The sequence below is a fragment of the Ursus arctos genome, unplaced genomic scaffold (assembly GCF_023065955.2).
Source record: "Ursus arctos isolate Adak ecotype North America unplaced genomic scaffold, UrsArc2.0 scaffold_2, whole genome shotgun sequence".
Taxonomy (NCBI): Eukaryota; Metazoa; Chordata; class Mammalia; order Carnivora; family Ursidae; genus Ursus; species Ursus arctos.
The window spans coordinates 82596313-83051031 of NW_026622874.1; the positions used below are offsets into that span (position 1 = coordinate 82596313).

At 44.9% G+C, this 454719-nt stretch overlaps 2 protein-coding genes and 2 long non-coding RNA genes across 13 annotated transcripts; 2 read left to right on the plus strand and 2 right to left on the minus strand.

Annotated features, from left to right (window-relative positions):
* Positions 1-27040: 27040 nt before the first annotated feature.
* On the plus strand, positions 27041-131542 carry LOC130544361 (uncharacterized). Its single transcript, XR_008960587.1, has 3 exons — positions 27041-27266; positions 48239-48423; positions 127722-131542. It is a non-coding gene; the product is annotated as an uncharacterized LOC130544361 (long non-coding RNA).
* Positions 131543-171034: 39492 nt separating this feature from the next.
* On the minus strand, positions 171035-182271 carry LOC123001962 (uncharacterized). 2 transcript variants are annotated; one of them, XR_006411361.2, is made up of 4 exons: positions 182151-182271; positions 173597-173737; positions 172775-172996; positions 171035-172254 (listed from the first exon to the last, which is right to left on the minus strand). It is a non-coding gene; the product is annotated as an uncharacterized LOC123001962 (long non-coding RNA). The 2 variants fall into 2 exon arrangements; XR_006411363.3 differs by having other exon boundaries at positions 172779-172996; positions 182151-182270.
* Positions 181642-267041, plus strand: HS3ST2 (heparan sulfate-glucosamine 3-sulfotransferase 2). Its single transcript, XM_026515599.4, has 2 exons — positions 181642-182539; positions 265653-267041. The coding sequence occupies exons 1-2, from the start codon at positions 182055-182057 to the stop codon at positions 266269-266271; spliced, it is 1104 nt and encodes a 367-aa protein (XP_026371384.2). The 5' UTR covers positions 181642-182054; the 3' UTR covers positions 266272-267041.
* On the minus strand, positions 255916-454499 carry USP31 (ubiquitin specific peptidase 31). Of its 9 annotated transcripts, XM_057315734.1 has the most exons (25): positions 453731-454497; positions 426943-427080; positions 425562-425650; positions 425378-425470; positions 424626-424761; positions 421998-422142; positions 415156-415333; positions 412622-412733; positions 411915-412009; positions 410823-410900; positions 409964-410093; positions 405572-405691; positions 403032-403257; positions 400467-400625; positions 398600-398752; positions 395780-396454; positions 356118-356204; positions 268188-268261; positions 265848-267098; positions 264854-264994; positions 264160-264281; positions 263764-263914; positions 263357-263647; positions 261443-261514; positions 255916-257364 (listed from the first exon to the last, which is right to left on the minus strand). In XM_057315734.1, exons 1-18 carry the CDS (start codon positions 454364-454366, stop codon positions 268242-268244), a joined length of 3270 nt encoding a protein of 1089 aa, XP_057171717.1. In that variant the 5' UTR covers positions 454367-454497; the 3' UTR covers positions 255916-257364; positions 261443-261514; positions 263357-263647; positions 263764-263914; positions 264160-264281; positions 264854-264994; positions 265848-267098; positions 268188-268241. The 9 variants fall into 9 exon arrangements, with proteins under 9 accessions (XP_057171717.1, XP_057171715.1, XP_057171719.1 ...); XM_057315732.1 differs by lacking the exons at positions 255916-257364; positions 261443-261514; positions 263357-263647; ... (2 more) ...; positions 264854-264994; positions 265848-267098 and adding an exon at positions 296318-296400 and having other exon boundaries at positions 268182-268261; XM_057315733.1 differs by lacking the exons at positions 255916-257364; positions 261443-261514; positions 263357-263647; ... (3 more) ...; positions 265848-267098; positions 268188-268261 and adding exons at positions 268459-274206; positions 296318-296400.
* Positions 454500-454719: the final 220 nt, after the last annotated feature.

Here is a 454719-nt window from a genome sequence, read left to right on the forward strand (position 1 = left end):
CCACCCATGCAGGGATGGTCACTGACTCCCCTGCAGTTTACAGGGTACTGGCCATGGCCCCGATTGGTCAGGACCTGCCCCATCGTGGGTATCAAATATTTGAATATCACGCAAGTGAGATCCTTTCATGGAACTCCCACCTTCAGGCCCACTCCAGATGCTGAACCTGGCTTGATGGGGGCTGGAAGTGTTCCTGAAATTTCAGTATGCCATCCAGCCAGTGGGAACTAGAATTACATTATTCTTTCTAGTCCTGGTGCCCAGGGAGTCACCACAGCTACTGGGGATGGGCTGCGTGGCCAAGGAGAGGTAGCTGTGTCTTTGGGGGGGGTGTGTGTGTACCTGGCTTTACTAAAGAAATGCTGTCATGATGGAGAGTGACAACACAGAAAGGACTTAATATTAAGTATTTGATATTTCTTTGTCCTTAAACGTTTGCTGCCCATTCTTACCTTTAAAAACATCTTTATTGCTTCCCTGGAAAACATATGTATAAAATTTTTTTTTAATTTTAAAAATTAAATTAATTAAAAAAATAAAATTCAACGCTGCAGAATTTCCAGGCCACAGAGTGATGAGGTGGGACCTCTCCAAAGTGTGTGTTGGAGTGAGTACCAGCTCTATAAATCCATCCCAGGCGTCCAGTGACTCCTTGGATTTTCAGTCACTTTAGGGGATTCATTTAATACTTCTCTGCTTTTATGCCTCAGTTACTGATTGTTTCTGAAAGGGATATGGGCTTGTCTGACCTTTGGACAGATATCTGCAACTTGCCTGCCTTCCTGGTCTTCCCCTCCATCCTGGCCTTTGATAAGTTAGACTAGGCATATGCTGATGGGACCTGGAGGGAGAGGCTGTCCTTAGGAGAAGACTAAGGAATTGGCTTCAGTCTCTGAAATGCTCTGGAACATTCCTATGTGTGGTGGCCTAAATGACCCCAGTTCCTTTGATTCCTCCCTTGATTAGGCTTATACATCCAAGCCTTTGCCATGTAACTTTGTCACGCATCTCAACACTGCTTGCTTTGGGCTTTGGTTATTGGAACGTGAGCAGAAGTGGTAGATTCCACCAACAGCCACCTTAAATGGGCTCACATGATTTAGCCATGATTTAGTAGTTGCTTCTCCATGTGAGGCAACATGTAGATGAGGAGACATATGGAACAGACGTGAACCCAACCTTGTGTGCAGGGAAGCAGCGGGTCACACTGGCAAGTGCCACTCTAGTTCATCTTTCAATGTCAACCCTGCCGTTGGATTCCAATACCCAGCAGAGCCAGAACCAGCCTGAATACTCAGGAGCAAGAAGTAAATACTAGTTATGGGAAGCCGTCGAGACTTCAGGGTTATTTGTTACTGTAGCCAAAGCTGACTTACACACCATGTCTTCAACATGCCCTCCTCACACAGCGCTGGTTCCATACTGTGAATCTGAAGATGATACACTTTACCCCAGATCACACTGACCGAACAGGAAAGGGCTGATTCCAGAAGAGTTCAGTTACCAAACTACGTTGCACAGAATTCTAAGATGGCCCCAAGCTCCTTGGTGTGCATACCCTGTGTAATCTCTTCCCCTTGAATACAGGCAGAACCTGTGGGTGTGATGCAGTGTCACTCCTATGACTAATTTTTATTAATCTGTTGGCTTAATCAAGAGGGAGATCATCTGGGTGAGCCCGACTTAACCAGGTGCACCATTTAAAGGAACTAGGTCCTTCCTGGAGTCAGAGGTATTCAGTGTGAGAGCACCTATGGAGGGGACCACATGGCAAAGACCTAGTGTGGACCTTTGGAGCTTAGAGGTCCCTGACTGATTGCCAGCAAGAGAATGGAGACCTCAGTCATACAATCATAAGGAGCTCAAGTTTGAAATAGCCAGCAGTCTTAGAAGAGGACCCAAGCCCCAGATGGGACCTCAGCCCCAGCATGCTTTCAGCCCAGTGAGACCCTGAGCAGAGAATCCAACTGAGCCACACTCAGACTTCCGACCTCCTGGCCTCCAGAACTATGAATACAGAGAGTAAGGGGAAATGAGTGCTGGGTAGGCACGCGTGAGATGTGTACAAGGAGCTGAGGAGCAGGCGGCCATCTTTGACCAAGACAGTCTAGGTCTGGAATGAAAGCTTAACCAGGAAACCTGTCCATGTGCACAAACCCCAGCTGGGAAGAAGTTTCTCTGGGTGGGCATCCTACTCCTTTGCAGTTTCTTCCTCAGGGATCTTTAACTTCTTGTGAAGAGGGAGGCATGGTATGTTTTTTTAATCTTTAGCACTTGTCACTTTATAATGACTCAGCATCAATTCTTCCTTCTCCACAAGACTGAATTTCCTTTGGGGAAACTTCCCTCTGGGGCCATCACTCATGTGGATTAGGTCAGATTAACCCCACCTTCAGCTCTAGGGCTGGGCTCTGATTCTCTTAAACCAATCAGCATATCCCATTCCTCAGGCCACAGGCATTGATTCATGGATGGGCCAGTGAGAGCCAGGCCATGGATTTTTATTTAACTCTTGGAGAGGAAAGAAAGCCAGCCAGACAGAGGGAGATTGGGGGTGGGGCAGGAAGGGAGGGAGAAAGAACAGAGAGAGAGAGAGACTCTCTTTCCTTCTGGACATGGACTGGCCAGCCATCTTGAAATCCTGAGAAGAGAAGCCATGAAGGAATGGAATTAAGAAATGGTGTGAGCAAACCCAGGTTCTGGTAAAAGCTTTTAGAGCCTGGATCAAACCGTATCTGCAGATCTGTCCCTGGTCCATTCAGTTATATGAACAAATTTCGTTTGGATTTTCTGATACCTCCAGCTGGTTGGAGTGGCTTCTCTTGCTCTTCTTAATTTTGGATGTCTGAAAGCTTTTTATTATAGGTACAGCTGATCACAAAATGCTGTTTTCTCTGTAACAAGTAGAGTATGGACATCCTAGCTTCACAGGGCCCCAGACAGCACCAGGCTTTACCCTGAATTCAGCTCAGATGGACCTTAGGGTCTGATGGGTTACAGGGACCCTGTTTTTGGAAACTGTCTTTATACAGGTGATAAAAATAGCAAAATAGTATTTAAGGTTTTTTGCCTTGAGCCCTAGGCTTGTTCTAGAGATGACTCTCATTGGGGGTGAGAGACTTGCTCCTCTGGCGCTCCAGAGACCTTCCTTGTTGGGAATTTGGCCTCAGGGGGACTGAGTCACAACAATGGACTCCAGGTACCCAAGTCTGGATGCGGATCTGCTTGTCCAGCTGGGCCTATGCCTGCTGTTCACCAAGGACAGCTAGTATTAGTTTCTGCTTTTCTTCCTCCTGATTTAACATTGTACGGGGCAAGAATTCTGGAGCACAGGGGAGGGGCCTTTGGCCCTCTTGTATAGTCTGGGTTTGCTCACATAGCAACTTGCTCTTCCCGAGTCTCATTTTTTAAAAAAGATTTTATTTGAGAGAGAGAGAGAGAGAGAGCGAGCATAGGAAGGAGGAGAGCCAGAGGGAGAGGGAGAAGCAGGTTCCCACTGAGCAAGGAGCCTGATGTGGGACTTGATCTGAGGACCCCAGGATCATGACGTGAGCTGAAGGCAGACGCTCAACCGACTGAGCCACCCAGGCGCCCCCCAAGTCTCATTTTCTGAGTGGCACCCCATGGCACCTTGTCTTATGACTTCTTGGGAAGGCCTCTCTGATCTTTGCACAGATGCAGAGGCCTTTTCTCTTTGTTGGCGTATAGTCCATGACCGTTCCCATAATCAAGACCCACACTGGTCTTGTCAATTACTTAGCTATCGAAATGAAAGAACAGAAGCTCGGAGATGATATGCAATGATGCTGAACCCCAATACTGCTCCCTATAAACATGCTCTTGAGATTCTGGCTCCCCACTTCTCCCCAGGGCCCGACATTCTTGCAGCATCCTTGTGGTGTGCTCACAAATCCTCCCTCTAGTGCCACTGTACTTTCCAGTAAGACCTTTGGGCAGTCATGGCTTCTTCCAGTGACTCCAGTGTGTGCCTCAGTCCAGGTTCTGGGAAATCCTCTCTGGGTAGATGCGGTAAGCATACTGCCAGGCATATCTACCTTTTCTCTTCCAAAGAAGACCTATATTTTAAAAGCTGTTTTGATTCTCCATGCTGCTTGGAATACCAGCTTCCGAGAGCCTACAATTTCTGCTCATTCCCAGGAGATTTTTTATGACTTCCGTACTTTTTAAAAGCTCAGATCAAGCTGCCTGGCTCTTTTGTTGATGTGTTGGATACCTTCTACTTATACGTCCAGATCCACTCTCCATTCTTCTCAATTCCATCTGCCCCGGGGCCTTGATTACTGGCCCTTGGAGGGTCCCAGCTCCCTCCCCACCACCCTGAGGATTAGCAATGGCTGTGCTCCTTCTTGAAGGAAACAACTCTTTCTTATAGCTACCGCTCCCTGGGGTCCAGAAACCTCTCTCTGTCCTTTTAGACATGGGTGGTAGGGGCTTACTTACACTGTTGACAATTCCAAGGGACTTCACATCTCTTGTTTTCTTTTAACCCTACCCATACCTCTGTAATAATTTCTTCATTGAACTCTCCATAATAACCCCATTTGAGTGTGCCATCTGTTTCCTGTTGGGACCTGACTGGTCCATTTACAACATCCAGTATCAGAGAATGCACCCTCCAAAGACTGCAAGGGGAATCCTCAAGAAGATTCTCCAGCATCCCTTTGATTTGTGATGGCTGTCTACTTCTTGCATGGCCTGAGTCAGGTCAGTTAGTGCTGCATTATTTTATCTGATCAAGTTTGTTATTGATGCCATGAACATGCATACCTCTTACTTGGTTGACACCTTAAATGCAGAGAATTCTCGCTCTTTTCTGACTTCTACTCCCAAACTTGTTGACAAACTCCTCCAGGTGCCCCACAGAATAGAGCCCTCTCTTTTGTCACAGACCAGCATTCTCAGGGAATTGTGCTGCTTTTAGAGCTACAAAATATCTATTACATAAGACTTCCAGCTTCTTCTTACATATATTGCTGTTCCACAGCTGAAAGCCATCGACAAATGCGTGCAAACAAAATTTTAATCTACCCAAGAAAATGCCCCTATGACATTGCTCGAATCAAGTTACCATGTCATGTGTGAAGGAGTATATTCCACTGGAGAAAAGCTTTTCAAACCCTGTGATTTTTGACATTTCAACTAGTATGTTAGACAAGAAGTCTGCTACAGAAATATCGTTAGCAACACTGTCAGGGAAAAAAATGGGCTAGCAAAGAATTAACATATCCATTGAACTTGATGAAATAATCTTAGAGGCTAAGGCCGTGAAATCTTTACAGTGAAACTGTAGAGGCACTGGAGAGTTCTCCTGTTGCAGATTTTGATTCGGTTGGTTTATGCAGGCAAACCCTGGGGGAGCCAAGACTTTGTTAAATGCCTAACACATACCCAGCAAGAAAGATAAATGTAGGTGTTTACATCAAGGTGTTAGACATGTGATCCAGTAAGTCGGGAAAAATGCAGCGACGTAATCGTAGTGATGGTTTAAAAGCAGAAGAAGCAGAGAAAGCTTCAGAAGCAGGTTAGGTGAAAAAAACCCATCAGAACGTGGCCATTTGTGACTTGTCTACCCAAGCATGAACCACCAGCCACTGTCACCCGGATCCCTGCAAGAATGTCTTCGCTGTCCTCCCTGTCTCCGATGTGCCCTTTCATCCTATTGTCAACACAACAACCAGAACCAGACTTTCAAAAGGTAAGTCAGAGCAGGTGGAAACAACCCAAATGTCCATCAACTGAAGAATGGACAAACAAAATGGGGGTCTATGTATGTGATGGAATGAAGTACGGACACCTGCTACGACACGGATGAACCTCGAAAACACGGCGTGATGTGAAAGAAACCGGTCACAAGGGACCACCTATTGTATGCATCCATTTATAAGACATGTCTAGAATCTGCAGGGACAGAAAGTAAATTAGTGATGGCCAGTATTTGGGGGGAGGGCGGAATGGGGAGTGACTACTACTAATGGGTGCAGAGTTTCTTTTTGAGGGGATGGAATTGTGCTACACTTGATTGTGGTGATGGTTGCACAACTCTGAATATACTAGAGAAATTGACTTGTATACTTTACATGGGTAAATTCTATGGTGTGCAGATTGTCTCTCAATGACAGGTATTAAGAAAGAAGGCATGTATGAAAAAACGTAAATTTTGTAGAGTTGCTGGATTAGCCAGGCCCTATCCAGTTTTGAGTAAGCATACATTCAGTTTACTGATACCGAGTTCTTTGGTGTTCGTCTGGGCACCAGACCATTCTGTGTGTTCATCTGTAATGCAACATTTTCTTTATCCCTGAAATTGTATTATGCACTTTACCAAACAGTCTATACATGTTGAGGGTTGAGTATTCCAGGAAACATCTGTACTTGAATTTCTAGGTAAAATAAGAATCAGAAAGAATGGGTCTTATACTTGCAATTTATGGAACTAGAAGTCTAAAGTATAAAATAAGGATGAAGCCTGAGAGGTAAGAGTAGGGAAGGGCTTGGAGCTGAGGAAGTCTGTGGACAAAAGCCCAGGTCTACCTACAAATAGAATGTAGATCATCTTAAGGGGGTGGCCTACAGGTGGGTGATGTCTAGGGCCACAACTGGCACCTGTGGTTCTTTTAGGTGGATTACAAGGAAGTGCCACTTATTTACAGGTGAATTTTAAACAGTGCTTTCTCTGGGGGAGGGGGGGAGATGAATTACCAAAAGGCATCCCTCCTTTTGTCTAAAGCCCTTTGGACCAGGCCATACAGCTTAACAAGTGATCAGAGGGAGAACTGGATTTCAGTCCCCACTCATCACCTTGGCCAAGAGCTTTTGTACAGTGCACACACAGCCCAACTGTGCTTGGAGGCCCTGAGGGTACCTGTGATTCCTCCTCACTACAAAACTCAGCAACTGAGACAGCTGAGAGAAGCATTTTAAAATTTAAATGAAGTCAAGGTACATTTGTCTATGAATCATAAGGAATGCCATCCAGGTGAGAGAGGTTATATATGACTGGTAATGTCTATTTGAATCAAGGTCTGGAAGCTTTACCTGAGGTTTGCCTATCTGACAACCTGGTTCCTTCCTTAGACAAAGAATTAAATTGTTTAACTGATTGAATGGGGGCTTGTACAACATTTCAGCAGAATGTGAATGTCTATGTGGATAGTCTAGGCTGATTCGGAAATTAACATTTGAATATATGGAAGAGGGGCCTACTTGGTCTGAAATGGTCTTTTTTTTTTCTTTTTGGTTTATTGGTAACTATGAGTTGATTTATCCCTCAATAGTTCAAAGACTTTTCTGTTTTAGCTCTCAGAATAATGTTTTTTTTTCCTTTCTTTTCAAAGATGTAATATTTCTGCTAACAGAACAGAAAGATAACAAAGATGAGAACCTTCAGGGCTCTTTGAAGACAAAATGGTATTCTGAATTGGACATTCATTAGAGCAAGGGGATACATCTCTAATTCTGGGTTTCATGATTTTAGGTTTGTTTAATGGATTTCTTTGCTTAAACTCCAGGTGCATGCATGATAATTTTGAAAAGCAGAGAGATGGACAAATGCAATTTGATTTATACATCTTTTCAAAGGCATTATGAAATGTATCTCAGGTTTGGTTAAGCTTATTTTTCACACTCTTGGTTGAAGGCGGCTGTGATTGTTCCCCCTCCCTCCACCCTTGAGAAAAATGGGGTGATTTTTCACTTATAAAATCTTCAACCTCAGAAGAGGAGGGGCAGAGTTTTCTAGAAGGGTTAGAAATGAAGGTGGAGGCAGGAGACAGGCCCTAATCACCACGTGGAAGAGTCACTGGTTTAGAATTGCTATCTTAACGGTGGATTATTTTATCAAACTCCTGGTTGTGTTACAAAAATTTAGGTAACAGATGCAAAGGGCTTGGAAGTATCCAGTCAAGGTTAGCTACTATTGCTCTTCTCAGTACGGCATACGAGCTTATTGGGCATATTTGAGGACACTGGTGCCAAGGCTTATGGGAGAGTATATGTGTGGTTGACCTTTTGGCCCAGTGAACTTTTCAGGACTAAGGCTTAGGAAAGTGGGGAGGGCCTGAGGGCTGGCTGGCTTGGTGGAAGTTCTTTGTACTGGGGTCCTGAGAGACCCCCCCCCCAGGGTAGGGGATCACCTTGTCACAAGTTGCTGGGGAGCACCACTATCACTCAAGCTTCTGGGATAACTGGCTGGAAACTCAGACCCTGTCAATGGAGATATATATATTTTTAAAAGATTTCATTCATTTATTTGACAGAGAGAAAGAGAGCACAAGCAGGGGGAATGGCAAGCAGAGGGAGAGGGAGAAGCAGGCTCCCCACTGAGCAGGGAGCCCCATGTGGGGCTCGATCCCAAGACCCTGGGATCATGACCTGAGCCAAAGGCAGATGCTTAACCAACTGAGCCACCCAGTGCCCCTCAATGGGGGTATTTTTATAGTGTTGTGTCTACCTGGCTTTTCACATGACTTATATTCTGTTTTTGCAGCTTTGATGACTCATGAAGCATTTTGTTCTTCCTTAAAGCATGTGGAAGTACAATCATAGAGCGTTTCAAATCTGATTGCCATAATTAACTTTTTGAGTTGCATTTGATTTTAAAAATTATAACCTCTTAGTTTGAAATAGTGTAAGATGCACAAGACTTACCGATTTTCTATATACCCATCACCCATCTTCCCCCAGCGATATTTACATAACCCTATTACATTGTTAAAACCAGGAGATTGACTTTGGCATGATACTCTTCCAGTTGATTTTTAAGCTTCATTTACTTATTAAATCCTGAATTGATATATTTGGGGCATTATCCAGGAAGCAGCTCCAACAAAGTTTGGAATTCCTGGCCCAAGAAGTTGTAATTAGTTTCTATGAGAACAACCAGCCACTTATACTTCAGAAATTTCCATGATGACCTCATCTTGTTGTGAGGGCACCAACGTGAGTTTCCTCATCATGGCTATGCTTCCTTGGAAACCATCTGTACGGGCAATAAGCACATTCACAACACTTTGTTGGAGGGCATTTTATTCTTCATCTGTTGGAGCGAAGGGACTAGCACCATGGGTTGGAGCCCAGGAAAACGATGTCTAGCTGATTCTGTTGCCATGCAAAATAATAAAAGCTCAGGGGCTGTTCAATGAACCCTCATACCTAAAGGACCCGTGGATAGCGGAAGAGACCCCAAATCCTTGCTCAGCATCGCAGAAGAAATTGCTGTGGATGTGAATGTTGATGTCAAGGAACTTAGAGACTGAGAAGGGGTGACCTCAAGGTTGCACAAAAGGAAGAGAAAGGAACTTTAGATGGAGGTGAGTGGATGGGTAAAGAGAGGACAAAATCTGGTCCACTCGAAGAATGGCAATATCGCCAAGGGCAAAGATGAAGATAGGGGGCACAAAGGGGATAATCAGAGCCATTTTGAGATTGCCCATTGATGCTTTCCATATGTTGACCCCTTCAATTGGCACAACAACCTGAAAAGGTAACGTAGCAGTGTTCCTGTTCCATAGAAGAGGACATTGAGACCTGGATATGACATTGGAGATGGTCAGAGAAGACTGGGTTTTGAACAGGGGGTGTTGTTGACTGTTCTACTGGCATTTTGGACACTCTCCCTCTCTCCCTTTGCTCTGAACAGTCACTCTCTTCCCAAGTGTTGTCTGTTCTACCTTCAAAACAGGCCTCTCATTCATCCACCTCCATCCATCCCCTTGTCATCTCTCCAGGCTACCATCGTGTCTCAACTGTGCCCCCTCACTTCCTCTTTGCCTCCCGCCTTGTCTGTTCTTTCTACAAAAGCCAGGAGAAACCTCAAACAAACGCATGTCCACTAAAGCAAGTCCCTTCATTACAACCTTCAAAGGCTTCCTTCAAGTTACCGTTGTGGCCCACATCTGCAGCACTGTCTGGGCCCCACCATCCTCTCCAGGAGCATCTTCTTCACCCTCCTTAGTCATGGTGCCCCCGCCATGTTGACCTTCCTTCATTTCCTTGACTACATCTTTTCTTTCCTTCCCAGGGTCTTCACTTGTGTTGTTTCCTCTGCTTAAAACACTTTTCCTTCCACTTCACACCTGTGAAATTACTTCTCTGTTATGGACTGAATGTATCCCCGTCCCCAAATCCATATGTTAAAACCCTACCCTCCAGTGTGATGGTATTCAGAGGTGGGGCCTTTGGGAGGTGGTGAGAATTTGATGAGGTCATGGGGAGAGAGTTCTTCCTCTCCTGCTCTTTGCCGTGCGTTGACGCAACCGGAAGTCAGCAGTCTCTAACCCAGAAGAAGATCCTCACCGGAACATGACCATGCTGGCACCCTGATCTTGGACTTCCAGCACCCAGAACTGTGAGAAGTAAAATTCTGTTGATTATAAGCCACCCAGTGTGTGGTATTCTGTTATAGTAGCTCAAACAGACCAAGACAAGGTCTTGCCTTATTAAATGTCCCTTCTTTACCTCTCCAAATTAAAGTGGGTCTCCTATATTCATTTAGAGTAGTCTATTTTTCTTCTACTTTTCACAATATATAATTATATGTTCGTTTGATGATTTATCTCACATCTCTGTCTTCTATTAGATCATAAGCTGCACGTTGTCAGGGACTTGTTCTTATGGCTCACTCCTGTATTTCCAGGGCCCCACACAATGCCTAGTATGTAATTAGGCACTCGATAAATACTTGCTGAATGAATAAATGAGTAGATGAACGAGTGAATGAATAAACTAGTACATATAAGATTGCTGACAATTCTGACTTTGGGGATTTTCATATCATCATTTACTTTCTTAAAGGGTGGTAAGTTTAAAGTTATACTTCCAGTTAGAAGGTTTAAGAATTCAAGCAAAAGCTTGAAATCTCTGACATATGCCACATAGTGAATGGATCCCATACAACCCAAAGTCCCTGAGCTCTGATACAGCATTGCTTCTGAGTTTGCCACAGTGAACTTGACCACAAAGACACTGTATGCACTGCCAGCCACAACTAGCAATTGAGTAGCGAGCCGTGGTGTCAATCTTCAAAGCATAGGATATTCTTAGATGCTTATTTTTGTAATTGGTTTTATTATGGAGCTGCTAAAATGGGCCCAGCCATATGTCTCTCCATCGAGAAAAATCTGAGCACTGATTGCATGAAGCAAAACCCTTGCAGAGGCATTGGAAAACCACTTGTGTGACTTCAGAGGCAAAGCACTAGTGTGTTTTGCAACTCAAAAGTCTTGGCTTGGAGCAATACATGAGAAGTACAATCAAGCAAACAGATAAAAAATTGTTTGTCTCTTCATTCAAGGTCAGCTAAGAATCACCGTGAAAGGTACAGGTAATAATAGAAAACCTGGTGGAGCCTGGAGCTGTAGAAATGGCTGAAATTATTTTGGGTCAAGAAAAGGCAGCCAAGTTGAAAAAGGTGCCCTTACTGAGTGACACCATCAAATGGGTTCAAACGATGTGCTGGAGCAATTGGTGGAGAGACCCGGAGGCAGCCAGTCCTTTACATTTTGATGAAAGGGGAAACGTCAGTGACTTGGCCATTTTACCATCTTTAAAATAATGAAGTCTACGAAGCCAGGCTAATTTGCTCAATGTTGCATGGTAGAGCAGCCGGGGAAGGAATTTTCAGTAAGATATAATTGTTCTCCTTTTCCAGCAAGATTCGATATTCAGCATGTAGTTCCAGAAATTTACTGTGTCTACGTTACTGAAGTACTCTGGCCCTGAGAGAGGACAGAACCGAACCTGATAATGTGATGTCCATGCACCTTGATCGAGGCTGAATTTTCTGAAATGGAAAGATCAGTATCACAATGTCTTGTTAATAGTAATCTGGCAGGGGATTTTTCATTTGTTTTTTCTGATGGCAAGTAATTCATTCATCATAACAATTTTTTTTGAAGATTTTATTTAATTATTTGAGAGAGAGAGAGAGACAGCACGAGTGTGGGGGGTGGGGAGAGAGAGACTCTCAAGCAGATTTCATGCTGAGCATGGAGCCTAACGCAGGGCTTGATCCCAGGGCTCTGGGATCATGACCTGAGCTGAAACCAAGAGTCAGATGCTTAACCGACTGTGCCACCCAGGTGCCCCTCATCAGAACAATTAAATAACATCGTCGATGATGTTCATTTTAGAGGGGGTGTAATCACATGCATGTGGTAAAAATTTCAGCAGTACCAAGAGTGTTTGGTGAAAATAAAGTCTCTGTCCTCAGCGTCAGCCACAGCACCAGTGTTTTGTGGCTCCTTCCAGCAATTTTCCACGCCTTTCTGTGCTTGCGTGCATGCATGCACATAAACGCATTTCCTTGTTTATTAACACAATGGTAGCATGTTGTGTTCTTTCTTTAAAAAGCTGAGGTGAAATGCACATAACAAAACTAACCATTTGAAAATGGACAATTCAGGGGCGCCTGGGTGGCTCAGTCAGTTAAGCGTCTGACTCTTGGTTTCGGCTCAAGTCATGACCTATCTCAGGGTCATAGAATCGAGCCCCACATTGGCTCCGTGTTCAGTGCAGAGTCTATTTAGGATTCTCTCCCTTGCCCTTGCCATCTGCCCCTCCCCCTGCTCTCACTCTAGCGCACTTTCTCTAAAATAAATAAAATCTTAAAAAAAATTTTTTTAATGTACAATTCAGTGGCATTTAGTACATTCACAGTGTTGTGCAACCACTACCTCTATCTAGTACCAAAACATTGTGCTCTTTTTTGCACTTTATTTTTTCATTTAATGTATATCCTGGAGACTGTTCCATGCTAAGAAATATAACCTTATTTCTTTCATCTTTATTGTATGGGTGACTCTTATATCACACCAAGGAATGAGTTGCTTAGATGCTCCTTTAAAAAGGGGCTCATGGGGCACCTGGCTGGCTTCGTCAACAAAGTGTGCAACTCTTAATCTCGGGGTTGTGAATTCAAGCCCCGTGTTGGGTGAAGAGTTTACTTAAAAAAAAAATCTTTAAAAAATACAAAAGGGCTCGCTGCCTAGCCAAGGAGTGGGAAGCGAGCAGCTTTTTCAGGGTCCCCTCTCACCTATTGAGTTGGGGTCATGTTCTTCTCAAGGCAGCCCTCAGCCCACGGCTGGGCAAAAGATGGTGGTACTGGTGATACCAAGGTGGGTCTGGCTATTTCCCTAACAGGTGTTCTTTGCTTCACTCTGGGCCAGTGGAGACTTCATTAGCCCTAAATTGTGCTCTTGTGGTACCCCCTGCACCCAGTTTTATTTCCTCTCCTTTTTCTTCACAGCTGTTATATATATTTTGCACTCTGTCTCGACAACTGTTTCTCAGAGGATCTACCCCGCATGTACCCACATAGTGCATCTCATGGGGCCAGTCTTCTATTGATTGACACTCAGGTTGCTTCCAGTCTTGCTGTTGCTGGATGCACATCTTGGCACATGCGTCTTTCCCTGCAGGTGCAAGAGTATCTGGAGAGGAAATTCCCAGAGGTTGAATGGTGGATCGATTTAAATTTTGCATTTAAATTTTATTTGCTTATTTTGTAGGTTTTTTTAAAAAAGATTTTATTTATTTATTTGAGAGAGAGAGTGAGTGAGAGAGAGAAGGAGCAGGGGAAGTGGCAGAGGGAGGGGGAGAAGCAGACTCCCTGCTGAGCAGTGAGTACAGATCCGGGGCTGGATCCTGGGACTTTGGAATCACTACCCAAGCACTAGGCAGACGCTTAACTGACTGAGTCACCCAGGTGCTCCTCTTATTTTTTTAGTTTTAATTTGCTTTTCTTTTTATTATGAGTGAGGTTGAACATATCTTACACTGCTTAATAAATGATGGCAAGCAAATGAAAACATTGTTTCCTATTAAAATAAGTGGAGCGTTGGGGCCCCTGGCAGGCTCAGTCGGCAGAGCATGTGACTCTTGATCTCTGGGTTGTGAGTTTGAGTCCCATGTTGGATGTAGAGATTACTAAATAAATAAATAAATAAATAAAATAAGTAGAACGTAAACAATTTGCATTGGAATTTAAAGATAAAATGTAATACTTTCAGGAAAATCCTCTGCTTGTGGGAGGGCTACTTTATGCTAAATCCAGACGTCTTTGGGTACAAATTCTCTTTACTGTGTAGTTAAGGAAACTCTGATAGGAGTGCAAAGTTCTGCATGTTGGTGTAAGGGAGATTTTATTAAAGTTCAGGAGAGCAAGTGTCCATCTGTATATGGAATTTCCAGAATACTGAATCTGTTTAGGTTAAGACATTCAGTATGTTTAAATTTAAAATGTATACTGTGTTCAATAATTTTGTTGTGTGAGTTGTCCTGAGTTGCTTAGAATATTTAGTTCCCACCATTAGTTAAAGTGTCAGCCTCAGCAATATAAAGTGTCATGCTAGCGATGACTATGTGTCCTGCTTTCCTGAATGAGTCTTGGGAGGACTCAGCAGTGAAAGCTAAGTTCTCATTTCTAATGTGAAAGCTATGAGGGATAAGGACCAATGGGAAATTGCTCTGATGACAGGAGCTAGGTGGGGGAATATGAAGGAACGCTGTAGGATTCTGAACCCTGCTCATAGACCAAGGCTGGTGGAGCTGATGTTCCACATTCATTTTCCTGTCCCCAAGAACAGGAGACTTGGTGAGGTGTATTGGTCAGACTTCAGACTGACTGCTATAACAAAGAAGTCCTAAAATACAGTGCCTAGGAAACATGGTAAAAGCGTCGTTCTTTCCCGGGTTCCAGTCCACGTTGGTCCAAGGTTGGGTAGGCAGCTTGGTTCCATGAGCTCATCCAGAGTCTTGGGCTCCTTCTGTCTTATTGCTTGGCTATCCGCTGCAGTTTTGCCTTTAAAATTCATGTGGTTGCAGCTTACTTACCAGCTTGGTCCAGCTTGTAGGGAAGCTGAAAGAGTTGACCAGCAATTTCCTTTTTTTTTTTTTTTAAGATTTATTTGAGAGAGAAAGCACACACAAGGAAGGGGAGGGGCAGAGGGAGAGAGAGAAGCAGACTCCCCACTGAGCAGAGACCCCCCCCCCCCCAACACAAGGCTGGATCCTGGCATAGTGACCTGAGCCGAAGGCAGATGCTTAACCAGCTGAGCCACCCAGGCGCCCCAGACCAGGGATTTCCTTATAAGGAAAGTGGTGGACATGCAGGTGCACTCACATTTCCTTGGTGAGAATTTAGTCACATAGCCATTATCTAGTTGCTGAGAAGTGAGATTCCAGTAGGACAGCCATGTGCCCTGTGAAAACCACATGGAAGAGTATAAAAGGAAGAAGGTTTTGATTTTGAAGGATAGATTTTGAAGGATAAATAGCTATCACTTCTACATGGATTCAGAGCCTAGAAGAATCATGGTCCAGGAAAGGCAATACTCCTGCATTGGAGTCAGTCACATCCGTTCCCAGCATTCTGAACTGGTGTCGGGAATAGGCAAAAATAGTGAAGAAAAGGAAGTGGCATCGCTTTCTTCTTTCATCCTTCAAATAGGCTTCTTTCTTTTAAGAATCTGGTATCCAGGGGCGCCTGAGTGGCTTGGTTGGTTGAGCACCGGACTCTTGTGGAGTCTGCTTCTCTCTCTCTCTCTGCTCCTCTCCCTGCTCACACTCTTGCTCTCAAATAAATAAATACAGTCTTAAAAAAAATAATCTGGTATCCAGAACGCTCAGTTATTTAACCCGGAAGCCACTCAGTCATTTAACACATAATTAATGGGGCACCTACTATGTGCCAAGCACTGCCTAGGTGCTGGGTATGGAGAGGTCCTCATAGAGCTTCCAGGAGACTGGAGGAAGTAGACATTTAACAAAGACCTTACAGTTAGATAATTACAAGTTCTGCTACATTCCTTGAAGGAAAAGCTATTCTATGGGAAAGTATGAGATAGGCATCTAATTTATTTTAGAGATTGAGGGAGGTCTTGGATGAGGTCTTATTTAAACTGAGACTAAAAAATACATGTGTTGGAGTTGGCCGGCAGGTGAGGGAGGGGAAAGAGCGGTCTAGGTAGAAGGATTAGAACAGTGAACAAGGGGCAGAGAAATGAAATATGTGGCTGGAGAGAGAGGCAGGAAAGTTCTCTTACAGCCTCATTGGCCATGTGTACCAGTTCGCTCTTGCTGCATATCAAATGACTCCAAAATGTAGTGGCTTAAAATGACAGTAATTTATTGGTGCATGATTCAGCAGGTTGTGGCAACCAAGGCTGGACTCAGCTGGGTGGTTTTGTGATCTAGGCTGAGCTCTCTTTTGCTTCCGTAGTCAGCTATGGATCAGCAGGTGCCTCTGCTTCTGGGGGCAGGTGGGCTGCCGGCTGGGGAACCTTGGCTCTCCTCCATGTGGTCCCTCACCCTCCGTCAGGCTAGCTTGGGCGGACTTGGTCACGTGACGACAAGGTTCTAGGAGAAAGTGGAAGCCTGCAAGACTTCTTGGCTTATTCAGAACTGGCACTCCATCATTTCTGCCATGTCCCGTTGGCCAAAGAAAGTTATCACAGCAAGCCCATGTGGTGAGGAAGTAGACACCAACTCACAATAAGAGGAACTATGAAGTCACATTGTAAAGAGCAGAGGGAAAAGGAGGGGTGAATAATGGAGGGCATTTTTGCAACCAAGTAAGGAATTTGTGTGATTGGAAGGCACAGGACATTTTTGAAGCAGCAACCAGCAACACTAGGGCACATGACCAGGGTGATCCGTATGGCACTGTGCTGGAAACTTTCGAGGGTGTCTGCCTTACCATCTTGGTAGTGATCTCTTTGGATGCAAGGTCTATGGTATCCTTTCCTGGGGCTGTATAGAGCCCATCTGCCAGCTCAACTCCCATGGCTGGAAAGAAGAATTGAAAGCTTTATGTTTTCAGCACCTCCAGGCTTCCCAGCGAGGTGCTGTGGAGGGTGTTCGTACAGACGGCTTAGCTTGTTTGGAGTTGTGAAGCTAATACCCTCACCACAAGCTGAGCTGCGAAGAATTCCAGACTTGTCTAAATTATAATTTGTTTGTTGGGCCTTGAGGGGTTCTGGAAAGCCTGTTCCAACTTCTCTCTCTTACAACACACAAGCATATTTGCCCAAACAGGCATTTCTCTTCTAAGCATCTTTTATGGAAGTACAGTAGCCCCCCTTATGTGCGGGGTACATGTTCTAAGACCCCCAGTGGATGCCTGAACCCACAGATAGTACCAAACACCATATATACTACATTTCTTCCTATCATGACATACCAATGATAAAGTTTAATTTATGAATCAGGCACAGTAAGAGATTAGCAATAATATATAATAATAAAATAGAATAATTATAACAATATACTATAATAAAAGTTATGTGAATGTGGTCTCTCTCTTAAAATATCTTACCATACTGTACTCACCCTTCTTCTTGTGGTAATGCAAGATGACAAAATGCCTATGTGATGAGATGAAGTGAGGTGAATGAAATAGGCATTGTGACATAGTGTTAGGCTGTAGTCACCTGATGATTCATCAGGAGGAAGATCATCTGCTTTTGGACTATGGGTAATGGAAACCACAGATAAGGGGGGACCACTGCATTCTGCCAAGTGAGGTGTGCTGGTTGTCAGGATATCGTCTCTTAACTAACCCATCCTTCTAGACTCTGTGAGGCTGGGGCTGAAGATCTGTGAACCACATTTCTCCTTTGCCAACTGGATGCTCCATGAATAGGGAGGCTAGAAGGAAGAAGGGATGCCTTCCTCTTATTTGCTTACTCTTCTGGGTACTATCACTCCAGTAATACCTTGGGAGGGGCAGGTGGTTACACCAGCAGTGTTCTTCTAGGTTCTAATAACCCTGTACTCTTCCCTCTGTTCCTTCAGTAACTGCTTCATACAGTTACTATTTCTGTGTTAACTTAAGTGTTCCCTTCTTGCATTTTTAGTTCTCCCATACTGTCTAAAAAATCCTAAGATAAACTTGTGCAGTTTCTGTTGTCCTGCCTGAATCTTGACTGTTACATATGGTGTATAAGATTATTTTAAATGATACCAAGTCGAACATTTGAAAAATACTTGAATGCGTATTTAGCATAATGTATATTATGAAAAGAGATATATAACTAACACACCAAACTCACTAGTTCTTAGATATTATCGGTGAAGATTAAAAAAATAAATTAAGAATGAACTGACTTAAAGAACAATGTTAAGCAAATCATAGAACAAATGACACATAGCCAAAATAGTGAAGGTGGTCATGAAAGTTTGAAAGTAAGGCATGTCCATCTTGCCCATTACTCTAACAAAATAGCTCTTTAAGCAGAAAAATTACCTTGATTCCAGAGAAGGATCAAGAATCAAAGCCATGAAGTCAGATTTCCTGCATTTCCTTGCATTCCTAAGTCTAAGTTTGATGTTACCAGGATTGAGGGTTTCAAAGGCAGCGGCCAAACCTGACCTTTCCATGGCACCAGAAGTCCAGCCAATAGCTGACTTTTTGTTGGATTTGGAGGATGAGGTTTACATACTCAGATCAACCAACAACTAAGAAGATTGACCGCCATTTTGAAAGGCCTTCCCTTAGTTACACAGCAGCAGAGCTGCACAAAAGAAACCAGTGGAGTTGCTAAACTTTGGGACTCTGATCCCTGTGTTCTATAATCATTAAGTTGCTGGACTCTGAGTCCCTTTTCTGGCTGCACTCTGAAGGTCAAATGCCAGACATGGGAAGGCTGTGTAGCAAGGTCAGCAGAGGGAGGACCACTCAAATGTCTTACCTGTAGCTAACAAGGAAAACCTGTAATGATATCCTGTCCTGAGAAATCTAATGCCACCTCCTCTTGCTTTAGTGACAAGGATTTGAGGTAGTTATTTTTGTTCCAAGCAACCCCCGATGGGGAGAAAGTCAACCCACACAGTCGGGAAAGGGGGACTAATCATTCAAGGAAGAGACTTCTCCAACAGTTACAGAGGTGGCCTGGCCTAATGAGGTTAGCCCAGTGGGAACTGTGCATTTGAAATATGACTTTTGGATTATGTGAAAATGAGTAGAGAAGAAGTACAGTGGAGACTTGGTGTGAGACAGGTGTCTATGGGAACACTTTAGCAGAAGAAAACTTGGGGACATGTCCCTCCATGACTGACACTCAGTGTCATGGGCTTTAATTTTATTTCACTTCTGAGAGAAATGTTGACATAGGTGAACTACAGACAGAAAGGAAGGGGATATGAAGAACTATTTCATTTATACTGAATGTGACAGCAAAAACTTTTCAATTTAGACATTCAGTCCTACACAGACTTCTTAATCTTCAGAGAGATTCTGATGTGCTAAAATTTTCTGGTTGAATGTTTTCCTTTAGGAAACAATCCTTTAGGAACAGAGGTCCAGAGTTAGAGGCAAAAGCAATTCAGAACCACAATTTTTCTGAGATAGCTAACAGTTCCACTTGGAATGATCAATATGATATAAAAAAATGGTTCTTTGGTTTCTGTACTGATTTTAATCTTTTTGGAATTATTTCTACACAGTGTCTTAAAAAGAACCAGGCTTGCTATTTATTGGTAGGTTTTCCTGAGTGTCTCACTGCCAAAACTTTTTCTAAAATCATTATTTTCTTAATCATTAAAGTTTGCCAAGTGCCCCTGGATGAAGTGCATCAGGGCAACTTTCTTGTTCTGAATTATTTTTGAATTGTTCCTTTTCTCTTCCTTATATCTAATTAGCTCTCAAATCCCACATACTAGGTCCATCCACTCAAAAAATGTTTCATTCACTCAAAAACTGCTTATTGAATGCCCAGTATGTGCCACTTTCTTATCAGGAAATATTCATCCTCTAAGTTTCCATTCAGTGTTCTTTATTGGGAGTTCTTAGCATCCTGTGACATAAGGGATCTGCCATTGGCACAAAAGGTTTCTGACATCTTTGGCATCAAGGATATCACTTAGATTAATACATTGATTCTCTTGTATCCAAGCATAAATATGATAACTGTCAGGTTTACATATATCCATCAACTTAAATAGGGAAGTAAAAACAACACCAATTTCCGTCTATTAAACATACAATATGCCAGGTACTATTGTGGTCACCTAGCAAAGATGACATGAACACCCGCCCCCCAATTTAGTCCAGATACCAAGACTGATGATGCCACACATGTACAAAGAGGGTAGGAAAGGTTTTCATTCTTACATGATGAGGCTTTCTAGGGAGAGCAGGACAGACTCTCAAGCAGGCCTAAAAATGGCTTGACAGAGCAGGGAGAGGAGACTGGTTTAGCATTTATGGTAGTTAGGGGTAGGGTTGGGACAAGAGGTCTTATATGAGGGCTAGGCTTAAAACTTCCAGCTGGCTCCAAAAGAGAGAGCATCTAGGCTTCCTTATCAGTTTGCTTAGATTTGGGGCAGAAGGGGAAGTGGTTAGGGGTAGGTCTGGAAGATGTCAGCAGTCAAACATCAGAAATGAAGGCAGACTATTATAATTCACCCTTGATGTTTGACTAATGACTGAAATGTGCTATGTTTCATTTAATTGAGTTTGAGCTTGTTTAATTAAGCACTAATAGTTCTCTATAAGCCTGTATCTTGAGATCAGTAGGGGAGATGAAAGTTTCATTGAATGAGTCATTAAAGAGCTCAGCATTGTGTATTTTGAGAATTGAAATGAGTGCTTTGGTCAAAACTTCAAAGGAGATTAAAAAAACATCCTGGTGAGGCCTCGTACTGTAGCTTTAGTATGTACAGAGACATGTGTGATCATGATTTATATTTTGGGGATCTGTGAGGCAAGAGATTCATAGAGTTCTTTACCCCAAAGGGGGCAACCTTGGATAAGGAATTGTTTCTGCCATTGGCAAGACCAATGGCCAGACCATTGGCAATGGTCCACAGGCCTATAAAAGTGTGCAGATGGGGCTGATTGTTAGCCAGGGCATTCAGCACTAAGATAACTTTCTTAAGTTCAGTGAATTGTGCTGACCCTTTGGTCCTATCCTTTTTTAGGGATGTCCTTATTAGGGATGGAAAGCAATAGCTTCCTACTATGTTCCATCACATTACATTAGTTGTGGTTATGATCTTGCTTGCCAAGATTATGTGCAATGGCAGGGCTGTTGAGGTATTCCATGGGTAGCCAGGTAAAGCTGTATTGTGTCCCTTTGATGGTGAAGACAAATTGTGAATGAGAGGCTGTTAAAATAAGCACTGAATAGAAGAGATTTAGCCAAATCTATGACTGCAGAGTATTTACCAGTTGCTGATTAGATGAAGTCAGTAATTTCCATAATACTGGATATGGGGGCCTCAGTGGGTGGGACCATGACATTAAGATTACAGTATCCATGGTGAGGTACCATTTATTCCTTCCAAGGTTTAGAAACAGGCCAACTTGGGCTATTAAGTGGAGCAGTAATGGGGATAATCATTCCCTTCTTTAAATAGGTCTTGGATAACATGTTTCAAATCTAAAATGCCCTGTTTTGATATATATTGGGTCATTAAATATTTTAACCAGGGGCAAGGAGGTCTATGGGGCTCCATTTTTGTTAAGTTGATTGTAAGTGGTGAAGATTTAATTGAATTTTAATTTATCATACTTTGAATCAGAGTGTCCATCCCCACTCTGGGATATTTTTAGGGCAATAGGCACTTTGTGGGAAATTTAGGCAAGGCAATATTTCTGACAGTGAAGGGGAGGCATACCTTTTTGCTCTTGTGTTTTATGTTCATTAGACTTCCATACGATTATAGGGAGGACCACGTTTAAATTTAGTGGGATCCTCAGGTAGAAGTATAATTTGAGTCTCGGTATTGACTAAGGCCTCCAATTGGTGTATCTCAGTAGATATTAAAGTTAATTCAGAGCCTATGCTCTAAGGTTGTAAAAGCCAATCTACTCCCTTTTACCTTTTTATTCTATAAATTCTTTTAGTAAATTTTGGATTTCTACTTGGGCCAAATCTCTGTTTCAGTTGTTTTGTTTCCTTCTCTGTCCAGGTGGTATCATCATCATCATCATCATCATCATCATCATCATCATCACCATCATCATCATCACCTGGTGGTGGTTACTATACTTTGGGGAGTGGGTCATCTCTACCCTGCTCATATTTAGAAATTTCTTCTTCCAGAGACCCTCAAATTAGTATTGTCAGGATTAGGGGCCTCTCCCCTATGGAGATGATTGCTTTATGGCGTTTTAGGACCCATAGCTTAAGTAGTATTTATGTTAACACTTTGTGCCATGGAGGTGCCATGAGTGTTTTTTCCTATAACCATGAGGACAAAACTTGTTATGACAGAGGCGTATGCAGCCTCAAAAGTATTTTGAGGGTCCAAACATTTTTAGGGGCATCACCTCAGGCTATTCTTCCACATGAGTGACCACCCAAAGGGCATGCATAGAGTGTAGGGCATCAATTTTTCCCCTGAGCCCTCCAGGGGGCTAAAGCCTGGCTTTAGACACACACAATGGTCACAGGGTAAGAGTCATTCCCCTAAACCTAGCAACAGTAATGGTTTATGCTGGAAGGGAGACACAGTTCAGTCAGAAAGATCCACATATAGGTCCAGGCCAGGACACATGACCCAGGGCTACTTTAAGGAGGGCCCAAATCCCATACTCCTGTTCCTAAATGCCAATTATTATTGACTTAGGTTGGTTAAGTATAACAGAGCCTTGAAGAACTCAGCAAATGTGACACCCACAGTTCAGCTCAAAGTACAAGCTAGCCAGCAGTCAGCAGCACAACTCAAAGAAGATACTGGCCAGCAGCAGCTTGTGATGTGTGTTTTCAGCAGAGCCAGTTTGCAAGCCAAAGCAAGAGAAGAAAGACCCTCACTGGTGGTGGGCATTGCCTCGACATCCTGCTAACAGTGCCACTTGTTGTGGTCACCTTGAAGCAGTGGGATGGACTCCATCAGTCAAAATTTGGTTCCTATGCACACACAAGAGGGTATGACAAGGTTTATTCCTCAAATAACAAGGCTTTCTGGGGAAAGTAGGGCAAGCTTCCCAAGCAGGTACAAAATGTCTTGAGAGAGCAAAGAATGGAGATTGTCTAGACCGTCTTGACGTTTGTGGTGGTTAGGGGGTAAGGGCTGGGGTGAGGGCTCCCGCCCACCAGCCAGGGCTTCTGCAGTGTGAACGTCTCACTGTCACCGAAGGAAGGAACATCCAGGCTTGCTGATCAGCTTGCTGAGATATGAGTCCAAAGCAGAAGGGGAAAGTGTGAAGCTTGAAGGATGTCAAGGTCAAAATGAAAAATGGAGTCAGACTCTTTAGTGGAGATATGTTATCTCCTTTAATTTCCATTTTACAGATGAGATAACAACTTTACAAAGTTAAATAGGCCACATAGCTATTAAAGAAATAAAATAAATGGTGGATCTGGAAGTCAAACCCAGGCCCATCTGACTTCCAAAACTGTTCACTTGACCACTGTGCTACATTGCCTCCCTGGAGGAAAATGAAGAGTCCTACCACTCACAATCTGAGCGTCTCAAATGTCACAAGGGAGTTTCAGTCATCACTGGAGGGCCCTATCCACAAATAAGGAGTTGGACCATGTTAGAGTATAAAAGGGTGGGAAATATGGACCACTTTGGGCTTGAAATATATGCTGACTGTCTCTGTCTGTCCTTTGGTCTGGTTGCTCACAACAGCTCACAACAGGGGTGCCTTGGTGGCTCAGTTGGTTAAGCATCTGCCTTCGGCTCAGGTCCTGATACCAGGGTCCTGGGATCGAGCCCTGCATTGGCTGGGCTCCCTGCTCAGCATGGAGGCTGCTTCTCCATCTGCCCCTCCCTCCGCTTGTGTTCTGTCTCAAATAAATAAATAAAATCTTAAAAAAAAATGAAAAAAGAACAGCTCATAGCAATTCCATTCAATTATCTGTACAAGAAGCAATAGGCCAGTCAATGCTGACTGCAGAGTTTCTTAATCTCAGACAGGGGAGAGGGGAGGGCCAGATATAAGGCCTGTGGGTGAGCGGCAAATATTCTGTGAATCAGACACACACATATACATGCACACATATACACACACACATGCGATTCTTTTCCATTTTTCTTTCTGTTATTTGGAATAGAAGTCATCTTTGAAAAAAAAAGAGTTGTGGTCAAATTATATAATGAAAGTGTTGTTTCATTCCAAACAATTGTGCTGTGGAATGGGATTGTTGCTCAGTAAGGTAATGCACTAAGTTTATGGTTGTCACCTGTCGATACCTAGATTAATTTCTCTGATAGAAATGAAAGAAGGTTTACGTTGCCATAATGCTTAAGGAAATCATAAGCTTAGCCCATTTGGGAAGTATCATGAAATAAAAGCATGAAGTGACTTCTGTATCCCTTGATTTTCGTTTCATTACTGAACATAATGGGTCACTAAAGCCATAATGGTTCTTGGAATGAGAATTACTTGTCGGTGGGTGCATGGAACAAAGCTGAAGGAGCACCCTCCTTTTCAGCATCCTTATATAGTATCTTGCAGCGTAAGTATGTTTCCTGAGAAGAAGGTTCGATTTGAAAAGAAGAAACTTCCCCTGGACTTGCCTTTGCCCCACCCCAAAGCCATATGTGGAACCATTCTAAAACTCTGCCTCTCACATTGCCAAACAGCAGCATATCTGTGCAATAGGGGGTGTCTTGGGAAAGACCTGTGCCCTTGCAGTGATCAAGCTGGTTTATGACTTGCAACAGAGACACCAATAAAACAGTATCTCTATCAAAGAACCTCACCTGATCTAAGAGCCAAACATTTCTTCCTGATATTCGAAAGCAGGAATTGCAGCTACTCCTTTCCCTCAGCCTGTAATTGCACGAACATGCTTACACTTTTCAATGTGGAGCTATTACTCTTCATCTGTTATGTGCCCTACAGTGTCATCAGAAGAAATGTTTTCTTTCAGTGGGTCCCTTTGGAGACATTAATGGCTGAAAAGTTTTTTTGTTTTTTTTTCTCAGGCATAACTTTAACTGGAAAAAAGTCTGGGTGTGGAAGGGAGCACCTGTCATGCTTGACAACACATGGTTTCCTTCCTTTGGTGGAGACGTTGCATGCTTCATTACTGTCTACATTGGCATCAAAGACTCAGCCAAAATCTTGAAAGGAGTCTTGTCTAGTGTCGTAACAGCTGGTCTTTTCAGGAGTTTTTGTCACAAAATGCATGCATAATATTATGTTCATCTTGTTTAAACACAAGTGGGTTGCCTCTCCAGAAAACAAATCACCAACCTCTTGCTTGAATATTGAACAGAATTTTCACCTTTCTGAGGGAATGAAAAGCCGCCTTGCAGAACAATGGGGCAGCAAATTCTTTCACCACTGGACTTACCTGGAGGGCCTTCCTGGCCAACTGAATGAAGCAGATATTTCCACTCAAGGTCCTTCAGTTACCATTATGGATGTTGCACAAAAACTGTGAGCTCTTTCAGCCTCTCCAAATTGTACAAGACTGAAAGAAAGTGCTTCTGCAGACTGGAGTTGAGAATGATAAGCATTATTCATTTCTGGGTGTATTAAAATCTGAACACACTTAGGAATGCTGAGGAACGAAATATGTTCTGGTACCAATTCCAATGTGAGGGTTATTCCCGTACCAGCAAGCAATTCTCCGACACAGCTGGGTGTCTTATAATTCAACTGAATTCATACATGAGGTACCTGGGGATAGCATCAGATCCCACAGGTTAAGGCTCAGTCCTACAAGACTGCCTCCCCACCACTTTGGATGCTGGTCACAAGCCCAGTTGTTACCTGTACTTTTGACCAAATGGCTAAAAATCAGAGATTCCCAAGAGCCCCTCCTCAACTTCGACTGATTTGCTAAAGTGGCTCACAGAACTCAGAAAAACATTTTAGTTACTAGATCACTGCTTTATTATAAAAGGATGTAACTCAGGAACAGCCAGATGGAAGGGTTGTGTAGGGCAAAGTATGAGGAAAGGGGCGTGGAGTTTCCATAGCCTTTCTGAGCTTGGCAACTCCACATGTTCACTAACCCAGAAGCTCTCTGAACCTAGTCCTTCTGGGTTTTTCTGGAGGCTTCATTACATAACCACGATTGATTAAATCATTGGCTATAGGTAACTGATTCAACCTCCAGCCCTCTCTCCTTCCTGGAGCTGGAGGTTGGGGTTGGAACTTTCCCAACCCTCTTTTTTTTAAATAAAAAAAAATTTTTTTAATTTAGGAAAGGGAGAGAAGGGGGGCAGAGGGAGAGGGAGATAGAGAATCTTCCCCCCCTCCAAAAGATTTTTATTTATTCATTTGAGAGAGACACAGAGAAAGCAGAAGCAGGGGGAGAGGCAGAGGCAGAGGAGGAGCAGGGAACCTGACATGGGGCTCGATCCCAGGACCCTGAGATCATGACCTGAGCCAAAGGCAGGCGCCCAACCATCTGAGCCACCCAGGCGTCCTGGAGATAGAGAATCTTAAGCAGGCTTGATGCCCAACACATAGCCTACCCCAGCTGCCATGTGCTGCTGGGGGCTGCTGGGGGCTGCTGGGGCCTGATCTCATGAGATCATGACCTGAGCCCTAATCAAGAGTCAGATATTTAACCACTGAGGCACCCAAGGTGTCCCTGAAAGTCCCAACCCTCTAATCACAAGGCTGGTTCTCCTGGCAACCAGCCCCCATCCTTCTGTGTGGGTCCCAAAGGCACCTCGTTAACATAACAAAAGACACCTCGATTGTTCTCATCACTTAGGAAATTCCAAGGGTTTTAGGAGCTCTGTGCCAGGAATGGGACAAGACCAAATATATATTTCTTATTATAAATCATAATATCACAGGAATTCATTTGAGGGTGTGAAAATTACTAAAAGGAAACCTTATTTAGAATGGAGTGGGGTGGCAGGGGGAGTTCTCACACTTTACCACTCCCTGCCAACTGCAGACCCAAAAGGAAGAGATGCACCTTGCACATGGGAGGGAGGAAAGGCTTGCCTCCTCCCCTGGCAACAGCTCAGCCAATGAGAGACTATCACAACTCAGCCAATGAGAAGTCACTATACTTAGAACTCCCAGTTTACTCCAATGGACTCTTTGTTTATAAGAGTCCCACTAACTCCTCCCCTTTCCTCTATAAAAAAAAGCTCCTCGGGTTTGCTCTGAGGACTTGTAGTTTTCTTGTTTAGAGTAACCTCGTTTTTGCTGGTGAAACTCCTGGCAGCTTTATTTTTAAGGTTAATGTTACTTGGTGATCAGAAGTGGGATCCAGAGAAGACCCCCAACGACTCTGAGGCTGGTGAGCAAGCTAGTGCCGGCGCCCACAGAGCCAGCTGAGCTCACTGCTTTCTCACTGCTTTTACCCTGGAGTCCGACGGTAAGTTTTCTCCTGGCTATCCAGCTCTGCTGTCTTTGGTGTCTGACCTCTGCAGGCTTTTTTTTTTTTTTTTTTTTTTGAGGGAGAGGGGAGGGGGAGGGGCAGCGGGAGAGGGACAAGAGGGAAGCCCAAGCAGGCTCCGTGCCCAGCGTGAGCCCAGCCTGAGCCCAACTCTGGGCTTGATCTCAGGACTCTGAGATCATGACCTTAGCCGAAATCAAGAGTTGGCGCTTATGGGACGCCTGGGTGGCCCAGTTGGTTAAGCATCTGCCTTCAGCTCAGGTTAGAATCCCAGGGTCCCGGGATCCAGTTCCATATCGGGCTCCCTGCTGAGCGGGGTGCCTGCTTCTCCCTCTGCCTGCCGCTCTCCTTGATTGTGTGTGCGCGCGCCATTCCTCTCTCACAAATAAATAAAATCTTAAAAAAAAAAAAAAAGAGTCTGCATTTAACCCACCGAGCCACCCAGGTGCCCCTCTACAGGCTTTATTTAAGGCTTTGTCCTTCCTCAGCGTATTTGTTTGGCTTTTGGTCCCACTCCTTTTTGGGGGCTGATTGTGCCCTTTGGAATTGTTGCGGGCCTTTGGTCTGGAATCATACTGTTCCTGTTGAAACTGTGCTGTTTAGGAATTTTTCCTCTTTGCTCTAGAGAAAAACCTCTAAGAAATGGGATCCTAGTCATCAGAATGCTTGAAGATAACCTCCTACCTGGAGGGCGCTGATGTTCTGTTTAAAAACGATGGTCCCCCTCCTCATGCACATTTCTAAGGAAAGGGACCAACTTAACTGAAAGTAATTTAGACCATCAGTGGCCATTATGGGGACCTTCCAAGCTCACCAAACTTACTTTACTCAAAATTAAATTAGAAAGCTGCGGCTCCTAAAACAACAAACAAACTGAATGGGATACCTATTATAAATGGTACCTTGAGGCTACCTCATGTTTTGGGGATTCTAAATTTGCCTCTTTGCAAAATAGTATTTCTAAATTAACTGAGGCAAACAAATAATTGAAAGAAGTAAAAATGTCTCTGAGGCCTCTTTTCCCCCTCCCCCTCCTCCCGGGTTTCCTAACACTTGGCAGCCACCTGTGCTCAGGACTTGCCTCCTGTGCCATTTCCCTCTATTCTCTGCCGAACTTCCCTTTTCCTCCAAACCTACCCCTGCTCCCTCCTCTCCTGAACCTGTTAAAACCCCTTTAAAGTTAAATCTTCTGAGAATCCAGATAACCCCCAGGTCTTTATGTTCCCTGGACTAAGGCAGAATTGCAGCCTTGTTTCTGTTTTTTTTTTTTTTTTTAATAAAGATTCTGTTTATTTGTCAGAAAGAGATTGAGACAGGGAGGGAAAGAGCACTAGCAGGGAGAGCAGCAGGCAGCGGGAGAAGCAGACTTCTCGCTGAGCAAGGAGCCCGATGCGGGACTCGATCCTAGGACCCTGGGATTATGACCTGAGCGGAAGGCAGATGCTTAATCGATTGAGCCACTCAGGTGTCCTAATGTGGCTGAGGACTCTCATAGGTTTGCCCAAGAATGTAGCGTAGTTATCCAAACTTACCAACCTGCCTTCTCAGATTTATATCAATGAGTCTACATGCTTGTTGGGGAAGGTCAGGCCAACATTGGATAGAGCTAGCCCAACGGGAACATCCCGAAGGGGATTTAAAGAAACAAACTCCTGACTTTTGGCAAGAGGCTAGAACCCTCACTGGAAATCACCACTGAGCAGTTACAATAGCTTCTGATAAGCCTGTGGATTGGAACAGCATTCAGGCTTTCACACAAAAGCCTCGTGAACCTGTTCATGACTGTTACAACCAACTCCAGAATGCCTTGAAAGAAAATTCTGGTCTTCCTTTAGATGTTGAATCCATCGGGGTAGCATTTAATTCTATGTTTATTAATGGACTGAGTTGGTTTCTTCTTTCCTCTGTTTGGAGCAGCCTCCTTCCAGAAGGGAATCAGACCAAAAGACCAGGATGGAATGGGAAATTTGTTCACTTCAGATTTAGTTAATTTGGCAAACCTGCTTGCTCATATTCTAGATGAGTCAACTAAAAGACTGCTAAAATTTTCAATTTTTCAACTCCAGCAGGTGAAGGCCCCTAAACAAAAACAAAACCCTTCTGGTTTCTTCCATTATTGCAAAGAGCCAGGGCATTGGTTTAAGGTGTTACAAACGTAAGCATTCCAGGCACCTTCCACCCTCTGCTCAGTCTTTCCAGTGTCCTCCTGATTCCCAGGGATGGGCTCCAAGGAACTTCCCAATCCTCACTACCACTTGGCTTGGAAAAACCATTCTCCAGGTTAAGAATGGATCTGTCTCTGTCCCTGGTTATACTGGAGCTACACTCAGTGCCCAGCCCCACTGCCATAAAGCAGCCCCTGCCTCAGGATACTAAGATAGTCCAAATACTGGGGGTCTCTAATAAACCTCAGCAGGTTCCTGTCTCTGAACCTATTCCCTTTTGTCTAGGGCCTTTGAGAGATATGCACCCTTTTCTCCTTAGTTCCTCAGGCCCCATTCATTTATTAGGCCAAGACTTCTTAGCAGAGTATCTTGCCAGAATTTCTTTCTGCCAAAAGAGGAAAATAATTCTAGAATTTGACAGTAGTAACCAAAGTAGCCAACCAGGAGAATTAAATGACCCTTTGACATCTTTTATTGGTTCCATCTCTGATGTTGCACCGTAGCTGAGTCTAGGGACCCTGATCACTGATTCCTGTTAGATCAGCTACCATCTTCTTTATGGGCAGAATCCTCAGCTGTTATAGGCAGAGTCCACTGTGCACCTCCCATCAAGATTCAGATAGATCCCTCAAAATCTCTTCCCAGAATTAATTAATAGCCTATAAAGAAGTCCTTCAAGACAGTGAGCTAATATAGATTATAAAGCTCAAGGTCTCATTATCCCCTGCACTAGTCCCTGTAAACACCGCCATTTTACCAGGTTTATCCTGGACCTACTAGCAGTAAATGACATTGTTATCCCTCGACACCCTGTTTTCCTAACCCGCATGTGCTCCTGACATCCACTCCCACCAAAAGCAAATTTTTCATTGCAAATGATATGCACAGTACATTTTTAGTACTCCTGTTGATAAGGAAAGCCAGTATCTTTTTGCTTTCACTTAGTAAGAACAGAAATGCACCTGGACAGTAATGCCCCAGGGTTTCACAGAGTCTTTACTTTTCACAAACCTTAAAAGCTGATTTTGGTTGATAGAAAGTTTTCTGCAGGCTCTACTTTGTTAAAATATGCAGATGATTTGTTTCTCTGTTCCCCGCCTGAAACCTCTTGCCAGGAAACAGAATTCACCTGCTACAACTTTTGGCCTTAAAGGGACACAAAGTTTCCAAAGAAAAATTGCAGTTTGCTCATCTCACATTCCATCCTTAGGGCATTTGATCTTGAAACAAGGACTACATTTCCACCCAGATGAAACCCTTCATGACTACTTAACTCTGACAGATTACCTTTTGACTCCCTCTGGAAATTTACAGGAAACGCCTCTAACCAATGCAGATTTTTTTTTCACGGTATACTGGTGGTTCTTATTTAAAGGGTGAAAATGGTAAATATGCTGAGTACGTTACTACATTCTGAAATCATTGAGACGACAACTTCATCTTTGAATACTTCAGCCCTACGGGCTGAATTAGATGCCCTTACTCAGGCTTGTACTTTAGCCAAGAAAACCCTAAGCATTTATACCGATAGTTGGTATGCCTTTTGGCTAGTTCATACTTGGAAATATAATGGAAACAACAAGGTTTTCTTACCTCCAGTGGGAATAAAATTTAAAATGGCTCCTATGGGGGCACCTGGGTGGCTCAGTTGGTTAAGTGTCCAACTCTTGATTTTGGTTCAGGTCATAATCTCAGGGTCGTGAGATCACACTCTGCATCGGGCTCTGTGCTCAGCGTGGAGCCTGCTTGAGATTCTCTCTCTCTACCTCTGCCCCTCCACTCCTGCTCACGTTCTCGCTCACTCTCTCTCTCTCTCTCTCTCTCAAAAAAAAAAAAAAAAAAAAAGGCTCCTACATCCAAAATTTATTAGATGCCATACTTTCATAGGTTCCTGAACATTCCAGACTCCAGTCCCTGGAGGCCAAAGTAAACCACCTCCCTGATATTTATGCCAAAAACACTGCTCCCAAGGAAACCCATAGCCAAACCTCTGTCATATTCCAAAGGGATGTTCTCCCAAATTATTATTTGGAAAAATTGATTAGAGATACCCAACTATTGGCCCTAGAGAGGGGAAAACAGTATTGGAAATCTAATAATTGTTGGCTCAATAAAAAGCGAGAACTCTGGTTTGGAGTAAGTAACCATACATTCCTGCAAGAAATTCTAGAATTCCCATTATTCACATCTCTGTACGCATTAAACCATTGGTCTGCTGACAGAATGCTGGCATTTAGAAACCAGTATTGGTGGGGAAATATTAATAAGGCTGCAAAAATGCCTGCCTTAATTGCCCCATCTGTCCCAAGTATAATCCAGGGAAGCCTGTTTGTATAGATTTCATATAGCTTCTCTGTCTCATGGATATAAATATGTTTTAGTCATAGGTTTCATGTTTTCTTACTGGACCAAAGCTTTCTCTGACCAAAATTCTGTTAGAAAAGATTGTCCCTACCCGAGGAACTTCTCTTGAACTTCACAGTGACTGGGGAACCCATTTTATTGGTCAGGTGCTTCAACAAGTCTGTGCTGCTGGGCTGGTTTTACAATACTTCCATTGTGCACACCATCCTCCATCCTTAGGATTACTCAAACACACTAACGGCACTATTGAGACTCAACTGGCAAAATTTGTAGAGACCCTCCAGGTATTTTGGGTGAAAGCACTATGATTGGTCCTTCTAAATCTCAGATCCACTGCCTTTGGAACTCCCAGACTCTCACCCTTTGAGATAGTCACAGGGTGACCAATGCACTTGGCCCCAGTCTCCTTTGACACATAGCTGATAAAAGATATATTTCATTATTGTAAAGGCCTGATTGCTTCTATTAAATTAACCATGCTTTGGTGGAGCAATTTTTTCACTGTGTGCTTCTGGGAGGCAATGACCTTAGGCATTCCACCTTGCTTCCTGGAGATTTCACCCATTAGAAAAGACACCTCCCAAGAGATTTCAGCCTCGATGAAAAGCCGGTACCAGGTAGTGCTTTGTGCCACCAGACTCCAGGGAACAGACTCTTGGAGTCACATGAAACATCTAAAGAAAGTACCCACCCCTGACTGGATCAGCACACCATCTGGTGACCTGAAAGTTAAGATTTCCCAGAATTGAAACAGGCGACATCCGACTAGACAGCTTTCCCAAGATGTCCGGACGAGGCCTGTATGCCTTCTCTCACTGCTGTCTCCTTTCTCTCTTTTGGAAAGATAATGTCCTTGTCTGCATTTCCCAAGCCCTGGTGAAAGGGAGAAACCTCCTTTTTGATATCGGTCTTTCGGAACTAGCCTCATCTTGATCCCAGGGCAGATTCAGCTTTCACTTGCTTTTCCTGAAGGGTTAGGTTCAGAATCCACAAAGGTCATCTGAACTAGTCACCTACTTGGAATTCTTATCCATAGTCATGATTTTTGAATTTACAACTTTACAGACTGCATTATTGATAATACTTGGGTGTAAATAGTTCTTTTGTGATAACAGCACTGTTTAAAAATATCTTTGAAGTTCTAGTGTTTTGCAAAAAGTTCTTCAGCGATTGCTTCCTGTTTATTCTTGCACTGCATCTTCCCAAACGCACTTGGTCGATTCTCTCCGTGTGCTCCTGGAGTGGCCACTATTATCCTTCCATGGCTGCTCTAAGCGGAGACCTCTAGGAGGCGTACACGAGTCCAGATTTGCCTCCATCGGGAGAACCTTTCTTCTTGAGGTTGAAATAAGTGCCAATAAGTATTTCGGTTGCCTACTTTCAGGCCTAGAGTCCTGATTTAGAACCATCCTACAATTTGGAGTGGTCATGTCACTTTTTCTGTTGTACAAATTATTTGAAGTTTTGTATGTACCTTTCAAACTTTTAAAAAAGCGGTGTACCCAGTAAGGTGATGCTGGCCCGACACCTCAAGATGATCTCCAAGGCTTAACCATTTTGGATTACTGATGGGAAGGGCCTGAGAGTTTCTCCCTCCTAAGCTTCCTTGTTACTCAAACGTGGCCTTATGTAGTTTCCAACTGCTGTGCACACTTCCTCCAACATAGGACATAGCAACCAGGAAAGGTCCTCCTTAATACTGAGGGACAAAACCACTAAATGGGGAAAACCTGACTCTTGATCAGCAATGCTTTTCAAAGAAAGATCTCCATTAAAGGTGGGGGGTGTGTGAAAATTAATAAAAGGAAGCTGTGTTTAGGATGGAGGTGGGAGACGGGCTGGGGGAACTCTCATGCCCAGCACTGGTCAGCTGCAGAGCCAACAGGAAGAGTCAGCAGCTTTCAGGGGCTACTACCTTAGCTGCTACTTGACTACTCCAGCAGGAGGAAGAAAGGCTTTCCTCCTACCCTGGCAACAGCCCAGACAATGAGAAGCCACTCCACTTAGAACTCCTGGTTTACTCCAGTAGACTTTTAGTTCGAACAGCCTCCCCTACATCCATCCCCCTTTCCCCTTTAGAACACTTCTCTTCTTTGTTCTCCAGACTTGCCTGCAGTTTTGCAGAAGCACTTGTCCTAGATTGCAATTCTCTGCTATTCCCAGATAAACCCACTTTTGCTGGTAAAATAACTGGTAGTTTTATTTTTAAGGTTAACAGGAGTTACTCAGACCATCTTCAAAAAATTTTAAGATTTTATTTATTTATTTGAGAGAGAGAGAGAGAGAGAGCACAGCATGAAAGAGAGAATGAGCAGGGGGAGGGGCAGAGGGAGAGGGAGAAGCAGACGCCCCGCTGAGCAGGGAGTTGATCCCAGGACCTCCCAGCACCCAGGGATCATAACCTGAGCCAAAGGCAGATGCTTAACCTGCTGAGCCACCCAGGCGCCCCAGACCATCTTCAAATTTAAACATGATGCATAAGGACTTCTCTCATCCATCTAGCCTCATTAGCCTAAGGACGAGGGAAAAAAATTGACGTAAATTCAATGTTCAAAATATTTTGGAGGATTTGGTGTTTACTGACACAACCCCACACTAAGTTGGCCAAGTCAATAATAGGAATAATACTTTTTTCTTTTCCTCTGCATTTCTGGGGTTCAGGGTTTTTGTCCATGCAGGTACCATTTAAATGAAAATTTGAAAATGATTTGGTTTTGATGCCAGAGACCACTCCACAATTCCAACTTTCTATTCAGGCCAAAAAATCACAGACATCTCATTAAAATGAGATTTTGAGAAGAATTGAAAATTTTTTTTTTGTTTTATTTTAGATCTATTCCCTCTACCACTCAAATAGACCTTGAATCTTAACGTGTTATAAAAAATGAGGCCAAGACTTTTTTTTTTTAAAGATTGCTTTTAATTTTTCTTCATGTGTAGGAAATACATTTCCAACGTAGAAAAAAAATTTAAATGCACAAGTTTTGGTGTATGTATTTCTGTGCAGTTTTCTGGGAAGGAGGGGCATAGCTCTCTTCAGCATTTTCAAGGAGTCTGTGGTGCTCATAAAGGAAAGACCTGGAGCATATGGCCAGGTTGGGCGCTGCGACCTCTTTTCCACCTGGTTCTAATTACTCCCAATCACTAGTTAGTTAGGCTGCTAGCTTCTCAGTCTGCCTCTGCACCTCAGTCAGCTACCCTTTAAATCCAGAAAACTCAGGAAGGTTAATCAGTCCAGTCCCTGGTCCTTAAATCCATCAGTACAGCAGTGAAGTTCTGCATGAATCTCCCAAAGGTAAACAGATTTCTATTTAAATGTTATTGCTCTCATTAGCATCAGCTGTTTTCATTATAAATATGCTGAGATGTTCTTTTCTAATCCAGTTTATAAATTATGCTTATTACTTTGAAATGTTGAAAAAAAATTCTTTTCCCCCCTCTGGATCGTCTGTGAGGAGCCTTCACTACCTTTCTCAGTGGTCCCTTTGCCTGGGTGTCCTCTGAGCTCCTGCTCTTAAAATTCTGGGTCATCTTCTGCCTGGAGGGTTTCTTCTTTGCCTCCTTTGCTGGTATAGTCTTCCTCCTTCCACACTATTGCATGGCTGTTTCAAGATCCAGTACTCACACTTTCCTTTTTTTCTTTCTACATTTTTGCCTGTAGAGTAGCCTGGGCGCCCCCCCCCCCCCCCCCCCCCCCAGTTTCCACTGTTCGTCCTGGCACCTCCTCCCAAGCCTTCTGTTTTGTGCACTACAGCCTGGCTTCCTGAGGCATGATAAGTACTTTTAGCTGGTATGTGGTTTATTTCATAGTTCCATAGTGATTTGATTGCTGCCTTCCATGGCAAGAAATACTGGTTTCCATTTACATTAGATATAGGAAGTTTCCTATTTAAAAATACACTTAAAAACAACAAATTGATTGAAAGCAGCGGTTGACAGACTTTTTCTGTAAAGGGCCAAATAGTAAATATCATCAGTCTTGTGGGTCATATGGTCTCCACTGCAAACTGCTCGATCCTGCTGTTGTAGCTTGAAAGCAGCCATGATGATAGTACTCGAGTAGTTGTGGTCGGATTAGGCCTGCAGTTAGCTGACCCTTGATTGAAAGGAACTTAACTATTAGAATAAGAATTCATGGAGTAAGTAGATACAGTAGAAATCATAAAGCTGGAATGTAAATGCCTTAGGATTGAGACACTTTGTTCAGTATGTGTTCTTGGTCACAAGGACTCTGTATATTCAGGATGCTCAGGACACACGCATTCTCTTTCTTGAAGGAGCTTAGTCTACACAGAGACAGGCAAAAGAACAGATAACTCTGCTAGGCTTTAGGAATGATCTAAGAAGTGCCACCAGATGGGTGTGTGTGTGTGTGTGTGTGTGTAGGTAGGAGAAAGAGAGGCTGTGTTGGTTCTGAACAAACTGCCCCTTTTCCCACCTTCTCTAGATTATTCACCTGTATGTTCTTATACACCTTACGCTAGCTTTTGCCCATTTTACAGATAAAGAAACTGAGGTTCAGAGGGGTTAACGAATCGCTGAAGGTCACAGAGCTGGTAAGGGGAGAGGGTGGGATTTGAACTACATAGTCTGACTCCAAGATCGATGTGCTTAACCACAGTGCTCCCATGCCTCAGTAACCTTGACTAAGGAACTGGTTCTCCCCACCAGGATGATTCAGTTTAGCAGAAACCAGCCTAGACTTCGACAAGGTGTCAGCTTATGCAAATGCCCTGGACATCCTCCCTGTCACAGTACCCCTGCAAAGGTGACTCAAGCGGTGTAGATGGGAGAAGCTGGGCTTTTCACCTGCTCCAGAGGTAGAGTGAGGACTCGCTTACCAACTGGAAGCTCTAGGTTTCTGTGAAGGTGGGAGGCACCTAACCTATCTGTCTGTCAGCTGTTATTTGACGTGATGAGGGAAACTTGGCCTGCTTAATGGGACAAGGCTACCACAGTAATAATAATTAGTAATAACGATAATGCTGCACTTTTGTATGACTCACTAGGTGTTAGACGCTCTCCTAAGCACTTTGCATGGATTGCATGTATAATTAATTAATCCTCATACCAAGCCTTTGAGGGGGTGTATTAGTTCCCTGTGGCTGCTGTAACAAGTTGCCACAGGCTGGGAGGCTTAAAATAACAGAAGTTTATTCTCTCTTAGCTCTGGAGGCTAGAAATCTGAAATCAAGTAGTCGGCTAGGCCATGCTCCCTCTGAAGCCTCTCAGGGAGAATCCTTCCCCCTTCCCTGCCTCTTCCAGCGTCTGGTGGCCACCCTTGCTCCCCGCCTTGGAGCTGCATCACTCCCGTTTCTGCTCCTTCCATCACGTGGCATTTTCCCATGTGTGCCTGGGTCTGTGGCTCCAAATCTCTCTCCTCACAATGACACTGGTCACTCCACTGAGATGCTACTTTAATCTAGGAGGCTTAATTTGATTATATCTGCCAAGATCCTTTTTCCAAATAAAGTCACATTCACAGATATTGGGGGTCAGGACTCTCAACTTTTGGGGGGGCACAATTTGACCCATAATAGGTAGGTACTATTATTTTTTTCTAAAGATTTTATTTATTTGAGAGAGAGAATGTGAGAGAGCATGAGGGGGAGGAGGGTCAGCGGGAGAGCAGACTCCCCACTGAGTGGGGAGCCTGACGTGGGGCTTGATCCCAGGACCCCGAGATCATGACCTGAGCCAAAGGCAGATGCTTAACTGACTGAGCCACCCAGGCACCCAGGTAGGTACTATCATCATTTACATTTCACAAATGAGGATCCAAGGCACTGTGAAATGAAGAATCCTCCCAAAGTCAGACAGCTTTGTTAACAGAGCCTGGATTGGAACTCAGGTATTCTGAGAGTCTCTGCTCTTCACTGTGTTGACAACGGCTTGGCCTGCAGAGCTGCCTGGCCCCCGAACTTAGACACGCCACGCCCTCCCGTAGCATCTGGTGACAACAAACATGCACTGAATTAGCCGAACAGGAATGTCTAAAGCCCTGTGGCTGTGTTGGGGTGGCTCCCAGGAGCCCAAGGACAGGTGAGGAGCTTGGCTGTGTATGGGGGTTCTTGTTTATCTCAACAAGGAATCAGGCTCCCAGTGCGGCTGGGTGGGCACATGACCAACTCCTGCTGCCACCCGGGTAATTGGTTTTCTGTGTTCATTTCAATAATGAACGATATTAAAGGAGGCTGGAGATGCAAGGGAGATACAAGCATTGTGGAAGGAACAAAGAGATTTTAATGTGTTGAGTCGGGTTCTGGGGGAAGATGAGGGACATGATAATCGAGTATTAAAACAGAAGAGATTATGCAGTGGCCCTCACACCATCCATCACCGCCCTCGTCCTGGGCGGGCGGCAGAACGGAGTCTGCCGAGATCCCGGCATTATCTCCGCAGTTTATTTACATCTCAAATCAGGTTGCACTGACAGCAGCTAAAGAAATTCCAGGGAAGAGATGTAACTACATGATCTATTTCCTACAGAAAGTGCAAACACAATACAGACTATCTGGTTAAATATATCATCCCAGAAATGATCCAACTGCCGAATGCTTAAGTCTGTACTTTACATTTCTCATCGTCATGAGACCATTGCATACCCTCCGAGACCACCTGACTCTCCGGTTCTCTACCTTCCTACCTTCTCTACCTTCCTGACTCCTGCACAGTCTCTTCGTCTCCCCCTCCCTGAAATGTTGGTGTTCCCCAGGGTCTGAGTTCCACATTATTTCCTTCTCTCCATATTTGCCTGGACAACCTCATTTTCTTCATGGCTTTCGCTACTGGCTGGATGTGTACTTATGACTTCCACATTGGACCTTCGGAAGTGCCCAACACTTGTTTTTCTCTTCTCAGTTATTTAAAATGTTTTTTGGATAGGTACTGCATTTTCATAGTTAAAATCCAGACAATATGAAGAGTCTGCAAAAATCCTCCCTCCCTTCTTTGTCTTGTATGTGCCTAGTTCCTATCTTCATAGGAAAGTTGTGTGGTTTCTTAGGACTCCTTCCAGAGGTTCTTTACATATATATAAGAAAATACAAATATAAATGCTAATTTTTCCTCATTTTCTCAAATCTATCCTATTATGCACATATTCTACACTTTGCTTTTTCCACTTTTGTTCTTTCCATGAGAGTATTTAGAGAAGTTCATTCTTTTTTCTTCTCTTTAAATTTATAATTGTACAGTGTCCCCTTGTCTGGCTGTCCCATAATTTATTTAACCAGTCTTCTACTGGTGGACACTTGAGTTTTTTCTAGTCCCTTGCTGTGATGGTTGATTTTATGTGTCAGTTTGTCTAGGCTACAAGGTGCCAAACATTTGGTTAAACATTTCTGGGTGTGTCTTTGAGGGAGTTTCTGGGTGAGATTAATATTTGATTCAGTAGACTGAGTAAGCACATTGCCCTCCTCAATGTGGGTGGGCCTCATCCAATCAGTTGAAGGCCTGAAAATAAAAGGCTGCATAAGAAAGAATTCTCTCTCTGCCTGTCTTTGAGATGAGACATTGGTCTTCTATTGCATTTGAACTCAGATTCAGACTATACCATTGGCTCTCCTGGGTCTGGACTTCTCAGACTTTATAATTGCATAAGCCAGTTCCTTATAATTTCTCTCGAAAGATTTAGATAGATAAATATCAGAAGATAGAGACAAATATAGACATAAGTCCCAAAGGGGATCTGGAGCTATTGCCATGGTTTTCTCAGCACATGCCTTTCTAGCACCTCTGACAGGTGAGGAGGAATCGAGAGAGAGAGAGACAGAGAGAGAGAGAGTGTCAGTTGGTGGGGGGGAGGTGTGGTAGTAAAGACTTCCTACCCAGGCAGGACACCAGCACTGCCTCGGGGAGAGGAACATTCCTGCCAGGGAAAAGAAGGAGAGAATGTTCAGGAAGGAAGGTATAATTCCTGGCTGGGCCTTCTGATGTCAAGAACCATCATGATTTTGACTCATTTCTTTTAGAATCTGGGAGGAGGAGCCTGTGTATTCGTATTGTTATTATAGGGCACAAGTCTTGACCCACTGTTACAGACTGAATTGTGTCTCCTTAAGATTCACATGTTGAAGGCCTGACCCCCAAAGTGACTATGTGGAAATAGGGCCTTTAGGGAGGTAGTTAGGGTTACATGACATCATAAGGATGGATCCCTGATCTGATAGGACTGATGTCGTTGTAAGAAGAGGAAGAGACACCAGAGTGTTCTCTCTCTCTTCCTCCATGCACAAAGAGGAAAAACATGTGAAGACACAGCAAGAGGGCATCAGTCTACAAGCCGGAAAGAGAGTCCTCACCAAAAACCACCCCTGGCACCTTGATCTTGGACTTCTTTTTTTTTTTTTTTCAAGATTTTATTTATTTATTTGACAGAGAGAGCCAGCCAGTAAGAGTGGGAACACAAGCAGGGGGAGTGGGAGAGGAAGAAGCAGGCTCCCAGCGGAGCAGGGCACCTGATGCAGGGCTCGATCCCAGGACCTGGGCCGAAGGCAGACGCTTAACGACTGAGCCACCCAGGCGCCCCTGATCTTGGACTTCTAGCCTCCAGAACCGTTAGAAAATAAGTGTGTGTTATTCAAGCCACCCAGTATATGATATTATGGAGCCCAAGCAGACTAACGTATTTATGTTGTTTTTAATGAACTTTAGTTAGATAAGTAAGAGATACTTTCATTCTCCTTGTAAAAAAAAAAAAAATCAACATCTCCTGTCTTGGTTCTTTTGACCAGGTGTTGGCAAACTACGCCTGCAGTCTCAATCTGGCTCCCTGTCTGTTTTTGAAATAAAGTTTTATTGGAACACAGCTTATTTATATATTGTCTGTGGCTGTGTTTGCCATATGTGATTAGGCACAACAGAGACCGTAAGGCCTGAAAAACCTAAAACATTGACTGTCTGGCTCTTTATAGAAGACAAGCACTGACTACTGCTCTAGACCATGTCCAGAAGTAAGCACTGGTAACAGATTTGTGTGAATTACTGCAGCTTAGATAGCACAGTGTTACTTGGGGGGGGGTGTATTATAGTAATAGTATCCTATCCTTCTGGGAGTCTTGGATTTGTCCATGTGAATAGAAGATCTACCTCATAGTTTTAACTGCTGCATGATAGTCCAAAGTATGAACATACTTTTTTTATTCTATGATTTTATTAATGGACATTTTTGTTGATCCAGTTTCTTCTTCTTTCTTCTTTCTTCTTTCTTCTTCCTTCTTCCTTCTCCTTCTCCTTCTTCTTCTTCCTCCTTCTCCTAATATCCTTATGCAAGCGTGTGAGTGATTGTGATTGATACCAAGACTGGAATTGGTGGGCCATGAGGCAGATACATTTTAAAATTTGGTCCTACTTTTTTTTTTTTTTTTAAGATTTACTTATTTATTTGAGAGGAGTTGGTGGAGGGGCAGAGGGAGAGAATCTCTCAAACTAACTTCCCACTGAGCACAGACTGCAATGCACGGCTTGATCCCAAGACCCTGAGATCATGACTGGAGCTGAAATCACGAGTTGGATGCTTAACCCACTGAGCCACCCAGGTGCCCCACCCCTGGTCCTACTTTTTCAGAGATTATGCATTTATGTGATTTGAAAATTTAAAAAAACAATCTACATGGTCTGCATTGCAGTCTCACCCCCAGCTCTTCGCTAATCTATTCCCCCCACCCTTACAGGTTATTAGTTTCTTGTATATCCTTCCAGGGTTTCTTTATGAATAAAGCAAAGAAGAATAGGTATTGCTATTTTGTCTCCTCTCTTACACAAAAGGTAGCATCCTGTCTTTATTATCTCATGATTTTTTCACTTGACCGTATCTTCTGGAGATCTACCCATAACTGTAAATCTTGTAAGTTTATGGGACATATACTTATGCCTTTTGACAGAGTATTTAGTTTGCGTAGTATTTCTCTATGTGGATGTACCATATTTAACTAGTTCCTTATAGAGGATCACTTTCTCTGCCATATCTTTTGCTGCTATGCAAACAAGATAACGCACATTTTAAATTTCAATAGATAACAGCCATGTTACCCTTCAAAGGGGCTGTATAGTTTGCACGCATTTTTAAGGAGCTAAAACAGCAGACAGTTGCTTGCACCGTATGCTCCAGCAAGTTCAAACTGTTGTCGGCTCCCAAACCCCGGCATGTTTTGTCATGTGTCCTTGCTATTCTCTTTACTGCGACCTCCGTTTCTACACTTTGTCTAGCTGACTCTTAAGATCTTCCTCTGAGTTTTGCTTTGAAAATCTGGGCAGCTATCCCCAACCCCTATAGGCAGAGTTGATTTATTCCCTCTCTGACCACAGATGCTTGCCCACATTCTATTTTTGCGCCTCTCACATTGTTAACTTTCTTTACCAGTCGTGTCTCTGTTCTTTCACTGTGGACTACCTGAAGTGAGAGACCATATTTTTAGTCATCTTTGTATTCCCAAAGCCCAAGACAGAGCCTGTTGTGGAATGGCTGCTCAGGGAATGTTGGCTGGATGAATAACTTAACAAATGATCACTAAAAACAGAGATGAACCCACCAAATTGAATTTGGACAATGACTCCATGGGTGTGTTTATCCACCAGTCTGCCAGTCATGCAGATCAGCTTATCTGCATGTACTGATGGAATTTCCATGCAATTTGCATGCTGGAGGGGGAGGCTGCCAATCCACAGAGGATTCTTCTAGGCATTTGTCATTCATTAGAGAACATAAGCTTGCATGGGTGTTTATGCAGCACAATGTCAGCCAATTAGAGGAGATTGTAGCTTTGGAAACAAACATCTGCTTGATGCTGGGTAAATAATATTTAGAGTCTGTTGTTTTATGACTGTCTATATGATTAATTTGAATCCCATATAATTTAGCATTTGACCATGTGGGACTCACAGAGATCATGCCCATAACCCAAGTTATGGCTGCAAAAGCCATACCTGGCATTTCCTACCATGGCCTCAGGTACAAAGAGATGCTTTCTGGTTGAGGTGACAGCAGGAATTAGAAGTAAGAGCCTATTCGGTGGTAGCTCCCTTACATAAGAATAGAGATCGACACCTGTCTCCAGATTCTGTCGTGGATAACCCTTCTGTAGACAACTCCTGGAGTGCTGGGAAAACATGAATGTCTTCTGTCAGCCTTTGACAATTGGTTCTCTTTTTTTCCAGGGAGAAGGAGGTTTAAAGAAATGTGGTAAGGAAGTACCATTGATCAAGTTCCTTTTCTGTGGCAGGTGCTTTTCCAGGTGCTTTTCTCACCTTTTTCCCCTTTGCAGCTCACAGCACTCTGGGGTCAGAATTTTCAGTTACTATTTTATAAATAAGCAGACTGGGTTGGGTAGGGACTTATCCTGGCCTTTCAGCCAGGAGGCAGCTGTGTTGGGAGCTAAAGCTGATCCGCCAAGCCTCCCAGGATACCCCCCGCCCCACCTTCTGAGAGGATGTGGCCAATGGTATTTGGCAGAGCCATTGGCTGTGACACACCTCTGATTCTCTGCACATAGTGCTGGGTGGATTGGCTGTGAAGTCTGTCTCCCTTGCTTCCAAATAAAATAATTAACTGCTTTGGTATCTTTGTCGATGGGGTTCTTAAGAACATCACCCAAGTGCTTTGTGTGGTAACATGAGGGACCTGCTGGAGAGCCTGCTGCTGGGGGACGTGCTCATGTAGCAAATGACAGCCAAGTGGCCAAAAGGGCAGGATCTTTGCTAAGCTAAAAATACTGCCTACTGGTTTGCATAACCACCATCAGAGTTTAAAAAAAAAAAAAAAAGACTGGGCCACCGGGTTTCAACAGAATCATCTATGGAACTTTAAAAAAAAAATATGCATGTCTGGTCACCACCCACAGATATTCCGATTCCATGGTTATTTTAAACAAGCTTTCCATGCTATTCTGATGCACAGCCAGATTTTGGAATCTACAACCTAGTCTATGGATCATTTGAGTCATCAGAACTTGAATAAGGATTGCTTTCTTTGGGTACATCTTTTCTTGATCATATCAAATCAATCTTTCTCGCTCTCTGGTTTCCCTCTCCCTCCTCCCTCCTTCCCTCCCTCCCTTCCCCTCTCTCTCTCCCTTTCTCTCTCTCATATATTTTTTGCTAGCAGTTAGAAATTCTTAAAAGCTTTTTGCCACAAAACCATCTGCTGGAGAAATCTCCCACTAGGTTTCAAATGCCAAACTGTTCTCAGTAGCAATTTTCTTTATTATTTTGGGGAAAAGAATGAATTACATTTCTTCTCTGTGAAAGAAAATACTTTAAAAATAAAAATGTTCATTATAGACCAGTAGCAGTTGCTTATATTTTTGAAAGAAATAGCTTTATTAGACACGTGTTCTGTGAGTTTACTTCAGTTTTCCTTCCTGGGCTTGATTTTTGCCTCAAGGTTTGGCTGTATGGATGATGACAGTGTGGGGATGCACTGTCAGGCAGTGGTAACTCCAGAGGGAGACCAGTTTGGTTCAAAGAATTGCAGAATGTTTTTTGACTTCCTGATGCCCACACGCTTTATGGATGCAGGTCCTACAATGCTACAAGCCTAGCTTGAAGGTTTATATAGGTTGTCACATTGTACAGTCCCCCCCCCCCCCCCAGTTCAAAACCTTCCCCCATTTCCATGAAAACTCGCATCTTGTGGCAAGTAGCGGGAGTGTTCTTAAGGGACTTGGAGAGAAGAAGCCCGAAAATGCTTCCTTTGCCTTCATTTGGAGATGGTTTTCCTTAAGAGTCTCACTGGACGATCTTCTAAGCCTTTGAAAATTCATTTGCTGTAGCAGATGGCTAGCTATCCACCAAGAGCCCATGATCCCCTTGTGACAGCACAGAGTTGCTCCTGGGACCAGGAACCACAGGACCCAGCTTCCCTTGCATCAACAGGTGGTCATCAGTTAGCCTTTACTAAGGGAACATGAGCAGAAGTGACATGTGTCACTTCTGGGTCAAGGTCTTTGAAGAAGTGGGTGCCTGAGTGCAGGTAATCCAAAGCCCTGGGGGAAAGCAGAATTATAAGACGAAAAGAGCCTGGGTCCCTGGGTCACTGCATGGACGAAACTTGCCTGCTGACCAGAAACACTCACTGGACTTCGATGTGAGTGAGAAATAAGGGTGCATTATGCTAAACCACTGGAATTTGGAGATTTTCTTATTACACCTGCTTGGATTACCTTTATTAACCATACACTGGCTGACGAGCCAGGCACTGAAAAATCTTCATCTGGTTTAAGGCACTTTGATCTCTGGACACAGGGACGCTGATAAAAGCAATGAGTCCTAATGTCCAGCATGGAACATACTGGGTAGGTAAGGAACTTTTGTCCTATAACAACTATTCTGAAAGAAAAGAGAGTGATATTTGTTACCAGATAATGGGATGAGTAGAAAAGGATATTAAAGATAAGAGAGGATTGTAAAAGCAATACCTGTTGGGACAGGCAGGCAGAAAATGATTTCTGCTCCTTCAGAAGGGGGAATATTTCCAACCCCAGTTGTGTTTAAGCCTCTGATGACAGGCTTTGTATCCTCCACCGCACTAACCCTGCAGGGACAGTTCGGGCAGTAACCAGGGAAGAGGATCACTTTGCAAATAACACGTTTCAGTATCAATAACAATAAATACCCTTGAAAGTCTCCACAAACCAGGCAGTAGGCTAGGTAGAGTGAGGACAAAAAAACCTGCCAAATTATATGTCTTCAGAGTGCTTACGAAGCAGTCAGGGTGACAGAACATAATAATAAGAAATATTAAGGAACAGAGGCCAAGTATAAAGTGAATGGGGAAAAGGGAGCTGACACAAGTCTTCAGGAAAGAGCAGCCCCACTTGGGCTGTGACATAGCATCAGGCAGAGTCCTTGCTGGGACTCTTATTTTGGCAGCTATATCTGGGTGAAGTGCAAATAAGAGGAGGCAAAGTCTCTGCAGGACATTTGGTTTTAAAAAATTTTAAATAATTTTTAGAATTTGGGGAAACATACTATAAAAGTGAGTCCTTTAGGTAGGGGTCATTTGGCATGTGAATAGTGACCACAATAAAAATTGCAAACCAGTGTTCTGAAATCCTTCCAGCATCATAGTCCTGCAATTCTGATTGGAGTCAATACCATGCTTAAAAAAAAAAAAAGAATATATATATTTTTGCAAACAATAAATATTTTAAAAATTAACCATCAGAATGGACACTGGCCTTGGAAGGGACCTGGCAGCTCCCAGCTGTACTCAGTGTTAACCCTTCACCTGCTGAATCATGGATAGGTTGGGGAAGGTTCTTTGAGCGCAGGGTGTTGGGAGAGTGGCTTTTCCCAACCAATCAGAAGTATTTTAGCAACCCACACTGCTGCACTTGTGCATACTGGCCAAACAGTGACTTAGTATAGAATCATAAAAGCAAAGACATTACAGAGAAAATGGAATCTTATTATGATCCCACCTTTCAGAGAGGACTTTTGCTAACAGTTTAGAGTATATCCTGCCAGACTTTAAATTTTCTGTGCAAACATAAACAAGACTATGCATTCTGTACCACAAATTTGCCATTTCTCCCCTCTCAAAGCAGAGTGCATTGTGAACATTATGTGATGTGGGCACACAGAATTACCTTATGTTCTTTTCCTTTTATCTCCTAATTAGAAGTTGTGGACCTAAATCAATACCATTACTGGAGTGTCTTTATGCACTACCAAGCTGCATCCTTCCACTCACACAGCATTTTAAGCACACATTGTTCTTTGGTGTTGCTGTAAGCTCTATCAAGGGTCTTCTCCTGCAGCTACTCTTACCCCCCATGATCTTCCTGGTTGTTCCTTTTCATTCTCTCCCTCTCCCTCCATGTCCTGCAGGGCTCACCCTGATCTTGATCTCCTAAGCAGACTTTAGCTTTTGGAAGGATCTATTGTGCGTCATTAATTTCTCGGTCTTGTATCTCTCTCTCTCGCTTCATGCTTTCCCTGGTTTAATGTTCTGTCCTCCACCCCCTGTCAGATGCTAGGAAGATCCTCACTGGTCTTCAGACCCTACTTTTCCTTAGGCTTGTCTCATGGCATTCACATCAGGAATCAGATGGTGGAAGACTTTAAATTCAAGGTTATGTCTTTTGGGGTTCTAAGCCATAAATAAGGGGAACAGATGAACTGACACACAGAAAGTAGTGTTTGAGGTCAGTGGGGTAGGAAGGGGCAGGATAGAAGACAAGATGCATAGAATGACAAGCCTAAGTTTGTGGCAAGGGCGGTCAGGGATCTGTCCAAGGTGCTGCATGATGCGTGCTTCTGAAACATCATTGGCTCTTCAGGGTATCCATTTGCACATTTTTATTTGCAACAGCAGCAACATGAGCCAGGCGGGACTCATAGGATGAAAGTTTTTCTTTGCTGGCCGGGCCAGGAGGATAGTCACAAGGTGGAAGTTTGTCTTTCCTGGCTATGCTATCTTTACATAAGAAGAGTCAGAACAAATAACCAACCACTATAGGAGGCTGGCTAGGTTTTGTTTCTGGATGTATATGTTCTCTTGAATGTCTTGCAGTCCTCTCTGATTCAGAATGTCTGGAAATGAATTCATCACCTTAGTCACTAAACTTACCCTTTTCCGCCTTTCCCCATCCGACAGAGGGCACCATCATTCCTAAAAGATAGAATCAGCCTCAATTCTGCCTTTTCTCTCACCCACCTCATACAGTCTCACCATGTTTTGTTGCATCTTCCAAAAACAGACCTAGATCTCATCCTTTTCATTTCCACTGCCACCCTTATGGCCTCTGGCACCATCCTCTCTCACCTATACCACTGCAATGGCCTAGACTCCTCCTCCTCCTCTTTCCCTCCATCAATCTCCTCACAGCCATCAGAAAGATTTTTTTACAATATAAATCTAATCAAGCCATTCATTTGCCTAAACCCTTTAATGGCTTCCCACTGCCTTTGGGAGATAAAAAGGACTCCTTACGGTGATCAGGCCTTACATGATCTGGCGTCTTTGCTTTATTTTATGTCATGCTCCCCCACTGTTCTACAGTTCATTCTTTTCTTCAGAACTGACATGCTCTGTCCAGACTTAGGACCTTTCCTCACACTGTTCTCTCTGCCCGAATGATTCACCAGTCTCTGCCCTCATCAAGCTAATGCGTGTTTCATTTCTTAGCTCAAAGATCACTCATCCAGAATACCCCACGTTGGTTTAGATCTACCAATTACATGTTCCTGAAATACTCTGTACATCTTCCCAATGTCCAGTGAACGTAATCAAAGTTTATTTCCCTTCTAGATTTTTTTTTTCCATCAGGGAACAGCCTGCATCTCTCTTGTTTACCATGGTATCATCTATAACCACACCTGACACTTAGCAGGTGCTTAGTAAACATTTGTTGAATAAATAACACACTGGATGAGAACTGAGATAAGTGCCCTCAGATCTGGGTTCCTTACTGTCCACAGGCTGAAGTGACCTGAGAGGCAAGGGTTACGAGTCTCCAGCAGCTGCATATTGCAGAGAAAAGGCCAGCAGATGTTCTGACTGCTTCTAGATGTTGCTGGTGGGCTGTGTCAGATGGGGCTGCCAACCAGGCCTTGCCATGTCAGGAGACCTTGGGGAAGGAGCAGATCTCAAGCTACAGCAGATGGTAAGTGCTGTCTTTAGTCTTTAACATTTAAGGGAAAGAACTGGGAATAGACACTCAGCTCAGTGGCAGTTATGATGCCTTTAAATAAGCTTTGCACATCATTTACAGAAATGCGTATGCCTCCAAAATTCCTAATTGCCCTTAGATTGTGTAGGAACTTCCTCCTGTCCATTGTTCTGTTCTCAAAGCCTAGTACAGAGCAAGCCCTCCCCGCGCTGGGCAGGCTACCTGCTGAAGGCAGGCACATACTGAGACCTAGTGGCATTTGACTGGCCTTGGGTAACAGATCATCTTCTCCAGGAGAGTCACACTCCCTGACAGAGGAGACTGTGTCTTTTGCCTCTTTATATCTCCCCCAGTTTACTCAGTTGTTCTACCCAAGCCAGTATTGGCCCAGGTGGGAAGATGCCATGTGCCTTATCATATTTTCTTGGAGAACAAAGATTTCTGAATAAGGGAAGTAGGGCTTGGGTAGGTATTTCAGTTGGCTTCCACTTGAAAATGGAAACGTGAGTACCTACTTCATAAGATTGTTGGAGAGATTAAGTAAAATCATATGATGTGAAAGGACCCAGCCCGTACCTGACATATAAAAAGGTAGATTTGAAGATAGCATGGTGGTTTTGGTCATGGGCCTTGCAGTCATAGGGTCCTGGGTTTAAACCCTGGCTCTGTCACTTAGTAGTTTTGCAAACCTGGCAACTTGTTTAACTTCTCTGAACCTCACTGTCCTCATGGAGAAAATGGCACTAAATAACAGGATCTAACTCACAGACTGGTTGGAGGATTAAATGCAATATTGCATAGAAAATGCCTGGCTGTAGAGTAAGTGCTCAATAAAAAGATAATACTCTTTAACATCATCATTATTATTGGACAGAGCATGATAAATAGGGCGTCCTGGCCGTTTGAAATCATCTGGGAGAATTTGAGATTGGGGGGTATATATTGATACCTGTCATCCTTCCAGTGATTCAAGCTAAAAGCTTGGAATTGTCCTTTAATCCTCTGTTTTTCTCACTCCCCACAACCAGTGTTACAGGTATTCCTGTTGGCTTTACCTTTAAGATAGAAGCTGGCTATGTCCTTACCCTCCCCATTGCTACGACTCTTGTCTGAGCCACAGTCCCCTCACTGCTGGATACTGCTACAGCATCCTCGCTAGTCCCCCGGCTTCTCTGTTTCCAACAGTCTTCTCAGCACAGCAACCAGAAGGATCCTTTACCAAACACAAGTCTGCCCGTGTCTCTTTGCTCAAAACCTTCCAGTGGCTCCCCAACTCCCGTAGACTAAAAACCAAAGTCGTTCCAGTGATGAAGAGGCCTGGTAGCTTTCTCCCTATGTGATCTACTTCCTCCTCTGTTCCTCTCTCTCCTCACTTCCTACTCTCTCCTTCACTCATTCTGTTCCAGCCACACTAGTTTATTTGCTATTTCTTTTTTAAAATTTTATACTTTAATTTTTAGTTTTCTAATTTAATACTTTTAATTTTTAAATTTTACACTGTAATTTTTTATTGTAAGTGAACTCTATGCCCATGATAGGGCTTGAACTCATGACCCTGAGAACTACCTACTGAGCCAGCCAGGCACCCCTATTTGCTGTTTCTTGAACACACCAGGCATACTCCTGTTGTGGGCACTTTGCATGGGCTGTTCCTTCTTCCTAGAATGCTCAAAAAAACATTAAATGTTCACTAAAGAATGAACCAAAAGGAGGCGCCTGGGTGGCTCAGTTAAGTGTCCAACTCTTGGTTTTGGCTCAGGTCATGATCTCAGGGTTTTGAAATCGAGCCCTGTGTTGGGCTCTGTGCTGAGCATGGAGCCTGCCTGAGATTCTCTCTCTTCCTATCCTGCCCCCCTCACTACCCCCGCTCTCTCTCTTAAAAAAAAAAAAAAAAAAAAGGATGAACCGAAGGGAAGAAACTTTATAGATCGAGAGTCAACTTATACATGAGAAATCACAAGGCCTGCAGAGTATTTAAACATTTAAAAAGATTTGCTACCAACTCAAAAATAAGGTTTTATTTTTCAGATTACAATCCAAATTTAAAAATTCTAATTAAGACTAAAATGATCTGGTAACATTGGATCCGCAGTCCCTAATGGAAAGTGTGGGTAGAATGGGGAAATGGTTGCCCCCTTTGGACTAGGAAGACCCTTTCCAGTTTCCTGTGATCCCAGCCCAATCCCACTGTCTTCACTTGGGTTACCTTCTGACCCCTGGAGGCATCTGGGTTTGCTTCTTTTATTTAGCTTTGCCAGCAGCTCGAGTGTATGCTCCCATCTCTAAGGCGTCCCGTTCCTGTGGGCCTGGTCTCCCACCTGCCTGGGCTCTCTATTCATGTTTTAAGTAATTAGATAGCGGGGTGATTGACCATGGAAGATCAGTCCTCAGTCACTCCCGAACACATAAAAATATTCATGAATACATGAAATGAAAATGTAGCTCTTCTAGGAACATCCAACAGAGGGGTGATGTTTATGTAACATTGTTAATTGGATTTCTACAATGAGATATTCAGTTGTTTAGGGTTTGTCTGATGCGTCGTGGGCTGGGATGGCAGCTCCTGGCAATGATTCAGGGTGGCTCCGTGTGCAGGGAGCTGAGCCGCCATCTGACCAACAGGCTGGAGAGAGGAAGGCGGGTTGAGGAGGTCACTGGGAGCTCTTAGGGTCCAAACTTCTTATCGGTGAGCTGCACAAAGAACACCCTCTCTCAGATTTATCCACAATTTTAATGAGTGTCCTCTTTGAGATAATGACCCATATCTGGACTTGCACAAAGCCCTGAAAATACTCCTACGAATTGTGTTTTATCTCAAGTATTGCAGTGTGCAGCATCCAACATTACCATTGATATTATCTTTTGAGAACTCTTTCCCAGGTTCTTTATTAAGGTTTAATTAAATTTTATGTGTTATCAATTAGGATTAATCTACATTTAGTCTGAATTAGAAGGAGCCAATTATAAATAACACCACTTCTCATTTATTCCTGAATGCAAAATGAAGGTTTTTAAACTTCTCTTGGAAAAAAAAAAAATCCACAACCCCTCCGAACCAAATGTGCACTTTAAAGAGTTTTATGCCCAGGAGGCGGAAAGTTCTATTAAAATAAAGTAAAAAGATGAGAATTCTTGTAGAAAGGTGTTACAGACAGAAAATGGGGGGTAGTGAGGGAAGCCCAAATTGTGAATAAACCAGACATCTAGGAGGAGTTTTAAAAACTTGCATTTTCTATTTTTACCCATTTAGAAAGTATAGATCTTCCTTGACTTAAGATGGGGTTGTATCCCTATAAACCTGTTGTAAGTTGAAAATATCGTAATTCAAAAGTGCATTTAATACACCTTACCTACTGGACACTGTAGCTTAACCTAGCTTGCCTAAAAATGTGCTCAGAACACTTACATTAGCTGACATTTGGGCAAAATCATCAAGATATAAAGCTTCTGCACAGTGAAGGAAACAATCAACAAAACTAAAAGGCAATCTTCGGAATGGGAGAAGATATTTCCAAATGACATATCTGATAAAGGGTTAGTATCCAAAATCTATAAAGAATTTATCAAACTCAGCACCCAAAAAATAAATAATCCAGTTAAGAAATGGGCAGAAGACATGAATAGATATTTTTCCAAAGACGACATCCAGATGGCTAACAGACACATGAAAAGATGCTAATCATCACTCGGCATCAGGGAAATACAAATCAAACCCACAATGAGATGCCACCTCACACCAGTCAGAATGGCTAAAATTAACAACACAGGAAACAACAGGTATTGGTGAGGATGCGGAGAAAGGGGAACCCTCGTGCACTATTGGTGGGAAGGCAAACTGGTGCAGCCCATTCTGGAAAACAATATGTTGGTTCCTCAAAACGTTCAAAACAGAATTACCTTACGACTCAGCAACTGCACTGCAAGGTATTTATCCAAAGGCTACAAACTTACTGAGTTGAAGGGGCACCTGCATCCCAATGTTTATTAACATCATTATCAACAATAGCCAATTATGGAAAGAGCCGAGATGTCCTTCGACTGGTGAATGCATAAAGAAGATATATATATATATATATATATACATATACATACATACACACACACACACACACACACACACACACACACACACACACACACACTGGAATATTACTGAGCCATAAAAGGAACGAAATCTTGCCATTTGCAACAATGTAGGTGGAGCTAGAGTGTATTATGCTAAGTGAAATAAGTCAGTTAAAGACAAATACCATATGATTTCACTCATGTGGAATTTAAGAAACAGATGAACATAGGGGAAAGAGAAAAGAGAGGAAGGCAAACCATATTAATGACAGAGAACAAACTGGGGGTTGCTGGAGGAAGTTGGGCAGGGGATGGGCTAGATGGGTGATGGGGATTAAGGAAGGCACTTGTGATGAGCACTGAGTATTATATTTAAGTGATGAATCACTAAATGCTACTCCTGAAATATAGCATAATATTATGCTATATGTTAACTAACTAGAATTTAAATAAAAACTTGAAATCTTAAAAAAAATCATCCGACACAAAGCCTATTTTACAGTAAAGTGTTGCATATCTCATGTGTTAATTGAACACTGTATTGAGCATGAAAAACAGAATGGTTGTACAAGTGCAGAGTGGTCGTTGACCCTCGTGATCTGGTGGTTGAATGCGAGCTGTGGCTGCTGCTGCCCAGCATGATGAGAAAGGATCCTATTGCGTGTTGCTAGCTTGGGAAAAGATCCAGATTCAAAATTCCAAGAAAGGTATTGCTTTTGCACCATTGTAAAGTCGAAAAACTGTAAGTTGAACCATTTATAATTCAGGAACTGTCTGTATATGGATGCTTAGCTACAGGTATCGCAGCATTTTGTTACAAATAATTTTGCTGTAGCTCCAGGAGTTTTCCAGGTGGCGTGTGATCTAAAAGAGAAATCCCTTTTCCCACCTCTAGCCACAGAGCTCTACAAAAACCCATCTCCGTGGAGGGGAAGAAGGACCTGCACAGGCAGAATGATTGTACTTGGTAGGAACGCATCAAAAGTTTTCCTTCTGCAATGCTGGGTGGATGTAGGTCATCTAAGTGGCATTAGTTGTGAGAGCAGCAATAACATTAGGGATGTGGTCATCCATGGGTATTTGAGGCAGAGAGACTTTCCAGTTTGAAGTGTTAACCTGGAGCAGTGGCAGAGAGAGAAACAGAGAGTGCGCCGCAGTTTCTGACACATCTCTATTTCTAGAAGAGGCCACATTGTTTGATGCTCTGTTGTGTTCAGTGAGACCAGTTCTGACCAGTTCAAACATCTCCAGTTCTTTTCCTTCTGGGCACAAGTAGGCTTGCACTCTTCTCCTTCTCCAACCCTGAATTTGGATAGGGGCATGAGGTTTTTTTGGTCAGTGACATGCAGGAAGTGAGGGGTGTCAGTTGCTTGTGGAAACTTTAAGATGTTTTCCCTATTGCAGCAATTCCTTCTTGCAGTGGAGACACAGATCAGATAGAGTGCCCACTGGTCCTGCATGGGCTGGACCCTCCCTCCCAATCTGCACTGGTCATGTAGCATGAGCAAAAAGTAAACTTGTGTTGTGTTAGGCCATTGAGATGTTGAGGGTTTTATTATTTCAGCATAATGCAGCTTATTCCACCTCTAGAACTTCTCTAAGACTTTTTTTCTTTTTTTAGAGAGAGAGAGAGAGCATGTGTGCAAGCAGGGGGAGGGACAGAGGGAGAGGGAGAGAGAGAATCTCAAGCAGGGTCCACACACAGCACAGAGCCTGATGCAGGACTCCATCCCACAACCCCGAGATCATGACCTGAGCCAAAATCAAGAGGTGGAAACTTAACTAAGCCACTCAGGTGCCCCCTTCTCTAAGTTTTGATTACTTTAAGTTTTGGTACCTACCTTATTGAGTTACATCAGGAAAAAAATGAGGTAATTCACAAAAATTGCTTCACTTATTATCTGGCACACAGTGGGTACTTAATAAATGAGCGCACTTGCTGGTATTGTTGCTGTAGTTGGGGATGCCTGTGTGTTGTGTCTAAATGACCCTATCTGTGACACTGGGATGGTATGTTCAGTGTCTATGGGAACTGTTAGTACTTCAATATCTGGCCCTCCATCCTAATCAAGAGTACCACAGCAGGCTCCCTTGATTCCTCTCTGTTAAAGAGTTTCCAGAATAGACAAAGCCTTCTAACACATAGTTCTAATTACTTTCTCCTTTTCCTTACAACACTATCTAATAATCTCATATAGTTGAAGGAAGTACAGCCTAATGTAACAGTCCATTTGGGGAGCCACTGTGTTTTCAATGAGCAGTAGGAGACTTAGCTTGCATAGGCCTTCTGACTCATCTGTGGACTCAAGCACTCCTTTCACACAAATATCCAGCCGTTCCAAGAGCAACTTGTGACTTGTCTAACTTGGGTCTCTGCACAATTGCTGGCTTGGGTCTCATTTGAGCATGTCTCACCTATGCACAGGTGTAAACCAAGTGACTCGTAGAGACTTGAATGCTCTTGGTGACCAACAAAGGTCTACACTGTGAACTCTTCCCATGGGCTTGGTTTGCTGTTGTGCCACAAATCCTCTGGAGGTTGTCACATAAGAGGAAACTTCAGGGACATTCAGGAACAGTGATGAGGCCAGTTCAGATATTACCCGGACCCAGAATTTAGAACGTCCAGTTCTCTTGGATGGTAGGGTCTTGTTCCAGAATCAGGGTGTGATCCCACTGTGTGCAAACTCACTACAGCCAGGAATGTTTTGGTTGCAAATGACGGAAACCCAGTACAAACCCAAAAGAAAATGTGTAGGCTATCTTAATTGGGAACTGCAGTGGCTAAACCTTTCCAGCTTCAAGTCTGGCTATATCTGGGCATTCAGATGATGTAATTAGCTCTTCTCTCTCCCCACTCTGATTTATTTTTTCTCTATATGGATTTTCCTTTTCTTCACTCTTTCACATGGTGGCACTGACAGCACGAGCACCTCTGGCCTTCCATTGCTCTTGTACCAGTGATTTCAACAAAAAAGACTAGACTGTGCTGCTGTTTTGATAGTTCCAGCAAAAGTACTGGGGAGAGCCCTGGAGTTAAGTTTTCTACTCTGCTGCAAACTGAAAAGATTTTAAAAATCCAATAAAGAAATAGGCAAAAGATAGGAGTAGGCAATTTTCAGAAGAGGAAATGCAAATGGCCAATAAGTGAATTAAATTATGCTCATTCGTATGGGGGAAGGGAAAATGTAAATAAAAAGACAGTAAGATCATGTTAGAAATTCATTAATTTGGCCAAAATGGAAATGATTCATAATCCATGGCTTCTGACTATGTGGGGGAAATAAGGACTCTCTTATACTTTGCTGGTATGAGTAAGAATTGTTTTAACCATTCAAAGTAATTTGTGATTTGTTTAACTTAGGGTATTGGTTAAACGAAAATCTGGAAGTAGCTACTGAAATTTAAAATATACATACTCTTTGGGTAGACAGAAATACCAGATCAATAGAAAAATGTTTATTTATTACAATATTGGATACTTGCAAAAATTTGGAAACAGTCCAAATGTACCAAAATAGGAAATTATTGAGTAAATTATATTATTTCATACTCTGGAGTTTTATGCAGCTATGGGGGAAAAAAAAACCATGGAGATATATCTATAATATCTTGGTTTTTTTTTTTTTTAAAGATTTTATTTGTTTATTTGAGAGAGCCAGCGAGTGTGTGCACAAGCAGGGGGAACGGGAGAGGGAGAAGCAGGCTCCCCACTGAGCAAGGAACCTGATGCAGGGCTCGATGGATCATGACCTGAGCCAAAGGCAGCCGCTTAACTGACTGAGCCACTCAGGCGCCCCCCTATAATATCTTGTTAAATAAAGAAAGCAAACTTGTATGGGATGATCTCATTTTTGACAAGAAAGAAAATCTATTCATGTGACTTTTTATGGATGCCTGTTTGCATTAGCGCAGCAAAAACATGGAAAGATACATACCAAGTGGTTGACATTAGTTAGCTACTTTGAAGGGAAGGGTTCTTGTGAGTATGTGTTGTTATTATCGTTTGAGAGGAAAATTCAGCAAAGTATATTTTAAAAAGGACAAGGTGTTATCTGTGTCCCTGAAACAAATGATAACAACACATAGACTTTGCACTTGGACTTGCAACAGAGCATCTGAAATCCTCAGGTAGGTGTGACGGAGGTGGGGTTGGGAATCTGCAGGTCTTGTCAAGAAGGGTCTGTTTCATATGTAGCTGGTAAAAGCTCCTCTGGGTCAGTCTTGGTTGTGCTGCCACGCTCTGCCGCAAGGGGGTGGTATCCTCCATTGACCCTGGTTATGATGGGCCTTCCATCTGAAGAATGGACACATGAGGTGCATGTGGGGGCGTGCGTGTTACGTTTCAGCAAATACGCTGTCTTGCAGGTGGAGAGGCGATGAGGTCCTGGGCGCCAAAAGGTCTTTGCCGTTCATTAGGTTTGAGTGGCCTCATTTGGTTGTGTGAGGCTCCTGTTGTGGGTTAAGGTTATTTGTGGACCGTCTTTGGAACCTAACATTCACAAACTGTGCTGGGCTAAAGGGCAGAGGATTTCGACTCTGCTTATTTTTCTTTTCATTTTGTTGTTGTTATTTCGACTTCTGGGACATAACTAAGGAGTTGATGTTATTTTTCAGGATTACCAGACTTTATGTTTGTGTCATGATCAGTTGGCACATCTGTGGAGCAAAGGTTTATGGAATGTTGGACACTGTGGTAGGCACATCAGTGGCCTTGCTCTTGTACTTTGTGTTTTTCACATTTGTACTGAAACAGCTGTTGCTGTATGGAAATAAAGAAAAAAGAACAATCTCCCAAGTAATTATTGAGTCAAAGGAAAAATAAAATATATAATCAAAGACCACTTAGAGAATAATGGGAATGTGACTCATACATATGAAAACTTACAGGATATAGCCAGAGCCCTTAAATTGCTTTTTATTGTTGAAAATAAAAATAAATGAAGTTAGCTTTAAAATCAAGAACTATGAAAATTAGAAAAAAATTTTTCAGGAAGTAAAAAAAAGAATAAATCTTTTCAAGAACAAAGGAGAAATCCATGGATTCAAAAACAGAAAAGCTCAAGATATAATAAATGCATCCGAGAAGTGGTTCTTGGAAGAAAACCAATAATACAGATAAACCTCTGACATATTGACTGAAGGGAGGAAGAACAAAACAAATAAAATTATAAATGAGGAACTCAGAAAGGCACGTGGGAGATTAGAACCCAAGATATTACTATGCACAAATCTTTGTAAAGAAATGAAAAAAATCCAACGGTGCAGATTTTTTGTGCCATCTCAACGACAGAAATTGACTCATGAAAAAGTAATGTGTGAAGAGAAAAATAATCATATAAAAATTAAAAAGTTAAAGTGTTACTAAACGGTAGCTCTAAAATAGCCTTCTTGAACAGAGATTTTTCTAATGTGTTTTTTTCCCCCAAATTTTCCAGTAGCGGATTTTTCCTGTACTTGACTAATGGTTCCAGATTATAGAAAAGCATGGAAAACTCTTTAATTCATTTTATGAGGATGGACCAACCCTGAAATCCAATCTTGAAGAATATAATCGGGGGGTAGGAGAGAACAGAAGACCAAGGCACTAGATGAAAAACTATAAATAAAATAATAGCAAACAGAATTCAATAATACATTAATAGAATCATTCACCATGACCAAGTAGGATTTAGCCCCAGAATGCAAAGACTTTTGTTTTTCAGATCAATTTTATTAAAAAAGAAATAAAAGAAAATCTCATAGATTAGTTGAGGCACCTTTTTTGCACCCTTCCTGTATTTCATTCTTTCCCCTCCTTCCTTCCGTCCCCCACCCCTTGCAAAAACAACTATTTTCAAGTTGGTATTTAGCCTTCTAATCTGCGTTTTGTATCCCTACAGTTTTTATGCGCCCATAAATATTCAGCTACATCTTATTTTGTATGTTCTTAAAATTTCATAACTGGCTTTATTCTAAACGTGGCCCTCTCGAATTTGCTTTTTTTTTTTTTTCCTATTGGCATTATGTTCTCAAGATTTATCCATGTTGACGCAAGTAGATCTAGCTCATTCATTATACAAATGCACTATATTTTATTTATTCTTTATTTTCTACACGTGGACATTTAAGTTGTTTCCCTTCTTTTTGTGGCTATTACAAACAATGCTACCACAGCATTGCATACTTTTCCCCACATACGTGTGTGAATGAGGTTATAGTTTACTCTCTTATCTGCCGGGTATGAGAGTTCCGTCTCCCACAGCCTTGCTAATTCTTGTGTGGGATGGGTTTATTTCTGTTTTAATATTTGTCTCCCTGATTTCTCCAGTGTTCAGTGATCAAGAGTGTTTCCTTTTCTCTGAATTCTCTTTATATCTATTGTCTAATTTATAGTAGATTAAAAAATCCTTTTCCTATTGATTTGTAGGATTTCTTTTTATATTCTGTTGATCCAGGACTATTTAATAACAAGGAATGTATTAATATATTACACCAGAGAAATAGATTAAAAAAATACCCCATATGATATGTCAATAGATAACGAAAAAGCATTCAGGAGAACCTGAGATTAATTTTTTATAAAAAGCTCCTTGAAACTTGAGGAATAGAAGCATGATAAAATTATCTTTTTTGAACAAGTTACCCATCAGACTTGCTGAGGAAACATGAGATGCGTTCTCATTAGAGATAATGATGCTTACTGTTAGGGGCTGAATTGTGCTCCCCCCAATCCATATGGTGAGATCCTGATCCCTAGAACCTCAGAATGGGACTATATTTGGAGAGATAGTCTTTAGAGAGGTAATTAAGTGAACATACGGTCACTAGGATGGGCCCTCATCCAATGTGACTGATGTCCTTGTGAGAAGAGGAAATGAGGACATAGATGGGCACAGAGGAATGCCCCTGTGAAGACACAGGGGGAAGGCAGCCATCTATAAGCCAAGGAAAAAGGCCTGGAACAGATCCTTCTTTAATGGCCCTAGGAAGAAACCAACCCTACTGCCACCTTGATCTTGGACTTCTAGCTTCCAGAATTATGAGAAAATAAATTTCTGTTGTTTGACCCACCCAGTCTGTGGTACTTTGTTATGGCAGCCCAAGCAGACTAATACACTGACCTTCACTTTGTGAAATTTTTGATCGTTGACCATATGGCATTACAGAGATAAGAGGTACAACTATGAGAAAGAGACCAATGTATCATTCCTAAGTGATGTATCATGGAAACTAGAATGTTGTCAATGGGATGGTTCAGGAACATGGTTGGATCTCAGATAGACGTTTAAAAATCAATAACCAGTAAGAAAGCTATCATTAAATGTCTTACTTGCAATATCAACAAAAAATAACCAGACCGTAAGAGGAGAAGTGCATGAAGAAAACGAAAAATTCACTGAGGGGTGCCTGGGTGGCTCAGTCAGTTAAGCAGCTCACTCTTGATTAGGCCCAGATCATGATCTCAGGGTCCTAAGATCTATCCTTTTGTTGATTGTCTCTCTCCCTCTCCCTGTGTTCCTCCCCCACTCATGCGGGCATGTGTGTGTGTGCTCTTTCTCTTAAAAAATAAAATAAATAAAATAAAAATTTACTGAGCAATGCAGATGGTTTAGATAAATAGATGTATCAGTTGCCTGAATAGGAGCCTAAAGAGTTTAGAGATTTAAATTCTTCCAAAATTAGCTTACAGATTAACACATGGAATTTACACTGTTTGCTACCTTAATAAAGTAATTCTGTGGTCCGGTGAGGACAACATGGGAAAGGATTCCTAACAAGGGACTTGAAACACCAGATACGATAACGTATTACAAAGCTCTAACAATTCAAAAAGGGTGACATGGTGCAAGAATTCAGAACCAGGGAGGTGGCACAGATTCTTAACCATATGTCCCTTTAACAGTCAGCAAAGATGGTAAGTGGAAAACAAATGATGCAAAGATAATCTTTTAAAAATCAAAGAGGTATGGAAGCTGGAATAAAGGAACCAGGACAGGCAAGTAAGGTTAGGAAGGGTTGTGGGTATAGTTGTCAGCCAGTGAGAGGAAAGACCGTGCCTGACTCTGACCGCCATTTCCCTTTGCATCTCTTCCTGCTGGCTTTGGAGAAGGGCTACAAGATGGTCAGAAGCACCCTTGCCCTTCCATCCTCATTCCCCCTCCCTCCGACTGAGTAGACTTTCTAGGAGGGACCCCCGAACCCCCAGCGGAAAAGCCTCATGTACTAGAAATCATGCTTGGGGTGTTTCATAGAACTCATACAGGTCAGGACTTTATGGTTGGCTAGAAAAGTAAGCGGTCTCATAGATAACATTCATGCTTCTCAAAAAACCATGCCTGGAGTGGGTGGTCCCCCAGTGAGTACTCCGGCTCATTCTCTCATGTGTGGAACTGGTCTTGGAGGCACAAGGCACCAGGGATCCTGATTGCAGTAATGCAGCCCTCACCCCCCCCCACACACAGAGCAGGCCAAAGAGGAAGGTTGCCAGGGGTCTTGCCAGGCTAACTATGGGAGTGGGAAGCATCCGGGAAGTGGAAGCATCCTGGGCCTCTTATTCAGTGCTCTGCAGTAGGCTTTAACTTGTGCAAATGTCATGAAGGAGTAGGAGAATGCATTATGAGGTAATGTTCCAGTGTCATGTATGGTCTAGAACAGGAATTGGCAAACTTTTTCTGTAAAGGGCCACGTGACTATTTTAGGCTCTGTGCGCCATATGGTCTCTGTTGCAACTACCCAGCTCTGTCCTTGAGTGTGAAAGCAGCCATATGCAGTAGGTAAATAAATGGGTGTATGTTCCAATAAAACTTTATTTACAAAAACAAGTGGCAGATGGGATTTTGCCCTCAGGCCAGAGTTTGCAGCTCTGTGGTTTAGAACTTGATTTTGTAGTTAGACCCATCTCCACTGCTTCCTTGTATGACGTTGGTAAATTATTTTACTTCTTGAGATTCAGTTTCCTCCAATCTAAGATGGGGATAATGATAGGTCTATAGGATTGTTGTATATAGTAAGTGTTCAAGAAATGTGAACTTAATTGTTGGTTTGTTGTTCACATCATTATGACTATTGTTTCTTGTGAGGAACAGAAGAGACTCAGGAAGGTCACCCCAGGACAAGCACCATGCCCTCATCCTGGCTTAAAAAAAAAAAAAAATCGGCGCCTGGATGGCTCAGTTAGTTAAGCATCTGACTCTTGGTTTCGGCTCAGGTCATGATCTTGAGGTCGTGGGATCGAGCCCTGTACTGGCTCCTCGGTCAGCATGAAGTCTGGTTGAGGTTCTCTCTCTCCTTCTGCTCCTCCCCCACCTCATGTGCTCTCTCTCTCTCTCTCTCTCTCTCAAATAAATAAAATCTTTAAAACAAAATCAGAACACTGATTCTACTTAACACTTCTGTCAGCAGGCACGAGTCTTTAACATTTCCAAGATGCTGTAACATCTGTTGGCAGGTCTTTGGATATACTTTACATCAAATCTGAATTCCTGAAGGATCTGTGCTTATTTTTGTAACTTCCAGTTGGAAGTTGAACTGGAGGTTTTCATGGAAGTCAGAGAGGTCATCACTTTACAGTTGTTTAGGAGACTAAGTCACTGTCCCCATGAGTCACGTCTGACTTCTCAAGGGTCCATGACACAGCCAGACCATCCTTCTGCGCTGTGGCTGAAATTCTTTCTCACTAGGCAGTCATTTGTTGCTGGACATTTAGGAAGGAACACACATTTTCCTTCTACTCCTCTCTTCTCTACTGGAACATCCCCAAGTCCCTGCTCTGGGACTTCTGTGGCGATGCCATTTTGTCACTGTCAGGAGCCAACATGTGGTCTCTGAAAAGCTGGCTCTTACTTGATGGAAGAGCCTCTGGCATTAAGAATTCCAAATTATTTTATTTGATTTTTTTCAGAGCCAATAAATCAGTGTCTGAAATCTATCTTGCAGCCTTCTCCTCTTCGCATCCCCACTGTCCTGATGCGGACCATCACTGTCTCACTCTGTGGTGACTGGACTGGCGTTCTGGTCTTCGTCTTCTCTTACTGGTCCTCATGCAGCCCCCCACCTGGTTCTCCGTGCAGCAGCCACAGTGATTTTAGAAAAATGCTGTTTAGATTGTATCAAAAATTTTAATGGCTTCCCGCCAATCTTAGAATAAAATCCAAACTTCTTACAGTGGTCTGTTAACGCCCTGCATGACCTGGCCCCTGTTTACATCTCACCTTGTTATAGGGGCTGGTACACTAAGTACCAGCCACACTGGTCACCCTCATATTTCTTAACACTGAAAGGCCCCCTGCCTCTGAACTTTGTACACAACCATTCCATGTGTGATCATGCTCATATTAGTTTCCTCTGGCTGCTGTAACAAATGACCACAAACTTTGTGGCCCAAAAATGACACACATTTCAGGATGCCTGGGTGGCTCAGTCAGTTGAACATCTGCCTTCGGCTTGGGTTGTGATCCCAGGGTCCTGGGATCGAGTCCTGCTTTGGGCTCCTTGCTCAATGGGGAGTCTGCTTCTCCCTCTGCCCCTTCCCCTGCTTGTGCTCTCTCTCTTCATGACAAAAAACAAAACAAAAACTAAAATCTTCCCTAAAAAACAACAACCCCCCCATGTTTCTTATCTAATAGTTCTGGAGGTCACAAGTCCCAGGTGGGTCTCAGTGGCTTGAAATCAAGATGTATTCCTTCTGGAGGCTCTAGAGAGAGAATCCATTTCTCTGCCTTTTGTAGAAGTAGAGGCTTATTGGATACCTTGGATCCTGGCCACATCACTCTGACCTCTGCTTCGCTTGTCACAGTTTTGTTTCTCTGACCTCCCTTTTTCCCCATGAGGACCCTTGAGATGAGAGTGGGACCCATGGACTAATCCAGGATAATCTCCCCACTTAACAATTCTATACTCGGTCACATCTGCAAAGTGCCTTCTGCCATGGAAGTCACAGATTCATAGGCTCCGGGGATCAGGACATGGACATCTTTGGTGGGGGCCAGTATACTTCCCAACATAGCCAACTCTCTAGTGCTGAATTTAATGGGCCTCCTCAGAGAGGCCTTTCAGCCAATCCCATCTATGTAGGATTTCCCCGATCTTTCGTCTCATAACACTGTGTGACTTTGCCTTATTGCAAATTCCTCAATAAATATGCCCCATTATTAAACCTCTTTTGATTGTGTATGCACAGACCTTAACAGCCTGCATTGCCTCCTCCTAAGATCCTCTAGCTAGACAGGCTCCCTTCTCCCCACGCACAGGCTTGGTCCTTCCCTGGCCTGGCCTGAGCTGAAATCCTGGAGAAGGAGCAGATAGAGATGATCTTGGCTCACCCTCAAGACAGTCTGAGTAGCAGGCTTCCATATCCAGTTTGATTGGAAGGCCAGGGGCACAGCCTCCTGACTCCTTTTTAGTGGGGCACTGGGTCATGTCTGTGAAAATTGAAAAGTGGAGGGTTTTAGTGCTCTTTATAGACATGACTCTTGCCAGTTAGAGAGTTACTGGCAGGACCTATCCTTGACTGAACCAGCAAATGGTCTGGCTGGAGTGCTTTCTTACACTAAAATTTATGAGTTAATCACAGCTCAGCGAGAAACTTTTCCAGCAGCAGGCTTTCAGTTTTAGGTTGGGCTCCCCAGAAGCAGCCCTGCGATGAGGATTTGTGTAAAGTGATTTATTAGGAGTTCTCAGGGAATACTGGTAGAGAAGTGTAGAAGTGGGTTGGGGACTGGAAGAGGCAAGAAGAGTGTAGTGTCATGAAGCAAGGTCCCTTGGAGGGTCATCGTGGCTCAGTCCCACAGGGGAGCTGCAGAGGCAGTACAGGTCACGCCTGACAGTTGTCCCACAAGGTTATACACCTGTACCAGTCACTAACTGGTTAAGGGCTAAAGGGAATTCCCTAAAGGGATTGGAAATTCCTAGCCACTTTGGGCTCTTGGCATACCCAGGCAAAGAGAGAGCAGTTCTCTGACAAGGAGATACAGGTGTTGGCTGAGTGAAGGCACATCTGGAGCTGCACACCTCTGCTTTTGTGCAGACAGTGATGAAGGGATCTGAGTGTGTGTGGGCAGACCCCAGAAGCCCAGCTAAGTTCTTCTACTCTTAAGTGGACCCGTCAATTCATTCAGCACACACTCTGTGCCAGGCTCTGGGGATGCAGGTGACAAAGGACATGGGCCCAGCCCTCATGAAGTTTGAAGTTGAGTAGGGGAGACAGACATTAAGTTTTAAAAAGGGAAATTACAATTGTGTGTAGTGCTGTGGATGAGAAGGCATGCTACCATCGGAGTAGACCTGGTGTGGTGGATGGGTGGGCATGGAAGTCTTCTCGTGATGCTGAGCCAAGAGCTGAAGGGTGAGTACAGTTGAACCAAGCAAAAGGAAGAAAGAACATTATAAACCAGGGGAGCATGTGCAAGGGTCCTGAGGCAGGAATCAGCAGGAGGAAGTAAAGGAAAGCCCATGTAGCTGGAGTTCCAAGAGCAGGGGCAGTGGTAAGAGACCGCCTATGGCTTGCTGAGGGATGATTTTTTTCCCTGCTTGCCACCTAATCTCTTTCTGATGCTGTCCAGTGTCTTTCAGACCCAGATCTGTAGGGCCATTCTACAGTACGTTCCTTGGAAGCCAAGGGGAAATGGGGACATAGAGAGGATGTTAGGTGGGCGAGTCTATTTTCAGCTGTTCATCTTTTCCCCACTGTAGCTTATAGCTGAAATTAATACATAAATTTACAGCCGCAAGTCAGTTGTGATAAATAATCCCAGAAGTGTTCCGATTATTTACATTTTTATGGAATCTTGCCTGAGCAAACCCAGAGAGCTCACTAGGCACTTGAAGAATTATGTCTTGTTCAAAACCAATTTAATAGCAATGGAAAATAAAGCCATCTGTGGGAACTTGTAGAGTAGAGTAGTAATTCTCTGCCAGATGAGCAATATACAAAAAGCACCAAATGAACCCGAGCACACATGCTCAAAGAAGAGTAACAACTGCAACTTAAATGAACCGTCCGAGGACATCAGCCCTCCGAGTGTCTCTTGCTTACATGTCATTCAGCTGAGCATTCTGGTCACGTTGTGATGTGAGCAGAGTCCTCATGATGGCTCTGTACGCAGCAGTGCTGACTGGAGGCAGGTCGCACAACAGGGAAGAAAGTTTGCTTAGTGTGGGGGGGTCAGCAGCATGGGCTTGGGGCCAAAGAGTTGAGGTTCACATCTGGGTTGTCACTAGCTGTGTGACATTGGGCACATCACTGTTTGTCACTGTCCTAGTGCATAAAATGGGATAATACGAGTTTGTGTTCTTCTCTCCAAACCCAGCTAACAGCATTGGTTTCCTGTTCTTTCTTCCTTCCTTCCTTCCTTCCTTCCTTCCTTCCTTCCTTCCTTCCTTTCTTTCTTTCTTTCTTTCTTTCTTTCTTTCTTTCTTTCTTTCTTTCTTTCTTTCTCTTTTCATAGTTTATCACTTATTTTCAAAAGCTTTATTGAGGCATAATTTACATGCATTAAAATTCACCCATTTTAAATGTACAGTTCGATGAGTTTTTAGCAAATTTATATAATTGCGCAATTACCTCCACAATCCAGTTTTAGAATACTTCCATCACTCCCCAGGGTCTCCTCATTTCCATTTATGGTTGATGCCTGCTCCCACCGCCAGCTCTAGGCGACCACCAATGTGTTTCTATCTCTACAGTTTGTCTTTTCTAGACGTCTCCTGTAAGTTGAATCATATAACAGGTAGTCTTCAGTGGCTGGCTTGTTTCACTTAGCGCAGTGTTTTTGAGATCTAGGTTTTGGCATGTATCCATAGTTCCCTTTTATTGCTGGCATGTATATACACCCCATTTACCCACTCACCAACTGATGGATACTCGGATTGTCCAGATTTTGTCTGTTATGAATTGCTATACACAATTGCATACATGTCTTCGTGTGGACATATATTTTCACTTCTCTTGAGTAGGTATTTAAGAGAGAAATTGCTGGGTTGTACACTAAGTAATTTTTAAAGAAACCACCAGATCATTTCCAAAGTGGTTGTACCATTTTACACTCCCATGAGGATTGTAGCTACTCTCTGTCCTAACCTTTGATTTATCCATCTTTTTTATTTAGCCCCTCTAAATATGTTGTGCCATCTCGTTGTGCTTTCAGTTTGCATTTCTGTGATGGTAATGGTGTGCGCACCTTGTCACACACTTATTACCCATTGGTGTATCTTCTTTGGGGACAAAATATCTTCAGATATTTCGCCCATTAAAAAATTGGGTGGTCTCTCTCCTTATTATGGAATTGTAACCATTCATTAGTTTGGATACAAGTCCTTTGTCAGATACGTGTTTGACAAATGTTTTCTTCCAGTCTGTGGCTTGTCTTTCCATTTTACTTACCACTGTCTTTTATTTATTTATTTATTTATTTATTTATTTATTTATTTATTTTATTATTTTTTTATAATGATTTTTTATTATATTATGTTAGTCACCATACAGTACATCCCCGGTTTTCGATGTAAGGCTCGATGATTCATTAGTTGTACCACTGTCTTTTAAAGAGCAAAAGTTTGAAATTTAGATGAAGTACAGTTTGCCAACTTTTTCTTTTATGGATTGTACTTTTAATGTCAATACTAAGAAATGTTTGCCGAGACCAATGTCACAAAAATTTCCTGTTATGTTTTCTTCTAGAAGTTTTAGCTCTTATGTTTGGATTATGACCCATTTCCAGTTAATTTTTTGCACGTGTTGTGATTTAACGGTCTAAGTTCATTTTTTAACATAAAGAGATCCAATTGTGTTTGTACCATTTGTTGGAAGATTACCCTTTCCTCATTGAATTACCTTGGCCCCTTGTTGAAAATTATTTATATGTGGGTTAAATTCTAGACTCCTTACTTTTGTTTTGAGGAATAACCTTCCTCCCACTTGCTGCAGGTTCATGGGACAGTAACTGGAGACCCCATCCTCTCCTAGACGTGGAATGGGTGCAGGAAACAAGCTGGGATACCCTGATGCTTTCTACCTAGGATTTGAATCCTGAGCAGTGAGACAAGGTGACAGATAATGGAAGAAGTTTGATTTAATTACAAAGGTGGTCTCCTAACCAAACTCATTCTATGACTTTCAATTATAACAGCTAACACCCATAGACCCATTGGTAGTCTATGCTCAGCACTGTAGTAAACACATACACTTATTTAATACTTACAATAAAGTCATCAGACATGTACTATTATTATCCCCATTTCATAGATGGGAAAACCAAAGCCTGCACAGCCCAGGTAGTTTGTGCAACCTCAAAGCTAGTGAGTAGCATGAACAGGATTTAAACCCAGGGAGTCTGGTTCTAGAACCCTAGCTTTTAAACATCAGGCTATTCTATTTCTTCTTTTTTTTAATTAATTTTTTTTTTTTTAGTAATCTCTACATCCACTGTAGGGCTTGAACTCACCACCCCCAGAACAAGAGCCACACACTCCTCTGACTGAACCAGCCAGGCGCCCCGTGCTTCTTTTTTTCTAGCTTCTAGAGGTGCCTTGGTCCTTGTCTGCTCCCAGGCTTGGCTATAGTCTAGAAGCTACTTTAGAAGGTCTGGTCCCCATTTCCTTACAGGAATTTCCCTGTGGCTTAAATTACCTACAGTCAGTTTCTGTTCCTTGCAATGAAAGTATGCTGACAAGCCCAATTGACAGTCATCATGAGGATTTAAGGAAGATTGTGCATTAAGCTAAGCACAGTACCTCGAAAAGAGCACATCAGTAGATGTTAGAGATGGTGACAGTGATGGTGGTGGTGGTGGAGAGACATTAGGTCAGGTAACAGCAGTGTAACACAACAGAACCATGTGCAAGGTATGGCAGTGGCACAGAAAAGGAGGTATCCAACTCCGCCCAGAAGTTCCTTGAAAGCCTCAGAAGAAATACTGAGGCTGGGTCTTGCAGGATGCATAGGAACTCACCAGGAAAGTGGGATGGGTGAAGGCACAAGAGGAGGAGGACATGAGAAGTAGAAATGGTACGTGCAAAGCCCTAGCATGTTTAGGTGAGTGTGAAATTCGTTATGGTTGAACTGAAGGTGGGACTGGATGGATGATAGAAGATGAGCTTGGAGAGGTATTTTGGAGGGCCCTATAGATCTTTCCAAGGATGCCTGAGTTTATCCTGAACGGGGTAGGGCATCCCTGAAGGAGATTATGTCCTGGTGGAAGGTTGTCACACGAGCATTTGAAAAACAGCTGGAATTTCCACCACAAGGTGGGGTCTTCTTCAATAGTGTATTAGTGCGCCAGGCTGCCATAACAAAGTCCCACACACTGGGTGGCTAAACCACAGAAATGTACCTCTCACAGTTCTGGAGGCTGGAAGCCCAAGATCAGGGTGCTGGCAGGCTTGGTTTCTCCAGAGCTCTCTCTCCTTGGGTTGCAGATGGTTGTCTTCTTGCTGTGTCCTCACATGGCCTTTTCTCTCTGTGTGCACATTCCATGTGTCTCCTTCCTACTAATGGGACACCAGTCATATTGGATTAGGGCCCCACCCTTATGACTGCATTTAATCTTAGTTACTCCTTTAAAGGCCCTGTCTCCAAATACAGTCACATTGAGGGTGAAGGCTTCAACATAAGAATTTTGGGGGCACACAATTCAGTCCATATAACTAGCATTTTGTGAAACATGTATTATCTCCTGGACCCTGTGCTAAGTAGTTTCCATGCAATCTTTCATTTCATCCCCATACTAGCTCTGTAACCTTGAACAACTAAGTTAACCTCTCTGTGCCTCGGTTTCCTCATCTACAAAATGGGGACAATAATAGTATCTGCCTTATGGTGTTGTTATGACTATTACGTGAATCAGTATATGTAAAGCATTTAGAGCAATGTCTGGTACGGGGTGTTTGTTAAATATATAAATAAGCCCTTCCTAGGATGAAGGCTGAATTCATATCCTTATTTTACATATGAGAAAACTGAGACCTAGAAGGAGGAAGCACCTTGCCCAAGGCCAACTGGCAGAAATACTTGAATTCAGTGCTGTCATAACCACAGCACTATCATCTCAGATCTCTGAATGGGGCTCTGGGGGTCCTAGACTTGTGGTAGATTCTGCCGTGTTTCCTAAGGGAAAAGAGCCTGATCAGTCTCCTATTTGGAGTGCAGGGCTTTTCAGAAAGCAACCACTGGCTGCTAGACTGGCACCAGGACTGACAGTCTGATCTGCCCCAATCTGCTGCCTCAAATGATAAGTAGGAATTTTTTTTAGGTGCCAAAGCGGGAATGGAGCACAGAGGAATACATAATTCGTGCATTTTGGAGAAAGGGCAGAAATTTTAGTGGGCTGAAGCAGAGAGTGTCTGTTGAGGAAGGGGGGGGTGTCCTGAGCCAGGGTTTGTTCAGATTTGTACATCCTGTCTGTCCTTTCAGTGTAAGCCTCAGAGACACATTGGAAATAGTTAAGCAGGATCACTGTATCAGTATCAATTCACAAACATGGATACTGGCCAATTTAGTCAAATAAAACAAAACAATTAAAATGGAAACAAAGGTCAAATAACCAGACCTTTAGAAAGAGTTGCTCCAAAGATCTAAGCAACAGGAACTAACAGAAAACTCTCCAAGCCACTTTTACAATTTTTCCTTCTTTGCGGGATCCCCTCCAGACTCGGCTGGGGAGAGGGAATCTGATTGGCCTAGCCTGGTCACATGACCAGCATTTAGGCGGGCAGAGCCTTTTGATTGACACTCCTACCAGAGGGGAGGTTCCCCCAGTAAAAGTGGGGCTGTTACCTGGAGATGGGGAATTGTTAAAAACATAGGAGGAGAAGCTGGAAGTAGACTTCTACTGAGAGAGCAGACCTGAGAATCAAACCAGAAAAGGGTGCTTTTGTTAACTTTTCACAACCAACTTCGCAGTTCCAAGTGCAGTGTAACTGGTAAAAACCTGCCACATGCCTAATTTTAGCTTGTGACTTTAGGGATAAATATGGGTCTTTTTCATAGTTAAAATCTAATGGTAGGCAACTAGATACATTTTTGTCCGTATAGAAACAGAGTGTGCTTTATGAAGAAATTTATTTACTAATTTTTTTGAGTACATAATACTTAAGTAGTATATTGCTATGGTTCAAAAATCAAAATGATATAAAAGGTATACATGTAAAAGTCTCATTCCTACTCCCAGGCCTACAGATGAGCACTTATTAGTTTCTTGGGTGTCCTTCTGGTGTTTCTCTAACATTCTGTTACCAGTACAGATGAAAATGTATAGGAAGGACTTGTCCTGCGTTTCCTTTCTGGAAGGTGTTGGGGTCTCCAAGGAGGCCTGGGGAAGCTAGACATCTATGTTATCAGCCCAGCTCCAGAAGTTTCCCAGTGACCCTTTTTGCAGGTCTTTTGTGGGGCTCTGGGCTCCCCAGAGTCCTCAGTGCTCTACTTCATTTCCCTGGAAAGGTCCAAGGCTTCCAGGCCTGGGAATGAACACCCCAATTCAATGGAATACTCCAGCTCTTTGGGACTGGGGAATCCAGGAGTTCCGGCTAGTTTTCACATTCCTCCAGGTTCTGTAGGGTAGGGGTCTGGAAACTACAGCCAGATGGGTTGGCCACTTGTTTTGTAAATAAAGTTTTATTGGAACACAGCCACACCCATTTGTTTACCTAGTCTGTGGCTGCTTTTCCTTTACATCAGCAGAGCGAGGTAACAGAGACTTTCAAAGCCTGACATGTTTTCTATCTGTCCCTTCACAGAAGAACTTTTCCAGCCCTCCTCTAGGGACTCCTCAGGGTTAGAGAACCCTTGATGTTCCAAACTGAGGAGGTCATCAACTCAGAAAAGGAGCGGCTCAGATAAGAGGTCGAGAGTCCTCCTTCCCCTCCTTTGCCTCAGCCTACCCCTCCCCTCAACATTCAATTTAGCACCAGTGCTTGTTGATTTTTCCTCCAAAATATTCCTGGATTCTGTCCATGTCTGTCCCTCTCTGGCAGCATCATGGCTTCATCTTCCACCCGGACCACCACTGTCTCCCCAAGCCTACCTTCTGCTTCCATCCATTCTTCACAGAGGAGCCACAGAGGTTTTTGCAAAGTGTGGATCTGATCAGGTCACCCTCCTGCTTAAGATCCTTTGGTGGCTTCCTATTGTTCTTAGCATAGGGGCTCAACTCCACAGTCTGGCCTCTGCCTACTGTCCAGAGCCCTCTCAGGCCATGCTCCCCACTTCTCTGCATTCCGGCCACACAGCTGGTGCTGGGTTCCCACCAAATCAGGGCTTTTGCACATACTCCCTTCTGTGCCTGGATGTCCCCCACCCTCCCTACTTTTCCAGGGAACTCCTTCTCATCCTCAGATGTTACCTTGACCATCACTTCCTCAGAGAAATCTCTCTCGACCTCTCTCACCAGGTAAATCCTCTTCTTACAGGCTTCTGTCCCCACCCCCAGCATCTGGTCACAGCTGCAATTCTGCATTGATCTGTGATAGTTTTCTTTTTTGTCTGCCTTTTCCATGAGCGTGGGAACCCATATCTGATTTTGCTGACTGTGGTGTCCTCAATGCCTAGCTCTGTACCTAGCCTATAGTAGACTGTCAATAGAGATTTATTTACCAAATAACAAATGAATCGTATTCCATTCCAGCCACCTCTGGGTGATGGGAGAGATTCTACTGTGCCGCTTGTTGAGGTTTTAGGTGCCAGAATCTCAACTTTATCCCCCGAGAACCACATTTAACAGAGTGAGTTGGCAGAGCCAACCTTAGGCTGGTGTTGATTGAATGCCACTTTGAGACAGCAGCTGCTGAATTCCTTCCAGTTGGTGTCTTCAGCCCCAGACAGAGTGTACGCAGCATGCTTTTCTCCAGACTGTGTCCCTGGGATCAGTCCTACCAGGAGGACTGCTTGTCACATTTGCTTCCAGCTTCTCAGTGCCTGGTTCCCCAAGAGCCCAACCAGTGAAGATGCTAAATGAGGGAAGACAGACAGGTGTCTTGGCGCCCCACCCCCATCTGTTAAGTATTCCATGGGATCCAGACACAGAGTTTTATTTGTTTTTCTGGACCTAAGCTGCCCCTTGACATAGCCAGTGATTGCTTTTTTAAAACCATGAAGGGGAACTAGGTCCTTTCATCTACTGATAAGGTGCTAGGTGACAGAGAGATCAGCATCCCAACACATAAATCTGCAACTAATCCTTGGGAATCAATATTTTTCATTAAGAACCTGTGAGAGTTGGGCCATTATGGGGAAAATCTGTTTAGGTTGACACCTTGATGAAGTTATTCAGTTCAGGGGCTTAAGTCATTGAAAGGTAATAAAGAGCACAGAGCAATCTTGGGGCTGGTTAGGGGAGAAAACGATGGGAGTATTGAGTTTCAGTTCAGTGAAAAATGACCTCCTGATTTATTGGGGAATGATGGGGTGCTGGCCTCTTGGGCAGGCCGGGCCAGACACAATCAACATGGCAGCATCTCACTCACCGCCTTGCACCCACATGCAGTACTAGCTGCTCTTTATAAGCTGTCTGCCCGTAAGAGGTGGGGAAGTGGGTTAGGGGTCTTGGGATATTTTCCACATTCTCTTAAGTCCCGACCCTCATAATGCTCTTTCACATTTTGGACTTTTTCCTGTAAGTCATATGAGATAGGGCTTCAAAGTGCTCTAACAATGAGATGGAATTTACGTTTGTAAAACTGCCTTTATGACCCGCTGTGTCTGAAAGGACCCAACCCATCTCCAGAAAGAACCAGGCTTTCTTGGAGCCAGTCATGGGTATAGTCAGAATCCAGAGGAGGGCATCACAATTGTGAGTTCCATTTGTCCACAGAGAATTACCTTAGATGGGCTCTTGGAAGTACATTTTTTGGTCTCTTGCCCTCTTTCTTTCCTCCTTTTTTTCTTTCTTTCTTTTCTTCTTCCTCCTCCCTCTCCTTCCCCTGCTCTGTGCATTTACAAGTGATGTTAACCACGTTGTATGAAAACTTTCCTTTGACATTTTCTTGTAAACTCAAAAAAAAAAAAATTGCCAGCATCAGAGTGTTTTAGGTAAGATGAAAATATGATATTTTAATTTAATGCAGCTGAAAGATGTCCTCTTTGGGGGTGAGGATGAGGAGGTATTAAAGAGATGAAGGATACAGAGAACCTCATTCTACTGAAAAGTCACACTGGCAGCCAGATGGGATATGTATGGAGAAAGTAAAATAGAGGCAAGGAGTCCAGGTGAGGGTTTGAACTAAGGTAGTCACAGTAGGGATAGTAAGAAGGTAGATTCAGGAAGTAGTTAAGAAGTCAGAAGGTAGATTCAGGAAGTAGTTAAGAAGTCAGAACATAGGAGTTGCTGACAGTTTGAATTTGGGAGAGGAGGAAGAGAGCTGGCTGATGAAGCACGTGGGCTGGAGCTCAGCAGAGAATGCAGGGCTGAGTTCTTGGTGATGAAGAGGTAGCGGAAGTACAGGATTTGGACAGGATCATCTAGAAAGGAGGGAAGGAAGGAGAAGATAAAAGAGCCAAGAACTAAGGGACAGATAGAGGGGACTGAGGAGCAGTCTGAGAGGGAGAAGGAAACCCGAGGAAGTGGACCCATGGAAGCCAAGTTTGGAGAAGGAGGGCAGGGACAACTGTGCCACCCCTCTGCAGAGAAGCCAAGACCACAACTCAGAACGCCCCTTTGGCTTGGCAGTACAGTGTCCTCTCTGACCACACTCCGAACAGTCTCCGTGCCACACCGGGAGCTAGAGAGCAGTGGATTGAGGAGTGAGCTGACTGTTCTGTTGAGCTGTGCTCCCAGACATGGGGTCCTCGTCTAGCACAGTGTGAATGGCGCCCCCTCCAGGCCTGCATGGAAACAAAGCTTCTTAGTGTAGACCAGATGCTTGGCTCTGGGAGGAGGGAAGGCGTGGTTGCTACAGAGGAGTATTACTTTCATTATTTTAACTTGGAGGAGATTGGAGCTATTGTTTTGGCACTTAGGAGGAAAACTTGAAGAAAAGTCTCCCATTAAAGGTAGAGAAATCAGAGGGCAGAAAATAAATGAAGTGGTGGGATCCAGAAAGAGATGTGGAAACCAGCCTTGTGCAGGAGTCGGGGGAAAGGAGGTAAGTGCCCCGCCCAGGCCTAGCTCTTTAATGGAGCCAGTTCCTCGATGCAGCATGCCACTTAGATTTTGTGAGAGCCAGGCTGGGGCAGCAGTCCTGCGCTCAGTGTTTTTCTAGACTGCAATCGGGCTTGCCTCCGTGAGCTGTCAGTCTGCTCTCATTCCTTGTTCTTACATTCTAACGCTTCATTCATCCGTTTATTGATGGATCCATTCAGCAAACATTCATCGAGCACCTGCTGTGTTCAGACACTGTACTAAGCACCGATGGGTTCAAAATGGAACACAACCCAATTCCTGCCCCCATAGAACGTAGAGTCCTGTGGCAGAAGCAGACTAGTAAGCAAAGTGCCTTGTGATTGAGACTTTCATCTTGATTAAGTGCTGTGCCGGCTTCCCCTGCGGTAGGAAAGAAAGGGCGTGGTTGTGGGGAGGCTTGTTTCTCTCCAGTGCAGTGTTTTTCTGCCACATGTTGGACTTAGTTATTTGTCTTTCCACCTGAGTAGTCTGTTGGGGACATCAGAATCTATGCCTTATTGGTTTTTGTATCCCCTGTGCCAGGCACAGAGCCTGGTACTGGAAAATGTTTAACAGACTAAGTGCTTGATGAATGAATGCTTCCCTTGGGCTCTAAACCTTAGTGGTTATGTCTTTGCCTGGTGTATCTCACCCTTTTAAATTCTGGGTACCCCTTTCATGATTTGTCCTCCATCCCCCCAAATCCTCATTTAAAAAGATTTAGTCTTGGGTGCCTGGGTGACACAGTGGGTTGGGTGTCCAACTCTTGGTTTCGGCTCGGTTGTGATCTCAGCATCATGGGGTGGAGCCCCATGTTGGGATCCATGCTGAGCTGGGAGTTTGCTGGAGTTTCTCTTCCTCTCCCTCTACCCCTCCCTGCCACATGCACGTGCGCTCTCTCTCTCTCAAAAAAAAAAAAAAAAAAAGATCTTAAAAAAAAATAAAAAGATTTAGTCTTTTAAAACCATTTGTATTTATTAATAGCCATGAATTCATTTAGTCATTTAAAAATTAGGCATTCCGTAAAATAATAAATCACAACATGAAATAGCAATAACATTAAAAAAAAAAACAACACCTCGGCATTTACTTAACCTGTCAGTTGGGGTTTTTGTCAGCCTGTCCGGTTATTGTAGCTAAATGTCCACATTCCATTAGGGATTTGTTGTGGGTTCCCTTTCCTCCCCCTCCAGGTGGCAGCATGGAGTAGTGGTTAAGCCCTTGCATTTTGGAATCCGATTTTCTGGGCTCACATCTTGGTACCGCCACTTACGAAGCGTGTGACCTTGGGTGAGTTCTTTAGCCTCAGTTTCCCCATGCATAAAAAAGGGGACTATAATAAATACCCATCTCACATGGTTTGTCTGAGGACTTTCACAAAGCGCCTAGGAAAGAACTGGCCCCTCCTAAGTGTTCTCCGTCAGGTGGTGTCTGCACTGGGACAATCCCGTGACTTGTCCACAGACCGCGAGAAGCCCCTGGCCGTCCCGGGCCCTCTGCAGGGAGGGAGGAACTGCAGCTTTTCCGTTCTGCTCCCCGTGATTTCCAAAGGCAGCCGCGCTTCTGAGCGAACAGGGATGCCTGAGCGAACAGGGATGCTCGCCTGCTGCTCGCTGCTGCTCGCTGCTTCTGTATGTATTGATTAGCATCACAGGGGTGGGAATGGGGTACTGTTCTAGAAACACTCACTTTGATTCCTCAAATAAATCCCCCCCGGGTCCTGCTAGGAAACTAATTGGGAGTTGATTCTGATGAATAAATGCGCCGCGGCCGCCTGAGGAATTGACCACGCTGGCAGATGGCTGCAGCACGAGAAACTCTGTCGTGGCCTTCTAAGGGGCCCATCAATAATAGATCGGCTCCAGCCCTCAGAGGGAGGCATTTCTGCTGCAGGTATGAATTATGGATGCCGTTTAGGGTAATGCAGATCTATCTCAAAGGTTCCGCTCAGTTTATGTGCTAGTAAAAGCCGGCAATTTGCTTGTGTTCCAGCTATAATTTGCGCTACATTAAGGGACCCTCCTTTCCATAATGGATGTGCGGTTGGAACGCAGGCGCAGTCGGGCCTCGAGGGCAAGGCCCAGCCCGCCAGACGTGGAGCGCAGCCAGGTGAGGCGTGTGGCCCAGCCAATCGCAGGGCCCGGGAGCCTGAGAGCCGAGCTGTGGAGGCAGGCGGAGGCCTCAGCTCCTGTCCAAGGTCCTGGAAAGAAGCTGCGCTAAAAGCCAGAGCCCTTCTGTGAGTCTCCCGTCAGATGCACTGGCTGTATTTCCTGAGAGAAGCACAAAGGAAAACCTGTGGGCTGACATGCTAGCCAGAAAGACACAGCACTTTTGCAAGAGAAGCCGTAGGCGAGATGGTTAGGAGTTTTTCTTGCAAACGTACTTTTGGTGGCATCGATATGTTGGTGTGCCCCTGCACACCTATTCCCAACTCTGAGGCCCATGACCTCACATTTGTATCCTGAAATTGGCCTTGGTGGGAGTATTTACACCAGGGACCTGGGCAGACGTTCCCCCGAGCTGTTTCTTAAACTTTTAAGAGCGCACTACTGTTACCTAATAAAGTTGTTCGGAGGATTAAATAGTGAATATGTTTATGAATTGCTTAGAACGGGACCTGACACACAGTAAGCACCATATAAAAATTTGCTATTATTTTCTCATAGATTTTTGCACATTTTTCTAGCATAGATCAGATGGTCACCATAATGGAGCAGAGCCCTCTGAGGAACCATGAGCCTTTCTTTATTCCCAGATCCCCATGATCCAACAGCCTAAGGAAAAACCTACTGATTTTACCCTAGGGGTGGGGACAAATTCAGGATTTTTTTTTTTTTAAGATTTATTTATTTATTTCGGGGGCAGGGGGGAGAGGGGCAGAGAGAGAATCTCAAGCATCCTCCCTGCTGAGTGCAGAGCCAGATGTGGGGCTCGATCCCACGACCCTGAGATCACAACCCAAGCAGAAACCCAGAGTCCAAAGCTTAACCAACTGTGCAATCCAGGCACCTCCAAACTCAGGTTTTTGAGCAAAATTAGGTTTAGGTGTTCATATTCTCTTTGGCTTTTCAAAGCAATTTCCTTCAGCGTGGGCAAAGATTCTAGTAGGGTGCCTTTGTTTTGGTGAGAGGTGAAATTGTGGTTCTGTCCCTGTTCACTCGAGTGAGTTACTTCACCTCTTCAACTCTACTTAGCTATAAAAAGAGAGTAATTGCTGCCTCATGGGTTTGGTTGTAAAGGCGCTATGAGAGCCAGTGGAGTCTCTGTTATCTGATTGTCTGGGTTCAGATTGTACCTCTAGCACTTGCTGGCCCTGAGACCTTGGCAAAACCCCTCTATTTCTACAAGTTTTAGTTTTCTTATCTGCAAAACTGGGCCAGTAACACTTCTTAGTTGTTGTGGGATTAAATGGAATAATGGACTTAAGAAGTTTAACATACTACCTGGATGTAAGGTGCATACTAAATATTAATGGTGACCATAGCTACTACCTGGTCTTTAGAGATCTTTAGCCACAAACAGTGCCGGGAGGTTGTGTCTGAAGAACAGGCACTATGGGTAGGAGTCTAGGAAGCCATGCAGAGGATACCCTGAGGCCCGGCTGGGGGCAGGGGGTAGGGTTCGAGGTTCCCTGGTACCCCCTTCACCCCTACCATGAAGCAGAGAGGATGGAACCACTGGACGCTCAGTGGGAAGCCAACCACTGATACGACTTGGGGCTCTTCAGGACCCCAGAAAGAAGGGGGACCTGGAAAGTGATGGAGTGAAGGGCTTAATCAGGGACTGTTAACTTCTCAATAACCCTGTTTTCTTGGGGTGGGGTGGGTTTCAGCTGGATTATATTTGATTTCGATAAATAAACAATATTATTGTCACCTTTCTATTTGAGAGCAGTTTGTAGTTGTGACTGGTGTAAGGGGCTTGGCTCATAAAAGGGGCTCAGCAAACAGTTGTTCCCTCTGTTTTTCTGTTTGTATTTTGTCACATTTAGTCTCAGCCCCACAGCAGTTTAGAGGTTGAGACCTGGCTCTAGAGCCAGGTAGACCCAGTCTCAAATCCTCGATCCACCACTTACTTGGCAGTGTGAACCTTGAGTAAATTACTTCCCATGCACCTCAGTTATACCATCTCTACAAGGGGCATTAAAAATAGTAGTGTTTGTGAAAATGCAATGACCCTTAGCCCAGTGCCTCAAACATGGTAAGTACTAACTATGTAAGTGGTGGTGGTTATTGACTGTATGCTTGTCATAAAGCATAGGACGGGAAACAAAATCCCATTAAACCAACGAAGACCTGGAGGTGCAGAGAAGCTAAAAGTCCCCTCTGAGATCATGAAGGACTCAGAAACCCAACCCTTGGCTCTCTTGCCATCTAAGCTAGGAGGGAACACTTTGTTCCCAGTACCTCTCAGAGCCAGGATTCCACCAGCCTGAGTGTCCCGTGTTTCCCAAAGCTTTCCAAAGCTATAAATATAGATGGAACTTTCTGAGAAATTTGCTGGATCAGAGCTTTTGTCTAAGCAGACAACTTTGGTTGGCCTTGGCTCCCTTTCCTGATTGTCTTGTTCCATGAATCCATTGTTTCAGTTCACTCTGTGGTTTCTACTGGAATCTTCCAGAACTACTTTAAGCTTAGAGAGGAGAGGAGGGTAGGACGCCAACCTCTGGCATAACACAAACAGTGAAAAGACTCAGTCTGATTTAGTAAAGTTGCCAATGAACCTGATGAGGCTGTTGTTTTTAAAATTTGAGTGGTATGTGTACTTATTTAGTTATTTTTAGAGCCTGTTTCTGATTTTAAAAGCATTATGGGGCAGTTATGGAAAAATTTGGAAGTCGAAGATCCAATCCTTTTTTTTTTTCCTAAGGTAAGCCATTTAATAAAAACTCAATTCCCTAAATCTCATTGGATTTTGAAAAGAATTAACATCTTATAGAATTTATAGTTTTTTCAATTAATTAATCAGTAAATCAATTAACCAGAAGAATCTTTATTGAATGCCTTTTTTGTGTGTATGCTAAGGTTGGTGCTGGGAATGTAATGCGGTAAGAAAATGAAAAGCTCTGAACTAATAAAGGTCGTACAGTCCCGGAGGGAATCCAGTCTAATGACAGTGTAATTAGTGATCAAGGATTTGGTCCTTAGGGTGGCAGGAGTTGGGACAGACAATAAATGCAGTATGAACAGAGAGACAAATGAGCCCCAAGGTGATAGGAAAGCTTGTCTAAAAATCCAGTGGGGAAATGTCCTGTTTCTTAGGCCATGAGTGAAGGAAAGATGGCTCTTTCTCTCCTTCCACCCATTACCATCCATCCATCCAGCCAGCCAGCCACCCACTCATCTATCCATCCATTTATCCATCCATCCATCCATCCACCTGTCCATCCAATTAAAAATTTTTATTATACTTAGGGACGCCTCGGTGGGTCAGTCAGTTAACCATCTGTCTTTAGCTCAGATCATGATTCCAGGGCCCTGGGATTGGAGCCCTCCACTGGGCTCCATTCTCAGCGGGAAGCCTGCTTCTCCCTCTGCCCCTGCCTTTGCTTGTGCTCTCTCTCTCACTCACTTTCTCTTTCTCAAAGAAATAAATAAAATCTTAAAAAAATTATAATTTTTTTAAATTATACTTAAATAACCTTTCAGAGGAGTAATCGATATACAGTAAATTGCACTTATTTAATGTGTGAGATTTGATAGGTTTTGTCCTATGGATACTCCAGTGAAACCATCACCACGATCAAAATAATGAACATGTCCCTCGCTCTCAAAAGTTTCCTGTGCCCCTCTGTAGGCCTTCCCACCCACCTTCCCAGACAGCTATTGATCTGCCTTCTGTCAGTTTTGCAATGCATTTCCTGTGATTTTATCAAAATGAAAGTGCTCTGTACTTTTTTTTTCGTCTGGTTTCTTTCACTTAGCATGATTATTTTGAGATTTTTCCATGTCATAGCGTGTATCAATACTACATTCCTTCTAATTGCTGAGTAGTATTCCATTTTATGGACACAGAAGTACACACTGTTTGTAATTCACCCATTGATGGATATTGGTTTTTTGTTTTTTTTTTTAATTTTGGGCTACTAAAAAATGGATCTGCTATGAATATATGTACATATTTTTTATGGACATATCTTTTTATTTGTTCTTGGGTAAATGCCTAAGAGGAGAATGGCTGGTTCATATGGTAGGTTACATTTTTACCTAAAAAGGTAAGAAATTGACAAACTGTTTTCCAAAGTACAGCACTATTTTACATTCCTACCAGTAGTCTATGAGGCTTCTATTTTGTCTACATCTTTACCAGCATTTGGTATGGTCAGTCTTTTAAGTTTTAACCGTTCTAGTAGGAATATTAGTGGTATGTAACTTTACATTTCTCTTAGAGACTAAAGATTGAGTCTTTTTCCATGTGCTTATTTACCATCGATATGTCTTCTTTGGTGATGTGTCCAAATATTTTGACTATTTTTTATTGGTTTGTTGACTAATGAGTTTTCAGAGTTCTTAATATATTCAGGATATAAGTGTTTTATCAGCTGTATGATTTATCAGATATATGATCCTCTCAGCCTGCAGCTTGTTTTTCATTCTTTTACCAGTGTCTTTTGAAGGGCAGAAGTTTTAAAATTTGATCAAGTCCACCTTACCAGTTTGTCCTTTTATGGATCTTGCTTTTGATGATGAATCTGAAAAATCTTGCCCAGATCAGGGTTACAAAGGTATTCTCCTATGTTCGAGATGTTTTAAAGTTTTAAGTTTTATATTTAGAGTTGTGATACATTTTGAGTTAATATATGATCTGAGGTATGGATAGAGGTTCATTTTCCTTTTTGCATATGAGCATCTAATTGTTCCAGTACCATGTGTTCAAGGCACTATCCTTTCTCCACTGAACTGTCCCTGTGCCTTTGTTACAAATCAGTTGCCCATATACATGTGGGTCTGTCTGTGGACTTTTACTGTTTCATTGATCTACTGATTTATCCTTCTATCTTTATGCCATTGCCACACTGTCTTGATTACTAAAGCTTTATAATAAATCTTGAAATCAGATAATGTTAGTACTCTATTTCATTTTCCCCCCCCAAGGTAATTTGGCTCTTTTAGGTCCTTTGCATTTCCATATACATTTTATTTATTTTTTAAAGATTTATTTATTTTAGAGAGAGAGAGCACACGTGGGAGGGGCAGAGGGAGAGGAAGAGAGAAATCTGAAGCAGACTCCTTGGAGGGCTTGACATGGGGCTGGACCTCACAACCCTGAGATCACGACCTAAGCTGAAACCACGAGTTGGACACCTAACTGACTGCACCACCCAGGTGCTCCCCCCACATACATTTTAGAGCCAGTTTGTCAGTTTCTACCAAAAAAATAAAAAATGCCTGTTGGGGATTTCCATTCGGATTGCATGGGTTCTATAGATCAAGTTGGGAGAATTTACATCATCTTAACAAAATTGAATCTTTATGAACATAGCATATCTCTCTATTTCTTTAGGCTTTTCTGAAACTTCTCTTAGCAGTGTTTTATAATTTTCAGTGTATGAGTATTTCACATCTTTTGTCAGATTTATCTCTAAGTATTTCATATTTTTGATGTTATTGTGAACGTATCATTTTACTAATTTCAATTTATGGCTATCTATTGCTGTTATATAGACATCTAACTTATTTTTGTATATTGACATTATATCCTGCAACCGTGCTAAACTCACTCACTGGTTCTAGCAGCTTTCTTGTTGATTCCAGCAGATTTTCTGCTTGGCGATCATGCCATCTACAGATGAAGACAGTTCTACTCCTACCTTTTCTATCTGGGTGCCTTTATTTTATTTACTCTTTTTGCCTTACTGCACTGCTTCGAAACTTTAGTACACGTTGACTAAAAGTGGCAAGAGAAGACATGGGTGTATTCTTCCTTATCCCAGGGGAGAAGCTTTCATTCTTTCATTGTGATGTTCACTATAGGTTATTTGGGTGCTCTTTGTCATGCTGAAGAAGCTCCCTTCTAGTCCTGCATTGCAGAGAGTTTTTGTTACGAATGAGTAAAAAAATTCCAACATTTGTATTGGAATTTCACGAATGAGATCTTTTTTGCATCTAGTGAGATGACTTGTTTCTTTTTTTTAGTTTGCTGCTATGGTGAATTATTTGACTTAGTTTTGAATGTAAACCAAACCTTAGGCTCCTGGGACAAGACTTACTGGTCAAAATTATTATCCTTTTTATGTACTGTTAGATTCAACATGCCAATATTTTGTTTAGCAATTTTGCATGTATACTCAGGGATATTGGTGTGCAATTTTTTTGTAGTATCTTTGTCTGTTTTGGTAGTGGGGTAATGTTGATCTTATAGAATCAGATGGGAAGTATTTCTCCTTTTCCTGTTTTCTAGAAGGGTTTATATAGAATTGGTATTATGTCTTCCTTAGGCGATTGATAGAATTCATCAGCAAAGCCATCTATATATCCGGATTTTATCCAGGTAGTATAGCTCCCTGGGTTCCAGGATCAGACTGCCTTGGTTTGGGTCCTAATTCTAAAATTTAGTAGTAGGTGAACTTGGGAAAGTCTCCAGACATCCACCTGCAAAGTGGAGGAATAAAAATGCAGTGGTACTTACATCATAAGATTGTTGTGAGGAGGGGCTCCTAGATGACTTAGTCGGTTAAGCGACCGACTCTTGATTTCGGCTCAGGTCATGATCTCAGGGTTGTGAGATTGAGTCCTGTGTTGGGCTTCCTGCTCAGTGGGGTGTCTGCTGGGGATTTTCTCCTTCTACCCCTCCCCCTGCTCTCTCTCTCTTTCTTTCTCTAAAATAAATAAGTCTTAAAAAAAAGATTGTTGTGAGGATTCAATAAGATGATATACATATTCAATACATTTTATTTATTATTATTATTATTATTATTATTATTATTATTGCCATGTACCAAAGTCTCCTGGGCAAGAGTGAGCTGCATGGTAGGATAGAAAAGGACCTAGAAGGAGGGTGTGCGCTGTTTTTTTTTTTCTAGATACAGCCTTACTCATACAGGCCTTTCTGTCCTTACTCCCTAAGGTCATTGAAAAGAAAACTGGGCGGGGCGCCTGGGTGGCACAGCGGTTAAGCGTCTACCTTTGGCTCATGGCGTGATCCCGGCGTTATGGGATCGAGCCCCACATCAGGCTCCTCCGCTATGAGCCTGCTTCTTCCTCTCCCACTCCCCCTGCTTGTGTTCCCTCTCTCGCTGGCTGTCTCTGTCTCTGTCAAATAAATAAATAAAATCTTAAAAAAAAAAAAAAAGGAAAGAAAACTGGGCCCACCATTTAATGTGTGACCAAAGTAACTTCTCCTAGGCTGGTTTTTCTGCATTTGTGAAAAAGGGGTATTAATAATATCACGTCTTTGTTGGCCACTTACCATATGCCAGGCGCTGTCCTGGGCACAGTCTGTGTTTTTACCCTGTTAAATCTCAGGGGGTGGGTACTATTGCCACCCTCAGTTTTCCTGATGGGAAACAGAATGAAGCAGAGAGGTTGTAACTTGCCCAAAGCTGCATATCTATCAAGTGGCAGACTGGGTTATGAACCTAAGTGGTCTGGCTCCACAGCTCACTTTCTTGCCCCCTACACTTATACCTTATAATTTGTTGTTGTGGGGATTTTGAGGGGAGGTGGTGTGGGGTGGGGGTTGACGATTAGCTGAGATAACCCAGGGCACATGAAAGATGTCAGTATTGCTACTTTACTTTCCACAAGTTCTACAAAACTCTGGAAAGAATCTTTTTTCAATACACCTGTTACTTTATTTTCGCTCAGCTGCTGTGCCCAGCTGAGCCCAAATCCAGGGCTGACTCTGATTACAAGAGGCTCTGTTTCAGCAGAGAGGACATGCTCCAATCCCAGAAGAGGTCTGACTCTGGAGGCTAGAGGGCAAGGCCAAGGCCCCCTGGCCCCTGGCTACTCAAAGTATGGTCCTTGGACCAACAGCATCCATATCACCTGGGAGCTTGTTAGACGTGCACAATCTCAGGCTCTTCAACAGATCTACTGAGTTAGAATTTGTATTTTAACAAGACCCCAGGTGATTCACACGTACATTAAAGGGTACGAATCACTGCTTTAAATCAATACTTTTTTCTGCTTGATCCTTTCAAGTGGTCACTCAGTTGATGAGGTGATGGGGGTTCACCAACACATCCTCCTGACAGCTGTGATGTTTATATGGAGTATACATGTATCTTCCCAGAGAAAGGGTTGCAAAGTCGAATGTCTTCAGCGGGCCAGGTGGGAACTGTGGCAAGCTGGAGCGCATGCACTCTATTTAAAGGGGACAGCTGCTACCTCACTCCTGATAAGTGTTAAATGGGAATGCAAGCTCAGTTTGCAGATCTTCTGCTATTTTATTTTATTTTATTAAGATTTATTTATTTATTAGAGAGAGAGCATGAGCGGGTGGAGGGGAAGAGGGAGAGGGAGAGAGAATCCCAAGTAGACTCCGTGTAGAACACAGAGCCAATGCAGGGCTCGATCTCAGGACCCTGAGATCATAACCTGAGCCAAAACCAAGTCAACACTTAACTGTGCCACCCAGGCGCCCCAGGTCTTTTGCTATTTTAATCAAAGTGGGACATCTGGATATTTTTCTGAAACCCCTTACCTGTTGAACGTTAACAACTAATTGGAAATAATAACATAACCTTGTGGGTCAAACAGGCGTGTGCGCAGGCCATATTCCTCAAGGGATGTCAGTTTGTGACCTCTGACCTAAAAATGACTTCCGAGTAGCCCGAGTTCTTGAATAAATCAAGTATGTATTGTGCATGACCCTCTTTGGGATGTTTGGGAGTTTTTGCATGCAAGACATTCATTATTTAGTGGTTTCTTTCTTTTCTTTGTTAAGATTTTATTTATGAGAGAGAGTACCAGCGGGGGGGGGGTGGGCAGAGGGAGAAGTAAGCTCCCACTGAGCAGGGAGCCCGACATGGGACTCGATCCCAGGACCTCGGGATCATGACCTGAGCCTAAGGCAGACACTTAACCGACTGAGCCCCCCAGGCGCTCCTGTTTGGTTGTTTCTGACACCAGCCACACTCAACCACAATTCAGTTGCTGTTCGTCTTCTGTATCTTCTGTACTTTGGCACGTATCTGTTCCCTCTGCATTAAACTGTCCATTCCCCACCTTGCCCATTCGGTTAGCTTCAATTCATCCTTGAAGACCCAAATCAAGCTTCACCTCCTCTGTGAACATTTTCTGGTTTCCCCCATTAGAATTGACCACTAGTCCCTCCACCCCCATGCCTGGGTCCTGTTCTCCTGGAATCACTTGTTCATATCGTTTTTTCCCCTCTTCGTTCTCAGATGCCAGAGACTGAGTCTTACACAGTTCTGTATTCCCAGCATTCAGGAAGTATCAGGCGTGGAGTAGATGCTTGTGCTAGTTATCTGTTAGAGCACAATAAATTATCACCCTAGAACGTAGCAGCTTAAAACCAGGATTATCTGCATTCATGACCTCCATTTTCAGTGGGTCGGGAATCTGGGCATGGCTGAGCTGTGTGCCTCTGGCTCCAGGCCTCTCACGGGGTTGCAGTCAAGTAGGCTGGGGCTATGGTCCTGTGTGTGTGAAAGCCCAGCTGGGAAGTGTCTGCCTCTGAGCTCACTCATAGGGTTATTGGCAGGATTCTGTTATCTGGGGACTGTTGGAACTGAGGGTCTCTGTTTCCTGCTGACTGTTGGCCAGAGAACTTCCTCAGTTCTTTGCCACAGGGGCCTCTCATTGAATGGCTCACAACATGGCAGCTGGCTTCCCTCAGAGTGTGAGTGAGAGAGCACCCCAGATGGAAGGCGCTGCCTCTTTGTAACCTAATCCCAGAAGCGACCTCTCCTCACCTCTGCAGCTAGAAGCCAGCCACAGAATACAGCCCACTGTCAAGCAGAGGGACTTGCACACGGGTAGGACCAGGAGGAAGGGACTCCCGGAGGCCTCTTAGAGGTCACCTACCCTAGTGCTCAAATTGCTATACGTGCCATGGTTACTAGCCCAGCCTTGGGATTTGGATCACCTAGGTTCAAATCCCAGTCCCACTACTTACCCTGAGCAAGCTTAGTAATAGGAATGGGCATCAAAGGCTTTCTGATCCATGGGATTATTGGCAACTATGCTTGACACAGTGCCTGCCTAGCTCTGAATAGGTTCGCCGTAATTAGTGTTGTTACTTAGAAATGATTATTGAGGAGCATCTGGGTGGCTCAGTCGGTTAAATGTCTGCCTTTGGCTCAGGTCATGATCCTAGAGTCCTGGGATCGAGCCCTGGGTCAGGCTCCTTGCTCAATGGGGAGTCTGCTTCTCCCTCTCCCCCACCTGCCTTTTCATGTTCTCTCTCTCTCTCTCAAATGAATAAAAATCTTAGAAAAAAAGAAATGATTATCGAATGTACCAGAGGTACATAGGTTAGAGATTGAACATAGGAGAAAAAGAAAAAACAACAGAAACGAAGGAAAACGGGGGCGCCTGGCTGGCTTAGTTGTTAGAACAGACAACTCTTGATCTCAGGGTCGTGAGTTCAAGCCCCATGTTGGGCCTGGAGCCTACTTAAAAGAAAGAAAGAAAGAGAGAGAGAGAAGGAAAATGGCTGGTGAGATGCCCGGGTCTCTGAATCTCTCCCTCTCTCTCAAGGTACTCATTTTTACACCCTTTTCTCTTCCTCGTGATCCATTACCTTGATCTTTGCCCTCATCTGACCCCCACTCCCACAACCTTGCCCTCTCCTCCAAGTCTAGTAGGATCTTCCTTCTTTGCTCAGATCTTGTCCCTTTCCCACACCAGATTGTTTTAGCTCTCACCATCCCCAGGCCAGAATGCTCCCAACCACCCATCTGTTCCTCTCCCACCCCGTTGTTCAGTGGTTGAGTGCTGCAGGGAAGACTGGCCTCACAGTGTCGGTTGTTTGGGCCCATTACAAGTTCAACTGCGCTGGCTTCAACTGATCCCTTGCTGCCTCCTGGTCATCTTGTTGTTGTTTGTTTGTGAAGCTATGAGAAGTAGTCTACTTAAATACGCATGACACCTTTTTCTGCCTTTTCCTCCTGCTTCCTGCCCTTTCTCAGCTGATGGTCTTGTCATGTATTTTACTGAAGTAGTAATGATACTCAACACTTACTGACCATTTACCCTGGGTTGGTTGCCATGGAAGCCCCTGAAATGAATGATCTCATTTATCACAACTCCTACAAAGTTGGCACTGGTGTCACCCCTATTTTACAAATAAGGAAAATTGAGCTCAGAGAGGTGGGATTTGAATCCATGTTAGTCTGAGCCCCCAGCTTAAGCTCTTGCTCACTTTGATGGAAAAAGTAGCTTAGATTCTTCGGTCTGCCTACTCCCTGTCTCTGCTTAGCCAGCAGACTACACGAAACTTCCACTCAACCCTAGCACTTCTCCCAACTTGTTTTCCCCAGAGATCTGGGGGCCACATTGCCGAATGCTTTTCCTACTTGACCCTTCTCCAGCATTCCAGACTGCAGGCTGCCGCAGTCCCTTTGGGAGCTCATCCCTGGCTTACGTGGCTCTGTACACACCTGGCTCTCTCACACCTGCTCAAGCTTCATACTGACTCTGTGTCCTTATCCCATCCCCTAAATGTCAGCACTTTCGGAAGCTCTGTCCTGGCCCTTCTTGTAGGCTCCACAGTCTCCCTTGCTGACTGCCTTTCCTCTCATGGCTCCAACTATCAGCTCTCCATGAGTGATTTCTCTATTCATGTTTTAGTCCTGATTTTTTTTATTTTTATTTATTTTTATTTTTTTATTTTTTTTTTAAGATTTTATTTATTTATTTGACAGAGAGAGACAGCCAGCGAGAGACGGAACACAAGCAGAGGGAGTGGGAGAGGAAGAAGCAGGCTCTTAGTGGAGGAGCCTGATGTGGGGCTCGAACCCAGAACGCTGGGATCACACCCTGAGCTGAAGGCAGATGCTTAACCACAGCGCTACCCAGGCGCCCCTAGTCCTGATTTTTTTTTAAAGGTTTTTAGTTATTTACTTATTTTGGAGAGAAAGAGAGGGAGCAGGGGGAGGGGCAGAGGGAGAGGGAGAGAGAGAATCGTAAGCAGGCTCCACACTCAGCTTGGAGCTCAACTCAGGGCTCAGTCTCACCACCCTGAGGTCATGACCTGAGCCGAAACCAAGAGTCGGATGCTTAACTGACTGAGCCACCCAGGCATCCCCTAGTCCTTACTTTTCATTTGAAGCTTCTGATCTGCATTTCTTGCCACTTGGATGTTCTGGAGGTGTTTCAAAATCAGCTTGACTAAACTCAATGTCCGGCTTCCTGAACTACCTCTTCTGCCCTTCATTACATAGCCTAGCAGTATAACCTTCCCCCAGTCTGGTCCTTGGTTACCAAATTCTATTGACTTATCCCAAATATTATTATTAATAATTCCTCTAGAAAGATCCCTGTCCCAGCTCAGTTCCTCATTACCTGTTGACTGGACTAATTCAGTAATTTCCTGAAAGTCTCTCTGCCTTCGGTACCTCCACTGTTACCCATATCCACAAAAATAGACCTAATTATGCTATTTTCCAGTTTAATATTTTTCCACTGTGTACTTAATAAATACCAGATTTATCAGACTAGCATCCTGGGACCTTCTTATATTGCCCAAACCCTTTTTCCTTTTTAAAAATTATTTATTTAAATTCAGTGTAGTTAACATATACATATACTGTGTTATTAGTTTCAGGGGTAGAATTTAGTGATTCATATAACCGAATGCATATAATACCCAGGGCTCTTTACATCAAGTGCCCTCCTTAATGCCCATGACCCAATTATCCCTCTCCCCATTCCCCTCCCCTCCAACAACCCTCAGTTTGTTCCCTAGAGTTCAGTGTCTCTTATAGTTTGCCTCCCCCTCTATTTTCATCTTATTTTATTTTTCCTTCCCTTCTCCTATGTCCCTGTTTTCTTTCTTAAATTCCACATATGAGTGAAATCATATGGTATTTGTCCTTCTCTGACTGGCTTATTTCGCTTAGCATACAACCTTCTGTTCCATCCATGTTGCAAAAGGCAAGATTTCTTTTTTTTTTTTTTTTTTTGATGGCTGAGTGTACACATACCCCACATCTTCTTTATCCATTTATCTGTTGATAGACGTCTGGGTTCTTTCCATATTTTGGGTATTGTGGACATTGCTGCTATAAGCATTGGGGGTGCATGTGCCCCTTTGAATCACTGTGTTTGTATCCTTTGGATAAATACTTAGTAGTACAGTTGCTGGGTCATAAGGTAGTTCTATTTTTAACTTTTTGAGGAACCTCCATACTGTTTTCCAGAGTAGCTACGCCAGTTTGCCTTCCCACCAACAGTGTAAGAGGGTTCCCCTTTCTCTGCATCCTCACCAACATTTGTTGTTTCCTAACTTGTTAATTTTAGCCATTCTGACTGGTGTGAGGTGGTATCTCATTGTGGTTTTGATTTGTATTTCCCTGATGCCAGGAGATGTGGAGCATTTTTTTCATGTGTCTGTTGGCCATTTGGATGTCTTCCTTGGAGAAATGTCTGTTCACGTCTTCTGCCCATTTCTTGACTGGATTATTTGCTTTTTAGGTGTTAGGTTTGATTAGTTCTTTATAGATTTTGGATACTAGCCCTTTATCTGATAAGACATTTGCGAATATCTTCTTCCATTCCATAGGCTGCCTTTTAGTTTTGTTGACCTTTTCCTTTGCTGTGCAAAAGCATTTTATCTTGATGAAGTCGCAGTAGTTCATTTTTGCCTTTATTTCCCTTGCCTTTGGAGACGTGTCTTGGAAGAAATTGCTGTGGCCGGCGTAGAAGAGGTTGCTGCCTGTGTTCTCCTCAAGGATTTTGATGGATTCCTGTCTCACATTTAGGTCTTTCATCCATTTTGAGTTTATTTTTGTGTATGGTGTAAGAAAGTGGTCCAGTTTCATTCTTATGCATGTAGCTGTCCAATTTTCCAACACCATTTGTTGAAGAGATTGGTTTTTTTTTTTTCTGTTGGATATTCTTTTCTGCTTTGTCGAAGATAAGTTGACCATAGAGTTGAGGGTCCATTTCTGGGTTCTCTGTTCTGTTCCATTGATCTGTATGTCTGTTTTTGTGCCAGTACCATACTGTCTTGATGACTGCAGGTTTGTAATACAGCTTGAAGTCCGGATTGTGATTCCTCCAGTTTTGATTTTCTTTTTCAACATTCCTTTGGCTATTTGGGGTCTTTTTGCTTGTTCCAGCTCTGTGAAAAATGCTAGTGGTATTTTGATAGGGATTGCATTGAATGTGTAGATTGCTTTGGGTAGCATAGAGAGAGATTTTATTAGTATTTGTTCTTTCAATCAATGAGCATGGAATGTTTTTCCATTTCTTCGTGTCTTACTCAATTTCTTTCATAAGTATTCTATAGTTTTCAGGGTACAGATCCCAGTACCTCTTTGGTTAGGTTTATTCCTAGGTATCTTATGGTTTTTGGTGCAATTGTAAATGGATCAATTCCTTGATTTCTCTTTCTTCTGCCTCATTGTTAGCATATAGAAATGCAACAGACTTCTGTGCATTGATTGTGGAATTCCTGTATCAGTTTTTAGCAATTTTTTGGTGGAGTCTTTTGAGTTTTCTACGTGGAGAATCATGTCTGTGAAGAGAGAAAGTTTGACTTCTTCTTTGCCGATTTGGATGCCTTTTATTTCTTTCTGTTGTCTGATTGCTGAGGCTAGGAATTCTAGTACAATGTTGAACAATTTGGTAATTATTGGTTTAGTAAAATCTCTTGATTTTTGTTGAGTTATAACCATTCAGCATATGAAATTTCCCCTTTAACTGGCTGATATAGTGGATTACAGTGAAGATACTGTGATCTTAAGCCATTCTTGTGTTCCTAACGTAGGTTGTGCTACTTTTTTGATGAACTGAGGGATTTAATTTTCTAATAATTTATGTATAATTGTGTATCTGTATTTATAAATGAATTTGTGCATTGCTTTCATCTTTTAATGTTTTCTTAACAGACTTAAATAAGGTGATTATGATTCATCAAAGTAATAATATCGAACATGTATACATGTGGGCCTGTTAGGCTTTTTATTTCTTTCTTATTTTTTAATCTTAAAAATTTTTATTATTTATTTATCTGAGAGAGAGAGAGAGAGAGAGAGAGAGAGAAAGAATCTTAAGCAGGCTTCTTGCCCAGTGGCGAGCCCACGTGGGGCTTGATCTTATGACCCTGAGATCATGACCTGAGCTGAAATCAAGAGTCGTACACTAAACAGACTGAGCCCCCCAGGTGCCCCTCTAGGCTTCTCATATGTATACATTCATTTAATCTTCATAACATTTTCTGAAAATACACTTTTATAGTTTGTGCTGCTTATGGTTCAGTGGGCCCTTTTATGCTGAAAACACAGGTCTGAATTCAGGCTTGGGAAATTTTCTTCTGCGAGTGTTTGATTATTGCTTCCATTCATTTCTCTCTTCTCTCTGCTCTGAAACTAGATGGATTCCAGAATCCCAGATCCTCCACTTACCAAATGTGTGTATCAGTTAACCTCATGGTACCTCAGTTTGCTCTCATGCACACAAAGCAGGGGTAATAATGAGCATTTGCCTGTGGGGTGGTTGTGAAGATTGTAACACTTGGTCTGGTTTAGCTCCTTGGAAAATAGTCACTAAACATCAGCTATTATTATTATTATTATTATTATTATTATTGTTGTTATTTGTATTAGCATTATATTTGTATTTATGATCCTTCTATTCTCCTCCATGAATGGAGTACAGGTGACAGTAGCTTAACCCTGAAGATGGTAGGGATGGTGGCCAAGAGGACTTGGCTGGTAGCTGATGTGGAGGTTCTATGTTCCTCCTGGTAGAGGAGTTTACTGGCTACTTGGACTTCTTCCTGCAACTCCAGCCCAGAGATACACAGTATATTCACATACAGGGAGTCGTGCTGTCCCATTTAATCCCCACCAGTTTCTGGGGCCCCAAATTATACAAACAAATCTGTTCTCCAAGGCCCATGCAGTTATTTCCTTAAATGACTATCCCGTAAATCACATAACCTATTTCAAATACCAGATAACTATAAATAAAAGATTCCCTCAATCTCTAGAGCTCAGGTTCAGTAAAAAGTAAAATAAAAAAAAATCCATAGTTATAGATTCATGTTAGCCTTTCCTATGGTTTTAATAACAATTGTCCAAACACCAATAAATGAAAGTATACACCCTTCCCAGTGCGAAGAGACCAGTCTCTTTTGTTTCAAAATCTAATTTTCTCCCTGGTGGGATTTTTCTGCACCAAGTCTAAAGATAGCTGCCTTTCTCTCTTTTAAATATTCCTGACTTAGAAAGCTAGTACGTAGTGCAGCTGCTGGCCGCTAGAACACACAGAACCATTTCTTCATTCTGTCCATCATTCATTCATTTACTTAGAACAGTGACAATAGCACAAACTGTGGAGTGCCCACTGTGTCCAGCCTGGGGCGGGGTGGGGGTGGGGGTAGAAAGATGACTGAGCCCAGAGCTCTTGGCTCACCTGTAATTAGGGATGACTTTCCCTCCAACCTTCTAGCTCCGCCCTATGCTCTCTGGGGCTACATTCACCTCCTTTGAGTTCCTCCAAGCACCTAGTTCCTTTCTCCCAAGACCTTGGCATGAGCATTTCTCTTTGCTGGGGAACCTCTTTCCTTTCTCCTGCCCCTCCGGGCCTCTTCCTCAGGAAAGCATTCCCGAGATTCCAGGACCTTGTACTTCCCTTCCTTGGCACCCTGTAGTTCTCCTTCCCAGCACTAGCTCAAGTGGAATTTAAGAAATGTAAATAACTATGGTTTACTATCTCTTCCCTTCCTAGAACTGAAGTTCCATGTGAACACAGGCCATTCTGGCTTTTTCGCCACTGTATGCCGCCCCCCCGCCCCCGGACTTAGCACAGAGCACACTATTGGTGCTCAATAAATATTTGGCAAGGAAGGAACAAAGTCATGTTCTCTACCTTGTGGAGTTTACAATCCTGGGGGTGTGGTAGTCACCAGCTGAGTGGCCGTGGATATTTCACATGCCTCCCTGTGCCTCAGTTTCCCCTTCTGTGAAAGGGAGGAAACAGTAGTACTGGTGAGAGGGTTGTGAGAATTTAATGAAATAATACATGTAAAGCTCTTAGAAAGTGTCTCATGCATAGTAAGTGCAGTGCCTAATAAGTCAGCGGTGATGATAACAGTGATGACAGATGCATAATGTTCTGTGGCAGCTCTGAGTTGATGTTGAACTAGGCCCGGAAGGATTCACTAATGAATAAGTGATGCTGGAGGGACAACACTAGGCTGGGTGATCAGGGGAAGGCCACTCTGAGGAGGGGACGCTTGGGCTGAGATCGCAGTGGCAAGAAGGAAGGTGCCAGGGACAGATCTCCTAAGCAGAGAGAGCAAAAGGTGCGGTGGCCGTAGGAGGAATCCGGCTTGGTTTGCTCACGGACCAGCTAGGAGGCCCTTGTGGCTGGAGCAGAGCAGGCCAGTGGGCAGGACGGTGGTAGGAGAGGAGGTCAGATCATGCAGAGCCCTTTAAATCTTGGTGAGGAGTTTGGATCTTATTTGGAGGTGGCGGAGAGTTTTAAGAAGGGGCATGATGTGATTTGAGTTTAAAAGTGTCACTCTATGGAAAACAGTATGGAGGGTCCTCAAAAAGCTGAAAATAGAATTGTCATATGATTCAGCATATGGTATGGGTATTTCTTTATCTGAAGAAAATAAAACCATTGTCTTGAAAAGATATCTGCACCCCCATGTTCATTGCAGCATTATTTATAATAGCCAAGGCATGGCAACAACCTAAGAGTCCAATAGCAGTTGAATGGATGACATGATGTGTGTGTGTGTGTATTTGTGTGTGTGTGCGTGAGACACACACACACACACACACACACACACACACAAAGGAATATTATTTGGCTATAAAAAAGAAGGAAATCCTGCCATTTGTGACAACGTGGATAGACCTCGAAGGCATTATGCTAAGTGAAACAAGTCAGACAGAGAAAGACAGATACCGTATAACCTCATTTACATGTGGAATCTAAAAAACCAAAGCAAAAGAGAAAACAGAAAGACTCGTAGATACAGAGGCAGGAGGCAGGAGTGGGTAAGATGGGGGGAGGTGGTCAAAAGGTACAAACTTCCAGTTATAAGATGAATAAGTCCTGGGGATGTAACATACAGCATGGTGACTATAGTTAACAATACTGTATTGTTTATTTGAAAGCTGCTAAGAGAGCAGATTGTAAAAGTTCTCATCACAAGACAAAGAATTATAACTATGTGTGGTGATAGATATTAACTAAACTTATTGTGGTGATCTTTTGCGATATATACATACATCAGATCATTATGTTGTATACCTAAAAGGAATACAGTGTTATGTGTGAATTATATTTCAGTTGAATGAACGAGTCACTGACCCCTGGTTGGAGAATGAGCTGTAGGGATAAGATTGGAAATGTGAACAGAATGTGCCAGGCAGAGAAGGGCATTTCAGAGGGAGGAAAGGCCGCAGCCAAAGGATCTGAGTCAGGAATGTGTGTTGTCTAGGGGAACAGAGCAATTTCAGGGTGTCAGGAACCTAGTGTGCTTGGAGGAAGATGCGTTTGCTAATGTGACTTGCTTCCAGACTTTCAAGTCCTGAAAGACATTCCAAAGTTGTTGGACTTAATCGTAGAGAAAAGACTCTAGAAGGTTATTTAAGAAGGGGATTGATAGAAAGTATCATTTGGTTGAGGTGCAAGCAAGGCAACATAAACTTTTCTGGATATTTCAAACAATAGTCATTTAATACAGGGAAGAGCTGAGGAGCCACCCAAGGGATGGGATAGCAGCTCGCAGTTTACCAGGTGCAGGAAGCCAGCGCCTCTCTTCGGGCTGGGAGTACAGGGGGAGGAGGTGGTGGTACCCGAATCCAGAAGCTGGGGCTGTGCAATAGGACGGAGCTGCACAAGGGGGCTGTCCAGCCAAGCTCAGGCCATGGGAGAGATGCAGAAGCGGCCGTCACTGCCTGGCGCGGACTTCTCTCTTTCACACCCCAGATATCCCACCAGTGACCCCTACTGGCCAGACCTGACCAGCAGTCAGCTGGCAAGGAAGCCTGAGAGGCACAGCGGGGAGAAGGGCAAGAACAGATCTTGGGCCAACAGGACATGGCTGCCCACGGGACCAGCGCTGTTTTCTAGGGAGATTACGGTTGCAGCTGTGTCGAGGAAGGGCTGGAGTGCGGGAGGCCAAGTAGGAAATGACTGCAAGACTCTAAGGGATCTGAGATGAGAATCTGAACTGGACAGAGGCAGTGGAACTGGGGACAGGGGGTTCAAAGGACATGACCACTTGGAATATAGGGGCTGGGAGGGAGCAGGACGGGGGCGATGTTTGAGGTTTCTCTTTGAGCAGCTGTGCAGAATCCAGGCTTGGAGGAGGAGGAGTGACCGTGAGGAACTCCACTGCAACGTCTTGAATTTGAGGTTCCTGCAAGTCACCTGCAGACCTTGTATTCCCACCTCGGAGCCTTGATTTCATTCTGTTTGACAATCATGAGTAATAATAGATAGCGTTTTTTGGTGCTTCCTATGTGCCAAGCGTGGCTCTAAGCATTTCATGTGTAATAACTAATTTAATTCTTACAGTGCCCTTAGGAGGTCGACGTTGCTACCCTCATTTTACTGAGGAGGAAACTGAGGCACAGAAAGATAATGCCCAACGAAGCTTATCTAGCTTGTAGGGGCTGTAATGTAAATCCAGGTGGCCTTGTTCCAGCCCACCTCAACCTCCCAGTACCACTCCGAGGATTGAGGTAATACAGCCCGGGGTCTGACATAAAGCAATCACGTTCTAGTTTAATATTGTTGGAGATACGGTAGCTTTTGTGAGAAACTTCGGCCCACACTACCTTTAGAAGAATGAGAGATATAGGGGCTTCTGGGTGGCTCGGTCCATTAAGCGTCCGATTCTTGATCTCAGCTCAGGTCTTGATCTCAGGATCGTGAGTTCAAGCCCCGTGTTGGGCTCTGCACTCGGGTGTGGAGTCTGCTTGAAGAAAAGAAGAAGAAGAATGAGAGATATCAATGAAATCACAGAGAGGGAGGAGGAGGTGTGGGGTTGAAATACCAAAATTTGAGGTTTGATAGACTTGAATTCAAATCCAGTCTCTTAACCTTGACATCTTGGTGGCCTGGAACAAAGGAACTTAAATTCTATGAGTGTGGGCTTACTTGTTTGTAAAACAGGCACAATAATGCCTCCCCTGGGTGTCGGGAGGACGCAGCGAGGCCAAGGATGTGCAGTGCCTAGCTCGGTGCCCTGCACCTAGGTGCCCAGTAGCTGTTAGGTCTCCTTTCCTGGGGACTCTCTTGGTCCAACCCCTCAAATCCTTGGTCCTTGGCTCTAATCTGGTTCACTAGGGATTTGCCTTTTTATGAGCACCTTCTCCTCTCGTGCTTGGTTCCTCCTCATCAAAGGTGTTGGAACAGACCTCCCAAGGCCCCAGCTCTGAAAGCCAGATAGCCCATGATCTCAGGGCCCCGAGCTCTCCACATTGTCAAATGAGGCCATAACCGCAGCCTCCAAAGCAGGCTGAGTCCTGGGGGCCACATTGAGAACATGTCGTCTTTGGGCTCAGCAGTTTGTCCGCAGAGGGCGTGGGTTTGACATCATGAGCACATTCTGAGTTTACTCAAGGCAAAGGAAGACGACTTGGGGATAGGATCAACACCGGCATGAGGTCTCTAAGAGTTGTAAGCATCTTAGAGATGGACATTCTGTTCATAAAATGTCATATTATTACTTTAAATTTGGTCATGGGTAGGGGCGCCTGGGTGGCTCGGTCAGTTAAGCATCTGCCTTCGGCTCAAGTCATGATCCAGGGTCCTGGGATCGAGTCCCGTGTTGGGCTCCCTGCTCTACGAGGAGTCTGCCCCTCCCCGCCTGCTCCTGCCCTCTCTCAAATAAATAAATAAAGTCTTTTAAAAAAATTAAAAAAAATAAATTTGGGCATCAGTAAATGAATCAAATTGCTCTTGCCTTCATCTGTTTGTTCACCAAGAAATTACTGAGTACCACTATGTGCTGTACATGGTAAAAAGTGCTGGAAATACAGCACTGAACAGAAATCCTCTTGGAGCTCATCTTCTAGCTGGGAAACATGAACAAGTCAACCAGTAAACAAGTACATAAGGCACCTTAACTTGATGATAAATGTTAGGTGGAAAATAAGAGACAGAGAGGCCAGAGGGCTGGAGAGAGAGCTCGGGGAGCCCTCTCTGGGAATCTAGCATCTGAGGTGAGACCCGCAGGTAGATCTCGCCTTTTTTCCGGGTACACGGATAGCTATTGGAATTCTTCAAGCAGGGAAGGGACAGTCTGGGTTGAGACTTCATTTACATTTCAAGAGTGCTCAGAAACCTTTGGAAGCAATTTTCTCTGCCGACTTTGGAGAATTAATTAGTTAATACCTGTGTGACACTCCAAAATCTTGGAGGAACGGAAACATATGATTATTATTTCCCCATTGAGGCTTTCTAAATGGAGGTCTGAGTACCTGGGATTCTTGCCCAAAGGAGGCTGAAAGAGAAATGCCCCGCAGTCCCCTGCTAAAGGAACATTTCTTTCTCCTGCCCTGCTGGGAAATCTGACTTCCATTTTTATAAGACCAAAGAGGGACTTGGAAACAGGGCCAGTTCTGACTCTGTAATTAATTTCAAAGAAAGTCTTTTACCTTCACCGCCTGTAGAAAGATTAAAAAATAACTTTTGTTTAGGTAATACCTTCCTCTGGAGAGCTCACTCCCCTCAGCAGCAAGGAGTTTGATCATGTTGCCTTGCTGTGAAGTAGGCAGCCAATCGACTACGTTTTTGGTTTTGTTTTTTAAACATGCAAGAAATTACACCAGAGTTTCCCCAGCAACTCTGGGGAATCCAGCTGTCAGAAACCGTACCTTTCACTCTATCCCAGAACCTTATCCTTGACTCTGTTTGCTTCCTTTGGAGAATTTGGATTTTTGCTGTTAATTTTCATCCAGTTAATCTCTCCCTCTGCTTTATCCTAAGAATGGCTAATGCCGATTGTGCCCTTGCCCCAAGGCAGGCACTTGGCATGCATCATCTCATTTAATCGAAAATTTATGAAGGTAGGTACTGTTGCTACAACAAAGGTCACAGATGAGGATACTGAGGCTCCTAGGAGCCGCGTAACTTCCCGAGATCCCAGTGTGTGTAAGCAGTTTGACACCATAATGCTCACACCGAAAAAGTACCGTCTACTGCTTGCCTTTGAGGTAAAGTCAGAATAACTTGGATGTCTTTGAGATTCTTTGTGCAGTACCACATTCAGGGCACCGAAGGCATACCCTATATTTATTTATTTATTGGGTGACAGTACCGTTTTCTTTTTCTTTTTTCTTTTTTTTTTTTTGTATGTGAAGCAGTGTGGGTGGGAGGTGGGTGGGTGCAGAGTGGAGAGGAATGCCTTTTATGGATTGTCTGCTAAACCTTGTGAAGCCGTAGCCCGTGTCTCGGTGCCAGACAAATGCGCCTGCTGACTTAATGACTCTGAAGGATGACAAGGCTTAAAAAATCTACTGTCACTGCAGAGCTTGGAACAGATTGAAATAGAGCGCTTGAGTCATCTGTTAAAGATGCCACTCTGGGCCCGTGTCATGCAATGCCCAGTTAGCGCTAGGAAGGAGCACATTAAATCCAAACCCAACTCTGCTTCAGTTCTGGTGCCTAAGAGCCCCTATCCTGTGTGAGGAGACTGCGGGATGGACACTGCTGCTTGGCAGACATCCCATTTCTGGTGGCCACTGGTCATGGGAGGGTACAGCCTAGGTACGGGAAAGGCCTCTGGTTCAGCGATTAGTACACAGTGAGGTTCTCAACAGAGCTCCCGGCAAGAGTGTCAAGATAGGTCCTGTATTGCCTGCAATGTCCCTGTCCCTGTCCCTAAGCTTCAGTGACCCTATATGCCTTGGCATGCCCCGCAGCCAGGTGCCCCCAGGTGTGTTCCCAGGGTACACCTGCACCTCCAGCCCCTCCCATCCTGTCTCCAGCCGAAACTTCACACCACACCTTGTCTGGAACTCCTCCTCACCTCCACTGTTGTGGAAATTATTCAGAGCATGGGGTTGAGAATCAGAGGAACCGTAAGTGGAAGGTCCCCACCGTTTCAAACATGCATATGACAAACCCACGTAAACTGAGGGATGCCTGCCTGCAACCAATCAGGATGTCAGTGGCAGCCAGCATAACTCAGAAAGTACTTCAAGCATTATTGTGTATGGGGTGCAATGGGCATCTTGCTTAGCATGGTGGACAAGGGCCTTTGGAAAGGTAGAGATGGGTGTACAGATATGATGGCAGGGAAGGCCGGAGGTTAGAGACACTGATATTGATGATGGAGCAGACCAACTGGCTTAGAAGCCTGGTTCCACTACCAGCTGTGTGACCTTGGACAAGTTACTTAACCCCTCTGTGCTTGAGTTTTGCCAGCTTGAAAATGAAGATTCACAGGAGCATGTAACTATTGGGCTGTCACAGAGATTAGATCATCAGGAGCACAAGTGTCTGGCACTGTGTTATTGCTCAATGAATTTTAGCTGAAAAACAAAGCCAATAAAAAAAGGGATCCAGGATCTAATTTTCAACTCGAGAAGATGGAGAGAATTGGAACGAGCAGAGGATCATCATCCGGTAGGATGATAATTAAGTAGAAAATCCTGTGAGGACCTGTGGCCTGGGGGAATGGTAACTACATCTTACTTAGAAGTATCATGACTGCTCCAGTGAGTGGGATTGATAAGAAGGAAAACCTATGATCCTGGAAGAGGGAAATGTATTAGTGTAGATGATATGTATGTAAACAGTATTTAGTTTATACACATGTGGTATAACTATACTTGGTCTTTGTCCCTGGTTCCTGGCACAGAGTTCCTGAAACCCTTGGAATTCTCTGAGAAAAAAAAAATTCTTTTTCTTACTCAAAAATGAGCCCTTGGGGCACCTGGGTGGCTCAGTCGGTTAAGCCTCTGACTTATTTTGGCTCAGGTCATGATCTCAGGGTGGTGAGATCGAGCCCTGCTTTGGGCTCCGTGCTCAGTGGGGAGTCTGCTTGGGGTTCTCTGTCTCCCTTTCCCCCTCACTCCTGCTCATGTACTCTCTCTCTCTCTCAAAAAAAAAAAAGGGCCCTTTTAACAACCTGAGTTAATGGTAATGAGGTCACTAGGGTGGAACCCCTAGATAACCTCAGGATGGGGCCGTTCAGCAAAAAGACCAAGTGATGAACAGGTTTGGAACTTTCAGCCCCACCCGGTGGCCTTCCAGGAGTGTGTGTGTGTGTGTGTGTGTGTGTGTGTGTGTGTGGTGGAGGGGTGGTTCTGGAGATTAAGCTCTATAAGACTCTTGAAGAACAAGATTTGAAGAGATTTGGGGGAGGTGAGCCCTAAACCTCTTGCGGACAGAAACTCCTGTGCTTGGGACCTTTCTGGACTTCGTCTTATGTGCCTCCATCTAGCTGTTCATTTGCATCCTGTATAATATCCTTTACAATAAATGGGTAAGAGTAAGTAAAGTGTTTCCCTGGGTTCTGTGAGCCATTATGGCAAATTATCGAATCTGAAGAAGGGGTTGTGGGAGCCCCTGATTTGTGGCCAACGTGGACGGAAGTGATTGGCACGTGCCGGGGCAGTCTTGTGGGACTAAGCCCTTCACCTGTGGGGTCTGCGCTCACTCTGGGAAGTTAGTATCAGAGTTGATTTAAATTGTAGGACACCCCATTGGTGTCCACAGAGAACTGGAAAATTGGGTGGAGCGGACCCCCCTCCCCCCATTTTGTGTCAGAAGTATTGTTGGGTGGGGAAATCCTTTTTCTTTTGACAGGTTTTGTAAAGGTCTGATGACTTGGTTATGTCAGTTGAGGAATGTTCTCTTATATGGGTAGAAATGGGATGTATACTAAGTCATGGGTTTGAGAGAACAAATCTTGATTGGAAAGATAGTTGAGGAATCACATGAGATAAAAAGAAGGCATTCTGGAGTGTTTCTGTGATATAAAATGGGGTGAACCAAGAACACAGCTGGGGTTCAACACGTGGAGCAGAGGCCCAGGTCGTGTCCATTGTGGACATTGCTCCCAGTGGCCTGGACCACACGGCAACAAGCAGGGAAGAAAGGGTTAACTATGGGCAGGACAGAGTGTGGACCTGCCTGCCTCACCTGGAGCGAGGTTAGAGAGAGGCTTGGGTAGAGAACAAAGAGTGGGATCGCACTCCAAAGAGCCAGTGCCGTGAATCCCAGGGATATTCTGAGTTTGTGTTTGGGAGGACGGCTGGGGCTGGGGCGTTGCACCAGACAGACCACCCTTTCTCTTGCGGGTGTGATTGCAACTGGCCTGTGGACACCGAGGCCCTACCTCTGTCCTGCTGGTTGTCATTATTGTAAGGTTGGAAAATACTGAAGGAAGGCCAGAGGTGTCAGCAGTCACACCAGGTGGGGGAAGTTCACTGTCAGCCCAGATCGCCTTGAGAAGTATCTCATCCAACCCGAATCTGTGAAAACTGCTTCTGTGTGGCAGGAGCTGACCAGAACACTTAACCTACAGACTAGGCAGTGATGTCTGGAAGCCAAAACCTGGTGGAGTCATTTGCAGATGGGAGGATAAAGCGGCAATCGCCTTCTCTAGAGCATCTTGGAGGGGGGCTTTCTTGGGGTCAGGTGTGGAACCCAACAGTCCAGTAAATACATACACACACACACACACACACACACACACACAAATATGCAGTTAGATGTTTCGATCAATATATTTTTTAATCAAGTATGTTTAGTGTTTCATTGAAACTTTCTGGGATCCTTCTGGAGGGAGGCAACGCCTCCTTACGATACCATTCCTAATCTTGGTACTGCCTCAGACGTGTAAGCAAGTGCTGGGGCAAGAAGCAAGAATCGTTGCAGATAATAGTAGAGCCTGGATTAAAAGCAGAAGTGGAAGCCATCTTAAACAGCCAAGTTGGGGATGAAGAAACCACGGAGGAGAATCTAGGTTGGATCTTGACAGTAACTGTGGTGATCAGGTCATATTGAGTGTCCAAGGCTTTAATATGTGTTAGTCCTCATAACAACCCAGTGACGTGGGTATAATGTCCTCCTCGTTGTATCAGTGACTAAACTGAGGTGCAAAAGCCGATAAGTGATGGAGTCAGAATTGCAAATAAACCTGGGCATGGAACATGATGTCGTGGTCCTCATGGTTTTACTTCCCGGAGACTGAAATCAGAACAGCAGGTGTAAATCATTTGTACTTACTTGTTTCTAGTTATTCCTCCATTCAAAGTGAAATGTATTTGGTTTCCATTCCTTGGTGGGGGCTGTATAATTCTAAATCGGTCTTTTTGTGGTCTTCATAAAGTCCTGACCCGAGAACTCCCTCTGGGTATTGTAAATGTGAACATGTTGGCAGGGTGGACCCTCTCCTCCTATTGCAGTGGGAACTCTGTTGCCCAGGCCATCCATCTAAACAGCCTACAGGTCCGCTGAGACGTGCCAGGCACAGCAGATTAATGTGTCCGAAGCTGGGATGACACTCTGAGTCTTTCTTTCATCCTTCTGGTCACCCAGGCTGTGAACCTGGGACCCTTGATTTCTTCCCTCTCTTTCGATCCCCAACCTCATGTCCAGTCCACCATCAGGTTATCAGGTGCAATTTCTTAAATGATCCCCAAACATGGCCCTGACTCCATCCCTACTGCCACCTCCCCAGTATGGGCCCTCATGGGTTGTTTTGTGATGATTCCAACAGCCACTTTCCAACTGGTGACCCTGCTTGAGGTTCATCATCTTGTGTTTAATGTCTTCTTTATTATTATTATTATTTTAATAATAATTTATTATGTTAGTCACCATACAGTACATCCTTGGTTTATTATTATTTTTTAAGGATTTATTTATTTTAGAGAGAAAGAGAGGGGGTGCTCAAGTGGGGGGAGGGACAGAGGGAGAGGGAGAATCCAAGCAGACTCCCCACAGAGCATGGAGCCCGAGGCAGGGCTTGAACCCAGGGCTTGAACCCAGGACCCTGAGATCATGGTGCCGAGGCTCCAGAAACTGAGCCGAAACTGAGAGCTGGACACTTAACCAACTGAGCCACCCAGGCGCCCCTGTTACTTTTTTACTTTTCTTTTTCCCTCTGTAAATTGTTTTGATTTCTCTTATGTTTTGTGAAGACTTGGAAGGCATACACCTTGGTTTTAAATTTCTTAGTAGCTACCTTCAAGATTTGAAAAGAGGGACGCCTGGGTGGCTCAGTCGTTAAGCGTCTGCCTTCGGCTCAGGGCGTGATCCCGGCGTTATGGGATCAAGCCCCACATCAGGCTCCTCTGCTGGGAGCCTGCTTCTTCCTCTCCCACTCCCCCTGCTTGTGTTCCCTCTCTCGCTGGCTGTCTCTCTCTCTGGCAAATGAATAAATAAAATCTTAAAAAAAAAAAAAGATTTGTAAAGATGTCCTTGAATTAAACCATCACAGTCAATTCCAGAACTGCAGTCTTAGAAGGAATGCTCCTTTTTTATGGAGGATGAGAAATTTCATTTTTGATCTTTTTCCTGCCCCAGACTTTGTGAATTTAACCCCATCACTTTTTTAATTATAAAAAGAAAACTTTAGCAGGGCGGGGGAGGGGCAACCATCAATGTTGCATCCATACCAAGACCGCAGTTCAGAGCACCGTCTTTATACCACTGGCTGCCATGGACACTGCACGTCTTAGCTGGCCACTGCTCCCCCATTCTTGAGTATTTACCTCTGACTGCTATTGCATTTTTTTCCGGCATAGGTCTTCAAGTATTTTATTCAGGATGAGTCTCTGCATGTTTGAGAAAATCTTGGGGCGCCTGGGTGGCTCAGTTGGTTAAGTTCAGTGGGGAGTCTGCCTCTCCGTCTGCCCCTCTCCCCAGCTCCTCTCTTTCTCTCTCTCTCTCTCAGATAAATAAGTAAAATCTTAAAAAAAAAAAAAAAGAGAGAGAGAAAATCTTTCTGATGACTTCTTCTCAGATTGCCTCTTGGCTGGATATAGGAGCCTTTGGTCACGACCTTCGTGCTTTGTAACTGATGCTCCAGTGTTCTCTGCCATTTAGTTCTCTAGAGTGCGTGTCGGACGCCAACACGATGCTTCCCCTAGATACTTACAGGAATTTAAAAAATTTGCCCCGATATTTCTCTGTGTGGATCATATTTATGTAAAGTCCGGTCTCCTCTTTTAAACTCTTACCTTTATTTAGATTCCCAATTTTTCTTCCATTATTCTATAGTATGGCCGCTTCTGCTTTGTTTGCTTGCTTGCTTGCTTTCTCTCATGGTTTTTGTCACGTTCCCATTTCCGCTGAGTTTAGTGGGAGAGGGAGTTCATTTTCTCAAGTTTTTCTTCCGCTCTGCTGACTCTGCCCTCCATGTGGCCTTGTCTTCTTATGAGCTGCCTCTTAAGTGGCCCAACTTGATTATTTTGATTGTTTTTTCATCTTTAGATAAAACTTCCTAACCCAAAATTAATTTCTTGTGGCGACCACTTGTCCCCCTTTCATAGATCAGAAAGACTTCTCGGATCTTGTGGAAATCACAGATCAGCTATTTTAACAATGTTCCCCCCTTCCTTTCCTCCTAATTTCTGCCATTCCTTCTTCCTCCTCTTCTTTTATTTGGCAGGAAGTTAATTTCCCCTGACTCTACAGAGAGGTTCCCGTCCTTTAACTGCACACTATTTTTGTCTGCCTCATGCTGTTTATCATATTTGCCCAGATTTTTATAAGAGGGACCTCCGGGTCCACATTGAAAGAGAGAAGAGAAGGAAATCCCGAAGACTACTAGTCAGTGATCAATTTTAGGGACCCAGAAGCTCTTGGGGGGTGTGGGTGCAGGGGTAGGTCAGGGGTCAAGGAAGGAACTGAGTCTCTGAGCGCCCCAGCATGGGCCTTTGTCACAGGCACCAGAAGCAAACCCCAAATCTCTCTCTGGCACATTTAGGGTCCAGGCGTACAATGTGTACAGCACAGTCATTAAGGGAAGACAGAGGCTTTCCCACGAATATAAAAAGATCTCACTAAACGTGCATCTGTAAGTGGAAGGCTTTACTCTGTCAATCACTAGTTGAGAGTTGGCTTGGCTAAGGAGTTCTGAATTTGGTTTTTTTTTTTTTTTAATGTTTTTTTTTTTTTTTTAAGATTTATTTATTTATTTGACAGAGATAGAGACAGCCAGCGAGAGAGGGAACACAAGCAGGGGGAGTGGGAGAGGAAGAAGCAGGCTCCCAGAGGAGGAGCCTGATGTGGGGCTCGATCCCAGAACGCCGGGATCACGCCCTGAGCCGAAGGCAGACGCTTAACGACTGAGCCACCCAGGCGCCCCCTGAGTTTGGTTTTTTAATCTAGTCTCCCATCCCTGCCTCACCTAGGGAGGCTGGGTTCTAAGCTCAATCTTCACTTAAATTATACTTTGGAAATAGGTTCAGTTACACTGTTCTAGGTGCTGGCGCTACAGACATCGTCTTTGCTCTCATGGGATCTATAATCGATTGGGTAGTCATCAGGTATTAACCTAATGATCATGTTAATAAACATAAGCAAAGGCTCATTACAAACTCAGTGTGTAATGGAGTGGGGAGAGAGGTCAGGGTATGCTTCCTGGAGGAGGTGGCATTTGAGCTGTGATCTGAAGGATGAATAGGCACCAAGCAAGTCAAAGTAGGTGGTGGAAGGGCTTGCCAGGCAGAGGGAGTGCAAAGGCTTTGGGTGGGAGGAAGCCTGAGCTGCTTGAGGAATCTGAATAAAGATAAAAATGTGGGGCTGGGGGGTGGGGAGGGCAGAGCAGGTGAAGGGTGGGGATGTCGAGCGGTACCAGATGAGGTCAGAAGGATTGCCTGAGTCACAGTTATGGGCCCAGGCTTCATTTTTACAGCAAGGGGAGCCCCGGAGGGATTTATCGGAAGGGTGGTAACTCTGGAAGCAGAGCCTCTCCAGGCTGCAGGAAGGGGTGGTGGGCAAGGTGGGAGGAGGAGTAGATTAAAGAACATCCACCGGGACCTGAGAGGTGGTCAGTCCCACCTAATGTGAGCACCTGTGGCTGCGCTTGCTCTTGAAGGGAGAGGAGTGTTTTGTTTCTGTTGCTGTTTTCCTTGTGTGAAGACCAGCTTCTTATGTCAGGTGGTTTGTCCAAGTGTGTCTGGGGACTGATAGAGGAACTCAGTTACTTATTTGGGTTTGTTGATCTGCCCCTTCGTAGGGTGTGAGAGGATGACTTCCCCTGGCAACTCCACGGGGTGGAGTCCTCCAGCCTGTCCCACAGGCTGTTCAGGGCGGACGTGTCTGGGAAGGGGTCAGGAGCCGGGTTTCAACCTGCTGCTGCCTGGAGCCCACACCCTCTGACTTAGGGACAGAGGGTGGGTGTGGGGTTCCTACGGGCTTCTCCCCATGATTTCCCCAACACACCGTCTTTCCAAGAAGGTATCAGACCTCAAAGAACTCCTTTCACCTGGTCCTGTCTGCTGCACTGGGCAGAAACTTCTAGAAGCTCCTGGCATGACAACTGCTCCCCATCTGTATCCTCTCTAAGCCACTCGTGAGTGGAGGCGGTAGAAAGCCATGATCACAACATCGAGAATTATGAACATAAAAATATTTCTCTTGAATCCTACCTCTAAATAGCCTCTACTAAAAGGTAAACCAGCTTACCCTGCTCAAAACAAGAAACAAGAATGCCTGCTCTTTTCCTTTACTGGGTATTTTTTTTTTTAATGTCTGTTACTTTTTTGGGAGGAAAATGCCGTACCTTGTGGATTCACAGTTCTTTTGTGAGCTTGCTCGTTATGAATCAGATTTCTTCTTTCATCAGTGTGTGCTCAGGTCACAAAGGGTTAATGGAAAATGGCCTTATCCCCCTGCAGGGGAGCCCTGCCTTAGAGATAGACTAATTGTACCAGCTCTGGGAGATCTCTGAGCTCATTTTGAGGTAGATCAGAGATGATTTTTGAAAATGTACTCGTTGCTGGGTGGCTTTTGCAGGAGAAGCAAGGGGAGGGGAACGGTGCTCCCTCAGGACTAATTGGTTGCTTGTGTGCAATGAGAAAAATGGCTCTTGGAATCTGTTCTGTTGTAAGGTTTTTATTTTTTATTCTGTAGCCAAGACTTGTTATAGAAAATTCAATAAATTAATGGACTCTGCAAATCAATAAAATAATTAGTAGGTCATTTCTGGGTGAAAAGAATTTTTTAAATTGAAGTTAATATGACTGACTACAGGGGTCAGGAAGGTGACAGAGGGAGGCTAGCCAGGTCGGGGAGGTGATAGGTAGAGGTGGGGCTGAGAAGAATTGGAAGGCAAGCCCTCCCTCCCCCCAGCCAAGGGGATGCTGCCACTCACCTCAGCTGAGGGCTGACGGTTGCCATGTGGGCATGTGGGCTCAGTGTTGCCTCATCTTCTGGTTTTTTCAAAAGCAGCTGAACATCTGGATTTTTACATGGAATTACTTGGCAGCTAAATTCAAAATACCTCTGCAAGGTTATGCGTGACATAAATGGTATAACCCACCTGTTTGCAACCTTGGGTCTAAATTGTGAAGAAATTCGTTTATTTCAGTGATTTACATTTACTTGGGGCCCTCACGAAAAGAGTAAGATTAAATGTTGGGTCCCACAGCCTTGGAGCTTTGCTTCTCTTTTCTTATTGGGAGGAGGAGGCTGGTATTTTCAGAACTCTGCTCATAAAGGACTCTATTTTCAAAGTGGAGAATCATAGTCCATATCCAACCCATTGACCTGGCAGAGAACGATCACCAGGGAAACTACCAAGAGGGCCAGCAGTTCCAGCCTATTACTTTCTCAGCCCCACATGGAGTCCAGTGGAATTGGCCATGTAAGGTTGTGTAGGTTGTGTACTGTTCAACTGTAGAGGGTCTTACAGTGAAGACAACCCCTGGGGTTCTGCGATGTTATCACATGAGCCCTGTCAGAGACCAGGTATCATATTCCAGAGTGGACAGTGCTATACATGTTGGACGTGTGCTTAGTGTACTTGAGTTATGCAGACTTAACTTTCCACTTGACTGTGAGCTTCTGAGAGGAAGGAATTTGCCTTCTAGTTCCAGTAATTGGCACAGTGCTTGGCACAGAGTAGACAAAACTCCCCCGCCCCCAGCCCCATGTCAAATATCCAGGAAGCCACTGGAAGTATACTATGGAGACTGGGAGAAAAGTTGCATTTAGAGATAGAGATTTGTGGGTCATCAGTGACTTCTCAAAGTCACTGGAGTAACTAAAGTTGCTGGGGGACCATGGGGGGCAGGGGCCTGGGCTGACAGAGGAAAGGAAAATGAATTCATGAAGAAGATTGAGGAGGAATGGTCAAAGGTGTGGAATCAAGAGAGATGTCATCACAAAAAGCAAGGACCCACCATTGTGTCCCCATCATTCATCAGCACATAATGAATATTCTCAATAAATATTTGGTAAATAACTGAATGAATGGAGTAGCAAGCAAGGGGCACTGTCAAGTCCTGCAGAGAAATCACACAGAGTGAAGACTGAAGAGAGGCCTTTGGGTTGAAAAGAGGCAATTAGACAGTTGTTAATGACTTTGGGAAGAGCAGTGGCAGTCTCAGTGGAGCTGTCCCTTCTTCCAGGAAGCTTTCCATGACTAGCCCATAACCATCCCTTCCTGATGCTCCTCTTATTTCCTGCCATAATACCTCACACTCCATCTTCTCCCCTGAGCATGTGCTTGTTGCCCAGCATTACATTTGTCTGCTCTTCCCTGTATCCTCCATGAGCCGCCTGCCAGCCGTGTGTGCGCCGAGACCCTAACTGGATTCCTTTGACACCAAGCTGGTGTATGGTAGGGTGTTAAGAAAATTTTTTCTGTAAATAGTGGTAACTAAGGAAATAGAGAAAACTAACTTCTGTACAAAATAATAATTAGTGCAGGATTGAGAATTGCCGGATGTAAATGGACACCTAGTGGAGGGAGAAGCACCTTATTCCCGGGAGGGGCATCACTCCGGTTTCATCAAGAGATTCGTGGAGAGATCAACAGCATTTGGCAGGGCTGAGGGAACCAGGAATCCACGGTGGAGTTCTTGAGATGCCACTTAAAACAAAGGGGCATTTTTTTCCTACCCATTTCAGCCCTAAGAACTAGCTCTCGAGGCAAGAGTGCCACGAGAGGTTCGGTAAGGCTGACTCTAGATGGCGGGTAGGTGTCCAGCATCTTCCAGCTCTGCATAGAAATATTCAGCAAACATGGAAACACGTGCATGACATATTGCTAAAGGAAAAGCAGCTACCAAATGACAAGTACAGTGTTTCTTTCTAAGACAAATGTGTTTTTCTTTCCCATTCTAATAAAAAAAAAAAAAACCAAACCTGAGTTTTTCTTAGAAATTAACAGATACATAGGAAATAAGAGATGGCAAGGACATTTACTTAAACCGTTTACCTGGTTACAGTTGGCTTTTATGTTTGAGACTTTTCGTTTTTTTCTGGGGTTTCTGAATTGAGAATTACTACGTGAGGAATAGAAAACACACAATAAATAGAATTCCACATGAACATTCCCCACACAAAGTTTTTGAATAACATGCTTAATGACAAAATGATGATGAGGATATCTGTTAAGTGACAAAAGTAGATTGCAAAATGAGTTACATGTGGAGTGTTGAGCGATGCCGTGTTGATAGTGTGGGTTTTCATGGGTCTGTGCATCTGTGCCCAGGAAAACATAGTGGTTATCTCCCGTCTCCTGGCGAGCCTTGGGGTGACTTTTATATTCTTCTTTGCTCTATTTTCTGTTATAATACCTATAATTAATGTCACAATACAATTTTAAAAATTTATAAAAATTCCCATTACAATATCTACATATTACCTTGTAATTAAAGTTATTAATAAACATAAATATGGGGTCTGGGTGGCTCAGTCAGTTAAGTGTCAGACTCTTAGTTTCGGCTCAGGTTGTGATCTCAGGTTGTGGGATTGAGCCCTGTGTTGGGCTCCATGCTCATCATTGGGGAGTCTGTTTGGGATTCTCTCTCTCCTTCTGTCCCTACCCCAGCTTGCATGTGCACTGTCTCTCTCCCTTTCTCTTTAAAATAAATGAATAAAATAAAAATCTTTAAAAAAATCGGGGTGCCAGGGTGGCACAGTCATTTGAGTGCCTGACTCTTGGTTTCGGCGTAGGTCAAAGTCATGAGATCGAACCCTGCATTGGGCTCTGCACTCAGTGGGCAGTCTGTTTGGGTTTCTCTCCCTCCCTCTGCCCTTCTCCCTTGTTCTTTCTCTCTGTGTCTCTCTCAAATAAATAAATCTTAAAAAAATTAAATAAACACAAATACCCATAGGGATGTCAGAAAAAGCATACAGGTCAGGAGACATGTCTGTAAACATTCTGTAAGATTTTACACCTTGGAAATCTTCGTATTTATTTTTTTGTGTCCTATTTTTATGTGGTAATTATAGTAAAAACACTTTTTTAAAGATTTTATTTTATAGAGAGCGCAAATGAAGGGAGGGGCAGAGTGGGGAGGGAGAGGGAGAGAATCTCAGGCTGACTTTGCGCTGAACAGAGCCTGACTGGGGCTCGATCTTGGTACCCTGAGATCATGACCTGAGCTGAAACCAAGAGTTAGATGCTTAACCAACTGAGCCACCCAGGTGCCCCTACTGTATAACCCTTGAAAGAAAAAAAAGGAGTGAGAAACCATTGCTTTGGTCATGTTTGGCCCCTTCCCAGCTGCTTAAAGCCTTTCCACAGCCCCCTGTTGACATGGGGCTTGAGGTGGGCCTTGATCCCAGGACCCTCTGATTGTGACCCGAGCGAAAGTCTGCCTGGAAGTGTGCTGCTTAACCGACTGAGCCACGCAGGCGCCCCTCCCTGTTGCTTTAGAGCAAAGTCCAAACCCCCTTGCAAGGGAGCTGACTCGCGAGGCCTTTGATGAGCTGGCTCTGTGTACCTCTCTGTCTTCTGCTGTCCCCTGCCCCCTCATGCCTGTGCCACTGCAGTCCACTGACTCCATCCCCAGCCCTCCCGGACTCCTGCACATGCCGTCATGTCCTCTGGGACACACTCCTTCCTCCATCACTCCCTCTTTGCCTATCAGACTGCTACCCAGAGTTGAGGTACCAGCTCAGACATCACTTCCTTTCAACTCTCTCTGCTCCCCCATTCAGTCAGCCTTATTTATATATATTCTCCCAGCACATTTTACATCTTCTTTTCAAGTACCCATGACCTGTGGTCATTTCTTCTTTTACTGACCACATTTCCCATTAGATTGTGTCTCTGGCACAGCGCCCATTAGGGCGTTCGTAACGGAAGCAGAGGTGTCCCATGAAAATGTGTAGAATGTGTGAGAGAGTGAGCACTGAGCTCCCAAGGCAGCGCAGAGAGGGGAGCTTGGAGCTTCTCACTCATCAGGCAGCCTTCAGAGTGGATAGGTCACAGTCACCAAGATTTCCAAGGGTCTAAAGCCTGATAGAAGAAAAGCTTAGGGGGGCGCCTGGGTGGCACAGCGGTTAAGCGTCTGCCTTCGGCTCAGGGCGTGATCCCGGCGTTATGGGATCGAGCCCCACATCAGGCTTTTCCTCTATGAGCCTGCTTCTTCCTCTCCCACTCCCCCTGCTTGTGTTCCCTCTCTCGCTGGCTGTCTCTATCTCTGTCGAATAAATAAATAAAATCTTAAAAAAAAAAGAAGAAGAAGAAAAGCTTAGGGAACCAGCCAGCACTGGGGGCAGTGGCAATAGGCCTAGCAGTGGAAAGACATGTCAAAGCTTAGGGAGCCAGCCAGCACTGGGGGCAGTGGCAATCGGCCTAGCAGTGGAAAGACATGTCCCTGACCAGGTCATGTTCATGTTAGTCCTTGAAAGGTGAGATCACCTGGAGGAGGAACCCACTCAGACAGAGACACAGAGGCTGGCAGGTGCCGTCCCGAGTGGTGAATACCCAGAGTGAGAAGGTGGGCAGGAGGAGGGTGCCAAGAGGGGACAGGGGTTGTAGGAAGTGACGTAGGAAAGAGAGGGTTTAGGTCCAGATTGCAAAAGCCACTTATTCCACGCCTTGGACTTTGGGCAACATGGAGCCAGCCAAGATTGATTTTGTTTTGCGTGGATATTTCATAAGCAGTGTAGTAATTGGAAACCACGCCAATTAGCTCTCTGTGATGGCCTCCACGTTACAGCTGTCAAACACACGTGCCATGATCTATGTCAAGGAAAACCCCAAACATGCAAACAGCTCATTTGATATGAAATACTAAGCTCTTTCATTCAAAATGTTGTGGGAAACAAGCTTATAAACGGTGTTTACAGGCAATGTCATTGGGGAGCTAAAGCATTTCTGTTTTGCTGAAGCTCTTTAAAAAATTTATAGCCAGATCAACATTATAATACCAATACAGGGAATTTTTTAAACCCAAACAAATAAAGAAATGTAACCACTGGTTGAACACAAGAGGATACAATAAGTCTTGTGCTAAAGAATACTAGCATGTAAGACTACATGGTCATTGCTTTAAAAAAAAAAAAAAGAGCAAGAGACAAACAGCACAAAATAGCTTCTAATGGAAAACAATATTCTTGCCCTACTGTTCCCGCTCGAAATCCTGTTTCTCAAAAGCAACCAGTCTTAACCCTTTTAACTGTTTGTCCTGACGGTCACCTCCATATCTCTACACAAACATACAAAAACAGCTGTTTCTGTTTATAGCATATACACTCTCTGTTGACTGCCAGCTACGATGGATGGGAATTCTTCACGACATCTCTCTGCCATCTTCCTGCTATTATTATTCGATGTACTTACCTTTGCAATTTGGGGAACAAGTTTAGGCCAACATTCTAAATGTGAGGCTCATGACAGCTTTGGCATGGAGGGCAAGTGGCCGGGAAGGAGTACGTGGCAGGTGAGAAAGGACAAAGCGTGGGGGGCACCCTTCATGCCTCCTTCTCTGTCTCCTGTGATGCACACCCAAAGTGCCGGCACATTTTCGTGGCTCTGCCTTCAAAACAGCCAGAGAGGGACAGTGTCTCCCACTCTTCTGACACTTCCTTTCTGGTTGAGCCGCATCTTATCTGGCTTGGATTATTGTACTTGCCTTCTGATGGGTCTCCTGTCTCAGCTCTCGCTTCTCTGCAAAAGGAGCCTTTTCATATGTAGGTGGGAGTATGTGACTTTGCTCAACAGCCTGCAACAGCTCCCCACTTCACTCAGAGCCATTTCAGCCCCCGATCACTTGCCCTCGTGCTCACTCTCCACATGGGCCTTGATGTTCCTCAGCCAACCCCAACCACACTCCCACCCTGAAGCCTGTGTACGTTGATCTTCTGTCTGGAACCTTCTTCCCCAGCAATCTGCCTGGCTCGTTCCCTTTCCTTAGCTCCTCTGGAGGGAGTGCTAGTCAGTACGTGGAATGGTAGGGGCAGACGCCATTTTTGTGAGGAAGTCCGGAGGGAGGACAAGGGGGTGCTAGGAAGAGGCTGGACAGAGGGAAGCTTTTAACACTAAGATGACCCCAGGCCTGAGTTCTGAGGCTAGGAGTCCATGAAAGAGAGAAGAGTTAATGTGGAGTGAATGTCCCTGAGGAGGGAGAGAGCACAAGATCAAAAGCGTGAACAGATGAAACAAAATTAATTAACAAGTTCATGCCTGGAAGCCATCCTTTCTCTCTGAAATGGAGGGCAGGGTGGAATCCAAGAGGCCCCGGCTAACTTAAGGGCCAAGAGGAGGTGGTAATGTGGGTCTGAAGCTGCTGAGGGGAGCAGGAGAGGGAGGTATAAAACCCTTTTCCTGTGCACTGAGGGCCAAACATAGCTGGAGGCCTTATATGTGAAATGCCCCCCATACATGCTTACATGGCGGTGTCCCTGCCCCCCAGCAATGCTCCGCAGTCCTTGTGTCTTGATAATAAAATAGCAAGAATAATTGACAGTTAGTAGAAGATGATCATTTCTCCCATTTTCCAGATGAGGAAACTGAGGCAGAGAGATGAAACAGCCAGTTAGTGGTTGCATTGGTCAGGGTTTTCCTGAGAAACAGAACCAGTAAGATCTCTCTTTCTCTCTCCCTCCCTCTCTCTCCCTCTCTCTCCCTCCCTCTTTCTCCCTCCGTCTTTCTCCCTCCGTCTTTCTCCCTCTTCCTCCCTCTTCCTCCCTCTTTCTCCCTCTTTCTCCTCCTTCCCTCTCCCAAAGGGAAAAGGTCAAAGAAGAAGTAGAGATAAAACATACAGTGAAGAGACGTGTCTTCCAGATGAAGCAGGAGGGAATGGAACCCTCTCTCAGAGAGACAGAGAGATTGATTTATTATAACGAATAACTGACTCACATGATTACAGAGGCTGATAAGTCCCTATAATCAGTCAGTAAGGTGGAGATCCAGTGAAACTGATGCTGCTGTGAGGCTTGAGACCCAGAAAGAGCCAATGTTTCAGAGTCTGAAGACAGGAAAGAACCAGTGTCCCAGCTCCTGGTTAGGCAGGAGGAGTTCCCGCTTTTCTGGTCAGCCCTTTTGTTCTATCCAGCCCTTCAACTGATTGGATGAGGCCCACCAACATTAGAGAGGACAGTCTATTTTTCTCAGTCTACTGATTCAAATGTTAACCTCATCCAGGGGTGCCTGGGTGGTGCAGTCGTTAAGCATCTGCCTTCGGCTCAGGGCGTGATCCCGGCGTTCCGGGATCAAGTCCCACATCGGGCTCCTCGGCTGGGGGCCTGCTTCTTCCTCTCCCTTTCCCCTGCTGTGTTCCCTCTCTCGCTGGCTGTCTCTCTGTCACATAAATAAATAAAATCTTTAAAAAAAAATGTTAACCTCATCCAGAAACACCCTTGCCTAATATCGCACTCAGAGTAATGCTTGACCAAATGTCTGGGTATCTTGAGGCCCAGTCAAGTCGATGCATACACTTAACCCTCAGAGTGGTGGAGCCTGAGCCAGGCAATCTTTGCCCACCCTGAGCTCCCACTGGAGTCCAAAGTAAAAAATTTGCTGATATAACAGGCTGAGATATTGAGGAGTGCTTGATGTAATGTCCCAAGAAAAATATAAGCTGAGACATACTAGTACTGATGGTATTATTAATAATAATAAATGTTTTTAGAAGTGAAGCTAGGCCCAGGAGATACTGGAAATTCTCCCATGGATGTATTAGTTAGGGTAGAGGCTCGGCTGTCACAGCAAAAGGGACCTAAAGATACAGAGGCTTCAATAGGTTGGAAGTTTCTTTTTTTCTTACCTAACCGTCTATAGGTGGGGAGGGTGGTTTTGCCAACACCAGCACACGGCTTCCGTCTCTGGTCCAAGTTGGACTTCTGGTTATTAACCACCTCCCAGTCAGCGGGAAGAGGGAAAGCGTAGGGCAGTGCGTGCCTGTCCTTTATAGGGTCGATCATGGTAGCTGCTAGCCCTTTGTGGCTATCGAGCACATGAAATGTGACCACTGAAACTGAGGAAGTGAGTTTTTAAATTTAATTTTAATTAGTTTAAACGTAAATTAAAAACCGCTACTCTGTTTTGTTACTGGAAAGCTTTTAAGTATGTTCGAAACAACTGGGGTATATGAATCTACTTTTTTATCTGTGAATTTATGAAATGTAAATACTGATCAACTATTTCTGATGAAAATATAGTGTCTTTACTGAGATGTGCTGTAGGTGCAAAAGAGCCATTTGATTTTGAAGACTGAGTATGGAAGAAAGAATCTAAAATATCTTGTTAAAATTTTAAAATATTGATCACATGTTGACCTGATAACATTTTAGATATGCTAGATTAAATAAAATATAGTATTAAAGTAAATATAACCACTTTCTTATTACTTTTAAAAATATGCCTACTAGCAGCACCTGGGTGGCTCAGTCAGTTAAGCGTCTGCCTTCAGCTCAGGTCATGATCCCATGGTCCTGGGATTGAGCCCCGAGTCAGGCTCCCTGCTCAGCAGAAAGCCTGCTTCTCCCTCTCCCTCTGCCTCTCCCCCTCTCCCCGCACTCATGCTCTCTCTCTGTCTTTCAAATAAATAAATAAAATATGTGAAAAAAATATGCCTACTAGGGGTGCCTGGGTGGCACAGTTGGTTAAGCCTCCAACTCTTGGATTCAGCTCAGGTCATGATCTCGGGGTCCCAAGATCAAGCCCCACATTCGGCTCCATGCTCAGCAAGGGGTCTGCTTGAGATTTTCTCTCCCTCTCCTTGTGCCCCGCCCACTCATATTCTCTCTCTCTCTCTCAAATAAATAAATAAATTGTAAAAAATACGCCTTCTAGAAAATTCGAAATTATGTATGTGACTCACATTTTAGTTCTACTGGACAGCACTGGTCTAGACTCTTGGAAAATGTACACATCATTTAAGTACACTTCCCATTGGCCAGAAATGGGTCACAAAATAATAATCTACCAGTTTACTGTAGAAGAGAAACACACACATAACTCTTTCCAATAACTGTATGGACACTGTTGCTAAGTGGCACCTTAAATTTTGATAGTGGATTAGAATTTCATACATTTCATATGATCCATGTAAGAACCAGCACTCAGCACAATGCCTGGCTTATTGTAGGTCCTCAACAAACATTTGTTAAATAAATGAATAGATAATATGACATCAGTTCACAGTAAATAGCATGAATTGCAACACTAGCTAATGGAGAAAATGAGAGTGATGGAGTGGGGTGTCCACCCTGTGAGCTCGCACTGGAGTCCAAAGTTGAACTTTGGACTGAGTGACGAGGGAAGCATCTGCGAGGAGGTGACATCTGTCCGGAGACCTGAGTCAAGTGGACAAGCTGGACTCAGAGGTGTTTGACGTAAGAGCATGACAGGCAGAAGGAACAGCAAGTGCAAAGGCCCTGAGGGCAGGAACTGTTAGTGTTGCTGGAATGAGAGCAAGAAGGCAGCGGGGCTGGAGAACACTGATGAAGGTTAGAGTCAGAGCAGTAGGCAGAGGCCAGACAGTTTAGATTTCATCCTCTGTGGGATGAAGTCCACCAGAACCATGTTCTTAGAAGCCGTTTAAGATCATCACTGCACCTTTTGTAAGCTCTGCCTGCTACAAGAGTCAGGCACGTGTGCACAACATCATAAATATGGGCCCCGGTGAGGCCAGTGCCAAGCTTTCTTTGACTTTTGCTAAAGGGCTTTCAGAAATTGGTTTACTTAGCTGTGTTTAGCAGCCCCACACTTTTCTCTTTGGCTCAGCGAAGAGGGAGCAAAACGCTGTTTTGGGCTTCCTTCCAGACTTGGAATTAGTTTGTTTTCTATCTTTTATCACAAACATCCTGCTGCCCTTTGCCAGTATTCCTGGTAATAGAACCTTTTTGTTTTGTTATATTTTAATCTGCTTAGTGCATGTGGCTTGTCTATCTGGCCCCACAAATCACCAGTTATCATCACAGTCAATGGTCTGTGTCCAGCCAATTTCACAGACAAACACCTCTCTCCTGGTCACAGTCCCTGACGTGGGGAAGTCTGATTTACAAAGTCAATAAAAATGCATTCAGGGAATTACTGGGCCTGCTGGCTTAATAGATGAGATTAAAATCTCCAAGTTTAGGACAATAAGAAGTCATTTAACACACGTAAGGTGGCAAGTGGGTTATGGAAATGTCAGCTGGCCAGGGTCAGGCACCACTGGGAGGGGATTTATTGGAAGACAAAAAAACTAATTGATTAATTGCCTTCAGTGCCTTTCCCCGGCATGACCCAGGGGAGCAGATATCATAGTGCATTTCGTTGGTCACTTTGGAGAGCGGACAACTTTTCCTAGTGGGAAATCATCTAGCGCAAAAAAAGTAGGACATTTCCTAAGGTTTTTTTTTTTTTTTTTTCAGTGTGGTAAGTTTTCCTCATTAGCGAGTAAGTGTTCATTTTAGATGTTGTGGGTCAGCTTACCTGGAAAGCAGGACCTGCCAGAGGGAGAGACATTGGGCTGTGATACAGTTAAAACAAAGGCCCCAGCTGATCCCATGGGGGCTGAGAGCTGGGATTAAGAGACTAGGCCTTTGCATGCCAGCACGGACCAGTCATTGGATGCAGATGTCCACGTGGTGTTCAGGTGTGACCCTGGGTGAGGCCACTCCTTTAGCGGAGGATAAGTCCTGGAAAGTGTCTAGAAGCTTGGGCCCGGAGTGTCTCGGTGCCAGAGCAGGGATTTTGGGGGTGGGGGTGCACTGCAGTACACATTTTAGAAGGAACAGGAATAAGAAAGTAAAGATCGCCCCAGATCCTGCCACCCCGAGCAAAGGATTAGCTTTTTGGTATGTATCTTCTCAATCTTTTAAATCCTACTGATAAATGTATGTATATGAAATGTGTATTGTGTGTGTGTGTATACACACATACACCCACAGACACACCCACATATGGCTGTGCAAAATGAGTCATACTATTTTATGTCTTGCCTTTCTCTGAATATAGCATAAACATTTTTCTCTGTGTTTATATAGATTAAAATAGACACGTCTAGCCTTTCAGCAATTTCATATCAGAGAATTTTCATTAAGGGAGCAATCTGAGGTATGTCTACAAGATGTTTATTATGGCATTATTTATAATGATTAAAAAACCCAGAATAGCCTAATGTCCAAAAACGGGTCTGATTAAATACGGTAAGGGATAGATCTACCATGGCCGTTGTCATCAGAAGTCTATTTTAATGATGTGAGAAACTGCGCCCAACATATGGTTAAATATTGAGAAAAAAAAAAAAAGAACTCCACGATAAAAAACACTAGTATCCGGTGGTGGTGGGGGAAAGGTTATGTACATTGGAAATAATAGAATATCCACTAAAATGTTAACAGTGGTTATATCTGAATGATGGACTCACAAGTGCTTTTTGTTGTTAACTGGTTTTCCATTCTTTTTTTTCCCCAGACCGTATTATTATATAATTAGGAAAGAATGTAAAAATATTTTTAGTTGGTCCCCAAATATTTTTAATACTACTTTAAACATGAAAACATAATTAGTGTATATGGCCAAATAGCCGATAAAACAAAATGCTATACAGTGCAAAGTTAGCTCTGTTCCATTCCAGAAACCCCCCTCTTCCCCACTTCTCTTCCCGAGGAAAAACTGCTATGAGCAGTTTCTTTTACATCCTCGTTGGAACGTTCTATGTGATACAAACACACACATACACAACATGTGCGTGTGCGTAGTTGAGAATATACTATCCTCTCCACATCCTCCCAACTTAAGGTATGTTGGAGGACTTTCTAAATCACAGCATAGAGGTCAGCTTCATTCTCTTGTGGCTGAGTGGTGTTTTCCACCCCTCCCTGAAGAGGGAGGTAGGTGACAGTGGGCGGTAAGCCCTCACATGCCAGTAGGTGTAGGAGAGGGATTTGTTGGGTGAACGAGCTTACCAAGGAGGTGAGAGAGGGCTCTGTTCTTTCCTCTGCAGGGTGTGCCTCTTCATTATTTTCTGTCTCTCTTCCTTCCTCAGCCCTTTCCCTCCGTCCTCCAACATGTGAGCATCTCACACTGGATGGGAGGAAAGATGGAAGGGAGGGAGGGACAGGGGCCGGGAGAAGGGAAGAAAGGAAGGAAAATGACAAAATACAAAATCTCTCTCAACTTCCCTTCTTCGTTGCCCGTCCTGGACAACTGACTGGTACACCCACTCTGTGCCAGGTGTTCCTCTAGGATATTCTAGTAAACAAAAATTCAAGCGTTTCTGCCCTCACCAAGTCACATTCTGGTAGGAGGAGGTAGACACTCAACAAATATGCAAGATGTTGGGAAGTGTCATGGGCCCACCTCTCTGCAGACTGTATTCCTTCTCCAGGTGTCCTGGAGGCAGTCTGTTTTCCTTGGAGGGCACAGGTGGCCATCCCTGCTCTGGCCTGCAGGCTGTGGGCAAGAAGCCACTGTGTCTTCCCCATCTTCACTGCACCCGTCCTGTCCATTTTCATGGGGCTAGGGCTGGCTTAAATCATAGCTACTCTTAATTACACACCAAGTTCCACGTGCCTGGTACTATAATAAGTATTTTACACATATGAACATTCCCAAGCCTTTTGAGGTAGGTACTGTTATTACCTCCATTTTACAAAGGAGCAAACGGAGAACCACAGAGAAGAGGACAAGTCAGAATTTGAACCACGTGAGTTGTCTCAGGTGTTCTTATCTTAACTGGGACACTGTCAGTACGTGTCCCCAGGCAATCTTGCTCTTTCTTTTTGAAAGTTGGGAATCTTGGCGTGCCCCTGTGGCTCAGTCGCTTAAGCAGCTGACTCTTGATTTTGGCTCAGGTCATGACCTTAGGGTTGTGGGGTTGAGCCCCTCATCGGGCTCCGAACTCGGCTCAGTCTGCTTGTCCCTCTTCCTCTGTTCCTCTCCCTCCCACCTGCTCTCTGTCTCTCTCTCTCTCTCAAATACATACATACATACATACATCCCTCTTCCTCTGTTCCTCTCCCTCCCACCTACTCTCTCTCTCTGTCTCAAATGCATACATCCATAAATAAATAAATAAACAAACAAATAAATAAAATCTTTTTTAAAAAGTTGGGACTCTTGGGGCACTGGTTGGCTCAACTGGTGGAATGTCCAGCTTTTGATCTCAGGGTTGTGAGTTCTAGCCCCGCATTGGGTGTGTAATTAACTTAAAAAAAAGAAGTTGGGAATCTTGCTTTTTGAATAAATATTCCCAGGATTGTTGATTTTTCACTCACTGGCTCATTTTTTTTTTTTTTTTTGCAACTGTTAAATTGATTATCAGTTAAGTTAATTAGCATCCATTCCTAGCACCTACTCTTTCCAGGAGCTTTCTAGGCATTAGGGGCCCAAGGATTAGGATGGACCAGTCCTCTAGTGAATCCTGAGGTGATGATGTGCACAAATGACCACAACAGGCTACAGATTGGGTTATTATACAACATGCAGGTAGCAGATAGCATTTATTGAGCAGTAACAGTGCGTTAGCCATCGTGTTGAACACTTTACAGGCATTGCTTTGCACGAGTCTCAGAAGAATCGCGAGATTTTATAGACGAAGAAACTAAGGCTTAGTGAGGGAAGGTCAGTCCTCTGCCCAGGAGAGTGTTGCTAGAATGTAGGACGCCCAGTTAAATATAAATTTCAGACAAGCATGCCCCATACTTATTCCAAAACAATTATTCATTGTTTATCTGAAAGTCAAATTTAGCTGTGTGTTCTGTATTTTTATTTGGTAAATCTGACATCCCAAGCTCAAGGTTATCCAAGTGGCATTTGGACCCAAATCTGTCTGACTTTAGAGATGGATGAGGTATTGTAACTGAACACAAGGTCAGCAGGCAGCATGCTCGCAAATGCCCCTCTAAGTCAGATTTTCTTCAGACCCTACTGGCCTTTTAGGGCCTTTTAGGGCCAGTGTACGAGAACGTCACAGGCTCTCAGAGAAGTTAGTGGTGTGTGCGTGCATATGCATGTGGCCGCGTGTGCTTGTGCTTACAGAGATGGAGGGAAGAGGGAATCTTGCCACCTTTGCCCTCCAGGTGCAAGAAGACAGCAGCTAAGCAGCGAAATGAGTGGCTCATATCTGGGCTGCTCCTTCCAGAGGGAAATCAATGATTTAGTTAAAGCCTCACATGCCCTGTGCTGCGGATTGGGGCCATCCCAGTGGAGCTGCTCTGCAGAGCCTTTTTATAAACCAGCAACAATTTACACTCCAAATGAAGTCCTAATAAACTGCTTCTGCAGCTCTGCCAGGAGTAGGCCGGGTAAACACTTCTTTTAATAAAACACATGCACTCTGGTCTCAGCAGGGCTGAAACGGTTGTGCGGGGAGCACCCTGGCTTTGCAGCCTGGGCCCAGGGGGGTGGGGGACGGCCTGCACAGCCCATTTGTGTGGGGATCGATCTGCTCTTGTTCACCCTGGTCTGTGCTCCTGGTCTCTAGGTTCCCAGGGTGGGAGGAGCTTCAGATTTCAGCCAGACAATTGCACATTGGGTGATGGACTTCTGGTGTTTCCCGGAGAGGAGCCCGTGACTCCTCACTGCTGTTCCAGCAGGACCGGGCCTTGTGATCATTAGGAACTCTGGCCTGGAGAGGGGTGGGTGGATTCATGTACCTCCTCCTGGCTGTGTGACCTTGGATACATTTAGTTAACCTCTCTGTGACTCACTTTATCATTTATAAAATGGGAATAATAGTGCCTACCATTCAAAGCTGTGGCACAGAGCCTGGCATAGAGTTAAGTGCTCACTAACAACTGTTGCTACGATTTTGTTATTCAAATGACATTCTATATAATGACAGTGCAGTTCTCAGCACATAATAGATGCTTAGTAAATGGCATAGTATTTATGCTATTATACTTAGGATGGTTATAAGTATTAATAAGCTATTTCAGAAAGACCTTTATAACTTTGAGACAAAATGATATTGCTGTAAACTCTACCTGTTTCCCTAACTCCTTCCTCTTGAAGCGAAACGGACTAAATTGAATCCTGACAACCCTCAAGTATTTTCCCCGCTCCTAAATGTACGCTGAACTATGTTTCTTTCCGGTGGGAGAGCACCAAGTCCTTCAGCTACTCATCCAGGCAGCCTGCTTCTTTTCCTATCAAGGCTCATGTTTAAAACGGGGACTGTAATGCTTAGCTTCCAGAAGGGAATAAGTTAGTGTGCCTTAAAGCTCCTAGCATGTCTGTAGCACACAGTAGGTGCTGTTCCTTCCTGTCCCCCACCTGAGAGCCGAGTGTCTGTGTCCCACTTCCCAGGAGCCAGCCTTGCCAGCAGCTCTGAGCACAGGCTGTGGGGTCAGAGTGCTTGGGTTGAAACTAGGCTCCATCAAAGCCATGTGACCTTGGACCAGTTACTTAATCTCTCCCTGCCTCGCTCACCTCATCTGTAAAATGGGAATAACAGCACTGTGTGCTTGTGTTGATTAACTGAGATGATCCGGGTAAAGCACCTGCAACAGTGCCTGGTGTGTAGGAGGCATTCAGTCAGTCGTTTTAGGCTGTTCTTCCAAGCGAGCCGCACAGAACCACAGACAGCTATCAGGGACAGGCACTGTTCCTTCGCTCTTTGAGCCTTGAGCCAGCCCTCCATCCCTGGCCAAACCCTCCCATTACTGGCTTTTCCCAAGCCTGTGGTGTTCTCCACACAAGCTACCACTAAGCATCGACACTCTTATCTTGTCCTCCACCAGCTGTTACTTCCCTGGGACTCATGTACAGGCCTTCACATTAATCCCTATTCAGTTCCAGCCTGCCAACTTTGTGCTGTGATTCCGATTGTCCAGGGAGCTTTTGGGGGCTCAGTCTGTCATCCAGCATGGGCCAGTGCTCCTCGTGTGCTGGCTCATGGACAAAGTGGCTGTTACAAAACCAGGAAGAAGAGCCAGAGCTTGTAGCGGACTCATGTTGCTCCCGCCTGCCCAGAGGTCATGCCCCATTTTTTGGCAGCTGTGCTTTAGGTGTCCCCTTAGGGAACTACCCCTCCGCCACTGAGCATAGTTTTGGTGGGGTTGTCAATCAGGGTGCTGGAGGAGGGTATAGGTCTCAAGCAGAGCCCATCAGATTCTGTCTCTGGAACCTAACTGTTGAGAACGACACAGGGGAATCTTCCCACCCAAGAAGAAGAAAAAGAAAGAAAAAAGAAAAAAAGAGCTGGTTCACTCTGAGAGCAGCTGCTTGAAGAGACTGTCCACTAGATCCCATTCTCTGGATCCTTAGTGCTGCCTTTTCCTGTCCTCTTGGGAGTTCTTCGGCTTTGCTTTTGGTCGTACATATCAAATGTTTATTGCCATAAGAATGCTGTGTGACAAACTGTGACAGATCATGTCTTCCCCAGATTCACAGGTTCAAGTCCTAAGCCCCAGGACCTCAGAATGTGATCGTATTAGGAGACAGGGCCTTTCAGGAGGAGATTTAAGTTAAAATGAGGTCATTAGAGTGGGCCCTCCTCCAGCCTGCATGGTGTCCTCATAAGAAGAGGAAATTTGGGTTTCCCAGAGGAAAGACCATGTGGGGCACAGCCATCCATGGCCACCTACAGGCCAAGGAGAGGCCTCAGAAGAAGCCATACTGGCCAACACGTTGATCTTGGACTTCTGTTCTCCAGAATTGCGAGAATATACATTTCTGTTGTATAAGCCACCCGGTCTCTGGTATTTTGTTACTACAGCCCTACCAAGCTAATTGACAAACTATCCCCAAATTCAGCGACTTAAAAACACCAAGCATTTCTTCAGCTCATAAATCTGTGGATCACGTAGATGGTCTTCTGGTCTCTGTTAGGTTCACTCCTGAATCTGTGGCTATCTGAAGGTCAAGAAAACAATGGCCGGTCCTGGCTGGACACTCATATGTCTCGGGGTTCAGCTGGGAACTGAGTGAGTTCCAGGGTGACCTCAGTGAGACAAATGGGGTGACTCAACTGTATCTGACATGTCTCATCCTTCCTCAAGTTAGCAGGGCATGTTCTTAAGATAAAGGCAGAGGAGCAAGGGAGAGTTTGGGAAGTGGCAGTGCTTTTTCAAGCCTCTCCTGGTGTCACAGCTGCTGACGTCCAGTTGGTCATAGCAAGTGACAGGGGTGGGAGGAGGTACAAAGTCACATTACAAAGAGTATGGACACAGGGAACAGTGAAGAATCCGAGCTATTATGAATCAAAAGCATGACATGAACTAGTTCAGAGCCTTCTGATAAGTTTGTATTACCCCTCAGAGTTGGTTTTTGTTGCTTGGGATCAAAGAACTCTCACTGAGGCCGAGCTGGAAGGTAGAATGGACTTGTATTTACATTTGAGTCTTGGAAGCCAATGGAAGAGAATAGTTCAAAATGGAAGCCATGGTCATTAGTGCCAAATGTTGGCTGGAAGTCAAGTGATAGAAAGACTAAGAAAGGCCCATTGCATTTATGAGCCAGTAGGTTATCTGTCACCTTAGTAAGAACTTTGTTTCTGTGGAGATGTGGGAACGGAAGCCAGATCAGAGTGGGTAAAAAGTGAAGAAGGGGATACTGTGAGTATAGACAACTTTTCGAAGGACCTTGTGGGATAGAAAGCGTGGAGGAGGATGTGGGGTTAGGGAAGGTTTTTAAATTTGTTTTTACAGAGGAGGAGAAACATGAGAAAGGAGCCAATAGGCTCCAGAGTAGAATTCTAAGCAATTGAACGAAGGGTGAATTAGCCCAGCCTCCACTGGAGCAGGTCCCTTCCTTTTGCTGGGTCCAGGGATTCTTGTCACCTCTGTTGGCATTGACCTCTTTGTGTCAGCGTCTAGCTGCTTGTCTGATGTCCCAACAGGGACAGCCTGTCCTTACCACAGATTTCCTGTCTCTGTCACACTGCACCATGTGAACATTGCCCCACCTGCCCCTCCACAGAACCCCAGGAGAAGGCGTTGGGGATGGGATCCGGGGTACTGTTGAAGTGGTGGTGAAAAGCCTCCTCACTGATGCCCTGGAGCAGGTTATGCGACGTTCAGCTTGAGACTGCCCCACCATCCGTCTAGCTGGGACAGTCGTTGGTGACACCCCAGTTCCATGGAAATGCTTAGTAAAGATCAGAAAAAGAAAACTTACTCTCACATAACTAAATTATATCTGGGGCACACACAGCCCATCTGGAAGGTGAAGTGGAATGATAGCCACTTCCGGGGAAAAGAACTGCAGAAGGAAGAACAACACCCTAATTTGAGTCCTTTACAAGGCCTGGAGCCAACTCATGGAATTAATAGGCTCTTATCCAACTCCACCTACTTACTTGCTATGTGACCTTTCACGGGTGAATTAACCTCTCTGGGCTTCATCCTCAAGGGACTGTGAGGATTAAATACAATTCCATTTGTAAAGTAGCATGATTCTTACCGAGTAAATTCCTCTCTCTTCTTTCATCCACTGTGCAGTTGTTAAATCATCAGCTCTCACATCCAAACCCAAACCTCTCTACTGAGCTTTGTGGTGCTGGGACCAAGACTTGGCTACTGCATTTTTATGGTGTCAGCTGCTCCAAGTTAGGCTCTGTCCATAGAGGGCGCTAGAGGGAGACAGAGGCTGGGAGAGGAAGGTCAGACTTGCTTCTTCCAGCTCCCTTGCTCGTTTCCTTAATAACACTTCTTTGCCCCGGAGCCAGTCTGTAGCTATTTCACAGAACCAGTCCGATGGGAGCATCCATCACCAGCTGGCCAGCATCCCCCTCACAGAGGATTGGGTTCCAGAACCACGGGGCCGTCCTCTGGGTTGCTGAGCTTTAATCATTCCAACCTCTTCTCTTGTTGCCCCAGCTGGTGTGGTGGTAGCTGCTTCCGGTAGGCGCTGTCTCTATAATACCTTGGAGTTCTCTTTTCCTAGTTTCCCACTTTATACCTCCTTAACATTCCTTATCCGAAATCCTTTCCCCACTCCAGTCACTGGTATGGCTTCTGTGTTCTGACTGGACCCTGACTGATAAACCCACTCGCCCAGACCCTCATCCAAAGTGCTACCACGGGATCCATGCCATTGTCCCTAGTTGTTTCTTTCCTGACACCCCCGTCAATAGGAGTTCTCCCATTGTATAGATGGCTAACCCTGGCTGTGGCTGATGCACTAGGACCTTTGTTAAAACATCTCTTGGGGGACCCTACCTCTAGAAAATCTGACTCAGGAAGCCTGAGGTGAGAATCTGGAATCCGTATTTTTTTAAAGGTTTTATTTATTTCTCTGAGAGAGCAGAACAAGAGAGAGAGCACGCGAGTGGTGGGGGGCAGAGGGAGAGGGAGAAGCAGACTCCTCGCTGAGCAGGGAGCCTGATGTGGGGCTCTGTCCTAAGACCCTGAGATCATGACCTGAGCAGAAGGCAGATGCTTAAACGACTGAGCCACTCAGGTACCCCTGGAATCTGTATTTTTAGTTAAGATTTTATTTACTTATTTGAGAGAGAGAGAGACTACAAGCAGGGGAAGGGGCAGAGGGACAAGTAGACTCTCTGCTGAACAAGGAGCCTGATTCAGGGCTCAATTCCAAGACCCTGAGATCATGACCTGAGCCAAAGGCAGCCCCTTAACCGAATGAGCCACCCAGGCACCCTGGAATCTGTATTTTTAATAATTGCTCCTGGTTTGGGAAATTACTTTTCTGCTGTCAGGGACCAGTTTTTTCCATCTTTGTTCCCAGGACCTGGACCCTTTGCAGGCCTCCACACGAGCTTGTTGAATGAGTGGATAGATGTGTTTGCACTATTTTGCAGCCACCTCCTCTCCACGGGATCAAGGACCAAGGTGAGTTGCAAATGATTTTGTTTTTCCATTAGGTGGAAGAATGTGTAATGATGATCGGTAGAAGAGAAAGTACACTCTGTCCGGGTTGCTTCTCAGGTAGGATCACGGACAGAAGATCCAAGCCTACAATGTATTAAAAATAGAGTTAGCAAATATTTTGAGAAAGTATCCTATAAAATAATGAATCATTGTTTTCAGCAAGTACTAAGGTCATCTCTTTAGATGGTAGGCTAAGTTGAACTTCTGCTTAGTTAGCTGATGTGAATAATTTGTGAAGTTTTAAATAATTCTGGTGCAAAAGGTCTTTTCTTTCTTTTCTTTTTTCCCCCAGAGTTTTATTTAACCTGAGGTAGTGGATCAAATGAAAGTAGATTACTAGTCCCTTCCTCAGTAAAAACTGGTTTGGAGACAGCTGTTGGAAAGCTCATTATGGGATGGGGCTGGGAAGAGACGGATGGATTTTTACTGGTTTACTTCTCATAGAAGGGAGAAAAGCCATGAGGGGCTAAGCATTAACCAATATATAATACTTATCCCCAAGTTAAATAGATAGCGCTTATCCATGATTTGTTCTAACTATATTAAACTATGTCCATAGGAAAAATGTCTATTAGTTGATGGATCAGTGTTACCATCCTCTAGAGGAGTGGTTCTTGAAGATATAACCCCCCACCTTCAGGCTGGTCTGAAGCTTGGTCAGTCCTGGAATGCAGAGACCCAGGAATATTTATGCTAATTATAGATACCTAGATAGTGTAAAGGCAGAAATTCTCAGTTGACATTAGCTAGAAACTCTATTTAGCAGCCTTGGTGAGAGGAGAGACACATGTTAAAGCATATTCATTGACCCATCTGTTGGGCCATTGACGCAACTGGGAAGAATCAGTTTCCCACTATAGTGCGTACGTCTAGGAGTTCCGAGGTGAACGCTCTACATTAACTGTGATTCCTTTGGTTGGCCCATTTCTCAGATACTTTTTTCTCTGCTGTTAAAGAAGAACCTTGACAGGGAACTCAATTTCTAAAATATAGTCCTTTGCAGATAAACTTGGCTCATCGAAGTCTGCTTGTAAAACCTTGTCCACCTTCTACACTAGGAGGGAGTCCTCTTGGCCATCGGGAGGTAACAGCTGGAAAGCTCCAATAGGTGGGAGGAGGTTTAGGACTATGGGAGTGGGCTCGCTGCCTGAGGGACACCACAGGGGTTGGGAAGGCACGTTCTTCCGAGTGGAGCTAATTCCACAGGGCCAGCCAGGTCCGTGTGTGGGAGGGACTGTAAGGCTTTTCTGACCTGGCTACCTGCATGAAGAGAAAGAAAGCTCAAGGCAAAGCCAAGGAAAAGGAACGGGTAGTATGCTTGAAGCAGAAGAGAGAAATGGTAAGAAATAGCCCCAGGGTCCAAGCCTTTGGTGGAGGGGAAATCTGAAAGGCATCGTTACCCTGAAACAAAAGAAGCGGGGAATGCGATCAATTAGGGGGAAGATAGTTGGGTAGACTCCACAGGTGGATGAAGGATAGCACATCATTAAGCTGTGGAACTGGCACAAAGGCCTAAGTCCTCCTAGATGGTAGTTAGACTATAACATAAGGACTCATGTTTGCCTCAGATCATAGTCCCTATCCAAGGAAAGGAGTGTGGGCGCAGCCAACTCTTGCCCAAGGCAAATGCAAGGGCCTGCTACCCTGCTACCCTCTTCTGGGGAAGAGGAGGCTGTGGCTCTAGACTGGTCTCAGCGTGCAGATTGCCTATGCTTGATAAAATGAATGTGCCCATATGTCCATCTTTCTGAGAGATGCATGTTGGGGGGCAGTGGAAAACAGTTCAGTCGCAGAAGCTGGTGAGCTGGGCATCACTGAGTATTTACTTAGGACAAATAAAGCAATTATGTACGATGCAAATGAAACCAAACCAGAGACGTGAGCAGTGTGACAATATGGCAGCAGTGGTTCCCAGATCATGCCTGTGTGAGGTGGCCTCCCTGCCTGGCTTGGGAGTGACAGCCCACGGATCCCTCCCACTGGACCTCAGCAACGTCCTGGTTCTGCCCTGGCTGCCCCTACATGCTCTGTTCACTTCCACCAGCTCACAGAATCAAGGGACCAAACTGCAGGAGTAGTTGCCATGGTACTTGAGAAGGAACACAGATCAATTTAAGAAAAGCAAATTACCTGGGGGTAGTGAGTGATAAGAAAATAATAAGGTTATACATGTAATTGGGCATCTCTAGCTGATGCTGGTGAAGAAAACACTCAGCTTCTTTTTAACCACACCGTCCCTCTGCCATGCTGCCATCTATGTCTATTCACACCCACACAAGCTTGTTCTTACACGGGAGGAGGAGATAGGAGTTTGGTGGGTATAGAGGCCAGAGAAAGGAAGAGGATGGGGGGAAAAGAAATCTCCCATTCCAAAGTTAGGGGTTGCATTGAGGAGTGATAGAGCTGTGGAAATGGCATTTTAAGAAACTCTAGACTGAAGCTTATCTTCTCCGAGTCCTTGGATGACAGGGTGTTGCCCAGAATTGGGAAGAAAACCTTCCTCCTGATTCTTGCAGAGAACCCAGCATCACCTGGAACCCTGAGTTTTGGAGGTGTTAGACACATCCAAGGGCAGCATGCTGGGCGTGGAATTTTCGGCTGGGTTGGGGTGGGGAAACCCCTTCAAGCATCTCTGTAGATGCCAGATGTGGACATGTGGGAGCCATACGGGGAGATCCGCAAGGTGGCTGCCACTGGTGGTCTGGTGCTCAAGGGCATGGCAGGGTGGGGGCATCCCACTGGGGACACCCCCAGAGAAAGGACAGGGGAATGAAGTCCTGCTGTCACAAGCATGGTGCTCTTGAGCCAACGGACACTCATGCTTTATACTCATTGCCTAAACTTCTATGAACCGAAGAGACCAGGGCAGAGCATATTACTTAGATTATACACAGGACACAATGGGTGACTTGTGACCCCCAAATCCTAGCCAGGCCTCAGCTGGTTCAGTTGTCTCTGTAAAAGAAAACTGAGCCCCACGATCAAATAACAGGGTCAGAGCTTATTCCCATGAGGCCAGGTTGAGTTGCTTAATAGGAGTTTGGGGTTTGGTTTGTGTAAGGGTCCAGTCACCTGAATCCTGCTTATAGGATCTGGCTATACCCAGACATAGGCCAGATATTTACCAAACTTCTGTGCTGTGGCTGCCTTTTTTCTGGACTTCCCTAGATCTTGTTCTGTCCACAGAAGTGGCTCTCTGCAACCATGTTCCTGCCCAGTGATCCTGGTCCTCTGCCAGTGATTGCTGGTAGGTCCGGGAGTGGACCCTTGACCCAAGCTAGACCAATCAGCTTCTTCTTCTGGGAGTTTGGCATTTTCTAGGGGCAGAGGTCAAAGGTCACAGTGGATTCAGGGTCATGCTCTAAAGCAGCACTTCTCACACTTGCACATAAGACAACCAGGGTCTTATTCAGGTGCAGATTTTGTCCAGGTAGGTCTGGGGCGGGGCCTGAGCATCTACACTTCTAGCAAGTGCCAGGTGATGCCTATGTTGCTGGTTCTTAGACCACATTTTGAGAAGCAAGGGCCTATAGAGCATACGCTTTTTTTCTAACAGAAGTCTTTTGATCAGGTACCCCAGTGGGTGTGCATTTATTTATTTATAAATTGTACAGATATCATACTGTTATGTAAATTATAAAGCAGACAAAAATAGGAAAAAGTTAAAATGAGATAAAACTAAATAGGAATAGGAATTTGGGTATTTTCTTCCTGTATCTCGGGATGGCCTTGTCACGGCCAAGGGTGTGCATATATCACCACTCTGGGGATCACTGCTCCAAAGAGAAGGTATGCACACCCACTGCTAGGAGCCCCCAAATTATCCTGGTTCCTGTCCTTGCCGAGGACTGGATACCCAAAACCTCTGTCAAGTCCCTGATATCCCAGCAGCTTTCTAGTGACTTCTCTCATGTGTTTGTTACTTGCAGCCAAAGGAGCTGCAGTGGACTGAATATTTGTGTGCCCCCTCTGAAATTCATATGATGAGACTCTAATCCCAATGGTATTGGGAGGTCAAGGTCAGGTCTAAGAGGAGCTGTGAGACACTTGAGAAATGGAATCAGGCTATGGAACATGACATTGGTCAAGGCCAGTGGTTTAGGGTTGGAGCCGTGGACAATGTGGGATGTCCGAGGCCTCTTTGCATGCCTTGTGCTATTCATGGGAAGAAGCCGCAGTGGCAGCCAGCAAGGAAATCTGCCTCTGTTCTACAGGATGCCCATTAGTGATGACCCCAGTGCCAGCCCACCTCTTTTTACCCCTCGTAGTCAGGGAGGAGATATGGTAAGACCCACACGCTAATGGAATCTTCTGGAAGGATGCCTGGTAGGAAGGTACATCAATTTGGCACTGATTCCACAGGAAGCCCCCACACACTGTTTCTGGAAAGCTACCGCTTCCTAGCATCCCATCTTTGTCTTAACACATGATGTGGACTTGTCTTCCTGGGAGAGGATCTTAACCTGCAGGTCAAGTAAATCAGTGGTCCCACTGGTTATTGTAACTATGTCTGTTCCCAGGGCCCATGCCAAACCTGTCTTACCCTCATCTTTCAGAGTTGAGGACTGTGAGTCTGCATCTTGATCGGTCTAGACGGTAAAATTGGTATTCTAGCATCCCAGGTGATTCTGGAAACTGAGGAACTAACCAGGGATTCTCAGCCTGGGCTGCCCAGTGGGATTACCAGGAGTGCTAAAAACACACACACAGAACACCGCCACCAATAAAAACTGGTGCTTCGCCCTCATACCAGACCAATAAATGGGAATCTTTCTGCATGGGGCTCCGGCTTTTGTTTTGAACCTTCGTAGGGGATTCTGTGCAGCCTGTGTTGAGAAGCACTGTTCTCTGGCAGTATTTCCCTAGCTTCCCTGCTGGTGTGAATCGCCTGGGTCGCTTGTCAAGCATACAGCTTCCCGGGCCCCTCCCCTAGAGGCTCTGATACCTGTGCATCAGGTTGCAGCCCAGGAACTTGTCTTTCTAACAAGTAAATGGCTTGCCCTTACCTACCAGAGTGGGATACATAGAATCCTTTCTGTTCTTTGCTTGGAAGGGCGTTCCCTTCATTTTATCCTTCCCTTTTTCCCTATTTTCAACTCTGGACAACAACCCTCACTTGGAAGAAGCAGGCACAGTTTTGGACACATGTTTTATAGTCTGTTTACCAGATTGCTCACTGAGTTCCGAGTACCTAGTTTTCTGAAAGGTGTTTCTTCCCGGAGCTTTATCTCTGGCCGTTGTCTGTAGTGGCCCTCTTCTGCATTTGTCTCCCACACCAGGGCTGCATTCCCTGGAGCTGTGGGGGCAGGTGCCCCTGACCTGTAGACCTCCCGGGTGTGGAGCTTCCGGAGGCAAGGTGACATGCAGGAACTACTGCCTCGTACTGAGGGACCCCCTCCCCGAGATGCTCTTTGTCTAGCCCTCCTGGTTTGTGTGCTGTTGTCAGTTCTTCCTTGAGGCCATCAGGTGAAGGCTCTGGATTGAACACATTCTCAGCAGCGAAAGCATCTGAGAGATCGCTGTTGTTTCTCTGGACCAGAGACCCTATTTGAGGTTCCTTTTGCCATCATGTGCATTATTTCTTGACTTACCTCAATTGAGATTTTCAGTATATGGGATACATCAAGGTCTGTTCCCCTGCCCCAAATAGGCAAAAGACACGAACAGTCAAATTATACAAGACAAAGTAGCCAATAAACAACCAATAATAATAATAATAATAATAATAATGAATGCAAATAAAATTGACATAAAATGTCAAGTTTTTACTTGGTCTGGCAAAGATCGAAGAGTAATGACAGTACATGTTATTGGCGAGGTTGTTGTGAAACAGGCATTCACATTAGTGGGGACTGTGAGTCGGTCCAACAATTTTAGAAGACAATCTGGCAGTAACTTTCCGAATTCAAAATAGACCTGTCATTGAGAAAAGGATTCCAGTTCTAGTAACTTACTTTATAGAGCTATTCACAGAAGTGTAAGGTATCTTTATATGTATCCTTATTCAATATCTGTATGTACCTGTATCTGTCTGGATGTAGATACAATACGGATATTTACTGCAGCACTTTTCAGTAGTGAAACAGTGGGAAGCAACCTACGTGTCCAGCAAGAGGGAAGCAGTTAAATCCTCTGTGGTTCATCCAGATACTCAGCAGCTGTTAATGGGGAGGAGGTGGGATCTGTATGCACTGCTGTGGAAAGGTCACTGTATCATTCACTAAAGAAAGCAAGGCTTGTATTAATTACATCATGAGGAATACCCAATCTGCTTCTAACTTGCCCTCTGTTCTGAGGTTATGAGAAATAAAGAGGGAAAAAGTGAAGGCTCGACACTCATTCCCATCACTTGGGATCTATATAATTTTGGCCAAGTTACATAACTTCTTTGAACCTCAATTTCTTTATATTTAAAATGGAAGTCACAAGAGCCACTTCATAGAATTCTTGTGCCGTTTAAAAGATCTGGTATGTTAGGGGCACCGGGGTGGCTAGTCAGTTAAGTGTTTGACTCCTGATCTCAGCTCAGGTCTTGATCTCAGTGTTGCGAGTTCAAGCCCCGCATTGGGCTCTATGCTGGGTGTGGCACCTATGTAAAAAAAGAAAAAAAGAGCTAGTGTGTTAAAACCCAGTATGTGTTATTTCCCATTTCCCAAAAGGTAAAAATTAAGGTGACACAAATGAAGGTCTGTATATAAAGTGGGACTAGATCAGTTTTTTTTTTTTTATCAATTATCATTTTCTCCTCTAACTCTAACTTTTCTAGAATTGGCCTTTTTTCTTGGAGTCCGGGTTTCAGGGAGGCTACAGCTCATAGGAGGGGGGAATGAGAAGATAGGGAGTATTACATGCAGTTGTTCTAAAATCCACCTATCCCGGGGCGCCTGGGTGGCTCAGTCGTTAAGCGTCTGTCTTTGGCTCAGGGCGTGATCCCAGGGTCCTGGGATCGAGCCCCACATCAGGCTCCTCTGCTGGGAGCCTGCTTCTTCCTCTCCCACTCCCCCTGCCTGTGTTCCCTCTCTCGCTGGCTGTCTCTCTCTCTGTCAAATAAATAAATAAAATCTTAAAAAAAAAATCCACCTATCCCACCTTAGCCTAATTCAGTCCTAATTCATTTCTCTTCTCTCTCATTCCGAGTTCTCTCTTGATGCCCTTAAGACCGAGATTTAGCTGAAGCTGTATTCCAAAGCCAACAAATGCTTGCTCGAGTTTGGAAGGTAACACAAATGGGTGAAGTAGGCAGGGGGTTCAATATTAAAAAGTAGGAACGGTCTTGATTTCTACAAAGAGATCTGCTCGTGCCCTGCATCCCAACTACCAAGTAGGCACATCTGTGAGCCCGATATGGCCTGAGACACCGAGTTTGCAGCCTTGAGTTAGCTTCTTCGCAGGGAGCCACTGAGAAAAATGTGAGGAGAGGGGGCGTATCTGTCAGGTTCCATATTCAGAAAAGAGATGGCACATTCAGATGCATACAATTTGGGGGCACCTGGGTGGCTCAGTTGGTTAAGCGTCTGCCTTCGGCTCAGGTCATGATCCCAGGATCAAGTTCCACATCGGGCTCCCTGCTCAGCAAGGAGTCTGCTTCTCCTCCCGCTTGTGCTCTCTCTCTCTCTCAAAATTTTTAAAATTAATTAATTAATTAAATAAATCAAATGGGTACAATTTGAGGAGACTTTTAAAAGAAAGAAACGGATTGCAAAAGTATGGGTAGGTTGTGGAGCCTTAACAAGAGTGCAGATTGGGGGCTGGCAGGGGTGGGGGTGTCACCATCCACACCCTGCAGGGTCGAGAGGCAGTAGAGCTGCACAGGGCAAGGCTCTTCGAGAGGTATCTTCTGTTGCTGGAAAGAGCAGCCCGAGCTTCCCTCTCAGAGAGGGAGCCAGAGGCATAAATGTCCTACCCTCCTGCCTTCCTGCTCCTGCTGCAGCCCCCTGACCAAACCTATCTTGGAGCTGGAGGATACGATGCCTGCAGCTCGTCCTCTGGGAGCAGGGTGGAGGGGAGTGGAGAGGGGTGATCTGGAGGGACAAACGGGGACATCTGGCATAGGGAATGGAAGCAACAGATGCTTGAGGATTTCTAAGGCTTCTCTGGGTCAGGCTTCTGTTGGGTGCAGTCCAAGCTCACAGAGTTGCCTTCTACCCAGTCAAGTCACTAGCCCTACCCACATTTTAACTACAGAGGAAGAGAGCCAAGAGAGCCCGGGAGGAACGCATGGCGGGGGTTAGTACAGAGCACTGCTGCAGGGAGACTTGGCTGGGGTGGGCAGCTCAGGCTCCGAGAGAGAGAATCCACCCTCTGCCTAAGAGACAGAGAATCGGGAGTGCGGGAGGCTTGCTGGCAGCTCCACAGAGACAGGGATCTGACTCTGCTTTGTTTCTTGGTGTGTCCCGAGCACCTCCAGCAGCGCCTGGCACACACAGGCTCCGTAAATACCTGCGGCATGAATGAGCTGTGTGGGCAAAGTGTGGCCGTCTGCTTACGTTCTCAGGGTGGAAGTATCCGGCTGTGCTTCTTGGCACTCAGGCCCCCCAGGACTGTTGAGGCATCCTGCTCTTTTTAGGAACGGCTCTTAGAGGAACCCCCACATCAGAAGGGTCTGAGTGGGGGAACGACATCCCAGTATTATTCTGGCTCAGAGAACTCAACCGTAAGCCTCTTCCCCAGCTGCCTCCTTCCCACCAGCTGGAAATAACTCTGGGAACAAGTGGCTTGTGTTTCTGCATATTTCTCACTTGGCAAATCAACAAGCGGTTGGATTAGAGGATTAGGTACTAATGAATGGCTAATGGCTTCCGTGAGGACAGGATGCAGGTGGCAGGGAACATGCAGGACTGAAGGCTTTCCTGAGGCAGGTCTCCGGCCTTGGTCCTGGAGCAGACCCGCGAAGGGGGAAGAGGGCGATCTCTTCTTCCTCTTCCGTAAGGCCCAACTTGGCTGATACCTTAACTCCTGTCCTGTGGATTGCTAAATCAACACAAAGGGCCAGAGGCTTGCCCTCATTGAGGCAGCTAATACCTGTTGAACATGTGCTGGGCACCGAAGACCAGGCGCTGAATGACACTGGCACTTTTTCTACCCCCGCCGAACTTGCAGCTGGGAGTCTGTATCTGAAGCACGTGGACTTTGTTATAGTGCAGACTCCAGGGCCACATGCCTAGGTATTCTGACAGAGTAGGTCTGGAGTGGGGACCAGGAATCTGCATTTTTAAAAACAAGCATCCGGGGGTGCCTGGGTGGCTCAGTCGGTTAAACATCTGCCTTCGGCTCAGGTCATGATCCACGGTCCATGTTGGGCTCCCTGCTCAGCAGGGAGTCTGCTTCTCCCTCTCCCTCTTCCCCTCCCCCCACTTGTGATTTCTCTCTCTCATTGTGAAATAAATGAAATCTTAAAAAAAAAAAATAAAAACAAGCATCCAAAGCAATTCTCATGCAGTTGGTCCCAGCCATATCTTGAGAACCAACTGGTCTACCAAGAATCTTACGCAATGAGAAGAGAGTTCCCCCATCAGATAATCAGCACCCCACTTTCCCAGACCAGAATGCTGCCTCACCTTAAGGACATTAGGTTTTCAAGTAGGCAGAAAAGGAGGAAAATCTCACATTGTCAAAATTATTCTTGAAGTCACTTAGGAAGGTGCCGTGTTGGAGGTTGTTATACCATCTTTTTAAAAAATCAGCCCAGATAGTTTTCCTCCACTCTGGGGAGACGTCTCTGTTTCTTCAGTGGGCATCAGTGAATGGTTGGCTTGAGGATTCTACTGTTTAAAACGTACAAATCTTTAAATACTCCACACAGTGAGATGTTCTGTTTATCAGAAGCGCGCAAGGAATAGCAGATTCAAGGCCCCATTTCAGTCTTGCTCTGGGGTGTGCACTTCCTGAATGAGGTGGCAGGATGGATTGCGTGTACTAGTTCAGGTTACTAATTCTTCCTCTTAATTTTTTTTTTTTTTTAGTCCAAGGAGTTAGATTTGCAGAGATTAAACATGTGTGTGATACCACTCAACTGCACTAGCGAGACCGTGACAGGTGCCTGCCACTTGCATTTTCCCACATCGAGACAGCTCAGAGCACTTCCAAGCCCATCACTACCTTTGGAGGAATTCTTCATGATTAGGCCCCTATGCTCTGTGCCATCTGACCCCCAGGTTATTGTACCCAGGTCATACATGCCCTGCACAACCTTTAGGGGTGCTATTCACACAGACCACAATGTGAATGACACCCTGGAGTTGTGCAGTACACAACCTGCACAACCTGATGAGATGGCCCTAGTTGTACCCAAAGGCAGTCAGGCAACTCTGAGAATCTGCTCCAGGCCTTTGATTGGGTGGGTGGGTGGGTGGGGAGTACACTTATTTTATTGTTTTCAAGTAATACAGCAGTGAAAACCCAGACAAATGAAACACCCAAGAGAATATGAGTATCCGTATTTCCAATTACACTGAACATGCATTCTTCACCCACATGAGTGCCAATTTGTATTATTCTGAGTTCCACTGAAATTGGCCCAAGCCCCTGGGGTGCTTCTTGCCTAGTTTCACTTGTTACCCTGGGATAATTGGTTTAAAACTGATTACTGGGTCACTAATTATGGGGCCTATTGACAGTGTATTTCAGCTTAGGGAAGCAATTAAAAAGTTCACCCTAATTAATCAGGGGTAATTAACAGGTCTTAAATTTTGTCAAGAGATTAATTATCAAGAAATCCAGAACAAATCAATGCGCATTCCAGTAGGGTGAGGGAGGACTCAGTCATGGGAGCTGGAGGTTACTTGGGCCATTTATTCCATCATTTTTTTGTTCAAACACAGATGTTTACTGAGCACCTACGTGGGGCCGAGCATGGAGCCCGGGGACTCCAGCGGCTTTGCCGAGGTAGCTTCCCGTTGGACAGAGTGGTCAGGCATGCGACCAGGCACTTATCCGGATGGTTGCAGACAGCCTCTCGGAAGGCATCATACTAGTCATATTCCTAGCTGGTTGTGCTGAGCACTCATTATATGCGACATGCAGTACTCAGTGCTTACATGTTTTGTTTCAGTGTTTATAGTGACCCTATGAAGTAAATACTACTGGTTATTTGACAGTAAGGGAAACTGAGGCCCAGGTAGGTGAGGAGACTTGCCCAACAACAGCCAGGACAGTGCTTTGGTGCACCTCTCCCTGTGTCAGTGTTCTGGGAAAGGAGCGGGTGAATGAAGTCTGCCTTCCAAGGGTAGCTGCTAGGAAGGCAGCATAGGGTGGTGAAGTGGTTCTGGCCCTGCAGCCAGATTGCCCGGGTCAGATCATGTTGCCCCTGACTAGCCGTAGGAGCATGGGTGAGTTCCACTCCGCCTCTCTGTGACTCCATTCTCCTCTTCTGTAAAATGGGAGTGTAACGGTACCTACCTCACTGGACTATTTTAAGATGATTTGTGCAAAATGTTTTAAGTATTTCCTGACACTGGGTAAGTGCTCAGTGATTAGCTGTTAATATTATTACTACCTCTAGGGGGCGCGTGGGTAGCTCAGTTGATTAAATGCTGGACTCTTCGCAGCTCAGGCCTTGATCTCAGGGCCATGAGTTCAAGCCCCGTGTAAAAAAAAGTACATCATTATTACTACCTTCTTACAGAACTAGGAGTTTATTGCCTTCGCTCTTATTCTACCAGCTTATATTTATTCCACCATGAGGTTTTAGGAATGAATTTCTATTTTGTTTTGGAGCGTGCTATGGATTGAACTGTGTCCATCTTCTCAAGTTTATATGTTGAAACCCTACCTCTCAATGTGATGGTATTTGGAGGTGGGGCCTTTGAGAGGTGATTAGGTTTAGATGACGTCATGAGGATGGGGGTCTCATGATAGGATTAGGGCCCTTACAAAAAGAGAAGAAAAGAGAGCTTGCATTCTCCCCTATGCCCTCTTTGCCCCTGTCCCCCTTGTAAGGACACAGTGAGACAGTGACTGTCTGTGAGCCAGGAAGGGAGCTCCCAACAGAACCCGACCACGCTGGCATCCTGATCTCAGACTGTGAGAAAGTTCTTGCTCTTTAAAGCCACCCAGTCTGTGGTATTTTGTTATGGTAGCCCAAGCTGACTAATACAGCGTTTACTGATTTTCTAGAGTTGATTGGTTGGGGCCTCTTGGGGTGGGGCTTAAATGCTGTGTAGTGAGTGTTAGTCCTGTCTCCCATACAAAAATGCTATAAGTCAACATTGTCTATAAGTCAACATTGATAGCAAGGGGGATGGCAGCTCAGGTGAGGGGGCGGGGTCCCCTGATAAATTCTACAGTTGCATCTTTTCTGGGATCTACATCTGATCTTTTCATAGATAAAGTGAGCGATGGAGGCATCAGGCTATACCCCATGCAATGGTGATGTCCAGGGACCTAAAGGGGGTGACAAAATTGATGCTGCCGTGGCTGTGGTGAGGAAGTATGGGCTGCAAACAGAGCCCAGCTGTCACCCTGCACTCACCTCAGTCACTAGCCTGAGACTACAGAAATAAGAATGCATTACCTTTCACGTGTAACTGATAGCCACAGGAAGCTGCGTTAGGTGTGGTGGTCAGGAGTGTGGGAGCTGGAGTCAGAGGGCCTGGGTTCAAATCCTGTCCCTGGCACTAACTAGCCAGTTGACTTTGGGCAGATCATGTAACCTCCCTGATGTGGCTCTTAGATGGGGATCCCAATCTGTTGTCATGAGGATTCAGTGACTTCGAGTATGTGAAGTGATTAACTCAGTGCCTGCACACAGTGAGCACCCCCAAACAGTCTAGCAGAACAACTCTGCACACCACTTGCTGAGATAAGGAGAACATTCCATTTGTTCCTGGAGTTGCTTTCCCAGCACATTCCCAAGGGCCCTCAGGATCCTCTTCCTGCTGTTCCCTGCCTTATGCATCAGGGAACAGAAAAAATGCTTATGAACAGAGAGGGTCAATAAACGTGGATCGACCTTATGTTCTGTAGTCTCTGAACCTTTGATGCTATAAGGGAACAATTCCCCAGCTTCTCCTTCCTCTCTGTATAGGTGTTTTATGTGAATATGGTTATTATATTGAATTAAGGCATTGTTATAGTGTTGAGGTTTGGTGGGAGACAAAAATCCCTTTCTGTAAGAGCAGCGGGTCTAGTTATTAGGCTTTTCTGGTTCTGCTTGCTCAGGAAGGTGTGTCTTGTCGATCAGAACAAGGAACTAAGAAAGACCTGGGAGGGTAACTGAGGGTTGGGCTCAGGCCCTGTTGTTATGCACAATGAGAATGTCTAGCAGGAAGCTCCTTGGTGTGTGTGGGGGGGGCACGGGACCTACCAAAAGGAGAGTCCAAGTTGCACCAGCCTTTGGGGTCTGGAGCATTGCATCAAGACAGCATGTGAAGTGGGACATGGCTTTAGAGTTCTGGAAGCAAGGTCAGTGTGGCAGGATGATAAAATTTGCTTGGTTGGCTGTGGTGTTTTTCTTTTCTTTTTCCCCTCTGTGTTTGCTTCTCTTTTGTTCTCTCTTAGCATTTAACTATTTGAATATCCCAGCTGGTTTAACTCTGCTACAGGATAGGGTAGAAATATTTAGGTTGGAGCAGAGCTTTAAAGGGAAGCATGTTTCTTTTGATCAGAGCTGAAATTCATTAATTCGTGCTTCCTTCCATCCATCCATCCATCCATCCATCCATCCATCCATCCATCCGTTTATTAACCTATTCATCCTCACATTCTTCCATCCATTTATCCATCCTTTTATATATCCATCCATCCAACAAATATTTATTTAGCACCTGCTGTGTGCCAGGCACAGTTCTAGGCATTGGAGATACAGTAATGAATGAGACAGAGAATTGCACTCAAGAAGCTTACCTCCTAGTGACAAAAGGTAAGTACCAAACAAGGTAAAATATAGAGTGTATCAGTTGCTGATAAGTGCTTTGGATACCATAAATCAGGGGAGGAGAAAAGGGAGTGCTGGAAGGTGAGCAATTTGAAAGGGAATCTGGGAAGATAAAACCAGCCACCCTTCCTTACGAAGAGACTTTTAAGAAACTGTGAGAGTGCCTCAGACCCTCCCAAGGCATATGGCATTGTAGCAAATGAGGCAACTCGATGGCAGGCAACTGCCCACTCATGGAGTCATTTAGACTGTGCACATACCCTTGAAGAGGGAAACTGTGCTTTTTGCCTGAGTTGCATCAGCTCTCCTTATTCCTAACTGCATCCCCAGTTTTCCCTTGGGGAGCCACCCTTCCCCCTTTCTCAAGTTTCTTGATTTAGGAGCTGATCTCCCTCAAACTGCATAGGGAACATGTGAGCCAGGTCTGGCCATTCAGTTTGCCTTTCCTGATTACCTTGATTGGTTCAGACATAAATGCCTGAATATGTGCATCTAATGAGAGCCATGCCTGGGACTTTGCCTGGTGTCACTCGGGCAGAGGTACCCTCTTTTTTGATGGCCATAAGGATACAATGTAATGAGATAGAATGTAATTTAAAAGTCTACCACTGGGGCACCTGGGTGGCTCAGTGGGTTAAGCATCTGCCTTCTGCTCAGGTTGTGATCCCAGGGTCATGGGATCGAGTACCACGTCGGGCTCCCTGCTCAGTGGGGAGTCTGTCTCTCCCTCTAACCCTCCCCTACCTGTGCGTGCACTCTCTCTCTCTCAAATAAATAGAATCTTAAAATAAAAAAATAACTATAACCACCAGTGGCCGCCTTTGCCTTCTGGGGAAGAGTCTGCCTGAGTATGAATTCAACACAAAGGAGACTTGAGAAACAGAGAGAGAGTAGGTCACTGGGTCTCTGGACCCAGCAGAGCCTGATCCACCAACCACTAGATTACCAGCTTTTTGAGGAAAGCATTTCTTAAAAAAAAACTGTAGTCATTTTGATTTGGGACTCTGTCACATGTAACCCAAGAATCCTGATGAACATGGTGCTCAGTGACTGTTTATTGAATGGATAAAAATGTCAGAACTTTCTGGAAGGAAATTTAAGAAATCTGAATCTACCTTTTTACATCAAGAAGTTCAGTGTGACAGCTAATGTGACATGTACGGGCTCTTTTTTTAATGATATTTATCTATTTGAGACAGAGATGGAGAGCACACAAGCAGGGGGTGGAGGGGCAGAGGGAGAGAGAAACAGACTCCCTGATGAGCAGAGAGCCCGCCGTGGGGCTTGATCCCAGGACCCTGGGATCATGACCTGAGCCAAAGGCAGTGATTTAACCGACTGAGCCTCCAGGTGCCCCTGTACTGGCTCTTTTTACCTTTACAGCTTTAAAAAGGAATTTAATGTATGTGCAGAGTCATAAAGCATGGCAAGTAAGACATGCCTTCTAAGTATGTTTAGATATTGATTTTAGCATGTTTCAAAAGAAATACATGTTCACTCTAGAGAATACAGAAAAGCACAAAGAAGAAAATAAAAATTATGTAACTATTCATACGTAAATAACTTGGCATACTAGTTGTTTTCCTCTGCATCCCTGCTTTTGCAATAAGATACTCTTGTAATCCGTGTTTATTTTCATTAAAAATATATTTTGACTATTTCCCCATGCCAACAATTATTCTCCAATAACAACATATTTGACCACAATCTGGAAAGAATTGAGAGTTACAGAAAAAACACAAACAACAACATAATAGACACCTACACTCCCACCATGTACAATTAACAACTGTTAATATTTTGTTATATTTGCTCTCACTCATTTTTTTTAAAGAAAAAACATTATGTAGCCAACTTCTCCCAACAGTGAACCCTTATTTATTTTTCACCATGGTGAAAAGCACTATGAAGAATATCATTATTGAACTATAACTTTGTATACATCCATCATCCTCCCAGGGTAAAGTCTTAGAAATAGTGGAACTGCAGGATCAATGAGTCTTTTTATATTTCTGCCTGCCGTAAATGATAATGCCCCGTCCCTGTGTCCCAGCCGGCACATAATGCCCATTATTTTTAACAATTACATTGGAGAAAGGTGACATTTGGTTATTGTCTTAATTTGTATTTCTTTGATTCCTACTGATGTGAAATGGGCTTTTGATGTTTATCGGTCAGTTTGCAGTTTTTCTATTGTGAGTGGCATTTTCAGGCCCTATGTCCTTTACTCTGTTGGGGTATTCATCTTTTCTTTTGGAGTTGAAGGACCTGTTTCAATATTAAGGATATTTTCATATTTAGTGGATGTATTTGACTGTGTACCATCTGCCCTTCAGTTTTATTTATCATGGTTTTTGCCATAGGTAAGTTTTTACTTTTTCTTTCTGTAATAAAATTCGTCAGCCTTTTCCTTTACGTTTTCTGCCTTTATGTCATGCTTAGTAAGCCTTTCCCTGCCACAAATTCTAAAACTATTCATATAAAATGTTTTCAAGTGGCTTTATGGTTTCTCTTTTATATAAAACTTCAAAAACCACCTAGAATTAATTTTGGTGTATGATGTGAGGTAGGGATATTATGTATTTTTCTGAATGGTTATCAAATATCTTAACGTCATTTATTGAATAAGCCCTCTGAGGAAAAATGCCCGTTTTACCACACGCTACATTGGCTTTTATATATCGATTTCTGAAAATTTTATTCAATTCCATTCATTTCTGTGTCTTAGCTGCATTACAGCTCTGTTAGTATTTTAATTACTGATTCTTTATAATACAGTTTCCTATATATTCTAACAAGTGTCCCTTCTTCCTCACTGCACATGGCCACAACATTCTTTGCAATTGGGCTATCGTCTACCTCTCTAGTCTTGTTCTTTGTTATTTTCTCCCTTGTTTGCTTTTCAGGCACATTGATTTTTCTTTCGGCCCTCTCAAATTCACCACATGCCTTTCTGTGTCAGGACCTTTGCATATGCTGTCTCCTTTGCCTGGGATGTTCTCTGCGTTCCTGACCTCTCCTCTCACCCCTTATCTACGCACTCCAGCTCATTCTTCAGGTCTCTACCCAAGTGTTGCTTTCTCTGGGGAGCTTTCCTGAACTAACTTAGGATGCCTAGTATATACCTTCAAAACTTTGGTACCCACCAGGTGCAGAGCCAGGAAGGGAGGGACTCACTTCTGCCTCTTTCCTTGGCATTCTGTTGGAAAGAGATTGGCCCGAAAGCCTTGGTGCTGACTAGACAGGGTAAAGTCAGATTCTGTGTATGTGGTGTGCTGATTTCCCTTAAAATATTGCCCAGACTTTTTGAAAATTCTGCTCTATTTCCCTGAGGCCATGCTGGGGCTGGCATTTGAAAGGAAAAGCAGCGAGAGCCAGAATCAGAGGGGCTCCAATGGAAAGGGAAATCTAGGAGGATACCTCCAAGGGCTCTTAATCAGACATCCCTCTTAATCAGGGATCCTCCTTCTCATATTAAATCACAGAGATTCGATGTTCCTCACTACTGAATAACAACAATATAATAACGGCAGTAACTCCAACCTTTACTGAGCATTTACTTTGTAACACGGTGCCTTATCTCACTAATCCCTGTATAGGCTGGAGGAGGAGGAATCACTATTTCTCTCTCTTAAAGAGACTGAGGCGCACAGAGGTTAACTAATTTGCCCAGGATCACACTTGTAATTAGTGACAGAGCTGGGCTTTGAAGCAGGGCTGTCTGATGACAGAACTATAGGCCAAAGCAGCCAGCACCCTGCCTTTCTGATGTTGGCACCTCCCTGCACCTCTCTGAGGGGCGGGAGCCTCCAGCCCGAGCCCCCAGTGGCCATCAGCAGCTCTCTGAGACCCAGCCTCTGCTGCTGTTCCATTTCCCCATCCCCCATGATGTCTTCCTCTCCCGCCAGCCCCCACTGCTCACGTTCCAGCATGCCTCAGGCTGTGGCCGGCCTGAGTTATGACATAACTCTGCCTGAAATTCCCCTGTAAAGGGAAAGGGGCCAATCAAATGTGAGTTATTCTTATTGTAAGCTCCCCAAAGCCAGGGACCTTGTATGATTTATCTTGGTATAACCCACAGCACTGGGAACAGGGCCTGGCACATAGCACACAATAAATGTTTATGGAATTGACTGGAGTTTGCAGAGAGATAGGGGACCAAGCGCACACACACATTGTCTGCACACAAGTACACAGACATTATACCTACACACACCCATACCCACTCTCTCTACCCACACAGACACGCTTTCACACATACACACAGATTTTTTTCCCGTGGGTGTGAGTTTGTGTCTGTGATTTTTGTTTCCCCACAACATGTTACGGGTATAACCCCATCGCTCATTTTAATTACATTACTGCGGGCTCTATTTGGCCTTAGGCTGTTATTGAGACCAAATTAGAAAATTTAAGAACTGCCATCTTTCTTCACTGAGAAACTTACATCAGCGATTGCCGTGGGGTGGGGAATGGGGACACGGGTGGAGGTGGGGGACTGACTTTTTATGGGAGTCCCTTTTGTTCAGTTTGCATTTTTTTAACCCCGTGTGTGCATTATGTTTTCAAAGCATCAAAATGGAGACATTTAGAAAAGAAAATAACCACCTTGCTTAAAAACAAGCATTGACTTACATAAAGGCTTCTATAACTGGGTTAGTTAGGGATTACAGTGGAGGCCCGTTCTGGACAGGTTCACAGGCCCCCAGGGATGCGCTGCCGCCACCCCAAGGGGAAGGCAGCCAGCAAGCCGATGACCGCCCTCTGGGGCCTGGGCGCAGGCCGTCCTCCGGGGTGAGCCCAGAGGGATGCTTCCTCTGAAACATTGCCCTCCCAGGAGCCCCTCTGGGCAGACCCTGCACGTTCGTTTAGTTACTGTCTTTGCTGGGTCAGTGACAGATCTGCAAGGATTAGGTGCGGTAAGCTCTGAAATCTACTCAGTAAGATGAAAATCTGTCCCTTCATTCTCAGGCTCAAGTGGAAATGATTAAATCTGAGGAGTCAGGCTCAGGGGGCAGGGGGCTGACTGTAGTTCCAAGTTCTGCTGCATCTTTTCCCATGACTTTAGATCACTGGCCTCTGATCCCCCGACTCTCAGGCAGCTGTTCAGAGCCTCGGAGTCAAACCCAGGGAGGACTGGGGCCTCCAAGGTGGACTGAGTAGTTAAAACCAGCTAATGAGAGAGCTGGGACTTTCTTCTGAGTCCAAGATATTCCTGGAGGGATTAATTTTTATCAAATGACTTCTTAATGAGAGTCCGCTTACCTCCAAATTTGGAGACTTTAAAGCTTCTGAAATTTAAAACTAATCAGAGCTGGACTGCTTTGAATATGAGGAGTTCACACAGTCAGAAGCTCAAATGAGAGGAGCACAAGTTAGTAACAGCCAGGAGCTGGCAAAGTGGAAAATGTCAGCTTGTAGTTTGGCAAATGGCCTTGCTCTGTGTCCCTGCAAGAGGCACAGAGGTGCCAGGTCAGGGGCTGAAACTGGGGTCTTGGGGCTGGCCCTGACTTGCAGGTGTGTTTTGTTTAATCCACAAATAATTTTAAATTTGGGGAAATTTCATGTACAGATGTGGTTTGGGGGCTTCTTTGTAAAATAACAAACTCTGGCAGGAGCAGGCCTACATTCCTACACAGGTGAGGATCCCCTTGAGCTGCACGGCTCCTGCCCCTTTGCAAAGGGCTGTGAGGGCTTGTTTGCCACAGTCCCCACCTTTCCCTATTACCCTTTGAGTTGTATATATAATGTTATCTGCCTGGCTTTTGTGGGTATTTGAGTTTGAGTTTTCTGCCCCAGGTAGACCACACTCATGCTTAGAAAAACCCATGGAATGGACTATTTTACAAATTTGGGGATCACTGGGTAGTCAGGTGAGGCCAAGACCATTCCACTGGGCTCATTTGGGGGAATTCCTTCATTGTAACCCACACTACTGTGCTGATTTAGCTGCCCCTGTGGCTCAACTTCAGTGACCTAATGTTTCTTTCTTGTACCCAGTGGTGGACAGATGCTAAGATGGTCCCAAATTATCCTTGCCCACTGGTACTTGTGTCATTGTGCAATCTCCCCTTGAGTGTGGGCAGAACCTGTGACTTCTTCCCAACAGAATAGAGCAAAGGTGACAGGATGTCACTCCCATGATCACAGTACATAAGACCATAGTGTCTGTCTTGATAACAGACTGTCTTCCCTTGCTGGCTCTGATGAAGACAATGGCCATGCTGGGTGGGGGAGTGGAGGGGTGGGAGGTCCCAAGCCCAAGTGCAAGGATCTGAGAGCAGCTGTTGGCCAACAGCCAGTAAGAACCTGAGGCCCTCAGTCTGACAGCCCATCAGCCCATAAGGACTTGAATCCTCCCAACAGCCACACGAGCTTAGGAGCTGGCTCTGCCCCGGTTGAGCCTTCACATAAGATCTCAGACCCAGCAACAAGGCTGATTGCAGCCCTATGGGAGCCTGAAGCAGAAGATCCAGCTAAGCCATGTCCCAACCCCTAAGCCACAGAAACCATGAGGTAACAAATGTGAGTTGTTAAAACAGCTGCTAAGTTTGTGGTAGTATTGTTTGTTACATAGCGATAGAGAACTAATACATGCTCCCTTTGGGTTTGGAGTTTCAACAACTAAATTCCTTCTCAGTTTGATCCCACCTCTGCCTCTTGTCATCTTACTTATGGTGCAGAACTGCTAAGTGCTGCTATTGATTCTCCCAAATCTGGACCACTTGCCAGAACAGATGTTTTTGAGGGGGAAGGAGGAGAGTAGAGCCACACTCAGTTCACAGCTCTTTTGTGTCATTCACTAAATGTATCCCATAATAAAATGTGTGTCCGTTGATGGTCGGAACTGTTTTATTCATCTTGACATCAGTGGTGCTAAATATAAGGCGTATGTGGTCGGTGCATGGTTGTTTGATGAATGGACATAGCTGGATGGCTGGATGATCCATTGCAGGTCCTTTTTCCCTCCCATTTCAATTTTTTTAAAGATTTTATTTATTTATTTATTTATTTATTTATTTGAGAGGGAGCACAAGCGGGAGGAGGAGCAGAGGGAGACGGACAAGCAGACTCCATGCTGAGCATGGAGCCTGACATGGGGCTCTATCCCATGACCCCAAGATCATGACCTAAGCCAAAATCAAGAGTCAGATGCTTAACTGATTGAGCCACCCAGGTGCCGCCCATTTTAATTTTTAATGAATTGATCATCATCTGTTGTTTGAAGGTATTATAGCTTAGAGAATAAACTTCCTTTTGGCATTATCTTGTTTCTGGATTTTCTGCTAATGTAATCAATGCTTTGATTAACCATTCTAATAGCCAAATATTTGTGCCCGTTTATGATTACTGATGGGTCAAAGCATATGCACAATATTGTAGTTTTTAATACTTACTGGAAAAGTATTTACACTCCTAAAAATGTAGTATACGGGAATGTTAACTTTCCTGCATATTTGCCGATACTACATAGTATTTTTCTGGTTAATCTTTGTAAATTTAATAGCTGGGAATTTTAGCTTATTGTTTTTATTTGCATCTACTTGCTTTTGAATGGTGTAGAGTTTTTTAAATTAGCTATTTCTGTGTCTCTTATAAATTTATATTTCATGTACATTAACCATTTTTCTAATGGAACAGTTGATTTTTATCTTATTCATTTGTCAGAGCTCTTTATGTGTTACATGTAAATGACTCACACCAGTTTTGAAAATTTTGTCTTTTTAGAAATAGGTTTTGGAACACTTTAAGAAGTTTTTGTTTGGTGAAATGTACCCAGTCCTTTAATTTATAGTTTCTGTCTTTGTTATCACACTTAGAAAATCCTTTTCTACCTTCAACATTATATATTCATTCTCCAATCTCTTCCCTAGGGAAGTAGTTGATCTTCAGAGGACTTTTTATTAAGTTTGGCGGCTTAATATTTAATTAAGTTTGGCAGCTTAAAACATTTGTCATGTTTTGGTCAAGCATAATTGAACTCTAGCCATGTAGAATCAGATTTGGTCCTCCAGGAGATTCACACTAACAGATTTTTGTTAAAACCAATTTCTCCACCCAAGACTCCAGAGACATCCTTTCTTTTCCAGTTGTGGAAGCCACTTCATATCTTGAGCTATCTGGGAGTAGATGGATTCCTTGGTAGACAGACTCAGCCATGGGTACTGGGGGGCAGATCAGGGTCAGTGGCATCATTAGACAACAGGTGATCGCCTGGACGAGTAATCAGTGTTGAGGGGCCTGTAGGAAATTGGAGTGTCCTTACCGATCGGAACATAAAATAGGATCAGGCACTGGTTGAGTACTGACTCCGTGCCAGGTACTGTGCAGAATCTTACCATGCACTATGTCTTTCAGTCCTCTTAATAACTCCACTGTAGCTGTGCAGATATTATTACCCACATTTTGAAGATGTAGGAATGGAGCACTCAGGATCTCGATTCAGATTTGTCTGACTTTGAAGCTCTTTCCACCATGGCAGTCTGCCACGTTGTGTTTCTCCACATGAATATAGTCCTAGTCAAGGATGCAGGCTGGCGGCAGCATCCGGAGCATAATGGCCAAGCTGTAGGGCTAGGTTTCCAGTGAGATGCCATGTGAGCACTGACTGGCCATCACGGTGGACATTTAAAAAGGAGGAACTCAGCCCATTGCAGAGGGGCTGCTCTGGCTCCCTGAGGTTCTTGCTAGAACTTTCTAACACTTTGCATTTTCTTATCTGGGTATAGGATTAGCCTGTGTTGATCTGCATTCTTTGTAGCAAGTTTGCTTTCACCTTCCCCCTCTTGTGTCTGTAGGATTTATGTAATTTGTCTCGTCCCTTGGGGATGACCTAGTGTTGAGTGTTAGAAGAGCTCTGGCATCTCTGCCTCTTTCTGGTGCTTGTGAGTAGGTATTTCACATCCCAAGATTGTAGAGGGATAAGAAGAGTTCACCATATGGATGGGACACCTGGGTGGCTCAGTCAGTGAAGCGTCCACCTTTGGCTCCAGTCATGATCCCAGGGTGCTGGGATTAAGTCCCACATCGGACTCCCTCCTCAGCGGGGAGTCTGCTTCTCCTTCTCCCTCTGCTGCTGCTCTCTCTCTGTCAAATAAATAAATAAAATCTTTTCTTTTTAAAGCAAAGTTCACCATATGGAATCACTGAGAGCAAATGTCTCTGAAACCAGATTTCATTCATTTATTCCACAAATACTTAGTGAGCACTTACCATGTGCCAAGAAAAGCATCAAGTGAATAGATGGTTGGAATATACCAAATGAATCGAAGTGAGAAAGAACCTGCCCTCTGGGAGCTTCCATTCTAGCAGAACAGAGGGAAAACAATACAGAGGAGATGGGGTGGGAAGAGCAGGCGAGACCCTACAGGCCACTCTAGGTAACTTGGCTGTTCCTCTGAATGACACGGAAACTCATGACATGACCCGACATATCTTTTAGTAGGTTCTGATGTGTGGAGAACAGACTGTAGTTGAGAACAGAGGCAGGGAGGTCAGTAAGGAATCTAATGGAAATACCTGAGATGACAGTGGCTTTGTTTGACCAGGGTGTTTGGAATAAACATGGTAGGTTTGGGGTATAAACTGAAGGTTGTGCCAGGGTGGGGGGGGGGGGTTGTGACATATTGGCTGTGAGATGGAGAAGGAGGAGAACAGTCGAGGTTGCTGTCAACAAGTCAAAGGATGGAGTTGCCTTTAACACAGGGGAGAAAGGCTGTGGGGCAGGTTTTGAGGGGGAAGAGAAGAGACTCAGTTCTGGACATTTGGAGGCTCGTTTCTTCTGCTTCTCATAACATCCTTGGATTCATCATGCAATGTGGCTTGCGGAGATGGGAGCTGAGAGGACCCAAGAGGGAACTGAGGAAGTGCGCAAAGAAGAGATGGGGTTTGCCCATCGAATCCTTCTCTGAAAGGACTTCACAACTAAGTTGTGGGGAAGCCCTCTGCACCACTTAATGCTGATGGCTTTCCTAAAGTCCACAAGGATTCCTGAGAGTCTTAAAGCCACACTGCCCTCTGTCCTTGCTACTTAGAAGCAAGAAATCCCAACGAATTCTATGACATGGCAAGGGTGTCACTGATGGAGCAAGAGAGGACTGAGTGGGATTTGGGACAAATGAACAAGGTGGAGTCTCAGGCATAGGGACCAAGACTCAGATCCAGGTAGAAGAATGATGATGGTCTCCTGCTGTGGGGGAGACTTCTACTGCTGACTGTCTTCTCTAGGGCACAGTGGAGGATGACACAGGCCAACCCTATGACATTGGGCTGGAGCGAGAGTGGTCTCTGTCACTCCTGGGCCAAACCATCTGCCACTGATGACTCTGTTATGATGACCGAAGAAGCTTCATGTTCCAGATGGTGCAGCAAGAAGATGTCAGAGCCTCCATCATCCCGAGACGCTAACAGACTCTGTGGAACACAGCTCCCAGTGGCTGGGCTTGCACATGCACCCTGAGAAGGAACCAGAACTCGTTGCATTAAAGCCACTGAGACTCCAGAGTTAATGTTATCCCCACAAAACCTAGACTATCTCGGCTAAAACACCTCTTAAAGACAGAAGCAAATTACCCCTTTCTCTATTTCCTCTTTCATCTCTTATCCTTTTAAGAAATATAAAAGCTGTTAACACTCTTCTGATGCTCCTGAAAATATATCAGTATATCAGAACTCCCACTCATCCTTAGAGACTCAGCTCTGCATGAAGCCTTCCCACCCCCAGCCCCAAGCAGAGTTAGACGGTTCCTCCTTTCTGCTCCCACGACACTCTTATCATACCTATTAGAGCACTTACCACATCGTGTTGAAACGATTTGTGTACGTCTGCCTCTCCCTCTAGACTGCCTCTCAAGAATCAGGGGGAAAATACACCAAAGAAAGGATAAATACAGATAAAAGGCAGCAATGCGAAGTCTCTCCTCCACCTTTATCTGGCAGTGTTTTAGTTAAGTCTCTTTTCATTGCAGGTAACAGAAACCTAATCTTGCTAGTTTAAGTTGAAAAAAGAAATGTGTTGGAAGGATAGGAAAGGATATAGTAGTTCTCAGAATCCAGTGAGATCATCAAGCAACTCAAGAAGGTGCGGGGACCAGGACGGCCCTGGGGATGCCAGTGACAGGACTCTGTCAGCTGTACCTCTACACGTCTGCTGTGGCCCGACACAACTTCCAGCTCCTGGACTCTGGGTCCATCAGTTAAATTTTTCAGGAGACAGAAAATGATTGGCCCAGCTTAGGTGAAATGTCTGCCCCCGACCCAATCATCGATGGCCAGGAGAAGTGTTGTGCAGGAGAAACACAGAGCTGTGGCTTTGAGCAATCAATATGGGTGGTTCTCAGTGATAACGGGCTGGCAAATCATCTAACAGAAGCTTGTGTTAGCTGCTGTCTTGTCTGACCTTTGGAAGAGCCATCTGCTTGCCTTACAGACCCTTTCTCGACTTGACATTTCTTGATAAATTGAGATAGCTGGGCACACAATCTCTTTCTAGATACCAGGGTATGCCCGGAAGATTGAGTGATCTTATTTGCCTTTAGCTGGCTACTCTGTTGCCCCCAGTTGCTTTTGTCCTTAATAGTTCTCAGTGTCCAGGGCCCTGGGCTCCACTCATGTACTGTATCAGCCTCAGCCAAGCTTGGCTGTTAGCTGGGAATGGACAACGGGCCCCAGAAATAGGCCCATAGCAAGTGCTGAATAAAACTAAAATGGATTGCTAAAAGCTAGATCGTGTCTCCTCTTCCTGGAAGTGGATGGGAGTCCCGCAGGAAAGAGGGGGTGTGGCATCAATTCTGGAAACAGATTACCCCCAAGTCCTGTCCATCCATTCCCATTTATTGATTCCACAAGCACTTCTGGGTTCCTATGATGTCAAGCATTTTCCTAGGTCTGGGATATTAAAATGGAAAATCTTGTCTTGCCATTAACTCAAGTCTAGTGTGCAGTGGGTGGAGGGAATGCAGACATTCAAATAGACAACTGAAATTTTGGGCAGTAAAACAGGCAGTGAAGAGTGTATGTTGTGGAGAGACCTCTGTATAAATCCTGTCCCCACCACTTCCTAGATGCATGACCGTGGACAAGTCACTTGACCTTTCTGGATCTTCATTGCCTTATGACAAAAGTTGGCAAAAATAATGTCAGCTTTGCAGTGCTGTTCTGGGTATTAAATATAATATATAAAGTATCTTAGCATATAATAGATTGCCAATAAGCAGTAACTATTAATGTCATTATAAAATCCAGGTTTTTTAAAACATATTTATGCTTTTTGCATAATTTCCAGGGTCTATAACATTGTTCAATGTGTAGTAAATCCTCAGTAAATATTTTTTGAAAAAATGAATAAATAAGCCATCCCTTCATCATATTAGGCATTCGTACATATATGTGTAAGATAATTTTTAATTCAGAGAAAGACAGTACAATGGAGAAGTTAAGACTTTCATCCTTAGTGTCAAAATATTTGTGTTCTCAGCCTTACTATGAATTTGGGCTCTGTCTTAGGTGGGGTTCCTAGAGGCAGGACCTGAGAAGGACCTTCTTTTGCAAATGATGAGACTGCTCTCAGAAAAAAAGTATAAAAAAGCAAGAGGCAGGATGAAGCAGGATGAAGCAGGATAAGAAGCTAGACAAAGATGTGGTAGACTTTGGTGCCCCAGTTCAGGCCTGGAAAGAGCTCTGGAGAATGAATTCTCCACAGAGTCAGTACTGTCTTGTAGCAAGGGGGCCGACTTTTATACCCCCCACATCAGTCAGCCCCTGGCTTCAGGTGGTCCTGGAGAGGAGCATTGTAATCTTGAAAGCATCTCTAGGCAGGGGCTCCAGCTGACTTCAGAAACCTGCAAGTATGAGGCCCTAGCAGTCACCACCAGGAGCCGGGTGCCTAGAGGGGCCTGATGGCTGTAGGCTTGTAGCTTCTCTCATTCAAAATGGCGCCCCTTGATACTCACAACACACGAGGGAACTGAGCTTAAATAACTCAACCCAGATGATCTAGCTCTAAGTAGAAAGTGAATCCTAATGATGACTATGTGTTCATAAGAATAGCTACTAGTTATTAATTAAATTGCCATGTGCTAGGTAGTGAAATAAATCCTTTACATCCACTATCTCATTTATTGCTCACAACAAACCTACAGGGTGAGTAATCTTATTATGAGATTGAGGAATGCACATGTCAGGAGGTGTTATGAAACTAGCCCCAAATCACATTACTAGCAGTGGTGTGACCGGGATTTGAAATCAAGTATGTCAAACTCCAAAACCAAAAACATCTTAACTATCACTCTAGGAAAATATTATGAAGTATTAATTTTTTTTCTCTTCCCACACATTTCCCTTCTTCTCTATATTCCTGTTTCCTTCCCTATATTCAAGTAGGGAGCAGTCTCTGAGACCCCTTTCTCATGAGGCATTTGTAGTGGAGTGGAAATCAGAAAAGAGGGTTTCCTTTTGACCTTTTCCTCCCAAAGCTTAAGTCTTTAGGGAAGAGGGATCCAAGAACACAGAGTGTGTTGGCTTGAAAAAAATGGCAAGATTTATTCCACTAGAATTAGGATCTGCTAGACTGGAGGAGGAGAGAAAGAATGAGCATTGTGGGGTGGGGGCAGAGAAAGGGAGAGAGATGGAGAGGAGAGGGAAGGAGACAGGGAACAAGACAGCACCCTGTGAGTCCTTGGGCAGCGGAGATGAGCCTCACCCCCTGGCAGCACTGCTGGGACAGATCCCAAACCTTGGAGATGGAAAGCTTTGTGGTGCTTCCAGATAGCTGGGACCGCAGGAAGCCTCCCAAAAGATTCTTTGCGAGGATTACGAAGACACATAAAGAGAGTGGATGAAAAGAAGCCATGTAGACGGGCACAATGGATGCACCAGTGGCAACCTGTGTAGATAGATAACTGACAACCAAACATAGCCAGTCTTTGGATGCAAAAACACATGGATGTGACCAGCCCTAAGAAGGACCAAAGTCAACTTTCTCCACAAATCAGAGGGATAGAGAGCATGTAGTTGGATAATCAAATTAAGCTGGGAAAAAAGGCATATTTATTGGATATCTGAGTTTGAAGTTTGAAATGGAGATCTACAACCAACCGAGAAAGACCTGGCCTTGGGGAATGTGGGGACAGTGGCCTGTGTTGTGGTGAGTCAGCATCGCTGGGCACTGAAAGCTCAACCCTTACCTGTCCGTTTGCGTTGCTCTACCTACTGTCCCTACCAGGATGGTGGGAGGTACTGAGAATTTATGTCCAAGTAAACCAAAGCTAGAATGCTGGTAGGGTTATAGTCTCAGTGAAAGGGATTTAGAAAAACTGTGTGCATCAGCCCAGGGAAGCAAAGCAGGGAATTTGTCACTAACCAGGGCTCTGGGCGGGAAAATGAACAAAACCAACTCACGAGAAACTGAGAGGCCAAGTCTGCACTTCATGGTGATGCTGAAAATCAAATTTATGCTACTGGTAAGTGCTGGATTTCTAAAGTGATGAGTTCACATTAAAAATGTGTTCTAGACTAGTGAAACCTCCAGGGTTTCCTGCAGACACAAAAGCAAAAGTACTCTATGATACTATTACCATAACCGTAGGTTCCATGGGACTCCCATGGTATAACTAGTCCCCATTAGAATTTAGGTATCATTAAGATAGTACAAAGCATAGGAAGAAATGGTCAGCCATGAGGAAGAGTCAGTAGATACCATAAGCAGTAAAATTAGCCACCTCAGGAACTTTAGGCAACAGGACAGCAATATGAAAAAGTCTGTGTAAGATTTTTAAAGAGATAAAAGAAAAAATAGAAATCATCCTGAAAGAACAAGATAATGTGAAAAAGAAAAACCAGCAGGTCTGAAAGAGAAGCAAATTGGATGTCTGCCTATTAAAAAAAACCAAACATGGGTGCAGAAAATAAAACCTCAATAAATGTGTTAGCAGATTAAACACCACTGGAAAGAGAATTACTAAAGTAAAAGATAAAACTGAGAACATCACCCAGAATAAGGGTCACAGAAGACCAGATGGACAAGAAGGATAAAAGAACAGATGTGAGGAGCATTCTAGTGGGAAAGAATATAGAGAATGGGAAATAGGCAATATTCAGTGAGCATTTTCAGAATGCAGGAAGCACACTGAGTTCTGAACAGGGTATGGATACATATGGACCCATCAACTTGAAACTGAAAGGTAACAAAGACAAAGAAAATATTAAAGACAGTGAAATTATCTGCAAAGGAAACACAGATTGATAGCCAAAAGAGAAGCCCAGAACAATGGAAGATTCCCTTCAAACTCCTGCAGAAGAAAACTGTCAATACTCAGTTTAACATCAACAATGAAGATCGTTTAAAAAAAAACCAACATCTCTAGGTTAATGCTCCAGGGATGCGTTCGAAAAAGGATACTGACCACAGAAAGAAGGGGTACGGTGCCAGAAGCATTATTTAGCAAACACACTGCTGCATCTGTCACTAACTACACAAGCATTTCTCTTAAAAAATAGTAACGAATATTGGGGGAGATGGAAACAAAATAACCAGTTAACGCAAATGAACGTAATCATCAATGATGAATGTACATCAGTGTACGGAAATCTCTTTATAGATTTGGATTACAAATTCTGGAAGCTTTATATGTTTAATGATTTTTTTAATACGTTTAATGAATGTAATGAAAGGAAAGCAGTGAGAGCTAATCCTCCTAGGGGCTGCTTAGTGTTTCGGAGCAGAGCAGAAATAGCAACTGCTAGAATGCGCAACTTCCAGAACAGTAAAGAGGAAAGAGTACCCAATTCATTCAATACAAAAATAGATAATATAAACGGTATAAAATATATCAAATAAATTCACAACATAAAATGGTCAAAATAAATCCAGATGTGCAATCACAATAGAAGTCGATGGATTGTTGTTGTCAATTAACACACAGAGATTTTTGGATTGGATAAAGAGGGTATCTCTATGCTATTTATTAGAGGTACACCTAAAAAGTAACTTTGTAGGTAATGGGATTGAAGAAGATATCCCAGGTGAATGGCTAACCAAAAGAAGGCTGGTGTATCAAAGAGTAGCAGCAGATAAAACATGATTTAAGATGACAAAGCATAATTAGGGATAAAAGTGACCATGATGTAATTATTAACGGGAAAAATTCACCAGTAAAATACAAATATTGAAAGTTATGTTCAGCTAACAAAACAGCATCAGATAAAGCAAATACAACAAAATGACAAGAAGAATTTGATAAATCTACAATCATGGAGGGGGATTTTAATCGACATTTTGTAGAAACTGATGCACAAAGGAAATGAAAAATAAGTAAGGATATTGAAGTTTTGAACATCACAGTTCATAAACTTGGTCTAATGAACATGTTTAGGATACAGAACCTAAAAATTAGAATATAAAAAGAGGTTTCCAGGTCTACAAAGCAAGTCTCAAAAATGCTAAAGAGTCCATTCCTGTAGACTACTTCCTGGCTGATGCAAGAAAATTGAAACAGAAGGGCAGAAAAGCAGTCAGACCCTCTCCTCACTCCTTTGGAAAATGATTACACATTTATTTTTTTTTTATTTTTTAAAGATTTTATTTTTAAGTACTCTACACTTGGGTCTCGAACTCACAACCTGGAGATCAAGAGTTGCTCACTCCACTGACTGAGGCAGCCAGGCGCCCCTCCTTTGGGAAATGATTACAATTTTATTTTTTTAATTTAAAAAGATTTTTGTATTATATACAGAGAGAGAGTGAGCGAGCATGCAGGGGAAGAGGCAGAGGGAGAGAGAGAATCCCAAGCAGACTCTGTGCTGAGCACAGAGCCTGACGCAGGGCTCAATCCCACCACCCTGAGTTCATGACCTTAGCCAAAATCAAGAGTTGGCTGCGTACCGGACTGCCACCCAGGTGCTCCTGGGAAATGATTGTACTTCTAAACAATTCACATGCCAAAGAAGAAATCTGATGGAAATTAGAACATATTTAGACATAAGCAATAATAAAAACACATCCCATTAAAACATGCAGGTGCTGATTCTAAAAATTCACACGGAAGAGTACAGTGGCCAGTTCACTAGAAGTGGGGGAAATGCACGTTGAAGTAACAAGGGGATTCTGGTACGCCTATCAGTATGGAAAAAATGTTGGGACGAGTCTGGCAAGGACAAGCATCGACACAGATACGAGATGGTGGGAACCTCCAGCATACTGCTGGTTGCAGTGTCAAGGCTGCCTCTGGTCTGGGAGGCTTGTCAGCAGCTAGACAAACTGGCAAGCACACCCTCCAAGTCCGCCGTCTCTGAACACACACCATGCCACTTCCCATTAGGGGGTCATGGCGTCAGAAAGATCCTAATCAGCCTTCAGAGCAAACAAAGAGGGAACAGAATATCAAAGTGCGTTACCCGTAGTAAGATTAGGTGTCGGTTTTGTAAAAATTGTGTGTGTGTTGGTGGCAGTGTGAATGTATGCTTTCTGGGGGTCATGGTAAAGAAAAGAATCAAACAGACTCTACCATAAAGAAACCCTCACGTTTGTCCACGGGGGGGTCAAGATGAGTATTCGTAGTAGGGTTGTTAGCAATAGTGAAAATTGAAAATAACTTAAAGTGTAGTTTAAAAAAAAGTTCTATTTATCTACTTATCAGAATATGATTCTGCAGGTAAAATAACCTAGATCTCCGTTTTTCAATGTTGAAAAATCTCAAAACCCTAATGTTGAAGAGAAGGAGAGCATGGTGTTAATTTCTCTGGTATCAGTTTTAAAGCTATGTCCATACGCAGTAGAAATACTGAAACATTCACGGAAAGGATACACAGCCACTTTGGGACGTGTCTCCACCTGAGGAGAGAGGTCCAGAGAGTGGGTGGAGTGGCGTGCATGCTGGGGAAGGAGTAAGTCTTTTGTTTTATCCGTGACATTCTCTGTGCAAACAAATGACAAATACCTATTTGGGGACAAATCTGGGGAAAATGTGAACCAACTGTACAATTTGGGTTCTAGGTACGTAGCTGTTATTTACTCTATGTTTCAAACAGTTCACAGATAAAAATCTAAAAATTAAAATGACCACAATGAACGTACCTTCCGAGCGTGGCTTTCCCCGCACAGTCTCTCAAACCACAGGGCCAGCTGAATGGCCCGTGTACTTGGCTGTTTGGAAGGGGACTCTTGCTGGCATTTAGCTTGGGGGCAGGGAGACAGAATGTAAATTTATATCACACACTCCAGCAAAATCAATAGAGGTAATTTCCTGATTCAAACCCATAGATGTGCACAAAACCACCCAGATCTACGGAGGACGATACACACAGAGAGGGAGCCGGCCGGGGTCGGGGGGGGGGGGAGCAGTGGTGCTGACTGGGGGCCTGAATTATTCAGTGTCTGTCTCACGTCCCCAGCAGTTTGGGCTTCAGTTGGGGTATGGCGGCCGAAGCATGAGTTCAGGCTGCTGGACTGGCCTCGGCTCAGAGGCTCTGACAATAACAGACCCATGATGAATGATAATTGTGTTTTCTCTACATCAGTGTTTGGAAATCTGTTTATAGATTTGGATTACAAATTCTGGAAGCCTTATATGTTTAATGATTTTTTTTTTCCATTGACCTTAAAAGGCTCTGTACTATTTCAACCATGTCTCTGCCTGAATTTTGGGCATTGGGGAATGAACCCTGGTTCTGCCCTGTGGAATTAACTTTTGCAATGGAAAAAACACCCACCTGAAATATCACTTCTCCCAGCCCAAAGTCCTTGTTTTGTTCAAGGGAAAAAAAAAAAAAAGCAGGGAAGAGAAAAAGGTATTTGGGAAAAGACTTTAGTGAACGGCTGTTTTTCTCTGTTAGGCTTTATAGGACACCCATAATCCCAAACTTCATAACTGAAGTCCCTGCTGGGCGGAGAGACAATCCATAGGGTCTCATGTGTGCCTCTAGGAGACCAAAGCAACAGGCCATGAAGTTCAGTTCTAACGGATTAGAAAATATGGCGGCCGGCGGATGGCCACAAAATCAAAAGGTACAGAGTGACATACACATTAGAAGAAGAAAATTGAATTAGCAGTGACATTTTTTGGCCTGAGGCCTTATTTTTTTTTTTGGGCTGTGGAAATAAAGACAAACTTTGATCTGTTCTACTCAGAACCTGACAAAGACATCAAGGCCAGAATATTGCCTCTAATCTTATTTGCTGTTTCCACACTACATTTCCTTGGCTCCTCTGCTCCTTGAGGATGGGGCGATATCTCTGAATGGACATTTTTTAAAAAGTTTATTTATTTTTAGTAATCTCTACACCCAACGTGGGGCTTGAGCTCACGACCCCGAGATCAAGAGTTGCATGCTCTTTCCACTGAGCCAGCCAGGCGCCCTGTGAATGGACATTTTTGTGCTCCTGTTACAACAAACCCATAAAGGAAGTCAAACCAGACACTCAAAAGGCATCCCAGGATTGTTGTGGGAGGCCACCAGTGGTCTGGCCAAGGGTTTTGGTTCATGGGATTTACGTGTTCTTCCTCAGTGTTGGAAAAACCATAGCTAGCAGAAGTAAAATGTAAAAGCGGGCAAGGAGATAGCAGTGTGGCAACTATAGAATTATGAAAGACATAATAAGCAAAATTTCCTGTTCTTAAATGAAAAACGTCATTACTTTTTCAGGGAAAAACATCCATGGAAGGAGACCTGCCACTAGACACAATCTAAAAATGTCTCTTACGCCCTCACTCACACTCTCTACCTCTCTCTAAAATAAATAAATAAATCTTAAAGAAAGCCAAACACAAAAGAAAAACAAAATTGTGTATATAAAAGGGGTGGCTTGGACCTTTCCACTGCAGCAGTAAATGCCATGATAGACCCAACAGTGCCTGTATGACTTGGAGAAACGAAGGCTCTAACTACACATCCACGTTGGTATTCAGGTGTGAAGACAACACAAAAGCATGTCAGATCCTGGCAGAGGGAACGGTATTGCAAAGATCTCCAAGTAAAAAGATGGCAGCACTTTGAAACTTGCAGTTAAGAGCTGGACTTTTTTTCCCCCCCCTAAGAGTTCTAAGCAAAGGAGCAAAGTGATTCGATGGATGTTTTTTTTTTTGAAAAGATGAATCTCTAGCTTGCTGTGTGAAGAACAGACTAGCAGGCCCAAGGGTGGGGTGGGCACAGGAATGAGCAGGGTTTTGCCTGTACTGGGCAAGAAGTGATGTGGCCTGCTCTGGCACATGACCGTGGGGAAGAGAAGTAGCTGGATTTAGGATCTCTCTTATAGAAGGATGACATAAGAGGGCTTGCCGATAAGATTGCATTGTGGGTGGGGTGGAGAAGGGGAGGACAGAAGAAGAGAAGGTTTCAGGTGTGTGCATTGGGAAGATGGTTGCCATTAGCTGAAGTGAGAAACATGGGTGGAGGCACACATTTGAGGCTGAAGATCAGTGGACTGGCTTTGAACCTGTTCAAAGAGATTAAGACCTCCAAATGCTGTGGCCAGGGAAGCAAGTGGATCTGTGAGTCGGGAATCCTGTTCTCAGCCCCACACTTCTCTGCATCTCCTACAGCATTCTCTCAAACCTTTCCATGGACCCTCTAGAGCTCCTATCCTGTGATCATTAAATGCCTGTATATCCTCAGCCCCCTCTGCCCCACCCCTACTTCCTCTTCCTTTGATCTTCCTTATTCCATACATGGCACATCCACACTGAACTCTCGATCTTCACTTCTCCCCACCCCCACTTGCTTCCTCCACAGTCCTTTCCTTTCCAATTAATGGCACCTCAAAACTTCCAATTGTTGAATTCCAAAACCTTGAATTGTCAGTGACTCCTCTTTCTAACACCCCACGAAATCCAGTGGCTTTCCATATGCCTCAGAGTAAAAACCAAAGATCTTAAAATAACCCATAAAATCCTGCATGATTTGGACCCTCTGATGTGATCTCTTGCTACTCTCTCTCATTTACGTTGTTCCAACCACAGTAGCTTCCTTACTGTTGCTCAAGACTCCAAACACTTTCCAACCTTAGGGCCTTTGCACTGGCACCTCCGACTGTCTGAAATACTCTTTCTCTCTTTCCCCACTTATCCACATGACACATCCTCATTTCCTTCATGTCCTTCAAATATATCCTCTGATCTAATATAAAGCAGCATCCTTTCCCTTCTTATCACCACCTGGCATACTCCCTATCTTTGTTTACTTGTTTACAGTTTGTCCTTCTCCACCAGAATGCAAGTCCCATGAGACCCTTGTTTTGTTCTGTTTGCCTTTGTATCCCCACAGTCTAGAACAGTGCCCAGCCCATGGTAGGTGCCCTGTCAAGACTGTAGCTGTGTGTTGTTGCTGATGACTAGGAGTCAACTAATCTGGAACTTCGTCTCAATTACAACCTCATGTGACCTCCCTGAGATTCATCTGTCTTAGCTGGGAGGGGGTGATATTAATATCTGCCCTGCCTAGCTCGCTGGGCAGCTGTGAAGCTCAAATGAGTTACTCTGCCCCATAGCTTCCCTTTTGGACTTAGACATTTTCATAGGCCAGAGTTCCATGGCCAAAAAAAGCAAAGCAGGATCTGTGGAACTCATATAAAAGGATGTTTGATAACTTTCTATATAATACCCATGGTGGGGCTGGGGTGGGGGGCAGAGAGGAAGAGTAAAGCCCTAAAGAAACTAATGTGTTCTCACAGGGAATTCTCTGGCAAGTCCTGATCTTAAAATGATCAGTCCATAAAAACCGAGAGACAGGCACAAAACCAAAGATGAATACAAAAGTTGTTGAGTGTGGACAAGAATGGTTTCAGGGAGGCTGTGGGGGGAAGAAAGAGCTAAGGTTTGCAAAAATGTTAAGGATGAGAAAAATTGATTTGGGGGCACATTTGAAGCAAACAGATAAATGACAGGATGGTGCCAACAGATGACAGATTAAAAGTAGAACTCGGGTCTTACTTTGCTTCCAACAAAGAAAATGGTCTTCAGGTTTGAAATAAATCATTAAAAATGAAATTTAAAGAACAACAGAGAAAGGTAAAGAGAATCTCGTTTTATTAAATGAGGTTGAGTCCCCAGACCCCAGGTAATTGTCCACCCAACCCCCTGCTTCATTTCATGGGTCTTTTTCTACCTCCCCCCTCCCCCCACCAAGCTTGGCAACCAGGGTTCCCATCCAAGTTCTGGGCATATTCCCCCCAGTTCACCGTGCAGTCTGATGGAAGGTGGGTAGAGGAGTCTCTCCTCATCTGTGACCTGACTGGAAGGGCCATGGGCAGGTGAACACCCATGTGCTTGGGTGTGTGTGTGTGTGTGTGTGTGTGTGCACGTGCACAAGTGAGTTCCCTTAACAGGGAGGTCAGGCAGGTGTCTTCTAATGACGCTGAACTAATGGTTTATTGCCTCCAAGCATCTCCTTTACCAGAGGTAGAAGAGTTGGGGGAACATGAGGGCCATTGCTCCCCTGCTGCTAACAGGTCCAACACAGCCATACGTTTGGATTTTCATGCTTCCTGTTGAATTCTCCAAACAGCTTACAAGACCTTACCTTCTCTTCTGGAAGCCCCACAAAATATTCCTCAGGTGTAGGAAACTTTGGGCAGGTTGTATCTCTCTCTCTCTCTCTCTCTCTCTTTTTTACTATATAATGTATCTTTTTAATATTTTTGTATTGTAGTAAAATATATAGAACATAAAATTTACAGTTTTAACCAGCTCAGTGTACATGTCAATGGCATTAAGCACATTCGCCCTGCTGTGTACCTGTCACCACCATCCACCTCCAGAACTTTGTTATCTTCCCAGATTGAAATGGTACCCTTGAAACAGTCCCTCGAGGGCCCCCGCTTGTCCCAGCCCCTGGCAGTCAGCATTCCACGTTCTGTCTCTGTGAATTTGGCTGCTCTCTGATTCTATGAGGAATCACATAGTATTTGTGTTTCTGTGACTGGCTTCTTTCACTTAGCGTAACATCCTCAAAGTTCATCCGCGTGGCCGTGTGTCAGAATCTCCTTTCTTTTAAAGGCTGAATAATATTGTATCCCAATTTTAACAGGATAGATTTTCTCCCGATATCCTGTGGCTAAATGGCAGGAATGCAGACTGAGGGGTGGGATACGGAAATTGTACTGAGTCCGCGTCATGGGGGAGGAAAGCTGTCTCAGGAATCTCCACAAGACTCCTGTCCAGACTGCCCTGGACGACCTTTCTAACAATGACTTAAATGAGGACCCAGGAGGGCTGCCAAGCTAATAACTTGTGAATGACAGAAAATTGGGCCTAACAGCTCTTCTGCGGAATGATGAATATGGATTCAAAATATTTAGTATACTAGAATGATATACCGAGACCAAGGAGGTGAAATTCAGCAACAGTAAGTGCAGTATGCTAAAATTAGGTGAAAGTGCATATTGTGGGCGTACGTGCACGCACGTGCACACCCCCACACACACACACACACAAATGCAGCAGTACAGGATGGAGTAAAACCGGCCTTAGAGCAGCATGAGCAAGAGTTGTGGGTTTTAATTGACCACAAGCTCAGTCTGAGTCAACAGTGGGATGTGGTTGCCAGAAAAACAGCTAATGCGATCCAAAGGTGCATTAATAGAAACACAATGTTCGGAGCAAGGCAGGAAATAGCCCCTGTGCTGGTCTTGCTGGTCAGGCCGCCCCTGGAATGTTGTGTTCAAGTCGGCACCGTACTTTATGAGGGATATCAAAAGCCTGGAGGGCATTTGGCAGAGGGCAAACAGTCTGCAGAAGGTGCCTCATGAGGAGCAGGAAACAAATCTGGGAACTTAGCAGGTAGGACAGAAGACCTGGCAGGAGGGACACAGGAGGCAATTTAAAATTTTGTGTGGCATTGGAAAATGGAACTGTAACTCAGGGATGCAAGTTATGGCAAGGGTAAATTCTACTGAGAAGAAGAAACGCCTTATCTTAGACCTGTCAAACAATAGAATGGGTGCCTTCCGGAGTGAGTTGCTCATCATTGGAGGCAATCAACCAGCATTGTTTCAGGAAAGTGGTTCTTGGGCATTCCTGCCCCTCAGGAGAGGGAGATGTTGATTGTCAGCAGTGGGAGGAGGTGGGATTGCTCCTGGGATCTGGTAAGTACAGGCCAGGGATGCTTTTAAACATCCTATGGTGTACAGGCCAGCCCTCGGAACAAAGAATTATCCAGCCCCAACTGTTGATTGTGCCGAGCTTGAGAAACCTCAGAAGGAATTCTGTGCTGCAGCGTTGTAGAGCAGAGCCCAAGCCCCCTGGCTGGATTGGGCCTACAGGTATTTTTCTCTTTATGTCAGTGGCTAATGTTTAAAATCCTGGGATTTTACAGAAAGACTGGAATTCCAGCCCTTTCTTTAAAAAAAAAAAATCCCTACGTTTGACAATATTGGGCTCACCTTCCTACACAGCAACAGTTGCCTGGAGCTGAATAGCTGAGGTCCCTTCTGGAAGAATCTGGAGCTCTCTAGCTCACCACAGTCCTCACTTCATTGCCTGTCTGGCCACGGTAGGTGTTTGCATTTGTGATTAAGGGCAGGAACTACAGCTTTATCATGAAACGATAATCTGTGGGTAGAAGTTCTAAGACAAATACACTCATACCCGGTAGAGAAAACTTTCTATAGTCCCAAGAATTTGAACCCCTGAATGGGCTGCTTCAGGAGCGAACTCCACATTTCCGGTGGTAGTTAATGAAGAGAACTTTTAAGAAGAAATCCCTACTTTGGAATACTGGAAAGGGAGTGAGACTGAACCACAGCAGGTGTTCTTCACTCTGAGTGTTGGAAGAGAATCACATGATGGGTTTCCCCTAAGCACACAGGCCCAAGTCCCATCCCAGAAGAGTATAATCTAGAAAGGTCAGGTAAGGGCTGAGCAGGTACAAAATTGAAAAATCTTACCAGACAATGCTGGTAAGCACTCCCAGGGAAGAACCACTGAGCGAGATGGATGACCTCTAAAGCTCCAACCTCAACCTTGGCAGTGACTCAGGTCCTTAAAAAAAAAATCTACATCAACTTTCGAATACACACTGGAAACATAAAGGACCTGATCACCATGGGTCGGCGAAGGTGAGGGTAAGCTTGAAGCGGCAAGATTGTCAGATTCAGTCCTAACACTGAGGCCTGAAGGGATTCAAGGAAAGAACGGTTTTCAAGGTTCTAGCACATTTCCTGACACATCTGACACGTGATGTTTGCTTAAATAACGTCTCAGAAAGCCGTTTATATGCTTGCATGAGTTTTTAGCTTCAAGCAACAGATACTGACACTGCCTGCTTTAAGCTAGAAAGAATTCCATTAAATGGGTATTAGAACAGTGGAAGAAGGCTTTAAAATATGCCTGCCTTAATAAAGCATGATACATGAGTGCAATGACTTATTATACGGCCATTAGAAACTATCATACAGATTAAAATGAATACATTTAGTGGGTGTGTGAGGATGTCCACAATACAGGGCTCTGTGAGAAAATGGTTATAGAACAGGATGTAAGATATGATACAACTCATTTTCATAACAACATATATTTATATTAGTACTTAGATACCAGATCTGGGGAAAAATCTGAACCTTGACCTAAACCTCATATTTTATACAAAAATTAACTGAAAACAGATCATCAACATAAAAATGTAAACCTATAAAAACTTTTAGGAAAAAAAAAAAAGACATGAGAGAAAACCTTCCGGATCTAGAGCCAAAGAGCTCTGAGACCGGACGCCAAAAGCCCAGTCATAAAAGGAAAGATGATAAATTTGACCTCATCGAATTACAAACTTCTGTTTTGCAAAGGAACTGTGAAAAGGATGAAAATACAAGCTGCAGATTGGGGACAGTGGTTGGGAGTTGGACTCAGGCAGCAAGATGTACAAACCATGCATCCAACAAAAGACTAGTATTTAGAATATATAAGGAACTCTCAAGACCCAGCAGTCAACAAACAAAAAATGAGAGAATGGGCCAGACATGAAAAGACTTTTCCCCCAGTAGGATATGCAGATGAAAAATAAGCCCACGAAAAGATGTTCAATGTGATTAGCGATCAGGGGGATGTAAGTAAAAACCACAATAAGGTACCACTAGTTACCTAGCAGAATGGCTAAAATAAAAAAATCGTGACAACAGCCAATGCTGGTAAGGATGCAGAGAAACTGGATCGCTCACATAGCAGAAGAGAGGACGGCTAGTCTGGAAAACAGTTTGGCAGTTTCTTAGAAAGTCAAGACGCAACAACCATAGGATCCAGCAATTCAGCTCTTGGGCATTTATCCCAGAGAAGTGAAAATGTATGTCCGCATAAAAATCCGTACGGAGAATGTTCACAGCAGCTCTCCTTGAAATTGGCAAAATTGGAAAACCCAAATGTCCTTCATTGGGTGAATGATTAGAGAAATGGTTACATCCACACTAGGAAATACTACTCAGGCTCACTTTAAAAATACCTAAGTATAAAAGGAGGGGATGATCTAAAGAAATGTTACAGAAGTAATCCTATTGTTGGTACACAGGTAGGGCAGAAATTACGGAGGTGCCGGGTAAGTGACTGAAATTCAAGGCACACTACCCTGGCATCTGCCCAATTCCCTGCTGTCTCTCTCTAAGGAGTTGGAACACGGTGCACAGGGCACAGAAAATTAAAGAACCCCAGTAAATACGGTCCACATCTTTCCTCCCCTTTTATTCACTCATACTTAGAAGGAGGGGGGATTCTAGACATTAATACATCACTGCCTCTGTATATTAATAAATGATCTGAAATGAGCAATGGTCCTTGGAGCTCCCAATATCATTAGACGGGGGTTGGGGTGGGTCTGGAGGCAGAGATAGGGCTGGGGGAGGGATTAGGGAAGAAGCAGTCGCCGATGAAAATAAAGAAGCATTTTCAAGGTCTGCAGCTAAACCTCAAGCCATCACCGGATAAGCAAGGAAGTGCTCGAAAGTTGTTTGTGTGAAATGGAGTGTAAACTGCAAACATGTTATAGAGGTGGAGGGGAAGGGACAGAAGGAGGGACCCACAGAGGAAGCATTAGCCTCCACCCTACGTGGGAGACTGTAGGAGTTTGGCGGCCCTTATTTATACGATACCAGATAACACTGCAGCTCACACTCCGTGTGTTTGCCGCCACGTCTCCAACAACAGATGGAGGTAATAAAGAGGCTAAAAATGGAAACACGAACTGGTGTGTAGCTTTGTTATGGCAGTTTGTCACAGAACAGTCAAGAATCCCTTGCCAGTAAGTGTGCTTGTCAAGGTCGCCCGTGACCTCTTTGGTATTAAATCTAACAGACATTGGCTGGCCGGGCCGTAGCCAGGCCGGGGAGGCCAGTCTCTTGGGGCATGAGGTTGGCCGCTGCCCACTTGCGATCAACCGGGCTCAAGCAATGGTTTGGCTTCCCTGGGGCTTCCGGAGGCCGTTAGTTCCAGCTTTGGTCAATAGCCTATGTAATTAATCAACTTAAAGGGAGTGCTGGTTAGCAATGGTTCTTGACCCTGGCTGAACACTAGAATCACCTAGGGAGCTTTAAAAATAATACCAGGCCTAGACCTCACCCAGGACCAGTCAGTGGGGCTGAATATAAGCCATTTTTTAAAAACACCCCAGGTGATTCTTTTGTGCAGCCCAGCTGAGAGCCAACAGGCTAGATCATTAAGGGGCCAAGTTCAGACACACATGAGGGATGCCAATCTTGTTCCTGCTCTAATCTGTGACCTCCTACCTCTTCCTAGTACACTCTGAATTGGGGTGGAGACAGGATTGGCACTGAGAGAGCAGGAGACCAAAATTTATTGAAGCAAAAACCAACGGATGCAGTTTTAAGATTGCTTCTAATTTTATATTAATTTTGCTCTAATGAACCAATCAACTTATGTGCAAACCTCCGTATGGATCCATAATCTGTTTTCTTGGGATAAACTCCTACTCTGATTAAAAAGGTATGGATATCTAAAGTTCAATAATTCAAAAATTATTGGCCAACTTGGTAATAAATTCTATTTAATATTATTTTACTTTGCACTTTAATGTTCATTCCATTTATATATTATTATTTGTATTTCTTTTTTGAAGTGGCTTTTCATGGGCTTTGACCCGTTTTTCCATTGTGGTGTTCATTTTTTACTGATTTTTAAATACTCTTTATATATGACAGTATTGGTAATATATGGTATATTAATATATATTACGGTATGACTTGCATGTCATGCACATCGCCAATATTTTTCTTGGTGCATTTAATTTTGAGACTTTTAGGTATAGAAGTGTAAATTGTGTATGGAGCCAAATTTCCCAGTCTCATCCTCCTTAGTATCCTTTCACTATTTTTAGGTTTATCAAGTTCCTTTTAATTTAAATTGTTCTTGTAATTATTTTATGGCCTAATTTCCAACATTAAATACTTTGATTCATCTGGAATTTCTTTTGGCAAAGAAACTGCCTTAATTTCAACACCCAAATGGCATCTCCATCATATACTGGACATAAGGGCCCAGTTGTGATCTTTCTCTTTTGCCCTGCTGATCATTTTGTCTGTTCTAAGATCATACTGTTTTAATACTGTCACTTTATCATTTAAGATCTTGTAAAAAGTACAGTTGACCCTAGAATAACATGGGTTTGAACTATGCAGGTCCACTTAAAGGTGGATTTTTTTTTTTTATGAATAAAGTCTAGTACTGTGAATGTATTTTCTTTTCCTTAGGACTTTCTTTCTTTTTTTTTTTTTTTTTAAGATTTTATTTATTTATGCGACAGAGAGACAGCCAGCGAGAGAGGGAACACAGCAGGGGGAGTGGGAGAGGAAGAAGCAGGCTCCCAGCAGAGGAGCCCGATGTGGGACTTGATCCGGGAACGCCGGGATCACGCCCTGAGCCGAAGGCAGCCGCTTAACGACTGCGCTACCTAGGCGCCCCTCCTTAGGGCTTTCTTAATAGCATTTTCTTTTCCCTAGTTTACTTTATTGTAAGAATACAGTATAGAATACATGTAATTTACAAAATATGTGTCACTATATTATAGGTAAGGCTTCTGGTCAACAGTAGGCTATTAGTTGTTAAGTTGGGGGGAGTCAAGGGTTATACATGAATTTTTGACTGTGGGGGGGACTGGTACCCCAACCCCTGTATTGTTCAAGGGTCAACTTTGTATCATTCTTATTTTTATTTTCAAAAGCATTCTATTCTTTGATTCTTGCTCGAATAAGTATTTTAGAAACTCTTATAAAATTATTACAAAATTAATGAATATTAAGACAATATTGTTTGCAAATATTGAGAAATAGATCTATGGAACCAAAAGAGAGTCCACACATGGGAAACATAGTATGTTTTTAAAAAGATTTTATTTAGAGAGAGAGAGTACGTGTGTTTGAGCAGGGGTAGGAGCAGAGGGAGAGGGAGATAATCTCTAGCAGAATCCTGGCTGAGTGCAGAGTCCGATGGGGGAGTTTGATATCATGACCCTGAGTGGAAATCAAGAGTCCCACACTCAACCATTTGAGCCACCCAGGCGCCCCAGGAAACTTAGTATTTTATATCTGCAAGAGAAGAGAGGACTATTGAGTCACTGATTTCAGACATGTGCTTATCTAACTGGAAAACATTAGAGCGCTACCTCAGATTATATACAAAAATGAATTCCGGGAAAACTGGCAAACTCCGTGAACAGTCAATTTATAGACAAGGAATCCTAAATGGCCAAGGAACATATGAAAAGAATCTTACCCACAGTGATAATCAGGGAAATGTATATAAAAACAATTAGATATCATTTTTCTTCTGTATGATTGGCAAAATTACTTTTAAAATATAATCTCTTAATACGTAGAGTTGATGAGGCTGAGGGGGAATTGCTGGGAGGGTACGGATCAGTGAAGTCAATTTGGGAGGATCTATCAAAATTTAAAACACCCTATGACCTAGTGGACATACTCACAGAAGCAGCAGCACGTGCACACAGTAAGGGCAGGGAGAGGCAGGGCTCTAGCAGTTGCTAAGATACTGAACTACTTCCCTTTCAGTTGGTAGACAGTCCCCACCTCACGTCCTGCAACGGCCCTTGACTCTCACTGCCCAGGCCACTTTAACCTTCTCCTCCCCCCCCCACCCCCAATACTCTCCCGTGATCAACAACTGAAGAGCTGGCGTCAAAGCCAGAGATTAGCTCCTAGATCCCCTTCCAGCTCCGGGCCCAGGGTCTATTCAAACCAACAGAACCTAGTCACATTCCCACCCATCCAGAACTAGAGTGCCTGTCCCAGCTTTCCTCGCAGCCAGGGGTAGTCACGTGGTTGAATTCCAGCCAATGAGAGGTGAGCAGACGTTATCGTGGGACTTCCGGGAAATCTCGGCAGGGAGGGTGAACACCCTCTTCTCCTTCCTCCGTGCAGTCACCAAGATGGAGGAGGTGCTTATGGAGACCACAGCACCCAACTTCAACCACAAGCAGGGGGGACACATCCAGGGTTACCAAGACCTAGAAGCTCAGGCGCCTGGTGACTTCACGGTGCCTCCATGCTGACTCAGACCACTTCCTTCTGGACTTCCTTTAAATTAGACAAATGAGTATCCTATTCAAATTGCCGCTACTTTGGGTTTCTCGGTTATAGGCAGCCACATCTAGTCACAATGGGTACAAAGCTAAATGCCTATTAACAGGGAAATGGCTAAATCAACCACGATATCTAAACAATATAAATTGTAAACAACCGGAGGCATCATGTAGTTGATGAAATACTTTGCAGAGGTCGAGATAAATTTACAGACATTACCATGTCTAGTGAAAAAAGCAAGGGGCAGAATAATCCTCATCCATGTACTCTCGGCTCCAAACCCCTAATACACTCGGCCGGGTTTTCCTAGTTTTCTAGACCGGAAAGCACAGAAGAAAGACGAAAGGTATACTACGTAAGCTGTGCCAATGTTAGGAACTGTTGGAGAGAGGAGAAAAATTGCTGGGGGATGGTCAAAGGGCCCCTTACCTTTGGCTCCGCCATTCTACCTTCATGCAAAACAATGATTCATGTACTACCCGTATGGTACAAATTAATTAGGTTTCCCACCTACCCACCAGCTGATCTTCTTTGTTTACTGGCCTGCTGCTTGCTGCCTGCAGGGTCCACATGTGAGAGCTGTCAGAGCTGAAGACTCAGACTTGGAGGGGCAGCCTCTTCGGCACACAGAGATTAGCTCGAGAGCCACCACCTAAGTGCTTTGTGTTGGAGAAGTTCAGGGTTCTTTTAGAACTCCTCTGTCACACAGATCGTACTGCTTACAATAGCACTGCGTCTAAAAGAATGAAATAAAGGTATTAATCTACAAGGACAAAGAAAGTGAGAGGACACAAGAGCTAATGAGAAATTACAATAAAACACTGGAAGCACTGCTTGGCACGGCAGAGCCCAGAAAGTTGAACTGAACACTGAAAACAGGAACGACTGCCTGAGAGGATTGTCAAAAGCTAGGTATTCGGAGGCATCGGGTGCTGCGGGAAGCAGGGGAGAGGTACCGGGCTGAGCAGCCGGCCCCCTAGGTATCACCTGCCATGCACGTGACTGGGAACACGTGCTGCCCACTCTGCAGTCACTTGTTCTACAGAAAACTTGACTCAGCTGAGCTCCAGGCACGGAGATCTCACACACAGTGCAGAAAAAGGAGAGGTGTGCTGGTATGAGCCAAGGGGAGAGGTTCAAGTCAGCCTCTTATGGGGTATTTATTCCTGGGTCCCCTGCCAGAGTCTTCTGATTATTTCTCATTCTGGAATGAGGCCAATTCTGAGACTCCTCATTGTTTGAGAATAGTAGGGAGGCCGGGGGGATGGGGTGGAGGGGAATGATCTGGGCAGCTGGCGGTTTTATTTTGGGTTTACTATCTCCCAACAATTCTTACCAGGTTGGCAATTCTTTAGCCCCTGGGGCAGATCCTCCCTCTGGATGAGCTGAGAAGCCACAGAGGGCTTTCAACAGAAGGCTCCCTCACATTGTTGAGAAGATGTTAGGAAGACCGGGTGGGGGCTAGATGGATCCGTTTCTGGTCAGGAAAAGAGAAACACTCTAGGTATTTCAAACAGAAATGATTTAATATAGGAGATTGGCTCTAAAAGTACTGGAAGGGCAGATGGGCCAAAAGGGAAGGATGGAAGTTACTGCAAAATGAGTAAGTGCAGGAGCCGCCCCCACCCAGGCTGGGGAAGCAAAAGGGAAAATGTTAGCAGAGCCCACGACTGCTACATTGCTGTGCTTTCTGGAGCACTGGCAACTGTCTGCAGCCACAGGGACCACAGCTGCACCCGCCCAGCAGCAAGCCAGGCCGTCACACTCCTACCGCTATTGCAGGATCCTCTAGGCCCCCAAAGTGTCTAAGAGGTGGAGGGTCTGCTATACCTGTGAGTTCTGTGCTACCGAGGCCACAGGGATGCCCACTCAGCCTCCAAGCTCCTCGGACAAATTCGAAGCCTACCAGGATATTAGCAGTGGACGTGGTGAGAGGCAGTCAGATTCAATATATATTTTGAGGGGGGAAACAACAGGATGTGCTCACCAGTCAGATGTGGGGTATAACAGAGAAGTCAAGGCTAACTCTAGATTTTTTAAAAAAGATTTTTATTTATTTATTTAGATTTTGTTTATTTGACAGAGAGTGTGTGGGCACGCACACACACGAGCAGGGGGAGCGGCAGGCAGAGAGAGGGAGAAGCAGGCTCCCCGCTGAAGAGGGAGCCCAATCTGGAGCTCAATCCCAGGACCCTGGGATTATGACTTGAGCCAAAGGCAGATGCTTAACTGACTGAGCCACCCAGGTGCCCTTAAAGATTTTTATTTATATATTTGAGAGAGAGTGTGTGAGGTAGCACAGTGATGGGAAGGGGAGAGGGAGAAGCAGACTCCATGCTGAGCAAGGAGCCCGACATGGGGCTCGATTCTAGGACCCTCAGCCGAAGGCAGATGCTTTAATTGACTGAGCCACCCAGGCACCCCTAACTCTAGATTATTCTTGGCTTGAGCAAATGGAAGATGAGAATTGCCATTTACATCGATGACCAAAATTACAGTGACAGCAGGTTTTAGGGAACTAGTAAGAGTTTGGTTTGTGACATGTTTAGGGGGAGATGCCTGTTAGCCATCCAGGCAGACGTGTCTCAGTAGACATTCCAGGGAAAGGAGCTACGAATCTGAGATGCAGTAGTATACAAAGGGATACACACACCAGGAAACCTCCGGTGTCACTAAGGGAGGGAGTGTTGATAGGAAAGAGATAATGTTCAAGGACCAATCCTTGGGGTACTCCCAAGTGAGAGGTCAGGGAGGTAAAAAGAAGCCATCAAAGGAAACTTAGGAAAAGCAGAAAAGTGAGAAAAACACCAGAAGGATGTGGCATCTTCCAATCCTGGTGAACAGAGTTTTGGGAAGAAAAGTGGGTTGGCAGTGCCATGTGCTGTGTGTAGGTCAAGTCCCAGTAAGATGAAGAATTGGCTTGGGTTTTGCACAATGGATGTCAGTGGTGACTTCCAGAAGAACTGCTTCAGAGGGGAGGTGGAAACATAAGCTTGACTGGGATGGGATCAGGGTGAGGAGATGGAGAGAGATGGGGAGGAGTGAGGAGAGTTCACTCTTGAGGAGCTGAGCTATAACAAGGAATGAAAATGGTGCTCCAGTTGGAGAGAAAGGGTGAGGTCAAGACAGGGTTGCTTTCCTCTTTTCTTTTGAAGATGGAAGAGATACCAATTTATTGATACACTGAAGGGAAGGACCCAGTGGAGAGGGGACACTGATAACGAGGGAGAAAAAGGTAAGGCTTGCTGGAGTCACATCCTTGAGTAGACTGGAGCAGACTGGAGAGAATACACAAACAGAGGGTCTGGCCTGATCAAGGAACATAGACCATGAACTCCTATTCACCAGAGAGAAAATAAAGTATATGAACATAACTACAGGCGGGTGGGTAGAGGTGGCAGTAAGAGTTCTCTTCCAGTTGCTTCTATTAGCCAGTGAAATATGGAGGAAGCAAGGCCATCAGATGATTAGGATGGGGCGGAGCTGTTTCAGGATTGAGAAGAGTAGAGAATGAACCAAATAGTTATATGAGAACCAAGAATGAATGGACGAGGGAAATGTAACATGATTGCCAGGAAATGTGAAGGGTCCACTTGAGGTTAGAAATGATGAATTTTAAGTGGGACTAGTCATCACGCTTGTGCATTTGCTGTGTTCAGCTGTGTGGGTGCAGGCATGGGCAGAAAGTTGATTTTAACCAGAAAATATAGCACAGTGAGAGAGGGTCAAGGGAGTAGATGGTATACGCAAAAAGTGACTATATATCATGTTTATCTGTGCAGAGGGGGCATAGGGGGGTGTTCAATGAATAGAAAATTCAGTCCTTTAAGATAAGTTATTCCATGTCCTCATGCTAAAATTATTGTCCTCCAGGTAGAGGGGTCTTTGGGGGTATTACCTATTTCTCTAACAAGCATTTACTAAACACTTGTCATGAACTAGGTCCAGAATGGATATGTGGTTACTTCCCTAGAAGCATTTAAAGTATCAGGAAGATAAGCTGGATCCAAAGTAGGAGGGATCTTAGGTGATTACTGAGAACACAGGGTGACTTTATTTTATTGTCGATAAAATTTTTAAGTAGGTTGAAAGATGCAGATCTAGTTGAAAAGTACATATCTCTATCAATCAAAATAAGCAAAATCCATCCATGGATGGATGTAATTGAAAAGTTTGCAATATAGTAATGGTTAATATTTATTGTGGGCTTACTGTTAGCCAGGCTCTGTTCTAAGTGCATTACATTTATAATCTTGTTTAATCTCCCTAGCAGAGCCAGGATTTGAACTCAGGCAGCCTGTTTGCAGATACTGCACTCCTAACCACTATGCTTTACTGTCTTTGAAGAGACAGCTTCAGGCACAGCTGGATCCAGGATCCACACTATTACTGGGACTCAGCCTTTCCCTTTCACTCTGCTTACTTACATGTTGAATTATTTCACAAGCGTGTTAGGTTCTCTCCATTCATGGTAGCTGCAAGCTTACCCCATCCTTAGAAAGTAAGCAGCTATTTCCTCTTTCTGAAAGTACTAGACCTACATAGGTCTGTATTTAATGATATAAAATAGATTCACAATATTGTCAAGTAAAAAAGCATTTTACAAAACAGTAGATATGGGCTGACCCATAAACTAACAAACACGTGTGTGGAAGGATGTAAAAAACATTAGTGATAGTTATTTCTGAGTATTGTTATTTGGGGGACTTATTTCTTTTTGCTTCTCAGGATTTTCATTTGTTCTACATTCAGGATAATATAATCTATAATAATAATGTTGAAGAAAACAGAAAACTCAATACAAGCAAACAAATATATCTGCTTAAGTTGTTCTCTGTAGCCAGGTACTGTTATATATACCACTAAGATCTGCATTTCAGAAATGGATAAATTGGGGGGTCATCAATGGCGACATTCCCATCTGCTTCCATTTGGTTAAAGACAAGGAGACGAGAGGGAGTAAGTATCTCCAGGTACTCTGGGTCAGCTCTACCACATTATAGGACAAGGTTAGTATCTTCCCCGACATTACAAATAATCCACTTTGGATAAATTTTGAAATGAAATATTCTTTCTTGGAAGCCCTAACAGGGTAATAGTGGTCTGTGGTCCATCAAGGAGGAGAAAGGAGATCAGGAATCCAAGGGAGTCCCAACATGAATACGCAGCCCAGATTCTAAGTACCAGGCTGATCTGGAACTAGCTGTTTAGTCCCTGGCCCCCAAGGGGTTTATAGTTACATTAAGAAGGCAAGATGGTAAGATAAGGTGAGCAGAAGATTGTGTGGGTTACATGACACAGGATGGGGGGTGGGGCACGAAACAGTGCTGACCCAAGGGAAGGCTATGTGGTGAAGCTGATCAGCCTCCCCATTTGGGCTTTTATTTTTTTTTTAAGTTTGTTTGATTGATTTTAGGGGGGAACGGGGGGAAGAGCGTGCGTGCAGGGGCGGGGGTGGAGGAAGAGGGAGAGAAGGATCTCAAGCAGACTCCTCACTGAGCGAGGAGCCCTACTCAGGGCTGGGTCTTATGACCCTGAGATCATGACTTGAGCCAAACTCAGGAGTCAGACGTTTACTGACTGAGCCACCCAGGCTGCCCATTCATACATTTTATTTTATTTTATTTTGCACTCGTTTCCCCCTTCTCCAGCCTGCAGCAATTGGAGAACATGGAAAAATCAACCTCCTTGAGATGGTTTCCATATTTATAAGACAGGGATACTAATAAGCCTGATCTTACTGGTTTATTATGAGGATTAAATCAAGTACTGCATCTAATGCTTAACCCAGTGCCTGGTGCTGACTAAATGCTCAGTACATCGTGCCTATTATGATGATGATACTGCCAACAGCACAAGTATACCAACGTGGAGACGACAGAGGTTGGGAATCTTACAAAGTACTAAAAATCAACTATGGTTCCTGGCCTTCCTGATTCGGTTCCCTTCTACAGGCAGCATCTGGTCCCTTGAACTTTCGCCCTCTGACTTTAGCCAGAGAAGGGAGCACGTGGAAAACCTTCTCTCATCCTCACTCCTAAAGGTAGAATATTCACGCACACCCTCCGGCTCAGATGTGAACTCTGCACCTCACACAACCCACAAGACCGTGTGAGTCCATTTCACAGTCCTTCACCTCTTAGGAACCACCCTCTTTGGAACATTTTCTCACATTTTACAAAACTTGGCTCTAGGCGGAACAGAATGGAAACTTATGCGGAAATACAACTGAATAATAAGGCTTGATTGGGTCCAAAGACTTACGGGAAAGAAAATTTCCTTGTTTAGTAATTTCAAATTCAAGGTCTTAAATGCAGGGTGTAAGCGTGGAAGGGAAGATTCAAGAGAATGCTGATGCGAAAAAGCAAACGAAGACTCAGGAAGGAAGGCAAGAGAAGGATCTGGGTCCTGTGGTTGCTATTCTGTTTATGCGTCCTGTTCCCCCGCCGCCTTCATTCTGTGAGTGACTGCTAAGTTCTTTCTGGTGAGCTATTCCAAATCTCTCTTTTTGCTTCTGTTAGCCAAAGTCAGCCTCTGTTGCTTGCAACTCAGTAGCCCTTCCTGGTTTATAAATAAAGGGGGTAAAAAGGCAAGAAAACAAGGTCCAAAGAAGAAGAGAGAAGATGGAGAAAAGTAGCTGAATCTGAGGACTGTGTCTGATTTTTGACACAGTCTGGGCATAATCCTCCCCAATGCTCTCAAAGAAGAATCATGGTACTTCTGGAAAAAAGAGAGGGGTGGGGGATGATGAGCAGGCCATGTCCACTGTCTCACTCCTGAAAAACTCTACCCAAATCATGGTCACTAGTCTGGGTGGAAAATTGAAGAGGCAAATCTGCCTGGCTCTGATGGGCTGGAATACCCAGGCATTTCACAGCTTATGAATTCAAAGATAAAAATAATTTTTAAATTGAGCCAAGTGGAGAACGATGAGAAATAACTACACTCATTTTTTTTTTTTTGCAAGAAAAAAGTTCTTGTCGGAGTGGATTAATCCACATTTAACCTTGTAATTCTAACAATGAAGTGCAGAAATAACAGGTTCACAATGCGAAAAACTGTCGAAGGTCTATCTTAGAGCTCCTTCCAGCATATTTGTTTTGACATTATTATTAAAAACGTGAGTGAAAAATTAATTAAACTGTAATCAAACACACGGAGATGACATAATGCCAACAGAGTGGTTCATGCCTTGAATAATGGAACCCCGGGAGGTTTTCCTAGTTAATCCCAACTCCCCAGTTTACAGCTGAGAAAACCGAGGCTCAGAAAGGTCAACCCACTTGCCCAAGGTACACCCGGAATCAATTCAACCTTTCTACTACGTTTTCTTTTTGAATAAATGAAAGCTGCGTTGTGATTCAAGAGTCAAGTAGACATTTGTTAAAAACTGGATCAGTGAGCTGATGAGACAAGATAAATTTTAATCAGGTCAGATGTGTAAGGACCTACATGTTGGGTCCAAAAAAGCCCACTGTAGAAGCACAGTATGGGGTAGATATGCCTTAATCAGTAGCACTTGTAAGAGACACTTAGAGATGGAACTTGGCTGTGAGCTTGAGATGTCAGCAGTGTGATGTAGCTACAGGAAAAAGATAATGGAGTCGGAGGTGGCATTACTAGAGGCAGAGTTTACAGAAGGGAGGTGAGCATCCCAGTGAACTTTTCAACCTACACCTGGAAGTCCTCATTGGGTCCCAGGTATCAGGTTTTAGAAGTAATATAAATGTGTTAGTTCACACGTGGGAGAGGAGCCTAGGATGGAATGCTGTTAGGAATGATCAAAGAAGAGAGGGATTTGTAAAGCACTGTCATCAGAGCTTGAATCCTGGAGTCAGGTTAACCCCAGCCCTGCTGACTACTGATTATGTGTTCATTAAGCCTTAATCTCACTGTCTGTAAATTAGGAATTATAAATGAATACCTATCTCCAAAGTATAAGGAGGTAGTGCATGTCAAGTGATACGCACATTCTGGCACCAAACAAGCACTCAATAAATGTTAGCTACTATGCGAATTAAGGAAGGGAGGTGATGTGGGGATAACGGTAACAAACTCATAGGCTGTGGTTGATATTAAGTGAGTTAAAGTGGGGAGGGCTTGGAACAAAGTTGGTAGTTATGATCTGTAGTAGAAGGATTGGCCTAAGGTTTCTAGGATGGGCCGGGTTTAGGGACAAAATATTCCCTGGTTTGGGCTAAGGTCCACAGAGCCTGATCAGGTTATTCCCTGAAGAAGGATGTTTAGTTTGTGGGGGAGACAGTAGAGGGGATGGTGGGCATTCAGACATTCTGTGGGGGTATCACTTGGTGAACACCTGGGCACGGGGATTTGGCATTGCTGTGGGGTGACAGCTTAGTTCTTGGGCACTGTCATTTAGGTTTGCTCTGATCCACTAGTGTGGTCACTCGGGGCAACACTGGGGTTGGTCACACATGCCTGTTCTGGACATGGTCACTGTGGGCCACTACTTGGGAATCATTCGAAGTGGAACTGCTCCTGGATCAGTCCTCCCCTCTGTCTCCTCCTCCTCGTGCCCCTGGGTGAAGTCTGCATCATCCTGGACCTTAGGGACGCTGTGGGACCCCAGAACAGCTCCCCAGGGAGTAGTCCGCCGCTAGGGGGCGGCCGCTAAGAGAAGAACCGGCCCCGCGCGGAGTCCGCTCCTTTGGGGCTCACTCTGCCGCCACGTCCCGGGAACAGTGGGGTGGGGGCGCATGCTTCAGGGGTGTGAGACAGAGCGAGCCGCCTGGGTATGAGTCAGCGCGCGGGGGGCTAGGGAGCTCCGTGAATAGTCACGGAATCTCACTCACGCTCGGCTCCTCCACCCATCCGCGTCTAGAGCGTGTGTCCCAGTCCCGCGCGTGTGTGCGCACAAGGCACGATGTCCGATTCCAGGCTGTGTGTCTGGTGAGATGGGGATGAGGGGGACAGGGTAGGGTCCCTGTCGGTGTTTCCACGCCCATGTGGGGTGAGGGGGTGTGTCCTGGTCAGGGTACGTGTGTACCTGTGTGTGTGCGTGCGTGTGTGTCAGTGTGGCGGGACCGTGTATCAGTGTAGAGTGCTTGCATCTGCGCCCGGGTGTGGATGTTGGCGCAACCTGGACCGGGGTTCCCAGCCCTGGGGGTGGTGGGGGCGTCTAGCTTCCTGGAGGAGTAAATGCCTCGCCAGACCAAGCCGGCCAGGGCTCCTCAGGGAGGGGCCTGCGCTGGGAGGGCCAGAGATAGTGCGTCCCTGGGAGGGGCAGGAGAGTGGGGGCGTAGGGGGCGGGCCAGGTCCCAGGGCGGGGCGCGGGCTCGGGGGACCCGCGCGGCTGACGTCAGGCGACTCCTTAAATAGAGCCGGCAGCGCGCGCGGCTCGGCATTTCTCGAGGAGCCCGAGCAGGGCCCGCGCCAGCGCCACCGTCCGTTCCACCCGCCAGCCCGCGCGGCCGCGCCGCTGCCGAGCGTTCGGGGCGCCGCGCTCCAGGGACCAGTAATGGAGCTTCGGGCGCTGGGCGCGCTCCGAAGCCGGCGCACGTGAGACCCGAGGAGCGCCGCCCAGAGCCCCGTGGCCCCGGACGGGGAGATGTGGGACGCGCAGCCGCCTGTGCCCCGAGGAGCCGCCGCCCCCGGGATCCCCGGGCATGGTGCGCGCCCCGGCCGGCAGCGCCCGGAGAAGACGGCGCCCCCCACGCCCGACCCGCGGGGCCGGGGCAGCGCCGCGCCAGCCCTCTAGGCGGCCGTAGGGCCACAGCAGCTCCGCCGCCGGCGCCCCCCGGAAACCATGACCCCCGGCGCGGGCCCATGGAGCCATGGCCTATAGGGTCCTGGGCCGCGCGGGGCCAGCTCAGCCGCGGAGGGCGCGCAGGCTGCTCTTCGCCTTCACGCTCTCGCTCTCCTGCACTTACCTGTGCTACAGCCTCCTGTGCTGCTGCGACGACCTGGGCCAGAGCCGCCTCCTCGGCGCGCCTCGCTGCCTGCGCGGCCCCGGCGCGGGCGGCCAGAAACTTCTCCCGAAGTCCCGCCCCTGCGATCCCCCGGGGCCCACGCCCAGCGCGCCCGGCGCTCCCAGCGCGCCCGTCGCTGCCGCGCCAGCCGCTCGCCTCCCAGCTGTCAACCACTCGGGCTCGCCCAGGATGGGCACCAAACGGCTGCCCCAAGCCCTCATCGTGGGCGTGAAGAAGGGGGGCACGCGGGCCGTGCTGGAGTTCATCCGCGTGCACCCGGACGTGCGGGCCTTGGGCACCGAGCCCCACTTCTTCGACAGGAACTACGGCCGCGGACTGGACTGGTACAGGTAAGGAGGGGGCGCCCCACTCCGCGCGCCAGGTCCCCAGTCGGGTCCATCCTTAGGGCCTCCTCTTGCGTCTTCTCTCCCCCTTAATCCGGCTCGTTGTGTGGGTTTAGGCTGACACGTGGGGGGACTCCGGCAGGATTTACTTAGAACTTCCCAGGTTTGGTGTAGACCATGCACTTTCTCGAACGGCTAAGGGCAGTTGTTTCTGGAGGCGCCGGATGTGAAGGGGGATCTCTAGCCAAACCTCAGGGTGAGCTGGTGGGCCTCCTCCTTGTCCAGCCTCTGGGGTGGAGCGGGGGGCCCGGGGAAGGGGGCCGTCTCCTGACCTTCACTGATCTTTCCAGGCATCTGAAGGACCCTGAGCAGGGAAGGTCAGAATAGGGCCCCCTTGCGGCAGGGCTCCGCGCTTGGTGAGGTTCCCTGGCCCAAAGAGAGGTGTGGGGATGAGGAAGGTCCCTTCTGGAGGGTCATTCCCAGCTCCAGATATTTGTTGCTGTGCCTTGGCTGAGAGCCCCCAGTCGCTCTGACCCTGGGTTAGTGGTCTTGGGTAGTGGAAAGGAACCCTGGATTGGAGTCATGTTCTGTCACTTAGCTTGAACAAATACCTGAAACTCTTCGAGCCGTTATTTTTCTCATCTTTCACAATGGGCAGGAAAACCGTCTCTTCCCTTATCTGCTTTCCGAGGTCTTTCTAAAGTGCCTTCAAAGTGTAAAAAAAGACACCTGCCCTGGGTGGTGCTTCCAAACCGGCAGCGGGGATGTGGAATTTGGGATACTGGTGGGCACCTCAGATAAGGGTTGGCTGGATCCTAGGGACAGCCAGAGACTGTCCACTCCTCTGTTGCACTGCTAGGGATGACCGTCACCCAGGCTGGTGGTGTCTGGGGATAGCCTGAAGCTTCTGGAAGGTGACTGCCTCTCCTGTTCCATGCCCATCTGCCTCCCAATCCCTGTATGGTGCTGAGGTGTAGGACAGGCCCGAATGTGGGCTGAGTCAGTGCATCTCCTAGGGTGGTGTAATGTATGTGCTCCCCATAACACATGGGTCACAGAATTCCCATCATTTACCTGACCCCTTGAAGACCTTCTAGAAATGTCTGCATCGTCATAGAGCTGGGGAGGAGTAATGTGGTAGCTGACACAGTGACTAGAGCTAATTTTTAAAAATTCATAAAAATAAACCCTTTAGGAAGAAGTCTTAGCATATTGGACAGATGAAAAGTTCATTATAAAGGGGACCCCACTGGGCTCATAATAAGGGGCCCTGGATTTGCAGTGGGGCAACAGGGCTGGTAGGCCTGACCTGTTGTGGTTGTGGGGCCAAGGGATGGGACATGCACTGTCCTTAGGAGGTGGACACACACTCTGTTTCCAATGGAGCCCAGCAGGGATACCCAGCCTGTTGGTGGCCCCGGCCCCATTATGTTGGCTTAATGGAATAGAGTGACACAGAATGGTAGGTCTGGTGCTTCCCACGCTGTGACCCACAGGCATCCCATCTGGGTGTACAAGGTGTGTGAGGACGGCGTCAGAGCCAGACCCCAGGGCGAGGGAGGCAAATGCGTGGAACAGCAGAACCCTGTGTGGGTCAGCCGTGGTCACACTCCAATGCACAGCAGGTTTTCCTCGATGGAAAAATATGAAGATTATTATGAAACCCTTTGCCAGTACCAAGTGCCTTTTAAGTGCAAAATAACAAAATTCGGAGCATCTGGCTCTTAGATATTGTGTCCTCCAATAAACACCCATACCCCACACCCAGCATCTGCACTCCCCTCTCCTGGGTTCACCAGCAAGCAGCTTACCCCAGGCTTCCTTCCCAGAGCCCGTGTCATTCAGGGATGGCTGCTTTTTATTTTTAACCTTGGCATGTGTGATTCTAAGCCAGCTTAACTGTGAACCTTAGAGATGGGAGCTGTGCCTTTTTTTTTTTTTTTAATAGCACATTTGGATTCTGCTAAAATTCTCAGCTGAGTCTTGGTAGGTTTTATTTAACGTAAAGCGCACTGACAGCTCCACTTCTCTCTTCCACCCCACTTCTCAGGGTCTGAGTTACGTTCCCTTTCACCCTTTGTAGTTCCAGAACGATGAGCCCAGAGTCTGGCACAGACTGCCCCATCCTACCGCTTCCCCAGGAGGGCCAGGAGCGTACAGCTCAGGGAGGAGCTGTGTGGTTTGCGCTTCTCTCTGTTGCAGACCCACACCCTCAGAGTCCAGGGGTTTGGTTGTGGTTTGCCATTTCTGGGTGAGGCAGTACCGCCCCATTTGGATGCTGTTTCCAGACTTTCCAGAACATTTCTCTACAAGTGCTTTATCCTCAAGAAATATGCATTAATTGCAGAAATGACAGGGATTCCTGGGATCCTTTAAAAGCCATGTTCTCACTTTGTTCCCAAATTCTGTGAGTTCAGACAGCAGGTGATAGGATGCTCCTCTTTCTGCCCACGGCCTGTGTCATTTCACAGATGTGAAAACTAAAGCCCCCAAAACGGAGAGCATCTGAAATGGGGTCACAAAGCAAGTTGATGAGCCAGAAGTCACTGGCACGCAGTATCCCACAGAGATCCACATGCTCGTGTGTGTGTGTGCACGCACGCGCGGGTGCATGCGTGCGTTTCCAGCCAAGTGCTCCGACCCCTGCTCTGCATAGCTTGCCACCATAGGGCCAGTGTCCACCGAGTAGACGTGGCCAAAGAGCCCTCGCACCCGTGGTAGCAGACTGTGTTTTCCAGAGGTGGGGTTCAGCATGGCAGAGTAGTGTGCCATAAATCACATTATAATCTGCCCACGGCCAAGCCCCTGGGGACCACTTCCTGGGTCCTGAGGCCCCAATACAGAGAGACAGTGGAAAAATCTAACTTCACTCCCAACCCAGAAGGAGAGCCTGCTTTCCGTGGAGATAAACCAAGAGGTGATACATGGTGCCTGAAGGCAGAGTGACACAGCCAGAGAGACCAGGAGGCAGAGTCTGTGCCCTCCTTGTGTTGACCCCGAGCCCCTTTTGGGAACCAGCCCCATTCGGGCCACCCTTGGAGAGCCCAGCCCCCTGCTTTGGGATCCCTGCCCTTAGAGGTTTCTCTGAGTTCCATCCTCCATGTGTCTGGCCTGGTTCCCCTCTCCCAATTTCCTCCCCAAGTCCTGCAGGGTGGGATCGGCTAGATGCTTGGACAGGTAGGCAAAGCGGCAGCAGGCTGACGAAGGAACCAGGGACGGCCTCCAGATGCTGTGGGATTGGCAGAGCGGGGTCCTCCTGCGTCTCCGCTTCCTCCTAGAATGGGGCCTGGAGCAACCGTCGCAGAAGGTTGTGTTGCGGAATGAATGAAGCCTGGTGTGGGAAGGTGCCCTGGAAAAGTCTGTGGTATTTAAAGATCAGGTGGCCACGTTACTCCTGTTGCCACTGTGGCTACTGCTGCTTCCCTACTGACGCTTCTGGATCGCCGTCAGTACTGTTAGTGGTAAGGCTGTTGGTCTCTGCCCCTGCTGCTGTTACCAGACGGGGCTGAGGAATGAATTAATTGCTAGAAAAGTAGTTCTGTGATAGACGAGGTAGGGTGCCGGTCTTAACTTTCAACTCTGCTTTACTTTGCTTTTTTTATTTTTCTGTCTTTCTCTCCCTCCCTCCCTCCGTTCCTCACCCCCTCCCTCGCTTCCTTCCTTCCTTTGGCGTCGATGAACAGTCGCTTCACATTTCTGGGTGTCTGTTTGCTCACCTTTAAAAACGGAGCTGATGTCTGACCTGCTTTACAACCTCGTGAAACCCGAGTAAGACAGAACATGCGAAGAGGCTGCACGCAATCTAGGGTCATACGTGGGATGCTGTCATGGAGCAAGGGGTGGGGGCGAGGCAGAATCATTCGGGGTCTTATCTGTCATCAAGAGATACACGCGGTGCTTTGTCTAGTAGTTTTTTGAGTCTCAGGGGGAGCTGAGTTTCGTGAAGTGTTCTCAGTTTTGCTAGTTTTCAAGGATGGCCAGGGTGTGAGGAGAAAGCGAACCTTCTCCAAATGCATTGAATTGGCACCATGAGCCAGTTAAAACACGATCATTGACTCTCTGTTCTGGCGACGATGTTTTAATAGATAAGCCTGTTCTGGAAACTTTAGATGTCACATCTCAGGTTGTTTGTTCAGTGTGGATGGTGGTGTTGGGGAGGGTGTAAGGCAGAGAGGACACAGCATGTGCCCTGGATGCAGCCGTCTAAGACGGAGAATCAAAAGCCGAGGATACGGTCTGTCCCTGGTTCCAGCCCCTCTCAATCAAGAAGTGAGATTCTAATAGCAAAGCCGAACTTTAGAAAGAACTAAGACCAGAGGCAGAAGGGTCTACCCTCTTTAACCAATGAGGAACACCTGACATCGGCAGCGCGGCACCCACCCCGCACGTGTGCCCTTGCACGCATGATTACAATGTCTGTGCAGACACAGGTCTTCGCAGTTTTCCTACCTCGGTCCAGGAGGATGTCATCCATGCTGATTAAAGGAAATCAGTGAGTCCATAAATCCCCTGTCCTTCGTGTGCTCGCTGTCAGCCTGGCAGCGCGCTGGAGACGTAATAGTTAGCTCTAGCACGCGTCCAGTTGTCAGGCACCGAGGAACATTCAGGATGGGCAAGCAGGACTGTCATGGCTCAGAGACGTGTTTTGAAGAGCTGGCTTCGCTGTCGCCTGGAGCTTCCAGGGACCGTAGGAGAGCTCACCATAGGACGGGTTGTCCCCACAGCCTCTGGTGTGTGGCTGTTTAGTGGGGGAAGACCCCGACAACCCTGGTGCTTTTCAGCTGCCACACATTGTTAAGGCTGTTTTGGATGTGAAAATACCATTTATCAAAGATTCTAAGCACATTTTCCCCCACATTTTAACATCTGTGAAAAGAAGGTAACTGACAGTTGATGGGGTCTTAGACGCAGTGAGGTAATGTTTCCATGTTGGGTGGAAACTCTCTTCCCCAGAGGGGCCTTCTGCCGTGGGGACCCACTGGATCCCCCCACCAAGAGCCCAATGCTAGGTGGCAAATGCCCACCCAGGAGGGAGCCCCCAGGTTGCTGTCTCGGCGGCCAGCAGGGGCCTCTTCTGATGGGTCAAGGAGCTGTGCCCATTTTAGATCTGAGTCACCCATGCCATCTCCCCGAAAACGTCCTTCCTGATATGAGAGAAAGTGTGGGAATAGGGTCACAAGGAGATAACAAGAGGCCGTGGCGGTCACGTTCTTCGTGGGCTGCTGGACCGCCCAGGTATGTGGAGGCACATCGCGAGAGTCCCTGACGAGCTCAGGGCAGAGTCGGTGCCCAACAGGTGCTTGCTAACGAGCCCGTGCATCTGCCGCGTGGGACTAGAGAGCGACTTTCTTCCCTTCGGTTAGACCTCCGTGAGTCAGCCCTGAATGCCTGAGTGACGGAGTGGGTGGGGAGGGGGTGGAAGCGCACAGCGCTCTATTGATCAGGGTCCCCCGGAGGACTGGGAGGGGAGGCTGTCTGCTCACGGAGGGCCTGGCACCGGGGGGGGGGGGGGGTGCTGGGTAGACGGGCATGCGGCCGGTGAGTCAGGCTGGAGGGGTCAGAGAGGTCGCAGCTGATCTGAACCCGCGGGACTCCCTCTCTCCTCCAGAGCTGACCGGGGGCGGGTTCATCCATGTATTTGTCAAACGCCTACTGTGTGCCAGGCTCCGTGCCAGGCTGCTGTAGGCCAGCCCTTGCTGCCACTTTGTTCTCCTCATGGGCTGCGGGGCTTTGTAGCGCATGGGCAGCCTGACGAGCTGGGTAAAAGCCACCAGTGAGTGGAAATAACTTAGCATTTCAGAGGTAATTGCTGTGTGTCAGGCCACACAGCCGGGCTCTTGGCCCAGTGCTGCACTCGCCCGGGGCTTTCTCAGCGAGATAATGGCAGAGGAGGGGGCGGGGGGGGGGGGGTATTACTGAGCACGTGCTTCCAAGGCACGCGGGCCAGGGGTGCTGACTGGGTTATCTGGGGCTGGGCAACGTGTGGTTTCCTGGGGGCAAGTCCAGTAGGGGTGCCTTATCCAAGCTTTGGAATCAGAGGCTCCGTGCCGTGGCCACCAGGAAGAAACCCAGAGTGTCTGCTTGGGGTGGAGGCCGGGGACCGCTCCCTGCCGTCCGAGGGGCAGCGTTCTCCCCGCCCAGTCTCTGAGGGGCGCGTTTTCCAAGCTTCAGACATCCTTGTGCCACCATCTTCACAAGAGCGGCCAAACTCTGGCATGGCCGCTACTATTTATGTTCTTAATATTTTTAAGTTAGCGCGTTTACAGATTGTAATTTTTTTCTTAAAGAATTGGGCTTATTTTTTTTTTCCTTCTGTGCGAATATTTTGGAAACATAATGCAAAAGAACGTTCCCTTGAAAATTATTCCCCTCCTTCCCACCCCCGTTTCTCTGCTGTGTGGTTCCTCTTCCCAGAGCCATCCCAGGTACCCCTGCTTTTGTGTGTCCTTCTAGAGACGTGCTGTGCGTTTGTCAACCCAACACCAGATAGGCAGAGTGAAAACACGTTTTTTAAAAAAAAAAAACTTGATTTCAAAACCACCCTACGTGGAAAACGAGCCTCAGGTGTCATCATTAGAAGGGAATTGTAAGAATAAATAGTTTGGAGACAAAACAGTGTGATTGAAGTTTGCTTCCTCAGGTGGCTAGAATGTTCCAAGCCTGTGCCCTGCCCTGTCTTTGTCTAAAAGAGGATACTAGGGGATACTAGGAAGAGCTAGTTAAAGAAATCTTAATTTCAGCATGAGCCTTTCCTTTCTCCTTGATGTGGGGGAATGGAAGGAGTGGAAACAAAATGTAAAAAACAAATTTTCTCACTGTGAGAAGTAGTGATACTTCATAAATAATTCATAACTACCCGGTGATATTTAGTAGGTCTGTGGAGTACTCCAGATTACCGAGATGGGCCATCCAGCTGACATCCCATCCAGGGAAGTGGTGCTAGAATTTGCAGGAAATCCACCCTAAGTAAATCCTGCGAGGTTTCTAGCTTTCAGATTCCTTTGATGTGTTAATGATTGGAAGAGACAAGCCAAAGGAAAAATCAGAACAAATAAGAGCGTTCTTAGAAGTATTTTGACTTGCGGTATTTAACAAGGGCCTTCAGAAGAACAGGGTTCCCAGAATAAAGGATATAGCAGGTATTTAAAGGCGGGGGGGGGGGGGGGGGACAACCCAGACTCTCTCAAAGTTGCCATTGGTTTCTTCACTGTTCCCAAGGGTGGAAAAACCTCATTCTTCCCCACGATGACCAGATGCACCCGGGTCATTACGTACATACCTACAGGCGTCAGTGTTGCAAAAAGCAGACATGAAGTTGTTTCCACTAGGGACTCGGCAACTTATGGCAACTTATGGCAATGGGGCTTAAGCCTTTTTTTTTTTCCTTCATTTTGAGCTCATGCAAGACAGGGTGTCTTTTTAAATTTTTAGGATGCAAAGTCCCTTTTCTTCCACTTTGTGATGCATGACGTGAGACTTCAACCTAGTGGCGGGGCAAGGTGACACTTTCGCCTTCTCAGCTTCATGGAGGGAGCTCCACGGGGGAAAATTGTCCCTGGGACTTATTGTCCCTGAATAGAACCGTATCCAGCAGCAGCAAATTAGAGGCTATCTGTGACAGCGGGGCTCCCCAAGCTGGCCCTTAGTTGGGCAGATAGCCATCAAAGCTGATGAAGAGGTGGCTTCCTGCAACCTCCCCCTCCCCGCATCCAGCGCTCACAGCTGGGTGAAGGAGTCCCGCATCTTCCCTGAGGCTGGTGGAAAGATGCGCCAGGCATTGCATCCATGGCTCTTGGGGCAGCAGAGCTCCTTTGGGGGAATGAGAAGCATCATCTCATTGGAAGGAGGGAGAACAGCCCGGATTCAAAGAGCGTGGGCGAGATGACCTCAAAATGGGGGTAAAGAGGCAGAGAGCCCCAGGGCAGGCAGTTTCGGCACAGTGATTAAAAACTTGGCTCTGGAACCAGAATGAACGGGTTGGGCTCTCACTGCTACCACCTGCCAGGTGTGCGCCCACCAGCCAGTGGCTTCTCTGTGTCTCAGCTCCATCTGCACACCGGGACGAGTCACGTTGCCTTGCCCCGTAAGCTTGCTGTGAGGATCAGATGAGTGATCACATGCGCAAGTGCTCAGATTTCTGGCAGGTGGAAGGTGGCCAACAAGGTTTACCTGTCATTATTAGTCATTGATTTTTTTTTTCATCCAATCTGTATTGAGCTACGTTCTGAGGGCCTAGAGATAAATAGGACATGGGTCCTGCCACTGGGCTCTTCACGATTTGATGTGGTTACGAGATGTTCATGGAAAATCAGATGGTAAGAGGTACCATGTAGAGATCCATGCAGAGCTATAGCAGTACAGAAAGGAAATGAAATCCGACTGGGAGAATTTTGGAGGGCTTCCTGGAGGAGGCAGTATATTATTTGGGTCTCAGGGCAGATAGGATTTTCAAAGGGAGTGATTGAAGTTGGGGGTAGGAGGGGTCTAGGGATGCTGTTTCTAAATATGTTCATGCCACGATTTCACTTCTGATTTCAGTCCTGCACACATTTATTGACCACTGACTGTGTACCAGGCACTGTGCCAAGCCCTGGAAAAGTGAAGATGGGAAATAGGTGCGCTCCTTTAAAGAGCTGAAGAGCACACAAGTCCAGTAGTGAGATTAGCAGAGGGACTATGAGATCACTGTGGGATCTCACGGGAGGGGTCCCCACCCAGCGTGGGTTAGAGAGGCATTAGGGGGAGCCGGTGCCTCAGCTGTATCCTAGATCTGGCTGCTTCTCATGGTTCCAGCTCAGATGTCACCTACTCAAATACCTCTGTGTTGGACGCTGGGTACAGTGTGAAGTTACGTACACAGGATGTGCTGAGGGATTTCGCCGTGGCAAGGCATGAGGGCGGGGCGTCAAGGAAGCCCACAGTGGGCTGAGGACGGTGGTGGTGCTGCTTGCTGCTGATGACCTCCATTAAGGGCTTGCTGTCTTGTGACAAGTGACGGACTGGATTTTGACCCTCACACGCTTTCTACGACAGCTCCTGGCTTAACCGGCCAAGGGTCTATCCGTAGGCGTCCTCGAACTAAACAAAGACAGGAAAGTCATGTTTGACTGCAGCTTGAAGGCTGCAGGGTCACCCCCAAATAGGTGGGAGATGGCATGGTCCCCCTTTCTAGGGGTCCTTGAGGCCCTTTTTTGCAAATGCAGCGTGCTTAAGTAACCTCTTGAGATCCTTTGAAGGTTGAATTAGCTTTGCTCCAACCAGACGAGGTACATGCCACTTGGTGTGCGTGTGTGTGTGTGTCCCAGCTTCTCATTCCAGCCTCATCAACATGCATGGCAACGCAGCGGCCTTGCTGGCATTGCTAGATTTAGGGGGCTTGCGTGTGTGGGTCCCTTCAAACAGAACTGAACACCGTTGTGCCTTCCTGCACAGTGGGATCTGAATCTCCCCGACTTCCCCAAAGCTGCCGGAGCATGGGGAAATGTTCTCTGCTTTGGCGCCTCTTTGCAGTGTTTCTGCTTTGATGGTTTTAATGAAGATATGAAATCACCTAACAGCTTTCACTTTGCTCAAGCGAGATGGCTGAAAGTGGAGGTAGCATTTCCCAGGATCAATCCCCATTTTCAGAAGTGGTTGGTTAAACTCTCTGCAGTTTATGGCCACTTCTGGCTGAAACCATGGGGGATCTGAATTATTAATTCTGTGAAAAACGAGTTAAGTCATTGCAGAGCTCTGTGGTGGCAAAGTCCCTACTACTGGAGGTCCCCCATCTGGTAGTTTCTCTAGCACAGACCTATCCCTTAACCACAAACCCTGGAGCACCTTGGCTGGATTACTGTGTGTCCGTCATTTCTCCAGGAGAGAAAGAACTTGACTTAATTCAGTTATTCTTTTCTGCGGAGGATAAAGAGGGGGAAATAGGCATAAATGACCCTCGGAGGTGTTTATGTCACAGCCATTTTGATAGACACTCAAATTTGGACATCATTCAAATGACAAGTGTGCCAGCAAGGTCCTCTCTCAAACATGAACCCCTAGCACCTCTGTCCTATCTGGGTGGCTGATGCCCAGGGAAGTGTGTGAAAGCATGGAGAGCTTCGAGCAGTGAGCAGGGGCAGTGACCGAGCTGCCCAGACCTTGCCTCTCGCGGAGGAGCAGTTTGGAACAATGGTGACGTCACAAATTCAGCATCCTTCAGGGACTCCCTAGACACATGTGTGAATGAATGAAGTTGGCTGTGGGGCAGTGAAGAGAGGGGACAAAAAGGACAAGTCCCAGTTAGAGCGGGTGCTTGTCCCATTTAGAGGGGACAACCACTAGTTAATCTCAACAGATTTATTGCCAGATTTTCTAGGGTTTTCCTTTTTTAGAACAAAGCTTGAAATATGGCATCTTTAAAAAAAAAAAAAAGCAAATCTCAATTTATAATTGTGTGTTACTGATTCACAATTTCTGCAGAACATGTTTGGGGGCTGGATGTTACCTGTAACTGTCCTTTCATGACTTTGATGGGCCAGGTCGTCGAAACAGGCACTGCTGTTTGCCAGTCCTGCCTGCCTTTCGTGTGTATTCACTATGGGGTAAGTCGCCACCGTCCTAAGCTTTGATTTGTCCTGTGCGAGATGGGGATGGCATGTGCTCCTACTTCCCAGGTTGTGGTAATAACTCAGTGTCATAAGTACGCATTAGATTTTATTCCTGATGTGATTCCGCCTTCCTGGATTATGCTTGGAGAAGGTATGACCAACACTAAGCTGATGGGCATGCCTGGAAGACAAGAGGCATGACGTGGACCTTTGTCAGGGTGAGGAAAGCTTCTCATTTGAATCAATAGGGAGGAGAAGAGTCTAGAGCCGGGATGACCTGTGGTTGGAGAAACCCATGTGGTTCTAGAGCTGGCCCCCAGGGAGGGAGCCTGCAGTCCCCAGAGCTCCTTGTTGTCATTCCCATGTGTGCCCTTGGAGTCCCTGGAGGATATTGAGTTGGTGACGCCATCCCTGCCCCCAAACTGCTGCATGCAGCTCAGTCACTGCCCCCAGCGTGCCGTGCCATTCAGAACAGCGCAGGGCTCTCCGTCCTTCTGCATCCTTTTTTTGGCCTTCGTAACTGGATAGGGCAGAGCTGTTCCACGCTCCGTGCTTTAGAGATGACCTTGCTTGCACAGAAGGTGACTGCCTCTCTGACTCGGTGGTTTGATGTAGACAGAAGTCCAGCCTGGAGAACGGATCTTGCTAACAAGGAGAGGCTGAGGGATGGGCAAGGGCCAGACATAAAGATCAGCCTGGAAGAATTTTTGTTCAGCCTCGATCAGGAGTTGGCACCTTCAAAGGGATGAGGGCTGCGGGGGGGGAGGGGGAGGAAGTGTTGGGAAGATCGTGAGAAGGCAGCTGCCCTTGAGGAGGACCAGTTGTGTCAAAGATGACACAGTTCCCTTTCAGACCAAGCAAAGCTTTGACGGGAAGGGAGGTCCGTTGGGATCAGTTGCATGGTCAGTACCGAGAACCCGGATGCTTGAACCGTAGATGGAAGAGCTGGCTTTGTGATGCCTGGGGGCAGTCTTGTCTGCAAGCCTCCTCAGACATTGGGTCTTCACGGTTCTGTCTGATCTGACGGCACATCTTGACCTTCAGTGACTCGGGGACCATCTTCACGGTTTACCTTTGAATGTGTCTACAGATGTTTCATTGACTTCACGTGACCTTAAAGTCCACTCATAACTTTTTCTTTAACACGTTTACTTAAACATGAAACTTCACATCACCATCGTACATGAGAATCCCCACTAGCCCAGAGTAGAAAATTGTCATAAACACAGAGTCCGTAGAAACCAAACAGCATACTTCAGTTCCAGCCCATACCCAACCAGAGGCAGTCTCGTTCTTTCTGATGAGGAGAGAGAGGGAAAGAAACCCATTAGAGAGGCGTTAACAACATTTTAGCACCTAAGACTCTCTCCATCGTGTAATCGGAAGATTTGAACAGAAAGAAAAGGAAAGGTCATTATTTTCTAGGGAAGTGATTAGGTGGCATTTCAAGTCATGTCCATGGGCCACCTACATTTTTCTTTTTAACTGGTGGTACACATCACCAAAGTGTATGTGTACTTGGGGACATGCCGGCCGACCCACTGAGATCCCTCTTGCTTTGATGTCGCTATATTATTTTATCATGCTTGCTTGTCATGGTCCATCAACAGCTTGGGAGGGACTGGCTGACATTACAAAGTCTGGGTGGTTTCAAAAGCTGTGATTCCAATTTTAATTGCAAATTGATGGGGCATCATGGGAAAAGCGAATGGAGACGTGAAGAACTGGAGGAAAAGATCCAACTCTGCTGTATTTTTAGATTTTTCTTCCCCCCCCCCCCCCCCCCCACTGATCGGTTTTGTATAATTTTATCTGGACTCTGGGTTTGGTAAGTTCGATACCTTCTCTCTACTGTATTACCTGAGGGCTAACCCAAAGTTGCTTTACAATTCCAGTTTAAACGACCTACGTAAAACCTTTATCTGTTGCTCCTTAAAAAAACTGTGACTTGGATGAATGTCAGTGGCATTATGCCGAGTGAAAGAAAGGTTATGTACTGTATGATTCCATTTATATGACACTCTCATACAGACAAAACTACAGTGATGGAGAACAAATCAGTGGTTGCTAGGGTTTAGGGCAGGGGGAGGGGATGATTATAAAGAAGCAGATAAGGGGATTTTTTTGGGTGATGGGGCCATTCTGTATCCTGATTGTGGTGACGGTCACATGAATCTATACTTGTGTTAAAATTCATAGAGCTGAACACCAGTCAAAAGTCTGTTTCACTGTGTAATACATCTAAAGATTAAAAAAAAAAAAAAGCCCCAAAACTTGATTTAAAAAAAACATGCAGGATTGTAGGACTCTGCCGCTGATGGGCATCCTATGCCCCAAATCCTAACTACCAAAAAGTGACGCAGTTCCCGCATGTTTGGAGTTCACCAGCCTCCCTCACTTCCATCCTGATCACAAATTAGAATCAGCGCCCCCCCCCCCCCCATCCCAGTCCCCAGTCCTGAACGATGCTAGGATCTGAAGCAAAGTTTGGGAAGTTTCCATTGAGGTCTGGGGCCACCGTGGCCAACAGACATCCAGCCAGGCCTCCCCCTGAGGGGCTGAGGTCAGGACTGTGGGAAGCAGCAGTGGGAAATGCATCTCGTAATCGGAGTGCCTGCAGGTGGGTAGCATATCTGCCTGGGGTCCCGGGGATAGTTGGAGGAGATGTGCAGCATGGGGGAAAATGGGTCACAAACCACAGTTGGAAGAAGAATCCACTGACAACGTGTCTGACCTCCTGACCACCAGACAGCCTAAGGACTAAGCTAGAGGTATCCCCTTGCTCCTCTCACCCTCCACCCCCAGCCAACCCCGCAGGGACAGATAGCTCTCAAATGCACCTCTCCAGCCGGAGCACCCCCAGAGCTGGGGAAGAGCACTGTGGACTGGAGGTGCCCACGTTTCCCTCTTCCCAGTACTTGGTAAAGAACCATGATGCTTCCCAGAGCCTTACAGGCCACAAAACTTCACTTTCCAGCCATGGCTAAAGATGGACACCCGGTCATGGTCTCTCTTCCCGTGTCTGAAGTTGGACAGGGAAAACATGCATGCAACAGAGAGCAGCCACGAAAGCCACCAGGCTCTCCTGCATCCTTCCCCAAACCCCACTTTCTACTGGGCTTGGTTTGAATGCGTTTCTTAGGTGGCTAAGACACTACTTGGGTGGTTGTACCAAAACCGCTGGAGCTGGAGGCAGAAGTGTGTGCATTGCAGCCTGCAGGTGGTGATTGGATTCACGGAAGTGGCTGCAAGAACTCTGGAGCCTGAATAGCTGGAGGAGGGCACCAGGGGGGCGGGGGGAGCATGCCCAGGGAGTAAATGAACACAGTGACAGGGAGGAGGTGAAGGGTGGTCTGCGCATTAACCACAGTGGAGCAGAGGGCATACGCATGGGCGCGTTCGAGGTACCGACCCGCCCAGCCTCCCTTCCTCCATGCCAGCCCCCGAGGGAAGGACCGCTCTATAGTTCTCGAAGTTACCATTTTCCCATGGTTGCTGGTCTCTTTGGGCTCTTGTGCAGTCTGCTTTGTTAAAAGATAGTAGCCACATGGTGGAATTCAGCATAGCGGGTAAAGAAAAACAGACGCTGACATGGGACGTTCTCAGGATCTGTTGTTCGGGTGAGAAAAGAGCGAGGTGAAAAACTCACACTTTGGGTGACATGGAGGGGGGATAATATATATCTGAGCTTTCTTCCTTATGCGTACATAAATTCTGAAAGGATACACACAAGAAACTGTGGATGGGGGTGGGGTAGGAGGGAGATTGTCACTACACACCTTTTATGTTTTTTTGAGCTATGTGAGTATATTCTTTGAAAAATTAAAATAGAAACTGCACATTGTGGCAAAATAAGGAAACTGACAAAAGGGTTAAAAAAGTCCCCCCAAAATGGTACTTCTGGTTGGAACCACTGTTAGCATTCTGCTTTTTACCCCTCCAGACACATTTATACCATTCTCTGCATACATATATATTCGTTTTATAACTTGCAATTCCGTTTGACGATGCGACGTGGCTATCCTTCCCTCTCAATACGCGTGGATCTACAGAATCATTTTAAATGCCTTTAGTTAGGCCATCACCTGTTCCGTCACATCTCTTTGAGAAACACTTAGATTGTCCCCACGTTGTATTATTTAAAAATAAAAATGTCAGCAGGAAGCATCTTGTCCATTTTCTTTTCCCTGAGGATCAGTCTCTTACAGAAGACGTTCTGGGTTCGAGAATAAGCATACTTAAAAAAGAAAGAAAAGTTTTTGATAGAAATTGGCAGCCCTCCCCTACCCCTATGACGATGTGGCGGAGGCATTTCTACACCACGGGCAGAGCCGAAAAGGGCTCCCCCTGCCCGTAACCTTGTCAGCACAAGGTTATCAACCTTATCAACAACCAATTTGATCTTTGCCGACGTAACACATGGAAATAATCTCCCTTTAATTTGAAAAAATTTTGATAGCCATTTCAACATGTCTACTGCCCATTTGTGTTTATTTTCTGAAAATCTTGGCTAATTGTTTTTACCTCCGGAGATTTTTCTTTCTCTTTTTGAAAGCGATGGTGAGGGACTCAGGATGCTCCTTCCGGCTTCACTTCATACTTTTAGCGTCCTCTTATTTCAGATGTGTTTCTGGGTGGATAGAATTCGCTGGCCTTTATATTTTTCTGCAGTCCGATAGCCGTCTTTCAATAAGAGAGTTTGCATGTTTATGGGCGTTCTGATGATCAACCGATTTGGGCTTTTTTTCTGTCATCTATTTTGTTCATCTTCCTTCTTTTTCCCCCCCTCTCCTGACCCTTCTATTAGATCAGGGGAGCTTTCGTTTTCTTCCCTCTACTGGAGTGCAAGTTATGCAGGCTTTTTCTGTGCTTGTCATGGTTGCCTTTACATTTGACCACACGAAGCCTTAGCAAAAAGTAATTGAGAATCATGACTCCCAGCCTTCCCCACCCCAACATTGACCATGTTACGGTTGCCCAGCATTTTATTCCACTTTTGTGACTTTAGCGTTTATCAAAATAACACGTACGTCGTCTACACAGGTAAATAACATCTTAAGGCTTATTTCCAAAACTGCAGCCCACCGCCTCACTCCCTACACTCTGCTTCCCATGCAGTGGAGCAACCAATTTTGATTCTTTGGGCTGTCTCAGACTTCCGCGTCCTTCCATATTACCAAATAACATGTTTATGCTGCCACGTTTTATAAATCACGGAAAGGCTAACCTTGGGAGTTAAAATTGCACCTCTCAATTGCTCAGGTAAATGAAGAATTTCAAAGCTGCAGGTGGGCGATATGTAGAAAGTAATGATAATGTGGATAATAATATTTGTTGAAATCAGTCGGCTGTAGCCAAAGCTGGATGCTACAGCAGCTTGGCTTCTTTATGACATGAAAAAGATGACTTGACTAAGGATTCCGCCCCAGAAGTTAGCCGAATGACGCAACAAACATCAGGAAGGAGTCCTTTGGAAAGATAAAAACGGAAGATGAATCTAGGAAAGCAGTAACACTGATTTTAAAAAATAATAATAATAAACCCACCCAAGAACTGGTTCTTTGAAAGATCAATAAAATCATCAAACAACAGTGGTATCTAATCAAGAAAAAAAAAAAGAAAGCTAACACAAATACGCAAAATTAGGAAGGAGAGCATGTAACCACAAATTTTTAAAAATCCCCAAAGGGCTTAAGCATCTTTATGATGCTGCAAGAGAAGTAGATAAAATCTAATATTTAGTCCTCATAAAGCACTCAGGATATCTTAAAGATATTTTCTTTTTTGAAATTTTTATTATGTTAGTCACCATTAAAGATATTTTCTTAACATGATCTTGAAGGCCATTTTCAAGCTAATTTTCAGCATTGTGGCCTGGGTGGAGAGGGGGGAGCATTTTCCCCAGACCCTGTCTGCTGGTAAATCGTGGACATGCTCAAGAAAGGGTAGGTACGGGAAGAACTAGAACTACAGCTAAAAACCACAGTCTTAGCCAGGAACTGGGGAAAGTTCATCCCCGGGAGCCACAGAGAACGGGCGGCCGCAGCCACTGTTGCCCAGGACTTTGCTGCTAAGTAATCGTTACTACATCGTCTTCTGTTTCAAATGATACATTTGATGTTGTATTTCAGCTCAAACTGTAGTAACAGCAGAAGTCTGTGTTTGTGGGTACCGAGCCTGACCTTCCTTTCTCCATAATTAATACCTTTCTTTAGTTCACTTTTATTTATCTGTCAACCATTTGACAGACTCTTAGGAAGAAAAAGGAAAAAAATTTTTTTTTCAGTTAGTGTTTTAATTTGAGCCCTTTGCGGATTCAGAGACTCTCTGCTTTTCTCACGTGTGAGCGACCATCTGGCTGAATTAAAAATCTTAGGACAACATCTTTTCAAAAACACCTGTGGAGACGTGGTGCTACTATCGTGGGGCGTGTGTGTCTGTGTGTTGTGTATATGGCAGAGGGGAAGTTTGATGTCAGTTGGATTCATTTTTTTCCCCTCTGCAGACAAACGGTATCATTTTTCCCCCGCCTGGATGCTTATATAATTTTTCTCTATTGTTTCAATTAAAACATTTCATCAGGGTTTGTTCAGGTGTGGTTCCTGACTTTACCTCACCACTTACTACACTTCTGATCAGTAGCACCCACCTTATCTATTCATCCGGAGTCCCCATTAAATTCTTATTCAGGGGCTTCTGGGGGGCTTAGTCGGTTAAGCGTCTGCCTTCGGCTCTGGTCATGATCTCAGGGTCCTGGGATCGAGTCCCGCATCAGGCTCCCTGCTCAGTTGGGGAGCCTGCTTCTCCCTCTGCCTGCCACTCCCCCTGCTTGTGCTCTCTCTCTCTGTCAAATAAGTAAAACCTTTGTAAAAAATTTTTTAAAAAATCTTAGTTTTGCAGATTCGTCCTCTTTGGTTCTCACATCTTCCAGGACTTTCTTCCTTTGCCTCTGATCACTGTTTCTCTTGACTTGTTCTATTCCCTGACCCATAGTTTGACACGTGGCACTTGGGCTTCCAGCCTCGGTCTTGGCTTTTCCTTTTCCCATCATTAATGGTTATTCTTCTGCAGCCGTTATTGCCCCTAGATTATTCCTCTCCGTGGATGCATGGATGTAATGTTTTTTGAGTCCGTTGAAAACGCAGCTGGCGGTTTTCTGACTTGTGTTTCTTGCCGTAACTCGGCTGCTCTGATAACATGTGCTCTCACTCCTCGTACAGAGTGTTTGAACTGCCTGTCCTTCCGTGTGCCTGGTGATCTTTCTCTCCTCTCTGTGGCAGTAGACAGGTGACCCATTTCCCTCTTTCCTGTGGCCAGATCCTATTCCGTCGTGTATACATACAACATCTTCCTTATCCACTCACCTGTCAGTGGACACTTGGGTTGTTTCCATGTCTTGGCTATTGTGGTCTCATCTTAATTACATCTTGTTAAAAAAAAAAAAAAATCCTCGGAACTCCTGGCATGTGAGTTAAGTGCATCCCCAGATGTCAGTACAAACACAGACATCTCCTATTTCTGTCATTAGTGAAAGGGACAGGAAGGTGGGGTGGGGGACGTTGAAGGTGCAAGGAGGCCTTTTTTACCTGAAACCAGCATTGTAACCATCTTTTGTCACCTGGAACTACTGGATTTCTTTACGCTGTTTCCCACTGGAGTGCAGATTTTCAGTCTAACTCTTGCTGATGGATGGCCTCCTTCTCTTTCCTTCTTTTGCATCCCTGGGCTCTCTACAGGCTCTCTATCTCCAGGAAAGCATGCCCTCACCAAGTGGGATAGGAGTTGCCCTCTTCTATCCAGAGTTTCAATCCAGCGTGATTCACACGGGCACCTTATCTGGAGTACATGAGATTGGCGCTCTTTACCTTACCGTATGTCTGAGTTTGGACAAGAACGTGAGTTCAGAGGGTTTATTTAGGTGGTGATTCCCGAAAGCAGGACCGATGGAGAGAAGTGGGTGCAGGGAAGAGGAAGGGCTGGTTACGGATAGCTGGTCCACAGTACGGTGACAAGAGCTCAGCCTTGCTGGGAAATCTGAGGACTTCTAAGGAATCATCTTAAGTGGTGTTCAGGGTCCTGCACAATGAGGGAAGGAAATCTCAGTCTAATAGTGGTGTTCAAAGAACAAGAAACCCACGTTCTAGGTTCAGTAAGTTCATTGACTTGCCTTTTTGTCTTTGGGTGAATGACTTGAGTGTTCTTAGTGTCTTTGTTTTCTCTTAGAGAATTACAGAGTTAGATTGGACTTGGGTGTCCTGAGAGGTGAACATGTCATGAACCGGGTGGTCTGGGGCGACCCTCGAGGTGATTTGGGATGACACATGCTTACATTACATACATCAAAACACATCGTGAGCACGTGACTTTGTGAGTTTTCATTGCCTCCTTCTGATGATATCAAAGAGAAGGTCTCAGCTTGGGGTTCACGGGCCTGTAACACGTCTCCAACACCATGACATCACCTGGGTAGAACTAAATCTTTTCCTCCTCTGTATTTGTTTTTACAATTGCCTCCTGTTTGTGGTAAGAGATACTGGCTTTTTGTTTGTGGTTCTAACAACATTTTAGGAAAAAAAAAAAAAACCCTAAAGACAGAGACTTATGTAAGCAAAAAAAAAAAAAAAAAAGTGAGTGGATTTTAAAGAGAAACATGAAGTAAACACAAGTGCAAGAATACGGCCAGAATTGTGGAGGGTGTATATGATTGACTAAATTTGGAGAAAATCAACTTAAGGATCCTTCCAGCTCGACTATCTCACTGAGCAAAAATTTATCATGCAGTCGGGACTCCGAATACAACGTTCCACAGCCCAGGATTTTGAACGATCCATTTTGGATTCCTCTGGAATGCGTTCCCAGCAAACCACCCCTCAGATGCAGTATCGGCAACGTGGGATCCAAGAGGCATTTTTGACAGTTGGCGGACGCTTCTCTCTCCTACAGCAGCCACAGAACGAGCCCTTAAAAATCATAACCGGTAAATTGCCTCTTTGGCTGCTTTGACATCCTTGTGTAGTTCAGTCCAGGTGTGCTTGTAGCTGAAGAGTTTGGGCCGGAGTCCTCGCTGGGGAGAAAATCATTATGAAAAGCTATCGATTAGGTGTCCACGGCCGCTGAAACCCAGCAGCGGAAGCTCCTAGAGCTGCATTTATGAAAGGCCAGGGGTCGTAAAGAAGGGCAAGACTGTGATTGAGAGAGGGGGAGGCGATTTGTTCAAAGGACGACGGCGTGTGGAGACAGGCAGCCCCTGAAACGTCCGTTCTTCCTTACTGCAGGTGGTAGTGTGGGCGGTTCAGGGGGCGACTGGCGTGGCCCTGTTGCCGTTGGCAGGGGAAGAGCGGTCCCGGGGTGCTCTTTCTTCCTGGGCAGTCCTGCCACGGAGTCGTTACCGTAGGACTCAGGGGTGTGACGATGCTGACCTTCTGGTTTCACCGCACAAACCCAGGACTGCCCAGCCCAGCGCTGCTCTTCCCTGCCCAGCCACGAGGCCCCAGCCCCCATCTCACTGCCCCTACACCAGCCGACACTGTCGCCCCATGTGTGCGCTGAGCTGTGATGGTCCCGGTGCCCCTTGCGCGGCCCTTGGCAACCTGGTAGAACGCCCTCCCTCACTGCACGAGATGTCCGTAAGCACTTTTCACTGCTGTGCAACGAGGCAACGCCCTGTCGCTCGCTGGCTCTCTCCTCTGTGCCTAACGAAGCGCCTGGCACCTAGTAACGTTGGCAACTGTCAAAATAACGAGTGTGTGTTCGTGCCCCCCATCCCCCTCCCCCGGGCAGGGCAGGACTGAGCGAAGCTCCCAGGCGCCCACCGAGAGCACACGCGCCCCTGCGGCTCACAGCTGCAAAGGCATGAAAGAGTGAAAAGCTTCTCGGGGAACTCTGGAAGGAGCTCTTGAAAAGAACAAAAGTGTTCGTAGTGAAGGAGGAGCACAACAATGTTCCTTTCTGCCTATAGCTTCAGAATAGTTGTAATTTTGAATGGTCCGTCAATCACATTTGATACACGAAATCATACCTTAGAGCAGCATATCTCACGTTGCTTTCTTTTTGGCACAAAAGCAGCTGCATAGGTAACTCCTGTGAGTTAGGCGGAATTTCCTTTCCAGGGTGGCCGTGACTTCACTCTTTTTCTTCAACTCAAGGCAGCATATTAAATGCTGGTTTTTTCTTTTTTCTTTTCTTTTTTTTTTTTAAGATGATATACAGTTTTTCCCCCTTTCACCCAAAGATCAGCTATGCCCCCCACCTGCCACTCCTGCTAGTTAGAATTAATGCCTCAGATGCTTCTAGCTCCATTTTGCTCATAAATTTCTCTGACAACATGCTGAAAGCTATATTCCCATCCCCCTCAAATTTATAAATATGTACCCGCAACATTCTGCAGAGGATTCATCTTATTGCAATGGAAATTGATTGCCTTCAAATGCGGGCGACAGGAGTGTGGGATCTTTGCAAAGAGCTCTGTTTTTTTCTACCTCAGCTTTTTCATGTAAATGGTCATTTGGGAGGGGGCGCAGAACACCCCAAATTGTGCAAAATAAGACAAAGAGTGGCCTTCAAGTTTGCTTAAAAGGCAGCTTTGGTGCCAGTGCTGCCAACATTCGCTTGCACAGGAGCTGAATTGCGGTGTAGCGCACATGTCATCTCGGACATCAAATCGATTCTGACTTCTGGTTTTGATGGCGATGGGCACCTGACTTAGAAAGGCAAGTAGAAGCAGATGCAATCAGAGATTCCACGGGCAGCTTCGCCCAAGGAGAGTGGCCTTGTGTCAAAGAGCACAAGATTTCCCCCAGACTCCCTAAGTGGAATTCATGCCACATCATTTCCGTTGCACGTGTGTCAGGGAGGTCACCTCCAGCCCGGTCTGCATATTCTTTGCTTGGCAAAGAAACGTCATTATTTTAGAGCTGCCTCCTTTAACTAACTTTTGCAATTACCCAAAGGAGCTCGCAAGATAGGAATTCCTTGATGGTGTCAGGGTGCATTTGAGAGGTGAAGGCGAGCAGCACAGGGAGGCAGTGAGACTGACATCCAATCACGTGCTAGGGACAGTGGGCATAGTTCGAGTTCCCTCCGTGACCTGACTCACGCTGTCAGGAGAAACGTCAGTGGTTCTGGAGCAGATGACGGAACTCTCCAGAGTTGCCGCTCCCCTCTCCTCTGCTGCTCCAAGCCACGAGGTGGCTCGAAAGCCTCACTGCCGCCTCTCCTTCGACAACTCTGGAAGTTCTCTCTTCTGCTTGTGTTCTTTGAGGGGTCATCCTTATGGTTTTACCATAATCCTCTTGGAATGTATCAGGATTGTACCTTCTTCCCAAATAATACAGGAACCTCACTTAACTAACTTCTGTCACCACCCCACGTCCATGACCACGTACCATGTAGGATTTCAGTTACAGCCCAGATCCTGTGATTTTTATTCCTGCCTTTCTGAAAGAGAGTAAATAGCGGTGTAGGTTTATCCAGAGCTTTCCTAATTCCTTGGCTCACATCGCGTCTTTCTCCACCTCCTCCTTCTGAGTTGAATTGCTTTCTACCAACCTATGCCCTGTAGTTGTCTTGTCACCGGTAAATATTCTGCCAATATCTTTTTTCCCCCCTGAAAATGTCTTTATGTTGCCTTCATCTTTGATTAATAGCAGAATTCTAGGTCAGTGGTTATTCTCCTGCAGATCCTGGGAGGCATAATTCTAGCGTCTTCTGAAATTCCTTACTGTCGTTTAGAAATCTGCTCTGAGTTTAGTCGTCATTCGTCTAGAGGCAACGTGTCCGGTATCTCTGGTTGTTTTTTGCTATTTCTTTGGTGCTCTGTAATTTCTTTACAACGTATCTTAGTATGGGCTAGGTTTTATTTTCTTTTGATCAGGACACATTTTGCTTCCTAAATCTGAGGGTTTAATGCCTTTTTATCAGTTCTGGAAAATTCTCAGCCATCATCTCTCTTGAGTGTTTTCACTTCCAGGTTCTCTCTTCCTCCTTTGAGGACCTCTTGTTAGACACGTGTTGCACCGGCTAATGAATGTTCCCTAGTGCTTCACATCATCCCATTTTCCTTCCTTTGGGCTCTCTGTGTTGAACTACAGAAAATTTCCTTTGTTTCATTTGTTTGAGAGTGTCTGTTTTTAACAAGAAAGAGACTGAATTTGGAAAGGCTAGAACTTTGGCTGAAACTTGGATTTGCCTGGGTTTTTCCCCCCTATAATGTGCTCTTTTTTCATTTGTGTTCTCTTTTTTTTCCTTTTAATCTCTTCAGTTATATTAAAGACTTGTTTATTTTTTGTCTTATTTTGCACCTTTCAAAAGCTGTTTATTTTTAATTGAGATATCACCTCAAATTAAGAAAATATTAATTTTATAGTTCCTTTTAAATTGCTTTATTATCAGGGCACCTGGGTGGCTCAGTCAGTTAGGCGTTTGCCTTTGGCTCAGGTCATGATCTCAGTGTCCTGAGATCAAGTCCCGCATTGGGCTTCCGCTCAGTGGAGAGTCTGCTTCGCCCTCTCCCTCTGCCCCTCCCCCCTTCTCATGCACTCGTGTGTTCTCTCTCTCTCAAATGAATAAATAAAAAAATCTTTAAAAAGTAAATTGCTGGGGCACCTGGGTGGCTGGGTTGGGTATCTGCCTTCAGCTCAGGGTGTCTACCTTCAACTTTGGGATCGAGCCCCACATCAGGCTCCCTGCTCAGTGGGGAGTCTGCTTCTCCTTCCACCCCCCACCCTGCTCCTGCTCTCACGCTCTCTCAAATAAATTAAATCTTTAAAAAAAATAATAAATTGCCTTATTATCTTTAGTTCTTTGGAAAATCCATTCCCTTTTTGTCCTGTTTCTTACTCTCTATTATGATGGATTATTTCCTGGTGTGTTTTATAATTTTTCAATTGCAAGCTCATCTCAGCCGGGGTGGTTTTTGCCCTGTGAGCTCCTTGTGTCCTGGCTGTGAAGTGTCTCGTCTGAGCGGCTTTGCATTTGCTTCTATCGCACTGGCACCAACTCTTGTGTTATTTTCTTGCTTTGCAATTCTTGTGTCCTAAACACAAGTTCAGGGTTTCATTTTCTTGAGACTTGGGTTTTCCTCCCAGAGCCCTGAGTAAAGACAACGTTGCAGGCAGTTCTCCTGGGCCAGTGGGAAGGCTTCCACCCCAACAATGGCAACCCCTTGAAGATTCCCGGCTCTACGCAGGGGTCTTGGTTCCAGGTAATCTCACGTGAGTTTAGGGTCCTTCTCTGGACATAACAACTCCTCAGCTAAAGCCTGTTTGTGGTCTCTGGGGACCACTGTGGCACACTCTGACCATCCGTGTTCTCTTCATTTCTGGCATTCAGGGTTCCCCCTTCTGTGAGCTCATCTCTGCGTTTGTTATTGTAATGTTTTATCTAGCATTTCTGTTGACAGGGAAGTTCACGTTGGCTCAGACTACTTTGCTTTGGGGCCTCACGGTGTCTCTTTAAGTGTGGTTACATTTGCTTTCAGTAAGAAACGTAGCAGAACGGTGAAGAGAAGGCCTTTGTGTTAAAGCAAATTCAGCTTTTGGTAAAGTCTCAGCCTTTTAAAATTGAGTTTTCTTCTCATTAACAAAAGACCTCTCTGGCGTGATGCCACTCGAGGGTGGACAGACATGAGTGGGCCCTTAAGATTGGTTACCACATTGGGGCAAAGGGACCAGTCAGCTCCTGCTAGTATATTATTTTTGGCTTTAGACGGTGGTGTCCCCAGCAGATCTCACTGCAAGCCCTTTCTGTCTTCCCACCTTTAACACCTCCCTCGTTATATGCTTGACCTTACCCGGTACCCTCGTGTAAGCTTAGTGAGATCCAGGACATGTCACGTACTTGTGTCCTACCCCCCCATCATGCCAAGCACATAGTAAGCAGTTTTAAAAAATCTGTACGTGTCCTATGAACTCATTTGTCGTTGGAGATACCAAAATTAAAACAACTTGAGATGTCATTTCACACCTATTAGACCAGCAAAACTTAGAATACTGCTACATGTTGGCGCAGACACGGGGATATGAGGACTCTAGGGACCACTGACGGGAAGGCAGATGGGTGTGACTTTGAACAGCGGTCTGACGTTACTGCCGAATAAAACCTGTCCAGCTCCAGAGTTCCACTCCTGGGCAGATAGCCTAAAGACACTGTCACAGCGCTCCATCAAAGACACAGCCAGTCACAGCCATGTGCGGGTGGTGGTGGGGAGGCGGCCACCATCGCGGTGTCTGGCCTGGGAAAGTGCGGGGGTGCAGAGGTGGGGGTCCACCACGCAGAGTCCCCGCGGTGCTTCGACTCAGCAGAATAGATGAACACAGAGCAACACGGATGGACCTTAAACGTACAGCACCAAGTGACAAATGCTGAAAAGGGAATGGGATTTTCAGCACAATACCATTTATGTGAATTTTTAAAAACCCACATGCAAAACAATATACATTTTGCAAGAACACACTCAAGCAAAAAGATACACATTAAATATATGAGAATGGATTGCCTGTGGCAGAGGAGAATGAGAACGGAGGTGAATACATTATTAATATATAGGTAAGAAAGGGGCCGTGCACAGACCAACAGTGATGATAAGCCATAGAGCAAAGAGTATGATTAACTCCAACACACAATGTTAAAAAAAAAAAAGAAAAGAAGAAGAAGGAAATGAACATTTGTTCAGTTGGGAGTCTCCTTTTCTCCTTGAATTCTTGCCTGATCAGGCCAGCCTCGTGTGTTTTCTGGAATCCTGTAATTCTTAGTTTATGCATCTCCCCCCCCCCCCCCCCGCCCTTGATAAGCTCTTTAAATGCAGCATTTGTGTCTTATTCTTTGTTACACGGTTGCAGCAAGATGTGGCTGGGGGTCAGGTGGGCCTCCTTTACGGACCGTCTGACCTTGGGCAAGGTCACATCCTCCTTCTGAGCCTCAGTTTCTCATTCAGAGAACAAGGACCTCTGGGTGTTGTTACCAGGGCTCGGTGAGGAAGTGTGAACTGTTTTTCCCAGTACAGAGCCTATGGCAGAGACTCAGTCAATCAGTAAAGCATCCTGTCCTTGATTATGTTTCCCGGGGCCTCCACACATGATGGGGGGTCCTATCAAGAATTTGTGGACAGAAAGGAACTGTGATATTCACGGTAGAGTGGAGCAAAAGATGGTGTTTTCAGGTCCAGCTAAAACAGAACTTCTGTACCGCGTTTTTGGTTTTTTTGTTTTTGTTTTTAAAGCATCAGGCTTGCTTCTGAGTGTGGTCGTGGAATACACACACCTCCACCACATCCCTCCCCAGCTCTGTGTCTCTGCATTCAGTCCTGGGGACTCTGTGACTCCTCACTCACCTTCCTCCCTGCTGGTCTGGGAGAGAAGGACTCTGTGTATTCAGGTTGACTTCCCCCTCCCTTTTGTTCTCTGCTGTCTGTTAGAGAGACCGGAACTTGACGCGGGGCTGGGTGATTACCCCCACGCCTGCCGCAGAGTGTAGAAATCCTGACACTCCCGTGGACGGTGGTGATTTTCTGAGGCCTTTAGATTGATTGCATTCATCCTAGCAGCAGGTTATACTCGTTATAAAATTATCCAGCTGCTTTCTAAAATCTTGCATTCAACCTGAGATTCTGTAAAAGCTTTCACACGTTGAATGTTTTAAACCCGGCCGATTTTGGACCATGAAACTGTGCGATTGGGGCGGGCGTTGCTGCCTCTCTCCCTTGTTTTTCTCATCTAAGAAACGGGCCTCAACTTCAGTGCAGTGTGTTGAAACGCCCCGAGGGCCTGCGAAGCATCCCGGGTGCCTGAAATAGCAGGTGTAGCCGAGATTTTCACTCCCCGCCCGGTTCTCACTGGTCCACCCGCGCTCCCTGGCTGCTGCCAGCAGGAGCGCGCAGACACACACACTTACCTCTTTAAAATAGTTTAGTCCTCCATCTCTTTAAGATCAGCCAGCCCACCCAGAGACTCACTGCGTAAATGAAGGAGGAAAAAACCTTTTACTAAAATGTCGCCACACGGAAGTACTACGGCTTATCTTCTGTCTGTGGGAAAGCACCCGTCGTGTCTAGTTCTCGGGCTCCGTCCATGTAGACAGCCTGAGTAGGCTCAGCTGTGCTGTAGTTAACACACAGCCCCAGTGTGTCCGTGGCTGAGCACAGCAGAGACTTGTTTCTTGCTGGTGCTAGTGACCTTCAAGATCCGCAGGGGACCTCTACTCATCATGGTCACGCAGGGACCCAGCTCATGGAGGCTTCTGGATACGTGCTCCCAGGGGCACCACAGAAGTGGAAGGGAACGTGCTCCACAGTGTGCACTGGCTCTTCATGTGTCCGCGTGGGAGCAGCTTCAGGAAAGGCTTGATCCAGGGCATACGATGCTCCCTCATTCAGATCTGCTCCCTCTGGGTTATCTCTGTCCTCAGGTTCTGGCAGTTCTAATCTTCACATCATCACAACGCCCAATTCAGCAGGAGAGACAGATCATTCCCACACAAATCCTGAGAGTCCCTCTCTCATTGCTCCGGATTAAGTGATCTAGCCTTACCGACGTGATGACCATGGCTAGGGCAGTGCAGTGCCCTCTCAGCTTAGTGTAGGTCATCTCTGCTTCAGGGGCTGGGTGTAGGAGTACGGTTGCTTCTGTAAAATAAACTACAGGCTCCCCAGTTGAATCTGAATTTCAGATAAACAATGAAAAATATCTTTGGTAAATAAGGAAGTCCCAAATATCACAGGGGATATACTTCCACTAAAAAATTATTTATTGTTTACCTGAAGTTTAGATTTGACTGGATATGCTGTATGTTTATTTGCTAAAGCTACCAATGCCACATGGGAATCCCTTCCCAGACCACATGGAGGGACATGGTGGTTCCTTAAAGCAAAATCGGAATGTTGTATTATCAGAACAAGAGACCGTGTCTGCTGAGTGGCACAAAGCACAGTTGTTCAGTGTAATAACAATGGTAGTGCCGAATGCATGCGACGCTCCCCCTGGGTGTATATGGTGATAGAGCCATAAAATAATACCTTATTACGGCATGACACTGTTCCGGTTACCATTGCTATGTAACAAACAGCCTCTCATAGGCACTTACACCGGTTTATTATTACCTCTCCTGGTTCCGTGGGGGCAAGCGGGGCTGAGCCAGGAGTTCTTGTATAGTATCTTGCATACAGTGGCGGTAAATGTCAGTTGGTGCCGTGATCATCTGAAGGTTCTGTGGGGATGAGTGTCCAAGATGGCGCTGTCACACGGCTGGCGGGTGGGGCTGGCAGTTGGCTGGGAGTTCAGCTGGGTGGGGCTGCCAACTGAGTGCCCCCACACGGCCTCTCCACGCGGCTTGGGCTTCTGGCAGCAGGGCAGCTGGGATCCGAGAAGAAGCTTCTCGAGGGCAAGCATTGTAAGAGGTCCGTGCGGAAGCTGCAGGACTTCTTATGACTTCAGTTTCCGAAGTCCCAGAACCTCCCTTGTGCTGTGTTCTCTTAGGCAAGCCAGTCACTGAGGCGAGTCTAGATTCAAGAGCAGGGGAATTAGAGCCCGTGTCTTACGGGAGGAGCAGTGTGTGAACAGGGAGGGAAAGGATGATGGAGTCATCCTGCAGTCCGTCAGCTGTGTGCATTTTACGTGCGTTTTACATGCGTTATGTCATTGAGCCTCCCCCCCAGTCAGCTTTATCGGGTAGAAACGAATGTTGCCCCGTTATATAGATGAGGAACCCAAAGTTGTCGTGGAGTCCAGAGACAGGCCTGAGATCAAACACAGGTAGGAAATGGCAAAACAGGGACTAGAAGTCAGGTCTTCTGGCTCCAGATCAATTATTTTGTTCTCTGTGGCAGCCTGGCTATCTCCTCTTTGCACTGGTCCAGCCATTGTACGTGGATGTACGTGGATAAGAATACGGATGAAAATTCATCCTCCTGAAGGAGGAGGCTCTCAGATACAATCCGGGTTCTCCTGACTCATGGGGGTTTCCCCCTTCTCTGCTGGTTGTATCACACTCTGTGTCTTCTAGGATAATTTGAGATAAAAGATAAAGAACTTCCTAGACTAATACCATTTTAAGCCAGTGATGGTGTTGATGGTGGGGGTAGTTTGGATTATTATTCCATAAATATTCACATGCCTCACCCCTTCATTATGGCGTAGTGTGCTCCCTTACTCCATTAGTGTTAGCCTTGGTCATGGGACACGCTCGGCTCCGAGGGCTGTTTGCGCCGATGTCATGTGACCAAAGATTGGAAATGTGCTTGGGTCCTTGGGCTTGCTCCCTTGTGCTTCTGCAATTGTTACAAGAACCAGCTAGTTAGCTGGTCCTAGAAGGATGGGAGAGGTGTGGTGCTCGCCTGGACCCGGCCCGAAGCTCCGCCCCAAGCCCCGGTGAGCCCAGCCCCAGTTCAGCCTGGAGCAGTGGTTCTCAGCTGAAAGTGAGTTAGCCCACCAGGGGATATTTGACAATGTCTGGCTACATTTTTGATTGTCACAACTAGGAGGAGGGTGCCCTGGCATCTAGAGGGCCTCTGCGGTCAGGAATGCTGCTAAGCATCCTTCCAGGCACAGGACAGCCCCCCATGACAGAGAATTGTCTGGCCCAAACCGTTAGCAGTGCTGAGGTTGAGAAAACCAGGGCTTAGATGAGCAAACTTCCAGCCTATCTGTAGACACGTGGGCAAAACTAATTGACTGTTATTTGAAACCTGAGTTTGGGGGGGAGGTTTTTAATGCAGCATTATTGGGTAATAAGTGGTGGATACAATGGCAGATGAGGGAACCATGTTTTATGACCCAAGTTCATATATGGTTCCTTCCCCACTAAACTTCATAATTTCACTGGCGCTGGTCCCTGGTCATTTCCTCCAGTCAAGGGCGGCCGAGCTCACCAGCTTGCATTCTTACTAGTTCCCAGACACCCCCTAGGGAAGGAAGGCCACCACCCCAGGCTCTGAAGAAGAACCTCCCTCAAGCCTCCGGTCACCCTCTTCCTTGCCTCCTGAAGCCCTTAATGACTCTGCCTCACCAGGCCTGGCCCTTCCCCTCTCTGTCACATTCAATTTGTCTGAAGAATTTTCTCCAGCTGGTTATTACTGCTTGTTTTCTCCTGCAGGAAAGCTCAGCCTTTTCTCTCATCATTTCAGGCTGGCCCCTCCAGCCCTGACGACTTGGCATGTTCGGTGGTGACTCGTGTCTCTGAGGAGCCTAATTCATTCTGTACTTTCTCAGAAAAGATGAAAATCGTTCCTTTTGGTCCTTTATAAAATCCTCACATCCCCTAGGATCTTTTTATGTAGTTTGGTTCTCAAACTGAGAAAAGGATCAGGTTCTGACTAATCTGCCCAAAAGAAATTATAGAAGCTTTTTTTTTAACCTACCGAACAAGCAATTCCGTTTTCTATCAGCTTACCTTTCCACCCACTTTGAAGGATGTTTTTTAAATTGAGGTATAATTTGCATACAGTAAAATGCACCAAACCCGAGGGTAAGGCTTGATCAGTTTTTATGTCTGTATGCGTGACTCAGATCAAGATCTAGAACATTCCATCACCCGAGAAATCCCTTTGTGCCCCTTTCCAGGCAGTCACCAGAGGTGATCACTATTCTGTCTTTGTCACCCAAGATTAATTTCGTCTGTTCTCAAGACTTCACATAGTCCAAATCATACAGCGTGCCATATAGTATTTACTCGTTTGTGCCTGGCTTCTCTCTGTCCATGTGTTTGAAGGACTCTCAATAGCGTCTTCCACAGGGAAGAGAAAGGATTTGGTAGAATTACTGCTGCTGTGATTTCAGGAGGCCGTGAATGGGTAAAAGAGAGAATTCAGGACTTCTGGAGAAGACAGGCACCAAACCCCACCCCTCCTTCCCGTGTACGCCCATGAGAACAGTCAACAAAGCAGGAGGAAATTCTGCACTGGTTTTGGATGCTTTTCTAGGAATAGCTTTACGTGTTTGGTAGAAACGTGAAGTTATTCCTGCTACACTGGTAGCAGTGAGGTTGGTCTGGAGGTACCAGGGAGGGCAGCCTCGCTTTCCCCATCCTGAAAGGAGGGGAGAGGGCCATGGGTAGGCAGGGATCCCTAAAGCAGAAGCCAGCATGGTGCTTGGGCTTTCTCCCAGACTGGAAGGCTGCCATGTGCAGAAAAGTTCCGTGGAAGACATCTCCCAGCGCTGGCAGCCAAAGCAAATAAAAATCCATGGAGACTGGGCACCCTCTGAAGCTGGCTGTCTGCTGGAGCAAGATGCCTGGCGTGCTTACTGGTCTAAGCAGGTTGACTCTTCTTGAGTCAATTTTGGTGATTTATCCTTTCCTAGAAAAACATCCATTTCATCCAACTTTTCATTTATACGCACAGACACACGTGCTGTCAGAATTGTGTTTTGAATCAGCTGATGACTGGCTGGAGTATGAGTTCAGGAGCATAGAATGGGAGTATTGAACATTCTGGGCCTTCCGTAGCTGAGAGTCGTGTTGCTGCACACGGGTACGGCAGCCGGGCTGGTGTGTTGAGCCCCGGGGTCACAGGCTTCCAGAACCCTCAAAACTAGACGTTGCCTTCTGCCCGATGCCACAGAGGTGAACTCTGAGGCCAGGCTGACTCTTTCCCTTTGTCGGTAAGCTCTTCCCCTGAGCTTTGTCTGAGAATTTGTCCGATTCTTTTCTTTGAAGTTAGAACTTTACCAGGATATGCATCTAGGCTTTGGTGTCTATGAATTTTCTTTTCTCCCCCAATACGATTTGCACTCTTTGAAGCACAGCTTTGACTTTTTTCTTTAATTCAGGAAACTTTGTTTCTTGTGTCAAATACTGCTCCTGCTACATGTGTTTAGTGTCTTGTTCATAGACACACGTTTTCTGTGTGGGACGCCACACCGCCTGTCTACAAGCCCCTCCCACCCCTCACCGTGGTCGCCTCTGAGTCCTGGTGATCTTGCTCAAGCTTGGCCTTTTCGCCAGGGGATTGCTTTTCTGCATTGCTAATTTAGCTGTTACTGGACTAAATGCATTTTGAAATAGCTTAATTCCTTTCTGCCTCGAAACCATAATCATTTTCATCTCTTTTTTTAAAATCTCATCTATGTTTTTGATGCATGATGTCTGCATTTTCTTCAGTTTTATTGACAGTACAGAGTTAATGCTGTTGGAATTTATTTCTATTTTCCTGCAGAAAATCATTTTCAAAAGCATGTTTTTTCTGCCCATTTCATGACATAGACAGTTCTCATAGGCTTCAGAAGTTTTTTTCCTTTTTATTTTCTTAAATTAAAAAAAATTTTTTTTAGCAAGCTCTGTGCCCACTGTGGGGCTCGAACTCCACTCACCAAGGTCAGGAGTCCCATGCTGCGCTAACTGAGCCAGCCAGGCACCTTCTTTTCATTATTTTTAGTTGACAAGAGTTCTATCCAGGTCTGCCATTTCCTCCTACGTGGAGGTGAGTGAGTTCTTATAGTAATCCCCTCCCTGCCCCCCCCCCCCCCCCCACCGTGGATCCTGAGCTGGGAGTTTTTGCCAGACCCAGGATTGAACGTCATTGGGGAAAGAGAGGGAAGATGAGGCCGCAGACCGTGCCGGCATAGAACTGTGACTTCTCCGCATTTGACAAGGGTACCACGGCATGTTTCAAACACCCCAGGTGCCCAGCGCCTTCATAGTGAGGGTTTTTGTGACGTTCAGGACTCTTTTGTGGATGAATGACATAAAAACAAACCCAGGCTAGCTTAAACAAAAGAGAATTTACTGTCTCACGTGACCAAAGTGTTCAGGAGTCGTTGTGGCTTCAGGTACGGCTGGGTTCAGGGGTATCCGAAACAGTGCATCAGGTGTCTGTCTGTCTCCCTCCCCTTCATTCTCAGGTTCCTTATGATGGCGTGATGCCCATTATAGCTTCAGCCCTTATATCCTCACAATTCCAAATACAGAAAGAATAGTTTTTGTTCTCCCAGCACTTTCAGGAAAAGTCTCCTTGTCGACTCATTGGCTCTGATTGGGTCACATGCTTGTCTTTGGACTACTCGTCACATTTAGGGGGTGGGATATTCTGCCTGGTTTAGGCACGGGTTATATGTCCACTTCTCAAGCAGGGATTGGAATCTGCCACATCCAAATCCTAAAAAGAAATGTCGAGGTACCATTATTATAAGAAGAATGAGTGGATGGTAGTGACACAAGCAGTAGATGTCCATTATAGAAGATCTCTCCACTTAATTCTGTAAAACTGCTCTGTTTCCACAGAGTAGCAAGTGGCGAATGGACCCAGCAGGGCTGCTCTGTATAGTTGGGCAGGTTGTGCACTATACAACCATGCCACAGCTTGAGGAGAGCCCAAGTCACATCATAGACATTCTAGATTTGTATCACTTTTAGTTTTCTTACAGATGGAAGTATCAGATGGGGCGTCTTTTGCTAACTACATAAAGGTGCCTTAGAGGCTGGTATCAAAGAGCAGGCCTCTTAAGGTGCTGTTACTCAGTGGTTCTTTTTGCAGGCTGCACTTCCTTTTCCTGACGCAGTTTCTTTAGCTTGCTTTTGCATGTTTGAGTACGTAAGTCCTCACTCTTGTGTCATTTCTCAGAAATAGAAATCTTATTGCTAATATAGGATGATTTTTCTCCCATGCCCACATGCTCAGCTCCAAAACATATACCTTCACTGAGAAAGCATGCTTCCCCCATCCCTTACCTCTTAGCATTTCTGGTGGTAGAGAGTGGTGGGAAGTCCATTCTGGGGCCGGTAGATCAGGTGCTGGGAGAGCAGGAGAGACCCTTGTTTGCTTCTACGTGGTAGCTGATACACCATCGAGTTGTGAGTGACTTCAGAGCGCCCAGGAGGCAGCAGTCTTGATTTTTCTGTGCCTTGGGCATGTTGCGTCCCTCCGCTGGGCTTTAGAGGAGGGAGCAGGGCTGAGTAATTTCTGAAGGCTTTCCCACCTTGCACATCTAATGCCTGGGGGATCATTCGATTGTAAGAATAACAACATTTCAACAAATGCTACATAATTTCAGTAACCCTTTCTTCAGTGCTCATATGGAACATCATGTATGATGGCACTTCCCTGGCTGTTTTAGAGACACTGTGTCATGTAATCCTTACAACAAACCCCAGATATATATTACTGTCACCCCCATTTTATTAGTAAGGAAGGTGAGGTTCAGAGAGGCTAAATAACACCCGGGTGCTTATTAATTTTTTGAAAAGATTTTATTTATTGGAGAGAGAGCAAGTGAGAAAGAGTGAGCGAGCACGAGCAGAGTGGAAGAGGGACTGAGGGAGAAGCAGACTCCCTGCTGAGCAGGGAGCCCAGGACCCCAAGATCGTGACCTGAGCTGAAGTCAGATGCTTAACTGACTGAGCCACCCAGGCACCCCTAAAGCCTGGATGTTTAAAAATAAAGATTCGGTTTGGTCTTACACCCATGACTTTATGTGATATTTCCTAATGCTCAGTCTAGTGAAAAATAATATTAATTGTAATGACTCCCATTTGTTCAACAAACGTGGATGACGGTGTGCTGTGATTGGGACAGGACAGGGTTCAGATTTTGTCTTTTTCACTTGACCATGAACCTTTATTTTCTCTTCTGTAAAGTGAACATGATAATACATGCTTCCTAAGATGGTATAAGCACTCGGGGCGCCTGGGTGGCTCAGTCAGTAGAGCGTCTGACTGTTGATCTCAGCTCAGGTCTTGCTCTCGCGGTTGTGGGTTCAAGCCTCAAGTTGGGCTCCACTCCCAAGATGGTATAAGCACTCACTAATAAATGGTCTTCCTTGATTATATACATGTATTTACTTGTTAACCATGGGTTTTCACAGTCCTAATTTTTCCATGAGAAAATATGAACTCTGATGGCATCACAAGACACTTCCTGCATCTTTCTACACGTTCGTTACGCCGGATGATTTCCCTTTAAGAAAGCTCCCCCTTATTATTCCCACCAAAGCCTCTTGATGAGTATTCGAGATGATTTTAAAGCATAAACAGTTGAAAACGCGTTAATATCATTTCCTTTCCAGGCCCATTTCAAAATGAAAGGGAAATGTGTTTGGGGAAAAATTCACTTACAACTTTGGCCAAATGCCCGAACTCTCAGAAGAGCCTGACAAACAGAACAAAGTTTAAGTCTCTCTAAATAAAATCCCCATGTCTCTGATTCTGTGCTGGGGAAGGATCTCGCAGTGACCCATTTGCTAATGATAGCCTGCACATCAATAATGGAACGTGAAAGACAATCTTCCAATCAATTTTTTTTCCTGCTGGTTTAGATTAAAGCACAGAAAATGCCCAAATGCTCCATCTGCTTCCTCTAAGATTTCTGGTAGGCTGGAGCCCAATTATGGCTGCCTTATCCATTTTTAATAATCTACTTATGATCATGCAAACACAGGGTGTGATTATACCCACATCGGCTTCTGTTTCAGAGCCTCCATTCCCATCCATAATTAATAAGCCACTGGGTGCATCGGAGGGGAGCTGAAGGAGAGATGGAAGGGACCTTCAAGTAGGATGGCTTTTCTGTTGCTGCTCATTCATTCATTTTACAGACCTTCCCCAATGTCTGCAACGTGCAGGGCGCAGTGCTAGACCCCAAAAGCAAAAGGATCACACATACCTTGGGCCTCTTGAGCAGCTCACGACTGTGGAGGCGGACGCATAAACACACGCTTGTGGTGTGGATGGCACTGGTCTTCAAACCAGAAAATTCAGCTGCTGAGACAACCGAGATGTTTTATATTCTCAAATCATGAAGTATGGGATAATTAGATGACTGTATTATTACGGATATAATTCTGGGAAGACCTGTTTTGGAACCAGTTTCTTCTATTTGAGGAGTGAGCTATTCTGGGGAGGCAGTCAATTTAGCAAGGAAACCCGATCAGCAAGAGCATGAAATGTACAGTCAGCCCGGGTTTAAGTCACTGCTTTGTACTGTGTGACCTTAGACAGTCCCTTTACCTCTCTGAGCCTGTCTCTGCATTGTACAAGGAGGGAAACGCCTCCCTCACTGGCCTTCTCTGGGATAATAATGTTCATGAATTTGTCATATAGATTGCAAAGTGCAACATCAGTATAAAAAAGAAAACTCAGTCTTGCTGATCAGAAATACGATAAAACCACAAAGTTCTTGTTTTCCGACCCTGTCTCCCCTCCCAAGTTTCCCGGGCAAGTGTTAGCCATACCATGCTTTGGAAAGAGCTGATCCTTCCCGTTAGAGACAGGTGTGAAGTATTTTGCAATTGTTCATGTTTGCAAACAATGCAAACTGCCTCTAATAATTTAGGAAGAGATATTGGGGACTCACAAATTTGCAGAAGGCCAGAAAACTGAATTTAGTACATGCTCTGTTATTATTTGCTGAAAATGTAATTGAATTAAAACTTTACTGCTCCTTCTCACCTTCAGTGTAGCAGGTGCCGGACTTGCTTATCTCCTTTCGGGGCTTGTGTCAAGGACCCCGCGTGCTCTCCTTCCCGTCTTAGTTTGGAGCCAGAGCGGGCCAGGGCGGTCTTCTCCTGCCAGTGTTGGCCTCTCTGGGGAGGTGTCCACCTCTGCCTTCAAATCCCCACTGTCCGTCTTGATGGAAAATTCCAGCAATCTATAGCTGAAGTCAACCTAAACTCTTAATCTCCAGCAGTAAGTGGGACCTGACAGAGAGGTAGCTTTGGGGCAGGCGGTGAGTGGGATGAGAGGGCTGCGGAACTGGAGTTCCGATGATGTGCTCCCCAGCTCCGCCTGACCCCCTCCCACCCTGACATCCGGCACATCGCTCTTCCCCAAGCATGCCAGGTGTACCTAGCCTCAAAACCGCAGCCCTTGCATTTGGCTGGACTCCTCTCCCCCAGAACAGCCCCAGGTCCTGCCTCCCTAGAATGCTCGAATCTCTGCTTTGGCAGGAGTGAGATTCTCCCTGACGGCTCTATTGAAAATTGCAACCCCCCTCCCGTACATGCCAGAATTCCCCATCCCGTTTCTGGGCTTTATTTTCCTTCCTAGCACTGATCCTTTATGCTGTCAGATTTGCTTTGGGGGAGGGACGTTCTCTCCCCCTCTTGGCAGGAATTGGCTTTTGTGTTCACTGCTGTAATCCCTACCTCATAGAACCATTTCTGGCACATGATAGGTTCCCGGTAATTTGCAGAGGGAACAGACGAAGCAGCTGATCTCATCACAGGGTTTGGACATGTCAGCTCCTTGTTTGGCCTCTGCGGGCACCGGCCTCCGCTGTGTTTCTGCCTGTGGTCTGCAGCGGCTGTGCAGAGCCGAACCCGGTGGGCTGCTGGTGCAAACAGTGTGCACCGTGTACCTGCTGGGCAGCTGGTTCTTGTTTCAGAGACCCCCGGAGGCCGTGCCGTGCCCCGGCTGCCTGTGGGGGACGAGGTGACGGGGTGGCCAGAGCTGCAGTTCCAGGACTGGCCTTAGTCGGCTCTTGTGGGTGGGCACCTGCGCCGTCTTCTGACTGCTAATTACATTCTAGTCCAGAGCTGGGGTCACGGGGAGCCTCCTCCCAGGAGTCAGTGGAACTTAAAATAATGAAATACAAACCTCTTGCCTCGGCCTCTCAGATCTTGGCCACTGCCAGCCTCCACAGCCTCACCTCCCGCGCTCCAGCCGCCCAGCCCTCTGTGTTTCTTGAACCCACCGACTGAACTGCTTTCCTGCCGTGGGGCCTTCACCCTTGTTTCCCCGAGTGCCTGTGCCCCGGTCGTCTTCAAAGCTGAGCCCAGCGTATCCTTTCCTGTCCAGAGTAGCCTCCCCCATCCCGTTGATTTTCTTCCTGACACAGTTTCTCCGACTTGTTTGGTTTTCACGGCTTCTCCACCCCCCCTTCAGAACGGGAGCTTTGTGACAGTGGGGCGTCCTTCGCCACCGTAGCCTTCCCGCCTGCACGGCAGCCTGCGCTCCATGGGGGCTCAGTGAGCATTTGTAGAAGGAAGGCATGAATGAATGGACCCACAGGCCAATTAGGCATTCTTGTTTTGGGATCCAAGGGCAACTGGCGGGGTTGTCTCATTCACGAGGCAGGCTTCGCCTCCATTCCTTTGAAGAGAATCAACAGCGGAGGTTGCAAGCTGGCGGATCATGGAGCTGTACGGAGCCTGTGGATTTGTTGAAGTGGTTTGATTGGCCCCCCGTAGGGTTTTAAAGGCACACTAGCCAGGTACCTGGTATTCTTGCAATCGCAGCATTTGGCGTCCATTGTCTCTAACTTTTCCCGTCTCCTGCGTTCCCGTTACGTGCCTGCTCGTGTAGCATGTGAGCTTACTGACCCCGGGCTACTGGATCATTTAGACTTGGAACACTCAGACACCTTCTGGGGCCTCTGCTGCTCTCCTCATGGATCAGAGTCCGTTCTCGCAAGGCTGGCTGGAGAACCAGGCGTAGGGGGTAGTGAGATATGGCTGATGGTTCTTGTTTTTCCAGAAAAGTTGAGCAGGGTTGACGGCTGAGCGGAAAGGATGGTGGGCTGGAGAGCGGAGCTTTGGAACATCTCCCATGGGAAGGCGGAAGGCGGAAGGCAGCCTGGGAGAGCGGGAGCCGGGCCTGCTCTGTTCACTGCAAGCGTCCTTAGCACATAGCACGGCTTGGAAACTACTAGATGCCAAGGAAAACTTGAGTGAAATTTTAAAAATAGCTGTGGCTAAAATGACAGTGTTTGCTTTTGAACTCACAGTATCCCTAATTAGTTGGATTTTATGACTTTCCCCATCAACCTGGTGAAAGCAGGGAATGCAGACAGTGGTGACCTTACTGCCCCATGGTGCCTTTAAGACGCAGCAGGGGCACAGTGGCAGTGCTTGTGGGAGGACCAGTACAAAGTGCACACCTGCCGGTGCCCATGTATCTGAAGAATTCCCTGGCACAAGCTTGCTGCTCCCATGAACTTGAAGTTGGTAGGAAACAGCTCCACTTGGGGTAAAGACACACACACACACACACACACACACACACACACACGAAACCTTTTGAGCCTCAAGATGACAGATGTGGCTGAGCCTTCTATAACTTATCACCCACCCATCCCTCCGACCGAAATCCCAAGACCTCTGCACCACCGTCCGGCTTTCTGTCAGGCCCGGGCGTGCTTTCTGCCCCTCTGCCACCCTCTCCGCTTCCAGATCTCATGCATCCCAGAATGTCCATCCCCCGGGCTGTGGCAGTTGGTTCTTGGTACAAGCCAAACAGTAGTGTCTGCTGCAGGGTTTTTCCCACCAGAGTCATGAGGATGACCGAATTCTACCACTGGGGCTGTTGAGCCCATCGGAGGCCTCGTTCTGCCACGTGGACAAAGCAGTGAGGGAGTCAGACTGAGAGGAGCTGAGAGAGCCTGAGCTCTGAGGACATCATCAGGGCCCCCAGCGTCCAGCAGGGTCTGCATTTTCCCATTTGGTGGCAGAAATTCTCTCCCCACTTAAGCCCTTTCCGTTTTAGTTTGTGTTTCGTTTTTAGCATGATGCATAGTTTTCCAGGCCCTGCAAGAAACTTAGTGGCAAATACCCACCACCCTCTTCTCTCACCCTCCGTAACTCCCAGCACCCGTGACCAGGCTCTACTGTTCCTTCCCTAGTTGAGCTTGGCCGGAAGCCCCTAATCATGGAGCGCATGTGACCACGTGTTAAGACTTTGCTAAATTAACATTTGTTAAGTGGAGCACAGGGTGCCAGATGGTGAGGAGGTTCAACAAAAGACCACAAGAGAAATTGGAATAGAGAAGTCAGTGACTCACGGGTCCTAGAGGGAGTCCATGGCACATCTTGAGGGGCCACAGCGAGAGACAGAACCTGGGGTACATGCCATTATTGGGGTCTGTGTGTGGAGGAATTTGGGCTTCAGGGCTAAGGCCAGATTGGTCCATTCAAACCAAAAAGAGCAGGGTTTTGCCAAGCCCTCTGAGGATTTGATCTAAGGGGAGTACAAGGGGGAAGGCCCTTATTCAAACCAGGTAAAGCAGAAAAGGGGATTTATTATAAAATGACAGGGATATTTCGTGGAACTAAGTATAGGAAAGATGGCAGGACCTCATGAAGAACCGTAGCCAGGAACCAAAGCAACAGTTACCTGTTTGAGCAAATGGCAAATATGAACCAGCTTCTCTGATTCTCTGTTCCAAGTTCCTCAGAGAGATGGCTTGTTCCCCTGCCTTAGCCCGAACCAAGTGTCTGCAGCTGGTCCAGTCCAGATCAGGGTGGGCAGGCTGTTTAGTCCAAATATGGCCACGGGGGCCCGTCCTAGGGGTGAGGAGGCTGCTCGAAGAAAGGGAGATAACAGCCCAGAATGTATCTATTGTGGTGACTGAGTACATATAAATGACACATGTACTACTTTTTCCAGGAGCATGGTCCTCAAGACACTATAGTTAATAAATAACCCTAAGCTGCTTTTTAAAAAGATTTATTTATTAGAGCGAGAGCGAGCATGCACAAGAGGGAGGGGCAGAGGGAGAGAGAAACTCAGACTCCACGCTGAGTGCAGAGCCCGACGTGGGCTTGATCTCATGACCCTAAGACCACAACCTGAGCCAAAACCGAGAGTTGGACGCCCAACCAACTGCCACCTGGGCGCTCTTCAAGTGCTACCTTTTTTAAAAGGCAGAATAGATCTCTGGATAGGTAAATCAAGGGAGAAAAATAAAAGAAACCTCAAATGCACAATGTTAGAAAGACAGAACAGATTTTAAAAATATATATTGCATTTATTAGGTAAGACGTCATTTAAGCAGAAGGACTTCTAGGGGAAAAATTGACTCAAGAAGATATAAAAAAAATTGAAGATATACTGATAACCATGGATATATTTGAAAATAATGTCCCCAAAAAGCTGCTAGACCAAAAATATCCGATGTATGAATTCAATCAGATCTTCAGGGAACCAAATTATTTATGCCCGTCCTAGACAAGTGTATGAAAAACATACTTCCCTGTTTATTTTACTAGCAACTAACTGGATTGTCCTGATACCAGACTCTGAATACAGACATAAAACCCAAATGATACCGGAGCAAACACTATTTGGCTAAGTTAGCAAAAAAGAAATACATATCTAGAGAATTTAGGCGGACTGTGTTGTAGCCAAGCAGTATTTCTTCCAAGAATGCTAATGGCTTGTCATCACGATGCCTGCTAACAGCACCAAAGCACTACGGCAGGGCAAAAGAAGGAAAAATGCGAAATTGGATGGCTTTTAAGTTAGGCATTGCTGGAAGTCAGTGGTCATGTCTGAAAACAAAACACTAAATTAGGACTGGAGGATACTCTTTTTTTATTTATCTGACTGGCTCCCTACGTGATGTTTAAAGCCCAGAACACCACTAGGGTGATTGCAGTAATGTTGTTCTGGACGATATTGCCAATGCAATAAGAAAAGAAAAAAAGAGAAAATGGACACAAATCCTGAAAAGAATTCACATTTTTTCCCCCAAGAATTAGAGGATGAGGGTATTGCATGCCCACAAAACCAGACTAGCAGTCTGTTAGAAAAGAAAGCTGAGCAAAGTTTGGCAAAGGGGACACATTTACGTGCACGTACACACACACACACACACACACACACACACACACACACACACACAGTAACCATTTCAGTAATACTGTGTGTGTTATGGGGGGAGGGTTGTTTACAACAGAAACAAAAATGTTAAATACTTAAATATGCAGGAAGAATCTGTATGAAGAAAACTGTAGAACTTTACTGGATGATGTAAACAGAAGCCCTGAGTAAGTGGACGTCATGACATGTACCTGGATGTCAATTCTCCTTAATCTACTCCTTTTATTCAACTAAATGGAAATGCCGCTGAAAAGAAAAATCTTGACTCTAAAAAACAAAAAAAAAAACCCTTGACTTTTAAGGCTCATCTGGAGATCAGTGAGAACACCGGAGAAAATTGTTAACATGGGGAATGAGATTACTATATTAAAATATGAGTTTGTTGGAGCGCCTGGCTGGCTCATCAGGAGAGCATGCAATTCTTGACCTCAGGGTCGTGAGTTCAAGCCCCACACTGGGTGTGGAGCCTACTCAAAAAAAATAACAATAAAAAAACACAAGTTTGTAATAATTAAAAGAATAGTACTGGTATAAAAATCAGTGGAATAGAAGGGAAAATCCATTAAAAACTTTGAATTTAACATATGATAAGGTGGCATTTGAATTTGTGGGGAAGATTTATTCAACAAACGGTGCTGGGACAACTGGCTAGCCATTTGGAAAATAAATCTTCCTTCACGAGTATCAAAATGTCTCAACGTGGTTACAGATTTCAATTTAAAAATAAAACCACTTTACAGTTATGGAATGGTGGAAATTTTCAAAGCTTGACACCCAAGACAGAAAATATAAAGGAAAAGGCTAAGAAATTGGACTGCATAAAAACATAAGGACATTTTTATGCTAAAAAAGAAATCATCAAGGTAAAGCAGAAGGTAACATGGGTAATAGTGTCCATAACGCATAATGTGAAAAAGAGAAATTCGAATGGACAGTTTACAAATGAAAGGCAAACGCTCCACTCCGTAGTCATGAGAAAAATGAGGTAAACTAACGATAGCATTTTTTCCACCAGTGAAGTTGGGAAATGTGAGAACTGTCCTCTTGCAGTGCTATTTTGAATATCAATTGGTGTAACTGCTCCAGAAGGAAACTTGGCCAGGTGTTGAAAAACCTTAGACTCAGTCACACCCAGAAATTCTGCTTTTAGGGGACAGTGTCAAGGAAAGAAAGAGTAGATGCATATTTCACCTCAAGGATGTTTTGTAAGCTTTGTTTGAATATAAATATCCGGCCTAGGAGAATACTACGCAACTGTTTAGGGAGCCGAGGTCCATGAATGCAAACTTCAATAAGGAATATTATCCAGTGTGTGTTAACAAGTTTTAAGAAGTTGTGGAGCACCACACTCATTTAGTGCGATTCTGTTCGCTTTTGGAAAGTACTCTGCATGCACAAAATCACCCAAAGAGAAACATAAAAAGTCTGGAGGAATACACACCACACTGTTAATAGTGTTTATCTCTGCTTGGTGGGATTACACAGGCTCTTCATCCCCCCCCCCCCCCCCCCCCGCTTTCTGCTTATCCGATGTGTTATTTCCATGTAAATCAGCCAGAGAATGCCAAGTCAGGAAATATTTTACAGTCCGTAGCAGTTAAGTTTCAGATCCATTTCTGAGCCTGGGCCCTACCCAGGACTGCTGTTAATCTACAGATGAATTCATCCACAGCCGGGCTCCAGCTTACAAGTCCCGGCATTGATTTGTTTCTTTTTGGAGTGAATTTTGCTGCCACAGCATCCCGAGGTCTCCTGAGCTGGGCGTGCCTGTTTAACTACCAGTCCTTTGTGTCCCTGGCCAGATTTATTCAGCAATTCCTAATTGAATAAAACCCATAATTTCATTTTTAAAATACACGGGCCCATTAGTGTCAGTAATTAGACATTAACAAGTATGAAGATGGCCCATTAATGAAGCAGCAGTTTTAAGAGGCTCTACCGGTAGAGTCTACAGGGGAGTCTCTTCTAAGTGCCGTCCCTTGAGGATTTTTGATGGACCAGTTTGTGATCATCTGAACAGCAGTGGGACCCGCAATGAAATTAGCATTTTCCTGACAGGTGTTCAACAGGGAGACCGGCCGCTAGGATTTATGTGGTTCAGAGAACAGAAGGAAGCCCCGTGAAGCCAGAGAAGGGGGTCTCTGCAAAATGAGCCCCGAAGGCAGGGAGGGTTCGGACCCTGCCTTCTGGGAGGGGCCTCCTTACCAGCCCTGCTGGATGAATCTTGGAGCGGAAGCCTTCTGTCACACGCAGGAGGCAACACGGTATTGTAAAGATGTGGCTTTAGCACCATACAGCTGTGGGTTCAAGCCCAGCTCGGCCACTTTCTCGCTGTGTCATCTTGGGTAGTTTATTGCGGACTCCTCAGCCCACCCGAGACTTGCTCTCCTGATGTAAGATTATAGAGTAGGACTGGACTACACCCCCCAAATCTTTAACCTGCTTTTATTTATTTTTATGATTTTTTAAAAAGATTTCTTTATTTTAGAGCACGAGCTGGGGGAGTGTCAGAGGGGGAGGGAAAGGGAAAGAATCTTGAGCCGACTCCACGCTCAGATCATGACCTAAGCTGAAACCGAGAGTCGGACGCTCAGCTGACTGAGCCACCCAGGCGCCCCCAACCTGCCTTTAATTTGGGCGGGAGGAGCAGAAGGAACCCCTTTTCATCACCCTGTGGTGCAGCTTGGGTTGAAGGCAAAAGTCTTGGAGTCTCTACCTTATCTGGGTCACTCGTGCCTTCGGAAAATTGGATAAAAAAATAGCTAACGTATAGCGAGGACTTACTATGAAGTGTTTTACAAACATGGTCTTAAATTCTCACGTTAAAGGAGGGTGCGGCTCTTAATATCCCTGTGTTTACAGGTGGGGGGACTCAGGCTCAGGGAGAGGTTTGAAAGCTTGCCGAGGGTTCTGCGGTTCCAGAGGGTAAGTGGCTCCTGTGGAATTTGAACTGTGGCCGTCTCACTGCCGAGCACTGGGCTGGACCTGCCTACGCTGACAGGTACATACCAGCCACAAAAGAGCATTTCAGGGACTCCATCCCCCATCCCCCAAATCCGACCAGCAATGCTCAGTAAGCTGTGGTGGGAACACTAACCGAGGCTTTGGGGATATGGACGTCCCCACAATCTGATTGCTCCTCGCCTGCTCTCAGACACGCCACCAACCTCTCTTTCACGAGTGACTGTCAGCAGCCTCCTGATTCTTGCTTCTGCCCCTTTCTCCCGTCTGTCCCCGGCACTGCAGCTTTGGGAGATCTGCTAAAACAGGAGTCAGATCAGGTCACTCCTCTGCTTCGTGTTTCCTTCAGAGTAAACATCCAAGTCCTTCAATGACCTCCGAGGTCCTACACCCCTGTCTCTTCCACTCTGTCTCTCTGAGCTCTCCTTGCCCATCCTGTTCCGGGAACACGGGTTTCCTCATGGTGCCTGGTGCATGTGATGTTGGGGACCGTGCACCTGTGTCTGCACTGCCGGGAACGCTCGCTCCTCTGAGACCCTCCTGCCCCCCTCCCTCCCTCCCTTCCTTCCTTCAAGTCTGCTCAGACACCCCTTCTGAGCACAGCCTTCCGTGAATGCCCTTTGTAACTTTTAACCTCCCTGACCCTTCATCATCCCTGTTCCTGCTTTATTTTCTCTCCTTGGCACTTGGAGTCCCCTCACGTGCTGCATACTTTGTTCATTCGCCTTGTTTATTGCCCATCTCCCCACCGCACAAGCCTCATGAAGGCAAGGATTTTTGTCTCTCTTGTTCCGTCTCCTTCTGGACTCTGGAACGGTGCCTTGCATATTTGACGAATAGAGGAACCTGGTCCAACATATCCTCCTTGCAGGGGCCTGGAATTTGGAGGCAAAGTCCCAGGAAAGGTAGCCAGGCTCCTACACTGAGAGCAGCCACTGCTGGTGACACCTCGTGGGCTAGAGACCCGGGGCTGGGACTCCAGTGTTGGCAAGGGAGCAGGACTCTTTTCCCGGGCTGGGGAGGCTCCCCTGGGAGGTGCATGCACGCCTTGCTTTGGGTGCCGGTGGAATGATTACAGACGGGGCCTCGTGCTCCTGCAGACGGTCTGCTTATTGTTGATGGCAACGAGATCTGTATACCGGAGATACCCAGAGAACCAGCAGCACGGCAGACACTCCGAGATGAAAATTTCAGAACTTGGCTTGTAAATCTGCTCTCTACACAGAAGTGGGACAGCCGTGTGATTTGTCAACTGAGTATTAGGATGTCAAGTGGCAGGCCCTGGAGATAAACCCGAGTGAAAGACTATTTAATAATCCACCCTTCACTTCTCATATCGACCCTAAAGATGATTCTTCCAGACTTATTTTCCAAGAGATAAGTTCCCCCTTAAACTCATTCTGATTTTTATTGTCATTTACCCTGAGTTTTATCGTCTGTACCAAACGTAGCAAATGCTGTTCTTGGGCAATATTTGGCCCCAAGAAGTTTTGTTTGGCTCACATGATATTTTGAGGGGAAAAAAAAATTCCCCCCCCCCACTGGGTGCCAACTTACAAATAGCACACAGAAATATGAAATTTCTAGCTTGTCTTGAAAAATGGGAAAATAGGGCAATGGTGGACCCGTATTTTCGCTTTCTGACAAGCAGGTAGTGAGGAGGGATTTCCTCTTTAAGTGAAGCGTGCCGCTGCCACCCCACTCAGCCCCTCCCACTCACCTGTTACCTGCTCGACCCCAGTGGGCGTCTGGACTGGTTACTCCGGCGCCCACCCCTGGGTGTTGGGCTGCTCCACTGATGATGGAGGAGGGGGCAGTTCTGGACCCCAGAGCTCAAGATTCTCCCAAACTTCAACTCAGAGACTCCAAAACACAGACTTTTCAGGCTGTCTACTTCCCTGCCCGGGGCCCTGCCTTGGCTTCCAAGAGGCAGATGAAAAGGAGCTATTTCTATAATAACTTCTAGACTTCCAGTCCATAATATTGGACAATCTGGTGAAAATGGGCTCTTGAGGCAGAAGGCCCCGTGGCGTCATGTCCTGGCTCGAGCCCTCCTCATCATGTGTGACCCCATCCAGATTTCCTCCCCTTTCTGTGTCTCCGTTCCCTCATCTGTAAGGTGAGGACCACAGTAGTTCCCATGCCAGAGGGCTAGGGTTACGGGTTATTTTACTCACGTAAAGCGTTCCGAGAAGGACCTGCCATGTGAGTGGTGGTGGATAAGAATTCACCAGAACGGAAATCCAGTGCCGTCGTGAAAATGCTGAGCTGCGAGTCGGCAGCGTGGATTTCGGAGCCTGGCTCCTCCACCCCACGGGGACCTGTGGAAGCAGGCTCCATGCCGTGGGTTACTACCTAGGGCGGCGGAGGTGAATGAAACTGAGAACGGGATGTTTACAACAGCAGGTTCAGGGGTGCCCTTCTTCGGCTCAGGTCATGATCTCAGGGTCCTGGAATCGAGTTCTGTGTCAGGCTCCCTGCTCAGTGGGGAGCCTGCTTCTCCCTCTCCCTCTGCTGTTCCCCCTGCTTGTGCTCTCTCTCAGATGAATAAATAAAATCTTAAAAAGAAAAAAAAAAACACCACCACCAGGTTCAGTGCCTGGCACGTAGCAGACACTCAAATGTTTGTTAAGTCTTATTTCATTTAAATGTCAAGCTTCTGGGACCATTTTCCTTGGACCTCTATTTAAAGCCAACTAAAACTTTTGAGTGCCCGGGGAAGAAAGGGAGCAGTGGGACATGGCTTTTCGTTCCTGGTGCAGTTAGTTTTGAATGCCTAATCACTCCCTTTGTTGGTTAGATTTTATAAGTGACCATTCTGGCTTGTTCTGAACAGTTATGCATCTGCGTCTGGCTCTCCTCTGGCGATCTCTGACAGCATAAAATGCTTTTGTGGGGCAGCACCAGAACTCGGGGCCTTAAAGCAACAGCCCACGATGTTCAGCAGCTCTAAAGTTTAGCAGGTTGGCCTGAGCTCCCCTGGGCGGTTCTGGGCTGGGCCAGGCTCACCTGCACTTGGCTGGGCCCACACGTGCATCCGTGGCCAACCCAGAGGTTGACCAGGACTGGCTGGTGTGTGGGGCTTGGCCCAGGACACCTGAGACGAGGGGGGCCCATCTGCCAGTGGTCTCCCACCCTTCAGCTGGTTAGCCCGGGCGTGCTCCGTGGTGGCCGTGGGGCTCCAGGAGCAGCAAGGGGGCAAGCCCCGGTGCACGAGAGCTTTTAAAGGGTCTGCATGTGTCGCATTTGCTGCTGTCCTCTGGCGGCAGGAAGTCACGTGGCCACGTTTGGAGGCACCATGGGAGGGTTCTCCCAAAGGACGTTATTAGTACAGGAAGAGGAGTTACTGTAGCCAGTTCTGCAAACAGTTGACCCCACCTTGACCCTAAGCCAAGCTGGAAAATGACCCCTTCAACTTGTATTAAGTAGAAAACCCAGAAGGCGAGCGTTCTTCCCCAGGGTCCCACCTCCGGGTTCTTGGGCTTGCCTGGACTCTTGGCCTTGGCGGCTGTCCTGACCAGCCTTCCAGCAGGGCCGGTGCTCCTCTCGAGCTTGGTCCCCAGAGAGACTGAGTTAAGTCCCCCAACCCCTGCGGCCCGGTGTGGCCTGACTTAGAAGAGCTCCGGCAGCGAGCCCATGTGGCTGGGAGTCTGGGCCTCTCGCATGCCAAACTCTGCCAAGGCCATATGCTGTCTGGGAAAAGGCATGATTTACTGCGAACGTCCTTGCCGAGAACAGGCAGAGGCAGCTGCTGGGGCCAGAACCTGGGACAATCAGACGAGTACTGGGACCTGTTCTCCCTGTAGGCCCAAGAGGCCGGACCAGTGACAGATCTGCTGGTTCTCCTCGGATCCTTGTGCTCCACACCCCTAAGCCAGGCCCTCAAGGGGGCTGTGTTCTGAGTCCCTGAAATCCTCAGAAGAGGCTGCCCGGGGGTTTCCACGCCAAGACCTTTGCCAGTATCTGGACAGCCTGGGACCTGCCTATCCTTCTGCCCCATGGGAGGCCTCATGGCCTGTGTCAGCCCTGTGTGAGGCCCCAGGGCTGGGCGATGCGGTGCAGGATGCTTGGCTGCAGCTGGAGTACGAGCGTCGATGCCATATCACAAGACACACAGGGCACCGGAGGCCAGGGCTGCAGAAACGTGCCCTGATGGGCCAGTCACAGCAGCAGCCAACACTGACGCCATTTGCTGTGTGCCGGGCACCTTGCTGAGCCCATACCCTGTGGGGTTGGTATTATTGGTGGTGCTGTTTTAAAGAAAGAGGAGCTGAGACAGCAGGAGAGGAAGTCACTTGTGGCTCAGCCAGCAGGAAGGGGAGGGGGTGATGGTCAACCCCTAGCCTGTCTGTCTGACTCGGGCACCCTTAAGCCCTATAGCAGGATGCCAGGGAGGGCGACTGAGGTTTCCATAAGAGATTGTCAGGGCAGCTGGGAAAGACAAAAGCAGGAAGGGGGAATGAGTGGACCTAGAAAGGGTGAACTCTTGCCGTGGTGTGGTTCTCACCAACCCACATCTCTTTGAAGGGGCCAGGACCCTGGAGCTTTGGCGTGGGGCACTTAGTCTTCCGACAGCACCCGCAATTGGGTGCAGACTACCAGTTCCCCTGGGGGGCAGCTCAGACCCAGGTCCTCTGACTACACCTGTGACCTCTGGCCTCCGTAGACCTGCAAGATTTGACACGTGTTAAAGATTGGGGGGGAGGGTAGTACATAAGCTGCGTTCCTCTCTTCCCTGCCCAAGTTCAGAACCAGTGGAGTCGAGAGTCAGACAACAGGTGATCGAAATGTCAGCCCTGTCACTGATGAAGGTGGCTGGAGAACGTGGTCAGGAGAGCGTGCTAGTTGTCCTGCTGAGTTAGACTTACCCGCCTGGTCACCAGCATAGCTGAGTGACTGCAGGTGTCCCCCACCGGCCGCCCCTCAGCACTAATGGCCCAAAGGAGTGGGCAGTGCCCTACGTGTGGGGGGTAGCTGGTTCTAGCAGGCTGGGGAAGGGTTGCTGACCACCCGTCCTTGGCTCGTCTTTCTCCCAAACTTGCCAGCGAGTTAAGTCAGTGTGAGAAGTGATATGAGGATGAGAGGGGGAGGCCAGGAGTTAGTCAAGCTGAGGCCTTTCCATGCGGCTGTCATGGCAGGGAAATGGAAGTCCCTTCTAACACTCGTGGTTGGCCAGGTGACAGCATACAGAGGAGAATGCTTGTCCCTTTGTGACAGCCCAAGAGAGTGTCACTTGCAGGGGGAGGGGATCTGAAACTCCGAGGTGTGTCCTATAGCCCAACTTACCCTGAGGATGGTGCGGGTCGATATCAGCTTGGATCGCGTCCCAGATCTATCCTGACCCGAAGCACCAGGCAGTTAGCTTGTCCTGCAGAGCATCCGTGAGATGCTGTCTCTCTTCCTCCGCATCTGTTTAGCGTCTGGTACGTGCCAGGCACTGTGCTGGGCGTGGTAGGCAGGAGAGGAAGAGGACGCCTCTGCCCTCGAGGAACTGCTGTCTACACACGAGACAGCACTGTGTAATTGATGCAGCAGTGCAGGGGTGAGGAAGGTGCACAGCAGAGAGGGGGGAAGGACAGCCTCTGTCGTGCACAGAGGGATAGCCAGGGGCTTCTCAGAGGAGGTGAGGCTGATGCCGAGCTCTGAAGCAGGAGCAGGCGTTCACTCGGAGAACGATGCCAGGACGCCCCTGCTGGGCAGGGGTGTAGGAAACTGCACAGAGTCTGGGGGAACCTTAAATCCTCCCGCATTTCCGGAGTTGAGGGTTCGTGAAAGAGGGTACCTGCAGGATTGAAGCAAGTGCCAGATCTCGAAGGGCCAAGGGCGCTGCGTGAGGATGTTTAGAATTGGTTGTGTGCGTGACAATTTCTCAACCTTCTGTCATCCGTGGAGCCCCTTGTTGATTTTTCTTTGTGTCAGGCATTTGGGTTTTCTGCTTAAGTTACTTAGCGAGTAAACTCTTTCTTGCTGTGGTGAAGGGAAAGCTGGTATCTTTTGTTGAAGAAATAGGTACAACAGAAACAAAATGATGTTATTCACATCTGATTAGACAGTGCTGCCTGCTGCAGGCTGGGAGCCTGAGATGTGCTCTCTCTTTGTTAAAAATGCAGAGTAACAGGTGTTAGAGAGACGTTGATGCCAAACGGTGACTTTGTCCTTGGCTAAAGCAGGAGAGGTTGGGAAGGGAATAGCCGTTTGGTCTGTGACGTGGTGTTAATTGATGCCGAGCCCCAGGACCCCCAAACTACCCCACCCAGTGGAAGACCCATAAGCCATGGGGAGTGGATGAAGGGTATTAAGCAGCAGTGCAATGTGACTTAGACAACAGAAACAAGTAAATTGTGGAGTAATCAGAAGGTGGCAAGTGATGCAGAGAAGAGTAAAACAAATGAGGATAAGAAGCACAGGGGGAGGAGTGTTACACTTCTAGATAAGGTGGTCAGGGTGCCTTTCCGAGAAGGTGGGTTTGAGTACAGACTTGAAGAAGGGGAGGGAGGCTTGGAGATCTGAGGGAAGAGCTTTCCATGCACAGAGAACGTCATGTGCAAAGGCCCTGGGGTAGGAGTGTGCCTTGCGTGTTCACCAGCAAAATAGCCTATGAGGCTAGAATGGAGGGAGAGAGGGAGAGGGCAAATTGTTGAAGATGAATTCACCAAAGTAAGGGGGAGAGTGCAGACGATCTCCTGGCATTTGCCCAAAGCCCCATCTGTATATCCCTACAACTGCCTTCAGTGTGGTGGGGAGTGAAAAATTCCATCAGCCATTTTGTACCCTGCCTTCACAAACTGACCACCTGCCTTCACCAGCCAGTGTCAAGACAATCTAAACAGATTGTCTGGGCCCTGGCTATAGACGCCACGTTAGTACTATGTCATTACCAACCCAGTGTCTGTGTCTAGACAGCCCCAAACCCAGTCTCCGATTTCTGAGCAAAACCCAGCTTGATGATCTCTTGGGATTCCAGCAGAATCTACCAAGTTTCAGCGTCTTGTAGACCACCTCCGGAGCCTTTGAGGCCCAGCGCCCTACAGGCCTGGACTGTGGTGTCAGGAGTTGTCCTTCTCCTGTCCTTTCAGCTGTTCCTGAGCTTCCAGGGCAGAAGGTAATCGAGCTGTCTTGTGGAATATCTACTTGCCAGGCATCCTGCGTGTCTGTGCCTCGCCCTCGGGGGGGGGAGGGGAGGAATGAGGGCAGGTGTGGATGGAGGCGGGGGCCGAGCACCCTCTGCCGTGTTGGTAGGCCAGTGGGATGCCCACCCCAGGGGTCTGCCATGGAGCGCACGTGGCCCTAGCAAGCCGGTCCCATCTCACAGGAGATTAACTGTGTCCGAGGTGTGGGGGCGGGGAGAGGGACCCGGAGCAAAGAGCTGAGTTTGTGGCGACATCCATGCGGCTGCACACCCAGCAGACACGGCCATCCGTCAGTCTGTCAGCATCTCTGGGGGCACCAGAGTGTATATTAATCCAGAGGTGGCAGCTCCGCTGCCGCATTCTTCCCCCACATGTGTGTGAGTCTGAGATCTTCCCTGGGCTCTCGTCTTTGGCCACCGAAGTGTGAGGATTTTCCGTGGCCAGGCCCCACCGACAGAGCTCGGGGCCACGGGCCTGGGAGCAAACCCATGACTGGCAGCCGTGGACTGGGTGAGCCGGGTCGAGAGAGGAGAACGGGGACCCTCCGCAGCCCCGCAGAACTTCAGACAGCGCAGGGCCCAGCTCTGGGACGATTTAAGGCCGTTCTGCCAACCTCCATGCCAGAGAGCAAGCAGATGAGTGAGGGAAGGCCCAGCTTCACAAAGTCACTTCTCTTGATTTGTCTTCTTTCTGTGAAAGGTGTGGGGAAGGCTTTGATACCGGAAGTCCAGACAACATTCATGCGTTTTGCCTGCTCAGCGTCTCCTTCTCTGGCCGGTGCCAGGCGTGGGTTTTCCTGTGGAGAACTTGCTCTGTGCCAGGTGGTCCTGGCTGGTGAGTGTAGACCGCACCCCATGTACCGAGGTGGGCACATGACCCAGGCTGGCCAGTCAGGGACCTTTATTCCGTGCCACTGCGATTTGTAGGGGTGGCATGTGACTCCAACCGGGCCATTCAGAACCTCCCTACGAGACGATATGTGGGCTCCGATGGAAATAATTCCCTTTTCCTCTGGGATCTCCAGCTGTTCCAAGGCACATCTCTGCCTTGGGGACTGGTTTGCAAAGCGAAGCCACTATACCAAGGACAGCAGAGCCAAGTGATGGGGACAGACCCGCATAGAGGGATGACCTATTTGGGCCCCTGGATCCAGATGGGTCTGAGACCAGATAAATCTCTGGCCATCAGAGAACGTGTGGCAATAAGTCCCCTTGTTGTTTGTGCTAGTTTGAGTGGAGTTTCCATCACTTGCAACTGAAGGCTAGACCACAGTTCAAATCCCAGCTCTGCCATCTGCGGAGTCCGTGATCTTGGGAACGCACTCAGCTCCCTTTGCTCATGTGCAGGACAAGAATAATGATGGCCTCGTCCCCTAGGGCTGTTGGAAGGGCTGGGTGTGCACGCCCTGGCTGTTCTGTGGCATTGCCAGGTGCTCGGAGCGGCACTGGTCCCCTTCCTTCCCTGCTGCACAGGGAGGCCTGGGACGCCACTCTAGCTCATGGTGGGAAGTGTAGACATTGTGCTGTCAGGAAGAGGAGTGGTGGAACCCTCATGAACACTGCGAGCTGTGAGGGCGGCTCTCAGGCCCTGCCTCTTGCACTATCTCTCCCTGCTTCCTCTGTGTCCCCATCTCCCCTTGGTCACCAGCCCTCCCTCCATGCTCTAAAGAACATACCAGAATGCATGTCCAGCCCTGTGAGAGGGGTGAGAAGCAAAGGAAACAAGTTGAGAGAAAGTAGGGCTTTTTTGACTGGAAGAGGAAAAAAGGTTTCTGTAGGGTTAGGTGACTTCTATGGCTCAATCCTAACTTCTCACCAAAAATGAGGACAGACAGGTTTCCCGTGACCTTGGGAAGCTGGAGAAGACACTTGGTAGCATCTCAGAGACTTATGCCCTAGGTTCTTAGTTTAAGCTAGTTCTTTGCAAGATCACAGCAGCAAGAACTGTGGGTCCTTGGCTTGCTTCTCTGCTCCCAGCATTTTCTCAAGTTATTGGCATTTCATGGGTCCTTAACAGACATCTGGTAAAAGAAAGGAAGAAAATGTTGGGGTGCCTGGGTGGCTCAGTCGCTTGAACATTTGAGTCTTCGTTTCATCTCAGGTCATGATCTCAGGGTCATGAGATCAAGCCCCGTGTCATGCTCTGCGCTCAGCATGGAGTCTGCTTGAGATTCTCCCCCTCTCTCTCTCCCTCTGCTCCTCCCCCCTGCTCGGGAGCTTGCTGTCTCTCAAAAAAAAAAAAAAAAAAAAGAGAGAAAGGAAGAAAATGCGGGGGCCCAGGTTGCAAAGTGGCAGCCAGGAGGCTGCAGCTCCAGGGGACACATCTGAGTTGGTCCTTATCGTGTTTTTCCATGACTGTTGATGTTGTTTAAGAACACTTGCCAAAATTTTTTTAATTGAGAAATTCCACATGAACATCTTTATTTCTGACTTTGCTTTAAAAAAAACCAGCATATGTGGGATTTCCAAAGAGAGTCTTGGGGATCAGCGAGGCAGGTGAACTTAGCTGTGCTCGGATTCCCAGACCATAGCAACATCCCTGCTAACCATATGCTCCATTTGGGGTGAATGTGGATGGCTGTGTGGTGCTTGCAGAATATTATAAACTGCAAACAGATGCCAGCTCCCGGCCACATTGACCATTTGTGCTTCCTTCTCTGAGAGTCACGGAGTGAAAGGAAATGATAGTAAAGAAGCTCAGAGGGGCTCCTGGCTGTCTCAGTCGGTTAAGCCTCTGACTCTTGGTTTTAGCTCAGGTCGTGATCTCGGGGTCGTGGGATCGAGCCCCGTGTCAGGCTCTTCACGTCAGCGTGGAGTTTGCTTGTCCCTCTCCCTCTGCTCCTCTCCCTGCTCTCTTTCTCTCTCCCTCTCTCTCTAAAATAAATAAAATCTTAAAAAAAAAGCCGGAGAACATTTCTTAGCCTTACTGCATCAGGAGACTGCTGCCCCGAACATTAGCCTAGCATCTCACAAGATTTCACACCGTTAAGGGTGAGCCAGATAAATTGGAGAGGCCAGAGGACACACACACACACACACACACACACACACACACACCCCAAAACAACTGGTCCAATGGGCAAGAGTTGAAGGAATAAGAGCAATTTTGCTTGAACAAGAGTTCTGTGATAGAAGAATGTTATGTGGAAGGCCCATCGTGCTGTGCGAGATGGATGTGAAGTTCAAGGAGTCACAAGTGCCATTATCAGAGAAAAAAAAAAAAGGAAGTGAGCTGTTTTAGAAAGTCACTGGAGTGGCTGGAATAACCACTTAACCGGATTTTTGTTGTTTTTGGTTTGAGGATAAAATAGTAGATGCTAGTTGAACTTCCCTTCTGTTGAGATTTGCGGTTAGCCGGTAATCACGCCCCCGCCACTTCCTGGTTCTCAACTTAATAGTGGAAATGAAAATGTAAGTTCTACTTGTGTTCTGCTCAGGCTAGATTGCAGAGTGCAGCTTGAACCCAAGATCAAAATAGGCATTCTACAGCTACCCATCACTCCGTAACCCTGACTTTGGGGCCAGCCTGTAGGAGAAACTGGGGCACCCACCCTGCCGGCCACAGAGGGAACATATACCTGCCTCACTCTCTTCTGGGTCTGCTAGAGAAAAGCCAGAGGGTTCCAGACTGGCCTCTAAACACCAGAACAGGTGGGTCCGACCCCAGGTGAGACAAGGGCTCAAATTCGAGGCAAGTCACAGAGACAGAGAAAGGAGGAGAAACAAGGTCAAGAAAGAAGCTGAGCCATACTTGACCCAAATGTCACCATATAACTATTTCGGACATCTGACGCTTACAGTGCTGCTTGTGTGTCAGGGACCCTTCTAGGGACTTCACATGATCTGATTTATCTCACTGTATTATCTCATTTAATCCTTACAACAACCCTATGGAGTGTTACTGTTACCATCTCTGTTTTATGTGTAAGAAACCCAAGGAACAGAGAAGTTGAGTAATGTGCCTCAGACCCAACTAGTAAGTGGTTGAGCTGAGCTTCAAACGCAGGCCCGTCTGACTCTGCATTGGAGCTCCTGCCAAGACAGAAGGAAAAGCGGAAGCTTCATTCACTGTGCTTTTCCAAGAGGAGGCAGGTTTTGGCAGGAGTCCGAGGCCCTGGGCACAGGACTCCGTAACAGAAGGAGATTCACAGCCAGATCTTCTCCCCGGACCCTAAGGACAGGTCCCGCAGTATCACCCTCCAGGGCAGGGTCTGTGTCGGACGGGGAGGGGTCAGACGTCTGCCGCCTCGGGTAACTCCTCCAGCCTTAGTTCCTCCATCTGTAAGGCGGAGGGAAAAACATCTGCAGTCCGTTTTATCCCCGGTCAAAAGTTAGGCAGTGTCCGATCCCACCTAGACATCGACCTTGACCATCATTCCCTCTTACCGGAGACATCTTCAGCTGCAACCCTTGTGCTTCTCTCACTCTTAATGGTGCACTGTCACCACCCGACCCCCCATTTCTGCCCCTGCCACTGAAGGTTTTGTGAGTGGTGGCTTGGAAGAGGAAAGTCTTCTCACCTTGTTCCCTGAAGTTTCCAATGCAGGAGAATCCCCCAAAGGGTCTGGAGGGGGAGTTGACAGAAGCGAAGAACACCCCAGGAAGAGCAGAGTGTTTGAACTTGGGGCTCTCGCCCGCACATCTCACTTCCTACTAGAGTGGCTTCACTGTGTGTCCCTGTGTATTCCCTTTGGTCCTGGATTTTTACCAGAGAGGTTCCTCTACTGGGGAGAATGTGGGGGCTTTCCCTGGAGGAGCAGCACCTACCTCGTTGTGGTGGGTCAGGAACACATGAGGTCTTGGGAGCAGAAGGTCTGGTGCACAGTCTCTGGTCATCGGACGCCTAAAGGCTGGGAGTCAGATTTCACAGACGCTCCCTGACCCAGCCGAGCTCTCTGCGAGCATCAGGTCATGAGAGATCAGCCGCCTTCTCGTGGCTCGGGTGGGGGCCCAGGCTCCCTTGCACCCCAAGACTGAGAGCTGACTGTGCATCCTTCTCAGGGGTGCAGGTAGCACGTAGATAATCTTCTGAGCAGAGGAGCCCTCGAGGCTCATTTGCTTCTCCCTCAAAAACCTTCCTAGGCTACCACAGATCCCATTTGATAGCTCAAGTTAGCTGCACAGTTAAACCCAAAGCAGCCTGTTTATGAATATGAGATGCCAAGTTTCCCTGCAAAACATAGCAAAGTAACAGATGCTTTAGAGCAATAAACAAACTGAAATATAGCTTTTCTTTGCTCTCTCCAATACTAATAGGCAGAAAACCTTTCTTGGCAAGTATAACTTGGGGAGGGGTGCTGTAAGGTACGGGGGTGCTCACATCACTCCGTTAGACAGGGGGCCTGGATGACCCACCTTTGGAGATCCACGTTTGGCCCTGACCTTGGTGGCTGGGGGTCCCTTGTATGTAGCCCAGGGCCGGTGCCAGCCTGCTGCAGAAGAGACAGAGGCACCCACTCCTGGTGAGCCCGGCTGCATGTGGTGAATCACAGCGTGGTGAACCAGATGGAGACTGGATTTCCCACTGCTCCCCCCCCGCCCCCCCGCCGGCTGGGCACCGTTGGGCAAGAAGGCTCTCGCACAGCGTAAAGTAGTGGGCCTGGTGCAGGTACGTTCACACCGTCCAGAAAGTGTCTTCTGTTTTCGTGGATTTAAAACAAACAGGCTCAAGACCCCAAGGAGACACTTCTCTGTCTTCTGTGCTGGTTCATAACCTCACATTGTAAAGCTGTTAGTGTGATCACTGAATCCACTTTGGAATTCTGAGTCGCAGACTTCATCAGAGTCCCCAGCGTTTCTGAGCATTTGTTTTTGTGTGTCTTGTAGCCTCCCACACCCATTCGCCAGGGGTCATTTCAGAACTTTCTAGTTGCTTGAAGTCTTCTGCCGCACCTTTACCATTTACCAGACCTTCAGCAGATGACCTTGCTCCCTTGCAGCCTTCCACCTCCCGCCCACCTGTTTCCACGCACGTGCGCCCAGAGCAGGTCCCGTCTGCTCACCACCCGCACGTACTGCAGGCGTGGCCTCGGAAGGGCAAAGTGCTGGCGAGTTCTCAGCCCCGGAGACCACATCCATCAATAACAGACGGAGGCTCGGTGGATAGATACTCCAGCGTTCTTGTTCTTCCGTTGGGATGACTCTGTGGTGTGTTCCGTACAGTCTCCCAGAGCTCCCAGCAGGATCGCATGGCCGTTGCCCACAGTGTTACTGGCTCGATAACACTTCTGTTGCTGGTCTTTCTGTCCTCACCTCCTTTTCCTGTTCTCTGGTGTCGCCTAATATCACATTCCAGTAAGTTGATACCTTATTGCAGTGTCACCTTTCTTGCGCTCAGATCCTTGTCTCCGTGACGCTTTCTGGGGGGGGAAATCAAACCTAGACACTCCGTAACGCCATCGCTGGTCTTCTTTCTCATTCAGAGCTGACCAGCTGACCCCTGCTCTTACACTCCTTTCCTTCTGAGACCGCCCATGATCTCATAAACACCAGGGCTACTTTGTCAAGAACTTCTTTGGCTTGGTTACAGCATTAGACACTGCGGACCATCTTGGTCCTTCTGGAAACTATATTATGCCTTGACTTCCACTTGACCAGGGAGTTAGTTAAATTACAGACATACCCAAATAAATACTGGCTAGACCAAGATAGAAATTGATACATCTCTTACTGACCAGTGTGGGGAGATATTCCAGGGCCAGCACAATGAGGATCTAGTCCACACCATCATCCAGGGACCCACACCCCTTCTGCCTTGTTGCTCCTCTATCCCTGGAGTGTTGTTCTTACCCCGTAGTCCAGGGTGGCTCAGCAGGAAGCAAGGTGCAGGTATGGGTGTAGGGGTGCAGTATGGGCACACATCTGCTCACATCTGGTTGGCTTAGACACAGTGGCCACACTGAGCTGCAAAGGAAGCTGTGAAGTGTAGTCTTTCCCTTGGCAGGTCCATGTGCAGCTGAAACGAGAGGCTCGAGTACTGTGGGGACAGGGGTAATAGGCTTTAGGGGGCAACCAGCAGTCACATGTTTCTGGTTCTGCTCTTCTCTCATCCTGTTCTTCAAAGTCCTCTGCCTGGATCTCCTTCCTGTGCCAGCCCACCAAGCTCTTGTGCTTATCGTGGTTCTCTCATCGCTCATAGTCTGTTTCTGGAGGAGCACCTCCAGGCTGTACCCCCCAGATCCAACCTTCCAGATCCCACCTTCCAGATCCCTTCTCTCTTGGCCTCAGTTTCCCAGTGCCTGTAATGATCTGTAATCACTGTAATCCCAGTGCCTGTAATCACTGTAAATGATCTCGTCCGTATCCCAACCTCAGTCATCCAAAACCTGAGCTGATGAGTGCCTTCTCCTGCCCCTTACCCTATTGAGCCTCTCGTATCCCCTGACTTGGCGAGTGTCAGTTTTCCTCCCTTTGCCCTTTGAGTCAGAAGCCAGAGAGTCACTGTAGACTAGACTTTCCACACACTCATCTCATGCTCCCTCTCCGATCACATGGTGACTTCAAGCCTTCCTCATTCCTACTGTATCAAGTTTGCACACGTCTCCTTCCCTCCAAGGTCTGCCCCTTCCACACTGTCATCAGGGGGTGCATTTTGGATGTCTTGAGCCATCATCACACTCTACATATGATTTTTTTTTGGTCTACATGGTGGTTTTCTAAAAGTCATTAGATGTCAGCATCTAAATACTGAGCTAGTCACATGAAACTCACATTTCCATACTCAAGCCTGCACAGCAGCAATTCCTACAGCTGAGGAGTAGCTGCCTTATTAAGGTGGGACATAGGCTCTCCAGTTCCCCGAGAATCAACTCAATGGGCTTCTTATATATGTCATCTGTCTGGCCCCTGTAGGCATTTTTCGGCCCCATTCTGAATTATGAATCTGATTGTGGTACAGTCATGCTATCACTCCTACAGTGGCTACCCGTCACCTACCACATGAAGGTCAGACTCCAAAGGATGCCATGAAGGGCACCCCTGTGTTTGACCCCTACCTGAATTTTCCACCCACTGCATCATACTCACCTTTCATTCCTGCCATCCTGAGCCCTCTCGCCCTAGAATGCCGCATGCTCGCTCACACACACTGCTTGCATTTGATGCTTTCCCTTCCCTTGCCCATTGGGCACATTCTTATTTTTCAAGTTAGCCATCTTCTGTATGAGAAGCCTTCTCACTCTTTCACCCTCTGGAATAGAGTTACATGTCACCTCCTCACTTGCCTTCATTGCACATTCAGTGTGTGTTAACCTTCAGCATTTCTTCTTTTTCTGTAGCTGTTTGTCTCCTTAGCTAGATTATGAGCCCTTCATTCAGGCCAAATATTTGCTCTCAGCACCAAGGACAGCACCAGACACCAGGAAGTGAGCTTCTCAGTGTCTGTTGAAGGAAGGAGTTGAAACTGTAATAACCATTGCATCATGAAAATTGAGATCAACCTATCTTCCTTTACACTCTAGACACACATAGATGTGTCTACCTGAAATACAATACAAAGACAATATACAAATATGAAACAGTCACGAAATACAAATAACAACACGAATCGAAAAACCTGGAGACAGACTCACACACACGCATTTCTGAAAATAGACAAAGGAGGAAGCGCAGAGAACAATGAAAGCTTCTGCCTTAAAAATTTGGGTGATAAATTTACAACCCAAATCAAACATAGTGTCAATGATAACAAGTAGAAAGGGAGGCTGAGCAGAACATTATTACATTGTTTGCATGCAGGGCACTGCACTAACATTTTATATACATTTTATTTAATCCTCACAGAAGCCCTGGAAGAAATTGTATTTGTCAGGGTTCTCCAGAGAAACAGAACCAATAGGATATATATAGATTATATATAAGAGGAGATTTATTATAGGAATTGGCTCACGCGGTTATGGAGGCTGAGAAGTTCCACAATCTGCTGTCTGCAAAATGGAGAACCAGGGAAGCTGGTGATAAATTCCGTCCGAGTCTGAAGGCCTGAGAACCAGGAGCCCCAAGGTCAGAAGGCAGGAAAAGCTGGACTCTCCCAGTTCAAGAACAGAAAGCGAATTGACCCTTCCTTTACCTTTTTATTCCAGATCAGAGGATGCAGATCTCTTTACTCAGGATTTACTCTGTATTCAAACGCTAATCTCCTCCAGAAGCACCCTCACGGACACCCCCAGAAATACTGTCTAACCAGCTAGTTGGGCCTCCTGCACCCCAGGCAAACTGACACATAACACTGTGCATCTCAGAAATACACTACTTTCTCCATTTCCTGTGTGTGGAGACTGAGTCTGAGAGCTGTTGTGACTTGCTCCTTGTGCCTCGACCTTGAAGTGGGAGACACTGGACCGTCCAGGCCCGAATGTTTACTACACTGAAACATTCTCCTTGGGGTCATGCTTTACACATTCAACAGGTTTTTTGGTTTTTGTTTTGTTTTTTGGTTTTTGTTTTTACCACCACAACTAAGGAGGTGAGGTTAAGACCTGGGATTTGGGAATTGCCTACAACCTTTTCCTGGGAAATAATGGACTTTTTAAAAATTAAGTTTTTATTTTTAATTCCAGTGTAGTTCACATACCGTGTTATGTTAAGTTTCCGGAGTACAGTATAGTGATTCAGCACTTGCGTACATCATCCAGTGCTCATCTCAGCAAGACCTCTCCTTAATCCCCCTCATCTGTTTCACCCATCTCCCCCCGCCCCCCACCGCCCCTCTGGCCACCATCAGTTTGTTCTCTGTGGTTAAGAGTCTGCTTCTTGGGGGTGTGGGGGGAAGTCTGTTTCTTGGTTTGTCTCTCTTTTTCCTTTGCTCATTTGTTTAATTAAATTCCATGTGTGAGTGAAATCATGATATTTGTCTTTCTCTGACTGATTTCACTTAGCATTATACTCTAGCTCCATCCATGCGTTAGGTCCTGCAAATGGCAATATTTTCTTCTTTATGGCAGACTGATATTCTGTTGTATATCTGTAGTGCATCTTCTTTATCCACTCGTCTGCTGATTGACACTTGGGCTGGTTCCATAATACGGCTATTGGAAATAATGCTGCTATAAACATAGGGGTGCATGTGTCCCTTCGAGTTGTGTTTTTGTATTTGGGGGGGGGGAGGTACCCAGGAGTGCAAATGCTAGATAGGATGGTAGTTCCATTTTTAACTTTTTGAGGCACCTCCACACTGTCTTCCCTAGTGGCTACACCAGTTTGCATTCCCACCAATAGTGCAGGAGAGTTATTTTTTCTCCACATCCTCACCAACACTTCCTGTTTCTTGAATTTTTGATTCTAGTCACTCTGACAGGTATGAGGTGATATCTCATTGTGGTTTTGATTTGCATTTCCGTGATGATAAGGGATGACGAGCATCTTTTCATGTGTCTGTTGGCCATCTATATGTCTTCTTTGAAGAAATGTTCATGTCTTTTGCCCATTTTTATTTAATTTTTTTTAAGATTTTTTAAATTTATTTGACAGAGCCAGAGAGCACAAGTAGGAGGAATGGCAGAGGGAGAAGGAGAAGCAGGCTCCCCATTGAGCAGGGAGCCCAATGCAGGGCTGTATCCCAGGACCTTGGGATCATGATCTGAGCCAAAGGTAGCCGCTTTAACCAACTGAACTACCCAAGTGCCCCATCTTCTGCCCATTTTTAATTGGATTGTTTTTGGGTGTTGAATTGTGTCATTTTCTTTTTCTTTTTTAATATGGGGGGGCGGGGCAGAGGGAGAGGGAGAGAGAGAATCTTAAGCAGACTCCATGCCCAGTGTGGAGCCCGACATGGGGCTCCATCTCACAACCCTGAGATCAAGATCTGAGCTGAAATCGAGAGCCACCCAGATGCCCCTGTATCATTTCTTTATATATTTTGGATACTAACTCTTTATTGGTTATGTCATTTGCAAATATCTTCTCCCATTCAGTAGGTTGCTTTTTAGTTTTGTCGACTGTTACCTTTGCTGTACAGACGCTTTTTATTTTGATATAATCCCAACAGTTTATTTTTGCTTTTATTTCCCTTTGCCTCAGGAGACATACCTAGAAAAATGTTGCTGCAGCCAATGTCAGAGAAACTACTGCCTTTGCTCTCTTCTAGGATTTTTATGGTTTCATGTCTCACATTTAGGTCTTTAATCTGTTTTCAGTTTATTTTTGTGTATGGTGTAAAAAAGTGGTCAGTAAGAAAGTTTCATTCTTCTACATGTAGCTGTCCAGTTTTCCCAACAGCATTTGTTGAAGAGATTGTCTTTTTCCATTGCATATTCTTTCCTGCTTTGTTGAAGATTAATTGCCCATATAATTGTGGATTTATCTGTGGGTTTTCTGTTCTATTGATCTTCGTGTCTTTTTTTGTGCCAGTACCATACTGTTTTGATTACTGTGGATTTGTAATATAACTTGAAGTCCAGAATTGTGATGTCTCCAGCTTTGCTTTGCTTTTTCAAGATGACTTTAGCTATTTGGGGTCTTTTCTGGTTCCATACAAATTTTAGGATTGTTCTAGTTCTATGAAAAGTGCTGTTGGTATATTGATAGGGATTGCATTTACTGTGTAGATTGCTTTGGGTAGTATAGACATTTTAACAATACTTGTTCTTCCTATCCATGAGCGTGGAATGTCTTTTAATTTCTTTTGTGTCCTCTTTAATTTCTTTCATCGGTGTTTTATAGTTTTCAGAATACAGGTCTTTCACCTCTTTGGGTAGGTTTATTCATAGGTATATTATTATTTTTAGTGCAATTGCAAATGGGATTAATTTCCCTTTCTCCTGCTTCAGTATTGGTGTACAGTGCAACAGATCTCTGTAGATTGATTTTGTATTCTGTGACTTTACTGAATTCGTTTATCAGCTCTAGCAGTTTTTTGGTGGAGTCTTCTGGGTTTTCTATGTAGAGTATCATGTCATCTGCAAATAGAAGTTTTACTTCTGCCTTACCAATTTGGATACCTTTTATTTCTTTTTGTTGTCTGATTGCTGTGGCTAGGACTTCCAGTACTAGGCTGAGTAGAACTAGTGAGAGTGGACATTCTTGTCTTGTTCCTAACCTTAGGGGAAAGGCTCTCGGTTAGAAAATAATGGACTTTTGACAAAAATAGTTCTTTAAAAATAAAATAGACCAAAGAACTGCCTTTGGAGCAATGACTATTTTTAGGTTTGATTTGAAGGTGTAGCAGTTAAATGGTGGCTACCTTCTTCCATTTCAAGAATCTTGGTATTATAAGGAAAAACCCATGTCTCCCTCAAGACAATCTTGTACAATCAGAAAGGGAAAAGAAAAGCTTCTGACATCTTTCCTTTGACCTCCTTACTAATCAGAAAATTACTTTTCTAATAAGTGTGTAGAGTTAAATAATAATCACACTTATATGACAACCCATCCCTTGAATAATGTTGATATATGAGCCATCCCATTAGATAATCACAATAATAACCAGACTTTGGGGGTTTTCTAAAGGGATTTTCTTCTTAAAGGAGCTTTGCCATATTTTTTTTAATCCCTTGAAACCACTGAAATGTTTGTTTTTGTTTTTTGTTGTAGTGGACACAAAATGTTACATTAATTTCAGGAAGTGGCTTTGATTATAATGGAATCATACCTTTAAACAGTTTTCCTCATTTTTTTGTCTTGGAGATACTGAATAAGCAAATCATTTATAAGCTTAGCACAGAGGACAACGTGGTTGTTCTTTGCAACTGTTTTTTCTGGTCGTTTACAGGGTTCCTTAAAGAGAGTGCAGCTACATATATCCTACATCCTTCTCTCCATTGCACTCATGGGGACATTATCCTCCCTTCGGATCTTCTTATGCAAAAGCACATATGTCTGTCTGTTTTGTTAACTTTTTTTTTGAGGCCTTGCCGAGTACCACTGATGTAATGGTATACATTTAATTCTTAGCTATCTTTACCCCTAACTTTTAGAGTAATCCTATGAGGTAAGCACCATAATTGGCCCCATTTCACAGATGAGAAGAATGAGGCTTACAGAGGCTTACCAGTGACTTCTTGGTTAAGGAGTGATCAATTAGAAGTCATGTCAGACTCCAGAGCCTGTGGGGTTTAACCGCTAACTTAGTGTGCCTTCCTAATTTTCAAAAGCTATCACACTGACCTGTGGCATGAGAAATTCCTTCCAGTAGGTTAAGTAAAAGTTGGATTTTGTTTTCTGTTCAACTCCCCAGGCATTCAGCATCTTGCTGGAGGCGCTAGTGGGTAGAAGAAATCGCTGGTGTTTAACAGAAAAGGGCCAGGGTTTGCTGACATGTTTAGTTAATCCACAAGGAGATTGCTGATGAGGATTCTGGTTAATTAGTTGTGGAATTTTAAAAAACGAGCAGATGTGCCATGGTAAGATGCATTTTACTTCCCGAGCCCTGGGGGAAAGAACTGGGCATGTTCTGCGGCTGTGTGTACTTACATATCTTGATTGAACATTCAGCAGCATGTTTTGCAAGACTCAGGTATCCTGGCTTTGTTCCAACATGGATAATTAGATTCTGCTCTGGCTCTCCCTACAGTCTCAGGCAGCTACAAGATTAATCATAGTAACCACAGCTAACAAGCTCCTACTATGCACCAGCCAACACACTAGGAAATTTCCACACATCATCAGTCCTTCCCACAATCCTGCAGACTAACTTCTATTTTCTCCTCCGTTTAATGGGGAAATTGAGGCTCAGAGAGAGGTTAGTGACTTGCCCGAGGCTGCACATGAGTGAGTGGCAAAACGGATTCAAACTTAGACATGCCTGGCTACAAAGCCTGTATTTTTCCTCTTCTGTACTCTTCATTTGGGAAAGAAAAAAAAAAAAAAAACATTCAGGGGGTGCCTGGGTGGCTCAGTCGATTAAGCGTCAGACTCTTGATTTCCCCTCAGATCTTGATTTCAGGGTCGTGGGATCGAGCCCCTCATTGGGCTCAAACTGGGCACGGAGCCTACTGAGGATGCTCTCTCTATCCCTTTCCCCCTCCTGCTCACACCTGCTCCTCTGAAAAAAGGGGAGGGGGGATGCATTTGACCAAAAAAAAAAAAGAAAAAAAAGTCAAAGGATACAAAAAGGATATATCATGGAAAATGAGTTTCCTCCCAGCTCTTAGCCCTCCAATTTTCCTTCCTGGAGGCCCACCCTGATAGTCCTCTGTATCATCCAGTATATTCTATGCATCTACACCTTATTTTCTTTTTGAGGTTGCTGTTACAAGTTATTTGGCTAAAATGGACTATTTCTCTATACTGGATTTTCCTATTTAAAAGTAGGGAAGGGTTTCGTATGAATATCAAGCAAAGATCAGGCTGTTCTACACAGCTTTCAGGAAAAGTCACCACGAACAGCAGCAGGTCATCTATTTTTACATACAGTTAGGAGACAGAGGATACCAGAATATCATGGGGTAGCTCTGACCTTCCTTTTGACATCCAAGTACACACACTTGCACACACAGAGACCAGCAGTCATGTGTATGTAGTGCTTTCTGACTTTTTTTTATCTACCAGTTTAAAACCTGTGTGTTCTCCATGTCTTACTTTCTGAAACATTATTTATAATCACAGCATTGCATTTCATTAAATGCATATACATTTAGGTTGTTTCTAGTATTAATTTTTACCACTTTAAATGAATGTTGTGCATCCTTAAAATACATATCTGCCTGCAAATATCTTCACATTTCAACATGATAAATTCTAAAGAGTGCTTTCCATAAAATGTAAGCTTATTTTCAAAACCTAGCAGGTTTCTGTGCACCATGGGTAACACTAAATAATTCTCAATTTTGTGATAGGTCAAAATGCTGTCTTCTTTGGATTTAATTTGTGTTTCTTTGATACTTGATGAATTTTAATGTTTTTCCCATTGTATATCTTCTTTTAGGAATTGTGTTTTTTCCTCAGTTTTCTGGTGGGGTATTTTCCTTACTGATTTGTAAAACTATTTATTACAGATATTAAATATTTATCTCTTATATACAGAGCACAGTTTTTCCTTTGCATTTTATTTCCCCTTATGGTGATTTTTTTTTTTTTTTGGTCTCCCAAAACTTTGAAATTTTTATGTGGTTATATTAAAGTCTTTTTCTTTGCTTTCTTCCTTTGGTATTATGAGTATAAAACCTTCCCAGTTCTCAAGAATATATACGTATTTACTGATATTTTAATCCCTTACTCCACTGTTTTCTTTTTCACTTTGAATTACTTCATTTTGAATTCACATTGGTGTAGGTGTGAATGAGGAAACTTGATTCTATTTTTTTTCTCAATTTGCTAATTGCCCCCAACAAAGTCCCAATGCGCCATAATTTCCCAGCTGACTTAAATTAATGCCACCTTTACCATGTGCCTTTTATGTAGTTGTGCTTATTTCTGACTTCGGATTCTGCTCCTCCATTTGCCTATTCCCAAGCCAGAACCACACTGTTTTAATTACTACAGCTTTATAATATATATTGTGTGACACTGTAGTTCCCCGCCCATGATTCTTCCTTCCAGCACGATCCATTAGCTCTTATCTTTAATTTATTCATCCAAAAGAAACTTTGTAATTGTAATGTCAAATTCAATTTTTTAAGTCCTCTTGGGATTTAGATTGCTATTACATTTGATTTATAGATTAATTTGAGAAGAATGGATGTCTTTCTAATGTTATGACTTCCCATCTCTCCATTTATTAAAGTTTTAATTGAACTGTCTGTAAATTATAGAACAGTATTAAATATTAATTGTGTTAGCAGGCATCTTTGTCTTGCCTAACTTTAATGAGACTCGGAGCCTGTGGGTTACCAGCAAATAGTCACTAGAGTCAAAAGGCTTGGGTTTATAGCCAGGCTTCACCAATCAGTACCTTGGGTCTTTGGGCAGGTTACTTCTCTGTGACAAGTTTCTTTACGTGAATAATCAGGCTAATACAAATACCTACCTGGTGATACTGAGATGAGGTTTAAATGAGATAATACATGTGAAAGTACTTCGAGCCTTATCCGTCCCCGTGGCTCTCAACACATGGTAGCTGTTGGTATTATTTCATCCTTCAGTATGCCGGTGCCTGTGGGTTTGAGACCGATGTTCTTTTTTTCATGTTAAAGAGGCAGCCTTCCTGGTTTCTTAAGATTATTTTTTTCTTGATTAGTAATGGATGTTGAATTTACTAAGTGCCTTTCCGGAATCTGTTGAGATGATCATTTTTTTCCTTCTGACCTATTTCTGAGCTGAATTATGATTTCATATTAGATGTAATGATAATGGATCTCAATGGGACGTGACAGCTTTTCTTTTAATAAATTATGCTTTGGTAGGTAACTACTTGAAATCTTGACTGGTCAGGGAGCTTCTGCTTGTCAGCCTGGGGTAGGTGGGCCTGCCTGCCGGCATTCTGGCAGGTGTCTCGGCCCACTCCACCATGTGGGTGTCTGGGGGCTGCCTGGCTCAGCAGCTCCAAAAGCATAATCTCCCCTCCTCTGCCCTAACAGGAGCAGGGCAGGGGTCTGGGTTGGGCTGTAGGGTTGGGGGCAACCTCTGCAATGTAGCTGCTGCTTCTAGAGATCTCAGACACTGACTGTATGTTCTCCTGTGCCTCTCACCCCACCGGGCTCCCTGGTGCCTCCAATTCCAGAAAATTCTGTAGCAAGAATCCACTTTCTTCTCATTAGTAGCCGCCACCCCCACCCACAGCCACTTGTTCTGGCTCTCTCTTCCAATACCCCTCACACATCAGCCTCCCTTCTTCCAAAAATATGTCTCTCTTCATTGTCTGCAACCAGCTCCTCACCCTTTCTCTTAATATGTTGACTTTATATTTTTTGTTCATTCATTATCAATGTAGTGGTTACCCGAGAGGGAGTGGGGATAAGTACTGTGTTTGATCCACCATGTTAGATGGAAATTCTGTGACTTGGGCCCTTTATTGATATTAAATGACCCACTTTGTTTCATTTAATGCCTTTGCCTTGGATTCTACTTTTTCTGGTATTAATATCATGATTCCAGCTCTCTTTAGACTGGCATTTTCCTGATGTATCTGAACCTCTCCATTTTCATATAAAATGTTTCTGTCCTTGTGTCCTGGGGTGGTCTTGTAAACATAAAAATGACTAGGTTTTATTTTAGAATGAGAAATCTTTATTGTCATTTTAAAAAATTAGGGTGTTTAGCTTATTTTCAGTAATTTTTAATATTACCACAGTCATTCCTACTCGTACCCTTCTGTCATCTTGCTCTACAATTTTGGTTATTTTTCCCCTGGCTTTCCTTTCCCATCTCCTTTGTTATATGAGCTGCATTTTCTTTGCTGCTTTATTTTCCAGTGTTTTGGAAGATACATGTCCTGTTTTTAATTGTTCGTTACACTCTGCTCCAATAGAGCAAATGAGTAGGCAGTGCCCTTTGGGAAAGTGCCTCATATACTTTCACACTCTGCCACCCTCCCCTTCTTCCTCTGTCACCAACTTCTTTGATAATTTAATCTGGGATGTTGGGTTTGATTTATCAAATTAACTAATTTTTAACTTTATTGATTAATTTCTTAAAGGAAAATCATGATATTAGAAGCAGAATTTGTTAGCTATCTGGACTTCCCGCTTGTTTGATCCCAATCCTTGCCCTTTTATGCACAACTTCCCCGTTCTTGAATTCTTTCTCACCATCACGGAGGTCATTGCTTTCATTTTCAAGGAACTTTTTGGGGAGAGAGGTGGAATGCTTTTAAAGCTGTTGCACTTCTTGTAATGCTTTTTTTTTTTTTTTTTTTTTTTTTTGCCTTCACAAGCAAATTGGCTAAGTACTGAAAGTCACAAGGTTTTTTTCTGCAAAACTCTATAGATAATAATCTGTGTTTTTCTAGCATTAGATGCTGCTGCAAAGTCCTTGTCTGGCTTGAATTTGTAGAAAACCCATTTTGTTTGCTTTATCCCTTTTGGGTACCTATAATACTTTAAAAAAAACTTTTGCACTCTTTGTATAATTGCTTGTCCTGATGTGGGCCTGTATAGATAGATGATGGCGCATGGATGGGCGGGTGGGTGGGTGGGATGGATGGATGGATAGATACGTTTCTGGATGTGGGTTTTATTTCGTTAAGACTAAGCTGGCCTTTGATCTGCCCACACAGCCATCTTTTATCTTCATAAATATCTCTTTAATGAAATCTTGGCCTATCACCCTGTCCAGTTTGTTTCAGATTTCCTCTTCAATAACATTGCAGACCGTGCATTGCCTGTGACAATTCTGTCTTCCATGTTGCCTCCTCCCTCATCAGTTCAATCTTGTGGACCGTTCCTTGAGAAGCCCAAGATCAGACTCAAGTGTGTTCTGATTTTAATTTTCTGTCATTAGTTCTGTTCTTTCCTGCTACCAGTGTCATTTGTGGATACATTTTTAGCTTCTCTGCAGTACCATCTTACCTCATCCATGCCTAGTTTTTTCTTATCCTGTTGTCTTCTGTCTTCCTTGGTCTTCTCACCCAAGCCTATGCTCACCTCTTGTCCTTCTGCTCAAATGTCCCCTCCAGGGTTTCTCTGGCCACTCAGTTCCCTTGTTCTGCTTGCTCTCCTTTTCTCCTTCACCCCACATTGTAATTCTACATTTATTTGTCATCTCTTCCACCAGACCAGAGGCTTCACGCTACCTCTGTTTTATTTAGAGCCATGCCTCAGCACCTGGCACAATGGCTAGCAAACAGTAGGCACTTAATCATTGTTTGTTGAATGAGTGTAGGTCCACATCACTTCAGGCCTGCCAGCATTGCTTTAGCAGAGCCAGAGGTCCCAGGCTTCAGTCATCAAAGGATCTCCTTTCTGCCAGATTCATGTGCCATGTTTACTATTACTTAATGTCCGTCTTTAGATCAGTTCACATTTTCTGCGTTCACCGTGTAGTTAAACCCAACCCTCAGCAGTGAAATCTGTGAAATGAAGGTGATGTCCTAGTTCCAGTTTTCTAAAGTACATTAAAGTAAACACATGACTAGCTGATGTAAGCTCCGTCCACGAATCGCTCGCACGCGGTGGATGAGCACTGACTGCACTTGGGGAAGCCCTTTCTATAGACAAGCTTGGCCTTCTGGGTTTCCTCAGGGAGCGCGGTCTTCTCAGTCTGGGCGCTGATTCCTTCCCATGTCCTCCATTCAAGCCAGCTTGAGTCATTGGTTTTTGGCTGCCTGTAACAGGATGGCACAGGGACAAGGACCAAAGATACCACAGTCAGCAGGGACGACACCATCCTTTCCTGATGGGGTTTGCAGACTGGGGAGAAAGGCATTAGATACACAACCAGATAAGCAAGATGACGACAGATCCTGCTTAGAGCTTTGCAGGAAATAAACCATGGGGTGTAGAGAGTGATATCCAAGAGTGGTGACAGGTAAACAGAGACCAGAAGAGAAAAGGACTGAGCCATGGGAGGACCAGGAAAAGTGTCCCAGGTAGGAAGAAGAGCAAAGGCCTGGAGACAGGAAAAGGTAGGACTGGGGATTCAAGAGCATCTGCTAGCTCATCATGCAGGGGCATCCTGAACACTTTCCTGATCTGAAATGCAGAGCTGGACTGTCTACACCATAGCCTGGACAAGAATCCAGGTTTGTACAGTTTGGGCAGGCCTTGGACCCTGCAGAAGTATTATTGACTCAATAATCATACATGTGGCGTTGGGCACAGCAGAGGCCTGGATGATGTGTGTGTGAGCAGCGGTCTTCCCAGCAGCCCTGTCCATGGCTTTCCTTGCTCCCTGATCAGAAAGCCAGCCTCTGCTAACCCTTTGCAACCATGGAGCTCACTGTGTTCTGGAACACTTGCATGTGCAGAAGACAAGATGGAAAGGACTCCCTGTCCTGGGCTAATTCCTCCCTGCATGGGAGGGGAGAAGGGTGGTGGGGTTGGGGGTGGGGGGTGACTTCAACAGCTGCAGTTGAGTCACCTCCCACTAGGGGGCACTGTGATGCTGCAGGAAATGGGGCAGCCTTGCAGCTCCTCCCTGCAAAACTTAGTAGCCCCAGGGACTCCAGAGAGTGAGATTGTAAAGCTTGGTGTTTAAAAAATAACATAAACTCACTGACTCACCCGATCATGGGCTGGGGAGTTTGCAGATGCCTGGGGAGCATTTGGAACTCCTTCAGGAGGGCCTGACAGGTCCTTAGAATGGATCTGGGCACAGGTGGAGGGTACAGCTTCTATGGACACTGCAGGCGGGGAACACTGGGAGATGGAGATGGGGACACTGACTTCAGAAGGCCACTGGGCTGACACCTCCAGCCTCAGCCTGGGGTTGGTCATTGTGGAAAACCTTACGTGTTTGGCAGCAGGACAGTGAGGACATTGTATCCGAATGGCTTCTTTAGTTCTCTCTGGAGTATGATGTGAGCTCAGCAGCCGAAAGGGGCAGGAAAGAGCAGGCTTTGATCATTGGCAGTTGGTGGAAAAGGTCTGAACTAGTCGTCGTGCAGAGTGGGAGAGTGGCTTGGTCAGAGGAATGGAATTGCCCCCTTTGCCGAGGCCCCCTTGTGTTGGCAGTCGGGCATTTGTAGAGGAGCCCGTCTGCCGGCTTCACTTGCCCTTCAGGGGTGCTCTGGCCTCCCCCTACCTGCCCTTCCTCTATCTCCTTTCACAGAGATTGTCTTTGGGAGACTCTGAGGGGGTGAAGATCTAAGCTGCCACTTGGTATCATCACTGGTAGCCGTGGTCCCACTTGGTGGCCCCCAGGTGCTGTCTGGCTTCCTGGATGCTGGTGTCCCTGGGGAGGGTCACACGAGAGCAAGCTGGCTCGGAACGGATACTAGAAGCCGGTGCCTCCCTCGAGAAAGGTGCAGAGCTGCTCCCTGCAGCTCTGACCATGGATGAGGAAGCCGTGCCCGCCGTCAGAAGAGACAGTGTGGGAGGTTACCAGTTGGATTGCTTATGGATTAGGTGTGGGAGCTGCTGGGGCAACTGGGGGATAGTGGGGGTCATTGAATGAGACATGAGGAGGGAAACGGTAAGTGGAGGGAAAATCACTTAAATATGTATGGAGAAGACGACCAAAAGATGTTCCCAAAGCCAAGAAAAAACACATTTCTCACGAAGTAGGGAGTGGGCGCGTCTGATGCCATGGGGAAGTGTGACAAGACCAGGACAGAACTGGGATTGCTGTTTGGGGGTGTCCTCAGCAAGCGCTGCTTCACAGGGTGACGGGGTGGGTGGCAGATGGGACAAGTTGGGGATGCATGTGAGGAGAGCAAGTGGAGCCACCGAGCTTTATTTCAAGAACTTGGGGGAGGTATATAGGACTGTGGCAGGAGAGGGTGAAGGGACGGACAGTTAGCTTTTTAAAAAATCAAAGACTTGAACTCTACAGCATGGTGACTACAGTTAATCATATGGTATATTTGAAAGTTGCTAAGAGACTAGATCTTAGAAGTTCTCATCAGGAGAAAAAAAATGTCACTGTGTAGTGATGGATGTTAACTAGACTTCTTGTGATCATTTTGCGATATGTACACATAGCGAATCACGTTGCACACTTGAAACAAATGTTATATGTTCATTACATCTTGATAAAAACTAAATAAATACAAAGAAGAAGAAATAGCTAATTCCACTAAATGCAGTGAACGTTCGCTGAGTATGCTGCTTGTGCGAGTATCACCAGGACTCCTGTAAGACCTTGCTACTCAAACGGTGGTCCGTGCACCAGCAGGTCAGCCTTGCTGCAGAGCTGGTCAGAAACGCAGAGTCTCAGGCCCCCTCCCTAGACTTACCAGTCAGAATCCGCATTCCAGCAAGACCACCTCCCCCAGGAGGTTCAGATGCACATTAAAGTGTGAAAAGCACTGATTTAGGGGGCTACTCCCAGGGAAAAGGGAGGGTAGGCTTCAGTGTGGGGAAGGAGCTAAGCCCAGACTGAGAAAGAAGGAATCCGGAGTTACTCCCAGAAAGCGCCCTGATAGTGTCCCCACGCTCAGGCCACACTAGCCACAGATGGTGCCTGAGAGATTGAGGTCCAGTTGCCTGGAAACTTACCGAGCTGTACATGTAGCAGCAAAACCCATTCATCCAACACCCACAGTCACCCTCCCTCCTTTCTGAGCCAAGCTGCTTGAGAGGGGAGCTGAACATTCTGGGCCTCCCAGTGCCTTGCTTCCCACCCACACCTCGGCTCCTCCAAACACGCTTCCTCCCCCTCACTCCACGAAACTGCTTCCAGACAGGCCATCTTCTTCTGAAACAGTTCTCAATGGAGACTTTTTAACATCACTTTTTTTATTAGCTAGTTTTTTTAAACTACAAAGAATACATAGTTATGGCAAAGAAAAATCCACTGAGTGCAGGAAGGGAAAGGTAGAAATCAAGTCTCATTCTACCCTTCTGGGCCCTCCAGAGTTCCCTGCATTCAGCCAGTGGACAGAAGTGACCGTGAGGAGGACACCCCTATTATGTGAGCACCTTGGCTGAGGTTAACACCAAGCTTCTACTCCCGGTCCAGTCCGTGGCAAGCACCAGGCACCGCGCCTCACGCGGACTGGGTGCTGGGAAGTGTAGCTGTTGGCTGGACACCTTCCCTCTAGAAACAGCTGTACTCTGGAGGGAGGAGCGGACGTCTGGTCGGGCCTCCCCATCTCTGCCCCGGATGCTGCAACAGACACCCACGCACACAGGTGTTCACCCGCCTGGACAAATAAATTTCCAGATAGAATTGCTGGATTAAAGGGTGCCTTTTCCATCTGGGGAGGTACTCTCTCCTTGCCATCCTGCTGCGCCCCGTTGACACCCCTACCGATGCCGGAGAGTGCTTCGTTCAACACACTGGCCAGCAAGAACTGTTAGCATTTTTATAAAATATATTTTTCCAGTGTTCAAGGTGGATATTATCTCATTATAGTTTTAATTTGCATTTCTTTAACTTTGTGAGAGATGGAGTATCTTTCTCATGTACTTATTTTAATCCAAACTCTTTTCCTATTCACTCTTCTCATGGTCTGTGTGCCTGCCTTCTACCCGCTGGTTCTCTTTGTCTTACTGATGTGCAGGAACTCTGAAACAAGTCATCCCTTTGTTTCTCAGGCTCACATGCCGCAAATACGTTTCCAAGGGGTCATTTTCCCTCTATTCTATTTATGGTGTTTTTTTTCTTTTTTCCATCCCGGAGACTTCCATTTTTCAGAGTCTAAGTTTTCAGTTTCTTCCTTCATGATTTTTGTCTCATGCTTAGAAAGGCTGTCCTCGTGCCAAGATTAATTTTACATTCTCACGTTTTCTTCTAGTGCTAGAGTCACACTTGAATCCAGATTCTGCGACTTGCGGTTGCTTTGGCGATGACGTGCGTTCTCAGTGCCCCAATTTCCTCCGCCCGCAAGCAGGAATCAGTGAGGGTGGCGGCCACCTGGAGTTCATGTGGAGACCGAGGGGGGTGGTTCTCAGAGCTGAGAACCGTGCGGGCACTAGCTCATGCCCAGGGCATTGGGGACCGCGTTGCTATTGGCTCCGGATGCTGTCACATCACTGCCACGGAGGGGTGGGGGGGCTTTAACAACAGGCATTTACTTCTCTCTGTTCTGGAGGCTGGAAGTCCCAACATCAGGTTGCCGATGTTCCTCAGGTTGAGAGCTCTGTTCCTGGTTTGCAGACGGCTGCCTTCTTGCGGGATCTTCCCATGATTGGGGGTGGGGGGGAGATCATCTCTCTTGTCTCGTCCTTATAACAGCATTAAGCCCATCTATGAGGACTTGACTCTCATGACCTCATTACCTCCCACAGCCCTGCCTCCAAAGATGGTTACATGGCGGGGGGTGGCGGGTAGGGCTTCAAAGTATGAATTTGAAGGAGGATATAAACATTCAGCCCTTAGCAGACCATGTGTATGGCCGGTACATGCTTCACGTTTGTTGCTTTCTTTAAAAAAAAGATGTAGAACGAGATGATTTCATATATGTATACATCGTGAAACGATTACCACAATCAAGTTAATTAACATATCCATCACCTCATATAGTTACGGTGTGTGTGCGTGCGCTGAGACTTAAGATCTATTCTCTTAGCCAATTTCAAGTATACAATGGAGTATTGTTAACTAGAGTCACCATGCTGTAATTAGATCCCCGGGACTTATTCATCTTCGAACTGGAAGTTTGTACCCTTTCACTAACATCTCCCCATTGCCCCCTCCCTCCCACCCCTGGCAACCACCATTCTACGCTCTGGTTCTCTAAGTTCGACTTCTAAATCGTATAGTATCTGTCTTTCTGTATCGGGCTTATTTCTCTCGGCCGTAAAAAAAAGACTGAAATCCTGCCCCTTGTGACAGTGTGGATGAACGTGGGGCACATTACGCTCAGGGAAATAAGCGGTGTGCCCATTTCTGTGGTTCGCAAGGGTCTCTTTGATTCCAGATGCCATACTCACAACCAGCCCCTAGAGCAGTCCACTGCCTCCAAACATCCTTTTCTGGTCTCTGTCACACAGCAGGACCCGGGACAAATTCCATAGTGCACGAGGTATGGAAGAGAAACAGGCTGTACTGGGTAAACTTGTGCACCAGGGGTCTCAGTAGAAGAGGCAGGCATGGGATTAACTGTTTTCTGACCTCGCCCCAAGGGACCTGCCAGGGCCTGGACAGACTGGGTGTATGCTCCAGGGAAGGGACTCTGCCCCCACACCTCCAGCAGTTTCCCGTCTTCTAGGGCGGGGTGAGAGCAGCCCTGCCACCTAGGGGACCATCACACTACTGGGACACCAGGCAGGCTGGGCACAGGAGTTATCTGGGAAAGCCAGCTGCCCGGCACCTTGATGACCTATGGGGGAAACTGGGTTCAGGCCTAGCCCCTCTGGCCAGAGGGAAGAAGCCCCCCGCCCTTGTGGGAGGCCAGGTTCAGGTGCTGGCCCTCACTCTGGGAAATGAGGACACCCACCACCACCACCACTGTTTCCACAAGGCTGTTAACTCCTTGAGGACAGAGGTTACACCTGCCTGTTTTTGTATCCCTGGGATACAGTAGGTGCTTCGTGGATGTTTGTTTAATGAATGAATACATAAGTGCCTACCAGGCATAGGCCAAGCGTTGTTGATGTAGAGATGTGACAGCCGTGATCCCTGCCTTCCGTGACCTTACACTCTAGGGCGCTGATAAGACACAGATGATGTGTAAAATGGGGGCTCTGTCTGCAGTGGGCACCATGGAATCACAAGGGTAGCAAATGCCTACATCTTCCTCGGGGAAGGGGGAAAGAAAGGAGCGGGGAAGGCTCCTTGGTGGAGGTGATGATGAGCTAAGAGCTGAAGTTCTGACAGGCTACCGAGGGCTTCATAACACGTGAGAAGTTAACCCTTAGCATGAAATATAGTCTTGTGGGGAAAACCCTGAATTGTCTAGTCTGACCAGAAGCCGGGGTGGCCATGGGCCAGATTAAGAAGAGCCACGTAAGTCCCATTAAGGCCTTTATCCTGCGAGCAGTGAGGGATTGCTGGTGGAGTTCAAGCTGGGACTTCATGTTTTGCTCCTGGGTCCCATAAGTATAAGGATTCGGGGCTGTGGACCAGGAAGGAAGGGGTCCTCACTTCTCCTCTCAACCAGATGAGGCTAAACGGCCACAGGGGCTGGGCCTGCGCTTGGCTCGGCATGCAGAGGGTGAGCGGCCTTCGTTGTAAGAACCAGTTTCTTGCAATAAAGCTTTTTTCCTCCTCTTCTGCTCTTAATTATCCCTCTGGAGACCGCAATGATTTTCAAGGAGCCTAGTTGCCCAGTTAGGAGCTAATAAATCACCAGAGTCCCCCAGGCAGCCAGGCCTTCCAGAACATATACATGCAGTGTATAGATTTCGTAGAAAATGAAACCTTCCAGAGAGGCTTACCGGTCATAACCAGGAGCAGCTCAGACAGGCTCCCGTGTCCTGACATGCAGGGGATGTCCCTGGTGTGGACAGCGGGGCCCCGGGAGCGGCCTCTGCCCCACCGGGCAGCTTAAACAACATCCTTTCCGGAGAGCCTCGGGCTGGCAAGAGAGTGTTTGGATTTTTTTTTCCCCTTTTTTTTGGTAGGGTCCTCAGGAAGTCTGTGATTCTTCCCTCAGGAAGAAGGTAAGAGTACAGACTTCTGTGGCACGGAAGAGACACACGTCTCCAGTGACACAAATTGCTTCTTCCTCATTCTTCCCAGATGAAAGCCCTGACTTCGTTTTTCCCTTCAGCAGATATTGCCTGCTCCCCTACTAAGTGCCAGTCTCCTCCTTGGTGCTGAGACTAGTGAGCGAGACAGACACCGCCCCTGTTCTCTTGGGACTCACGGTCTGAGGCTGGAGGTGGGGATGGGCAGAGACGTGAACACACGAATCAATCTATATTAGGTAGGAGTGAGCGTGAGCACGTTACTGGTGAGGGTACATTTGATTAAGGCGGCTCTTCCCAAGCTTTTCTGATGGTAAGAATCACGGGGGAGCTTGTTACAAAAGTAGATTCCTGCACTCCAAACCCACAGAGTCACAGTGTCCAGGGGAGGGGCCTGGATTCTTTTCCTCTAAGGTGCGCCCCAGCTGATGCTCCTGAACAACTGTATTAAAGGCTAAGTGGCCGAAGGGACACGCAGTCTGCAGTAGTGGCTCTTGGCCCTGGGGTGCACTGGGATCAACTGGGGAGCTTCACAATTGCAGAGGTCCAGGCCCCACTTTCAGAGTTTTTGATTTAAATAGTCTGATGTAGGGCCTGGCCATTTAAATATCTCCAGAAGCTCTGCAGGTGGTCTCAGTGGGCAGCATGACTTTACCCCCCCACCACCCCCGTGACACTGCGGACCCACCACAGCCCTGCTCTCCCTCAACACCGCGGGAGCTTCGGGCAAGGGAGTGTGTTTGCAGTCGGCAAAACAGGGCACAAGATGGGTTCCTTCTTACACCTCATTTTACCTTCTTATATGTGGAGGTTTGGTCGAAGCCAAGCTTGGACCTCCCCCATCTGAGCCTCAGTACCTGTGGCCGTGATAAAAATCTTAAAAATGGCACCATGTCCCGCCCCCACCCAGGACTGTCTGCTGAAACCTTCCTCTGCCCGAGGCCAGGATGCCAAGAAAAGGCTGGGCTTCCTGAACGAACACTCGTAACTTCTGAGGACCCGAGATGACCTGTGAGTAGGCACCTGCCTTTGACACTGGATCTTTGATCCATGTATTGAGCACCTGTGGTATACTGGGTGTTGTGCTAGGAAGGCAAATACGAATGAGAAAGCTGCCCGAGTGGCTGACCATGTGCTGATGTGCGTGAACACGTATCTGAGGGGCTCTGCGCGGTGGGGTGAGGGTGCTGGTAGCTGGATGCACCGCGTGCCTTGAAATGATAAGAAAGGGTTCACAGATGATGTGACTTTGGTTTGGGCTTGGAAAGATGAGTCAGTGTTCTCCAGGGTGAGAGAGATAAGAAAGATGATCCAGAGTCTTAACAAAAACAAAAAACTCAGCAAGTTACAGAACACCTGACAGAGCAGGATGTGTTTGGGGAGTGGATTTTGTATTCAGCATGACACGAGCATTGGGTTGCCAGGAAGTGGCAAGAGATTAATTCTGGAAAGGCAAGGCAGTGGCCTTGAGTACCGAGTCAAGGAATATTCAAAAGAATAGTTGATGGTTGACAAGATTGCATGTGCTTTAGAAAGATTTCCCTGGCAGACGCAGGATGCAGAACGGACAGAGGGAGGGGAGAGTGGAAGCGTGGAGGTCAGGAAGAACTAGATGACAAGCCGGGGGCTATGCAAGCACGCTGGGAGAGGAGGGGGCTCCTTGAGAACTTACCGGAATGAGAGAAGGAGTCAGGAATGACCCTGAGGGTTTTCTGCTTTGTGAGTGGATCCATGTTGATGTCAGCTGCAAGGACAGGCAAAAGAGAGAAGTGAGTTTGGGGGGGGAAATGGGGAGTTCAGCTGTCGAGGTGCGGTGTCCGGTCCACAGACAGTTGGGCATTCCAGCCTAGAGCAGGGGTGTGTTGGATCTGCAGTTACAGACTTGCGAGTCCGCAGCTCCTCCGTGGTGGTTAAAGGCTGGGGAAGGAGTGAGGTCATCCGGGGAGATCAGTGGAATGGGGGGAAGTGGGGCACAGACCATTGGGAAGATCCAAAATGGCTCCCTGCCCTCATGGAGTTTGTAATCCAGTGGGGCGAGCGGATATTCAGCAGGGAGGAAGCCAGTGTGTAAAAAGATAAGATTTGGATTCTTGGGGTGTAAGCCACAGAAACCAATGCTCACTAACTTGAACTAGTAGTACTTTATTGGAAGGACATGTGGGGACTCACAGAACACAGAGGAATGTAGAAGAACCAGGTCTCAGAGAGGACAAGAACGAGGGCACCTCTTGGTTTCGGCTCAGGTTAGGGTCTCAGGGTTGGGAGATCGAGCCCGCGTTGGGTTCTGCGATCTGTGGAATCTGCTTGAGATCCTCTCCCTCTGCCCCTCCCCCTGCTTGTAGTCTTTCTCTCTCAAAATAAATAAATCTTTTAAAAGAAAGAAAGGTTGAGAATGAAGACAGCCAAAGGGATTTGGTAGGAGAGGCTGGTGAGGAAGATTCAGTCCAACAGTTTCCAGTCTTTATGACACAATTGGCACTGACCGTCTTAACTTCAGTCACGCACCCACCCCCTTGGCCTGCCAGGATTTTATCCAAAGTGGGAGTGGGAGTTCCTCGAAGAGAAATCTGGGGGCTGTGGCCAGATGTAGGGAAAATTGCTGCCGAGCAGGTTACAATCACAGATGGGAGGTGAGTGAGTCCAGACTGGGGGTGTCAGACAGTTCTTCCAGTAATTTTTGCAGAGCTACATAGTAAAGAAAGGAGGCCAGAGCTGAGAGAGAGAAAAGTTCAGCTATTAGCAGCTGAAAACAGGTAAGCAAAATGTAAACAATGCCGTGAAGAGGGAAAATGAGCCTCGAGGAAAAGTCTAAGGCCCCCCAAAAAAGTCTAAGGCACCTGCCTGTGCACAGAGTCTCCTTGCACCTGACCGTCACAGGCCTCCGGTACTCTCTCCTGATGACCTGAGGAGAAATATGGAAGGGACGGAGAAAATGCGCCGGGCACAGGAGCTATTTGACTCATGGCATGATGACGCTTGTGTGATGTTGTTTGCAGTCTGGTGTGTGAGTCTCCTTAGTATCTGTAACTCGGTTTTGCAGCTGAGATGCCACGAATGGGAAGGGCGGGACTTCCCTTTAGTGCACAGCTGAGGGCCTGATGCGGTACTCCAGAGATCACTGGAATTGGTAGAATTTTCCGAACTGGTAACAGAGAGATGTTCATTGTTGCTCCTGGCAAAAGGATCTCTTCTTAGTCAAATAAGCTTGGGAATGCTGTACCCACAAATTTCTCTCTTGGGTATTTGTTAGTGTGTTAAAGGGTATTGCAAAGAAATCTGTTTAGTAGCTTGTCAAGTCAGCCTTCTGTGTTGGAGAAAACCTTTGTATCAATCACCCCCGTGGAATTTGGAAAGTCCTTAACTTGCAGCACACCATCACATCTATGTAATGTCATCTGCTCTTGTCCTTAAGGCCAGTGCCTAATTACAGGGTGTGCCAGAGTCAGAATATAATATAGCCACATTTCTAAGAAAATCCAGCCAAGGAATTCTATTCATGTGCACTTGTGATTGCTAATAATGATATCCTATTTTTTAAAAATAATTGCCCTACTCAGTATTAATGAATATTAAACTTTCAACTCACAAGTGTCCATTCTAGATCTGGAGCTGGAAGCAGAATAGCAGTTGTCTCTGTCCGTGAGGTACACAGTGGGTTTGCAGGTTCTGGGGGAGGCACCAGGAGAAGGGATCTGAGAGCACAGGTGGACAGGTGAGCCTGCCTTGTCCTCTGAGAGCAGTGGGAGGGGCTGCAGAGAACAGTCCGAAGGTGGAGGAGGGGAAGGAGCTGATGTGTGTGGAGGGGGAGGAACAGGAGTAGAATTGGGGGCTCCTGGTGATACTGTGGAGCACTTCTTAGGAAGAACCAGAGGGGGTTCTGGAAAGACAAATACAAACAATTACTTTGCAGTGTTTGAGAGTTCCACTGAAACAGAATTAACAAGTATATGCAGGATGCTGCTGTCTCAGTCCAGGGAGAGGAGGGGAGCTCACCTAGTGCAAGGACATGGATGCGGAGGAGGATGCTCAGGGCTATGACCTGGCGCTGCTGCGGTGGGTATGCGTGGGTCCAGAGCAGGCACAGAGGAACGTGAAGTCAAGGGATTCATGGAGGATTTGAAGATCAGGTATAAGGAGTTTGAGACTGTGTTAAATCAAGATGGAAAGAAATAAGGTTATAGTCTGTATTCGTTTCCTGGGGTCGCCCTAACAAATGACCACAACCTGGGTGGCTGGAAGCACGAGCCTCTGGTGGTGGCCCACAGTCCTTGGCATTTCTCACTGGTACATCGATCACCCCACGCTCTGCCTTCATCGTCACATCGCCGCCGTCTCTTTTCTCCCCTGCTTATCCCTCGTAAGGCTACTGCTCGTTGGATTAGGGCCCACCTGGATTCAGCGTGAGATCCTCAACCAGATCTGCGAAGACCCTTTTTCCAAGTAAGGTCACATTCACAGGTTCTGAGTGGACATATCTTTCAGAGGGTCTCCATTCAACCTGCACCACAGTCCTAAAGTGGAATTTCAGAGGGAACCATTTCAGAATTAGGGCAATTCCAATGACAGGACCCAAGGTATGGACATGAGAAGAGTTGCTTAAAGGAAAGGGAAAGTGGAGATTGTGGCTGAAGAGCGGTGAAGCTGGGTTATTGGATGGAGTGGATGATGGGAACTGGGAAGACGACGACCAGGAGCCGGAAGTGTATGCTTCAGAGGACGGTGAAGGTGAATGCTTGGGGGGTAGGTGAGTCACAGGGGGAAACGATGATCTAGTGGGGTTCTCAACTCTGCCTCCACATTGGGACCATCTGAGGAGCTTTTTAAAAAAGTACCCAACCCATAATCAGTTGGTCTAGGATAGACCCTGGACAGCTGCATTTTTTAAAATTCCTAGGGTGATCTAAAGTGCAAAACATGACCTTCAGAGAGAAGTAGCGAGTGGGAGCCAAGGACTGTTCCCCTCCATCAAGGCCTGAAGGCGACGCATCGGGGAAGGAAGACTTCAGAGCTTCCCACCATCGTCCCTTAAAGTCTAAAGCAGAACCGGGAAATTAAAAAGTAAGGGAGCAAGAGGTTGCGTTACCTGGCTTCCGGCTGAGGTGCTGACCGGCCTGGAGTTCCAGGCTACTTCAGGCTTATACCAAGGATGTATTTCAGATGAGTTCCAGCAGAAAAAGTCATCAGAACTCGTTTCTAAAACACTTGCTATTCCTACAAAATAAGCCTCCCCCCAAAAAAAAAAGATTTTCTTAATACGTTTGGAGAAATTTCTTTTGCCAGAGGAATGTTCAGTGCCTTCCTTTAGTATTTTTTGAATATGTAATCAACAAATATATTAAAAATTTTAAGCAGCATAAAAGGTTATACAATAAAAGTAATTCTCTGTTATCCCTGGCCTTCTCACTCTGCCCCCACCTCAAGACCCCTCCCCAGAAGCAGCCATCTTTATCTACCGTGTGTCCTTGCTGAGGTGAACACGCTGCATCTTGGAAATCAATCCCTTTTTATGCACAACAGATATGCCTATCCCTGTTAATTGGCTAACCCATCGTTGAAGCCATACTGATGAACATTTAGGTTGTTTCCTCTCTTAGCAAACCTGTTAGATTTTTTTAAACAACTAGCCTGAGTTGAAGTGGGTTCCTCACTGGAGATCTAATGCAGTGTAGTGATTATAGTCGACAACACAGCATTTTAAGTGTCACGCTTGCTGGAAGACTCGTCCTTAAGGCGGGTTTCTTCCCCAGTGAATGCAGGTGGAGCTCAGATGTCACCGAGGAGAAAGGGGGGGCCCACCTCACGAGCTGGGTGTAGAGAAATGATCTCCCTGCTCCCCTTCACCAGGGGACCCTGTCTGACGATGTGCTGCTTCTGCCCCACAGGAGCCTGATGCCCCGGACTCTGGAGAGCCAGATCACACTGGAGAAGACGCCCAGCTATTTTGTCACTCAGGAGGCCCCTCGGCGCATCTTCAACATGTCCCGGGACACCAAGCTGATCGTGGTCGTGCGGAACCCGGTGACGCGCGCCATCTCGGATTACACGCAGACACTCTCTAAGAAGCCGGACATCCCTACCTTCGAGGGCCTGTCCTTCCGCAACCGCACACTGGGCCAGGTGGACGTGTCATGGAACGCCATCCGCATCGGCATGTACGCACTGCACCTGGAGAGCTGGCTACAGTACTTCCCGCTGGCTCAGATCCACTTCGTCAGCGGTGAGCGGCTCATCACCGACCCGGCGGGCGAGATGGGCCGGGTCCAGGACTTCCTGGGCATCAAGAGGTTCATCACGGACAAGCACTTCTACTTCAACAAGACCAAAGGATTCCCTTGCTTGAGAAAAACAGAATCGAGCCTCCTGCCTCGGTGCCTGGGCAAATCGAAAGGCAGAACTCATGTACAGATTGATCCGGAAGTGATAGACCAGCTCCGGGAATTTTATAGACCTTATAATATTAAATTTTATGAAACGGTTGGACAGGACTTCAGGTGGGAGTGAGCCACCGAGATGCAAGGGCTCTTCTGCTTGTCTCTTCATGAGGTTTGCCCCTAGAGCCTATGATCCTTTCCCCCCAGCAAACCAAACCCAGGCTCCAGCCCCCTTTCCCATCTCAGGTTCCATCATCCTGGAACTGGAAAGCCCAGCTAAGGCCACAAGACCAGGGAGTCCCTGCCACTAGCTATCCCCAGTCTGTCTAGGCAAAGTTGACCTGCTTCTGGTATGTCCAGTCAATTCTGAATCATTTCCCTTTAGCCCATCAGAGGCCTTGGGAAATTGCTCTATGAAGAGCGGATCTTCTGATTATGCTACATATTATAAGTGGTGATGGTTCTGTTGCTATGAGCACAGCAGTCTGTCCCTGTCACTGTCCACCCCGGAGTGGACTTGCTGATTCCTAGTGGCATGTACCTCCCCTCTGAGCTTCACTCTCCCTAGCCGCCCTGGGTGGTGGGACAGGAGACCATCCTCTTCCTCCTGACCTTAGCAGCTCATTGAGACATTGCAGAGCTGAAAGCACCCCTGGCCACTCCTAGGAGACAGACCCTTTAATGATGAAATAAACCAGGGATCTCAAAGCTTGTGGTCCCAACTCTGCTTGAAGGGTAAACTGTCTTTGAAAACCGCTTGGTGACCACCACCCCCCCCATGGACAAAAGCACATTAATTCTGCTGTTACGGGTACTTTCCTCACGCGAGCTTTCATGTTCAGCATGCGAAAGAATCATGCTTGTCCATGTGAAATAAATATGGCTCTCTCGTGTCCTTAATGCTGGGCTCTTCTCTGTTAGCCAGGCCTGCAGCACAGCTCATTCACCCGGCTCCACCTGTGCAAGATGGGGGCGTAGTGCTGAGGGTGGTCTGGGAGGGGTGCGCGTGGTCCCGGAGGGCACTGAGGGATGCAAAAACCACATGGGCAAGGAGCAAGGGGGTGAAGATGGGGAAAAGAGGTTCTTGCTGGCAGAGGCTGCCACAGAAACGTCATGGGGAGATCTGTGGGGACACTCTGAAACGAAGTCTGACTGTGACAGCTCTCTGCTTAAGCTTTGTATCTGAAGTGCCAAACTAGAAGCCCGGGGACTGACAGGACGTCAGATGTTTCTGCTTGGCCAGCATGATGTTTTGAAATAATTTCCAACAGTTAAAACTTGGGAGTGTTCATATAAAAATACGGATTTCCATTTATTTGTTTAAATGGGAGCTTGGCGACACGGAGTCTGCTTTCTAGCACGGCAACAATCAGTTGCTGAAGCCTGTGCTCCTGGGGCTTCCAGTCCCCACCAGGCCCACCTCACTGAAGGACAGCATCTGCCTGGCCCCTGGTGGCATGTGAGTTCACAACCCTGCTTTGGGTGTGTGTACTGTGACCTCAGAATAAAGCCCAAATCCTCCAGCACGATGCGCAAGACAACCTCAGTTCCAGTTTCTGGATCTTCCCCTCCCTCATCCTCTGTTCCAACCTCACAGAACTACACGCCTTGACTCTTTTAAGTCCTCCTGCCTTTGCCTGGGATGCCTCCCCTCCCTACCCTCTATCCCCACCTCATGTCTCCAGCTAATGGAAGCTTCCATAAGACTCCACTCAAGCATGACCTGCCTGATTATTTGTGAAGCCTTCCCCAACCAAGCTGTCTGCGCACTCTTCCACATTCACTTGGTAGTTTGCACACATCTCAATTACAGCTTTTATCACGCTAGATTAGCGTTATTTGTATAAGTGTCTGTCTCACTGTAGACCACAGCTTCTCGAGAGTCAAGACTGTATCTTGCTAACATACAGGAGGCACACAGAAAATGTCTGATGGCTGAATGTGTGAATGGGTGGAGAGGTGTTGGAGGCCTGGGGGCATGGACAGAAATGTTCTAAAGAACTACACTTCTGGGTCATGATTCCCAGGTAGCTCCACGGTACTCACGCGTAAGCCGAGAAGGATCGCGGAACCTCCAGGGACCACTTGGTCTTTGCTCTGTCAGGCGTGGTGCAAGGTTCCTGAAAATGAGAGTCTGAATTGAGGACACAAAAGCCTAAGACATTAGTTCTGTGTCTTGGCCCACCTTCCTGCCGGAAGCTTCTTACAGGAGATCAAATGACTGAGACCATGGTACCAAGGAGCAAGTCCTGGGAGTCTACCCCCTCTGTGCTTCCCCTGCGGGCACAGAGAAGTGACATGGAGGCCAGTGGGAGCTGTCACCACCGAGGAGCTGGGGTGGGTCGGTTATATGTGGACATTAATGAATTGGCCTTACACATCCCCCATCCAGAAGTGGTGTCCTGTGATCCTGGGCCACGTGGTGGCCAAAGCTGTATCCAAAAAGAGACAGACTTACGTTGGGGACACAAAGAAAACACCCAAGAAAGAGTAAGATTTGCTTGTTTATCACAACTGGGGGAGTCCAGTCAAAACTGACAGAGTTAAGAGTTTTGTGGGTCCCAGGGCGGCTTTATTCCTCTCCATTCCAAGCGTTCCCATGCCACCCAGACTAAGTCACTCTAAGTACTAGTGAATAGGTCAGAGTCTATTGTAATTAGCATATCATTGTATGCAAATGAAAGAGGCTAAAGTACCTCAAAAATCCCAGTTTAAATGAATGAAATCTGGTGTACATGAATCTCCTTGGCAAACTCTGATTCTTAATCCAGTGCAAATGTACCCTTTTGCCCAGGGCGCTCCAGGCAAACTTGTACAGTTTCCAAATTAGTACAGTTTAAACAGATGAAGTTTGACCATTCAATCTGAGACCAAAAAGGCTCCTCTGGGTGTGTGCCTGTGTGTATGTTTCTAACAGTCCAGGGTATATGGCAATTCCACAATCCGCCAGGCTCCTTCCATTCTAGTGCTCACGATTCACCCCATATCTGCATCCCCACTCAGCAGAAAGGGAGTCTAGAAATCCATGAAGACCCTCCCAAAAGAGGACAGAGCCTACTGACACAGAGCTTGCTGTAGCACAGGGTCTTGCGTTGGGAAGGCTTCAGGTCTGACTGACTAACGGCTGCTGGCCAGGGGAAGCTGGAGGCAGGTGAACTAGAAGTGGGGCCTCCTATGCAGTTGGTGTGCCAAGCTATGTAATTTTTTCTGGTTGGTCCTGCGGTGGAAGCCGGGATATCAGAATAGGAGTCCTGCCAGTCACTGAACAGGCCCTGATCATTCTGCTACAGAGGCTGTGGGTCAGAGTCCTGTTGTCTATTTGGCCTGGCTGTTGTCCATTTGAACATTCAGTCTCTTGGGAGGAAAGGGGGGCACAGCTGCAATATCCTTCCTACTCACAGCTTCCTCGTATCATGAGTGGGGCCCCCGGGCTTGTGCAAGGATAGTAGTACTACTTCCTCTCTCACATCGCTTTGGGTAGAACTCAGTCCTTCTAGGTTGCCTTTCTTTGGTTCCAACCATTTGCTATCTATTACTTGGATCTTACCCTGAACCCAAACACCAGCACATTCATTCCTCGTAGAAGGCTGATCTTCAACATATCATGGCAGACTCCTTCCCATCATCCCATTCTCAACTCTAACACCTACCCAGAATTGCTCTCCCTCTCCTCTGGCACTGTCAATCTTTCATTCTGTTTTTCTTCCATAATGGCCCTAACCACTGGCTGACATCATAGATTCATAGATTTGGTTCCTTGTTTGACATCTGTCTCACCCACGGGTCTGTAAGCTCCATGAAAATGCAGTCCATACCATCTTCTTCAGCACAGTGTCCAGCATACAGTAGGTACTTAATAATTACTTGAGTAAATGAACTAGTGGGGCTCCGTTCCCTGAACACCAGCCTTTAGGACTGCTGCTTAACCCTAAGAACAGATGCTGCCCCTAAGCGCTGTCTTCTGCCTGCGATCTCTTTGGTCTCTTGGGACCCTTATTGCCATTATTAGCTTACACAGCATCCTTGTGAGATTTAGAAAAAGCTGCTCCCCTTGGCAGATAAATGAGAAAAGGGTGCCCCCTTAGGATGCACACAGCCTTTCGGGTGCACCGTACATATAGCAAATGGAGTGCAGACTGGATATCAGCCCCTGCTCTCCCCAACCCCAGCTGCCATCTTTGTGTAGAACACAGATGGCACAACCATGTATGGCAGCCCTGACCACCGTTCCTCATGCTCTTGGCGGTTCCCGGGCCGTGAATGCTCCTGGAATTAGCACTGGGACATCCCCAATGCTTTTGATTCTGCCAGCTGCCGGCCCTGTCTTGGACGAGCTCCTCTGTCCCTGCTGGCGTCATGGTGCTTCATGATTGCCCACCCGTCACTTGTGATCTCTCTGGCGTGTGTGTGCGTGTGTCTCTGTGGACACGTGCTCGCGTGTGTGCCTGTCTCTTTCCTGTATCCTCACTCACACTTACTAACACTCAAAACTATTCAACAGGTATTTACTGAGTGTTTGCACGGGGAGGGTAAGGCGTAGGGCATAGGGACAGCTAGCGTTTATCGAGTGCTTTTGGTGCGGCAGCTGTTGTGCTTCCCATAGCTTCGCCCGACAGAGCAAGTACTGCTGCAAAGTGTAGTAAATACAAGATGTCAAGTGTGGTGAAGAGCACGGGCTGCCCAGGGTGCCCGGCTGGCTCAGTCAGAGAAGCAAGTGACTTCTGATCTCCGGTCATGGGTTCAAGGCCCATGCTGGGTGTAGAGATTTTTTTTTTTTTTAAGTTTATTTTTAAAAATTTAAAGAGCCCGAGTTGTAACTGTAGCTCACTACTCTTACTCTGGGACCTCAGGCAAGCTATTTTATGCTCCTTATGCTTCTGTTTCCCACCCTAGAATGTGAGGGTGCCACAGCCTTGATTGCTGCTGGCTGGCTGCTGTCCTGGAGCAGGTCACAAAAGACAAGCCTAAGAGAGGAAGGCAAGCTCAATAATTGAAGCCAATGCAAGAACTGAAGGTGGAATCCGCCCAGACTCTATGAAGAAGGGCAGGGAGCTCCCTCCCGCTCCTTGTCCTCTTATAACCTTATAATCATGGTCTCTTGGATAAAGTTCAACTTTTTCACGAGGCACCACGGATATGATCATGTTATATCTCCCAGGAACAAGAATGGCATAATGTGGACCATTCCTCAAACTGGGTGAAGACTACGAGATGACATATACAACAATGAATCATCAATGGGATTTCATTCATTCCACATAATTTACTGAACACGTTAGGCAGACTAGCTGAGCACGGAGGACGCAAAGTTGTGTCAGTCTTCCTCTCTGCTCCCCTTGTGGAGCTCCCAGACTAACGAGGATGAGAGTTACATAATGACTACATAATGCAATAATCTGAAACTGCATGACAAGGGGGAAAGAGCAGGGACTTTCCCAGAGGAAGTGATAACGAAGCCAAGCCTTAAAGGGTGAGGAGGAATTCATCTTTTGGAGAAGAGTGGTCTACGCCAGTGTGACATGCCCCTGGGGCATGGTTTTTCTAGGTGGGGCCAACTGCAACCAAGAAATCAGAGCACTGGGCTAAATTCTGGTCACTGGATTGGACCCACCTGTGCCACCCCCTAGTTCCAAGGCTACTCTGTTTTTTCAACCAATTCAGAGTGTACCTCACACCTGCCTACCAGATACTAAGAGGAGAAATGCAGATCTACTCTTTTTCCAGATAAGATGGGCCACTAGTCAACCTAGAGCCCTACTTAGAGTCCTTCCATGCGGAACATCTGTAATCTCCTCGTCCTCTCTCCTTACCTCCCAGAGCCCAGCACTGGAAATCTGAAGAACAAAATCAGATGGATAAATAGGTGTCCCAGTGGGACTCCTCCCACCTTGACAATGAACTTGGCTCTTGATAAACTTGGCTTCCTGATAAATAAGGACATATTGCTTTTATCATTTAAAAAAAAAAAGCTTATATACCTCAGTTCCCAAAACAAAATTAGAACAAACTTCATTTTCTAATGTGAAATGGAAATATAAATGTGTCATTTAGAAATTATATTCCTAACTGCTTTTTACCAATAACAACTGCTTCAACAAATTAGGGATTTATTATCTCAAAGAGGTCATTTAAAGAAATCTGGAGCTGGTCAGTCTAGGGGTAGGACAGCAGTTCCATTTTGTTATCAAGGACTTAGGCTCCTCCTTTCTTTCTGCCACATCATCCTTAGTCCATGGCTTTTGTCCTCATGGCCCAAGATGGGTGCTGGTACACCAGCCACCACATCTATGTTCCAGTTAGAAGGAAGAGGAAAAGAAAGAAGTCAGAAAACACTCCTCCTAACCAAGTCAACCCTATCTGAAGAGATTCACAGAAATTCTACCAGTAACTTCTATCTCATTGACCACCTCTAGCTGAAAGGGAAGCCAGAAAATGTAGTCTCTCAGCTGCATACATCTTCTCCCTGACAACCCAAGATGTTGATGCTAAGGAAGAAAGACGGTGGGTACAATTCACAATCCCTATTACAGTGAAACTTCCAATTGTTTGAAAAAGCTGTCTCTCAGCTTCCCAGTATTTTCCCACCATCTTCAAAACCTCCTACAACCATCTTCTAGTATCTCCCAATCTGAGATCTCTGATTCATCTTCCCGTCACCTCCACTTGACTTCTCAAGACACATGCTCCCAGCACCACCTTCTCCCCACCTCAACCCCAAACCGGCTCTGCGAGGGAGGGGGGAGAGGAGACATCTGATTTGCATCATTTGCCAATTTCCCTGGTGCGAAGGCGCCCACCCCAGGCAATTTCAAGCTATGGATGTCAGGTCTCTTCTCCCCAGAGGCTGCACTACCCTCACTCAGGAGTCCGTTCTACAGCCAGCCCTGGCACACCAGTGCTCATCTCTCCCCTCCCTGCCTCCATAGCCGGGAAACATCTGAGAGACTGAGTCACAGGCCTTGTTATGCACTTGTGTGCCTGGCGCCTGGACGGACCCTGAGCTCCGGGCGCTGGGAGAGCATACTTCCAACACCTCCACAGCGAGTCAGACTGCGTTTCATCTGATGATGCAAAGGAGTCACGTCATAAAAGCATTCCATTCACCTAAATTCGATTCTGTTCTGTCCGCGAGAGAAGGAAAGGGGTGATTTCAACAGCGTGAGCAGTTTCATCTGCCATTCTGCTCCATGAACATAGGCAACAGTGACCATGTGGAGGGGCCACGGACCCTCTTATCCCCTCGGGCCGTATATCCCCGTCACCGTGTGAGCATTCTGCTCCAATAATTGTGATTCTAATGTCGACTATTATTTATTGTTTTCATGCTCCGTGCCCCCTACACGCAAGCCAACTCCTCAGATGCCCTGCTGCGTAAATCAACAGAAATCCATAGCCGTGATGGCGGGGAAACATGGCAGTGTGGGACTGAGGGGATTTCTCGAGGGGATTTTGCCTTTGTCGTGAAGCCTGGTGAGTTCAGACCCCAGTCTCTGGTGAGAGGCAGCCCACTTCCTGTGCCCCCACCACGTGGCATCTGCATCCCCTGTAGACACACAGTCAGACTGCTGAGGAAGGGACCAGAACATGAATGAAAAGAAGCAAAAGAAGAGCGGGGGAGGACAGAAGGGCTTCCAGCAGCTTCTTTATTCCCACCTCATCCTTCCTCTTGCTCGCGGCTGGGGGCACACAGTGTGCACCCCTTCCTCGCTCAGCAGAGTGTTTGGTGGAAATGCGTGCTATGGGCCTGAGTGTGGCTGATGTTTATTTTACTTCCATGTGCCTGGAAGGACTGGAGAGGCATCCATGTGACTGACATGTGTCTCGCTGATCCGCGTCTGACTGGAATGTGATTGACGACACATGACTAATTGGATCACGGCTGACTGACACCTGCTTTGTGGGCCCAGCCCACCCAGCAAGCACACCTCAGCCTGGAGCTTGTCTGTGGGCACCGGTCTGACTGACGGATGCTCAATCCTGCAGGGGGGCTGGCATCTTGTCACATGCTGATGGGCCTTCGGTCCTGCCCTCGGGCTTCTAGGAAGGGCTCCGTTCCTCTGTAGACCTGGAGCAAAGGATGCACGGATAGCTTGGCCGTAGCTGCTCCTCAGCCCCTGACCTGGCCCCTCCTTCCATGCTGGGCATGTGGGTCAGAGCCCAGCATGGGCCCTGCAGTTCACGTGATCCAGATAAGCCTGGTCCTGATGGGGTTCCGTGCTAGCCCCTCCCCCCCCCCCCCCAGTGGCTTTCGAGGCATCTCTCCAGAGGCTGCAGTGGTTCAGAGCCCTTGGGCAGAGACAGAGCAAGGGGACTCAGGGTAACATAGAGACACAAAGATAAGACGGCAGAGGCCAAGTATCTGGGGAAAAAACGTATTTAAGCAGGACTTCAATCTTTCTCCTGCCTTTGAGTAACGATGACAGGATCTGTAAACTGGTTTCACATCCTTAACAGCATTTCCTCTTTGTAATAACCAAGATTTTTAGTGCCATTTTGCAAAGGGATGAGATGGAGGCCCAGAGAATGTTTTAAACTTGTCTAAGGTCACACAGCCAGGGCTCAAATCTGTAACTTCTAGCTCCAAATTCCTTGCTTTTATGAGGAAGAGACTTGTGCTCTAGCACTAAAATGTAAGTTGTCTTTTGGAAAACACTTGACACCCACAAAGGTGGTCAGGTGTGGGAACGAGGAACAGCTAGGTGTCGTCTTTTAGCTCGCATGCACAAAGCCCAGTATATTAATACCTGAGAAACGGAGATAATAGGAAGAATTTGGGCATAAATCCTGGTTTTTGTCTGGGGCAATAAAGGGCAAGAGAGGGGTGTGGACTTGACCCAAGCCTACCCTTGGAAACTAAACCAACATCCAGAGAGCCGAGTAGCAGCAGGAATCAACATGAAATTCCAGATCAAACAGTAAACCACCAAGAGGGAAATAGCATCACATGCAGAACTGTGTGTGCTACGTGGTACACGTGTATACAAGATACACGTCCAAGTACATGATAAAGGTTCTGTGTTGAGTTCAAACATAGCTCTTACAAGTCAAGGCAAAGAGGAAAACTGAAGGGTAGTGTGCTTCATGTGATCTCATCAAGTGACCTCAAAGCAGAGAGAATCAATTTCCTGGGGGAGATCTTTATCTAAGAACTGCTGGTCAACATAATGTATCCTTGCTAATTACTTTTAAAGGAATTCCAGGGGTAATCGCCTGTCTTTCTTACAGAAAAGAATGATAAACAGAAATCGTGAGAATGTGGAATAATGGGTCTATTAAGGGGATTCTATGGGAGATCAAGGTAGAATTATGCAGATTTGCAAATAATGACCGGTCTGAACCCACAGAGGGATAAAGGCTAGAGAATTCTGAGGGAATTTATCACCTTATCCCTCCTGGAACATCAACCATCTGACTTTGGCATTAGCTGTAGGCAAAGGGTTCACCATTGATGTCACTAGTGAGCACATGAAAGACAAGTATCCTACAACTTCATGTGAAAGAACTTCTACTACAGAAAGTGGGCCAATAGTGAACAAAAATTATGATTTATAATAAAAACAACTAAAAGCTTGATTATTCTAAAAGGAGGATTACTGATGTCACAACTGACAGAGCCAAGAGTTCGTGTTCCCCAAATGGTCCTCAGTTAATTACAAATTTCAACAAATGCCCCAGTAAGTCTCTGAAACATCATCATGGCCCCAGCCTTGAAGACTCTGTGGCTAGAAATTTCCAAGGCCCCACTGTCACCCTGAAGCATAGAGCTTGCACATAAGGGGACCCTGCGGCGTACGTGCTGGCATATAGGGTGACCCACCATTTCCCAATGATATTTTTGTGAAGTGTTTTGTCAACTTAAGTTTATGAAGTTGAACTATGGGAAACTGCTGTTTTGACCGGCAAAAATGGCAATTTCATTCAGTTCAACCTAATATTTTTAGAAATCTAGAGGAAATAGCTAGCTACCTGTAATGTCTCATTTATTTTAGTTACGCATATATATTTAAAATGGCATCATCCAGGGGCGCCTGGATGGCTCAGCCATTAAGCATCTGCCTTCGGCTCAGGTCCTGACCGAGTCCCACTTTGGGCTCCCTGCTCTGCGGGAAGCCTGCTTCTCCCTCTCCCACTCCCCTTGCTTGTGTTCCCTCTCTCACTGTTTCTGTCAAATAAATAAATAAAATCTTAAAAAAATAAAAAAAGGTTCCTCCATATCTTTAAAAAAAATGGCATCATCCAGAAAAAAATATATGGACTTTTAAGACTGCTTTCCCCTATTCTCATATCTCATGAAATGATATTATTCAAATTCTCCTCATTAATTGTTGGCATCAGGGACTTGAGTTCATCAAACAGTTCTCTATCATACTTGTCTGTCGAGTCCCACTGTTTGACACCAGAGGAATTTTCTCCCCATCTCATGCACCCATTCCCAGGACATCAGGACAGTTGACTTTTCAGGTTATTGATCAGGAAGGGGTGGTAACATGATCCCATCAACATAACCACCTAACATCTCACTTTGTAAGGCGACCTTTCAATGGCTTGATTCCATCTGACACTTGCCCTTGAGTTCACTTCACAAAGAATGATGACTAAATCTGTGTTAAATTTCTTTGCTTCTCTGGTACCAAGTCCATCTAGCGACCTATATAAACATCACAAATTGGCACCGAATCTGCTTCAGGAGGTACAAACAATATTCCATAGTTCAAAATTAAGTAATTTAAAGACGGTCCTTTACTAAGGAGACTTTCTAAGGACTCAAATATAAGATGAATCTATCTTTTCTGGGGGAATATTTTAGTGGGGGGAGCTGCTATCCCTTACAACACAAGCATATTTGGGAGACTGCTTTCAATTTTGAGTACAAGTGTGTAGCAATTAACCTTTCTGGAAAACTCAGCAGCAAAATGGCCCCCAGGTAACTGAGTGAATGAACTTTTTGTGTAGGTAATTTAGTATTTCCCCTTTGGATGCCAAAACTTTTTTTTTTCTTTTTTTGCCAAATGCAGGTTTTCTCTTTGGCGTAATTCACATTTAGCTAATTCTGCCTGGCACCATTTAGCCAACCGGTTTGACTGTTTCATGTTGTCTCCTGGCACCTGTGAATATAACCTTGATATCCAATGGATAAAATGATACTGGTCTCCCTGTTTGCCAGGACAGGAGGACATGTTTCTAGTTCACGTAGAAACTGTGTCAGGTTGATGAAGGACAGTCTCCTTGTATGCCATTTAAAAAAAAGAAAAACACCAGAATTTGCTATCCTACCCACCACTCTGATTCTCACAGCAAATTTAGAAAAAATGAGAGGGAGAAACAGAGGGAATTAAAAGCCTTGGGTCGATACTATTAAGATCATATGACTTGAACCATAAATGATTTATATACATGAAATCAAAGCCCATAATATATCAAGGGTCTTAGTTTATTCGTTCTAAACGTTCTCTACTGAGTGAAACAGAATCAAACCATGATCAATGGTCAAATACGTGAACTAAAGTCACCTGTCCCTCACAGAGAACATTAGAACAAGTGACCCTGATCTGCAGTTTGTAAAGACAAAATGTGACATTGAGATTTCAAGGAATATTGATTCGACCAGCATTTCCCAAACTTTCACCATCTAAGCACCATCTTTACAATTTTGGTCATACCCACATGCGACCTGTGCTATCATTACCTTAATCTCTTTCTTTTAATCATCTCCTTTTCATTTGCTTACGTTTATTCTAAAAGGAAACCTCACGTTTCTGTCATACATGGAAAATCAGTCCCACTAGCCCAAACTGATTAAAATATAAAAGCATAACTATCACTATGAGGGGATGTATTTGTCCCCATTCCTCTGGTTTCAAAAAGATGGGATTTTCACAAAACGCTCCTAGAATCTTGTAGAACATTTCTTCTCTTACCAGAAAAAGGTGGCAAGAATTTACCTGGTTGGTGGGCATAGTCATTGGTCCAAATGTCCTAACTGGTAGGGCTAATTAAAAAAAAAAAAAAAAATCCTAGTCTTCGTCTCCTTTTCCTTCCCTGTACAACCTGGACTGGAATAAGGCAATAATCTGCCACAATTGGGTCTGTTCCTCAGTCTTTCCCTCAGGTGTGCTGCCCAAGGTGTCAGCAAGGGGGCTATTGGTGAGGCTAAGGAACCAGGCTTCCATCTAGCCTTCATCATAATAAGGATGCCACTGTAATCTCCCATCCACCTTGTGCTTTTGTCCTTTTTCTCAGTTGATTCAAAATTCAGATGGAAAGAATAGAGTTGGATCCCCAAAATTTATTACATCCCTCAAATCCCAACAAAATTAACATTTTAAAGAAATCATCAATCTACTACCTAAAATCCTCTCATGCACCAACGAGACATTCATCCCACTTTGGGATATAACAAAAGTGGACAATAATTTGGGAAGTTATAGAAATTTATCCTTTTTTCCCCTAGCTTGAATAGATTATACTTGGAGTTTACCCTGATGGATTCTATGCAAAGAGTTAATGATAATAATTTGTAATAATTGGGGCACTCAAAACTGAGAGCGAAGTCTAAAGCATTCTAGTGATCAAATCACCCATGAGCAGGGTGATATTCAAAAGATTTAAAAACCAGTACAACAGGGGCGCCTGGGTGGCACAGCGGTTAAGCGTCTGCCTTCGGCTCAGGGCGTGATCCCGGCGTTCTGGGATCGAGTCCCACATCAGGCTCTTCTGCTATGAGCCTGCTTCTTCCTCTCCCACTCCCCCTGCTTGTGTTCCCTCTCTCGCTGGCTGTCTCTATCTCTGTCGAATAAATAAATAAAATCTTTAAAAAAAAAAAAAAAAACCCAGTACAACATTGGCTGGGACAATGAGAACAGATTCCAACCATCAACAACTGGGGGGGCCTCCTTTAGCTTGGGACAATGCAAAAACCTCTGAGACCTTGCTACACAGAATGCCTCCTGCAGACCAGCATCACCAGCCTTTTGGGAGCTCGTCAGGAATGCAGACTCTCAGGCCCCACTCCAGATCCCCAGGATCACAATGTGCATTTTATCAAGATCCCCAGGCGATTTGCATGCATGGTAACGTGTTAATGAGCACGAAGCACAGAGCATCTCAGCGTTTCTGAAAAGCTGCCTGGAGGTGGGGCTGAGGGGGTGGTGATGGGGAAATGGGGAGTTGTTGTTCAATGAGTATAAAATTGCAGTTATGCAAGATGAATAAGTTCTGGATATCCGCTGTACAGCATAGTGTCTATGGTTAACATATATTGTGTATTTAAAATGTTAAGAGTATAGATCTCGTTAAGGGTGTGTGTGTGTGTGTGTGTGTGTGTGTGTGTGTATTTTTTTAATCACAAAGGGACACAAGGAAACTTTGGAGGTGTTGGCTGTGTCTATTATCTTGATTGTGGTGAGGGTATCACGGTGTATGCACACGTCCAAACTCATCAAACTGTATACATTAAACATGAGCAGGGTTTGTGTTTTTTTGTATACAATTATACTTCAATAAAGCTGCTTTAAAAAGACAGTACTAAAGGATTTTCTTCTCCTCAAAAAAAATTAAAAAGCTGCCAAGGAATACTGCTAGTCTGTGGACCCCACTTTGAGTACCAAGGCTCTCAGAAGTCTGGAAGGCAGGGAGTGGATGTCACTAGACTCTGGAATTCGCTCCCAGGCACCAGGCTGTGCATGCCCCCCCATTTCCCTCCTGAGGGCTGTGGCAATAGGAACAGCGCCCCAAAATCTGATTTGGGTCCCTGGGCATCCAGGTTACCTACCTGCTTCCCGCTGACAGTGTTAGCTTCCTGTTTCACTGTCAAGAAATGAGTTATTTCCAGAAGGACTTTACAGGGTCCCTGAATTAACTTTCTCTGAGTATTGAAGCCTTCAACTGTAAAAGGAATAGATGCTCTTAAAAAAAAAAAAAAAGTTCTGCAACCAATATGGCAAATGCTAACATTTGTTAAACGTCTGTGGTGGCTACCTGCATGTCTATTATATTACTCCCTATGTGTTTGAAATTTTGCAATTAAAAGACAAAGTATTAAGTAAAGCAATAGCTACCCAACTGAGAGAAGAACAGCAAAGAAAGGATAAAAATCACCCATAATTCCACTGGCCAAATATACCTTTGGGTATTTATCCATTCAGTCCTTTTCTTGTTAAAAAGGAAATTTTAAATTTGCATTTTTATTATAATTATGTAAGCACGTGCTTTTAATTCCTCTCCTTTATCAATCCCAGTTGAAATGGTCGCAGGAAAGTAAATAAAGAGGGTAGGTGGTGGGGTAGGGAGACCTCCATCAGAGCTGACAAACAGGGAAGCTTGCCAGGCAGCAAGCCTAATGCTTGTTTTCCAAAAAGAATCCCCAGCGCAGAGTGACACGGGAGGTGGGACACGGACCCATGGAGCTGCTGGCCCTGGCGAGTCCCCCAGAGAGCATGCCAAGCCACGTGGAGGCATTTCTGCAGTGAGCTCCTAATGAGGGCACTTAGAGGGGAGGGCAGTGCCCTACTAACTTCTGCTGCCAAAATAAACTCAGAAAGGAAACTGCTTTGCCCAGCAGGAAACTTCTCTCCTACAATGCTGACTCCCCCGGAAACTCACTTCCTACTCATTGCAGGCAACCAAAACCCCAATCCAGCAAAAGATAACTACAAAAACACAAGCTTCCCCATCTCCCGTTTGTCTGAGACAAGAAGATCGAACAAGGACCCACAGGCTCTCTGACAGACCTATTTTTTAAAACCCAGGATTGGACAGAAAGCTCTCCTCTGTAAAGATGCTCAAGGAGAGAAAAACGACAGGGGCAGGGGCCGCAAGGGTGGGGGCGGGGGCGCAGCGCCACTGAGAGAAGATTCAGGAATTTAAATAAAGATTGTGTTAGACCTAAGCCAGGAAAAATGAGAAAGCTTTTAATGATGATTCCTATTTCATCTTTTCTTGATTTTGAGAAGACACCACATTTTATAAGAAGACAGTAATTAAGAAATACTGTTTTTAGCCAAAAGACAGCATGGGTTAGTTTCACGGAACAGGCTTTGGATTTAGACAACCCGGGTTGGAGTTTTGGCTCTGCCATTTATCAGCTGTGTGACTTGACCTGTCTGTGTCTCAGTTTCTTCATCTGTAAAAAGGGCTGGTAACGATAGTCCTTATCTCATAGGATTCTCAAGATTAATGTGATGATATATGTCCAATGTTTGGCAAAAAGCAGTCACTAATATTACATATTCTTCTTACTGTTAAAAAAAACAACTCTACCCAATTTTAAAATCCAATGGATAGTTTCTGGTTTCTAGAGAGTTAATTTAGCTACATGTTTACCTCTATTCTCTCCCCAAATACCACTGAAATAATACAAAGCAAAAATCTGAGTAACCCTGAGAAAGACAGAAAGCTACTACCAATACTCAGAAACTCTGGGGACTTCCTGGAAGATGTAAAAGGATGCAGACAGACTGACCGAAAACTCCCAACAGGGCTGATCACTCCAGCTCTGCTGGGAGTGGGAGGAATCCTTGCCCACTGGCTCTCCTGAGCACCCCTCCAGGGAGGGAGCGCTGCCCAGGGAGAAAAAAGCAGAGTTGCCCACTCAGGGCTTTGAGAAAAGAATGGAATACGCCCTTAAAGAATTTTGCAAGCGTTTCCTTGATTCTTCTTTCAGAGATGCAGGGGTTGTTGGCAGGAGTGACACGATGTGTGCGCGTGTGTGCGTGCGCGCATGCGCGTGTGAGTGGGGGTGTGGGAGTGTACATGCATGCACCTATTTGTATTCCAGATCCTCAGGCACAGCCACGTAGGCTCCTTGCTGTGGAAGGTGACCAGATGGAAATTGGAGGAGCACAGAGAAAGAAGCCCTCCCCCCATCAGATACAAAGGCAGCTGTATGCCGTGGCGGAACGCGCAGTTCCAAACTCCCAGGCAGCTGTCTTCGTTCTCCAGGTCCATACATCTTGCGCAGAGCAGGAGGACTCAAAGAGACATTGTTGCTTGTTAATAATTTCCATAATCTTCAGTATCAGCTACTAAGCCAGCAGCCTACTCCACATAAGCAATAATAATTTATAGTTGCAGTTAATGGGCTGTTTTATAGGAACCCACAATTATAATTGGATGTCAAGTGTTGTGAATCTCAGCGGATGGAAAGCGACAACTACTGGGGCCTGGTGTTTAATTTTTTAATGTGATTATTAAATTTCCCATCTCCTTGCTCTTCTATCTTCTCTCTCAATGTGGCTTCCAGCTGTGGCCCCATCTTTGTCAGTGCTGTCTTCTCCTGCCCAGAATCTTGAATTTTACTTCTGTAAACCTGTTTCTGGTCCTATGGCCTTTTACTGAGCACAGGTAGACAGCCAGCCACTGGCCTGGACCCTGCAGAAATAGGGCACCTACCAACTTTTCTGTTAGGAACCCCCTTCCCCCCCTCAAGAAAAAAACCCAGCCCAGAAAGTATCCCAGGTCTCCAGGTTTGCTCAGCTCTTAGCTTGGCAGCCCCAGCCCATTCAGAAGGTAACCGCAGGGAGTACATGGCTCCTTCAACCCAGTGGCCGCAGGCTCTTGGAAAGGACTACCTTGGCATTTTATAGTCCGAATCTGTCCTTGGAGTTCTCCTGCTCCGGATTCTGGGACAGAGGTTAACACGGGACTCACGGACGGCAAGTGTCAGGGAAGTGGTATAGTTGTTTGGAGCAGATAGGTCGAGGAGTCATGCAAAGCACGCTTTGACATGTCCACTCCTGGGTGAGGGAGGAAGTATGGCCTTCCTCTAATGAGAATGAGGAAGACGTCCCAGGAGATGAGATGTTAGGAGCTGTTTGAGCAAGAGAAGGGAAGAACTATCCAATGGCAGCCCTGGGCCCACCTGCCTTATCCATCTAAGATCCCAGCTTAGACAAGACCCCAGTGTCCAAGGCCAAGTACAGAACTTAATGGAACACAAAACTTAGTTCCAGGCCTAGCCAAAATCAAAGGCAGGCAAGGACCCAACAATTCCCAGGGCAGTTTGGACACAAGCCAAAGTCCAATCTAAGCAGAACCCTAGAGCCTTCTCCATAACCCATTCTGGAACCCTGCCAAATCCAGAACCCAGTAAAATAGTAGCCCCGCATTCAGTCTTGCCTTAAATCCATAACCAGGAGTCCAAATCCCAAGCCCATGTCAGGATGAGGATTAAGATGGGGAGGCAAAGGCATCAAGTTATTAGAAACCATCATGCATTTGTCATTACCTGAATCCACAACACTCTAACCCAGCATTTGTCTATTGGGAAGGAACCACACTCTGAATAGACTTGACTCATGGCATCCAAAATACCTTATTTCCCATGAACTTCCAGGTCTCTGAGGACAGAGACTATCTTCCCTACAACCAGGAAATCCCAGGCTGAGCGCAGGGCCCAGCATAATAAATACATGCTCCATGACTTGGTGGCAAAGAAAGAACTGATGGAGAAGAAGGTGGTCTTTGGGGTCCGTCGGACTTGCATGAGAATCCCCACTCTGTCACTTCCTAGCCCTGTGACCTTGAGCAAGCCCCCACCCCTCCCTCGGCTGTGAAATGGTGACCTTGGGGGTAGCTATGAGGACAAAATGGAACACTGAACCCAGACTACCTGGTCCACAATGTTGGTTTCCCTTTTCTTTCTCCAAGGGCAGTGTCCCCGAGGACGGTACTGCATAATATCTATTTTTTTCTCTTCATCTCTGAGGGCAGAATCCTCACGGGGTTTCAGATTCCTAGAGCCCTTGTGACCTGCCGAATCTGCTTTACCATCCTGCTGTCCAACACTCTATTGGGCATCTTCCCAGGATGGCGTCTCCACAGCTTTCTATGGCCACAGTCTAGGGCTGTGTAACAAACAATCACAGAACCTCCGGGGCTATCAGAGAGTAAACATTTACTGTTGCTCCTGAGCCCCTGGGTTGGCTGAGCTGTTCTGCTGCTCCGGGCCGTCACTGGCTGACCTTCTGCATGTGCGATCAGCTGGGGTCCTCAGCCCTGCTCCAGCACGCCAGCCTGCCCTACTTCGCATGGCAATGACAGAGTTCCAAGAGATGAATGGAAGCCTAAGAGAGCCCCTTGAGGCCTGGGCTCAGAGCTGACACACCATCACTTCCATCGTGAGAAACCAGGCCAGCCCAGTCTCCAGAGCGAAGTGTCTCTTGATAGGAAGAACTTCAGGGTCACCTTGCACGGCAAAAGGATTCAGAGAAGGGAAGGACTGTGACCATTTTTTTAAAAAAATAATCAATTCATTACATCCTCTTTGCCCCACTTGAGTCTCCTAATGTTTAAGAAGGGGCATAAGAGGCTGAAGGGAATGATGTGCTTGGACTAGAGTCAGAAACATTTGGGTTCTAACCCCAGCTCTGGCACATGTATTACTTAGGCTTTCTGAGCCTCAATTTCCTCATCTATACAGTAACGTCAGTAGCCACAACTTCTGACCGCCTTGGTGAATTCCCATTACTCCACTGGGGCATGCCCAACCCTCTGGTAGTAAGGACAGGAAGAAAAATCTAAACAGCAGGTCAACAAAGTCACTGTCTGGTGGTGGCCCTGAGCCTACCCGCCTGCAGAAGCAAAGGCTGACTCCGTGCTGTTCACTCAGATCCCAGGTCAGCCATGACCCTAGTGTCCAAAGCCAAGTACAAAGCCATGGGTCACCGTGAAGACGATCTTTCACCATGTCCCAGGAAAACACTTCTCCAGGCAGCTAGAAATAGGGAAAGCCAATGGCAGAAAAGGAAGCCAATGTGGATAAGCAGCTGCATGACTTACTATCCCTTCCATCTTTCACCAAAGTCCGTGGGAGGAAACCGAAGGTATGTGCCATGCCCCATTCTCTGCAGGTAACTTTTGTATCTAGCACAAGTGTTTCCCCTCCTGCCTTCATCGACAGTCTGTCTGCCCCAAGGTGGCACTCACTGGGCCACACACAGCTCTTTCTCTAATTATGGCTTATTTCATTTGCATTTTCTCATTATAATGTTATTATCCTAAAGCCAGAGTCCTATTATTGGGGCAACTGGAAGTGGTGCCTGTGTGGATTCAGTCTTTACTGAGACCTAAATTCTACTTGGTTAAAATCCACTCGTGGGGTCAGAGAACAAAACACATTCCACAGTTCCTCATGCTTTAGTTCCTTACTTCGTCTTTCTCCAGACAACAAGGAGTTGACCTCTATGGTTTCTCCCAAATGTACCACATAATTCATTTTACTTCTGCTCCCCAGCCACAATAGCTTATCTCCTCCTGTAAGCGGATTCCCCTCTGATCAATACTGCCTACTCAAGACCTACCTCGTGGGGCTGGGATGAGGTTAAATGGGAATGTATTTAAGTTCTTAGTACAGTGCTCAGTACATAGCAAACAGCTCAATAAAGATTAACGGCCAGTATTACTATTAGTATTAATGTTACTTTGAGTATCCGTCTTCCACCATCCTCCTCAGAGGTCACCGGAGTCCTGACGTTAGCTGTACCTCCCCACCCTACACCCTCTTTTCAAGACAAAAAAGCTTCCTCCCACTCAGCTTCTTGAATATTCTCTCCCCAGGCTCTGCCCTTCCACTCTGCAGGGCTCAACACTGGCAGCTACACCCAGGTCAAGGAACTGTTACTGCCTCAGCTGGAAAAGAAGCTGCTGGGCCAAGTCCAGAGGGAAAGAGACAAGAGGCCTCGCCCTGCATTTTCTCTGGTGACGCCTGACCCAAGCAGAGGCTGGTGCCTCCGGGACTGGGTGGTCCTGGGGAGGTCCCTGTGGGTTTCCCTCCAGAACAAAGATGAGGAAACCAGCAGCTGGCAGGAAACAAATATGACACAAATGCTCTGCTTGGAATCGCTATAAACAGGGGAAGCCAATGGAGTGGAAAGAAAAGCATTTAACAGCTAAGTGTTCTTTGCAACAGCAGGCTCACACCTCATTTTATCAGACATTATTTACACAAAGAAGGTGTGATGGTGCTTATGGCATCATTAGGCATGGATTACTTCCTTAACTGTGAATACAGAAGCCCAGGGGAAGCAGCTGCTCTAGAACTCCTCAAGGACATGCTGGAAACCAAGTACAGCCTCAGCCACCCCCTCTGTCGCCCAGAAACGCGGTCATCGCGCTCGTCAATCATTTCCTCTCTCACTAGGCTCTCAGCCCATCAATAATAAATATAGAGTGGATACGAATCCCTGTCTCAGAAGTCAGGGGTGCGCGATGGTCACATCTCTCTCTTTTCGATAACCAGCCTAATTCCCCATTTCGAGTCTCGCAGCGCTGGCGGGAACCTCCGCCTCAATTTCTCAGCCCAGACCACGGTGTCAAGGATCTGGGGTTTTATGCACTGCCAAGGCACGGGGCCCGGGATCTTCAGTCATCAGTCCCCCCCCCCGCCCCGAGAGTTCCATCGTTCCATCTGTGTGGTGCCTTCAGGTCTGCTTGTGCTGTTTCTACCCCAGGGGTGGGACATGGGATACGTGGCAGATCCTTACACTCTATGTCCACGGACACATCATGTACCCATTTCTCCCTAAGGCTGCTCTGCCTTCCTACTGCTCTGGGACCCCACTGGCCTTTCTCCCCTGCCCCAGCCCAGGGGATCTCTCTCTTTTTTTTTAGACTCCCTCCTTTCTGAGTCTTCCAAGCCAGTCTGTCTCCTCCCACAAACCTATCCTCAACATGTTTAGCCTTTCAGCAACAACAACAGAAATCTCGGGGGATACTTCTGCCTTCAGCCCTGACACATTCCTCCCCCGAAACAATCAACCACCAAGCTTGCCACCTGCCTGCATGGGAGAAAGGAAAAGGGAGAAAATACAAATTCATGTCTCACAATATTATCCGAACACCAGCACTTAAGAAATTCTTGACTATATGTTATAACCACCCAGAGAATCTGTCTTTTCGGGAGCATGCCAAGACACTTAGGGTGTGGACGGTGTTTTAACCAAGCCTTGAAGATATTGACTTGCCCACCAGCTCCTTGCTGGATCAGATGTTCATGCAGGAGTGTGTGAGGTGGTCCAGGGAGGAGGCAGGTGGAAGAATCTTTGGAAGCTCGATAGAGCCAGGCAATAACCCTCACGGCCTGACCCCAACCTGCAGTTTCCCACATCATTCTCTCTCTTGGATTTCGAAGACTCCTCTGAAGAATGAAATCACCATGCGGCAGGTACTGAAACACAGACCTATAATGTAAGCAACAACTTGAAGCCACGGCCAATCTCAGAGTCCGTTCAGTCCCTTGACAAACTCAGTGGTTGCTTGCTCTGTGCTAGAGGCTGAGGGAGCTCCAAATATTTGTTTGTTTTCTCATGCATTTCACTGATACTTCTTGAGTGCTCACTCTATGCCAACCGTTGTTCTGGGCTCTAGCAATACAAAGTGAAGGCAAGATAGCCCAGGCATCTTGTGGAAATAACATTTTATGGGAGAAGACATAAATAACTAAGCAAATAAACTGATGACAGAAAAAAAATTAAGGCAGTGTAGGGGGTGGAGAATGATGGGGGTCTCTATCCTTTTTTAAAGATTTTATTTATTTATTGTAGAGAGAGACAGAGAGCATGACTTGGGGGTGGGTGTTAGGGACAGAGGGAGAGAGACAGAGACTGAGAGGGAGAGAGAGAATCTCAAGCAGACTCTGTGCTGAGTGCACAGCCCGATGGGGCTTGATCCCACAACACTGAGATCATGACCTGAGCCGAAATCAGGAGTTGGACGCCCAATTAACTGAGCCACCCAGGCACCCTGGGGGTCTCTATCTTACACAGGCTGATTAGAAAACGTCTCCTGATAAGGTGAGCTTAAGCAGGATAAGGATGACAACAAGATGATGGGGGAGAAGAGCATACCATTGGAGGGAGAAGCAAGTGGGGTTGTGCTGCATGTGTGTGAATAACTGGAAGAAAGCCAGTGTGGCTGAGCCTAAGTTGTGAAAACAACAGAGTAGGAGAGAAAGTCAATAAGACATGAAAAGTCCCAACTTGTAAAGCCTGTAGTCATAGCAGGGATTCTAAGCACCATGGGAAACCACTGGAGAGTTTTAGTCAGGAGAGGACATGGTTCACGTCAAAATGATCTCTCAGCCCCAAGTGTACAGAATGGACTGTGGGAGGAGAGACGAACACATGGCCAAGCCAGTTTGGTGACTGGTACAGTACTACAGGCAGGAAATGACGGCGGCCTAGACCAGGGTGGGGGCAGGGGAGATGGCAAGAAGTGGACACATGCCGGGTACATTTTGGAGATAGGGATGACAGGTCATGCTGAAGCACTGGATGTTGGGGATGGGGGGCAGAAAGGAAGGAACAAAGCATGTTTAAGGCACTGTTCCTATTCTAGAGAAATTCACAGTAGACCATAAAAAGCTTTAGTAAAATACATAATTCCTATCAAATGCCAAGGACCAACTTCTTATTACCTGGCCTTGGAACTTTCTAGAAAGATGAATGCTCCTTAGCTGCCTGCTCAATATGTTGTAGAGCTTAGATTCCTAACCAGGTGGTCTTCTGGGATGGGAAAGTTTCCCACCAATCTGGGATCTCACAGGGTTTGGGTATAACTCATCTGGGGGATGGAAGCAATGATGACTGGATTCTTCCTCCAACATCTCAGCGACACCAGCCTCGGCTCAAACACCTCTCAGTGATGGGAAGCTCATTACTTCCAAGACAGTCCAGTCTGGCTATAGATCATTTTGACTACCAGCTTGATTTCCTTAATAAATTTCTTAGTAGAATCTTTCTTTGAACCAAATATGAGTCCCTATATCTCTTGCTTGTACTTATTTTCTTTTCATGCAGAAAGGAGTTGGAAGATCAGAAAAAGGAAGTCTTCATAAGAACCAGAGATTGTTCCTTGTACAGTGTCTTCAATTCTCTCAATTTTGCTTCATTTGCTACGTGCTCCTTGTAGAAGGGACCCCTTTCTACAGGAGGGAGGATGTAAATGAGCCCCTACACTTGAGTTATGAGGGTGTATCTGTCGGTATAGACCAGCTGCTGTAACAAACAATCCCAACATCCTAGTAGCTTAAACATAAACCTTTATATCTTTCTTACTTCATAGTCTGTGGCAAAGTAAATTCTTGGCCACTCCTCCAGGGGAAAGATGAGGTCTTTTCCCCTTCCCCTTCAAGCTGGGTTGGCCCATGACTGATTTGATCAATGGAATTTGGCAGAAGTGATGCTGTGCCAGTTCTAGGTCTAGCCTTTAAGAGGGAGAACAGCCTCTGACTGCACACTTGGGTGGAAGCCAACCCCCATGCAAGAAATTAGATTACCGTGAAACTTCCATGCTGTGAGGAAACCCAAGCCAACCAGAAGGAGAGGTCACATGAAAAGAGAGAGAGGGACACAGAGACAGGGATGCCAGCCTGCATCTAGCTTTTTCAGCCATCTCAGCCCAGGTACCTATGTGTGAATGAAGAAGCCATTCTGAACATTCCAGTCCCCTACCTTACATCCCCTTCCTGACTTCTCCTGAGTGCCTTGTAGGGGTTGGCTACAGAGTGTACTGCAGCCAAAACTCTAAGAGCCAAATTGCGTAAATTCAGGCTCTACCACTTACTAGCTGTGGGACCTTGGACAAGTCACTCGACCTCTTTGGTTCCCAGATTCTTCACCTTCAAATGTGAATAATAAGAGTATCCATTTCATAGAGTTACTGTGAAGATTGAATCAGTTCATATATGTCAAGCAATCGTTGTAGTGACTGGTACAAACGTAAGCTACTATTGATGTGAGCATGACCAGCAGGGATTAAGATTGTGACTGAGTTCTGATCAGTTGAACTGGTTTAGAATCTGACTGGTCCCAATATCAGTGAGTAGTGGTGGGTGTCCTAGAATGGATTCCCCACAAGCAGGCCTCACAACGGGATTCACGTGAAAGTCATTTATTAGCTGTGCTCCCAAGAAAAGTCTGTGTGGGGGGTGGGGGCTGCGTGGGAAAGTGGGATTGGAAGGGAAGTGAGTGGGTCAGGCAGGGCCATGGCCTCATCAAGAGAGTAGTTTCTACTTATGCAGCAGAACCTAATCCTAACTAAACACTGATGCATGCTCACACCTTATGGGCTGCAGTCTCCGGTATCTTAATATTAGTGCTAGCTGGCTTTTACTGAGCAAATGCCGCATTCTAGGTACTGTGCCAAGTACTTTACATACACTTTCTCATCTAATTTTCAAAACCTGATGAGCTATTACATCATCATGATAGGTCCTAACAGGCAAATGATACACCAAAGTTTCCATTTAAGTAAAGTATCTGATGATGTTCATTAGATTCTGCAGATGAAATGTCCTCAGGTACATTATCTTCCTCTAAATAATGTCTGAGAAGATATGCACATTTATGCATAAACACACCAGCTGACACAAACTTCTCTGGTGCAGTGGAAGCTGGAACGTGCTTATGGGTAATAAGTGCAGGGTTATTCATTCTTAGGTGAGGCTAAGAGGGTATAACTGTGATGTAGCTTGAAGCCCTTGGCCTGCTAAGGCCCACGGTCAGTGATGGACCCCAGGTTTCATCCTGAGCCCAACTCTAATTAGGCTGTTCTTACAGCAAAGGCTGAGGCTATCCACACTTAGGTAGACGGTACAGCCATTGATTAGTCATGCCTGCATGGCCATAAGACTGAGTCTTCGTCCCTTCAGCTGCTATAACAAAAATACCATAAACTGGGGGAGCTTAAAAACAACAGAAATTTGTTTCTCTCTGAAGGCTGGAAAGTTTAAGATCAAGGCACAGGCAGATCTGATGTCTGGTGAGAGCCCTCTTCCTGGTTTACGACAGCCCACTTCTTGCTGTGTCCTTACAGGCTGGAAGGAAAGAGGGAACATTCTAGGGCCTTTCATGAAGACACTAACCCCATCCCAGAGGGTTCCCTCCTCAGGACCTAACCCCCTCCCAAAGGCCTCACCTCCTGATACCACCACCTGGGGTAGCAGACTTGAACATGAGTGTGGTGGGGGCGCAAGCATTCAGACCACAGCCCATCTGCAGGGGCCACATCTGTGAGAACACGTCAACTTGTGGGGCTAACTTATCATGCCATTTTGCAGATAAGGGAGGGAGGTTGGAAGTGATGTCGTTTCCTCCAAGTCACAGAGGCAAAGGTGGAATCACACACCTAGACTTGTCGCCAGGGGTGACACTTGGAATCACTATCTTATTAGGATAGCCTCCTAATTTGACACCAGCCCCTGCATGGCCCTCTGGCAGGAAGGGGACAGTGGGGGCTGCTTCGGGCTCAGTCTAGAGCCCCTTCACATCCAGGATCCAGTGCCATCTCTGCCTGCCCCACCCCCCAACACACTCCCTCTGATCTCCAGGATTCCAGGTACCCAGGGACCCCAGCCTCCCAGGCAGGATGGGGCCTCGGTGGCCTGGCTTCAGCCCTGCCTGTCCAGTCCACCCCCACGACCCCACACCCCGCCGCAGAGCCGGCAGTCAGGCTGGAGCTGCACCGCCCAGCGCGCCCCTCCGCAGGCCAGGCTCGGCTATTGATCCCAGCGCTCCCCTGCAGCCGCCTCTGCTAAGAGAGGTAATTTACCACCAGCTCCGAGGTCACGGGAGGGGCCCGGCCGCCTGCCGGCGCTTTTACGCCGCTATAAAAACCATTTAAAGGGCCACTTTGCGAGCCGCAGCGCTGCTTTCACCAGAGGAGGGGAGCAGCGGAAGCCGCGCGCCCGCAAGCCTCCTTTCCAGCCCCCAGTTGGCCTGGATACCCCAGAACCTCTGCTGCCCCTCCCCGCCTTCGGGAGAGGCTGCAGGAGTTTAGAGCCCGTGTGCGCGGGCGGCGGGGTGAGATGGAGGGGAGCCCGATGCCCCCAAAACCATCTAACCCCCACCTCTCAGACTGATCATCCCTAAGTGCCTATGCCCTGCTCGGTGCCTGGCACCCCTGAACGCTTTGCTTCTCCTGCCACCTTTAGCATCTCAAGGGCGAGGGTGTGGGTGTATTACCATAATGCCCATTTGTTAGAGGAAAAACCCGAGGCTCAGGGGAACCTAAGTGACTTGCTTCAGATCTCACAGCCAGCAAATAGCAAAGCCTGGATTTAAACTCTGAAAGTCCAACTTCAAAGCCGATGGTCTTGATTTAATCATGGGGTGACCGCTCTGCACCCATATTTTGATAGAGGCCATCACTTTGATAAAGAGGGAGCAGAAGGCAAGCTGAGGGTAAAGCCCAAGCTGACACCCTGCAATCCCCCCCACTCCCAGGTGGGCTATGTGTGACATTCCCCAGGCACTCCTGGCTGCCCTAAAGCTAAGGGAAGGAAAAACAAATGGTTAACTAACAGAGATCACAGTCCAGCAAGACCTGAGTCTCCCTCGGTTTATAAAATGTCTGAGTGATTTACCAGAAAAAAAGCATTCTTATCAATAACCTAGCCTCCAGAAGGAAACTCCCAACTATCTTATTAACACTTTACCAGAAGGAAAAACAACCCTAACTTGACAATGGCAAGGCCTCCAGTATCTTGTAGGTCCTCTTTAGCATAGGAAATTTCTTTTGAAACCTCCCTTCTCCTTGTGTCCCCCAGCTCAGTCACCCCTCAGAACTCCAGTGCAGCAGCTCTTTCTGTCCACAGGTCCTGTCCCTGTGCTTTAATAAAATCACCTTTTTGCATCAAAGGCATCTCAAGAATTCTTTCTTGGCCATCAACTCTGGACCTCACCTATATTCCAAAACTACATCAACTTCAGCCTCAAAAGGCAGCTGGCTTACCAGCCACAAAGGTGAAAACACTCAGGTGGAAAGGAAACACTACCGGCATCCCAAGCTGTTTCCTTCTCCCTACTGTGGGCTCCTAAATGCCCTTCCCACTCCCGCCTGCCTGCTCAGCTACCTCCACCTGCAGGTAGAGTCAGTCATGGTTTCTTTTGGGCCACCGCTGAATTCATTCATTTATTCCTTCATTCGGTGAGTCATTCCGCAGACACGTATTGATTTCTGCTCTGTGCCAGGAGTACGGAATTGGGCTGCAGGCCCAGGGACACAACATTCCTACAGTCTAGTGGAGGAGACAGACATTTAAGCAGGCAATTGTAATGAGGATAGACGCAGAGTTGAAAGGGAGAGGATGCCAGGAAGGCTGCCGGAGCAGGGGCCATTCAAGTTACAATCTGAAGGATGAGCAGAAATCACCCAGGCTAAGAAGGGTGGAGAAATATGTGCCAGGCAGAGGAAACAGTACAAAGACCCAGGGCTGAGCACCAACACAGCACAAAATCTCCCTTATCGGTTAGTTACTAGAGCAACCAGCCAAGTTTCATGGAGGGTTGGAGCATGAAGTGACAGAAGCAATGGCTGTCTTCTAATTTTGGTCCCACCACCTCCATTCTTGGAGATGGACAATTGAGGTGGGCTCAGTCTTGGGCAAAGTGTTGCAAATTTTTATGCCACTATAAAAGCTTGTATGGCTTGGGGACAGGTGCCCCGCCTTCTACATAGGAAAATCTGAGGCACCTCTGGGGAGAAAGGGAGGTGGGGTGTGGCAGGCAAGGAAGCGGGGCCAGGTCGCCATGGGCCTTGTAAGCCAGGTTAATTCATTTGGCCTTTCTCAAGCAGAAGCCAAATGGTAAGTCATCAAAGGACTGAGTGATGGGGAGATGACCAGATTCTCCTCCCACACAGTCACTCTGGGGACAGAGTGACAGCCTGCCTGCTTTTAAAAGATTCCTAGGAAGCCTGGGGCAAAAAACAAAACAAAAAACAAACAAACAAACAAACAAAAAAAACAGCCATGCTTCTCAGGTTAGAAATCATGTGAGTTCTTTAAAAATGAAATTTTAGGGGACTGGGGAAGAAGGCAGCCTCTTAAAAAGCCAAGGAAGGAGAGAGTGTTTCTGGCCAACATCATCCTGTAAGTGTCTCAGCACCTGTTGACCCCATAGGCAGAACCAGAGAGAAGGGATCAGGCCAGAGCTGCTCTTACTTTGCCAACCTTTCCTGACTGCTTCAAGCTGCCACATCAGTGTCCTCTCCCTCACAGAGACCAAGGGGCCCTTCAGCTTCTGCCTCTCTGCCTCAGGATCCCGAGGTAGAGATCCCTAGTCCTGGGGCTCACTACTGCCTCTGCAGAACATCCCACCACATGGGTTGAATCTAACTTTTCCACCTAGCCCTCGATTCCACACCAGCCTGGGTTTTCCCAGGCTTCATCGTACCGATTGTCTCACTTTTCTTGAGTCTTAATATTTTTCCATTCTCCCTCTGCTGGTAAGAATCCTTGAGTGTCCTGAGCTAAACAAATGACCCTTTCCCTCAGCAACCCCCCCCACCACCATCTTTCTTCCTCTACCATTACACTTTTCTCTAGAAAAGCAATCTCTGTTCATGGTCCCCACTTCCTCTAAGACATCTGCCTAATGCCAACAAGACCACCAGTCCTTAAGCATCTGCCCTCTGCCAGCTCTGCATCATGAGCTCATCCATTTCTCATATGACCGTGTGAATTATGATCATCCTCATTTTACAGACAGGGAAACCAAGGCCCCAAGGAGGGAAGATGAAGTAAATTGCTGAGTCATACTACTGGCCCTAAACCCTGCTTCTCTGCCTTCCATGAAGGCAGACACCTATCTTATCCCTGCCGTCACCCTGGTAGATTTGAGGCACTTGATAAATATTTGTTGAATGAATGAATGTTCAAATACGTTAGTGACTTCCTGCTAGCTTGTCCGGATCCCTTTTCTGCAAAGTTTTATAATTTAGTAATAAATACATTTGGTAGCGATGTTCTATGCATCATTGTGTCTCATGATCCCAGAATTCCTTTATGAATTAAGTATCTTGAAAAATAAAAGAGTGGAATTCAATATAATTCTGAACCACTCTATCTCATGTCTTCATCCTTGCTGTCAAAATGCCAATGCCTTCTTAAACAGGAGAGAATGCCGGCGACATATTAATTTGGTTTTAGCTCGTGAAATACACTCAGGCATGCACGGTACAAAACAAAAAAAAAAATTCAAGAAGGAGACAAAAATAATCAAAAGGGATGAATTTGGTAAATCCTATACAAAATGCAGCAGGTCTGAAAATATTTATTGGGAGAAACACACATTAAAGAAAGGTTATTTAGCAGACTGAAGAGAGCAAAGATATCCAAAAAAATGAAACAGTACAAATTTAGACAATGTTTCAAAGAAATTTAAAAAAAATTAAGTAAAAAATATCCTTAGGCCAATGGAAGAAAATGGCCTTAGACTGATATGCACAGCCAACTAGGTGAATGGTCTATAGATAAATTGCTGCTACCAGTCAGAATGGGTTAAGTTCTGCTGCAGTAACAACCCTCCACTCAGTGGTTTAACACAGAGAAGTTATTTCTTGCTCACTACACATTTCCAGCACACACTGAGTGAGGCTACACTCCATGTCTTCGTCCTCTCAGGACCCAGGCTGATAGTAGAGGCCCTACCTGGAATATTACTGAAATGTGATAAACCTTGTGCTAATGTTAAGAGCTTCTGCTTAGAAGTGACACATGTCACTTTTGCTCACATGTGATTGAAGCAAATCTCACTGTTTTGCTTGAGCTTAACAGGGCAGGGATGTGTAACTCTCCCAAAGGGAGGGCAGCATATAATAACCTTCCACTTCAGACAAATTGGACTTAGGCAAATGGTTAATACTCTACTTCCTTCCTCCCCTCCCTATATGTACCTTTTTCCAGGTCACAAATTCTACTGTGTATAAAACCACCAGGAAACAAGTTTCGATGCAGTTTCTGGAATCTACCTCCAGAGAGGCTGATTTAGGAGATCTGGGGTGGTCCTAAGGGACATGCATGGCCACTTCGGGTGACCTTGATGTCTGGTGGAATATGGCCCATTTTGAGAAACACTGATTTAATCTCAGATGGAAACTGCTATCTTCTCCAAATGACCCTTCCTCCTTCCTTGCTCAAGATGCATGCAACCAAACACCCTCAAATATCCAGTCACTTGAGCAACATGGAGATTTATTTATCTATTGCAACAGTAAGTAGCCTTGTGAGGATGAGTCCAAGACTGCTCTGATAACTCCTTGGTTATCAGCGACCTAGTCTCCTGACGTTCCATTATCTTTAGTCACCTCATGGTCCAAGATGGCTGCTTGTGCTTAGCCATTACATCCTTATTCCAGACAGCCAGAGGAAGGACAGGAGGAAAGAAGAATGTATCCCTTACCTTTTAAGGAGACTTTCCCAAAACCCTACATACTTCTTCTTGCATTTCAGTAGTCACTCAGTTAGTCACATGGCCATACTCATCTACAAGAGAAAATGGAAAATAGTCTTTTATTCCAAGTGGCAATGAGCTCCACTAAATGTAAGCATCTTGTTAATAAGGAGAAGGAGTAGGCCTCTGGCAGTCTCTGCCACACTGTTTGCCTTTCTGCAGCTTTCAGCAGTGTTGACATCCCTACCTTACACTACTCCCCTCCCCCCCCCCCCCCCCCCCCCCCGTTAGCCTCTGGGGTGCTGCCCTTATCTGCTACATCAGCCAGCAGGCCGAGACTTCCGACTTTGGGCGGCTGGCCTCTCTCCTGCTCCACCTCAAATATAATAATTTCTCAGCTTTCTGCTCCTCTTGCCCAGAGATGGCATGTGAGCCACACCCAGCAAAAAGACAGGTTTTGCTTGGCCCCTAAAGGGCTGCTCTGTTTTTGAATTAATTCATTTGCAACATTTACATCAAACTAAAGCTGCTACACAAAAGAAACAATCAACAGAATAAAGACGCAACCTACACAATGGGGAAAATATTTGCAAACCATCCATCAGATAAGCAGTTAATATCCAAAATATACCTAAGGAACTCATACAACTTAAAAGCAAAGAAAAAAAAAAGGGCAGAGGACTTGAATAGACATTTTCCCAAAGAAGACATACAAATGGCCAATAGGTACATGAAAAAAATACTCAACATCATTAATTATCAGGGAAATGCAAGTCAAAACCACGGTGAGGTACCACCTCACATGTGACAGAATGGCTGGTATCAAAAAGGCAAGAGAGAGGGGTGCCCGGCTGGCAGGCTCAGTCGGTGGAGCACGCCACTCTTGATCTTGGGGTGGTGAGTTCGAGCCTCACGTTGGGTGTAGAGATTAAATAAACTTAAAAAAAAAAAAAAGACAAGAGATAATAAATGGTTGCAAGGATGTAAAGAAAGGGAACTTCAGAGTGTTGTTGGTGGTAAAGTGATGAAGCCAGTGAGGAAAACAGAATGGAAGTTCCTCAAAAAATTAAAAATAGAGCTACCATATGATCCAGCAACTCCATTTCTGGGTATGCATCCCAAGGAAATGAAATCACTATGTCGAAGAGGTATCTGCGCCCCCAGGCTCCTCACAGCATTATTTACAATAGCCAAAACATGGAAACAACCTCAGTGTCTGTCAACAGATGAACAGAAAAGAATCTCGTTCCCTCTCTTTCTCTCTCTCTCTCACACACACACCAGAACATTATTCAGCCATAAAAAAGAAGGAAATCCTGCCATTTGTGACAACATGGATGTAGCCTGAGGGCATTATGTTAAGTGAAATAAGTCGGAGAAAAACAAATATTGTATGATCTCAGTTATTCGTGGAATTTAAAACAAAAACCAAAGTCATAAAAACAGAAAGTAGAACGGTGGTTGCTAGGGGTTGGGGGTTGGGGGAAAGGGGGGGACGTTGGTCAAAGGAACAAACTTCCAGTTAGACGAACAATCTCTGGGGAGCTAATATTCATCAGGGGGACGTGAAAGTTGCTAAGAGAGTAGAGCTTAAACGTTCTCAGCACAGACACAATTGTAATTATGTGAGATGATGGATATGTTAACTAACCTTATTGTGGTAATTGTTCTGCAATATATATGTCTATGAAATCATCACACTGATACCCTTAAACTTACACAGTGTTACATGTGAATTCATCTCAATAAAACTAGGGGAAGATAATAATTAAAATATAATAGTCCATTTCACATGGGAATCCAGATTAGTAGATGCTCTTAAAAAATTGCAAGATCAGGCCACACCGGGCCCACATTCCTTTATGGCCACAGCCACTCAGTACTCAACTGAGTCCAGCTGCCCCTGCAGATGAAGCAACAGCCCCCTGGTGTCCCTCTGCCCTCCTAATGCCTGCTGAGGCTACTGAATCAGTGACCCTACAGCTCCCTGTTTCCTCCTGGAAGGACCTTCTTAGCTTAGTTCACACCCACATGCGAAGAACAACTTAAATCAGGAGCAGTCATGATCTCTTACCTACATTTCAATCTTGCATTTCTAACATCTATAAATCTTTCCTGCTTCCAAGACTATTTTTATGTCGTGAGTGATTCTGCTTGGTCCCAAACTGTGAACATCAGGAGAGTTAACTCTCCTTTTTAAAAAAGTTATTCTAAGACATAGTAACATCATGAGCCCCTGGTTGGATGCACTGAGAAGAACACATCACTTCTGTGGTATTCTCACCAAAAATGCATAACCTCAATTTGATCATGAGAAAACATCAGACAAAATCAGATCGAGAGACATCCTACAAAACAGCCAGCTGGTGCTCATCATAAGTGTCCAGATTATGAAAGACAAGAAACTAAAGAAACATAACTACTATATGCAACGTGGGATCCTGGACCAGAAAAAGGTTACTGGGGGGAATATTGGTGAAATTCAAGAAAGGTCTATAGTTAGCAGAACCGTACCAATGTTAATTTCTTGGTTTTGAAAACCAGACTATGGTTACATAAGACGTTAATATTAGGGGAAGCTGGATGAAGGGTACCTAGGAACTCTATACCATTTTTTCAACTTTTCTGTGAGTGTGAAAATTATTTCCAATGAAAAGTTAATATAAAAAAGATATTATAAAGATACTAAAGATAAGAAAAAGATAATATAAAAATATTTATCTTGGGGTGCCTGCCTGGGTGGCTTAGTCAGTTAAGCATCAGACTCTTGATTTTGGCTCAGGTCATGATCTCAGCTTGGCATGGAGTCTGCTTGAGATTCTATCTCTCCTCCTCTCCCTTTGCCCCTCCCCCCTCAAATAAATAAATAAATCTTTAATATATATATGTGTGTATATATTTATCTCACGGGATCATGGTAATGTCAAAAGAGATTACATACAGAAAGAAAACAGGGCTTTGTCTTCTCCCTCTGTCTACTCCTCCCTCCAGAGCCTAGCACAGTGGTCTGCCTTCTGCAAGTTCTCAGTATTTGACATATTGAATTAGCTTGAGGGAAAAAAAGGGGGGGGAACTAACTTTGTATTAGTAACACCATTTCATTCTTACGATAATCCCGTGAGGAAGGCATTATTATCCTCATTTTACAGACGAGGTCATTGAAGTACAAAAGGGTTTACAGCTTGCGCACTTGAACACAATTTGTTTCTGAAATCACTCTCGCCCCCAGCACTACCAGCCCAGGGGAACACCTGACTGCGCTCCCCAGCAACCCCCCCACCCCAGCCCCACCCTTACCAGCTTCCCGGTTTGTGCTTTCAGAAAAGAGGGCTGCTTCTGCTGGTCTCCTGCTCTAGCACTTGGATTTCATTAACAAGCACAATCGTAATTGAACTTTTATTCACCAGCCACAGCTTGGCAATTATTCAAGTTCTCCCAAGCTCAGAGCCTAGGTTCACTTCCTTTTGGCGGACAGAGAGAAGAGAAAGCAAACCTCAGTCCACATTCCTAGGGCAATGTACCCTGTTTGTACCAGTTTCCGTGTCTCCCTGTGTTCCCAGGACACAGTGCACTTAGTAATTTCTAAAGAAGGCTGTTAGATTCAGATGGTAATCACAGCCCCCTTCTGGCGCATTCCCTGGACTCTTGGCCTCATTAGAAATCCTCTCGCTGCCTGCTTCCAGCCTCTCGCTTGCAAGTAAATGCTGGCCTCTGCTCTCCTTCCTGCCAGAATCTCAAGGCACCTCATTTACCTTTTTCTTAATGTAACATTTATTGTCATTTCCCTCCTGTTCTCTGATTATAGAAGGGAATACATGTTTGTTGCAGAAAAACATGAAAACGTGGAAAATCATAAAGAGAATAAAACTCGACCACAATGCCACCAACCAGAAATAAGCACTGCTACTATATGAAGATGTAAGTGATCCTTGACTTTCTTAAATATGACTTTTGTGCAAATTGCACATTATACATAAAAATCCCTAATCTAGAGATACAAAATGCAAGTAAAATAGGACTATCTGTTTTCATCACACTGCACAATTCCAGGGGGCACTGTTCATATTTGTCTATGGGAATAACACCCTCTGAAGTTGTGCAGTGCACAATCTATGCAGCTGTACTTGGCAGTTGTGTTACAAGGCCTGGAAGACAACACAAAGCAAGTTATAGGTAAACTAAGGGACTAGAGCAGCTCCTGAGAATTGTTACAATGTGGGAATATGGGACCAGTGGTGCCAGAATCATGTGATTTTTCAAAAGAGGTTAGAAATCTGGATTTTAAAATAACATCACCGATTTCTAAATGCTGGCAACTAATTCAATTGTAAAAACCCACTGTATAAAACGAATAGCCCTAATCTAGACTGTGGGGTATCTGGTGAAGCTTCTCCTCTCCCTTCTTTCTTCTACACCTGCCATCCTTGCTTTCTCCATGGGGTGGCCTTGAGAGCCCTATTCTTAGGCAGGATGCCTCACTCTATTGTCCTGTAATTGGGGGGGTGAGGGGTGGGGAGGCAGTCAGCAAGGGCCCCACTAAGACAATGAGAGGATAGTTTCCTCTGTCACTTGTCTGGCATTTCATCCCTCCTCTACAAAGGGCTCATCAGCATATTCCTTCCAACCACATAAGAACCTCTTTTTGAGGGCCGCCTGGGTGGCTCAGTTGGTTAAGCATCTTTTGATTTTGGCTTAGGTCATAATCTTAGGGTTGTGAGACAGCCCTATGTCAGGTTCTGCACTGGGTTTGGAGCCTGCTTAACATTCTCTTCCTCCCTCTCCCTCTACTCCACCCCCCAACAAACAAACAAACAAACAAACAAACAAACCCAACAAAAACCAAAACAAAAAACCCCTCTATTTGAGTGGAATTTTGGTGAGTACTATGTACAGCGACATTTGAGCTACCCAGCGATGCTTTCGTTGATGCCTCAGATAAGTGTTTAGGTCAAAGATTTAAGGCTGGGGGCTGCCCAACTATCAGCCCCCACTCCCAGGAAGAGGAGGGAAGGGACAGCAGGTCCTGGATAAGGGAAGATGCTCAAGACCATTTTCCCAATTGTCTCTCCTAACAGGGACAGTAGTGTTCTTTTCTTTGATGGCACATTCACTCATCTGATTATTTCAGTAAGATGTGTCCCCCTCACTGGGCTGTGAGCTACGTGGCAGTACAAAATGAATCTGTTTTCATTCCAAGGTATGTCTCTGGTGCCCAGCCGAGGCACTGGCACAAAGCAAGTACTCAGTGAACACTGCTGAGCGAAGGGAGAAAGGGCAGATCCGTACTGTCGACACCGTCCCACCCCAGGCTCAGGCAGAGCACCTCTAAAGAATTCCCCCCTCCACATGAGATTTGTAGGAACAAGTCAGGATCCTCATTGTTTTAAGCTCTGTAGGAATAGAAATCCTTTGTTATATGTGAGCCTACAGTTTCACTTTCAGAGAACCAACTTCCAAAGATACTTTTAGCAAAATATTATGTATAAAAGTGGGGAACTTCGTAAACACTCTTTCAATATTTTTATCCATGTTTATGTGCACATATAATATTTAATATTTCAAAATCATGTCTTTCACAAACCACACATTGTAACTATTTTCCTGGGACAATTAATTTTTCTTTAACACTGTTTTTAATAACCACATAGAATTCCATTGCATGAATGTACCATAATTCTATTTCTTGGTGATGAGCATAAAGATTGTTTCCAATTTTTTGATACTGTAAATACACTGTCCAGAAAAGCATACCCATGGCTCTGATTATTTTATTTCCATTATTTATATTATAAATTTATTTATTTACATTATATTATTTTATGTTAAACTTCCTGGTCAAAGAGTATGCCAATTTTGATGCACGTTACCTCACATAAATATTGTACCAAATTTTCACATACTGTGTATGAATGCTCATTTCCCTATCCCCTCATCTATAGTAGATTCAGAGCCAGATTATGGGCTGAGACACCTAAACACTCACCTGAGGCATCAATGAAAGCAGTGCCAGGAGACTCAAATGGTACTTAACATCCCAATCCCCAAAACTCTCAAAGAGAGGTTCTTATGTGGCTGGAAGAAATATGCTGGGCCATTTATAGAGGAAGGGTGAAGCCCTTCAAGAGGCTTACTTAAGGAACAATTAGATGGCCATTAACCTGCTAAGGAAGGTGGGTCCAAATAAGGGATATTAATTTGCATATTGGAGCATGCAAGTTCAGGGCCAGAGCCAAACTGCTGGGGCATAGACAGAGGCCAAAAACTGCCATCAGTTGTCTTCCTCACTTTCCTTTTTAACTACTGAACAAATGTTTAATGGACATCACTTTTAATCATGGAGAGTACTTTGTATTAACTGGAAGGATATCCACGGTAAACTGATAAGTGATAAATCAAGCAGAGGAACAATATCTTTGTACTCCCCACTTTTTAAAAAATTTATGTACTCCCCACTTTTTAATAAATTTATGTATTTATTTATTTAGAGAAAGAGTACATACAAGTGTGGGGAGGGCTAGAGGGAGAGGGAAACAATCTCCAGCAACCTTCCCACTGAGCTTGGAGCCTTGTGCAAGGCTTGATCTCATAACCCCAAGATCATGACCTGAGTGGAAATCAAGAGTTGGATGCTTAACCAACTGAGCCACTGTATTCCCCACTTTTTAAAGAGAACTTAAATAAGCACTCATATGTTTCCATCTGCTTGTTTAAGCAAAGGAAAATATGGAAGATAATATACAACATTTTTAACAGGGCCTATTAGAGATACTAGTCTGCAGAGGGGAAGAAAAGATTATTAAGCATCTAAAGATGCTTGAATTACGTCAGTTGTTTTAATTGTGTCAACAAGCACACACAACTTTGTGTATTTCAAATGTTTAGTTTTTTAAATTAGATTTGAAGAGGCACCAAATAGTAGCAAGCCCAGGAGAGGCCACATCACAGACTGTCTCTGGCTAGATATTATTACTTTGAAAAGTTTGCTTAAAAACTGGCAGCATTAAATACTAATCTTATGAGAATCATAATAGGCATCTCTTTTTGCTCTTGACCATGTGGGATTATGTCTAGTATTTTGCTTTTAAGTTAATGTGCAAGTTGTTTTAAAATAGAAAGTCTTCACCATATTAAAGGAACTACTCCTTTATTCCAAGCTTACCTAGAGTTGTTAAGAAAAATGCATATTAATGACTACCCACTGTTTAAACAATATCTACAGAGTTGATCATTTGGCTTCCCTCTGTACCTGTTGATATAATCAGATGTATTGCTAACTTTCCTAATATTAAACCATCCTTGCATTACAAGAGTAAACTTGATTGGGTTATGCTTTATTGTACTGTTTGCGCTAGAACCGACTTGGTCAGAATTGATTTGAAGATGCTTTATTTAGGGTTTTTATATCAGTATTCATAAGAAAGTTTGGTTGGTAATAGTCCTTCCTTGTGATGTTTATCATCAGATTTTGCTATCAGTTATGTTAGCGTCATAAAACAATTTGAGGAACTTTTCTTCTTTTTGTTTGTTCTACCTACTTAGATAGTCTGGAAATGACTTATTCTTTGTATGTTTTTTAAAAACTCACTCACAGGGACACCTGGCTGGCTTAGTCAGTAGGGCATGGAACTCTTGATCTTGGGGTCATGAGTCCATGTTGGGCATGGAGCCTACTTAAACAAAAATAAATAAATAAATAAATAAAAATTTAAAAATAAATAAAAAGGGCTGCCTAGGTGGTTCAGTTGGTTAAATGTCTGACTCTTGATTTCGGTTCAGGTCATGATCTCAGGGTTGTGAGATGGATCCCTGCATTGGGCTCTATGCTGGGTGTGGAGCCTGCTTAAGATTCTCTCTCTCCCTCTCTCTGGCTCCCCCAACCCACTCTCATGCTCTCTCTCTCTCTCTAAAGTGAATAAATAACTCATCCATAAAATTATCTGAGCATGGAATCTTTTAGAGAAATGGAGCTTTCTTTGTTTATAACTTTTACTATTTCTTTCAGGGCTACTGGTCCATCTACATTTTCCATTTCTTTCTTTAGTCAATTTCATTCATTTGTATCTTCCTTAAAAAGAAGCTATTTCATCCAGATTTTTAAATTCATTTGCAATGTACTGTAGTATATCCTTTGATAATTCTTATAAAAGATCCTCTAACTCCATACATCTGGTTCCTTTTCCATTCTGAATGTTGCTTATTTTCTTACATTTCCCAAAGGTCTGTCTATTTCACTGGCCATTTTAAAGAACCAGGTCTTACAGGTAGCTATCAATGTTTATTGGTCTTAGATTTTCTAGTTCAGTTCGGTTGTTCTTTTTTTTTTTTAAGTGCTCTGTTCTGATTTCCTTCTGTTTATTTTTCTGACCTTCTCTTCCTAATTCTTGAGGTCAATACTCATTTCATTTGTTTTCACTTTACTTGTTTAATGGCTAAAGCATCAAAGGCAGTTATTTTTCCTGAATCCAGCTTAAGCTTATCCCATAAAACCAAAGATGTTGCATTTCATTTCCACTTTCTTTGAAATGGTTTATATGCACAGCTGAGTTTTTAAGAGAGAGTTTTTATGGTTGTTTTTTTTTTTTAATAACTGTTTCAGAGATTATTTTAAATTAAAAATAGGTTCATTATACAAAACAAAAATAAGGGAATATTCATCCAGAATTCTACCACTCAGATAGTTATATACATCGTTCCAACCACTGGTGCATATGGCTGCTTCTTTCCTTTAAAGAAATAGTATTATCTATATTATCTTAAAAGCCTCTTTCTTTCCTGGATATTGTATGTGTGGTTATTGGGACCTCTTGCTACAACTCTTAGGGGGTTGTGACAGGAAGACTTGTGACAAATATTTCATATATGAAAATACTGCTTTGCCTCCGTGTCCTTTAACTAGCCACCCCATCATCAAGCTTGAAGGCAAGGGGAACCAGAAAAGACTCCTCCTATCCTCCTGTCTAGGACCCCTGCCTCCTGCCCAGCGTCCCCAAATTTACAACCAGATCCATCCTTTACCATCTAGGCAAATCACTTTACTTCTTCAGAGCCTTCCTTTCTCCATCTGTAAAATGTGGATGACAGTAGCCCCTAGCTTATAAGGTAGTGATAAGTTTTAAATAAAATAATGTATAGAAAGCACTTAACACAGAGCCTGGCACATAATAAATACTCACTCAATGATGGCTGTTGTTGTTGTGACTAATCCCACTACTTTCTAAACAAGCAAAACGAATAAAGATCTCACTTCTCAACTGAGGCTCAGGGGATCTCAATGCCTGCTACTCATCTGCAGTTTTACAAAAGCAATTAAAGCTTTCCTGTGATCGTGAGTCTCTTCATCGTCCTTGAAGCCCGAGTTGCCCTATTGAGAGAGGAAGCCAGTGCCCTTGTGCCCGTTCCAGTGCTGTTTATTATGCCAGAGAGGCTGCTCAGACTCATTACTGCTGCGGAATACAGGTCCCCAGGGGCTGAAGTGAAGCTGGATAATTACCAACAGATCCCTAATAGGTATGGACTCAATGGAAACAAGTCAATCCGGAACACAGCATTTATGTCTAAACTATTCCAATTCATGCCTGGGGGCACCAGAGACTGCTAATGAGGGTTGAGCTCCTGAGGCCAAGGGCCCTGACCACCAGCTCCACCCTGAGAGCCCCATGCCTAAGAGAATCCTGACACCCACTCCTCCCCAAACCACCCAGTGGCTCACCTCCAGAACTAAGAGGCAAGCTGGTTTGGCCTGATATCAGAATCTTCTCTGCCTTGATGGCCTGGCCCTGTCTTCTCCAGTAGATCTAGTCATCTCAGAAATTCCACCCTTAAGAGAGATCTCCTGAAGCAAGCCTCCCTCCCTGCTCTTCTCTCCCTCAATCCCTATTCAGCCACACTTCGCCTCCTTCATTCTTATCACAGGGACCATCATTTAAAAAACCAGCAGTGACTTCTGAAAGCCACCTCCCTTCAGCTCCCTAGTTCTCTCAGAGCCATGGGGTTGTCCTGAGGAAATGTGGTTTTATCTCCAACATTTGCTATCAGTACGCATGCACACATGGAATTTAATCGAAAGCATCAAAAGCATGATGATTAGGGGTGCCTGGGTGGCTCCGCTGGTTAAACGTCAGACTCTTGATATCGGCTCATGTCATGATCTCAGGATCGTGGGATTGAGTCCCAAGTTGGGCTCTGCACTCAGCACAGTCTGCTTGAGATTCTCTCTCCCCCTCCCTCTGCCCCTCCTCCCACTCACATACTCTCTCTCTCAAATAAATAAATAAGTAAATTCTTTAAAAAAGTAAAGCATGATGATTAGAATTCCTGACAGATTGTCCCCCAGAGGTAAGAATTTCAGTCCACAAATTGAGCTTTCTGGATGGTTCTATAGCTGATCTTTAGTGGTATCCTAAGCCCCATTTCTTTTTGGTGGTAGAAATACGATCTCAGCAATTGAAAGAGGCCCCACCCCACCTTGTTCCCAGGATGGGTGGGACACCTACCTTCTGGGGGCAGAAAGGCCAAGTGCAAAGGGTGAATGTGAACCTTGGTCACTGTCCACCACCCATACTGGCCTCCTCCAAGCCACCCTGCTTTCTCCTGCCTTGGCCATTGTTCATTGTCTATGCAGAGTCCTTGCTGAGATCTGTTCATTCCCATGTCAGAGTTACACTGGTCATTCAGCTATTTTCAGACCCTTCTCTCCAAATAGCATGCACTCACCTGCTTTTCTGCTATACCATTCCTCCTCGGTAGCACTAAAAGCCCCTGACTTAATGGACAAGGAGGGGCAGAGAATCCTTGGTTAATATCTAAAATAACTATTCCCTCACAAGTGTCACACACACACACAGAAATGGTGGGTAGTCAGGAGTAGGTCAAAGGTCCAAAAGGAAGACCCTCACCGTTTGGGAAGCATCTGTAACACAATCTGTCCACAACAATTGTGGACATAGCTGGTATTCCTGGAGGGAACAAGATAGATTAGATCAGTACAAGAGAAGTTGTGGTAGAAATTTTCCCAGGAAGGGAGCTTCCTCTGGGGTCAGAGGCCATCAGGGGCTTTCTTCACTCCAAAATTCCATAGAAACATAAAAGGAGAGTAGGTAAGTGATTCCACAGAAGGATGTGTGCTTATGTGTCATTCAGGTAAGAGTAGGGTGCACCATGTGGTGCACCACCTCCTCATTTGTTTCTAGAACATACTGTTTTTTCAAGACCCACTAACTAAGTGAGAACTTGAGCAAATGTCAGAAGCAGCCAACACCTCTTGGACTCCTGCAGAAGTATTAGCCTGAGCCAGAAACTTGAAGGCAGGTCATACCACCAGACAGCTCCACCATTCTTGGCCACCATACAAGATGCAAACAGCTTAGATCATCTATCCTCTAGGGGTCCCTGTGTGGCACAGTTGGTTAAGCCTCTGACTCTTGGTTTTGGCTCAGGTTGTCATCTTGGGGTCTTGAGATCAAACCCGCTGTTGGGCTCTGCGCTCAGCATGGAGTCTGGTTGAGATTCTCTCCCTTTCCCCCTGCCCCTACCATTCATGCTCTCTCTCTCTAAAATAAATAATTTTTTAAAAAAGATAATCTTTCCTCTAGATATTTGCTGCCCCCATTTTATCCGGACCTTTTCCCCCACCAACTCTTCCAACCCTAAGCAAAAAAGTAGCCCATGCTGCCTGACTCCCTCTCCCTGGAGCCTCATCACTGACATCCTTGATCTCCTGGACACTCCCATACAGATTGGGTAACTTCAGTGCCCATGAGGATGACCTGTCCAACAGAAAGCCCCCCAGTTCTTGACCCCCACAACTGTGATGTCTCCCCTATACCAACTTGAGCCATACCTAGAACTTCTCAGCATCTCCTAGAAGTGCCTTATGTCATAAATGCTAAATTCTCTAGCTGCAATCTCCTCTCGTCTCCATTGCTCCAATAACATTGATGCCTTAGGGGTCTTGTCCTTCTCTTTTTCTCAGCCTGTGAAATGCTTGGCTTCACATTCTTCCCTACCCAGCCTGGACCCCACAATCCCTCATTTCAGCTAACTGCTTGCCAGCCACACTCTCAATCCCCTGTTCCTCTGCAACTACCTCCCTAACCCAGAATGTGTTCAGGTTGCTGAAAACCACCACAGAAACTCATACAAATGTCACTACAAAAACAGGATCTCCAGCATTGGCTTCACTTTCTAGCCTGAGAATCAGTTGAAGAATGAAGTGAAAGCATGTTTTGGTTTAATTATCAAACTCAATCAAGTCTTTTAGCTTCATAGAGATGTTGGTGCTTGTACCTAGGAGAACTTATGACAAAGGTAAACCAACCATAGTCTCTGACCCAAGGAGCAACAAAGTTCTGTTTTAACGGATTCTGTGGATCATGACACTGTTGCCATTGTTCCATTTAAGAGACCACCATGCTTGCCCCCAGGGACAGTCTCAGGGGTTGGAATCAATTCCTCAGCACCTTGCAGTGGAGCCTGGTAGTAGCATCCCTCACAGACCATTATTGATCACTGTGTGTTTGCACAATGACCTAAGTAAGCAAGGGGTTGTCCATGTACGGAGAGATTAGGACTCAGGGGCAAGGTCAGCCCACATGTCCAGAGGCATTCGTAATTCTAGAGTAAGGATGGGCATAGGCTCTTTGACAACAGATCTCCCCATCTTTGGGAATTAAGAGCATACACCAACATCTTTGTTTATAGTCAAGACTTACTCATCTGGCCCATGGAAGTGCAGCATGAGAGTGTCAAAAAGAGGCACACCAGTATAAGCACACGTGAACTTACTCATTGTATGCATATAATATTTTAGATTTGAATTCCTTAAATGGTGATACAGCTATACTGTCTTGATCTAGTCGAGCTGTGCCCACCAGGCCATGAATCATTCCAACACTCAGGCCTTGTGGCTGCCTTAGGAAATTGAGCCATGTCTCACTTTGGTGGCCTGAATGACAGGACTCACTTGGCTTGTCTATCTTTAGTGCTCACACTGTGACAGTCACTCACCCCCCCTACCCAGTGGTAAATCCTAGGCACAGGCAATAGAAAATGAATGGCATGGGAGGCTAAATCAGGTATAATTAGTGGCAATTATACCCACTGTAGGATTCCAGAGCTAAGTTCCAGCCATATTCCTCTTTTCCATTTGGTATTAAATGAGATAACAAAGGACTTAACACAGGGCCTGGGACATAGCAGGTGCTCAGTAATGGCTAGTTGGGCAATAATGTTAGGCTGTGTAGGATTGTGGCTGAAAACAGGGACTCTAGAGCTATATTTCCTTTATTCAAAGCCCAGTGCTAATGCTTACATGCTGTGTGGACTTGATGTAGTTATTTAGTGTCTCTGTGACTCAGCTTTTTCCTCCTTGCCATAGGAATAATAGTCACTACGCCACTGGATTGCTGTGGACAACTTAGCACATACAAACTTTCTATAAGAATTAGCTAATTTTATTAAAAACCTAATGATGATGATGTGATGATGATGATGATGATGATGATTAGAGGAATGAGGGGTCTTTGGGCCCTGCCTTACTGTCCCCCTTTCTTCCTCCCCATCCTTTCAGCCTCACCTGCCCTGCACCACCCAGGGTCCATGCGCTCTCGTCATCTCTGCTGAGATGCTGGGAAACATTTTCATGCTTGTTTGGATTACCCTCTGAAGTGGATTAAAGATGGACACACATTCTCTGACACTCTTCCCATTGAAAAGTGGGTCTTATTCTCCCATTTTTGAATCTGGAATTCTCTTATTGACTTTCTGGACCAACAGAATGCAGCAAGAGTCCTGGGACTTCCAAGGCGAAGTCATAAGAAGCCTTGCAGCCTCCCCTTGGACCTTGTAGAATGCTTGCTCTCAAGATGCCCCTTCTCAGAACCCAGCCACCATGCCTTGAGAAGCCCAAGCCACACTGAGAGCCCTGTTTAGGCACCCCAGTCAACAGCCCCAGCTGAGATTCCAAACATCGGCCAGCATCAACTGCTAGCCATGTAAGTGAACATTTTGGACATCCAACACAGTCGAGGCTTCACATGACTGTGGCCCAGCTGCCACCTATGTGCAAGTGTATGAGAGACCCCAAGCAAGAACCACCCAGCTGAGTCCAGTGAACCCACAGAACCACGAGAGACAAAAATAAATTGTTGTTTGAAGCCACTAAGCTTTAGAATGGTTTGTTACAGCAGAAATGAATAATCACAGCAGTGTCCAACCTGAAAGTGGCTACCAGGTTATCCTCTCCCTTGTTTTTAGGTCATTCTTTCCTCCTTCTACACTTCCACCCTTCACCACCTGCCCCTCACTTTGCAGCAGGGCAACTCCTGTTATGGATAGTAGAGCTTAGCTTACAGAAAAGGCAGAGAGAGGAGGTTTGTTTAGAACGCCTGAGAGGCCTTGAGCATTGCAAGCCTCCCAGAAATCCAAGAGCAGGAGCTACAGGCAGGCTGGCCTTGGTGAGGCTGGGAATCTGGGGATAAGCAGAACCTGAAGAAGCTCCAAGTGTTTCTTTCCACCCCTCCAGCATTCCATACACACCTGCTGAATACCTACTCTGGACCAGGTTTGTTCTCTGCTCAGCTGCTTTTTGATGTCAGCTTTTCTCTGGACCATCTGCATCTCCTGATGCTTCCCCATCATCTACATTTTATCTTTTCTCTACATTATAAATCCTGTTGCTTCACAACTGTCCTTCCTGTGTAACACACAGTCCTCCTTCACATGGCCCCTACCCAATGTGAAAACCTCTCTAAATGCGGTTTGGCCACTTTAGCTGAAGCTGAATGTCACAGGTCAAATTTCTGACAGCAAGAATGGATCAGCCCCCCTCAGGCTTGGTGTCTAGCCCTGGTCCAGTCAACACTTGGAAAGCTAGCACTGTGTTGATGTGGAGAGATTCTTAATAGAAGGGGTGAGAGAGTGACAAGTCAGGGCTAGATCAGGGGATCTGCCCTCCGAGAATGCCTCTGTCACTAGTTTGTGTGTGGCCTGGGGCAACCGACTTCCCTCACAAGTGGTCTTGCCTCCTCCTGTACAGAATGAGGTAGTCCCATCAGGTGGGAGGAGGGCAGGAGTGCACCTGATAGGTGTTCCAGAACCTAAGAGTAGAGAAGCATGTCAAGTTTGACAGCTCTTTTAACTTTTAAACAACTTTTTCCAATAGGGACTAATATCTTCATTTTACAGTTGGGGAAACTGAGGTATGGCCAGATTAATAGCATGTTCCAGCTCACACAGCCAGGAAGTAACTCATCTGGGACACAAAAATCTGTTTGCCATCAAGGCCTGTGTTCTGAGTCATTCCCTGTACCCCTTATCTATGCCACAGTCTGTGTGCCCAGGAGGAAGATAATATAAAATAAAAAAGGTTGAGAAAAGCTGGCACAGTCTATATTATTTCTTTCAACATTATATCTTTTTCTCCTATGCTCTAATATTTTTTTCTGTTAAGCATTTTAGAACACTGGGGGCTTGGGAAGTAATAATGAGCCGGATGTAAACCAGAGACCTCAAGGAGAGAGAACTGCTCACAATGACATCCCTCCTCCACCAGGGGATGATTTCATGATATCACATAATACAAGGGTGGGGAGACAGCTCCATCTCTTTCTATTAATACCGTTCAGTGGAAATTTGTTAAAGAAACAGACCTGTATCCACTTCTATGGCCAGGGAAGTGGGAAAAGGCCTTGATCTCTGTAACCTTTTGGGCCCTCTGAGGCTATGTATGCAGAGCATGCACAGGGTCCTGGCTGGTGCAGATGAGCACCCCCATTAACTGAGCTCTCCCTCTAATGAGCACAACCCCTGAGGAGGGAGGGCAGAGGCCCAGGTCAGTGGGAAGGGCTCTGTCTTCCCTACAGATCATGGTCCGGAAAATGGGGTTCACAGGATCTCAAATGTGCATGTGAATTTCTTGCTCTGTGCTGTGGCTCCCTGGCTTGAATACAGATGAAGCCTGCTAAAACCCAGGCCCCTGCAGGGAGAGGGCTGGTTGGAGGCTTTTTAATGTCTGCCATGAGACAAGGGAGAATCCTTCCACCCAAGGGTTCTCAGCTGGGATTTCCCCACAGAATATACTTAGGGCATCAGCAGCAGGGGGTACACGCAAAATGAGGGGGTGGGGAATGTGGATGGCACCTAGCATTTCATATTTCCAAAACAGACTTTGTAGACGTCTTTACATGTATTAATTTCTTTTTAAGTTTTTTTTTTTTAAAGATTTTATTTATTTATTTGACAGAGATAGAGACAGCCAGCGAGAGAGGGAACACAAGCAGGGGGAGTGGGAGAGGAAGAAGCAGGCTCATAGCAGAGGAGCCTGATGTGGGGCTCGATCCCGTAACGCCAGGATCATGCCCTGAGCCGAAGGCAGACGCTTAACCGCTGTGCCACCCAGGCGCCCCTAAGTTTTTTTTTAACTATTTATGGGATGCATGGTGAAAACCATAATTTTTTATAATAGCTGTGTATAGCGCTTACTGTGTACCAGGTTCCATTCTGAGAATGGTTAAAATATTAACTCATTTAATGCTTTAACATTTTAGATTACATGATCTATTTTTGTAAAGTAAGCTCCACATCCAACGTGGGGCTTGAACTCATGACCCTGAGATCAAAAGTTGCATGCTCTACCAACTGAGCCAGCTAGCCAGGTGCTTCTATGTGATCTATTTTTATCCTCATCTTACCGGTGAGGAAACTAAGGCACAGGGAGGTTAAGGAATTTTCTTGGGTTCGACAATTAAATAGTGAGGATTTCAACCTAAACAAATGTGCACCATAGTTGTATCGGTTAGCTTTTGCTATGTAACGAACAATCCCCAAACTGCGTGGCTCTAAGCAGCACACATTTATTATTTTTCACAGTTAGATGGATTGGCAGGCTGGTATTTCTGGTCTGGGCCAGCTCAGCTGATCTCTGTGGTCTGCTGGCAGCTTGGCCAGGGCCAGATGGTCTAGGACAGCCTCATCTGCACGTCTGGTGATGGGATCCAAGTGACTGTGGTGATGGGGATGACTTGGCTGTGCATCTCTCATCATCCAGGGGGCCACTCCAGACTATTAACATAGAGGTGGTCACAGGGATCTCAAGATGGATGAGAAAGGGAGGATCCCAATATGCGAGTGCTTTTTGAGCTTCCTCTTGTATCATGTTTGCCAATGTCCCACTGGCCAAAGCAAGTTACAAGGCCAGCCCAGAGTCAGTGTGGGAGGGGACTACCCAAGCTCATGGACATAGGGAAGAGAATAATTAGGGACTATTTTTACAATCTCCACAATAGTCTTAGCTCTGAACCTCTAACTAAACTAACTCTTAGGCTTCTAATAGTCTTACTCCAACTCTGGGCCTCAGTGGAGCCCTGGGCAAGAATGGCTGGGAGGAATCTTATAGCCAAACAGGACCAGATACTGCTCATGCATGCCCAATGTCCCACCTTCTCCCAATGCCCCACCTAATTGGCATCCCACCATTATATGGAGACAGACTCTGACTAAGTGTCCACGGAAGGAAAAGGAAGTGGATTGTGAATCAGGGAGCTTGGGTCTAGTTACCTGAAACTAGCTGTGGGACCTTGGCTAGACCACCTCATCCCTCTGGGCCTCAGTGATTTTGTTTTGTTCAATTCAGTAGTCCCATTCATTTAGTAAACACTTATTCGGTTCCCACTGTGTGATAGGCATTGTGTTGGACAACACAGATACAGTTGTGAAAATAGTCCTGCCTCTCATGATGCATTTAGCATCATGGCAAAATAGGCAGTAACCAAATAATCTCAGTAATGAGCATATAATTCCAGACTGAGGTAAGTACTCTAAAAGACAAAAGCCCAGTTCTATGAGATGTTACCTGGAAGGAATTTGGTGTAGACCATGAAAGTAGGGAATGAAAGAAGGTCCCCTCCAACTGAAGGACAATTGGGAAGACCAGGGGAAAACATTAGCTGGGAGGACCAGGGGAAATACCAACGAACCCACAGTGACTGGGAGGTAATTCTCCACACACCTTGAAAGTAGAGGTCCTAACTGCCTTTGTCCTGGGCTAGCCTTTCAAGGATCTTTGTACAGTGAACAGCCTTGGAAGACAGAGATAACACCTCCCTCTGGAGCAACAGGTCAGCACGCTAACTGCCCAGTATAAAAGATTCGGGTTCCCTAAGCTCTGGGTTCCTCTCCTGTAATGCAGCCCACTGCATGCACAGGTGTAACTTAGTCCTCTTCACATCACTCTTTGGGAAATGGGACTCAGAAAACCAAATCAAAATGATGATACTCTGGACTCTGCTATGCTGTGATTAAGAAACTGTCATCTTTCTCTGACCCAGGTATCTCTTGTCTTCTCCCAGCATCTATGAAGCTGTGGCGAAGCTAACAGGTTAGCTTGCAAGGAAGGCAAAACTCAGACCCTTCATAGTTCTTGATGTTTCCAAGAAAAGTGACACAAACTGAAGCTGGAGGATAAATAAAGCAGGGGGTGGGGATGAACAGAAGTCCAGGCAAAGAACAACATTTGCAAAGGCTTGGAGGTGGTGGAGAGCAAGGAAATAGAGAGCAAAACTGTCCACTATAATGGGAATGGGTAACTTGATGAGGAAATGGGAGAGATGAAGCTGGGAGCAGGTGGGGAGAAGTAGTCAGCTTGTGAAGCAGGAAGACCTTATCCACAGGGCAGTGCAAGCCACTGAAGGATATTTTGGGCAGACTAGACACAAAATCCATTGAGGCTGACTCTGAACACTCCCCATTTTAGCCTCCAGAACCTTTTCTACCTCAACACCCTCAGAAAATAGCCTTGGTTGCAGCATAGGTTGGCATAGCAACAATGATGTGGCTGTTTTCTCTATGGTTTTATTTTTACAAGCTTTGGATTGTCAAGCAGGTTATAGGTATGTTTGGACAATTATGGTGCTGGGCGGGGGAAGAGGGCTGGAGGGGCCACGTCCTTCTGGCTGAGGACTGGACAGTGACAAGAGGTAATTTCTTTTGGGAGACTGAGCCTCCTAACTAGTACTTTCTGGCCTGATGACGACTGTTTGTTGAATCCAGGCAGGCCAGGAAAGCAGTTCCTTTCCTGGCACCAACGAAATACAAAGTAAGGGAAGTTACACCTGGGGCTTCAGGAGTGAATTCCTCTTATTTGAGTATATACAGTATATACAATATATACAGTATTTGAGTGTATGAAATGTAGGCTCAGACTACCTAGGTTCAAATCCCTGCTCCTCCACCTACCAGCTTTATGACTTCAGGCAAATTAATTAATTGCTCTGTGCCTTTCTCCTCATCTGTTAAATGGGATCTAACTCATAGGGTCGTCATGAAAATTAGATGAGGATTAAATACATAAAGTGTTTAGAATGGTATTTGGCATATAGTATGTATTCAGTAAATATTAGCTATCATTATTACAGCTTGTTTGAAATGTACCTTCTTACAACCTCTGTCATTCAAAAACTTCAAGCATTTACATCATTCCCACCAGAGCAGGCTTCATGCAGTAAATTAAACACCTGTAGTCACTAGATCACGTTATAAGAAACTCCCTCTTGGAATCCACTGGAATCACTATACTTTGATATTTAAATCCCAAAATACAGTTTTGGGATTCACTCAACCTAATTTGTTAATGACTCCCTAGTACTTACCAAGTTTCCTTCCTAAGGGACACATAATAGACCTGGAGGGACTTCTCACAATTGTCCTTGGGCTCTGAGGTCTTTAAACTGCGGAGGTTCCAGTCTAACCCACAGAACATGAGAAAAAATAAATCATTATTGTTCTAAGCCACTAAGTTTTGAGGTGCTTCATTACTCAGGACTAGATAACTGATACACGAAACATGCAGATTGCTCACCACACTCCCTGAGATTCTGACTCATTAAGTCTGGGATAGGGTCCGGGTAACTACTGTTAACTCGTGTCCCCAGGCATTTACTAATTCACATGGCTCCCATCAGTGCCCCCCCAGCCCTGCTTTCCTGATGATAAGAATCACCTAGAGATTCTTGGGCCCCCAGCCAGAACTTCTGAATCAAAACATCTAGAAAAAAGACCGAAGAATTGAGAGGGTGAATATACAAATGGACATTAGCCAGATTGCATATAAAAATAGAGCTCTGACCCATTATCTGCAGAATGAGCCCATGAAACTGAGCAACTCCCCGTAGCTGTCAACTCAACACAGCCAGGACTTGATCAATAGCTTCCCTAATTTTTGGCCCTGCTTCCAACTTAGGACCAAGCAGAGAAAGCCAGATGTGCTCCCCTAACGCCATCACATTGGATGCCTCACTTCTAGTTAGCCCACCTCCAGCGTCCCCATGCCAATAGCCTACAATCAGGGCACCCCCAAAATCTTCCCTCTTTTCCACCATAAAGCTTTCCCTCTCCCTGCCTGTCTCTGAGTCTCTGCCAAAGCTCAGGCAAAGGTAGCTGCTAGAGCAAACTCTGAATATATAGCTTTTGCTTATTCTTATTTAGGTGGTCTTCATTTATCTCCACAGAATTTCTATATTTAATCATAACAAGTGGTTCTTCTCCTCAGGGAAGTCTGGAAAACTCCATTACAGACCCTTGCTACTCAAAGTGTGGTCCCCAGTGTGGCAGCAGGAGCAGCACTAGCAGCAGTGGCACCTGGGAGCTTGTGTGATTTGCAGAATCTCAGTCTCTCTCTACCCCAGACCTACTGTTTCAGAACCTGCATTTTTAACCAGATCCTAAAGGTGACCCTCCACCACATTAAAGTGTGAAGAGCATTGACCAGGAACATTGATCCAGGTCAGTGGGTCTCAGCACTGGGTGCACATTAGAATCCTCTGGGGGCTGTTTAAAATACCAAAGCCCGTCTTCCACAGTCAGAGCATCTGATTTAATTGGCCCTAGGTAGGGCTTGCACATCAATGGTCTTAAAAGCTCCCCAGGTAATTCTCACATGCAGCCTGTGCTAAGAACCGCTGACCTAGGACAATAGTTCTCAAGCTTTGGTGTGTGTCAGGATCATCTGGAGAACCCCCTGGGCACACCGAGGTCCAGGCTGGACGAGGGAGGACAGTCCTGGCCTTGGTAAGAATAACCAAGATCCCAGGTAATTCTGAAACTGATTGAAGTAGGAGAAGTGCTGTGAGGGGACAGTCCCATGGAAGTTTGCCATATACTTTTCTTTTCCTCCTAATTTCTTCTTCTTCCTCAATTCCACTTGTCTGGCACCACGGCTCTTAAACTCAAGTAACAAGAGAACCTCAGAACTGGAGAGAACTGTAGGCATCTTTGAGCACAGTAAACGAGGGTCTGACAGCCAAATCCAGCTCATGGCGTGCGTGTGTGTTTTCATCTATACAGATTTTTTAAAAAAGCTTTGAATCCACTGCCAGCATTTTTTAAAAGGAGATTTTACATAAAAATCTAAATTTCTGGATTCTCCTGGAAAATCAGGAGATCTAGCCACAGTCACCCCATTCCTGCATGGCAACAATTGGCTGGAATTGCTCCTTAAAATGGGGTATGTGTTCACCAGTTTCCCACAGTCCCCACCTGATCCATGTTGATCATTTTTGTTACCTGCCTGGTCCTGCAAGCAACTGAGTTCAAAACCTTTATATTAAGAGTCCTACCCTATATTTTGTAAATGAGAATACCAAGCCCTCCACCTCACCCTGGTGGAAGCTCAAAGACCCTGAATCATGGCCAGTGCTGAGATGTGGGTCAGACTTCTGACTCTGCTGCTTGTGGGAGGTGGGGATCTTGCCTGGCTGAGACCCAACTTCCACACTAGAGGACAACGACCTAGAACCCCCCAGCATCCACTCAGAACTTAGAGCACCTTGAATGATAAGCAATCTCTGCTTTTGGTTTTGGGGCTGTCACCTACTCAGATGCACTTACACAGAAATTAATTCAACCCATTGAGACTCAACAAACTCATCCACACAGTGAGAACAACAACAGGGTCTGATCTATAGAGTTATTTGAGGGTTAAATTAAATCATGCTATTCTGGTAGCTGAGACATAGCAAGGGTTCCATAGTGAGCACTAAATACTATTAATGATTTTTTTCTGTATATTTTTCAAAGTGGTCATTGTTGACTTTCTGCCAATCCCAAACTTATTCAGAAAGCAATGTGGTAAGAGAGCCACCTATTGGATGAGTGGCTTTAGGCAAAGCTCTTAAAACTTGCTAAGCCTCAGTGTTTTTCATCTGTAAAATAGAGATAATAATAGCACTTACTCCCCAGAGTTGTCTGAAGTTTAAATGAGATAATGCACGTAAAAAGCTTGCTTACCACAGTGCCCAGCTCCTAAGAACCTCAGCCTTCACTCCTCAAAGCAGGGTCACCACCTAGTGGTGTCAGGGGGTAACTGCAGGCTCTACACGGCAGACGAGAAAAACAATGGCCAAAATATGGCCCTCATTGGTGGATAGAAAGGCCTGATACGACAGTGAAAAGTGAATTCAGAAAGAGGTGGCTGGTCACTCAGTGAGCTTAGGAAATGTTCCCAGGTCCACTCCTGGGCCACTCTTTACCACTGCATGCGCTTGCCATAACAACTCTGGCTTTTCAGCTTGCTTGGGAAGCAGGGGTCTCCTTTGGACGTTAGCCAGCTGGAGTTGGGACTTGCTTGGCCCCTGGTTTGGTTCGTGGCTATTTAGCTTGCTGCTTGACCACTGGCTTGGTTATTGTGCCCAGCTTCTGTTCTCAGCTATTCAGTTTTTGAACACTGTATGATTTGGCTCTGTACCATCATCATGGCTCAAGCCAGCTGATTCTCCCCCAGCTGTGGATAAGAGCTGCTCTTCTCTGCTTGGAAATGTAGCCAGCTAGAGGGGTGGGCTCTTTCTCTTCCATAAGAGACCTGGAAACTGGTCCTGCCCTGCCCAGAAGAAACCCAAACCACACAAGATAGCAACAAGTATTCACTACTATCAAATGGAGCCACTAATCATCTATAAGAGTGACCTGTGTCAGCCTCTAAAAATGTAGCTTAAGGTTCCTTTTCCCTGCCACTGTCCTCACCTAGCCTCTCACTCCTCCCCAGGCAGGAGCCAGGATCAAGAACAAGGTATTTTCCCCTCAAGGAGGGATTAGTTGAGTTTAAGGATGTCTTATGTTTTCCACCAACCCAGCAATGGGCAGGGAAAGGCCATGCCAGGTGAATGGAGCCTCTTTCCACACTTTCTCTTTCCCTCAGATTCTTTACTTTGACAGATAGAGGAGATTGTGGCCTGATGAGAGAGGGAATCATCCAAGCAGACAGAAACTAAAGGTTCACTCCTGGTTTTCTTTCAACAAATACTTAACAGGCGCTTACTAGATGCCTGGCACTGCTCTGGGTGCTGGAGAGACAGCTGAGGACAAAACAAACATGCATGCTGTCCTGGACCTGACTTCCAAAGCAGAGGTGGATGACAAATAAGATAAATAAGTAAAACACATAGTGTGGTGGTGATAAGTCCTAAGGAAAAACAAATCAGGGAAACGAGAAGGTGGTGAGATGACATAGGAACAAAAACCGGAAATGGGGAGGGACTGAACTGTGTGAACATCTGGGAGAGGAACATCCCAGGTGGAGGGAAGGGCAAGTGCAAAGCCCTGACGTGGGACTGTATGTCCAGAAGTTACAAGGAGGCCAGTGTGGCTGGGATGGGTGAGTGAGGGGAGAAGAGTCAGAGATGAGGTCAAAGAGGTACCAGGTGGTACTGCCTGGGTGGCTCAGTCAGTTGAGTGGCAGGCTGACTCTTGATTTTGGCTCAGGTCATAATCTCTGGGTCCTGGGATCGAACCCTATGTCAGGCTTCATGCTCGGGCAGGGAGTCCGCTTGAGGATTTCTCTCCCTCTGCCCCTTACCCTGCTCTCTCTCTCGCTCGAATAAATAAATATATCTTTAAAAAAAAAAAAAAGAGGTACCAGGTGGGCTGGAAGGTGAGGAGCCACTGGGGAGTTTCGAGCAGAGGAGTGACAAGATCTAAATTATGCTTAATGGGATCCGTCTGGCTGCTACATGGAGAATGGACTGAAGGGGTCAAGGATGATGAGGGACAAGTGCAGAAGCAAAGCATCCATTTAGGAAGCAAGAGATGATGGTGGCTTAGACCAGGGGAGTTGTAGTGGAGAAGGTTACAAGTGGTGGGACAAGCCTTAGAGAGGAGTGAACACATCTCATGTGGAGCACCTACCACAGGTGCAATTAATTCCATAATCACTTTTGTCCTATCCATCTCACCTGACAGAGTGTTAGCTCTCTGTCATTGGGAACCAAACCTGTCTTTTTAGTTCTGTGTCTGGGTGTCCAGGACAGTGACTGACACTAAGTGGACATTCCGATGGATGGATGGATGGATGGATGGATGGATGGATGGATGGATGGATGAGTGGGTGGATGGATGAGTGGGTGGATGGATGGATGGACGGACTGACAGATGGGATGGACGGATGGATGGAGGATGGATGGATGGTTGGATGAGTGGGTGGATGGATGGATGGATAGATGGATAATGGGGTAGAAAGTTCCATTTTCCCAATTTTCCCTTGTTTAAACTATAGAGTTATGATTGGTCAATTTTAGAATAATTCATGGAGCTGAACACCCGTTAAGGATATTCCAGAGATGCCCCCAACTAACAAAAAAAAAAAAAAAAAAAAGGAAGAAGTTGTAAATACAGCTGAAGTCCTGAGAAGCCTCGTCAGATGTCTGGGGAAACCAGAACTAGAGACTATAGTTGTCCCAATTGAGGTAAGAGACATTCTAAAAACTGAGTTTGGACATCGGGAATTTTCAGTGTGAAACATTCTGCTGACTTAAACCTTGGTGTGTGGTTCTTTTTGTAAGCACTTTTTATGTAACCTTGCATAAACAGGACTCTAGAGACCATGCCTGCCCAACATAGATAATCCTGAAGGGACCGCTGTGTGGGATACTGAGGGAAGGTTGCACTTTATGTGGATGTTGGGTCCAGTAATTATTCAAGGACACCCCTCCTTTTCCACTGCACCAGGAAGAAACCCTTTTCTTGTTAAATACCTGGGCTCTCTGGGGAACTGGCCCTGCCCAGACTGCTCTCCGAGCTGTACCTCACCTGTAGCCACAGGGAGACTGGAGACAGAAAGTTTATCAAAAATAAAACCCACTTTGACTACCTCAGCAGGTAATGTCTCAAGAATGGTTAGTCATACAACTCCCAGTCTGGATTCAGTCTGGCCACAGAAGCTTCTTCTATTCCACACAGTCATTAGCAACCCTGGAATCAATAGATAGCTCATGCCAGCCTTAGGAAATGCACAAACAGTCATAGCCACAGACCCAGTTAATCTACTGTGGTGATTCCAGGTGCTCACTAGGGGGAAAACTGCACTGGGATGAGTGTATATTCTCTTTTCTCATAAAGACAACTGTACAGCAGGTAAGTAAGTACATATGACTCTAAGTGTTTTCAATCTCTCTCTCTGCCTTTCTGTCTTTCTCTCCCTTTCTGTTTCTGTCTCTGTTTCTCTGCTTCTCTCTCTCTCTCTCTCTCTCTCTCTCACACACACACACGGGATATTTTTTTGCCTTTAAAAATAGCATTGGTGGGGCGCCTGGGTGGCTCAGTTGGTTAAGCATCTGCCTTCAGCTCAGGTCACAATCCCAGGGGCCTGGGGTCCAGCCCCACGTAGAGCCCCACATCAGGCTCCATGCTCAGTGGGGAGCCTGCTTCTCCCTCTGCCTGCTGCTCCCCCTGCTTATGCTCTCTCTCTCTCTGTGTCAAATAAATAAAATCTTTTAAAAAGATAGTATTGGTAAGCATGTACAACGATAATGATGTCTGAGACAGCCAAGGAGAGAAAAAAAAATGTCTGTACAAGGAAGAAACAAAACACCCACACCCAGGACAAAAGTTCAAGGGAGTATCTTAATTTATCATTAAAATGCAGCAACAATAAGGAGGTAATTTCCTATTTGCCATACTAAAAAAAATACTAACTTTCAAAATGGAGAAATCAACCCATATGTTTAAATTTGTTTATGTAAAGAATATTTGTAATGAAATAAAAACCTCTTATGTACAAAGAAATATGCAAATTGGTAAAACTTACATTCATAAAAATTATGTTTTAAATGAATATTTATTGGTACCAAGTATGTTCATTACATATTGTTAAGGAAAAAATGAAATAAAACATAGGGTTTGCATTTCTAATAATCTAATGGACTAGGCATCTTGACAAAAATCCCCGACAAAAAACAAGTAGAAATCCTTCTAAATGTGGTAAAAATCCTTCTAAATGAATACATGAATTAGGATGCAAATAACAGAAATTCCCAGATGCCAAATTTGAAGTGAGGGCTGAAAATCAAAGTGGCGAATTGACATTGAGGCTTGGGGACAACTGCCAATCTCAGTGACCAAGAAGTTTTTACAGTTTTACAGATTTTAACAGTTACATGGGAACAAACGACCGAAGTCCTAGACCTACCTATGGTGCAAAAATAAGGCCAAGACCCTCAAAGGACTATGCCCTTGGTGAAGAGTTTGACTAGAAAATAATTTACCCACTGGCAAAGAGATAAGACTAAGAAAGCCTGTTGGACTCAATCCAAAATCCGATAGGGAAAGAGTGTTTCCGTACGAATTCATAACCACAAAATTATTCTCACTTGCTTTTGGGATTTAAATTGCACTCCCTGCAAAGGTTTGGAGAACCCCACGGTGAAAAATTAGTAGAGTGATTCCAGGTTGGTAATACTTCAGAGTACCCAGAAGAAGAAAATTCATATTCTCTCTGGAGGCACCTGCCCTCAACCCAAGCCTCCCTGGAATCCACAGAAAATGCCCCATTAAACATTAGCTCACTAACCAAAACTAAAAAACACATGAATAAATAAGCCACCATAAATGAAAATAAGCAGAAAGAACAAAGAGAATTAGAACTTCATAACATAGATTGTCAGATTCAGAATATTTTTTTAAAAAATGTTTTTTAAAGGAGAAAGAAATAAAATACTATCCCAAAGGGCAGAAGCAAGAGTGAAAAATAACCAAATATCATGTTAGAAGATAAAACAATTTAAATGGAAAAGTCAATGAATAGATAAATCAGATAAATTAGAAACAGATAAAGAGAAAAAATAATGACCTAGAAAACAGACCCGAAAAACTACCCAGATTACTGCACAGAGATATAAATTTATAAGTGGTTAAGAGACACTGCTTCTGGAACATATATCCAATCACATTTCCAAAAGAAGGGAAGAGAGTTGCAAGGTGATATAAGCAAGATGGGGGAATAGCAGATGTCAGCCCTTACTCTGACAGAAACATCAATGCTGGCAACCATCCCTGGATGGGATACCTTTGTGGGAATCTGGTGGCCCAGGGGAGAAATTCTAGTACCCTCTTCAAAATCCAAAAACAAATGCTTTGAAGAGGGTAAGAAACACTGCTTCATATCATCTCTGTCACCCCTCCCCTGGGTGGCACAGCTCAGTACCAAGAGAGGTCCCTGGCCCACAATTTCTCCCATGAGGGGAAGTGAGAGCAGAATGAGTGCCTGGCTTTCCCAGCCTAGAGAGATGTTGCCCAAGAGGCCACTTCTGCTTCACACCACTCAGAATGCTGAAGAGATTAGCATAGCTGAATAGTCTGGGGAAGCTAGAGTCAGAGAAAAGAAACAGGCTCATAGCAACCACACTGTGGATCTCAAAAACCCAGCCACAGATCCTACTAATTCTCAGACTCCACCAAGAGGCCTACCAACAAAACCCATGGAACTTCTTACCTGCAGCTCCCCCAAATGACCAATGCAGCCCTGGCACTGCATGTGTACCCCTAAGACAGTGTACATGAGCCTCCATAAATGGCGTGCACGTGCTCCTACAAATGGCATGTGCAAACCCCTGCAGACAATACATGGATATCAGCAGCAGGCTAGTTTCTGCAGGTTTGGGGGAAGGCACACGAGCTTGCACACTTCAAGACACTGCCCTAGGGAAAATAAACAGGAGGCTCTCAGCCCTTGGCCCAATTTTGTGGGATAGAGAGAAGGCACACATCCTAAGACTTCCCCTCCAAAGAAGGAACATGAGGGAATGAAAAGACTGAAGAAAAGCAATCGTTGAAGAACTAATGATTTTCAAAGATTGATAAATTAATCCTGAGACTCAGAAAGCATAGAAATCCAAAAAGGTTTTTTTTTAAATCCACACCTGTGCATGTCACACAGAAACTGAATAATATGCAAACTACTCCTCCCTCCACTCCACCCACCAATAATAAACATCTTAAAAACAGCCAAAAATAAAAGACAAAGGAATAGAAATCTGAGTAGCAAGACTTCTCAATGGAAATCTGTAGACATAGACTGAGATCTCAATGTGCTAAAAGAAAAGAACTGTCAACTTAGAATTATATACCTAGCTAAACTATCATTTTCTAACAAGAGCAAAATAATGCCATTTCAGACAAATAGAATAAAATAATGTCTTCATTAAGGAATTAATAAAGGAAGTATTTGAGGAAGAAAGAAAGTGAATCCCAGAAGAAAGGTCTAAAATGCACCAAAAAATGTACATACAGTCAGTTCTGCGGATTTGGTGGTCCTGCATAAGTCTGGTTAGAATCATAGGAGCATAAGGAGCATCACAATGGTGCCCTAAAGCAGGGATGGGCAGATGTTCCCTTTGAAGATGCTAAAGTGTGCAGATACTCTCCCTCTGAAACATACTGGTCCAGAAAATCTTTTACTGCCATAACATTAGAAAGTCTTTGCTGGAGGATGCGCCACAGTTCCCTTCATTACCCCCAGGGTGCTCTTCCCTCTGGATGAACCCAACCTGCAACTTTATCCTCCCCCAAAGCTACAGAGCTGTTAATGTTCCAGATAATCCTTCAAATCCACATGCCAGCTTTCTACTCAACTAATAACAATTCTGGATAAATCATACCAATATCTAAAAAGAAAAAAAAGGCATTTCATTTTAGATTTTTGAAAGGAGAAAAATCATACTCAATGGAAAATAAAAGGAGGGATTTGGGCTCTCAAATCTCATTTTACACCTCTTGCTTCATATATATTCTCTCTCTTCAAATGGTCTTGCCCTTTTTTGCCATGTGCAAACTCCTACTCATCCCTCAAGACCCAAATCAAACATAAATTCTGTGAAATATTTCCTGATTCCTTCTATACTAATACTGTACCTTGCATATAATATTTCAGTTTTTGCCATTATTTCTATGTCTGTCTTCACCATTAGACTGTGAACTTCCTAAAAACAAGAACTAGTTTTTTCTTTATTTCTGTATCCCCAATTCCTGGAACATTATCTGACCTATAGTAGGTATTTGTTCATATGTATTTATTGAATGAGTAAATGGACCCCATAGATTTTCAAATAAAGTTATGCAATAGATATAGACTATTCAATCACCATGTAATCAGGTCTCACATCAGTATTCTGGATCCTAGGAGAAGTCTAGCTCACAAAATGTAAAATCCCCCAGTAAGTAAGGAACTAAAGCTCAGCGATGTGATTATATTGATGTCCCTTTAGGATCTGGGGTCAAATATCTGTGACATAGACCTAATGCAAAACTGAGTCCTGGGACTGCAAAAAATACCAGAGGGCTCTTGGACCTTATCAACTGCCATGGTCCTAGGAGCATTTATTGAGAAATTTACTTATCAGGGTTGGTAACCTCTAGATTTGGATTTGTCTGCCTGCTTTCTAAGCCACTCATTAATCTGCAGGACGTTCTCTGAGCCTTAATCATTTCTGCCTTATTAGCATATCATTAATTTCTATGTAAAGCAGGGGTCACAGACCATCACTGTGACACAATAATTCTCTGAATGTAGGAAATTGAATCATTTAAATTTCTAAGCAGAAATGAGAAGATATGTTTCCAGAAAAAGTAGTTCAGTGATAACAAAACAGGAAGCATCCTGAGTAAGAAATGGCATTTTGTAGAGTAGGGAAGAGAATGTCAAAAATTCCAGGCAGGGACCCTTTTTAGGTAAATGTCCACAAAACGCAAATCTGTAGAGACAGAAAGTAGATTAGTGGTTCCCTGGATTTTGGGGTGGGAAAGGAGATTAAGTATAAAGGGGCTCAAGGGGTCTTATTGGGTGATGGAAATTTTCTACAACTAGTTTATGGTGATGGATGCACAGCTCTGCCAAGTTACTAAAAAGCACAGAATCACACACTTAAAACAGCTGAATTTTGTGTATGATATGTAAATGATCCCTCAATAAACTGGGGTTTTTGTTAACAGTTTCAGTGTTAGCATATCAAGGCCAAAACAAAGTTTGGCAGCTCTGTAATTAGCCACATCAAGAATTAAGAAGGGGCTCCTGGGTGGCTCAGTTGGTTAAGCTTCTGCCTTCAGCTCAGGTCCTGATCCCAGGGTCCTGGGATCAAGCCCCATGACAGACTCTCTGCTCAGTGGGGAGCCTGCTTCTTCCTCTCCCTCTGCCTGCTGCTCCCCCTGCTTGTGGGCTCTTGCTCTCTGTGTCAAATAAATAAATAAAAGAATTAAGGAGACTGAGGGGTGCCTGGGTGGCTCAGTCACTTGGGAGACCAATTCTTGATTCCAGCTCAGGTAATTATCTCAGGGTGGTAGGATTAAGCCCCACATCCAGCTCCCCATTTAGTGGGAAGTCTGCTTGAGCTTCTATCCCTCTCCCTCTGCCCCTCTTCCCACTCGTGCTCTCTCTCTATATATATAAAATAAATAAATCTTAAAAAAAAAAAAGAATTAAGGGGACTGAGACCAGTTTGTAACAGGATATTTGCTCCAATGCAATCGTTTGATTTTTCCATTATAGAAAATGTCAAGCATATAAAGAGAGAGGATGGTATAACAAACCTCCATGTACACAGCACCCATATTCAACAACAATCCAACTCATAGACAATTTTATGTCACCTAAAAGCCCATCTACTCCATCCTACCCCACACACTAGATTTTACAGCACTGTATTTTTTTTTATTATGGAAAATGTCAGACATATACTAATGTACACCGTGCAGTACAATAAGCCCCACAAACCTACCTTCCAGCTTCAACAATTATCAATACATGGCCGGCTGGTCTTTCTCTATCCCTCTCGCTACCCTCGTCCCTGTCTTATTAGTAAGCATACCTTAGACATCAAATCATTTCATCTGCAAATATTTCATTAAGTATCTCAAAAGGTGAGGACTTTATTCTTTTAACATAGCCACAGTACTATTATCATATCCCAACAAAATTAAGTGCAAAATTAAGTGGTAAATTGCTAAATACCCAGGGTTCAGATTTCCAATTGTACCATAAATGTCAAAAATACATTTTTTAAGAGTTTGTTTATTTGAATCGGGATCCAATGAAGGTTCACACACTGCTATTTACTAACACGTCTCTCATTTCTTTTAGTCTACAGGCCGTCTCTGTCCCCCTGCCCCATTTCTCTCTCGTCTTCCTTGCAATTTCTTTGCTGAAGAAACCAGGCCATTTCTCTGTAGACTTTTTCTCCGTCTAGATTTTGCAGCACTATTTTTAATAACAAAACACTAGAACCAGTAGACACCATGCATCGAAAGGAAGTCAGTTAAATAAATGAGGATATAACCACGTAATGGAATTCATAAGAGCTATGTGATTAATTAACGTCAAACAGAAAGATATAACAAATATTTATTAAAAATATACTATGTGCCAGGTTCTATTCCAGATGTTAGAGATAAAGCAGTGAATAAAATAAAATCTTTGCCCTCTGGGAGCCTATATTTTAATGGAGGGTGACAGACAATAAACACATAAATAATTAAAATGCATAGAATGTCAGGTGGTGCTACCTGGGATGGAGCACAATACAGCAGGAAAAAGGAATAAGGGCTGTGAGGAAATGGGAAGGGAAGGTTGCCATTTCCAATGAGATAGCCGGAGAAGGCTGTGATGAGAAGGTGACATATGAGCACAGGCCTGACAGAGGTGATGAGTGAGCAAGTTATACAGGTAAATGGTGGGGGGGGGGGGGGGGGAGCCAGGGCAGAGGCAGCAGTCAGTACAAAGGGCCTGGGATGACAGTGTGCCTGGTGTGTTCAAGGAATGGCAGGGAGGCCAGTGTGACTGGAGGGAGCTGGAGGGTGGGAGATGCTGCTTAAGAGGGGCCTGGGCCCAGATAGTTCAGGGCTTTGCAGGCCATCACAAGGATGTTGGATTTTATTCTGGGTGATATGGAACCACAGAAGAGGTTCCATCTGAGAAGTAACAAGATAATGAAACAGTAACAAGATAATGGGAAGATGAATAAAAAAAAGTTGCTATACTTGCTGGACAATTTCTCCAGCACCCTATCAGTTCCTGCACATGACCCTATGGGCTGATGACCACTTATCTTTCATTTGTCAGAGAGGGGACAGTACAAGTGCCCCTGAGGCCCTTCCACTGAGGCTCAGGGCAAAGAGCTCTGGATTGAGTGATGTTTATTAGGAAGAAGTTCCACAGAAAGGGTTGATTCTGTGGCAAGAGCCCCACTTTCTGTGGTCTGGCCTGGGCACTAGCAGTCTGTCCCTCCAAGAGCCCCTAAAGCGAACTATAGCCTGTTCCAGATCTGTTTTTGTACACTTTTTTATAAAAAACTTTTGTAAAGTTTTATTGGTACAAGGCCACGCCCATGCCCATTCATTTGCATATCGTCCAGAGCTGCTTTTAGCTAAGCAGAGTTGGGTAACTTTGTTAGAGACCTTATGACCCCAAAGCCTAAAATATTTACTACCTGGCCCATTATAGGAAAAGTTTGCCCAGCCCTGTCCTAGAGAAACCAAGCTTCCCAAAGCCCAAGGCCCACCCAGTGAGGTGGTTCTGTCTTTGGAGAGTCACAGCCTGGTTCTGGCTGAGACCTATCATTTTGAGGGGCTTCTTCCATTGGTCTGGGTGGATTTCCTGAGATGGGTGGTGGATTCCCTGGGGCCCCTCTGCTCTCCCTCCCTATTCTCGTCCTCTGGGAACTGAGGTGAGTGGCTCTGCCTCACGTACCACCCTTCCCCCACCCAGAGTGAGCCCCCATACAGTATAGGATGTCTTCGTGGGTTCACAAACAGCCCCGGGCCCAGATTCCAGCTCTACCACTGCTTACTCGTCACCTTGTATAATGTCTCTGGGCCTTGGGCTCCTCAACTGCAAAACAGGGCTAACAGTCTCTGGTCCAAAGACTGCTGAGAGAGTAGCATGGGATGGTGGGCATGGAGGCTGAGCACAGCGCCTAGCCCTACTGCGGCAGTGTGCACTGGCCACCACACCAAGGCGGGCCTCTTACTCCATTGACAGGGCCACTTGGATGCAGTTGTGGATACTTCATCCCTGAGTGGCTCTAGCAATTACAGGACTCCACGGGCTATGCTCATCCCCACGTCATTGTCATTATCACAGAGCACAACTGTCAACAGAGAAGCCCTGGGCACCAGTGGACATCTCATGCTTTCCTGGCAACACTTTTCCCCTTTTTGGATAAAATCACCCCACCCCCTCTCTCTGACAGGAATGGTGGGGTCGAAAGAAGGTGACCTAGCCCAGTCTGCCTAAAGAGTCTCCTCTTTAGTACGCAGAGAGACTCAGGAACATCCCAAGAATTAAGCCCTTTCCCAGCAGAGACTTTGCATTGGGTTGGCCAAAAATATCCATTCCCCGTGAGCACAGGCTGGAAGCAACCCCGCCCCCGGCTACCGCACTGTGTGGCCGTCACTCCTCGGATCTCTTCCCTCCACCTTGGGTGCTCACTTTCATATGCGCATTGCACTTCCAGTCTTGCAGAGTCAGAGAGGTTTCTGGGGCCAGACATGTCACTATGGGACCCAACGCTGCTCCCAGACTCAAACAGTATTACACTCCAAGGCATAGACAAAAGCTGCCTTTTTGTGTCTCCTTTAAAGGGGGGGGAAATGCAGTTTGGATGTGCTAATGACAAGGCAGGTGAGGTGATGAGACTGGTGTCCCTGAAGGCCAAGCAGAATAACTGTGTTCCAACGCTGCCACCCCCTGCAGCAGCCGTGCCCCTGAGTTATCAAGGAATGAAAGGAAGCAAATTGAGGAAGGGGACGTGAAAACATCTGTTGAGAAGATGGAGAGCTCCTCCTTTCCTATGTCTCATTATTGTATCTAGAATAGAAGCTAAAAGGAAGAAATTGTTCAGTAACAACAAAAGGATGGCCAAGAAAGACTTCAGTAAGATGTCTGCAGCACCAACTTCGACAATCCGCCGTATGACAAAGACAGGCTAGTCTAGCCTTGTTGGAGGTGTGTGAAATAGTGTGATGGCCAGGTTTTCCTGCCCAGTGTACCATCACCTCTGTTTTGACAAAAGCATCGTGGTTTCCTTTTGTAGAACCACCTTCCCTCCTTGGCCCCCTCCACTCCCCATCAAGTCACTGAGGTTTAGGGGGGGCATAGCCCACTCCTCTGCTCCAGGGATGGGCAAGGAAACCAGGCCTGGTCAATGAGGGCACTGCTTGTCCTTGTCCTCAGTGATGGGTTCAGAGGTGAGCAGACGGCCCCATCACTGTACCAATCAGAGCCAACAAATATCATCCCTAGGGCTTTGGCTGGAATGATTTAGGCAAAGGTTTTTCTCTTTCTTCTAGATATGCAAGCTAGTTGGATACAGTCTGGAACCACAGAGGGGCTGTCCTGGCCACCACTTGAGGAAAATGAAACTGATGAGTCCTGATGACTTTGTCTGAGCTCCTACATCCAGCCATGTTTAGAGCTAACTGTACCCCTGACCTTTACGTTCACAAGCTAATAAATTCTCTTTTCCATTGCTTAAATCAAGAGTTCTGCCTGTTGCAAATATCTGCCAGCCACCAGGAAATTAGGAAGGGGTATTTTCTCTCTCTAACCTGTGGGAAATCCCTTTTTGAAAGGGATATCTTTGTCTTCCTGCCCCCTTAGATACCTTTGTCTTCCTCCCCTGCACTGGAAATTCAATACGTGAAAATTTTTTCCTTGTCCTTTGGCATTCTCTAATAAAAAGAAAAATGGACTAGGGAGGAACATTCCTTGACATGGTACAAATGAAGGTCTATGTAATCTAAATATGTCATTCAGTTTGATAAGAAACTTGTCAAAATTCCAAAAGAGTCTCAGGGAAAAGGCAAAAATGATATGCAAATGCCAGAGGGAGGGAATATACAAGCTCAAGCATCCCCTTGCTGCCCAGATCACTCAGCGGCCTGATCACACAGCAGCACCGTATGTCAGAGGGTTCCCAGGGCACACAGGGTGACAGCTTCCCACTTGAGATGCTAAGGAGAAACATCTCCAACTTGGGGAGAGATTTCCTTAGTTGTCTTGCTTCTTGTGTCTCTCTGGCCATTTTTCATGGGACGTGGGTCATAGGAGATGGTAGGGAGAGATAGAGAATGGACTGGGAGAGAATTGTGAATATTTTTCTACGTAAAAAATGATTGTTAGCTTTATGCAAGTTCTGTTGAATATGTATCCCTTTGAGCCAGGCCCACACTATTGCCTGACCTATTTCCATGATGCTGGGTAGCAGCATGAGGCCCATCGAGTTTGCTAAAATCCTGTAAGCCAGAGTGGTCTCTGCCCTTCTCCATATGACCCGGAGGGCTAGGCAGCCTCACTGACTAAGCAGGGAAGGGTTCTGGTATTTCCACTGGCTAACACACAAGTTGGTGAACACCAGCTTCATTTGGCCAGTCCAGATCTTTCCTATCCTTTCTCCACCCACCCCCACCCCACCCTGCCAGTAATCATTTCTGGAGTGAATCACTGTTCAGTGGTTGACCTTCAGTGAGCTCCAAAATCGCCATTCAGAAGAACTGTGTATCAGTTCTTCTCACAGAGATGGGCAATCTTTGGAAGCTCACTCTTCCCACATATAAGGAAGCAATCATACTAAAATCTCTCTTCTCCAGGGCCACAAATAACTTATTCACAGGTAGCCATAGTAATAACCCATGCAACCACAAACTTTTTTTGAGCATCTATTTTGTGGCAGTACTCAATCAGGCACAGAGACTAAAAATGTAAACCAAGTTTATCTCTGCCCTCAAGGAGTTCGTAGAAAAACTAAGCAGATAGAAAGAGCATGCTGCCCATGTAAAATCATCAACAGTCACCAGAATTCCAAATGAAGCTGAGTTCCCAGACTGTCCACCTGTCTCTTTCCTGCTGTCTCTGTGTGTTGGGTCCAGTCCATCATCGTCAGGCTGTCTCCCAGACCCCGGCCCAGCCCACCCACTCCTTCCTCCATCTAAAGATTTGGGTCAGCTCCATTTCCCTCAGGTCCTGCACCCATCCTGAAAAGGCCTGCAGCACTGACTTTTCTGAACCGAACATCTTCAGCAGCACCCACAGCCTCTTTCTCCTGCACACATTTCTCCTTCTGGAACACAGCATTAGTCACAGACCCAGACTTGGAATCTGGGTGCCACAGAGCTCGCTCCTGGGCTGTCTCCTTACACCCTGTCTCCTCCACTGCTCTGATCTGAAATCTGGTGCCAAGGGACCACTGCTGGGCAGGTACCATGCCCTGAGCCATAACCCTCCCTGTTTTCATCTGCAGCACTCCTGCCTTCCTGTCTTGCTCTGCTGTCATCCTAGGAACAGAAGCACAGAGCCCATTCAAGTAATGGCTTCCTCTGGAGGAATGAATAGGACTGTCCTGTGAGTGATCCTACAAGTTCAGGTTTGCTGACAGCAAGCTAGAGGGAGTGTCCACCGCTCTCAGAGGCGGGGCTACAGCAGACACCAGCTTTCTCGCAGTTTCCAGGAACAAGAAGCTGGCAGTCATGTGCCATTCCTACACATCTGACATCTACACATTAATTGTCCATGCCAGAGCCTTATATTCCACACCCCTCCCAGCACAAGGTTACTTATACGAAGGTGCTATAGAAAGGTAGAGACACAGGGTCAGGCTCTTCCCCTGCAGTACAGCCCCACATTATGAAAAACCACTCTGGCAGATGCTGAGAGAATGGGGAGCGGGGTGTTGCTTGCTTCATCTCCATGGCTCTTGACTTGCAAATTTCCCAAACTAAGCCTGCTCCTCACCATGCATGTGGTATTTGCCCCTCTCAATTGGCCCCAATGTCTCTTAGAGAGTCTATCAGTTTTCTGGGGCCACTGTGACAAAGTACATGGCTTCAAACAACAGAAATCTACTGTTTCACATGGTTCTGAATGTTAAAAGTTCAAAATCAAGGTGTCAGTAGGTCCATGCTATGACGGCTCTCGGGAGAATCCTGCTCACCCTCACCTACTTTCTAATGTTTCTGGTGTTCCCTGGCCTATAGCTGCATCCCTCCAGTTCCATGGCCACCTTCTCCCTGTGTATCATATCATCATCCTCCCTCTGGGCATGTCTGTCTCTGTGTCCAAATTGCCCCTTTTATAAGGATACCAGTCATCCTGGATTAGGGCCCACCTGATGATCTCCTTATAATTTGATTACCTCTGTAAAGACCTTGTTTCCAAATCAGGCCATACTCTGAAGTACTGGGGGTGAAGATTTCAACATATCCTTTTGGGTGGACACAATTCAACCCATAACAGAAAGTCTCCCTGATAAGACCCTCCTGCCTTCCAAATGTATCACCATATCTATCTCTTTCACCACTGGGCCCCACCTACCCCAAGGGCCCCAAGACTTCAAGTGAGCTGCCCCAAGACACACACTAGGGCCCACCGCGCCTGCCGTGCCCTGGGACACTTAGTGGCTGCCCCATCATCCCAGCTGTCCATCCTCATAGTCTGGCCAGTCTCCAGTTTGAGCATTTGTCTGATCGGTTAATGCTAGCTATGGTGAGATTATTGGGATAGGCAGCTGAATAAACCCTGGAACATTCTAGACAACTGCCCACTGTACTCAGCATCTGTTGAGTGCCATAAATCACTAAGATCTCAAAAATGGGAAATACAGAGAAACTATCTGAAGCCATAATGCATGTGAAGTTTGCTTAAGCTATCTCTTTTTTAAAAATTCAATTAGCCAATAATTCATTAGTTGTGTATAACACCCAGTGCTCATCACATCACGTGCCCTCCTTAATGCCCATCACCCAATTACCCCATTCCCCCACCCACCTCCCCTCCAGCAACCCTCAGTTTGTCTCCTATAGTTAAGAGTATCTCCTGGTTTTTCTCCTCTCTGATGACTTCCCATTCAGTTTTCCCTCCTTTCTCCTCCCTGTGCTGTTTCTTATATTCTACATGAGTGAAACCATATGAGAATTATCTTTCTCTGACCGACTCATTTCGCTCAGCATAATACCCTCCAGTTCCAACCATGTCAATGTAAATGGTAAGTATTCATCCTTTCTGATGGCTGAGTAATATTCCATTGTATATATGAACCACATCTTCTTTATCCATTCATCTGTCGATGGACATCTCGGCTCTTTCCACAGTTTGGCTATTGTGGACATTGCTGTTATGAACATTGAGGGGCAGGTGCCCCTTCAGATCACTGCATTTGTATCTTTGGGGTAAATACCTAGTAGTGCAATCGCTGGGTCATAGGGTAGCTCTATTTTTAACTTCTTGAAGAACCTCCATACTGTTTTCCAGAGTGGCTGTACCAGCTTGCATTCCCATCAGCAGTGTAAGAGGGTTCCCCTTTCTCCTCATCCTTGCCAACATTTGTTGTTTCCTGTCTTGTTAATTTTAGCCATTCTGACTGGTGTGAGGTAGTATCTCATTGTGGTTTTGATTTGTATTTCCCTGATGCCAAAGGATGTGGAGCATTTTTTCATGTGTCTGTTGGCCACTTGCATGTCTTCTTTGTAGAAATGTCTCCTCATGTCTTCTGTCCATTTCTTGACTGGATTATTTGTTTTTTGGGTCTTGAGTTTGATAAGTTCTTTACAGATCATGGGTACTAGCCCTTTATCTGATATATCATTTACAAATATCTTCTCCCATTCTGTAGGTTGCCTTTTAGTTTTGTTGACTGTTTCCTTTGTTGTGCAGAAGCTTTATCTTGATGAAGTCCCAATAGCTCATTTTTACTTTTGTTTCCCTTGCCTTCGGAGATGTGTCTAGCAAGAAGTTGCTGTGGTGGAGGTCGAAGAGATCACTGCCTATGTTCTCCTCTAGGATTTTGATGCACTCTTTCTCACATGTAGGTCTTTCATCCATTTTGAGTTTATCTTTGTGTTTGGTGTAAGAAAATGGTCCAATTTCATTCTTCTACATGTAGCCATCCAATTTTCCCAGCACCATTTATTGAAGAGACTGTCCTTTTTCCAATGTCCTGCACTGTCGAAGATTAGTTGACCACAGAGTTGAGGGTACATTTCTGGGTTCTCTATTCTGTTCTATTGATCTATGTGTCTGTTTTTATGCCAATACCATACTGTCTTGATGATTATGGGCTTAAGCTACCTCTTTTGATGAATGGGGGGCCTCCCTGCTACTTAGCATGGTTATTAAAATGATGTAAAGAATGGCTGAATTGGCTGGTGACTTATTAAACACTATTCAAATACACTTAATTCCTTTGAGTTTGCTGGGGACATCATAGTCTTATTCTTATGGTGTAGAAAGTGTCATGACATTAATGAAACTTCAAAGGTGTTGTAATCAACTCTGGTCTCTACTTTTCTGTGCTTAACCCTGGAGTCCAAAGGTACAAGTCACAGCATTTTGTCACAGAAAAGTAGATTATTTCTTCTCTCTATTCCAGCTGCTCTTCCATTTCCTAAATCAGCGGGACCCTTTCTGCCACTGCCCTGTCACCTGTCTTCATCCAGCTAGGATAGGACTGGTAAAACCCCAACAGCTGTGAGTCTAAGAAACAAGGAGTGGGAGAGACAGAAGCCATTCCAGCTGGGTGGAGAGTCTGACACTAGGATAGATTTTGAAATGGTTCAACCCTAAATTGATAATCCATGTCAAGAGCCTTATGTTTGGCATCCCCTGTCTTATTCTGTTCAATTACTCATCCATTAGAAAGACACATAAAATTTTTTGTAACTAGGGTTGAACTCTAGTTTGAAACCCATGATTTTTCTCAATTATTCCTCTTCCTTCTGGTTCCTTCCTCTAGCCCATGTATTCTAGGTATTGTGTCTGGAAGGAATGCAGCAAAAATCCTTGAATTTCCCAACAAATTTCCATCTTATAAAAATACTCCCACATTGGAATATGATGTGCCAGTAGTCCAGATCTGTGATGCTCAGCACTCACTTCTGTTCTGCTTTTCAAAGACAGGAAGGCAATGGCTAAGCATCTTCGAAATTTATTAAGTTGTACTGCTCAGTCCCCATACCTATATTTCTGGGAGCTTGGCTATGGCCTCCCCACTCCAACCCAAAAAGAATTTCTAGTAAACCTTCTGTGGAGTCTACATTGAGAATTTCCCATATAAAGAAAATTCTTAGGTATAATTTTTTTCCTGCTAAATTCAATTCAAATACCATCTACTAAACACATGTGTTGAGCATTATGGGGGACAGACAAATGGGGAAATCTTAGTTCTGGCCCTCCAGGGGCCGATAAATTGAGAGGGAGAGGTGGAAATACACAAGTGATATGGAGCAGATTCTGCTAAATGCCATTCAAGAGGTGGTAGTGGATGTCATGTGGGCTGCCCACACCTTCCCTGTGTGCCTTCCTTCCCCCAGCTGCCAGGAGTGTTAGTTGTAGGCAGCTCCCAGCTGATTTGGAAAGGCATTTTAGACATTTATTCAACCAATGCTTATTGAATACCTGTTGTGACCTGGCACTGTTCTAGGCACTAGGGATACGGCAGCTAACAAGACACATCTGGTCTCTGCTCTCATGTACAAGCCAACAAACAAGGTATTTTTAGCCAGTGAAAAGTGCTAAGAAGAAAATAAAATGACGGCAGCTAAGACTATGAATGGAGTGTCAGAGAAGGGCTCCTTTGGGGAGGGTGGTCTTCCCCCAAAATGTTGAATGGGTAGGCCAGGTGCAGATTTGGGGAAAGAGGGTCCAGGCGGAGGAAGTGGCAAGTGCAAAGGCTCTCAGATGGCACTGAGACAAGTGTGTTTAAGGAAGAGAATGAAGAACCATATGATGAACTGAGAGTTGACGTGGGAGAAAGGCGGGGCGGGGGGGCAGTCTAGATCACATAAGGCCTTGAAGGTTAGGTGTTTGGATTTTATTCTAGGAAAGATGGAAAGGTACTAGCAGATTTACAGCTGGGAGGGGTATTTTCTGCAGTTTAGAAAGATGGTTCTGGTAGTTAGGCACAGAGGCATGGAGGCAGGAAGCCTGCGAGGAAGTTACATCACAGTGCAGGGTAGAGGGGATAGAGACGTGGACTGAGGAGGTGGCAGAGGGGACAGAAAGAACTGGACAGATCCTGGACACAGATTAAAGACAGACAGCAGGAACTGCTAACATCTTGCTAGCTATGGGTAAGAAGAGGCAAGGTGGCCAAGGATGACTCCCAGATCTGGGGCTTCAGTAACTGGATGGTGGTAATGCCATCTTCTAGAAGGAGGAGGGATGAGTAGGCAATTTACAGGTAGACGTCAGATGAAAAGGATTCCAGACCCAAGTAAGATGGAAGCCTTCAAGATAGGAGAATCGGCACACATCTTAGAATCTCCTACTAGTCTAATGCAGTTGGCGCATAGGGTGTGTTGTGGTGAGAAGGAGTAGTGAGAAGGAGTCCTTCCAGCAAGGACAAGGAAGGCAGAGAGAAAATCAGGTTTGAAAGAAGAAGATTATTGAGTTTGCTATGGGCATTTTAAGGGGGAGGTGACTGAGTGGCCTGTTGGTGGAAAGTGCTGTTGGCAATTAAAAGCGCTTACCTAGAATTCCAGAGAGTAGTAAGGGTTCCATAGACTCATGGTGGTTGAAGCTATGGGCTGGGTGAGATCACAGAGGACAGGGCTGAGAATGGAGTCCTGGAGAATAGTATTTTTTTTTTTAAGATTTTATTTATTTATTTGACAGAGAGAGACAGCCAGCAAGAGAGAGAACACAAGCAGGGGGAGTGGGAGAGGAAGAAGCAGGCTCCTAGCAGAGGAGCCTGCTGTGGGGCTCCATCCCAGAACGCCGGGATCACGCCCTGAGCCGAAGGCAGACGCTTAACGACTGCGCCACCCAGGTGCCCCCTGGAGAATAGTATTTAAAGGCTGGGGAGGGAGGAGGTGCAAAAGGGAGACTTCAGGGTCAAGGACCCTCAAGATTGCTTAGGATATTCAAGGAAGCCAGAAATGGAGAGGAAGATTTTTGCAAAGTAACAGCTTCCTTAGGTGGCCACCCACCCTCCTTTGCATTTTTAAGTCTAACAAACAGGTGTGGCCTCAGGGTTCTGCTCACTCTTATGGGTAGAGCCTCCTGCACCTCCAGCCAGAGTCTAGGTCCCTGTGGCCAGAGAGTATTCCCGGGGACCAATGCTTCCCTCCCAAAACCTCATCGCTTCTGCTTTACTTTTCTCCTCGCCCCATTTCTTACAACAGCAAGGCTATGGCTTGGAATCATCACCGATGCTAGCCAGGGTTAATAGAAAGACAATTAAAGGCAGTGGTTCTCAACTCTGCATACAAATAAATCACAGGACAGCTTGTTAAACTGCAACCCCCATCCCAGAGATTCTGACTTGGAAGGTGAGAGGTGGGGTCCATGAGTCTGAGTTTCTAACAGGACCACACTTTGAGTTGCACTGCCCTAAGGCACCCTGGATAGCCATGCTGACTTCTTGTAGACAGGCCTCTGGAGCTGAATTAAAATAATAAAAGTAACAACAAATATTTATTAAGCTTTTACTATGTGATACTCACTGCTAAGTCCTACCTATGCATTATTTTATTTAATCCTAAAAAAATGCTCTGAGGGAGGCAGGATTATTAGTCTCATTTATTCTCACAGAGATGGAGTAACTTGCCCAAGGTCACACGACTTTGGCAGCCCTGAGGTTCCTCCTTCTAAGCCTGTGACCTTAGCCAGTGCTTCCATCAACTGCCCAGGTGGGCTTGCCAAGAACTCCACACACAAAGGACTCGGCCAGCCCTGCTGGGTGGCCCTGAGACCTCTTGTTACAGAGAATGGCCATCTGTCCACTGAGATGATGGTTCTCACCCATTCCCCACAGCTGACACACATACCAGGTGGAATTCACAATATACCTCTGTAGACATAGCAAAATTTCTACTCTGCACATGGGTAAAATGTAAAAGAAACTTGACACCACTATAAATCACAACTCACAGGCAGCCCAATAATTCCCAACTATCACAGTTAAGAAAACAACATCACGGCAATAATCCATCACTATGAACTATGGCCAAGATGAGATAGTCTGCAGGTTACGTGTGATTCTTAACACACTAACTACAATGCAAGAGAGTGAGAATAATGCATTATGTGTGCAATCTTATGGCCATTCTAATTTTAGAAGCTGGAAGGTAAATCATTTGAAAACCGTCTCTCGGGGCGCCTGGGTGGCACAGCGGTTAAGCGTCTGCCTTCAGCTCAGGGCATGATCCCGGCGTTCTGGGATTGAGCCCCACATCAGGCTCCTCCGCTGGGAGCCTGCTTCTTCCTCTCCCACTCCCCCTGCTTGTGTTCCCTCTCTCGCTGGCTGTCTCCATCTCTGTTGAATAAATAAATAAAATCTTAAAAAAAAAAAAGTCTCTCTCCCCATCAGGTTGACATCTGTGTTTTTGCCTGCCTGGTATCCACTCTACCTCCAATTCAGCCTGAATAATAAGCCCCCCACCCCCAACTTTCTAGTGTGGTTTGGGTAGAGCCAGATCCAGTCCTGATGCCAGCAGTCGGCATGTGGCCCAGATGTGGCCAATAAGAGCACAATATGCCCCAGACTTTTGGTCCCAGATTGGTCACCAGATTCAATCAGAGCCAGTCAGACTCAGTGCAGGGACTTTTGTCAGAACTGCTGAGAAACAAGGATCTCTCTTGCCTCTTGGCCTGGAAGCTGGGAGGATGCCAGCCTGGAGCTGCTGAGATCCACACTGAGGGTGACCACATAATTAATCACCCAAATTGGAACACTTTGAGAGTAAAAGGAGATACCATTAGTACTTAGACTAAACAACAGGCAAGCATTGGGACTGTCTCGGGCATGCTGGAGCGACTGGTCTTCCTGCCCACAAGAAAGAGCTGACAGCAAGGAGAGCAGAACTCGGAGAGAAACTGAATCCTGCTGATAGTTTCATTTTTTAAATAAAATTTTTTTAAAAACAGACTTTCTTTTTAGAGCAGTTTTAAGTTCGTGGCAAAGTTGAGTGGGAAATACACAGCATCTCCTTATACCCTAGCCTGCCCTCAGCCTTCTTCACTATCGATGTCCCCCACTAGGGGGGTCCATTTGTGACTGTTGATGAACCTACACCAAGACATCACTATCACCCAGAGTCCAGAGTTTACATTAGGGGTCACTCTTGGGTTCTATATTCTACGGGTTTGGACAAAAGCACAATGACACGTATCCACCATTACAGGATCATACAGAATAATTTTGACGCCCCAACAAAGCCCTGTGCTTTGCCTATTCATTCCTCCGTCCCCCAACCCCTGGCCACCACTCAGCTTTTTACTGTCTCTATGGTTTTGTCTTTTCCAAAATGCCACACAGTTGGAATCATACACCGTGTAGTCTTTTCAGGTTGGCTTCTTTTTTCTCAGTAATATGTATCTAAGGTTCCTCCAGGTTTTTTCATGGCTTAGTAGTTCATCTCTTTTTAGGACTGACTAATACTCCATTGTCTGGATGTATCACAGTGTATTTCTCCATTCACCTACTGAAGGATATATTGGTCACTTCCAGGTTTTGGCAATGATGAGTAAAGCTGTTTATAAACATCCACGGGCTGGTTTTTATGTGAACATAAATTTTCAACTCTCTTGGGTAACTACTAAGGATTTAATAAGCTTTTTCTTTTCAAACAATTTTTATTTATTTATTTATTTTTTTAATAATGATTTTTTATTATATTATGTTAGTCACCATACAGTACATCCCCGGTTTTCGATGTAAGGCTCGATGATTCATTAGTTGTGTATAACACCCAGTGCACCATGCAATATGTGCCCTCCTTACTACCCATCACCGGTCTATCCCATTCCCCCACCCCCCTCCCCTCTGTAGCCCTCAGTTTGTTTCTCATAGTCCATAGTCTCTCATGTTTCATTCCCCATCTGATTACCCCCCCTTTCTTTATCCCTTTCTTCCCCTACTGATCATTCTAGTTCTTATGTTCCATAGATGAGAGAAATCATATGATAGTTGTCTTTCTCTGCTTGACTTATTTCACTAAGCATTATCTCCTCCAGTGCCGTCCATGTTGTAGCAAATGTTGAGAACTCATTCTTTCTGATTGCTGAGTAATATAGAAAAGTTGCAGAGATAGTTCAGAAATTTCCCATAAACCCCACAAGTAGTTTCCCCAATGGTTAACATCTTACATTGCCATGGAACATTTATCACAGCTAAAAAACCAACACTGGTACGGTACTATTAACTAAAGTCCAGACTCTATTCAGGTTTCACTAACTTTTCCACTAACGACATTCTCAGTTCTAGGATCCAGTCCAGGCGTGTGGATTCCATTTAGTTGTAATGTCTCCTTGGGCTCTGAAAGTCTGTGACAGCTTCTCAGTCTTTCCTTATTTTCCATGGCACTGAGAGTATGGCAGAGTATTGGTCAGGTATTTTGCAGAATGTCCCTTAATTTGGGTTTGTCTGATATTTTCCTCATGATTGGACTAGAGTTATGGGCTTGGAGAAATGCTTCAGAAGTGAACTGCCCATCTGGTCACGTAATAACAGGAGCTACGTGTTATCAAAATGGCTGTCACTGTCAACCTTGGTCACCTGGCCAACATAATGTTTGCCAGGCTTCTCTACTTAAAGTTACCTTGTTTTCTCCCCCTTGCCCTTTGGAGGCAAGTCATTAAGTACAGCCCATGCTCAAGAGAGAAGAGGTAACTAAGCTGCACATCATGGATAATGGTAGTTTTGAGCCCCTGGATCTACTTATACCTGAAGCCATACATCCCCAGCATTCTCAGTTACATGAGTCATTAAATTCTTGTATTGCTGGAACCAATCAGGGTTGATTTTCTGTCACTTGCCAATGAATGATGACTAAGAGATGCCCCATATCCCTTCTTGCCTCCTTCCAATCCACACAGAAGCCAGCATGATTTTTTTTTTTAAGTGAACATATGATAAGTTCCCAGAACTACTACTAGGTCACAGCCTATTTGTACAGCCTGCATGATGAACATCCCTTGAGCTCCTGAACTGAAGTAGCCCCGAGGCTTCCACCCCATCTGCCTCTCTGGGATAATATATTCTGTTGACCCAACCCTGTCAGGAAAGTAGTCTATTTAGACTTGCTGTTTTACCATATTTAGAGAGCTCAAACACCCAGAAGTATTTGTAGACATGATCTCTATCAAGGTGGGGGAAAGAGGGTACTTTGTCAGTCTCAGTGACCCAGATAGGAGGTTAATGATCTCGCTGGGGCTGTTAAGTTCAATCTTGGGAGTCTGTGTGTTTCACAGTAATGAGTGGAGCCCTGAAATACTGGAACATCCAGTTCTTTGACTCCTTCTTTCATTTATTCAGTGACTATTCATTGAGTTTGTTATGTGTTGGGTATTGTGCCAGACTCGGGGAATACACTGGTGAACAAGACAACATCCTTACCATCATGGAGCTTATTTCTAGTGGGTAAACAGATGATAAAGAGGTAATTGAGGAAATAAACCAGGTAGTTTCAGCTAATGAGTGCCATGAGAGAAATAACAGACCTGGTAAGAAACTAACTGATGGCAGAGGGGAGAACAGACTTTACATAGGGGTTTTAAGGGAAGATGTTTCTAAAAAGCAAGAGGAGAAAAGGAACCAATCATAAGAAACACTAGGGAAAGATTTTTCCTGGCAGAGGGAACAGCAATGCAAAAGGCCAGAAGGCAAGAAAGAATTTGGTGTGTTCCAGAAATGAGAGAGAAGCCAGTATGACTACAGTGTGGGGAGTGGGCCGGAGAGCAACGAAAGATTACACTGAAGATGCAAGGGCCATCAAGGAGGACCTCTGTAGCCATGGAAATGAGGACTTTAAGAAAGGGAGCAACATGCTCTGATTTATTTATGTTTTTTTAAAGACTGCTTTGGCTGAGTGGAAAATGGATTGCAAGGTGGCAGAATGGAAACAAGGAAGACCAGTTAGCTGTTACTGAAGTCTGAGCAAGGGGTGGTGACTGATATCCAAGATGGTGGCTCTAGACTCCAAGAGAAGGGGACAGATTTTTAGGTTCTTTTTGGATGATAGGACAGATTGGTGAATTAGAAGTGAGAGAGGATTAAAGCCAACTCCTTGGTTTCGGGCTTGACAATGGCCTCATCACCTGAATTAAACAGGCTGGGAAGTGTAGGGTTCCATCCAGACATGTTACATTTGTGACATCTGATTGTGAATAATGAAGCAGGGCATCTGCTGAGAGGGAGAGGTGGGGGGAAGGAGGGAAGCTTGAGAAAAGACGGAAACATCTGAAATGGAGGCTCAGAGAGTGACTAAGCAAATTCAATGAGGAGTACGTGATGAGGTTTCTGAGGAGCGCTATGTGCCGATCTGAAATTTGTGGTCATGAAGCTAAGGTGAAGCAAGGCAGCCAAATGTGTGATCTTCTCCTGTGGTATTCGATTGACTGGGTACAGACTGATGGTTTGGTCCAACCAATAATGAGTTTTTTCCTAGATGAATAGATTAAGGGAGAGTGGAGGATATTTGAAATAGTGTGATGATAGCAATGGAACAGGGAACTTACATTGGACAAGACATTCAAAAGGCTGGATGAAAATTTAATTATGTCAGTGGACTAGAGCTGCTGCTCTATCCAACATGGTAGCCACTAGCCACATGTGGCTATTGAGCACTTGAAATGTGGCTGAACTGAGATGTGCTGTAAGTATAAAGTACGCACAGATTTCAAAGCCTATATGAGCAACAGAGGATGTAAAAATCTCATTAATAATTTATATTGGCTATAATGATAACATGATAATATTTTGGATCTCTTGGGTTAAATTAAAAATATTAAAATTAATCTTCACTATTTCTTTTATACTTCTTAATGTGGCCACTAGAAAAACATAAATGGCATATGTGGCTTGCATTATATTTCTGTTGAACAGGGCTGAACTAAAGGTCTCACTGAGTTGGAAAATGTGTGGGGTGGTGGTATTAGAATAAAAGAAGAAATATTGGTCAGAGACTGAGAGACTTGAAATTCAGATTTGAGGTTGTACAGTTACCATCAGTGGTGAGGCTATAGGAAAGCATGAGGAGAGATGGAGAAACAGATCATAGGTGTGTAGGAAGACCAAGAAATGGAGAAGTCAAGTGTTGAATGAGTTAGCTGTGTAAATGTTGAAATCACCAAGAACAATGAGGAGAATTGGATGGTAATGAAGAGAGTGACTAAAGGGCTCTAGAATCTTTAATGAGTGAGGGGATAGAAGATGAGCACTTGGAGGAGGAGCAACTGGTACCACAATCTGAGGATTCCACCTGAAAGATTCAAGGATTTTTTTGTTGTTGTTTTGAAAGGGAAGATGCTTCGGAAGTGGCAAAAGGGAGCATTGAGGTACATGAGGTGACAAAGACAAGCAACAGACACTCAGGAAGGCTGCCCAGGAGGCTGGGGGACCTCTGAGTGTAAGCTAAGACAAGAAATGAAAGACAATGTCAGAGAGGAGGTTGAGAATATGAGGATGTCTGCTGGTGACAACTGGGAATTCCAGAGGGTACAGAGCAAATGTGCGGGGAGGGAAGAGGGAATTAAGGGAAACTGGTCCAATCAGGAAGTAGAAAACACAGTGGACTGGAGATTCTGGGTGGCGACAGATGCCCTACAAAACCTGGACTTCTGGGGCTGAGTGATCTCCCAGAACCAAGTTGATGAACAGCCAAAGCCACCATCCTAAATATTTAGCTTAATGGTTTAGAAGCAGGGTGACAATCTTCAGGCATCTGACATCCTCACTGGTTCTGAGGGATGTTTTAAAGTAACAGTAATTAGTAATGATTCAAAAAAAAAGAATAATTAGTATAATGAGAGGTACCAGGAATAATTAGAACTTTCAATGATGTTGCTGTTGTGAAGACAAGTTAGAAAGGGCTTTTGATTAAACAAGATCAGTGAGGAAAGATATTGGAAACAATGAGTGAGAATGTCATCCAGTGTGTCAGTGGAGACGTGGCTGAAAAATGCTGCTAATGGAGAATTTAAGAATGCTTAGCCAGGAAAATCTGCTCGCATGGAGGTTTATTTCTTTTTTAGTGTTTTAATGATACATGCAGTTTAGTTTACATCCCGAAAGGAATCAGGAAGAATCTATGCCAACTAGGTAACTGAGGCTACTCATAGGAATTGAGTTTAAAAGGGATGGTTACTATCTTTATTACACATTTGTGTGATGTTCATATGTTTATAATGAGCATATATTACTTTTATAAACAGAAATATACACAGATACTACATCTTGGAGCAGAAAGTATACCTATATATGTAAAATTTGAAATTCTACAGAAATCCTTTCAAAAGGATGTGAAGTTTCTGACATAATGCAGGGATTGGCAAACTTTACAGATGGTAAATATTTTAGGCTTTGTGGGCCACATGATCTCTGTCACAACTACTCAACTCTGCCAATGTAACATTGAACCAGCCACAGACAATACGTAAATTAATAAGTGTGGTTGTATTGCAATAAAAGTTTACTTACAAAAAGAGGCAGCAGTCCCAAATTTGGCCCAAAGATCATAGTTTGTCAAACCTCAAAATAATAAACACATAGAATAGAATAGTAGCCACTAGAAGAGAAGCAAAAAGGCATAGCATTCCTCCATGTTTGCTGGGTAAGAATAATTTTTTTAAAAATTTATTTATTCATTTTTAGAGAGAGAGAGAGAGAGCGCTGAGGGGGGGCAGAGGGAGAGAGACAGGGAGCGAGAGAATCCCAAGCAGACTCCACGCTAAGCATGAAGCCTGACTCAGGGCTCAGTCTCACCACTCTGAGGTCATGACTGGAGCCAAAACCAAGAGTCAGATGCTTAACTGAATGAGCCACCCAGACGCCCCTGGGTAAGAATAGTTTAATGTAATTTGGGGTGCAATTTTGTCCCGTATGTAAAAAAAAATTTTTAAAGACAAAAAAAACCAAGGCAGAGGGAATGAGAAAATTATTTCACACTAACTGGACTGACAGATGCTACTGACTAATGTCAGAGAAGTTACCTTGGAGCTTCTCAGAGGTCAAAGCAAAGAGGGAAGAAACACACGAGCTTTGAAACCTCCCATCAGCAGACAAAAGGAAATGTCTCAGATTAGCAGGAGAAATGGACTTTTTCCATTTTTTTGAGCTTCAAGAGAATCTTGTTTCAGGTCTTTATTTAAGGGCAAGAGACCAACTCATCCCAGTTTTCCCGGATTAAAAGTACTGCATCTCAAGAATTCTCAGTCTTGGGAAAATGAAGACTGTCAGTCACCCTAATTAATTGAGTGACATTGAGAGATGAATTCTCAATAATAGTAGTTATGCAAATTTCAGAGTTCTTTTCACACATGCCCATTTCTGGTATCAACCAAAAATAATGGCCAACGTATCATTGGTCCAACACAAGTATTTATTGAGTGCCTACCTGTACCAGGCAGTACAGATACAGAGCTAGATAAAATACTTACCTCCCCAGCTCAGAGGCAGATAGTAAGTACTAGGAAATGGAACAGAAGCCTATACAAATGAGTTGAGACTTTGAGGAGGAAGAGAAGACAAAATACCAGATTCTGGGGGAGGGATAAGTAGAACTGAATGGTGGGAATCTAACACAGATGGCAGAAAGGACAACATGATTATGTTCTCAAGGTCACGATGGAAAAGGAGAAAGCAAAAGGAATCTCGAGGAGGACACACAAGGCTTCCTCAGCTGAAATCTCAAAGGCATTTCTCATGCAAAATTTCAGACTGGGAACTCTGAGATGCTGAAGCCACCTCCCTTCTCAGAACTGTTCTCAGTTAAAGCTGATGTCAGAGCATCCAAATTTGACTCAGTGAGGGCAACTCTGCTGAAAGTCACAAACAGAAGCCTGCAGGCTGGCCCTGGGCCACAAACACCCACACATGTGTCACCTCTCTGAAGATCCTTACATTTTCAAAAAAATTAAATTTTAAATTACTTAAATTTTAAAATATTTTGGGATATTTTACAAAATCATTTGAATTTAGTTAAAAATCAGAAGCCCAGATGATCTGTCCCCAATAGTGCAAGCAGCTAGACCCCCCAACCTTAGACAGCTGTCCGTGCTCCAGTGTGCAGAGACGCCACTGCCCCTTGTTCGCCACCTTCCCTGACCCTGAGGCCATAGACCAGATCCCATTTGCCTTCATGCTTGCCCTGTTCTTTAGTTCACATTCAGGTTGCTTCACTGATTTATGTCAAGTTCCTGCCCTGGTAGTCATTTCTACTCAAGTTGGTGACCCCCCAGGCTAAGCTAATAAGCTAAGTCATAGAATTTCTTGGTGATCCACGGGACCCAAGGAGATCTCAGGATTCTTAGAGGACTCAGTGCTCTTTAATGTTTGAGTTCTAACCTCACCAAAAAGATGATGGACTTCCCATTCCTCACAGAAATTGTAAAACTTTACCTCAACCATGTGTCAATCCCTGCTCTCTTCACCCTTAGCTGACATTCTAGTCTTAGTTTCCCTCCCACTGACCCCTATAGTTCTCCTTGAGGAGCCCTTATCATCTTCAATATCTGCTACACCACTAGACCATCAGCTCCATGAGGACATGGACTGCTCCTGTTCCATTGACTGCCAGATGCAGAGCACCTAGTGTTAGAGGGTCTCAATAAATATGCCTGGATGAGAAAATAAAATGTCTGCCTTTCATTCAAGATTAATTGTGCTTCTAGCTCTTAATCTCACTCCCACCAAGAACCCTTGGACACCTTTTCATAGTAGGGCTCTTCCCCTAAATCCAGCATCGAGAAATCACCTTTCCTTCCCCCGAGGAAGGCTGAAGGTCAAACATTCTAAAACCAAGGGATGGCAGATGTGGTGGGCAGAATTCTAAGATGGCCCCAAGGCTTCCTGCTGTTACGACCACGAGTGTGAATATGATGCAAAGTCATGCCTGCGATCACACTACCTTACACGGCAAAAGGGATTTTGCAGATGTAATTAAGGTTACGTATCAGTTGACTGAGTTCATCAAAAAGGAGGCTATCTGGTGAGCCTAATAAAGTTATGGGAACCCTTTAAAGACTTGAGAGTTTTCTCAAGCTGATAGCAGAGGAGTAAAGTCAGCAAGATTTTTGAAGGATGAGAATGATTTAACGTGCCATTGTTAGCTTTGGACATGAAGGGGACCATGTGTAAGAACTAGAGAGTGTCTAAAAACCAGCCAGAAAGCTGGACTTCAGTACTACAACCATCAGGAATTGAATTATGCCAACACTCTGACAATGAAAGTGGTTTTTTCCACCAAGGCCTCAAGATGACAGCCTAACCCGGCTGAAATCTGGTTTCCACCTTGGGGAACCTGAAACTGAGAACCCAGTTGAGTTCACCCTGCACCCTGACCCACAGAACTGTGAAGTAATAAATGGCTGCTATCTTAAGCTGCCAAGGTCGTGGTCATTAATTACACAACAATAGAAAACTAATACCACAAGTCATCACCACCTGTTCAATAGATAAGGAGATACAGGATGACCAAAAGGTGGAATACTGTCCCCACCTGGACACAAAGATGAGAAGACACAAGCCAAGGCATGCTTGCTCCAGAACATGCTGCCTCTTTACTGTGGAGCACAACTCCCCGAAGCTGACTGGGTATTCCCTTCAAAGCCCTCTCCACACAAGACCACCCAAGCCCAACATACAGCCAAGCCTGGGAAGAGGGCATTTGGGAGACAGAACCTAGAAGCATTACAGGAAGAGGACACAAGCTGAGAAGGGAACCTCTGAGGTCTGTGACAAATCAGAGAGGAGCCTGGGTCTCACTTGACTCCAGGTGTTCTGTAGTGCTCAGCACACCACACAGGAGAGTTATGCAACCAGAATGCCCCCAGGCCTCACCAGCCTTGGGGCACAAATGAGGTCACACCAGCATTTATACTTGCAATTTGCTTGCTCAGACTCCTTCATTAGGGCACAAGATAAGTTGCTGGAACAGAGAGACTTAAATACATAGTAGTTGAGGCAAAATAGAATTTTCTTTCTTCCCCATGTAACATCCCAGGGGTGGACAGTGGTCCTGGACAGAGTGGTGACTCTGCTCTACAATGTCACTCAGGGTCCCAGGTTCCTTCTATCTTGTTCTCATCTAAGTCAAAGCTCATGCTCCACCACCAACATTCCAGCCCCCAGAGAGGGAAGAAGAGAGGAAGTAGAAGCCAAGCAATTTCCTTTTAAGGAAATGACACATCACTTTCTTTCACATACCAATGGCAAGAATGGGGCCACGCCAAGCTGCAAGGGAGGCTGAGAAATGTAGTTTCCACTGAAGAGCCTACAGAGTCCTATTATTAAAAGAAGGGAAGAGTACATTTTGGGGAATGATAAGGAGTCAACATGACAACACTACCCCAAGTTTTGCTGAGACCTTGGAAGATATCACACATGTGCCTGAACACCACCTGAGTCCCACAGTTCCTGTGCATCGGCCATATCTGCTCTGTCAGTGCTCTGGGAACTGGCAGAGAAAGTACTGCATAGACCAGAGGGCAGTCCCCTAGAGCTCCCAGAACTGTGTGACTGTCTTAGTTTGGGATCCCTCAAAACAGAGCCAGAGGCAAGGATTTGGGTACCAAAAGTTGATTTGGCAGGTGATCCCAAGAAGTAGGAGAGAAGTAGGCAGAGTAATAGGGGAAAGAAGAAAACTCAATAAATTGTGTGATGTTCACCTGATAACTGTTGCGGGTGAGTGGGACTCAGTCCTATCATGGACATGCTGAGAAATTGTCTCTCTGATGGACAGGAGGCTAAGACATTTATCCCTCCTCCCATATCCCATTGGCTGAGGTCTATCTCTGAGGGCATTATCTCCCCAGCCTGCCCAAGGGCTGAGCCAGCCCTCAGTGAGAGAGAGAAGCAGAGAGAAGGTGGGACACTGTCTGCATGCATGAGAAGTGCCCACCATGGCTGCTGCTGAAATCTGACAAGGGCCAAGGGGATGTGGTGTGGGCTGGGCTAAGCTGGGCTGAGGACATGCCATCCTGTCTTCTCTGAGCCTGGAAATGAACCCTTACAATGTCCTAATCACAGTTCCCTTGCCCTGATGTAACTCACCCATACAAATAATGCCTGGGGTTCACAGGCTTCTGGTCCAGTCCCAGCTGAAGCACAGCCCTGAACACCCTCCAAAAGTTATCTATGAACATACCTGTATTCTGGATATTAAGGGAATTAACCAAATATTGCGTGGCTCTCAATAAATATGAGCTCCTATTATTATTATTTATAAGGGTTTAGGAGCAATGCCTGGCTTTCGCAAAGCAGGCTGTATGTGATATAAACACTAACATTTTGGGCCAAGATCACACAGTATTAAATGGTGGAGCCAAGACTGAATCCAGGCAGCCCAATTCCCGAGTCTTTGCTCCTAGCCATGTTGTCCTGCCACCTCTCCAGGGGTAATCCCTGGTGGCATTTATTAGATGATAATATAATTGTGACTCTAATGTGTGGGGCTACCTGGGAAAGCACCACGAAGAATGCTCAAGAATGAGAAGGGATGTTGCAGGAATTCACAATCAAAGCAAGCCCTCCAGGGCAGCCTCATTCTGTCCTCCCCACCCAAGCAAGGCCAGACGGGCGGCACCAAAGAGACCATCTCAGTGGTTAATACTGAGTCCTTCAACTGCTCCAGCAGATGGGAAGGATGGGGAGGCGGTGATGAGGTTGGGGCCTCAAGAACACTGAATAATGGTGCAGGAGTTTTAGAACCTTGGTATAAGTGATTTCAGCTTGGTTAGCTTTTTAGGACACTGCAAAGAAATTGGATGTGGAGGGGGCAGGTGCAGGGAGCAGCCACTGGGCTGGAAGGCTGCCATGCCACCTGCAATGGGAGAGAGCAGAGGAGGAAGCTCATTAACTGTCCCTGGATCATTAACTCTTGGTCCCCAGAGGCACAATCACTGAGGCTGGACTTTAAGATGTGTCCATCTCTCTGCAGGGCCCTCTGGAGGCTCCAGCCTAGGCCAAGGCTCTCATCTCAGGAAGAAAGTCGTATAAGCCACCCTTCCAGACACAGGAATCCAGTAACCACTGTTTAGGCAGAATAACAAAGGCTACTATTTACTGAAAGCATCCTCTGCTCAGGTGGGGACACTGAGGCTAAGAGAGGTTAATTAACATGTCCAGGGCACACCATTTGAAAGGGGGCAGAACCAGACATCAAAGCAAGGCTGTCTGGATCCCTAAGTTATGTTCTTAATCATTACATTGCCCTGAGTCTTGCAGGATGGATGACAACAGTTCTCATGGCCAGTGGGAACATCCAAGAATGTGCCACACTGGCCCGAACAGCAGGCAGAGAGGTGTGGGTAGGAGGAGAGCTGGTCAGACGTGTAGGTTGCTCAAGTACACATCAATTATTCATTGGTTGATATTCACTGAGAGCCTCTTATTTGTCAGGCTCCAGGAATGGAGGGGTGAATGGAAGAAACTGGGTCCCAGCTCTCATGGAAAGAGTGAGGGAGAGGGAACACCAGCACCCATCATTTCAGATGGTGGCAGTGATAGGAAGGAAATAAAAGATGAGACACAGAGGGACAGCACACGGGCTCACCCCTGGAAGTCCTAGGTAAGAGAATGCAAGGGAAAGAAACAGCAGAAACCCTGCAGTGAGTCCAGACTTGGTAACTCTGAGACCTAGAAAGCAGCCTAGAGTATCAGTGAGCAGGACATGGGATGAGAGAAAGTCAAAAAGGGGGGCAGCCCCCGTCCCTGCTCAATGCCTCACACTGAGACTAACTTTCTGTGTCAGCCTTGCTGACCAGTCTCTGACCTTCAGGTGCCTGGTACAGGTCCAGACACAGAATCGGTGCTTAACTGGGGTTCAGGTCAGACCCACGAGGAGAAGGTGGGAACTGTCAGCAAAGGTTGGGTGACAGCCCCTGTGGCCACCAGCGGTGAGGAGCGCGTCAGACTCTGCTGCTACAGTGAGAGGAAAGTGACGGTCTGGCCCGGTTTCCCCCTGGATTGGGGGTCACTCGGGGCTTTATACCTGAGGCTCCTTCATCTTGGCTGCTCTGGGAGTTGGTGAAGTTCTGTGCCCTCTGCCTGGACTCACCTCCACCAGGGCTCACTTGCTCACCTTTGAGAAACCCTGCCTCTGGGAAGCCTTCCTTGATCACCTTCTCTCCAACCTTCAGAACTTCTATCTCTCTTTCCCATCTTATTTTTCTCCAGAGCACTCATCACTCTTAATATGCCATATATTTTATATATTGACTGTTTCTTGCTTGTTTGACAAAGATGTTTGCCTTTTGGTTAACTGTTATGCCAAGCTCAATAAATACTCATTGCATGCATGCATGCATGCGTGCATGAATGAATGTTCCCAGAACCAGATGATTCACGAGGCAGAACAAACATCATCATGGGACACCAGCTAAGCAGAGGCAGCCCCAAAATAAAACCGTTTCCATTTCAACAAATTAATTAAACCTTTGCCAATTAGCACATCTAGAAGGAAGCTATTTCAACACATACACTTTGTGCTTTGTGCCTTAGTATTTGTGCCTTTGTAGCTTTCATTCTGAATTAATGGTGGCAGATCCAGGGAACACCATCGTATTTTCCATACTTAAAGCCTTTAAACCCAGCCTTAAATTCTGCAGCTCTCCACCTTGTCAAAACTTATCTATAAAACAAAGCCACCTAGTGAAAAACTCAACTTCCATTGCCTATATGTACTTTAATATTTCCTCTAGAATTTAGAGTCTATTTCAGTTAAATATCAATCTTCTATTTAAGTTTTTCCAGCTAGAGTGTAGCTTAGCAAAATTCAAATTCTTGGGTCCAGTCACCTAGAGCAGACTCTGGCCACAAACTCCGCTATAAGAAATGTGGGTCTCACTGCTATGAGGGATTGATTTAATGTTGACATCCACTGTGACATGAGGTGGGGGACCCAAGCACTGCAGTGGTTAGTAAAAAGCCCATATCCTCCAAATATTCTAAGTAGGCATTAAAAATCCTCAAGTGATAAATAGTTTAGGATGAGAAGATGGGGACCCACCCAAGGCAGCACAGCAAGCATTCCTCCTTGTCTCGTGGAGGCATTCTTACCCCGCTCTGCATCCTGCCCAGCTACACAATGTGGCTAGTTATAATGCTACACAGGAGGAGACCAAAAATTGGAAGACTATTTATTCTTGCCCTAAGAGAAGGTATTTCCTACAGCCTATAAGTCTTGGGCAAAATCATCCCCTCAGAGATAAGCTTGGAGCAAATAACTAGATACCTGAAAATAGTAAACTCTCTCAATTTACTGCCAGCCAGATAGGTCTTTGACATCTTTTCGACTTCCCCAGAAACCAAATGAGCCCAATATACTATAAAATGAGGTCCTAGCCAAGTCACCGGCCATGCACTTAAGCACTTTGCTTCTAAGACGTTCACGTCTCTTATTCACTATCTCTTCCCCGTGGGCACCTTAGTCCCTGAGCTTTGGTGGTTCACCTCAGGTCAGCCAGCAAAGCGTGGAAGGAAGCTCTTCACAGCATCTGTGATCTAGCTCAGAGGAAGGGGACAACCCCAGCTCAGAGTGGGAGGGCTAGTAGGTGAAGGCAGACCCAGGCTCACAGAGCAGGGGTTCCAACCCAGTGCCCCCAGTGACCAGGCAGGCAACCTTGGAGTCTAGAGCGTGCTGAGCCAAACACTGCATGCCCTCCACTGCAGGCAGCATGACTCCGCTTTTTGCCACACAAGATCCTCCGGGTTTGTCAAGACAATCTGAAAGTCTAGATTTTCAATGAAATATCCTTCCTTTTCGATGTTGCCAAAAGAATTCCATATAATTTTATAATAGTTGTGTGAGCCAAAGAACATGTGTCTGTAGACCACCAGTTTGTAATTCCCTTTATGGAGGAGCTGGGAGTCTGTACAATACCTATAGCAGGAACGTGGGGTGCGGAGCAGACTAAAAGCCCAGACGGAGAGAGGAGAGAGCTCAGCACTCAGGCCCGAGCCTTTCAATCAGATGGGAGCACCTCCACAGATCCTGAAGACCAGCCTGCCAGGGAATGACACCCCACTTCACCTCATAGGATCAGGCTTGCTTCCTCTGCTCTAGCCTAGTTTGGGCGTGGGGCCAGAAAAGAAGCACTTGGCCCAGTTCCGCAAGGCTGAGGACAAGAGACTGGGGGTGTGGGGAGTGGGCGAGTAGAGTGTGAACACTGAGTGTAAGAGCATGGGCCTTGTAATCTTGGGCTCCAGGCCCCTTTATTGATCACATCACTAAAGTCAGATAAAGAGAGGAAGGGGAAGCTCCCAGAAGTGAAGGATATAGCAGTTTTCTATCAGATGGGGAGGCAGCACAGAGCAGAGGATAGGAGCCCGAGGCTCTGGAGTCCAATTGCCTCGTGTGTGAACTTGGGCAAGTGACCTCACCTCTCCCCTCTGTGCTCTCTCCAATCACTTCTCTCATTGACATTTTTTTTAAAAAAGGTTTTATTGCCTTTAAGAAAAAAGAGAGGTCATAGATCTTTTTTCCCAATTTTCTCCAATGGTAACACCTTGCATAAATATGATACAATATCACAGCAGGAAGTGGACACTGATACAATCCATTTGTGTGTGTGTGTGTGTGTGTTTAGTTCGGTGCAATCTTATCCCATATGTAGATTTGTGTGAACACCACCACTGTCAAGATCCACGACCACAGGAATCCCTCATGCTGCCCTTTGACAGCCACTGCCAGCTGCCTCCCTCCCCTCCTCTCTAATGCATGGCAAACATTAATCTCCATTTCTATAATTCTGTCATTTCAAGAATATTATATAAATGAAATCATATGGTATGTGATCCCTTGGGATTAGCTTTTCTCCACACTCAGCCTAATCCCCTGGAGACCCATCCAAGTTGTTGCATGTAACAGTAGCTTGTCCCTTTGACTGCTGACTAGTAATTCATAGTATGGATGTTCCAGAGTTTAACCATTCACCTGTTGAAGGACATCTGGATTTTTCCGATTATTGGCCATTATGAATAAAGCTGCTGTGAACCCTCATGCATGGGCTTTTGTGTGAACACAGGTCCTCACTGCTCTGGGACAAATGCCCGAGAGTGCAATTGCTGGGTTGTATGATAGGCACATGTTTAACTTCCAAAGAAACTGCCATACTGTTCTTGAGAGTAGCCACATACCTGCACGTCCCCACCAGCAATGAATAAGTGATACAGGTCCTCTACATCCTCACCAGCATTTGGTGTTATCATTATTTTTAAAAGCTGTAATCATCACATAGGTGATGGGGATTACGGAGAGCACTTGTGATGAGCACAAGCTGCTGCACATAAGTGATGAATCACTAAATTCTACACCTGAAACAAATATTACACTTACGCTAACAAACTGGAATTTAAATAAAAACTTGAAAAGGAAAAAAAAAAGCATATGGGAAGAAAATTGTAACCATCCCAATAGAGTTATAGGGGCATCTCATTGTGATTTTAATTTGCATTTCCCTAACAGCTAATGATGCGAACGTCTATTCATGTGACATCCACTGACTGTTACAAGATCAGTCTTGAGAAAGGTAAGTTGCCTGATGAACGGAGATAATAATGGGAACAGTACTTACCACACAGAGATGCTGTGGAAGTTCTCACGAAGCACCTGAGGAGTGACTGGCATCTGAGTATTCGAGAAACGTTAGCTGTTAAAATCCCTGGAAGAGAGGGGTTAATAATATAAGCTTCAGAGTCAAACAGAATCCCATTCTGCTATTGTTGAGAATCCCACCCCCAAAACTCACTTTATTTCTCTATCGAATGGGAGGAATAACATTGCTTCCTTATAGGGTTGCCATGAAACTCGAACAGATAATACATCAAGGCACTTAGTACAGTACCTAGCAAGTACTCAACTCTAGCTTTCCCCTCCAGTATTCAGTTTGTCTGAGGCCCCAGCTAAGCCTTGTCTCCCTAACAGACTCTTCATGCCTCTTTGACTATTGTTTTCCTGACCCTCCAGGGTCACTCTGTTGGGGCTGGGGTAAGGCAAATCCTGGATACAAACTCTCCCATTGAGGATTATTACTACACCAGGGCCCTCCACCGCTCCAGGAGAAGAAACAACAGATTTGGCTGCGGAGCTGGGTGAGATCACATTTATCTAAGGAGCTTCCAAATGAAAACTAGCATTTGTACTTATTGCATTTCACCTCCAAATTTGATTACATTTCTCTCCCACTGTAAATCTGCCTTCCCTTCTGCCAACTTATTATTAAAGCCAGGACGGAATTGCTGGAGTGATACGTAAAATTTCCATCTTGGCTTTGACATTCCAGGAAGTTACAAACCAATTACAGCTGCTGAGCCTCAGGCCCTCATGACTCACAGAGCACAGCAAGGGATGGAAGAGGCCGGAGCGGGGACATGAGGGAGATAGTGAGTTGGAAATCAAAGGTCAATTAAAATAAAAGTCAATTTTAATTTGAATGCCTTGCTTATAGTCACATCCCTTTCCCATAAATGAGAAAGTAAATGAAGCTTGTTCATTTGTGAGGGTGTGGTGTGTGTTTTTTGAGGACAATGAGGGCTTTTGAAATGGTTTCAGAGTCTCAAAGATTTGAAATTTGTAATGTCCCAGGGAGAAAACATACAATCCATGACCTGCCCAAATGTCAGCAGCTCTTGGGTAGCTGCCGAACAAAGAGCCATGGGCACTAGCCTTAGGGCACATGGGTCTAATGTCAGCAGTTCTAGCTTTGGGAATGGGCACCTCTGTGTCTGAGCCCTGACTCTACTACTTAATAGCTGAAGGAGCTTGGCCAAAGTGTGAGCACCTTCTCTGTGTCTCTATTTCCTCATCAGTAAAATGAAGATAATCATTCTTACCCCTGCCAGTTATTTTAAAGATTAAGATAAATAATGTAGCCTAGGTGTCAAGCACAAAGCCTGGCCAGGTGTTCAATGTTATTTCCTCTCTCCTTGGTCAGTGGACCTGAAGCCCGAGCAGACAAACTGAAATACTAGTTTAACTAGACCTTAATGTAATGGGATTCATCTTCCTGGTGGGGCTTAGGTTCCAGGACAGTTGGTTTTAACGTCCTTCCTGTGGACTGTTTGATCCTATTTGTCTCCTAGCGGCAACTCGTTGTTGGGGTTCAGCACCATGGACAGCTGAGATGCAGCTAAGGCAGTTTATCACAGAGCTCCATTCACTGGCTGACCCTTTGGTCCTTTCCTGTCAGCTCATGGCTCAAAGACTTCCCGTGAGCTGTACAGCTGACTTGATGTTAGGCTGGAGTCTTTTATGACTCTGGCCTTCACCATTTGCTTCTAAGTTCATATTTCTCTTCTCCAGTTCGAGGCAGGGATTCCCCTAGAAGAAATTCCCAGTCTTTTTCTTTGGGGGCTGCTCTGACTGCAGGCAGGGAGCTGGAATTGGAAGGGAGAGAGAAAGGCTAGCAGGGAGAACTAAGAGTGGGAATTGCACATGGTAACCTAGGACAGTGAAGCTTGGGTGGAGAACTAAAAGAATACTTGAGAAGAGCCAAGTTGGTATGAATCTGAAGGATGAGGAAGAGACAAATGGGAGAATGTGTAACAAATTCAATGGCCAGAAAAGTCAAGTCCAGAATGAAGTGAGGTGTGATGAATGGATCAAAGTGGTTCAAGAATAAGACAATGAATAGTGAGTGGGCACCAGAATGCCCTTTCTAGGTGATGCACAGAACATGCAGTAAAAGGAAGAGCATTTTATTATTTTTAAAATCTTTTTACTTTTTTAAAATGTTTTTTTATTATATTATGTTAGTCACCATACAGTACATCCCCAGTTTCCGATGTAAAGCTCGATGATTCATTAGTTGCGTATAACACCCAGTGCACCATGCAATACGTGCCCTCCTTACTACCCATCACCAGCCTATCCCATTCCCCCACCCCTTCCCTCTAAAGCCCTCAGTTTGTTTCTCAGAGTCCATAGTCTCTCATGCTTCATTCCCCCTTCTGTACCCCCCTTTCTTTATCCCTTTCTTCTCCTACCGATCTTCCTAGTTCTTATGTTCCATAGATGAGAGTAGCCATATGATAATTGTTTTTCTCTGCTTGACTTATTTCACTTAGCATTATCTCCTCCAGTGCCATCCATATTGCAGCAAATGTTGAGAAATCTTTCTTTTTGATAGCTGAGTAATATTTCTTTTTACTTTTTTAAGAGGGAGAGAGAGAGAATCCTAAGCAGACTCCATGCTCAGTGCAGAGCCCAACACGAGGCTCGATCTCACCACCCTGAGATCATGACCTGAGTCGAAATCAAGAGTTGGATGCTTAACTGACTGAGCCACCCAGGCGCCTCTGAAGATATAGCATTTTAAAGGACCTGGACAAGTCTGATGGAAACAAAAGAAGGAACACAGAAAGAACAGAGATTAGCAATGGAGCAGAGCCCAGATGAGTGGGTGAGGAGCAGTGCAGTAGCAATGATTTATTTTCCTTTTCCCTCCTTCCACTGACCTTTCCTGAGACATTGAGAAAAAGTCTAGCAAAGGTGGTTGTGATGGGGATTGTGGGAGTTTCCAAAAAGGAGACAAGAGAGGGGGTGTTTTCGCACTCCTTTCTCATACTCTTCATCATGCCACAACCATTGCCCTAGCCAGGGAAAACAGTAAAAACTGTGTACCTAAGGAAAAGTCCCAAATTAAGTCACGGTATGCACGTGGAGAAGAGCAGCCCTCTAGCTGAGGGGATGAAGTGGTTGGTTTCAGTCTGAAATTGAAGGGAGAAGAAGGCAAAATAATATCCACACATAACACACCTCTGCCTGGCAGCAATCAGCACCTGTTAATTCATGTGCAAGGTTTGGTTCCAGAGAACACCTGCTCCTCTATTCCCCAAGCATCTGATGTTGTCTTTGAAACCAGAACGCCAGCTTCCCAGGGAGGAGCAGAGACACCAACAAACACAGCCGGCAGAAGTCACCCAGCTGGCCCTCTCTCCTCCTCCCCACCCTGTACCTTTGCTAGCAAGGCCAACCCTCAAGCTGCTCCCTTCCCTCTGCTCACAGCTGAGACTTGCTCTGTAGGAATCCCAGGCATTCCTGCTTCCTTTTTGCCAAGGATTTTACCTGGCTTATGCTCTTGAGTGATCAGGTGAAGGCTTCAGGCCAGTGAAGGGTAAATCAGAGGGTACATCCCATCTCCCTGCTGGTCCCCTGCCCAGGCCTCTCTGTCTCTGACTCTGCTCCTCCCAGATCTGGACAAGGTCACACCTGAAAAAGTTTTTCTCTTTTCTCTCTGTATCAGTGGTTCTCAAAGTGTGGTCCTGGGACAAGCAGCATCACTTGGGAGCTTATTTGAAATGCAAATTCTTGGACTCCACCCCAGACTACTAAAACAACAACTCTGGGAATGAGTCTCAGCAATCTGTTTAAACAAGCCCTCCAGAAAATTCTGATGCACACTGACATTTGAGAACCCCTGTCTATAGGAATCACAGGAAGAGGATGTCTAAAATTCCACGATGTTCAATTTTTCTATTGTTCACCTCGTTTGGTGGAATTCTGCATTAGTCAATTTTCTCTTAGAACAACAAAAAGTCTGTATTGAACATTATTTCGTATACATCATGCACATATTTCTGTAGGACCCATTCCTAGAAATGGATTTGTTAGGACAAAGGATGTACACCTTCAGATGCTAATAGATATGCCAAATGGACCTCCTAAAAGGTTGTGCAATTTGCATTCCCACCATGGAAAATGGAAGGGCATGCATCCTCCGCACTCTCTCCAGCTTAAACTATGTGTTCTCAATGTTTTCATTTTTTTTCCAATCTGAGAGGTGAAAGTGATATCGTTTTGATTTGCATTTCTTTAAGAGTGAAATTGAGCATCTTATGTTTTTTAACCATTTTAGCACAGTACTTTTTTTTTTGTTATCTCTATTTCCTGCCATCAACATGCATGACTTATAAAATAAAAAACAAAAGAAAATGTTCCTCTTCTACAAAGTGCTTTGCAATCTCCCGAAGGAGCCTGATGGGAGTTTTAGGGTTGAGTGTAGGGTGACCAACTGTGGTGGTTTGTGGAGAGGTGTGGGAGATTCCCAGGATGTGGGACTTTCAATGCTAAAACCAGGAAAGTCCCTAGCAAAACCGATTGCATGAAATGGTCACCTTGCTGAGTGATTTGCTCAGGGTTTCACAGAGCAAATCATGAGCCAACCCGAGGCAAAGCTCCAGACCCTTGACCTCCAGTCCAGGACTCCTTCTCTTCCCCTAGGTACCTCTCATGCAGACACAGAAATTGACACAGGTAGTTGGGTGACAGGACTTGTCAATCGCTTCTGACAGGAAGATCCTTTTGCTCATTTATCTCTTAAACCCAACATTAATCACAGAGCCTGGCAAAGAGCTGGCAGCTAGAGTTACACTAAGGCATTACCACAGGATTGAGGAGAAGAGACCCAACACTGCAGTATCCTGATCACACAAAATCCAAATCCATCCAATGATATTTATAAGGAAATGTAGTTGAAAGACCATGGGCTTTAGAGTGGACAGGCCTGGTTTTAATCATCCCAATCCAATCACTTGCAAGCTTCATAGCCTTGGAAAATCTCTCTGATCCTCAGTTTTCTTATCTCTAAAATGGACCAATAATACCTACATCATAACAGAATAGCTGAGATATGAGGCAGACATGAGAAAGAGAAGGCAAAAAGGATATATTGTTCTTTCTCTTGTTAAAAAAATAAAATTCAACTGAGTAAATTTTGAAGATCTTATTTGCTTTATTCCACAATTCATGAAGTGGACAACATTCAATCTAACAGATAGAAAGGAGCTCTGAAGAGCTACATAAGGCAAAAGATTCTATAGGCAGAAGGGAGCAGGAAGATGAGAGCAAAAAAGTGGCATTGGTTACTTCCCTTTAGGGGATGAAAGGCATTTATCAGGCAGATTACCTGACTCATGGTTTAAGGTTCCATTTCTGGAAGAGCAGAAACTATTATTAAGGTAAGCCTTGGTTTGGTGAGGTGGAGCTTAGCATAAGTGACTCCATTTTGGGTCTGTTGTCTTTGTTTTTAATACTCTCAAGGTGGGAAGAACCAGCACTAGGAGAGGCTTGCCCAGCTGCCACAAGAGAATGAGTGGCATCTACTTCAGGGCCCTGCACTAAGGCACCTGGCCAAGGGGTCAAGTGGGGCCTGAAACACAGTCCACACTCTCCTTACCAAAGCACTTTCCTTACTCTCTGGCACAGGGCTGAATGTGCCAGGGGAAAGAGGCAAACCTTCTTCCTAGAAGGAGCCCTCCCCTTGCCAAACTGTGTGGCCGTGGGGCTGTGTCTACCCAGAGAGGGCACATCTTGCAAATCCACACAAAGGCATTGTATAAGCTAGCTGCAAGCCGCCACTGCATTACTCCTGCACTACCATGTCCCCTCGGATCTCTCCTACCCCACAGAACACGGAGGACAGATTCCTATGGACCCCAGCCCCTTCCCCTGACAGGTCATCTGAAGAGCAATCTTTTGTTCATGATGAATCACAAATCAATTGCAAAGCAGGAAGCTGCCTAAATGCTGGCACGAGGTCCCTGTGAATTACTGTATGAGGCAGATGGTTACCAATTAAGGGAGGACTCGGCCATCATGGACTCAGTAGCACTTCAAACGGGCTGCCTCAAACAGGTTTTGCTCACATGCCGAGTTTCCAGCTCTAAATGCTGGAACACCTTCGCCCTGGCCTGTCCTTGCTGTTTACAGAGCTGACAGAAGCCCAGCTGTGGATGTTCAGGGACATCTTTGAGCAGAATACCGAACCTCCCAGCAGTCAGCCCTTGTTCAATTAAGAGAAGAAAAGATGACTTCCAACCCTACGAATATCCAACATAAGGGAGAGGATAATCTAATATATTCTGAGATGATTTAAACTCATTAAAATTTAAAAAAGAAAGAAAAAATTCTGTGGCAATGAGCTGCAGAGAGAACAGGGGTTTGATGACTCCACTGAATAAGCCAAACACATAGCTCAGGAAAAAAAACAGGAAACCCACTCAGGTTACTTAAAGTACAACCACTCAATGAGCTAGCTAACCAACTAACCAGACAGGCAAACCAGAATCAGATCAGTCCCAAACACCCTACGAAATGAGGATGGATGATTCTTAGTTCTGTTTTCAATGTTGAATCTGAATGAATTATCCTGGAGGAGGGAGAACTGCTATCAATTAAACAAATAATATGCTGACAAAAGAGCTGTGTGATGATAACAATTAAGCACATTCATTCAGATGCTGCACACGTGCTTCACACCCTCTGCTCACGGCACTGGCTCCTCATCTGTCATGGTCACACCGACAGGATGTGTGTGCTCCCTCTGATGTCAGCAGATACAAAGCCCCTCTCCCGAGGCACACACAACACTCACCCAGAGACCACCTGGGGAAAGTGCCTCCACACACAGACCCCACGCACACATTCATCCATTCGCCCCCTTCAGAGCCACACATACCAGTGGCCAACCTCCCCACGCCTAGCAAGATGATGGGACATTCTGAAGCTCTGGGGGGTAGCGGGGGGTCACTCCAATAGTCAGGAAGATACCACCCCTGTGACCTTGTGTGGCCTCTGGCTCAGGTCATGGTGCCACAAGTGCTGCTCTGCTTTCCCTAAGGGTGTAAGGACCCTGTTGACCTGGGGCTCCGGGTTGGCCATCTCCAAGTCAGCACCTGTGATCTACCCTAGGCTGTGGGAACCCAGGGAAGACCCACACCCATTTCTGTCCTCTGGAAGTCCCGCTGCTCTGCTCTCTAAAATGGAGGGTTATAAATGCAGAAGGAACCAAGAGCCAGACTGGGGATATAAACAAGGGCAGCTGGCCACATGGACCCTGGTAAGTGGCGACCTAGGCCCCATTTAAAGAAGGCAGAAGCTGCTCAAGCCCTCGATTTTCAAAGAACTCTCCCCATTTTAAAAATGCTATCAGGGGCGCCTGGGTGGCACAGCGGTTAAGCGTCTGCCTTCGGCTCAGGGCGTGATCCCGGTGCTGTGGGATCGAGCCCCACATCAGGCTCCTCTGCTATGAGCCTGCTTCTTCCTCTCCCACTCCCCCTGCTTGTGTTCCCTCTCTCGCTGGCTGTCTCTATCTCTGTCAAATAAATAAATAGAAAATCTTTAAAAAAAAAAAATAAATAAAAATGCTATCAAATGCTTTAAACCTCCCCTCTTCCAAGACAAAACAAAACAAACCTATCTGCAACTGGGTCTGTTCTCTCAACTGTCTGGTGAATTACAGCTTTTGCCTGTATTTGAGGACACTATTTTGGCTAATCTTCATCACTAAACAGCCCCTCTGGTTATTGCACATGTGCAAAAAAAAAATTCATAGTCACAATAATGTTTCTGATGGGGTTTTTCCACACAGCACAACTGTCTTCGACCTAAGCACAGAAATTTCATGCTAACTTGGGCTCCTTCCAGATATTTCTTTTCCTCTACCTCCAGTGGACCCACCTGTACCCTGGACTCACACAATGGTTTCAGCTTCCCTGTTGCTTGTAAAGACAGATATCCTGAAGGGACTCTATGCTACTTCAAAACAGAATTTAAGACTAGTTGTTTGAATAACACTGATCCACATAGAAATACTGCTTCTCTGGCCATATAAGCATAAAATTCTGTATTCCCAAAAGAGATGATATCCAAGCAGAGAAAAGAACCAAAGCTTTGCTACAGACCCACCTGGTTTTAAACCCTGGTTTAGCTACTTACCACCTTGCAACCTTGGGCAAATTACTTAATGTCTCTGAATTTTGCTTTCCTCATTGGCTAAAATCAGGCTACATACTACTGATCTCATTGATTGAATTACTGTAGGATAATTTATCCATTTATTCCACAAATATTTATTGGGGGTCTACTATGAGCCAGGCACTATTCTAGGCCCTGGGAATATAGTGGCAAACCACTTTAAGTTCTTGCATTCCTGGGACTTTTGGCCAGTGGACTGGGTAATGTGTAAAGGGCTGGCACAGTGCCTGGAATATAGCAAATACCCCATGGTTTTCTCTCCTGTTTCCTGATCACTCTCTCTCTTTTCCCCAGTTAAGACCCTGGCACTGGGGCCAGAGCTATGCATCTCCTCAACCAGCCTTTAGCCACCATTCCTTAACCCTCAGCTCACAGCTCCTTTGCCCACGGTGTACCCTCTTAGACATTTGTCAAGAGCCTGCAATCTTCTGCTGATCCTCTCTCGCTGCACACATGAGGAATAAAAGGCCTGAATTCATTAGGATATCAGTTCAGCTGTTTATAAGAGAGGGACCCAAAATAATAGTGGCTTAAAAGTTAGAAATTAGGGCGCCTGGGTGGCACAGTTGTTAAGCATCTGCCTTCGGCTCAGGGCGTGATCCCAGCGTTCTGGGATCGAGTCCCACATCAGGCTCCTCCGCTAGGAGCCTGCTTCTTCCTCTCCCACTCCCCCTGCTTGTGTTCCCTCTCTCGCTGGCTGTCTCTCTCTGTCAAATAAATAAATAAAATCTTTAAAAAAAAAGTTACAAATTAATTTCTCTGTCATTAAAAAGTCTAGATAGGCTGTCAGTGTTTGGTATGGTGTCTGCATAATCATCCAGATATGAGTACAAGGATCCTTCTAGTTCCTTGCTCTGCCTCCCTCACTGCATGGCTTCCATCTTATGGCCCAAGATGACTGCTCCAATCATCACATCCATATCCCAGAGAGTAGAAAAGGGAAGAGAAAGTGGGGAAGGTGTGTCCTTTTTCTTGTAAGAGCAAAACTCAGAAGATGACCGCGTGGCTTATCTATCTCCACATCCCACTGGCTAGACCTTAGATCCATGGCCATGCTCAGCCAGCTGCAAGGGACGCAGGGAAGTGCAGTCAGCCTGAGAGCCATGCGTCTTTCAGACCCACTGTAGGGGCGTTTGAATTCTGCTTATGGTTGTTAATCTCAGCACTGACCTCATGGTAAAACAGGTGCTGGTGAATGGTGGGGACTTTTACATCTTACAAGATTTGGTGGTTGTCATCCACCCAAACAACTTTCTCATATGTTTGTCATGTAGAAGGTCCAAAGAAGAGCTTGACACATTAGGGGAGTTTCTAAGGAAGGTGGACTTCTTAAGTTCCAAAAAGCCTTAAGGGGGTGGCATTTGCTTTGGTGGGTCACAGTCCAGTTCTCAGTTGATGAGGCTGAAATGTTGTCCAGACTCTGACAGTGGACCCTTTCTCTGAGGCAGACTTACCTGAGACAGAGGCTGGTACGTAAGGTATAATTTCAAATCATCAATTTACAATGAGAAATATAACTGTTCCCTCAAGCCCGATGGCCAGCACAATCTTTACTATAGAGAAAGTCACATGGGAAGCCAAACTACAACCAAAAGTTGGCCAACAGAGAAAAAAAAAACCTGAATTTTATTAATCTCAAATGTGGTGGCGACAATGAGTTTGGCCAGGAGCCAGGCCCCTGAATGCCACCACAGGTTCTCAGGAGAAAATGCTGTGGGCGAAATCGCACTTTGGACTGGAAGACTTTTGTCCCAAATCTAAACCTTTTGGGCCATTCTAGAGGCAGGCCAAAGTCCTACTCTTCCTCCCTAGACTCTTCCCCCACATTTACTGCTTCATCTGGGGGCTTGTGGAAGACCCAGAGACTCACCACTCAAGTCCCTCTTCAAGAGAAGCAAGCTGCCCAGTGGCAAGGAGTATGAATAGCTGACAGCCTCCATCTGGCAGCTCCTTCAGGGTCCTTAGCATTTGAACCAAAGTAACACTCTTCATGGGTTGGCCCCTGGCCAGTGACTGAGCAAGGTGGTGGTACTAGGGCCTAGTCATTTCTGCCAAGGCAGGACTTCTCTAATGGGCAGCCTGGGCTCCGGAGCTCCCCCTGGGCTGGCAGAGACCTCATAGGGTCTGCAATGTCATTTCAGGGCTCCTCTGGTCCCACCTTGCCTTCTCCCATTTTCTTTACAGGTGTTACTCCTCAAAAAACCTTTTGCACTCTATCTCCACTGCAGTGTTCCAAGGAGCCCAACCTGTAACAGTGCTCTGAATCAGAGGCCAGCAAATTATGGTCCATGGCCCAATATTGGCCTGTGGCCTGTTTTTGTAAATAAAGTTTTATTGACACAGAGCCAAGCCTATTGTTCACTTTTGTCTATGGCTGCTTTTGCACTGTAACGGCAGGGTGGCATAGTTGCCACAGAGACCTGCAAAACCTAAAATATTTAATATCTGAGCCCTGTACAGAAAGTTTGCCAACTTTTGCTCTAGATATTACAGTTCTGATGGCAACCAAAGACTAATGCAATGAAAAAAGAGGGTCTTTTCTCGAGGCCTGGATCCATGAGCCTGAGACACTCATTCTGTGCCTCATTTTATGTGTGTTCTTTCCTGGCTCATGACCAGTCTTGAACAAGACCCTAAAGTAGATAAGGGAACTACAAGTCCAGAGTTCAGAGCCTGAAAGATATTGGAAGATCAAGGGCAGGATATGTGTTCTCTCATGGTGTCCAGACTATTTCTTCTCACTGGCCACTGCCTTTGCAATGAAGCTACAACAGCAATCCTACCATGCCTGGTATATAGGCTTATAGGGACTTACAAGCTTTTGATCATGACTGTGAAAACCAGAAGGCAAGGATGTGGGGTAATCTGTTACTGTTACCTAGCAAACATCTACTTTTGGAAACCATACTCTGATTTTCCTCTGGGAAACCACCCTTCTCCCATTCATAATCAAGTAATTACTATAGGGGCTAACCCCACCACTGGATTCAAAGATGGGCATGTGACCCTAGTCTGGCCAATCTGAGTGTTCCACTCTTCTGGGCACCAAAATCAGATTGCAGATGGGCATGTAACCCAAAGTGTCTTTAACTAGAGGTGTTAGGAGATGTTGCTTCTCTATTGCCATTGCTGAAAGATGTATAAACCTGGTGCTTCCAGCAGTCCTCTTGCCATCACTCAGGGAACACTTATCTGTGAATGATGCCAACACCCAGGAAAGCAGAGTCAAGGCTGAGGGGGACACATTCCCATGGACTTCATTTCAGCACCTGGATCCAGTCATGTCCAAAGCTAGATCCAGCCCCAGACTTTTCAGTTACACAAACCAACAGGTTCTCCATTTTGCCTAAACCAATTTGAGTGGGATTTTTGTCACTTGCAATCGCAAAGAACTGACTTATCTTAAGACTACATCCAGACCAGAGCCTATGACACACCAGATATTCCAGAGAAGAGATGGGAACTCCTTGAGAGGAAAAAGACATTGAACGGACAAAAGGAAGAGGTAACCTGGACTTGCCTCTCTACATCCCCAGAAGGCCGCGCGGGTGTCCTGGCTGCAGAGACTCAGACCTCAGTGATGGATGATATCTTTATCCCAAAGTCCTCTGCTGTGATGCGGTGCCCTGAGCAGGTAGCCTTCCAGTTGCAGTGAAGCAATTCCTTCAAGAAACAGTCTTAAAGTTATTTCCAAATCCTCAAAGCTGGGTAACCAGGGGGATTTTATTAGACATATTTATTCTATAATCCAGCATCTCACAAGAGATCTAGAAGCTTCTTTTAAGCTGCCTCTCCTGCCTCCCAGACAGAATTCTTGTGTTGCTTCTCAGATATTAAAAATAAAATGAAAAAGCCCCTGTTGTGCAGGATGAAACAAGCTTAGCTGAAAGGCTCCTGCTTGCGCCCCAGCCTGCTGGTGGACATGCCTGCCTTCCACCTCCTTCCTGTCTGTGTTAAGTCCCCTTGTGGCTGGGAGCCTTCATCTGCCATGGTAAAACCAACTTTAGATCTGCAAGGCTGAGGCAATGGTTGAAACGCAACACAAAACCACCCTATTTATATTTTCATTTCTATTAAAACTTTATAATGATTCCTTATTGAACTGAAGCTTAAATGGCTAAAGACTGATCATAATAGAACATTTAATTGTTTGCTTGTCTAACTCTCTCAGCCCTAATTAAATATTGTTTCTCATTGAGCAGCTTACACGGTGATGTTTTTTCCCTGTCACTGAAGAGAGCTAGGGGGCTGAGGCAGAATTCAGATGAGCCTGTGCTCACTTGGTGTTCTCATCCTATTCATTTTTCATCCAACAGTGGGGAACAGAGCCCTCTGGAGGGAGAATCACAGAGTTCTAGGGAACAGCTTTTGGAGATGACCTCATGCAGGTCCTCGGAGAGGAAGGGGTTAGAAGATGAGCAATGAGAGCCCACACTACCTTGCAGGGATTCCTACAGGAGGTGCGTGTTCTGGGTGTTAAAAGCTGGCATTGGAGCCGTCACTGTCACCTTTCTTCACACCCCCCTTCTCAGCAGCACTGCCGAGGTGTCACCTCCATGCCATCACCCAGGCCCACGCCACCATCACCTCTCACCAGATTATTACAGAAGCCTCTTGATTGGCCTCCTGTGTTTATCCCAGCTTCACTACCGTGTGTTTTCAGCAGAGCAGCCAGAGTCCTTCCACGTCCCTCCCCATCTGAGGGTTCTCCAATGGCTCCCAGCTCACTCAGAAGAAAGCCAGGGTTCCGACAATGGCCTCCAGCCTACTCTTCCCTCTGGGCTCGCCTCCTAGTGCTCATCCCTTTGCTCAGTCAGCTCCAGCACTACTGACCTCCCTGCTGTCTCCTCGGATAATCTTCATAGGCTTCCTCTTTAGGGCTTTTCACTTGCTATTCCCTCTGCCTGGAATATGTGTCTCCTGGAAAGCTTTGGCGTACCCTCCCTCACATCTTTATCCAAATGTCACCTCTCAGTGTATGTAAGGGCCTCTACCCCTTACATACTCCCTATCCTCCACCTCTGTTTTATTTTTCTCCATAGATTTTACTACTGACATACACTATAGTTCACCCACTTCTTTTGTTTACTGTTTATCCACCCTACTAGAATGTTAGCTTTAGGAGGGCAAGGATTTTCCTCTGTTGGTTTCACTGCTGAATCTGGCACTAAATAGGTATGCAAATAAATATTTTTTTTTGAGTGACTAGAGTAAATGAATAAATGCAAACATGCATAACTGAGTGAATAGTCTATAATTTCTGGCCACAAATTCCAATGGCCAGAGACTACTCTAGGCCAGAAGACTGGATGTATCTGCATTTTGCATTCTAGGATTCTGGGCGTTAAAGAAATCTTCCCATGGGTGATGAAGATGCTAAGGGCAGAGTAAGGGCTGTGCTCAGAATGAGCCCCAGCCTTCCAGCCATAAGTGCTGAGTAAAGCCTAGGGCAACATGGTGAAAGAAGAGGGGATGTGAACCTGAGTTCAAAAAGGCCTTGGTTCGTAGCATGAAAAGAGGCAAGGTGACTCAAGGAGATTCCTTGGAGGCATCAGACAAGGACAGTTCAGTGAGTGGCGAAGGCATTACTGTGAACACCGAGTCTGGGGAAGCTCCGGGAGCCTGGAGATGGTTTTGTCTGTCAACCCAGGAAAAATTTCCAGAAGGGAAGCGGGAAGGGAAGTAGGATAGCTGGGATCATCCCCTTTGTACAGGACTGATTCACAGGATCATGGAGCCAAGGTCGTATGGCCCATCTCCAGGATCAAAATGATCGAGACACATCTCTCTCCAAAGGCTGATGGAAAAGAGGGTTCCACTTTATCCCCTGTTCACCAAGTCTGTGGTTCCAAACTTCTTACAAAAAGGTAGTATTTTTCCATGAGACTTCAACATTTCAGAACCTCATTCAGTTCAACCTAACGTTTATTTATTCATCAAGTTTTCAAGGTATGCACATTTTGCATTTTGACAGTTGTGTCAATCTGCCCACCAGAAATCTTGTAGCAATTTATATTGTCATTTTCTCATGCCTTACATTGAATATCTATCTATGTTTCCACCTGCTTTGAGAGGAATCACATTTCCCAGAGATTTGTCTATTTGATTTATCCTTTCAAAGTTCTGGTCCTTGATTTGATTAATCAATTCTACTGACTTTTTGCTTTGTGATTAATGTAGGCTCTTATCTTTATTAATTTCTTCCTCTCGCTTTTATTTTGCTGTTCATTTTCTAGCTTTTTATTTTGAATTCTTAATCCAATTATTCTCAATCTTCAATGTTTAAGCATATTTATTTTTGTAGTAACAGCTTTGGATTATGGATTTTACTATGAATACTTTAGTCACACCCCCGTATGTATTTTTATCGTGTTCTCATCATCTTAAATGTCTAGCCTGTTTTTTCAGTATCGATTTCCAATTTGACTGAAGGGCTATTTTTTATTTTGTTTAATTTCCAGATGGCTACCATTTATCTTAATTTAGGCACAGTCTTGCTATTAATGTGATCAGGAAATATGGTTTGTAAAATTTTAATTTGGGGATTTGTTGTGAATTTCTTTGCCTGGGTACAAACATTGTATCAGTCAGGATGGGTTAGGTTAAGCTGCAGTAACAACCAAAAATTCTCAGTGGCTTAAATAACATGGGTAAGCTGGGCGTTCTCATCATGCTCATTCAGGGATCTGAGCTGATAGAAGCTCCATTTTGACAAATGGTTCCATGATCACAGGGGCAGAGAAAAGAGGGCCTAGCTCTTTGAGCCACTTTTGTGTCCATTTCATTGGCTGAAGAAAGTTCAGACACCTGAGTTCAACAAAGCATGGATGTCTTATCCTCTCAATGGAGGAGAGCTGAATATTTGTGAATATTCTACCATATGCATTCAACAGGTATTTATAAAGGACTATGGAGATACCTCCTACTATATATCAAAAATTGTTATAGACATTGGGATCCCACCAGATATTGTTGGTTGGTGTCCTGCCTCCTATTCTCATCTCTGACCCTCCTTTTCCTATCCACTTTCCAACCAGAGGTGGCAATGTGACCCAGATGTAAGTAGAAGTTGGTGAAGCTCCTGGGAAAGCTTTTTCTTTTCTTTTTTCTTTTCTTTTCTTTTCTTTTTAAGCTTTTACTTTTCTGATGTTGGTGCTGTCCTGTCTTCTTCCTCCTTCTTCCCGTCTTGACTGCTAATGTTGAGAAACACCAAGAGAATCCCAGAAATATTTGCTTTGACATTGTTGAGCATCTGAACTAATATCCATAGCTGCCTACTTTTGGATTTCTCATATGAAGAAAAAGTAGCCTCATGTTTGTATAAGCCACTGTGGTTGGGTTTCTTATTACTTGCACCTGAAATCATTTCTGAATCATAAAAGAATCCAGCATGTAAACAAGATAGACAATTCTCATCTTCAGTAAATAATAATCCTTTAGAAGTATTCTGTTGTGAATAATAGAAAAGAGACACATTGGTTTCTGCCCCCAGTTCCTGCACAGAACTCCCCAAACCCTTGTGATTCCTTAAGTGATCAGAGCACTAAGAGCTTCTTTTGTTCTAATATTTGATATTTATCCCAGTTCCTGGCAGAGTTCCTAAATGCCCTGGAATTTCCTAGGTGATAGTAGTGTCTTTTGTTCTAACGAGAAAACTCTGGGTGGGCTCCTGGGTGACCCCTGGATGGCAGCTGGTCACCAGAAAGACCAGACTATGATTAGAAGCTTGGAATTCCAGTCCCACCACCTCTCCCCTCCTCATTCTCCACAGAGGGCAGAGGGGTGGAAATGGAGTCAATAACTGATCATGCTGACATGATGAAGCCTCCATAAAAATCCAGTAATATGGGGTCCGCAGAACTTCCATGTTGGTGAACACATCCACATACCAGGAGAGTGCTGTACCCCAACTCCATTGGGACAGATGTCCCTGTGCTTGGGACCCTCCCAGACATTGCTCTATGTATCTCTTCATCTCTTCACATGTTATCCTGGTAAATGTAAATAAGTGTTTCTCTTAATTCTATGAGCTGTTCTAGCAAATACTTGAATTCAAAGAGGGGGGTAAGGGTGGTCATGAGAACCTCTGATTTGTAGCCAAATCAACAGAAGTTGTGGGTAACCTGGGACCTACCACTTCTGAATGGCATCCAAGGTGGGGGGCAGTGTTGTGGGACTGGGCCCTTAACTTATAGGTTCTGTGCTACTCCAGTTAGTGTCAGAATTTAATTGAATTGTAGGTTACACAGCTGGTATCATAGAGATCGCTCTGTGTGGGGAAAAAAACACCACACAAATGGCATCAGAAGTGTTGTGAGTGTGGTAAATGAGATTAAAGGAGAAAGACACAAGAGGAGTGAGTTTTTTCTACTCATCTGTGGACAGCTGAAAAAAAAATGCTAAATATGTATTCTAAATATGTAAAAGAGTTTATATGGTCCCAGATTATCACTGATCTTTAAAAATATGAGATGAAATAAGACTGTCAAAATGTTGATAATTGTACAAAGAATATGTTTTCCCAATAAAACATTTTTCTCAATTATAATAGCCTTAACAACCACACTAACAATTGCTTAGCCAACTCTAATTTTCACTGATATCGGTGATTCACCACTGCTATTTTTATAACAGCTCTATTGAAACTATAATTCACATACCATATAATTCACTAATTTTAAATGTACATGGTTTTTAGTATATTCAGGGTTGTGCAACCATCACCACAATCTATTTTGGAATATTTTCATCCCTCCAACAAGAAACTCTCTACCCCTTAGAAGTACTCCCTATTTCACCCAAATGCCCCCAACCCCTCTTACCCCTCCTCCATCCTACTTCTGCCCACGGCCTTCAGCAACTACTAATCTATTTTCTGCTTCTGTGGATTTGCCTATTCTGGACATTTCATATAAATGGAATGATACATACTTTATATGGTCTTTTAAGATCAGCTTCTTCCACTTAGCATGTTTTCACAGTTCATCCATGTTGTAGCACGTATCAGTACTTCATTTCTTTTTGTTCCTGATTATTCCATTGTATGAGTATACCATATTTTTTCATCCACTCATTGGTAGATAGATATTTCAGTTGTTTCCTTTTTTTATACTATGAATAATGCTGCTATGAATATTCATGTACAAGTTTTTGTTTGAACACCTATTTTTTCTTTTGGAGTATATATTTGCGAGTGGAATTACTGGATTTTTTAACCTTTTGAGGAACTTTCAAGCTGTTTTCCAAAGTGGTTGCACCATTTTACATTCCTGCCAATAGTGTGTGAGCGTTCCAATTTCTCTTATCCTCTCCAGCCTTGTTATCTCTTTTTTTATTTTAGTCATTCTTGTAAGTGGAAAGTGGCGTCTCATTGTGGGTTTGATTGCCCTGATAAGTAATGATGTTGGCATCTTTTCACATGTTTATTGGTCATGTGTATATCTTCTTTGGGGAAATAGAATTTTTGCCCATTCTTAAAGTTATTTATCTTTGCATCTTGAGGTTGTAAGACTTATCTATACTAGCACAAGTTCCTTATCAGAAATATGATTTGCAAAATTTATCTCCCTTTCCAAGGGCTGTCTTTTCACTTTTCAATGATGTCCTTTAAAACATAAACATTTTTCATTTTGATGATGTCAGTTACCTATTTTTTTCCTTCTGTTTGTGTTTTTGGTGCCAAGGCCACAAAGATTTACATTTATGTTTTCTTCTAAGAATGTAATAGTTTTAGTACTTAACATTTAGTTCTTTGATCCATTTTGAGTTAATTTTTGTGCATGGAATGAGGCAGAAATTCAACTTCATTCTTTTGCATGTGAATTCCAGTTATCCCCGCATTTGTTGAAAAAGACTATACTTTCTCCCACTGGGTTGTCTTGATGTCTTTGTTGAAAATTAATTGACTGTAAATATGAGGGTCTATTTCTAGATTTTCAGTTATATTCCATTGATCCATATGTCTGTCCTTATGCCAATACCACACTGTCTTGATTATTGTAGCTTTCTAATAAGTTTTGAAATCAGGAAGTATGAGTCCTCCATCTTCATCCTTCTCTTTCAAAATTTCTTTTTGGCTGTTCTGTGTTCCATAAATTTCCATATAAATTTTAGCATCAGCCTGTTGATTTCTGCAAAGAAGCCAGTTATGGTTTGAATAAAGATTTTGTTGAATCTGTAGATCAATTTGGGAAGTATTGCCAATCTTAACAATACTGTCTTCCAATGTATGAGCCTATTTAAATCTTGTTTCATTTCTTTCAATAATGTTTTGTAGTTGTAGTGTACAAGTTCTGAATCTCTCGTTAAGTGTATTACTATTTCATTTTTTGATGCCATTGGAAATGGAATTGTTTTCTTAATTTCATTTCCAGTTTGTTCATTACTAGTGTATAGAACTACAGTTGATATTTGCGTATTGATCTTGTATGCTGCAATGTCACTGAACTCATTTATTAATTCTAATCACTTTTAGTGGATTTTTTATGATTTCTACATACAAGACCATGTCATCTGCACTTAGAGATAATTTGACTTCTTCCTTCCTATCTGGATGGCTTTTATTCCATTTTCTAGCTAACTGCCCTGGCTACAACCTCCAGTACAATGTTGAATAGAAGTAGTGAGAGCAGACATCCTTCTTGTGCCTGATCTTAGGGAGAAAACATTCATTCAGCCTTTCAGCACTAAGTATGATGATAGCTGTGGAATTTTCATAGATCTCCTTTATCGGGGTGAGGAAGTTCCCTACTATTCCTAGTTTGTTGAGTATTTTTATAATGCAGGGATGTTAGTGTCAAATACCTTTCTGCATCTATTGAAATGATGTGACTTTTGTCCTTTATTCACATTGTACACGAAATTAATTGACTTTGGAATATTAAACCAACCTTGCATTGCTGGGATAAATCCCACTTGGTCCTGGTGTAGAATCCCTTTTATACACTGCTGGATTTGGTTTAGTTTTGTTGAGGATATTTGTATCCATATTCATGATATGGATATATCACATTTCTTGTGATGTTTTTAACTTGTTTGACTATCAGGGTAATACTAGCCTCATAGAATGAATTGCAAAGTGTTCCCTCTTCCTCTGTTTTTGGAAGGGTCTGGTATTAATTCTTTAAATGTTTGGTAGAATTCACCAATGACATCTCGGCCTGGGCTTTTCTTTGTGGGTAGTTTTTTGGTTTCATTTTACTAACTCAATCTCTACTTGTTCAGTGTCTATTCAGATGTTTTATCGCTTCTTGGCTACTTTCGTCTTTCTAGGAACTTGTCCATTCTGTTTAAGCTATCTAATTCCTTGTCTACAGTGTTCACAGTATTATTCCCTTATAATCCTTTTTATTTCTGTAAGGTCAGTAGTAATATTGTCAGAAGGAAAAAATTCACTGTTTCTCCTCTCAAATCTCTACTACTATTCTGAATACTTCACATCTAACACCCAAGTGTGGGAGAGTTTTCCCCACACCAAGCAATTCTCCAGTTCTCTGCAGATGCCAACTAGATGCCCTATAATTTCACAGCTCTGACACTGTCTACCTGGGGTTAGTGCAGACCCTCCAGAGTTAAGGCTGCCCCTACCCCTCCACCTCAGACACCAACTGCAAGTCTGTCTTGTTACCTGTTCTTCTGGCCAACTGACTATAAACCAGAGGTTCCCACAACCCCTTCCTAAAGGCCTGATAATTTGCTAGAATGGCTCACAGAACTCAGGAAACAGTTTACTTACTAGGTTACCAGATTATTACAAAAGGATACAACTCAGGAACAGCTGATGCCAGAGATGGGTAGGCCAAGCTACATGGGAAGGGGTGAGGAGCTTCCATGCCCTCCTAGCACCTCTGTCTTCACCAACCAACAAGCTCTCCAAACCCTACACTTTAAGGATTTTTATGGAGACTTCCTTATGTAGGCAAGAGTGATTAAATCATTGGCCACTGATGATTAAATCATCCTCTAGCCATCTCTCTCCTCTCTGAAAGTTGGGAGATGAGGCTGAAATTTCCAACCCTCTAAGCACAAAGGTGGTTCCCCTGGCAACCAGCACCCACTCCCTCCTTAGGGGCTCTCCCAAAGTCATCTCAATAACAAACTCAGGTGTGGTTGAAGGGGTTTCTTATGAATAACAAAAAACACTCCTTTCACGTTTACCTTTTTTCTCACTCAGGAAATGCCAAAGGTTTTAGGTCTGTGCCAAAACCAGGAGGAAGACCAAATACGTATTTGGTCTATTACATATTACAAATGTCCTCTTTTCCATTCTTGATTTTAGTAATTTGAGTCTTTTTTTTTTCTTGATCAGTCTTGCTAAAGATTTGCCAATTTTGATGACTCATTCAAAATACCAACTTTTGGTTTTACTGATTTTTCTATATTATTTTTCTAGCTCTATTTTACTAACTTCTGTTGTAATCTTTATTATTTCCTTCTGCTTGCTTTAGGTTTAGTTTGCTCTTGTTTTCCCCTAGCTAATTTTAGTATCTTCTTTTTATACTTAGAATTTATAAAAACCCACAAAACATCTCCAAGTGCAGAACTTTTTTTTCCAATTAGTCCTAAGCATAAATCAGGAAGCCCTTTTGACATAAAAATTTAAGTATTCAGGTCAAGCAAATTCTCTTTTCTTTGATTATTTCTTCCCCTCCATCTACTTTATTATGTATTTCTGGAACTCCTTTTACATAAGTATTGAATAATTTGATCTAGTTTCATATCTTGTCTTTTATGATTTTTGTCTTCTTTAACCAAATTCTAGAGGAGTTTCTTGATAAAGCCTTTTAATTTATTCATTTGAATATGCTATCCCATTTTTGAAATCATGCTTTGTATCTCCAAAATTCCTTTTGCTTCTCTGAGGATACCTTTTCATAGGACCTGAGTGTGCTTCTGTCATTGCCTTGCCCCCCTAAATCTCACGGCAGCATGGTGTGTCCCTTGTTCTGAGTCTTCAGGGTACACCACCTTTTTCACTTTGATGAATTCCTTCACGTGTCCAGAGATTTTTCTCAGAAATAGGTGAAGATAGTTCAATGCCAGTAGCTGAGAGTGAGCTTCATTAACGACTCCTCATGTTGATGGATTGTGAGACCAAAAGGAGAAGGAAATTCTACTTTGTTTGATCATTAGATTGTCTAACTGACCTCAGTTGCAGAAAGTTGAGATAAACATACTCCCTTGGTTTATGGCATATTATTATATTCAGTCTGTGAAAAGCCTTTTTTCATAAATAATTGAAAGTTCTTTCTCTTATTTATGCATTTATTTAGTTATTCCCCTCACCCCCTAGATAACTCCCTCCCCAAGGGGCTACCTGGCAGGTACTGGTCACACACAACAGGGTCCCCCCTCTACCCCTACAGGTCGTGAATGCAGGCTCCGAGCCATCACGGTAGAACCCCCACTCCCTAGAGCTCATGATTTGTCCCTTGGATTGTTTTGTACTCACTGGTCCTTTTCCCTGTCCTTTCACTGATTCCACAGATGCTATGGGATTTAGGGAGGTTGGAGGTGGGGGAATCCTTCCATCACTTTTTTGGCAATATCTTCTCAAGGCCACGGGTTTTAGCGGGTCCCCCCTACCCCCACACTGAGCTCTCCACGGAAGACTTCCGAGATTTCAGGTGTGGAGGGATACTACTTTTATTTGTAGGAGTAGCTTAGAGCTTTCCCTTTGGTTTAAGCCAGGACGCTTCAGTAAGATACTGGAAGAGAGAGGCAGACGCACAGCTTTAAATTGTTATCTGGTCTGTAAAAATCCTTTTCTCCAGCTTATTTCTTTGCTGACTCATCAGAGGGACAAATCTAAATCATAAAAACCGAAATGACACCAGAGTTCTCCTCATTTCCAGGGAAAAAAGCCACTGACAGCTAATATTGCTCTCATTTTTCTGATAGGCCTGAGCAAAGTAGAAAAATGCAAATGTTTCTCTGCAAATAATGTGGGTCAATGAAGTTATTCTGTTAATACTTTCTTTCCATTTGACTGTAAGCCACATGAAGGCAAAGAGCGTGTTGGTTTAGCTCAACACTCTATCCCCAGTGTCTGGCATACTGTGGCTGACACACAGTAGGCATTCAATAAATACATGCTGAATGAATGAGCCAATCTTCAGCAAAAGGCTAGGTCACCAAATGGAATCTACAGAGAAAAGGAAGGGCTCCATCTGGACCATGTTTTAATCTGAGAAAGAGGCACAGAGTCTGACTGCAGATCATTGCTTCCTAATGACAGGGCGACAAGGGGGTCAAGGAATAATGTCCCCCTGCTCTGGCAGGATTTGGACAACAAACCAAGAACCTGAACCAGCTGAGAGCAAACCCGAAGGTGAAACAGGAGCCAAAGGGGGGTGTAAAAATCACAGTTGTGATAAATGCTATAAGTTGAGGGTGCACGGAACTAAAGAGGCATTTGGTGGTGGTACGAGAGGGGATGGAATTGATCACAGAGTCAGGGAAGACTTCTCTGGTACTTGAGAAGAGAGTAACGCAGATCACCTAGGTGGCAAAGGGAGGGGGAGTCCTCCTACTCCCCCTCCTCTTTCCACTTTTCCCTGTCTTCTTCCTAGAATTTTGGAGTGGGCCAACGTTGGTGCCAAAAGTATCATGTATTAGTTAGAGACAGGCTATCTTGTTGAAACAAAGACTTAACAATGCGGTAACTTCAGTAAAATAACAGGCTCTCCTTTCCTCTGGCACCATAGTCCAGAGCTGTGGGGCTGCCCTGCCCTCCCTGACATGTGGCTTCAGTTCTGCTTGCAGGGGCCACCACACCCCAGCCAGCAGGAAGAGGAGAGAGAGGAAGTGGAGGGCAACCTGCTTCCTTTACAAAGATGTGACCCAGCAGTTGCATGCACCCTTTCCCCTTACACCCTCCTAGCCAGAGTTTAGTCAGAGGACCACCCCTGCCCGCAGGAAGGCTAGGAAATACAGCTGCTGGCAGGGTGGCAAAGAATGGAAAATGGAGGATAATTGCCACTTTGTACTGCAGGGGATGAGATCACTGTCCCTGGGAAATAAACTCACTTCTCTACACCTCTAAATACTTGCCTAAATGTTGGCAGAAGCTCCTATTTCAAGGGCTAGAGCAGGAAACCCGGCCAGCCCCAAACCATAGCGGATGATCTACCCGAGTTTCTCCAAATTCCGGACATTTTAGAGCCACCTTTGCAATTTTTCCCATATCTCTCATCCACGTCCTGTACAAAATCATGTCGCAGCCCTTATACCAGAGGTGCACATGCCTTCCTGACCTTGTTATCATCCATCCTGCACAACTCCCGCAGATTCTCTGGACTCACTCATCACCACCTGTAGAATTAACATGGAGGGAGCCATAAAGACACAATGCTACCCAGGCTTCACCTTAGACCAATCAGAATCTCTAGGTGAGGGTTCTAGATGTTAGGAATTTTTTTTAAAAACTCTCCAGGGGATTCTAATGTGCAATGAGGGAAGAGATGCAGCGCCTGAAGATTACTACTAAATTTCCATAGAGGGCAGGAAAGCTGCGTTCCTTTCTCCTTCGTAAGAAGAGAGTGCTTTGCTCGGCCCTGCCTTGGGTCAGAGTGGTTCATCTCAGAAACCTACCGTCACATTGTACTCATGCTTGGTGGGGAATTGAGGCAAGAGGGACTTCTTTTTTTCAGTGGGTCAACCAGACAGAAGAGCATGTTTATTTTCCCAAGGCCATTCAGCAAGTCATCAAGCTCTTAACTCTTGCTACACAGCTCCAACCACATGACCTTTTTGATGTGGCTCAAGGCTAGGTCACTGAGTTCCATGGCCTTCCTCAGCCACTCACCTTGGATGAAGGTCTCGGAAATAATGATCACCAACCCAATTGACATCAAGCACCAGACATTTGTCTAAATACATCTGTGACACTGAGGCACAAAAATGTTAAAAAAAAATTTTTCCCCAAGGCCACAAAAAGTTAGGAAGCAGTAAAGCTGGGACTTGAACCTAGGCAGTCTGGCTCTAGGATCCATGATTTCAGAACCACTCCATTGGACCATCCCTGCTGCAGGAAGGAGGTGGCTCTTCCCACCACAAGGACCACAGGTTAGAAAGAAGCCAGCATGAGATTCTGACTGAGCAAACATTTGTGGAGCTTTGAAACTGTACAGGAAAAAGCCCTAGTCTCATGGAGGTTCTGAGGCGTCAGACACTCGAACCTCCCCTCTCTGTCCTCTTACACACCTGGTCCTCAGGTAATCCCATCCTGGAACCTCTCTAGCACATCTCTGCCCTGGCCTGCTCTCCAAGAACCTTCTGGAGGGGCTCCCTTCCTTCTGCTCCTGAGCCCAGGATGGCTTAGCAAAGACTGGGACACTGGTCACCCAGCTCTGACCACAGCCACTTCTATTCCGGGACAGCACACGCCAGACACAGGGCCTAAGCTTCTACACAGAAACAGGCTTTCTGTGCTGAGCTTGTAGGCAGGCTCTGGCTGCTGAAGCCCCATTCGCCCGACCCACAGGCTTGGGAGAAGGCGTTCAGGGAACACGAGAATGGCTGTTAAGTAGAAAGTGCCATGCACATCGCCCCTTTGTTATCCCCTTTCTGCACTGTCACTCTGACAAGCTCTGCCTGACACAGGGGCATTAATTTTTCATGCCACCCTGCTGCAGACACACAGATTTGTTTGGAGCGATGATAAATGAAATGCAAATGTGGCTGGGAGCCCAGCGCTGAGATGCTGAGACTACAGGTCACATCATGCTCCCACCTCGTCCTCCTGTCCCCACGACACCTCCAGCCGCTGCTTTACATCTGCCACATCCCGTGGCTCCGTGGAGCAAAAGGTGACTGCTGAGCAGAGGGAATACAATATTCTCGGCGGGTAGCAGCAAAGTTGATTAAGAAAAATTCACTCCCTCAATACGGTTTCTGATCTCATGTTTATCTTCATTTGAACCATCCTGGGTAGATGTGTTTTAATTGCAAGCCACATCCATTCCTTTTCCAGAAGCAGGCAGGGCATAAATTATAAAATAAATAAATGATTAAGAAACATCTAATTATTGTTATTAGTTTCTTACTTGAAGGTACTTCCAAGCTGCTGCTTATTAAAGTCATTCATCAAGGAGCCACTGTGCCCTTTCTGGAGGCGCTGCTCCCAGGACTGGTGCAGGACTCACTGTCTCATGCAGCACGTGGTGCTTAATAAACACGGAGAATATTGATAACCGTGAATTCCTCCCTCAGCCTAAACTCCAGCATGATGGATTGATGCTTCCTAAACATGGCGAATATTCCTCCGGCCATTCATCAGCCCCACCACAAATACAGGTGTCAGCCCGAGCAGACGTCAGCCTCTAACTGCCTCCTCCAGAGCACACATACAGAGAAAAGCCCGCATTTCCCACACAGGGACCTCATCAGTTTTGCATGTGCTGCAGTCCCTTGACTTATTAAATATTTATAACAATGTCATTATTTACCAAACAAGCTACCAGGCTGCCCAAGGCCCCCAGAGCCAGAAGCCTGAGTGTATGGAGCAGGACCTCCTCTCAGTCCCCTTTGCCTCTAGAGAGCCTTTTGAGTAGAGGCAATTGGGTCTAGCAGACAGGTTTCTCTGTCTTCCTTCGAAAATGCATCTGTGAGGTCTCTCCAGGTTTTGGAGAGGGAACAACAGGGCCAGAGGTGCATCATCCTCAGGGAGACCAAAGCACAGTGAAGCTTAAGGGTGTCGCAGAGCTGGAACCCTCCCACCAGGGACCCGCGTTTGCCGTTCTACCAACCTTGCCAAGACGTCCTCACTGTTCCCCTGATCCACTAAGTCATTCTCTTTGGTTCCACAATCGACAGCTCTAATGCTTCCAAGTAATGGCCCGTTATGTCTCTAGGCAAGAGACAAAGAACCTCATTGACTCCACAAAGATTTATCGAGATTTACAAAGATTTAGTTGCAAGGCACTGCCTCATGTGCTGGGCTGTCTCGCCACACTCACTCCCCCAGTCTTCTTCTCTGCCAGAGCCCACCCTTTAACCCTCCAAAACACTGGTGGGAAATGTCAGATACTTCCTAATTTTCTTGCAACTTGGTCATAAGCAGGTAACCAAGATCCTGGTCAATAAGAGGGAAGGACTTGGGGCGCCTGGGTGGCACAGCGGTTAAGCGTCTGCCTTCGGCTCAGGGCGTGATCCCGGTGTTCTGGGATGGAGCCCCACATCAGGCTCCTCTGCTATGAGCCTGCTTCTTCCTCTCCCACTCCCCCTGCTTGCGTTCCCTCTCTCGCTGGCTGTCTCTATCTCTGTCGAATAAATTTTAAAAAAAAAATCTTAAAAAAAAAAATAAGAGGGAAGGACTTTTAGAGGAGGCTGGGGATGGTCTCTGGGAAATATTCTCTTACTGGTCTGGGCAGAAACAGGTCCCATGTACAACTGGATGTTGTCAAGTTTACACAACTATGATAGCCACTGAAGGCCAACTGTGGGGACAGAGACTACCATGCTGAGAACGGCAGACAGAAGAACAACCACGGTCCTTATGACACTGATGAGGCACTGATCCAACCCCTGCTCCTGCTCTGCTTCTGGACTTATGAAATCAGGTTATTAAAATGTCCTTCTTTTGCTGTTAGACTACAGTAATAAAAACTGTCACAGGCAAGATCCACTGATAGATCCTAAAATTTGAGGAACTGGCCAAAGTCTGAAGAGATATTTGCCTGGTCTAATAGTATCTCTCCCAAGACATTTAGACATTTATTAAATACAAAGGGAAAAATAGTAATTTTACAGTAGAGAAACCCAAAAACATCACCTTAACCAAGTGACCAAGATTCTGATATCACCAGTAATAGGACATATCAATATCATGCACTCCCTATGCACTGAGACGGGCATATTGCTTTTGTGATGTTCTTGCCAAAAGATGCAAAACCTCAATCTAATTGGGACAATGCACAAGACAAACCCAAGGGACATTCTACTTAATTGGCCAGTGCTCTTCAAAATTGTCAAAGTCAAAAAAGACCAAGCTCTGTGACAGACTGGAGAAACTAAGGAGACATGACAATTAAATGCATTGCAGGGCCTGAGACTGGACAGATGCGGAAAACCTCGTGAAATCCGGATAAAGTCTGTAGTTTAGTTAATGATATTGTACCAATGCTAGTTTCTGGTTTTGAACATTGTACTATGGTCACACAATACGCTGACGTTTGGGGAAGCTAGGTGAAGAGTATATGGGAATTCTCTGAACTATTTTTGCAACTTTTCTCTGAGTCTAAAATTATTACATTTTAGTTGGCTCAAAAAATTGAGCCAAGGAGGTTCTCCTAAATTCTGTTACCAAAAAGCAGAAATTTCCTCATTTCCTGAATTTGCTATAATAAAAATTACTCAGAGATAACAAAGAAAAGGACTTTATAAAATCTAGATTCTCCTTCTAGTAACTGCATGCCTAAACACAGTTCTATATGTTTATTTAATTCCCTTATTTACTATCATGTAAGGATTTGGGAGTAATAATGTGAAAAAACACAAGCCTTGTAGTATCAGGCCTAATTTACACCCAAGATCTATCACTCATTATCTGTGTGATCTTGGGTAAGTTATTTACTCTCTCTGAGCCACAGTCTATATATGCATAAAATTGAAATAAGACCCTCTGGTCAAGGCACTAAGAGGTGGCTTCTGTGCCTGAAAGTGAAGAAAGGATGTGGGGTTGGAGAAGCGGGCAGATGTAGGACCTACTTGTGGACACTTCCTACATCTGGACCTACATCTGGACAGGGCCTGTGAATGGATCTAATGTAAGGACGGGGGTTGAGGGAAAGACCAGAGTCAAGGCTGGATCCCTGGTCTGGACTGAGCAGCTGGGTGAACAGTGACATCATCTACTGAGTCCTAAAACGGGCTGGGAAGATGGATCAGAAGCAACATTTAAAGAGATAATGGCTAAAAAAGTTTCCAGGTCTGATTCATAAAGTACAGAATAATAACACATTTAAAAATGAAACTAATGAAAAACAAAGAGAAGCACCTTCAAAGCATTTAGGGGAGAAAAAAAAAACCGAGCAACACACCTTCAAAGGAACAACCATAAGATTAATAACTGACTTATCAATAGAAATAATAATAGCAGAAGACCATGGAATGAAAAGGAAAGAAAATAACTTGCAACCTAGAACTCTATTCCCAGTGAAAATACCCTCCAAAAGTAAAGGCAAAATAAAGACCTTTCCAATCAAACAGAAGCTAAGAGAGTGCATCATTAGCACAGGCTGAAAAAAATGAAAGACTAAAAGGAATTCTTCAGGCAGAAGGAAAAGGATTGCAGGAGACATACTGGAACACGGGAGGGGAGGACGAGAAACGGAGGTGAACGTACTGGTGCATCTAAATGAACACTGGCTTTCAACATTCATAACCATGTTAGTTATGTGGGTTATGTATCTATACATGTTAAATACACATGGAATGCACAGCAAACAGTAACAAATGGTGGAAAGGGTAAAATGGAATCGAAGTGTTCTAAGACCCTGAAGGGGCAAAAATTACCAAGTTTTCTTAGACTCTTCTGAATCAGGAATGCATGCTGATACCACAAGGACAGCCACTAAAAAAAGAGTAAGAGGATGAGTAACAAGCTAACAGAGGTGAAAAACTGGAATTTAAAAAATGCTTGACTGATCTAAAAGAAAGGCAAGAAAGAAGAGAAAAAACATAAAGCAGGTGGGACAAACATCAAAGGAATAGTAAGATGGGAGATAAAATCAAATATACTTGTAATTAATGTAATGTATTAAATGTAAATAAACCGACCACTCCAATTAAGCCTCCCAATGATCATGTAGACACAATCAGCCACATTTTACAGGTAAAGACTTTGAGGTACAGAGAAGTTAAGTAATCTGCCAAAGTCTGTCCAGCTAGGAAGTCACGGTACCAGAACTGGAACCAGCAGCCTGTCTCCGGGACCTGAGCAAGTCACCCCTCTGGGAGCTCCCCCACGTCTCTGTCCACCCAACACTATTTTAGGTCTTCCAGACTGCACCCAGATTCCTGTAACAAGCTCCTAACCTGGGCTCACTGGTGCCACATTGTTGCCACAGTGACTATGCTAAACACAAACTGCATCTCATCTCTCCCCTAAATTAAAATTTCTTCCTGGATTCTCATATACTTCAGGACAGACCTAAGTCATGAAAGGGCCTTCTAGATGAGGCCTCTGCCGGCCTCCCTTCTTCCTCCATCTGCTGCTTCCTGCCATCCTGCCCTACATTCCAGGAAAGTTGGATTCCTGAGATTTCCAGAAAGTACAAGCAGCTTCCCCAGCCAGGAAGGTCTGAGCTCTGCTCTTATGGCCCCTCTTCTGAAAAGCTCCCATGGGAGCCAGCCCCTCTCTCCAACCCTATCATTATGATTATGAATGGCACTACTGCCTGGGCACTTTCTCTATGCTGGGCACCATGCTGGACGCTTTATGGGCATCCTTCCTATTTAACTCTCACAATTCCGTGATGCAAGTACTGTTCTTCTTCATCTTCTAGATAGGAAGGGGACTCAGAATGGTTAAGCGGATTACTCAAGCAAATCCACTAATTCAGGTAGTTATTTTTTATTATGTGCTAATATGCCTGGCACTCTCTGGGGTACTGGGAAAAAAGCAGTGAACAGAACAGGTAAACAAGCTATAGAAGCGAGCATATGTACTGTATATGCATACAGGCTATATGTTGCATATATATTGCATATAGACTATATACTGCATATATACTGGTTATAGACTGATGTAGCATTAATACCACTACATATAGACCAAATGTTATATATTGCACATATTCTATGTTGCATATATACTGCAGATAGACTGATGTTGCATATATATTGTAGATTATGTTGCATATAGACTGTGGTAGTTGGTGACATGTTACATGAAGAATATAATAAAGTAGGGAGTGGGGGAGAACATGAAGCGGGTTGCAATGTTTTAAAAGGGTGGTCAGGGAAGGCCTTACTGAGACAGCAACACCTGGGTAAAGACATGAAGGAGATGACAGGATGGGCCACATGGGTACCTCAGAGATAAGCCTCCTACGCAGGATTCCAGGAAGTGGGCTGGAAGAGGGATGGGAACGTGGTGATGCCTTGAGGGAAGAGCAATGAGTAAATGGCATCCGGTAAGCACTGAAATGTTAATTATCTATCAACCAACTTGACCCCGGCTAGACCGGCTAGATGGTGAGCTTCTCAGGACATGGTCATATCCCCAGTATTCGGGCATACAGGAAGCACTGCAAAACAAAGAAATCTGGACATCGATCTTGAGTGCAACAGTAATAGGGCACTTTCTCCACCACCACATTTCATGGACTGGGAACTCTGAAGCTGGCATCACCCATCCTCATCTGCTCCCCAAACCTTCCCACTTGAAGAAAAACTGAGCTGTTATAAATACAAAGAATAAGTCAGATTAACATCACAGCCCTGAACTCCTGAAGAAATGAGGTGCAAGGCCATCAGGCTATATGGCATGATGCAAAAATCTATCACTCTAGGAGAGAGCCCTTGTCCTTTTTCTGTGTAGCCAGTGTTGACAGGGGGTGAGAAACATGGTAAGACCAGACCAGATCAAGACTGAATTCCAGAGAGTTCTACATGAGGTAGATCCAACCCACCCAGAGCGGTGAGATTACCAGATGACCTGCGTGCAGCTGCCCAAGACTCAGAACAGGCACGCAAAAAAGAAAACCAAAACCACAAAAACCAGCCCTGGGAGAACTTAGGAGCAGGCTCAGAAAGAGAAAGGGGACATTGAGGGTGGGGAACAGGCCGAAGCCCCATCCTATGGAGTTATAGCGGCCTAGAATCACTCCCTGGGCACTGAGGAACATGTGGTCCAGGGCCAGGGGCTTCATCATGCCTTTGCTTTCTCCAGGAAGACTGACTCCAAGAAACGTGTACAGGGAGATATTGATCATTCAAATATTTAAAAATAATCTTCCAAATTCTATGGAGACAGACAAAATGATCCTTAAATATCTGTATAACTATTATGTCTATGTACTTTATGACACACAAATACTTTCAGGCATAATGAAGACTCTTGAATAATCAGTGTACTACATGGTTAAACTCTATGAAACGTAAAACAAAACTTCACTATTTAAAATTAGAAAGGTTTATAAGTGCTGTACCTTGGTTTTAAGGCATGTGGTTCACACCTGTCCTTGGTTAGGAATCATTTCCCTGTTCCAATCCTAAACCATCAGGCTGTGCTTTAGAAAACAAGATCTCCTCTATGACCTGAAGTTAATAGTTTCCAGGGAAAAACGATGGCTGGTGGTACTCATCTAAACCGAAACCCCTGCTTCGCTGAAAATGCACTCAAATCATAATGAATAACCATGTCAACAGAGAGGCAAAGAACACACTAGACTTATAAACTACATTTGACGATGGCAATCTTTGGTGCCCCCAAGTGGTCATAAGTAATGTGACATCCTTGACAGGGAGTCCTGTCCTTAGGGGAGGTAAAGACTGGGAAAATTTTTCTCAGAACATCAGGTTAAAAACAAGGATATCTAGGGCAAGAGAGGGCCCAGAAAAGAATGGCTCCTTCGCTGGAATTGAGCCAGACTGTGAGTTCTTGCCCAGCCCCATGGCCCAGGACACACCACCTCCTAGAGAAAGTAGAAATAATCATCCCTGATTGTGAAAATTAAAGAAGCACAGATGTGATTTTTTTGGTTTTAAAATTTTACACATAGACTGTCTGTATTCTTCTGTAACTTGCTTTTTTCACTTCACACTATGGTTTTAAAGTGTTTTGTAGACATCATTGTGGTAGAGAGAATTCCTGTTTAATTTCCAAGGCTAGTCAACACCAAAAAGATATAGGTTGGCAAGAGGAGAAAGAGGAATATGGCTTAAGGAGGGCATCATGTAATAAATTTATTATATTTTGTTACATTTTCCACTTTTCTCTTAATTCCAACTGTATACTATATAATCAACTGCTGTTCCAGAAATAAACGTTTTAAACATAAAAATATAAATTTTGCTTCTTAAAAGTGCATACACCTTGAATAATAAAACATACAAATAAATAACAGAAGTCAGTGACACATCTCATGCACTTGTTTCTAAAATAATTTAAAATGTATGGTACACTTTTCTTCCAGCCTCAAGGAGAGACATCCTGCCTTCTGTATTACTGTACAACTAAAGAAGAAAATGATACAGAAATCGTTACGAACGGTGCATGAACAATCTCAAAGCATTTTGTGTACAGTGATAGGACATGCAGCTTTTAAGACAACTACAGAAATTCCAGTGTAAAACTGAAGCATTCAGGGAAGAAACTATTTTTGTAATGGGGCTTGAATTCGATTTTAACCAATGGTGAGAGGCACAGTTGGTGAGCAAACCAACAGAGAACATAAACACGTATTTGAAAGGCCAACAGAGAGAAAGTGAGCTCAGAAAATACCGGAACTGCTTTCCCATCTGGTACGAGGACACCGCGCCACTCAGAATAGCACCTATAGGCAACTGCACACAGCTAATTCACCACCACAACAGACCGCCCTGCTTCGAGGGGCTTTTCTACAGAGGGATTTTCAACTTGGATTTTTACTTAGATCTTCATTTCTTGGAAATGTTGAAAACAACATGTAAGTTGTTTTTTTGTTTTTTGTATGTAGCATCAGCTCAACAGGATGAAACCACCTGAGAAGCACAGCAGGCTACTCTGAAGACGTCGTATGTGCCTTCAGCTCACCACAGATTAAAACTAAATTTCATTTGCCTCCTCCATAGGTAACGTATACTGCCGAATTTCTGGATGAGTATTATTTGATTTTTTATAATTACATGAAAAAACACGGAGGGTTGCCAAAAAAAAAAAAAAAGACTCCAAATAAAATGCCTCACATTCATTTTTAAGCCAAAAATAACTCCTGAAACAACACTGTGGATAAGTAGAGAATGAGCTAACTAGGAAATTAGGTGGCAGCCTGTAGTTCGCTATTGTAATTACTACAGAAACAGTCATCCTATCAAAATCAGCAACAGGTTTTCCAAGGCCACGAAGGCTTTACTTCAGCACTTTCTTAGAGTGACTTGCCAACTTTCCTGTGGGTCTGGCCCTGTGGTGGCATCCAGGGAAAAGGCTCTGGGAAGGACACACACCCCACGGGAGATGCTGTCTGCTCCAGCAAACTGAAGACCACTGAATCCCACAAGACTGGCAAGTGTTGGGCCACCCACCAAAGGCTCCGAGCACCCAAATAGTGCCTCAATTCAGAAAGGCTCCCTTATTTCAAAACATCGACGTTAATATCAGTGGTTCTGACTCCTTTTTTCCTTTCCTCTCCAACGAAACAGAATCTGAGTCACTCGTGAGTGCTTCACATGGCAGTGATTCTCACCACAGGGATGGTATAGCACGGTGGCTCTCAATTCTGACCGCCAATCAGAAACCCCCAAGGACTTTAAAAATATACGGCAATTCCTGGGACTTGCCCCTACACTAGTTAGATCAAAAGCTTGGGAGTGGGACCCAGGTATTTTTAAAAGTTCTCTAGATGATTCTAGTGAATGATGAGTATCAGAATCTCAGACAAGTCATTCAGAAGAGGCTTAATAGAATCTTGGGGAGAGTACGCGTATGAGATTTGAAAAAAAGCCTCCCAAGCCTGCAGTGAATCTCCCTTCTCTCCAAAATTAGGAAACGCCTCTTTTAAATGCATATGCAATGGATCTAGAACCTAATCCACTGTAGAATGCTACCATAAATTCCACGAGCTTAGTCTTATTGTGACCAGTGGTTGGGAAGCTCCAAAGCTTTCCAAGACAGCTCTAAGTCTCTACAAAAGCATTTTAAAATTGTTAGCGTTATTAGAAGTCACATTCTCTCCTTGTGACCACGATAGAACCCTAGAAGATATAAAAAATTAAAATCTATAGAAAATGGCAGGTTATTTTTAGACCAAAATACTTTAGGAAAGTGTTCAGGCTAAATACAGTATATAAACCCGCGTGTGTTCAACATATCCAACTCCACTCCTATTTGCAAAATACTTATTTTACATACAATCTTGCCAATGATTAAAAAAAAAACCACCACCACCCAGCAAAGAGAAACATGTGCAAAGCAAAACAAGAAAACACATTCATGCTCTTCTGTATTGATGATTAAGCCACATGTAAAAAATTACAAATTCAAAAATAGAGCTCCATAATCCAAGAATTGCCTTTTTAAAAATTTACATTTAGGGTAGTCTACATTTTATTAGTTGTTTGCATAGGTGGTGAGAACATGCTTTCTGGGATAGATGGAGGCCATGCAAAATTGTTTTCATTACTTGGGGGAAAAAAATGACTGGTTATGCTCAAATTGCAGCTGCAAAACAAACACTTTGAGAGTTGATCAAAAGGCAGTGTGGAACACTAAGTGTTTGTTTAAAGAAAGCACAGGATTTCCCCCCCCCAAAATGCAGTCAGGTTTAACAGTAACGTATCCTTTACAAAAGTAAAGACTGACAGTCTGCACAGTAGCAGCTTCTTTCTGTTTATGATATAGGCACTGGTTTGTCAGCAAATTTTGCTCTTCTCAATTCCAAATAATACAAGTTCAACACGCCTCACAGAATATGTGTTTTATTGAAACTGTGCTTATGATTTGCATACTATCTCAAAAATCCAACCCAGAAACACTAATTATCTTGGCATCCAGTAATTCCGATAACCTACATAGGAAACAACTTCAGCTGTTCGGTAATTTGTCAGAATGAAATGTAACGTCAGATGTCAATCTATTTTTAAAAACACGTTTATTTGAAATAAGTGAGCTTTGTTCACAGCCCTTCTCTGCTCCATTTTTCCTAAAGGCTGACACTACTGCTTCCTTGACACACTGTCCCTAGTTTTTTCCATGATAGTTACTTTAGAGGGATGGCAATTTGTCCCCTGCCCCCAATCCCCATATCTATTTCATACACATGTGGATGACCAAATTCTAATGGAAAGTGACTTTGTAATGGATTTTCAACCCCTAAGTAGTAGAGACAGCTCAGTCTGAAAAAGTGGATGTAAGAGTAAAATGTCTCCGAAGATGAAGAAGGGCACTTTTGGTTTCCGGAACAGGAGAGACTTGCTCAAGAGGATCACAGGCCTTGGCCGGTTCACCAGAATCCACTTGCTCTCTTTGTTCTGGGGGGACCATCACTCCACTTAGGGTATCACCAGCATCCCTTGGCTCATCGGCTGGGCTCCCAGGGCTCCTTGGCTACAGCGAATTCCTGACACTTTCCACTTGCCTTTATGAGCAAAGCAGGCCCTCAACGAATGCTTGCAGAATGAATGAATGAATGAGGAAAGAATGATTACAAGGGTTTAGGGCAGCTTCATAGAGAATTACAGTATTTTACCAGACCACAAATATTCCCACATCCATTTCTATTGGTCCAGCGAGGTCTTACTTCCTTTCAGTTAGGCTGCTTTTAGGATGGGAAAACACAAGGGCTGGGAGGTGATCTTGAGATGACGTGAGCTTAACGGTTTGGTTGTGCTTCCACATTATACAAGGGATTACAAAGGCAAGGTGTAGGGCCATCTGAAGGAATGACATAGCCTCAGTGCACTGGATGTTCGCAGGAAAAGAAATAAAAAATAAAAAATTTTTTAAAAGCAAAAACATTAAAGAGCCACACTCCTGTCAGGGATTACCCTGTGCCTACAAGGAAATGACTGCTCTAATCAGGCCCACCTGGCTGTCACCCAGAAACTCAGGCCCACCATCCTTGGTAGATCATTTCTAACCCCAAAGCAAAGATATGCTCAATGCATCAAACATCACCGGGAAAATAAAAAGCTAAGCAAACACCAAGTCCCTAACCTACTGAGCAACTGAACTGAACCAATAATTTTCCCAGAAGATCTTTCACACCTCAAAGAGCACCTCCAAACTTTTGGGCAAGTATTCTTTTCTGTGGCTTAAAGGTTGTACCTAGAAGTTATGGAAGAGATTTTCATTGTTTACCAAGCACAGAAATGGAACAGCTTAAAGGTACCTAGACAATGCTATAATACTTCCTGTTTTTTTTTTTTTCATTTAATCTGAAAAAAAAAAAAAGACTAAACTCCATACACATATAGTTTACAGATACTGAAATTTTATTTCTAGATCCCATGGAAACTTAAAAGAAATTTGTAGAGTTCTTTTTTAGTTGTTGGTTTTTGTTTTTGTTTTTTAAACACTAATTATAATGGAAAATCCATTCCTGGAGGACTCAAGAATAAAAATATTTGCCACTGTGAAAATAAAACTAGATTCTACTAATGCTTAACTGATAATAGCCTCAGAAAAAGGTGTTATTAAAACATTATGTGTAGTCAAACTATAATTCTAAGGCTGTTTCAGAGCTTCAGATAGGAGATTTCAAATGAGATTTACCTATTTCAAAGACAAGAGGCTCAGACAAACACTCATCTCCTGATAGTGACGATCCCATACTTGGTGCATCCTTTCCAGGAAATAAAAGTGACACAGAAAAACCAGCAGTGGCTAAACACTGATGGGGCTGTCAGTGTGCCTGAGGAAGCAGTGACAACACTGAGGGCAGCCAGTGGTCAACAGTCACACTACAGCAGAGGAGAGGAACGCTGCTTTGGGAGACCAGACGCCTGTTCAGTGCAACAGCGACACCTAGTGAAGGGGTGTGTACAGGACGGTGCACTGGGCAACAGGCTCACGTTCAATGAACTTCATGGAGCACTATGGTAACTTTCACAAGGCTGAGGAGCTAAGTCTTAAAAATTGCAAGGGTCTAAAATTCCAGCTACCCTCAACATAAATGGACTCCAGACTTGCAAGTTACCTGCTAATGCTCAAAGTAGCAGCAAAATAAAGTTAGAAACCTATTGGAAATATTTCCCAAGAGGTATTCATGGGGGGGGGGGGCGGGGGAGAAAACAGGAAAAAAAAAGGGCAGTGCAGAATTCATAGCTATGCATGTGTATGTGTTCTAATTACTTCACACACAGCAATACTGAAAAGGGAGGTTATAAATGGATCTGTGCACCAAGAGATCAGGAAGAATTGGAAGGGTTTACAATTTTTTTTTAAAGTTAATATTTAAAAGCGTATAAATTTAGCATGCTATATTTCATGGCAAAGTGACAAATGCTATTCAAAGAGAATCAGGATCATGACTCTCTTGACATTTAAAAAAAATAGAAAAATGAAAAAAAAAAGCGCTAAAAATTGCCAGGATACCTCTAAGAAAGCTTGAAGAACTATGTATCTCCCTTATCTGTGAGATTTTTGTGAGGTTCCTTGTTTTCTAAACAAGAAATGCCATTTGCACTGACAATGCCAGACGGAACATGCTCCAATCCTGCTTGTGAGTTCTGGGTAAGAGATTAAGTCTTAAGCACAAAGAAGAAATAAATGACTTAGTGAAAAGCAGTCTACAACTGAGACTGACAGGCAGCATCAGAAGCGCACACATAATACTTTGTCACACGTTGCTTCAACACACCATCAACTGACTTTTGGCATTAGGCAATTCCTTTCCTCTCCAAGTTAACAAGAAACACAGCCATGCGCACACAGGGCAGCATGGAGCTTTCGGCTTCTAACATAGAGAAGATCAACACCAGAGAAGGAAAATGGTACAGATTCATGCATCCAGTTCAGAACCCATTTTTTTCCAGGAACCTTCCGAAGGTGTTAACTGCTCTACTACATTTCAAAATCCCAATGGCCATAGCTAGCAAATTTAGAAGGAAAACAAAATTAGTTAGTGACTGGCTCTCTGGCTGTCCAATGTGCCACCTCTTAGGATATATCCTAAGAATCAAGACTGCTTATGGTACACACATATTTGCAGACATGAAGGCATGAAAAACTTCATTTCTACCTCTACAAATTTCTATCTGTGGCAGTCAGAGAAAGGACAGTCGCTCACAGGCCACCTTCTTCATTAATAGTTTTACTGATGCGCATCCACACTAGACTAGCTGAGTATATACCTGAGAAACATTAGTGTTAAAATATTGCCCTTTACAGAGACTGGTAGATGGGGCCAAAGTGCAGAAAGCAACAGTCTTCTCTCGGTTTGTTTCATTGTTAGTGTCACAGTTTTTAGAGCTCCTGGTGCCACATGACAATCAGCTGTGAGGATAAAACCTGCTCAGATGAAACCCAAGTCAAATAACCGATCCTTCTACAGCACACACTAATGACAGCTTAACCGGTTCACAGGTTTCCAAACCCTAGTGTCCAACGAAAGTCATTAGAGTTCTCTAGAAAGAAATATGTACAATTGCTAAAGGGACCGCCCAGGGTCTCGTCTACAATTATTCCAGTTAGCTTGGTACCAATGCTTTGCCTATGGCTGTTATTTGGTTCAATGGCAGAATAAGGCGACGCTTTTAACAATTTGCAGTTGAATTCTACACACACACACACACACACACGCGCGCACGCACGCGTGCACACACACGCACACCAGGCACATGACCCAAAACATACAAAACAAAAGCATAGAGGGCTTTGGTGGGAGGGAGAGGGTTCTAAATAAATAAACATTTTTACAGATAAAACACTTGGATTGCAGAAATATCACTGAGGTTTTTGAGAAGGCCGTGCAGAGGTTTGCATGCTAGAAGATAACTTTTTTGAGGATTTCTCAGCAGACTGCCTGCCACCAGGAGACGAGGGCACTCCAGAATCTAGCTGGGAAGACTTGGATTTGCGAGCAGATAGCAGGGAATGTTTAGCAGAAGCAGGGTCCTTGGAGACAAGCTGCTCTTTTCCAACTGCACTTGCATTTGGCTGCTGGGAACCTGGAGGCTGGTAGCCTTTCTCTGCCTTGTCATCCACGGCATTCTTACCAGCCAACTTGACAGAGCTCCCACCAGCCTTCTTGGAGAGCAAGGTGGTTTTGCCGAGGTCAGTCGACCGCCGGGTTTCCTTCTGTCTCAAGGCTGACTTGAAGAAGGACAGCCCCTTGTCCTCTGACTTGCTGTCCCTCTTCAGACCAGCCTTCACGTTTGTGTTGGGGGAACGCAGGCTAGCCATGGAGGAGCTCCTGACGTGCTTTCCATCCCCTCGGCCCTCCCCGGCCCTGGCCTGGCTCACCCGAGGGGAGTTGGGTTTAGAGCTGGAGGTGACGCTGGCTCTGTCCGAAGCCAGGCTTTGCCTGGACCCCTCTCTACTCAAGCTCCGGTCTGAAGTCCTGCTCTTCCCAGGAGGGAAGGGGCCCCTTGCAGCAGGGCCCGAGGCTTTTTTGGCAGATGTGGAGGAAGCAGTGTAGGTGAGGGAGGAAGATGATTTCTGCCTCTGGGGTGAAGGAGATGACATGGAGTCCTGGGGTTTGGGGGAGGACTCCTTTCTGGGCTGGCCAGGGGCAGGGGAGGAATGCCTTCCACTGGCCCTGGAAGAAGAATCTGCTTTGCTTCGGGAGCGGGAGGGCTTTATAGAAACTTTTACAGGAACAGGAGAAGAAGGGGACGTACTTGAAAGAGATGATTCCTGGCTTGCCAAGACTGGTCTCCCCTTCCGCAAGCTTCTATCTGGCTCAGAAGTGCCTTTGGAGCTGGGAGATCTCTTGGCTGTTCCGTCTGGTTTCTTTGTGAGGGAGCCCGGGTGGCTTGTGGGTTTCACCTCTTTGACTGGAGAGCTGTCTACAGAATCGCTCTGATCCACATAAGCGATCTGGTTATTGTTATCAAATGGATCAGAGATGGGGGGCACACGATCCCCTTGTGCTGAGATTTTGCTCTGTGTGTCTATAACACTGGAGTTCAATTTGCGGGTGTCTGATTCATCTCTGAACACGCCTTCCATGACAGCCAGAGGGGCCCGACCCACAGCCTTGTGCTCACGTCGGCTGTGACTATCCCTTGATTCCTGGTAACTGCTGGAAAGGTTCCTCAAGCTGCCAAAGCAAGAGATGGAGACCTTGTCATCTACTGCCTCCCCGATCTTCTCCAAGGTGGAGGCAGAGGTGTGAATCGGAGAGTCCCCTGAGAACCGGGAGGGAGAATTGGAGCGCATCTGCAGCTTGGCGGACAGGGACCAAGAAGGTCTAATGCAATTGTCGTTAACGGCCAAGGGGCTGGTGACAGAAGATCTGGATGACAAGCTCTGACGTTGGACACTTCTCACGAATGGTCGAGTTGAGAAACCTCCTGAATGCAGCAGAGAGAATAGCATTAAGCTAAACCGAAAACACGTCCCAGGAACACCTTAAGATACTGAAGATGGAAGGAAGGCAAGCCTGGTGGAATGACAGGAGCATGACCTTCAGAGCCAGCATGTCTGGTGTCACAAGAGCAGCCATGTGACTTCAACTTTTCTGAGCCCAATTCCCCTATCTATAAAATAGGGACATTCTAATTCAGGGATCGGCAAACTGTCTCTTTACTTCTTGCTGTACATCAGTGGTCAAGAGACTTAAGGACCCAGAGAGTTAATACTCTAGGCTTTGTGGGCCAACCACTCAACTCCATCACCGCAGCACAAAAGCCACCACAGAAGACACATAAACAAATGGGTGCGGCTGTGTTTCAATAAAACTTTATTCACAAATAAAGGCAGGAGCCATATTTGGCCCATAGGCTATCTGCTCTAACTCACAGGACTACTATAAGAACTAAATAAAATCCTGAAAGTCCTATGCCCACCTGGCACTTTGCAGATGCTCAGTAAATATGAGCTACTAATTCAGCTTCTTCATCTAACCAAGGGCAACCAGGGCCCACAGAAGTCAAGCCATTGCTCAAGGTTACACAGAATCAGAGGCAGAGCTAACACCAGAATCACAGACCCTTGCCCCAACTCAATGCCACATGCAGCTTGGCTTGTAATTATTGACTGTAACAGCACATTGGTGGAAAGAACCAGAGACGATACACTCCCATCCTGAGTGACTTCAAACTTCTAAATGCAATATCCATAATTAGAACAATACTCCTGAGTGATTTCAAACTTCCGAAGAAAAAGTTCATAATTAGAACTACCTACTTCTATTTTGAGTGCCTTAAAACTTCCTTCCAAAGAAAATATTCTAAATTAAATTCCACACATACTTAGTACTGTAGCTGTGGTATTTATAAAACCTTCCAGATAAGATCCCCAGAGACAGGCTCTGTTCTGTGGGCGCCACCCGGGCACCACTGTGATGATGATGTTTAAGAGGATACTGATTTCACCAACTACACTGTTTAAAAACAGACTGGGGCAAATCAGCTTACTGTTAATACAACAGAGAATTCTAAATTTAAAGTCTGCATTGAGAAAAACCTCTACTTAAGCAAAGATCCACTGTCTGGTTTTCCATAAAATGTCAGGAGCTTAGTAATTCCAGCTAAGTACTCTTGTTATTTTACAAATAAAGAGGCAACAAGCCAGAAGAGGGAGCGGGGCTAGAGCTACAATGACGCAGACCTCCCCAGCCAGGCGGCCCCCTTCCAGACTCCTGCTGTTTCCCTCCAGTTCACGCTCTCACAATTACCCACCACCAGACGCAGATTACAGCGACCAACATGCCAGGCCACAGAAGGAGACTTGCTGGGAGATGAGTCACTGTTCTCATTAGAAAGGCTGAGCTCACTCTCACCTCCTCCCAGCATCAGCGCCTGGGCTGCCTGATCCTTCCCATACCACCTGGGGTTCCTGTCAGAACTGAGGGTTCTGCTGCCATCACTCAAGCAGTAAGTGAAGGTAAAAAAAAAAAAAAAAAAAGAGTTCTATTTGTATCAATATTTCCCCCAATTTCTGTATTGTGACCACCTTCAGAATTCTTAAAAACTGCCTTTATGGAGAGGCAAGAGTTTTTGTTCTAGATGCTTCTGTACTTAAAAGAACATGCCACAAATTCCTCTAAAGGAAACCGCGGTGGAAAGGGGAGAAGCCAAGAGTCGGGAAGCCCCCACTGGAGCTAGCACAGCGACTCTTCCTTGCCAGGAGGTCCTGGGCAAATCACCACCTTGCGGAGTCCCCTTACAGTTTATTTTAGGGACTTTGAAAAGCACTTTGAAAGAAATGTATCCATTATTGTACAGAGTTAAAGTTCCAGCCTCCACGCTAGACCTTAGAAGTGGAAAATAATGAAATAGGAGGAGAAAGTCATCCTAGAGGTCACAGAGGAAAAGTGAATGACCCGGTTTATAGAAAATGGCACTTATGATTGTAACCCACAGCTACACACAGGGCTACCACCAGCCCTTTTACCTTCTCCCAGTCTTCCTGGGGCTTAGTTCCTAAGCATGAGGGACCCTGTGCTGTGTCTGTGAGACACCATTGTGGAAATGTGTTACAAAACCCATACCCACCATCGTCTTCACTCCTCTCTCCGGCCATCTCCACCGACTCGGACAATGAGGCCAGGGAGGTGCGTCTGGAGGAAGCTGCGGAGGTCACGCTGGCTTGCTTGCTCCCCGGGAGCCGGCTCACCCAGTGTTCACACAGTGAAGAACTCGTAGAGCCTGCAGTAAAGGAAGTGGGCACTGAGGTCAGGCCAGAATCCCAGGCCGGTGGCTTGGCACACACCCTCACGAGAGTGCTGCTGCCGGAGCTGGGAGGTGGCTGACGTCAGTGTTAACTCCCAGACCCCAAGCAGATCTGCGCCTGCTTGAATATCCTGTTAAGATTAGAAGAAGGAGGGCAGGCTCTCGCACATGTTTATAGTAATGAAATGCAAGTATAGGCACAGACACTTCGTAATGAAAAGTGTAGGTCTTAAGTCCTGGCAAGAGAATCGTTCATACTCTTCTACAAATATTTATTAAGCACCTACTGCCAGACACTGTTCTAAGCACACACAGAAAAAATTCTGACACAGAGCAAACAAAAGTGGCATGCTCCGTTATCTTGTTAGCCTCACTGTTTTATGGAGTCGTTACGTCATTTTCACGATGTTAATATACAAACACACACACATGCACACACGCAGGGTGTATGTCAATCTGTACTGTCCATTCCAGGGATGCCCTGAAATATATTCCAGAGCAATAGAAACTGCTCTTGAACATGTCTCAAATAGACCTCAAGAGGGTGTAATTTCCAAGCATATCTCAGGCTCTGGAAAGCACCAGGGGAAAGCACTAGAGTACTGGCGTTCCCACTCACTTAACGGAGTGAGTGGTTACAGAGAGGCAGGTGTACTGACTGGGGCTTGACTCTAGCAGGGGCTCATTCTGCTTCAGCCGTGCCGCCTTTCAGCAGCTTCGAACCTACCCCTCACAAGCTACAAGGGGATCTGGGGTTAATACTCTCTAATGTGATCCCATGTTACCATGTCCCTGTCCTCAGCCACAGTCTCTTAACCTCTGCATTAAGAAGCATGCATCGCCTTGTTTGGACTATCTGTGGCTGCATCCAGACTAGATCCCATCCAGCTAAACCCAGCCCATCGAATATGACTACAGCCTTCAATCCTTCTAATGGAACAGGCCGACCTCACAGGGAGAAATAACTATTTCTTTTTTTTTTTTTTTTTTAAGATTTTATTTATTTATTTGACAGAGACAGACAGCCAGCGAGAGAGGGAACACAAGCAGGGGGAGTGGGAGAGGAAGAAGCAGGCTCCTAGCAGAGGAGCCTGATGTGGGGCTCGATCCCAGAACGCTGGGCTCACGCCCTGAGCCGAAGGCAGACGCTTAATGACTGCATCACCCAGGCGCCCCAGAAAGAACTATTTCTAATGGCCTTCACCTTTTCTAAAAGGCTCTAAGGTACAGTTACCTAATCTGATGCACACAGTGACCCCATCAGGCAGGTATTATTAGTACTCCCACATTACAGATGATTAAATATGTGGCTTGGATGGGATGTGCTCCAAGACGATGATCAAACCAAAACATGGCAAAGCCAAGTTTCATTCCCGCTTTTAGAATAGCATGCCATACTACTTTTTCTTTTTCTTTCATTCATTCATTCATTCATTCATTCATTCCACAAGCAAACATGACAAGCTCACTTTGAGACAGGTTCTACCTGCTTCCATGTGAACTCTGAGGGTTCACACATTCCACCCCTATTTCCTTGACCACAATCATTTTGGTTTCCATATTAAAAACAAATGTGAGGATTTATCTGATCAACCCCACAGAGTCATGAGACCTTGTGGAGAAGTTCTCTGAACCATTAATTACAATCTTCTGTTCTAGAAAAAACTGCCAAAGAATAAGTTGGCCTTACCTGCCACTGAGCTGTTGGCCGACCACGACGGAATAGCTGTCCGCCTCTGGTAGAAAAGGATGTACGCCGTCTGTGTGCAGACCTCATCTTCCGACAGCTGCTGCACATCACTGTCATCGAAGCAGTACCAGAGGCCATCCACGGAGTTCTTACAGTATGCTGCCAAAAAAGAGCCTGTCATCAGTACCGGGGGAGGGGAGCACCAGCCAGTCCACTCTGCCCACAGACACCTGTGCTTTGGCTCGTATCATTAATTCAAGAGCTTTTTAAGGCTGCATGTAGTAACACACACAGTGGTAAAAAATCCAAACTGCCTAGCACGCTCAGGCAAAATGTTTCAGGAAATTCTAAACTATTCTAAATGGACAAAATTCTATTTAATCTTAGAAAACACAATGTACTTATTTATTTAAACCAGTGGGTCTCAACCTGGGACAATGTTGCTCACCTAGGGACATGTGGCAATGAATGGAGACATTTTTGACTGACACACTTAGGGGGTAGGGTGCTACTGGCATTGAATGGGTGACTGGGGATGCTGCTCAACATTCTACAATGCTCAGGACAGTCCCCACTGCAAGAATTATCCAGCCAAACTGTCAAGAGTGCTGAGGCTGGGAAACCCTGATATAAGCATGTTGTCACATTTTAGTATTTATTAGAGATAGAAAATAGAACTAGAAATAATGATACTAATACTAGCGGCAGTTAATATTTGTTTAGCGCTTATTATGTGCCAAACTTCTCAGCTACTCCTATGAGATTTGTTCTATTATTACTCCCATTTTACAGAGGCTCAAAAAGATTAACCAGATTGCCCAAGGTCAAGCAGCTGGTGAAGCGCAGGGTCCAGCTCGTTTCAGGTGTATCTAGTCCCTGAGCTTGCACTTAAAACTACCCCACCCTGCTTCCCTCAGGGGTACGACAAACAAGGCCCCAGTGGAAGTCCGCTGGCAAACTAAGAACATTTGAGCTCATAAATGCGTGTTTCTCTCCAGTTCCAATTCTAAGCCTGAGATAGAAATAAAGACCATTCAGATACCAACAAAAGCAGACAAGAACTTAGTGTTCATGAAGCCATGTGATCTTATAAGGATATATCAAGGGGTGTGATAAGTTTGATCCAGAGGGGTACGTTCTTATCACACTTTCTAAAAATACCCATTTATTGGAGTGAGAATAAATGAGTGCTAGAATATTTCGCTGAACACTCCAGGGGCAGGGCACAGAGTCCTGAGAGGTGCCAAGAGTGACTCCCTCAACAGGCAACAACCATATTTGTAAGCATGGAACCTTAAGAAATGAAAGGGACCCAGGCAAGGAGGGGCTACACGGGACAGGTCCCTGAAAAGAAGAGCAAAATAAGAATCTTTGACTGTGGGGAGGGAAGTCATGGATAGCTATGGACTCCTAGGACCAGAAGGGGAGAGAAGTGGAGAGAGAGGCAGCACATGGAGCTGGTGAAACAGCAGCGTCAGGGCTGATATAGAAATGACCCGGCTGGAGAGGTGGCTGCCCTTCTGGAGTGGGACTCACCCAAGACAAGTGACAGAGCAGCCCAGCACTAGCATCAGTCTGTTTCTTTTCAGGGTGGTTCAGTCACAGCAAGGCAACTAAGGCATCATGGCAAGTCACTAACGGTCTCACAGTATATCTACCAAATAACTCTACTTGCTTTTCTTCCCAGCACAAGTGTTTTCTAGGCAAGTGTTACTCAAATTGTGGTTCACAGACTGGTCCCAGTCCATAACAAGATAAGCACCCAAACTGAGATAAGCACTTAAATAGCAATCTGACACTACCATGATATTTTTACTGTATTTTTTACAAAGGTTGGTTCATGAAAAATTGGAAATCTAAAAAAGAAAAAAGGCAGGTTCTTCATCATGGAAGTTTGATCTAGAATTCATACACAAGTTAGCTGTACATGTACCATGTGATTATAGCTAAAACAAGTGCAAAATAAAATTCCAAATAAAAACTTAAAAACATGTTATCTTTAACTCAACAATACTAAGGCATTTAAAATGTTCTATAAACTAAAACCCTGAACTTTTATACATCAATCAGAAAAGCAGTGGTATGGCCTAGGCATCACAAAGGGAAAATAATACAGAAAGTACCTAAGCTCTTCCTAGGTAACAACATATATATAACATAACAACAACAACCCCAAGAGGCAGGTTCTAGCTCACTGGTGTAGTCACCAAGTTCATGTAAGGTCACCTACTATAGGTCACAGAGTGTGGAGGAGGTGTCTAGCTTCTAGCCCAATGCTCCTGTCTCTAAACTATGGGGCCTCCCAAGTACCTGCGGGTTTTCGGCATTTTCCAAAGCCCATTCTATATAAAGAGGAATATGATAGGATGAAACTCCGGAACAGAAGGAAGAATTTTCATTTATTTGCTCTTGGACAGAGATCCAGAGGATGAACACTGCCCTCAAAGTTGGCACACTGTCCACTAGAAGAGAAAGGAAGGTTCTAAAGCAAAAGTAACCCTGTCACAAGCAAAACCTGTCTGAAGGAAGGGTCAGCACAGACGCCCGGCCTCTCGCACTGCAGACCTGTGTAGTGCCCCCCTTGCATGGTGCCATGATGATTGCACACAGCATACAGGTCATAGACGTAGTCCTCGGGGTCCCTCCCAAGTCCATAGGGCCGTCTCCACGGAGACCAATGGGATGGCAAACTCCAGCTGCTCTGACTTCTCTTAACCACATGAGGTGTCATGTCCAGGCCAGTCAAGGGGAACTTGACCATGTTCTGAAGTTTCACACGCCTGTCTCCTTCCTGTTGCAAGAAGAAAAACAAGTTCTGATGATATTTTCATGCAAGTAGATGGTAGATCAGTTTTGTGTGGAATGCAGACCCTATCAGCTAGAGTGGTTTAAGTTAACTGTCTGATGTTTCCCAAGACACATACAAAATAGGGAAACTCACTCACAGTCTTAACTATCTGGAGGAACAGGTTGTAATACCACTTAAAGTAGAGCAAGCAATGACCTACATATACGGGCTGATGAGCCTCTGAGTCTCCGTTGCCTTATCTCATAGAGGGGTTTTAGGTCTTTGACTTACAAAATGCCATTACTGGGCAATTCATCCTGATACCTCTGTCACAGAAGCATGAGCAGGGATGGAGTGATCGTGTACGTGAGAGACGATGTGCAGTGCCAGCACAGAATAGCCGCTGGATCAGCAGTTGCCCTTTCCCCCCACATCTCCCCCAATAAGCACGGTAACGTGTAACACTGACTTAATATATTCATTTAGTTGATAATCTTGGGTAATATGTATTTTCCTTTAAGGTCACTGGGAAATCCTCTGAAATCCAACCATCAGCTCAATAGCTGTTTTCTGAATGTTTCCTGTGTCTGTGGGAGCTTTAAGAAATTAACCAGGCACGGCTAACGCCCACCCCAAGGAGCCATGGATCTATTAAGAGAAGGAAAATGTTCGTAAGAGAAAGGCAGGATGAGCCCTGGATGGTCAGGAAGGTCAGACTAAAGAATCTGGACCTTGTTCTGCAGTCAAGCACTGAGGCTTGAGGGAGGAGGGAATGTCATCAGAGCTGTGGAAGCAGTGCACAGGACGTGACACGAAGGGAGGAGCAGCTGAGGCTAAGGAATCAAGTAGAAGACAATGTGACTGCAACCAGCTGGGAAGTCTCAAGGGTCTGAAGTGCCAGGCTGACAGCAAGAATGGGGAGAAGGGGACACACTCAGGAGGCCATGCAGAGGCACAACCAAGCTGAAGAGGTGACTGGCTATAGGGGAGGGACAAGAAAGAAGACAAAAGCGACGCCGCAGTTTTGAGTCCATGGTGTGGGAAGGGTGAGGACATACCTTCTAAAGAAACAGAAAGTGAAGGAAGTTAGTGTGCATGTGCGGAAGGGGCCAGAGAAGGCTGGGCCCTGAACCTCACCAGCTGTCTACCTGCAGATCCCAATGGAAACATGCAGTTGGGACATTCTTTACTATTATAGGAGCCAGACCCCAAACCTTTGAGTGAACGCCCAGCCCTAGGGATCCTGTGGGTGTCACCCCAGACACCTCCACTTCACCAGCAAGTCCTAAACATCCTTTGATTCTATTCCGGTCTTATCTCCACTGCCAATGCTCCACACAAGCGATCAGCATCCCTCCCCTGGATGGTTGCCATGGCTCCCTTCAGATCTCCCCAGCTTCGTTTGTGCAGCCTCACATTCTCCACATAGCAGCCAGGATAGTCTCTTCAAATCACAAATTTGGTCATGTTGCTTCTCTGCTTAACCCTTTATCAGACTCCCACTCTGCCCATAAGGGTCTGCTTGGCCAACCAGCCCCTGCGTAGCCCTTCCACCTCAACTCACAGCTTCCCCCACCCTCTGGAGCTCCAGCCAAACTGGCCTGCTTTCAGTCTCTGGCACATGCTATCTGCACTCTGGGCTTTGCACACATCGCTTCCTTGGCCACCGTGCGTGCGAAGCCCTGCTCCCACCTCACCTGGGAGATACCTCCTCCTGATCTTCCAGATATAAACCTTATGCCAGGCCTCAGACACCCCTTAAAGATTTACCTCTTTACCTCTCCTACAATGGGGCCTGCCCAGGACAAACCTAACCTCAGGGAATAGGTAGCCTTTCTGGAAAAACTGACTCAGAGTAATACAGCTCAAAGCAGCTTTTCTTTGTATATATTTATGACTCATCTTCTCAACTATATGACAGCTTCTTGGGAGCAGGATGACACCCGTTATTACTTTACGTACAAAGAGAATTCTACCCACCCCCGAAAGGAGCTCTATTTTTTTTTTAAATCCCAAAGTACACTTACCAAAAGTTAAAACACAACATTTACAAATCTAAAGTAAGTCCTCAAAAACAAAGTAAAATATCTGCAGTATGAACTAAAATGTTTAGAATTTAAAGGGTCACAGGATGCTCAAATTTTGCTTTGGGTAAGAACAAAACATGACCCCAAACATTGGGCCAGATGTGTCTGTACAACATGGACGGGAACACTTGATAAAACAGTGGCACCTGAAGAATCCCCATGCAGCCCACTGGAAGGGGTGTAAGAAACGTGGTCACAGCTTTTCTCACTATTACAGAGGATTTACCTACCTGTCGAAATCTCTTTAGATGTATAATAAGCACATCAGGCAGAGTCCAGAGGCTTAATGTAATGCTCCCCTGCTGCAGCTGCTTACAGTGCGGGCAACGCCAGGCGTCATCTGGGGCGAGCTGAAAACAAGGAGCACGAAATGACTTCTGTTAAGCGCCACTTAAGGCAAGACTTTCTACAGGAGACCGCGACACTCACTTCTTGGTCAGGGCATGGTAGGACTCAGAATCTCTCTGGAAACCAATATGATGGGGAGTCAATGGAAAAACACAATCACAAGAGACACCTGGCCAGAGGTGGCCCCCGAAGATTTGCTGAATAAATTCTCTCTCAAAAAGGGATGACTGAACAGGTAAATATTACACAGAGGATATTCAATGTCACAGAAGAACCTCAAATTCCACAAACTCCCAAACTCAACCCACTGCCTTTTCATCAATATACTTCCTCCTCCTCCATGTCTTACCTCAACAACAACACTACCACCCACCAAAAGCAGCACCGGCAGCAGGGGCAGGAGGGGGGCGTATCCCAAACCTTCAAACCCTTCCCTCTTCCTCCAGCACCACATCTATCCAAATAATTGTCTCTGCCACATCTCACACCTGTCTCCTCTACTCCATTCCCACTAACACGGCCTTAATTCAGAGCCCTCACCCATGCTCTTACCTGGACTTCTGCGAGTCTCCTAAATGATCTCTCTCCCAAGCACTGAACCACTCTAAACAATCCACTCCCCTTCCTGCTATCAACAAGATCTTTCTGAACGTCAATCTGAGGCTTCAAGTCCACATATGCCATCTCTGCAGGCGAGGATTTCAGAATGGGGACATATTCAGTTAGAGGTGCCCATGAGGCATGTCTGGAGAGAGATTTAAATCCCCCTGGAGTTCAGAAGATGCATCAGATCAGGGACCATGAACATGATGAGGTACGGAAACCATGGTATGGATGACAATGCCTACTGAGATGGGACAGACAGAAGTCAAGTACAGAATCTTGGGAAATGCCTCTTTTTAAGGGAAATACCAAAGCTGAGAAGCCACCAGAGCCTGAGGATGTGCAGTCAGAAAAACAGGCAAACAGAAGCATTCTCTTTTATGCACACCAAGGACAGAGGATGGCAAGATCCTGGAGAGGTCGGACGGAGATGGAGCAAAGGCCACAGAGCTGAGCAAACTACGGGCCACTGAGCGTTTCAGAGGGTAATGTCAGAAGTGCAAGTCAGATGGAGGGAGGGAGAGAGCTGAAACCACTAATGGGGAATGAAGCAGAAAGGGGAGGAGAAAGGAAGGCACTGTCACTGGACAGGGAAACAGGACTGAGGAGATTTTTTTTTTTTTTTTCATGACAGGGAGACCCAATCATGTTTGTAGGAAACATGGGGAGAAATAGAAGTTTGGGTGGATGGAAGTAGCTCAGACACTTAGATTGGCAGGGACCTACGTGGTCACCTGGTAAGTCTGCACCTCCGTGTGACATATTAATAGTCTCCATATGTGTCCCAGGGCTTGTGGTAAAGGGGAAAGTTGTTGTTTTGTTAATTTCCAATACAAATACTGTACAAGATACAGTAAGAATGTCCTGACAATGTCTAACAGCTATGACATTTTCTAAAACGTCTCTGATTTCTGTGCTTAACTGTAAACTGCTACAAAGAGCTCCTAGACCTGCAGACCATACTCGAAGCATCACTGGTCTAGCTAACTCTGCGTAGCCAATGAAGCACGGCTATCTCAGCAGGCGGCTAGTTCATTTTCAGATGGTCTGTCAGAGAGTTCTTCCTCATATTAAGACAAATTCATTCTCCTTTGTAATTTCCAATCTTTAAGTTCTGCTTTTTAGATATAATTAAGTCCAATCCCTCATCCACAGACAGTCCTCTAAGCACCTAAAAATAACTATCAGATCCCCACTTAAGGCCTCCTCTGTCAAAAGATATTCAGTGCGTCATGGTTTCCAGATGCACCATCCCCTAGCCGCTCTCTTGCGCCTTGGTCTGTCAGTCTCTTTTAACCGTGAACATTTGAGGTAATGAAAAGAGCAGTGCTATCATCATCTGAATTCTGGACACTGTTTTAAAGTACCCTTAAGGCAGCTAACGGTGGCTGGCAAGTGACACTGTGGGTCAATACTGAGCTTACAGACAACTGAACCCAAAGTTGTCTCACGGTCTGCTGCTAAATCTCCCTGTCTCTTCCTCTGTACCTGCACTGTTATTTTTGGACCCAATGACTGAACTCCCCAAGTAATACTCATTTATTCATTCATTCTAGTTTGTACTTACTGACTGCTTTCTCTGTGCCAGACACTACTCTTAGATGCTAGGGTTATTTTATGACCAGGACAGACTCTCACAACTCTCTTCCTCCCCGTGTTCCAGCCACACTGGCCTCATTCCTGTTTCTCAACCACATTAAGTTGCTTCCTTGACTTATTTATTTATCCCCACTAGACTATAAACAGCCCAAAGGCAGAAACACCACCTGGCTTGGTCCCTATTACATCCCTAATACCATGCGTAGCACCTAGCACATAGTATGTACTTAATAATCACTTACTGAATGAATGAATCCCTACTAAAGTGTACCTTGCCAGCTGGAACTCATCCTTTTAGATCAGTGAGATGTTTGTGGAATACCAATGTTGTCATCTAGTAGACCTGCTCAGTCTTAAGCTTTGTGCCATTCTTAAACATCTCCCAAATTAAAAAAAAAAAAAAAACACAATAACCAAAAAATCCCAAATAGGACAAAGTTTCAAAGAGAGTCTGCCATCAACCCATTTTAAAGCCAACTAACTGGGGCACCTGGGTGGCTCAGTCAGTTAAGCGTCTGCCTTCGGCTCAGGTCATGATCCCAGGGTCCTGGGATCGAGCTCCACATTGGGTTCCCTGCTCAGCAGGGTGTCTGCTTCTCCCTCTCCCTCTCCTCCCTGTGTTCTCTCTCTCTGAAATAAATAAAATCTTTTTTAAAACATTTAAAAAAAAAAAAAAAGCCAACTAACAGGCCCCAAACTGGGGAAAAAAAAAAAAAAGGTCTCATGAAAAACTATTATTAAAGGAACTAGCTATGAACAGCTTGGGGGAAAAAGACTCTGTGAGAATATTGAAAGTATTTTCAAATATTTAAAGGTTAGACAAGTGGAAGAAAATTAAGACTTGTCCTCAAATATCTTTAACGAATTCAGGAGAGAGAATGCCTTTTGGCTGTAGTAACCTGGGGCATATTTCAAGGCAGCCTCAGTGACCATCAGAGATATCCAGAGGGGAAACGGTGTGTCTCTTGAGATGAGACAAATGCCTCATAACTAAGGTATTCAAATAATGGCTGGACAATCATCTATTTGTAATTAGGTGAAGATATCAACCATTAGAAAAAAGGGGTTTTAAAGTCCCCTCTAACCCTGAAATTGCCGGGTTCACTACATACAAGAGTGAGCAGTAACAATTAGCAGTCAAAATTATGATCCTAAACATCAACTCAAGATTAGATGAACACCAAGTGCTCTAGTCAAGGATGCTCACGGTGCATAACTCTGGAGAGTTTTAAAAATCACACAGGCCTTGGCCCCATCCATAGACACTTATTTATCCATGGATCTGTCTACTCTTCCATTCAAATATTTACGGAGCCCTCACTATCTGCAAAGCACTGTGTTGAGTGGCCCAAAGCATGCTCTCTGACAGAACGTTCTGTGTATACCTGCGTTGAGCACTCCAAATGTGACTAATGCAGCTAAGGAACTGAATTTTTAATTTTACTTCATTTTTATTAATTTAAGTTGAAATTTAAATAGGTTCTGACACCTCTGTTCTTAGTACCAAAAAGTTAAGAATCACTATTCTGGTTACTGGCGCAAATGATTTAAAATCTCTAAATCAAGGGGCACCTGGGTGGCTCAGTCGGTTAAGTATCTGCTTTTGGCTCAGATCATGATCCCAGGGTCCTGGGATTGAGCCCTGAGTCGGGCTCCCTGCTCAGTGGAGAGTCTGCTTCTCCCACTCCCTCTGCCCCTATTCCACTTGTGCTAGCTCTCTCACACGCAATCTCTCTCTCTCTCTCAAATAAAGTCTTAAAAATAAATAAATAAATAAATAAATAAATAAATAAATAAAATCTCTAAATCGAAACCAAAACAATGTATTATTGTTAAAAAGGGAAAATATTAACTACAAAGGTTTACTTCTAGAACATTTCAATCAAAGTTTTCTAGTAATTTAAACTACTTATTGTTAAAGTCCTAAAAGGGAAAGCACTTAGGTGCCTATTATGAGTGCAGAATGTCTGGGGACTTTTCTGGGGCACCGTATGCTTCTCTGGTGTCATCCTGCCCTGCCCCCCTCCCTGCCACCCTCACCACCCAAGAAGTGCTGCCAGGCCTTTCCTTACCCGCTCCTCTTTGGTGTAGAGCTGGAAACACTGGGATAAAGTGCAAGTCTGAGGCTGATGATGACGCTCCCTCTGCAGACGGACGCTTTCTGCATCAGGAATATATTCATCTTCAGTATTTACAAACAAGCTGCCATGGGGGAAGGGGCAGGTATTTATCAGAGAATGTCTTACAAAACTGACCCAAAAATTGCAGCTTCACAATGTGACTATAAATTTATAACCAAAAAGAACCAATGTGTAATGAAAGCAAACAGATTATCCAACTGGTCACCCAACTTTTCTATGTTCCAAAATATTCTTAAAAAGTTCTGTATCTATAAAGTTATTTTCAAGAAATCACTTGGGAGTTGGTTTTCATGGGATTGGCCATGAACTATTAATTCATATATTCTTGTCCTTTGTATCTAAAGGCATGCATTTGGCATAATTTACTAGAGTTAATGGGCCTATAATAAAAATCAAAGGGGTGCCTGGGTGGCTCAGTTGGTTAAGCATCCCACTCTAAGCACTGAGTCGGGCTCCATGCCCAGCGTGGATTAAGATTCTCTCTCTCTCCCTCTCCTGCCTTCCCCCACCCCTGCTTGAGCATGCTCTTAAAAAAAAAAAAAGTAACTGGCCCTGTACAGTAATGAATAAATAGCTTTGTCTGATCAGCAGGAAACAAATATTCTGAGGTTTCTGAGATCCAGACAACAGAATGTACAGGAAAGAAATAACTGGTTAAATAAAGGATTAGCAACCCACTTGGATACTTAAAGAGAGATTTGTTTCAGCTAATCTGAAAGACCAAAGGGATGCTATTAAAATGATCATTAAAACAATGATTCTGTAAGCATAAAGTAAAAAAAATACTCACAAATCTTTTGTTTCCTTGTCCCATTCTACCACTAACTTCACATGAGCAGTGCCACCTGGTCCGCAAGACTTTAACGCCCTACAGCATGGAGATAGAAGTCACATATTATGTTCTCAAGAACTGATTTTACTTATGTGATTATGTCCTATTTGAAATTAAATATCATAATGTGATTACTGAAAATCTTCATCATTGTTCCTCATCAGAAAAAGTTTCTAGTGAGACCATTATGACCTCGTATCTAGAATAACTAGGTTACAATTGGACTGAAAAATCCTTAAATTAAAATGTCCAGTATAGAAATAAAGAGATTGGAAGAAATCAGTCTCATGTCATATGGCTGTCCACAATCACTTTTAGATATTATGACCTTTCCAACTTTTTGTCTCATTTCTCACCAACCCAAAAGAGACCAGATAATAGTTCTCCTGGAAACAAAGTCTGCTCCAGCATCTCTCCTTCTCCCCCACAAACCAAGCACAGAGGGAGCAGAGTGAAGTGACTAAGTCTACTGAGGGAGAGGAGGGACAGAAAGAAGGCTCAAAGGAACAGAATGATCAATAGAGAACACCATACATGTAAAGGCACACCTGAACCCGTGCCACACCTTCCAACAATCCTCATGCTCTGATACTGTTGAAGGTCAAAGATGGGGGGAGGAAAAGAACGGGGCCTGACAAGCAGGAAGCAAGCAGGGTTCAAGCTGTGTAGAGCTTCGTACACAGTGGAAGTTGGGCTTTTATCTTTTAGGCTACAGGTTTCCATTTAAGATTTCCAGGAGGAAAGTAGCATGATAAGAATTCTACTTTGGAAAACTTCCATCCTGATTGAATATTGAAGTGTAATTTATCTGTAGTCCTGGGACATACATTAATTTGCTTTCCTGACAGGAATACTCCAAGCTTTCCTGATTTCACAAAAAATCATGTATATCATACTCAAATACAAATGAAAAGTAAAATAAGTACACTTAATTTCTAAATGAGCCTAAAAAGCCAACCACACTTAGGTAGAAACTATATAAGACATCACTAGAAATTACACAGGAGCAAAAATAAAATTCTAGAAGGTGACTGATTGATCAATTTTTACCTTTCTACTGTTGGGTGGCATAGCGGCTTCTCCTCCTGGGGCAGCAGGTATGTTATCCCCACAACACTGACAACACGCAAACTGAATGGACACACCTGCATCAAACAGTAAAGGAAAATGTGGCTGAATTTCTCTTCAAGGGCATGTGTGTCACAGTGGCATTTCCAAAACAAATGAGAGGGACAGCAAACGCTTTTGCAAAATCCTTCTCTCTGATATTCTGTTAGGTTGTTGAGCCACTTTTATGCACTTTAAAGATGATTTACCTAAATGCAATTTACATACCAAATACGTTATGCAGGACAAGTAACATGCTGCTTTAGGCTGAACCTTAACTTAATGTAAGTCCTCCAGGGACACCTTCATACAGTAATCCTAATTTTGAAAATACACAGATAGCTGTTCTACAAAGTCTCTCAAAGCTGACTGTGCTAATCTTTATTAGATAAATACATATTATAAAGAAATACCTAGCAGTTCAAGGAATTCTTGCAGTGGCCAGAAAATGAGGGGTAAATCCTTAAGTCTTGAAAATCTGAACAAAGCTGATTTTACCAAACAGCTTTCCACCAGGGCTCCTCAACATTCCAGTTCAGCGCCTGGTCTTCCCTAAGCGCAGAGGTCTGAAATTCAAATTTCCCACAGTGACTGTTTCTTCACTTGGGTACATACACATGCTATGCTATAGTGTCGAAATTCTTACCCACCTGGATGCAAACCGTGGGCCTCAAGAAATACTTCATCTTCTCCAAGATTTCCTTCTGCAGAAGGTCCCAAGCTATTGTCTTCTCTAAGTGCAGCACAAAAGGCAGTCCAAATCTAACACACATAAATACTGCCATCACCTTAAAAGTATGGCAACCCCTTTAATACTGTAATTCTTTATTCATGGTCTCTTAAAATGGACCGACTATATTATTGGGTTTAGGACAGTTCTCAAAATAAAACAAACAGGAAATTTAATAGTTACTCCCATAAGTGGATGAAAAAGTCAGCAGAGAAGCTTAGATTTCTAAAGGAAATTTAACAGTTCATGTGCCAAAATGGCTTCTAGGGGATACTAGGTAGCAAAAGGACAGGATCAATGAATGTGGTGAGGAAAGAGGACGGGAGTGGACATGATCTGGCAAGCAGCATGGATCTACATATAAGGAAGGGGCTGTGTGCTGGAGGAACAGACAGGGCTGGAAGGTCTAGCAGTCAGGTGGCTGTAGCCTGATTGTCTGACAAGGAAGGCACGGGCAAGCAAGTGACACTGAAAGTTAGCTCCCAGCCTACAGTAGAAGCCATGTGGCCCCAGCCCGTGCTGAGCTCCCAGGAGTTAAGAGAATCAGAGGCAGGACCCCGATTCTTAGCTTTGGCTGTACACTAAGATCAGCGAGGGAGCTTTAAACCACAGTGATGCCCAAGTGCAGCCCCCGAGATTCTGCTGTCATCACTCTGCACGTGCATGTGACCCGAGCACGGAGATTTGCTGAAGAACCCCCAGGTGGTTCTGATATGCAACCAGGGTGAAGGACCCCTGGCCCAGTTGCACTCTCACCCAAGCCCGGTCACTCAGACCTACTTTGTGCCCTACACGAGTCCTACTCACTCTCTGTGCGGCCACCTCCCTCTGCTCAGAACACCCCTCCCATTCTTCCTATAGGCCACCTCCTACTCACTCACATCAAGACCCAACAGAGGGATTCTTCTCCAGGAAGCACCCAGTTGATCTGTTCCCTGTGCTATCTGGGCCACAGCACTAACTCCACCGCGCTACAAATACCGTCTATCTTCCTGTCTCCATCAGTAGACTGAGTTATCTGACAGCAGGAACTGTGATTTATCACAGTAACCCAAACAGCCAACGCCCAGAAATCCATACATGCTTAATGAATGAACGAAGGAGCCAAGGGATAAACCCTAACTCAGGCTGAAGCAGAGGCACTCAGATCAAGAAAGCCATTCCAACAGTCTATACACAGCAGTATTCCACAAACAGCACAGTGATGTGAACGAAATTACACGCACATGTAAATCAGCCACTCCTATTTTCACATGGTCATGCCTTCACTTGTAAGAGAACAGCATCACAAAAGGGACTCCGCAAGTTCTTTATCGCGCTGAGCTGCCTTTCTTTCTGTCCCTTAAACATGCCAAGTTCCCCTCAGTCCCAGGGTGTTTGTACTCATGTTCCCTCCCCACGGAGCCTTCTCCCCAGAAGCTCACATCACTCACATTGTCTCTTCAGTTCCATGCTGCTTCCTCAGGTGGACCTCCCTGTCCCCCTCTCTAGCGCGGTCTGGCCGCCCCCCACCAGTGCACTCCATTACCCCAGCCCACTTTAATAGCTTCAAAGTGGTGAGGACTGTGTGAAGGGACATGTGTTTACTTGTTTACAGTAGGTCTGTCCTTACTGGGATGTAAGCTCCACGAGAACACAGTCTGTCTTGTTCACTGCTCTATCCCCAGTGTTGCAACAGTGCCCAACACACTGTAAATACTAACGTATTTGTTAACGAATATCATAAATATACAAATCAACATATTTCATACTTACGTTATTTAACCATCATTAAATAAGGAAGTTATTTCAAAGCAACATTTTAAAAGGCTAATAAAATGCTACCCTCAAAAACAGTAGAAACAGAGTCCATTGTCCCTGATACATATCCATATTTCATTATTTCTTAGGTTACATTACTATTGTGAGAGAGCTGCTTTAAAAGATAGTCTAAAACTCCCACAAATTCCTAGGAGGAAACAGATTTGAGAGAGATTTGCAACTCCCGAATTTCTGACTTAAGCAGCTGAATGAATAGTGCTGCCATTTGCTGAGACAGGAAATACTGGAGGGCCAGATTCACAGAGAAAGAGAATCAGTTCAGTTTGGAACATAAGACTGAGGTGCATGTACCATCCAAGTAGATATGTTAAGAATTAAAAAAAAAAAAAAAAAAGCTGTTAAATAACTGGATATAGGCCTTATAGGCCCCATGAGGAACCTGAGCTAAAAATAAACACATGAACCGAGGCTTTAACAAACTAGACGAGCCTGAAGAGCCTTTCTAATTCAGATTCTATCATCCTAATTTTATATTCTCCCCCTCCCAACCCCTCAAATCAGGTCAACTTATACACATACACACATATCAGAATACAAAATTAATAAAAGTAAAGGTTTTTCATCCCCACTTTTCAAAATGTTTGAAAATATTGGACTTTTAAAGTTTCAGCACTTTAGTAAGCCGGATTTTACCTTTTCCCTTGCTGCCCAGTACACGCTCGGTTACACACTAATAGAACAATCTTGTCATTTTCTGCTCTTGTCGGGGGCAAGTCTGTTTTCCCTTGCTTTACTGCTGCTTGTATAGGAGAAGACAGTCGATGATCCAAGCCAAATTTCAAGTGGTTTAGATTGTTGTTTAAGTGGATTCCTGGGGAAAAAAATTAAAAACAACTTATTCTATCAATTCAAAATTCTTTTCATTCACTTATTACAAAGAAATTCACCCAACAGAGAAATTAAGAAGTTGCATTATGTAATTTGAACGATAATTTAAAAAAATAACCCCAAATGATCTACTTTGAGATAACTTACCTAGCCATTAAAATAATTTTTTTCTTTTTTTTTCTTTTTTTTTTTTTTTTAAAGATTTTATTTATTTATCAACAGAGATAGAGACAGCCAGCGAGAGAGGGAACACAAGCAGGGGGAGTGGGAGAGGAAGAAGCAGGCTCATAGCGGAAGAGCCTGATGTGGGGCTCGATCCCGGATCGCCGGGATCACACCCTGAGCCGAAGGCAGACGCTTAACCGCTGTGCCACCCAGACGCCCCTTTTTTTTTCTTTTTTTAAGTAGGCTCCGTAGCCAGCATGGAGCCTAAGTGGGGCCTGAACTCATGACCCTGAGATCAAGACCTGAACTGAAACGAAGAGCCAGAGGCTTAATCGACTGAGCCACCCAGGCACCCCACCATTAAATAACTTAAGCATCCATCATTTCCTTTAAACTAGTTTTATGTAACTTGAAAACTGAAATTTAAAACCCTTCACTTGAGGTCACCTGGGTGGTTCAGTCAGTTGAGCATCTGACTCTTGATTTCAGCTCAGGTCATGATCTCGGGGTCCTTGGACCAAGCCCCACATCGGGCTCCATACTTGGTGGGGAGTCTGCTTGAGGATTCTCTCTCTCTCTCCCTCTCCCTCTGCTCCTCCCCTGACTCACGCATGCTCTAATAAATAAATAAATAAATAAATCTTTAAAAAAAAAAAAAAAAAAACCCAACCTCTTCACTTGAGTGAATATTGGATACAGTTTAAAACAGCAAGTTTGCAGAGATGATCCACCAAGACAAATTTAAGGTAAGATGATGCAACCAGCAACCAAATAAATTGAAAAAAAAAAAAAATTAAGACTAATAAATGTGGAATGATCTTCAATATTCTAACTGCAGTTTCTTCTCCCTAATTAAAGAGCCAGAGTTATAAGAAACAAAAGATAAACCACACTTACTAGATTCACAGCCATTATAAGACATGTCAACTTTAATACAATCAACCACACTAGATGGACCTACATTTAAGTGAACAAAAATACATGATTGATGGGCATGATACAGGTTGCTGAAAATCAGGTGAAAACAGAGCTGTCAATCAGAGCTACTTAGCAATTGAGCACCTAGTACAATGCCCTGTACTCAGTAGAAACTCAATTAAGTGCTTGACTAAACAATAGTTCATTACGACGGAATACTACTCAGCCATAAAAAAGAAGGAAATCTTGCCATTTGCAACAACATGGATGAACCTTGAGGACATCATGCTAAGTGAAAGAAGTCAGGGGAAGATAAATACCATATGATCTCATTATATGTGGAATTTAAGACAACAACAAAATCAAGCTCACATATACAGAGAACAGATTAGTGGTTGCGGGGGGGGGGGGGGGCTGTCAGGCAAAATCAGTGAAAGGAAATCAAAAGGTACAAACTTCCAGCTATAAAATAAATAAGTAATAGGATGTAACGTACAGCATGGTGGCTATAATTATAATAATACTATATTGTATATATGAAAATTGCTGAGAGTAGATCTTTAAAGTTCTCATCATAAAAAAATTTTTTGTAACTACATGGAGATGGATGTTAACCAGACTTCCTATGATGATTATTTTGCAGTATATACAAATACTGAATCATTATGTTGTACCTCTGAAACTAACATGTTATATGTCAATTATACCTCAATAAAAAATAAAATTAAAATAATTGTTCAATTCTTTAATCCTCTGGAAGTACAGCCTAAGGAAATTATACCCCAACTTGCAAATAGAAGAAAGCCCTCCATGTTACCTAGATGGCTCAGTCAGTTAAGCGTCTGCCTTCAGCTCAGGTCATGATCGCAGGGTCCTGGGATCAAGCCCCACGTCAGGCTCCCTGATCAGAAGGGAGTCTGCTTCTCCCTCTCCCTCTGCCTCTCCCTATCCCCCGTGCTCGCTCTTCTGTCTGTCTGTCTGTCTCTCTCTCTCAAAATAAATTTTAAAAAAAATCTTAGAAAAAAAAAAAAAAAGAAAGAAAAAAGAAGAAAGTCCTCCACCACCACCACCACACACACACACACAAATAAGACCACCACCGAAAGGAGAATAAAATAAGAAGTGGCTTATACAAAAGTATTCATAGCACCATTTTAGCAATAACCTAAATATCCAGCAATATGAGACTTGCCAAACCTATTAAGGGACATCAGCATTACAGCAATTTAAAATGACCGGTATATGGTTAATCAAAATAAATTCCAGGTGAATTAAGAGTTTTAAAAAAAAGTATACAGAAACTAGAAGAAAAAATGGAATCTTCATCAAGCTATTAAAGAGAAGAATACTTTTAAAGCTTAAACACCAAAAAGAAATCACAGAAGAAAGAACAGATTTCACTCCACAGCCGTTTTAAATGCTGGTATGAGAAAATAAAAATAAAAGAAGTCTGAATTTGAGACAATGAACGACCTCATTTCCCAGCTCCTTGTAGAAGGCTGGGAAGACCTGTTTTAAAGTGATGAGGGTCCCTAATAAGATGAAGGGGTACCACTCAACTGCACAGAAATCAAGCTGTGTTCAAAAAGCACACCCACTTACTATCAGCTGCGTGACTGGAACGGTTAGTCAACCTGCCCAAGTCTTCGCCCTCTCATTTACAAAGCGGGGAACGTAGCAGCTTCATATGTCTCAAATAAGTTATTTACAAGGCTTTAACAGAGGCTAACACATACTCAATAAGTGGTACAATCTTCCAACAGAGGCACTCTCTGGTTAGTAGATGATAACCTCGGACCTCACCAAATTCTCTTAAAAACAGAAACTTAGTGTTAACCCTTAACAATAAGGGTGTGAAAGGGGATTTGGGCAAATTTTCAGTTGAACAAACATTAATTGGGCTCTTGTTGTGCACTAGGAACTATACTGAACTTCTGGGTACAGAAAGATAAAACACAGCCCCAACTGCAGAGAATTTCACAGTGTGGTGGAAGGACAGAGGAGAAAAAAGATCATTTGCACACAACATGCTGGTGTCAGAGATTAGCAAAAGATGTGACTGGGGCAGGGAGGAGGAGGAAGTCAGCCAGCCTAATGGAGGGGGTGGGGGTGGTGAGGAAAAGCTTTCTGGAGGTGGTGATAACTGAGTACTCCTTTACTGTTATGTAATTAAAAGTAGAACACAATTTGAACAAAGCACACATATGAAAACGCAACTAGAAAACAAAAAGAAGCTGCTAGGTCAAAGAAAAATTGAAACTGAAATAACAGACTACCTAGAAAATAATAAGGTAAATATGGGAATACCAGAGGTAACTGAATCCTAGGCTGGCAGTAAAGAAAGTTGACCACCCCAGTGTACAGAATTACCAAAAGGTTCAGAAACCAGAGGCACCTCTGGAAGTAAGGTGATGAAGGAAAAGAGGAACTAAAATAAGGACATTCAACAGGGGCACCAAGATCATTCAAAGTGGAAAGAATGCCATCTCCAACCAATGATGCTAGGATTACCGACTGTTTACATACAACAAAAGAATGCAGGTGAACGCCCACCTCAAACCATATACAAAAATTAACTCAAAATGGCACAAAGGTCTAAATGTAAGAGCTAAAACTACAAAACTCCTAGAAGTAAACACAGGGGTAAACTTCATGGTCCTGGATTTAAGGATGAAATCTTAAATAAGCAACAAAACGCACAAGCAACAAAAGAAGAAAAAAATTAGACTTCATCAAAACTAAGAACTTTTGTGCATCAAAAGACACTATCAAGAAAGTGAAAAGGCAACCTATAGAACGGGAGAAAATATTTGGAAGTCATATATCTGGTAAGGGTCTAGAATCCAGCACGTATAAAGAACTCATACAATACAGTAACAAAAAAAAACCCCAAACAACCCAATTTAAAAATGAGGAAAAAATTTGAATACACGTTTTTCTAAAGAAGGTAAACAAATGTCCAACAAGCACATGAAAAGATGATCAACATCATTTCTCATGCAGATACAAACACAATGACACACCACTTCACACCCATTAGGATGGCTATAATCAAAAAGATGGAAAATAATAAATGTTGGCAAGAATGTGGAGAAATTATGACCCTCATATATTGGTGGGATGAAAAATGATTCACCTGTTGCAAAAAACAGTCTGACAATTCCTCAGAAGGTTAAACACAGAATTACCATGACCCAGTGTTTCTACTCCTAGGGGAAGTTTGTGTGTGGGTGTGTGTATCCCCAAAAAACTGAAAACAGGTATCCAAACAAATACTTGTACATGAATGGTCATAACAGCACTATTTCATAATGTGGAAATAACCCAAATGTCCATCAACAGATAAATGGGTGGGGGCGCCTGGGTGGCACAGCGGTTAAGCGTCTGCCTTCGGCTCAGGGAGTGATCCCGGCGTTGTGGGATCGAGCCCCACATCAGGCTCCTCCGCTATGAGCCTGCTTCTTCCTCTCCCACTCCCCCTGCTTGTGTTCCCTCTCTCACTGGCTGTCTCTATCCCTGTCAAATAAATAAATAAAATCTTAAAAAAAAAAAAACAAACAGATAAATGGGTGAACAAAATGTGGTATAAACATACGATGGAATACTATTCAACCATAAAAAGGACTGAAGGACTGATACATGCTACAACATGGATAAACCTTGAAACATGCTAAGTGAAAGAAGCAAGTCATAAAAGGCCATATATTATATGATTCTGTTCACATGAACGTCTAAACTAGGGAAATCTACAGAGATAGAGTAGAATAGTGGTTGCTTAGGACTGGGTGAGATGGGGAGATTGCAGGGAGGCGTGTGTAGGGGAGACAAAGTAGGAGCTGAGAAAGAAGCTGGAGAAATGAATTCTCAAGAGGGCAAACAGTTGGAAAGTATACAAGTACATGACATATTTGAGAAATACAGAGGAACCTAGATAGGGTACATGGGGAAGGAGAAGGAATAGAGTAAAGAGGCTGGAAAGAAAGGCAAGGACCAACCATGACGGGCCATGCATTCTTCCAAGGTGTTCAGATTTCATCTCAAAGAGGAAACACTGGCAAATCAATAAGCACATAATATGATCAGAAATGTATATCCAGGGGCGCCTGGGTGGCACAGCGGTTAAGCGTCTGCCTTCGGCTCAGGGCCTGATCCCAGCGTTATGGGATCGAGCCCTGCATCAGGCTCCTCCGCTATGAGCCCGCTTCTTCCTCTCCCACTCCCCCTGCTTGTGTTCCCTCTCTCGCTGGCTGTCTCTATCTGTGTTAAATAAATAAATAAAATCTTTAAAAAAAAAAAAAAAAAAAAAAGAAATGTATATCCAAATAAGTCTGGTGTCACCATGGAAAAATAATTAACAGAAGAAAGTCTAGGGGTAAAGACAGTTAGTAGAGAAGTTACTAGAAAAGCCCAGTTGAGACTGGTGTGAGCTGTACCAGCAGCGAGAGGATGAGGAAGAAAACTACACAGCGTTTAATCATTTCTGTGTGAATTTCGAGGGAGAAGTGCTTGGATCCACCTTGGGTGAAAAGAAGGATGGTGGTACCATGATTCCAGAGAAGAAATGCAGGAGGATCAGGTCTAAGAAATGCTGAGTGTTAAGACGACACAGGACTTCTAAGCAGAGATTCTAATGGACAGTTAAAAGTCAGGGTATGGAAGCAGAAGAAAAGAGGATGAGCAGGGAGGTTCAGTTCTAAAAATCATGGCAGTAGGAAGACACTGCTGAGACTAGGCTCTCCGGTCAGCAGTTCTCGAACTTTGGTGTGCACTGGAATCACCTGTGAAAAACAGCATGCTGGGCCCCACCCCCAGGGCTTCTCCTTCAGTAGGTCTGGAGTGCGGCCCAGCAGTCTACATTTCTAACCAGTTCCCAGGGGCCTCTCATTCTTTAATAATCACTGGAGTAAAGAAAAAGAACAGAAGCCCCAGAACCATGAAGAACACTAAGGCCAGGAACAAAGTTTGAGTTGCCTAGTGACTTTCAAAATCAGAAATAGCCCCCAAATCCTCCAAGCACAGGAGAGAGACAGGCTAAGTTCCAAATCACAGCCCAAACCACAGGAAAAGGAACAGCACTGTCCACAGCTATACTTCCTTTTGCTGCGTATTGATGCAAATTTTTTAAAAGCAAGGTATCAAGAAAACATTTTATAGCGAAGAGTTAGAATTTAGAAATTAAGCATCGGAGGAGGTAACAAAATGTAAAATGCAAAAAAAAAAAAAAAAAAGCAACTATGGCATCATGCATTTTCCAAATGCTGTCATAAGATGCTTAAGAAGCCACTTAACTGGCACTGAAAAGGAGGGAAGATTCAGTTCTGAGCCTCAGGAGCTGCTTCAACTGCGAGCAGGAAAGATTAGAAAATAAGGAAATATCTTTGCCTGAAACAGGACTGCCTTCTTCCAGAGAAATGTTACCATAAAATTTATACCATCATAAAAATAAGTGTTATGTGTATTTTACCATAATTTTAAAAAATTATGCCATCATATAATAGACATCTCAAAGGGTAGACAGTTGTGAAACCTGCAAACTCTTATGGAAACAGATGCTAATCATTTACCTCTTTGACTGAGAATTCCTTCAGGCCTAAATATTTCTGGAGTCTCAAAGGCAAAAATGCAGTCGCTTTCATGGACTGTTTCCAGGTCGTCTGTGTCACAAAAGGAACGATGGAATCCATCATAGTACATTTCCGTTAACACAATCTAAAAATGGGAAAAATGTAAACAGTTGGATAACTGGAAAGCCAATACGAATTGATCTCCCGATTCTACCATGAGCTTCTCCAGCCCATCTGGGCTTACAGGGACTTTGAGAGGGCTCTGAAGTATGTCACAGAGCCCATACTATCTGCTTTCAGTAAAAGAATCATAGAAGCACGATATCCTCTGTAAATGTATAACATACTCTCATTTCAGAACCCTACGGCACTGAATCCAGAGTTCCTCTAAGTTTTCATGAAGAAGAGCCCCCAGGAAATGATAAAGTGTAAGGCCCTTGTCTCACAAGGGGAAGAAACTGAAGAGAGTTGGGAGACTTGCCAACGAGTATGTGACTATTCAGTCTCGCAGCAGGCACAGAGTCCACATCTGATTCTGAGACTTTCTCCTACATCAGTACCTTTTCTTCATTTCAGGTTAAAAAACGTCATACAACCACGGATTTTGTAATGGGAAAAAAAAGGAAATCAACTCAAATGTCCAACAATAGGAACTAAATATATTATAGTCCTACTGTAATTACAAAGAATGAGCCACAAATATTTACACTAACATGGAAAGATCTCTTAGTTAAATAAGAAGTAACATAAAGAATAATGTGTGTAAATGGTTCCATTTTTATAAAATAACGAATGTAGTATATGCACAGGAAAAAACAGGAGCGAATATACAACACAGTATCAGAGTTAGTAACTCTTAGTTCCAAGATACTTAGGACAAGATACTTCCACTTTCTAAGTCCTGTTTCTGAAATGGTTGTGTATTTCACAATAAAACAAAAAAAACCCACAAAAGATGGGGGGAAAAACAATGGAAACATTTAGATGCTCATTACATGCTCAGCAGCACTGTCTAGAGAAAAAGCACTGGATTGGGCATGAAGAGGTTCCATCCCAGCCTGCCACCAACCAGCCCTACGCTCTTGAACAAGTCACATGGTTTCTCTGGGCCTTCTTCAAATGAGGGGGTTGGAAGGGACCCCTAAAATCCCCTCTGCCAACACAAACATACTACAAGTCTGTGAGGTGAAAGAGGCCAGTGGCACATTCCACAAATAGTCCTAGAAAAATATCCCTAGCACATTTTTCTTCTGATGAGTTTAATGACCATGTTGTTTTTCTGCAGGTGAACATGCAAGATAATTTACTTTCTCTAGCAAGCTAAGGTCAAAAACAAACTTGTAATTCTATCAGCCATTTAAACCACATGCAAAAAGAACCAGAGAGCACTGGGAGCTTTAAAGATACAACCAGATCTGCCCTGGACACACACCTCAGCCTGCCTCCCTCTTTAGGTCTTTCCCCTCATCCTGAAGGGAAAAAAAGAATCAAAAAGCACTTGAGAGGAAGGAAGAATATGACTATTTTATCATCACGCCAGTACTTGGCCTATGAAAATATGAGATATTCGCTGTATTAAGGCAACACTGCTGGTTGTATTTGTTTTACTGTGGTACCAAACGAAGCCACATGAGGCCAAAGTACAAAATACCTCTATTAATCACGTGATTACACAGCAGCTTCCAGAAGCTATCTAGGGAAAAGTTATTCTACCACAGAATCATCTTTCTTAGTAAATCTAAAATAAATGTTTTTCTAAATAAATCATAATAGTGAATTGAGTAAAAACTGTATGCAAAAATGTTAAGTCACAAACAGACCAAAAGTATTTTGGGTCAATTTAAATATAACTACTTATCAAAAAATTACCCGAAAAGAGGGGCGCCTGGGTGGCACAGCGGTTAAGCGCCTGCCTTCGGCTCAGGGCGTGATCCCGGCATCATGGGATCGAGCCCCACATCGGGCTCCTCCGCTATGAGCCTGCTTCTTCCTGTCCCACTCCCCCTGCTTGTGTTCCCTCTCTCGCTGGCTGTCTCTATCTCTGTCAAATAAATAAATAAAATCTTTAAAAAAAAAAAAAAAAAATTACCCGAAAAGAGAAGGCAGAAGGGGCACAACGTTCCCTTCTCTCATCTAAATGAAGTCTCTGACCCAGCTTTAAGCAGGAAGTGAACCACACTAAGCATCTGTATGTACTATAACAGCAAGAAGATATCCATTCTTATCACCATAATGGAAAGGGGTTTTCAAGAGCCACTAGTGGAGTTTTCTAAGCTTCTCTGACGTTCAAATACCACAGGGATGCCCTTCCTATTGCCCACATAAGCATCCACAGGATAGTTTAAGAGAGGCTGAATAATTATACTTTATAAACAAAGCTGAAAGAAGGTCTTGGTGTCAAGTCACAGTTTTCCTTTTTAAAAATATATGTACAGTTAAATGAAGCATGAAAAGTTTTGAAGTACATTTTCTCCCTTTGGGTCTTGATTTTCTTTCCTCAACATAGGCACAACTGGTTTTACATTCCTATTTAACCATACTTGGCAGACGACTGTTAAAAAATTCCAGGAGAACAGAAAGCAACACTTTTTGGCTCATGTGTATAATTGGCCTGAGCAGGCTTATTACCTGATCAGTAGGGATCTTTGTTTCCATAGACACTGCTTCGCGAAGCCTGGCGACAGTCCCAGACAGAGGCACTGCCACACCAATCCTCATGCAGTGAGAACATTTCCCCTGATACACTACGGTGACATAGAGAGGCCTGTGTAGATCAAAGTCAGATCTTCTCATTAGGCACTAATTTCAACCAAAATACAGAAGCAAAACAAACCTGATCGGAAATTAACACAAAACTGAAGCTAACCCACACCTTTATTTGGAAGCCAAAGGGGGAAAAAAAAATCTCATCTGGACCTAAGTGCAACCAGAAAACAATAATCAAGGCATCTTTGGAAAAGGCAAACAAAATATAATACATCAGCAGTTGACTCTGTGCTTTGTATGTTCTTCACAACAGCATTAACTCTCAGAAATTTTGAAGAACAGTTCAAATAAAGCAACTAATTAAAAGTGCAATATAAAGTCTCTGGAAAATCTAGAAGGTACTCAACAACCCTCCTCCTACCCCAAAGTATCAGCGGATGAGCAACTGAACAGACGACAACCACAGGGACTGTAAAAAGACTTGCTTGCCCCATACGCCTGCTCGCCCTGCAAACTCAGACCAGTAGACTTCTGTGAGGTTTTAACAATGCCTGTATTCAATTTAACACTAATCCCATTACTTGTCTAAATAAGTAAGGAGACCTAACAGGAGCCTACAGAGGTAAGGAATACACAGGAATGTACCGTCTTAATTTCATTAAATCTGTTCTTACCTTGTGTGGGGTAGAGGAATTGGCAAAGAAATGCAGAGGAAAGGGTCAAAAGTGTTGCTCTGCTTCTGACAGTGAGGACATGTCAAAGAAGATCTTCAGAAACAAAAATGAAAGACACACACAGTAAGGTCATCTAGAGCTACGTCAAGCAGATCACATCAGAGACAATTTGATATGCTCATACCTGTACTGGGCTTGAAAAAGTTCTTGTACAAAAGTGCTACAGACAGGAAAAGATGGTCCCTCGGGCATCATATCAGTCTCTGATGGTGGCTAAAAAAAGGGAAAGTATAATTTCACAGATTAGAAGTACCAATTCTTTTTTTTTTTAAGATTTTATTTATTTATTCGACAGAGATAGAGACAGCCAGCGAGAGAGGGAACACAAGCAGGGGGAGTGGGAGAGGAAGAAGCAGGCTCATAGCGGAGGAGCCTGATGTGGGGCTCGATCTCATAACGCCGGGATCACGTCCTGAGCCGAAGGCAGACGCTTAACCGCTGTGCCACCCAGGCGCCCCTAGAAGTACCAATTCTTGATGGAAGATGAACCTCAAACAGTCACAAATGTCCTTGACTTCCTCTACAAGCTGTGCATCAGGTCCAGATGTTCCAGTGAAAAGGATGTGTTAAAGACATGGGAACGCAGCAGCCAGGACAGGGGTCACGAGGATGCATGTCACACGCTCTCCCACAGACCGTGCCTGTGCTGGTCTCTCTACCCCACCAAGGCAGTCCAGCAGTCCTTCCACAGGGTGTTCCCATCTCCCTCCAGCTCTCAAGGTCTCCCTCCGGCCTCTTCCAGGAAATAACCCCAACCACAGTGCCCACCCGCTTGAGCCCCAGCCAGCTGTGTTGCTCGCTTTGGTGCCCAGCCACTCTACTACATACTTAATTGGCCATTTCATGTTTGTCCACCTGACAATTAGTCACTGAACACCTGCTACCAGGTGCAGAGAGCCCTGCAAAGGGCATTAGGACACAAAGATAAATATGACACAGTGCCTGACCTTGAGTACATCTCAATCTGGTGGGAGTGCCAGCCGCAAGCACATTCCTATGACAGTACAGAGTGTACGGGCACAGAAGGACCTTGAATCAGACCATACCAAAATCACAGACTGAAATTTTGAGATACAGTGCAGAATTATCAAAAACTTTAAAAGTGGCAAGAGAATAGCAACTCTTTGGTCTTAATTATTTCCATTATATAAATCATTTTGCCAATTATAAACAGCTTAGCAAACTGGAATCACTAGATTGCAGTCTAAAGCTAGTCATACATACAAATATGTCCCCTCTCACTAGACTCTAAGTTCCTTAGACACAGCAACTCTCTTATCTTATGCTGCCAGCAAGCAGTAAACACAGGGAAAATCCTCTAGGTATCCCTGAATTTTATACTTACCCAGAGCTTAGTTGGTTTCACTATATTAACTAAAGGCAAACTGCGACAACCCCTCCGTGGAGGTTTGCGAGAAGAATCTACACTCACTCCATTCACTCAACCGCCACGGAGCACCCTGCTCCAGGCTCCCTGGCTGCCCCAGCGGGGTGCGCACCCTCACCTTCAGAGGAGGTTGGCCGCTCTGCTTCACAGCATGATTGAGGTCTTCGTGAACTCGGTCCAGAAGCCACAGCAGAAACTCCTGGGCGTCATGCTGGGAATTTCCCCGATACTGCAGTGCGTTCTTTGACACAATACTCTAAACAGGTAAATAAATCAGCATGAATAGTTGAGTTCCTGGCTTTAAAGATGACTATTTATAATCCCAAAGAGGGATGCAAAATCTCAAGGGTGTTAGAGCACTTCCTAGATAGACAGCAATATAAAAACAGATGCTTAATGTAAAAACCCCACCCCCAGAAACATGTACAGAAGACTTAAATGCATCTACCTAACAATCCTACTTTGAGGAATATATCTAAAGAAACCATCAAAACAGCATGCCAAGACTTCTAAGAAAATACTCATGCATCAGGCTTTCTAATAGCAAAAAGCTGGTAATAACCTGAACATCTTAAAAATGAGAGCTAAATAAGTAACATAATATTGAATTATAAGCCCAAGTATAAAATAAACACAACTACAAAACATAAATGATTGAATAAATAAGGGGAAGAAATAAATCTTCCTTATAGAATTCCAAATAATTAATGTCAATAATTCCCTCTCAGGAGTTGGACCTTAACCCTCTACCTTCAATAGTGACTTGCTTCCAAAGACTAGAATGTGGGAAGAGGGGTGGCAGTGAAAGGTTCTCAGTTCATGGCTCTGGAGCATACGGCCTGGGTTCAAATTTCTCTCCCACCACTTGTATTTGTGAGACCTGGGCCTACTCTCTTCCAGAATAAAAGGGAGAATGGTGATTTAGTGTGGTGGTTAAGTAAGAATGCATGCACAACATTTCACATGTAAGTAAGATATAATAAGCACTCAAAAATTTCAGTTGAGTATGGAATTTGGAAGTAGGGAGGAAGAAGGGGACACAACTGCACAAAGGGAGGGCAGTGAGGAGACAAAGGCATTGATGAGGCAAGAAAATAATGAGGGTCCAAGCTAAGGCAGTGAGGACAGAAACATGAAGGAAGACCTGAGAGATTTAGGAATTTAGGCAGTAGACTCGATAGGATTTGTGACCTAATGAATGGGGACAGTGAGAAAGGAGGCATTAATGTCCCCAACATGTCATATCTGGATGATGGGCAACAGATGGTACTCTTCATCAAGACAAAATGAAAAAGGAAGTCTGGGGAAGATAACAATGATTCCCCTTTCAAATCCACTGCATTTAAAGTTTTGTGGAACCTCCAAGTGGAAGTACCTGGTAAACAAATGAAGAATACAGATCTGGGCCTCAGTGGAAGAGTGTGTGCTAAGGACAAAGATTTGGGAGTCAACAGATGAGTGGTAGCTGAAATCATGAGTATAGCTGAGATTGCCCAGGCATGGTCATGAGATCAAGCCAGAGGACAAATATATATTTGGGGGCCCTCAAAGGAGACCAAGAAAAGGCCACCGAAGACACAGCAAGAAAAGCAGAAGAACAGAGTCTCAGGAGTCAACAAGAGAAGAGGGTTATGAAGGAGAGAGTGATCAATGGCGTTAAGAACGATAAAACAGGACAAAACTAAAAACTGTCCACTGCATTTTCCAATTAAGATGATTATAGGGGAGTGCCTGGCTGGCTCAGTCGGTGGAGTGTGCAACTCTTGATCTCGGGGATTGTGGGTCTGAGTCACACTTTAGGTATAGAGATCACTTAAAAATAAAATATTAAGGGGCGCCTGGGTGGCTCAGTTGGTTAAGTTCCAACTCTTGGTTTTGGTTCAGGCCATGATCTCATGGGCAGTGGGATCGAGCCCCACATCAGACTCCACGCTCAGTGGGGAGTCTGCTTGAAGATTCTCTCCCTCTGCCCCTCCCCCCACTCACTCCCTCACACTCTCTAAAATAAATAATTCTTTTTAAAAATATTTTTAAAAAGAAGGGACAGATTTACAACTTGCTTATGAAGAAGAACCATCATAACCTGACGATCAATTAAATGTGAATGATAAAAAGATGATTTACAAAGATTCAAATTCAAGGAGGAAAAAATTCAAAGGGACACAAATGAGAGAGAATACTGAAGTGCCAACCGGCAAAATTTACTAATTGGATAAAGTGAGCAAAGGAAAAGAAGGACCCTGATAACAAAGTTTCAGTGACTAGAAGGATACCACTTGAATGCTATCTCAGAGAAAGGTACATGAAAGGAGAAATGGGTGTGGAGAGTCTTCATTATACTACAAAACTTCCTCCAGGGTCAGACACCTCCTGTATCATCAAATCCAGTATTTTCTTTCTTGGGCTTCACGTTCCTCAATCTCCCTGTACATTTTATACCTCACACCTTACTTCATCTTGAAATAGTTTGGCTTGTGGCCTTATGCATTTAAGAAAATCAAAGCTACAGCCATTTGGTGTGGACAGTGGGAAAATGTGAGCCACAGAAGAAAGAGAAGATTTCCCAGTAAAGAAAAAAAGACCAACAGAAGCCATCAGCACTATCAGCACCACTGATGGTGTGGCTGACTCAGGATGGAAAAGAAACATGTGACTGGTGATACTATATTAAAAGGGGTACAAAGAAGAAATGAGGGATGACACCAAGATTTTTAGTATCTGGTTTCGATGGATAACGAAATCAGGAACAGAGGAGGAGACTGAGGGACAGGAGAGCTTTTAACATGCTCAATCTGAGGCACCTACAGGATCCCCAGCGACGTGAAGTCTCACGCTCAGGAAAGAAATCAGAGCAGCACTCTCTTACCCTATGGGCATAGAGGAAAAAACCCAGGGAACATCTAATGCGAAAAGGAGGTAACTAGATTCTTGAGGAAGGATGGCACAGAAGGGACAAGTCACAATAAAGAAGCGAAAGCAGATCAGAGCAGCCAGAAGAGTCAGAGAGAAGGAAGCAGCGACACAAACAACTGCGGGAAAGTCAAGTAAGACGGGCACGGAGACAGTCCTGTGGAACAGCAAGTTTAGAAGCCAACAGCGCAGCTTCAGTGAAGCGGAATATTGACCAGAGACGGTGAGAGAGAAGAAAAGGTAAGGAAATTGAATGACCGCAAGAAGACCACCCTTCATATGCAAGAGGCTCGTTTATAGAAGGAAGAAAGGAGGAAAGATGCTCTGCCTGGTGGGAGACTTACAGGGAAGAGGGACTCACATACTGAGGGGAAGGAGCCAACGGAAGGGAGACACCTGCAGAAAGAGCACTCTTCAGTGAGGGGCAAAGGGGGGGATTCAGAAAAGAGGTAGAGAAGTGCCTTCAACAGGAGGTGGGAGAGACGGAAGAGAAGGAGATAAAGATAGTTATGGATTCAGAAGTTATAGACAGGAAGGCAGGGAACCTTTGTTTTTGTTAGTTGTTTTGGGTTGTTCCTTTTGGGGAAGAAGCACATGACAGCTGCCAAGAGGAAGTCTCAGGTGTGGCAAAGCTAATGACAAATCTCACGGCATATGGCTGCGGCACACAAACCGCCTGAAGCCTGGCAAGCGTCTGGTTTAGGAACCCTCTCTTGTATTTACTCCCAGTGGGGGTGGAGAGTTCTCCGCATACACATGTTCCTAAGAAATAAGTTAGCCGAAATCAAGCTCTCCATTATGTGTCACAGCGGATAGCTCACGCAGCGTCCATCAAATGTCAGAGTGGAGACAATACACAATTCTTTATCAAGACTGCATTAAATCTGATTTATGATTCCTGCCACTATCGCTTCAACTCATCTAAGCACTTATCCCCCCAATCACTGTGTACAAAGTGCTGTGCAGAGGCTGCTCAACAAGATTTTTGTTGGGCACGACTCAACAGGCAACAGGACTTCCACAACCTCTGTAACTAGGGCAAAAACTGCTCCAGGTCAACCCCACCCTAAATCACCTCATCACAACTAAAGGACGCTTTACAGGAAACCTCCCTGAACACATACAAACACAAAGGCTCTTTTTTCTGCCCCTTTTTCCTCCTTCACAATGGTGACTTTTTCCCACTGTGGAGACCCAAGGGACTATTTATTTTACTTCTTACCAAGACAAGACAAAACACAGAATAATCTAATAACCATTCTTTAATACATGTTACAGAAGAAAGAAAAATAGTGGGAGTCAAGAAGGAAAAAATAGTGGGAATCAGAAAACTGGGCCCATAAAAAAATAAAAATAAATATAAATAAATTTAAAAAAAGAAATCTGGGCCCAATCTCTGGCTCTGCCACAAACCACTGGTTATCTTAGGTAACTCACGGAACCTGTGATTTCTGGTTTATAAAGCAAAGCCGTTGAGTTGGCCATCAAGGACACTCCTAGCATCCCAAATCTTCCCCCAAGCTCTTTCACTAGAGTCCCAACAAGTGATTTGATTTTTGCTTTGGGCCTCATCTGACATTGCTTTGGTTTGCCTTTTATAACTTTTTACATAATTAAACCTTAGTTTATTTTTATTTATGTCCTAAAATCAATCCTTCTGTATTTTTGCAGTTTAAAAAAAAGTTATCACTGGAATATGTCATCTATAAGTAGGAGTTTTGCTACAATCTGAGAAATTATTCGTCACTTCTATGAAAAATGGAATATGAGCCTTCTAAAAATAAACCTTACATACTAATGTCCATTTTATAGTATGTGGGTGTGGTGTTTGGAAAAAGATTAATCTATTGGTTTAAATCATATACATCCTACTATAAATAAATTTGACCATCACTCTAATTTTCCCTTCAGTTAGGATGATCCTTAATATCCAGTTACTAAACAATAAAGTAAAAGTCAAACAAATCTGTAAAGCTTTCAAATTCATAAAACTTCTCTTTACCCTTCAAATAAAATCTTAAGGCCTAGATCTACAGAAAACTTTTTTCCCCTTATAAAGAAAAAGGGGGGAACAAAAAGGAGTTGGAAGCATGGCCCTGAAAAGAAAAAGAATGAAGTCTATCCAACTGGCATGGTAATACCAGACACGAAGTTCTTTCTTTCCATAGCACCCTAGTACAGAAGCAGCAGAATCCTGGGCTCTAGGGAAAAGACAGAAACCAGTTCAAGACACATTTTTACCCAATCCCAGGAAGAAGGCAACAAAGCAATGGCTATTAATTATCTCCTCCTACAGGGAATGGACATGGCGGTATTGATTTGATCAGGAGCTGGGTTACTCTTTCAGGGAAAAGGTAGCTTGCCAAAACTTACCAAACCAAATTAGCACCCACTTGCCTTGATTCTATGCCAGAAGAAACATAGAATTTATTTCCAATGATTCTGGGTAAGAAGCAGAACCTGGGAGGACAATAGTACTTAAATTTTAAGAGAAAGATGAAATGTGAAGAGCTGAGTTCATAGATGGCATCTAAAAGTGAAATTTGGTTTCTGGACTGTATTGGAAAGAACAGAATAAGAACACTTGTCCTGAGAAACGTTTCATCTTTTGAATCTGCCTTTAGCGACAACTACTAAGTTGATGAAGAATAAACTAAAACATAAGGGATGAAATTGGTACAAATGGATGAATACTGTAAAACCAGATATGACCCATGAAAAATGGTGTTCCATACCAGGGTATAGTATGCAGCCATGTTCAAACAGGGTTCTCTGAGTCCTTCATCCATTCTTTCCTCCTCATCTTCCCCTCTGGTGGGGAAGTCTTCACATAACACAAGTTAGGCTGAGAGGCCCTTGGTATTAGCCAGCCGTGGCAACAATGGGCTCATGAAAGAAACTATAAGGCCTCCAGACTTGCACACATATTTGCCCTATGACTGGAATGCCCTCTACTCCCATCCCTCAAATGCACTCCCTCACTCTCCTTCCTTGGTAGGACAGAGCTGAGAGCTGGGTAGGAGAGGAGAGAGATAATAAAGGAGACAAAAGGAAAGGAGCTTCCATCCAAGACGGAAAGACAACTCAATGAGAATAGTAGAGAGTGCCACACAGAGCCTGTTCATGTGTTCGCATTTGGCCACAAGGGAAAGGGAGTTACTACAGAAGGACCTAACATAAGTAACTTAAGTATAGATGTCCCTTGTATCCAAGTTTTCATGATCCAAACTCAGGAACTGAATAGATTTGGACAGCAAGGTATATTTGCATTGTTAAAAGAGTAGATTTGGATATTAAACAAACTTGCATATACCACAAAGACTTGGTAGCAGGGACTCACTGCTGAAATAGAGACTAGGAAAGGGTATATACATCTTATATAAAAGAGAAAGTTTTAATAAGAGTGTTGAGAAGAGTATTGCATTTCAAAAAATTACAACTAAGGGGGAAGTAGGGTCAAGAGCATTAGAGCCGGCATGAAAGGGAGAAATACAAAAAAGAACATACCCCAAGTGGTTCAGACAGATGAACAATGAGCAAAGATTTCACAACAGATCATAAAACTATATAGATAGAAAGTATGGCAGCAAGAGAAGACCCCCAAGTACATAAACAGCGGTTGGAAGTTTCCACTAGAAATGCAATAGAAATAGAAAGACTGGATTCTGAATACCTGGATTCAAATCCTCTTTCCACCACCTTTTACTTCATGTGTGTTTTCTCTGAGCATCAGCTATCTTTTCTGCAAAATGGGGATGAGAATACTTTTCTAAAAGAATTGCTGTGAAGCTTTAATAAGATTTATTTTACAAACTCTATAAAACTATTTTCATAAAAAACGCTTCTATAAAAGCATTTTATAAACTCTAAAACTCTACACAGCTTCTGTTATTTAAGTTCGAAAAGTCAAGAAAAAAGAAAGGAATTATCCTATACAAGCCTGGAAAATGTCATCGAGAAAGAAAAGAAAATATCTAAAGCATTGGCTCTTAACACTTGGCTGCACACTAGAATCATCTAGGGAAATTAAAAAAACAAAAACAAAAACCACAAACTGGGAGCAGCCCAGAGATGCTGATTTAATTATCTACAGTGGGACCTGATCATTGTTAACCTTTTTCAAGTGTGATTTAAAAAAATAATAATTCTATTTCTAATGTGAAGCCAAGACAGAAAGAACATGGCCACCCTGGAAAAGCTCTGAAGTTTCACTTCCAAAAGCACTAAAACTCATGGGTGGCTCTTTTGTCATAACTGTATTATATCATACGTTACACTGTATTTTATTCATATCACCAGAACACATAACCTCATATCTGCCTCTGCCATTAGACAGTGATCTGGAATGTCTTATTCAATATTATTTCCCCAATACCTAGCAAATACAATACTTGAAACAAACAGTAACAATAATGACAGCTAATAACTGAGTGCTTATGATGTATCAGGCATTATACTAATTGTTTATAGGTGTTATTTCCTATAAAATTAACCCCCAGAAGTTCCTTATGTTGTTAAGTATTATCATTATTTACAGACAAAAAAAACTTGGGCTCAGAAAAGGGAAGTAACTTGCCCGAAGTTACCTCTATTCTTCAACCTCCTCTGATTAAAACAGCCTTAAAACATTTTTGTCCAAAATCCTTCAAGAAATGATTTTTTTTTTCTTACATGACTCAGGATCATACAGGGCTTGATCATTCGGAATGTCACTTCTCAATGTGGACATAAAACATGTGTTGGAGATTGAACTACAGCTCTACCAAGCCTGAGGCTTCTGGGAGCTTATTTGCTTTTAAATAAATCCTTGTTAATGAGTGTTTGTTTTGTTGTAATTTGCATTTTTCCTATGACTGAAATATGGCCCAGAAACAAAAAAATGGGAGTTTATCTAACCGAGATGTTATTATTTGAAGAGTAAGGAGGAATTTGGACTATGTTAGAAGATCGAGTTGCAGAATGTGAAGGAGAACCATGTCCTGCCTGAGTGACCCGGGACGCTGGAGAGAGCAAACAAGACAGAGACAACAATCTGTCTGGCTCTGGAGAACTACATCTGTCTCTCATCAGCAAATGTAAAGGCGGGTGCTCTTCACCTTACAATGCTCAAGCTGCTCTGCTGGTGGCGCTGAATTCCGATCCCGTCCATCCTTCCCAGCACACCCGATGTGGCCAAGCCTTGCTGACTCCAAGGTTAAAGTCAGCTCAGGTCACCAAAATGTGTTTATGTATCTAATCAAGTAACTTAAGTAAATCAAAAGTATCTTCTTTTTTGGTCTCTTCGTCATTATCCAACACAGTCGTCATTATCCAACACAGTCTAAGATTCTTCCCAACTATAATAAGGCAAGGTTTTTAGAAGTTTTTTTTTTTTTTTAAGGAGGAAAATTTGACTAACAACACAGTCAAAAAAGCAAATGTTGAGTCCTGATTTAGCTAAAAGGACTCATTGGAAGTGTAATAATCTTCAACAGTTAAAAGTCAAAACAGAGACCTTGGAGTCTCCTCTACTTGCTAGATGAGATGCTGCTTGATTCATGAATTATTTATTTAATAAAGATCTTTAAATTTTTTTTTTAAAAAGTCAAAACAGAAAAACTAGAAAAGCTATCTAAATATCTATAAAATTATTATATATTCCTACCATGGAACAAATATTTAAATTTTAGAAAACATGGAGAAATTAATACACAATACAATTAAGCAGAAAGAAGATACAAAACCACACATAAACATAATTTCAAACTTCTGAAGTACATTTTAAAAGACCTTTTTGTCTTTTATCCTTCTAAATATACCCCGAAACATTAACAGTCATTGCCTCAGAGTGGCAAGTTTTAGGCGAGTTATCCCTTTCTTCTTTATACGTTTCCATATTTCCCATGTTTTCTAAAATGAATTTGTTGTAACAATGACCAAGCGGTACTTAAGGGGATCTTATGAGAGCACACCCTCGTATACTGGCCAGGGAACCCAAATCATCTGCACAGAAGATGGGGCTGGCAAAACAAAGAAATGTACCTTATTTGTAGTTGAGGCTTTGGCCCCAAATCCTAGTGAGTCGGACCGCATGATGCTGAGAATTTCTTTTTCCTCCACTAGACAGACCTAAGAAGCTCAAATCAAAGTTTTCTGCCTACAGTAATCCTAAACCCAAACCTATACCAACCTTTGAATCTTACCACTGGAGGAAAAAGGGGACTGCAGCTAGCATCAAAGAAAAATGGAGGACAGAAAAAAAAAGAGTTTATGCCTACAGACACCCACCAGGGGCCTTTCTAAGCCACCCTGTCTTGCCAAGTAGGAGGCAAAAGCTTAGCCCTAGGAAGAAGAAAAAAACCCAAAGTCAGCTTCCTGATCAAGTAGAATGAAGCAGAGGAAGAAAACAGAATTGGCTTATAAATTCAGCATGTGGCACTACTCACTGGCACAGTGGCCAAAGTTCTTAGTTGAGAGTGTGAGGAACAGGGTGAGAAAGACAAGCAGTGGGGGGATGCATAAGGTCAAGCCTTGAACTATCCCAAAGCCAAACATGCATATATTTCTTCTATTATCTGTGTGTGTGTGCGTGTGTGATTATACACAAAGAGACAAAGTATGCATCCTCTTGATTCTGAATGTATTGGTATTTGATGAAAAACATGTCTAAAATGTTTTTGACTAAACAGCCAATTTTATAAAGGGATCCAAAATATTCTGGAAATAATTTTGCTTTGAACCATTATTGTTACTACATTTTGATACCTGAAACATCAACTAGTAGTAACCAAGAGGTATCATTCATAAGCAGATCCAGCAAGTTTCACTACAAATTATGTGTTCATATCGCCATAAACCTGGAGTGCCATAAACCCGATAAATCTTAGCTGGCTGAGGATGCCTTCAAGTCATGGGCCTGCCATATCGCCTCTCTACACCCAACACTGTGTGCCTGACAGTCCAGCAGGGCTGACTCCTGAGCCACACACAGGTACGGTCTCCAAATCAATCCTGGCCTCTGCCAGTTCTTTCACCCCTCACCACAAAAATAAGATCACATAAAAATCAGCACAAGGTGCTCGTCCTGGCTCCAACCTTTTCCTAGCAAACTACAGTTTAGAACCTTCCCAGCCTCAGCCTGGTCTGGACTGACCAATTCTAGTTGGTTCAGGCCTTGGTCATCCGCCTGTAGAAGGTGAAGGCTAAATGGAAGAGTGTGTGAATACACAGAAAACAAAGGGAAGTCTGTGAAATCAAAACAGGGTATTTCCCTAACTTATCAAAATGTTACTTTCATATGGGCATACTTCCACCTTATTTTTTTTTAAAGATTTTATTTATTTATTTGACAGAGAGAGACGGCGAGAGAGGGAACACAAGCAAGGGGAGTGTGAGAGGGAGAAAAAGGCTTCCCGCCGAGCAGGGAGCCCCATGCGGGGCTCGATCCCAGGACCCTGGGATCATGACCTGAGCCGAAGGTAGACGCTTAACAACTGAGCCACCCAGGGGCCCCTATACTTCCACTTTAAAGAAGAGACAAGCCATCCTACCTCGCTAGTTATCAAAGACATGCAAATTAAAACAACAAAATGCTACTTTCCACTTACGTAAAGATTTCTATTTTGCAACAGTGGGGTACAACAGACATTCTTACACACTGCTAATGTCACAATCCTGTAAAATAAGGTTCACAATGTGACGTAAGGACCTTCGAAATAGACAGCCACCGAACCAGGAATTTCACTTCTATATATCCTAAAGAAATAATCAAAGTCACTGTATTTTTCTTACTGATTTTAAGAATTCATATATGTAATGAACAATAACCATTTTCTGCTCCTAAAAAAAAGTGAAAGATATATGTAAAAAATACTCATCACAACCAGAATAGGTCATCATATACCTTCATACAATGATCTAAAGAGTTTTTGTGACAAAAATTAATCATAATACAATATAAAATGAAAATCACATAATGCAAAACTGTACATACAGTTTGATACCAATTACGTTAAATTATGTTAAAACACACACGGAAGGGAGAAAAAACAAGGAATAGCATGGAGCACGTTAGGAGAAGAAAGGGAAAAATGAAGGGGGGAATACAGAGGCAGAGATGAACCACGAAACTTTATGGACTCTAAGAAACAAACTGAGGGGGGGGTTGGGTTAGGCCGGTGATGGGTATTAAGAGGGCACATATTGCAATGAGCACTGGGTGTTATACACAAACAATGAATCATTGAACACTACATCAAAAACTAATGAAGTACTGTATGGTGACTAACGTAACATAATAATAATAAAAAAAGAAAGTAATATGCCAAACAACTTCTATACATTTTCAATTTTCCTCTTTCAACTTTTACATATTTTCTAGGTTTTCCACAATAACTTAGATAATATTCTTATCAAAATAGATTTTATCTCATAATGAACTTTAGCAAAAGAATCCAGACACAAAAAGAATATACACTTAATGCAAATCAAAACCACAATGAGGGGGTGCCTGGCTGGCTCAGTCAGTGGAGCATGCGACTCAATCTCAGGGATTGTGATTTCAAGCCCCATGTCAGGGGTAGAGTTTACCTAAAAGAAAAGATGCCACTTAAAAAAACAAACCACAATGAGATACTACTTCACATCCGCTAGGATGGCTTTAATATAAGACAGACAATAACAAGTGTCCGCAAGAATGTAGAGAAACTGGAGCTTTCATGCATTGCTGATGGGACTATAAAATGGTGCAGCTACTGTGCAATACAGTTGGACAATTGCTCGAAAGGTTAAACATGGAGTCACAATATGACCAACAATTCCACTCCTAGGCATATACCCAAAAGAAATGAAAACATACGTCCACACAAAAATGTGTGCATGAACGTTCAGAGCAGCATTATTCATAACAGCCAAAAAGTAGAAACAACCCAAATATTCATTAATGGGTGAATGGATAAACAAAACGTGGTATATTCATGTAATGGAGTATTTTTTCGACCATAAAAAGGAATGAAGTATAATGATGAACCCTGAAAACACATGCTAAGTGAAAGAAGCCAGATGCAAAAACCACATGTTGCAGGATTCCATTTATACAACAGGCAAATCTATAGAAACAGAAAGTAGATTAGTAGACACCCAGGGCTGGGAGGCTGGGGGTAAATGAGGAGTGACTGCAATTAGGAATGGGGTTTCTTCGAGGGAATAATAAAAATGTTCTAAAACTAACTGTGGTTACGGTTGCACAATTCTGTGAATATACTAAAAACCATAGAATTGTACACTTTAAATGGGTGAATTATATGATAATGTAAGTTATATCTCAATAAAGCTGTGTTGTTGTTTTTAAGTAGGCTCCACACCCAACATGGGGCTCGAACTCACGACACTGAGATCAAGAGTCGCATACTCTACTGACTGAGCCAGCCAGGCACCTCAGTAAAGGTGTTTTTAAAAAGAATATATACTTTATTATTTCACTCACAATAAAACTCATGAACAGGCAAAGCCTGTTAGAGGTGTTAGAGGTCAAAAGAATGGTTCCCTTGGGGAGGAGGGACAGGGGAAACTTGGGGAAGGAGCTTCTGGAGTGCCAGTGATGTTCCGCTTCTTGATCTTTTTGATACATTATCACTTTAGGATAATTCACCAAGCTGTACACTAATGATGTATGCATTTTTCTGTATGTATGCCATACTTCATTAAAAAGTTAAAAATAATTAGGGGGGCCTGAGTGACTCAGTCAGTTGAGTGTCTGACTTTGGCTCAGGTCATGATCTCCGGGTCCTGGGACTGAGCCCCACATCAGGCTCCTCACTCAGCAGGGTGAGCTGCATCAAAGGTGAGCTACAAGACAATTAGAGTTGCAAGGCTATCGCTGCCCCCACTCTCTCTCTCTCTCTCAAATAAAATCTTTTATTTTTTTTTTTTTTAAGATTTGTATTTATTTGAGAGAGAGAAAGAAAGAGACAGCATGAGCGGGGGGTAGGGGTACAGAGGGAGGAGACTCCCGGCTAAGCAGGGAGCCCCATGCGGGACTTGATTCCAGGACTCTCGGATCATGATCTGAGCCAAAAGCAGATGCTTAACCAACTGAGCCATCCAGGCACTCCATAAATAAAATCTTTTTCAAAAAAGTTTTAAAAAGTTAGTTGACTTCAAAAAGGAAAAACACTAAAGTTTCTTAATTTAGCCAGACAATCAGGCCCTAACTCAGTTTATTTAGTCTTATTTAGAGCTGACTGTATTTGTCTGGTTACTTAACTAGAAGCAGATTAAAAACTGCAAAAGACAGGAATGAGGAAGCAGGCGGTATATAGGCTCCCAGGATAAAGCAAAACTGGATAAAGCAAGAGAAAACTAAGGAAGGACCATGAAGAAAGATGGTAGGAAGCAAGAGAGAGCATTACAAAAAAGCAGAAATAAGAATTCAAACGACACAGCACCCAGCACCACTCGTTATATCCCACAGGACTTACAATCCCAGTAGCCCCAAAGAAACCTCCACTGTACAGAAAAACACAGATGATGCTCACAGTAGTCTAAAACTCACCAAGGACAGATTAAAATATATCCAGGATTTTCTCCTAGGAAATTAAGTGTGTAAAATACTCTATCAGGTCAACTATTAAATAATAAAGTTAAAAATTTAAAGACCTGATGCTTGAACAAATAATTATCTAGAAAATAACTTACATAAAAGACTTATTCCCCCAAAAGGCCAGATGAATGGGCTAATATTGTGTTACTCAAAAAGATCGTAAAGTGACTACACAAGGGCACACAATACATCATCCTGAAAAGTACCCTCCGGGGGACAGATACCTCAGTTGAGCCATCTAGCTCTGTAACACTGGAGATTTAAATACCACCCCTTCAAAAACAATCTACAATTCAAGGGGTCAAAACCTACAGCACACATGCATCAAAGGTGAGCTACAAGACAATTAGAGTTGCAAGGCCAGACCCGGAGAAAATTTTGAGGTGGAACACATTTCTCTTCAGCACTTGACTACAGTGGCCTTTTGCAGGATCCTCCATGTCTTCTTCCTACCAAGCTCCCCTTCCTATGTCCCAGGCTTGCTCTTGCAGGCTGGGCTTGTGGATGTGTGAGATGGCTGGTTGGTTTTTCCTGCTAAAATGTTCCCATCGTTAAAGGAACCAGTGGTTGTCAAACATAGTGATGTGCGAAGCTGGCCTCATACGGCAATGAAAAGGAAAATAAGGAAACTGAGGCCCAGTGATCACTCACTAAATTCAAAACTCATGGGTTCAGATTTTCAAAAGAGAAGCAGACCTGCACCCTGGCTGCCCTCACCCTCCTCCTAGCATGATCCTCTGATGCTGACAGCCTGAAGCCTGAGACAGAATCAGGAATCACCAGGAAGCCGGTGTGGGCAGTTACAACAGCTTACTCAGCTGCCTGGCATCACAACAGGGCCTCAACGGGTAACGACCAACAGGTCTCCAACCTAACCAACCCTTCTTCCTGCTGGATAGATGATAACGAGCTACCAATGCTCCTCTCTCTCTCACCCACCTGCAGGGAAATGAGGCTACTTTCCTCTGTCTTTCCTTCCTGTCACTATTAAAATCCTGGTATGATTAACTAGTAGCTATTTCCCATGAGCTACTGCTTTTAAAGGAGTTTGTCTTTTCTTTAGCATTTCTAGTTTATTCTAACTCTCATGGAATAAAGGCTCTAAAATGAGGGAGATTTACCAAGTTGTCACTATACTACTAAAAAGGGACTCTTATTTTAGAGTAAGATTAAAGAATGTTCCAAGTTAATTTATAATTACAGGGAGCACCTCTGGTCAGGAGAAGTTCTATTATTCTTCTCCAGCTACAGGGAGCTCTGGACCTCAAATTAAGGTTGAATCCCCTTCCCTACAGTTTAAACACAAGGCTTTCTCTGCCTCCCTCATTGCTTAAAGTAAAGCAGATACAGAAGTTAGGTCCCTGCCCATTCATTCACTCATAAACATGCATACACAGGACAGGACCAGTTATTACGGGAAATTTAGAGATTCCCAGAAATAAAAGTCTGTAGAAATGCTTTGGTTTCTTCATCTGTAAGATGGAAATAATAATTTATGTATCTACTTTACACTGTTATAAGAAATAAAAAATAATAATCCACTGTGCAGGGCATGTGGTAAGCACTCATATGTCAGCTATAGGAAAAAGCAAGATGGTGAAATTCCATACAATGTGCTACCATTTACCTAAATAAGAAAAAATAGGAATACACACACAAAAATATACACACAAACACATAAAGCAAGAGAAAACTACTTTGCTTATATTAAAACAATGAAAGAATAAACCATAAAATCTAGGGAGAAAGAGAATAGGGTGGCAGGATCAAAGATAAACTAGACTTCTTTGAATAGATCTTATGCTGTACATTTGACTTCATGCCATGTATTTTTTACATAATTATGCAACAAAATTAAATTTTAAAAAGCAATCGCTCAAAAATCAAAAGCAAAAAGAAACAAATGAATTTAATTAAGTATCCAGTTGATGACAAAGTCCAAATGACTTTAAAACATAGTAATTTTGTTCTACGGCGGGGGAGGGGGGGTATCTTAAATATTTTTCAAATACTTGTATGTTGGTGGTAGTATTGGGATCATTATCCTGAGACTTACGAGTGCATTGTGAGATAATGCAAATGAGAATTTACATCACTGCTGGGAACAGGATTTTCAGCATAGGAGAAAGGAGAAACAGATACAAGACCAATGAGTTAAATAAAAACCCTGAAATCCTGAATGGGATATGATTTCATGATTTATTATTTCTTTAAAAGAAGTTACATACCTCCTAGCTCTGTCTACTTAGAAGACACAGACGTCACGTGCACCCCTAGTGCCCAGACTATGACCTCTCAGTGCCATTTGCCAATAAAAGGCAACCAGGGCTCCTTAAAGAAATGAGCGATCCCAGATCCTGGCAGGAAATCTGCCAAGATGAGCCTGGAATATCTTCCCTGGATTCTGATTTGACATCACAGACTACTAATATTATGTCAAAAGGACTTAGGAGTCTACTTCTCCTACTGGCCAGAAATGGCACAATTTGAGCATCAATAAGGTTAATAACTGTAACTGAAACACATCGGATACACATCAAAAAGCTCACTAACCATATCTGGAAATTAAGACATTATTTTGAGGGGCACATGGGTGGCTCAGTCTGTTAAGCGTCTGCCTGCGGCTCAGGTCATGATCCCAGGGTCCTGGGATCAAGCCCTGCCTCGGGCTCCCTGCTAAGCAGGGAGCCTGCTTCTCCCTCTCCTGTTCCTCTCTGCTTGTGTGCACTCGTTCTCTCTCCCTTTCTCTCAAATAAATAAATAAAGTCTTTTTAAAAAATTATTCTGAAAACCAAAAATAAAGGGGGGAAAAACCTCAAGCATTTATGTTGCCTTTCTTCTCCAAATTTACTTTGAGGTACATAATTGGTGAGGGCAAGAGTCTCTACAGAAGTGTTCTAACTAATAAGAATGTTAAAGTTATATCATCACCATTTTCAACCCTTAATGAACTAATAATGGATCAAGGAATAATCATCAATGTCTACTAACATAGCAAGACACACGACAAGACATTATAGGCTTTCTGATGAAAGTTTACAACACTAACTACCAAAAAAAGAAAGGGGGAAGTAAAAAACAAACAAACAAACAAAAAAAAAACTCAACCCTGAATCTCATTAAGACTCTAAATCTATCATTTTACAGGAAATATGGGAACAGTACATTTTAATTGAAACTACAGGAATACAACAGGCAAAATCAGACTCTGAGAAGCACTACAGTAGTGCTCTTCAAAATACGATCCATGGACAGGTGCCCATCTGCAAACTTTTTGTCACCAGTCCATGACCAGGTAAGTAGAGAAATTGGGAGCAGGCATTTAGAAACATTTAGAGCAAATTAACAGTGGTTTTATGTCTACCGAGTCTAAATTTTACTGGGGCTGGTTTTATGTATGCTTTTTACTTCATTTTTCTGGAAAAGCTTAAATACCAAGCTAAGAAATTTATACTGTGTGTTGTATATAAAAGAAAAAGTAAAAGCAATTTTTAAGAAGAGAAATAATGTAATCACGGGTAAACTTTAGGATTAGTCTGGCAGCAATACTGTCCATCGGAAGAGACAGTGTTTAGAAATGAGGAAGAGTACTTGGGGGCCACAGACTTAGAATGACTGCTTTCATTTTCACCACCTGCTTTTTACTGAATAGTTAACTAAGTATAACTTTCTATACTAAACCTTTATTTATATCTTCTTATTTAATCCTCATAAAAACCATGTGAGGCTCTGCTACTTACTAGCACTGAACTCAATATCCTAATTTCAAAAATGGAATAACAATGCCTCTTTCAGAGGGCTGTAGTGAAAATTTAATGAAATAATTTTTGTGAATGTACAGCTGACCCTTGAACAATGTGGAAGTTAGGGGCACTGACCTCTACACAGTCGAAAATCTGTGTGTAACTCTGGACTCCCCAAAAACTTAACTACTAATAGTGACAACCCCGAGTGATCACTTTTTATTGCAATATACAACTTCCTGGACAGACTAACCGCTCACACAGAGAAGATCGAGTCACCTGGCATTATAAGCGGATCCTCACAACACTCAAGCTCACCGCAAGACCAACAGGAGGTGGCCATGAAAATCCCACAGCAGTACAGCACGTCCTACAGTTAATTTCACACAGTTATGATTTAATACTGCATCTTTAAACTTGTTCACATTTGACTGTAAATTGTGCCATGTACAGTCTGTGTGTGCTTAAGTTTTGATAAATTTTATTTTTTATAATAGGTTTGTGTATATTTTATGGTAGTAAATATTAATATAGACTAGTAGCTGCATACATTTCATGCATTCATGACATACCTAACTTCCACTTAATTTTTTTCGATATTTCTAGGCTACACAGTTCATTAGAAAGTTTCTTTTAATTGCCACAAATCTTCAAAAAAATTTCATATATATATATATATATATTTTTTTTTTTTTTTAATTTCACATATAGGTGGACCCGCACAGTTCAAACCAGTGTTGTTCAAGAATCAACTGGACTTTGTAAATGATCTGGCTCCACACAAATAAATGGTATTTTCATTATTATGATTATTGTTTCTTAAATCTCCTGAGAATCAGACAGCTCTGCCTTGCTTTTAAAGATTAGAATACCGGGATGCCTGGGTGCCTCAGTTGGTTAAGCATCTGCCTTCTGCTCAGGTCACGATCCCAGGGTCCTAGGATAGAGTCCTGCATCGGACTACCTGATCAGTGGCGAGCCTGCTTCTCCCTTTGCCTGCAGCTCTCCCTGCTTGTGCTCTCTCTCTCTGACAAATAAATAAAATCTTTGTTTTATAAAAAAAATAAATATTCATAAAAGAAATAAATACAGATTAGAATACCAAGGGCACCTGGCTGGCTCAGAAGCGCACATGACTCTTGATCTTAGGGTCGTGAGTTCAAGCCCCACGTTGGGTATGGAAGGGAGGGAGGGAGGGAGGGAGGGAGGGAGATAGAATACCAAGAATTAAAGTAAAAGAATTTACTAAGCTGGTGATGGCGCTTACAAAGGCTCCTAACAGTAGAAGCAACAAAGGCATTTCTTGACCAGTCCCATGAAATCTTCTAAAGCGTGAACTGTTTGTTTGTGGACACATTGTTTGCTACCATCCAAGCTCAACAACCGGAGGGAAGAAGCAACAGATGTTCAGTGACTGGCCAATTCCTCTAGGAACTGCCACAGTCCAGGGCATCAAACAATGATTTCTAAATGGAGAAAGATCACAGTCAGATGAAAGACAAGATATCTCGATGTGCTCAACTGCAAAAATGTTGTTTGTTAAACATAAAAGGTCATTTGAGGAACAGCCAACAAACAATTAATCAGCAGAGCAAACAAGAATATTTTTGAGGGAAAAAGCTACAGAAGACAGAACTTCAAATCACTCAGCTTTCAATGATTTCTTTTCCACTATTATATATAAAAGGTTTTTTTGTGGAAACCATGAGGTCATTGTTTTGCAGAGTCTTTACTATAGGAAACAGCTGTGGAGAACTACACAAACAGTGAACACTGCCCTATTTAGTAGCCCCTCATTGTGACAAGTGTATAGACGGGGACAGGAAAAATCCATCAAACCACACTCTAATAACAAAAGAGGCAGAGTCAAACTAAAAACTTTACGCCACACAAAGGGAGACAACAAACCAATTCAGGATAAGCACCTGTATTATTGCATCTGTATCTTGACTTAAGAGATAATTCCAAGAGCAGCTGCTTTCTGCATGGGTCACCAAAAACTCAAATGATTCATTTTGCACAGTACCTGATATATGACAGACATTCAACAAATGTAACTTTTAAAAAAAAGCTTTCCTAGGACTCTTACGTTCAAATACTACATGGCCTGTCTGAAACTGAACTTCCCACCCACCTCCAGAACTGTTTCCCATTCTGGGCTTCCAGTCTTAAACAGTGCCATCCCCAGACACCCTGTTCCAATACCTCCAAGTTATGGTCATTTCCTACTTCTTATTCACTCTTCAAACACCCTAAAGCTGCCAAACACTGTCGACTCTGCTTCAAATACATATTTTGTATACGCTCAAAAGTCAGAGGAAAGGAATTAAAGACAAGGAAAAGAAAAGAAAAGAATTGAATGCACTCCAGTCCATGACAGGGTATGTGACTCCCTTAAAATACCACCCAAGACTCTGCTTCAAGTTGTCCAGTGATAAAAATACAATTACGTGAGATAGCTCACATAATATGCAGCTGAATCCAAGTGTGCACAGCTAGTCGCAGATCGCACCATCATTCCTACTATCTATCAAGACTCCCTTTCTTAAATATCTCATGACCCCCGACCCCATGTGTTCAATTTAAATGCATGATCTTTTCTGCCCCTTGTACTCCACAAACCATTTCCCCTTTCCAACTGCTCCATTTCTATCAGATAATCCCCATTATTTTCTCCATCCCTCAGGTCTGAAACCTTGGTGTTTACTACTCCATCTCTTGGACTCTCCCCATTAACATCATGATGTCCTCCAAAATGTTCCTTGGACTCACTGTTTCCTCCTCCTTTTCCTCCATTCATACCTATGATAGCCCTCTTCCTGCATTTATTTTCTCCTCCATCTGATTCATTTGTGCTCACCATCAGACCAATTTTTCAAAAACATTCTTTTCATCAAATTAGTGTCTGCACAGCCCAAGCCTATATTGAAACACTACTGACTGCAGCCTCAAGGCTAAACTATTGTGACAGACTTTCAAGGCCACCCACAATCTGCCCCCCTCTCAGTTCATTCATCTGCATTTATTTCCCCTTCTCTCCAAATCAGTGGTTCTCAACTGGGGCAATTTTGCCCCCCCCCCCCTCCCAGGGGACATTTGGCAATGTCCGGAGACATTTTTGATTGTCATGACTGGGGTAGGGAGAGGGGTACTACCAACATCTAGTGGGTAGAAGACAGAGGCACTACTAAACATCCTAGTATGCCAGGACAGTCCCTGACAAAACAAACAAAACTGATCCTGTGAAAGAAAATAATTTTAAGTTTAAAAAATGATGAACAAGGGCAGTCACTAATAGGAGGAAGCACACGTCGGGGAGGGGGGGTAGGCCCTAGCATGCACCATGTGGACAGAGAATCCTGTCCTCCACAATTCTTTGCTGGGCAATCCAGTGAGATGTAGCCACATTTTAAATGCACCTTCCCTTTAGGGGCGCCTGGGTAGCGCAGTCGTTAGGCGTCTGCCTTCGGCTCAGGGCGTGATCCCGGCATTCCGGGATCGAGTCCCACATCAGGCTCCTCCGCTGGGAGCCTGCTTCTTCCTCTCCCACTCCCCTGCTGTGTTCCCTCTCTCACTGGCTGTCTCTCTGTCACATAAATAAATAAAATCTTTAAAAATAAATAAATAAATGCACCTTCCCTTTGACTCAGCAGTGCTACTTTTAAGACTCAGTCTTTAGAAAAGGAGACTTGATATATGTTGAAGGATTAGCTATCATGATTAAAAACTTTATACAACCTAAACACCCTTCAATGGACTTCTATACAACTGTTAAAAAGAATGAGGTGGACTTAGACATATCAACCAAAAAACAAAGCAAGTCATGCTACCCACAGAGAAGGGGGATGGGGAAAACAAATTACAGAATTATATGCGGAGCAAGTGCCCATCGATGTAAAAGACGTATACACATGTTTATATATGCATTTAAGTGGTCTGAAAGGATTATTTTTAGGACAGACTTCCAAAAGCGCCTAAGTCTGAGAAGCAATGGCATACACATAAAGCTAGCTGCTGCTGACCTTATTTTCAGAGATTCAGCACCACAATCTTAGAGGGGAAAAAACGCTACACATTTCAACACAGCCCCCCCCCCCCACTTTATGTTTTATGTTGAGAACTGTCATTTCAGAGGTTGTAAAGATAAGGCAACCATAGGCGCAGGACACAGTGTATGCCTCAGCAACGCAGGGGCGACAAAAGAGTGAAGTCAGAACTCTGGTTCCAGGCGCCTGGGTGGCTCAGTAGGTTAGGTGTCTGCCTTCAGCTTGGGTCATGATACCAGGGTCCTGGGACCGAGTCCCACATCAGGCTCCCTGCTTCTCCCTCTGCCCCTCCCCCCCCGCTCGTGCTCACTTGTGCTCGCTCACTCTCTCTCTTTCTCTCTCAAAAATAAAAAATGAAAAAAGAACTCTGGTTCTGTTCCCTTGGTCTCTAGCCAGCAGGTGAACCTCAGTTCCTTCATTCAGAAAGAGGTGAGGCCGCTCACATCTCCCCCACATCTCCTTCTAAGTCTAAAATTTGATGACGCTTACCACCTCCTTTCTCCTTCAGAGATGCGCAGCTTCACTGAAACAAAAGTGACAGCATTTGACAGACAAGGGAACTGACCAGGAAGAGACATGCTTTCTATTCTATACTCAGCCACAAAGCTAAATGTGACCTACACAATTTTTTTTTTCTTTTCCAATGAATTCAGGGGGTACCCTGAAGTCTGAGTACTCCCTGGGAAGCACTGTGACATCTAAACATCTTCTCACAAACCAGGAAAACTTAGACTATAGGTCTGCAGCATAAAATGAGAGCCCCCAACATGAGTCTATGAAAAAGGTGTGAAATGGAGCCAGTATAACCCTGATTAGCTAGCTTGTCTGCCACTACTCATTTATATATTTATTCCCTTTGTAACCTGAGAACCCTCACTAATAAATCAGCACCAACCGGGCACCACAGTTCAAGAGGAAAAATATGGAAGCGAAATTTCTATTCATTAATTACTTTCTGTTTTACTGCAAATTTGGAAGGACTCCCCACAGTTCTTTTATCAGTAGATCACTCTGTTCCAGTTGTTCTTTGGGAGCACAGTTTGAAACCTGCCGCTATAAAACATATCTTTGTTACTTGAGATGACCATCCATCTTTTTACTGACTGCAAAAGGGCACTGAGCACTAGAATCAGCATCTACACAAACCTGGAAGCACGCACACTGGTATCCTACCAGTTAGACAATAAGCTCATTTCCTATAAAAACAGCATATTGAGTATTTGGGTTTCAGAATTATTTATTTTCTCTCATTGTTTTACTAAGACAGTGAACCAAGGACGTGCCAGTGGAGTCCAAATTTTACCCTAGTGCTGCCGCAAACACATACACACAGAGGAGAAAAAGTAACAAGGCAACCTTCTAAAGGCTGGGTTAGTAAGAAAAACGCCTTAAGGAGGCTCGAAACATTCCTGCAACGGAATGTTTCTCAATCTTAGCCTTACTGACATTTTGGGCTGGATACCCCCTCACTGAGGGGAGCAGAGCCCGGAGCACCCCCACCCCAGTTGTGTCAACAACGTATGTCTCCAGACAGGCCAAATGTACCCAGGAATGAAGAGGTTGAGGAAACAGGCAAAAGAGCTCAGGTTGAGAACCCTGCTCAAAGAGGAGAAAAATACCTGCTTAGAAAGAGAAGTGACAGCTAGAGAAATTTCTTAAAGCATACCAAGGTTGGGCCAGTCAATTCATTTCATTCTGGGAAATGAAAGTCCTACCGTAACAACCATCTGGCTCATCCAAAACCAAAAATCCGTTTACCTGGCAAGCCCCTAAAGCTCACATAAATCAATGTGGTTAGAAATCAAGAAAGAATTCTAATTGGAAAACTTACAAAGAAAACCATTAGTAACTTAAGGAAGTTTTAAGACAATAAAAGCACACTCAAAGACATACTAAGTGCTTTTTGAGACCTCAAGGCAAACTCTCAAGATGGCAAATTGGTTTTATCTTCTCTGCCAACTCCAATCAACTGGTAGTGGCTGCCTGGAGCCCAGAATTGAGCAGGATTCTGAGGCTGAATGTGAACTCAAGGAAAGAGTATCTGCATCAAACATCAACGTCCGCCACAAACAGGCAAGGGGCTGTGGAAATCCACCTTCTTGGTGTTGAACTCAACTTTCTTTACGCTCAAAATAATACCCACCAAATTTGGCTGTAATAAAACATTTTTGGGGGAAAAAAGTAATCCTCCACTGTGCCACCAGACTTACCTAATTCAGGGGCAAAAAGGAAGAAGAAGAAGAAGAAGAAGAGGAGGAGGAGGAGGAGGAGGAGGAGGAGGAGGAGGAAGAAGAAGAAGAAGAAGAAGAAGAAGAAGAAGAAGAAGAAGAAGAAGAAGAAATCTGATCCTATCACTCTCCTGAGTGATCAGAATCAGCCCTGGATTTCAGCTTCCATAGGACAATGTCCAAACCAACACAGCCTACAGAGCCATTCACAATCCACTTACAACACACTTCTTCCAAACTTCCTGCACCCCACTGTTCTCCATGGTGTAACCAGCCACCAAATGTCTCAGTGTTCCCCCAAAACCACATGACCTTTCATGCCACCTCCACCCCTTCTCTGCCTGGCTAATTTCTATTCATGCTGCAGACCACTGCACTGTGATGCTTTACTTGTTCCCGGGAGCAAGACTGTTCCCTGGACCTGCAGCATCACGATCACCTGGGAGCCTGATAGAAATGCAGAATCTCAGACCCCATCCCAGCTCCACCAAATCCAAAACACAGCTTGGTAACAAGATGCCCACATTAAACTGTAAGAAGTGATGTCTTGGGGAACATACTGGGTCTCACTGGACTCAGTTCTTCACAGGCAGGTATAGTGCCTTCCCAAAATCAAAGTGCCTCACATTCTGGCAGGCTGCCTCTGAGGCAAATCCCTCCTTTAGGAAGGGAAACCCAAACATCCACCTTCCAGGCTCCATGGCAGCCAGAGGTGTCCAACTGATATGGTTGTAAGTCAATGAGATGTCAGCAGAAGCCTGCTGAGGGGGCGCTTCTGGAAGAACTTTTATTTTCCCAGTGATTTCCTGCCTTGACAAACATTAAGGATAAAAAGCCAAAGACGTAATAGGGACAAAATTGCCAAGGACAACAGAGCGGAAACACAGAAATGGCCTGAGTCCCTGTTGGGTCCTTCAAGCTACTGTACCACATTAGAACATGTACCTCCTGACTTATTGTGTGAGCCCATTCAACATCTTGATTGCTTAAGACATCATCATTAGGGCTTCCTCTTTCTCGTGCTGAATGCATTCCTAACTGATGGAGTAAACCCTCAATAAATGGGAAGTGAACGAATGAATGCAATGTAAAATCTACGAAAGGTTCAGAAGATTATGTTTTAAAAATAGGACCTCGAAGAATCTGTTCAACTTTGCCAAAGCATGCTTATAAATCAGCCTCCGCATTTCTAGAATTATTGACCCATTTCTGTTCATAGCTTTTTAATAGATTAAAAAAAAAACCCTCTTAAAATGCAATGGAAATGTTCACATACAAAAATGCTGTAGAAATTGATTTTTACATTTTGGAAAGAGTAGAAAACCAAACTTTAAACACTGGGCTCTGACCTTGAAAAGTTTGCAATTGCTGTGGCTACTGACGGGCAACTATAAGCAAACAGAAAAAAAGAGAAGGAAAAAGACGTACAGTAGCTGGCTGGTTGCCATTCTCTCCTACTTTCTTATTTTGAGATCTCTGACATGGATCTCATTTTTTTCCAGTCCCTATCCCAGTCCAGTATTTCCATTCAAATTTCCAAAATCAAACAGCAATCACCTCTTCTTTTTGAGAAAAACAGAACATTAACATAAATAAAATGTATTAAAAGGGGATAGGTGCACTCTGGCAATATTATTCCTCAACAAGGTGGGTCCTCAACCAAGTGCTGAATCCTCAGATTACCATTTTGTATTTTCCTAAATCATTTATTTTTACTTAAATAAACCTTAGAAACTTTACAGCACCAATGGAAAGCCAGTATCATTTGCCAGAAACAGAAGACAAATGTAAAAACAAACACAATGAAAACACAACCTTATTAAATCCTAGCTATTGTTACCTGCTGAGGCCTTTAAACCTAAAGCTTGCTCTGTTAAAAAAAAAGAAAGAAAGAAAAAAGAAAAAAAGAAGAAGAAGAAGAAAGAAAGGTGGGAGAGTGAGCATGAGGTGTTAAGGTCAGGCTACCACCACGCTGCTGAGACCTTTTCTTGGGCATAATCAGGACAGGCAGAACGGAAAAGGTTAACTTTCTCACCACGTGATTTCACTTTATTTAACACCATATCCACGCCCCACCTCAAAGTATCCCTCCTACGATCTCAAATCACCTTTCCCTCTTTTTTGCTCAGAATGAGAGCCCATTTCCTTAGTGCAGCTTAAAAGACCCTCACAATCTGGCCCAGCCCACCACGTGGCTCTCATCTCAGCTCACCACACCTATGAAGGCACCAGCAGACAGCAATGAGGACCCAAGGGCCATATCTAGCCTGTTGCCTGTTTTTGTAGGGCCTGTGAGCTAAGAACGGTTTGTAGAGATAAATATTTGGAATCAATTCGATGAAAGGGAACACTAATTTTGAAGTCCAATTAAGCTAAACATTATCCCTTCCAAAAAAAGAATACCATTCCTCTCATTAGTAGACCTGAATTACAAAGTATTGTACCCATATTTTTATTTTAGTCAATGAGAAATTTGTGGAAATTTGTTTTCTCTTGTTATATAAGTACCTACACAAGAGCTTCAATTTTGTATCTTGACCATTTACTATATGACCCTTTACTGAAAGAGTTTGAGGATCCCAGAGCGATACTGTTCAAGCGCAAGCGCCCCAGGCTCCCGGGCTTTCACACTTTCCTTACACCTGGGAAGCAATTGCGCCTCACCTCCTCAAGGCTGGTTCTCCCTGATGACTCCCGACTCAGTTCAAACGTCACCTCTTCCAAGAGGTCACCCTAACCCTGCCCCCTCCCCATTTAAAATAGCCTGCCAGCACATCAATCACATCACCAGATTTTACTTTATTGGTACCACTATCTGATATTACCTTCATACCTTACCGAAATCTTTAATAATAAAAACAATAAACACAGCAAATACACATGGTACTATGCACGAGGGAAGCGATTTACATACCAGGTTGAACGCACCTGTAAGTCAAAAACGGTCAAAAATGGGTAACCTCATCGGGTTCGACCTAACATATCAACCTGTTTGCAACTCACAACCACCTATGACGTAGGTACCAGATGAGAAAACTGCCGGAGGTCACAATGCTAATTAAGTGGCAGAACAAGGATTTGACGCCAGGCTCAACACTCCCACCCCCATGAATTTAAGTTCCATGAAGGCAGCGGGTCTTGTTCATTGTCATATCCCTCCAGGGCCCATCACAGGGCCAGGCACATAGTAAGCCCTTAATAAACACCCGATGAATGAATGGGTGCGTCTCCTTTACTATCAGTGGCATCGGTCCTAGAGTCGGGGCCCCACATCTCTTTAGACCGCTAGTTAGCCCGCGGCGCCGCCCGGAAAGGAGAAATGCAAGACTTCGGGAGACGGTGCCCCAGGGACGCGGGGTGTAGGGGCCCCTCCTGGGGGTGGGGACGCGGCGGGGCTCACCTTGAAGTCGCGGCTGTGCTGCGGCGTGTACTCCAGGGTCCAGAGGGCCCGCACCAGGTGCGCCAGCTGCTCGGTGACCTCGCCCTGGCCCTGCGTGCCCCGGCCCACAGGCTGCTCGGGGTCAGGCGAGGGCTCGGGCCGCCCCGCCCGGTACTGGCCGAGCGCCAGGTACTCGGCGAAGAGCTCGGTGTTGCTGAGACACTGCAGCGTGGCGTTCATGAAGCACGTGTTGCCGTGGTTCCGGAGCCCCGCCACCCCCGGCACCGGCTCGGCCGCGGAGGCTGGCGGCGCGGGCGAGGCGGGCGGCGGCGGGCACGGCGGCGGCGTGGGCGCGGCGGCCGGCCCGGGCGGGAAGCAGCTGCGGAGGCCGCCGCGGTCCGGGGCGGCGCCCTCGGAGCTAAGGTGCGAGAGCGTGGACAGCGTCTTGAGGACGCGGCTCATGAAGCTGCCCACCGAGCGCGCTGACGAGGGCGAGGCGGGCGCGGCCGGCCCGGGCCCCGCGGGGCCCCCAGCGCCGCCGCCGCCGCCGCTCGCGCGGCCGCTCCGGAACAGCCGCTTGCTGAAGGAGCGCTTCTCCTTCCCGCCCGCCGCCGCCGGTGGCGGCGGCCCGGGCCCGGGCGCCGTTACCTTGGACATGGCGGCGGCTGCCGACGCTCATCACCTAGCCCGCCCGCCCGGCCCGCGGCCACGCCACGGCCGCCGCCGCATCCCGCCGTGCCGCGCCTCACGGGGCCGGGGTGGGGGGGGCTCGACGCCCCACACACCTCAGAACGCCGCCGAGCGAGCCAGAGAGCGAGCGACTGCCGGTGGGGCGGGCGGGCGTGCGCGCGATCCGCCCAGCTGGGCCGCTCACGTGACCCGCCTCTAGGCACCGCCCGCCGGGCGCTGAAGCCATGGCGGCTGCCATGTTGACTGTGGGAATGGAGGTGACCCTCCACCCAGCCCAAATGACTCGCGACTCCCGGGGCGGTCCCGCTCTGTGAAGTCCG

Bases quoted from the DNA above. Each gene is read 5' to 3' on its own strand.
- HS3ST2 (XM_026515599.4), top strand. From the start codon at position 182,055: ATGGCCTATAGGGTCCTGGGCCGCGCGGGGCCAGCTCAGCCGCGGAGG. The intron at 182,540-265,652 runs GTAAGGAGGGGG...TCTGCCCCACAG, and splicing joins CGCGGACTGGACTGGTACAG to GAGCCTGATGCCCCGGACTC.
- USP31 (XM_026515598.4), bottom strand. From the start codon at position 454,366: ATGTCCAAGGTAACGGCGCCCGGGCCCGGGCCGCCGCCACCGGCGGCG. The intron at 410,094-410,822 runs GTGAGTATTTTT...CCCCCATGGCAG, and splicing joins GACAAGGAAACAAAAGATTT to CTTGTTTGTAAATACTGAAG. The intron at 396,455-398,599 runs GTGGGTATGGGT...TGCTGCATTCAG, and splicing joins AGAGAGGAGTGAAGACGATG to GAGGTTTCTCAACTCGACCA.